Below are 576,716 nucleotides of genomic sequence, written 5' to 3' on the forward strand. Positions count from 1 at the left end.
TTTTACTGAATTAGTCATTCTAAAGAAAAGCATGGCAACATGGCTTAAAGTTTGTGGGTAAAACCAGAATGTTAGGGTGTATTGACAAATTGAAACATTTGTCATGAGCCTGTTTGTTTATATATTTAAAAAAAAAAAAAAAAAAAATGTGTACTTAAATTTGGTGAATCTTTGAATGTCTTTAAAAAAAATGCATGTCCGCAAATATTAAATCAGCAAATGATGCTTTATATGTGTACAGGGGACATTTAAGGTAGTACATATATATACAGCTGCCCCCCTACAAGCACACCATGCCCCCCCCCCAACCCCCCAGTCAAAATGATCTAGAACCGCCCCTGGTGATTACAGGCAGTTGTTACCTATTATAATAATTAGGAGCTATGTGTAGGAGCTATTTCTTACCCTTAACAATTCCTTACAATGTTGCCTCATGTATTTAGATTACAGCGTACATGAATATGGCAAACATTTAGTGCCCTGGTATTTATAAAGTACTAACATTAAATTAATATTCCAGGTTTAATACAAGTTAAGCTCAGTCGACAGCATTTGTGGCATGATGTTGATTACCACAAAAAAATTATTTCATCTCGTCCCTCCTTTTCTTTAAAAAAAAAAAAACAAAATATTGTACAGTGTGACGCTTACAATGGAAGTAAATGGGGCCAATTTTTGGAGGGTTTAAAGGCAGAAATGGAAATCTTCTAATTTTATTAAAGCACTTACATTAAATCTTCTGTTAAAATCACATGTATTATTTGTGCCATGAAGTTGTTTAAATTGTCATTTTTACAGTCTTTTTAGGGTTTGTTTACATTATATCCTCATGGCAATGAAGTTGTAAAATTGGCTATAACTTTACACAGAAAAGGTTATTTAGTGATTTTATCACACTAAAATAATGTTAACACATATATTGTTTACGTCTTGTGGCTATAATTTCATAACAGTGAGTATTTTAATGATTGGCCCCATTCACTTCCATTGTAAGTGCCTCACTATAACCCAGATTTTGGCTTTTTTTAAAGAAAAGGAGGGGCAAGTCAAAAACCATTTTTGTGGTTTTCAATATTATGCCACAGATGCTGTCAACTGAGCTTAACTTGTATTGAACCCAGAATAGTCCTTTTATAATGAAAACAAATAAATCAGGGGAGAGTTTATGAATTTATTGAAAACCTAAAAAAAATGGTGATCAGGTAGAGGTACCTAAAATATACACTGTCCCTTATACATTCATGTAGATTTTAAGTTTAACTCTTATTAAAGTTGATATACATGTTATACAGAATATCAGCTACCCATATAGGTTACTCCATATTCACTCTCTCAAGTCACAACTCTAAATTTATCAATTCCTTCCATGTGATTATCACCTTTATTTCATTTCTTGCTTGCTATTTTTCTTTAAGGTCTAATGCTGCTATTTTTGCCTAGAGAATGAGTAGAAGAATATACACAACATTGTACAGCAGCACAGAGATTCTGTTTTTGTTTCATTTGTTTCCATTCAGGCCGACCCTATTTGCATTTGCATTGGGGTGATTTGAAGGTGTGGGCACAATCTGCAGCCAGCAAGGCACTGCAGCAATGCCATAGCTGCCATGACGTCAGTGTCCATGAGGGAGATTAATCTGCAGGGGGACATGGTTATGCAATTTTCAGAAATGCAGGGCTTTATCTATGGATTTCTTTCTCTCTACAAAGAGTCTGACCTGCTGTACTCTGTGCAGAGAAAGATCCAGTGCAAACAATGCTGGCAACTCTATCCTTGAGGACAGTAATTTATGCATTTTAACTGTTTTGTACATTTCACACATATGCTAGGAAAGGCCAAAACTACAGTCTATGAAAGAGTGATTCAATGGTGCTTTGATCAAATTAATCACAGATGTAGAAGAATGCTTACATGTAAGAATAATAAAAGTATGACAACATCTTTTTTATATTATAAAAGTTGTTTTTCTGGCAAGTCCCTGTCTCACAATACAAGCAAATTATGTTACAATAATTGGAAGTACAGTAATACATAGCTAACATTTACCCTACAGTATGCCTGCATGGGTAAAAAATATTGATAATCTAAGTTGTGTGTGAATTTAACCACAGGTTGCTCCAGGGAACTGTGACTGTAATAAGTATATTGGAAATCACTTTGGATAAAACAACTGCAGAATGAAAGCTTGCCTTTATCTTACTAAATATATATGAACGTGAACATGATATTTAACATGGCCTTTACATTTTGGTTACATACAGTGAGTGTGTATATATAGATAGATAGAAATACAATCATTTTAATCCACCTATGCATTTTAGGGTTAAAAATGTTTCTTTTTAATCAAAATACACCAAATAGCATCGAACTGTATTACTAGGCTGTTTTCTGAGCTGTGGTGGCGTGGTGAAGCTCAAGGAAATCACTCACCAAAGGAAGAGCCAGTGCTACCCACCAGTCCCCATCCAGGATGCCCCATGACCTTACAGCCCGAGGACTCTGTGGTCCCAAATAAAAACCCCATGGGGAAGAACAATGGGAGCCTCAGAGCCCCGGACTTTGCTAGACAGCTGCAGCCTTGTTACTTGAAGTAAAAGCCCCCTTTATTGCACTGGTGTGAAGGAGTCCTCTGCTCATTTAGGCGTGGATCATTTCATACTAACTGCCATGCAGAGGAATCTAATGGATTTTTCCACTAACAGTTTTTTCCATGTGGTGCAGTTCTTTAATGGGATCTGTTCTGTTACATCTCCAGGCAACCCTGGGCTTGTCATGTCTGGTAACATCTGACATTTTATATTGCCTAAAGATAACATAGCATTGTTGCATTTTTGACTACTCCACTTGAATCTTCCCTCTCCTTTCTCACCTTCAAAATAAAATACATTATTCTTCTGCTGGTTTAAAAATATCATATCTTAAAAATATGTTCATCCAGTGTTATAGTGGCAAATACTATTTGCACTCCTAATTATATACTAACATACAGAATCACTGCAGAGATTATTGTGTTTATTTAGAGTCCCACAGACACCATACACCAACCCCTACCCCTAAATTAACCATTGTTTTACTACAGTAACCATAGTATCACCAGAGAATTTTGTGGTAAAATCATAATAACCTCACAATTAAACATGGTTACTATATTAACACCATATTACTGTAGTAACACCAAGGTTAATTGCATTAATAATATGGCTTCCACCAAAAAACATGGTTACTACAATATTACTATTGTAAAACCATGGTTAATTTTACCTGCATCAAAATCACATCCAACCTTTACATACATCTGTATTTATTATAAAAATTATTAAAGGAAATATTAAGAGTGGAAACAGGATGGGGGAAAGCTGGGAATCGAATCTAAAAATAGTCATTCTGAAAAAGGGTAAGTTATCAACTGAAGGGTCAAGTTACAACCCCAAAATGGCTCAAAGGTCTGTTCTGATTGGGTCACAAACAGCAGGGAAACACAATGATAAATGCACATAATTAATTAAAACAATATGAATACAAATAAAAAGTAAATAAAACCTTGACTCTAGGAGCAAAATGAAGCCACATCCACAAGTGTCCCGGTGATTTTGCACAGATGTTAACTTCTTACTGTTAACTGATTTCTACGGTGTTATGTTATTAATTTAGCATATTGCTGGGCCTATACAGTATGTCCATATTTGATTATTTATTTACCTTTGCTTTGTACTATATAATTGGTACTGTGTAAAATTGGTACTCTGTAAAATCTGGGTCCTGAGGCAAAACCAATTAAGAACCACAGTGTTAAAAGACAGATCTCCAGACAAAACACTGAGGCTCTGATTCAGGCAGTGTGGGAAATGGAGGGATTTATTCACAGATGTTATCAGGAGTAAAATGTTACAGAAAGGTTTCAAAGTCAGGTCAGTTTGTTTAACATTTTATTTTATGGTGGTTGGAACACAAGACACAAGTATTAAAGTTAGTAATAGTAACATCATGCCTCTCATTCTGTGCACTGCCCTTCAGGTATAGTTCAATCAAAACAGTAGTTTACAAATGCCAGTCTGGGAATCCTCTTTAAGACATAAATAAGATACTGAAAATAGTATTTGTACAGTAAATAGTATTCTTGTAGAGTCCAGAACCACTATTATTGAGGCATTCTGGAAATGTTCTTAAGCATTATTAATATAATTATTAACATTTTTGAATTAATTTACATTATGGGAATGACACTGATATACTGGCTAAAGTTGAGAGCACAGAACAAAATGAACATTAACTTTAGTCATGAACGGTGAATGATTTTAAGGCATTTCTCAGTTTCCATTCACACAGCAGATTTCCATGGCAATCCGCACCATAGGCCTTGTCGCTTGAGAGCACTCAAAGTATGCAGGAGCAAAGCTACTGGATGATGTCAAAAATAACTTCCAATATTAAAAAAGAGACAAAAAATGTATTCCACTGGAAAAGTGAAGGCAAGGGCACGATACTTAAAAGGGTGGATGATCCATACTGTAACTCGTGCAGTAATGGAGGGCTCCTGCTCTTAGTCTAGTACACTAAACATCCTGTGAATGCTTAATGATAAATTATTCCCTGACCCCACCCTTCCTTGGAGCCACATCAGGATATGCTTTGTGTATAGACACAGTCAGACTTGGTTCCAGTGTATAATACTAAAACAAGACCTCAGTAACATATGGCTAAATTTTACATTTGATCGTCACAGGGCTGTACATGATCTTACAGGTCCCAGGGTAAAAAATTAAAAAAGAAAATAAATTAATAAAAAAAAAAAGAAAAAAGAAACTGATACTTTACCCTAACAGACATACATTTGTTTCGGAATATTGCAAAGCATCTAATATCAAACTAATAACTATGTCTTACACTGTGACAGCAGTAGAAACCATAGCATTGCATCTGCTTTGGAACAGGTTACAAAAACCATTTTGACATGACACACTCATGCATTATTATTTTTACTGATTACTGTTGTGAAATGGGGGCCAAAGTCATAATATGCAAAGGGTCTACATACAAAATCACTTTTTTATAGCAAGTGCTGGCAGCATTTTAAAGCAACATTTTCATTTGATACAGAATAGGGGGAAAAATGCTGTGAATACATCATTTTTTGTTTGATGACTGAACATGCCAGGAATTTCAATGCTTTTGTGTCTACCCAATGTGCCTATTGAGTCTCTAATCTATTCCTTTGTTACAGCGCCTCCCAATGTTGAGTTGTTGTAACAACCATTTTTCCTTGCACATATTTTCTAACACATACACAAACACACAAGAAATCCAGATTGACAAATAGCAAATATATATATATATATATATATATATATATATATATATATATATATATATATATATATATATATAAATCAATATTACTTCCAACTTGAATGATCAAATGTCAAAACAGGAGAAACAAAAGTCTTTACATTGCAACGCAGTCCTCCTCGTAAGCTACATTTCTGCCCTGAATGGAATGATGAAGATCAAAGAAAATCAAGGCAAAATCAACTCAACACTTAAAAAGATGCATGCAACAAGTGGTCATATAGTATATTTATATATGTAATTGCTCTTTAGATATGCACAACACATGAGACGGACAACTGCAACAAAATATAGCATATTCAAAATTCACAGTCTCATGTAGTTCTTTACTATTTATTATTATATCTCACAGGTCAATAATGATCATTTGCATGGAAAATTATGTTGAATTTCGAGGAAGGCTAATTGTTACGTCAGCTAGAGCTTTCACCCCGTAAGTGGAATCATGAATGAGGAATATCATACACACACTTGCTCAGCTTATTAAACAGTTGCTGTCATTTGTTGATAAAGCAGAAGTAATTTTTTAGACCTTATGACATATAATGGACCACAGCAAGAGCTCAGAGGAATGTATGGTGTCTGTCAGACAGTGAGAGATCTATGGCACCAAGAAAAGGCAATCAACGGAAAGGTCAAACAGCACCAACCTCATCTGCCACTGTTCAAGCAATAAGCAAGTATGTTTTCCTTTTGTTTGTCATAGAAACAGCACAGACATAATAAGACTTTTTGCATGTCTTGTTACACCATGTTCACCTGCAACTGAGGATGGGATTATGGTTGGACACAGAGATGAAAAAACAAACAAAAAAAATTATTATTAAAACAATGTAATTTTTCCCAATATAAAAGGCAAATAAAAGTATACAAAAAAACAGAAAAATAATTACAGCAGTAGACATGGTGTTGGGAGGAAGGTGGTGCCAGACTATTTGGCAGTACAGTGTAATATTTTGGGACTGTTTAAGGCGTCCTCCACCAGATGCAGTTCCACCCCGTCGACTATCACGTCTTTCACACATCCAACAAAGCCTGTGCTGTAAGCCTTAGGCAACCGACGAGCCACAGACAGCTCCTCCAGACCACCTTAAAAGTGAGGGAGAGAGAGGAATGGAAAAGATCAGATCAAGTATACATGATTCGTTGTACAGTACTTGACTTTCACTGTCTTCTATGTGTTTGGATGTTTTGTGGGTGTGGATATAGGTCAAAGTTTCACACTCAAGCTGTGTACAAAACCCCACAGGTGTTCAAAGTATAGGATCTCAACTACTGTATAACCAGCATGTGTACAATTTCTAGTTTGTTTGTGACTGTTAGTGAAAGATTGAAAGAAATAGTTCACCCAACAATGATACACCGCTACTTCTCTCATGAACTCAAGAATAAAATTTTCAGTGAATAACAACTTTTCTGTCTGTTTTTCATTCTAAGCCATCGAATGGCATCAGAAGACTTGAATATACCACATCAATGCATCAGGACCACTTTTGGGATAATTTATGGTGCCTTTGAGTCCTTTTTAAAGCTTGAAAGTTCCAGTCCCCATTATTTGTTATTGCATGGAAGAGCGACTACTACTTCCTTAAAGGGATAGTTCATCCAAAAATGAAAATTCTCTCATCATTTACTCACCCTCATTTCATCTCAGATGTGTATGACTTTCTTTCTTCTGCAGAACACAAACGAAGATTTTTAGAAAAATATCTCAGCTCTGTTGGTCCTTTCACTGCAAGTGAATGGTGACCAGAAATTTGAAGCTCAAAAATTAACTTTAAGGCTGCATAAAAGTAATCCATAAGACTCCAGTGGTTAAATCCATATCTTCAGAAGTGATATGATTGGTGTGGATGAGAAACCGATCAATATTTAAGTCCTTTTTTTTTTTTTTTTTTTACCATAAATCTCCACTTTCACTTTCACATTGTTTCACACTTTGAAAGTGAAAGTGGAAATTTATGGTAAAAAAGGACTTGTTTGTGTTCAGAAGAAGAAAGAAAGTCATACACATCTGGGATGGCATGATGGTTAGTAAATTATGAGAGAACTTTCATTTTTGGGTGAACTATCCCTTTAAGAATTTCTCCTTTTATGTCCTTGGATTTGAAACAACAAGAATGATGACAGATTTTTCATATTTGGGTAAACTATTCCTTTACAGAAGTAGCAAATGTTTGTGAAACCTGAGATAGAGATACCAGAAATGCAGGCTAGCTACAGCATTATATATTATTTAACACCAATGAACAGCCTGTGGGTTATGGAAACCCAGCATAAAAGGGTGTTAAAAACTTCATTACACATAAGATGTCTGGGTGTCAGAGGGACAGGAATAAGTGATAAGATCAAACAGAGTTTTTGGGAGGCCGGCTCCGGGGATTGTTCCCTGACAGCTTTCGGAGTGAGTGCTCCGCTCCTCAGGCACCTGACTGTCAAAATCCAGCTCAGTCTCCCACTCTTTGAGCACAACTAAAAATGTTTAACTCCTGTTATAATTCGTTTGCACTGCTTTGAGTTCACATAGTGTCTCTTTAATTATCCTCCCCGTGTTGCCCTCTTTAATCAGATTGTATGCTTTGGAACTGAAGATCAACAGGGATAATTTCAAGTGAATTACATTGGAATAAGTAAATAAATAATGACATTTGAAAGAAGGGATTTTAGGTGGGAGCTTTTGATGTTCGGGCTGTCTATGGATAATGCATTCTAGCTACCGGGCATCCATACCACCTGATCAACAGCTACTGTAAGGGAGTGGATGGCCCTTTGCAGCTCAGCATGCAAATACATTTCTCAACCCTACAAGAAATTGTAGGCCACACTGAGATTTTGAGACCTTAATATTTAATAATCAACCCTCTTTATCTTGATAGGTTTGTAAAAAGACAATTAGATAGCAAACACTGAGGTATAATTGTCTATGACAGGATCTTCAACAGACGGTTTGTGGTGGGGCTCTAGGGGGCCCACCAATTATTGTTTGATCTTGAAGTAATTTTTGTGAAATTTCAACTAAAGCTAAAGAAGCTAACGTTCTGCTAAATGTTTCATTGTCCCTCACACATTAGAAATGTTCCATGTTCAATACAAGTTAAGCTCAATCATCAGAATGTTGATTATTTTGACTTTTATTTAAAAGGAAGAAGCAGCAAAAATCACGGTTACAGTAAGGCACTTACAATGGAAGTAAATGGGGCCAGCCCATAAACCTTAAAATACACACTGTTTCAAAAGTATAGCTAAAAGACCTAAACATTATACATGTTAAAATTATTTTAGTGTGATAAAATCAGGGATTTACCAGCTTTATGGTGTTTAACAGAGTTACGTCGGTATGACAACAATGTAGTGATATTGGATATAACTTTACACAGGTAAGGTTAAGTGATTTTATTACACTAAAATCATGTTAACACGAATAATATTTACACCATATAGCTATTCTTTTGAAATGGTGTGTATTATAATATTTATGGACTGGTCCCATTCACTTCCATTGTAAGAGCCTTTCTGTAGCTGTGATTATTATTATTATTATTATTTTTTTTTTTTTTTATAAAAGAGGGATGTGTCAAATTAGTTTATTTATTTATTTATTTATTTTAATTTTCTTCGTAATCAACATTATGCCACAAATGCTTATGATTGAGCTTAACTTGAACTTAATGCATGACATGGCTTTGTAAATACATTAATATAATAATATGCAGTATGCATGTTATAATAGGCCAGGCTTATAATGCAATACAGTATGTAACATGGGGTACCTGCTCCTTCTCTCTATCCACAAAGGGGTCCTTGGCCTTAAAAAGGTTGAAGACCCCTGGCCTATGATGTACTACACACATTTCCTATAAAAAGAGCCTATAGTAGAAACTCATCCTAGAATTAAGACTACTTTCAAGCAACTATTTCACAAGTCAATATTGTGTTTTGATGCTTCAAAAACCCTCACTGTGGGGGAAGATCGAATTAGACATTAAAGTTAAGTAAGGACTGAGAATATTCAGTGTGGCAGAGCAGGTGAATGTAGTGGGTTTATAACTGAGCAAAGATTTAGCAAAGTAGCGTAAAACAGACTTACCCAACCAGAGAGCGCCATCTGTGTCCAGCTGTGTGGCAGCCAAGGGTGATGACCCAGTGACAGCTGCCTCATTACCAACCTGCAGTGAGCCATCCCTGAGCGCTCTGTAGAAAGAGTAGAAGAAGACAGGGATAGATAGGAAGAATTGGCAATCCAAAATGGAGAAATATGGGAAACCCATTTCCAAACACTATTTAATCAAGTAGAAACTGGCACAGATTGTAAACAAAATCAAATAACTAAACAACTGGAAGTACTAGAATTGGCAATCAAAGATAATCAAAACCCATTAGACTTTCCTATTACATAAAAGGAAATTCAAGACAAAATTAAAACTCTAAATCCATCTAAAACATCTGGACCTGATAGGATATTGTATGAAATGTTAAAATATCCCACCACTAAATTCCAATCAGCCATTCTAAAATTATTCAATGTGATTCTGAGTGTAGGTTACTTCCCTGACATCTGGAATCAAGGACTGGTAACACCCATCTTTAAAAATTGAGATAAATTTGACCCAAATAATTACAGAGGCATTTGTGTGAGTAGCAACCTGGGAAAATATATTGTAGTATAATTAATTTGAGACTTTTGGCCTTCATCGCAACTCACAATGTCTTGAGCAGAAGTCAAATTGGATTTTTACCAAATTACCATACATCTGACCATATTTACACATTACAAACCTTAATTGAAAAACAAGTTGTCCAAAATAAAGGAATTGTTTTGCATGTTTTATTGGTTAAAAAAGCATTTGATTCCATCTTGCACATTGGATTATTTTACAAACTTTTTGAAAGTGGCATAGGAGGTAAAACCTATGACCTCATTAAATCAATGTACATTGAAAGCATATGTGGCATCAAAATTAGCACAAAAAGAACAAGCTTTCTTTCCCAGGAGTGTGGAGTGAGACAGGGTTGCTGTTTAAGCCCAACATTGTTTAACATTTAAATCAACGGACTAGCAACCAGTCTGTAGCAATCTACAGCCCCTGGTCTCACTCTATATGACTCAGAAATCAAATGCCTGCTGTATGCAGATGACCTGGTTTTGTTGTCTCCCACTGAACAGGGTCTACAGCAGAACCTGGACCTGCTAGAGCAATACTGTCAGACATGGGCCCTGACAGTAAACCCCAATAAAACTAAAATCATGACCTTCCAAAAAAGATCCAGATCCCAGGGAATGCAACGAATATTCACATTAGGAAATAACCAAATAACACAATCATCACATAACAATTATCTAGGACTATAAATCACTTCCACTGAAATCTTTAACCCTGCAGTGAACTGAGAGATAAAGCTCGCAGGGCCTTCTATGCCATAAAAAGACAAAGTCTTATAGAGATACCTATTAGAATTTGGTTAAAAATTTTAGAATTAGTGATTGAGCCGATTGCCCTGTATGGCAGTGTGGTGTGGGGTCCACTGACAAATCCAAATGAAGAATTCACCAAATGGGAAAAGCATCCAATTGAAACCCTGCATGCAGAATTCTGTAAAAATATTCCACAAGTACACCGGCACATAACAAATAATGTAAGCAGGGCAGAATTAGGCAAATATCCACTATGATATAACACAATCCACAAATACATCCACAAATAAAACATAACTTATTAGGAAACTCAAACACACCAACAGAGCAAAATGCAATGCTATCTGGCCCTAAAATGAGAATACACCATGGCAGACAATCTGTACATGGTGACAGACAAAAAACTGAGAGCCACCCTGACAAGCTACAGACTCAACCTCACTATAGAAACGGGCAGACACAGGAAAACATGGCTGCCACAGGAAGAAAGGTTGTGTCCACATTGTGATCAAAACAAAAAATACACAGCCATCCGGGAACATTTTTCCCACAAAATTAAACATATTCACAGGCAGCACATTTGACCATTTAACAAACAATAAAAAACTGCCCTTCTTATTAGGTGAATACAAGGACTGCTGTGTGATAGCAGCAAAATATGTGTCTGTCTGCCACAGAACGAGGGACAGTGAGTGAACTGACCTGAGCCTGCATCTCCAACATACTTTACTTTGTCTCTTTCTTATAGTATTTTAGTAATATTTTATTTTTCCTTTATGTGTAATTTAAACTTGTGTAAATTTTTATTATTTAACATTATACTTTTAACCTTATTTGTCAAGAATATATTGTATATTTAGTCTTTTATTTTATGTATTTGTTTTGTTATTTGTATGCAGCTCAGCTGTAAACGCTTTGGCAATACGAATGTAAACATTTTTGTCATGCCAATAAAGCACCTTAAAATTGAAACTGATAGTGAGCCATAGCATAGCATCAAACAGATTTTCTAACGATGAAAATGAGACTTTTCTGACAGTTGGACAATGGAAGACTGTCCTTGCAAAAACTTATTTTGTGCCAGTCTTGCAGTTCATGCAGGTAATTTCAGGCAAACAAAACAGTTTGCCGCAAACAACTGGCAGAAGCTCAGCTCATCTTTGGTAGTAGTTCTCCTACAGCAATCCTGTATTGGCAACAATTGGCAATTTGCCTTAACTGGCGAATTCTTTGGCAAGACTGTAGCAAATATGAATGTCTGCAACTACTAGCAAACAGTAGTGTTGGGGATTTTGATTAATCCCAAAGACTCAAGTATTTTGAAACAGTTCACCAAAGATTAGTTCAGATTTGTTCATTGACAATTTTTGCAAATTCCGCCTTTGTGCCAGTAGATGGCGTTTCCCAATCTGTGGGCATTTTCAGAACCATCCTGGTTTGAAAACACCTACTGACTGGGAAATGCCCATTTCTGTTCTACAGAGACACAAGTCTCAGAAAAAGTCTAATTACCCCTTATTAAAATTGCGTTTCTACAATACTACTAAGGGACTAATGCAATGCAGTGTGTTTAAGCATTATAAACATTACCTCAAAAATAACAACAAAGCATACTTTCATATTGTGAACTGCTCAGCACAACAGAGACAACAATACTAGCCCAAAAAATAATTCTGAGTTTCTGTAACATCCATATGTCATTGTAATGGGTGGTCATCATCACTCACTTTATTCATAATTCATCTGGCCCCTTTTCTTGTTGAACAAGATTGCCCAACTGAAAGAACGACATGCCTCATCTCATTCAGTCAGTCAGCAGATGATTCATTTCGTTCACGAACGAGTATGCCAGTACATTCAATTCGTTCATGAACGAGACATCTCGATTGACTCGACTGGTTTAGTGATTCATTCAGCGGGTCAAACCAAATCATCGAGCTGCTTCACAGCCCGCATTCAAATGCTTTAGGCTCATGGTATAGTCAGTCTTTATGGGTATGAAAAGCCACCAAAGCAGTCTTGTGCTGAGCTCATTGGCTTTGAAAGGGAGAAACGTTAGCGAGCGAGAAATATGAGTCAGTGTATGGAGGTGAACGAGAATGATTCGTTCACTTAAAAGATTTGTTCAAAGAAACAGACTCGTTCCCGAACAAAACATCAGTTCTATGGCACACTTGTGGCAGACTGATCACACTGTGAATTCCAACGACAGGAGGTTGAAAGTTCTGCTGCTGAAGTCAGTCTGTGCTTAACGAAATTTTAACCACTGCCCCAAGTGTCCGAAGCTGGAAGCGTTGTTGAGGTGAAATGTGTGGTGCCAAAATCAAGTTAGGTGGCACCAAAATCGAGTTGCATTTTTAGTTGTAAATGATGTAATCCAGTCAACATTAATGCATATTTTATTATCCTAACCCAAAACCCAACACTAAGCCTAACCTCAGTTGAGTAAAAATTTAAAATTTAAAATGCAACCTCTAAATCACGATCCCCATTGTTTATGGAAACATGACTACTTCCTGGTTTCCACAGAACCAGAACCCATGTTGCGAATATTTTGCATGCAACCTTATATCTGTAGCGACATAGGAAAAGTTGATCATTTTGAATTAATGCAAAAATGTATATATGCAACATAAAGATGGATATGTCACTTGTCAGTAATTCAGCAAAATTGGGTCGATTTCAGGGTACATGAATGTTCGGAAGCAGCAGGTTGATTTCCTGTGTGATAATTTTGCCTGTGGCAAATATAAATGTCTGCAACTACTAGCAAAACGTACTATGGCAAACATTTGGCAAATATAAATGTCTGCCATTACTGACAAAAAGTTATATGGCAAACCTGTGGCAAAAATGGACAATTGGAATAACATTTATGAGTTGTCTTAGAGATGCAGTGTACCTGCTGGCCTTGATTCGTATCCAGTGGTTAGTGTTGACCCGCACAGAAGAGCGTAGCACCACAGGCTTGGAACCCAGGTCATAGGTCATTTGGACACGGCCATCCACAATGGCGAGAGCGATGTAGTCGGAGCGCTCCACTCCTTTCCCACTCCACAAAATCAGACCATGGGTAGCCTCAGTTTTAATGCTCAGCTCAAATTTATTCACCAGTAGGGCCTTCTCACTAGATTAAAGAAAGGAGTTGCAATCAAAAATCCATTCAAATTTTTGTGACACCGTGTTAACTGCAGGATTCGCATGAAACCCTGTGACTTACCTGGTACCTTCAGAATCACAATGATGAAATTATGGATTAAAACCCAAAAATGGAAATTATATAATTTTTTACTTTTTTACATGTTTTAATTTTTGGGTGAAACATCCTTTTAACTTTATAAGTATCCAAAACTGTTACCTTTGAAAAAATGCAGTCTGTATGTTCTATGTGGCTCAGTAAACTAATGAGCAAAATGATGCAAGAACAGATTTAGCAGTTGTGGGTACTGGGATCTTGAGGGGTCTTCGTGGAACATCAGTAAACTAGGTCATGCCAAGGGGGGATGGTGGAGGGTTTTTGAACATAAATGCATGTGTGTATTTGTCTGAGAGAAAGGGATGGTGACACACTTTAAGTTATCTTAGTTGAGACTTCCTATCTTGCCTACAAGCTCTAGATTTTCTCTTCCTGTATGGGGAGCGCTGAGGAGGATGCCAATTATTAGTTGCTGTATGATGTGCTTTTTGATCTTTTTTTCCTGGATGTAGCTACCCTATAGGTGAGAGCATAGGAAAGTTGACATCTGCCTGTCCTTGGGAGGGTGGTGTCACTTTGACAACAACGGGCTACAGAAATGGAGCTATTGTTTACTGTAGTTCATCAGGGAGCCAATAGTCTCCAACACACATCACCCTCCTGCCCCCTCCCTGAACCCACACAGATATACCATAGAGGAAAGCAGCTATTTTTACAAGAATTATTTTGTTTTCGGTGGTGTACCTGTAGCTGCTAACATCATGAGAGACATTATTTGAGTGAGTGAGTGCATTTGTGAATCAGAATGGCAAGTAGATGTGTGGGGGATTGTTTGCTAAATCAGGTAATGTGTAAACATTAGTAAGTCAAGTGACAACAACACGTAAACAAGAAAAAGACTAAACACAGAAAAGACAGGGGTTTTTTTTTAACAAGAAACTTAGAGGTTTGTGAAAAGACAATGGACACAATACACAGAAGCAGAGAAAGCAGATGGCGACTGGGCTTGTATCTTCACACCACATCACACTGAAGAGAAACACTTTCTCTGCAGGTATAGCATGCTCTACCAAACTGTGATCTCACAAATGGTGTTTATTTGGGAGTTTGTCTGTAGCTATTGATCCTCGTAGTGTAAAGTGCAGGTGTGCATGTGTTGATACTGAATTCATTGACTTCTGAAAAACAAAAAAACAAAAAAACAAAAACAGCTTAATCCAGACTAAGATGGTTTTCTGGTCTTGGCTGGTCTCACAGCTTGGTCAAGCTATTCTGGTTTGCTGGTTTTAAAGAAGTTTTAGGCACTTGTGAGCTGGTCAGGCTGGGAGATCAGCTTGGCCAACTGAAGACCAGTTAGACCAGGGTAAGACCAGCCTGGCCAGGCTGGTAGTACAGCTAAACCAACTCAAAACCAACTTGCCAGACTGGGGGACAAGCTATACCGATTACTGATTAACTTGGCCAACTGAAAACCAGCTTGGCAAGGCTAAGAGACCAATTGAAGACAAGCTAGACCAACTGATGACCAGCTTAGCCACCTGAAGACCAGCTAGACCAGGTGAAGATCAGCTTGGCCAGGCTGAGAGACAAGCTAAACCAGGTGAAGACCAGCTTGGCCAGGCTGGAAGATCAACTAGACCAACAGAAGACCAGAATAGCCAGGCTGAGAAACCAGCTAGACCAACTGAAGACCAGCTAGGCCAACTGTTGACCAACTAGACCAACTGATGACCAGCTTGGTCAACTGAAAACCAGCTAAACCAGGTAAAGATCAGCTTGGCCACGCTGGAAGATCAGCTAAACCAACAGAAGTCCAGCATAGCCAGGCTGAGAAACCAACTAGACCAACCAGGGTTCGTACAGATCTTTCAAAGTTAAATTCAAGGACTTTCAAGGACTTTTCAAGCACATTTTTATTTGTTTTCAAATGCTCGAGATGTCATTAAAACTAATTATTTTTGTTAATTTTAAATAAAAATATTTTAACCATTCAGATACTTTATTTTTATAAAACACCACTTATGCTGGGAAAAATCACTATATGCATATTTAAGCAGCCTCTGAACTTAAAACTTAAAAACTTTTTGTATTAAAAAAAAAGAAAAGTTGAAACATAAAAAAAAAAGAAAAAAAAGGTTTTAACACTGATAAAACCAATAACATGAAATCAAGGGACAAACATTCTTTTTAAATTATTACAATTATTAATACAAATTTTGTTTTGCTTTTTTTTGCACACTTGTTCGGCCTTGCTTTTATTAAAAATAAGTACAAAATAAATACACAAATAACTTTACATGTCATAGAAGTGGTGTACCAGAAGAAGGGAACAAGGATTTTTTTTTAAGGCAATTAACAATTTCAAATATATTTTCGAAAACATTTGCAAAACAAAGTCAAGCCATTTCATATCATTAAAGGTTAGGTTATAAAATGATGTGACTAAAAAAGTACTGACACAATGTTGTCAGAAATAACCTATTTTGTGAGACACAAAGCTTTCTTTACAGAAGGGGGCACTAGATGGCTCACAAAACTGAATCCTCCATTGATCTGCATTCAAATCATTCAAAACGTTTTACATCTCATATAATGTTTTCACTCTAGAGAGTAAATTGTAATTAAAACTGATAGTTGCAAGGATTCATACTTGTTAAATCCGCAACAGCAGTATCTATAAAACATATATTTTTTAAATCCTCCAGTAACACTTGATTGTGATTGGCCCATTCTTAACAGCGCTGCCAAAAGTAACAGGTGCCACGTGACAGCGCTGCTCGCTTCAGCAGTGGTCTACAGTAGTGGTCTGTCGTCATGTTTTTCCGAAAATAACTAAATACATTTCATTTATTAAATGATTTAAGCAATGTGTTTTAAGATTTTCTATAATTCAAGAACTTGTTAAGCACTTCTTGGTACAAATTGCTATTTTCAAGGGTTTTCCAGGACTTAAATTTGAAAAAGCCAAATTCAAGTACTTCAAGCACTTCAAGCACCTTGTACGAACCCTGACCAATTGAAGACCAGCTTGGCAAGACTGAACCACCAGCTAGACCAACAGAATACCAACTTGGCCAACTGAAGATCAGCTAGACTAACTGAAGATCAGCTTGGCCAACTGAAGACCACTTGGCCAGGCCGGGAGACCAGCTAACCAACTAAAGACCAGCTTGGCCAGGCTGGGAGTCCAGCTAGACGAACCGAAGACCAGCTAGATCAACTGATGACCAGCATGGCCAGGCTGGAAGACCAGCAAACCTTGTTAGGCTCGTTTAAGCTGTTTTTATTTCAGCATGGAAGGTGTAATTTTATTTTAGAATTGAACCTGTAGGACTAGAAAGTGTCCAGAGTCAAACAATGTATGTTGTCTCCAGTGCGGGGAGCCATATGGGTACCTTAAGATCAACGGCAGCTTTAATTAATCAAACTATGAGAGCAGAACAGATGCATGAAATCTGCATCCTTCCGTGTCCTCTCCTGTCTGCCAAACTACAAACTACCTGACTGGCAACTCAAATTTAATATCATAATGATTGTGAACTCTACGAATAATTCTAGAATTGGAAAGAACTTTTCTTAATGAATTTGATTAAAAATAATGATGCAAATGCAAATCATTATGCAAATTGTGTTGATGAGGCAGTGATGGTGTAAAGCTGAATAATTATTTGGTGTAATTCAATTCTTTCCCAATGAGACACATGTAATGTGCTGACTGGACTCTTTCTACAGACCTTCCCTTCACAGGGCCCCAGGCCAAAGCTCCTTTAACAGGGCAGCTAACTGTGATTATACACCACACTGCTGAGCTCATTATTGCTCATGTCCCATTAGGATCTCAAGCATCTAGAACATTCTAAAGGGAAGTAGTGCTTAAACCATTAAAGCCTGATTTCATTAACAGTGACTTGGATTAACTTTATATTATGTATTTTGCTTTTAAAACTAAATATTTTGAGAGCAGCTTATCATAGGGTGTAATGGGGTGGTGCATTATTTTCTCATAACAAGAGTGTTTAGACTTATTCAAACTGTCCCCCTTTAGGGGCAGTGGCTCACATGGGAATAGCCATGAAATGCATGTCTCTCCCATACAGCATTACATATTAGATATATTATAACTATGGCTGTCAATTTATGAAAAACTGTAATCAATACTGAATATAAATATTCAATAATCAAAACTGTATTTCAATATTTGCTGAAAAAAATCCCCCAAGTAAAGATAAATCAAAGACATTATTGTGGCAGACAAGTAAATTATTGAATCTCCATCCACTCCATCTACGCTGTTTTTAATTGTTGGTCTATGTAAACATGCACTAGATTGCGTCCTGTTTTTTAATAATAATATCGTGTCTCTGAGAGCCGCATAATTATGATGTTGTGCCAAGTTAAAAACAATGTGCAACTTTTAAAATGCATCTCAAAACCCTTGCATTTCATTCCGTTGCACTCTGTCTAGTGGTTTTTGACTGCAAGAATGCAGCCTGTGCAAATAGACCCTTACTCATTCTGTGCTGCCTGCTCTCGATAATTGTGGTTTGGCCAGATGTTACCTGTAGTATCATACGGACCAGGGAACACGATTAAATGTTTATAACACTTTTTTTTTTTTATTAATTGTATTAAATGAACATGTTAAATTGACAGCCCTAATTATAACATTTTACATTCTATTGTTCCAGTGCAAACTAGGGATGTGCTACCTGACAAAAAGCCCTGGCCTTTAACCTGTGCAGGGTGGCTGAGTGTGGGAGAATGGCATGCCGTAGGAAACAGTTCGAGCAGAGGGGACTCACCTCTGGTCAGATGGGTTCTCCAGTGACTCAGGGCTTAGAAGAGCAAGGGAAAAAATGATAAGCATGCAATAAGTGCCAAAGGGTGGATGGCAAGAACAGGGATCGCATAACACAGAGACAAGAGGGTCTGTGCCGAGAAGCTGGAGGACGAGCGCCATGACCTTACTAGATTATTCTAGTCTTCCAGTGGTTATGCCACCATGGGCAAAGTAAAGAGGTAAGAAGACTACCAAAACTAGAATACTGTAGTCATACCAGTATAGCATTAACAGTGCCATAGTTCTGCACAGTCATATGGTTGCGTTACTGCAGTCTACAATTCCATTATTTTTGAAAGAGCTAAACCAATATCACATCTATTCGAGGAAAGCTAAACCAATGCTCTGTTGCAATAGTTAGTGAACTACCTACAGATACAGTATTTTATGGCATCATAGACATGCTCCCAACATGAAAGATGTTCCAAAAAGTAAGCAACTTATTTATGCTGCCCCCTGAGATACCTTGTTTTTGTCAGGTTCTAAGGCAGCATTGCCAAATCCAAGATGGCGTACGAAGTTAGATAAATGTTGATTATATACTGTACATGCACTGATGAGCCAAAACATTATGACCACCTGCCTAATCTGCTGTTGGTCATCCATGTGCCGCCAAAACAGTGCCGACCTGCCAAGGCATGGACTCTACAAGAACCCTGATGGTATCCTGTGGTATCTGGCACCAAGACATTAGCAGCAGATCCTTCAAGTCCTGTAAGTTTTGAGGTGTAGCCGCCATGGATCAGACTTGTTGGTCCAGCACATCCCACAGATGCTCAATCGGATTGAGATCTGGGGAATTTGGATGCCAGGGCAACACTTTGAACTCTTCATCATGTTCCTCAAACCATTATCCTGCTGAAATAGACCACTGCCATCAGGGAATACCATTACCATGAAGGGGTGTACCTGGTCTGCAACGTTTATGTAGGTAGCACGTGTCAAATTGACATCCACATGAATGGCCAGACCCAGGGTTTCTCAGCAGAACATTACCCACAGCATTGCACTCCCTTGTCGTCTTCCCACAGTGCATTCCGGTGCCATGACTTCCCCAATGGACTCAATGGACCAGGCGAACTTCTTCCAATGCTCCAAGTTCCAGTTCCGACGCTCGTGTGCCCATTGTAGGTGCTTTTGACGGTGGATAGGGGTCATCATGGGCATGCTGACCGGTCTGTGGCTACGCAGCCCCATACGCAGCAGGGTGCAATGCACTGTGTTGTGACACATTCCTACTGTAACCTTCATTCAAATTTTCTGTGACTTGGCCACAGTAGACCTTCTGTCAGTTCAGACCAGACGGGATAGCCTTCATTGCCACTGCGCATCGATGAGGCTTGGGCGCCCAACACCCTGTCTCCGGTTTGTGGTTTGTCCCTCCTCGGACCACTGTTGGTATGTACTCACCACTGCTGACCGGGAGCACCCCACAAGCCTTGCCGTTTCAGAGATGCTCTGACCCAGTCATCTGGCTATAACAATTTGGCCCTTGTCAAAGTCGCTCAGGTCTTTACTCCTGCCCATTTCTCCTGCATTCAACACATTGTCTACGAAATCTGATTGTTCGCTTACCATCTAATCTACCCAGACCTTGACATGTGACCTTGTTAGGAGATGATCAATGTTATTCGGTTCACCTGAGTGGTCATAATTTTTTGGCTCATCGGTGTATACTCATATTTCCCTTGATACTGAAAAGTATATATATATAAATATTAAAATAGTAAAGTGTAATTACATTTTTTATTTTTTTACCAAAATGTGTGGGTATGCTATGTTTTATTATGCTTATTAGAGTATCGTGCCATTAGCTTAGCAACATGCTAATGTAAAACTCTATTAAAATCAACTGCAAGCACTTATGAGGTTTCATGATGGTTATGATACTGCCCTAAAAGGCAGCTGCCTAAGTAGGCAGTAGGCAGCTCACTAGGTTTTGGAACAGAGCTAAATACAACATACTTCTATGTTCCAAATGAGGTCAAATAGCCAATTATTAAGAAAGTGCATTGAGGAACAGGTCACTTAAATCATAAACATGACTAAACATGAAACATGAAGGCTGCCGAGCTAAAGAGAGAGAATAAAGACAAATGGACAGCATAAACTCTAACATAAATATTACTCCACTCTGACAAATGCAGCGCCACCATGTCGACATCCTCTGAGGAATTCATTAACTTTTAAGGCTCTGTTCAAAACCTGATCAAGTTTAATTTATGACACTCATTCTGAAGGGCTGGTCAGCTTTCTTGGTTGAGATTAATTTTAATCTGGCACTTCATTTGTACAGGAAGTGACGCATTAAACCCTGGGCAGAGTGAATGTCATTGCAGAGGACCTTGTCCTTAATTATTATTGATGCCTGCAGTGGCACACATTCTTTACTGGACGGAGCCTCTTTTATTGCGGGCAGTTTTTTGAGAGACAAATCCCTGATTAATGTGCCACTTTCTCTTTCATCCTTGGGAATAATTATTAGAAATCAGTGTTAGCGATTTGACAAACAAACTGACATGGCTTAAAAGCCGAGCAGAACTTTCCACGGAGCATAATACATAACATAATTCCATATAATCAAGCTGCCAGCTTTTTAAGGGCTCAGTGCAGCCACTTAGACACTTAATTACATTCAGAAGGAAACAAATAATTTAAAATAAGAATCACTAAATGGAACACCATAACAGATTAAACATCTCTCTAATGAGGCAGTAAAAACCCATTTCAACCAGCCTGAAAATACCAACTAAATATTGATGTATAAAAAAGCTTTAAAAAGTTCAAGAAGTTACAAAAAATATTTGCAGTTAAAAAGGGGCTTCATTCAGATTAACATAAGTCATCCAGTGAATACACAGACATATTTCCAAATTCAGTTCAGGTACTTCCATGCATGATTCCTGCAGGAATCTATCAGTGTCTCTGTTCCTCACAGTGCTAATTATTCATGCCAAGCATGCATTCCTGGAAGTGGTTTGTGATGAAGCTGATGAGAATGCAACCTTTCCTGGAAACAGACTATCATGTAGAAAAACACATACAGTATCTGATAGATGGGACCTGAATTTTTCAAAAAGTATTTGCCTAGATGTGATGCAAATGGGAATATGAAGGTAATAAGAATGCTTTGTGTTGGGTTAAATCAATGGTTTGTCTATAACGTTAGTTTGGCATGATCAAATTCACCCCAGAATGGCTCTGGGTTACTTACTCTGGGATCTCATTTGTCAGTTGGCTTGAGAGCAGAAGGAAGACAACAGATGACACTCAAATGAGACAGACAGACAGAGCATAGACAACAGACGTTAAGTGTCCAGACAGACAGACAAATAGACAAAAAACAAACAAACACAGCACATAACAAAGATGGGAGACACTGTGTGTTCTAGATTTAGGTTTGCCTCGTGTAAAGCAAGTAAGTTTGAATAAGTGATGTAATGTGTAATTTGTCAGTGGTATAGTCAGTTAACGTGGCAGTGGACAGATTGCAATAATGGAGACATTAAAATTGGACATAAAGAATATACAGTGGCCCCAAAAAGTATTTGGACACCTAAACCCACAAAAAAATGTATGAATATCTTTGCAGTGAAATATCAAAGCAACTGGCATTTTTCAATTGGCAAGACATTTCATATAAAGAAGTTTGTTAGGTTTCAAATTAAAAAAATACTAAAAATTACAACAAAAAGTGATGGACACTTTCTGGTTGTCAAATGCTAATGGAACAAGTCCATAGTGAATGTGAAGAACTAAACCTGTGGTTACCTCAGCTTGGAAACTTGTGTGAACTTGAGGGAAACTGACTTCATACATACTCTAAAATCATGTGAGAAAAGCACTAGCATCAATTGTTTGCAGATGCCACTTGGTTTGTCTTTTTGTATCTAATGCAATGCCATTTAGACATTTTTATGTGCGACTTAATACTTTTTGGCATCAAGGTATAACACTTGTGCGAGTTCAAAAACTCTGTCCTATCTACTAGAAACAGAATGAACCTGGATGTCATTTCAGACCCTGGTGTATGCAGGACACATCAAAGCAACCAGAGGAATAGGAATCAACTGATAACTGAAAATGGAAGCAATTATGAAGACATGACCATCCAGAGCAGCTTTAGGATATGCACTGTAATGAAGATGTGAGGGTTTGAGATCCTCGCATGGGAGTGGTGGGTGAAGGAAGGTTCATTACAGTATATAAGCTTGATATTCTACAATGGTGTGCAGTCAAGCAGACTCCTCCGGGTGCTGAGCTAATTGGAACCACCCAGAGTTCACAGAAGTCCAAAGAGACAGGAAAGTAGAAGTGGTAATTGATGATATCTAGCCATTAGCTAAAACGCAGAAGCACATAGGAACTAAAATGGGACTGGAGTAATCTAGCTTGTCATCACCCCTCATTGACTGGTAATATAGAGACGGAACGCTCAGGGCAGATTATGACTGTTGGGAAGGTCACTGACATGAAGATGTGTGGCGACATTACCTCTTCGTGACTCCGTTATGATATTCGATGTAAGTGTGACCATCAAATGCAATGGCCTCTGTGTCCCCAGCGGATTTCTCAAATATTGCTGGATGGGAAGAGAGAAGACGGAGTCAAATTACACCAATCGATGCAAGGCACAGTGCTGTTTAATTAAAGGAAAGGAGGAAAAGTGTGATGTATCGCAGGCTTCATGCTTGTGTGGCTTAATTAAGGTTAAAGATACAACGGCAAGACCCAGCAAGGTTAATGAGGTGAGCAAAAAGTCTTGGGTATTTGGTGAGATTACCAATGTGTGTTTTTGTCGGGAATACCAATTGAGGAAGACAGTGACTCATTTTACTTTTCAAGTTTGGAGGCGTGGATTTAGCAAAATATACATTTGAAGTCTTGGCTATAGACGCCACTAGCTATTTTTTAAACATGCCATAAATGTTGTTCTTGCTAAAGATGTTAGCAAATCTTGCCTTAAAGGAGTGTGAGGGGGAGATAGAAGAGGATATATTGGGTAATAAAATTTTACTGCAAAGAAAAGCAATATGTAGAAAGTAAAGTACTCACCATCCTGGCAGTGTGGTCCGGGAAATCCAGGTCGGCATATGCACTCGTAGCTGTCCAACATGGGGCTGCAGTGGCCCCCATTCTCACAAACACCTTTGGAGCAGGGGTGATGGGGGTACATGGACACATCACTGGAGTTAAGGGCATTATCAGCCTTCAGGATTGAAATGCCCATCAACGTAATCTACGGCCAAAGGAACATCAATACATTGAACTCACTGAAACATTTTCCTGTGACAGGTGTACAATGTCAGCAAAGCCATCCAAAAACATGATAAAGGGGCATAGAAACCCTTTTACATGGGGGTGGGGGTTGTTGAACATTGAAACTTTTAAAGAGTTTTGTTTTGCTTGGTTTTGCTTGGTTGCAGTTTAGCTGGCCATTTAAAATGACGACTTTCAGACCAAGCAGAAGCCTCAGCCAACCAGTAGTGTTGGCAGTGGATTGATCTAAAGCATGCAGTAAGTGCATTATCCCAAAGTTTACTTAGCAATGTCTGCATGTCTTCAAATCAGTCAGGACTGCATGCCATCACATTATGTTATTAAAAGGATATTAAAGGCATCTCACCTTCTGAATAGCCCCTTTGAAGCCATCTTTGATGGCGGCGGCTCTGGCTACTTTGCGAAAATCAGGGGCTCCACCCACAAAGAGTGACTCCTTCAAGTTTAGATCTGTGTGCTGATTCTGCAGAGTACAAATGTCAATGTGAGAACCAACTTGAGCATCAATATAACTCTTTTATTCTCTATCTGCTCATCTATCTATCAAACTAGCTAAAAGCCACATCATTTAAAACAGCTATAATGATAATATAGTTCGCCCATAAATTGTTACGGGCGAACTGGCAGAGCGAACTCCAGTAAAACCAATCATTGTAAGAAAGGATGCTTTGCATTAGTCGATTTATTGATTTAACTTTCACACCTAATTCTTATTCACATCAATGTGAGTGTTGTATCACAACCCTTAATTGATTTAAGCTCAGTTGCCTGAATGGCAAATTGCTCTGAAACTAACACATAAGACAAGAGAAAAGAGGCAGGAAAGAAAGTACAGCAATAATTGAAGCAATTAAAATGAGAACGACTGATATGGATGGTTTTTTAATGAAAGAGTGTAATGGATGCATGATTGTTCCACAGACCTTTCAAAATCTGAACAGTAAACTCGAATTGGTGTAGCCTATTGTTTGCACAGCAGATGACCATGAAATGAGCGTTTCTGCAACGTGCATGAAAATCACTTTGGTTACAGTGGGATTTTTCAGCATGTGGCTCTACTTAAAACAAATTAAAATCTTTACTCTATGTAGGCCAATAACAGCCTTGGGGGGAAAGGCAAGGTAATTGCCAGGGAAAAAAAAGATGGGACAGCAATGCCAGTTCCAGACGTGTGGTCCAGCTCTTATCCCAGCACTAAAAATGGAAGAACAGCTAAGTATGGATAGAGGCAAAGGCTTGAAAAAGCTCTGGCTGTGGACCCACGGGCCAGTCCAAGCATGTGGTTGGGCCAAGACAGCATAGCCAGGAATATTCTCACCCAGCTGCTGTTTGATATAGTCAAACATGTGCAAAGACACAAATCCTCAAAACCACCGACAGCCACAGGCAGGATGAGACATTTCGGTAACACTTTACAATAAAGTTCCATTTGTTAACATTAGCTAACAACATTAGTTAACATGAACTAAAAATTAACAATACTTTTAGAGCATTTATAAATCATGGTTAGTGTTAATTTCAAAATAGTAACACAATTTCAAAATCACAAGTTATATATGTTAACATTAGGTAATGCACTATCAACTAACATGAACTAACAAAGAAAAACCAACATTAACCAACATTAACAAAGATTAATAAATGCTGTAAAAATTACATTGTTCATTGTTTGTTCATGATACCTAAATGCATTAACTAATGTTAACGAATGGAACCTTATTGTAAAGTGTCACTGACATTTCAGTGTCTTGTTATTTATTGGAATAAACTGAGACTGAACAGGTGACTAGGGGTTCTATAAGAAGTTTTCCCAAGAGCCCAAAAACTATTTAACAAAAGAACAACTCTCTCTAGCTCTATACAACACTTATTATATACAGTTATTCTCATATCACTTTCTTATTGCAATCACTGAATATAAATCAACTATCGGTTTGACCGATATCTTTTACCAATATTCACACTTTTTTTTTTACATTACTGTGAGCTTAATAACGGTGTTTACAAGTAAAAGTAAACTAAACTTACATAAACTTAGAACATTTCTAGTAAACAAACTTAATATTTTAATGCATCGTTTTCATAAATTACTCATCATTTTAAAGCAATTCATGCCTAATTGAGATGTGTTACAGAAATGCTGGACACATAGCATTTCAAGTTAAATTATTCATTTTTATTAAAATATTCCTAATGCATATGTTTTTATGGTTGTAGTATAATTATTATGTAGTTATCAATGTGTGGAGAAGCAGAAACAAAATTATTTAAGGTTGATTCTGCATATCATCTACTGGACAGTAAATCATTGTTATCAGTCACAGTCTTATAAAACCAATATCTGTCGATCTCTATCAGTTACACAAATAATTTTCTCCAGAATATGTTGCCTTCAGTGAGACTGTTGTTCAGTTACGCTGGTTGTCCATATGATTTTTTTCTGTGTGCATCTCTTCACACATCAGCTGTAAACCCAAGCTCTTTTTCAGCAAGGTACCATCATCAGCTGGTGTTTACATTAAGTGTGATATTTTTCATGACAAAGTTTATGCTATCAGATCTGTTAAAGTAGTGGTTTCTGTTCATATTTTAGGCCAAATTTCTCTTTCAGCTGAAAACCGAAAATTGCATTTTGGGCTAAAATTTTTTGGTGGCTAAAACTTTCAGTGCTTTCCTCATGAAAATATTGCTGAAAGCAACAACTTAAGTAAGGACTTAAATCACTGAAACATCAACTGAACAAAACACTATTTAATAAAAATTTAAGCAGAATGTAACTAAAGACAAAGGAAAAACACTTTCTAGTTCTGTACCACGCTCCCTTCCTCTCTCTAGTGATAACACTCCCTTTTTCTCCCACGCCATCAGTCTTTTCTTCACTCTCGCAGTCTACATTCACAGCGAGGCTGTTTAATGGCCCTCCCACGCGAGACTAATGAAGACATTTCATTGTTGTTGGAAGGCTGATGAAACAATGGTGGACAAATGATAACTCTCCCTTGCCACCCCCATACCAGCTGGCCTGAGGTAAAAGCCAAATTGCTCTTTAAACCATCTCTCCCTCTTCCTCTCTTTTTTTCCTTTCAGCATATGGATTGGTTGAAGATAAAAAGCCCTCGTTTCTGTTTGTTTGTTCCTCTACCTCAGTGCTTCTCAACTGGTTTTGCTTCAGGATCCAGATTTTGCATCTGACATCAAGTGGCAACCCAACACAGAACCAACATTTACTCACCCTCATGCCATCTAAGATGCATATGACTTTCTTTCTTCTGCTAAATACAAACAAAGATTTTTAGAAGAATATCTCAGCTCTGTAGGTCCATACAATGCAAGTGAATGGTGACCAGAACTCCCAGATAAAGTCAGCATAAAAGTAATCCATAAGACTCCAGTGGTTTAATCAATGTCCTCTGAAGCGATCCAGTTGGTTTTGAGTGAGAACAGACCAAAATATAACTCCTTTTTCTTGTTATTGCAGTCTCTAGGCACGATCATGATTTCAAGCTTGATTACACTTCCTAGTGCTTGATGCATGCGCAGAGCGCTAGATGGCGCAATAGGAAGTGTAATCGAGCTTGAAATCATAATCGCCAAGGAGACTGCTGTCAAAATGGAGTTATATTTTGGTCTGTTCTCACTCAGAACCAACTGGATTGCTTCAGAAAACATGGATTAAACCACTGTAGTCTGATGGATTATTTTTATGCTGACTTTCTTTTTCTTTTTTGGAACTTTTGGAGTTCTGGTCAACATTCATTTGCATTGTATGGACCCACAGAGCTGAGATATTCTTCTAAAAATCTTCCGTTTGTGTTCAGCAGAAGAAAGAAATTCATACACATCTGGGATGGCATGAGGGTGAGTAAATGATGAGAACATTTTCAATATTGGGTGAACTAATCCTTAAACCCTTAGAGCCAATAATACAAAACATACTGTGGTTGGCACAATCCATGTTTATCATTGCTGCCTTTATTTAACATACTGTAGTCTGGGTCAAATTTTCTTTTAACTTGCATAGTTTTGTCCATGTTGGAATCTGAGTTTGATTAAATGCACAGCCTTTGACATCACCAAGATAAGACTTGGCAAGCATTTTCTCCTCCCTTTTAAAGTTGACAAGCCTAACTATGCACAAATATGTTTAGTTGCATTTCATAAAGAGCATTTAGCATTAATTATTCCCCTGCTGTCCGTGACCCTATCAGAAAACACCTGCAACCCATTTTTGGGTCATGACCCACCAGTTGAAAACCACTGCTCTACCTGATCTTGACTAATGGAAAATGAAGCTGAGATGGACACTGGGCTATTCAATGTTGCTCTTAGTGTGAATGAGGATGTTGATTGGAAAAAGTGATTCTAGACTTCAGTCATTACCTTGCGTGATTTCTTATATCCAGACAGCACACACACAAAAAGAGCACAGGGGAAGGAAGAAAAAAATATTTTACCAGTGAAGAAAATACAAGAGTATGTCAGTACACACAGAACAGCATGCAGTAGACTATAAATAAGCCTGAGGAATAAAATATTCACAAACATGATTCAAGCGAGACACTTAGCATGCAGGGCACAAATAAATAAATATATCTGTATGTACAGTGCCTCAGAAATGAATGCTCAGAGTACATCAGAAAGGGCATAAAAGTCAGTCTATGTTTTACACTACCGCACCCACACTATTTATTTTTGCTTTGTGACATGGTGTAGTTAGAGTCTGTTGAGCAGAACGACAGAGGCCATTGATGGAACATAAAAATATTTCTCTTGGGTTTTTCTGCAGACAGTGATTTAGAATAAGGCCCTTCTGGTTTCTTCAGCTTTTTATGCTCTCATCCTATCATGCTCTTCTTTTAATAAGATTTTCCTTCCTCTAGTGCTGTAATGAAGCACAATTATCATACGTAGGATGGTTTAATGATGAAAAAAGCACACTTTTTTTAAAGACTTGTGCCTACGCACAAGACTATATGGAGCTAATCACAAATTACACTATGTGGCATAACTGGAGGATGAGTGATTTGTGAGTTGTTGGTGTAAGAGAGTGGCCTGATGCCATTATTCTGCTGTCATTTTTCGGGTTTGACATTAGCACAGACAGAGGATGCTGCGACTGATCTAAGTGGGTGCAGAACTGCACTGCGCGAGCAGCAAAATAGACGCGATTAAAAGCAAATGGAGGGCACAGACAAAAGAACACATGCAAAAATGGCAGCTGCACAAGCGACCCACGCATGCACCCCAGACCCTGCGTCAAAGGCATAACTTGCGTCCAAAGCCTTGCATCCATAAAAAGCACCGAACAAAGCACGATGGCCCATACCACTCAACACTGACACAAACATACCAAAAAGTATCATGGTATTACTATAGTTTTTGGACATGTACCATGGTAATACCATGGAATTCTTTGAAGTATCTTGAAGTACCGTGGTATATGAATATGGTAATCAGTCAATACCATGGTATTTATCCAAGTGCCATGACAACTTTGGCACCTGAATTGTTCTTTAAAAGAAGGGTGATGAATTTTGATTTCTGAACCACACTCAGTCTGTGGTGACATGGAGCCATGTTTTCCAGAATCATGGGCTTTAATGGGGTCATTTGCAAAGGAAGACACAGATCTATAGGTATCATACCGGTGCCTCTCCTCTGACCGGATCTTTGCCATTAATGCTGATCTCTCCTTTCCGGCTGGCCCGCTCAAGATTCACTGTGTTCCACTCATTCAGCTTTATTTTCTCTTTACTCCTATAATCACAGACGAACATATGTGCACACACACGCACAAAGAGGTGGGCGAAGGAATAAAAAAACGTTAATATGCACCTATTTAGCCACTTATGGTTGACATTGTGAAAATAATTAGAATCTAATCATATTAGCACTAGAGAGAGAGGGAGAGAGAGAGAGAGAGAGAGAGAGAGAGAGAGAGATTTGTGTTACCTAATGACAGCCGGCCCTTTGCCCAGATCATATCTGAATTCTAGGATACCATCATTCAGGGAGAGAGAAATGAAATCTCCTTTGCCATCCGTCTTTTGACCATTGTAGAAGATCATGCCTTTAGAGTCATTGGCCAGCAGAACAATAGTCATGCTGAATTTTTGCCTATGCAAAAATAATGAAAGCACTATACAATTAGATATGACACTGCATCAGTGTGCATCATCATAACACATATAGTGGCAGAATTAAGTATTTGGACACTTTAATTGCACTTAAAAATGAATTAATGTGTATGTATTATATAACAAACTATCAAACCATGTGCCATTTATTTTAAGATACTACTTTTTTAAGCAAAATATGTCCAAAAAAAAAAAAGAAAAAAGTTTAATAGGTTTATAAATTGTTTATATTAGAAATGACAAAAACAATAAATATTGTTTCGAATTAAGACAAAAGTATTTGTACACTTTCTAGTTGACCAAAGTTAAAGGGACAGTTCCCCCAAAAAGGAAAATTCTCTCATCATTTACTCACTCTCATGCCATTTCAAAAGTGTATGACTTTCTTTCTTCTGCAGAACTCAAATGAAGATTTTTAGAAGAATATCTCAGCTCTGTAGGTCCAAACAATGCAAGTGAATGGTGACCAGAACTTTCAAGCTCCAAAAATCACATAAAGTCAGCATAAAAGTAATCCATATTACTTCAGTGGTTTAACATATTGCATATCTTCTGAAGCGATGCAGTTACATTTGGTGAGAAACAGATCAATATTTAAGTCCTTTTTACTATAAATCTGTACTTTCACTTTTACATTCTGCTTCAAAGGTCTGGGCCCCACTCAATTGCATTGAAAGGACCTACAGAGCTGAGATATTCTTCTAAAAATCTTCGTTTGAGTTCTGCAGAAGAAAGAAAGAATACATTGAAATGGCATGAGAGTGAGTATATGATAAGAGAATTTTCATTTTTGGGTGAACTACCCCTTTAATAGAACATGTCAATAGATAATGTGCTAAACTACATCTGTGGTTACTCCGATAGGAAATGTGTGTGATCTTGAGGGGAACTGACTTTATACATCCACAAAAAAAAAAAATGACATTGGTACCATTGGTTTAAAATAATTGCAAAAATGGTTAATGGTTAGCGTCATTTGTTTGCATATGTCATTCGGTTTGAAAATTTGATCTAATGCAGTAAAACTCATTTTACCTGTGGCTAAAGTGTCCAAAAGTGTTATTGGGGCCACTGTTCATTCCAAAGCAACAGTCAAATTCTAAAGGTATACCTCAGATCCAGATCATAACGATGAAGGCCCTTGAGCTCCAGATATGAGTCCCCAGTGAAGTATGGAATGAAAGCTCCTCCCTTTTCTGACACTGAAAAATATGAATCCATTATGGAGCACATGAGTCTATCATGCCTTGCAGATGTAACAAGTATTGTAGGGGAGGGTTCCTCCAATTTAAAGACCAGACAGTGCATATATCCTACACAATCACACGTACACACACATACCCATCAACACACACCCAACACAGCAATGCCACTCAGCACAGCAAGCATATTGCAGTAATTGCACAGGATTAGCACATACTCAGGAAGTGAACAGTCAAAGTGGAGTGTGAGAAATGGCAGATTTCTTTTTCTGCACTGCATTTACATTAATGAAGCTTAACATTGTCTTTGTGTATGTTTTTGAGTTGCCACAGTATGCAAAGACTGGCATGTCTTTAGGTCAATATTAGGTCAAATATTGCAAAAAAGAAACAACTTTCTCTAGAAACTCGTCAGTCAATCATTGTTCTGAGGAATGAAGGCTGTACAACGCTTGAAACTGCCAAAAAACTGAAGATTTCATACAAAGGTGTACACTACAGTCTTCAAAGACAAAGGACAACTGGCTCTAACAAGAACAGAAAGAGATGTGAAAGGCCCAGATGTACAACTAAACAAGAGGATAAGTACATCAGAGTCTCTAGTTTGAGAAATAGATGCCTCACATGTCCTCAGCTGACAGCTTCATTGAATTCTACCCGCTCAACACCAGTTTCATGTACAACAGTAAAGAGAAGACTCAGGGGTGCAGGCCTTATGGGAAGAATTGCAAAGAAAAAGCCACTTTTGAAACAGAAAACAAAAAGAAAAGATTAGAGTGGGCAAAGAAACACAGACATTGGACAACAGATAATTGGAAAAGAGTGTTATGGATCTTAACCCCACTGAGATTTTGTGGGATCAGGATTTTTTGATGAGAACTCTTTGAAGTAGTTTAAGAATTTTTTTTCCAAATTGAAAAAGTAATTTTTCATGTTATTAATGTCCTGACTATATATTGTGATCAGTTGAATGCCAATTTGGTGAATAAAAGTACCAATTTCTTCCAAACTTGCAAAATTTGTACATTATTCCAAACTTTTGGCCCCCAATGTAGGTCACTTATTTAGACTTGGCTCCATGTAATAGTACAGGTCAGGGCCTCATTTCCCAAAAGCATCGTAAGTCTAAACAGAATTTAGAATCCATCATATGATTCATCTTAGTTTTGTGGCCCGTTTCCCAAAGCCATCGTAACTTAAGCAGTACTTTAAAATGGGTGTGTGTGGTGCCTTCATTTAGCTACCTCCCTTAGCGCCTGTTTGCGCTCCACTTTGTATGGCACCCCTATTTTTTTTGCGCCTCTGGTCTTGGCTCGACATCCTCACTTTCTCTTCCTCTCTAACACCCAAAGGCACTTTCGTCAGCACCACAATGTTGTGAAACATTGACCACTATCACTTTGGGGAGCAAAGAGCAGACCTCCTCTTGATTCTTGTATGTTCCTAAAGCGCAGCTTGCTACTTTGCACTCCACTGACAACACAGTAAACCTTGTTATAGTCAATATTATAATATAATTTTCAATACCATTGTCAGGATCAATCACATGGCCTAAGTGGATATCTGCTGTTCATTAACATATGTATTTACTGACCCTGGAAGCAATTACATCCTGACCCACAGAATTTGTGAAAACAAAACACTGCAAACGCACATCTAATGAACAAAGCAGTGATTGTCTAAAGGTATTAGATCATTCTGCACAAAATGATCACAAAACTTAATTTAATTAAGTAGTTAATTAGGTTGAGTTTTTGAGAAAATAAATGAAAACATTTCCTAGCGTGGTAAATTGTAAATATTTATAGAGTTATGCACATATCTAATGAAGTTACAATGATGAGCGGCACTACATTGTCACATTCCAGCACTTCAGATATGAACAGAGACTCTCTTAAGTAGCACTTAAAGCGCATCCTCACACGTTCATGTTAAGTGTAGCTTTAGGAAAGGCACATAAAAAATAAGAAACATTCGTAAATTTGCTCGCATAATCATATACTTAAATCAAAAAAAAAATTATACGAAAAAGAAATCAATAAACAACTTAGTGAATCCTTAATTTCATTTACCAATTTATTCTGAAAAAATCTAAAACAATGACATAAATCATTAAAAAAAATCAATAAACAATTAAATAAATAAATAATTAAATGCATCAATTTACTAAAAAACAAATCTATAAATAATAACAAAAATCATTCAATAAATAAACTTTTAATTTATTTATAAATATTCCATGAAAACACAAGCATTATTGTATTAATTAAATAAATAATAACTAAATGTATAAATTTATTTTGAAACATTCCAGGAAAACAGAACAACTGATGTATAAAACATTTCATGATATGCACTTTAAATAAAATATTAATGGATTTTAATCTTTTTGTAAAAAATGCTTTTAATAAAAACGAGTATTTCCAAAAGTTACTTTCAATAATACGTAGGGCTCGGCGATATGGCTGCTTATTGATGATATTTTATATATCCATCCATCCATATTCTATAGCCGCTTTTCCTATTTAGGGTTGTGAGTAGTGCTGGAGCCTATCCCAGCTTTACAGGTAGCCACTCCATCACAGGGCTAAGACTCATATTTGATGAGTTTTATGTTTTTACTGATTTCAATAATATGCACAGTGCAATGTTTTTTTATTATTATTTTTTTTTTTTTTTATAAATTATCAAAATGGAACACTTGCCTGCAAATTTCAAAGCACTTGTTCAGTTTTGGTCATAATGCCTACATGCATTGTAAAGTACAGCTTCTTAGCTTTCAAACAATACCTATTTTGTGTTGTTCAAAATTTAATTATTATTATTATTCTGACAATTGTTTTTTCTTGGCGGGCCCATCCGAGCTTAAAGGGTTAATAACTGTGCAGCTCTGAAGGATCATGGAATGACTCTAATGACGCACTCTTTAGGAAATGTAAATAAAAGGCCAAATAAAAAAAGCACACAACAATCATCATTATATTCACAATATTGCTTATTATATTGCCAGCAAAATCATTGCAATAATATTGTGAATATTCTATATATCGCCCAGCCCTAATAATAATCTTAATTTCCAAATAATGATTAAAAGACAAATCATGTATTATTTTAAGTACTTTTTGATCCTCAATATTTATGTTCTTGAGAGATAATGGGGAACTGTCACTATTGAAAGTCTGGTGTCTTCTAAATTATTTCTGATATCACATTTTTAAGCAAATACATCATGCTAATCTGTTATGCACCATTATCTAAATCCGCTTGCATGTAAAATTTCCTTCTTTCCACTCCATGTACTGGGTTTTACATACTGCCCTCTTCCAGTAGGGAGCGCTCACCTGTTACAACGACTGACTGCTATTTCAGAAGAGCCAAACAGTGCTGGACAGTCTCTTATCTGAGAGAGCCACTCTCCCTGGACACTTTGCCTGACTGACTCCCCATTAATCATAATGCGCAGCTGACTGATAGAATTACTCATCTCATTGATTTAAGAGATTAAAAAAAAAACACTCGGTCTGATGGATGCTCTCAACTCATTGATTCTGGTTCAACTCAATTTATTTTAATCACCTGCTAATGGAGTCTTTCTTAGTCAAAAAGGTGACTCTCTGGTCCATTTCATTTGACAGTTCTGGGTTGAGCAGGTGCGTATGTGAGAGAGAGAGTGTTTCTAAACCTTTTATTTGTTCTCAGCTTTCCCAGTGCTTGTGGTATAAAACATCTGTAGGAATTTTAATGAGGCTAGAGAGAGGAAAAGCAACAGAGTGCAAGTGCTAATGAAAGCTTTAAAATGGCAGCAGAACTGAGTTTCTCCACCCTGGTTAGGGTCCAGCTCCCTAAGGATGCCCCACTACTGAAATCTGCATGAAGAATCCCCCTTCCACCTACCATACGTTTGATCTTCCAATTCAGGATGTAAATCCACACACAGTGTAAAAGGAAAAATAACTTCAAATTCCCTCCCAGATGCCGACACACCATATTATTAGCTGATAAAGCATATTTTACAATAAGGCACCCACAGGAGATGCCAACCGGAGATAACTAGAAAGTTAACAATCTCACTTTTCCAATCTACTATAACCTCGTCCTGTTTTTACCCCTCAATAATTCTACAGCAAATATCCAAGTCGACCCAAGTCGATCTCGGCAAAAAACAATAATGAAATTGCATCTGAGAAGTAAAAGTTATTTAGGTCCTTAGGATAGTCGATACGCTGATTAACTGTATTTTTACGAAGATGTAGTACTGTACCTTTTTCACAGTGCTTCCCTTCACGTCCCATTGGACATTCACATTTGTAACCTCCCTCTGGCAGGACTTGGCACCGTGATGACTGGTGACATTTATTGGGGTCGCAGGGGTTGTGGGCATCAGCACAGGTTGGACCTGTTAACATAAATTGTCAATCATGAGACTATAATAGACGAGAAGTCACCGTGGGGGGTTCCAACCAACTTCTTTTTCATTTTCATACAAACTAGCGACTAGTTAACAGGGTTGAGCGCCATTCAGAACTGAATTGCTTTTAAATTTCAATCCAATCCCTGTATTTGAATTGAATTATTGAACAGTAAGCAGAATTGTAATTTGATTTGTAATTCAAAGGATTATATTTACAATAATTATACATGTCTCTACTCAATTTTGATTGGTCAATTGTGCCATTCAGTGGTCTGATATTTCAGAATAATAACAGCACATCTGGAGATAATGTGATATTTTGCTGGTCATCTGGGTATTGTGAGTCATCTTTCCTACTTCTCGTCTCACTCTGCGATCACTGCAAGTAAGCTAATAAAATAATTAAAAATCCAATAAATGTTTCATGTTCAATTTTTTCAATTGATCTGGCAAGTAGTTTAGTAGTAAGATGCATAATGAGCAGTACTTTCGCAAAATAAACACCAACAGAACAACAAACGCAAACCAGCAGTGGGTTTCTGGATACTCCCCAGCCTCTTTCTTCTCGCATAATAACATAATTTCAACGGAAATAAATATTTAATCTCCATTTGTTTATTAATTCAGTAGGCAGCCATGTAATAAGTGGGATAATGTACTTTATCGCAAAATAAACCCCTTCAGGGTGATCATGGACCCCGATGCAGAGCTTGTGTTATTTTGCAAAAACGACCAGCTGACTGTGCATTATATCTTAAATGTTTAATTTTATTTAACAATTGTTATGTTATGGACCATAGTGAAAGAATACGTCATTTCCAAGAGTCTTTCCAAAATCTTCAAAATTCAGCCAAACAACATGAAGCAGGCTTATATGAATGAAACAGCCCATTTTGGTGTTGTGTTGGACTGATGAAATCCCTTTGTTGTGCAACTGTGTTGAATTTGCAATTTCAAAATTGCAATTCATTAAATTCAACATCCTGTTGGGTGTGGCCAATTCAATTCAAATTCCAACTCATTTATTGAAAAGGAGCCAATTCTGAGCCCATTCTTAAATTCTGAAGTTGCCCAACCCTACTAGTTAAGCTTATGTGGAGAGCAGGGAGAGGAAGTGAGGCCATTTTCTAAGAGGATTTTAAATGATTACAATTTAAGATTAAGCCGTAAGCAGAATGCTGTGTTTGCGCTCTCTTAGCTTGAGAGACTGTGAAACTGCTTTAGGTCAGAGCTGCCGGTCTCATAAGAATCCTCCCATGATCACATGAATTATAGTAGGAGATCACACCATGGGTGGCAGCAACTGCATGCTGTAATGAAAGCTCCTGCTGTGTTCTGAGATACTAAGCTAGGTGTCTCTCTCTCTTACTCTCAAACTGTAAAGCTGTTCTATAACAGAGCCAGCGCAGCAACCTACCAACTTACAATCCTGCTCTTTGAACATTAAAGGTTATCCCACATATTTATCCCTCTAGCCAATTTCTTTGTGTGCTCTTCAACTTCAAAGGGTCTTAATTTTCTTGCACCTCATATGAAGAGTTCTGCCAAACTTAAAGTGGAAGATATTGAACTGTATTATTATAAAGGTTGTTCAATAAAGGCTTGCGAGCAGAACAACAGAGCAATTTACTCTAGGCAATATTTCAAGTGTTTGGAGCAACACTGCAAGATGGAAAAAAATATATCTTCGATTTGAACAAAGAGAATATTGTAACTTCTGCCCTGTCGATGATAACAGATCAGGACTCCATCTTTACGCTGTGAAAGAGCAAAGATGGATGGAAAGGAAAATGCCAGATACAGTTTATATGAACTCTCAAAGATTACCTTACAGGTATGACAATAACACACTAATCTGCTATGTGGAAGCAGACTTGTAGCCACTAAACATAGTGCATAGTTAAAATCACTCTCTAAATTGTTTTACATAATTAGACATGACTTTACACTGCATTGGAAGGCAGTCTGAAACTGCTGGAAATGATTTGCAGGATTATATGAATGCACATATAAAAATATAGAAATTATCTTAAATATTGATGCAATATTGCAAAAAAAAAAGAAAAAAAAATTGCAATTAGTACTATCAGTCAATTAAATCTTTTTATTGCGATTAATCGCATAATTTTTTTTATAGTTAATCGTGATTAATCGCAGATTTAGAAAGTACTGAAATTTGACAATTTTATTTTCCTGTAAAAATGCATTTATTTCCATCCTAGGAAAGAAAAAAAAAAACAATATGTAACAACATAATGCTTTATTAACATTTTCAAAACAAAGCCTTCCACAGTATAAAGATAGAAATGCACTAAAATATCACTAATTCAAGAAACATTAAACATTTCGTTAAGTCTAAGTGGGAGTTTGACAAATTTAAATAACTAGTCTCCACATAGGTTGAATTTTCATTGCAATGGGCATTAAATCTCTTAAAATCATCCTCCACAATATTAACATACCGATAGACTGTGGCTATCCGATTTCCTACATGCATTTATGACAATGCTTTCATGATTTGTGTCAGGGTGGCAACGCCAGAGTCAAGCGCCACTTTGAACTCCACATGAAAAGGGCTTGAAGACAAAAACATCTCATTCTGCGTTTTGGTGATTGTTTTTGGAAATTTGACGTACTGTGGTAATTAAAATGCGCCTTACATAAACTGAAAAATACTTGATTTCTATCACAAGTCCCACCTGGGCTTGTTTTATACAATATATATAACAAATAGTGTTAAGAGCTCCTATCTCCATTATTTGATCACTGACACAGAAGTGCTGTTGTGTGTGTGTTTGTGGTGTGCGTCAATGTAATGACTCCTGGCGGATATATTGCCAAGTTTCCGCCCTTCAAACCAGTTTTTATGCTATTAACGGTATATGCATTAATCGTGATTAAGAAAAATGAACGCGTTTAACTTTTTTAATCAATCGTATGGGTAAACGCATTAATTCTCACAGCTCTAATGGCACTACTTTTTATCAATACGTTTTTATAAGCACAGCCCTACTAGAAAATAGAGCTTAAGTTCTTAAGATGCTCTGAAAATATTTATGTTTTTCCTATTCAATTAGAGGGTTTTCTTTCCTTGGTGAGCATATTCAGAACGGGTGAAGCTGCATTTTTTCTCTCATGTGTTTGTCTACGCTGCCCTTTAAAATGCTGGGCAAACACTTATCTGTCTTACCATACTCGTAAGGCTAAAAATTGAGTACAAACATCCTTTGCCCTGCCTTATCTCTTATCAATACAGTCAAGTCCAGATATTCAGAACTGGAACAGCCAGTCACTGCCCAAGCATTATTTTAAAATATTGCATAGATAAAGGTGAAATGAGGAGTAATTTCTGCACCAATGGCAGCACTGAACAATATTGCAATCTGTTTGGATTACCACACAGGGAGCCTTGAACAATGCTCTGAGTTTGGGACAGAAACCCCTGTTTGTTCAAACCATGGAAGACAGTGTTTGAAACTTGTTTGAAAACAGAAATTACACACTTCACCTTTAAAGTAGCACAGTAATTTAACATCATATAGAAAATGTAAAAGGTACACCCACCAGAGAAACCACTGACACACTTGCAGTGGAACATCTCAGCTTCTTTGACCTGGCAGGAGGCTCCGTTCTTACAGGGGTTCGGTAAGCAGGGATTGTTGCCGCATTCGCCTACACCCGAGCCGTACCGAACGCCACCGCCATTCTCCTGCAGGTTATAGACGTAATTGTTGACGTCCAACATGCGGACGCAGCCCACCAGGCCTGTATCCACCAACATCTTCTCCTTAACACTGCAAAATACACAAATCTATTTGTTAGTACTCCTTAATTCCTTAACTAACAGCAAATTATTTAAGAAATGTCTAAATGACACAGAAAATATAAGGACAACATGAATTATTCCTCTGGAATGTTAAAATACCACTATTTTTGTGAATTAGAACAGATGGTAAAACACAAAATGAAATCTACAAGAGCTTGACTAGTGTTTCAAAACATCTCTGATTGATGCTAATCTGATTTGGCTATTTCTGCTCAATCTTATTAAGTCATAATAGTCTTTCTGGCAGGTTTCTACAGACATGCACAGAAGATACCCAACAGTCAACACGTTAGGTAATTACTCCCCATTTAGTTTCATAAAGGCTTCAAGCTGGAGTAAGAGTCTGCGGTTCTCAGCTCTTCACAGCCAGTCTGGAGTGTGTATGAAGAGTCAGGCTTCTCTTACTCTTGTATGATGTCTTCAGGCACTCCTCCGATGAAAAGGTCTGTGTCCAGGTTGAGTCCATCGGTACCTGGGGGACTCTGTCCCTCGACGTTTGGCTCATTGTCCACGCTCAGCATGGCATTTCGCCTGTTACGGACTACCACTAGTTGATGCCAGCGACCCGGCCATACCAGTACTTTACTGACCACTGAAGCTGTACCAGAACCTGTGTTAAATCTTCATGCAGGGAAGAGAAACAGAAGAGGAAAGGGTGTGAACAGTTATCAAGAATTAATTACTGAGGAAGATCACGAATAAATTCTGGTCACGATTCCAATTCCAGTTCCTTAACAATTCCATTAATGATTCTTAGTTCTTCTAAGGAAGCACCTAATAATGGATCCTAACAATATTAGACCATTTACTACTAGTATTTTGTTAGCATATATTATAACAAAAATGCTAAAAACAATATTATTTTTGGTAACATATTTTTTCAAAGTATGATTTAATACAATAAAACTCTGTTCCTAATGTGTATCTTTAACTACATGTTGTCGAATTGAACAACTAGTAAGTAGTTACACTGATTTAGGTTTCACAAATTTTAAGTACAACGTAACACAGTAACAGTTCTTAGCTTAAAAGGAAACCATTCATAACATGAAACCATTCAGTTTAAGCATTTTTTTTTAAAAGGGACCGGTTCTAAATAAGAATGTATCAGTTACTTACCTAAGTTCTACCTTTCCTCCTACCAATGCCAGAGACAGGAAGTCCTTTTTGCCAGTTTGGCCATTATAGAGCAATATCCCTGTCATTTCCGATGCCCTGAACTCCAGGGCAATACGCACAGTATGGTAGGCTCTCATGGTTTGGAAGGCCAAGTAAGACTTGCCACCAAAGGCTGGGATGAAGTACTTTATAACTGAGTAGGACAGAAGGTAGAAAACAGACAAAACAGGTTATCAGATGGTCTCGAACAGGCCTCCAATTCCTTAACAGTCTGCTCTCCACTGTTAGAGCCACAAACAACACTCTACTGAAGTGGTGAAATCTCCCTCAGATAATGCTGATACCCCTGTCAATGGTGCAATGCTGGGTAAGGTTGTGTTTCCTTAAAGTCATAGGGTGCAAAAAATTCAGTTTGGAATCCCAAAGCCTAGAAGATAATTAGTAGGGTTGTCGATTTAACACGTTAATTTAGTGCGATTCATTTTTATGAAAAATAATGTGTTATAAATTAACACAATCGTGCCTGTTCCTACCATCGAAGCAGTTCAGCTTTGAAGTACCACCATACATTATATAATTATTTCAATAAAAAAATAAAAATATCGATTGACAGCACTAATAATTAGCATTTTTGAACCATGGGTTCACTTAGGAATTTCCAGTGGGTTTTTAGAACAGCGATTTCGGTTTATAAGTAAAATAAGGTGTGTAGTTAAAATAACTTGAAGAGACTTTGACATTTTGTTCTACAACATCATTTACACACAGTCACACCTGAAAAGTGAATTTTGAAGCTGTTGTGTGATTTTTTAATGCAAGTTGCTATAATGCTAATAAGCTCATAAGGACTACAATTATCACATTTACATGCTTGTAAACTGCTATTCTAACAACCTAATTGAAAATTCCAGAGGAACCCACGGCGAATAAGCTTTCCGGGTTGGCCTACAAATTGACGTCATGACTGAACAGCCTTTTAGAGACCTAAAACAATGAGTAGTTATTTGACAAACTGTATAGTATCTCTGGACTTTTCTCAGTGAGACATTTACATTCCATACAGAGAATACTCATGCTCAGATATTTATCAACATCTCTCTGTCTCTCTTTCTCTCTCGGCTGTCTCACGCCCTTTTCTCTAAAGAATGCAAGGTTGATGAAGTCTTTTCTCTTCATCACTCTTTAATGGGACGATTGATCAGAGAGTGTTTAGGGGCTGCTTACAGACCTTTAATTAGTGGCTTTTTTTTTCTTTTCTTTTTTTTTACCTCACAGTGGTTTGATACCAGCTAAAGTTCAACCATGTAATTAGTGTCAATTATAAACTGACACAGCTGCAAAAGGTAGTTTCATATCCCAATACCACCAACAGAGAGAATTAAGGGAGCTAACATTTCCTCAGTATCACAGCAGGTCTGTAATTTGTGATGGAAAGTCTGTTAGTACTTTTTGAATCCCTTTTTTGAATTCCAGTTTCAAATATGGCTAAATGTTAATAATAAATAATCATATAAAATTATGAATACTTGAATATTGAAGCAATAAATATTCAAATATAACTGAAATATTCAAGTATGCTTTTATTGTGGCTCTGTAAGTTGCAGTACTTGGGTTTAATTCACAAAATCTGTCAAGAAAAGGTCCAGGTCATATTTTACCCAAAATCAAAACAAAGACGTAAGAAATTATATTTAGCTTAAAGAAAATTGATCCTATTTTTAAGACCATTAAACATTTTTGTGTTGTAACAAATCTCATCACACTTAAACAAATTTTTCCCTCTAAAGTCTCATTACTATTATTCCAAAAAAATCTCATTCTCATTATCATAATGCGAAAAATATACATTGTTTAAATTTTAAAGTTTTATATACATCATGGTAGCGTATGTTGTACTGTTTTTATGCTTATTTAAATATATATAAAACATTGTATTACAGAAATCACTTTTTTTGTAACAGTAAAACATTACTCTCTTACAGTAATGACAATCTAATAAGAATCACCTTTCAGAACAATGGGAACTATAAAAGCCTAAAACTGGAAATAATTTTGGGGGGAAAATGTGCCTAATTGTGTCACAATGCAAAAAAATGGTAAATGTTCTAAAAATAGGCTTCCTTTTCTTTAGGCAAAACATAATTTCTTATTTTAGTTCTTTTGATTTTGCGATGAAATGCGACCTGGACATGTTTTTTTTTTGTATTTATTTTTTTATCCCCTTTTCTCCCCAATTTGGAATGCCCAATTCCCACTACTTAGTAGGTCCTCGTGGTGGCACGGTTACTCCCGGGAGGCGGAGGACAAGTCTCAGTTGCCTCCGCTTCTGAGACCGTCAATCCGCGCATCTTATCACGTGGCTCGTTGTACATGACACCGCGGAGACTCCCAGAATGTGGAGGCTCATGCTACTCTCGCTATCCACGCACAAATTTCCACATGCCCCATTGAGAGCGAGAACCAATAATCACACCATGAGGAGGTTACCCCATGTGACTCAACCCTCCCTAGCCACCGGGCCAATTTGTTTGCTTAGGAGAACTGGCTGGAATCACTCAGCACGCACTGGATTCGAACTCGTGACTCCAGGGGTGGTAGTCAGCGTAAATACTAGCTGAGCTACCCAGGCCCCCCTCTGGACATGTTTTCTTGAGATTCACCCATCTAGTTGTCTCTGATTCTAGGTGAACTGCAATCTACAGCAGTTATTTTTCTCTTGTACTGTAGTTCTCATCACCTTTCTCGCACACGGCTCCTCCTCTCCCAGCGGGACAGATGCAGGTGAAGTCATTCCCCTCCTCCTCGCAGGTTCCGCCGTGACGGCAGGGCTGTGAGTTGCATGGTCTGGTGGCGTGGGCCACTGGCCTTGTCCTCAGCGAGAATGTGGTGGTAGGGGCCTGAGTTGTAGTGGTGGTGGTCGGAGTGGCTGTGGTGGTCTTGCGGCTGGTGAAAACCTGCCTGGTGGTGGTGGGGCGGAGCGTGGTAAAGGCAGCAGTAGGAGAAAGTGTGGTGGTGGTTGGAGTTGTGACAGATGCCACTGTGGTTGTGGTGGTGGTGGTGAAGAAAGGAACAGATGAAAGACCTAATAGAGAAAGAGAGAGACAGGGAAAAAAAGAAATGTAGGTCATTGACAGAGATCTGTGAGCACTCATGGTTATCAAATGCCAGTTTCAAGAGCAATCATACTCAACAAAAGAAGGCAAGAGAAAAAGAGAAAGCACACACACACACAAAAAGCAATTTAAACTGGGTTAACGTCAGGGTAAAAAATGTCCTTCATTGTAGTGAATTCCTCAGTTTTTTCATCTGTTATGTAGCATTTGATATATTTCAAAATATTCTATCTAGGCCTTTTAGTTAGTATCTAGGTTTTGATATGGGTTTAGTGCCTCCATAATGAACCTGTATTGTCCTACAAAAGCAAAACATAGTAACTATGTCAACAATCTGTCTAAGTAGTGAGTGCTGGTGAATGTGTTGCTAATATGAAGTGGTTTTTGATGAAAAAAAATAAAAATAAATAAATTCTGAAAACAATAAATGTGAAGAAAACACTACCAACAACTTTAAAACCTGAAACAGAAATCTATATAAGGGATGTGAATCAATCCATTAAAAAAAATAAAAATAAATAATTAATCTAACAGTTTTCTGTGATTAATCGTGATTAATCAAACATTAAAATAAAATCGTAATTGACATAGAACTTGTAAGAAATTGGTTAGTCATCATTTATTTTAATTAATTATATATGTACATGTTAAATTGTTCAGTTTTTTGCAGATAGAGTTAATTAGACACACTTTTACATACATAAATCTTTGATACAAGTATTTGTATACATATAATCAGTGGACATGCTTTAATTAAAAGTTGGGCAAAATCTTCTGGTGATTTCTAGTGGACTTTTTAAATAATATGACCAAAGGGGCAGATTCAATTCATATCATGCTTTATTGGCAAAATAAACATAAAAATGTACATTGCCAATGCATTATTATACACTATATATACAGTTCCCTATCTGTCACTCACTCGACGTTGTGTCGATGTAGTGACACTAGGGGTCACTCTTGGGAGCCACAAACACCTCTGCTTTTTGAAAAAAGGCCAGTGGGAATTGGAGAGTGGAATTTGCATGCCACTCCCCCGGACATACAGGTATAAAAGGAGCTGGTATGCAACCACTCATTCAGATTTTCTCTTCGGAGCCGAACGGTTGTGTTCAGCAAGCTGAATTACTCTGCCGACCCATTCACCTCGAAAAGCTGTTGGATTTACGGCGCATTACAGCGGCTTCTCCCCCTCTTGCACTGGTGAAGTGCAGAGAATGCCCCTGGGCGCTTCAGCAGCTAAAAGAGTATATTCTTCCTTCTAAAAAAGTGGCATTAACGGAGAGCATCTTTTTAAAGATGCAGCCGTTACCTCTCCGCTTCCGATGGCCACAATCGCGGTCTTACGTGCTTGGGCGCTGCCCATGCGGAGACAGCGTTCTTGGACGGGTCATGTTCTCACTGCGAGAGCGTGACCATGGCAATTTTGCGGTCGCGGTTTTTCCTTCGTTAGAGGGAAAGACCACCCCAGCGGCTCCCCGCATCACTCCTTCTACCTACGGGTTTGAGGCCGCATCGGTTAGCACTGGGGGCAATTTGGGGACCCCAATGGGAGCCACTTTGCCGGGTAACTCCCCACGTACCTCCCATTCCCCAGTACGCTCGTTTGCCCCGCTGGGATGAGACCGACGGCTCATCTCAGGGCGAGTTTGCGATTTCGTTTCAGCGCTCACGAAGTGGATGAGCTTTCGATTGCCGCCTGAGACCCCCGTCCAGTGCCTGGCGGTTAAGGCCTGCGGTGCCACTGGACAGGCCGCCTCCACTCTGCACGCCATGGCTCTTCCTGCAAGTGCACCAAGCCAAGGCGCTAAGAGAACTGCACGAGGGTAGTTCTGACCCGGGATTGATGCAGGAGCTGCGCTCGGCGACTGACCTCGCTCTCTGGGCAACGAAGGTCACGGCGCGGACTCTCGGGCAGGTGATGTCCACTTTGGTGGTCCAGGAGCGCCACCTATGGCTCAACTTGGTAGAGATGTGGGAAGCTGACAAGGTACGGTTCCTTGACGCCCCCGTCTCCCAGGTCAGCCTGTTTGGCTACACCGTCGAGGACTTCACCCAGCAGTTCTCGCTGGTGAAACAGCAGACGGAGGCTATTCAGCACATCCTGCATCGGCGCGGTTCAAGACCTCGCACCTCGTCTGCTCATTGCCAAGGGCGTCCTCCTGCAGCAACAACACCGGCTCAGCCGCAGCCCGCCCCTGCGGCCCGGCCCCGGCGTGCAGCCACCCGCAGGAAGCAGACGCCACCCGTCTCACGGCCGGCCGCCAAGAACCCGAGGAAGGCTTCGAAGCACCCCTGAGACGGGCAACCCAGGCATGTGGGACCTGCTGCAGGCCTAGAGATGGTAAGCAGACCACTCCATCCCCCGGTGGAGGGCCGGGAGGAGAATCCTTTGCCTTTTCGTTGATTCGCTGCATGCCCGAACCAGGTTGGTTCCGACAGACTGCAGGGATGATATTCCTCCTCCCCCCTCCCCGGCCGATCCTATGGTGGGTATTAGGAGCCAGGTAAGTGTTTCGATGTCCCTGGACTCAGCATGGCCGCGAGGCATGAGCCCTCTCGATGTGGTGCCTCAGGCTCCACCCCGCCGCGAGGCCCCACCCGCCGGTATGTCCGAGATTGTCCCCTTGGTCCTACTCGCCCGGAGCTTGGACAGCATGGCTTGTGCTTCCCAACCTGTCGCGATGGCTGACCCGGACCATCTGACTCGGCTACGTGATTCAGTTCACCAGGTGCCCGCCCAGGTTCAGCATCATCCGCTTCACCTCGGTGAAGGGCAAGAACGCCACTATCTTGCGTGCGGAGATCGCGGTTGAACTTCTGCGGAAGGGTAGCGATAGAGCCTGTCCCTCCGGCCGAGATGAAGAAGGGGTTTTACAGCCCCTACTTCATTGTACCGAAGAAAGGAGGTGGGTTGCGGCCAATCTTGGACCTGCGAGTACTGAACCAGACATTGCACAGACTCTTGTTCAAGATGCTGATTCTGGCGAGTGTCTGGCATCAAGATTGGTTCGCGGCGGTAGACCTGAAGGACGCATACTTCCACGTCTCGGTTTTACCTCGACACAGACCCTTCCTGCGGTTTGCTTTCGAGGGCCGGGCGTACCAGTACAAGGTCCTCCCCTTCGGCCTGTCCTTGTCCCCTCGTGTCTTCACGAAGGTCGCAGAGGCAGCCCTTGCCCCGCTAAGGGAAGTGGGCGTCCGCATCCTCAACTATCTCGACGACTGGCTAATCCTAGCTCACTCTCGGGATGTTACATGCGCACATGGACCTGGTGCTCACGCACCTCAGCCGGCTGGGGCTTCAGGTCAACTGGGAAAATAGCAAGCTCTCCCCCGTTCAGAGCATCTCTTTTCTTGGCTTGGAGTTGGACTCAGTCTCGATGTCAGCACGCCTCATGAACTGAAGGCGTTCAGACAGAGGACAGCAGTTCCACAGATATTTTTCAGAGGCTCCTGGGGCATATGGCATCCTCAGCGGTGGCCATACCGTTCGGGTTGATGCATTTGAGACCGCTTCAGCACTGGCTTCAGACTCGAGTCCCGAGATGATCATGGTGCCGCGGGACACATCGCATGATCTGTCACCGCCTCTTTAGCCGAACCTTGCATTTCTATGGGCAGGGGTTCCCCTAGAGCAGGTCTCCAGGCGTGTCGTGGTTACGACGGATGCCTCCAAGACAGGCTGGGGCGCCGTATGCAACGGGCACACAGCCGCCGGCTCCTGGACTGGCCCGTGGCTGCTTTGGCACATCAACTGCCTCGAGTTGTTGGCAGTACTGCTCGCCCTGCGGAGGTTCCGGCCGTTGATCCAGGGCAAGCACGTGTTGGTCCGGACGGACAACACGGCGACGGTAGCGTACATCAACCATCAAGGCGGTCTACGCTCCCGTTGCATGTCACAACTCGCCCGCCGTCTCCTCCTCTAGAGTCAGTAGCACCTCAAGTCGCTGCGAGCCACTCACATCCTGGGCGAACTCAACACCGTGGCAGATGCGCTGTCACGATGGCTACGCTCAGGGGAGAGTGGAGACTCTACCCCCAGGTGGTCCAGCTGATTTGGAGTCAATTCGGTCGAGCACAGGTAGACTTGTTTGCTTCCTGGAAATCCTCCGACTGCCCGCTTTGGTACACCCTGACTGAGGCACCCCTCGGTATAGACGCGCTGGCACACAACTGGCCCCCGGTTTTACACAAATATGCGTTTCCCCCAGTGAGCCTACTTACACAGACCCTGTGCGAGGTCAGGGAGGACGAGGAGCAGGTCATCCTAGTAGCACCCTACTGGCCCACCCAGATGTGGTTCTTGGACCCTGGAGTCAGTTGAGCTTAAAGCACTCTCTTTGAAGACTGCCCTCCTGACTGCGCTCACTTCCATTAAGAGGGTTGGGGACCTGCAGGTGTTCTCTGTCAGCGAATCGTGAGTGGAGTTCAGTCTGGGTTACTCTCACGTGATCCTGAGACCCCGACCGGGCTATATGCCCAAGGTTCCCACGACCCCTTTTAGGGATCAGGTGGTGAACCTGCAAGCGCTGCCCCAGGAGGAGGTATACCCAGCCTTGGCGTTGCTGTGTCCGATATGTGCTTTACTTATCTATTTGGATCGCACGCAGAGCTTCAGAAGCTCCAAGCAGCTCTTTGTCTGCTTTGTTGGCCAGCGGAAAGGAAGCGCTGTCTCCAAACAGAGGATCGCCCACTGGGTCATTGACGCCATCGTGATGGCATATCACGCTCAGGACGTGCTGCCCCCCATGGGGTTATGAGCCCACTCTACTAGGAGTGTAGCGGCCTCCTGGGCCCTGACCAGTGGCGCCTCTTTGGCAGACATCTGTAAAGCAGCGGGCTGGGCAACACCCAACACCTTTGCGAGGTTCTACAATCTCCGGGTTGAGCCAGTTTCGTTCCGTGTATTGTCGGGTATGAGCAGGTAAGTTCCAGGACAGCTGGCCGGGTGTACCACTTGCGCATAGTGTCTTTCCCCTCCCTTGAGGTGAAGACATGCGCTTTTGACTCCCAGTCATGTTCACAAGCTGTGATCCCTGGATGAAATTCCTCCTTAGCCCTGTGGCAGATGAGTTTGCGGAGAAACTTGCTTTCGGCCCAGTACTTGTGCTAATTAGGCCCTGTACTGGGGTAGGTGCTCCACATGTGTTGGTTCCCCATAGGTGACATATCCCCATGTGATATCTTCCGCCAAATCGTTTCCCTGTCAGTAAACTGCCTCTTCCTTGGGCAGAGGCCCCTCTGCCCCCGGTCGCCATGTTTGTAGAAACTCCTCCCCCCTCGGGTAGGACCTACCATGTGACTTCTCCACATGACATACTTCCGACAAGACTCAGTAAGACCATGTGATGTATTTCCACTCAAAATACCCCCCCCCCTTTCTCTGGGCAGGGTGTGGTCTCCACGGTGTCTCCCCCTTGGGAGTGACACCCCCCCGACGTAGACATTTATGGCCCCCAGTCGGTTCACAAATTCCACTCTTTTTGGGGAAGAAAAAGAGAAAAAGAGGCCACGGCTGGGCTAGCCTGTCCCTATTTGTTGGGCAGTTGACTTGTTCCCGAAGGACCGTTCAACGCTCATAAGAGTGTTGGGAGAGGTTACGTGACAGCCTGGTGCGCTGGCTACGAGGCACACAGCGGTCTGCCCGTCTCGCACTGCCAGTCCACGTAACACAGTTCAGCTAGTTGTGGCATTTTGTATAGGGACCCCTAGTGTCACTACATTGACACAACGTCGAGTGAGTGACAGATAGGGAATGTCCTGGTTAACCTCAGTTCCCTGATGGAGGGAACGAGACATTGTGTCCCTCCTGCCACAACACTGAACTTCCCGCTGAAACTGGCCAGGACCTTGTCTTGGCTCCTCAGCACAAAACCTGAATGAGTGGTTGCATACCAGCTCCTTTTATACCCGTATGTCCGGGGGAGTTGCATGCAAATTCCACTCGCCAATTCCCATTGGACTTTTTTCAAAAAGCAGAGGTGTTTGGGGCTCCCAAGAGTGACCCCTAGTGTCACTATATTGACACAACGTCTCGTTCCCTCTATCAGGGAACGGAGGTTACGAAAGTAACCAGGACGATATTAAAGAAATTGAATGCTGAAGTTCAATTTGCTGAAGTTTAAAATCTCAAAACCATTATTTTCTCTTGATGCTGATCAGTCTCTATTGCACCTGGCTCAACACTTGCAGTTGAAGTCACCATTCTCCATACTGTAAATCTGCCCCTGTGTTTATTATGCCCGTGACATGTTGCACGTAATGAATAAGCGAGCAGGATGTGCAGTCAAGTAGAGTGTGTACCTCGTGGAAATTTATAGATGCCAATTTTAGCCACAGGATGCATTAATTGCATTAATTGTGTTTTTTTTTTTTTTTTTTTTAAGATTTAAACAGTCAACTATTAATTGCAGAAATTAATGCATTTTCCAGCCCAAATCTATACATAAAATACACTATATTGCCAAAAGTATTCGCTCATCTGCCTTTAGACGCATATGAACTTAAGTGACATCCCATTCTTAATCCATAGGGTTTAATATGACGTCGGCCCATCCTTTGCAGCTATAACAGCTTCAACTCTTCTGGGAAGGCTTTCCACAAGGTTTAGGAGTGTTTATGGGAATTTTTGACCATTCTTCCAGAAGCGCAGAGGTCAGACACTGATGTTGGACGAGAAGGCCTGGCTCGCAGTCTTCGCACTAATTCATCCCAAAGGTGCTCTATCGGGTTGAGGTCAGGACTCTGTGCAGGCCAGTCAAGTTCTTCCACACCAAACTCGCTCATCCATGTCTTTATGGACCTTGCTTTGTGCACTGGTGCGCAGTCATGTTGGAACAGGAAGGGGCCATCCCCAAACTGTTCCCACAAAGTTGGGAGCATGGAATTGTCCAAAATCTCTTGGTATGCTGAAGCATTCAGAGTTCCTTTCACTGGAACTAAGGGGCCAAGCCCAGCTCCTGAAAAACAACCCCACACCATAATCCCCCTCCACCAAACTTCACAGTTTGCACAATGCAGTCAGACAAGTACCGTTCTCCTGGCAACCGCCAAACCCAGACTCGTCCATCAGATTGCCAGATGGAGAAGCGTGATTCGTCACTCCAGAGAACGCGTCTCCACTGCTCTAGAGTCCAGTGGCGGCGTGCTTTACACCACTGCATCTGACGCTTTGCATTGCACTTGGTGATGTATGGCTTGGATGCAGCTGCTTGGCCATGGAAACCCATTCCATGAAGCTCTCTATGCACTGTTCTTGAGCTAATCTGAAGGCCACATGAACTTTGGAGGTCTGTAGCGATTGACTCTGCAGAAAGTTGGCGACCTCTGCGCACTATGCGCCTCAGCATCCGCTGACCCCGCTCTGTCATTTTACGTGGCCTACCACTTCGTGGCTGAGTTGCTGTCATTCCCAATCACTTCCACTTTGTTATAATACCACTGACAGTTGACTGTGGAATATTTAGTAGCGAGGAAATTTCACGACTGGACTTGTTGCACAGGTGGCATCCTATTACAGTACCACGCTGGAATTCACTGAGCTCCTGAGAGCGGCCCATTCTTTCACAAATGTTTGTAGAAGCAGTCTGCATGCCTAGGTGCTTCATTTTATACACCTGTGGCCATGGATGTGATTGGAACACCTGAATTCAATCATTTGGATGGGTGAGCGAATACTTTTGGCAATATAGTGTATATTGTACTGGTAGAAAGTACACAGCTGTTTGATGTATTTTAGCAGAGCTAGAATTTACAGCTACTTTTGATGTGATTTTATAGGTAACAGCTTGAGATTGAGAACTTTAATCGATTAATTGATTCAATTATTTGACAAATGGATGATGTTATATGTTCTTATATGGTTAGGAATAAAATATGCCCTTGGAAGTGACCCTGAAAATCAATTCAAAAGGGCAAATATTGTACCTGAAATGGATAGTTCACCCATAAATTATGTCATCATTTACTCACCCTCATGAGTGGGACACTAAAGGCAAAATGTTAGGGACTGACTTTCAACACATCTTTTTCCATACAATGAAAAAGAATGGAGACAAAGGCTTTCAGTCTCTGACATGCTGCCAAACATCTTCTTTTGTGTTCCATGGAAAAAAGAAAGTCATATGAGTTTGGATCGACATGAGGGTGAGTAAACAACATCAGAATAGACATTTTTGGGTGATTCATTTTTTTATAAAATGACACTGGTTACCATAGTTGGTGATGCGGACATTCTCTTCCTCAGGCTTCTTCACAACAATACCAGTGTCTTTAGATGACTTGAGTTGTTTGAGAAGAGCTCCCTCAATATCTTCCACACTGAACCTCGTGTCTGCAGCATGAGAACATAACATTAAACAGAGGCAAGGGTGAACATATTACACACCAGAGCTTGAGGACACACAAACCAGCCCTCCTCTGCCCAACCCCATCCCATTTGACATAACATACTGCAAATATATACAGCAAAGCCTGCATGTAATAGGCCTCTGGGAGAAGCTGCTATTGAACCGCCATGCATTTCAGGGACGTTGGGATGAAACACTCTAATAACACTTCCACAGATGGCCCTGTTACTGGCCACCACAGACTGCCTTTATGACAGGCGCTTGTGCTAGAATAGCACTCTTGTGCTGCTGAAGGGGACCAATAAAAAGAGAATAGTGAAGAAGATTTTTATCAGCTGGTAAGAGATGCTTGGAGGGTCTTAAAAGCATAAAAAGAGATAGGGGCTGAAATAAAGCAGCTCTGGCTGAAAACTTACCTCACTAAAGAGGGCAAACTCTTTGACCACTCCTATAGCCCAGCGCCAGAAAGAAGAGAGCAATATCTTTAGGGATTTCTTTACACAACTTAAACGATTCATGCTGTGCTGTTGAATTATCTTTTTTCTCAAACATACAAGGAAGTTTTTATGTGCTTTATATTTTCTGCCGCGGGCATGTTTCTAAAGGAGCGTAGACCGAGGGAATTTTGATGTGAGTCTAAGTTGGGTTTAGAAAAGCTTTGTGAGTGAGAGGAGCTTCTGAAATTAATTAGAAGCAGCTTGAACTAAGAAATAAATAAATAATTACAGAACTGTGACAAGGACGAGGGCGGGGCCGGGCCGTGATGGTGCACGGCCGGCGCTGAATCACCTGAACAGTGGGAGAGCGAGATAAAGGGGAGCCTGAGGCACCAGTTCGAGGGAGAGAGAGACGCACGTGGCCGTGTTGCATGTGTGTCTGTGTTTGTTTATGTTTGTTTTATGTTGAGTTTCTTATTAAAGTTTATGTTTATTGTTCAGCCAGTTCCTGCCTCTTCCTTGCCCACCTTTTACCTGTTACAAGGACATTTCAAAGAAAGGCAGTATGAGTGACAGGGGAGGGCTGATAATTAAGAACACTTAGACCGTTTTAGGGAAACAGTCGTTTACTTGCGAGGCTTTGGTGTTACTTTACCTGGGTTAAAGTGGGCCTCTACAAAGGCTATTATGGAGTTGCTGGGGGCCAGATTCTTCACACGGACACTCTGGAAGTCTTTCTGGACATCAGACTTATGGAACAGCTCATTCAGCTAGAGAAAAAACAGAGATTAAGGCAGAGAAAAAGAGGTAAAAGTCTAAAGTGCTGACCATGAAACTGGTAATAAGCTAAATATGTTGATCTAGTTCTTGTTATTACCAAATTCTTCCACAGGATGAGAAAGTGTGTAAGTAAAAAAACAAACTGGGTGCACAAATTGACATTTAACTACAGCACAGAAGTAATTACATGAACACATTTCCAAGGCAGCAGTAAATGTCAAGTTACAATGATGCCCATTTAGAATTGGTTTAACTTGCAACACAGTACATATAATAGGAGCATTCACAAATTTTGTTAAATGTGAGAGATGCTAGACTTACTACGGATTCCATAAGAGTAAATAACCACCAGGACACCTGTATCTACAGTACAAATAGACTATTTCACAGGGCTACAGGATGCCAAAATTCACTTCATAGCACCAATTTGGTCTAGACTAGAGCAAAAGACAAGTGGTTTGCAATGGGGTTGTACAAACAAGTCGATTACTATAGCACAGAAAGTGTCAAATGCTGATGCTGCATGCCTTATGGTGATTTATATAAGGTAAAAAAGGTGACTTGGAAACTGCTTTTTAGATGACATATAAAAATGAGTAGTCGTACATGCCCTAGTTCTCAATTAGGTTCGCACTCAAACCACTCACGTAGTTTGTCTTTAGTGCTTTCTGACGTTTGTGCACCTTCTGTTAAGAGTGCCTCAGCAGGAGGCATGTTGAGTACCCCATTCACGCCACCCAAGGGCCTTGTGTTTGTCTTCTCTACTCTTTTCATTTACATTTGGAAAAAAGTAAAGAATTCACTGAGATATAATGGATTTTGCCTGTGGGCTGACCCCCCCATGAGTTCATTTTACATTTGGACACATGCTGGGCAAACAAAGAGAGAGGAGACCCCAGCAAAACAGGCTCCAGGCTCAGTCGGGTAGACACAGTGACCCAGAAACTGGCCCCTCTATCCTCAGATGCTGCTTAAGCAGAGTCTAGCAGGCAAGGCTTGAATTTAAGTGAAGGGAGAGACAGGGTGAATATACTGAGGCGTGAAGGGGAGGGGGGTGTTCGCCGCTATCTCGTGGCTCAGTTGAGCCTGGGGGCATTGTGTGCAAAAAAGAAACGGGATTAGAACGTGCTTAGGGCCACTGAAACCATTTCAATTGCTGGCTCTGTGCAGCCCATGGCCCCATCTGAGATTTGGAACTTCACTATGAGGGAGTGAAGGATGGAGGATAAGCTTTTAGTGTCAGGTGGAGCGCTCGTAGAGAGAAGCTGATTACATTCTCACTTAGTTCCTGTCGAGAATCTTGGTCACAGCTAACATTAGAGTGATAAGTAGAACTCATTATTGCACTGCCTTTCATTTCAAACATGCCCAATATTGGTTAACAAGCAGAGAACAAATGGCCAGCTTCTTCAGTAGGTGCCCGGCAGGTAGTGTGGCCATTCACACAAGATGCATTTTTGCGCTTAAACCGCTAGACAGAGCCCAACTGAGTTGCACAGAAGGTGTGTTCATTTTTAACTCCCACATTTTATCTTGCCTCCCAAACTCTGTTGCTATTATAAACACTCAAAACACTTGTTCGTAAGTAAATATGCTTAGTCCGCCCCCAGATTAGTCTAACAGGTCTATTTTTAACTTGAAGTAGCGTCTTAAAAATGTGGCGCTTATGGTGAAAGACACTAAAAACAGAGAGATTTGTAACGGTCAAGGGTGTCTATACAGCACATGTGTACAGAGATCACCAAATAAAAAAAGAGTACTGACGGAACGCAAGAAAGTATCCTGTGTGAGAGGCCCCTAATCCTGCTGAATGTGAACTTCCATGCTGGCCTGGAATAGTTTTTGCTGGTCTGGTGCTGGTCTAGCATAATATTTCTTGTGAAGTTGTTTGACAATGATGTCTTGCTAGTTAATCTAGTTACTGTAAGAACCTGCTTGGAACACCAGCACGACAGCAGATAGCTTCATGTCAACATCCAAAACACAACATATGCCGGTGAACAGCACTGCCAGATGAAAGCAGGTGGTAAAATGAATTGTTCTTCCAGAGACTGACAGATCACCCAAAAGGCAGATTCATCTCATTCCACTGAAAAATTCCACCAACTATCACAATTCATTTCACAGAAATTCCCATGAGGTCAATTTTCAGAGACAAGAGAAAAAAAGATAGAAACAACTGTCTGTGATAAACAAGTAGCTAATCTTCAATCAAGATTAAGTTGTCACCATATACAGTACTGTACAAAATTCTTAGCACATTAGATGTTTCACAAAAACATTTGCTTTAAGATGGTTATTTTATATATTCTGCTTTAGCGTGTCAATAGGAAATATACATTTTAGATTTCCAAACGTTCCTTTTGCAAATAGAACAAAACAGAAGTAGAACAAGGAGTCCCATAACAGATGGTATTACCCCACAGAGCCCAGATCTCAACATCACTGAGTCAGTCTGGGATTACATCAAGAGACATAAGTGGTAGGTTCACACCAGAGGTAGGTTCTCCAGTTCTCCAATATGCTTGAAACAACCTTCAGTATCTGCCAACAACCGTGCAAAACTGTGTGCAGGTGTGTCTAGAAGACTTAGAGCTGTTTTAAAGGCAAAGGGTGGTCACATCAAATATTTATGTATTTCATTTTGTTTACTGCACTTTGTATGAAATTAATTGATCAAATACAATTATTCATAGCACTATTTTTGAAAACATCCTCACTATACAACATTTTTCACAACACCCTAAAACTTCTGCACAGTACTGTATATGATTATATACACTCAATGAACACTTTATTAGGAACACTATGGTCCTAACAAAGTGCCAGATGTGGTCTTCTGCTTTTGTAGCCCATCTGCCACAATGTTCAATGTGCTGTGCATTCTGAGATGTTAGTCTGCTCACTACAATTGTACAGAGTGGTTATCTGAGTTACCGTAACCTTTCTGTCAGCTCGAACCAGTCAGGCCATTCTCCATTGACCTCTCTCATCAACAAGGAGATCCATCCACAGAACTGCCACTCAGTGGATGTTTTTTTATTTTTGGCACCAAAAATCATGCCACGGTCAAAATCACAGAGATCACATTTTTTCCTCATGTGATCTCTGTGAAAATTAACTGAAGATCCTGTCCCGTATCTGAATGATTTTGAGACCTGCACTGCTGCCTCTAGATTGGCTGATTAGATAATGTTTATATAAATATATAATATATATATAAACACTCAAACTGTAACCGATAACTAAACTTATTCTCAAAACATGAACTGACATTGAACATCAATGTAAAAGCATAACTTCACTTGTGAAAGATCTGAGACTTACAAAGAGGAACAAATTCATTGTTATTGGCCATGCAATGACTGCACAATTCTTAAATGCATAAAACCACATGTGCAAATTCCGAGCTGCACTACTCACATCACTCTCGATGCTCCGGGCTGTCTCACCGAACAGCTCCGACTTGGGGTCCTCCATCTCAGGCGTGTAGAAGACCTCCTGACCTTCCACCTTATCTAGATGTAGGAAGCCACTGAAGCGCATGGTGGCTGTGGGGCAAAACAGGGAAGTATACTTAATTATATCTAAGACATTCAAACAAACACACAAACATATTGCCAGTCCTTTCTCAGTTTTACACTTGTGGTTGGTGCAATGCCAGTCTGTAAGTTAGTAATGGAGGATCTGTGGGGTTAGTTGAGGGGGTAAGGTTCACTGAGTGGGGTAAGAGAGGTTAGGGGCGGTTTGGCTGCAGTGGAGGTGGAAGTATGTGATATTATGGACAACAGTGATGATACAAGTGGAAGGGCTGGAGGGAGGATGGACTGGAGTTTACCGGACCGAGACTCTTCCCAAAAGTTGGCATGGAGGACTGAGTGGAGAAAAAGTGGTTAGACCGTGATAGAGACAAAGCAGACTAAAGGTGCGTTCACACTAAACTTTGAACTCTATTTACTTCAGTTCATATGCGGAAACACAAGCTCATGTGAAGAAGCTTCATTTTTCACTGCGTCCCAAATTTCAAGTTTCGTAAACAAATTTGTATAGCAAAAAGACACTTGACCAAAGATGATCTAGATGTCACAGACTGATTCTTGGTGTAATGCAAAGAAAACAATCTTTAAAGCTGTATGGTTTACAGTGTTGCAGGAAAGTAGAGTAGATGGTACATTTTAAAGTAATAGTTCACTCAAAAATTAATGAATATCAAAAATATGATGATGACCATTGGTTCTTGTGCGTCTTGGGACCAAACATCATGACATCATGTTGCAACCTAATTGTCACCATGCTGCAATGTTGTTTGATGTTATCAATGAGGTTTGATGATAATAATGTAGCCACCATATTTTTTCATTGCATATTTCAGCACTGTTTATTCATCAATGATTTGATTTGAGAGTGAATAACGAATTATGGTCTGTTCATCATCATTGTGATCATATACCTTCAGAAGACTTGGTAAATGATGCACAAGTGGCATGGACCAGTTTTATGACACTTTTGGGTACTTTAATAAGCATTAAATTAAGTCACTTTGAACTGCCATTGTATTGAATTCAGTCAATGGGATATTCATACAATTATTTCTTTTTGTGTTACACAGGAGAAAAGTCGTATGGGTTTGGAACAATTGGGTTCGGAGAAAATGACAGAATTGTAATTTTTGGGTGAACATTTTTTTATGTATTATTATTCATTTTTTGTGATTTAATATTAGAAACAGAAGCCCTAGTGCATGACGATGTATCCTGTTGGCGATATTTGCTGCAGTGTTCAAAGTAATTTCGCATGCTTGGAGCATAGTGTGACCTCACCTTCAACAAACAAATAACAATACATACATCACAGATATTAGGTTAAGAAGCTTTCATATGTTTCGACTTGGGAGGAGGTCATTATTAAAGTTATTGCTGACCTTTCTCATTGACAGTAATAAGCGGAAAGTGTGAGGGAGAATCAGAGGCTCAGTTTTACATGACGGCGCAAAATAAATAATGAATAAAAAAGAAAACCAAGCGAAGGAGGTGGGGAGCAGGCCTGATGCTGGGTTCTGTGCAGCATGTAATCAGCTGAACAAATTGCCCAAATCAATCATGCTGGCCAGGCTCCAGTTTGGCTGGGACCGGGATAAGCACTTGTATGATTATCGTGAAAGATAGCCGTAATTGTCTTCTAATCCCAGGAACGGGTGAGTGACAGAAGCTGGTTAAAACTGCATGATAAGGGGCTTTTTGCCCAGACACACATCACCTCCTATCTGATGGGACTTTCAAAGAGGAGCAAATGGGGGAGATTTGAATGTGAAGAGAGATTGAGGGGAAACTGCGATCAGATTCTGAATCGGAATCGGATCTGAAGACAGGAATTTCCCACGGAGCAAACAGTCGATGTGGACTCATTCAAATCATCCTTATCTTTGGTAACAAAGCCTCCAGATGGTTTCCTGTTGTATAATGAGGTATGTGATTTAAATTACACTGGTTATGAAATTCATATTTGACTAACAATTAAAAGATGATGTGTGCAATTTTTTCCTTATTAAAATACTTTCTCCTGTCCCAGCGTAATATATATAAAATATGCGTAAGATGCATATGTACATGTACAGTACATCTATTTTGTAAAGCACATGGTAAACACTGTTTTTAAACTGTGCTAAATAAATAAAGCTTTTCTTACTTACACAAGTATACTGTGTTAGTTTGAGCATCCTGACCAGCCCCGCACAGCAATATTGTTTCAACCAATCCCGTGAGATTGGGGCAGGAAATGAGTTTTTCCCAAAAAATATTTGGGAAAACAGTTTGAAAACAAGTTTCAAACACTCCCATTAGTCTTTTATCTTCAGCCCAGTTGTGCTGCTCAAACAAACAGATTGGAATTATGTAATTGGTAATGCTAGTGGTGAAGAAATCACACACTCCACCTTTAACTTTTATGTGAGAAAATTGGATTGTATTTATTTCAACACAACCTGATCAATTATAACTTAGTTAAACAGATAAGGCAAACCTTTCTAACATGGCAGTCAGACACTTGGGGGTAAACTGCACTGCTTGCTGTTTTCAGCCTCTCAGTAAAACTTTGAGATGAGGTGAGTTATCCTTCAGTTACTTCTTGAGAGGCATGGGGAGAGCTGACAGGGCAGACTGGACATGAGTACCCCCGTCCCCAGCCAGTGTGACACATCGGCAATAAACAGTGGGCAGTTACGAGACCCGGCTGATGGATATGAGAAGAGACGTGAACACTTGACCTGGTGTTCCCATACAGAGAACACAAAACATCTGCCTGCTCCTCTCTGCCTGTAAAGTATTGATTAGTCTCCACTGAGTGAAATTTCTGCTTTTATAAAACAGACGGGGCTGGTGTGAGAAAACAGTTTGTATGTGTGTGGACACATCTGTTCTAATGCCAGTCAGAAAATATTTATTTTATCCATTTGCCATGGCTGCTAACCTGCTCCGCTGCCTCTGAAGAATGACCAAAAATCTGACAATCTACAGTATATCAACATCTACACAGCAATTCTGTGATTATAGCTGTTCCAAAACCTAGGCCACTGCCTTTTAAGGCCACGCCCACAATAATACTTTTTTGGTTGAAAACAGCATCCACACTGGAAAGGTGTTTTTCTCCACTGAAAACTGAGACTTTAGAAAATACCCTATATAGACAGCAACTTCTCGTGCCACAGGAGACTCAACTCTCAATTGATTTCAATAGAGTTTGATGTTATCATGTTACTAAGCTTACAACGTAATACTCTAGTAAGCATAAAAATGTATAGCACACACAAATCTTGGGTAAAATCCTAATTTTTAATTGGATTGAATCAATACTTTTGGGTATCGAATGTAAAATATACTTATTTCTTGTTCTATATGCCCTTTCTCATACTCATCCGGCATTTTGGATTTATTTTTTTAATGTGCTTCTCTGTGAAAAAAATATATGATGCTGCCTTAGCATTTGGATAAGTACTGTATCTTATAAGGCATAATAATTAAGTTGCCAACTGTATCTTCTGGAATACACTTCACATTGGAAGCACACTTATGATGCATTCAAATGCTGGTTTCATAAGAAGCTCACTAGATTTTGGAACACAAATGTGTGCTCATAGACTGTAGTTTCCTCTGTTATTACCAACTCTGTCCTCTTCCTCACCACTCTCACTTTCCGTATAAAGACAATACCGCTGCTGGTGGTTTAGTCATACAGTTGGTCACACGGTTAAGACAAAAACACATGCTGTTCTTTGCTGTTTGAGATAAACCGATAGTGACCCAATTTTGAGACTGATTAAAGATAAACTTACAGGGGCAGTTAGTGCCCTCAGAGTCGATGGCGGCTGTCTTCCCATCGGGACAGCAGCCAAAAGGTGTGTTATCACAGGAAGACCGCTCCTCTGCTGTGGGAAGAGTGGTAGTTGCTACTGTTGTACCTGGAGAGAGAGATGTAGATCATTTTTAAATTGCCTTAAATGTCATAATACTTCACTAGAGCTGTTTTTCTTGGATTTGATGTCTCTAGGTACCTGTAAGCCAATTTTTTTTTTTTTTTATTGATATCTCTATGTTTGAACTGTATAATTGCAAAAAAACAATTAACATGTCAAGTTGTGGTGTATACGAAAAGGAAAATTATAGTGTAAATAATTATAGAGGCAGACGGCTCTATGGCTGACTCTTTGATTTGCAGTAAACAATCTGTGAGTTGTTGTGAAATGACTTTTATCTCATTCTTGATTTATTCTTACTTTTTAGACACTTGTTTATGCAAATGCTAACAATAGCTTGTTAAAACTCTCTTGGCTATGGCTCCAGCCTCACACCTACAAGCATATACTGAAGATTATGACAGTGGTTTGGCGAGAAAATATATCCTGCTTGCCAAACAAGCCATGAAGCCGTCAGATGTACGAGGGCTCTGCAAGCATGAGCGAGGCAGTGTGTGAACGAGAGTGAGCGGTGGAAAATGACTTTTGGCGTGAAGCTGGAGAGCATCCCTGGACGTCTCTTCACATAGGTTCTGAGATAATGTATGAGCCATTGCTTCCGAGGTGTGTGCAGACCGCCATACTGCTTTGGTCTTTCAGGCTATTGGTTCACTTGGAGGCAGAAAGTCATCAGAAAATCCCAGGAGATGAATCCCGCTGCGATGTAAGACAGGCTTCATGTGTCCTGTGTCAAAGATCACTTTGGTCCAACAGTGACTAAATAAATCTGAGGAACAGGATATTCAGGCCCTGCTGCTCTCTCTTATATCAGTTCAGGGAGTTAAATCATGTGTTTGTAAATTTAACATTAGCTGAATAAAAATAGCCTGCCTGCTTGCTTAATGTATTATGGTGATGAAGGACACAAAAACAACTGGATTTTGTGTAGTCCTTTAACTTAGAAGCTATGTCTATATATATATATATATATATATATATATATATATATATATATATATATATATATATATATATATATATGGCTGGGCGATAGGGACAAAAATATTTTCACAATATGTTTTCATATCATTCAATATAAATTTTTATCACCATTAATGGGGGAGGAAATGCATTCCACATGTTTGTTAGACCTCAAGAATGAATATAAACATAACTTGTACACCAGAGGATAGGCTACCTTTAAAGTATGCTTAGTATAAGATTTAATCCTACATAAGGTTTGTATGACTTCTTTTCATTGACATTTCGCCAATTTTATCATCTTTAGCTGACGTTTGACTTCACTGACAGACTTTCTTGTGACGCTCCACACTCCAGCTCAGTAGGTGGCGGTAATGCACCATAAGCTGGATTGCCAACCACCAATAAACATCACAGAAATCTTTCCTGTGACAGCTCTATGGATCATGAACTAAATAGTACATAAAGAAACAGCAGTGGTGTTGATGTTGATGTTGATATTGCGTTGACAGTGCTGTCTTGTTCAGTATTCAACGATATCATATTAGCGGGATAGCTGGCTAGTGGCTACTGAGCCTTAATACCTGTTTCCATGTCAGCAGGGCTATGTAGCAGCTAGCCAGCTAATAATTCCTAACAGGCTAATTTCATGACTATGATTCAGTTAGCTAGATGTGTGTATAACTTTGCCGAACTGTTTGCATTTTTAGCGAGACGTACCTGAGCTGATCGTCTAGATGTAAAACATAGGCTAAATATAGAAAATTACTCAAAAGTTTATCATCGATATTGAACATTTATTTTTTCTATAAATATCGATATAGTTTTATCGCCCAGCCCTAATTTCAAATGGTGGCTATTTTTAAAGACCCATGAAATATTTTTTTTTAGTTTTGTTAATTAGCTTTGAGGAAATCTATATGCTAGTGCACTCCTAAAGTTTAACTAAATCAAATTGTATAGCAGATATACAAATTTACATTTACATTTATTGTCTTTATCTTCTGGCAAAACGGCCCCAAAATACTTCTAACTCATGTTAAAACATATTTTGTCCAATAAAATACTAGAATGAGAAGCTGTCTCTGACTAGCAAGTAGAAAACTGTGGTTTGTCAGTGTGTCTGTGGTTGCGCTAATGCTTGTACAATACTTCCTTTCACAACCATGAATTGGTTGCGAAGGAAGTGACTTAAATGTATTTATTTTGAAAGAGCCTTCATTGCTTTTGTCCAAGGCACAAGATGTTAAAAAAGGTTTTGTACAGCTATGATGTAAACTAAAGGCTACTGTCTATTTAAAAAAAGCATGAACCAACTGAGATATCCCACCTCGAAAGGACATACGTCAACATAGTAAAGAAAACTGTGTTTGTCAAACTATTTCATGGGGTCTTTAAATGTTTATTTTATGTTCTGGAATTCTTGATCAATACTGGCTGTACTAAAGCAGTTCTGAAACGAAAAGTGAACAGCTGTTGCTTTGACAGCATCCTAAATGGCATTTAGGAGAGGCTTACTCATAAGTTTAGGCCACGCTAAAAACTAAAGCTAGTCATTTCTAGGAATTATTCGAATGATTCCAAATGAAAATTGCTCACTTAGTGGCTTGATGTCAGGTGTCGAAACCTCTCAAATAATAATGGCCGCTGAGATAATGGGGAATGTTAAACTGATATGCCATTATGATTCAAGTCGAGGTAATCTCAAGCACAAGGTCAGTCCATATAAGGTAGAATTTCATCATCTCCTTTCATCTGTTCCTGACAATCATGCCTAAACCCATTTGAGTGAAAGATTATGGTAAATGTACTGGAGTAAGTGGTCTGCATTACCAAATGGCTCTTCTCCGCTCGCCTCCATTCCGCTACCCTCCATGTCGTAGTCTCCACTGGGCTCTCCACTGCCAGAATCCTCCTCAAGGCCATGGCTGGAGCCCAGGGGTGGAGATGAGGCGTGAGGTGGTTTGGAGGGTGTGGTGAGGTGGTGCTTGTTGAAAGATCTAGTGGTCATTTCTGCCTCTACCACCCTTGGAGGAGGCAGTGCCTCCACCACGAAGCGGTCCTCATCCTCAAGAATGCTTGCAGTGGTGGTGAAGGTGGTGGTGAGGCCATAGCCTTGGTTGGTGATCTTGACGTGAGCGGTGGGAGGGGTGGTGCGGGGGGTGGTTGGGAAGGGTGTGGGTTTGGCCGCCGGCTCAATGGATTCTGGGAGAAAGCAGGAATGGAATGATGGGTAAGCATAGATGGAAGTGTTTCTGTAAGTCCCTCCCCAAATACTTTTTTTCTTTCCTCCCCAAAACCTTTTTGTGTCTTTCTTACCTTTTCATTCTACCTTCATTCTCCCAACCTTTTTTTGACATTTAGAAAAGAATTCTTAAGACACAGCATGGTCTTGACAGGATGTCCTAATCTTGAGCAATGCTTTATATGACTCACATATTAATATCAAAATCAGACACATGGAAACACCAGGAACAAACCCACTCCTTCCTGCAAAAAGCATCATGTTTCAATCATATCACTTAAGCTTCATTACACTGAACACCCGCAAAGAGCCCCTTTCATTGCAAGAGAAAAATGGTCTTAATTTAGTCACAAACTAATGGACTATGCTTGGAGACAAACAGGGTTGCTGGTCTGTGACTTTCTGACGTGATACTTCTTTATGGTTCTTTTAGGTTTTCAAAAGCTATCCCTGGTGAAGAAAACATTTTAAACTAGCCAAAACTGGTTTGCTGATTTTAGCTGGTTAAAGCTGGTCTATATGGTCTCCCAATCAGACCAAGCTGGTTTTCAACTGGTCTCCCAGCCTGGCCAAGCTGGTTTTTCAGTTGGTCTTGCTGGTCTCCCAAAATGGCCTGGTGTTCATCGAATCTGGTCTATCTGGTGTCCCAGCCTGGCCAAGCTGGTATTCAGCAGGGTAAAGCTGGTCTGCCTGGACTCCCAGCCTGGTCAAGAGGTTTTCAGATGAACTAGCTGGTCTACCATCCCGGCCAAGCTGGTCTTCAGTTGGTATATCTGGTCTCCCAGCCTGGCCAAGCTGGCTTTCAGTTGGTTTAAGCTGGTCTGACTGGTCTCCCTGCTTGACCTAGAGGTTTTCAGATGGTCTAGCTGGTCTACCATCCTGACCAAGCTGCTCTTCAGCTGGTCTAGCTGGTCACCCAGCCTGGCCAAGCTGGTTTTCAGCTGGTTTAGCAGGTCTCTCAAAATGGCCAAGCTGGTGTTCAGATTATTTAAGCAGGTCCAACTGGATCCCATCCTGGCCATGTGGGTTTTAATCTAGTTGGCCTATCTGGTCTCCCAGCCTAGCCAAGCTGGTTTTCATCTGGTTTTCAGCTGGTCTCCCAGCCTGGCCAAAAGGTTTTCAGATGGTCTAGCTGGTCTACCATCCTGGCCAAACTGGCCTTCAGCTGGTCTCCCAGCCTGGCCAAGCTGGTAATCGTTTAGTTTAGTTGGTCGTGTCTCCCAGCCTGACCGGCAGTAAAATTGCCCAAAACCCTGAAAAACTAGAAAACCAGACCAGCTAAGACCAACGAACAGCTGTTTTGTTTTTTTGTTTTTTTGTTTGTTTTTTGAGCAGGGAGGATTTCTGCAAAGCTCAAAGAGATTATAACATACACTTTTGACCAAAAGTGTTTATATACTGTTGGGTTTTAAACTAATATGGTTGATCCAATGTTGAACCAATGTCTGCGTGAGAGAAAGTGTGAAAGTGTGTGCTTGTGCATGTGAGAGAATGCCTGTAGATATGAATTATATATACATATTCAAATGTTGCCCTCCTGCAGGGAGGCTTTAATCACAGACAGCCAGAGCTTCTAGTGATGAATGATTGATATAAATAGGGCAGAAAAGCAGGGTTTAGCTGCGGCTTCAAAGACAGCCCTCACTTCGTGCAGGCATTCATCGACGCTCCAACCACCACAGCCTTGTCAACACACTTGCAAACCTCTCGACTGAAACAGCCTCATGACATGAGCTCAAACTTAAAAAAGACATTACCAGTGCAAGACTCACCTTCAAAGACATATATTATTTGATACAAGCAATTGGGATAATAATAACTGTGGACGACACGCTCAATAATCTGTGACAACACGGTGTTTCAACTTTAACAGATCCCCTGTGTACAGACTAAGGGCTCCTACATACTAAAGGAAAAAAAGAAAAGAAAAAAAAAAGCATTTGACAAATAGCAATATGTAAGCTCCATTTTGAGGGTGTGGAAAGTGTCGTGTCAGTTTGAAATCAACTGGCAATTCAGTGAACTGGATTACCGAAAGCACAATTGGACCATCTCTTTGAAATTCTCTGAATGCCTATGTCAAAGTGTGTTATAGCAAAAGTTAAAATGTTAACAGTTTTGGTCACATAACGCATAATTTTGTCAATGTCCTTCCATCACACCATCCCCTTTGAAATGGATTCGCAGCATTCTCTGATGCTGCATACACTCTATAGCGAAGGTGCCTGAAGGTGCTTTGTTGGGAACCTGATAACATGCTAGCATAGGCTCTTAATTACATGCTAATCATCTCACACTCCAGATCACATTTGAACAGCGAGTAGCTGATGAGGTGTGAAATGCGATACCTTACAGAAATACTAAATTTATCAAACCGGCTGTCACGGCCAGGGCGAGAGGGGAGGAGAGTTAGCGAGTGTGTAGATAAGGTAGCTTTGTGCGGGAGAGGACTGATGTTATCACTATGTGTCACGGCACACGTTTTCTTTTTTCGATTTGGCTACACCTGTCAGTCAGGAGCCCGGTCTAGCATTAGCTCCAAGGGGAAAAAAAAGATCTGGAGTGTGGGCTTCCAGTTGCTTGCCCAAGCTCTGGGTTTTGTGACACAAATACACACACTGAAAGAGAGTAACTGGCAGCGGGCGCAGCTGAGTGGAAGCTCGCCTTAATCAGGTTTAACGCTCATTTGATTTTCAGTTGAGACAGGGTGCACAATTAGGAGATGCAAAAATCATTGTCCTCTCCATTTGGCATAGCCATATAGTTTATTTTGAAAAGCTGTTATTAAGATGGCTTTTTGTGTTTTCACACGACTGTGTGTGCATGTGTATCTTGGGGGGAGTAATGTTGAAAGAGGAAGAGAGAATAAAAAGAGACAAAGAATAGCTTGGAGGAACCAAGAAATAAAAGCGGTACCAAGAAAAGGTGATGGTCAAAGAGACTGTTCCAGGTTCAAGATTAAGCGTGTATTTTTTATATGTTAAAATACCTCTTCGCAGAGACCACTATAAGAAAGCTATTCACAAGTTAGCGTTAGTGAAAAGTGTAAACACTGTGGCACTGTCAAAAATGTTCTGTTTGTCTGAGCACGGCAACATAGGCTCAACCAATAGCATGAGTTTGGGGTGGGACTATGTGTTTTTTAAACCAATGGTAGACTGGGGGAGTGGTTGGGAAACCTGTTTGAAAACATTATTAACTATTATTATTTTTGCATTTCAGTTTGATGAAGCTAGTAGTGCAGAGAATATACACTTTAAACTCTATCAACAGCATAATTGAGATAGTTTGCCCAAAAATGACATTTCTGTCATCATTTAATTACCCTCATCTTGTTGCAAAACCAAAAGACCATAAGAGAAGAGAACGAAAGACTTTTGGCAGAATGCTAGCATCAGTCACCATTCACTTTCATTGCATCTTTTTCCATGAAACATAAGTAAACTGTGACTAAATCTAACATTCTGATGACAAAATTAAAATTTTGGGGTAAATTATCCCTTTTTAAAATATATTCTTGTATTTGTGATTTTTCTTTATATTTATAAACTGAGGGAGGAGTCAAAATTAATCTGTGGTAATCGACAGTCCCAGATGGTGTTGATAGAGCTTAACTTGTTCTGAACATGGAAAATTCTTTAAGAACAGAAAACAAGACAACCAAAACTAACATCTAGGCAGACAGCTCCCCGTACCAAATGTTAAGTGTAGCCTGCCAATTTGCTGCAAACATACAGGTGATGACACCATATGTGAGCACAGGGAACTGCCAAGTCTTGGACTCTTGATGTGCCAAAAGTTTCTCAGCCATTCAGGACCCTGAAAGCCCTACATTACGTATGTGCCACTGATTGCCTCATCTGCTACGGCAGCATGTAGAGATACTCCGCATTACGCAGTGTGTGGTTTGTATCACAGCGCCATTTGTCATCAAGGAGAGCTGATGAAGGGAGAGGGTTATGAGATCAGCAGGCGACAACAGAGAAATAAAGAGAGAAAGGCAGGCTTTCGGCGAATTCACACCCAGTCACACGTGAAATGAGCTTGTGATCTAACCCCTTTACCTTAGGGTTGCCGAGCAGTCTGCATCCCACATGTCGGGGAAGAAATTAATAAATGACGGTGCTGTCGCCAGTTCCGCCTCAGGCTTGTGGAGATCCAGCCTAAGCCTACTCTTTACTTCATCCCTGATCCCTGAATAAACCAAGAATAGGAGCTGGATTCTTGTCATACAAGCAGGTAATGACAAAAAAGACAGGAAAAAGGAAAGGTTCTTGGTTTAATGATTCTGGAGATGAGGATAACGGTCCAGTCATGATCTCTAAACAGCTTGGGGTGTGCTTTGTCTTTTGAACTGCGATACCGCTATGTAAACACAACGCAATGCACTGGAGCTTCTGTACTGTATTAGCCCTGTTTCACACCGAAAATTTAAAAAGACATTGGTCGGGCTTGATGCAAGTACACAAACAGCACTTTCTATTCAGTAAATCTGACTGTATTCAGATTATTTAAGGAGTTTATAGCTACACTTTGGGGTTTAGAATTCCATTTCATGTAAATTAATCACCATTTTGATGTAACCATTTTGATTTCAAAATGTAATAATGTTTAATAAATGTTTATTTGTAATAACTGTCAATGGCAGATAAACATTTTATATTTTAGGATTGTTATTAAAATAAATATTTAATGTAGTAATCCAAAAATCCCTTTAAAGTGATAGTTCACCCCAAAATAAAAAATTTCTCATCATTTACTCACCATCATGGCATCCCAGATATGTATGACATTCTTCCTTCAATGCAAGTCTATGCAATGCAAGTGAATGATGGCCAGAACTTTGAAGCTCCAAAATACAAATAACGGCAGCATAAAAGATAAATATTTAAGTCCTTTTTTTAACTATAAATCTCCACTTTCACTTTCTTCTTTTACTTTTGGCAATTCAAATTCTTCCTGCATGCCACCTACTGGGCATGGAGTAGAATTTACAGTAAAAAAGGCCTTAAATATTGATCTGTTTCTCACCCACACCTATCATATCACTTCTGAAGATATGGATTTTACCACTTGAGTCTTATGGATTACTTTTATGCTGCCTTTATATACTTTTTGGTCCTTCAAAGTTCTGGCCAGCATTCATTTGCATTGTATGGACCTACAGAGCTGAGTTATTCTTCTAAAAATCTTTGTCTGTGTTCAGCAGAAAAAAGTAAGTCATACAATTCTTGGATGGCATGAGGGTGAGTAAATGATAAGAGAATTTTCATTTTTGGGTGAATTATCTCTTTAATTTCATTATATATCCACAGTTATGTTAAAATGCAGAAGAAACGCTGTAATTGTGAAACCACAATGTGAGCCTGCTTACGCACTGCTTTTATGTGTGCTGTGAAACAGCCCTTAGATCAAGCCCCACCAGTTGTGGGGATGAAACTGATTCACTTATGTGGCATTAACAGGTCTGAATGACTGTTTGCATGGGCTGATGCTGAAAATGTCTGGCAACTGCCACTGATGCTGCTCCAGAAATTGGCAGCTGGCGATGTCCACCATGTGCCATGCCCATCTCAGTGTGACTCCCTGCAGAACGCCCTCTGGCATGAGCTGACATTCAGTTTCTTACATACAGCTGACATGGAAGTCTTAACCTTGGCTTTCAACCAGATCCCCTACTCCACACATGTACACATAAACCAATAAGATGGATGGTTAAGCTAGCCCTGCCTGAATCAGGCCACCCAACAGCATCAGGGCAGCAGGATTGTAGGCTCTTCCCCCAGACTGTGTGGTTAACTCCCCCCTAATCCACACAGGGGTGATGCAAATCAAACAGCTCAAATGTCGCCCCGTTCCAGGGGATTCAAAGACAGCACGGTTCTATCTACAAGGGAGCACCTGGTAGGCAGCTTTCCGGTCCTCTTGAACACCCAATACCAACATCAAACCCCAATCCACCCTCCCACACACCTGCACATCCAGTGATCCCTTCCTGCCCATGAGATGTATAGATTTCCCCAGAAAATCTGGGTAGAGACAAGCTCTGTGATGGTCTTTAACTAATGCATGTGAGCCAACAAGTTTATTGTCCATACTTTCTTTGGGGCTGTTCAAACCGAATGTGTTTTTGCATCTGCCAGCTCTGCTTTTAAATTGCTTTTCTATGTAAACGCTAGTCAGACATTTTCGACTGTTGTGTCTCATGCAGGAGCACTGAGTTTTTTATTGCTATGTCAAAGAACTTGAACCTGTTTTCTGTTGTATTTGTTGCACTTTGTCTTGCTTTATTTTACCGTAAGAGTGCGTTTGGTCTGAACAGCCCCTGAGAGTGTACATGTGAATGCCTTGGTGCAAAAACAGATAATAAATATGAGTAAAAAAGATCTAGAGGCTAGTCTCACCTTTGCACTGGCCTAAATGCTCCACAGTGATTTCCCTATCTTGTCGGCATGCAATGGTTCTTAGCTGGCAACGGTCTGCATAAGTCACCCCATCAGAACCACAAACCTGTCCACAAACACACACATAAACATTAGATAGAACAAGAATGTTCCCATTAACAACATTTAGTAGAAGGTCATAGACTATAAGGTAGGATTGTGACACATGCAAGGTCACCTTGGTCTTATCCTTCTCGTCACAGTCTGGTGATGGGCATTCACAGTGAGCCTGTCCATTCACCTCCACACATGATGCCCCAAAGTGGCATACCAGCTCATCACAGGACTTGGGTGCCTCAGGCCCTGTGGAATAGTTTGGCTTGGTTAAAGCGAAACCCCTATTTACAACTGGAAAAACAAAAGGAATCTTCTGATTTCATGTTGCACAACCAAGTGATTAAGGCGATGGACTGCTAATCCATGCTCTACATGTGGGTTCAAATCCCATCCTCATCGGTTGGAAGCTTTGGTGTCGAAGAACCTCAGAAAGTGCTTTTAGAATGTTTATCGAAGGTAAAACCCAATGCTTTCATGCTTTAAGTGTTCCTGTAGCTTTTATGGTAGAGCATGGCACTAGCAATGCCAAGTTCATGGGTTCAATTCCCAGGGAACACATGTACTCACTTTGAACAAGCCTTATGCCAAATGCATTAAATGTACTATAAATGTTACTTTGCCTCTGATATGAACTGTAAGACTTCCACCACAGAAATTCCTCTGAAAAAGGGACTTGCATCAGTAGCAGAGCCAGGGACCTTCCCTGCCACAGTAGTCAGCTCTTTACTCTAATATCAGAGTGTAGTGCTGCACTGTCTGGCCAGCAGCATTGACTGGTTTCCTCTCTACACTTTTATGTGACAGCTTTTCTGGCAAGGGCACTGCATGCCTACTGCTAGCTGCTGGGATTAGTCTGTTCATTAAGCTCTTCACTTCCAGTCAATAGCTGACAGTGACCAACAGTGGATGACATCAGGATAACATTTCACTGCTGCTCCTGTTGCACATTTGAAGACTGAACTTTATTGATGTCATTTGATTATAGCAGCCTCATGGCAGTGAACAATTACCTACCTGGTTAATGATGTCAGAAACTATTACGGTTCCCATGAATCATTTGTGAACTATTAGGGAACTAGGATTATTTTCTAGTTGTGTTCAGCTCTAATATAACATGTTAGGCAGAATGACAAACTTGGTCACCATTCACTTAAATGATATGTAACAAAAGATGTAATGCAAGTGAATGGTGACTGAGACTGAGACCTAACATCTCCTTTTTTGTTCCATGGATGAAAGGAAGTCACAGATTTGAAAAAAAAACATGCAGGTGAGTAAATAATGACAGGATTATTATTATTTTTATTTTTTTTGTTGTGAACTATTCCTTTAATTATAACTCATAGAACCACAACACTGTTGTCTTCCTGGAGAGATTGGCTGAATTTTGTGCTAATTAAAACCCAAATGTTACCTTTGTCACAGCCGTTGGCTCCCATCTTGCTGCCGTCGGGGCACACGTTGCATTTCATGCCCTTAACTCCAGGCTTACAAGAGCACAGCCCTGACATCTGCTCACAGTCATCACGAACCGAGCCCACTCCATCACAGTTGCATGCTGATGCGAGAGAGAGAGAGATAGGAGGCTGTCAGCTTTATCTGGTTGAACAGTTTTGATTAGATTCCTTGTCTCTTTCTGTTCAATTTCACCCCAACAAAAACATCCACACATTCACCAAATGCATACAGGCAATCTTGAGGCTGCTCCAACTCTGTGACCCTACAGCTACAGCTATAGCAGTTGCACTCTGTCAATGACCACAGTCTGGTGAAGTTCAGACCAGGGTCAAGAAGCCCTGGGGTAAAAGAGAATGTGGCTACAGAATGTGCTAATGCTCTGAGGGCCCCTGGGACAGTTCTCCAATGGTTTCAATCAATGCTTGTTTTTGCTCTCTTTGGCTTTGTACTGCTGTACAAACACACACGTATATGCACACATCAGCCTGTTGTTAGTCTGTAGGCAGAAATTATAGGTCAAGCCATGTTGCACTCTCATAGAGTTCTTATTATGTTCAGTGGCTTGGAGGCTTAACTGGAAACGCTTGTTTTGACAGAAATCACATTTAATGCCGGAAGGGATACTGCAGTAGGTTGTCGCTTCAGATTGTGCACTGTAAATGGACATTTAACACATTTAACAGAAAATTGCCTGTAAGCAAATCACAAAAAAGGAGTCTTACGTGTGCAGCCGCTCATGTTCTCTGTCACAATGCCTCGGAAGTTCCAAAATCCGGGCTCACAGCGGTCACACTTGAGTCCCCCGACACCTGGTTTACAGGAGCACTGGCCAGTGGAGGGGTCACAGGTGCCTCCGTATGAACCATAATGATTACATTGACACACACCTAAAGAGTAAAATAAAGGGTGTAGACTCCATATAGAAAGGTACATACTCCATATAGAAAGAGAGATATGCTTAGTGGTGATCCACAAAACTTAAATTTTGATTCCAATGGGTCTTTAAAACAAAATATCAGTGTACTACATTACATAGTAAGCAATGTGCTTGGTCTAATTTATGGCTGATAATTAACTAATGACTATAAACTCTGCCGCATGCCACTGAACTAATCAGACATTAAATATGCACTGATCTGAGAGATCAAGGCATGCAGAGACTAACTAACGGTTATATACGCACTGGGACATCCTGCCAGTCCAACACCCAGGGCAGTGGTCTTGTTGTCTTGACAACATCCGTATACAGTTTCACTGCAGTGCTGGAGGGCAATCAAGTCTGTAGGAGATGATGTGGCAGCTAGAGAAAAGATAGATGGAGAAAGGAGGAAATGGGTGGGAGAGAGATAGAGAGAGTTGAGATTCATAGCATTCTTTTAAGACAAATTAAACTAAACAATTCAAGCTGAAATGCAATTTAGTACAACACAATATGAATTGCTTAAAGAGCAGAGGTGGGAGTGCCTGCATCTGGCTGCCAGATAACAATTCTATTTACAATTCCAGACACCAATTCAAAATCAGGTAAAAAGGATGCTATTATCAAGCGTGAAAACAAACAATAGACCTCTCGTTGAATGTCTGGTGGGTGACATTTGACAAATTATCAGGGGCCTGTTCTCTCCATTCGTTCTTGTCATAGATAGTGGGGGTGGGGGGTTACACATACATGGCAGTGTCAAACACAGATTTATGGACTCTGCATTTATGGACACAACAGCGCAAATGAGGACATGCCAATGCCAGTCAACTCTAATTACACTACTGAGATTCCAGCTTGCCTGACTCACATACAGAGAAAGTTTGTTGCGGTATTTAACCATAACTTGCTGTAAGGCAGATGGCAGGTGTCTATTTGTCTTATCTGTTGTCATTCTTTCCTTCAATTTCTCACAGTCTTTCCACACTGCTTTTCTCTAGGCCATTGAGCTGAATGGCCCTAGGAGCTGCTAAGTTTGGCAGTGCTGTTTGTGGTTTTGAGATTGCAGCAGAAAGCTTGGGCGTTATAAATCAGGGGGCTGCCGGCATGAGCGTGCACGTCTTGGACTATAATGTTGATGTGTTGCCGTGCCTTTCATTGCGTTTTGTGGCTCCAGAGATGGGCTTTGTCCATACCTCATTAAACTTTTCTCCGCACTGAGTCCATTATGACAAAGGTGCTTTTAATTTGATCCTCTCTCCACACCCAATTGTTCTTCAATGCAATCCTTCCTGACACAACAAGGTGCCGCGGTTGCAGCGAGGCCAACCTGCTCATCCAAGGTTTATCTTGGTATCATACAGCAGGGATAAAAACAGTAAAAACTCATTTTAATCTTGTATTTGGTCAAATTGCTTCTGGATTCTCAACAAAAATTAATACATGAATAAGTACTGTAAAAACTGTATTACATTTTTATGATACTTGTTTATATTAATGCAAGTTAGTGGAATTTGGGTGATTACGATGGCGTTGCTAGGGCATTACTAAATTGCTGCAAGATGGTTGCTTACTGGCCCAAATCAAAAGAGAACATCCCCAAGTCTCTATGACATCCTGACAGTGTCAATGGAAGTCTATAGGATTTTTCACTCATTTTTCATCTGCCAGACAGACTTTACACTCTGTAATAAAATGCTTATGAATAACAAAACATGATTCAGTATTTCTTTTAAACAAATACAATTTATATGCATATTAATTTTCAGCTTTTTTACTTTATATCTACTGTACATTTTTAGTAAAACCATAGATATATCTGTTGTGCCGAGGCATTTACAATGGAAGTGAATGGGGCCAGTTTAAATTTCAAAAGTATAGCCACAAGACGTAAAAAATATGCGTGTTAACATAATTTTAGTGTTGTAGGGCTTATGGGCAGAAGAATGAACAATTTCTATGCAGAACAACTTGAATCCAGGATTTACACTGATATTTCCTTAAGTTATAAAAATTAAGACACAGAGGCCCACAGTCCTCACTGGAATTCCTCAGGGCAATAAATTTAAAGACTCTGCCAAGACGATGCCCTAAAGTCTGAATCAACCCTTTGGAAATGAGACGAAATGCACATCTGCCTAACCTTAACTGTCATGAGAACAAAGGTAGATCTGTGGATGCACCAAGACCCCGTCCATGTTGTAAATCAGAAATGCCCTAAACGTTAATGGTCATCACATGGCTGATATGGCCATCTTGGCCATCTCAGCAAGGAGACCCTCACCCCTAAAGGGCAGAGGTGATGGTTATTATAATCATCATATGCTAAAACCTCATTACCATGACACAGAGCTAAAGCAAACTCCCTCAAGAAACCCCCTTAATTGCAATGGACAACACATAATTCCAACACTATGACTTCTTTGTTCTGGAACATAACCAATTTCTATGCTTAAAATTAAACTAAGAGGAATCATGAGACATCTTCTCTGATCGTTATTCTGCAAACAGCAGCAAAAAAGGGTCTATGAACCTTGACGCAATCGCTGGACTCACTCAAATCTGACTTTACACTTCACAAGGCACATAACCAAGTTTTATATGCTAACATGCATCTCATGATGCCTAACTGTGGTTAGAATCACAGAATGCATTATTCTGACCTTGTGCACACATGATGCAAACTTTTACATTGTATAATAATGTACATTTACATTTTAATGTGTAGTGAAGTAACCACAAAAATAAAGTATGTCATGTTTCATATTTAAATGCTTGTCTGTTTACGCAGAGAATGTTGATGTTAATGGCATGTCTCTTGCAATGATTTCATTAATTAAAAATCAGGATAAAATGTGCAATTTTTCTGAGCGAGAAAACTGAGGAAACTTAGAACAAAGTGTCATAAATTAATTATCTTGAGGGGAGGACATTTTGACCACAGGCCCTCTGAAAAGCCACCTCTTATTGGCTTAGAGCCTCTTCGGGGTGCGACCAAACAGAAATGGTTAAAATACCAGCCTGGACAATCCCTCTCTCTCTCTTCTCTGCGGCTTACACACAATTTGTCCCGGGAAGTCCCGAGTCTCCCTTGATTGAGGCTTTGCTTCCGGGGCTCTACCTGGTCATTCCATTACCCATCCATCGAACCAAACAAAGGCCTCCTGGAACTGAACCAAGTCAAAGGAGTTCTCTTTAAGAGCATTGTGGGAGTTTTCAACTTCATCCTTTCCGACTTCTCCAAAGTTGTCGAAGTCATTGCTTCAAAGCCCCGCCTGAACATTCCAGCACCGAACTATTCAGCATCCACGATCTTAGACAGAGGTCCAAAATATCGATGGAGCACAACCAGAACTTTCTATGGACACAGCCAAAGAACCAAAGCAACACAACGAAACGCTTAAAGCCATAAACTAACCATTATGCAAATTCCCTACATATAATTGGTGATGAATGCTGGCAGTTGTAAATATACCCTGTCACAAAGTCGCTAATTCCCTACAGTGTGACCTAATCACTTACTAACTTTTCTGTGTAAAGTTAAAGCCAATTTTACAACTTCGTAGCCATCAAGATGTAATGTCAACAAACCCTAAAACTTGGATTAAATGATTAATTTATCAACTTTACAGCTCAAATAATAGATGAGTTTTAACAGAAGTATTTCATAAGTGCTTTTATAAAATTATAAGCTTCACATTTCTGCCATTAAACCCTCTAAAAATTGGCCCCCTTCACTTACATTGTAAGTGCCTCAATGTAACCTCGATTTATGCTTTTTTTTTTTCTTTTTTTTTAAAGAAAAGGAGGGATGAGTCGAAATAATTTTTTGTGGTAATCAAAATTATGCCACAAATTACGTCAATTAACATTTCTCTAATAGTGGATAAAAAAGATAGACGGCCAACTTAATACAAAATAAATATTTTCCACATATTACTGTATTTTTTCTTTTAGCTTTAGTACAATGACAATACAAAAGCTAGTTAATTAATTCTACTTACAAAATTTAGTATTTATAATTTTAAACATACTATTTTTCTCAGAGTATAAGGGTATTTATACTTGAAAATATATAGCTGCTTTTATACTTTAGGGAGGGTGTCCCTCAAAAAAGGGACCTTCATACACTATATTGCCAAAAGTATTCGCTCACCCATCCAAATAATTGAATTCAGGTGTTCCAATCACTTCCATGGCCACAGGTGTATAAAATGAAGCACCTAGGCATGCAGACTGCTTCTACAAACATTTGTGAAAGAATGGACCGCTCTCAGGAGCTCAGTGAATTCCAGCGTGGTACTGTGATAGGATGCCACCTGTGCAACAAGTCCAGTCATGAAATTTCCTCGCTACTAAATATTCCACAGTCAACTGTCAGTGGTATTATAACAAAGTGGAAGCGATTGGGAATGACAGCAACTCAGCCACGAAGTGGTAGGCCACGTAAAATGACAGAGCGGGGTCAGCGGATGCTGAGGCGCATAGTGCGCAGAGGTCGCCAACTTTCTGCAGAGTCAATCGCTACAGACCTCCAAAGTTCATGTGGCCTTCAGATTAGCTCAAGAACAGTGCGTAGAGAGCTTCATGGAATGGGTTTCCATGGCCGAGCAGCTGCATCCAAGCCATACATCACCTAGTGCAATGCAAAGCGTCGGATGCAGTGGTGTAAAGCACGCCGCCACTGGACTCTAGAGCAGTGGAGACACGTTCTCTGGAGTGACGAATCACGCTTCTCCATCTGGCAATCTGATGGATGAGTCTGGGTTTGGCGGTTGCCAGGAGAACGGTACTTGTCTGACTGCATTGTGCCAACTGTGAAGTTTGGTGGAGGGGGGATTATGGTGTGGGGTTGTTTTTCAGGAGCTGGGCTTGGCCCCTTAGTTCCAGTGAAAGGAACTCTGAATGCTTCAGCATACCAAGAGATTTTGGACAATTCCATGCTCCCAACATTGTGGGAACAGTTTGGGGATGGCCCCTTCCTGTTCCAACATGACTGCGCACCAGTGCACAAAGCAAGGTCCCTAAAGACATGGATGAGCGAGTTTGGTGTGGAAGAACTTGACTGGCCTGCACAGAGTCCTGACCTCAACCCGATAGAGCACCTTTGGGATGAATTAGAGTGAAGACTGTGAGCCAGGCCTTCTCGTCCAACATCAGTGTCTGACCTCACAAATGCGCTTCTGGAAGAATGGTCAAAAATTCCCATAAACACACTCCTAAACCTTGTGGAAAGCCTTCCCAGAAGAGTTGAAGCTGTTATAGCTGCAAAGGGTGGGCCGACGTCATATTAAACCCTATGGATTAAGAATGGGATGTCACTTAAGTTCATATGCATCTAAAGGCAGATGAGCGAATACTTTTGGCAATATAGTGTATTTGTGGGCCCTTGGCATCAAAAAGTTTGAAAAACCCTGAAAAGACCATCATAAATTTTCATTAGTATTGGTTTGGTGCTGGTCTAGCTGGTCATTCAACATGACCATGTTCACCAGCAGAAAATGCTAGTTAAACAGCATGGCCTTTCTAATGAAGCTGGTTGACCAAGGGAGGTATGCTGGTTGAGTGATTTAAGAAAGCTGGTATGGATCAGCATACTAGCATTCCATGCTGGAGACCAGCATACAAAACACAACATATGCTGGTCTTTTTTTAACAGGGACAACTAATATGGTAAAGAAAACAACATGTTTATTGCTCTCCACTAAATAGAAATCTACTTCCCTGGAAATGGTACTGTTTTACTGAAGAGAGTAGATCGAATTGCCTCAGTAATACTGCCAGTTCACTCAGATGAGAAACAAAGTGGAAAAGGCAGTTTACAGCAAGGAGACTCAGCACACGGTTGTCTAGAGGTCACCAAGACCTTATTTCCAATTAGCAAAAAACAGCAAGGTGCTCTGGAGGCCCGTCAGCTCTCAAAGACACAAGGTCAGAAAATGCGTGCGGAGACACTGCACCGTGCATATCAAATGGAAGGCCCAATGAGATTTCTATTGATCAGAGCTCAGCCAATGGGAAGCAGGTGCCAAAAGCTCCTCACACCAGTTAAAAGTTCTCCAAAAGGATTTATTTTCCATGGCCACTGAAGGAGCATGGCTGATCCTGGCTAGAGGGCCCGGCATGGCTCTGAAGCAGAAAACTCGGAATTAGAGAAAACCATAGAGAATTGAGCGAGTGAGGGAGTGAGAGAGGAAAAGGAGAGAGTAGAAAGAGTAGAGCCACGCTCTTCCTCTCTCAGTGGTAGCTGCTCAGGTCTGGACTACACAAGCCTCCTAAAGCTAAAAGAAAAGCTGTATCCTGCTGCAATGGCTCTACAGCAACCAGCCTCTCTGAATTTCTAGACAATTAATCTTCAGATAATGGAGGAGTATATAAATATTAGATTAGGAAAGGTGGTCTCTCACCTGGACAGGGGTCTTGGCTCTGGAGCAGCAGGTCCATTTGCTTCTCGCACCTGACCTTCTTGAGCTCACATTCGCTGTCGTATGTGTTCCCATCTGAGCCGCACACCTGCATATGTTTACGTCAAGGATAACACAGTGTGATTAATGGATTCAACAACTTTTAGCATACATTTAAACAAGTCAACCGCCTAGGCAGTGTTTGGGCAATAGGGGTGGAATCCTCATGATTTTATTTAAATTCAGAAAGTCACAATCTGATTTCAAAATTATTCATAATGCAACTTAATTTTTTTGAAATACAGCATAAAGGCTTTGGCTAGTTATAGAGGATCATGTCCAAATGTTTTTTTTTTTAAAAACACAATCGTGTGATATATTGTGTCTCGCAATAGTGATTCTATTGTACATACATTTTTTACCTTTAAATACAGAGTTTATGATGCAGAACACTGGTTGGTTGTTTTCTTTAAGGCACTGTAAAATAAATCTTATTCCACATTTTTGTTTTTGGATGTTAAACTGAAGTGTGTTTGTTTGCAATGTGTAAATACACATTTAGTGGTGTAAATTGCACTGCAATTTTTATTTTATTTTAATTTTTTTAATTTGAAAGTTTTGTCCTGCATATGCTTTTTAATAAAACTAATTCTTAATAATTAGTAAATAATTTGTATGGATCGATTCAAGAGTCATTTGATAAAGAATCGTGATGCTTCAGTGAATCAATTTGCATTCTGTGAATTATCTTTGTGGTGGATTAAAGGGATAGTTCACCCAAAAATGAAGATTCTCTCATCATTTACTCACCGATCAATATTTAAGTCATTTTTTACTATACTACATACTCTTTTCACATTCTGAAAGTGAAAGTAGAGATTTATAGCAACAAAAAAAAACTACTTAAATATTGATCTGTTTCTTACCCACACACCTATCATATCACTTCTGAAGACATTGATTAAACCATTGGAGACGTATGGATTACTTTTATGCTGCCTTTATGTGATTTCTGGAGCTTCAAAGGTCTGGCCACCATTCAAAAATCTTTGTTTGTGTTCAGCAGAAGAAAGAAAGTCATACACATCTGGAATGGCATGAGGGTGAGTAAACAATGAAAAAACAATTTCATTTTTGGGTGAACTATCCCTTTAAGTTAGGTATTGCAATGTTGCCATGTAATACTGCAATGTGAGCTGCGTGTGAATGGAGCTTTTTCATACCAGGCTGCGTGGCACAGTCTGACAGGTGAAGTCACACACGCATCGATCATCTTCTGTGTCGTCATCCCACGATCCACCATACCTTCGACACCGATCCTGTTCACAGGTCTCTGATCCTGAGCCTGAACCTCCAGATCCACAATCTGTTGAAACAGATTTGTTTTCATATCATGTTGGAGATTTCCTTTTACTTATATTGTTATTAAAGGTATAGGTCACACACACACACACACACACACACACACACACAAAAGAATCTCTCATCATTTACTCATCCTCATGTCGTTCCAAACCGGTATGACTTTCTACAATGGAACACAAAAGGGAGATGTTAGGCAGAATGTGTACTCAGTCACCATTTTCTTTCATTGCATCTTTTTTTCCATACAATGTGAATGGTGAGGTTGTCTGAGGTTATCAGTCCCAACACTTTGCTTGATATCTCTTTTTGTTTTATGAAATAAAGAAAGTCATATGGGTTAGGAATGACATTAAGGGGAATAAATGAAGACCATTTGTATTTGTTTTGGTGAACTACACCATTAATTAATTTATAATTACTATAGACTAACCTAACCCATAAACATAAAGTTCTGCCATTTTTTAGATGTGAAATGAGACATTATTCATTCCCTTTGTTTTCCTTGTGTAGGTTTTTGAGTTTTAAAAACTTACACACACACACACAACCACAATTCAAACACTACAAATCCACAGATACAGACTCACAACACTGATTTCAAGGCGATAAACAAGAAAGCTCACACAATACCTACAATCTGTGCTGCGGCTAAGTATTTTAGTAGTCACAAAGTGCAAAGACAAATAAGACACAGAAACTCTAGGGACCACACTCAAACACATATTTGCATATCGGTATGCAGCACATTTGTCTTCTAATAACATAAAAAAATATTCCCAGGCACTCAAGCGTCTCGTTTTAACTTTGGCTGCGAAGATTTAATAGCCAGTGCTTAGCAAAGTATTTAGACATTCAGCGCATATGAAGCAGCGAATATTAAGATTTTCTTCACGTTAGAGTGAAGATTGAACCAAAGGCACCGCTGGAAGAACAAGATAATAACCGGCTATGGAAATACCCAGCAACTAACAAAATAAATTAAATGAGACACCATTGTGCCACCAGCAAAATGTCCCTAACATTTCGATTAAAAGTGAAATAACTGAAAATCTGTTATCTAACACAAGAAATCAATATAAAGGGGTGTTTTATGGCCATGATTCTTGATGTCAGTAATTGCACAATATTGTGTTGGGTGCATTTAGCCTCAGTGTATGTTCAGGGATTGTTTCTCTCTGTATGAACTTTCAAGGGAAAATCTTGATTCTCTGCAGGATCCAAACTTAGAGATTAGGGTGAGAAAATTGTGATGGTTTTTCTTCAGAGGAGGCGCATCATTAAGCACACTCTTATCTAGCCTATTTAATTAGAATTAAAGATAATTAGTCAACAAAGCAGACTCACTGAGATATAAAGCACCCCCTCTTTGTAACAGAGCATTCACATTCGTTATTGTTAATGAAAGCTGCAGAGAAGCTGTAATGAGAGGAGTGTCTTTTAGTAAAACTTACTTTAGTGCTTAGTGTTTTCTTTACTGAATCTAGTCGCCATGATAATAAACCTCATAAACCTACAGGGTGCACGCTGCACAATATTTTCTGTCTAACTGTTGCTTGGCAGATTGTATAATAACAGCCTAGTGAGATCTTGCATAAAAGCCAATGCCGACTGTCCGACATCAATAGTCTTTTATGTCAGACTGCACGATATACAGTACATTTTAGGATTTAAGTCACATTTGCCAGCATTAACTGGACAATCAATCATTTGGACATCCTTATTGATGTGCAAATTGAAACTGTACTGTTCAAACTCAAGTAAACCCATAACTTTATGTTGGAGATGAAAGAAAGAAAGAAAAAACTAGTGTTGCAAAATCTGTAACAGCTGGGTAAGAAAAAGGGAATTTGTAGACTGCTCATTCTTCAGAGCAAACTCACGGTAATTTCGATATTGCGATCATAATGTGAACACTAAATAACGAGATATTTATGTTGTAAATTATAAAGATAAGCTTATATAGGCCTGCACATTTTTTATTGAACATCTCTCCATCGCTCGCTTTCTCTCACTCTCTCTCTCTCTCTCTCACTCACACACACACACACACACACACAAGCTTATGGGTTCTTAGATGCCCAAGATTCATCGCAAATGCAGTTAATCAGCTGCAGGTGAGAGCATGCTACACTAAGCGATCAAAGACTGTCAAATCTTCTAACGATTTTCAAAATTTGTCTTATATGGCAAAATCATCACTAGAGTAGTAGTAACATAATGATTACAAAATACTTTACCCTATTAGCATAAGGAAAACCTATCCGCATGTCGATCAGTCTGAGCAAAGCCAAACACAGCTAGATGCTCTTTCCCACGTCTCCATTCCAAGCTAAACGTGTTCCTTTCTTCACAGACACAGCAGGGTAGGGCAAATCGATTGTGTATAGGTGGAAATGCCACTTAGCATAAAACATCTCCTTAAGTAGATTATGGAGCCGGTCACAGTAAAGGCTAGGGGTTGGCCAGGGCTGATACGTCTTATCAAAAATGCAGACTGACAGCCTTGCAAGATCAATACTTGGTGGAAGCCATTCAATTCATTAGCTCCAGCCTGGAAACAATGGAAGCACTCAAGCCTGAAGCCCTGGCCACATTGATACAGAGAGCAAATGCACTCACTCCACAGACATCAGGTCTCTGCTTCAGAGCATTAGCGATCCATGACTATGATGAAGAGATGTGATATTTTGCTTAATGTGAGCTGAGCTGAATTCACGCCTTAGGGTAAAGTCTTGTTAAGATCAGCCAAGAGACTCCAAGGGAAGACAATACAGCATTTTGACTGTGATTACGAAAACATTTCTATTTTTTTCCCATCATTTGAGCAGCACTGAGGCACAACAAACAGTAATAAATGTCTGAAGATGGGGCTAACACCAAGAACCAAAGTAATGTAGTCCACGAATCAGACTACGAGGTCATGCTGCACGTTTGTTGTTGTTTTCAACCAGCGAGGATATTGTAATAGAAAGATGTACTGTCTATTTGTCTTTTTTATTGTCTATTTTGCACTGAAAATGGAAAATTTTAAAAACACACTCTATTGCTGCATCCAGTACTTTGGTAAACGATGACGTTAAGAAACTGAAAAATCATTAGTGCAGACATGGCTAGAGTGTTTTAGTAATGACTGAATTTTAGCCATGTTACTCTATGTGGTGCAAGCTGATAGGTTCTTTGACATGTAATCGGGTAGCCAATCAACTTGTGTCTCTCTTTGTCTAATATTTAAATAGCTCAGTTTTGCAAATAATCCGGATTCACTGCAGCAGGATGCTAGGGTTTTTCTCTGAAACCCACCTCCACCCCAGCTGCACCGGTCTAGATCTTATGTTCTGAATAAAAAGTTGCTCTTAGGCCATGTCCACATTAATATGTTGTTGTAAACAATTGATTTTGCTATGTTTCCTCCTCTTATCCACACTGGAAAAGCATTTTCCACCACCAAAAATGCTTTCTAGTACTGCATACTTTGGAAAACAATGACGTTAGGCAAATAAAAACGGATTAGTGTGGATGTGGCCTCAGTTCCCAACTCTAGCAGAGGGTTAGGGTTTGTACTCTACAATTTTGCACAGCAAAGACCCATTACCGATTCGACCCATATTTGAGCCCCCTTATTACCGATAGACCAAATAATATGCTTAAATTAAGGATTCCAAACTCTGTCTCAAAAGCCTGAACACTGAGCATCACCAGCAATCATTTCTATAAATGAAGCTCTCCTGCCACCTAAGCCCAATTGTGCAAGTTAAGCAAGAGATGAAAGCATTTACATTCCCCGTTCTGTTTATATGTTAGCAGAAAAAAACACAACATAAAAATGTGAATAAATAAAACTAGGTAGAGTGAGTGGATACGGGTGGGGGAGGCTGGTGGCGGAGAGGAGGTGCTAATTAGTTTGTGTCCTTTGATGTCACCGCCACCCGTGCAGCAGATGAACCTTTCAATTAGCGAACGGCAAGATGTACACATCAGCTGTCCTCAAAGCCTTTTTCTGTCTCTTTAACTCAATCATGTACTTACGAGGGTCCATTTAGCCATGAGTTTTCCATTAAGACGGAGAGCTGAAGGAATAAAGAGCTGGCCGGAGTGAAAGCAAAGCGGGTAAACAGAGACAATAAATCTTGTAGAAAAAGCAGATGGGGTGAGAGATTTTTCTGGCCATTGAGGAGATACAGTAGATGACAATGGGAGGAGAGAGAGAATGGGCAAAATGTCAAGCAGGAGAAAGGAGAGGACACTGATCTTCAAACTTAAAGTGCTATATGTAAGATTGACAACACGCGTTTGAAATGCAGTCCAAATTCAAAATATTGGAGAGTTGTCTGCCCTGCCCCAGACTCGAAGCTCATGTGGGTTGCCAGAATGTTGACACGCAAATTAGCCAACTCAGCATCCATTTTAAAGGATTTCTGGTCTCCATCTTCCAAAGGCATCTCCAATATTTATCCTTGTTTTACTACGCCTCTGGTCATGGTGGTTTTTAGACGGATGGCGAGGTTTTTTAGGTCGGTTGGAATCTGTTATCTCTGATCCAGTTAGTTTGCTGGCTTCCATGGCTGCAGCACGCAGTGTTGTTTGCCTGCCAACTTGTTCAAATCTGGCAATCCGGCGGTGTCGAAATACTATTGGTGAGTGGGCAGTGGGCAGGATCACACAGGCCAAATCATAAACAGAAATTCCAGCCTGGAATGGAAACTTCAAAGTAGAATATACTGGCTGTCGCATTGTTATCGGGAAGCCAGTATTTCAACTTAGCATGTTTCCTAATTCTCTAATGACATATTATGGTCATTTTATGATTTAGTACAGTAAAAATATTACATATAGCACCTTTAACTGCTAGTTTGTTGCAGGTGGCTGGGATGCCTTACTGTATATGCATAACTCCCATGAAAACACACAGACCTTCTAAATGTCACACCTCACATCAACACACATACTCTCCCTTCCTGTTTCACTCTCTCTCTTACTCTCTCTTTTATTTCTTCCCTAGAGTGTCAACATTGACATTAATCACAAGTTGTTGACCTCTGTATCTCAAAGTACAGACAGACAGACAGACACACACACACACACACAGACCTTAGAGGCTATATTAGTGAGGACCTCTAGACACATTGGTTTTCATAAGATAATATTTACTATACCCTACCCCTAAACCTAACCTTCATAGAAACCTGTTGACATTATTAGATTTTAAGCAAAACACGATTTGGCCAAATAATGAGCCTTTCGATTAGTGAGGACCATGTCAAATGTCCTAACAAGTCGGTTTTTGACATACAGTAATTCACTAAATGGGTCACTGGCAAATAAGATTGTCTGAGGTGATAAAAATGAAAAATCATTTAAGTTAGTGGAAATATAGTCTTCGTGTCCATGTTGATTTCACAAATATTTTGAAAAAAAAAAAAAACTATATAATTTTTTTTAATTATTTAAGAAATAATAATGAAAAGATCAATCTGCACACATGTAGTTTTTTTTTTTTTTTTTTAAGAATTTCAGCTTTAAATGAGATTTCGATTTTTTATTTTTTTTTTGTTACTGTCTCTGGACATTTGTCCACATTACTTTTTTTCTTTAAGCCCCAGATAAATATCAAAATGACTCTGTACTCAATTGAAACATGTTTACATCATAGAAGGGGTGTATTCAAGAAAATGGTTTGTGTGAATTGCATATATTATGAATTGGTGAATGATTTAATAGATCTGGACAAAAAAATTAGTGTCATGTCATTGACCCAGTGGACATACCATTGGCTTCTATTGTTTTTATATGAAGCTAATAATAATTACTATTGACTTAACACAAACCCTAACTCCAACTTTTTACATTGTTAGAATTATTCATATGAATTAAAAACATTAATTAATAATTTATGGATTGATTTTTCCAAATAAGGACATCCCCAAATGTCTCCAAAGTTAGGTTTTGTCAGATTTAGATTATTTTTGGGGACAATTTTGTCCACACACTACAGCAAATTACGTAAACACATACATCCACACATAAGCCATTGGCCTTTATGACAGAGTAGTTGGTTGGATGGTAGTGTTCTGTTTATTTGACATTTATCACCCTGCAGATGGGCATTACTGAAAGACCTGAAATGTATCTTGGAGTAATCGTAATGCTGCGAACATTAAGAGCAACAGGACATCCTGGCAGTCTGCAGAGTTGAAAGAACTTCTTTATAAGATACATGGATGACTGCACACTCTCTTCTTTACCTAAATTCTCTTACAGCACAAGATCCAGCTCATGTACCAATGCTCTACACTAATTGTGGTGCGCTATGTTGATATTTCAAACCAATAATCCTATTTAGTAAAAGAATATATAATTAAAAAGGGGCTGCAGCCCCAAGGTGATGTTCGGCTCCCTCCCGTCGCTTTGTTGGTGTCTACAAAGAGGCTGACTTCAGACTAGCAGAGTGTGAAATTAAACAGGTGATAAATTCACTGCTACGGCCAAACATGGGGAACAGTGTCATTTTTCATTAGCTGCAAATAAAAGACAGAGAACAATGCCATTTCTTTCTTATAACTAATGAACATGCATTTTTAAGCCAGGCCTAAATAAATTAATAAATGTGATGTGTATACAGTCCCATTGACCCCACTAAGATTTCTTTTTACTTTGACACTACATTTTGCAACCACAACAATAAAATCATGGTTATGGAGGGCCTATAATCACATTAATGGGGCACACTGCTTGAAAGCTTTATGTAAGCTATACAAAATATCTCTATTTTTCAAGCTTTTACCAACTAATACTCAATCTTTTCCATATGTTCTTTCCACGTGGTGTCTCAGCTGGGTCATACAGTATCACTAGTCTAGTGATTAAATTGAAAAAGCAGGAGTTATTGGCCTCTGGGTAGAACTATTGACTGGATCCAGCTCTCTCCAGCCTTTAAAAGTAACCCTTACACAGCTTACAGTGCTGGACAGAATGGTCTGATGAGACTTATGAGAGAAAAAGGTTACAAAACCTAGCAAGCTGCCTATGGAGGCAACATTTTAAGGCATCATAGGTGCGCTCTCAACGCAAAGGCCATTATAATTATGTAGCCTCTATGGTGCTGCTACCTTCTTTTGGCAAAATTGTAAGGAGCAGTTCAGACCGTACATGCTCTTGCACTAAAAAAGCTAGACGCATTGCAAAGCATATACCAGAACGTGTATTGAAGTGTGCTTTTAAAAGTTAACAATCTTTTTTACCTGACACAACAAATAAAAAATGCGGCGCTCTTGCCCAAGTCGCTGAAAGAAAAAAGACAGCTGGACACAGTACAGTCAAATGTGTCTGTATAGTGCACGTGTACATAAAAACAAAAAACAATGGAAAGAGTTCAGACAGACAAAAAAAACCAAAACGCTTTCAGTGTGAAAAGCATGGGCGGCGCTAAGGGTAGGCTACCAGTACTTAAGCCCTGAATGTTCTCAGTAAAGCCTCGAACATTTTTAGAATTTTCTAGTGATGTAAAAAGTTTAATTTCAGTACACAATTCAGCACCCACACACTGTCATGTTGGGTGCCTGCTTTCCAGCACTCATGCGAATGAGCTTGCATGTAAGAAGAGCATTCGTGCAAATTAGCTTTAGATTCACCATAAATGTTTGCCAGAAGTTTGCTGCTATTTACTGCTAGTGGTGAACCTCCAGCAAACCTTTGGCAACAATGGACAATTTGGGACCCTACAGATGTTAAATTTAAACATATATATATATATATATATATATATATATATATATATATATATATATATATATATATATGTTTAAAAAGTTTAGAATAATGTACAGATTTTGCTCTTATGGGAAGAAATTGGTACTTTTATTCCCCAAAATGGCATTCAACTGATCACAATGTGTAGTCAGGACATTAATAACATGAAAAATTACTATTACAATTTGAAAAAAAAATTCAGAACTTCTTAAACTACTTCAAAGAGTTCTCATCAAAAATCCTCAATGTGCAGCAATGACAGCTTTGCAGATCCTTGACATTCTAGCTGTCAGTTTGTCCAGATACTCAGGTGACATTTCACCCCACGCTTCCTGTAGCACTTGCCATAGATGTGGCTGTATTGCCGGGCACTTCTCACACACCTTACAGTCTAGATGATCCCACAAAAGCTCAATGGGGTTAGGATCATAACACTCTTTTCCAATTATCTGTTGTCCAATGTCTGTGTTTCTTTGTCCACTCTAACCTTTTCTTTTTGTTTTTCTGTTTCAAAAGTGGCTTATTCTTTGCAGTTCATCCCATAAGGCCTGCACCACTGAGTCTTCTCTTTACTGTTGTACATGAAACTGGTGTTGAGTGGATAGAATTCAATGAAGCTGTCAGCTGAAGAAATGTGAGCCATCTATTTCTCAAACTAGAGACTCTGATGTACTTCTCCTCTTGTTTAGTTGTACATCTGGCCTTCCACATCTCTTTCTGTCCTTGTTAGAGCCAGTTGTCCTTTGTCTTTGAATACTGTAGTGTACACCTTTGTATGAAATCTTCAATTTCAAGCATCATATAGCCTTCATTCCTCAAAACAATGATTGACTGATGAGTTTCTAGAGAAAGCTGTTTCTTTTTTGCCATTTTTGACGTAATATTGACCTTAAGACATGCCAATCTATTGCATACTGTGGCAACTCAAAAACAAACACAAAGACAATGTTAAGCTTCATTAACAAACCAAATAGCTTTCAGCTGTGTCTGATATAATGGCAAGTGATTTTCTAGTTCCAAATGAGCAATTTAGCATGAATACTCAAGGATAAGGTGTTGGAGTGATGGCTGCTGGAAATGGGGCCTGTCTAGGTTTGATCAAAAATGATTTTTTCAAATAGTGATGGTGCTGTTTTTTACATCAGTAATGTCCTGACTATACTTTGTGATCAGTTGAATGCCACTTTGGTGAATTAAAGTACCAATTTCCTTCCGAAACAGCAAAATCTGTACATTATTCCAAACTTTTGGCCACCAGTGTGTGTGTATATATATATATATATATATATATATATATATATATATATATATATATATATATATATATAAAGTGTATTATATTTTGATATTTCATTAAGTCAGCATCGCAGATATTTTATACAGAGAAGTCAATACCAGAATTTATTGTGAGCTCAGTGTAAAAATAAAAGATGACAGAAGAAGTCGGATGAATGTGGATTATACATATACTGTAATTTACTAAATTCTGAAAGGTTATTGCTAAACATAGTTCCAACTAATTAAAATCGGAATATTTTACCCAATATTTGTGTGTGATATACAGTGCATCCGGAAAGTATTCACAGCGCTTCACTTTTTCCACATTTTGTTATGTTACAGCCTTATTCCAAAATGGATTAAATTCATTATTTTCCACAAAATTCTACAAACAATACCCCATAATGACAACGTGAAAGAAGTTTGTTTGAAATCTTTGCAAATTTATTAAAAAAAAAATAATAATAAAAAAAAAATCACATGTACATAAGTATTCACAGCCTTTGCCATGACACTCAAAATTGAGCTCAGGTGCATCCTGTTTCCACTGATCATCCTTGAGATGTTTCTACAACTTGATTGGAGTCCACCTGTGGTAAATTCAGTTGATTGGACATGATTTGGAAAGGCACACACCTGTCTATATAAGGTCCCACAGTTAACAGTGCATGTCAGAGCACAAACCAAGCCATGAAGTCCAAGGAATTGTCTGTAGACCTCCGAGACAGGAATGTATCGAGGCACAGATCTGGGGAAGGGTACAGAAAAATGTCTGCAGCATTGAAGGTCCCAATGAGCACAGTGGCCTCCATTATCCGTAAATGGAAGAAGTTTGGAACCACCAGAATCTTCCTACAGCTGGCCTCCTGGCCAAACTAAGCAATCGGGGGAGAAGGGCCTTAGTCAGGGAGGTGACCAAGAACCCGATGGTCACTCTGACAAAGCTCCAGCATTTCTCTGTGGAGAGAGGAGAACCTTCCAGAAGAACAACCATCTCTGCAGCACTCCACCAATCAGGCCTGTATGGTAAAGTGGCCAGACGGAAGCCACTCCTCAGTAAAAGGCACATGACAGCCCGCCTGGAGTTTGCCAAAAGACACCTGAAGGACTCTAAGGCCATGAGAAACAAAGGTTGAACTCTTTGGCCTGAATGGCAAGCGTCATGTCTGGAGGAAACCAGGCACCGCTCATCACCTGGCCAATACCATCCCTACAGTGAAGCATGGTGGTGGCAGCATCATGCTGTGGGGATGTTTTTCAGCGGCAGGAACTGGGAGACTAGTCAGGATCGAGAGAAAGATGAATGCAGCAATGTACAGAGACATCCTTGATGAAAACCTGCTCCAGAGCGCTCTGGACCTCAGACTGGGGCAAAGGTTCATCTTCCAACAGGACAACGACCCTAAGCACACAGCCAAGATAACAAAGGAGTGGCTCCGGGACAACTCTGTGAATGTCCTTGAGTGGCCCAGCCAGAGCCCAGACTTGAACCCGATTGAACATCTTTGGAGAGATCTGAAAATGGCTGTGCACCGACGCTCCCCATCCAACCTGATGGAGCTTGAGAGGTCCTGCAAAGAAGAATGGGAGAAACTGCCCAAAAATAGGTGTGCCAAGCTTGTAGCATCATACTCAAAAAGACTTGAGGCTGTAATTGTTGCCAAAGGTGCTTCAACAAAGTATTGAGCAAAGGCTGTGAATACTTATGTACATGTGATTTTTTTTTTTTCCGTTTTTTATATTTTAATAAATTTGCAAAGATTTCAAACAAACTTCTTTCACATTGTCATTATGGGGTATTGTTTGTAGAATTGAGGAAAATAATGAATTTAATCCATTTTGGAATAAGGCTGTAACATAACAAAATGTGGAAAAAGTGAAGCGCTGTGAATACTTTCCGGATGCACTGTATATTTGCATGCTTAGGGCATTGTGACGATTCCAGAAAAATGCCTAACAAGCTTTTTGTTAGCTTAGCAACATGCTAACATGAAACTCTACTGGAACCAATATAGTCAAGACTCCTGTGCAGAGCGCTATTTGAGTGGTGTATGGACTTGATGCCCATGTAGAATATTTTAACTTGGTCTCTTATGAGGTTCCATCTTTGTCCTTGAAAGGCAGCTGCATGTGCAGGCAGTAGGCACTGAGGTAGCTCACTAGGTTTTTTGAAACAGACCCAATGTGTGATGTTTTACTGGCTGAAAGGCTGCTAGGAATTAAATGAGATATGACATCAAGACAATATACAGAAACAAAGAAAAGGACTGACAGAGAGAAGGCAGAGAACACAAAGCGCATATTGATGACTGTGTTTCATCCTCCAAATATGAAGAGTGGCTAAGTGCAGTCAATACAAGGAGGTTAAATTAACCGCAATAAACTGTTTTGAGTGAATGCATTAACTTGGTTTGCCCTGAGCAAGAAGCAAAACAGTGCATGAATGAAAAGAGTTCTGCTCTCCACTTATCTTATGACACAGACTACATTCACACAGCAGCAAAATACAGCTGTCGGACCTGTTTAAGACAGCTCAAAACATTTCACACACAGTTAGCTTATGCTGTATATGTGACTACAGTAAGACACTACAGTGCATTTGATGACACTTTGGGTTAATTATGATTTGCTGCATAAACTCGCGCCTCTATTGGACTCGTTTGAGAAATAACATTGTGTCATTTTGGATACCCGTAAGACTTTAAGGTGCTTAGGAAGTCGCCATCTTTGTTATGTATGCCATGAACTATGGTTACAGGCGTTTTTCACGGCTATCGCGAAAATATAAAAGAGGCTTGACTTTTGTTATTCATTAATATAGACCATATTCGAGCTGCACCTGTAAGCTTCTGTGTGCACAGGACAATCTGAGAGTCGTCAATCTCAAACAATTACTGCATGCAAAACCAAATATAAACAAATGAACACATGGACTTACCTTCATCACAGACGCCAGGTTTGACCACCTCTATCTTCCTCTGTTTCTTGCAGGAGGCCAGTCGCAGCTCACAGTCATTGTTGTAGGTGGTGCCGTCGCTTCCACACACAGGTTTAACAGGCTGACCCGTGCACTGCTGACACTCACACTTGTTATTTATGCACCGTGCGCCCCAGCTACACACAGTGCTGCCACAGGTTTCTGATTACACACACAAATCACAGTATATGATAAATTAAGATACACACACAGCGACACAAGAAATATGCTCACACCTGCAAAAACTTCCTCTTGGACCTTTAAATACATTAACATTGTGTGTAAATCATAAGAGCAGTAGAATTCAGTAACAAATACCATGCATGTAAATCAATGAGCCGAGCCTAACACTGCAAAAATATTTTTTAACCAGTATTTCTGTCTTGTTTTCCAGTAAGGGTTAGGGTTATGAGTTGACGTTTTAATGCGAGAACTTGCACTGTTTTTGCTTTCGTGAGTTTTAAGCACGCCATTGTGAATGAGCTTCTCTCATGCACTCATGAGTGCGCAAAGGAGAGTAATGGCATAAGACAAGATTTTCACTTTGAAGTAATGTGCTAATAGGGTAAGAAAAATAAACTTGATTCAAGATATACTTTCTTAAATGCGTCTTTATTTACATTTATAAATAAAACAAGAAAAATATACTGATTGAAAATGAATTTTCAGTTTTCAGGAAATTATTATTTTTGCAGTGAACATGGATTGGAAAAAGAGCTAAAACATTTTCTTGTGTCTTAACAAGAAAACGGAGAGCATGGTCATGTGTGTCACCTGTTATCAGTGAACACAGATCGACGAGCGTATGAACATGTATGAAGATGATAATGGTTTCTTTGGTGTTTTATACTCACTGCATTCTCCATGGGCCACCACTCTCAGATCCAGCTGATTAGTGCAGGCTTTCACATTCATCTTACACTCGTTATCATATGTCACCCCATCGCTTCCACACACGGGTTGTCGTGTTTCCATGCACCCTTTGGGGCAAACACACCGGCCGGTCTGAATGTCGCAGATCGCACCAAATGAGCAGTTGGAGCAAGATCCATCTGCTGAAAAGGAAGTGTGACGTCAGTGGAGAGATTTTGGTATAGATTCACACCATCGCTCACTGGGATCAGCCTCAGCTGCCCGCCCACCTGGCTGATTTATTTCAGTCTTTCTGCAAAGTCTGGGCTGAGGCATCCTTCTCCCAATCATTCCCTCGTACAGATGGGAGAAACACTGCTCTGTTTACATGCAGTCACACTGAGAGGCGGTGCAGGGGATTTTATGGTGTCATCCATTTTAAAGCTTAAGTCTTTGCACCCAGTTAAGCCTGTTGCCCACTTGTCAGATTGAACGATATTGAGATCTTGGGATCTCAGACATCGCTGTTTTTTAAGTGTTTGGACATAATTGACAGTGTTGACTAGGCGATCAATCGTGACACATTCTGATATCTTAACTGACACGCAAAACTAAAAGGGTACCATACAAACCAAAGCAACCTCTTGCGTTAATGTCGAAACATGTTGTACATCAAGTACATGAATGCAGACGCTTCTAACTACGTTCAAAAATGTGTCAGACTGCAATTTATAACACAACGCAAGTATGCGTTGCATTCTCAATGTTGCCGCAATGGGCGCTGTAGCGGATCAGTGTGACCTGTCCGCTTCTACGGTGAGTTTTCTCTTTCAAGTCAACTACTGTCAGGGTGGAGCAACAGTTTGAAGAGAATATAGAGCTGTTCTGCTTGTAGTCCAAAAACCCAGAAGAGAATTCCCCATGGGTTTCCTCTGGATTTTCCTATGGGTTTTTATAATGGGATTTTTTAACTTAAAATAAGGTCTGTGGTGAACATTATTTGAATATACAAGGACATTTTGTTCTATAACATAAATTACACACTTTCATACTTCAAACGTGAATTTTGAAGCCATACTGAATTACATATTTTATTTAAATTTTTTAAAACACAGCGGCTTCAAAATACAAGTTTGAGGTATGAAAGTGTGTAATTTATATTGTAGAACAAAATGTCATCGTATTGTGAAGTAATGTTCACCACAGACCTTATTTTACTCATAAGTTCAAAAACCCTATTATAAAAATCCATATGAAAATCCAGAGGGAACCCCTGGCGAATCAGACTTCCGGGTTCGCCTACAAATTGACATCACGGCTGAACAGCTCTATTACTGAACAAGTAAGGTGAAGTCAATATATGTATTGCAACTTTCCTAATTAATAACAAATCCAGTTTAATGACACAGACATTTAAAGGTAAATCTATTGCCCTCTTGAGCACTACGGTTTGTTACCGCCACAGTATTGCAAGAATGCAAGTTGTGCATGTTCAAACGGACAGCGCGTTGGCAATACGTTGGCCAAGCGCTCGCATCTGTGTGTGCGTAAATTATTTCCGAAATTTGTCTCAGACAGCACAATCATGGCCAAAATCATGGCCCAGTGGGCACTAGGCTGTATATTTACATTTATCCATTTCGCCAGTTACATTTACACATTTGATCGATGGTTTTATCCTAAGTGACTCACAATGCATTTATGGATCATTTACAAGCTAGGGCTGGGCGATATGGACCAAAAATCATATCTCTGTATTTTTAGGCTGAATGGCGATACAAGATATATATCTCTGTATTTTCTACGAAGTAGGCTAAATCCTTATCCTAAGTGACTTACAATGCATTTAAGGAACATTTAATCAAAATGTGTTCCTTGGGATTTGAAACCATGACCTTGGCATTGCCAGCGCCATGCTTTACCAGTTGAGCTCCAGAAACATCCAGCCATGGTTCTTCTGCTACCGTATATAAGATATCTCGCTATAATTTCTGAGAGCCCAATTAATTAGTAAAACAAAATGTGGTTCCTACTAGGAGGGAGGGAGCACGACCGATGACAATTACACCTTGGGGATTGCATTACAGAAACTGCTATCACATTCAATTAGTGCTGGAGTAATAGTAGCACCTGATTTAGTGTTAATGGAGAAAGGTCCTCATGTAAAAATCTCTTCGATCTCTGCTACCAACCTGTTTATTACACATTAATAAAGTGACCTTGCCTCCTCTCAGGATCTGCGCTCAGACAACCTCAGGGCCCGAGTGCCCAGCCGGCTTATTAAAAGCAGCTGCAGCGTGCTGCCCAGTAGACGCCTGAGAGTGGTTTGTCATGACAGTCCAAAGCAGAGCGATAAATCACATTCTGCTTTATCAGCTTGTGTGTCTTGATAAAAGCATTGCATTATCAGTTGCAACCTGGTTCCATGCTTTCATAGCTCTAGTCAAGGACAGTGCAATACATACAGGAGTCTGTTCAGTCAGTTTGTATTAACAATGCTTCAGCATACAGAGAAGGGATGGATTTTGATGGCCAACTAGTCTACTAGTTGTCCAACAACCGACTTGTCGATTAGTGTGGTCGACTAGTTTTTCTAGATTTATCTAGAAACACGTCCAATCGGGGTCAAGTAAAACTGAAACCTTACTGGGCTTCCTAAAAGGGACAGTTCACCCCCCAAAAATGTCCTCATTTACTCACCCTCATGTTGTTTCAAAACTGCTCGACTTTATTTCTTCCATAAAACACAAAAGAAGTTGTCAGGCAGAATGTTAGGGACTGACAGCCACAGTCACCATTCATTTACCACTTTCTTTGCATCATTTTTCCTTACAATGAAAATTAATTGTGACTGAGACTCAGTAAGTCCCTAACATGCTTCCTAAATTCTTTCACAGAAGAAAGAAAAGTCATACAGGTTTGGAAAAATATGAGGGTGAGTAAATAATGACAGAATATAGACTCGGGACTGTAGGGCTTAGTTTAGTTTATCCTTATGCGAGAAGATGAGAGAATCTGTCCATTCAGCCCTGAAATGCCTTTAAAACAAGCAGTAAACTGCTCTCTTTTTGCCAGGAGAGAGCAACATTCTTAATGTTGGGTCCAGAGCAGCACTTTTTTGTGAAAAGCCGTTAAAATTCCCAGGCGATTGGTACATGGGCAAGGGCACTCGCTCTATTAGTCCGCTCCATCTCCTCGTTTTTATTTACTACCCTCTCACTCCTTCTACCATCAGATGGTTTTTCTTACACCACCAGCTCAGTGTCTTGCAGGTGACCTATATTCCCCAACTGTGGCCAGTAACATTTCAATCACCTGTAAAAACTGCTTATTTGCTGCTGACTATTTGCCAGCTCTTTCATTTCTTTGCATATAAATATTAGTTTTCAGAGGGGTAGATACCACACACTCCATTACAACAGCACATTTCTCTGTTCCTGGATGACACGGTCAGCTGCCACTCAATATGTACAAAAAATCGGAATAATAAACAACGTCAGTCATATCTCTATCAGACGGCACCTGAACTATAAAGATAAGGGCAGTTATGAGTCTCCCCTGGAAGCAGAGAGAAGAAAATAAAATGAAATTTGGCCAGGAGTGCCGCATTCTCCCTTCATGTGGGCCAATGATACAAACAGCGACCCACATACAAGCTAGGGCTGGGCGATATGGACCAAAAATCATATCTCTGTATTTTTAGGCTGAATGGCGATACAAGATTTATATCTCGGTATTTTCTAAGAAGTGGGTTAAATGTTCAGATGTAAGACAAAGCCACATGTGAGATGGTAAATGAAGCTTGCAACGTACTTTGTTTTGGGGCAGAAGACTTTCGGGCTGCAAAGTCTTCACGGCTGGGGTTGCAGCAGCAGCACGAAGTTTAACACACTCTTCGCACTGCAGTTTATGTTTGCTAATTATGTTGTAAAAAATCCTACAATGCACTGTAAAAACCAGGGAGTATCGTTGCTCACTATGTTCCTTTACCAGAAACGTCCTCGTCTCTTCTAGAATCTCTCAGATCCTTAGATGACGAGCACAAATGTAAAACTATGAAGTCCAAGCTTTATTTTCTCTTAAAAAGAGATGTTGTTTACAGTGTCTTTCATTCATAATTATCATGAAAGTGAAACAATCTTTTAAATACTTAAAAAGAAAAAGAAGTTGCTAAAAGAAGGTTTAAAATACACTCCTTTATATTTTTTATTTCTTTATGCCATTTATCTGTTATAACAGAGCTTTTTCACAGACTGTGATGACACGTTTCCGCCTTATTTATCAGCGTATATCAGCAAAAAAAAAAAAAAAAAAAAAAAAATATATATATATATATATATATATATATATATATATAATAACAATAATTGTTTATAATAATTATTATTATACATTTTTTAAATATTTAGTGTAAATTTATAACATTATGCTTATTTTTAAATTACCCTGGAATTAGTTTTGAAAAATGAATCACCACAGCTGAGAGGGGGTTTGTATTTCAGCTGCTGAGAGAGTGACAGTAAATTTGGCATCTTCTCCCATTTTACTGTCTTAATCCACCGATCTCTATTTTTTATCCTATTCTGGAAAATCATTAAAACGTATGAGTGGATTGTTTTATTTTGGTCTTGGAGCAAATGGGTAAGTGAAAATCATATCTGCTGTGATCTCCCATTCACCTCTGTCAAAGTTACCCTGCAAACGTTTACTTCCACGTTCCAAAACCCAGAGTGTGAAAAATGTCTATAACACTGTACGTTTGAATATCTTCAACGAAAATGAATGATAGGGTGATTTATACAGCGATGGTGCTGATTAAAAACAATGCGCGAGCTCGTTAACGTGTCGTGTGTGATTCAGTCACAAGTGTTCCAATGTACAGTGGATCAGTACCCTTATCAGTGCCCGAATTCGTGTTCACGATATACTCATTCACGACATGGGGAGCTGATTGAGACACAGGGTGAGTTTTCTTCGGCAGTGTGGACCAGCGCTGTATCTCCCTCCATGCTGCAGGAGAAATTGTGAGGGAGTGGGGCCGGGTTTGCGTGCAGACGCAAGGTGGGGGGGGCGTGTGAGAGGAGAGATGCAAACACTGGCACGGCTTCACAGGAAAAACGGGTTATGTAACGCAACATCAAACTATATCGATATAAACGATATTGTCTCATCCTATATCTCGTTTGAAAATATATCGATACATCTTTAAAAGTCGATATCCTGCCCAGCCCTAATACAAGCTATCACAAACGAATACACACAAACACAGTTGGGGTCTGAGTAAGGCAGAGGCTGTGGTCTGAATAGGCCCAGATAATTAACGGTGGTAATAATAGAATTCATTTGTGGCTGAGAGCTTGGCTGTGTACACAACCCTAAATGAATAAAGTTTCCCTTCTGTATTATTAGATGGTTATCTTAAAGCCCTTTTCCATTGACACCTGCACTAGCCGCATATACAGTAGCTCCTTAGTGCTGTAACACTAATGGAGCCACTGTAAGCATTATCATGGATGCATTATTTTAGATATAAAGACTATTCCTTGCTGGAAAAAAAGCAAGAGCTTGAGCAAGATGGTCTATTACAGAGTTATTCAAATTCGCTCATGGACAGCCACCATGCTGCACAGTTTATTTCCAATCCCGCTTTTATACGCCTGCCTGTAATTTTTAAGAAATCCTGAAGACCTTGATTAGTTTGTACAGGTGTGTTTGATAAGGGTTGGAACTAAATTCAGCAGGATGATGACCCTTTAGAAGTGGATTCATATAGCCCTGGACCATCCAGACAGAACCATTTTAACCAGCTGGTATTCCAGATAATAATACATACCAGCTTGGACCAGCTAAGGACCATTTATGGCCAGCTTGGACCAGCTAAAAACAATGTAAAACCATCAGAAGCTGGTTTTAGGTTTAGATTTTATGTGGAACATCTTGCCAGTAGTTCCAAATTGAGTTTGTCAAGCTTCTCTCTGTCCTTACATTCTCTCTTCCTAGTCTACAGTATCCACAATGTTAGGACAGTTTTCATCTATATGGAGGGAAAGAAACTAGATATAATATAACAATAGAGCTGTTCAGTCATGGTGTCAATTTGCAGGCCAACACGAAAGGCAAATTCGCCATGGGTTCCTTCAGGAATTTCTATGTGGGTTTTTAGAATAGTGGTTTTTGATTTACAAGTAAAATATAATGAAAGTGAGTTGACCTGATGGACAACCATTATAGTCCTTATAAAATAACTTAAGTTTTTTAAACCACCCAAGGGTTCCAAAATACAAATTTGACCATGTGCAATTTATGTTGTAGAACACAAAAGGAAAGTCTCTTCAAGTAATATTAAACACAGACATTATTTTACTCATGAATCAAAAAACGCTATTTTAAAAACCCATTAGTAATGCCTTGGGGGTTCAAAAATGCTAATTCTCTTGCAGGTTTTAGGACTACAAACCAAACAGTTCTATATAGGTGCTGCCTTCTTCTTTTCTGCCCCACCCAAACCTGTTTCTGTAGGTTAATTCTCTGAGAGCCTCTGTGGGCAGTTAAGCTGATGTTCCAGTAGCCTCTGAGGAGAGAGATATCACCATCATATGTCATTTACTATCTGGCAACATATACAGCATGATGGGCGGCTCTGCAATAAAGGGCAACTGTGGCCTGCAGCGTTCTCTTCTGAGATCAATCCCACTGCTTCCAAATAACCCCCGGCATCCATTCCAAACACTCTTCACTGGAGGCACAGCTAATACACACACACTCGTACTGAGGCCACGTCCACACACTAATATGTTTTCAGTTGAAAACGCATTGATATTCCTATGTTTCCACCTCTCATCCACACTGGAACAGTGGAGACTTTCGAAAACATTCTCTAGTTCCATCTGCTTAGGAAAACTATGACATTAGGGAACAGAAAACAGAGTGTTCAACCGAAAACGTATTATTGTGGACGTGGCCTCAGAATCCATACTTCAAACATATCACACTTCTTGCAGTCATCAACACAAAAGTGTCATCTTTTACGCTCTGAACTTAAAGGGGTAGTTCACCCGAAAATGTAAATTCTGTCATCATTTACTCACCCTCATCTTGTTCTAAACCCATATCACTTTCTTTCGCATAAAGCAAACAAGATTCTCTCATTCACTCTCATGATTGAGAATGGGAGATCAAGATTGTCAATGAATAATGACTTGTGCATTTTCGGTTTGTCTTCCACCAAAGCCTATTCTATGCCTTCATTAGACTTTAAATATGATGCACAAGTCGCATGGACTACCTTTATGACTACATTTATTATACTTTTGCATCCTTTTTGAAGCTCAAAAGTGGAATCATGATCCACTGTCATTGTATTGAAAAGAGGGACCAAGCCGGTTCTTCAAAGTTTCTCCTTTTGTGTTCTCCAGAACAAAGAAAGCCAACGACATGAGGTAAATGATTACAGAATTTTAGTTTTTGGGTAAACTATTCCTTTAAGCCGACAGTGAAAGAAACAGGCTTCACAAAGGGCTCCAAGTTCTTTAGAGATCCATGAGCAGGTCCACTTAATATTCCCTCTCCTGAGTGAACACAAAAGACAGCCTACAAAAATGATTTACAAGCCTTTTGTAAAGAGTACACATAAACATGTGCTTGTTTGAAGGGTGAACAGGCTTCAGTCAAAAAAAAAAAAAAAATTTTCCTCTGAAGGATGTTGCCCTCTTTAATTCTAACTTAAGTGCATAGTTTAAAAAAAAAAGGTTGTGGAAGAAGAAAATTACAGTCCTTTCTAGAAATATTGGTGGAGTGCTTAAGTGCAAGGGGTGGACGAGGATGAAAGGCAGAGAGGGATTTAGTGGCATCTGTGTGAGTGTGTGTGGACTTACCACATGGTCCTTTGTGCTGCATCTGTATCTGTTTCTGTAGGGCGCATCCCATGGCCTTCATTTGGCATGAGCTGCTGTACGTGTGCCCGTCGCTGCCGCAAACAGGGTCCTGTTCCTGAGGACATGCGTCTGAGCATTCGCACACAGGCTCCCCATTCTTCACCACGCACACGGCTCCGAAGTCACAGGTCTTCTTCAGACAGGGGCTCTCTAGATTAAGATCTACCCCAAAAAGCAGTTCAGAAAGACAAGCGTTACCACACAGCTGAGAGGAAGAAGGGAATGTAGGGAGAAGAGGATAAGAGGACAAAGTAAAGGTAGGGAGAAGAAATTATTATATATCAGGTCACTTAGAGTTTGCAGCAAGAGTTTAGTCTCTTACAAAAATAGAGTTTTGGCAAATTCCTATAGCAAACATCTGGAGAACTCTGTTTATTTGTTTAATATGTGGCAGATTTGTGGCAGTTTTCACAAAGGTTTTCTTTAAATGTTCAGTATCAGAATGCAAGATTTCACCTCAATGAGGGTGTCTAACAGATATACACCCCCACCCTCCCCACCCCCAGCCCATAATATCTGATGGCCTGAGACGCTGGCCGAAAAACAAAACCAAAACATTGTACGGAATCTGAAGGCAACTGTCTTGCTGTCCAGTCAGTCAATGATTTAACAGACAATTTCTGTAGGTTTTTTGAAGGTACCTCATAAGGAAACTGGTTTCAGAATGGCTTCTAAAGCACCATTACATCACATCTGATGCTCTAGAACAAATTCAAGTAAGCTCTGAACTCTGTCAGATGCCATTTTTATTATTTTGCCCCCCAAAAATGTACAGGATTGTGAGATATCCCACATACTGACGGCAAGTTTGCTGCAAAAGTTTTATTTTAACTTTCAGTCTCAAAACGCAACATTTAAGGGTGTCTAACAGATCTAATTTATTTCCTCTACCATAATACCTGGTGGCCTGAGACACTGACCTAAAATGAAACCAAAATGTTAGTGTAAACCCGAAGACAGCTGTCTTCCTGCCCAATCAGTCAATGATTTTACAATGTTTTTGTAGGTTTTTTAAGGGACCTCCTAAGAAAACTGATTTTAAAATGGCTTTTAAAGCACCATTACTTCACGTCTGATGCTCTAGAACAAATTCAAGTGAGCTCTGAGCTCTGTCAGTCTCGCAGAACCGCAAATACAGGATTGCAGAATATCACAGGCAGCAAAGGATACATCTATGCAGCCTTTAAAAATCGACCAGATGGAAGAGTCTTAGTAGACTGGATGCTAAACAAACATTGGATTTGTATGTGCCTTGATGCCTTCCTACTTTCAGACACATCCAATGACCTTCAAACCCCTTGCTAAACAGAAAAGCATCCTGCGCGCATCCCCATTTGAACGCCCTATCAGAGAAATAACAACTTGCATCTCACGTCATGCATCACTACCAAGCCTCCATCAATGAAGGACAGAATGTAAAACATAAAGCATCATCCCAGAAAAGGGAGCGCTCTAGTTAATAATTCAGTGTGCTGGGCTACAGCACAGATATGAAATATGAACATCAGAGGGAGAAACTGGGATTCTGAGTGGCACCACAGCAGCTCCACAGTACTGCTAGTTCATTAACTACTGCAGTTAGCAGACAGGGCTGAGGGACAAAGGGAGTGAGCACAAGAGAGAGAGAGAGAGAGAGACAGGGGAAGTGGGTCAACAGTGAACTAGCACAGCTCAGTATTCTCTAGAGTTGAAAAAGTCCCTATTTTGCCCAATCAGAAGGGTCAATGAGAATTCCTGTTCGCAACCCATTTTACTTCTGCAATGTGACATATTTCAGAGTCAAACATGATACACAATGAGAAAAAATGTATGGTGGGACTTAATTTTGGGAATTGACTGGATCGTGAAAAGTGGGCATTCCATACCAAAATGGAGCCAGACTTGAATGCGAGTTTGCTAAAATAATGGCTCAACATCTATTTGGCTATTGGTTAACATTATCTAATTGTCTCCGTTTGGATTATCCAATAGCCTGGGCTGGCCCTTGTTTGAGAGGAAGAGCAAATCATTACATTTTGATTACAAAGATCACAAAGACAAAAGTAATTTTCTCTGGAATAACGTGCACTGATGAATCGTTCACAATAAGACCAGGAATATGCATTAAGAAAGTAAATAGGGTTTATTCTGATTTCATGTAGACTTTAAAAACAGGCCAAAAACGAATGTGCAGAGAGGATGAGAGAAGGTTTCTTGGGGATCTAAAGTTAAATTAAAAATAAACAAAGCGATGCACATTTGTATGCTTGGGGTTTGAGGGCCGAGGGTGGATAAAGGCTAGAAGAGTAATCATGATGTGTTTGCACTTTCACACCAAGATTAAAGACATGTCAAAATAAGGGCAGCCCTTCAGGTTCACTCTGTATTGTGAGAGAGCTAAAATGACAGAATGACTGTAAATGTTTGCAGATGCATGTTGGCTTGTGTGTGAGAGAGATTACACACTTTGTTTACCTCCCTCTGTACATATGTGTACATATAAATGAAATTATGCATATGTGTATGGCCATCCCAGTATTGTTTGAGAAAGTGTGCTGTATATGTGTGTGCACGTGTGCTCCCTAACTGAGCTGCCTATGGTGTTGTCACCACAACAATTATTCCTAAATCAGATGCCATCGTGACCAAATAACATTACAGACACTCTGATACATTTAATATCACAGTAAAAAAAGCCACTGTCACACTGTCTTTTAATAAATCAGATACACCCCTCTCCACAAAATAACTCTCTTTTCCAATATGATGGGAACAAATAAGAACAAAGTAATAAACATTAACGTCACATTCCGAACTTCTAGAAGAGAGATGGAGTGTTAATCTAACCCTTAAATATGATTTAGCAATCGTTTTCCTATCTCACCAGTTTTGGAGGACAAAACTAGTTCCTGAGTTCTAGTAGCTCAACTGGTAGAACATTTCCGAAACAATGCCAAGGTCATAGGTTCGATTCCCAGGGAAAATCAAACTGATTTTCTATATGCATTGAAAGCACAGTATGGGGCCATTCAGACGGAACAAGTGCTTACCATTAAAAAAGCTAGACGAAGCACAATGAATGGCACAGAATCTCGAGATGTGTTTTTGAAAAAGGTGAAGTTCTTTTCACTTGACACGCCATCTTAGAAATGCAGCACTCATTCGCGAGACAAAAAAAACAAAAAAAAAACAGCAAGGAGCTGCACAAAGATGTCCAGACGTCTAGCACGTTTACACAGAGAAAAAATAAATAATACTAAAACAGCGCAGACAGATGCAAAATGTTGGTGTGAACGGCCTCTACTGTAAGTTTATTTGGATAAAAGCATCTGCCAAATGCATAAATGTAAACTAGGGCACCTAGTAGGCAGAGACCCTCAGGGTTTTAGTGAACAGCACAAGACTGGCAAGAGATTTGAACGTAACCCTTCTCTAACCTCTTAATGGCAACCACCTATAATCCCACCCAACATCTGAGGGCTGCAGCCAGGGATGAGGGGGAGAAGTGTGTATCAAACACTTATCAAGCGCTGTTTAAATCAAAAGATGTGTTTACTGCTGCCAAGCTTGTTTTTCATGGCAGAAATCAAGTGGTGCCACACACAAAAATGTCCTCAATCCCACACATGTACCCACTCTTACTCCTCAGCTGTGCCAACATAAATTTAAACAGAAGTGGGAAGTAACCAGGTTACCCTCCCGACAAATGTGTTCCCTTACCAATCTGAAAGTGTCCTAGAGTAGAAGCTTTTCTGAGAGAATGCTTTCGCTGGAACACAGCTATTGATTTCTCTGCTGAGAGCTTAAAATATGCCTTGAACTGGCATGTAACTGTGTAAACAGTGGATCTGTGCCTAATTTTGCAGGCCTTGAAAGTGGGCTTTTCCTCCGGATCTCCTTTCTCAACTCCTCTCCATCTGCACTTTTGAAGCACCGGGCTGGAGGATGACGAAATCAGGCTCTTCAGCGACGCACTTATGTCCTTCAGAACCATTCAATGACCCATTTCCCAGGGCATGGCTCCTAAAAGCCAACTGCAGCTACTGATAATGACCACGTTTACATACACTTAAGAAAACTGTTTATTCCAGGGTATTTACAGTAAGCGGTGTTCTGAAACGTCATGTAAACAAGAAAGCCGATTTCCTCATGCTGCTAAAGGGATTAAGAGAAAGCTTTTTAACACACCCAGGTTCTTCTGAAGAACGCGGCTTATGTGGCCATGTAAAAAAATAAGCAGCGTTCATACAGGTTTTTGAGAAGTGCACATGTGCGTGAACAGACCGGATAACACACATAATAGGATGGAACCCAACAAGACAACATAGTTAAAAGAATTCAACATTTCAGTGGGACAGTGGGAAAAGCACATACACTACAAACTATACCCATTTATACACACCATTGTAAAATATCGACTGTCCCTCGCGTTCACTTACTGTATATGCGCCCGTCCACTGGGCGAATCCCAGAGTTTTACTTAAGAGGAAAACCTTACTATTGCAGCACAATTCTGCTGCAGATCGTGATAGAAAGTTAAGGAAACAAAAACAGCAACAACTCTGGAATATCTGGAAATAAAGCAAAGTAACAGAGAACAAAATAGTAAAGTCTTCCTCGAATGCCATGTTTGTTATTTACACAAGCGTTGGTATGGAGAAAGCTGCTTACTGACCGAGACGCATGTATACAGGAGTAAAGAGTAAGCCGCTTATACAGGGCATGTAAACGGGAACGCCGCTTCCTTGTAATAAGCGCTTTCTAATGTCCATGTAAACGTAGTCAATGTTTAGTTCTTAGCTATCTTTTGTTTTTATAAAGACCCCATGAAATGGCTTGACGAGTGAAATTTTCTTTCCTGTGTTGATGCATTTCCTATTGAAACAGGAAGTTTGAGCTGGTCATATTGAGCAAATAAGCTTTAGTTATGTCACAGCCATATTATTTGTTATTATTATAACCATTTATTAATGCAAAATGCATAAATGTAGTTGGTTGCAGGTGATGTCATCTTTAAAAATAGAATAAGAAGAACAAGGGAAAGAAAACAGCTCTTTTACGTTCACTGTTTTACATCTCTAGGGGATGGGGGGAAAAAATCTAGATTTAATAAGTTAAGGAAGAAAGAGAGCGAGAAAGTTCTCGGAGAAATAATGTTACAAGAAGCTATGATTACAGACTTTGTAAAAACTCCAGCAACAGCCAAGGCTGGCTTTGGTTATTGAGAGGGCTTGCATATTCTCTCAGTAAAAAATGAGCCCTTTTCTGAGAGTGGCAGAGCCTCTTTGAAATAGTGGGCTGCCATCCCTAAGGCTTGTGCTGCAGTGCCAGTCTTCAAGGACTCCAGCTGTAAGCTGGATGACAGCCATGTGCCTCTTTGGGACTGCCACTGGGATGAGATGCACACAGAATGGGCATATTTGAAGTTTTTTTTTTTTTTTTTTTTTTTTTGGCAGTTCACGTACGTAAAAGAGAGGAAAGCTGCAAAAGATGGGCTGTGTAAGTAAAAAGAAAGCGACATTGAAAAGTGCCAGAGTGCATTAATTAGGAGCCCACGCTCCTGTGTGTGTGGAAAAGCGGCCCTGATAATGAGAAGGTGTGAGGAAATAGCAGGGCTTGGAAGAGCTGAGTAATTGCTATTATCAGGCACTGTAGGGCAAGAGTGTCGCAGAGGAGAATCTCTGCAAAACGCAGACCCTTGCCGCCACACGAGAACCTATATACTCATTCCTTGCACCAGGGTCAGAATTTAATTACAACTCAGGTCAAAAATTCTACTGAAAATGACAAAAATACCCCAGATATTTAAAGTATGGGGGCATAGTGAATTTTGCATCTCTTATCTAACATATGATATGCTTCATACTATTCTATGCCTATCTAGTTATGGGTTTAGTGACTGTACCTTCATGTTCCTCATGTGTTGCATCTCTCCCCTGGCCAGCGACATGATGCACCGCATAGCTGACCTGCAGATGCGGTTATTTTAATGACAGAAGACCGTAGCGGAGACAGTGAGCATCAATATAGATGGATACCAGCATCTTTCGCTAAAGCGCATATACTGTATGTATATATATATATATATATATATTTACATTTACATTACATTTATGCATTTGGCAGACACTTATGCAAAGCAACTTACAGTGCCCTTATTACAGGGACAATCCCCCTGGAGCAACCTGGAGTTAAGTGCCTTGCTCAAGGACACAGTGGTGGTGGCTGTGGGGATTGAACCAACTACCTTCTGCTTACCAGTTCAGTGCTTTAGTCCACTACGCCAACACCACTCCTTATTTATATATATCTGGTCAAAAGTTTTGAAACACTTATTCTTTATTATAATTTTTTTTTTTTTTTTTTTTCACATTTTAGAATAATAGTAAAGTCTTCAAAACTATGGAATAACATAAATGGAACTATGGGAATTATGTTGTGACTAAATATAATCCAAAATAAATCAAAACTGTGTTATATTTTAGCATCTTCAAAGTAGTCACCCTTTGCCTAGAATTTGCAGACATGTACTCTTGACATTTTCTCAACCAACTTCTTGAGGTATCACCCTGAGATGCTTTTTAAACAGTATTGAATGAGTTCCCATCTATGTTGGGTACTTACTGGCTGCTTTTCTTTATTATTTGGTCCAAGTCATCAATTTCAAAAACTTTTTTTAAATTTTTTTTTATTACATTTTAGTTTTATAATGAAATAAATTAATATGGTGGCACAATTATATTTTTGTCTACAAAACTAATTTCAAACATTTAAGCATACGCCTTCAAATCAAAAGATTTTTAAGATCATGAGAAACATTTCAGTCAAGTGTTTCAAAACTTTTGACCAGTAGTGTGTATATATATATATATATATATATATATACTGTAAATACATATATATTATAAATGGTAGAAGATCCCCCATACCCCACTACTTTGGTTGTCTCTGGGCCCCCAATGTCCTCATCCTTGGCCAGTTATTAAGATACTATTAAGATATTAAGATTTTTTTTGGACTGTTTAGGATGTATTTATTATTATTTTTCTTATTTTACAAAGCACTATTGCTGCCAACTTGGAAATTTATAAAAATGACCCAATTTGTTTTTGCTTTTTTTTACACATTGTCAGTAATCAGTATGGCTATGCAATTATATAAGTTATTATTGTCCGGCCCTTTAGTGGGATGGAAATGTCGAGACAAGACATCTTGAAACTTTAACAGAATACCCCTGCTCTACACTAACTAACACATATTACATTTATGAAATGAACTAAGTCATTGACACTTCTACTGATGACCCCTTAAAATAGGTGCAAGACACCTCTGTATTGAGGTGTTATTTAATATCCACACTGTGGCCCCTCCCCCTGCTTGACATGCACTGCCATCATATTACATTTGTTCTTGTACCGTTTAATTACTATTACCACTTAAACATGGTGTTATGCATTATTAACACCAGCAGCGTACAAGGCTTCTTCCTCTGTGATGGCAGGCCATCATCAACATCCTAACACCTCACTCACCCGAGGGACACACCCACTCACAATCTCTCCACCGATACAGTATATGTTATTTAAAGAGCAAGACTCTCGGGGGCCTGGGTAGCTCAGCAAGTAAAGACGCTGACTACCACACCTGGAATCACAAGTTTGAATCCAGGGTGTGCTGAGTGACTCCAGTCAGGCTTCCTAAGCAACCAATTGGCCCGGTTGCTAGGGTGGGTAGAGTCACATTGGGTTAACCTCTTCGTGGTCGCTATAATGTGGTTCTCACTCTCGGTGGGGCACGTGGTGAGTTGTGTGTGGTAATGCGCTCATCAAGCCACGTGATGGTCTCAGACATGGAGGCAACTGAGATTCGTCCTCCACCACCCAGATTGAGGCGAGTCACTATGCCACCACGAGGACCTAGAGCGCATTTTGAATCAGGCATGCCAAATTGGGGAGAAAAGGGGAGAAAATCCCAAAAAACAAAGAGCAAGACTCTCACGCTAATCAAGATTTCAGTTTTAACTCGGTTTACAGGGCTGTCAGATCGCAGACAATCAGCCAACACACACTCCAGGGGGCCTGTAAGCCCCTTAGGTGGAATATCGTCAGCTACAGCGCATCTGCTTGAAAGACTAGTTAGTTTAGCACAGTCTGTAAAACTGTAAACGCACAGAATTATTCCAGAGAACTGCTGTAGTCACGCTCATACATATGGAGATCCATCGCTCGTGTCAGGATTACAGGGCATGTGTGAATAGTGATAGGAAGGAGCGTCTTCTGCATATATCCATTCCATCTTGCCAATAACAGAAGAGTTTGTGAGTTTCGGCAAGCTGCGCATGTAACACGTTCTCTTTCTCTCTCTCTCTCTCTCTCTCTGCATATCATAGGCAGTGTTTGGAATGGAATACTAGCTTACTGCTTACTGAAATCTGTGCATTATAAACTGTATACTGCCAACTATTTTTTTTTTTTTTTTTAAATAAGTAAAACAGTTGCTTTTATTCCACGATAAACCGATCAAACAGTTGTATGCTATTTATTATCACATGACCTCATAACATTGCATGTTTAATCCAATAAGTGGCATCCAGTTACCACCTGGGAAATGAAAAAAAGCTATTTTCAAATTGAAATTTAATTTTGTGTAAAAATGTCTGAAAACGTGGCAGTCCGATCAAGAAAGATATGTTATGTTAAATATTGTGGCCGATATTTCTCCCAGTCAGTGTCATAAATGGGGGCTCAGGGCAAAACTGCTACCAAAAATGGATAAAAATGGCCACAAAATTCTAAATGTTTTGTTTGTGTTATCTGATAATTATTTAAATATATTATCATACAAATTATAAATTGATGGTGATTTAAATTTTATAGGCAACAACCTAATTACTCAGATTAAAAAATGTATTTTACATAATTTATTAAAAGTATTTCACATGAAAGGATGACGCTGTGATTTTTGTCTGGTTAGAAAAAAAAAGCCCTCATAAAAGATACAAAAATGCCCCTAAAAATCAATTCCATGGGGCAAATATTGCCCCTTAATATAAAAGTGTATTTCTGACACTGCTTCCGACTTATCCATCACACCGAAAATGGAAGGTAAAGGCAGCACAAAAGTAGCATGTCATCAGGTATTCTATGAAAATATGCATACTGTGCAATGTATACATACTATATATTCCTGCAATTGTAAGAATAATGTGGTAGTATGCTATTACGTACATAGTCAGAGACAGATGTAGCAGTGATTCCCCCATCACATCTCGCTCACTTCACTCTTTTTCATTCCCTACCTTCCCCTTCAGCTTGACATTTATTAGCATGTAGGAGCAGGTGTGAGGAAAAAGGGAGTGAAGAAAATATTAGCATGACACAAGCAGAAATCCCCCAAAAGGCAGTGTTTGGTTTCTGTAGGAGAGACTTATCACCAAACAATGGCTTCAAAGGTGTCGAAACTTTCTTTTTACCCACACATTGAAAATTTAACCAAGGAACTAATTCTGGCACCCTCCCTGAACCACGAGGGAGTAAGCCGATGAGGTAAGACACCGTGAAACTGGACAAGCGGAAAGCAAGACAAGCAGCAACGAGAAAACAAGAGAGAAAAAAAAAAAAAAGAAAAGGAAGGGTGAAAAAAAACAACAAAATACAAATACAACATTGCTGGATGTTGTATACATTAAAGGAATAGTTCATCCAAAAAAAATTTAATTCTTTGATCATTTACTTACTCTTATGTTGTTAAAAATCTTTATCACTTACAGTCTTTTGTAAATTACAAAAGGAGATGTTTAGCCAACTGCTAAAGCTGCTCTTGACTTTTCCATTCAATGAAAATGAATGGTGAGTATAACTGTCAGGCAACAATTTCAATCAATAACTACATAAATTTCTCTCTTTTCTTTACACAAAGCTATTTTATGGCTATAGAAGACATGTATAGTGTACAAATCTTATTGACTACTTTCATAGTGCTTTGTTGAGTCAGATAACCCCTGGTCACCATATACTTTCATTGTATCGAGAGAGCAGCTCAGACATTCTGTCATACTTCTCCATTGGAGTTCCACAGAAGAAAGAAAATCATATGAGTTTGGAACGACATGAGGGTGAGCAAATGTTGACATAGTTTTCATTTTTATGTGAGCTATTCCTTCAAAAGCAGAGCAGAGAGCGAGAGGGATCCATGGATCCATTGAGCAGATGGTCTTCACATAGACACAAACATTAAGAGAAGCACTGCATATTGCACTCTGAACATAGAAGAAAGGAAAGCAGAGGAGGATGAAGCAATGGGGGAAAACAAAGGGGAAGGCAGGCATGCATTACAGAAGCTTGCTCTACAAAGAGGCTCCTAACACAAACACACATAAGAGAGGCTGCTGGTGAGGGCCTTCCAAAGTACAACAGTGACCCATATTCAACCCTTCCTCACACAGCAAGGTGCAAACGTTCATGCTAATTATAATCACGCTACCCTGGTTCTTCAATCTACCCGTCTAATTGGATTCATTACACATTATCTCTGTGGGCCCTCGAAAGTTCAATGGGTGCTTAACTTGTTTTTTTTTTTATTTTATTTTTTATATAAATTACAAAGTTTGTGCTGTTATTCAGCAAGAGATGCTAATCAAATAAATATGCAAATGATAAATATTAATCAGAAAGTCTTGTCACCTGGGGCACCCGATTCCCAGGCACCTCTTTTCACGCAGCTTTTGCTCAATTACATTGCCAGTAAGTCTGAGCCCATTGTTAGTCTTTATGAGTTACTTCTACAGGAACAGAGAGGCAGACAGCAAGCTGGTGCATTCTGAGGTGCTGCTCACTCTACGCTCGGCATTAACCTGACTACAATGACAGCTCTGAATTTAGGTCAGCTTCATTTGCAGGATCCATCTTGTGGTGCCTAGAGAAACAGACTGCTTTCTTTCCTTATCATTAGTAGTCCATTACAGCAGGCACACCCACTGAGTTAAAGTGCTCTGAAATTACATTGGACAGAGCTGAGCCATGCTAATGCACATAGCTCATCATTTAAGGTCTCATAGATTTCAGTCAGATCATACAGTGTGTTTAATTGAACGCAAATGAAAACGAGGCTGTGAGGGATAGCATTTAAGGAGCTTTATTCATAAAACACGAGCATAACAAATTTTATTGTAAACCAAATTATTCTACTTGTGCTTTATGAATGAGACCTAATATGTGGTACAATTGTGTACCTTGCCAACCTCCGTAAATTTCCAGTGGAAAAAAATATGGGTTGTGAAAATGTATACGTAACCTAATATTACTAATCACAAAAGTACCAAAGCACCATGGTATGTCTCTGTACCATGGCAATAACATGTTGTTGTTTTTTTACTAGTATTCTTTGAAGTACATCAGAGTACCATGTAAATACCATTGCACAAGAACATGGTACGATATATTGAATAAACTGTATTTCCGTCCCTCACAGTCTAGTTTTCATACAGTATATTTTAAATTGAATATGGCATCTACACAGATTCAAGTCTATTCACATATCAGTGAAAATGTCTTGGACAGATGAGTTTTAACAAATAAAGTGGGGTCCAAAGGTCAGAGACCACCGCTTTTATATTATTAGCATAATAATATGAGTAAAAACATGAATTTATCTGAATTTCAGTATTTCTTAGAATTTGGCATACTCTCTTGGTATGGTCTCTTTTGTTTTAATTACAGCATGCACTCGAGCTGGCATGTTTTGTTCAAACCTAATGATTGTACAAAGGAGTTAACATGGTCAATGATGCAAAATTGCTTGCATTTGATTAATGATGTACAAATAGTGCAGAATCTTAAATAAATTTGAACTTTTCTTTGTTGCACATAAAAAATAAAAAAGCCTAACACTTCTTATTTCCAGGTTTAAATTAGATTTTGAATCCCAGATTTTTTTTTTTTTTTTTTTATGAGGAATTTTGGACCCCACTGTATGTGAATTTTAAACAAGAAAAAAAAAATCTGTTTACTCAGAATGAGATAAGATTTTATTCTTTCAGATTCTGAGTGAGGTGCCAGGCTGAACATAAGTAGCATCTCTGACATCTCTGACAAATTTAAAAGCTTTTGGAACACAGTGGCTCAGGCCTTCTCTCTATCTTTCTGTTTGTGATGTAGAAGCCTTTCTGTGCCTGTCCACATAAGACATCAGAGTGCGTAAAGGTCCACAGGTGGCTCTGATCTGTTTTAATCTTTGACTCTGCCATATTACATATTTTTGAAGTCTTTCATGTATCTGTCACTTCCCAAGTCCTTTTGACTCAGGGCCTCTTAGATTCATCCGTTGCATCACAGACATCCAAATAACAGTGTAAAACCCCCACATTGATGTTAATGGAGCCTGAACTCAATATACACCATAACGTTGTAATGTTCCATCAAAAGAATACAGATATACTATTAGATGGGGAAACATAGTCTTGTCTTTTGTATCTTTACCCCTTTTTACTTACAATGTTTTCTTTTTTCCACTTATGAGCTACAGTCTCTTGTTGACCTTTCTTAGTACTGCAGATATCTTTGATTTTGGAACGAATCAGGTCTCTCGCAGAGTGACCCAGCTCTATTTCTCTCCAAAGAAAACACAAATTTACAATCAAGTTTTTAACAAACCGCACAATGATTTTAAGATATTACAGATATTTCAGCTTCATTTTCTGTTATAGCATAATTTTCTGTAAAGCTGCTTTGAAACGATGTGTGTTGTGAAAAGCGCTATACAAATAAAAATGACTATAGTTTACTTCCATGTTCTTTCTTTATCAAACAGCAATGTCAAATGTAAATCAAGTCAATCACTGAAACAACAGCACCACCTTGAGTAAGAAAAAACATGTATAATATGTAAGTGCACACGCCCATTATTGTCAATTAATTGTTGCACAGAAAATCAACGTGATATATTATTTATTTGTATGAAGAGTACTCATTCCACTTGCAATAAATAAAGAAATAGATATCCTGTGATAGCAAACTTATATAGATATGAAATAATCATAAAAATATAATCACTCTTACATACCTAGTGTCTCTAATGACCCTAAACACTTTTGGTACTTAAACCATTATAATAATAATGTTTTTTTTTTTTTTTTTGTGTGTGTGTGTTTTGTTTTTTTGTTTTTTTCAGTTTTGGCATTTTTGATTTTTTTTGTTACAATATTTATAAGAGAGAGATTGAGTAATGCTAAAGAGCTGTGGGCACAATTCCAAAAAAATGGATGCAGTACAAGGGGTGGAATGAGTTTTTTTTGCTCTTTTATTTTTTTGCCACGATTCTCTGATTGGTGGATTTCTGATTCTTTTTTCTGCAGCATCATGGGTAGTGCAGTTTTGAATTCTGCTATTAACACAATAATAAAAAAAAAATAAATAATATGTTGGACTGATGGCTTGAAGAGAAGCATTTAACACTGAGTTACAACCTCGGAGCTCAGAGCTGTCTTTAAAGATTTATAAGTTATTGTTAAAAATCTATTACTCTATGGAGACAATTAATGGGATTTTAATTTCCAGAACCTGACTGTTGAACTTATCTATATTTCCCTATCTGTCACTCACTCGACGTTGTGTCAGTGCACCTATGCCCGCAGAGTGCCGCCACCTGGCGCGGATGCCCAAAGCTCCCATCCAAGGCCTGTAGGTTTATGTCGTCCCTGACGGCCAAAGCCTACAGTGCCGCTGGACAAGCCGCCTCCGCCCTGCATGTCATGGCTCTCCTGCAAGTCCACCAAGCCAAGGTGCTAAAGGAACTGCACGAGGATATTTCCGACCCAGATTTGATGCAGGAGCTGCGCTCGGTGACCGACCTCGCTCTCCGGGTGACGAAGGTCACGGTGCGGACTCTCAGGCGGGCGATGTCCACCTTAGTGGTCCAGGAGCACCACCTTTGGCTCAACCTGGTTGAGATGGGTGAGGCCGACAAGGCACGGTTCCTTGCTGCCCCCATTTCCCAGGTTGGCCTATTCAGCAACACCATCAAGGACTTTGCCCAGCAGTTCTCGACAGTGAAGCAGCAGACGGAGGCTATCCGGCACATCCCGGCCCCGGCGTGGAGCCCACCACAGGAGGCAGATGCCACCCGTTTCACGGCTGGCTGCCAAGAACCCACGGAAGGCTTCGAAGGGCCCCTGAGACAGGTGACCCAGGGACGACGAAACCCACCATGAAGCTGTTAAGCAGACCACTCCATCCCCCGGTGGAGGGCCGGGAGGAAAATCTTTTGTTGCTTTTTCATTTAATTTCACCGCATACCCAAGTGGCTGCGGTACCCAACAGTTCAGCAAAAGAGCGGTTTCCTTGTTCCCTGGGTCACGTACCCAGTGTGCACGGCCGTCATCACGACCACCGTCCACCTTTTCATCCTTGCAGGTTCGGCGCTCCAGCGGCAGTCTCCCCGCCCCTGCGCGCCCAGCTGTGGCACAAATCCGCACCCGATGTGACAGTCTCCACGGGTCACGAGGACAGGCCTCTTCCCAGGCTGTTCCGGGGGTGGTCACAAGGAGCCAGGTAAGTGCTTCGATGTTCCTGAACTCAGCACGGCCACAACATGGCGTGGCACCTCAGGCTCCGCCCCACCGCGAGGCCCCACCTGCCGGTACGTCCGACGTGATTGTCCCCTTGGTCCCCCTCGCCCGGAGCTTGGATGCGTGGTTTGCTCTTTACAATCCATCGCGATGGCTGATCCGGACCGTCCGACTCGGCTACGCGATTCAGTTCGCCAGGCGTCCGCCCAGGTTCAGCGGCATCCACTTCACTTCGGTGAAGGGTGAGAACGCTGCTACCTTGCGCGCAGAGATTGCTACCCTCCTACGGAAGGATGCGATAGAGCCTGTCCCTCCGGCCGAGATGAAGAAGGGGTTTTACAGCCCCTACTTCATTGTACCGAAAAAAGGCGGTGGGTTGCGGCCAACCTTGGACCTGCGAGTACTGAACCGGGCTTTACACAGACTCCCATTCAAGATGCTGATGCAAAAACGCATTCTGGCAAGCGTCAAGACTGGTTCGTGGCGGTAGACCTGAAGGACGCGTACTTCCACGTCTCGATTCTACCTTAACACAGACCCTTCCTACGGTTTTCATTCGAGGGTTGGGCGTATCAGTACAAGGTCCTCCCTTTTGGTCTGTCCTTGTCCCCTCGCATCTTCACGAAGGTCGCAGAGGCAGCTCTTGCCCCGTTAAGGGAAGTGGGCATTCGCATTCTCAACAATCTCGACGATTGGCTAATCCTAGCTCACTCTCGGGACATGTTGTGTGCACACAGGGACCTGGTGCTCTCGCACCTCAGCCGACTAGGTCTTTGGGTCAACTGGGAAAAGAGCAAGCTCCTCCCGGTTCAGAGCATCTCTTTTCTTGGTTTGGAGTTGGACTCAGTCTCATTGACGATGCGCCTCACAAACGAGCGCACACAGTCGGTGCTGACCTGTTTGAAGGCGTTCAAACAGAAAACAGCGGTTCCACTGAAATTCTTTCAGAGGCTCCTGGGTCATATAGCATCCTCAACGGTGGCCACCCTGCTCGGGTTGATGCATATGAGACCGCTTCGGCACTGGCTTCAGACTCGAGTCCCGAGATGGGCATGGCACCGCGGGACACATCGCGTGGCCATCACGCCGATCTGTCACCGCCTCTTCAGCCCTTGGACCGACCTCACATTTCTACGGGCAGGCATTCCCCTAGAGCAGGTTTCCAGGTGCATCATGGTTACGACAGACACCTCCAAAATGAGCTGGGGCACTGTTTTCAACGGGCACGCAGCCGCCGGCTTATGGATGGGCCCGCGGCTGCATTGGCACATCAACTGCCTCGAGTTGCTGGCAATTCTGCTCACCCTGCGGAGGTTCCATCCGTTGATCCAGGGCAAGCACGTGTTAGTTCGGACAGACAACACGGCAACGGTACCGTCAAGGTGGTCTGCGCTCACGCTGTATGTCACAACTTGCCCGCCGTCTCCTCCTCTGGAGTCAGCAGCACCTCAAGTCGCTGCGAGCCACTCACATCCCGGGCGACCTCAACACTGCAGAGGACGCGCTGTCACGGCAGGTTACCCTCAGGGGAGAGTGGAGACTCCACCCTCAGGTGGTCCAGCTGATCTGGAGTCGATTTGAACAGGCACAGGTAGACCTGTTTGCCTCCCAAGAATCCTCCCACTGCCCGCTCTGGTACGCCCTGACCGAGGCACCTCTCGGTACAGACGTGCTGGCACACAGCTGGCCCCCTGGACTTCGCAAATATGCGTTTCCCCCAGTGAGCCTACTTGCACAGACCCTGTGTAAGGTCAGGAAGGATGAGGAGCAGGTCATCCTGGTAGCACCCTACTGGCCCACCCAGATGTGGTTCTTGGACCTCACACTCCTCGTGACAGCCCCCCCCCCCCCCGGCAAATTCCAAAATCACCATCTGGCATCCGCGACCAGACCTCTGGAATCTCCACGTCTGGCCCCTGGATGGGACACGGAAGACTTAAGTCAAGGGCTAGGGCCCCCTGTACGAGGCGCCTGTATGCCTTTAAGTGGCGTCTGTTCCCTAAGTGGTGTTCTTCCCGACGTGAAGACCCCCAGAGATGTGCAGTCGGATCGGTGCTTTCCTTCCTGCAGGAGAGGTTGGAAGGGCGGCTGTCCCCATTCTACCAGGGGTGTAGCGGCCTCCTGGGCCTTGACCAGGGGCGCCTCTCTAACAGACATTTGCAGAGCAGTGGGTTGGGAAACACCCAACGCCTTTGCGAGGTTCTACAATATCCGGGTGGAACCGGTTTCGTCCCGTGTAGTGGCACGCACAAGCAGGTAAGTCTGGGACAGCCGGCCAGGTGTATCGCTTACACATAGCGCCTTTCACCTCTCCTGAGCTGAAGACGCACGCTGTTAACTCCCAATAGTGTTCACAAACTGTGTTCCCTGGTTGATTTCCTCCGAGCCCTGTGGCAGACGAGTTTGCGGAGAAACTCACTGCCGGCTCAGTACATAAGCCCTGTACTTGGGTAGGTGCTCCGCATGTGGTGGTTCTCCGTGGTTAACCCCATGCAACGTATATCTTCCGTTAATTCGTTTCCCTGTTGGCAAACTGTGTCTTCCTTGGGCAGAGGCCCCTCTGCCCCAGTCACCATGCTTGTAGTAACTCCTCCCCCGTAGGGTAGGACCTACCATGGGACTTCCCCACATGGCATTCTTCCGACATAGCTCGGCAAGACCATGTGATGTATTTCCACTTAAATACCCCCCCTCTCTCTGGGTGGGGTGTGGTCTCCACGGTGTCATCCCCTTGGGAGGGACACCCCCCGACTAGACCTGGTGGCCCCAGTCAGTTAATCCCCCTTTTTTTGGGGAGTGGAAAAAAAAGGGGGATAAGAGGCCACGACTGGGCTAGCCCGTCTCTATCTTTTGGGTGGTCGACAGTGAGTGACAGACAGGGAACGTCCTGGTTACTTGCATAACCTCTGTTCCCTGATGGAGGGAACGAGACGTTGTGTCCCTCCTGCCACAATGCTGAACTACCCGCTGAAATGGCCAGGACCTTGTCTCAGCTCCTCAGCACAAAACCTGAATGAGTGGTTGCATACCAGCTCCTTTTATACCTGTATGTCCGGGGGAGTGGTATGCAAATACCACTTGCCAATTTTCATTGGCCTTTTATCAAAGAACAGAGGTGTCTCGGGCTCCCAAGAGTGACCCCTAGTGTCACTACATCGACACAACGTCTCGTTCCCTCCATCAGGTAACGGAGGTTACGCAAATAACCAGGACGTTTTTTCAATCACATTTTTCAAATCAAATCCTCCACCTTTTACTGTCTCTGTAAAAACCTAACGGGAGGAGAGAAAAATTTAACCCAAAAAAAGAGATAAAGAGAGAGAGAGAGGTGTGAAGGGAGGTGAAAAAAGCCACAAAAAAAGACAAAACACAAATTTTCTGCATTTAAACATCAGCTGACTGCAGGTATCCAATATTCTGTATCTCTGTATTGGGGACCACATGAAAGGCAGAATGCTTGGCTCAGGTCTACCACAGAGCCTTTTGATGTTTAATTAATGTTCTACTTCCAGAATATGTAAATGTAAATAAATGTATAAAAAAAAACAAAAAAAAAAAATGCTGTATTTGCCACCAGTGAAAGCCTGAAAGGACTAAAACGTTTACTTTGTCAGAAATAATGAAATAAAGTGGAAGACACGAGCACTGTTCCTCTTCACATGTAAATTTATGCATCTTTAACAGAAGACTAGAAAACAATCCTGATGAGTCATAAAGGCTGAAAGTGAGGAGAGAAGAAACAAGGGAAAAAGGAGAGATACAACTAGCACTATAGTTACCCCATACTGTCTGTGCTGCCAGGGAGTAGGACACACATAGCATTTAGAATAAATGAGAGAGATATTTCTGTACTGCTAAAATGTGTATGAATTGTGAACCCTGCCAAAACAGCCCTGGATACACTTCCCCCGCACATAATTAACACACTGTCCAGACCCCATTTATTTATTTATTAAAACCTTTTTAAATAGCTGCCTTAAGAATTTGAGTTTAACATTTGTGGTTTAAAGTGAAGAGTTAGGGCCAAAATTTAATTAGTGTACACTACATCTTGCACAGATTTAATGTTTTTTCATCAGCAAAGTACACAGCACATTTGTGCTCATTACGGATGCTCCGATCAGGTTTTTTACAGCGATACCAATTACCAATTTTCTTGTCATCTGATTGGCCGATACCAATCCCAATCATTTAAACTTTTATCAGGAGCTCTGTCATAACTGGTTATAGAGTTTGTTGTCTTAAAACATTCATCCAATGTTCCTTACAGTCCCATGATGACATGACAGTGATGCTGAAGTCTGAAGAGCCATTCATCTTTTGCGACATGGGCGATCGTTTTATGAGATTTGAAGTTACTCTAAGGTAAACTGAACGCCCCTTTGAATACTGAGGTTTGTTTGTTTTATGTGCATGCATCAAACGCATCTGAAAGGGCTTGTGGTCAAAAAAGTATACACACCCGGCACACAGAAAACCATATATTATAGCCTTAAATCCCGAAATATACTCTAAACAAGTATGTGAATGCAAATGCTTCTAGCTACGTAAGCTTAATTGTACACATTGCGTTTCGAAATGTGTCAGAACTAGGGATGCCGTGATCATACGGTTTTACTATTAACCGCAATTAAAAATGTCATGGTTAATTTAACCCTAAGGATTTCGAATCCACGGTAAAAAACCGTGAAATGCTTTTTTTACACGTGGCAAAAATATTATATATATAATGTATAAATAGATAATATAAAAGAGTTTTTCGTGTAGTTACTATCAGCCAGTAAACTTGAAAAGTTGCGTCTGAATAGTCCTCATTATGTAAAGCATTGCTTCTGTACAAATTCACTGTATTCAATGATAAATTTCAATTTTAGTCATTGTCTGACTTTAAATCACCTGCTGTAAGCAATGTTCCCATTATTATGCATAGTCCACAGGTTTATTTGTGAGATGCTGTGGACAGTATCTGTATAGAGTCTGTTGCTGATTCTTTATGTTTGGGTGTCTGACAGACAACAGATTGCTTTAATAAACTGATGCAGAAGAAAAAACTGTTGGATGCCATGAACTACATGTTGTGCACCCACAATAATCTTACATTTACGCACTTCTGAAGCACTTTGGTTACACTGAAGCACATCACTAAGCTCGGGATGTGCATAAGCTGTGTTGCGCACTCTTATTACCTCCTATTTATTTTTTTTGTCTATTTATCTTCTTTTTTTATTGTAGGGCTGTCCTAAGTGCTGAGTGAATACTGAGGTTTGCTTATTTAATGACACAGAAATTTGAAGGCAACTCTAAGGTAACCTTAAATACTGAGGTTTGTTACTGCCACAGTATGCATGTTAAGTATGAAACTACACACATTCACACTTTGGCCAAGTATTCATGACTCTGTTTTTGAGTAGAGTATGTTTCTCTCCTTTCTGGCCAAGAGTAGCAGGGCTACTAAGATAGCACCTAACAAGGGGGCTGCATGCATGCATCATGCAAGCAGGTACTGGGCAACAACGTCAGGAATAGAGCATTAGGGTCGGAAGGATTGTTCAAATATTTATCCAAACAAACACAGCACTTGGAAGAAGAAGAGCTCAATAACCTCAATTGCCCTCCAAATAGCACCACATGTACCGGAGCTGCAGGGAGGGCCAATCCAATCATGCAAAGAAACAAGGACATAGATATAGAGGGAGACAGGTAGAGGTAGGAGGAAGACATTAAACCAGCACTTTGAGGGCCACTTGAAGGAGACCTACAGGTCAGAATCCCCAACAAGAAAGGTCAGAGGTTGAACTCTTTCCAGCTCGCAATGAGTGGTGTGTCCAGCAGCAGCCCTGAGCAGACGTCACATGGACAAAGATAGACAGAGAGACACACTGGAACAGAAAAAATCAAGGTTTAAAGACAGCCAAAAAGGACATTAAACGAAAACATGGACAGTGGGGGAAAATTACGAGACATGGACAGGCTGGCGTGGAAGACTGGCATTGGAGGAGTGAAGACAGGAATGAAACATGAAGTCAGAGTTTCATGTGTCATCAGAGCTAATGGCAGAATGAGAGTGCATTGGCAATGAAAGAGAATGAGCACCTTCCACAAGAGTTTCCCACCAAAACACATTCAAATAGACGCAAACAAGCAGAACAAACAAAAGACATACAATTCTAATTAAAGATGTGGAACATCTATACAGTGTGGGAGGCCAATCCAACAATTCCCCACGGTTTCACACTCACCACAGGGCCCTTGCTGTTTGATGGGGATGTTGGTCTTGGTCCGGCACTCTTGAAGTCTCCTCTCACATTCATTGGGGTACGTCTTGCCATCCTTTCCGCAAAGGGGCTTGTACGTGCCATCGCATTGGATAGGGTCGCAGGAACACCGAAAATATCCATTTTCCAGCAAACACTGTGCGTTGAACTTACAGCCACTCGAACAACCCCCTGGAGAATAGAGAAACATGTATACTTACTTCAACAATGTGGCAGTGGACCGCTAACTGGCCTCACGCTAATCAACACTGACTGGAGACATCTCTCTCGCTCTCCCTAGCTCACTCGCTCTCCCTAGCTCACTTGCTCAATCAGACATCGAATACTGACTTACTCAAGGGTTTTGAATTAATTACCGTGCCTGATTATTTAATCAATTATCTTATTCCATTCAGATTGATTTGAGGAATTTTTTTGTGTTAAGCTGTCACAGATGGGCCGTAGCGGTGTGTAATTACAGCAGCCTTTCTTCTGTTTGAGAAAATTAAGAGACCTATTATGTTATTGTACAATCTGAGCTTGATTTAGGTTTGATTGCATTATCTAACCTGTCTTTAAAGATGTGATATACATACTGATGAGAGCGGTCTCTCTGGAGGTGGTTGGAAAGCAGATGGAATCTCATGAATTGTAGTGTAGGGTTTCCTTCCAGCCAACAGTACATTGTAATATAATGGTGATTCTCCAGTTAGAGGAACATTTGTGTCCATAGGATAATTTGAAAGAAAAACAATGCTTAAAGTATGTAACTTTTTCTATGTTAAAATACTTTCTCCTATCCCAGCTTAATAAGCCCTTTATTAGCGACATCTGTACTCCTACTTTTCATGTGATTATCTAATCAGCCAATCGTGTGGGTGTAGTGCAATGCATAAAATCATGCATATACGGGTCAGGAGCTTCAGTTAATGTTCACATCAACCATCAGAATGGGGAAAAAATTTGATCTCAGTGATTTCGACTGTGGAGTGATTGTTGGTGCCAGACGGGCTGGTTTGAATATTTCGGTAACTGCTGATCTCCTGGGATTTTCACGCACAACAGTCTCTAGAGTTTACTCAGAATAGTGCCAAAAACAAAAAACATCCAGTGAGCGGCAGTTCTGCAGACAAAAATGACTTGTTGATGAGAGAGGTCAATGGAGAATGGCCAGGGCTGCGTTTCCCAAAAGCACCGTAAGCCTAAGTAGATCGTAGAAACCACTGGCGCCAATGGTCTCTATGATCAACTTAAGCTTGCAATGCTTTTGAGAAACGCAGCCCAGACTGGTTAGAGCTGACAGAAAGGCTACGGTAACTCAGATAACCAATCTGTACAATTGTAGTGAGCAGAATAGCATCTCAGAATGCATAACACGTCAAACCTTGAGGCGGATGGGCTACAACAATAGAAGACCACGTCTGGCATGTTATTAGGACCATAGTGTTCTTAATAAAGTGCTCAGTGAGTGTAAGTAAGCCATTCATGGGTTAATTTTTTTTTTTTTTTAACTGTAAGCACTGTCTTTCTGTGGCACTATGAAAATTGCTGTGTTTGTTTTGAGTGACATGCTTAGACCCAACAATGTTACTCAACCAATGCCGTGAGTTGGCGGGACTACCACATTGTTTGACCAATGGCAGATGGGAAGTCTATTCAAAAAGCTGTTTTGAAAGCATAGTTTATATTTGCAATTCTGTTTGATGGCGCTAGTGGTGCAAAAATTACATACATCTGCTTTAAAAAATATTTTAATAATTAAAATTTAACTGGTAGCTACTTAACTTGCTTTGTTTACCAAGTTCAACTTTTTTCTCTAAAAGTAAATAATTTCATCACACATCATACCTTCACACACAATAACAAAAATCCACATCATGGTACCAAAATCGACTTGAAGGTCGATCAAGGTCATTTATTCCAGGACACCTTTTAACATAGATAAAATATAGTCACATTATCAAAATTGTCCCTAATTGAAAAATCCCCCATAAATAAGCAGTAACAAATTAGATTGACTCAAGTTTCACTAACCTTATAAATGTGGATGATGCAATAGAAAAATGTGCTGAATATTTTTTGTCAACACATTATATCACGGCATCCACTCTTTCTCCCCCGTTACATTCAATTCACAAGCTGACAACTGAGCTAATATATTTTGCTGTGATGCTGCAGATTCAGTAGCGGTGAAGCAGCTCTCCTACACACTGTAGCTGTGCAGGAAACACTGCTTCAGATTTTATTTTAGTGGATAATGTGACTAAAAATACAAACATACACACAGAGGGGAATCCATCAACTGGAGCTGTGATACTCAGAATGAGTGAGGATTTTGATTCACATACTGACTGGGTCGATCCTAAACACAAGCTAGAAGCAAATCAGGAAGCCTTGTGTCTTAGGGGACATTCCCACTGAACATATATTTGCATCCATCTGTGCTGTTTTACCTTTTTTGCTTTTTTGCAAACATGGACTAGACAGAAGTGTTTGCTCCTCATCTCACTGTTTGTTCAGTGTCTTGTGCAGGAGCGACATATTTTTTATATGCGGTGTCTAGTTAAAAAGAACTTGAACTTTTAAAAGCACGTCTCGAGACACCTGCATTCTGCTCCATTTGTTGCCCTGCAGGATTCTAGCTTTTTTTAGCTCAAGAACACATTTGGTCTGAACGGCATCTTACAGTGTAAGACATTCATCTGAGACAACTGGTAGTGCTTCTTGAGTTACATCAAGACACACACACACACAATTGGTTTATGCCAAAACAACAGTGGCCCACAAATAACACCACAATTGCTCAAGGCACATGCACAATTCACACAAACACACACTAAGCCACCGTACACGCCTTGCCACAGGGCTTGAGAGTAAGGCAGCGATGATCTTTTCATCACCCGTGAAGATACACCCCTGCCACAATACACCTGCCATAGCCCGACAGGCAAATTGGATTTGTGGAGATTGGTATCATGTAGGCATGACAGTACTGCTAACCTGACTTAATTTGTCCAGAGCTTCCTCGCTGCAGCCATGACAAAATAAATCAAATGCGGCCGTAGGGCTCCTTTATCAGATGCGAGCATGAGCTCCTGGGAGTTGATGCTGAGATACTAACCTTCCTCTTTGCAGCTGCCAGTGGAGACCTTCTTGAGCTCCAGGTTGTTCTGCAGGGCTGTCCGCAGCATCTGGCACTCACTCTTGTAGGTGCGCCCGTCGCTGGCACAGATGGGTTTTCTGTCTGGTGGACAGGACTCTGGTGGGGTGAAGGTCATCTCCTTGTAAGTTTTTGGATCCACGCGACAGGCCAAGTTCAAGTTGTTTTCTTTGTCACTGCAAGGATCTGGGACAAGATATGAAACGAGTGAGACTGATAGAAAATGACATCAGATTTAATAAATCGAAAAACTGAGATGTTTAAAGTATGTCATGGTTCTTGTAAGATAGCATTGTCTTTTGTTGATATAACGCTTATAATTTAATCTGCTGCGTTATGTTTTAAAATTTGAGGCCTTTTTGGCACATTTATTAACAGAATAGTTAGAGATGGGTATCGTAAGAAATATAACAATTCTAATTACGAGTCCACTAAAGGACTCTGGATCTTTAACAATTCTCTTTTGAGGAGGCAACTATAATCAACCTGTCCTTATCTATATACAAGTTTTCCACCATTTCTGATTAAATTAAAGTACTATTTGTTACAACAAAACTGTTGAATATGTATATTTAACTACATGTTGCCATATGAGCAACCAGTCAGTTATTACACTGATTTAAGTCACTACTTAAAGTAATATTCTGGGTGTAATACAAGTTAAACTCAATAGACTGCATTTGTGGCATAATGTTGAATACCAACGATGATTTAAAACAACTTTACAGCTCAAATAATAAACAAGCTTTAACAGAAGAATTAATGTAAGTGCTTGTATAAAATTATAAGCTCCACATGTCTACCTTTAACCCCCCCAATTAAAAAGAATCAGCTCATAAGATTTATTCGTTTGTGCATCGGGCAACATTAGTTACGTTCACAACTCTTTTTCCGAATGTCTGAAAAATAATTTGTTTCCAGTAGTTTTTAAAAGTAGATCCAGTTCTGAATAAGAACTGATCCTTGATGCCAAACCCTAAGAATAGTGTTAAATGGGAATGGGATAGGAGGGAACTGGTATGGGAAATGATGGGAGTCAGACTTCAAGCAGGAGAGCACGTGCCAATCGCAAGACCTGACACATTCTTTTTCGAAAGCATCTTCCAGCCACCTCTGAAAGAGCTGTTGGCAAAGGCATGTCAAGAATTGAGGAGAAATAGAGAAATGTGAAAGATAAGGGTGACATCTGATGGTAGGGAAGTGATGAGTTGGTGGAAGTTGATGGTTATATGTGGCCACAGGGGGCTCTGGGGCCCGGCCCAGGCAAGATCGCACATAACTGTAATAGAAATGCAAAGATGGTTATTGAAATAAGTGTGACAGTTTCGCCTGCCTCCACACTTTCCAGAAACAGGGCAACACAAAAGACTTATCAGCCAGTGTCGCAGTAAGACAATGCCAAGCCGCGAGCAAGTCATACAATCAGAGAAGAGAAAGGCACACAGACAGAAAGAAAAAGAAAAGAGACACAGAGACAGAGAGGACAGAGGAAATTAGACAAGAATGAGAGACATAAAGACAAAACACATAAACAAAACAAAATGACAGAGGGGAGAGGAAGAAACATGGGCATTAAAGAGAGAGAAAGGAACCGGGAACAAAATAAGCGGGAAATGAAGACAAAGCAACAGAGATAGAGAGACATCATGAAAGCAAATAACACACACACACCAAACACAATAATTCTAAGGCTCTGAATTAAAAACAAATAGACAAGCATGGACATAAAAGAAATCAGAAAGGCAGGTGGGGAGAAAGCTGGGCTTACAGGAAGCGTTGATGCCAGGTCAGGGACTAGTATATACTAACACAAATATAGGACAGCTCTCAAAAGAAGGGAGTATAGAGCCCAACCAAAAAGGTCTAGCACAATGCAGATAGTGACTTCAACAACATCTAACTCTTTGTGCAACACCTTAATACTTCACGAAGTTTGGCTGAAATAATAAACGTGGTGAAGAGAAGTCTTTATTCTTTTTTAAAAATAATAAAGTTTAATTAATCTCAGGACTGGTTACTACACAGTTGTTTAAGGGTATAAAGTGCAAGAGTTGTGACTGTTATCATACCATTATCATGGCCATGAGTAACATAACATTTAAGAAGACACATAAAATATAACCAAGTTGCATTCATTTACATTCAGGGGTTTTATTATTATAGTTATATAAATTTAAGAATATAAAGGTAGCTTTAAAAAAAAAAATCATTTTTAATTTCCAACACATTACAGTAGTTCGAACATAATACATGTTTTTGTTTTTGTTTTCTTAAATATTGCTTTTATTTTTTATTTGACAGCTTGTAGAATACATTAAAATAACATTGAAAAGATAGGAACATTCGCTTTGGGGTCAGCTCCCAAGGCAAAGTCAATTTCAAAATATACTAATACATTTTAACATTAAAAGTTGCATATGTTAACATTAGTTATTACACGGTTCTCTTAAATACTCAATTCTGATTGGTCAATGGTGCCATCTAGTGGTCTGATATTTCTGGTAACAACTGCACACCCAGGGATTTCGAGTCACATTTCCAACTTCTCGGCTCACTGTGTGATCACTACAAGTAAGCTAATACAAAAAACTTCAACTCAAATCAATGATTCATGTCCATTTATTTATTTTGCATGTAGTCTTGTAAAAAAAAAAAAGCTGGATAATGAGCAGTAATTTTCACAAAATAAACACCAACAAGGTTGAATTTGTCTGTTCCCTATCTGTCACTCACTCGACGTTGTGTCGATGTAGTGACACTAGGGGTCACTCTTGGGAGCCCCAAACACCTCTGATTTTGAAAAAAGGAATTTGCATGCCACTCCCCGGACATACGGGTATAAAAGGAGCTGGCTCGCAACCATTCATTCAGATTTTCTCTTCGGAGCCGAGCGGTTGTGTTCAGTGAGCTGAATTACTCTGCTGATCCATTCTCCTCGAAAAGCTGTTGGATTTACGGCGCATTACAGCGGCTTCTCCCCTTCTTGCACTGGTGAAGTGCAGAGAACGCCCATGGGCGCTTCAGCAGCTAAAAGAGTATATTCTTCCTACTGAAAGAGTATATTTTCCCTTCTAAAAGAGTGGCATTAATGGAGAGCGTCTTTTTAAAGATGCCTCTCCGTTTGTGTGTATTTCCTGGTTGTGGTTGTTACCTCTCCGCTTCCGATGGCCACGATCATGGTCTTACGTGGTTGGGCGCTGCCCACGCAGGGACAGCGTTTGTGGATGGATCATGTTCTCACTGCGAGAACGTGACCATGGCAATGTTGCGGTCGCGGTTTTTCCTTCGTTAGAGGGAAAGACCACCCCAGTGGCTCCCCGCCTCGGTCCTTCTACCTAAGGGTTTGAGGCTGCGTCGGTTAGCACTGGGGGAGATTTGGGGACCCCAATGGGAGCCACTCTGCCGGGTAACTCCCCACGGACCTCCCATTCCCCAGTACGCTCGTTTGCCCCACTGGGATGAGACCGCCGGCTTGTCTCAGGGCAAGTTCGCAATCTTGTTTTGGCGCTCGCATATTGGATGAGCTCTCGATTGCAGCATCGGAGACCGGGCTGCCCAGTCTGATGCTGAGGACTCGACTGGGCTCCCACCCAGCGTCCTCACAGCCTGACGCGCAGCTGGCAGCCATGCTTGTCCGGGCGGCTACGTGTGTCGGGCTGGAGTGGAACCCTCCACCCCCCTGAACCCTCGCAGCCTGACGATTGGTTCCTGGGCCCGGAGCGCTGCTCACGGCCATGCCCCGCTCCGGTCCCTTTCTTCCCGGAGGTGCATGAGGAGCCCACGAGGTCATGGCGGGCACCTTTCACTGTCTGGACCTGGTCTCTGAGCTCCTCCGCTCTCACTACCCTCGATGGTGGGGCTGACAGGGGGTACTTGGCGATTCCCCAGGTGGATAAGGCGGTTGCGGTGCACCTGTGCCCGCAAAACGCTGCCTGAGACCCCCGTCCAGCGCCTGTAGGGTTACGTCGTCTCTGGCGACTAAGGCTTGCGGTGCCGCTGGACAGGCCATCTCCACCATGCACGCCATGGCTGGCATCTGGGGCTCCCAAGAGTGACCCCTAGTGTCACTACATCGACACAACGTCTCGTTCCCTCCATCAGGGAACGGAGGTTACGAAAGTAACCGTTTAGTGATATCTTCTCACATAATTACAAAATTAAATTTAACACAAATCAATATTTTATGTTCATTTATTGCAAAATAAACCCCTTCAGGGTAATACAAGGCCTGATCACCCTGTTTGGGTTTGTTTCGTGATAACAACTGACTGACTGTACATTATCCCTTACCAGGGGCAGACTGGCCATCGGGAGAACCGGGACTTTTCCTGGTGGGCTGGCTGCAAAAAGGGGCCGAATGGGCCACGATAAGCTGAAATGGGCCGCCACGTTATGCAGAACGGTCCACAAAACGGCACCGCGATATGTCAAAGGGGGCAACGATATGCAGAAAAGGACACCCGCCCCCCCCCAACAACAACTTTTGCGCAAGTTTCTGTGTAAATCCAGGCCGATTTCTCTTCCCAGTCAGCCCCTGTCCCTTACTAAATGCATTATGAATTAAAATGAACTGACAATAAACAGCAGTATATTTTGAAATTATACATTTCTAAATTCTTTAAGATTAAAAAATTGCTTAAAAATTATTCTATTACATTATATTATATAACATTACATTACATTACATTATATTAGATTATATTTATTAATATGAGTATATTATGTCATAAAACTCGAATACTCAAAATATGTGCAACAAGTGTAATCTCTGTTTGATGGTGTTACAGGGCAAAGTGGAATTCTACAGATATCTCCTGCTCAGTGAGTACTGTAGGGAGCAGTGAACACTGTGTAGGGGCCCTGTGAGTCAGAACACTATTTTCTTTTGTTGGTTTAATGCTGATAATCAGATTTGTTGATGTGCATTTTTAATTTTGTTCGGCCTTTCAGCCACTTTGTTTTGATGGAACAGTAGTGAATTAAAAACAAAGACAAACATGGACATAAAAGAAACAAAAAAGCCCAGCTGTAAGGCAGGCGGGGAGAAAGCCGGGATGAAAGCATAAATGCCAGGTCAGGGACTAGCATAAACTAACACAATAATAGGACGACTCTCACAGGAGGGGAGTGTGAAGCCTGACCAAAAGGGTTTAGTGACTCCAATAGTATCTAACCATGCAAGCCAGCCATTACAACTGGAGAAACCATTAGCTCCCATTAAGAGAGGCTGACCGGAGCCAGCATTCAATGTATCGCTGCTGAACAGTGCCATGCAGGGGTGGCTGTAATTAGCCAGATATACTGAGCCCTACTCCAGTAGAGTGTATGAGGCCGCTCCATTAGTCTAGCCTTTGTATCTGTGTGCCTGACAGTTACTGTCCAAGGCCTTAATGCATGTGTTGGAGGAAAAACTAGCTGTAGTTGTGGATTATGGGGATAAATGTGTATACAGAAATGGCCAAAAATGTGTCCGAGTGTGCTTTGAAATAACAGTGGCCCATGTCCTGCTGAACAATTGTATGTGTGTGTGCATGTGTATGTTTTGTTTCTTTATCTCTAGGGGGACCAAATGTATGCCCAAATGTATTTGGACACCCCCTGCTTATTATCAGAATTAGCTATTTCAGAAGGTGCATAAAATCTAGTATACAGACATCAATCTCCTTAGACAAACATTTTAGTAGAATGGGCATTCATGTTCTGTTCCAGCTTGATACTGCCTCTATGCACAAAGCAAGGAACTTGACTGGCCTGCAAAAAACCTAGACATGAACGCCACTGAACACCATTAGGATGAATTGGAATTCTGACTGCAAGCCAGACCCCATCCCTCAACATAACGGTGTTCAAATGGGAGCAAATCACCACAGCCATGTTCCAACATCTAGTGAAAAGCCTTCCCAGAAGATTGGAAGCTGTTATAGCAGCAAAAAGAGGACCAACTCCCTATGGTAATAGTTTTGATACAAATGTTCAACAAGCACATATGGGTGTGGTTTTAAGGTGTCCACATTTTGGCCGTGTCGTGTAGATTGCATGGATATCTAAGAGGTCACAATCAGAGAGTCGGAAACCTCTAAGACGGTGTATCTATGTTAGATTTAGACTTGCTGGCCGTCCTTCTTGTTTCTTTGTGTTCCTAATGGGATTACACTGAAAGACACTCACTGCAGAGAAACATACTACACACGTCCTCAGGGACCCAGGGCATTCATCCAGCCCTGCCTCCCAGGGAGCCATCATTTATCAGAAGAGTCTGTCTGCCCATCTCTGCCGCAGGATACATCTCAATGTCACACACCCCAGACCAAACATAAGCTTCCAGAAAGTTTTAGAAGTTGTAATTACTCTGACTCTAAGGAGAAGAGGCACCGGATCATCCCACTGTGTTGCTTTATTAACAAGATTAAACTGTCATGTCAATTAAAAACAACAAGGTTAAATAAGAGAGGGTATTTGATCTTCGTTATGTAATAATGAAACAATGGATCTCTGAATTAAAGATGTCTAACGATCATCTCCTGAGGGCTTCAGAGTAGAGAAGTCTAAATGCTAGAAATACTGAGGGTATGTTCACTCAGTCGGGCCACGTCCACACTAGCACGTTTTCGCTTGAAAACACATATTTTTCTCTACATTTTGGCCTTCGGTCCACACTGAAATGGCGTTTTTGATAGCGAAACGTCTTTGCATTGTAGTGCAGATAGGGGAAAAGGAGATATCAGAAAACTATGATGTATTTGTTGTCATATGACGCAGTCATTTGATCCATTCAACCCAAAACAATCAAGATGGTGGACTATTTTGTAGAGGCGCTGTTGTGCTTGCTATTCACTTTGAAAGCGTTGTTGAAGATAAATATTACTTTGTACAACCTTCACATTGCATTCCTTCAAAGGCTACGGGAAGTTTACTTGGAACTGCTGTCCGGCAACAGGACACGAGGACAATTGTGTTTCAGACCGTACATGGAACGGTGATTTTTCGCATGCACAGTTAGGGGATTAAAAAAATTTCATACATTTCAGTGTGGATGAGCAACTTTTGGAAAACGCTTGAAAATGGCAGCATGGACAGAGAGCATTTTAAAAAATAAAACACAGTTTTTAAATGTATACAGATTGATGTGGACATAGCCTCAGTGTTTGAGATTGAGCACACCAGAACTGTATGTACAACCAAGTGTGACTAACCATCTTGCAGGTGCAGCTTTAATAGTTTCAGCATGAACGAAAAACAATAAGTCAATTCCCTTTTCTTTTTTTTTGCGATAGCTGTGAATAACACAAAATCATATGTCTTAGGCCCTTAGGTCCACACTAATCTGTTTTTGTTTAAAAACGCATTGATTTTGCTGCATTTACATCTCTCATCCTCACTGGAAGTGTTTTCCTCCACCGAAAATGGAGACTTTAAAAAATGCACTCTAGTATCGGAAAACGATGACATTAGGAAACTGAAAATAGTAACGTATTAGTGTGGATGTGGCCTAAGATGGTAATTTCTTAAAACACCGGAAAGCCCTCTGAAAATTCACATAACATACTTTAATCAGACGAGTCCAATTGAGGTGCAAATTTATCCGTCAAATCGTAATTAATGAACAGCGGCTTTGAATGCTTTCTTTTGTTTATTTTTAAACATTTTTTTACCCCTTTTTCGCCTCAATTTGGCATTCCCAATTCCCAGTACTCTCAAATTCCTCATGGTAGCACAGTTACTGTGATTTGCAGAGGACGAATCTCAGTCGCCTCTGCTTCCGAGACGTATCAGTCCACGCATCTTATCACATGGCTTTCTGAGCGCATTACCGCAGAGACTTAGCGCGTGCAGAGGCTCACTCTATTCAGCGTGGCATCCACTAGTCCTGTCATGATAACTAATTTTGTTGTACGATATATTGTCCCAAAAATAATTGTGATAAACTATATTAGTCATTTTAAGACCTTTTTTGCCACTGATATAATGATAATATAATAGCATAATAATGCAATTACACCCTTTCAAAGAGCAATTAACTTTTAATTCTTAAGAATATTCAGACATTGGAATTTGGAAGTCGGGAAGGCCCCTCTCCATCTCCAACTGCGGTTTTTGTTCCCAGCTCGGAAAACTGGATGGGATGGTTAGTTTTATTGCACTTTTCGTTGTCACTGTTTTTAAACAAAGTCGACATACCGGCTCATTCACGTTAATGGGCTCTCCTCTCTCATTTGGCTTAAAGCCAAAATGTTCCTACACCAGAGCTGTGGAATGCAGCTTTGAAACCAAGTCCATTTGGACTCCAAACTTTCTGGTTGGAATTATGCAGTCGTTGGGAAAAACACCTATTAAAACACGTATTAGCCTTGAGTAACAAGTAAACTTCACCTGTTGCTGTCCGCTCTGTGTGTGTGTAGGAGCTGCCTGAGCCCCACCTCTGACACAGGAGCAGACGAGAGGACAGAAGCAGCACGACTGGCTAAAATGTTGGTGACATTAATTCTTATGTAAACAAACACGCATGTAAACACAATGGGCAATATCGAGGTCAGCAAAAATGATCAAGGTCATGTCCATATATCGTGCGATAAGTCGATAATGTAATTATCGTGACAGGCCTAGCATCCACGCACAACTCACCACGTGCCTCACCAAGACAGAGAACCACCATATACTGTAACGACCATGAGGAAGGTAACCCACGGGACTTTACCCCCCCTAGCAGATGGGCAAATTGGTTGCTTAGGAAGCATGGCTAGAGTCACTCAGCACACCCTGGACTTGAACTCACGACTTTGCTCTTTGAGCTACCCAGTCACCCGAATGCTTTCTTTTATGTTTAACTGAGTGTACAGTGCAACATCTGTGTCACATGCAGACCACTTAACTGATGGAGCAGCTTCAGAAGACGACTTTTATTTTATTTGAAACCTTCGGAAAACACAACTGGAAAACCTGAACAAATGGAACGCACAGTGTAACAATGACATTGTATGATGTTGTTCATTGCGGTTCCATTTACAGAGCACGGGTTAATCAAACTCACTTTCAAAATTCAAGAGTGAATCCTGAAAATCAGGATTCTGTTACAGAATGCTGTTTTAACTGTCCGAAATGTATGTGTGAATGTAACTGTATTAAGCATTCAAAAACTGTACAGACAACCAAATTCTGCTGCTGTGTGAACATAACCTAAGAGAATCTTCTGAAACATTCTAAAATGCCATCTTAAGGGCATTTTATTGCTTTTCTTAAATTTTTTTTTTGAATATGTCTAGTCTTCATCATGGAATAAATCTGCATAAAAGAGATCAAATAAAACTGCTCCAAAATGTCACAGAGGGGCGGAATAAACTGAAAAAGGAATCTGACAGCTCGTCAGGCAGTGTGGAAGGGAAATGTCATTAGGCAGTCCAATCTGGGCAGGGGGCTTTTCATGAACGCCACTCTGTCCCCATGACTCAAACTCCCTACTAACATGAAACAGTCAGAATTTAATCAAAGAAGAAGAGCTCAGATATCCAGACAGTCAGCACGGCGAGATGTGATGGGGGCGGGAGCTTGCCGCAGAATAATTGATGTGCTGAATTTAGTTCTTTTTTATTAAAAATTCATCCACAATACTTCTTAACAAGACAAACGTTCAAAATCTAATGGAACAAAAATTACATTTAACAATTACATAAAAACAGCAGCCAAACAACTACTGTAACTTTAAAATCAACATAAATCTAAATGGACCCTATTTACATTATTAATGCTTACTGAAAATGATTTCTTGGTGCATATTATTCCAAATACTTTTTTTTGTCTTTGTAATATTCATAATCAAAATGTAATAACTTGCTCTTTCCTTTTCCGCAAACATCACCAAGGCAACACGCGCTATTGAATAAAGTTAACCAATAGCTAATTTGCTATTTGGGCATTGTTTGAGCAAAGTCACATGCAGGACTAGCTTGGTTCTGGTATGGAATGCCCATTTTTCATGAGCCAAACAATTCCAAATGGATGAAGTCAAGTTCCAGCCTCATAAAAACTTGCGAATGGGGATTTGCATTGACTTTAAAGGAAGCTGTAATGTAAAGATGGTGAGACCGGTAACAGATCATCAGAGTGAATGACAGATAATGAAATAATAATGACACTTTAAGGCTCCCCAGACTCACCACAGCGGCCTTGGTGATGCACACGGATGTTCTTCTGGGTGGCACAGGCTTTCATGTTGAGTTCACATTCGCTTTGGTAATCCAGACCATCGCTGCCACACACCACATGCTTGGGGACGTTCTCACAAGTAAAAGGACACATGCATTTGGCAGACAGGCCGTCTGATGACTGGATGCAGGTGCTACCAAAGCTGCAGGTCACCTCGCTGCATGGGTCTTTCAGAGCTGAGAAACAAGAGAAAGAGGTCAAAAAGAGTTAATAAGACAACATAACAGAAACTAGATTTTTACATTTTCTGCAGGCAACGCGCAAATAAATAAGCACCCCTCACACACCTGGGTGGTGCGTAAGACACAGTCAATTTGACCCCAATATTCAAACATGAACCCTGTTATGGAGACAGACGTGGGTTAAAGTGTATCCTAGCACCACCACACAGCTAAGACATGCCTCATGTAAGGACAGATGGCAGAGTGAAGTGGCTTAACTCGTGCTAAAGAACAGCTCATGCCCCAGACTCTAATTCTGAGTCACAGCTGGGTGGTTGTACAAACAAGTCACTCTAATTGACCACGGACCATTTCAAGCAAGCTTTGCATTCACAATACATTCTCAATTGCCATGCTTCAGTGTAATTTCCTATGCTGGAGGGACCTAATCAGCTTTTTTCACTATGAAAAGAAGAAAGCCTGTTTTTTTTCTGCAAAGGACTTTGTCTATCTCACATTAAATATTTCACCACCCAGGAACTCTCTATAAATAAGAGAGGTGGAAGTTTTGATTTTCAAGATGTCAGAACAATTTAACTGAAATAAGATTTTGTGTTTGATACTCTGTGTTTAGTAGAGCCATCCGATTACTAACATAAGTATTGCTATTTGTCAAACGTATTCTTTTCTGTAACATTTCGGCTCATAACTCACAACGTTTGTGCTACAGACATGAATGGCACATCAAATTGTGTGACTTGTTGATTAGAGGTGCACTATGACTTTTCTAATCAGTCGGACTTGAGATTTTGGTTTGGTGGACGAAAAAATGGGCAAAAAATCCCTATCTAGGTATCAGAATATCATATAGACTTGATTGTGGCCTCTTGATTGTAGACGAGTAACTACCAGTAACCATTTAGTAATACCCAAACAAGCACCTAACAACAGCCTAGAAACTACCTAGAACACATAAGCAAACTCCTAGAAATGACATAACAACCATCAACACCCTAGCAACAACCTAATAATGCCCTGGCAACCACACAGCAAAGCGTCCCAGTTTTCGGGCTTGGGCTCTTCTGACTCACACCACCGTACAGAGGCAAACTCCAACATTAAAGCGACAAGTTTTGCACTGCCAAGCATCACTCTATCTAGTGATCATTATTATTTAGGTGATAAATATTTATGAGGAATTGACAAACACAGAGATGGCGAGGAGTGCACGAACCGTAGCACTTTCAGAGAGGGCAAGTTTCATTTCTGACTGTCCACCCTCCCAAACACAAACTGCTCTAATTTGTTTTCACTCCCTATGTCCCTGTTTTCACCTCTCCAATGCGTCATATCAGCCTACAGTCTCCGCGTATCATTTGTGGGTTTCACTTTGTGAGAAACTGTTAAGCGAACTCACTTGTTTAATTAAAGGATTTCTGTCTCTCTCTAAGGACCATGCTCCACTTTCTCAGTGTGACACAAATGCTCACAAACCCACGCGTATGCTTGTGATAAACCTGGCAAACATCAGTGGCACTTTCGAGTGTAGTGTGATCAAAGTGCTCATTCTCTTTTCCTCCTCTCCTCGTCTAAAAAAAGACTTCCTTCATCTTTGCATGTCTGAACCTCATACTTCATCAGCCTGGACTTACCAACAAACCACTTGCACTTCCAAAAAACTCATTGTGAATGTCTGTGTGGAGGAAGCGCTAATACACACCATGATACCGTAGACAACAACCTTCAGCAGGCATTGTTTTGACACCTTTTAGCGATGCTGAAGGAAAGACGAGGGATATATGCAGTAAATTTTCCCCATGATGATATTATGAGCCTACTCAGTCTGTCATAACCCTTGGGATGGACTGACGCATTCAAGTCTTTTTTCATCCTCACAGTCATAACTAATGACAAGCAAGCTCTGACTCATTACTTTTATTTCAATGGACTGGATTCATCCCCAACAGCCTGACTGTGAGATGTTGGATTTCATCTGTGTGATCTAAAGCACTTTTCTAAATCAGTACTGATGTGTCTGTCAGACATATCCTGCAGATGTAGCTTTTGTTGGACAGAAACTATGCATTCAGTGTGCAAAGAGGATTACACTAAAGCCAAGCACAGACTACGAGACTAGCCTACCTTTCATGTTGCAAGTCTGAGACAAAAAGCCCCCCATTGTAGCCAACTCGCAGCTCAAGCACATAACCAACTCTTTTTTTAGTCTGCACACCTGTAAGACACCCCGTGACTAGACGCAAATATTACGAAAGATTTCAAACTGGTTTGAAAACTGGTTTGAATCTGGCAGACAGTGTTAATCTTGTCGACAGAATTACTGATGAAAATGTTCATTAAAAGATTTTTTGATTTTGTCAACGATAGCGAAGATGAGACAAAAAAGACACATCATGATGATAATCAAACGGTTTTAATTCAAATGTATTGAAGAAAATATGAAGAGAAAAAAATAATACTGCAATATATTAAACAACTAGTGAAGTTATGCACTAGTCAGGATGCTTAATTTGTGTTATAAATACGCCATTTCCTTAAAAAAAACATGCTACGCATGCCGCAATACCCTAAACGATCCAAACTTGAGTAATTCACAAAAGAGTAACTTCTAAAAAGTAGCTAATACATCAGTATATTCATTATATGCTATTACTGTATTTCAGGAACTCAGATGTTCACATGTTGTTTAATCTTACATATTAAACATCAATCTTTAATAAGTAGTTTACACATTTTTCACAATATTTTAATATTTGATTAAAGTTTGGTCTGTTGCTTTTACGTTTTTGCCATTTTGCTAATTTGTAGTCCTTACAAAGTGTCATGGTTTTGTGTTTTTTGTTCATGTTTTGTGTTAATGTCTTTTATTTTGGAAGTTTAGTTCCTGTTTTATAATCATGTGTTCCATGTCATGTTATTTCCTGTTTCCCTGCCATGTCATGTGAGTCCTTGTTTTGTGTCATGTGGTCCCCTGGTCATGTGATTTCATGTTTCCCTCCATGTTCATGTGTCTTGCTTTCATTGGTTTATTGTCTTGTTACCTTGTTATCAGTTCTGTCTTGTCATTGGTTATCATTGTCATGTTTCTCCCTTGTCCATGTATTCACGCCTCATGTTTGCCATTATCCATTGTCAGGTATTGTGTTTGTGTAACGTTGTGTTATTGTTTATGCCAAGTTTTTAGTCAAGTCAAGTTATGTCAAGTTATGTTATGTCAAGTCAAGTTATGTCAAGTCTAGTTTAGTTCATGTTTATGTTTTGTAGTCACATTTTTGGTTTTCACGCTTCATGTAAATTAACTGCACCTGGATTCTTCACTTCTTCGTCATTGTCTGCCTATCATAGCCAGCATCGTTATACAAAGTAGGACGGGGCATATTTGTTAGTTACAAATCTGTACAAACACAACCAAAACAGCATGAAAATGTGAATCTTTAAATGGGTGCCAGGGGCCAAGCTTCAGTCTTGTGCACTTGGGTTCAGTCCGCATAAAGACTTTACTTGTCTTCCTTTACTGTTTGGTCTGCAACTATAAACCATCTTTGCTTATAAGAACCCAATAAATAATAGTCTGAGCTTTTCCACCTGCTGTCATGGATAGTTGATGAGCGTTCAGGAAGAGGTGGGGCTCTGATTAGAATTCGAAAGGCCGTCCGTTGTAGGTGCCGTCCTGCACAGATAAGACTTCTTCTCAGGCTCAGACAAGCAGGCAAATTGCCTGTAAGAATGTGACTAGCGTAACAAGCCGAGTTGCTATGAACTGTTTGGGTCACCACGAAGATGAGCCGTTTCCTTCTTGTGCTTTAGTGCTAATTTTCACAGGTGAAAATACAGTATACTGAGGAAGAGGAAGGCTATAGTTACCTATGGATAAACTTGAAATGTCTCCCACAGCCAATTAACTGCTCTCATCCAGCTCTGAAGTGTTGCCAGGTTAGGACAATAAGATGAGAAGCAGGAACCAGGCAGGAAATAATATTAGCCCAATGTTGTCTATACAACAAACTAAAAAAGCAGATGAAAAGGTGCAAAGAGGCTAAGAATTAGAGAGGATGGAAGTAAGAAGAGAAGATGCACCTACACTGATTGGCCTCTCTTGACAGTGCTGTGATAATATGTTAGTGCTGGATGTATTAATGCGTAATGTGTGCAGGGAGCTGTCAGCGGCTGCTGCGGGATATCAGAGTCTGATAGGATCAGCTCGGTGACACCCGCCCAGCTCTGCACGCCCCATGCACCCTCTCTAGCGTGAAAGAGGATGTATATACATGTATGTGTGTTTTAAGTATGAAGTGTTTAAATGAGGAAGCTGAGGGTGGTGCCACTCTTAGCATTTAAGCCTATAACCCTCCACCCACATCCACACTAGTGTTGGGGGAAAACTGTTATTTTATTTAAGGGGTATTTTATCTCACGATACTGTATCAATATTCTAACACATTTAAATACCACTGATTCTTACAAATAAATATTTCTGTTACATATTCACATTAATATATTTGCGAAAAAGGAGACCACCACTCAGAGTAAGTATGTGAGAAGACGTATGTGAGAATGTGAGAAACAAGCTAAAAAAATAAGTCTATAACTTGTTTCATTTGTAAAGATATATGTACAGATCTTCAGTACAGCTAGACAGCAAGGGTTTTCGTGTGATGATAAACACACTGAAACCAAGGTACGCTATTCCCTTCCGTCGTTTTTTGGGTATTGACATTAGTTGAGTTTCCATCCACGCATTTATACATAACTCACTCAGAGAATATCATCAATATCATTGCCTTGCATCTGAAATGTTGCTCTGGTATAAAGCCTTTCATCAAAATAATTGGCTATTCCCTCCCAGAGCTGAACGCTAGCAAACATGATGTTCGTCAGAGCGTTTTGTCGATTTTGTTCTCTTAAACAAATGGGATGGACTTGCTACTTTTTAATATATATTTTTTTGCCATATTGCAATTTTGTGCATAAATGAACCTGGACTGAAATGTGGCTGTTAAAATACCGATACTCTATGCCACTTCTATGGCTCTACAATGAAGTAAAGCATGAAGTTCAGCACATGTTGTGCAAAGCAATGAAATCAAATGAAGATGAAAAAGAAACAAGTAGTTAGTCAAAGCAAAATTTCACAGTTTTGAATCACAACACACTAAACATAAAGAATCGCAATATTATTTTATCGCAAACCAGATATCAATACAACATTGTATCGCCAATTCCCTGCTGATTCCCACCCCAATGAACACCCAACGATTCGCCTTCTTAGCCATTTTTCTGTGATGCATTGAGTACAAAGATTAAAGGAGGATTCGAAAACCAAGATTAACCACCCCGTGAACCTCCCTGTTCCTCCAAACCCAATGCCATAAACACAGCCTTGCTCCCAACCCTCGGCTGTTGTCATCCCTCGCACAGCAAGATCGTTCGCTCTTTTGATGTACTTCTTCAAAGGGCTTATTTGACTGCAGCTGTCTTCCTCCTTTACATGCCTCAGTTCTGCACTTGAATAAAGAAAATTGGGCACAAAAAATGATAATACACATATTTTCTGGTAAAACCCAAAGGCCAGGCAGTAGGCTTTTCTGTGATAGTTGACAGAAGATGTCAATGTGCGTGAACTAGCATTCATGTGCACTTGAAGCATTCCTGAGGTGAGTTCCTTCAATCCTGTCTGACCCGAGACCTGTGAAGACCATCACGGAGTAAACTAGGGAGACTATATTAGCTCACAGTTTTAATACACTACCTAACATGTCTAAAAGAAGTGAGATTTATCCCCTGTGATCTTTTGTGTGCTCTACCTCAATGGAATGCTGCAAATCCTCACATAAGCTTCCGATCACAGACTAAGACTGGAGTTAATACGACAAGTATACATTCAATATGCAAAAGAAGAATCCATGTGTCTGCATGGCTGGAAGCAGATAACAATTAAGCTCAAATCAAATATAATCTCTGTTTCTATAGAGGGAGAAAATGTGCTTCATATAGAATGTACATTTTAGAGGTTTCAGATTGTAATCAAAGTAGAAAATTAAACATCCATTCTTTCTGCTACAACAATAAAAAAATTATATTTTCTGTGTGCAAAACACTCAATGCAAGGTTGCTATGGGCAGTTGTTTGGTGCACTGCTAGGCGGTTGCTAAGGCATTTTGATTGTTTTTAAGACGTATATTGTTTTATACACAATACTGGCCCACCCCCAAGCCTCTATTCTATTCTGGCCCTTGAATTGGCTTGGGTTCCTCCTTCATTCTAGTATATGACATTTTTTCAACTGTTTTAGAGTATGCTAGGCAAACTTGTAATTTGAAATTTTGTAATTGTAATTTGTAATTGTAATTTTGATTAGAAAAATAATAGCACACCTCTCCTCAACAAGCTGCTCTATTTGATGTATAATTCATATCCATAGCACAAATGATGCAGGACGAGTTAGGTTAGATGTTTGTTCAAATCCCGAACCTTAAGTATGAGTAATAGTTACAGTTATGTTTGAATTAGCAAGCACTGCTAATTAACAACAGCATGGCTCAGGGAGTCACAGCACTCCAATATATACAGGTCACCAGATTCAAAGCAGCTGCTTTGGGATTTTCAAAAGGTCAAGGGTTAATGATAGTGGGAAAAGAAAAGGGCAGGAAAGCTTATTTTGAAGGCCACATATAGCTTATATAATGATAATTTCCCACACTGCTCTCTGTAACTGCTGTATTCAAATACTATGACGAAGATGGAATTGTTTGTTTTGGCTAAAAGCAATATCCTAAAAAAAGAAGAAAAGAAAACAAAGTTTTTTTTTCTTCTTTCTTTTCTTCCAAGCAAATTTTGAGTATAATCAGAAGGCACATTTGACGCAAATCATTTCCTTTTCATTCAAGCAAGCCCTGCTCACGCACTAACAAACACACACACATTTGTTAGTTTGTATTCATGCATTTTGGAAGTCGATAACACAGTCTGTCTAGAGAGACAGGAATTTGATTTTCAAGTGGTTAATCAGCTGCAATGACCAGAACACAATATACTGAGAAACTTATTTAACCAGAAAGCATGAAACAGCAAATAAATGTATAAAACTTTATATGAACTTGTTTGGCTGTGCAAACAATGTATTAGAATAGCTGAGGTGAATTTTGTTGTCACCTACTGTGCAGCTAATTTCTACATCGGTAGTTCTCAACTGGTAGGTCACCACCCAAAAATAGGCCTCAGGTCTGTTCTGATAGGGTCTGGGACAGCAGGGAAAAAGCAATGCTAAATGCAAAAAATAAAATGCAACTAACCAAATAATCATACGCAGTTAGGATAGACAAATAAATAGGCATAACAACTATTAAAAGGGAAGAAACATTAAAGCCATGCGTCCAATTAAACTCTTTGGTATTTTGTTGCAGATTGGTAGAAGCTAGCCAAAATATGCAGATGAACTGGTTTGACATTTGAAAACCTCGAAAACAATGCAAAAACAAAACTATGCAAGGTAAAATCCTGACTACATTTAATACAGTGAGGATAAACATGGTTTTGCCGACCAGAATTTGTTATGCACAATTAATTATTGTTGCAAAATTCAAGAGACATTTAGAAACCAAAACTATTCCTATTCAGACAATCTTACATTAATAACATTGCATATAGTTGGGCCTATGCAGTTCATAGTAATATTAATACATTTTAATGTGTTTCTGAGTACATTTTGTACTTTTGTACAACAAAACACTTTTGGTACTGTGTTGGGTAGTCACTTCCATTATAAAATCTGAGTCTTCAAAACCAGATGAGAACCACTGATCTACATCATATCTGCTCTGAGAACACCAGAGAGTGCAACAATATTTTAAAGAAATCACTTTTAGAGTTGCTGGGCTCTTCTCCACTTTTGTGCTCAGAGGAGAGTACTGAAAGTCTGAAAGAGACATAAAGAGCTCCATAGAGGGTCAGGTGAAGTATCTCTTTGTTACCGTCCTGCTGGCTGATGAGTAGCTGCACTCTCCTGCATTAACCTGAAGGATGTAGGGCAGATACAGCCATACTGTACTGCACTGTGAATACTGCAAAGGGCCTTGAGTGGACAAAGTCAGGTCTGTGTGTTTGTAGCGTCATGGTTACTTGTGTAACCTCCGTTCCCTGATGGAGGGAATGAGACGTTGTGTCAATGTAGTGACAATAGGGGTCACTCTTGGGAACCCGAGACACCTCTGGTCTTTGATAAAAGGCCAATGAAAATTGCCGAGTGGTATTTGCATGTCACTCCCCCTGACATACGGGTATAAAAGGAGCTGGTATGCAACCACTCATTCAGGTTTTATGCTGAGCCGATATAAGGTCCGGCCATTTCAGCGGGTAGTTCAGCGTTGTGGCAGGAGGGACACAACGTCTCATTCCCTCCATCAGGGAATGGAGGTTACACAAGTAACCATGACATTCCCTATCTGTCACTCACTCGACGTTGTGTCGATGTAGCGACACTAGGGGTCCCTATACGAAACGCCACAATTGGCTGAACTGTGTTACGTGAACTGGCGGTGTGTGGTGGGCAGACTACTGTGTGCCTCATAGCCAGCACACCAGGTCGACACGTAACCTCCCCCAACATAGTTATGAGTGTCGAACGGCCCTTTTTGGGGACAAGTCGACTACCCAAAAGATAGAGACAGGCTTAGCCCAGTTGTGGCCTCTTTTCCCCTTCTTTTTTTCCAACTCCCTAAAAAAGAAGGGGGATTATCCGTCTGGGCCGCCAGGTCTAGTCGGGGGGTGTCCCTTCCAAGGGGAAGACAGCGGAGACCACACCTCGCCCAAAGAGGGGGGGGGGTATTTAAGTGGAAGGATACGTCACATGGTCTTTCCAACCATGTGGAGAGTCTTCAAGGTAGATCCTGCCCAATGGGGGAGGAGTTACTACAAACATGGAGACTGGGGCAGAGGGGCTCTGCCCAAGGAAGACGCAGTGTGCCAACAGGGAAACAAATTAGCAGAAGATATATATTGCATGGGGTTAGCCTTACAGGGAACCGCCACATGTGGAGCACCTACCCCAGAACAGGATTCTTAGTTAGCAAGTGTACCGGGCCGGCAGCGAATCTCTCCGAAAACTCGACTGCAACAGGGCTTGGAGGAAGTCAACCAGGGAAAAAACTTGTGAACACTACTGGGAATTAATGGCGAACATCTTCAGCTCAAAAGGAGGTGGAAGGCGCTCTGTGCAAGCGATACACCCGGCCGGCTATCCCGGGCTTATCCGCTTGTGTTGCATGCCACTATCTGGGACGAAACCGGTTCCACCCGGAGAATGTAGAACCTTGCAAAGGTGTTGGGTGTTGCCCAGCCCGCTGCTCTGCAAATGTCTGTTAGAGAGGCACCCCTGGCCAGGGCCCAGCAAGCCGCTACACCCCTGGTAGAATGGTGCTCGTAGCCCTACCGGGGGCGGCATGTCCTGGGCGACATATGCCATAGTTATAGCATCAATGAGCCAGTGGGCAATCCTCTGCTTGGAGACAGCGCTTCCTTTCCGCTGTGCACCAAAGCAGACAAAGAGCTGCTCAGAGATTCTAAAGCTCTGCGTGCGATCCAAATAGATGCGTAAAGCCCGCACCGGACACAGCGACGACAGGGCTGGGTCTGTCTCCTCCTGGGGCAGCGCTTGCAGCTTCACCACCTGGTCCCTAAAAGGGGTGGTGGGAACCTTGGGCACATAGCCCGGTCGGGGTCTCAGGATCATGTGAGAGTAACCCGGACCGAACTCCAGGCACATTTCGCTGACAGAGAATGCTTGCAAGTCACCTACCCTCTTGATGGAAGTGAGCGCAGTCAGAAGGGCAGTCTTCAAGGAGAGTGCCTTAAGCTTGGCTGACTGCAAAGGCTCACTGACTGCGGCCGCTTAGGTCTTCTGCGTCCTGTCCAGGGGCCAGATATGGAGATTCCAAAGGTCTGGTCGCAGGTGCCAGATGGTGCCCCATCCCTGATAAAGAAGGTCCTTCCTCAGGGGAATTTGCCAGGGGAGGGGCTGTCGCGAGGAGCGTGAGGTCCGAGAACCACGTCTGGGTGGGCCAGTAGGGTGCTACCAGGATGACCTGCTCCTCGTCCTTCCTGACCTTGCACAGGGTCTGTGCAAGTAGGCTCACTGGGAGAAAACGTATATTTGCGCATGCCAGGGGGCCAGCTGTGTGCCAGCACATTTATGCAGAGGGGGGCCTTGGTCAGGGCGTAACAGAGCGGGCAGTGTGGAGGATTCTTGGGAGGCAAACAGGTGCACCTGTGCCTGTCCGAATCGACTCCAAATCAGCTGGACCACCTGAGGGTGGAGTCTCCACTCTCCCCTGAGGGTAACCTGTCGTGACAGCGCGTCTGCTGTAGTGTTAAGGTTGCCCGGGATGTGAATGGCTCACAGCAACTTGAAGTGCTGCTGACTCCAGAGGAGGAGACGGCGGGCGAGTTGTGACATACAACGAGAACGCAGACCGCCTTGGCGGTTGACATATACTACTGCTGCCATGTTGTCTGTCTGAACTAACACGTGCTTGCCCTGGATCAACGGCCGAAACCTCCGCAGGGTGAGCAGAATTGCCAACAACTCGAGGCAGTTGATGTGCCAATGCAGTCGCGGGCTCGTCCACAAGCCGGCGGCCACGTGCCCGTTGCAAACAGCGCCCCAGCCCATTTTGGAGGCATCCGTCGTGACCACGACACGCCTGGAGACCAGTTCTAGAGGAACAACTGCCCGTATAAACGAGAGGTCGGTCCAAGGGCTGAAAAGATGGTGACAGATCGGCGTGATGACCACGCGATTTGTCCCGCGGCACCATGCCCATCTCGGGATTCGAGTCTGAAGCCAGTGCTGAAGCGGTCTCATATGCATCAACCCGAGCGGGGTGGCCACCGCTGAGGATGCCATATGCCCCAGGAGCCTCTGCAAAAGTTTCAGTGGAACCGCTGTTTTCTGTTTGAAGGCCTTCAAACAGACCAACACCGACTGGGCATGCTCGTTCGTGAGGCGCGCTGTCAAAGAGACAGAGTCCAACTCCAAACCGGGAAAAGAGATGCTCTGAACCGGGAGGAGCTTGCTCTTTTCCCGGTTGACCCGAAGCCCTAGTCGGCTGAGGTGTGAGAGCACCAAGTCCCTGTGTGCGCACAACATGTACCGAGAGTGAGCTAAAATTAGCCAGTCGTTAAGATAGTTGAGAATGCGAAGCAAGGGCTGCCTCTGCGACCTTTGTGAAGATGCGAGGATACAGGGACAGGCCGAAAGGGAGTACTGATATGCCTGACCCTTGAATGCAAACCGCAGGAAGGGTCTGTGTCGAGAAAGGATCGAGACGGTGAAGTACGCGTCCTTCAGGTCTACCGCCGCGAACCAATCTTGATGCTGGACGCTCGCCAGAATGCGTTTTTGCGTCCGCATCTTGAATGGGAGTCTGTGTAAAGCTCAGTTCAGTACTCACAGGTCCAAGATTGGCCGCAACCCATCGCCTTTTTTCGGTATGATGAAGTAGGGGCTGAAAAACCCCTTCAGGTTGTAACGCACCCTTCCGTAGGAGGGTAGCGATCTCCGCGCAAGGTAGCAGCATTTTCGTCCTTCACCAAGGTGACGGATTGGAAAGCGCAAGCCACGCGTCCAAGTTCCGTGCAAGGGGGACCAAATGGGACAACGTCGTCGGACGTACCGGCAGGTGGGGCCTCGAGGTGCCACACCATGTCGTGGCCGTGCTGAGTCTAAGGACATCAAAGCACTTACCTGGCTCCTTGTGACCACCCCCGGAACAGCCTGGGACGGGGGAGGAAGAGACCTGTCCTCGTGACCCGTGGTGACTGTCACATCGGGGGCGGATTTGTGCCACAGCTGGGCGCTCAGGGGTGGGAGACCGCCGCTGGAGCGCTAATCCTGCCAAATAGAGTGGTGGACAGTGGTCGTGATGACGGCCGTGCACACTGAATACGTGACCTGGGGAACAAGGAAACCGCTCTTGCTGAACTCTTGAGTAATTAAATGCAAAAGGTAACAAAAAGATGGAGAGGTCTGCTTACCAGCTCCAGAGCAGCGGGTTTCGTCGTCCCTGGGTCGCCCGTCTCAAGAGCGCTTTGAAGCCTTTCACGGGTTCAGGGCGGCCGTGAGATGGGTGGCGTCTGCTTCCTGTGGTGGGCTCCATGCCGGGGCCGGGCCGAAGGGGCGGGCTGCGGCAGAGCCGGTTCAGTCACCGCAGGGGGACGCCCTTGGCGATGAGTAGACGGGGTGCGTAATCTTGAGCTGCGCCAGGGCAGGATATGCCGGATAGCCTCCGTCTACTGCTCCACCGTCGAGAACTGCTGGGCAAAGTCCTTGACGGTGTCGCCAAATAGGCCAGCCTAGGAGATGGGGGCAGCAAGGAACCGTGTCCTGTTGGCCTCACCCATCTCCTGGACCACTAATGTGGACATCGTCCGCCTGAGAGACCGCACCGTGACCTCCGTCGCTCGGAGAGCGAGGTCGGTCGCCTAGCGCAGTTCCTGCATCAATCCCGGGATGGAAGTACCTTCGTGCAGTTCCTTTAGCGCCTTGGCAGACTTGCAGGAGAGCCATGGCGTGCAGGGCGGAGGCGGCTTGTCCAGCGGCACCGTAGGCCTTGGCCGTCAGAGACGACGTAAACCTACAGGCCTTGGACGGGGTCTTTGGGCACCAGCGCCAGGTGGGCATAGGTGCACCGCGAGCGCCTTTATCCACCAGGGGATTGCCAAATAGCCGTTGGCCGCCCCACCATCGAGGGTAGTGAGGGCAGGGAAGCTGAAGAGATCAGGACCGGGCAGTAAAAAGCGCCTCCCACGACCTTGTCAGCTCTTCATGCATTTCCGGGAAGAAAGGAACGGGGGCAGGGCGTTCGAGCCGCGAGGGTTCAGGGAAGAGCAGAGGGTTCCACTCTAGCCGACGCTCGCGGCTACCCGGGAAAGCATGTCATCATCTCCACGTCAGCCTGTGACTGGGCAATCGTCCCCGAAGGGAGGAGCCCAGCTGAGGCTTCCGCGTCCAACTGGACGAGCCCGCTCTCCGATGCTGCGCTCGAGAGCTCATCACTTTCGCTGGCTCCGAATAAGAGGTCAAACTCGCCGTGAGACGAGCCGGCGGACTCATCCGGAAGCCCGATCGGGGCAGACGAGCGTGCTGGGGAATGGGAGGTCCGCGGGGGATACCTGGTGGAGGCGGTCCCATTGGGGTCCCCAAATCGCCCCAAGTGCTAGCCGCGCTGGCCTCATACCCGTGGGTAAAAGGACCGAGGCGGGGAGCCTCTGGGGTGGCTTGCTTTTTACGAAGGCGAGCCGCGACTGCATCGTTGCCATGGACATGTCCTCGCAATGAGAACATGACCATCCACGAATGCTGTCTCCGCGTGAGCAGTGCCCTGACACGAAAGACAGCGATCGTGACCGTCAGAAGGTGAGAGATAACGAGCGCAACCAGGAATAACACACAATCGGAAAGGCATCTTTAAAAAGACGCGTCTTTAAAAAGATGTTCCGTGTGTGCCGCTCTTTTAGAGAAATATACTCTTTTAGAGAAATATACTCTTATTTCTGCCGAAGAGCCCAGGGGCATTCTCTGCATTGCACCAGTGCAGAGGAGGGAGAAGCCGCTGAAATACGCCATCAGATCCAGCAGAGGTGAATGAACAGTCGTGGGAATTCAGCAAAGATCAGCAAAGATCGTGCCTGGTAAAGTGCATGTAAAATGGCTAGAAATAGCATTTTAGCTTAGTGTAAAGCTGACAATTTACACAAGGTTTATTTCTATTTCTTCAGCTCCAAACTTACTTCAAACGTACTTCTCTGTCTGCTCGTATGAATGTAACATATCATAAGAAAGTGTTTCACCGCTGTTCAAATGCACTTTGGATCGCATCATTTATATGTATAAATGTTTTCCATCTGAAAGGACTAAATATTAAATGAAACAAATGCCAATAAAATGCAAAGTAATCTCTTCAGTAATCAAAATACTTTTTGAATGTAACTGTATTCTAATTACCAATGATTTAAATTGTAACTGTAGTGAAATACAGTTACTTATATTTTGTATTTTAAATACGTAATCCCGTTACTCCCCAACCCTGGCGGTGGAGTTATGTGGAGGTGAGGGCGTGGTCGAGTGCCCATCTGGAGAGAGAGAGAGCGGTAAGGAGTTCCACCTGAGATGAATTGCTACTAATTACTGTTTCCATGTTCGCAGTGAGAGATGGGGGAGATAAAAGAAGCCCAGTCCTCAGGGAGAGGAGAGAGAGAGACAGACCAGAGTTTTCTTGTCTGTTCCCCGAGACAGAGTTTTTTTTCCACTGATAAAACCCCCCCCCCAAAATGTCTCCTCTAGACTCTCAACAAAGTCTTGAACTGAGCTCAGATTTGCTCAGACACCAAATACAGTAATAAAATAGATTTTAATATGAACTCAAACAATTCTCATAAAATTCTTCCAAGAGCAAATAATCTAAACAACTATATGCAATCCACATTCATTTTAATAGCAGTAAACTCTTAGTGTATTTCAACAACTGTCTCATTCATGTCTATTTTTTATCTCTCATAATGAATTTTAGGAGAAAGATCTAAGACTAGAACATCTAAGAAAGTTGATACTTAACTGAAACATAACTTAGAACACAATTAAGTCTCCTGAACTGTGAAAGAGCAACCTCTGGGCAATAACTTTTTCCTCTAGGTAAATGTATGGATTAAAATGAAAAAAAATCTAGTTTAGAGGCATTAGGTTTTTGGAGGAGCAAGTGTTGTGAGGAAAATAGAAAAAAAAGGAGGTTAAAAAAAAGAGGTGAAATAACAGCTACAGTACAGAGAAAGAAGAAAAGGGCAGTGGTTGTGCTGTTGGTGTGTGACAGCATGTGTGACTGTGTACCACACAAACAGAAAGCTGAATGAAGCAGTCAATAATCATTATGTGGCACAGCAAGCACAAGTATTTAAGCCGCAGAGCGCATTTAAAAGCTGTTTTCAATGGTACAGTATAATCATACACAATCAGCAATGATTGTTTCCTTTAAGATGCATTATGATTTACTTCAAAAAACACTGAATGTGTTCTGAAGCAAACTGTAGCCAATGGAGGTACACGGTAGGCGTGGTAAACAAAGGGAAACATTTTTTATTATACGGCTTTCATGAATTCTTGATTCTGATTGGTCAATCTGCAGTCAAATGTTATTATAATGAGTGTTAAACTGTACAAGTGACTGTTGTCCCAGGCAACTGATTTCCTACACAGAATTTCCTACAACATTTCCATTTATTTATATGTTATTTTATTTATTTATTTGGTAAGTAGAAGTTTAGTATGCATGATAATGTACAGTCAGCTGGTCATTATCACAAAATAAACCCATCTGCTTCACATCAGGGTCCTGGTCCTGTTAGGGTTTATTTCACAACCAGCTGACTGCACACTATCCCTTAGTTAATTAGAATACATTTTGCTACACTATCAATACTACATTAGACTGCAGCAGGGGTAAAAATAAATAAATAAATAAATAAAACAATAAAACATGCACTTTTCAGGCCAGTCAAATGCATGAATACATGAATAAGTTGTAAAAAGCATCTCCCATCTGGTATTAATGGTGAGAGTGTGGAAAATGTTCCTTTTTAATGCGCCTGTCCAAATGTAATCTGCCTTATCTCGCTTCAACACTGCATACGCCCTTTCAGAAGTGAGCAGGATGAGGCAGAGAGAGAGAGAGAGAGAGAGAGAACAAGAGAAAAAGATTTGTATATTGTATCCTCACTTTCCAGTGGATGAGCAGAGGAATGAATCATGATGACACTGATCATATTCAAATTGACGTTTGAATGTTTTTGTGTATGGTTATGTAGTATACTTTTATGGAAGCATTACTATAGGATAAGAGGCATGTGATATGCCAGATAGGGGTCTGCTACTTGACCTGAGCTCGATGGGACCTGAGAAACTGTCTGTTTCTCTCTGGTTCCAGTCAATTTTTCATGTTTAACTTCAGAGTTTGCATTGGGTTTGCACTTAATTATAAAAATAAATTATCATCATACATATTTTATAGTTTATTATCAACGTAATTAATCAAGTGTGCACACATAATCCTTCATCTTCGAGTCAGAGCTGTGAGAATCCGTGCGTCTGGGTCTACTCACTTGGAAAAGAAATTAAAAGGGAGCAAGTGAGTTCTGGTTTGGGTTGGCTTTTGAGATTTCCAATTGGATCGGGTCAGGTCACAGCATCTCGTATACAAGCCGGGTTCAAGTATCAACTTCAAGACCCCATGAAATCAGAATGGGACTTTAGTAGATTTCAGTCCATGTCTATAAGATTTAAAGCCATTAATATGCTAGTGTACTCTGAAAAGTTGACAAAATTAATCCAACCTTCCAGATATACGCATTTAACATTTTTACCCCCTAACCATAACCTATTTACTCACCCTCATGATGTTTCAAACCCATTTGACTTTCTTCCACTCAATACCAAAGGAGATGTCTGGAAGAATTTTAGGCACTGACATTCTCAGTAACCATTACATTTTATTGCATCTTTTTTCCTTACAAGTGAATGGTGACTGAGGCTGTCTAACATCTCCTTACGTGCTCCAAGGAAGAAAGAATGTTATACAGATATGAAACAACATGAGGCTGAGTAAATGATGACATAATTTTCATTTTTGGGTGAACAATCCCTTTCTTTAAAAGATTACAGCATGAAAAAACAGCTGGACGAGGTTTGGAGAAAAAGGATCATCACTATGATGGATGGTGTGAGATCACAGCGTATTTGTTTCTAGAATGCATTTCAAGAACTGCATTACTGAAGGAGAGTGTGGATCCACTCATCATGCTATAATCAGTGTGTACTGGTGGACAGGTCCAGACATCATAGAAGACTTAACCCAAGCTAAATTTAGTCTGAGAGCAAAGAACCATAGGGCTCTTTCTGCAGATGGAGTGAGCAAGCCGAGGAGGCACTGATGAGTGTGAATTGAGTCTCCTGTCACAGAGACAGGTGAATGTGTTGTGGCAAAGTCTCCACGCACAAGCACGGACGCCAATGTTGAGGTGGAATGAAGTGAGTGAAAAACTCATTTGCAAGAGGCAGGGCTGGATATGTGCCATTGACGGTGGCTGTGGAGCACAGTGGCCGTGGAGATGTCACCGTGACCCTGACTGTGCCTGAATAACGAGATGTCATGGGGAACAATCAGCCAAACAGAAAGTTAGCTTTCACCCCACATCTATAATATGGAACATGGGGTGTGCATTCACTTTTGCCTATACCTGTAACAAACACTTGATATGCATGATTTTTTTAATGTTAAAATACTTTCTCTTGTCCCAGTTTAATGTGCATACACAACTATAAGTAAAGGCCAAAGTAAACTTCGGTTTTCCACAGTATTTCACACAGTATATCTGTGTGCAGCGTAGTATTCCTAGACACGCAGAGAGTCCGTGCTGGTGCGGATTGTTAGCACATGTGACCGGTGTTAAAATAGTACCACAAAGCAGTCTTTCTGTGCATGTGTCAAATGCATACATTTACATTTAGTCATTAAGCAGACACTTTTATCCAAAGCAAATTACAAATGAAAGGCTAAGCGCTCAACCGTGCACGAGATGGAATGCCATGCGGGAAAGTATAGCCATAAGGCATTTGAAAACACTGTGGTGCTTTCAAAACATTGCTCTGTTTGTTTGTGTGATGCAAAATTTCAGCTTCTGTCTCAAGCAATGGTGAGTTTGGGGCAGGACTACTGGTTTACTCAAACAATGAAAAACGGGGGGAGGTAAGAGTGATAGGTAAACCTATTAGGAAACAATTGTTAATGATGCGTGCAAAGGCAAGCATCACTATTACTTTTGCTAAAATTTAGAGTTTGAAATTTAAACAAATGTAACTTGTTGACATGAATGATAACTCCAATTGTGTGACTTATTGAGGTGCTATTACTTTTCTAAGACACTGGACTTACTGTAGAAATTTCGGCTAGCAATAAATAATATATTTCGACAGTAACCAATCTCCTAGCAAGCACCCAAAACACCCTAGCAACCACATAGTAATGTACTAAACACCACCCAGGACACCCTAGTAACCGAATATCAATGCCATGGCAACCACCCAGCATTGGATGAAAATGTGAAAATCGAATTAATTTCATTTGGTGCCAAAAGTGCTACAGAAATTACTACTCATACTAATGCAGCCTTTCATTAATGCTCACCTGTATCTAGATCTAACCATTATTAATCAAGCATCTCTTTGAAAACATTCTTCCCTTATCTTCAGAGATGGATCGCTATTATGATGTGTTCAAGCAGTATATGCCTGTGCTACTTAGCCTCGGGGTAAACTCTGAGAGTTGCTTTAATATTGACTGAAATGTATTTTCAGAGAGATCATAACTCATATGTCTCTCATGGCTGCAGCAACTGGAATGTGCTTGGATGAATGTCAGCTTTGACATTAAAACAGCACTGTAAAAAACACAGATGTAATGCCTCAAGATGTGAGAACTGCTTGATGAGGAGGGTGAGAAGGCGCATACGTGTCCGACTGTATCAACACCTGGAGTTACAGCAGGTATCCGAGAGAAATGAGGCATACTTCCCAGTGAAGGAACACAGTTTCAGCCGTCAATAACGGGACAAACAGATTGATTCTTGCATTAAGCAGCTTCCCATGATACCCTCAGGTTTAGGCTTTAGCAGCCCCACTCATCTGTAGAGCACAATAACCTTATTTTAGCAACAGAATCTGACGGTTTCAGCCTCAATAGCATACATAAAGCATTAACCCTTGTTGAGTGTATGTGTATTTCATGAACAGATCTTAAAGATGTGCAAAACTACTAGAACAACTAGTCAACTAATCAATTTAATCAACTGATCGCGATCAGTCTTGTTTCTTAGGCGGCATTAACATAAGACATGGTCTTGCATTTTAAAACAGCTAGCTGAAGGCCACATCTACAATAACCATTTTAATTCACTAATGTCATTTTTTCCTAAGTTTGCGGTAATGGAGAACGTTTTCAAAATGCTCCGTTCCCTATCTGTCACTCACTCGATGTTGTGTCGATGTAGTGACACTAGGGGTCGCCCTTGGGAGCCCCAAATCAAAAGGCCAGTGGGAATTGGCGAGTGGAATTTGCATGCCACTCCCCCGGACATACGGGTATAAAAGGAACTGGCTCGCAACCACTCATTCATATTTTTTCTTCGGAGCCGAGAGGTTGTGTTCAGCGAGCTGAATCCTCTGCCGTTCCATTCACCTCTAAAATACTGTTGGAGTTTATGGCGCATTACAGCGGCTTCTCCCCCTTGTGCACCGGTGGAGTGCAGAGAACGCCCCTGGGTGCTTCGACAGTCTAAAAGAGTATATATTCTTGCAATAAAATAGTATATTTTCCCTTTCCCAGCTGTGGCACAACACACTCGCCCAGACAGTTCCCTCCTATCCCATCACTGACCGGTCTTATGGTAGGTACCCGGAGCCAGGTAAGTGCTTCGAAGTCCCCAGTCAGCACGGCCACGAGTTCGGGGTCCGAGCCCCCTCAACGTGGCGGCTCCGCCCCGCCGTGAGGCCCCACCCGCTGGTAGGTCCGACGTGATTGTCTCCTTGGTCCCCCTCACCCGGAGCTTGGGGGCGTGGCTTGCGCTCCCCAACTCGTCGCGATGGCTGACTGGGACCGTCCGACTCGGCTATGCAATTCAGTTTGCCAGGCATCCGCCCAGGTTCAGCGGCATCCGTTTTACCTCAAATACAGGGCAAGAACACCGCTGCCCTGCCTGTGGAGATCACGTCCCTTCTGCGGAAGGACGCAGTAGAGCCTGTCCATCCAGGCAAGATGAAGAAGGGTTTCTACAGCCCCTACTTCATCGTACTAAGGAAAGGTGGTGGGTTGCGGCCAATCCCGGACCTGCGAGTTCTGAACTGGGCCTTGCACAGACTCCCGTCCAAGATGCTGACGCGGAAACGCATTTTAGTGAGCTCCAGAAGCAGGACTGATTCGCGGCGGTATACCTGAAGGACGGGTACTTCAACGTCTCGGTTTCTCCTCGGCACAGGCCCTTTTATCAGTTCGCCTTTGAGGGCCTCCCCTTCAGTCGGTCCCTGTCGCCTTGCGTCTTCATGGAAGTCGCAGAGGCGTCTGCATCCTCAACTGTCTCGACGACTGGCTGGCTCTAATTCACTCTCGAGACTTGTTGTGTGTGCACAGGGACCTGGCGCTCAGGCACTTCAGCCGGTTGGGGCTTCAGATCAACTGGGGAAAGAGCAGCTCTCCCCAGTACAGAGCATCTCTTTTCTCGGGTTGGAGTTAGGCTCAGTCTCTATGATTGCGTGCCTCATGAGTGAGCGCATGCAGTCAGTGCTGAACTGCCTGAAGTTGTTCAGGTGGAGCATGGCAGTCCCACTGAAGCATTTTCAGAGGCTACTGGGGCATATGGCATCCTCAACGGCAGTCACGCCGCTCGGGTCGATGCATATGAGACCACTTCAGCACTGGCATCAGACTCGAGTCGAGAGATGGGCATGGTGCCGCGGCACACATCGCGTGGTCATCACACCGATCTGCTGCTACCTGTTCAGCCCTTGGACGGGCCTTGCAATCCTGCAGGCAGGAGTCCCCTTAGTGCAAGTACCCCAGGAGCATCGTGGTTACGACAGACACCTCCGAGCGTGGCTGGGGCGCCGTGTGCAATGGGCATGCAGCCACGGGCTCCTGGACAGGGCCGCGACTGCATTGGCATTTCAACTGCCTCGAGTTGCTGGCAGTGTTGCTCACCCTGTGGAGGTTTTGGCCGTTGATCCAGGGCAAGCACACATTGGTCCGGATGGACAACATGGCGATGGTAGCGTACAGTAGCCGCCAAGTCGCATGTCGCCCGCCGCCGCCTCATTTGTAGTCAGCAGCGACTCAAGTCGTTGCGAGCCACTCGCATCCCGTGCGACCTCGACAGCCCGGCAGACGCACTGTCATGACAGGTCACGCTCAGGGGAGAGTGGAGACTCCACCCCCAGGTGGTCCAGCTGGTTTGGAGTCGATTTGGTCAAGCGCAGGTAAGCCTGTTCGCTTCCCTGGAATCCTCCCACTGCACAGATGCGCTGGCACATAGCTGGCCCCATGGGCCGCACTAGTATGCATTCTCCCCAGCCTACTGGCCCACCAAGACTTGGGTCTTGGACCTCACACTCCTCAAGACAGCCCCTCCCTGGCGAATTCCTCTGCGGAGGGTTCTCCTCTCTCAGGGACGGGGCACCATCTGGCACCTGTGACCAGACCTCTGGAATGTTCATGTCTGTCCCTTGGATGGGATGCAGAAGACCTAAGTGGCCTACCACCCATGGTAGTAGACACGATCACTCAGGCTAGGGCTCCCTCTACGAGGCACCTGCATGCCTTGCAGTGGCGTCTGTTCGCTAAGTGGTGTTCTTCCTGACGCAAAGACCCCCAGAGATGCGCATTCGGGTCGGTGCTTTCCTTCCTGCAGGAGAGGCTGGTGTGGCGGCTGTCCCCCCCACCTTGAAGGTGTACATGGCTGCTATGGCGGCGCACCAAAATGCAGATGATGGTAAATATTTAGGGAAGCCCGACCTGATAATCAGGTTCCTTAGAGGCGCGAGGAGGTTGAATCCTCCCAGACCGCGCCTCATTCCCTCATGGGATCTCTCCGTGGTCCTGCGGGGAGCCCCGTTTGAGCCCTGGAGTCAATTGAGCTCCTGACTAAGCTCACGTCCATCAAGAGGGTAGGGGTCCTGCAGGCGTTCTCTGTCAGCGACACGTGCCTGGAGTTCGGTCCTGAATACTCTCAAGTGGTCCTGATGCCCCGACCGAGCTATATGCCCAAGGTTCCCACGACCCCATTTAGGGATCAGGTGGTGAACCTGCAAGCGAAGCTGCCCCAGGAGGAGGCAGCCTTTTCGTTACTATGTCCGGTGCATGCTTTGCGCATCTACTTGGATTGCACGCAGAGCTTTAGAGGCTCTGAGCAGCTCTTTGTCTGCTTTGGAGGACAGTGGAATGGGAGCGCTGCCTCCAAACAGAGGATCGCCCACTGGGTCGTTGACACCATCGCTTTGGCATACCGCGCCCAGGACGTGCCAGGAGTGGGGCGGCCTCCTGGGACCCATGTGTTGTCAGGTACGAACAGGTAAGTTAGCGGGACAACTGGCCGGGTGTACCGCTTGCGTATAGCACCGTTCCCCTCCTGGAGGGGGAGACGTGCGCTTGTTACCCCCCAGCCGTGTTCACGAGGTCGTGGACCTTGGATGTCCTTCCTCCTTAGACCTGTGGCAAGCGAGTTCATGGAGAAACTCGATGCCGGCCCAGTATGTGTGCTATTAGGCCTTGTACTGGGGTAGGTGCTCCACATGCACTGGTTGCCTGTTTGTAACCCTGTGTGATGTATCTTCCGAGAGATGGTTTCCCTGTTGGTAAACCCACGTCTTCCTTGGGCAGAGTTTCCCTCTGCCACAGGTTGCCGTGTTTGTAGAGCTCCGTCCCCTCTGGGTAGGACCCACCATGGGGACTCCTCCACATGTGACACTGCCGACAAGACTCGGTAAGACCATGTGACATATTTCCACACAATTGCCTCCCCTTCAGGCAGGATGTGATCTCTGCAGTGTCTTCCCCTTGGGAATGGACACCCCACGATGTGGACTTTATGGCCCCCAGCTGAACGATTTCCATTCTTTTTTGGGGAGAAAAAAGTAGAGAAGAGGCCACAGCTGGGGCGGCCTGTCCCCATTTTGGGCAGTCGACTTGTTGAGGTGCAGGGGACCGTATGATGCTCGTAGGAGCGTTGGGGGAGGTAACGTGATGGCCAGGTGCGCTGGCTACGAGGCACGCAATGGTTTGGCCGTCTCGCATTGCCAGTCCGCGTAACACAATTCAGCTAGTTGTGGCGTTTTGTATAGGGACCCCTAGTGTCACTACATCGACACAACTTCGAGTGAGTGACAGATAGGGAATGTCCTGGTTACTTTCGTAACCTCTGTTCCCTGATGGAGGGAACGAGACATTGTGTCCCTGCTGCCACAACTCTGAACTACCTGCTGAAATGGCCAGGACACTGTCTCGGCTCCTCAGTACAAAACTTGAATGAGTGGTTGCGAGCCAGCTCCTTTTATACACGTATGTCCGGGGGAGTGGCATGCAAATTCCACTTGCCAATTCCCATTGGCTTTTTCTCAAAGATCAGAGGTGTTTGTGGCTCCCAAGGATGAAGTATTACAAGTTTCAATTATATTTAACAAAGTACTAGCCAAGACAGAGTTTAGAGTTTAGAGTTGTTGTTTTTTTTATTTATTTTTTTTATGTGTATTGTCATGTAAACAAAAAGTTGTGTGTTTAGCCGTTTTTTGAAGACAGAGATGGAGTCTGCTTCATGGATGGAGTTGGGAAGGTCATTAAAACATCGAGGCACAGTGAAGCCGAAAGACCGGGAAAGTGATTTGGTGCCTCTTTGTGTTGGTATCATAAGGCGCCGCTCATTTGCAGACCTCAGCATTCTGGTGGAAATGTAGCTCTGCAGAAATGATTTTAAGAAAGCTGGAGCAGACCCCAGTGACTGTTCTGTATGCCATCATCTAAGCCTTGAATATGATACATGCAGTAACTTGCAGCCAGTGTAAAAATACAAGGAGGGGTGTAACATGCGCTCTTTTGTGTTCGTTGAAGACCAGACTTGCTGCTGCATTCTGGATCATTTGCAGAGGCCTAACTGTGCATGCAGGAAGGCCAGCTAAAAGAGCATTACAGTAATCCAGTCTAGATATGACAGGAGATTGAATAAGGAGTTGTGTGGCATGATCAGAGAGGAAGGGTCTTATCTTTCTGATTTTGTAGAATGCAAATCTACATGATCAGTAGGGCTGAAATGATTAGTCGACGTTATCGACAACGTCGACAATAAAAAATTGTTGACACATTTTTTTGTTGTTGAATAGTCGTTTGATCTTAACGTAACATAAGATCACATGAAACTCTAATGATTGCACACAAGTGCAGCACTGCAGCTCGCGCCTGACTGAGGAGAGGAAGACAACACATCTCACAGTCCAGACGCACTCTAAACTTTCCAAACAGCTTCAGGTGATGTAGATCGCAAAGTATGAGGGAATTATAATGCAAAAATACAAAATAAGTAAATACAGAAGCACTCTTGTTTTGGAATAAGCAGAGCCGGAGCTGACGCTCAGCTTAAGCAAAACTTGCGTGTCGAGCATCTTTGTGAGTTAAAGGATTGAAGCGAACAAAAAGGTGAGAGAGGGTAGTCTTCACCCCATTACCCACTGCAAAAAAAATACATTTTTTATTTGTTATGTTTTGGCTTGTTTTCCAATATAAATATGTAAAACTCCTTTAAAACAACATACATTTACTTTAGCAGCTATACTGCAGAAGAATTTTTTTTTTTTTTATCTGAGAATGTTGAATATAATAGATATTTGTTGAATAAAATATCTAAAAATCCTTTAAAAAAAGATGCATTCACCTGAGAAGCAGCATATAAGATGTTTAGACTTGCTTTTAGAGAACAGATCTTGAATATAAGTGTATTTTGTCTTTAATGCACTCGCAGAAGTATAACCAAGTGAAAAAATACACTTATATACAAATTACACTTATATTTAAGATAAATTCTCTTAAAGCAAGTCTAACTATCTTATATGTTACTTCTCAAGTAAATATATCTTGTTTTAAGGATTTTTAGACAGTTTTAAATGGAAAAAAAGACAAATACACTTGATAACAATAGGATTTTTTTTGTAGTGAAATTTTTACTGAATTAAACATAATAAAAAGTATTTTTCCCTTTAATTCAGTGAATGTCATTTAGAGGTATTTTTAAAAAATGATTTTGTCCTCTTTATTGTTAGCAAGCACGTTTAATACAACCTTTTAAGTCAGGCACAAGCTGAATAGTCGGTTTAGAGCTAATGATTAATCGTTGCAATAATCGCCCGAATAGTCGAATAATCGTTCTAATAATCGTTAGATTAGTCGATTATCATAATAATCGTTAGTTGCAGCCCTAATGATCAGGCTGTTTTTGAGATGTGGCTGGTGAAATTGAGTTTGTAATATATAGAGTATATATGGATATGTATATAAAGAAAAAAATCTATATTAACTAGTCGACACCATTAATAGACAACTAGTCCACCACCATTGTGACCCTTCCCTAACAGATTTATATCTACTCCGTGCTGTGGGTATTCATAAGTAGATTTCATCAGCCAAGTCAGGCTGCAGATGAAGAGAAGTAAATGTATAAAAACCCCAAAAGAGAGAGTGAGTAAAGAGAGTGCTCCCGGCAATCACAGTAATTTCAGACGTGCTCTGCACACATATGATCAATTCTGCCATTGATCAATCGCCCTGGCCTAATGTTCCACTGCACTGCTGCCAATCCAGTTCTGAGTTCCACTACACTGCCAGCCTGAAATAAGCTCCACACATACTTTACTTCTCTCTCTGATTGACTGAGTCATACAAACAGCTGGAGTCACACAAATACACAAACACTGTTTACCCACCGGAGTTCAATATTATCAGAGCCCCCATGCTCCCCTGCTCATCTTTTGAATAGTACACTGGTCTCCTTCTCTCTTTCTGTCTCTCCTCTTACCCCATGCCAGTGAAGCAGAACCCGGCCAGAGCCAACAGCTCTTTTCATCCCACCATTCCTGGGGTCCCTAAATTTTTTTTGAACCCCCATGACCTAAATTATTCAGCACTCACAAGTACCCTATGAGATTTTTAAGTTATATTCATAAATTAACACACACATATACTGTATATATATATATATATAGTACACACACACACATAATTACACATGCATTTAAATGGATTTACATTCCAAAGAGCATCTTGTGAGCTTCATGGGTAGCAAGGTCATAAATATGCTGAGTGACCTAGAAATATTGCAGATTCTTAAATATTTTATAACTTTATCATATCATAACTCTTCAATGTGGACTCAGAATTTTGAACAGCACTGTATATATTCTTTTTTAAGGACAGAAAACAAAATAATATGTCTAAGAATTTATGAATTGACTGTATTTAAAAACACCAGACAAAGTTAGATTTAATAGTGCTCTTTAGACATTTCATTTAAACAAAAAACACATATTATATTTCTCAAATTGAATTGAATTTAAACTTAAATTTGCCAATAAGGACTTTCTTCATCATTTACTGGTAACTGTGAGCCCGGATTTATTCTATGTGTATGTGTATCTTCTGTAAAGCTGCTTTGAAATGATGTGTGTTGTGAAAGGCACTATACAAATAAAAATGACTTGACTTGACTTATGTGCACTTCTGAGGCCACATCTGCACGATTATGTTTTCGGTTGAAAATGCATTAATTTAACTTTATTTCATCTCTCATCCACACTGAAACAGAATTTTCAGAAGACATTTTCGAAAATGCTCTCCAGTACCACTTAGTTTGGAAAACGGTGATGTTAGGAAATGGAAAACCAAAACCGATTTTTCAACCGAAAATGTATTAATGTGGACGTGGACCTGCATAATTGAAATCAGACAGTACAGAATGCAGTAGTTTTAATGTCAAATTAGAGAAACTGCGGTTATTGTCACACATTTTGTAGCATTCAATATATATTTAAGTTAGAAAAGTTAACACATTTAATTCGGCTCAGGACTTTCTATCACAATCTCATTAACCCCAGCAGTTCCATTACGAACCCCCTGGTTAGAAAGCCCTGCCCTGTTCGATCCAGAGTCAAACCTATCTCCTCTCCATCAGCCCTTACAGTTCAGCTCCCATCTCAGCCCCTCTTCCCAGGAGAAACACTATCCATCCGTTATCTGTGCCCGCTGATTCCAGTTGAGTGAGAGAGATAAGACCCCCGATAGCCACACTGTCAATTTCATTAGCGCAATAGCGGGGAGGCTACTGCCCATTAAAACCCTGCCGTGCAACCAGTGTGGATTAGTGCCGACCAGAACTTGGACTGCATTAACACACCAGGATAGTGATTTTCAATGCGTTTGTGAATGGAGACTAGAGTTCACTTTTAGGCCGGAGCTTCTCATTCCTCAGGACTGATCATTACCTGTTTGACAGCATGTGAGGTGGCTAATTAGAGCTCTTTGAAGGCTTTGTACAGCGTGTTCCACCAGCTCGCGTAACGCTAACCAGGCCCACGGCCACGGTGCCCACTTAATAACAAGCCTCATTTCACATATTACTTATCATGCATGGAATGAAATAGATTGAAATATAAAAGATGAACAGTGTAGAAAACATTCTCGACTGGCAGCCTCGCCTCCAAATCTCTGACGATCTATCAGCTCCAAGATTCTTGAATATGGAAATAAAAACGCAGGGTAAATATTTTAGGCATGCATAAAAAAATGTGTGAGCAAATGGAGGGGAGTTTATTTGTGTGAGTTCTTATTATCTCTGAAAACATCCTCACAAATATATTAAAACTGTGTAGTAAACCACAAGTAGTAAATCCAACTTGTGAGCAGGATTTTCAATAGTAAAAACTTTCATAAATGGGCCAAATTGTGTCTTATTTAAAGGAATGTTCCAGGTTCAAGAGAAGTTAAGCTTAATCGACAGCATTTGTAGCATAATGTTGATAAAAAATTATGGTATAATGTTTAGATCTTGCGGCTATACTTTAGAAATAATGTGTATCTTATCGTTTATAAACGATATATCGTTTATAGAAAACAGAATGGGGCTAAGGGCTATATTTGAGAAAATGTAAATATTTTTAGGTCAAATTTGATTCATAGATGTATATAAAACTATTTAAAGCTGCATTACATCCAGAAAATCTGGAGGTCAAAGGTCACAACTGGTTCTTACCATAAGGGTCAAAATTGAATCGTTAAGACAATGGAAGGAACAATTTGTTTTACATTTTTATTTAAATTAATCAATTACATACAAAAATACATTTTCGTTTTTATTTTGTATGTTTTGATGGTCTTGACAAAGTCACAATGTTTGGTTCCAGTACCAAAAACTGTGGGCATTTTATAATGTATTCTTTACCTGTCCCGAGTCAAAAATGACCCTAAGACAATAGGAGGGTTAATAAACAAAGGACGAGTTCGAAATATTTTTTGTGGTAATCAACATTATGCCAAAAAAAATTTGTCGATTGAACTTGATTGCAGTTGTTTTGAACCTGGAACATTCAGCTCCAGTCCAGGAGGGCAACTGTTCTGCAGTTTCCAACCCTAATCAATCAAACCTGACTCAGCTAATCAAGGTCTTAAGGATTACTTGAAAATTACAGGCAGTGCTTTATTCAGATTGGAACTAAATTCTGCGGGATGGTGGCCCTCCAGAACCAGAGCTGAATAGCCCTGGGTCAAGGTTTAGGAAAGATAAGGAACAGACCTTAAATTTAAGTTTGTGTGTGTATAACTGGACTTACCACAGGGGCCTTTGCGCATCACCTTGATGCGTCTCTGTGTGTTGCATTGGGCCTTCTCCAGCTCACACTCATTGGAATAGGTGGAGGAATCTGATCCGCACACTGGCGCCACCACGGTTGTACATACAATCTTCTTACACACACACTCTCCTTTAGAGGGGTCAGTTAGGTCTCTCACACATAATGCCCCAAATCCACACAATTTCCCTCGGCAACCTGCAGAGAGACAGAGAGATCAAGTCTGAGAAAATTTAAGAAATGTATTAACATATGACAAAAACAACATTCAGTAAGACTACAATAATTAAATAAATAAAATACAGCAGAACAAAACAACCCTTGTAAACAGCTCATGCAAAGCAACAATCAGTTGAAAAATCTTTAAGTCCCTATTTGCACCTTGTAGAAACATGTATCTCAAATGCATCCCCTGTAGCCACTTGTCTCTGATTTCATGACTACATACGTCACAATGTCAGTGTGTTACTTACTGCAGTGTTTCCCATTAATTACCTAGACTGTGGCAGCCCACCACAGTTTCACAATGAACCAATATTTTTACACTTCTCATAATAACATATAAGATCTCTGTTTTGCAACATTGGCTAACGACGTTAGCTGTCAGTTTCCTCGCTTATGTCAACTGATATATCTGGCTGCTTGTCGCGAAAAACAATGTATAACGTATGTAATGTTATATCTAGCTAGCTAACATTAGCTAATTATCTAACTCAAACATTATTACCAGCGGCTCTGACAACGTAACTATTTTCAGCATCTGAGAAGCAAGTTGGCTCATCATGTAACGTTAGGCTATTTGTAATGTTAACTAATCAAGTTGAAGTGATGCTACTGTTTTAACTCCATCTCCTTTAACATGCTATGTGGGTGTGACTTTTTTGCTGTGTCATCACCATTCATATCTATACAACCAATGTGTTTATGATTAAATTACTAATAGAGCACAAAAATATTTACAAAAGCACAAAGTTCTCGTAGATCTAGCCTCTTAATTTTGCTCTCAAAGTGCACCAGATTGATGCATTTAACTTTAAAATGTTTAAAATTTTCTTATGGGGGTGCATGACCCCGGACCTAGAGGGTACGAGGTCCACCCACAACAGTCTCACAAAATCCTTTGGGAAACACTGTTTACTGCATGTTGATATAGCACAAAAAGTCACAAATACACCCTTGTTTAAGTGTAACAAATAACACAGGTGAGTAGGTGGTCCTTTACTGTTGTCCGGGACACAGCCGGTGAGAACGGCCCCAAAGACTGCAGTCATATGAGGGCAGAAAAAAAGACCCTTGTAAAACAACTCATGCAAGCCAATGCTCAGTTAAAATCTCTTTCAGTTAACACATGACCTTTGGAGCTCCTGTCTTAGGAGACATACAGGATTACAGTTATTTTCTCATTCAGAATCAATCAAAGCACTGTCTCAATTCAAGCGCTCTGCTGGGAAGACCCGGTGTTTGATCAGTGATCTTAAAAAAGCACCCTGTCTCTCTCTCTTTCTCGCTGTTTTCTTATCTCAGACCACCAGAACACGTCCAGACTGTGGTGGCATGACCACTCTGTATGCTTCAGGATCTGTCTAGCGAGCTGTTCCTGATCACTGATTTCATTTCATAAAAGCACACACATACACTTCTTTCTGATACTGACAGGTAAGCTTCTGTGTTAACTCCTCTGAGACGGTCTCATTCTACCACTCTCCTGTCTCACAAACAGACACACAATAGCACACTTCCATAACTCCCTTGGGCTGGGTTCTCCAAGGCAACCCAGAGCCGCTGCAAGCTAACTGACAGCCATCAGGTATATGCAATGGGCTTTGTTATCAGACAGTGGCTACCTACACAGAGTCAAACATGTGGAACGTGTGTGTGAGCAGAGAGCTGCATTTGGCCTCTCCTGTCAATCCGACATGCACACCTGCCCAGTGTTGTCTGTAACACAGTGCCTGTCACCTCTGCGCCTGTTTAAGATTCATAGCGGTGCTGATGCGGGCCAGCACTTCGTTGATTTGAAGTAAGTCAGGTCAAAACCAACAACTTGAGGACATTGTCGTACAGACTCAGTGAAAGCCTCCTGATCTCAGTGGATTAGGGCTGTAAAGGGCAGCACTTCCTGGAGGCACGCTCTCCAACTGCAAACAATGTCTAGAGACTAATTAAAGAGCCTGGCGTTATTACTCTTATCTTAGAAATTAACGCCCAAAAATGAGAAGCAGGGTTTCAGTGCAAGCAGTGACGCGGCTGTGTCTGAAACTGAAGGCAGCTGTAGTCTCGTTGCCTAAACAGTCAATGAGCACATTCACATGCACAATTTTACACCTATTATGCTTAATAAGCCAAAAATGTGTAAGCTCATGTAAACGCCTTGTTTTTTTTTAACTTTATTAGAGTAAGGTCTAGGGATGCACTGAAATTTGAAAGAACTAATGGTAAGGTCATACACGGTTTAAGCAAAACATTATCACCACACGTAGATTTTTGTCAATACCCCGATTCTTAATGCACATAAACATCTTTACCGGCATTTTCATCAGCTCATCCTATGTGCACAAGTGTTGTGTGCAAGCCTCTTCTGGCTTTGACGTCAAAAGCAGAGAATAACTTGATGATTTCAAATCTCATGTAAACAGGGTTGGGGAGTAATGGAATACATGTAACTGCGTTACGTATTTAAAATACAAAATATGAGAAACTGCATTCAACTACAGTTACAATTTAAATTGTTGGTAATCAGAATACAGTTACTTTCAAAAAAGTATTTTGATTACTGAAGAGATTACTTTGCATTTTATTGTCATTTGTTTAATTTTATATTTAGTCTATTAAGTTGGAAAACAATGCTTTTAAATGAAGCGATCTGAAGAGCGTCTGAACAGCGAGTAAAGTGAAACACTTTCCTTATGATGTGTCACATTCATATGAGCAGAAAGAGGGCACTCTCATACTGTTATGAGTAAAAAGGTGGATCTGACGCCATTGAGGATCTATAGCAACCAAAAAGCGTTCGAAGCGTTCTGACATATGAAATATAAACCCAATAAATAAACGATTACAAGGCTATATGATTTGTCAATGTTTTATGCAGTGTGGGTACTTTTACAGGAATAAAGGATGCTTATATGACAAATACTAACAAATGTAGCCTGTTGCATCATCTAGAAAGCTACAATTAATAGATTTTCTACCTCATTCTATAAACAGAATCAACAAACAATCGGAAGATGATGTTGTTGTTTACACTGTGTAGGGTTTTGAAGTAAGTTTGCCATGAAAACATTTAGCATTATGTCAAGTGTATAAAATGGTATTTCTAGCCATTAGATTCACCATTAACCAGTTGCGATTATATTTTATAATTAATTATATCAAGAACCTCCACGTTAGATTTTTTTTTCCTCTAGTAAGACTTTTGATTTTAGTGCACAGATGCTCTGCAAAAATATTACTCTTAATAAGAATTTTTTTTTTCCTGTAAAAAAATCTAATAAATCCTTAAAATAAATTTACTTGAGGAGCTACACTGCATAAGATATTTAGGCTTTTTCAGAGCATGTATTTTTTATATAAGTGTACTTTTTTTTTTTTTTTACTGTACTGTGCTTACTGTGCTGAAGAAGTAATCCAAAGTATTTAGAACACATTATTGACAATGATTAATCAAATGGAATATGATACAAATTACATTTTACAGCATGTATTTTGTAATCTGTAGTGGAATACATTTTAAAAGTAACCCTTCCAACTCTGCATATAAACATGGTTTTCTTGCATTGTCACATTTTTTTTAATAAGTTCATTTTTGGTAGTTATCAGTTTATTGGTATGTATGTTAATGCACTATGACATCTAGACCTAATGATCTAATGATCTAGAACATAGCTTTAGACATCATCAAGCAAATATTTAATAACTACAATGCCCTTTTCTTGGTAGAATTTGAATATTTTTTAAATAATTAAAATAAGTTGAAAAAATAAATAAAATAAATGATGTAATATAACAATTTAAAATGTAACACTTAACAGTTTATAAATAATTATCAGTATTAGTTTTATTAGTTTAATAATTTAATAACTCCATACGCATTTTTTTCGACCAACCATCAAACCCGTACGTACAGGATTGTGGGATGTCACAGGCAGGGTATTATGCAAACATTAGATTCGGACGTGCCTTGATGCTGTCCTACCTCTGTTTACTGCCCGAGAATAATTTTTTAGGTTTTAAAAACAGCCTGTCATACTCCCTCCATTTCCTATAATCCTGTATCAATGTCTATGGACTGTATGCCAAGAAGTCAAGCATTTAAACTGAGTGCCTGTCGAGCGTTATTAAATCTAGATGTAATAATGGTAGGCCACCTGAATCTAGGGTCAGTAGCTGAATGGCCAGTGACTCAGCCTTACGGTAAACACACTATACTCCAGCACAAAGTTGTGCTAAATAAGCCAGCTAAATAAAGAGTGTGAGCGTGACAGGTCCTGAGTGCCGGCACAATGCATATTCATGTCTGTATACTGCATTTGCATGTGAAACATCAATTACTTAACGCTTTCTAAAGGGGGAAGGGAGAGTTGAACGTCTTTTTCCCCCCAAATCCATTCCATCACTTTCATCTTTTCCATTGCTGAGAATATAAAATGAATAGAAAGAGAATGGGAAAGAGTGAGTCTCTGCACACTAAATGCATGCTTTCAACAACATGCAATTCTCAAGTGAGAAAGACCACACACATTTTTCCATCCAAATGTCTAGTTTATCAGTCATTTTGCATTCCACATGACTTCACGTCAAGTGTACAACTCTCACTCTTTTGCTTTTGATGCAATTCGCACGGAGAAGAATGAAAGTGACAAATCCCTTTTATGTTCCACGGAAGAAAGTAAGTCATATGGATTTGGAACGATATGAGGGTGTGTAAATGTTGACAAAATTCTCTGTGAACTGTCCCTTTAAGTATTCTTTTAGTTACAGCACAAATGTTCCATACAGACTTTTAGACATCATTTGCAGTCCTTCAGGACAATTTACTGATTAAATATGCATTAGGTGTCCAGGTGTCCATTAGGTGTCGTGTATAAGTGTGAGCAGGTCTTTCCTGCACACCTCTGCCGTGATCTCATTCTATGCATTTTGAGCTTCACGCTTATTTTCCAGCCATGTGGTGCCACTGCCATGAGCGCTAGAAACATGTTGCCATGACGACAGCCCAAGAATCAATGGGGAAAGACGTTGTTGGTTTTACAATGGGCCCCTTCCACACATACAGGTGTGAGATAACTCACGCAGACGGAAGCTGCTTCAGATACAGTACTCAGTATATGTATACTGCATACAAGGTATTTTTACAAACTAATTTACGCAATTTAAATTTACTTATAATAAAAGATGATAATACCATTTAAAATACACGAGGTTAAGTCACTGTCAGCTAAAGTGGATTTGCTACATAGAGTGGGGCTCAAAAGACAACTTGTGAAAATGGATCTACTTTGCATTTTGAAAAATGTAATACAGTTATGAAAATTAACATTCCAGAATCTCTTAGGATTTGGTATGTTACCATTTTGCTTTCATGACAGCGTGCATTCGAAATGACGTGCAAAACCTGATTAACCATGTTGTTACCCCAGCATGATTTGAGAATGTTCCAAAGAGCATCTTGTGTGCTTCAAGGGAATCTGGCCTGTTGTACAAAGGAGTTAACATGGTCACAACATGTCACAAATTTACATTTGATTAGTGACCTAGAAATGGTGCAGACTGTTAAATATTTCTCATTCATTTTACATCAAAAAGTTTGATTGCTTTAAATTTTTCAAAACCCTAAAACCCTGTTTATTTCCATGTTTAAATTAGATTTTGAATCCCAGATTTTCAATATGGACTCACTGTAAATAACAGCCTGTTGTGTCATTGAGAACACTTGCGTCTCATGGGAGATGTCCATTCTCAGAGATGTGAATCAAAAAATCTAATTTATAGCAAGACCGCCAGGGACACGTGTGATACTTCTGCTCTATGTATGAGTAATGGAGAAACACTCACGAGAGCACACCACTGACTCATGGCCAGCAGGAAAACACAACATCGGCTTTGCTCTATACGTAACTGTAATAACACCACAGAAACAGACAGCAAGAGAGAAAGAGAGACGGGTGTCAAATAGAATAAGCAGGCTCCAGTATAACAGGTTGAACATAAATCCCTGAAGCTTCCTATACTGATCTCTCAGTGTTTACTGTCTGATAAAGTTATCGACTACTCTGCACTGCAATTTTAAACTTAGTCCAGAACGCAAACACACACACAGTAGATACAGAATCTGAGGCATGTTATGTCTACTGCTGAAACTCCAGGGAAGTAACTACTGAGGACAAGGAGGGTTTCTGCAATCCAATCTAAATTCCTCAGCAGGCTCTCTGATCTCCTCTCCCTTCGTGCTCTCTCCACATTCTCCTTCATGCTTCTTCTATTTCATTAAAGATAGACTGGCTTGACCCTCTATTTTTTAGAGATATTCACACTTTTCTACTTATCTGTTACTGGTTCTGTAATATCAGGTCTTCCAACCCGGTTCCATGACAAGTCGTAATAGTCATACGAAATTGGGGGATGTGGGTGATGTACGAGTTGGCTCATAAAAATAGAATAAAAAAAAGTTTTAAAAAAAAACACACACACGACTTTTACTCCCACAGAGAAAATACATTAGCCAACGAACAATGTAATTACGATTTTTCACGAGTTAAACCCCTAACCCAAACCTAAGCCTAACTATAAAGTATAACCCCTTTCCCAAACCCTAAACCTAACCATAATTTTAATTGTAAAATCACTGTTGTGTACCACGGAAGAAAGAAAACATTAGGGTTTGGAAGAAGATGAGGAAAGCGTATAACAGGTTATTCACATTCATCAGTCATTTGTATTGCAAGAATACTGTAAATATGGAATGAGTAACCAAATTTGTTTTCTTATTTTCCTTTCTTTAAATATACTAAAATTTGTACAGCTTTTCATTCTGATAGTAAGAAATGCACAGCTTTTAATGCTTAGACATAAACAAAGATGAAACCAACCTAGTCTAATAGAATGAACGTAACTATAACTACTGTACATTTTTGCAAACTGACTTTTACTTGCTGCGTTCCACATTTTGCCACAGTTTCCTGGTGAAAATAACACTAGGGGCCTTATTTTAAGAGTGCCTTAAGCGCAATAAGTCAATGAACATGGCCATAAAGTTTTGGTATTTTCGTACAAGCATGTGCTAAGTCTAGGCGCAAGTGGGTTTGACTAAATGATGAACGTCAGGCATATTACTATGACAGCGACACGCTCCTTTTATACGCATGGAAAATGTGATTCTCATCAGAATTTGGATGTATGCGCCATTAAATTAAGTAGTTATTATTAATAATTTTCATCTACTGACACAAATCATGACTAGTATTATCAGTGATTGCATCGGCGTGCACTTCACTTCTACTGGTCGATTTTGATTGTGGAAAAATTTTATTCATTTATTGAAACATGAAAAAATAAAACCAAAAATATTTCTAAACTCAAATTATACTTCAAATTAAATGAAAATTTAATAAAAATAATGAAGTGGTCAAACAAATCTATTTAAATCCAAACATTTTACTCTCTCCAACTTGTTCCACTGGCCCCTTTTGCAGTGACTTAAGAATCACTCTGCGACAACTGATGGAAAAATAATAGTCAAAATTAAATCATAAATACAACTGTAAATATAAAATAATAATAAATCATATAAACATAACAAAAATAATAATAATAATTGAAAAAAAATAAACCATGACCTCTAGAAAGTTTACCACAAATCTCATAATTTTTTGCTTCAACAAACAGCTTCAACAGCGATTGAAGGGACATAATTTGATGTTCTGTCCTTTCAGAATTTGGACATTAACTTTATTACCACCTGCTGGTGAAATCTCCAAACTGCAAATGCAGGAACTGAATTTGGACTTTGCACTGAGTTAAGAGGTGGTATTGAAACGTCTTAGCGCAATGACCAAATTCTTAGGAAAATAGCAAACTGCGCTTTGCGTCACTTTATTTGCATACAATACACCCACAGTTTGCGTGCCTACACCGAGTGTAGCGCAAACACTCCCACCCATACCCAGCTGTGTTTTGCGCTGGCACGAAAATTGCACTTAGAATTAACGTTATCATGAAAATTGGATATGACATTGCGCACGGCTGTAGCGCGTAGCACTGTGCTTTGCTCACTCATGAAAACAGAACCTTAAAGGCGCTACAACAACTGTGCGTTTTATTTACTATCATACAAATCACGAGTACAACGGCTGATTATGACTTTATTGTGACGAGGAGGAGGGCGTGGCCGGGCCGTGATGATGCACGGCCAGCACTGAATCAGCTAATCAGCGGGAGAGCAAGATAAAGGGGAGCCAGATGTGCCAGTTCGAGATACGAGAGAGAGACGCACGCAGCCAGGTGATTGTTTATGTTTTATGTTGTTTTAAGTTCATTTATATCATTAAACCTTTATGTTGACTGTTCAGCCAGTTCCCACCTCCCGGCTGATTAGCCCGATTCAGGGCCGGCCATGTGTCCTCATGGCCCGGCCCCACCCTCCTCATTGTCACATTTATAAACACTTATTTTTCCACACTATTACACTGTTACATGATATCATACACTTTTACTATAACACATCTTGTCATGTGGCTATTTCGTCCCATGTCTGTCTTGTATTTCATTGTCAGTCTTTGTGTGGGTGCACGGTTTCGATTGTATTCCCTGCCATGCGCTCTTCGGTCTGTCTTGTTTCATGTCTGGAGTATGATGTCTGGGTCCTGACTTCCTGTCTGATTTGGTCAGTGTCGGGATCCGGACACTCATGCTCCATGTCTGTCTGTTATTGATGTGGGTGCATCGCGCTTATATCATCTTGGCAGTCTGTCTCTCGTGAACACGGGTGCGCCCAGGTCACGAGCTGTCTTCATGTTGTGCTGAGGTTCGATCACTTCGGTCTAAGGTGTCAGGTGTGTGTGGCTGAATTCTCGCACAGGTGTCCCGTCTTGTTTTTGTTGCCTGTTGCGTGCGTTGCGTGGCGCTTGCCTTGCAATGTACCCTCAGGTTTCGTTTAGTGTGAGAATGCATGGGCATATATTGCCTCATTGTCTTGGTGATGTGTGCTCATGCCATTTGGGTGTTTTGTTGTCTTGTGAGATCACATGGCTTTGTTTTGTTTCTGTATTGCCACGTGTCTCACCATTTGCCTCACCTGTCCCCTGTTAACCCAGTTGATTTCTCTCCCAATTTTAGTCTCCTCATGTTTGCTGTCCAGTGCCAGTTCAACTTGTTTCCAGTCTTGTGTGTATTCCAGTCAGTCAAGACGGTTGGTCCTGTTTTTGTATATTCGTCCCAGTTCATCCAAACCCGGTCCGGTCAGTCCTTTTCCTCGCTGCATTCTGCTCCAGCCCTGGATTACCTTTTTCCCCTACGGGGTTGTTTATGTTTATTTCCCCCCTTGTGGGAGTTTTGGTTGAGTTTTTTCCCTTTATTTTGTATTTAATAAATTCCCTTTTATTTCTTCAACTCTGCACCCCACACATCTTTTGAAAAATGATATGCTCATAATACAGACCCACCTACATTTACACACTTATCCCAATGTGATTAGCTTCCGCTGAAGCTCACCTGATATAGTGTTGGACTATTGACTCGGAGGACCGAGGCTCGAGCCCAGCCAAGCACATAAGCTGACACGTGAGATGAAAGCATCATAGAAGTGACACGAAATGAGTTGGTTGCTTTAGAAAATGTACTTTTCCTGTCGCATTTGCAATTTCCACAATATCAGTTAAGTTTAAGTATTGATTTAGGATAAGAATGTCTGTTTTGTTTACCTCTCATTTGCATTTATAACACTATCAGTTAGGTTTAGGTTAAAGTTTTAGTTTAGGGTGGTACGTTTTACTCATTTAAACCTCCATCTAATATTCACCTTAAAAACCTCATCTGATTACAACACCATTTCACTCACCTTTGGCACCCCCCACTGGACATTTCACTAGGAAATTGCAGTGAAACATGTAATGAAGCACATAATTTAGTTTCGCAAAAATGTTGCCACTGTCACATAATGTTCATGAGATCAGGCTGGATTAAACATTTCAGATCACTAAAAAACTGCAAAAAATGGCAGAAAAAATACTACTAATAACAGTAAAATTGTGTTAATAACATGTATTATTATTATTATTGATAATAATACTCAAATATTTATTAACATAATAGAATATACAATATAACATTATACTAATATATATACTAATATTAATATATAAAACACAATATGCATTAATATTTATATTATTATTACTGTTATCGTATTATATACATTTTTATAAAATTTTATGAATTATATTAATATTATAAAATAATATAAATTATACAAAATATTCGTATTGCATATTGTATTAGTTGTATTGTTGTAGTCTAAAGAATATTTAGTTATCGTGTCAAAAAACAGAAATAAAACTATAAATTGGTTATCGGACACTTAAATATAAAACTATTCTGTATTGGAATTGGTTGCTATATATATATATACACTATATTGCCAAAAGTATTCGCTCACCCATCCAAATAATTGAATTCAAGTGTTCCAATCACTTCCATGGCCACAGGTGTATAAAATGAAGCACCTAGGCATGCAGACTGCTTCTACAAACATTTGTGAAAGAATGGGCCGCTCTCAGGAGCTCAGTGAATTCCAGCGTGGTACTGTGATAGGATGCCACCTGTGCAACAAGTCCAGTCATGAAATTTCCTCGCTACTAAATATTCCACAGTCAACTGTCAGTGGTATTATAACAAAGTGGAAGCGATTGGGAATGACAGCAACTCAGCCACGAAGTGGTAGGCCATGTAAAATGACAGAGCGGGGTCAGCGGATGCTGAGGCGCATAGTGCGCAGAGGTCACCAACTTTCTGCAGAGTCAATCGCTACAGACCTCCAAAGTTCATGTGGCCTTCAGATTAGCTCAAGAACAGTGCGTAGAGAGCTTCATGGAATGGGTTTCCATGGCCGAGCAGCTGCATCCAAGCCATACATCACCAAGTGCAATGCAAAGCGTCGGATGCAGTGGTGAAAAGCACGCCACCACTGAACTCTAGAGCAGTGGAGACGCGTTCTCTGGAGTGACGAATCACGCTTCTCCATCTGGCAATCTGATGGACGAGTCTGGGTTTGGCGGTTGCCAGGAGAACGGTACTTGTCTGACTGCATTGTGCCAACTGTGAAGTTTGGTGGAGGGGGGATTATGGTGTGGGGTTGTTTTTCAGCAGCTGGGCTTGGCCCCTTAGTTCCAGTGAAAGGAACTCTGAATGCTTCAGCATACCAAGAGATTTTGGACAATTCCATGCTCCCAACTTTGTGGGAACAGTTTGGGGATGGCCCCTTCCTGTTCCAACATGACTGCGCACCAGTGCACAAAGCAAGGTCCATAAAGACATGGATGAGCGAGTTTGGTGTGGAAGAACTTGACTGGCCTGCACAGAGTCCTGACCTCAACCCGACAGAGCACCTTTGGGATGAATTAGAGCGAAGACTGCGAGCCAGGCCTTCTCGTCCAACATCAGTGTCTGACCTCACAAATGCGCTTCTGGAAGAATGGTCAAAAATTCCCATAAACACAAACCTTGTGGAAAGCCTTCCCAGAATATATATATATACACTATATTGCCAAAAGTATTCGCTCATCTGCCTTTAGACGCATATGAACTTAAGTGACATCCCATTCTTAATCCATAGGGTTTAATATGACATCGTCCCACCCTTTGCAGCTATAACAGCTTCAGCTCTTCTGGGAAGGCTTTCCACAAGGTTTAGGAGTGTGTTTATAGGAATTTTTGACCATTCTTCCAGAAGCGCATTTGTGAGGTCGGACACTGATGTTGGACGAGAAGGCCTGGCTCGCAGTCTTCACTCTAATTCATCCCAAAGATGCTCTATCGGGTTGAAGTCAGGACTCTGTGCAGGCCAGTCAAGTTTTTCCACACCAAACTCACTCATCCATGTCTTTATGGACCTTGCTTTGTGCACTGGTGCGCAGTCCTGTTGGAACAGGAAGGGGCCATCCCCAAACTTTTCCCACAAAGTTGGGAGCATGGATTGTCCAAAATCTCTTGGTATGCTGAAGCATTCAGAGTTCCTTTCACTGGAACTAAGGGGCCAAGCCCAGCTCCTGAAAAACAACCCCACACCATAATCCCCCCTCCACCAAACTTCACAGTTGGCACAATGCAGTCAGACAAGTACCGTTCTCCTGGCAACTGCCAAACCCAGACTCGTCCATCAGATTGCCAGATGGAGAAGCATGATTCGTCACTCCAGAGAATGCATCTCCACTGCTCTAGAGTCCAGTGGCGGCGTGCTTTACACCACTGCATCCGACACTTTGCATTGCACTTGGTGATGTATGGCTTGGATGCAGCTGCTCGGCCATGGAAACCCATTCCATGAAGCTCTCTACGCACTGTTCTTGAGCTAATCTGAAGGCCACATGAACTTTGGAGGTCTGTAGCGATTGACTCTGCAGAAAGTTGGCGACCTCTGCGCACTATGCGCCTCAGCATCCGCTGACCCCGCTCTGTCATTTTACGTGGCCTACCACTTCGTGGCTGAGTTGCTGTCATTCCCAATCGCTTCCAATTTGTTATAATACCACTGACAGTTGACTGTGGAATATTTAGTAGTGAGGAAATTTCACGACTGGACTTGTTGCACAGGTGGCATCCTATCACAGTACCACGCTGGAATTCACTGAGCTCCTGAGAGAGGCCCATTCTTTCACAAATGTTTGTAGAAGCAGTCTGCATGCCTAGGTGCTTCATTTATCCACCTGTGTCCATGGAAGTGACTGGAACAACTGAATTCAATTATTTGGATGGGTGAGTGAATACTTTTGGCAATATAGTGTATATATATATATATATATATATATCCATCTATACTTTTCATTCTATTTTATTAAAAAGTTAAAAAAAAATAAAAAAATAAAAAAACTGGTGTTATTTTGTTCCTCTGTAGCTACAGTATAGAATAGATAGTACAGTGAGTGAGAGTAGGTCATGCCAAAGGAGCACTCCATTTTCTCAATTTACACATAAATACCCAATCAATTCCTATCTCACTTCCTGCTCTTTCTCATCGGCTTTAGGTCTTGACCCCGCTTGACGAGTCCTGGAACCTCGCTGAAATTTGGCCATTCAAAATTAACTTTTTTTTTGACAATTTTTATATATTTATTTAAAAGCTACATATAAATCACATATATTTAGTTATAATGGTAGATGCTTCATTTTTCTTAAAAAAAATTATATATATATATATATATATATATATATATATATATATATATTTGCCCCCAATGCCCTCAGAATTAAAAACGGAGACCCGAAAGCAGGCCCTATTCTGTCACAATTCAATCTCCGGCACAGAAAAGAAGCCGAGCTATAAAATGATTACAACATCCAGAAATATACAGAACATAAATAAGTCACTAGCGCCTGGCAGCGAAGCTACGCAAGATTCCATTATTTACGTCGTATCGGAGTGTTGAGAAGGAGTCTCTCTCTCTCTCACTCCATCTAAACATGCTTCCATCTTCGTTTCCATTATATGTACACATATTGTCACTCCCAGAGCTCACTCTTATCTGCCCTGTAGTCCATCCACATCATTATGAGATTTTGTTTAACCAATTACCTTAATTTTCCTTTTTTCCATCTCCCAGCCTTTTATTCACTTCCCATTTTCCTTTACTTCTATTTCTTTCTCTCTCTCATCAGCCTCCAGGAACTTTTTTTTCCCATCAAAGTTCAAAGATGAGATTGAAGCAATATTAAAACAGAGGAAAATGACGAGTGAAAGTGTGAGTGAGAGGGAGAAGGATCGAGAAAAGAAATTACGTAAATGTTTCCAGGAGGTCTGTCTTATGAAGTGAGATATTGCAGTATTGGTGAAGGGGGCTGGGACAGGAACTGTTCAGTAATGGAGTGGGATGGGGGTCTGTGGCATCTTTTCTGGACTCAACCCAAGCCATAGCCAGATGGCTTCATGCTTACCAAAAGAGCTCCAATATCAGTCCTCAAATCGGCTAAATTACAGTACACTGGATGTTTTGCTTATACATGTAGCCTACCTAAGTATATGATTACACAGTTTGTTTGTTTTTTTGCAATCATCATTAATTCCTGGCATCTTATAATTAGGTCTTCAAAAAATGGTTTCCTTTTTTATCAAGATCCAAGTGCTTTCCAATTACCGTACATGCACAATCGTACATCGAATATGTACTGCATTAATAACCCGACAACGTGTATGGTCACGTAGACAATCAAAAATGAAAATTCGGTCATCAGTTACTCACCCTCATGTTGTTCAAAACCAGTATGACTTTCTTACGTGAAACATAAAATGAGATGTTAGGCAACTGTAGCGATACGTTAGTGTTAGTCACTATTCATTTTCATTGCATATTTTTCAAAGAACATTTAGGATAGCTTTTATGATGCTGAAAATAAACAAAAGCCAGTCTATGTTGAATTTACATTTATGAAAAAAGCCTACTTGTCATCAGTGTATTTTAGATAAACAGAGTTGGGATATTACCACTCCCTGATGTCACGGTGGAGGTCAGCAGCTGTGGTCTGCTGTAATGGGCCAAAAAGTGCCCATCTCTGCCAGCTGCCCAGCCAGACAAAGAGTTCTTAATCCCCGCCCAACCCTTCTCCATTTCTCGCAACACTCTGATCAATAAACTCACTGCCGATCAATACCTCCACAAATCACTTCATTTTCTCTTTTTCTTTCTCCCTCACTTGCACTTACAGCTGGCTGTGGCAGGAGGAGAGAAAGGCTGAGGAACAGAGCAGGCTGCCTCTGTAAAATGTGACCTGCCCTCCCAACCCAAGAACAATTAAGTGCAAAATAAATCCCATTAAAAGCCACCCACTATTTCAACATGAGAGAGCTCATTTTTAGCTGCTGTCATTGTTTTTCCTTTTTTATCCCTCTACTCCCTCTTATTTTGTACTTAATAACTCTAAAAGGTAAATGCAGCACACGATCAGGCTATTTTCCAGATATCAAAGCAAAGCACAATGTGCATCAATCAAACTCAACTTCGCATCTTCTACATAGTTTTCTATTTGGCAGAATTCAATACATGGAGCAGAATGTACCCTTGCATCAATGGTCAAGAGTTTTAGCCCCTAAAAGCCTGTATGAAATAAATCAGCATTAAAGTTCCTTGCTGGCTTTTATGTTCTCTACTTTCTATTATTGCCCAGCAAGTTTTGTTATTATGTAGTTCTGCAGTTTATCTAACCTCAGAAGTATGTTTTCAACCACTGGAGAGCTGGGAGACATAATATGAGTTTCCTTTTTGAGGCTGTTTACTCTTAATTTCTCTATTAACTTTGGTTCACATGATTTAAAGAGATGTTTTCAAGTCATTGTATTCAGTCAATACATTCTTAGGTCATTATTGACGTTAGTATAACATTTTGAGAAATTCTGAGATATATTACACAGACACACTCCAAATGTCTGTGCTTTTAAAGGGACAGTTCACCCAAAAACTCACCCTCAACCCCAAACCCTCAATCTCCAAACCAGGGATGTGCATGAGTAATCGAGTACTCGGTCTGCACCAACTACTCGAGTATTTAAATCACTACTCGAATATTGCAAATGCATTTTCTGGATGAGAGAAGAAGATATCATGGAATCTGTGCTTTTAAAGCAAAGCCAAGTTAAGGCAATGCTTGTCATTTTTTATTCTTGTTGTTGTTCTTGTTGGAGTCATGCAAAACCAATGGACGAGGAGCTTATCAGACCAGTGTGTGTGTGTGTGTGTGTGTGTGTGTGTGTGTGTGTGTGTGTGCATGAAATACCTTAACACAGCCAGAGCACATTTTATAAAAAATATATCACCACTTTCGCCACTAAGTTAGCTCCGGTTGAGAGCAAGTATTTTTGCTGTTATTTTTAAATCTTTTTGCTTTCCCTTTTTATTAATGCACATTGTTCAATTCAGTTTTTTGCCAAAAGAAAAGCATTGTTTGTAGAAGATATCTTATTTTAAACCATTCTTGGTAACATTTGTGAATAAAACAAATTATAAATTTCACGTACATATCACGTGTTATTTTTAACGTGCATTTTAATATACGAATAATCGCATACTCGTTTTTTGTAGGTTAGATTACTCAACTACAAAATTATTCAAAAATACCCTATTTCAAAAACCATATGACTTTCTGTCTTCCATGGAATACAAAAGGAGATGTTAGGCAGAATGACAGCCTCAGTTACCATTCAATTTACTGTATGGAAAAACGTAATGCCATGTAAGTGAAGCGTGACTGAGGCTAATATTGTGCCTAACATCTCCTTTTGTATTCCACCAAAGTAAGTCATACAAGTTTGAAACAACATGAGGGTGAATAAATTATGGCAGAATTCTTTTGGGGGTAAACTCTCACTTTAAGAAACGACAATGTGGCATTGAGAGCCACACAGGGAAAATGTTTCATTGTCTGTCTTTGTGTGGGTGCATGGTTTCGGTTGTATTCCCTGCCATGCGCTCTTCGGTCTGTCTTGTTTCATGTCTGGAGTATGGTGTCTGGGTCCATTCCTCTCAAATTTGCGGATTTCTTCTCTCCAAAAGGGGACCACATGATGAGGCATAAACGCAGAGTGATTTATGGTGGTGAAACAGCTATACCATTAATTTATACTCGCATCGATAAAGCTGTCTGTTTGTGTGGCTGAGGAATGCCTCTTAGGCAGCTGGAGTCACAGATATGGCTGAACCCCTCTCAGTGGCAAAAAAGTAGGGGAAGGGTCTGATCTGATGACACCAATCTCCAGAATGTACACCAGCCCTGGTCCTCACAAGATTCAAAGGGTTAATATAATTCTCCCCCACCTCTACCACTCGGCATGATCTCCCTCTCCCCGACCGTCCCCACACAACCCAGTTTTATTAGGGGCTGCCGAGTGGGATTTGACAAAGAAGGGGGCTTTTGCTAATGATATCATTACAAAAGAACTGATTGCCTGTGATGGGAAAGATCCTATGATCAGAATGACTGTTAGCAAAGAAAAAAGAGAGAGTGGGAATGACGAACTGGACCATTAGGCGAAGGCCGGTGCGTCATCGGCGCCAGATCAGAGTTCAGCTTCAAACACCAACCCAGCTCAGTCTTTGACGCAGAGAGTCCCAGCAGGGCATATAAAAGCCAATTACCATGGTGAAGAAACAATGCCACCCTTATAGTGTACGCTCCCTCAACCCATCCCTCATCAAGCTTTTGGCAGGGTGTCACCACACTGTCCATGGCTCAGTGGCAGATGCGAATGAGGGTGCCTCAATTCCCTGACAGGTTTCCATCATGTAGGGAACAGATGGAGTCCTACACCCCCATCACACCAGTTACACTATCAAATCTATCCCCTCTACTTGTGAGAGATATATATATATGAATTGTTATCACTGCACTCTCCTCTCCGCCAATGGCTTGTGTATGTGGGCGTTCTGGTGCTCTATGGCTGCCGTCGCATCATTCAGGTGGATGCTGCAAACTGGTGGTGGTTGAGTAGATTCCCCCGCTACTGTGTAAAACGCTTGTAAGGAATTATTATTATTATTATTATTATTATTATTATTATGAAGTGCCTGATCTCATGAAAATTGTGTGACTGCTGCAATATTTTTGCAAAATTACTATATTCTACGTGGCTCTTAACATATCCTTGTATCGTGGCACTTCCTAGGTGAAATGTCCACTGAGTGACGCTACAAGCAAGTGAAATTTTCTCCCAAACAAGTGAGGTTTTAAAGGTTAATACTTTGAGTTTCAAATCAACAAAACCTACCTCCCTACCGTTAACCTTAAAAGTAATCGATTGTGTCATAAAAAGCAAATGTGAGATAAAAAAACAGATGTTTTGAATGTTAATGCTCAACTATATCAAGTTTTAAATCAACAAAACCCACCTTTCTACCCAAAACCTTAATCTTAACTGGGGAAAAAAAATGCAACTGCTGAAGCAACCAAGTTGTTTTGTGGTGCTTCTATGATACTTTCGATTTACAGGCTTTTCAGGACTCACATCGCAAGTGCAATGCTCTATCAGTATTACCATGTAATTTGATCATGCTGGAACAAGCTTGTAAACAGGGATGGGTAAAAATTAGACATTTTTAAAAATTAGAATTTTAAAACATTTTTGATCTTCATTTAAATCTTAATATTGATTCTTAAATCCTAAAATAAATTTTTTACTCTATATGCAACCCTCTACTACAATTAGAGTAAATCACTTGCATTTGCAACCAAATTTTTCGCTATGAGACTAAAATGTATATATTTGGCAACTGGCTGGAAATTGTTTAGATTTCACTCACCAGTAGTTGTGTGCTCATTTAGAGCTCGTAAAAAAATGCTGGTTTTCTTAAAGAGACAGTACCGGTTTTTAACGTGTTCAATAAACAAGTAAATAGTACAAATTATGCAATTAAACAATAAACATGTAACAAAAAATAATAACTGCAATATAATATCATATTTATTTATTGAATACATGGATTTGTTCATTTTTAGAAAGCTAAAATGTGACCAAAATGATGAAAAACTAATAAAATATAATAAGAAAAATTTAAATTTTTGTAATGTACCTAGTTAGAAAGCCCCCTGTAAAATTAACAGCATTAGTTGGGAGAGATTTTCTTTCATATGTTAGCAAAAGGGACATTAAAACTGAAATATACCCATATGAATCGATAACGAATCAAATCGAAATTAGAATCGAATCAAATGAAGAGCTTGTGAATTGGAATCAAATCGAATTGGGAAATCTTTATCAATACCCAGCCCTACTTGTAAATGTTGTTGGTTATGTGATGCAAATGTTAAAACATATCGCCTTATAAGTCATGCACACTTTTACTATGGTAGAATTGTTTTCATGTCATAAGATAGCACTGTGTGAGGAACAGGGCGAAAAGTATTTATGAACTGATGACCTGATGTTTTACTTGTGATTTATGTGAAAGGGAATTACAGTCATTGTCACTTCATTTTCACTTCAAGTGCCTTCAGGAAAATGCAGAGATATGTAATAAGCCTTGTAAAAATAATTTAGCTAAATTAAAGGTATAGCTGGTTTAAAATCTATGGTTTCTATGAGGCCAGGTTGTTTTAAAAAAAACAACTCTTCCTGTGTTACTGATTTTCACCAAGATATGTGTGACCGATGAAACCAAGGCCATGAATTCTCTCTGAACTGACACCCAAAATAAAGTGAACACTACATAATTAACAGATGCCCTCATCCAGTGCCTTCCAAGCTGTTGGCCATGAGTGATGTAATAATCCTTTCCTTGCAATCCCCTTGCACTCCTGAACTCACAAAATAAACCAAAGGTTGGCAGTGAAATGGAGTGAAATGGTGAATGAGACCAGCTAAGGTCCAGAGCGTTGCGTAAACATAACTGGCTTTCACAACATCCCCCATGGAAAATCTTCCAAAGACTGGTCAGAGGCAAAAAAGACTAACTGAAGTGTTTGGTGGTGGAATGGACAGGTTGAGACTGACAAGGTATCATGGGTCTTGCTAGAATCAATGTTGGCTCTTCTAACAGGCACTGATGCTTCAAACCACCCAGTGTAATGTCAGCCCCTGGGCCCCTATCACTCACCCTACAAACATCCTTTGCTTGCTGAGTGGGTTTTACATCATGAAAACCTGCCCTGCGTTCACTGTTTAAAAAGGGGCAAGAGAGCTAAAAATGCCTGAGGATTTGCACCAATCATGTAGTAGATCAAAACCAGTAGAAACAAATCTTGCACTGGGGTGAAAGGAATGTCAAAGCTGTCATAGGCTGCATTGTCCATTGTTATATAGTGCAAACAAGACACAGCATCAGTGCCACCCCATTATGCATTTGGAGCAATTGACTTTCTGAAGAGCTCAAACCCTAGATGGCTTTAGTAAACTGTCTCAAACGTTAGAGTAATGGCATGTGCAGCCACTGGAACAGGTAACAGGCACCCTGCATTCACTCTAATCCAGCCTAAGCATTCAAACAAACTAAGCTGGACTTCGGGCCAAAGGAGACATTGCACAAGACACTGCACTTTGAAAGCTTCTCAAACAGGTGTGAGAGCTACAACTAGTAAAGAAAACTAATTTACATCTAATTTATACTTTATACAACAAGTAAAATTATGTCATCATATCCTCACCATCATGTCATTCCAAACCTGTATGGGGCAGATTCACTGAACAGTGGCCCCACTTTTGCGCGTGGTATTTCAGCGCAAATACCTGTGTCTTATTCACTAACCACACATCAGGTTTAGCGGGCGCGATCAGTGCTGAAATTGAGCTGAATATTGAATATTTAAATGAAGTCATTGTCATTCCTTTCCATGCAAACACGCTTCCTTTCTATGTAAATTAGGTTCATGAAAGATTGCGCTTCATTCACAAAACTCCATGTAATTTTCCCTGCGCAATTTACATAGTGCTATTACCGCCAAATAAAAGTAGGCAGTAAAAAGAATTTTATTTAAAAGAGATTAAAACATTTTCAACTGATCATTTCAGCAGCAATTAATCAAATACTCATCAAATGATGTTGAAGAGCGTAATAACCTAGCATATATACAGATGCGCAGTGTTGTCAAGTGCACATTCTGCATGTTTAAGAGATGATCCAGGTGTCTGGATCAAAGCAATGCTGTTCAGTCCTGGCAGGGTGGGCCAAATATAGTGGTCTGCGGTATCCTCAGCTATATTGCGCTCAGAATCGGACCGCAAGATCATAATTGTGCATTCAAATTGTGTTCAGCAGCGATTTTGTGGGTGCATTTGCGGCGTTGCCTGATCTGCATAATTCCTTTAGTGAATCGGGCGCTAAACGAGTGCAGTTAGCACATGCAAAAAAAAAAAAAAAAATGACGCTTTTAGTGGGCACAATTTATTCTTTTTTAAAAAAAATTTTTTTAACTTTTTCTCCCAATTTGGAATGCCCAATTCCCAATGTGCTTTTTAAGTCCTCGTGGTCGCGTAGTAATTTGCCTCAATCCAGGTGGCGGAGGATGAATCCCAGTTGCCTCTGCGTCTGAGACTGTCAACCCATGCATCTTATCATGTGGCTTGTTGAGCGCATTGCCACGGAGACATAGCGCATGTAGAGGCTTCACGCCATCCACCGCGGCAACCACGCTCAACTCACCACGTGCCCCACCGAGAGCGAACCACATTATGGCGACCACGAGGAGGTTACCCCATGTGACTCTACCCTCCCTAGCAACCGGGCCAATTTGGTTGCTTAGGAGACCTGGCTGGAGTCACTCAGCACGCCCTGGGATTCAAACTAGCGAACTCCAGGGGTGGTAGTCAGCGTCTTTACCACTGAGCTACCCAGGCCCCCGGCACAATTTATTCTTAATGAATCTGCCCCTATGGCTTTCTTTCTTATGCGGAAAACAATGTTTTAATGAATATCGATGTCCCTTTTTTTCTTAATCCAATGGCAGTTGATAGTGCCTTATTTTAAAACTTAAACAAGGACCTAAAAGTCACAGAAGTAGTCCAAGTATTCCAAGTATTCTGAAGGCTCAAGATAGGTTTGGGTCATTTTTTGGTGTAAATCTTGACGTCCATAGCACGTTCATGAGTGCTATGAGAGAAGTTTTTTATGTTCACATGGCTCATGTGTTCACGCAAGAACTTCTGTTGTTTAGCACTAAAAACCTTATTTAAACATCTTCTTTTATGTTCTGCATTAAAAAGAAAGTCATACGGGATTGGAACGACACAAGAGTCAGTGAATAAATTATAACAGAATTTTCATTTTTGGATGAACTATGCTAAATTCAACACAACACAAGAAGTGTTCACTTTCTCTCTCTCTTTTTTTTTCTTTCTCTTATTCAGGACGACTTCAGAGGAGCAATCAGACCAAGGGCCAAGAAACCAGGTCTTGACTTTGGACACAATTGGAAAGTAATTACACACAAAGAGCCAATTTTCAAAATGTCCCCCCTTCTCTCTGACTCTGGATCTTGGGTTCTTCTCTTTTCTTCTGGCCTGTGTGAAAAGTCTCTCCTCCCTGATTTGCAACCTGTGTAGTGAAGGATGACAGATAGGATTGTGCTCTGAGTCACGAAACTGGATCTCTCCTCCATGCACCCCCACCTCTCCCCTGACACGGTGAAGTAATTATGAAAAATTAAATATTATAGTTGATTAGGGCGGCATATTAAGGGAAGTTACCAGTAGGGATAATGTCGCAGAGAATTAGGTACAAATAATATCCTTCGTGTGCAGTCCCACATAGACCAGCTCCAGAGCAGAGGGAGTAAATGGCTTTTCAGGCAGCAAATGTCACATTTTGAGAATTTGAGGTGATCTGCATTAAGTGCACTTAAACTGAATGTATTACCCTTTTTTCAGTGATTAATGAGATTTGCAGTCAGGTAACGTGAATGGCCATTCAGCAATTGCTTGGGATAAATGCTATACTTGAAATAGATGAGAGGGGGCGGAATGCAGGGACCTCTCAAATTTTAGCACTTTGAATGATGAATAGCTCCTTGAAGCAGAGAAAGGAAACCAGGGAAATCAGTGGTTATCTAATACATTTCAACAATTAACCATCATTCACAACATCTTGAAATAATATCAGGGAAATCAGTGGTTATCTAATAAATTATTTAAAAATGAACCATCATTCTAAACATCTTGAAAGAATATTACTGTAGATTATTGTACAGAAGTAGAGACTAATGCTGCAACAACTAATCAATAAAATAGATAATAAACTAATCATTAACAAATTTCATTATTGATAATGATATAGAATTTATATTGTTAAATTCAAATTTTACCATTTTTATGTACACAATGTATAGCATACAATCATGAATTTATATTACAATATATTAATAATATTATTAAAAAATAATTGTATTTTTATATAAAATTCCACACACACACACACACACACACACACAAAATTATAAAAAAAAAACTGGAAATTAAATTAAAAAAATTTAAACTTTAAATTTTTTATATAATTTTTATTATTATTATTATTAAATCAGATACAATTTTAACTTTCTATCTTTTATTAAAATAAATAATTGACAGATTAATCAATAATTAAAACTTATCGTTAATTGTAGCACTAGTAGAGCCAACTGTAAAGAAACAACTGGAGCTATGGCGCAGTAGGTTGTGCACATATTCATAACATATAAGGGCTATTGGTTCATGGGGACCAGGTTTGAATCTGGCCTGGGTTATGTTCTGATCCCATTTCCCCTCTCTCTCACACTTCTTCTCTAATCTGCACTGTCATGTAAATAAAGACTAAAAAGCCCAGAAATAAAAGACAGCCAGAAGTAAAAAGAGTAGATGTGTTTATCCTTCATTGAGTTTCTCAGCACATTTCTGGTTGATGCTATCCACTGAGCCTGAATTGAGAAAAACAGAGAGGTGTGTTTGAAATAATTATCTTCTTCCTATCTCAAATTCAGAAAAACAAACACACATACATCTGTATGTAAGTAAATAGATCAGATTTGTCTCTCGGCTCTCCCTTCCCTGCACTGCCGCTGGTGGAGCATGTTGACACTTATTAAAGCTGCATGGGGCGACTGCTGGCTGAACCAGGTCCAACTGACGAGACAAGGTTAGACGAGACACACCTGCATGAGGCCCGAGAACCTCTCACAGGGGCCGGGGGCAACACAAGTATTTGCGCAGGGGCAACAAGAGCGCTAAATCCAGACACATAAAAGGTCAGCCTAAAAGTTGTATGAGTGGTTTGGAGCTGAGGTTGCCATGCCAACCAGTCTGGGTCTTTCCTGGCTCCAGCTGGTCCTCATCTGTGTGCTCTGACTCGATGGATTGGAGACAGGGCACACAGAAAAGACATGAATATTCATCCGCCTAAAATTTGCCACACCAGTTTGTATTAAAATAGCATAAAAACAGCTCGAAACCAAAACAATTAGACATACTTTTGCTGACAGCAGGTGGGGGAGAGTAAATCAGCAAGCAAGCACCAGAAGCATAAAAGCACCAAGGTGTGAAGTCAAATGACTTTGAAAATATAATGAAATCACGACTACTTTGTGCTGTTCATGCTGAGTATGCAAGCAAGTGTGAACGTACACACATTTGCATTATTTTTATCCTGAGATACTGTCTCTGGCTGGTTGTCTATTAGAACATAATTGCATTTTCTGGCATGAGCAAAAAGGCGCTACTCATTCTGTTGTTAAAGGGATAGTTCACCCAAAAATGAAGATTCTATCATCATTTACTCACCCTCATGTTTTTTCCAAATCCTGTATGACTTACGTTTTCCCTTGTGACACAAAAGTAGATATTAGCCTCAGTCACCATTCATGTTCATTGCATCTTTTTTGCCTGAGGCTAAATAGGGGTGAGTAAATAATATATTTTTCATTTTTGGGTGAACTATCCCTTTAAATTCTAAGCACATATTGCCATTGGCATTGATCTATTCCCACAAATCTGTTCCCGAGACCAGCTTAGACTACTGCCTCTTAACACAATGAGTCTCATGTTGTCAATACATTGATCTGAAAGTCAATCTGGGTATTTATTACATTTGATCAATTTAAAGCCAAAATCAATGGCACAATTGCTTCATGCAGGCAACAGTAACAATGATCAAGAGTGGCAGAGGAATACTGAGATCTCCCAGCTGAGCAAAACACGGCACAAAGCCTCACAGCAGAAGCTGAGGAAGATGACATCCATTTGTGTTCCAGTTGATGGCAGAATGCTAACAGCATGCTTATGTAGCCGATGGTCATGTGAGCAGTAGCGCTCTTGAAAAGTATTGCAAAATCTTCATAAGGTTCATAGGGTTTGGGAAAAGAGAACCCTTTATGATTCCATGTTAGTCTCCAATGTTAGTCTCAGTCACCATTCACTTTCATTGTATGGAAAAAGATGCAATGGAAGTGAATGGTGACTGAGATTTACATTCTGCCTAACATCTACTCTCGTGTTCCACAGAAGAAAAAAAGTCATATGGGTTCAGAATATTAGGGGGAATAAATAAATACAGAATCAAATATTTGGGTGATCTATCCCTTTCATATTCGCTTCCCTACATTAGTGGCATGAGCTGCAATAACTGAATGATTGGGAGGAGTTGGTCCTCTACCCAATATGGCCATTATGCCATCACAGATGGGTATGACTTTCTTTCTTCTTCTGAACACAAACGAAGATATTTTTGTAAATATTTCAGCTCTATTGGTCCTCTCAATGCAAGTGAATGGGTACCAAATGTTTGTAGCTCCAAAAGCACATAAAGGCAGCATAAAGGTCATTAAATCCATGTCTTCAGAAGCTATATTATAGGTGTGGTTGAGAAATAGATCAATATTTAAGTCCTTTTTTTACTATCAATCTCCACTTTCACAATCTTTTTTTTTTTTTTTTTTTTTGGAGATTAGTTTTCTTCACGCATATCACCACCTACTGGGCAGGGAGGTGAAATTCTAGTAAAAAAAAAAAAGGATTTAAATATTGATCTGGTCCTCACCCACACCTATCATATCACTTCTGAAGATATAGATTTATCCACAGGAGTCTTATGAATTACTTTTATGCTGACATTATGGGCTTTTTGGAGCTTCAAAATGTTGGTACCCATTCACTTGCACTGTGTAGAGCTACAGAGCTGAAATATTCTTCTAAAAATCTTAATTTGTGTTCTGCAGAAGAAAGAAAGTCAAACACATCTGGGATGGCATGAGGGTGAGTAAATGATGAGAGAATTTCCATTTTTGGGTGAAATGTTTCTTTAACCAGTAAGAGTTCCATTGACAGCAAACATAACTTAGATTTAGCTAAGTACACCAAATAGACCAGCACCAAATTAGCATAAACTAGCCTGAACCAGCATGGATGGTCTAAGCTGGTCTTTTCAGCAGGAATACCAAATCATTCAGCAAAGATAGCCACATGTTCTCAGAACAACTGTAGAATGCATCATCTGATTCATCTGTCACTAATTAAATGAGAAGACAGATTAAGTGTTTTCAGAAAACAGGCATAAAAAAGCTCTTTCTTAAAAGGAGTGGACGAACTGAGCAGCACTGCACTCAGGCGTGAGAGCACAAACACAGAGGAGAGAAATCAGAGGAAGGAGACTTGTAAGGTCTGACAAATCCCAAAATATGTTGCGGAAAGCTTTGCTGTCTAACAAAATGGCTTCTGGATTTGAACTCTTGCGCTTCAATACCATTAGTGAAATGAGTTCTCGTGTAGCGCTACCTGAAGTACAAAACTCTAGTGACTGAGGTTAACAGTCTCTTGCTCAACTCTTTCTCTCTTTTTTCTCTGTATCACTTTTTTTCCATTCCCTCTCTCCTCTAGACCATTACCTCATCCTTTACTTATTCATCACACATACAGTCAGACTCGCTGAAATCTTCCTCAAGTCAGTGCGCCAATAATAAATATGTTTATTAACTGCACTTAACATTAGTCCTGAAAGCCCTATGGTGCTCATCAAATAAACAAATAACTGTCAACCCACGTTCTTGGTGTCTGCTGAGAGAGAGGAAAAACAACAACTTAAACCAGCCTACACTGGTTTACTGGTCTTAGCTGGTCTCCCAGCCTTGTTTGCTGGTTTTAGCTGGTCTCCCAGCCTGGTTTGCTGGTTTTAGAGTGGTTGTGGGCACTTGTCAGCTTGTCAGACAAGGAGACCAGCTTGGCCAGGCTGGAAGACCAGCTACACCAGCATAGACCAGCCAAGATAAGCAAAGCATCTTAGGCTTGTTTAAGCAGTTTTTTTTGTTTTCTTTTCTTTCAGCAATGTTATGTACAGATTTAGACCAAATAGGTCTATAAGAGGAAATGAGATCATCTTTTCTCCTTTCTCTACAACACCTCATTAGTGGCAAGTGAAATGGGGATGTACAGTTGACGGTTATACCCTGGTGACTGATTTGATGCTGGCAGGCATTACACACTTATTAAAAAGGTGGTACTTCCTGTTTTGCCAGTATTCACCTGGGGTAGGGGATCATATGGCGACTCTAACACATAATCTCCATTTCTGGTAGGCTTCCACATCCAACACAAGTCCACTATCACTCCCTCTCTCTCCACCCCCTCCAAATGATGTCATCGAACAGAGAAGAGCTTTTTGCATAATCAGTAAGACTGCCAGACACCATGCAAGGTGTTCTTCTCCACTGGTGCCGAATGCCTTATATGCATGAGTGGAGTTGGGCTGGCTGATGCATGCACTGCTGAGAGAAAAACATTAGAGGTGCCAAGAGCAACCAACACTTGACTTCAATTTTAGCACTGAGTAAAAAAGTATCTGCTCAAGGTGGCATGGGTGAACCGATATAGCAGCAAGCTTTTAGACACCACGTCAAAGACTGTTATTTTATTTTTATTGTTTTGAAAAGAGGCCTCAATCACAAGTATCTGACAGCGTGCCACATGTATTTGGCAAGGCTGCTCGGGTCTGGAATTAAAGGAATATTTCACCCCAAAATAAAAATTCTCTCATCATTCACTCAACCTTACTTTGTTCCAAACATGTATGACTTTATTTTCACTGTGGAACACAAAAGGAGATGATAGGCAGAATGACAGCCTAAGTCAACATTCACTTTCACTGTATAAAAACAAACCATGGCTAACCTTCTAACAAAAATCTCCTTTTATAGATGAAGAAAGACAAAAAAAAGAGGAGGAAAATTTGTCATACCAGGTTGGAACATCGTGAGAGGGAGTAAATGATGACAGAAATTAATTTTTTGGGTGAACTATCTCTTCAAGGCTGTAAACTAGCACCATTTTGTGGTATATGTAGTGCGAGTAGTGTGTTCACACTGAAAAATGAAAAGATGTAGTATACTACAAATTACTGGATGATGTGTTTGTTCAACTGAAAAAAATAAAACGTTTAATGCTGGTCACAGATTTCCCTATGTAGCAGAAAGGGCGAAGTTACCAGGCATGAAATGTTACGCCCATTTCACAATGCAAGCTTGAACGAGACGTGAGCATAGCATCAGTGTAACTGCAGCTGCAGACTCTATGGGGCTTTCACACTGTAAGTGTTTTTATAGCGTCACAGCAGCGGTTCTATACAAAAAAATATTGTGATTTCTATGTTGCTATGGTGAGTATTTATTTTAATAAAGACCATAACTTATAAAATGGTTATCATTAAATTTTTAATGATAAGAAATTAAATTTCTTATTTTCTTTTCATTTGTTTTTCAGATGCGCTCTAATTCATATAGTATAAAGACACACTAGACTACTAATATATACTTATTCTGTGCATTGTGTACTTTTCTGTGTCAAATCACATTCATTTTATCCATCAACAGTGCATGGTCACTTTAATTGAGTGCGAGCAACGCTGCACTACAGCTCACGCTACGCTCTGATGCGCTGCTGACGCTTCCGATGTGAATGCTCTAATCTGTTATTATGTACGCCGAACAAAAAATACCCTTTTCCTCAACTAAAAAATGGTGAATGCTTCCGTGTAGTTAAAAAAAAAAAAGTTATTGTTCCATTTGAAATGATACTACCCTTCAAAAATGCATACACTTGACAGCTGTGTATACAGTGTATAGTACATCATTTGATACACAACTTATGTGATAGAACTGGCTCAGAGAGGACACCTCATCACCTGAGGCCCTATCACGATCTTCTATCTCCTACAGAGCAGAAGGCCGCTGTACGGCCAGTATCACGACAGACCAGGGCTAAACTAGCCATATCTGCTTGCACGCGCTGCTTGTTTCATGGCTTTCGCCCTTTTCTGCTTCTGAGGCTGGCTATTTTCTCTTCTGTGATGGATAACCCGAGGCTGCTGCCGCCTGACTGGAAAATAGATCTTCATTGACCCCTCAAATTCATTTCAGAGCATCTTCCACAATCTTATAAAAAAGTCTGAAGGACTATGCAGCAGAACTTTACAGAGTACTGTGAAGACAGTAATGGATCACAGGAGCTTGAGTTCACAGCCACACATTTCTGTTCTTCTAGAGACAAAATGCACAACAAACTTCAAAACTAAAAAGAGCCATTATACAGAAGATTACCCATAACTCATTACAATTATTTGAGTTCTCAGATCTGCACCATTACACCACATAAAGGAGTATAGATTGTTGTGCGAGCTTCCAAAAAAGACAGGCGATGCTTTCGCAGGTTCTATTCACACAAGAACAGATACCCAAATGGTACTTTAAAGAATAACAATGTGAGAGATTCACTGAAATTCATTCTGAAATACTGTGAAGTATTACATTAAATGCAGTGGAAAAAAAACATTCAATTAGGCATAACTACACTGCTAAAACTGGGTTTGCTACTGATTTGAACAGACTTTAAAGGGATAGTTCACCCAAAAATGAAAATTCTCATTTGTCATCATTTACTCAACCTCATGTTGTTACAAACTGTGTGACTTTCTTTCTTCCGTGGATCACAAAAGGATATGTAAAGCAGAATGTCCCAGGTGCTCTTTTCCATACAATGAATGGAGAAGGACACTGTTTGTCTGTCATTTGTTGATTATCTTCCCTTCCACTGAGCCCCTTAAACCTTGTTCACGTATATTCAAATATATACACATTGCGCCAGGCTGAATATCAGTGATGCCAAGCATTATTGATTCTGGCATGTCTTGTAACTGAACATAATTTGGCAAGTTTGAATATGCAAAAGTATGAATGAGATGCGAGCTCCACGACAGAAGGCAAGATTGTATATAATTCACAATTTCAATTTCAGTCTGTTCCTCACACAAAGCTGTCATATGGCTTCAGAAGACTTGGAATTCAAGTTTTGAAGATTACTTTTTTGGTGCTATTTTAATTTCTGTAACTTGAAAGCAGCCCTCCCCATTTCACATTCCCTGTATGGACAAGAGTAGCAAAATTCTCCCTAACTTCTCTTTTTGTGTTCCACAGAAGAAACATTATCATGAAAGTTTTAAAAGACATGAAGGTGAAAAATGATAACAGAATTTGTATTTTTGGTAGAACTATAAAAAAAATAAAAAAAATAAAAAAATATTACAATATTGGAACTCTGGTAGATTTGACTTACATTTTATGTTAGTTATAAACAGATATATTTGACAGTTAGGAGTGCAATCTTCCCAAAAAAGCCTCTCTGTGAAGTGAGCTACAACACCGCAATAAGATTTCTTCCAAAAACAGGTTTCTGACCATAGCAACCCTGACAACTTACATTTTGACAACCAAAATATAGCGCTGAAAGCTCGAGAACAGAGAATGGCTGCAGGGATTTCTGCAGCACATCCAGACTCTCTCACCTCAGATGGGCCCAATCCAGAGAGTGTGCCCCCTTCCCTCCCTGAGACAAACATAGGGTGTGTATCAATCTCATCCAGCCAAGCCTACGGCATACATCCTCAATTAACAGAAAAGCAAAAAACAGGATGATAGAAAGGATGATGTATGCAGTACTTTGAGAATACTATGTAAATAATGAGGTATGAAGACAGACAGAGGGAGAATATTATAGTGAAGTAGACATTGGCTGCATCCAAATTCCAGTACATTCATATGTACTAAATTTGATGAAGAAGTTACTTCTCAGCTGTTGATGAAGTATGTTCTGTAGGTGTGCAGGTATGTGGTATAAATTCATTCTCGGACGTACAACATCCTACATCCTTAATGTTAATATTGTCCTTTGACCCATGTGTTCTTTGGCATACTGACAACAACCATGAAATACAATTTAATCCTACCTATGGCACTTAAAAGAGTTGCCCGGCCATTTTTCCTATTTCAACTTTTCAAATCTGCCAGTTCATCCACTACTGTGGCCTTGCGGTGATAACAAAGTGGCCACTGGTTGCACACTTCAGAATCTCAGCACATGCAGTAAGTCATACAGTTATTGTTCGCCTACTTTGTCACAAATACTGAGTTGTCAGACATCCTATTCTTTTGACGTACAGCTTTTTGCATACTGTGTAACAGGCAAGTGTGCATATATGAAGTAGGGAATGTTAATGATTAATCGAAAATCGAATAATTGTCGTTAGCAATTTTATCGATTAAGCTTATCGATCGTTGATTAATTAATTTCAGGACAAATGCATTCAGTAATCATGACAGCAGACATTGATAAGGCTGTCTATACAGTCACCCGCCGCTAGAGGGAGCTTGCACTCTGCATGTCATTATCCGGTTCACAGAAGAAGATGCACAGCTGCAAGATGAAGTGGGCTCAATGGCTGTGTCTCGTTTGGAAGGATGCATGCTAGGTAGGATGCATCCTTTGAAGGCTGCAGTATACCGAGTGTCCTCCTTTAAACAAGCCTCGTTTAAACGAGACAGTCTTCATAGGACAAACGGAAACGGAACGTAACATGGTTTCTATGACATCACGCCACTCTTTAACAAGCGCAAGCGCTTTGAGTGAGAAGTGAACAAAGTCCCTTTAGACGGGAATGTATGAGGTAAATTTTAGGAGAGTTATAATGATGTAAAGAGAAAAGAAAATATATTTTACAGGTGTAGTTTTAGTCTAATACTTTATTTTAATTATATATTAATATAATTATACATATTATATACTCTGCACCAATCTACTGAGGTACTTCAACTTGGGAATTAACATTCCTTGCGTTTGAACATCATATTTACGGGCAAATTGGCATTATTTTTTTTAGACATTTCCGTTGAAGCAAAGAATTGTGGGTTGTGAGAGCCCACGAAGGATACACTTCATGCATCCTCCGAATTCCCGTGAAAGAAGGTTGCATTTGAAGGCTGCATTCGAAGCGTCCTACTCGCTTTTCTGAAACGAGACGGCCTCGATGACGTATGCGGCCGACAAATGCAACCTCCGGATGATGCAGCCTTCCAAACGAGACACTCATCCTAATATGAAGAGTGTAAAAAAAGCCAATCCCAGCAGAGTATGAAAAAAAATATAATGACATATGCATTCTTTCTCCTTTAGGATAAGATGAAGCTTTTGAAAAGGCCCTCTCCTTAATATATATATTGCCTTTATTAGATTGGAAAGGGAAGAGGGAGACAAGAAACGGCTGGGAAGAAGAAGGGCAGTGGGGAACAGGAAAGTACCTCAAGCTGGGACTCAGGTACAATTACTGCAGCTCCGACAGTGTGACAAGAATATTGATACAAATCTAATGATGAGGACTGACGTTCTATGCAGGCATCCAAAATTGGGTCCCTAACCAGCCCTTCAAAAACACAATTTCTTACATTAAGAACATTATTTTTTTCTTCATGGTAGGGACCTACAGGGATGAGCCATGAGCCATGCCTGCAGTCTAGCCCATTTGCTGCTGCCCCAAGGTCAATAGGTAGTCCTGGAGCCTGGCTTGACTCACACCTATTAGGGCTTCTCTGATGGGCTCATTAATTTTACAAGCCAGAACCAGCATTCCTAAAATCTGAGCTCTGGTGCAGTGTTCAGGCTGAACTAATTGGGGCAAATCAGAGCCTACCATGATGGACATGGCCTTAGAAAGAGCCACCCATTCGTTTAGCTTGAGAGGACCTGGCTGAGGCCCTGGCTGAGGCCCATGTGTGCTGAGAAACTGTACAGGAGAACAGCTGGAAGAGATCATACCAGGCTCCTGCAGGGTGGATTGTCATGCATAATATGGTTCATATGGGGAAAACAAGGTGTGTGTAACTTAAGGTTAGCTATTTTACAAACCTATGTTTTGAGAATGAATTGAACATTTCCAGTTTGGCCCAAAAACATGGCTCATGTGACTGATGGCCCATATCTAAATGTATGAATTTATCTGCTACATACTGCAAAAAGTAGTATGTAAAATGAGTAGGACATCCCAAAAAAATCAGTATTCATGATACAGTAGATGAGAATATTCTGATTAATATTCTGTATCAATTCTGTATTATCTGCTAGGACTCTTTTTTTTTGTTGTTTGTTTTGGATTTTTCCCCTTTTTCTCCCAATTTGCTTTTAAGTCCTCATGGTCATGTAGTTATTCGCCTTAGTCCAGGTGGCAGAGGATGAATCCCAGTTGCCTCCGCGTCTGAGATTGTCAACCTGCGCATCTTATCACGTGGCTTGTTGAGTGCGTTGCCACGGAGACATAGCGCGTGTGGAGGCTTCACGCCATCCACCGTGGCAACCATGCTCAACTCACCACACGCCCCACTGAGAATGAACCACATTATAGCGATCACAAGGAGGTTACCCCATGTGACTCTACCCTCCCTAGCAACCGGGCCAATTTGGTTGCTTAGGAGACCTGGCTGGAGTCACTCAGCACGCCTTGGGATTCGGACTAACGAACTAGCAAACTCCAGGGGTGGTAGCCAGCGTCTTTACCACTGAGCTACCCTAGGTAATAGTGCTATAGGTACCAAGAAATTTGTTCCTCGTGAAATTGTACTTTTTAACAACACTGAGTACATTGTTTTCATGGCAGTATTAAGTACATCATACTGTAGGTCAAATATCTTACGGCTCAAAGTAAAATGCCAATATGGTGGATGTAGTATTTCCGGGAATGTATTTTTACTACACCTATGTACATACCTACAGTAGGTACTTAATAAATGGTTGAGATACTATGAAAGTACAGGAATTTGGATGTAGCTATGGTTTCTCATATCCTACACTAGGGACAATTAATGCCCCAAGAATGAGTCACAACGCCTGGTAGAATGGCAGGCTAAAGGGCATTGTTGCATAGCTACAGCATATTTCCTGGCTTTGCACGTACATTTATACTTTGATTATGCATTCCCAATGTGTCTCTCATTGCAACAAAGGGGTCTTGCTCACACTGTAGTTTATGAGCTGGACGACTTTTCTTCACCCTTTCGATTTCTCTCTCTCTCTCTCTCTCTCTCTCTCTCTCTCTCTCTCTCTCTCTGAGAGAAGACACATTCATTTGGTGAGGTGTGTTAAAATTCTGCATCTTCCTCCTGTGACACATACAATCACTTTAATTATGCAAATAATCTCCATGCAGGCTTCTCCAGAGTCGCATGGCGGAGTCGCAAACGGCTGCATACAACACTGCCTTTATTTGTACTCTTTCAGTAAGGGATTCCAAGATTTATCATTAAAGGCAAACAGGAAGGTACAAATATGTCCTCCCAATAGGCTTCTTCCAACATCTTGTCCGTCTTGCTCTCTCATTTTCTTTGCCTTTTCATACTTTTTAAGGTTGAAATCAAAAGACTTTGAGCATTGGATGATGCAGAAATGAGTGTAAGCATGCAACATACTCAGCAGTAGGGAAGGGCGATATATACATGTACTGTATATATGACAGATATATATTCACAACATAATCAAAATGTAAAATTGTGGGCGATATAAAATTAAGCAAGATTGTAAATATCACAATGCTTTTAATACACTTTTTATTTGATAAGTTTATCATTAGTCTAACTTCACAATACTTCCTTGTCTCACAGCTTGCAAGTATGAGAGCATTAAGATATGTTTAGTGTCTCTGATTTAAACTTCAGTAGTAAAAATGGCGATAAAAGTTAGATTTTCATTGAATTAGTTCAAATTGTCCACATCAATTATTTGATTCAAAACTAGTGGTATTTCTCACATATTAAAATATTCTATTAAATATGTTTATTACTATATAATGCTATGTTGGTGGATATAAAAGAAAATGATTAAATACCATTATTCGATGTGTTCCTTTAGTGAAAAACAGTGTTGACAACTTGCCTTGATTATCTTATCTACATTTTTACTGTATTTCACTTCTTATTTTAATCTACTTATTGAAATGATTATTCTTCTGATTGAAGAAAAAACAAATGTATAAAATAAACAATACGTAACAAATATCATCAAAAATAAAAAATATGGATACATGTTTTCGCCCCCAGCCCCTCTTAGCAGTAGGCTTCTTGATGGGAATCAGTGCTAGTTTACATGCACATGCACACACACTTACATGTAACCTGCACATATAGCCACATCTATCACAATCACTCAAGGTGATGGTGGGCTCTTGGTTCTCGGCAGGGCATGGCCATAAAAGAGCGAGTGTCAGTAGAAATGCTGGCCTCCAACCTCGCCAGGCTGTCTAAGCACCTTGTCATAATTGTGTGCAGTGGCGCGGAGCACACATGTCAAACAAGCCATTAAAGGGAAGTCTGGGAAACAATACAAATTAGATGAGATGAGTGGGACTCCTGTAGGGTATATGATACCAGAGGCAATGGACAAGCACTAACACAACTGGGCTCTCTATTTGGGCCACAAAACTGTCCAGTGCTATATTGCTTCTTCCATAACAGAGGAAGGAGATAACAACCTGCCTGCTTCCATGGGTGCAAATACAGTCTGTTTTTTTTTAGCATGAAGGATAGAGGATAAAAGAGAGATAGAAGGGGAGTACTGTGGCAGTACTGCTGTACTTTGATGGCATCAGATAATAATACCATGGTGTCCTGATGTATACCATGGTATTTTATGATTTATATACTTATATATCATGGTTTTTACACCATGCTCCAAGGTACTTCAAAGAACACAATGGTATTAGTATGTCCACAAAACAAGGAATTACAATGGTATCATGTCCAAAAAAGTACTATGGCAAAAGCATGATACAACACAGTGATGGCATCGGATGGCAAAACTGTATTCTTACCACATTCATATATCATCTATTGCAATGCAGTTACCATGTTGGATATCCAATGGACAGTAGGCAATGCACAATCACAGTTACACAGAAATACACAGTTTTATGGGCTCTTTTTTGGAAAAACTGTAAAGTGCTATATAGTTTCTAACATAACATAGAAAGGAGACAACAAATGGACTGCTTTCATGTTTGCAAATACCTTGTCAGCTGTTGTTACCATGAAGGACAGAGGAGGTAACAAGAGGAGAGAAAGAGAGAGAGAGAGTGTTTTGGGGGCTTAAACGAGGGGATTTTTGGTTTCCTGCAGTCTTCATGCAGACCTACTCCATCATGTCAGCAGTAGTTCAGTCACAAACATGGACTTTACTACAGCCACTGGAGTATTTGAATAGAATTACAAAGCAGTTTCGGCTTAAAGTTACACTAGACTGGACAGAGAAACCAGAGCACACAATTTAGAGGACAGGGGCCTCCTGCTGACTCTGTGAGGATTTCCTGTTACGAAGAAAAGAAGTGTGCAAAATCTGTGACCTGTAAGTAGTAGGATACAGTATTAATCTTTTTACTGAGAAATGTGAGGCAGTTACTTTATACTGTTATTTTTTACTGAGTAATATTTTTCTGTCAGTTACAAGATAAAAAAAAAATAATAATGTTCTGTACTGTAAAAATTATTTGCTCTCTATTGAATGTTTATTCTGTCTAAGAGAAACAATTGAGATATTGAAGAGATTTCAAATGTGATTTTCACATCCTATGGATGGATACATATACTAAATACTGATTTGAAAAAATGCACAACTGCTTGCTTATATAATGGAATAACACATTCTTAACGGTTTGGTAGAATCTGTTACATAACCAAGTCAGTCATTAACAATTATACTAATAGAAATACAAGTCAATGTTTGTGTAATAATAAAAAATGAACTCATTCATAATGAGACGAGAGAGCTTTCTAATTTTAACTGGTAAGATTAACAGTTAAAAAACCAATAGGGATTGCCCCACATTACAGTCCCATCAAGTCATATTGCATTACTCAGTGTTTCATCATCTTTTGAAATGCAGTACTGCCATGTATTGTAATTACAATAATTCAATCAAAAACTACATCAGGAAACATCTTCCCTCCTCGCAGAGATTTACCTCAGCACTGAACTACCGAGAGCTATAACACACTGCTGTTTGCCGCCACTTGGTCAATTATGTTATTCATGGGAGCTACCAAAGTGGCAGGCATTCAAAGAAAAAAAAAACAAAAAAAAACATTTGGGATGCAAAACAAAGAGAAAAACAGAACAATGTCATCGTGACGGTTCAAAAGCCAGTGCCAAATGCCAATCTAACTGGAACACAAGATTGTAGGCTGGTGTATATTTTCAGTTTGAATATGTTGCACTGGCAATTGAAATCTGTTTCAGGTCCAAGTAAGACCTAAGCCATTATAGAACTTCACTGAATGTCCATAGGGATTGTTTACCCAATGTTTCTCTGGAATGGTTTAGGATGAGCCACGATGTTCGAATAGTCATCCAACAACCGATTAATCAGTGGGGTCAACCAGTTTATCACGATAGTCAAATAGTCGTTCAACAACTAACTAGTCAGTTAGCGGGATCAGCTAGATTATCACAATTGTCGACTAGTCACTCAACAATCGACAAGTCAGTTAGTGGGCTCAAGATGTTTAGCATGATTGTAGACTAGTTGTTCAACAACCAACTAGTCAGTTATTGGGGTAAACTATTTTAACATGACTGTCGACTGTTCAACAACTGATTAGTCAATTAGTTGGGTAAAGAAGATTATCATGATTGTTGACTATTCGTTCAACAACTGACTAGTCAATTAGCTGGGTCAACTAATTTATCACAGTTGTTGACTAATCATTCAACAAATGATAATTCAGTTAGTGGGGTCAAGATATTTACCATGATTGTTGACAAGTTGTTCAACTGACTAGTCAATTACTGGGCTCAACTACTTAATCACAACTGTCAACTAGTCATTCAACAATTGACAAGTAGATAATAAGTGGGGTCTTGTAGTTTATCATGTTTGATTACCCACCGAATTGTCAGTTTTGAAAATATGTAGTTTTGCACAACCTTTTTGTGCAGTATACTGCCGAGTTGTTTCAAGAATATGTTTAGATGTTTAGATGGCAGATTAACATCAAAACAAGCACACATCCCCAGCCCAACTCCTTCTCAGGCAGAGCTAGGTTCTGTTTGTTGCTTATGCAAGCAAATGCTGATTCTACAGAACTTCAAAGACAGGCATTCTTGAGAATTTTGAGCTGCTGCATTTATGTTCAGGCAGCACAGAGGGCAACAAAACTGTGTTGTTATGATGTCAAACTAAAAAACTACGCTAGAGTTGGTTGAGTCGCAATTCTGAGTGTATAACAGTTAATCCCCAGATGAGTTTATGGCACATATTTGATATCTTGATACGCCCCGTCCTCAGCAGCCAAAAAAAGGGAGATGAACATGATTTTTTGGGGATCTTTTGTGTGAAATCCGTGACATGAAAAGATTTAATTAAGATAAGAGACTGGTAATAATTAATTCTGCTTCCCTCTGTCAAGAACACAGCAATGGCTGAATAAATTACACAAGCTCGGCTTTTTATTTATTATCAACCCCCCTCTCCAAGGAAGCCGTTTGAGCTTTTCAAAGCAGAGGAAGTTTGGCAGGGTCTCTGAAAAGTCGGTCCCACACAAACATCTCAGGCTCAGTCCCACATCCACCACCTACTCATTTCAATCTGCCAATATGTTCTTATCAGATACAGCTCAGCCACAAGGGGGTATACTCGCTGTGACAAACGCAAAATGGAGGGGTGCATTCAGTGGGAAAGTATTTATTACCACACATGGAGATGTGTAGGAGACTGTGAGGAACTCGCAGGTTTGAGTTAACATGTCCATATATTAAAGTCTCTCATTTCCAACATGACCCAAATCAAAACCAATAGTGGGAAAGCTAGGTGACCTATTGCTACAGGCTAGGGCTGGGCGGTATGACAGAATATACTGTGCAAAAGTAGAAATGTTTCAACCGGTAAAGGTTTTGCTATACAGTTTACACCGCAGTAGATATATTTGCATGGCTATCAGTGGTCAGGACATAAGGCAGAGTTTTTATGGTTGCCAAGCAACTTCGCAACTAGCAAAACCGCAACTAGAATACAATTGATAGATGTGTGTACATCGGCTATCACTTGTGTCTCATCCATTCAGAATTTGGGAACTATCTGTTTTAGAATATTTTATTTTATTGTTTGAGTACATAATGTGAAGCAAAGTATTTATTTCAATGTATTATCCAAAATAGGCATTACCACATGGTTGTTTAAACCATTTTTATTAAATTTTATTGAATCAACTATAGTGTGATACATACACATACCATGAAATAAGATTTTGGTCATAGCCCCCAGCCCTAAAATGACCCAAATTAAACCCAACAGAAGGGATGCCAGGTGACCTATTACTGCAGGCAACATCTTTTCTCAATCACTCAGTAACTCACAAGCCAGTCAAACATCTGATCCTTTCCAGAAAGCTTCTATAATGATTTGTAATCAGCTTGCATTTGTGCTTATAAAACACCCTGCACAAACCACTGATTGTTCCTCCATGACTCCTTCCAAAAATAACATTAAGCCATGACAATAAGTGACAATGTTTAGTTTAAACCGAGGGCATCCAAGCACTGGAACACTCTTATCGTTTAATGTTTTGGCAGGTTTGAAGCGCTCACAACATCATAGTGGGTCGATGGCAACAAACAAACATTTGTTTTACTGAAAGCAAGACGTTTTCTCAAGCCAACTTTCTAAACCGCTACAGAGATAATTAATGGGACAATTCTCTGCCAAATCTTAGCACGACTGACCTTATGTAGGCAACACCCTGCATAGTCTCTGCAAATCTGGCAATGCTCTGTCTGCTGCTCACATGGTGACTTGAGAAGCTCAAACTCTGAAGGACAACGTCTTATTGACAGCAAACAAACTGTCGCACTGTTCCAGTTACAAAACAACACTAATTAAAGATTGCTTTGTAAGGCTTCAGCGGGTGATTAATCGTTTTTTATAAGGCAGGATTTGCTTGCTAATTGCAGATGCACATATACAAATACAGTATACCATCAAAAGTGGTAGAAACTTCATTACTGATTGGTTTCAGTTACTTGAAGGGGAAATACTTTCATTTCCTATTGAGCTAGTAATAGACACTCTATTGGTTGTCTGTGATGTGAATCGGTTTAATTATATATCTGTAGATAATTTGGTCTGGGAATGTCATTATGTCCTTGGATTGGAGGACATGTTCACTAGAGAGATTATTATTTTTTTTTCTCTCATGCTAATTGTTCTAATGTAAAATCCTTTATATAAGGACATCACAGTCTTGTAACAAATTAATAAGGCATTGAAGGATCGAGGATGGAACTAGGGCTAACTGTAATTGGCTAACTGATCTCCCTTGATGCTCAATGGCCTCTAAAGGCAGTGGCCACAAGGAAGAGGAGATGGCTGGGAGGAAAGATTCTCTGTGGGCTTGTGTAGATTTGGCACATAAAGAACTCTCCAACTCAGAGAATAATTGGAAATGTAATTAAAAACTGGCTGTGGCTTTAAAATGGATGGCTAGAGCAGAAACAAACAGACATCCATATATCGAAAATGTGTCGTGATCAATCCAACATGAATGAGTTTTGTGACTTCACTTGCCGCCATGTGATTCTTTTCAAGCTCTTGTCTTAAGAACTGTGGGGTTTCAAAGCAATCTCTTCTGTCATTAAACTTATATTTCAAAAAGTGGTTGATAGAAGTGTATACTGCCTCAATTTCACTGCGAGTCAGAGATACATTTTAAGTCAAATATGAAGATTTTCCGATCCCTAAAGTGTTGATAAGGAGTAAGATTAATCAAAACATCAATCAGCCATAATTATGTAGCACTGCCACATGGACACCATTTCAAAGAGATAATAACTATTGTCTTGTACCTGCAGGGAGGCCGAATTCATCTTGAGGCCATTGTAAATGAATGGATTTTCAACACAAGACTTTCCTCAAATACCTTGATAGCAGAACATCCTACAGAGCAAGTGATTGTGCAATTACTGGGCAAATCTAGCTTTTCCCCAGCAGAGCCGTTTCTTCAAATGGTGCTGTTGATCTTGGAATTGATATTACTATTTGTTTGTTGCTTCTTTGGAGGTCCAGGCTTTAGTTTTAGTTTCGCAATAACGGCCATGATGAAGACTTATTGCAAACTCAAAATGTTTGCACGTGTAGACGTGCACTAAAGTTTATTATACAATGTGTAATTTGGTGCATTAATAATGACTACTCCCCCACACAGCTATTTTGTTCAAGTATTTACAATGGTGTCCATAATGAAGTTCCCTTCAGCTCGTAAAGAGAACCATCTCCACTGCCAACTGCTCAGGAGTAACCTCCAAAACCCATTTCATGCACATAAATATTAATGAACAGAATGGAGAAACCAGCTGTTTTTCCCAATTAATTTGTGTAGAGATCTGCCATTTGCCAATAAATTGTTGTTGTATAATTAATGACTCTCAATCCATGGTGGCAACAAGAGAAACATAACTTCATTTAATACTGAGATTTATATTCATCAACTTGGCAAAAGCAGGCAGCTAATCAGCTTCAGGAATGCATGAAGCTGCATCCCAAGCACCAAGGGAATGTGGGGAAACTTTTTGTTGCATGGCCAAGAAGTCAGTCACTCTGCATCCCACCTTGGAGTAATCCAATCCCGAATCAATTTCCTGAAATCAACTTGTCAAAAGATTTCTATATCAAAGCAGTTGTCCCTCCCTGCATTTCTCTGACCATTATAAAGGGATAGTTCACACAAAAATGAACATTCTGTCATCAAAGAAAGTACTACCAGTTTGAAACAACATGAGGGTGAGTAAATGATGAATTTTTTTTTATTTTATTTTTTTTTATTTGGGTGAACTATCCCTTTTTACAGGCTGCACACAAGCTGATGATGGGAAGCAGCACCACCGGTGAGGAATGCCCACTTCAAACAGCAGACAAGTCTGAGTTGAGATCATTATCTGGGCAGGCTGAAAACACTCTGGTCAGGAGAATTCAGATGGGACTTACCATCAGGAGGTGGAGCTGGTGTAAAGTGAACAGGTTTATCTGCAGAGAAAAAAGAGAGAGAGAGAGGCACATTAGTTAAAGGAAAATTTCAGGACGTCCCAGGTGGTCATGCAGTCGTTTTGAATGAGTAGGTGGACAGTGAATACATGGCTCTATTTCAAAGTTTAAAACTTATAAAGAACAGAGAAGACAGATCAGACTGAATATAAGATTAAAGAAATATTCCAGGTTAAATACAATTTGAGCTCTTTTGACAGCATCTGTGACATGACATGCTGTCAATTAACACAGAAAATACTGAAACATTTGTTTACATTTAAGCACTTCAAATGGAAGTCTATGGACTGATCGTACAGCATTAGAAATACAAATACTATTCATCACACTATTTTATTATGTTAGCCAAAAAAAATTAAACTATGGTTGGGAAATTAAAGTAAAATAAAATAATGCAATTAATGCAGTATCCGATTTTTCCCTTCCTGAAACTTTACTAATGTTTTTCTCCACTTCTTGTGGCTAAAATTGGCTTATATACATTTTCAGGAGGTACACGCTCAACACGACTGCACACCTAGCACAGAAACCGATTGTGTGGAGCAGTGCTCGCTTATTTATGCATGTCCCGGGCATAATAAACACAGGAGCGAATTTATTGTACGGAGAATGGTGACTTTACTCACAAGTGGTAAGCCAGGTGTAGCTGCCGTATCTTTTCGTATAACACGAAAATGCTCACGCACTGTCATCTGAACTAATGTTAAAAACGAAACCCTACGAGAGAGACCTAGCGTGTGCAAGATAGAGACTGAACGGCAGCCAGATAAATTTTTAATTTTGAGATTTTAAACTTCAGCAAATTAAACTTCAACATTAAATATGTTTTATATCTGTACGTATAATGTGTAATAACGTATTGGTACTGTACACTTAAGTATGTCTTGCAATTAAAGCTTGATATGAATTAAACTTGCCCATTTACTGTAATTTTATTAATAAAAAAGTCCACTGGAAAGATTAATAACTGTAAAAATACAAAAAACTTACACAAAAAAAATGCAAATAAATGCACAAAAAAAATGCAAAAAAAAAAAAAATAATTTATCCACAAACAACTCGACATTTGAACATGTTTATATTTAATTAATTATAATTATATACAGGGTTGGGAGGGTTACTTTTGAAATGTATTCCACTACATATAACAGAATACATGCTGTAAAATGTAATTTGTAATGTATTCCATTAGATTACTCAAGGTCAGTAACGTATTCTAAATACTTTGGATTACTTCTTCAGCACTGGTAGATTTTTTCACTTGTTTTGTCTATTAAAACTCTGCCAGTACAGTAAGACAAAATACACATGTTGAAAATACATTCTCTGAAAAACCTAAATATCTTATGCAGTGTTGTTTCTAAAACAAGATGAATCAAATTGATCTTGTTTTAAGGATTTTTAGATATTTTTACAGGAAAACTATCTTGAATTATTATCAAGAATATCATTTTTGCCCTAATATCAAAGGTCTTGAAGTGAATTTTCTTGATAAAAATATGATTGTGCCTGGTAACATGTGCATGTAAAATGGCTAGAAATAGCATTTTAGCTTAGCGTAAAGCTGACAATTTACACAATGTTTATTTCTATTTCTTCTGCTCCAAACTTACTTCAAACTTACTTCTCTGTCTGCTCGTATGAATGTAACACATCATAAGAAAGTGTTTCACCGCTGTTCAAATGCACTTTGGATCGCATCATTTATATGTATAAATGTTTTCCATCTGAAAGAACTAAATATTAAATGAAACAAATAACAATAAAATACAAAGAAATCTGTTCAGTAATCTAAATACTTTTTGAATGTAACTGTATTCTAATTACCAATGATTTAAATTGTAACTGTAGTGGAATACAGTTACTTATATTTTGTATTTTAAATACGTAATCTCGTTACATGTATTCCATTACTCCCCAACCCTGCTTATATATTATACATAAATGATAATTATAATTTTACATAAATATATTATGACTAACCAATTTCTTGCAAGTTCTTTGAGACGAAGTATAAAGTAAATATATTTGATTATATTTTAATGTTTGTTTTAATGTACCATGTACCCTGACTAATCGTGATTATCACAGAAAACTGTCAATTAATTTATTTAAACATTTTAATTGATTTCCATCCCTAATTTACACGTTAGCACGAGTCCAGTCTTTCAAATCATAATCTTCACATAGTATGCACAAGAATACCAAGAAGGACATGATGTAATGATCCATTTATGATCCCTTCTGAAAACTCCACCCAGTGGAATTAAGTTGGTTACAGATTCCAGGTAAATAAGTTCATTCACCAAGAAAAAAAGTTCTTAAACAAAAATACATTTATATTTAGGCCTAATGGTAATCTACAGCATGCCACAGACCTACAATATACACAATATTCCTTATAAGCTGATGACATCCATCACCATACCTACTGTATATATTAAACCTCAGCCAGCGACCCTTGCCTAGAAAGAAGTTGCCCCAACAAGCACCAACATTTCTAACATTCTGAAGTAGGTTGTTGGATTTAGCATGCTGGGAAACATAACTGCCATTTTCACACTGCCCCAAAAAGCAATGCAGGATTGTTGAGTTTTGTTGATCCAACAAATCCCAACAAGCATTGGAAGTTGGTGTGTGCTGGCGTTTGTTGGGGCAGTGTGAACTAGCCTTAACTTGATTGAGGGAAATGGAATGTGTTCTTCAATAGCTTTGCTTGAGCTACTCCACTAATAAATGTAATAATATTCACACTGCAAAATCAGCCAAAACAGTACTATGCAGAAACTCATTAAAATCTGCACTGACTAAATGTGAGAACTGTCACAGAAGTTGGAAGCAACCCCACGCAGTCTAACTATCCTCGAAACTGAAGTCATTTAGAAAAAACTGAACTCAGCTACCTTATCACTCTTGACAGAACTGGCTTTTCAACAACAGGTGCATTAAGCCATCTAGCTAAAGTGCAGCCACAACACCCTATGCCTGCTGGTAGGAATAACCGACTTGACGAAACTAACACATCAATTGCCCAGCTAGGCGGGATGCACACACCCACATACACTATGAGCCTATCGCATGGGCCAGTGCTTGAATCTCTGCTCCTCTCTTCACCAACACCCCCAACTGCCAGGATGGAGTTTAATTTTAGGCTCATTTTAAATTGCTTGTCAACAACTGAGCACAAGGAAGATTGGACAGCCGGCAGTTGAGAGAGAGAGGGAAGGGAGCGAGACAGAAAAACACAGAGGAAGGGGTGAGAGAGAAAGAGCAAGCGAGAGAGAGAAGGGAAGAGATGGGAAACGTCTGGCTGTGCTTCTCTCCTTGAATAATGAAGTGTCTGTTGAACTGGTCCGAGAGTCAATCATGACAGTTACAACATTTCATCCTCAGGGAGACATTGCTGAGGGTGAATAACATACACAAACACACACACACACACACACACACACACACACACTCACACACACACACACACACACACACAGATGTGTATCATACAGAAACAAAACATATACTGCTCACACACTGTAATTTATATCCTGGGGACATCCACCAACACAGCTCAGCTTTCTGTCCAATGGCAATAGAGGACAAAGCAACTGCCTTTAAAGGTCTTACAGGGACATTTGTCTCACATGTAAATGATCCACGGCTGTGAAATTCAAGACAAGGTTTACCTCTAGCACATTTGTTTTCTGTATTTCCAAATTCCCTTTTGCTCCATTAAGGTGAATAGTTTCCAACTGCTATGTAAAGTGGCCTCAAAAAGCATTTGGACACTTCAGCCATGCTTAAAAATTTATGAATGTCTTTGCATTATATAACTAAATATCAGACCAATCTGGCATCTTTTTTCAAGATAATACAAGCACACTATGAAGTTTGTTAAGTTTTAAGTAAAAAAAAACAATACATACACAACTAAGAATAAAAATATACTGACACTCTGGTTGTAAAACGTTAGTGGAAGATATCCATAGTTAATTTGATGAACTACAAGTTTGTTTACTCCACTAGGACACCTGTGTGAAATTGAGGGGAACTGACTTCATACATCAGCTAAACATCACATTGAGACTAGCTGCATAAAAATAGTAAAATGCCTCAGGAAAGTGAAGTTAGTTCTGAGAAAAGGTGTAGCATTATTTGTCTGCCGATGCCACTTGCTTTGATATTTTATTAATGCAATGAAATTCATACATTTTCAAAGTGTGGCTTGAGTGTGCTCATACTTTTGGGGCCACAGTGTATCCAACTTTTTCCTATGTCCCATGATGCTTAGCGAGAAATATGGGCATTACTTCCGTTGTCAAGTAAACACAGCTGTTGTTACGATGTACGTCCATTCATTCTTTCGTTGCGGTGTTGGGATTTTGAGGAGAGTGTGTATGATTACGTATGGACATACATCAATCACTATACCAGTGTGTTACTGAACGTTAATAAACTGCAAAAAAAGTCATAAAGACAAAGAAAGTGCGAACAAAACTGGCTCGCTGTTTCTCCAAGATGCAGTTGAGATTTGATCTAAGCACAAACGCAACATTTCGAGCAGAATAATATGTTGTTTTAGTGGAGTACCTGTGTTAGTTCAACTTCAGATGTGTGTGCTTGTAATCTTGTCACCCTGCATGTTCAAATCAGACAGACACACTGAGGAAGAGCCTTGAAGTTCTCATACTTGGGTATGTAATCGCTTTTTGAAGTTGTCCGATTGGATGGTTATTTCCTTTTAAGTCCACACGTAGGTTTAAACATTTGTTCGGCGGGTGATTGACTGGTGAGAGGTGGTGCTTCGCTGCTGTCCGGTACACATCAGGACAGCATTTTAAATCTCAAATGCGATGTGGTTTTTGACTACCTCTGTATGTGTTTTTGTGATCCAATCACAAAACATTTTGCAACCTGTTTACAACTATATTTAGCACTGATCATCTGCGATCGGATCATCCGAAACTCGTCTTATTACCAGCTGTAAACAGGGTCTAAAATGACTGTAGCCAGAGCTAGGGAATGCTATAGAACGACTTCCGGTGGAAGTCCCACCCACATTCATTTCCCCAGTAAGACCCCCAGGAAAAAGGTGGATACATTATAATCCTTGCATAGACCATCAAATTACTAAATGGATAACATATTTGTGTGTGACACTCCTTTTTAGTGAGAGTATATGGATGTTTTTTGTTGTTTGTCTCCTTTTTCTCCCTATTCCTCTCTGTTTTGTCCACACAAGTGAATATACTGTGTATATATGTGTTTGTGGGTGTGTGTTCACTGATGTGTATGCATGTGTGCTATGACTGATGGCTGATGGGTTTGGTAGTGAAGCTGAGCAGCTCTAGTCCTGTGTGGCCTCTCTTTTCTGTGCCTGCTACATGAAAATGGAAATGACGATCCTTTGGTCTACATCCCACTCCAACAAGCTTTCAAATGCTACGATGCACCCCTCCATGTTAATGGTACTCCTTTCACTCCATCCAGTTTTTTACTCTGCTTTGAGGAGCTGGGATGCAGAGTTCTAACTGAGTTTATGTTTAAATCTAATGGAATCTGTCTGGATTCAATCGATTTTGCGACATGTCCGGCTTATAAATTTACCCCACACACAGACTCCTTTATTGAGGGATGGAGAGTGCACATTTTCAGCATTTCATGAAGGGCCCTTTTTGGTCTTTTAATATAGATCTAATGGAGAGGCACGGCTGACCCCTTTAAGCGAGGGCACATGTAGGATTATGAGAAATGAGGTAGGTAATGGTTTTCAGAGACTACATAGGGCTGAATGCTCTCTTCATCTTTCTCTGTTTGCTTTTTCCTTTCCCAGGCCTTTTCCCAACAATAGTAAACAAATCTGAAAAGATATCTGTCTCTGCACAGGAGGAAGTTACATACATAATAGTGGTGGAGGAAAAAAATATCAATATTTCAAAGAATCGCAATATTTTACCTCTCAACACTGCATCGATATTCTAACGCCAAGAATGAATTTTTTAGCTACTTTTTTTTTTTGTATGCTAATTCAGAATGTGCTAAGAATATACTACAAGTCTTTAACTTGTTTAATTTGAAAGGATGGCCATACAGATTCCGTGTACAGCTAGACTGTACTGTAATTATAAAGGCAATTCCCTCACACTGTTTTATTTATTTATTTATTTATTTATTTATTTATTTATTAATGACGTAAATGCTTAAGCTCTATATAACTTCTATGGCTCTATAATGAAGTAAAGCAGGATGTTAAGGATTTGTTTTGCAAAGCACCGAAGTCCAATAATGATGAATGTGAAACAAGTGAGTAAAAGATTGCAATATACACTCACTGAGCACTATATAAGGAACACTATGGTCCTAATAAAGTGCCCGACGTGGTCTTCTGCTGTTGTAGCCCATCAGCCTCATGGTTTGATGTGTTGTGCATTCTGAGATGCTATTCTGCTCACTATAATTGTACAGAGTGGTTATCTGAGTTACCGTAGACTTTCTGTAAGCTCGAACCAGTTGGCCAATCTCCGTTTACCTCTCTGGAATTTTTTTTTTTTTTACACCATTCTGAGTAAACTCTAGAGACTGTTGGGCATGAAAATCCCAAGAGATTAGCAGTTACAGAAATACTCAAACCAGCACATCTAGCCTCATCAATCATGCCACGGTCAAAATCACTGAGATCACAATTTTTTTCCCATTCTGATGGTTTATGTGAACATTAACTAAAGCTCCTGACCCGTATCCACATGATTTAATGCACTGCACTGCGGTTGCCACACGATTGGCTGATTAGATAATTGCATGAATAAGTAGGTGTACAGGTTTTCCTAATAAAGTGCTCAGTGAGTGGATCAGTTTTAATCTTGCAATACACTTAACATAATTACTGCATTACAAACCAGATATCTAATATTGTCCCTCATGTTAAAATGTAGCTGTTTTAATATCTACTTTACAAATTCACCAAGTCTATGATATTTCCCTAGGCCCTCAACTCTACTAATTTGTGTCACACTTATTTTATTTTGGAACACAGCAGTAATGTGCTTAATAGTGCAACAACATCTGTGCAATTTTCCCTTTTTAAAAAAAGTGATTGGAATTGCATTGCAATTAAACGTTTATTGATCCGTCAGCACTGAAGATATTTTTCTATTTAATTAGTTTGAAAAACCTTCCTTATGTTGCATATTCTCCTCCCTAACAAAATCTATTTATTTTTTCTGCACGAAATCATAGTCTGAAATCAAGGTACTGTGTTTCCATTCAACTATGAATTAGTGGAAGAAAAGGGGGATCAAACAGCACAAAAGAGGCAGATACAAGAGGATGGAGATCGTAATACAACCAAAAAAGAAAAAGAGCAGTGTTACCTGCTGCTCTATGTCATCAAAGTACATTCTGACACGCTCTGAAGCATACACATTTTTTCTTCAATCTCCCCTTTGTAAGCATAGCGCCAAATCTATCTAGCAACACGCAGGCTGGCAGGGCACCCTAAGACACCAAAGTGCTTGCAGATTCACTCAAGCAGGTACTGTAAGCACTGACGCTAATGCCAAGCTTTCACATCCAAAGGCATTTAATCTGTCCCCTTTATCACAGTGTGCAGTCTAAATATCACTGCTTCAGGGATAACAGAATGCCACTGGCTCATGTTTTTAGACGCAAGCGCCGAAGCACTTTGTAAGATCAGGACAGTTTATCTGTGTCATCTTAAATCATTTCATTGTCAGGCAAGGGATCGAAGCCCACACATTAGGGATTAGATTTTGATTGCCATCGATCCTTATTGAACCATCCATCTATCAAAATGTCTCTCTCTGCCTCTGTTAACATCACTGGAAGAAAACTCTACCACACACACCACAGAAAGCACCATTGGCCAGTAACTTTTAAGACACACATATACTGTATTGCAACTGGGTTGTGGCATGAAAACTCACAGTAGACACTCACAAAATCTACAGGTATTATCAACTAAACTTCCATGCAAAGGCAAACACAGTAGCTACACATTTTTGAGCAAAATCAGGTCTCTTAATCTATGATCTATATTGTGACAAAGGTTTTGGCTCAACTATTTTCAGATTCACATAAAAAGAAGTGCGAAAATTTACCTTTTTTCTCAATTTTGGTATAGTTACTACATTTTGCCATAGCAGTATGCATGTGCATATTCACATAAACACACATATGCAAACAAATACATACACTGCACGTCATGTTTCACTAACTGTGACCTACAGTTATTGAGGAAGAGGAGTACAGCGAAGCCGAGTGTGGAAGTAGCCAGCAATATGAGACAGATGTTGCAAGGGATCATAAAGTACCGCACGACCAGCGACACTTTGTGCTGGTACATGCGATCCCGCTCCGGGGGCGGCGTGGGGTACTGACAACTGGTCATACTCCACTCCACGTTTTCCCTAAAGTACGCCAGCACGGCAGCTGTTCCAAAACAGACTCTGAGAAAAAGGTATTGTTGAGATGAAAGAAATCCCAAAATGGTACCAAAAATTTCAGCTTAAACTCCACTGGTGCTTCTCGACTTTATCGCAGTTCCTTTCAGAAAAACGTAGATGAATATTTTCACCGGTCTCCAAGCAACACATTTTGTTCCCGAATAACATCCTCTATGGGACAGTGATGGTCCCCTTCTTACTGTCCCCGACCTTTCCGCAACCCTTCCATTTCTTTCCAAAGCACAGGGGAGGTGTGTCATGAAATGTTAGTTTGAGTGAGTGTGCTTGAGTGTGTTTGACCAAAGCTCTGCTGGACCCTTGGCCCAGATTGGCAACACGCACAAACAAGTGCAAACAATACCGCTGCACTTTGTACTTTAAATCCACAAACACAGAACTCTACAGCTTGGTGAATTAGCAATGAATTGGCTCTTAATTCGTCTGCAGAAGTTGTAGTTTTTGTTCTTAAAATGAAGTACTAGGGCACCATAAATTTTCAAAATTTCCTATCTGGTGTCCTCAGATGTTCTACCACCTGTCTGTGCCCAACAGCAGCATGGAGATGCCAAGCTGGTCTCCGGGTGACATGTGTCAAGATTGACGGCGTGTGTGGCTGGACATCATGTAAGTTTTCTGCACAGGGAACTGCTCAGTTGTTCACAGGCTGCATTAAGAGTGATTAGACTTTGCTTTGCACACACACACTCTACATTCAAATTTCAACACACACACTCCCAAATACTCAGCAGAACTGCAACACCAGGCTCGTCTTCAGTCATAAAAGTGCAATTTGAAACTTCACCCGCCCCACCCCCCCACCCCACCCCCCCCACAGACTCCACCTCAGTCCCCAGAATGAATGAATAATTAGCCCTCAGAGAGTCAGCAGCTGTCTTTGGCCAGTGCTACCATATGCCCTGGAGTGCAGCAGGGTCTTTTTTTTTTCTTCAACCCCCTTGTGTATTCCCGCACCCCCGCCTTCTTCAAAACACAGAGCTCTTCTCTGGCAACGAGCCACGACCTCCCCTTGTGTCCGCGTAAATTGCTACAGACGAAGCGTACAGTGGAAAGTTATAGGTGTCTAGTGAGTTGACTCTTCCCCCAGAGCAGTTGCCTTGGTCAGAGTAGAGGCGCGATCCTTGATCCGGGCTGCCAGAATCAAAATACAAGGAGATTGCAACCATACAAAACAAACTGGATCAGGAGGAAGAGAAAAGAACTGCTTTAGACAGTGTTGTTTGTAGTTCCCTTTTCCGTAGTCCGTTTAAGTGGGCAACTCCAGAGAATAGACAACCTCCTCTTGTGCACTCAAGTTGTTCTTCTCTCTGAAAACAGTGCCTTTTCCAATCTTATTTCTTTTCATTAGAGTCAGAAGCTATTTAAAGGGCTCCCTCGGTCTCGCTCTATCAAGCATCCATTCCTTTTCTCTGTTCCTCTCCTGGTGCCTCTCCTCGTGTCCTGGGCTCAAACTCGCTCCAGCTGATCCTCAGAGGAAGTGCTCACTGCCAGCCAAAACATTCACTCTGATTGCCACTATTCATGTCAGAATATCCCCCAGGCAGCAGGTACTCTGTCAACGTGAGCTTGCGTTCAGCCAGCACTTCTTAGCCAGAGAGAGAGAGAGCGAGTAGTGGTTGGGGAGCGGCACACAGAAATGAATGGAGAGTGCAGATGAAAAAGAGACAGAGGAAAAAAGCAGAAAAAAAGAGATGCAAACTGGATGATAACACTTAGTCCAACCTCTTGGATACGCTAAACAATGCACAGAGCGTATCTTCTACATCCTCATGGTAAGGACGCTCATGCCTCCCTCTCTCTGCCTCGAATGAAGGAAAAGACAGCGAGAGGAGGAGTGGATGAGGAGCTGTCTCTAACAAAGGGTTGGGGAGGGGTGAGAAGTGGGGAGGCAGCAAGGGGGGTGGGGGGGGGTGGTGTTTGACAGAGAATAAAAGCTTTTGGGAATACTTGGGAGTGTTTTAAAAGGGGGGAAGCTGGAATGACAGCGAAAACACAAAAGGGCAATTGGACCAAAAACATGTCAAGCCTTTTGAGTTTATAATGATTTAAAGGCTAGTGTGGCCAACAATGTACTATAATAGCAAACTTTGTGGTTTAACTGAGAAGGGAAAAAATAATGAGATTTTTTTCTTTACTTTATGATTGGGTTTGATTGAGTTTTTTTATAAGCTATAAAGAAAAAATACTGAATTTACAATGCACAACTAAGATGTGGTTTCTGAGGGGAAAAGAAAAAAACAACAATATGAAATGGAAATCAACAGGCAAACACATCCCTATTCGAATTTGATTTTTTTTTTTTTTTTAAATGATTCATCTTCTCGTGACACTGTACCATGTTTTTATTCATCTGTCACACCGTGAAAAATAAAAGCTAAAAAATTAGCAAACATGAATATTCAGTGGAAGTGAATATGAATATACTGGCAAGAGATCGGTGTGAAATGTGTTTTTAATCCATAGCATTATTTTGGTTGGTTTCTCACCTAAAAATGTTTATTTTATGCTCTAATCCTAATAATGAGGTCAAAAGCACAGAGAGCACCCACCCAAACTTCAATAATGACTGGTGTATACACAATGGATGTTCATCTTCACAAAGAAGATATTCTTTGCCAGTAAATATTATCAATTATTTATACGCTCTATTTCTTAACCCACCCTGTGCTGGATACCAGGTCATGCACACACACAACAACACACAAACATTTTCACAAGGTTGTGCACTGTTTCGCATCAGGGGCCATTTATTTCTTTGGACACAGGCTTTCCACTGATTTCCACTGTGGAATCGAGTTCCTGAAGTATCTTCCGGAGAACACGGTGTCAGCCAGACCTCCATCATGGGGCTCAGGGTTCACTCGCTTGCTGTGGTGCTGCACCCCCAAAATAACACCCATACACCACCTGAGCCATTATTCTCCCTTCAGGCTGTCACATAGACTAAGAATTACATTTAGCAAAGACAACTGGGCATCTAGTGACATTCAAGTGGAACGCAACCCATCAACGAATAGGGAAGCAGAAAGGAGCACCACATCTATTCGTTATTTTCATGAATCAAGTACAAGCTAATTTGACTTCAAAGCGCTCTGTAATGCATCTTTTATGTGCATGCTATCTCAGAAGGTTAACATCTTTCTCAGTGTGCTCTCTCAGCTGGCATCTTCCATTAGGAAACTACCAAAAACTGTCAACACTTCCCGCTCTTGCATGGCGAACAGCCGCAAGGCTTTTTATCTGGTTCGGCTGGTTCCTCTTGCCATGTTTCATGTGTAAAGCATGTGTGGGGTTTTCAGGGTTGGTGGGAAGGGAGTGGAGCCGTCCACTTCATCTACTGTGCAAGTAGGATTGTGGAAATCCAAAAGTGCATCCACCCATCTATCTGTCTGTCTGTCCATCCATCCATCAATCCAGCCATCCGTCTATCTGTCTGTCTTCAGTGAGGGCCCCATCAAACTAGCTTCCCCTTATTATGCTCTCCAAGGGTTCCACCAAGGTTCCACAATAGAGAAACATAGAGATTCCTCTAAGCTTCTGATAGATTCTTAACAATGGAGCTTCCTTCTCTTCCATCTGGATACAGAGTGCAGCAGCGGGCTGATTGTCTTCTTGTGCTGTCATTAAATAAATGAGACCATTTTGATTATGAGCAAATTCCCTCAACTACTCAACTCATTACACCACACTGTTCAGGCAGTCAAAATCCTGACACGAAAAGTGGAAGACAGTAAGAAAGAGATAGCGGGAGAGAAAGAGGGAGGTGGACAGACTGCCAGCAGGCTTTCAGTGAGAATGAGCTAACTGTATGTCCAGCCAGAATATTCTAAAGCTGGGAGTTCCTTACTCCACTGCTCTGTCATACAACTTGCAAAAATAGAAAGCGATGCCACTGCACCAGAGTTGTAAAGTGGGGGCTATTCTCTCGCGCTCCCTGCCAAAGTGCCGATATAACTGTTACAAAGATATTCCACATGGAAAATGACATCAGCTAAATTTAATGTGAGAACACCTCTGCTGGCTGGCCTGCTGTTCTGTGAGCCACACAGCCTGTCTACAATGCATCCAGGTGTGAGCTATCACTCGGATGAAGCTGTACGCTCAATAACTAGTCAATTTCTACAGACTCGGGAACCCAGAAAACCATATGGCGAGATTCCAATCCTTCTTTCCACTCACTGATAATCAATCTGAAAGATATCTATTCTTCAAAGCTTATCCTTGCCTTGGATTTTTAATAAGTTTGATAAATTACCTAGATTGGGCAAATCTCGCAAAAATTGTCCAAGAAATGTCCAGGTAATATTTCACCACAATACTAAAAAAGCGAAATTATATTTCACATAAGATATTTTGCATCGAGACATTACTTTCATGTCAAGCAAGCACCATGTCAATGGTCTACTGTAATGTGTAACAGTAAAATACATTTGTAATGTACAACTGTCATAAACACCATGGTAGTATTTGTTGTACTGCCTTTAATTTATCTTGATTTTATGTAAAAATAAATAAATAATAATATATATATAAAAAAAATTGCATCTGGACAGGATGATTTTATTACTGCATTACAGTAATGTGTTTTTTTTTATTTTTATTACAGTAATGGTAGAAATGTGATTTTGGGAGGTGAAATATTACCTAAACATTTGCAATTTAATAGTATATTTTCTGAAAGTGCAGTTTACAATAATAATTATCCAAACCACCACTAAAAATCCTATTATATATATATATATATATATATAATGTTTCAAAACCATTCTCATATTTGAATAATATTTTTTTTTTTTTTTTATCTGATCTATATCTGTTAGCACAGTGCGAAAGTCTGTTCTACTCTAGTTCACTGCTATCTACATTGAAGGGGTCACTGGATAGGTCTCTCTATCTCTCAATCAATCGTATATGTAGGTGTAATGTGTGTCCTTGGCTCAATCCACTAAAGACCATGGCAGATAAAACACAATTATCCTAATCCTTCTTTCCTAACTCAGTCCTCACCCTAATACCTATTAGTCGATGTGTGCTCAGCACACCAGCGTATACCATAGATCACATATTGATTTTGGTTGAGGATAGCTACTGCCATTCAGGCTAAGTGCTTTTTGAACTGATGAAAACCAACATTAAATAAATCCCACTTTCTCCCATATATCAAGAGAGGAGCAAAGAAATCATTCCACTGAAGTTGTTATTGCTCATAGGATCATCTTTTCTTTCTTAGGGACTTAATGGATGTTGTGTTTATACTGTATTTTAAGTACAGTGTCAACTGTTTCTCAGATGCTAAAATTACTAAATTACTAAAATTAAACAAATGCAACTATTTTTGGCATACAGTAAAGAGCTATGCAACAATTGTGGACAGAATACCTCATAAAAATGAGTCTTATAAGTATTTAATAAGAAATGTTCATATTGAACTTTCTGACTTTTGATTGGTATCTTGGTAAATCGGAGTGCAGCTTGTGACGTTATTGCAATTTCTTTGGAAACTCTAGACCCGGGGAAATTTCTAGGGTGTTTTACTCAGAAGAAAAATCTGGAAAACAGCCAAGAGTCTGCTCTTTTTCATTCCAACTTGCCATTTTATCCCTATACTGTTTATGAGCATCAAGAGACATTAAAGAGAAATCATTTTTTACTGTCTTTACAATGGAATCCCACCATGTCCTGTACTTTACAGTGTATCAATATCTTCCTAACCTCTTCCCTCCCCACTAGGAAAGCACCTGTCTAAGCAAAGACGTGTATGTGAGGAGGACTCTTCAACCACAGTTGGATCTTCAGTTTTAGGTGGAGCAAACTCATCACCCTTCCAATCGAATGGCTCCACACTTTGGGACCAAGCTGCTGAGTGCAGAAAGGAGCACAGCTGCCCTGAGGGTGAGAGCTAAGTCCCTGGGAACAGGCCAGGCGCTGCATATTAATGGAGAAGAACTAACCAGCAACAGCATTCGCAGCCACTCACTGATCAGCTCGCTGTTATTCCCCCTCATCACAGTAACTACAGTAATGATTGCAGCATTTAATACATGCCATGCTCCAGCTCCCCAGTCTTTTTATTCATACTTTATTTCCCACAACGCACTCTTAATGGTCCTCATGGGGGTAATTGAGCTAGGACTGTGGTGGAGTAAAAAAGACTGGAGGAGGGCTTTGGAGGGGCTGATGTGGCAAAGTGCCAAAACAGAGACTGCGAGACCAGCAGTGAGTGACTGTTTTCTGGAGGCTTGCTTGACTTTGGCTGTGTTTGACATTGGGCTTCATGGGAGCTGGCATCCATGACAGACAGGGAGCTTGTGATTGAACTTCTAGGTAATGCAGGTGGCAGCAGCAGCTGTGGAACTAAACTTGAGGACTAAGGCAAGCTTGGGCCAAATAGAGTGGTCTACAACACCCATCCAAGACAGGCAGCTAGGCTAATAGTTGTTAGGGAAGGTGAAAAAAATGGACAATCTTTATTTCTGAATTCTTTTTAATACACTGTGAAATCAAAATTTGAGTTTTAGTCAATGTCTGTTAGCTTTAAGGTCATCTATATGCTAGTGTACTCCTAAAAGTTCTAGGAAAATTAGGGCTGCCCCCTGATAGTCGAACAAATGTTAGTCGATAAGAAGAGTCTTGGTCAACCAAGTTTTGATTGGTCAGTTCATTGCAGAAAAAACTCCACAGGAAACAGACGAATTACCGCTGGTTGGACGCTAGGTGGTATTTTGGGGTAATGTTCATTAAGCAGCTTTAAAACAGTTGTCAACATCTGTGCATTCCCTACCGGTCGGGTATTTTGTTATCCTGGAAACTACATAGTGTGTGAATAAATTTATTTTGTTCCCTCCTTCACAATATATATATATATATATATATATATATCGCAATATCCAATTACATCGGCAACCCCTGGGCTGAGGGATCAGTGAATATTCTTGCTTTAGTGATTTTGCATTGTGGTATGCAACCACTCATTCAGATTTTCTCTTCAGATTTACGGTGCATTTCAAAGGCTTCTCCCCCTCTGCACCCGTGGAGTGCAGAGAACGTACCTGGGCACTTTGGCAGAACAACAAAAAAAAAGAGAGTATATTCTAAAAAAAGAGTATATTTTCACTTCTAAAATAGCGGCACACACGGAACGCCTTTTTAAACATGCCTTTCTGCTTGTGTGTTATTCCTGGTTGCGGTCGTTATCTCTCAGCTTCTGACGGCCACGATCGCTGTCTTACGTGTCTGGGCGCTGCCCACGTGGAGACTTTGTTCGTGGATGGGTCTTGTCCTCATTGCGATAACATGACCATGGCAGTCATGGCTTGCCTTCGTAAGGCTCCCCGCCACTGGGGTGGCTTGCCAGCGGCCCAGCGGTCCCTCGCCTCGGTCCTTCTACCAACGGGTATGAGACCGCGTCGGTTAGCACTGGGGGCGATTTGGGGACTCCAATGGGACCACCTCTGCCGGTAACCCCCCACGGACCTCCCATTCCTCAGCACGCTCGCTTGCCCCGGTCGGGCTCTCGGAGGCGAGTTCGGCTCATCTCAGGGCAAGTTCGACCTCTTATTCGGGGCCTGGGAAGACGATGCGCTGTCGAGCGCAGCATCAGAGAGTGGGCTCATCCACTCTGACGTGGAGGCTTCAGCTGGGCTTCCCCCTTCGGGTGTGGTCACCCCGTCTCCCGCCCCCACGGCCCGGCCCCGGCGTGGAGCCCACCGCAGGAAGCAGATGCCACCCGTCTCACGGGAAGAACCCTAGGAAGGCTTTGAAGCGGGCGACCCAGGGACGAGAAGACCCACTTGTACGGAGCTGTTAACAGGGAGAATCTTTTGTTTCATCTTTCGCCACATGCCCAAGAGGCTGCGGTACCCACAACTTCAACAAAAGAGTGGTTTCCTTGTTCTCTGGGTCACATGTCAGGTGCGCACGGCCGTCGTCACGACCACCGTCCCATTTTGACAGGTTTGGCGCCCCAGCGGTGGACCCCCCGCCCCTGCGTGCCCAGCTGTGGCACAAACATGCCCACACTGGGTTGGTTCCGATGCACTGCGGGGACGATGTTCCTCCTCCCCCCTCCTCGACCAATCTTATGGTGGGCGTCAGGAGCCAGGTAAGTGCTTTGATGTCTCTGGACTCAGCACGGCCACGGGATTCGAGCCCCCTCGACGTGACACTTCAGGCTCCGCCCCGCCGCGAGGCCCCACCCGGCAGTACGTCCGACATGATTATCCCCTTGTTCCCCCTCGCCCGGAGTTTGGATGCGTGGCTTGAGCTTTCCAACCCGTCGCGATGGCTGACCTGGACCGTCCGACTCAGCTATGTGATTCAGTTCGCCAGGCACCCATCGCCGAAGGGCGAGAACACCACTACCTTGCGTGTGGAGATCGCCACCCTTCTACGGAAGGGTGCAATAAAGCCTGTCCCGCCAGCCGAGATGAAGAATGGGTTTTACAGCCCCTACTTCATCGTACCGAAGAAAGGCAGTGGGTTGCGGCCAATCTTGGACCTGTGAGTACTGAACCGGTCCTTGCACAGGTGAGGTCAGGTAAGTTCCGGGGCAGCTGGCCTGGTGTACCACTTGCACATAGCGCCTTTCCCCTCCCATGAGGTGAAGACGTGTGCTTTTGACTCCCAGTCGTGTTCACAAGTTGTGATCCCTGGATGACTTTCCTCCTTAGCCCTGTGGCAGACGAGTTTGCGGAGAAACTCGCTGCCGGCCCAGTACATGTGCTAATTAGGCCCTGTACTGAGGTAGGTGCTCCACATGTGGTGGTTCCCTGTAGGTGACCCCATGTGATATCTTCCACCAAATCGTTTCTTCCTCGGGCAGAGGCCCCTCTGCCCCCAGTCACCATGTTTGTAGAAACTCCTCCCCCCTCGGGTAGGAACTACCATGGGACTTCTCCACATGACATACTTCCGACAAGACTCGGTAAGACCATGTGACGTATTTCCACTCAAAATACCCCCCTTTTTTTCTCTGGGCGGGGTGTGGTTTTCACAGTGTCTTCCCCTTGGGAGTGACACCCCCCCCGACGTAGACATTTACAGCCCCAAGTCAGTCTCTTTTTGGGGAGAAAAAAAGAGGAAAAGAGGCCACGGCTGGGCTAGCCTGTCCCTATTTTTTGGGCAGTCGACTTGTTCCCGAAGGACCGTTCAATGCTCATAAGAGTGTTGGGGGAGGTTATGTGACGGCCTGGTGCGCTGGCTATGAGGCACACAGCGGTCTGCCCGTCTCGCACCACCAGTCCACATAACACAGTTCAGCTAGCTGTGGCATTTTGTATAGGGACCCCTAGTGTCACTACATCGACACAACGTCGAGTGAGTGACAGATAGGGAACGTCCTGGTTACTTTCGTAACCTATGTTCCCTGATAGAGGGAATGAGACGCTGTGTCCCTCTTGCCACAACACTGAACTACCCGCTGAAATGGCCGGGACCTTGTCTCGGTTCCTCAGCACAAAACCTGAATGAGTGGTTGCATACCAGCTCCTTTTATACCCGTATGTCCAGGGGAGTGGCATGCAAATTCCACTCGCCAATTCCCATTGGCCTTTTTTCAAAAAGCAGAGGTGTTTGGGGCTCCCAAGAGTGACCCCTAGTGTCACTACATAGGCACAACGTCTCATTCCCTCCATCAGGGAATGGAGGTTATGAAAGTAACCAGGACGATGCGCATGTTCCATGAGACTGCATGCATCCGTTCAAACATACATGCACATAGACGGCTTTTCTGTCATCTGTTCTTAATAATATAATAAATTGTTTCTTCTAGCGTGTGTCTAGGGGAAAATTATTTGTAATATTAATTTGATAATAATAATAGCCTCATAACAATAATAATAATAATAATTAAATACATGGGAAAACCAGCCAAATATCATCTGTTGCAAAATTTCATCATGGAAACTTTCTGGTGCCAATCTGCGATCCATTTATCTGCAAATCTATGCTTGAGACAATGCTTGTTTTCAGTTCATCCTCCACTATCAATACCAGGACAGACTTGCCTCACACAATTACCCTCTACAGAATAGAGGCCAAATTCAGCCTGTTTTCCATCTACCTATAAATTAACCAGAGGTGGAGAGGATGTAGTGATTGGATGTCATGCAGTGCATCGCATTTTATGAAAGCAAACACTCGGGAGGACCAAATGGAAACATTTTCACATTCAGTACAGTATATACACAAAAAAAAAAAACTGTTGCTCCTGAGCATATTGTAATGAATGAACCTCTGCAAAGCAGCATGTGTACAGGGACCAAAGGGAGTGGTTCTTCAATCCATCTGGACATTTTGTATTCTTCTGCAGCCCAAGGTTTTATGCGTATTAACCTAGATGCACACACACACATAAACACCCACAAACCGACACATGGTAGTAATGGGAAATATGTTCTCAAAAAGTACTTTACAACATTTCAGAAAGTTTGGGGCTTGAGGAGGAAATAAGCTCTCCGGTGTTTTATGTTTGCTGAATTACATTTCCATGTGGGGGCCTAACAAGCTTGAGCTAAATACAAAATTCATAAATACTCTGCTTTACGGAGAACCGCTTTTATGAAGTATTACCATTAAGGCATCAGAATACTACTATATAACCTCCATCATTTCGGTTCTTCCATTATATGGCATAGCTCCATTTTGAGCACACACACACTGTGCAAGCACATTTAAAAATATGCATACACTCTCACACACAAAACTAAGCTTTTTCTCGTATCAATTCTGACAGTGACAAGCTATTATATGCAGGGACTATTTCATTTGCATTTACAGTAATGAACTCTTTCTCTTCACCCTTTCATTCTCCCCTTTTTTCTCTCTTTTGGCTCGTTCTCTGTTGTGGCAGATCGTCTTGGGTAGAGGGCAGAAGAGAATCTTAATTGGCATACATCCTCATCTCTCGCAAGCCATCCGAGGAGAAAAAGGGAGTTTCAATTATTTATATTTCAAATCAAGAGTCTTGCAAAACCACTTTCCACAAAACAGGTTTTTTTTCATCCCTTCTCACATCAATCAGACAGAATTCAGAGAGAAACTGTCAAATGTGGGAGACTCTTCATGCAGCTGTGTATCTGCAATCAGGCAAAGCTCTATTGGTATAAGAAGCAAATACAAGATAGAGAAGCTGCAGAATTGTATTTACTATTTTTATGAGAGCATAACAGAACTAAGTCTCCTATTGAGTCGTTTGTGACACCAAGGCTTTGTACGCCTGCACTGCCAGAGCTGGCAGGGTCGCATTGACACAGGTGTTCGAGAAGATGAGAGGAAACTGGGTTGTTCCATTAGCTCAAACAATCTGTCAGCAGCCAGAGAGGATAGAGACCCTACAGCCCCAGGAAGACAAGGTTAGATTCTTCTAACCTTGAGACTGAATGTCTCCTTTCCTCTCCTTTCTCTTTAAAGAAATAGTTCACTCAAAATGAAAGTTCTGTTACCGATTACTCACCATCTCGTTGTTCCAAACAACTTTCTTGTTTCCATGGAACACAAAGAAGTCCTCAGTCACTATTCAATTTCAGTGTTTTTTTTTTTTTTTTTTTTAGAAACAATTAAAGTGAATGGTGACTGAAGCTAACATGCTCCATGGTGAAAAGGAAGTCATACAGGTTTGTAACAACATAAGGGTAAGTAACTGATTGCAGCATTTTCATTTTTGGATGAACTATCCTTTTAAGAACTCTTCAAAGACTAAATACAGCTAGTTCAATGAGAGCTCCAACACTTTTTAGGACAAAAAAACACTTAGCAGCAGCTGTTTGATAAAAGCCCTTGCATGTTGAATGAATCAGCTTGGACTGCAGTGCTCATTTTTCCCACTTTTAATTCACCATCTCGCTCCACTTTGCAAAGACTCAATCATCTGAGAATGAGATCCACTAGGCTTGGCAAGAAAAGACAAAAAAAAGAAAAGAAAAAGAAAACACACACACACGCATACAAACACACACCTGCTTGTGTGTATTTAAACATAACAAATGCTACATCCATTATTCACCTGCAAAGAGCGACAATAATAAAAACTGTTATGGTGTGGACCAAGAATTTCCTCAAAGAATCTGCCCATAATCCTCAGGAGAGAGAGACAGATAGTGAGGGAAGACAGGGAGGAAAGAGATTGGAGTAGAGAAAAATAACAATGCATTGCATCTATCTTGGGCATGACCCAAGACTTGCCCAATGCAAACATTTGTTCTGCATGTAATCAGCAAACGTAAGCACACTGCCTGAGAAACATGACTGAAGGGAAACATTTAGCTTGTTGGGAAGAAACTAAAGGACCTGCTGCAGTAAGCTTACCTCATCAGATATCAGGCCTGAAAGTCTCATAGACGTGTGAGGACTCCACAAACCAACCGACTGTTAAGCTCTCACTATTGAAAAGATCAGCATTGCTGTTTACCAGCATACATTACTGTGCAAAAGTCTTAAGCACATGAGATAACCATCTCAAGTCGGTTATTTTATATTTTTGCTTTATTGTGTCAGTGGGAAATGTCAGTTTTAGATTTCCAAACGTTCCTTTTGTAAATAGATCAGAATAGAAGAACATTGAGTCCTTCAAAAGATGGTATGGAGTCCTGATCTCAACATCATTGAGTCAGTTTGGGATTGCATAGAGACAGATGCAACTGACACAGCCTAAATCCATAGAGGAAATTTGGCAAGTTCTCCAAGATGCTTCGAACAACCTTGAAAAAATGTGCGCACACGTACCTACAATAATTGGTGATGTTTCAATGGTAAAATTTTTGCCACTTGTTAATTTCACATGTCTAACAATTTTGCATATAGTACTGTATGTTGTGTTGTGGTTGGTGGTGACCAGCATGGAATGCTGGTGTGCTGGTGTACCCACCAGGCTTCTTAACTAGTTTAACCAGCAATACTTCCAAGGTCAACTGGCTTCACATGAAAAACTATGCTGGTTGACCACCATTTTTGCTGGTGAACAGCTTGTCTATACTGGTTTACCATCTGGACTAGTGCTAATCAGCATAAACCAGTCTGAACCAGCATGGAAATTCAAGCTAGTATATGTTTGCATGGTCTTTTCAGCAGGGCTGTCAGTCCCAGCCTTTAGTTACAAGAGCCACAGAGGACCTTATTCAGAGTAGCACCATATTAAATTTTTTATGGGAATGAAAACAAGGATGTGAAGGATATGAAGTACCGTCTCTTGTAATTACAGTGTTGATCGATCAGCTGAAAAAAATTTCAGTAGACAAAACACTCCAGAAAACATGAATTGCGGAAATTCTAAAACTAAAAACAGTGCTTGCCATTGCACAGACTTCATTCCTGTCAAAACTGCATATGGCGCTACTCTGAATAAGGGCCTTTGCCTTTCACCAAACCTTCAAATAGTGTGTCCATTCCGTCATTAAAAAACTGGCTCGTTTTTCGCAAGCAAGTCAATTTTGCCTACTTTGACCACTCTAATGCATTCACAGGTCTGTCCTCATGAAGCTGGTGGTGATGAGGGCGTTCGTCTGAGGGTTGTTTGGAAGGAGGAAGAGCGCAGCTCACTTTGGCAGGAGCCTCCACGTTTTAATGAGCAACTCAGGGGCCATGGGTCAGCAGCAGCAAAGCAGAGACTATGAGTAAGCCCCCTCCCAGACATCTATTCAAAAACATGGACATAAAGCCTCCCTATTTCCTCCCAATTACATATGCTGCTCTCCTGTGTGATGACTTCATTGCATTTTCTGATTAGAGGGAACATTGCAAGCGTTTGAATGCACCTTGTGGGATTCAAGCTACTCTGCATTCAAATCTCCCCTTGCCACTCTGCCTCTCTCTCTATTGCCCCTTGTACTGATGATCTATAAAACCCTTCTCCTGACAATCATTCCCACATTTGGCTATCTGTCCCAAGTACCACCCCACCCCCACCTCCCTCAGGAGAGAGCAGGGGTCATGTGACTCCCCTCACCAGGCAACAAATTGTCTCCATGCATGTTCCGGTGTTCCGGAGGGCTGTTGCCATGTGACACTCTTCAAAAAGATCCACTGTCATGTACATTGAACAGTGCATGATCTCATTCATTCCAAGGTTGTTTGTGACATACAATCTCGGAGAGGCTCAGAGAAAAGGAATTACAGGGTGATTTGTCTGATGGTTTGTATATAAAAAAAGGATGCATAAGAAAAGATATTGATCACCCAAACAATGAAGGAGATCATTAGGCTCATTACAGAGTGAATTAGAGGGTGTTCGGTAAGCTTTGCTTGCCATTTGGAAACCTACTCACCCCTCGACCCAATTTATTATGCCACAGAAATTTAACAAGTCTTCAAGTCAACTTTGAAGGCCATTTCACACTAAACACCGGTTTTCACTAGATTTTTCTCACAACAAGCCTCTACGTCAAAACAATGCATCCATATTTTAAAGTTTACCTCACAATACTCTTTTGCTAATCTGATGCCAAGAAATTGCATTTTTAGATACATTTTTCACATTAATTTAAGTGAATGAGAATACAAAATGTAGACAGAAGGTCAACAAACTGTCAATTATTTCAATTCAATACGCACCAAGTGTGAAAATTTGCACTGCAACCCAACAACAAAACTTAAAAACAATAAATAAACAACCAATAAGATTGTGAGTCAATGAGTTTTTGGGTCATGTGATCGGAATTGGCAATTCATGTATAACTACTCTATATACGTATATAGAGTACACAGTAGGTATATAGATTGTATATAGACAGTTGATATCGTTGATCTTTGAGAACAAGGAACACATAAAGCCATAGTTGCAAGAAAATGGTAAGAAATTATTTGTTTAATAAATACATATTATAGCTTACTTGCAGCATCTGTATTACAAAATCGGTACTATTATTATTGCTACTACTAACAGCAGACCACTATTATTATTATTTACACCGTAATATTGGGTGAATTCAAGTAAATTTGTCTCCTTTTTACCATTTATTTCCATGACAAAAAGTGGACCAATTTACCGAAACTCATTATCATACACAATAATATTGGACGAATTCAAGAAAAGTTGTTCCCTTTTCACCATTTATTTCAATTGCAAAACTTGGCCCAATTTACCAGAACTCACCCTGTTCCTATACCGCACAATCACAGGGAGGGGTGAAAAGAGGAACGTACGAAGGAGTGATTGGGTGGTCTGCAAGCTAATCTGTATGTACTATACATTAGGGTGTCGGGTCGGCAGAGGAGATCACACCAGTGTGGACAGAGGCGGAGTCTGCTGAGAAAGTGTGTGAGATAAAGACGAGATTAGAGGACTGGAGTCAAAGAACAAAACAGACAGATGAGAAAGACCAACTCAAGGGAGAAAATTAGAAGGAGCAGGAAGAGAAGAAGAGGTGAATCAGACAGAAAAGTGAGGCTGAGATGAGGACAGTGAGGAACAGAGGGGGTGAAATTACAGGGAATTGAGGAGAGTTAGTGGAACAGTGAAATCCAAACGGGATTTAAAAGAGAGTGACAGCTGAGAACTGGAATGAAAGAGAGAAGAGACAGGGAGAGAGACAAAGAAAAGGCCAAGACCTAGCGATACAATATTATATCAATATCTGGGTTGCGATACAATAATATTGTGATTCTTTATGTTTAGGGTATTGAGATTCAAAACTGTGATCTATTGTGATCTTTTACATCTTCACTGTTCTATGGTGCTTTGCACAAGTGCTTTCCTTAAGCCATAGAAGAAGCATAGAGCATAGACACATCACTGACTACGTTTACATGGACACCAGAAAGCGGCTTAATGCGAGAAAGTGGCATTCTCATTTATATGCTCTGTATAAGTGGCATACTCTTTGCTCCCGTATACAGTGACCAGGGTTTTTGCAGAAAATGGATGTAACAAAGTTCCTAATGGGGTTGCAAGGAGGAAGCGGGAGACCTAACTCAAATGGTATTTATTTTATAACACAAAATTGGCTTTTCAGCACTTTACTCAATAATCACAATTTTCAGTGCAGACAGCTTAACACAGTCTTGGGGTGTGTGTGTTAGTTCTCTCTCTCCCTCACTGGCGTCCGGCTCGCTCTTAAATCCGTCTACAACTCTCACTGCAATGACAAACAGCTGTTAGAGACAATCATTTCCAGGTGATTATCCTTACCGTTCTCATCTCCTGATCTCACGTTCCATTCACAAAACGGTGCTCTACCACGGCCCCACCACCATTATTGGCTGTGTCTCGTTTGGAAGGCTGCGTCCTCCGGAGGTTGCATTTGTCGGCCACATACGTCATCGAGGCCATCTCGTTTCATAAAAGCGAGTAGGACGCTTCGAATGCAGCCTTCGAATGCAACCTTCTTTTACGGGAATTCGGAGGATGCATGAGGTGTATCCTTCTGGGCACTCACAACCCACAATTCTTTGCTTCAATGGAAATGTCTAAAATAAATCACGCCAATTTGCCCGTAAATATGATGTTCAAACGCAAGTAATGTTAATTCCCAAGTTGAAGTACCTCAGTAGATTGGTGCAGAGTATACAATATGTATAATTATATTAATATATAATTAAAAAAAAGTATTAGACTAAAACTACACCTGTAAAATCTATTTTCTTTTCTCTTTACATCATTATAACTCTCCTAAATTTTACCTCATACATTCCCTTCTAAAGGGACTTTGTTCCCTTTTCACTCAAAGCACTCGCACTTGTTAAAGAGTGGCATGCTGTCATAGCAACCATGTTACGTTCTGTTTCCGTTTGTCCTACGAAGGCCGTCTCGTTTAAACAAGACTTGTTTAAAGGAGGACACTAGGTATACTGCGGCCTTCAAAGGACGCGTCCTACCTAGCATGCAGCCTTCGAAACGAGACACAGCTATTGTGCATACTTTGTTTCCCTTCGCATCTGTTTATTAGAGCACCTGTGAGTGCAGTCATTTCAAAATAAGAGTCCCCGGAATGTTTCAGGCTTGTTTAAAATTAAAAGTCCAACTTTATGTAACAAATCTTTTATTTATTTATTTTTTTTTCTTCTGGTTATTATTCATATTTTGGTAGCACAATAAACTGCATCTGGAATTTCATTTAATGTGAGCTCTTTTTGCCTCTGTGTCTGGTCCTCCCCATCACAATTATGACATCACACAGCCGATTCATTAGTTATCAGTCTTTCTTTTCTTCGCCTTTTTATGTTGCTTCCAACAACTATCTAATTTGAACAATGCTGTAATTTGGCAATTAAAAACAGCTTTTTGGCTCATAAATGTTTAGTTAAGGAGCCAACTGCTCCGCAGTCATGTTTTTAGTCTTTTAGATATCTTTACAATTTAAACAAGTTATAGACTAATATTCATAGCATGTTCTGAGTTTGCATTTTGGTCAAATAGAAATAATTGAGTGTTTTTTGACCAACTGAGTGCACTTAGTTTTCTTATTCACTAAATGTATATTAATGAGAAAAACATGACTAAAAATATTGATTCTTGGTGTCAGAATATTGGTACAGTTTTGTGCGGTTAAAAAAATAAAAGACTTTAAAATATCAATTTTCCCCCAACCTCTAGTACGGGGTGCCAGCAAGACTGAGACTTGCAAGCGATCAGGACAGCTGCACTGTCTATACAGCTTGTAGTATCCAAGTGTGTGTGTGTGTGTGTGTGTGTGTGTGTGTGTGTGTTTACGCCTTACACCCACAGGGGACGGCCCTGTCTCCACTGAGCAGGCTGCCCGCTGACCACAGACTGCTGGCAGTGGACACCAGCCAGAATGCATCTGTAGCCAGGCAGTGGCCCAGCCAAAATCAATCCTCCGCTGGGCTTAAAAGGAAGTGAAAGAGAACCAGGACCATGACCAGAACCAACACACATAAAAACCAGACAAAGGCCAAACAATGACCAGACTCTTTTGAGGAATGCATGGCATATTTAATGGAAAGTGGTTTAACTTCTCCTTTTGTGTCCCACATAACACATGAGGGTGAGTAAAAGATTATTTATTTTAAGGTAAACTATCCCTTTTAAAATGCCAGATTTTGGAACTGGTAAAAATACCAGATGCCGAGTTTGACAGTGATGGAGACCATCATTTCCCCATGAAGACAGCATTCCAGCCTGAGGAGGGACAACTGGGCGACCACCATGGAGCATCTCGGACACTGACCCATCATCTGTCTGTCTCATCTGTTGGCCACATGCGTGCAAGTCCTCTTTGGATCACAGAGTTGACTTTTCGGTCTGTCTGCCACCTGGCCACAACTTGCTAAGAAAACAGTCCTTCCCCACCCTAACTCCCTACCCTCCATTCCACAATCAAATCTATTTTTCTTTCTCATATTTCATAATCCTCCCCTCTCTCATTCCTCTCCTGTATCATTTCCACCTCTATCGATCAAAACAGTCTCTCTATAATTGGTAGGTCTATTTAGTGACTGTGTTAGACACCGGAATATAAGAGGAATAGAAAAGGAGCGAAAGAACAATACAGAGAAAGAAAATGCTTACTGAAATGAACAAGTGAACTCATCTACCTGAAGACAGTGGCACTTTGGTAAAGGTTATTGTCTTATAAAAGGCTGAGAGCCTGGAATAATTCACTTGGAAATCAATTTTCTTCACACCATTCATACATTAGAGAGCCGTGATGGACTGTGGTTTCCTCTTTTTCAGTTTCTTTCTGTCTTTCCTTTTTTCCCACATATTGTGCACTGACCCCCATTTTCATTTTCTGTGCTTTCATATCAGCTCCTGCGGTTCGTTCCAGCTCATTCAAAAGAAGTGAATTAACCGTAGATTAACCATCCCATTAGAAACACCTCCAAATGACAAAAGAACGGCCACATGCTAATCCTTGTTAACACGAGGTACAAAGTGACACTCTGTAATGAGGCCCATCGTGATTGAGTGTGGACATCTCATCCACATGTTGAGCATGCGACAGTAACGGCATTTTTTGTGGTCCGGGTGATATCGTCATCATCATGGCAACCATAACTCACAAACATGTTTTCTAAATGGTCATTCACACCGGCTATATTTTTGCATCTGTCTGCATTGTTTTTCAATTCTTTTTCTATGTAAACATGCGCTTGACGGACATCTTTAGCCGTTGCGCCACATCTTGGGCAGGAGTGGTGTGTTTTGTTTTTTTTACACAGTGTTAAGTTAAAAAGAACTTTCACTTTTAAAAAGCCTTGAGACACCTATGTTCTGTTCTATTTGTTGCGAAGCATCTAGCATTTTTTTTTTTTACATTCGGTCGGCACGGCCCCTCACAATTTTAACAAGGAGCCGGGTTGGGCAATATAATGGTACTTTATACCATGTGACAGTAGAATTGTTTCAGTAGAGATTCTTCTGTACCATTTATACTGAGATATATATATATATATATACAGGTGCATCTCAATAAATTAGAATGTCGTGGAAAAGTTCATTTATTTCAGTAATTCAACTCAAATTGTGAAACTTGTGTATTAAATAAATTCAGTGCACACAGACTGAAGTAGTTTAAGTCTTTGGTTCTTTTAATTGTGATGATTTTGGCTCACATTTAACAAAAACCCACCAATTCACTATCTCAAAAAATTAGAATACATCATAAGACCAATAAAATAAAAACATTTTTAGTGAATTGTTGGCCTTCTGGAAAGTATGTTCATTTACTGTATATGTACTCAATACTTGGTAGGGGCTCCTTTTTGCTTTAATTACTGCCTCAATTCGGTGTGGCATGGAGGTGATCAGTTTGTGGCACTGCTGAGGTGTATGGAAGCCCAGGTTTATTTGACAGTGGCCTTCAGCTCATCTGCATTTTTTGGTCTCTTGTTTCTCATTTTCCTCTTGACAATACCCCATAGATTCTCTATGGGGTTCAGGTCTGGTGAGTTTGCTGGCCAGTCAAGCACACCAACACCATGGTCATTTAACCAACTTTTGGTGCTTTTGGCAGTGTGGGCAGGTGCCAAATCCTGCTGGAAAATGAAATCAGCATCTTTAAAAAGCTGGTCAGCAGAAGGAAGCATGAAGTGCTCCAAAATTTCTTGGTAAACGGGTGCAGTGACTTTGGTTTTCAAAAAACACAATGGACCAACACCAGCAGATGACATTGCACCCCAAATCATCACAGACTGTGGAAACTTAACACTGGACTTCAAGCAACTTGGGCTATGAGCTTCTCCACCCTTCCTCCAGACTCTAGGACCTTGGTTTCCAAATGAAATACAAAACTTGCTCTCATCTGCAAAGAGGACTTTGGACCACTGGGCAACAGTCCAGTTCTTCTTCTCCTTAGCCCAGGTAAGACGCCTCTGACGTTGTCTGTGGTTCAGGAGTGGCTTAACAAGAGGAATACGACAACTGTAGCCAAATTCCTTGACACGTCTGTGTGTGGTGGCTCTTGATGCCTTGACCCCAGCCTTAGTTCATTCCTTGTGAAGTTCACCCAAATTTTTGAATTGATTTTGCTTGACAATCCTCATAAGGCTGCGGTTCTCACGGTTGGTTGTGCACCTTTTTCTTCCACACTTTTTCCTTCCACTCAACTTTCTGTTAACATGCCTGGATACAGCACTCTGTGAACAGCCAGCTTCTTTGGCAATGAATGTTTGTGGCTTACCCTCCTTGTGAAGGGTGTCAATGATTGTCTTCTGGACAACTGTCAGATCAGCAGTCTTCCCCATGATTGTGTAGCCTAGTGAACCAAACTGAGAGACTATTTTGAAGGCTCAGGAAACCTTTGCAGGTGTTTTGAGTTGATTAGCTGATTGGCATGTCACCATATTCTAATTTTTTGAGATAGTGAATTGGTGGGTTTTTGTTAAATGTGAGCCAAAATCATCACAATTAAAAGAACCAAAGACTTAAACTACTTCAGTCTGTGTGCATTGAATTTATTTAATACACAAGTTTCACAATTTGAGTTGAATTACTGAAATAAATTACCTTTTCCACGACATTCTAATTTATTGAGATGCACCTGTATATATATATATATATATATATATATATATATATATTTTTTTTTTTTTTTAAATCCCACACCAAACAGAAAATTATAATATACTATGCAATCTGTGACAGCCTCGTTAACAGGAGCGATTTAATTTGGATGTGTTTCGCTGTTTTGCTTTTGTTTGGTGTAAACATGATCGAACGGTAGGATGTTAATGGTTGCCAAGCAATGTCGCAAGTTGCAACATTATCCACCTTTTCCTGAACATGGAAGTGTACGACTGTTCTCAATTTCCGGTCTCCAGTGTTTTCACTCGTATCGTATATTCTTAGTGGTAATGCAATATTTAAGGTATCACTTTTGTAAAAATTGTCAAAACGCATGTGGCTGTATAGTGCTGATACTTCACAGAGTCGAGATAACCGTTTTTTATTGACAATGCCTCACCTTAGTGTGTACAGTAGATATAAAAAGTATACACACCCCTGTTAAAACAGCAGGTTTTTGTGATGTAAAACAATTATACAAAGATAAATCATATCAGAATTTTTGCAAAAATGTTCAAGATCTGTCAAATTGTGAGGGCATCTGCTGTGTACGGCCCTCTTCAGGTCCCCCCACAGATTTTCTATAAGATTCAGGTCTGGGCTCTGGCTGGGCCATTCCAAAACTTTAATCTTTTTTTGCTGAAGCCATTTTTTTGTTGATCTGGATGTGTGCTTTGGACCATTGTCATGCTGAAAGGTGAAAGATCTCTTAATTTTCAGCTTTCTAGCAGACTCCAGAAGGTTCTGTGCCAAAACTGACTGGTACATGGAGTTATTCAGGATTCCCTCCACCTTCACTAAAGCCCCAGTTTCAGCTGAAGAAAAGCAGCCCCAAGGCATGATGCTGCAACCATCATGCTTCACCGTGGGTATGGTGTTCTTTTGATGATGTGCTGTGTTGTTTTTGTGCCAAACATACCTTTTACAATTTTGGGCAAAAAGTTCAATCTTGGTCTCATCAGACCATAACACATTTTTCCACTTGGTTTGGGAGACTGGATATAGGTTTTTGCTGGGCGTGGATGTTTTTTTTTTGTTTTGTTTTTTTCAGAAAAGGATGAAGAATACGGGAGATATTTGTCATATGTAGGGAGCAACCAGTACTTGCCAGAAAGAGCTGCAGCTCCTTTAATGTTGCTATAGGCCTCTTGACAGCCTCCCTGACCAGTTTTCTCTGTCTTCTCATCAATTTTGGAGGGACGTCCTGTTCTTGATAATGTCACTGTTGTGACATACTTTCTCCACTTGTTGATGACTTCACGGTGTTCCATCGTATATCTAATACCTTGGTAAAAATTTGTAGCCCTCACCTGAGGGATACCTTTCAACAATGAGATTCCGTTGATGCTTTGTAAGCTCTTTATGGCCCATGGCTCTTGTAGTAGCATGCAACCAAGAAGATGTCAGAAAAATCCTACAAGAACAGCTGAGATTTATTTGGAGTCACTTGAGGTGGAGACAGGTGTGTACTTTTTCACATTAGCTTGGTGATTGGTTGATTCTGAACACAGCCACATACCCAGTTATAAAAGGGTGTGCACACTTATGCAGTTATTAAGTTTTTTTTTTTTTTTTTTTTTTTTTGTCACTTTGGTTTTTAGTGGCATTGCATAGGTAGCAATTTTTACATTAAAGGTGCAAAAAGTCTGATATGATTTATCTTTGTTTAATTTTTTACATCACAAAAACCTGCTGTTTTAACAGGGGTGTGTACACTTTTTATATCCACTGTAGATGTCATGAAGTGATGGTCCGAGGTTAGTTATGTTGATATCATTAACTACTTTGAGTTGTTATAACAGCCAACAACTGTACAAGTTCATTTTTACTTCAAAAAAACTTAAATGATTAGTGTTCTCTGTCTAAATTGCTGTTTTCGGTTATGAGAAATAGTATTTTTTTATAGGGATGATGATTTAACGTGCTAATTTAGTGCGATTCATTATATTTAAAAAATGTTCGCAATTAATCATGTCCTCTGACATGTACATAAATTCCATAAAAAAGTACAGATTTTCCTACCATACGAGCCGCAAGTGGTCGTGTCTAGAAGGTAACCCCCCAGTTACCTAAAGTTTTGCGAGAGCCGCACTGAATGTTCACACACTGTGTCTTTTGAGTTTATTTAGAGTCGTGCAGAAACCCTACACCTACCGCTACCCCTAAACCTACCCCTAACATTAACCCTACCACTAAATGTACCCTAAACCCAGGGGCGAATCTACTGGGATGGCATAGGGTGGCAAATGTCACCCTAAGAAAAAGCACTGCCACCCCATCTGTCACCCCAACATAAGTATCCAAATGTATTAAACATAAATGTAAGTATATTATAGTTGATGTTGACATTGTGTAGGGGTTTATTCATGTCCAACTGCCTAAACTCTCACTGAATGCGCAAATGACTACAGACCCATAGCGTGACTGATTACAGCAGCAACCAATCCTGTGATTGTTTACAGCAGCTGCAGCAGCCAATCACAACATCAACCAATCTACTATTCCAGCGCATGTACAGTGTTTGGGCTCTCGCATAGCATAATTAATATTCATGAGTTAAAATTCATCGGGTTTCCCGATAACATTGCAACCCAAGCTTTAACGATCATCTTAAATTATGTCACTCGTTATTTTACAATGGAGTAACACCTGTTTCCCAAACCAGCACGTAGATCGCTCGTTATAAAGTAGAACTTAAGTACTTCGTTAAGAGCTGTCCAGTCCAAAGGTGCTGATCACTTTGGACAGTATGTCCAGGTGTTTGTCTTCTCAAAATTAAAATAAGGTGGAAATACTGACAAGCATGGAAGTTGTTTGTAACCTTGCTGAGGCGCCGAAATTTATTACCTAACTATTATAGAATTTTATTAAATAAATAATTATGGCTTTAATAAGACGGAGTTTCAGATGTGTTGATGCTCAATCATAGAGATTAATGAAAGTGACACAATAAATGCATGTAACGTTAATGTATGCTATGTGAATTATAAGGGGCTCTTATGTAGCCTAAAGTTTTTTGACTGGAAACTGGACAAATGCACACAGAACAGGATTAAAATGATGTGCATCAGTATTGAACTACTCATAGAACTGTAAATATTAACAGATTATCTGGTTAGAGTTCAAGGTAATGTGTACTTGTAGCCTTACTGCCATTATGCATCATGCAGTTTGTTACTGCCTTGTAAAAAGACTATAGGTGAGCCAATCTGAACCAGCCATTGGAGGAAGAAAGATTTAATTATTTATTAAGGCATATTTAGTTTTAAACTGCATTGTCACATTACTCACATATGTCTTTTTAAATAATCTGTTTAATAAGAACATGTCATCTTTCTATTGCCATTACAATAATGCTTATCAAAGAAGGTTAATATAACGTTATACTGTTTTACGTGCCTTGTAAATTTAGACCTATCACGTCGCATGTTCACACTGCGGAGACTGCCTGTTGATTTCATAGCGATTTATTCAACACTTTTTTATCCTCTGAAGTAGTTTACAATGGCTTTCCAATGATCAAAATATATTAATACAATTTATTAAATGTCCCATTGTCTTTGATAAACTGTGAAGGATGCCAGAAAGATATGCTTAAGTTGCACTTAATGGACTTAAGAGCGGTTCAAAGCTCTCGTTAATTTATGAACGTTTTTACTAACTACTTAGATAATGATGCTTTTGGGAAACGCACCTTAGCAATTAAGTACTACTTAAGTGCTGCTAATGTCCTACTTAGTGCTTTGCCACTGTCTTGGTGCTCTGGAGATTTACAAATTGTTACTCATTTTTCATTATGCAAAAAATTTTTTTAATGTTGGAAAATCAGTAGCAAAATGGTTACTATGTGGCTACTGTGGTAATGCAGTTGTATCGCAAATTCATGGACATTTATAATTTGATAGTGACTCCAATTAATGAACTACTACTTGTTGCAATGAAGCTTGGTACCTTCATCCTTAAGAACTATGCACAGGCACTTGCTTTGGTGTTGCCACCCCTCATAGTCTGCATGCCACCCCCTTGCCACCCCATAAAAACATTTATAGATCCGCCCCAGCCTAAACCTAACCTTAGTAACAGCAAATGAGACTCTCGCGAGAATTAGGCTGCCAGGGGGTTACCTTCATTAAGTAGGTGAAGCAGTTGTAGAGGTGGTGTCAGCAGGCAAAATCACTGACTTTTTCAAGCTTGAAGTACATCTGTTTTTATGAGCCACATGAATAGGTGGCAGCTCGCCTCAACAAACCTCACAAGCATCGCAGCCAAAGAATGAGATTCACTCACTCTGAGGAAGCAGAAGCACAACAGGTGGGCGAAACGCACAGAATACAGGAATCTTGAGACGTGATTTTCAAAGTTATCACCTAAAAATGTGCCGTTTATGACGCCAAATACCAGTGAGATGGTCCAAACGCGTCCGTCTGAGTCATGCACATGTAAATAAAGCGACAATTAGAAATAGCACAGATGGAATGTAAGAACGCGTACTGTGAGAACTGGACACATTGACAAACTCAATGCAAAACAGATTACTGTCACTTGTAGGCTTGTTCAATGATATAAGAATAAAACGAACAATATACTGAGTTCTTAAGCCACTTTTTGTATTGTCTAATCAATGCTTTATTCATCTGCCACAATAATGCAATTTATTTCAAACAGAATTTCAATCTGTATTATATATATATATATATATATATATATATATATATATATTTATAAATATTTGAAGTATTATGCATTATTTATATGAATTATCTATATTTGGTGGCCTTTGTCAGCAAATAATGATGTATGTGATTAATTTGACTAATTAATCGGCATGTCATGTAATTAATTAAATTCAAATTTGTAATCGACTGACAACCCTACTTTTTTATTAAGGGTGAATATTTGCCCCCGGAATTGATTTTCAGAGGCATTTTCTACCTTTATGAGGATGTATTTTTCTAACCATATAAAAACACACTGTGTCAATCCTCCATGTTAAATAATTTTAATCAATTAATTAAAATAAATTTTCAAGTAATTAGGTTGTTACCTATACAATTAAATCAGCATCAACTCATATTTTTTATGATAATATATTTAACTAAGCCTAGCATAAAATCTATCAGATGATACAAACAAAACAGAAGAATTCTTTACAGGGGCATTTTTTGGCTTACACCTTTTAAATTTGGGGGGAATTTTTGCCACTTTTGGAGGCATTTTTTCCACAAGCCCCCATAATTTTTTTTATTATTCAATAATAAAAAAAAAAACTATACAGTATGATATATACCATTATCATAATATAAAATTACTCCTACCCTGATATAAGATTTTGGTCATATAGCGCATACCACATATATTCTACTTGACATTAATACGGAAGAATTACAAAGAAAATTACAAGCACAGCCCTTTGTGTCCCCTGAGCTTTCCAAAGTTGAGTAGCCCTGTTCTAGAGGGATGCTGATGAAAACGACCACGTTTCTCCTTCATATTCCTGAGGCCAGTTTCTCGTCATCTTCCTCCCACCATCGCTGCTCTGATTATGATGCCGCATGTGTTTGGGAGATGCTGGTACTGATCGCAGTAATGAGGCCAGCTAGTGTTTACGAGTAAGTGTAAATGTTTAATGCATTATGCTGATGATGCTCCTTTCTCTCAGACCCTCAAAGGGCCAATGCAGTGTTAAATGCCCACCCAGAAGTCCACCCTACTCCCCCTTCAGCTCAGCTCCATCCTTTCAAAGCCAATTACTCAGTCGTATGAGAGCACATTCAAAAGTAACAATTAACTCCATCAGTCCCTGCTACTATACACACACATGCACACACTTCCAGATCAAAACATGCTGTTAATGGACATCCTGTTGAATTCCATCTTCCTCATCCTCTGTTCTCCTTTGTCTTATGAGACCAGCATGTCAATCACCATAACACACTCTTTTATTATTATTATTCTCGCTGCTGGAAACGAGCAGTATGTGGTGAGTGCACATAATCATTTAGCCTGGAGTGCACATAATTAATGAGGGAGTATGATAACAGTATTGCTTTGTTACATCTCATTCTATTCAAGAATTAAAAATTGCATTAAATGCTAGATATATTAAAAGTTAATCCCTCTCGTTTAGTACAAATATTCTTGTTGGAATGCTAACAATTTGTTACATTTATTCTTATCAATTAGCCAGACACACTCATTTTTCCCCTGTTTTGTTTAATGTGCTACTACTTGCCATGAGGGACAATAACGTCATCCATATTGTGCATATGAAAAACAAAATCCAAACCAATTTATCCAATTTGCACCACAATGTATTAGGACTCGATTTGGATGATAATGGACAAATGTGCCCAAATAAATTGAGATGTAAAATTGGCAGATTTCATTTCCCTTTAAAATAAAAAATAGCTTAAAGTGATTTTCCAAATAAACAGCTTTTGTTTAATGTCCATGACTGCCATTGTTTTAGAAATAATATAAGCATCCCAAATTAAGTGCACATTTGCATAGGCTTTAATCACAGATCAGTCAAATCTATTATGCAACGAACAAGGCTGCAGTGCGGGGAGTATTTTGGATTCTTAAGTGTTTACAATGCTACTGCTCTCTTATTATCTTTTCCATTCATTAGATAGAAAAAAAAAAGATGTAAGCATGTTTAAAGCTGAAGTGTGTAATTTTGACCAACAATACTTTCTCCTATCCTTTCTCATATCATTCCATTGAAAAGTGTACACATTGTGGCTCTGTGGCTCTATCAAAACATTGCACTGTTTGTTTGAGCATCCTGATCAGCCCGACATAGCATAAATGGCTCAACCAACCTGTTTTGTCAACCAGTGGAAGACATGAAAGAGTATTCGTGGATACCTGTTTGTAAACAGTTAAAAAAACAATTATCAATTCCGTTTGGTGACAGCAGTGGCACTAAAATAACACACTTCAGCTTTAAGTACGAACAGTATAAGGATAATTCTAATACAGCAAACAGAGTCCATTCATATCTCAAAGCATATCTGCCATATGATTCCCAATCATTCATTTTTGACACTTACAAGAGTGTCTAAATTAACAACTACAGTTGGTATGTCAGCATAACAGCCAAAAACGTGTCAACAGCAAAATTAATCAGTGTCAAAACGCTGACTGAGATTACGAAGTGCAAGTGAGGAGAATCTGACAGGATCCTTAAACGGCAACGCGAAACGCCTGTCCTATTTTTAGACTCTCTCTTTCAGAGTCACAGCAGGACTGCTTCCTTTAAATGCTGTGATGGTTCACACTAAAAGTGATTATATCTTTTACACATTTACACTGCCATAAAAGAACAGTGGGTAAAATAGCAGCACTCGTCTGTATTTAGATTAGTCAGACTTTGGCCCAGCCATCTCTGACCGTTTAAATGACATTTCACAACGTTGCATTTTGATTGCAGTAAGGTTACATCACAGTGCAATATTTTAAAATAATTTTAGAATCCTCAATAATAATAATTATAATAATATATTACTATTATTATCATATAAGTATTACTATATAAACAAAACATAATGTGCAGTTTTTGTATTATTTCATTTGAGTTACATTTGAGGGTCAAATTTGATCTTTATCCCTCTCTCTTATACTTATTTTATGTCATTTGTAAAATTCTTCTATGTTATTCCTTGTCAAATTCCCCGGTTTAATTTTTTTATTTTGTTAATACTTTTATTTAAAAGTACAAATAATAGCTTTTGACCATTAAACATATAAAATGTAACAATTTATGCACAGAGCCATACTAAGAGCCCAACATCTCTGGGATTTAACAACATAGGGCCTTAAATATAAAGATATCCAAAAGAAAGCTTTTTCTGGAAAATAATCTGAAAGAATATTAAGATATTTTTGATACTATTGGAATTATAAGCTACTTTGAAAAACAACAAGAAAAAACTTTTTTGGACACACACACCTTTGGAATATAATGGAACAATGGGTGCTGAAGTCAACTGATTTTAGTAATATAGCTACCTATAATGACTGCCACCTTTCTAGGGTTATTTTTTGAACAATAGTTTTGCTTCAAATTAATAGGAGAAAATTATAATTTCCCCCCTCCTTCTACAAAAAAAAAATAAAAAATTGGAGACAGGCACCTCAGGATGAGCTGACACAAAATGACTCTATTGGTAAACAATGTTCTTTTAAAAATATTCATAAATATTCTGGAAAAATATAGTACCAGGTTGGACACGGTAATGATGTTTATAAAGGGGATGTGCTGACAACATCATAACATTTCTGCAAAATTGTGAAAACGCAAATATATTACGTCAAGAAAACCCCCAAATCTGCCACATAAAAGGGATGGTTCAGTCAAAAAGAAAATTTCTGCCATGCTTTACTCATCCTCATTATGTTGCCCATGGACCGTGAAACACAAAAGGAGGCAGAATATTAGCCTCAGTCCACACTTGATGCAATGAAAATGCAAAATGAAAGTGAGTGGTGACTGAGACTAAAATTCTGCACTGAAAAAAGGGAACGCAGCTATTTTGAAAATACTAAACCAGTACACTTGATATCAACTTAATACATTTATGTTTGAGATGAGAAAATAATTATATTTCTTAATGTCCAAGTGATATTCAACACAGTCATCAAAAAGCAATATGATCACATTGCTATGAAATCTTTTAATGCATTCAGTCTTTGAACGGATGGTGTTAACTCAATGTGATTTTTACTGCTTGCTCAATTAACTTACTTAAAATGAGCTAATGCAACAATTCTTTAGCATCTGGAAAACATAATTTCATTGTGTACAATCCATCTATGTTCACTTACTCTAATTGTGTTGGGACTATGTGAATAATATTTGTTGTATCCATATACATATATATATATATATATATATATATATATATATATATATATATATATATATGCTAATGTGTTTGTTGTTAACTAGCAAGGTTCAATATAATGATTTGAACAGATCAAATTTAAGTTAGGTTTACTTGATTCATTTAAGTTTTCACTAAACAAAGTATTTAAGTAAAGCCTATATTTTAATTTAATATCAAAGAAACTCATTTTCATTGTGTGGAACCAATGTCCACAATTGAATCAAGTTAAACCTACTATTTTATTTTTTTCTGTGTGCCTAAAATCTTCATTTGTGTTCCACAAAAGAGAGAAAGTCACACAGATTTGGCACGCTGTTTGGGTTAATAAATGATGACAGAATTAAATTTTGGGTAAACTATTCCTTGAAGTACATAGGATAAAGCATTATTACAACCTTTTCACATTTTTAAAACATAGTTGTGCTAGCTGGGTACGTATTTACCCAGGCTTGTGTAGCTAGTCCAAGGGGAGGCATTGAGGCGATGGTTTGTAGTGACGGATTGGAAGCAGGGGCGGGAGGGGGGCAGGGGGTCAGGGTGAGCAATTCCCTCATGCCTGTCTGCTGCCTGAAGCCTGGCTCTGTCAGGCAGTCTAATGGAGACCTCAGCCCCATTTGAGCAGACCCCCTGGAGTCTGCCCCTCACACATCAGAGGAAATGCTGGTGATGTGTGTGTTTAAGCAGGGGAGCCGATATGAGATGATGGAGAAGAGAAGCAAAGGGGGAAGAATTATGGAAGGAGGCCAGGATTTTCTACTAATGTACAGGAGCACTGGGAATCAGAGATGTCTGCTCACCAGATGGGTCCCCCACTTAACTTGAGGCTGGGTGGGGTCAACCTCAGCCCTTGCCTCTTCTCTGCCTGGCCCTGCCCTTGGTGTGGAATGCTAAACAGATAATATTACAGTGGCCTACCTAATTTTCTTGCTTCTCACCTATGGTGACCTGTAGGCAGTGTTGGGGAGTAACTAAATACATGTAACGGGATTACGTATTTAAAATACAAAATATAAGTAACTGTATTCCACTACAGTTACAATTTAAATCATTGGTAATTAGAATACAGTTACATTCAAAAAGTATTTTGATTACTGAAGAGATTACTTTGCATTTTATTGTCATTTGTTTCATTTAATATTTAGTCCTTTCAGATGGAAAACATTTATACATATAAATGATGCGATCCAAAGTGCATTTGAACAGCGGTGAAACACTTTCTTATGATGTGTTACATTCATACGAGCAGACAGAGAAGTACGTTTGAAGTAAGTTTGGAGCAGAAGAAATAGAAATAAACCTTGTGTGAATTGTCAGCTTTATGCTACGCTAACATGCACATGTTACATAGGATATTTAGGTTTTTCAGAGAATGTGTTTTTAACGTGTGAATTTTGTCTTACTGAAAAAATCTACCAGTGCTGAAGAAGTAATCCAAAGTATTTAGAATACGTTACTGACCTTGAGTAATCTAACGGAATATGTTACAAATGACATTTTACAGCATGTATTCTGTAATCTGTAGTAGAATACATTTCAAAAGTAACCCTCCCAACCCTGCCTGTAGGTCATCACTCATCATCCGTTCAACACAATCAGCCTTATCTCTTAAAAGCCATGTACGGTATTGTTCCATCAATCAACCATAAAAAGACATGAAATCAATGCAGCATTTGCTACATAAAGCTGGTCGCAATTGCATTGTGTTATCTGTTACTGTCTACATGATGACCTTTCAGAGTAAGAGGTATGTATGCGTTTGTGAGTGTGTGGGCAGGGCTATGGATTATGATGTGCAAGAAGATTCTGTGAGTTGACCTCGAAAAGATTTAGGTTTGTGCTATGTTTACGTACCTACAGCTGATGTGAAATCAACACAAACACTAATGAGCATTGAAGATCAGTGTTAGTACAGGTGCTCCCCCTTGTGGTTCAGCCTCAAAATGCAGCATTGACAAATAGCCTATCTCCTGTTACACAATGCAAGTGGCTCTTAGATCATTTGCATCATAATCTCACAGGACAGAGAAAACCTTTCATTCAGTATATACAGTAAACTGACTGTTAGCTAAATGTCAATGTCCCTCAAACACACTAAAGCATGTTGTCATATTCAGGAGTTGTTAATGTCAATATGTATGGAAGGTGTGTGTGTGTTTGAAGGAATCCAGACAAGAAGAGCAAGAGGTGTGAAGGTGGTGGTATAGCTCACACTCGCCTTGTCAAAACAAATAAGAAGTGTGAAGCATAAGAAGTAATACCTTCAGTGGCCACCAGATGGCAGTAGGCGCTCTTCAAAAACATTGCACAGGTAATAAATATACTGTACTGGCTAATCTTCTCCACACCTGTCACATGGAGACACAGCAATTTCAGTCCCTCTATGTCTAATTCCACCTTAATTTATGAGCTTGCAAATTACAAGCTTTTTTCTTTGGATAATTAATTGTGACTCAGTTAAATCAAATGTCTTTACAAGAAGATGCAAGATGGGCATGTTTCAGAATCCTTCGTGGTGAACACCTATTTCAATTAGGCATTTAAATTACGCCAAATGTGGCATTCTGATGACCAGTAATGAGGAATATGTGGTATATCTCATTCCTAAAGCATCAGTAATTTGCCCTGGGGTCAGTATTGAGGAGCAAAATGCCTCTCCAAACCTACACTGAGAGATGAGTTTTCACCACTAACCTCACTCTGTGTCCCTAGAGATCAAAACAACTGTAATTACCAAGCTTGAACATTCAAGACAGACAATAAAACAGACTTTTATGGTTTTACTCCTGCTGAAACTAGCCTTGTGGCCTTCAGAAGAGAAAAGCCATGATGTAGAACAGGCAAAGGCTTATAAGGAGCAGCGGCAACTGTTTGTATTGTATAGTACACTAAGAACTCAGCCAGACTTGGTTAAACACTGACAGGCAGTTAGCTGGTAAGTGTTCCTCAGCTGCCCCAAAAGGAGCTGCTGGTAAGTGCATGCTGGACTAAAAGAAGGCAGCAGCATCTCACGGATGAGCTATGGCCCTCAGCCAATTAGGCAAGCCACAGCAACAACTGCTACACAATTTCAATTTGTGTGCCAGTCAGACGGAGCCCAAACATGGTGAAAGGTGTGTGAGAGATGGAGAAAGACAGAGAGAGAAAGAATGTGAGGTGGTTAAGTTTAGAGTTACATTCTACTTGAACAGGAGCCTAAACAGCTATTTCATAGCTTGACCGAATAAGGAAAGCCAATGGGTGAATGGTACTAAAGAAAACATGGAGAATGAGGAATGTCAGCTTGTCTTTTCAATGGTGAAAGTAACTTCTGACTGAGTGATAACAATGCCCAAATAGAATCTGTAGATTATTATTACTTTTATTTATTTACTTATTTTGCATTTTCTGCACTGATTTTGAGGGAAAATCTTCAGAATCCTATGGATTTAAAGAATGCATGACATCAAAATGTAGTTTAGTGCCTATATTAAAGGTGCACTAAGTACTTTAATAAACAAACTTCCAGTATCCAGGACCATGGGTGACAGTATAGAGTCCAAAACCACAAGTACTACTGGGACCGATGGGACAAGTAAAGGCTAATTTATAGTTCTGTGTTGAACCTACGCCGTATGCTCCGTGTAGTGGCCAACACATTGGTTTGCATTTATAGTTCTGCATTGGTGTCTGTGTCGTTCTGCGATTACACAGCCAAAATGCGAATTATACATTTATAAATAAATAAAAGCAATGTAATTCGTGGATTCATAAGTATTTATTAAATTATTGTAGCTTTAAAAAACATGTTGAAATTTAGGTAGGCTACATATTATTTATTATACATGTTGCCTGTATTGCAGGGAGCAAATAAATGAGAAAAATACCGAATGCTTGCTCTTGAGTCGGTTAAATAATAATAAATAAATATTTTGGCATACCTTTGACGTTCCGTGCTGAAAAATAAATGACCAAATTAATTAATAACTATACCTCGCTTGGTGAACACTAAATGGGTGTTGTTTTAAAGACTTGCAATGCATATAGGCAATATAACCAACTCTTACCAGGTGCTTTTTAATTTGCTGACAAATCATAATTTATGAAATAAGATTATTTATTGTACACAATACTGTCAAACATATGGTCAAATCATCATGCAAATCAAAAAGTTTGTGAGTAGAATGCAACACATATTGTTTCACTCACATATCAAATTAATATTAAGTAAAAGCCATGAGAAAAAGCTTTTAGAGTTTATAAGCTGTAAACAGTTATATTTTGTCACGTTTTGCTTGTGACTTCATGAAACACAAACAGAACATAAAAACAGCAGATGCTCCAGATTGAGACAATTGCTTTATTGGTCCCAAGTCCAAATACAATGTGATATGATGCATAGATATTAAAATAATCCAGGTAAAATGTGACACTACCTCAGATATCGTTGTTATCATCATATGATCTCTGTTTACATAGTGCACTAATCACAGCTGTTGAGGCATTACATTACGAAACCGCCGTAGCTACGTGTAGCCGTAGGTTCGACACAGAAGTATAAATCGGCCTTAAGAGACAGCTAAAATCTTACTGAGTGCACCTTTAGCTTTAAAGCCATCTTTATGCTATAGTGTACTCCTAAACATTGGCAAAATGTACATTCAGCACATCAACATATTTAAAATTGATAGTCTTTCTCTTCCAGAGAACCAGACCAAGAACATTGATGACTCATCCTGCACTACACAGATTTTTGTCCAATCAAATGTTCTCTAGAATTAGAATGTCTATCCCTCTAATACCACCTGCAACCAACTAGCAAGTAGCAAATCATGGTTCATGGCAGTGACGCAACTAAAGCCTATTGGCTATTTAAAAAAAGGGATGAGCCCTTAGATCGAACAATTTCATGGGGTCTTTAAACAAAGTAAAATGTGTTAAAAAGAACAGAGTGTACTACACTCTTATTGGTAGCTGAAAGCATTTTCAAATTAGAAATGGAAAGTAACATTGCAGCAGAACCTAACCCCTTCTTATTGAGTATATTTTTGATATATCTCTGAAAGCACATCCTGTTGCATTCTTCCAAGTTGATCTACACATATAATGTAACACACTTTCCAGGTGTTTCACTATGACAGGCTATGATCATCATCTGTCAGCTGTGTGGATGGAAAGTCCTGACATATCAATGTTAAGTAAAGTCTCATTTGCACCGACATATCTCAAATGTAGCCAAAGTTTCCTTTTTTTCCCCCATCACATTTGCTTTAAATTCAACATTATTCTTATGGCCATCTTAGACACATGCCATGAAACAATCACACACAAACATACACACACACAGTTTGACTTAAGTCTTCCACCCACTGTGGATTGAATACCAAACAGACAATTAGAGCATGCAGGGAGCTTGCGACAGGTTCTGTGGCATAGACGTGGGGCCTCTGGGATACTGCTCAACCCTGTGTGCTGGGGCAGCTGCAGTATGCAACATGCAGCCAATCTCTAACTAATTCCCACAGTAGGGAAAATAAACATGCAGATATCAGTACAGATTGTAGCACTGGTTTGGCTCAAGAACACTATGATACAGCTGATCCCAATGACAGCTATAGGGTGCAGCTACAGACTGGAGTGTCAAGTCAGACTGACCTCTGACTTAAGGCTGTTTACTATGAGAGGATAACAAACAAGAGGGAGGGGTTTAAGACATTACCAATGAAGCCTGACAGCTAGAAAGCACCTGAATCATAAATAAGAGCCATTGTAAAACAGCCAATACACCTGTCACATTGTTGAGAGAGGCATCGTTTGTTTTATTTATTCTAAAACATACATGTACATTAGCTGGACCAGCCTGAAATGTTTTTTGTTTTTTTTTTGGCTGGTTTGCCTTAAAGGAACTTAATCCACTTTGCATTATTCTTAATATCACACCTTAAAGAGGCATTCACACTGAATGTGTTTTTTGTTCATATGTGCTCTTTTTTCAATGTTTTCCTGTGTAAACATGCGCTAGACTGACCTCTTTACCCATTGAGCCACATTCAGCTGTTTTTCAGTGTCTTTTGCAGGAGCACCACATTTTTTAAGAAGCCATGTCAGGTAAAAAGAATGTTAACTTTTAAAAGTGTGTCTCGAGGTTCCTGCATACTGTTGCTTTTTTTAGCGCAAGAACACGTGTGGTGCTGAATGGCCCCTAACTGTGCTAAATTAAGGCTTTATAAACAAATAGTTCTAATTCTAAATTCTTATAGGATGAGCAGTGTTTAAAGTCCTTATGAAATTACTGTAAACCCACGCCCATGTTACTGCACATTCTATATTAATGCTCCAAGATGCTAAGGTGCTTGGCAACCGCAAACTCTTACAGTCAACATAATTAACTATATTAGCCTATTTGGTAAAATAATTGTTTATTTGTAAAGATCAGGGCTGTCAATTTAAGTGTTAATTTAGTGCGATTTATTATATGAAAAATATCAAGCTAAAACAATTTATGCAATTATTCATGGCCCGACCTGTGCGTAAATTCCGTAATTTGGAATGTTCTTACCATCGGAGTAATTCAAGCTTCAAGTACCATCTTGATGTTTTTCAGAAATCTGTGGCAGTATGGGGCAGTCAGTGCCTCGTCAAACCACCAAGAGCAGGAAGCATACAGCCTTCCACAGTTAAGTGCTCTTGCACTTAAAGATGGCTGGAACGAGCACAAAAGACTGCAGGGATATCGAGATGTGTTTTTTCAAAGTTTCAAACAACGTTTAACTTGACACAGCATCTTAAAAACACAACCAGTGAGACGCAACATAACCAAAGTGAGATGCACCAAAAGTGTCCGTCTGGCCCACGAGTACATAGACCAACAATTAAAAATAGTGCAGATGGAAGTAGACCAATAACAGTTATGTTCAATAATATGGAAATAAACAAACAAACAAACAAACAATATTTTGACTTTTAAAGCCACTATATATTGTCTAAATGCTTTAATTGTTTGCTGCCACAATACATGAATATGACTTAATATATTTGAATTATCTAAATTATAATATGTATTATATATGATATTCAATTTATAATTATTGCAATTATTGTAAACTAAATAATCTTTATTTGGGGTCCTTTCTTAATAAATACTGACATTTGCATTTAAATACAATGAATTTGATTAATTATTAGGCATATCATGTAATTAATTTGATTAACAAGATCAATCGATTAACAGTCCTAGTAATTATTATTAATGATAAACATCTTTTAAAATGGCTTTTCTTTTAAATTTCATTTATCACATTACTGTTACAAAAAAACAGATTAAAAATTTTTAACCCACATAGCACTTTGTGTGCAAAACAATTAAAACAAAAAAACAAACAAAAATTATTACACCCAACAGAACAATCACGTGACTCTGCATTTAGCAGTATCTGACACGTATATTTTGCAAGATTTGCTTCCAAGTTGAATCCAAGCGAAAACAGCATCAGTCATTGTGACAGACAGCAGCGAGTCACTAATGAATCTAAACATTTAGCTGTCGGCTGCGCAGAAGCCCCTATGTGGCTTGTTGGTCACCACCATATCATTTCGATCTCCAAGGTGCTGAGGAAACATTAAACTTGTTACCACCACTCTCGCTGCGAGATAAAGAGCACACTGGAGTGAACACACACAAAAAATGAATATGATTTTTTTTCTGTGCATGTTGTTCTGTGCCTCTCCCACCTGTGAAATGCATTCAATCTAATGGAGGCCCCACTAGCCCTTTCACAAGCAGGTCACGACAAAACACGCAATTTTCCTATGCATACATTTTTAATGCAGGTTCTTAGAAATGTCTGAATAGCAGTTCAGTGATAAACGAGGGCTGGAAAAACATGGGGGATTAATACAAAGACCTGTCGGTCAGCAAATTCATGACTTGAAAGAAAAGAGATTTCTTCAGTCGGCTGCATCAATAGGCTAAGAGAGGTTTAGGGCAACACAAAAATTAAGCCGAGGCTGATAGCTGGAAGAAAAAAAGGCATCAAACATGGAGGGGGAGGGGGGTACTGATAATCCAGCATAAAGCAAAGCCATCCCTGTCGAGCATCAACAAGGGAAAAGGAACGAAAGAAACAGGCAAAGAGGGATGTAGTACGTAATGGGACAATAGTCACTGAAGGCCCACTGTGCTTTGGAGCAGTGTTTATTGGATGCTGTTTATATGTGGCCCTGCCATGGAGACAAAAGAAATGGGACAGGTTTTTTTCATACCTCTGAGAGAGCTGGATAACAAACAGCCTCATTGAACCTCCCAAGCTGTAGGAGATCTATCACAGCAGTGCATTGCACCATCAGGGGCCCATGTACACTAATGGCTGCCTACACTGTGAGGTTCAGCATGATTAAATTGAGAAATTCTACTTTACTAATTGTCGAAAAAAAGCCATAAGACTAGTAAAGCATTATAGTTATTTTACTACATTTAAGAATCCTTCAGCATGGTAAAATCATTGACCACGTTTATATGCACTAGAGAAAAGGTTTTTTGCAGAAAGCAGCACTCTGAAACATCTTCTAAATGCAAACGCTGTTTTCCTAATGCCGTTTAAGGGATTAAGAGAATGCGGTTTAACACAATCAGGTTTCTCCCAGAGAATGCAGCTTATGTGGCCATGTAAATGCATTAGTTGTGCTCTTACAGGTTTTTAAAGAGTGCGCATGTGCGTGGAACAGACCGGATAACTAATGTCATAGGATGGAGCCATACATCATATCAACAAGTCAACACAGCGGAAACTATTTAACATTTCTGGGAGTTCAGTGGGTAAAGGGACAAGCATATACACTATAAAACATACCTATTTATACACAACAATTTAAAATATCGACTACTGTCCCTCACGTCCGCATATATGCGCTCAAATACACTGAAGGAATCCCGGGATTTGACGTAAAATGGAAACCCCACTAATGCATCGCAATTCTGCTGCAGGTCGCGATGGAAAGTTAAGGAAACAAACATAGCAACAACTCTGGAATATCTGGAAATAAAGTCTTCCTTGGATCCCATTTTTGTTATTTACAGAAGCGTTGCTGGGAAATTACGTTGATGTAGTGAAAGCTGTTTACTGACCGAGCCTGCAGTACACGGGAATAAAGAGAAAGCCGCGAACACAGTGCATGTAAACGGGAATGCCGCTTTCTAAACTTAAGCAGCTTTCTCGCAATAAACAGTTTTTTGGTGTCTATGTAAACAAACTCATTGTTACACACAGCCTTGAGAGGCAACAGCAATATGATGTTTGTGTTGTAAAGGTGCACTTAGTAATTATTTGAATATGTTGTCTTGGACTTACACTGACACCTAGGGGTGCGGATATAGCATCATTCAAACACAATAGTCTTCAGTTACCGATGCCATCTCCATGTAGAATAAAACAGCTTTTATAAGGTTACTGATATGACTTGAGTCTTCATCTCAAGTGAGTGGCCATAACTGTATAAATATGTTTCAAATTTACAATTTATTTCTTTAGAAGTAAAACTTTTCAAATGTGGAAAAAAAGTGCACTTTTAACACAATGCCAGCTCAAGGAATCAAACCACCACAATCCAATAAAATATGTTTCAGAGACATTGGACTTTGGCATGAGGCACATAATGGGGGATCCAACAGCAATATGATACCAATCACACTAATATGATACAATATATGATTCATGACAGTAATATTTAATAAATAATTAAATAAATTATTAAATAATTTGCCCTCCGGGTAATATAGTTTATTAGCATAACTGTAGGTTGTTGGCCAGCAACTTGGTACATCAATATGGAATTCAATTGATGTGCATATATCAGCTATTTTACAATGCTTTGATTGTGGTTCTTCCAATCAAACTTCAGAGCCAGAACTATTCATTTTGGAAATACTCGATAATGTGCTGCACCTAGAAAAAACACTCAAAATGGAGGGGTCTTGTATCACCCTAAAAGAATCATGAAACTAGCACAGCGCAAAAGATTTGTTTTCATGGACAATGATCAAAAATACAGTTTAGCGGTTATTAAATAAACAAATTTGACTAATAACCTTGTCCCTCTATCTACGGCACTACCTTTTATGGACTATAGGATGTCTGCAGCAGAAATCACAGCTAGCAAACAAAATAACTACTAGCAGATAATGATGAGAATTCAGGCTGTTGTGTTAAACTAATAGTAATTCACTACAGTGTCCTGGCTGAGGTGTGTGTGTGTGTGTGTGTGTGTGTGTGTGTGTGTGTGTGTGTGTGTGGGTGCCGGGTGCCATCATCAGGGTTGCTCTCTGCAGGTGGTTGTTTATGTGTTTGCATATTTGCTGTGGAAGGAAGAGAAAAGTCACATCTCTACAGTAATGAGCTCTCCAGGCAACAGCTGCTTCCATATGGGGCACCATATTAACACTTACAGTCACCCCAAACTGAACCTACAGTGCCAAATGAAACCTCTGCAAGTCTCTGTAACTTATAAACTGGACACTGTGCAGCATTAATAAAGAGAACAATGAAAGAGCACAGTATTCACACATAAATTCAGCAGTTCCCAAACTGTGGTGCACACAAACCCCTGGGGTACTAGGGGGTACACAAAAAACTTTGTAATGGCAGAAACTTAATCTTAATTTTTTGCTTGTTTGGGGAGCCAAGAAGTTTGCAAACTCTAGCCACACTTAAAAATTTAGGACTATCACTGAATTTAAAAAATATATAATAAGCCAAAAGGCATTTATTCAAGTAAGATAGCACAAGCTCAATTTTCAAGTAAAAACATTCTGCGATGATATAAACACGGACGGAATCACGGATTCCAGTCACTAAAACGGAATTAACTATTAAACGGAATGTCACGGAATTTGAACTTTTTGTGATAAAATGTATGTATTAATGCTCAATTAATCAAATCAAAACTGTGAAATGTCCTAGTGATGATTAAACCACAAAAAGTTACGATTAAATAAAATATATATACAGTCTGAATGTGCTGCGCACTTCAAAGGGAATGTGTGAAGCCGGTGGCTCATACACTGATAACAATTCATTATAAGCATAAGCATTACATGCACTCTGTGTTTGTAATAGATTACAGACAGCAGAGCGCGCATTAAGCTTGAAGCACACAGCACATGCAGACTGTTTATTTATAAAATTAAATTGCAGCCTTTTGCAGTCTAATAAGCACATTTAAGCCAAAAAGCGAACTGCTTATCCGGATATGTGAAGCTGTCGTCAAAAACGTACAAGCTCAAATTGTTTAATTCGGCTTTCTGCCAAAATAAAAGCTCAATTTAACTAGACGCATGAAATTGAAGAAACTGCGACAGAAATATACTACTACTGTGTAGTAAAATGTAATATTTAATGTAGTGATAAATAATAATATTTCAATAATAATTCAACTATATTTAAGCAATATCTCACAAGCAAGAGTGCTGTTGTACTGAATAAAAGTCTTAATCAATGCTTTCATTAAAACTGTGATGCTCTGCTGTGCAGTACTGTATTTGACAAACAAATATATATATATATATATATATATATATATATATATATATATATATATATATATATATATATCTCCAGTACTATACAATATTGTTTTGGATGTGCTGTGAGGATCTGTATAGATGCGCTCATTTGATAAAAATAATGTCATGGTATGTTCAAATATAACAGTTTTTTATTATTACTATTTGACTAAAATTGTATAAATTCATTTAAGTAAGAAAGTTCTTTTATGATACAATTTTAGTAAACTTTAAAACATGCTAAACTACACCTGTGGTTTCTCTGTTAGGACACCTGTGTGAACTTGAGGGGAACTAACTTCATACATCCACTAAAATTCAAAGTCAGTTCTAAGAAAAGGTCTAGCATAATTTGTTTGCAGATGCCACTTGGTTTGATATTTTGTTATCCAATCAAATGCAGTGAAAATTAATACAGTAATTGCAGCTTAAGTGTTCAAATACTTTTTGGAGCCACTGTGGCTAGCGGTGGTACCCAAAACACCTTTTTCAGTCTCACATTTTAGGTTTACACTCAAAAACAGCACAAACATTTAAAGTGAAAAAGTGAGAGAGCCTTTAGAGCAGTTATTGTGTTTAACTGAATAACACTGAATAACTCCAAGCACAGGAGTCCATTCCCTTTTAACACTCGCTCCTTTTTTCCTGCTTTTCTTCTTTTCTATTTCCTCTCATCACTGTGACTTTCAGACATGATACACACTCATTGATTCTTCTCATTCAGTCTACTGGGAGAGAAAAATTTTCCTGTTCCCTTTTGCTAAGCAGAGACTATTAGTGTGCAGGGTGACCGGGGAAGGGACCTCCATCTTTTAACCACACTCCAGGGGTTTGGCCACAGATTGTGTGTGTGGAGACCGCATTGATCTTTCACACACTCATTACCACCATTTTCAATTAGAGCTTGGCACAGCTATCAAGCCACTTTTTTAAGAAGAGGCCCTTCTCATTCTTCACAGGCTTTTAGATTCCTCGCAGACCACCTACTCAAAGAGGCTCCCTATCCAGGCCCGTTCCTTCAGAGTAAAGAAGAGGCTTAAATAGGACAGTGGCTGAAAACGCTGTTAGCTTAATGGAGTGCAACTATCTGGTTTCGTACGTAAAAATCTCCACTATAGATAGAACTTATTTTTAATGATCACTTATAAACAAGACAAACCTACCTTTGTTGCTCTGAGGTTAATCAATGGTATATGCTTCTGTTGTAGCTCTCAGTCCACATTATTTCAACTTTAAAAAAAAATCATGTTTAATAGCCGAATGTCTGGTAAGGAACAACACTATCCATAACCTTGAAGAAAAGATCAACCAATCAGACTAAAAACAAATCGTGCCAAAAGAGCTCTGCACCGACCGTCCATTGTGAAAGACAGAATCAAGTTGGTCCTTGGTTGGTCTCCCTATGCTCTAAAACTAAAGTTTATTGCAGGGTATTCAGATATATACAAATATATAAGTAAACACATTGTCTCTATACTTATAATCAACTTTAAATCAATTGTTTTATATTTTTTGCTTTGTTTTAAATTCGATTGTCATTCGCAATGTTTCGTGGATTTGTAGTTCATTGCCTTATCAAAGACTTAATATACAGTCTTGTACCTTTGTCTTTTATCTGATTTTTAAATAAATTTTGGGTTTAGATTATGCTTGCAATATTGTGATTCACATCAGAGCTGGTTGGTTTGGTTCATGGCTTAGAACTTTTTTATCAAGACATTTATAAAATCCCTATGGAAAAAACGAATGGGAAAAATACTTCCGGAACCAAGAATGCAGAAGACGCTCTACAGTATATGGAAAACAACAATGATGGGTGGGAGGGATGATTCCAAAGCATCATGGAATGCAAACAAGTTCAAAACACATCCTCAGCTCTTTGCCCCACTATGAGAAGAAGTTTATAAAGCAAACCTGAAGATAAAGCTGTAAATAAGTTTCAGGCTCTGTAGAGCAGCAGAGAAGGGATATAAGCATAAAACATCTTAGCAAGGCAGAGAAAAGCATTTGGAGAAGTTAGTAAAAGCTGTGCTTACCTGCAATATTCATTCTATGATCTTGGGAAGGCAAAAGTAAGGCAGAAATCAAGAAGACAAGAAAAACATTGGTTAGTGACAAAGCTGTAATCATCTGAGGGACTGAGGAATTGTGGGATGGATGAAAGTGGGACAGAATGAGGTGGAGACATAACAAGAGTAGAAGATAGAGAGGTGATATCTGATGAAGCTGAGCAGTCACATTCCTTACCTGCATACAAACTGAAACAGATTAACCAACTGTTTATGACAGCACCAATATTTGATACATATCTTGGCTTCTACTGAAAACTTCAGCAAGTTTAATCACAAGGTATTGGCAACAAATACAGATTAATTAATAAAAATCAGAGGGGACTACACAAGGGTAAATCTGTCAAAACCTGTCTTAAACATATCTGGACCATATTTCACCACAAACCCAAAAGGAAAAAAAAGTTATATTTTGCATTAAGAAAACGAAACCTATCCAAGATCACATCAGCATTTTTCCAAATAAAAGACTAGCTGCCATTATGTGAATGATGCACTTGGCTGACACACAAGCATACAAAAAACACACATACACACGTTCCACGCTCTCACGTCGTCGCCATGTCAACCTCTGCTCTGATGGAGCTTGTGGGTAAGTGATACCACCTGCAAATCAGGTCTCATCTATAAAGCATGAGTGTGTAGCGAGGATTGAATTTACCTAGGCAAATTGAGGCAGACAGCCGCTCAACATCTGTGTATTATTGAACCTGCCAAAGACAAGCCTTTAACAAGCCCCTGACTTCACTTAAACCTGCGACAGGTTGTGTTCACCTTACTAACGTATCGCATGTTTCATCCAAGCAAATCTGAGTTCACTAAACCTAGTTTATTAACCACCTGCAATAGAGCTTTACCAGGTGCTGAAATAGTGTTTCGCTTTGAATATTTAAACTAACTAATTCTATGTAAATAGTTCTGATTACAGATGCACTTTTTTCATAAAACCTGTGTGTTTTTTTTTTACCTGGTGCATTTAACACTGCACTTTAGCATGGAATTTTATTAAAAAGAGATGTTTTCTGACATTTTCTGTTAATCATAGCTGCAGAAATCAAATGATAGAGAAGTGCATATATGCCAGATCGCATTATAATTAGGGGCCATTCAGACTGAACGTGTTCTTGCACTAAAAAAGCTAGATGCAGTGTATTGAATATAACAGAAAAATTATGTCTTGGGATGTGTTTTTAAAACTTGCAGCGTCAAAGACGCCTTTTTAGCGTTTGTTTACATATAAAAACAATTAAAAACAGCGCAGATGGAGGCCAAAATGCATTCTATGTAAACAGCCTCTTAGTCTGCACTCGAAACTGACCCATAAGATCGGAAATTGGGCCATGCAAATCTTTTTGATTATGTTTGCACTATCACCTGATTTGCATAATTCCTGTAGTGAATCAGGCACAAAAACAATGCAGAGAGTACATGCAAATCAATCACGCTAATGGTGGGCGCAATGCATTCTTAGTGAATTCCACCCTTCAGTTTCTTCTTCCTTCTTAGATCACTAAGATCTTTCCATCATTCATCATCCCAGTTGGTATCAACTGCGAGGGAAAAGGCCCATTATCTGAGTTTTGTACCTTAATGCACTTCAGGATTAGGTTTGTTAGGAACAAATGACATATCTTTCTCTTTTGCGTTCCTTCATATTCTTATGACTCACTGGGTGCCAGACATTGGTATGCTGAAGTCTGAGCTTAAATGATGGATGAGAAGATGACAACAGCGACTCGTTTATGGGATTGTTGACTAGCATAAAATCTCATGATTCATTCTGGCATCTTCATAAGTACAGTATATGAGCATTCAATATGTCACAAATGGGGTGCCTCAGTGGGGACACTGCTTTTCCGCAGCACCTCTCATTCACATCATGCTGCATCCACACTGTTTTATGGGTACGCGAGGTGCTTGTCGCAAATTGCAGATGCAGATTGTGTGTAATTCGTGAAAATCAGTGGGTAGAACTCTTAAATTAAGTTACATACACCCTTGATCTTGAGAGATCTTTATTTTAACAGTAATGTGTCTATTAAATAGGCGGGAAATAAGGTCTCTCCATTTGTTATTTATACTGTGTGTATATGTTTTATATATATTTGTGAAACATCTTATGTGCCTAAGACTTTTGCACAGTACTGTATATATATATATATATATATATATATATATATTCATTGAGAACTTTATTAGGAACACTATGGTCCTAATAAAGTGCCCACGTGGTCTTCTGCTGTTGTAGCCCATCCGCCTCAAGGTTTGATTTGTTGTGCATTCTGAGATGCTATTCTGCTCACTACAATTGTACAGAGTGGTTATCTGAGTTACCGTAGCCTTTCTGTCAGCTCAGACCAGTCTGGCCATTTTCCATTGACATCTCTCATCAACAAGGCTTTTCCATCCACAGAACTGCCGCTTACTTGATGTTTTGCATTTTTGGCACCATTCTGAGTAAACTCTAGAGACTGTTGTGCATGAAAATCCCAGGAGATCAGCAGTTAATCCCAGGAGATCAGTGTGAACTAATCAAACCAACCTGTCTGGCACCAACAATTATGCCACAGTCGAAATTACTGAGATAAAAATATTTCCCCATTCTGATGGTTGATGTGAACATTAACTGAAGCTCCTGACCCGTATCTACATGATTTTATGCATTGCATTGCTGCCACACGAATGGCTGATTAGATAATTGCATGAATAAGTAGGTGTACAGGTGTTCCTAATAAAGTGCTAGGTGGATGGAGGTACGTCTACGATTTTTAAAGTGTTCATTGTGTTTGGACTTCTTTGTCCAAACACACAGCTCCTGTGCATGTCACTTTTCTCTAACATGATTTACATCCATTCATCCATCCAATTTTTTTAGCGACATAAATTCAGGGCCCAGTGGGTTTGGTGGGTCACAGTGAAAGTGAGATGGTCTAAAAGTAATTTGGAAGTCACAGGAGAGAGGTACTTGAACCCCACTGCAGCATTAATAAAGGAAACAAAGAGCTTATTGACCGGGGGGGGGTAAAAGTCCCCAAACAGGCCCCCAACACAGTAGCCCTCCAGGGGATAGAAGATTTGCATGGATAGAGGATGAAAAGGGTGAGAAGCTGGAGGAATCAAAAGCACAGTTCTTAAAGATCCCATGATATGGTTTGACAAGCAAAATTTATTTTTATTTTTATTTTTTTCTGTGTTAACATATTTCCTATTAAAACAGGAGGTTGGGCTATCAGACATATCGAAGGGCTCACTCTTCAATATGTCTTAAATACTGTAGCCAACTGTATTTGGTTTACATCTCAACCATGAATTGCTAATTGTTAGTTGGTGTCAGGTGGTATTACTTATTTAGGGGGAGTGGACATTCTCAATCTAGGGTACATTTTATTGGACATAAATATGTAGGCGATTATGTTTGTTTTCCAGGAAGAGAATGACTAGGATTTTTAAATGTGCATTTCTGCTAGAAGTTCCTTTTTACAACTTTTAAGAGTATACTAGCATATGGTCTCAAAGCTAATAAACATGGACTACAGGCTCCAAAATTCCAATTTTAAATTCATGGGGTCTTTAAAACAGTCAGTTGCGTCCTCCTTTTTCACACTGGCACCCTCATGATAAGAGTAAATTGGAGTGTTTACCCTTAAAGATCTTCACCGCAACAACACTGTGGCAAACTAGAGTTAAGCTGGGATCTCCTTTGCTTCAGAAAGGTCTAAAAGCAGCATCACTTTCTCTAAGTAATCTAGCCGTCACGAGAGATAACTATTCTTTGTAATTTATACAGACTGTTGATCAATTACCCTTTCTGTGACACTCTTAACTCTCAAATGCTACTTGCGCTATCTTTCCAATTCAGACCCTCCTCTGCCTGCAGTAGGTTTGACACTACTTAACTCTTGAGCTAAAGGTCATGCACTCCATTTGCATTTGTGAGAGCTTGAAGACTATTCCACATTTAGTGCCCTCTACATTCGATTTCCTTTGCATTTAAGTCTTTTTAGACTTTTCTCTTAATGTAAATCAGCTCATTTTCTGGCTTGACATCACATAACTGAATTAAGCGGTGCCATGAAGTCATGTGGCTTGGCTATCCTCCATACCTACAGATGCTAATTCAGCTGGGGCAGACTGGGGCAAAAATGAAAGGGCCTGAAAAAACAAAAGTCAATGCCGCTGTGTAGTCCTGACTAAACAATCCTGGCAAATCCGCTTAATAAATTGAAACGGGCCTTGAGAATAAGCAGGTAGCAAACTAGGAGTGCAGCAAGATGAATGTTAAAAAGGAAAGGAGAAATCCATTGCCTTAACAAATATACACACAAAAACCTCCATCAGACTCCAACTTTGAAGATTGAAGCTCATTTTCAACAGCAGATGGTCTTTCTATTCTTTTTAAACATCTGTATTGACTTCTGCTGTTGTATGCACCACTCAGCAGATCCTTTTGATTTCACCTGACCTTGGCATACACTATAAAAATGTTTTGACAAGCAACTTAAAATTTGCTTTATGTGGTAACATCTAAATCAACTGGTTTAATTCAAGTCAAATGCATTGACTACATTAATTTAAATCAACAAAAGTAATTTTAAGGGTCAGATCAAGCAGAATTAACTCAAAGTCAACGTGAATTGCACTTTACAAGCCATTTTACTTCCTTAATGTGACATATTTTTGAGTAAAACTAGATATTCAACAAGAAAAGACGTAGGGCGGGACTTGATTAAAATAATACGTAAAAAAACAATTTGGCTATTGGTTAACATGATCCAGTAGCCTGTGTGGCCTAAGTAACATCAGCAGAAAAGAAAAGTCATTTCAGAGGAAGAGCAGATTATTACATTATGATTAAAGATTATAAAGATAAAAATGTCTTCTTTGCAATAACATGCACCAATGGATCGTTCACAATATGACCAGGAATGGGAATTATGAAAGTATATAGGGTCAATTTTGATTTCATTTTGACCTTAAGGTAGCAATTGCACATTTTTAAACTATACAACCCCAGATGAAAAGAAAGAAGTTTAGAAAATAACACAAAATTGCCTCTCTTTGGTCAGGCACTTTCACTCGTAGAATGTGAAAAACTGGCTCTGAGTTTGAATAAATATTTCAGACATGCAGCATCAGTAAAATAATTTCCTCACACCCTTTCTGTGTGCTTTCCTTTACATTTCACAAGTAGACTCTGCCTGTGTATTGCTTTTGAGGTCATTCATCATTTGCATTCGTAGCCCGCAGGGGTATAGTTCTATGACGTGGATGGAAATTCAAAAGGATCTCTTTCACTCAAAGCACATACTCCCACAACAGTGCAATTTCACGCTACGCAACTCTCTCATTCCCAATCATTTTAAGACTGTCTTGTTTAATTTTGTGTGAGTGGCAAGATTAAATACTTCATCATGAACATTCAAAAGGCACTATGAGCTAAGAGAAATGTAGGAGCTATAATAAGTTCAACTAATTGAGAGGTTTTGCATCCTCATCAATTGGTGCATTTGGGTACAAATTTAACATAACTTTGTGATACACAGCACACACACATTTAGGATCAGTGATCAATTTGATTAAGGTGCAACACAAATCCGATTTACTTGAAATTCACAATCTGCTCTGGCTGCTTGGCCCATTAAAAACAGTTAGAGAGAGAATCAGGGGTGATTTATCTGAGTTAGACAGATAGACTCAAACAATGGTCTTGACATGGAGCTTCTGAAAGCCATCCAGTGAAAAATGCCCTACATCACAGCTTATAATGCACAGAGAGAAGAGGCCCAGCCTCAGAGACAGACAGCAGGGTTATCGACAGCATTTTATGGGCTGGATTCCTGGCCTTCACTTTGCCTGACACAGCCCCTGTGTGTCTGTCTGAGTGATGATGGCTATACCACCCGCACAGACAAGGGCAGAGCTGGAGAGAGTGTGGGATCTCTTTATCGTCAGTGGATCAATGCAACTTCTGCTGCTGTGGGAAAGTCAGGAGGTATTAACTCTGCTTTCCATATTCCCCAAGATCCTCAGTCACACTTGAATACTTAAGACTGTCATCACATTTACATGCACTTAAGAAAATGGTTTATTCGAGGGTTTTTGCAGAAAGCAGCATTCTGAAACGTCATGTAAACGAGAACGGCAGTTCCCTTTACGCCGTTTAAGGGATTACAATATACTTGTTTAACAGCACCTGAGTAAATCGATTTTGCTGTTGTTGTTAGTATGTAACATAGTAAAATTAGTGTGTTTACAACTGAATTTGAAATACTGAAATTACATTTCAAATGATAAAGATGCATTTAAAAAAAGAATATTTTGGAAATAAACTTTAGAAGGTGAATGTTTATTATTGAATTTTGTGTGAAATGTTTTTAATTGAAATATTCCTTGCTTAAGCATACAAGCACTAGTATTGCAATGCATTTATTTTTCAATCAGAGCAATTCAGCACACTTTTTTGTATTAAAAATTTTGTCATTATTATACTTCCATAATTATGGAAATTCGGATGCAGCATGTGACTCTGTAGGATACAGGAGTATTGTACTGCACTGAGGCAGTGTTCAGATCAGAGGTGAAGGTTACAGGGCAGGGATCATTCTGGGAAGAGTAGCTCTCCCACAGGCTGTTCTCACAATTCTCATTGCACACAAGTATGCACACACTAATCAATAACTCAGAGGTAGAGAAAGAACTAGCTGCTAATTATCTCATTTGCACCCTGCATTAGCTGACTGAACCATATAGCTTCCCCTAGGTTATGTACTGTACCAGATACAATCCCAAAATAAAACAAAGTAAACACAAAAACAGCTTTGAGTAAGCAGAATGAACACTACACAAAACAGAGAATGTCTCTCTATCGGCATTACATGTTTTCATGAAGTTACACAAGTGTTAAACCTTCTTTCAGTCTTCAAATCAAAGTGCCTGCAATCAGTGTTGGGGGTAACACGATAAAAGTAACGCATGTTACGTAATCAGATTACGTTTTTGAGTAATGAGTAAAATAACGCAATATTTTTTAATTAGACCATAATATCAGAGTTACTAATAAAGTAACGTGTTGCTTTTGTACACCTCTACTGTCCCTGTATTGTGAGAAATCAGGAGTAAGAGTGTAAAACTTCGGGGAGGAGACGTAGTGCATGATTGGCATTGTTGTTCTATGTCACCTGTTCTATATCTATGTTGTATGAGAGCCAATCGCCTTTTAGATACAGACATCACCTGTCAATCAACTCCCTAACGCGCATGCGCACTTCGTGTTTTAGAGTAATATGAGGTCAACATTCGGTTGAGTGAAACAAAATTGATTCACGTGTTAATACACACTGCATTAAAAAAAATCAGTAAATGCGTTTAGGCAGAGGGATTATAAGATTTGTCTTTCACTTGCCACGACATGATACACAGGGTGAAATATTCGCTCAATTCACTGACTTATGCAGCCAAACTGCTCCATGTTAGAGCTCCCTGTAACTGGGAGAACGGGATGAGAAAAGCTGACTCTGGATCAGTGACTCCAGGCAAAGTTCTACATCGATTGTGTACGCAGAGAAAATGTCTTAGTTTCTAAAAAGATTCTACATTTTGTTTTATAATAAACAAGTAGTTTGATTCATGAAATAAACCGTTTTTATGACATTTTGGTAGCATTAAAAACGATTCCATTCAAGTTGTATCAAAATGCGCCATTGAAGTTGTGGCGTTTGTACTAGAGGTCTGCACGGGCCATAAAATGAAACCCTACCCAGCCCGAACGATACCGTCAGATTTCATCGCTTACTGTCTAATTTCTTCTCCTATCAAGTACTGTTGCAATAGGCTATATTTTATGTAAGCATATAGGCAACATTCGTAACAGTACTGAAACCGTAAACATACACAGTTTTAAGGCCCCTTAGTACACTAGAGCATTACGGTATTGCCTTACCGTTTATTTGCTGAAACTTCACTTGGTGCAGAACAATCTGGAATAATATGAAACACTACAACAATCCCCTCTATGCAGCCTGAACTTGTTCAGATTGTTGAATCTTTGTGACACCTGCGCTAAAAACAATCTAGATGTAGTGCAAAGAATTAAACGGAGCGCAGGTGTCTCAACAAGCGTTTTTGAAAATTTGAAGTTCTTTTAAACTTGACATGGTGTTTAAAATATGCCGGTCCTGCGAAAGACACTGAAGAAAAAGTGAGGTGCAGTGCATTTGTCCAGCATGTGTTTAAACAATGGGAAAACAGACAGATGCACGCAAAAATATGTTCGGTGTGAACAGCCCCTAACTCATCCATTCGTGTGTGTCTGTGAGTGAGAGCACGTGCGCGAAACAAGTTCGGTAAGCCTGTTTATATTTTCATTAATTACAAACCTGAACCTGACCCGAACCCCAAGTCCTACTTGAAAAACTGACCCGAACCCGGCCCGAAACCCATCGGGCCCGGGTCGAGTTGCAGACCTCTAGTCTATATGTACCATGGATCAACTCAAAACAAGCGTGCACTGAGATGACTTAAGTGAAAAATATTAATTTATTCATCAGACTTATACCTTGGACAAGTTAGACTGGCATTCCCCACTGAATTTTATCCTGACTTCTGAAGAACATCTCAAGCTGACTCTGGCATTGTCAATGGGCACCACATATGATGACATATATGATGCAGGTTCAAGTGTTGGACTTTGCTGCTTTAGGTAAGACATTGGTTATTCTTCATTATTAATATTGGCTGCCATGTTGATGGAAAAACAAATAATGCATATTCAAGTTATTGACTCTTTATTATAAATATGACGTGAAGACCTACTTTCTAAATATCTGTTTGCTTACTATGGTGTTTTGACATGAGTGTTGTACAGTAGCTAGCATGACCTGTAATGTCTCTTGTATGCAATGCATGGCTTAGTAGTATGGAATGCATAGCAAAGCAGAAGAGAAAGTGGTTGTGAGAAAAAAGTAACGCAAATGTAACGCAAAAGTAAAGTAACGCTTTACTTTCCATAAAAAATAACTTTTTAATTAATTAAGTTACTTGAAGTAATGCAATATTCTAATGAAGTTACCCAACAGTGCCTGCAATGACACAGCACTCTTCTCAGTTCTCTCCCTTCCCCACCCTCTGGCAGGATTTTATTACGCTAATCATTTTTCATGCGCTGTGCTAACGAGGGAGAATCCACTTGTGAGAGAGCAGCTTCATGCCTCCAACCAAAAAGACTAATTTAACGGCATTAAACCCCACTTTTACTGGAAACTGCTTTTAATCTTTCCAATCAAATGGCACATAAATTTGTCAGTTCTGTTTAAGTGTCCTAGCCGCAGCGGGGGGAAAGACCTAGCATTAGCCTGAATACACAAACACTATTACAGGCCTAAGGATGACTGGCTTATTGGGGATCGTAACTACATTAACACCCCAAAAGCTCCATCTAGTTCTAAATTTACATGTAGGAACAAGTTTCAAATCACTAGTTATGCCACATTTTGTTTTACAGTCCTACTGGATCTGGTGTTCAGTAAATGGGTGGCTACTGGTAATTTAAGATAATTCAAAAATAACATTTTAGCAGCCAGTGCAGTTAATAATCCACCCAAAAATGCCGCACTCTCTTCATAATCTACAGCTAAAGTGCCCATCAAATTTGGAAATGCATTAAATTATATAAACTCCTCCTGATCCCATACATAAACATGAGGGTCAGATCTGTATGATACATCAGGGCTGACATGAGGGCTCCTCCTGTCTCTCCCTCACTGGCTTACAGATAAAGTGGTCCCTCTAAAGGTTGCAATCAATCTTTATTACTTTGTCATGTCTTGTAGTTCAGTGAAAATTAATGGAGTCTGCACCTTATTTATTTTCAGCTAGAGAAAACAGTGTAAAATTCTGTTTAGTTTAATGAGGTGAGACCACCTTTACCCACAGCAGGATTAATTGTGATATCAGACACTTCCGCCCCCTCAAAAGATGGTGGATCACCTGCACCATTACAGGAAATTAATATGCTGCGAACACATGATGCTACACAGATGCTGCATTCTACTCAAATCGAAAACACAGAATTTCCAACTTGCTACTGGAAAGGCAATAAAAACCTTTTAGTAAGACTTCCAACTTGGAAACTTGAACATGGCGGCACTCAGGGATATATATACACAGTTAACGATAAACATTAACTGCTGATATGATGTGCATTAATGATTCAAAGTTTCCTGCAGTACACTGCATGATTATATAACCTGTTTTGATTTTTTACAACATTTTTATAATACATCTGCACAACAAATGCTAACACGGCATATTATTGTTTATTCTCCACAACTGGGCTGCTAGGAGACTTCTTTGTTGACAGTTTAACACCTGCAAACCTAACAGTAGCATTTTGTAATTTGCTTCTTTATCATATTATATATCATTTTCGAGCTTTGGCATAGTTCTTGGGCAATGGAACACCTATATGGTCAGAATTTGGAAATACTGAGTAGGTATATCCCTGACATCTGACTTTGAATGGAACGCAGCAGTAGCACTAGTGTTTTCATTATCTATTAGGCCACTAGGGGCACTACAGTACAGAAGACATATTTTACTCTTATATGGAGGTGCACTGAACAGCAACCAGCATCCAGTCTTACAGAGGTCACCTCAGAAGTAATCACTCTAAGTATTCTTGCTGGCAACAAGGAAGGAGTTTAAAACAGGCTTTAGCTTCAGTCACTGGACAGAAGAGAGAATACCAATCAAGGAGAACTCATGCCAGCCTTTTCACTAGAGGTCAGAGATAGTTACTTTGTATATCAAAGATCAGCAATAAGGATTTTTTTCTGCTGGCCCAACATTTGCACTGACAAATCACAAAAAAAAAAAAATAATATATATATATATATATATATATATATATATATATATATATATATATATATATATATATATTCTTTTTTTTAAATTATATATAAAAAAATTATTTATTTATTTATTTTAATTTGCAAGACATAAAAACACATGTACAAAATCAACAGAATGCATTATTTAGTGATAACACTACACTGGCCTAATGGGACTGTTCAGTCAAATGGCCTGAAACTTTTTTGTTAAGCTCTGTATGTAATTTTTTCCTCCCTTAGAATATTCCTTCACTTTTATCCAAGAGATACAAGAGTAATAAGTAATGCAGTTTCAGCATTGCATTAACCTAATGAAAGCAGTGACTCATGGCATAGTTCCCAGGATGCACTGCTCTGTGAGTGTCTCACCTTTGAGGTCAGAACTGCTGCTTAGAAGTTCAAAAGTAATGGATAACAGAGCTGGGAAGCTAAATCTGTAGTCTTTTTTGGGACCTACACAGCATACAAACTCTTTCACTTCTTCTCTTTGTATCTGACTTTCTCTATCTCTGTATTCATTATCAAAACAACTCTGGTTTGAGTGCAAACTCTGAGTTGTCTGATAGCAGTGACAGGTTTACAGGGCCATAATACAACAAGCCTTTTAGATTGCAGCAAATAGCGTAGAAGCATTGAAGTGTCATTTCGCTTACCTTAGAAAAAGATCAGCAAGTAAATCATAGGCTCACTGAGAGGCTAAATGCAGTATAAATTACAGCATTAGAGAGTAATACTAGAGAACCCAAGAAGTGTTGTGATCAGTATGAGAAATGGCATGCTTAGTGACTGGACTAAAAGACTGAGTAATGACCGCAGAGGAACTATCGCTCTGCAGTCTCACAGCACCATAAGTCAAGCCCCTGAAAACTTTTATTAACTAACAGCTGTGCTAAGAGAACATGCACCTTGGCCAGATCTTCTAGGTTTTTGAGAAGGTAACACAGAACTGAAGCTTGGGAACAATGGTACAACAATGCTTGATGGATTATAATGAGTACCTCCTTGCTGAAATGTAAATACGACTACCAAAACATCCCTAACAAAACCCAAGGCAATACTACAGTGATGGTATCAGATGGTAAAATAATATCATGGTATTTTGATATACAGGTGCATCTCAATAAATTAGAATGTCGTGGAAAAGTTCATTTATTTCAGTAATTCAACTCAAATTGTGAAACTCGTGTATTAAATAAATTCAGTGCACACAGACTGAAGTAGTTTAAGTCTTTGGTTCTTTTAACTGTGATGATTTTGGCTTACATTTAACAAAAACCCACCAATTCACTCTCTCAAAAAATTAGAATACATCATAAGACCAATAAAAAAAAAACATTTTTAGTGAATTGTTGGCCTTCTGGAAAGTATGTTCATTTACTGTATATGTACTCAATACTTGGTAGGGGCTCCTTTTGCTTTAATTACTGCCTCAATTCGGCGTGGCATGGAGGTGATCAGTTTGTGGCACTGCTGAGGTGGTATGGAAGCCCAGGTTTCTTTGACAGTGGCCTTCAGCTCATCTGCATTTTTTGGTCTCTTGTTTCTCATTTTCCTCTTGACAATACCCTATAGATTCTTTATGGGGTTCAGGTCTGGTGAGTTTGCTGGCCAGTCAAGCACACCAACACCATGGTCATTTAACCAACTTTTGGTGCTTTTGGCAGTGTGGGCAGGTGCCAAATCCTGCTGGAAAATGAAATCAGCATCTTTAAAAAGCTGGTCAGCAGAAGGAAGCATGAAGTGCTCCAAAATATCTTGGTAAACGGGTGCAGTGACTTTGGTTTTCAAAAAACACAATGGACCAACACCAGCAGATGACATTGCACCCCAAATCATCACAGACTGTGGAAACTTAACACTGGACTTCAAGCAACTTGGGCTATGAGCTTCTCCACCCTTCCTCCAGACTCTAGGACCTTGGTTTCCAAATGAAATACAAAACTTACTCTCATCTGAAAAGAGGACTTTGGAACACTGGGCAACAGTCCAGTTCTTCTTCTCCTTAGCCCAGGTAAGATGCCTCTGACGTTGTCTGTGGTTCAGGAGTGGCTTAACAAGAGGAATACGACAACTGTAGCCAAATTCCTTGACATGTCTGTGTGTGGTGGCTCTTGATGCCTTGACCCCAGCATCAGTCCATTCCTTGTGAAGTTCACCCAAATTCTTGAATCGATTTTGCTTGACAATCATAAGGCTGCGGTTCTCTCGGTTGGTTGTGCATCTTTTTCTTCCACACTTTTTCCTTCCACTCAACTTTCTGTTAACATGCTTGGATACAGCACTCTGTGAACAGCCAGCTTCTTTGGCAATGAATGTTTGTGGCTTACCCTCCTTGTGAAGGGTGTCAATGATTGTCTTCTGGACAACTGTCAGATCAGCAGTCTTCCCCATGATGGTGTAGCCTAGTGAACCAAACTGAGAGACCATTTTGAAGGCTCAGGAAACCTTTGCAGGTGTTTTGAGTTGATTAGCTGATTGGCATGTCACCATATTCTAATTTTTTGAGATAGTGAATTGGTGGGTTTTTGTTAAATGTGAGCCAAAATCATCACAATTAAAAGAACCAAAGACTTAAACTACTTCAGTCTGTGTGCATTGAATTTATTTAATACACGAGTTTCACAATTTGAGTTGAATTACTGAAATAAATGAACTTTTCCACGACATTCTAATTTATTGAGATGCACCTGTATAGCATGTTACTGAATGTTATCATATTCATATACCATGGTATTTAAAGGAATATTCTGGGTTCAATACAAGTTAAGTTCAATTGACAGCATTTATGGCATAATGTTGATTACCACAAAAAATAATTTCCTCCTTTTCTTTAAAAAAAAAACAAAAAACAAAAAAAAAAAACAAAGTGAGGCACTTACAATGGAAGCTAATGGGGCCAATTTTTGGAGGGCTTAAAAGGAAGAAATGTGAAGCTTATAATTTTACAAAAGCACTTACATTCATTCTTCTGTTAAAACTCATGTATTATTTCATGAACAGTTGTTTAAGGGTTGTAGGGTTTGTTGACATTACTTCGTCATGGCAACAAAGTTGTACAATTGGCTATAAATTTACACAGGATAGTTAAGCAATTTTATCACAATAAAATCATGTTAACACACATATTATTTATGTCTTGTGGCTATACTTTTGAAACAGTAAGTATTTTAATATTTATGAATTGTCCCCATTCACTTCCATTGTAAGTGCCACACAGTAACCCAGATTTTTGCTTTTTTAAAGAAAAAGAGGGACGAGTCAAAATAATTTTTTGTGGTAATCAATATTATGCCACAAATGCTGTCGACTGAGCTTAACTTGTATTACACCCGGAATATCCCTTTAAATGATACTCCAAGGTACTTCAAATAATATCATGGTACTACCATGTAAAATCCAAAAAACATGCTACTACCATGGCAACATGTCCAAAACATATGGCATTTTTTGGAAATGTAAGTGCAGCGTAGTTCTAGTGGGAAGAATAGCAGCTGTACATCATCGCACCATTAGCAAGGTAACACTTAGCCAATCACATGTCAGCCATCACTTTATAAGTCTGCTCACAATCTATCACATTGCTCTTTCAGTGTGCTGACACGGCAACCTCCACCACCCCACTTCTACTAGTTGAGTCCCGTCCTGCACGGGGTAGGCTCCTCGCCCCGCCTCCTATCTCTGGCAGGATATGACGGTTCAGAGTACAACTTCTTCGGACCACCAGACGGGACTTATGCCAAAGGGAGTAATTACATTTCTGTTTTATATTCATCAAATAAATGTCATTTTAAATTTCACTCAAGATTGCGAGTCTTCCAGATAGAACTTTTTGTTAGTGATTGCTCTCTAATTGAGTGTTGTTACATGGCTGGTAAGTCAAAATACTTGAAAATAGTAGGAACTGAGGAAAATGTTACAGTTCATACTAGTTTACCTAAGTGCTTTAAGCAGGGCTGTAGTTTTAGTTTCACATGTTGCCTGAGCTGAGTGTACTTCTCCTTTTAAATGATTAAGTAAGTGCTACTAATTATGCAGGGAACAGCACGGGCGAATGAAACAAAACGTCCTGGTTACTTGCATAACCTCCATTCCCTGATGAAGGACAGGGCTCTAGTTAGCACGTGTACTGGGCCGGCAGCGAGTCTCTCCGAACACTCGACTGCCACAGGGCTTGGAGGAAGTCAACCAGGGAACACAGTTTGTGAACACTACTGGGAGTTAACGGCGCACGTCTTCAGCTCAGGGGAGGTGAAAGGCACTATGTGCAAGCGATACACCCGGCCGGCTGTCCCGGACTTACCTGCTTGTGCGTGCCACTACACGGGATGAAACCGGTTCCACCCGGAGGTTGTAGAACCTTGCAAAGGTGTGGGTGTTGCCCAGCCTGCTGCTCTGCAAATGTCTGTTAGAGAGATGCCCCTGGCCAAGGCCCAGGAGGTCGCTACACCCCTGGTAGAATGGGCTCGTAGCCCTACCAGGGGCGGCACGTCCTGGGCATGATATGCCATAATTATGGCGTCAATGAGCCAGTGGGCGATCCTCTGCTTGGAGACAGCGCTTCCTTTCCGCTGTATACCAAAGCAAACAAAGAGCTTCTTAAAGATTCTAAAGCTCTGCGTGCGATCCAAATTGATGTGTAAAGTGCGCACCGGACACAGCAACGTCAGGGCTGGGTCTGCCTCCTCTTGGGGCAGCACTTGCAGGTTCACCACCTGGTCCCTAAAAGTGGTCGTGGGAACCTTGGGCACATAGCCCCATTGGGGTCTCAGGATCACATGAGAGTAGCCCGGACCAAACTTCAGGCACATTTTGCTGACAGAGAACGCTTGAAGGTCTCCTACCCTCTTGATGGAAGTGAGTGCAGTCAGGAGGGCAGTCTTCAAGGAGAGTGCCTTAAGCTCAGCTGACTGCAGAGGCTCAAAGGGGGCTCTCTGTAGACCCTGAAGAACTACAGAGAGGTCCCGTGAGGGAACGAGGCGCGGTCTGGATGGGTTCAGCCTCCTGGCGCCTCTCAGGAACCTGATGATCAGGTCCTGCTTCCCTAAGGACTTACCGTCCACTGTGTCGTGGTGTGTCACTATAGTGGTTACATACACCTTCAAGTGATCGTGTCTACCACCGCAGTTGGTAGACCGCTTAAGTCTTCTGCATCCCATCTAGGGGCCAGACATGGAGATTCAAGAGGTCTGGTCGCAGGTTCCAGATGGTGCCCCGGGGGAATTCACCAGGGGGGGGGGCTGTTGCGAGGAGCGTGAGGACCGAGAACCACGTCTGGGTGGGCCAGTAGGGTGCTACCAGGACATCCTGCTCCTCATCCTCCCTGACCTTGCATAGGATCTGTGCAAGTTGGCTCACTGGGGGAAACGCATATTTGCGTAGTCCAGGGGGCCAGCTGTGTGCCAGCGCATCTATACCGAGAGGTGCCTCGGTCAGGGCATACCAGAGCGGGCTGTGGGAGGATTCCTGGGAGGCGAACAGGTCTACCTGTGCCTGTCCGAATCGACTCCAGATCAGCTGGACCACCTGAGGGTGGAGTCTCCACTCTCCCCCGAGGGTAACCTGCCATGACAGCGCGTCCGCTGCAGTGTTGAGGTCGCCCGGGATGTGAGTGGCTCGCAGCAACTTGAGGTGCTGCTGACTCCAGAGGAGGAGACGGCGGGCGAGTTGTGACATACAACAGGAGCGCAGACCGCCTTGACGGCTGACATATGCTACCGTTGCCGTGTTGTCTGTCCGAACTAACACATGATTGCTCTGGATCAATGGCCGGAACCTCCGCAGGGCGAGCAGAATTGCCAGCAACTCGAGGCAGTTGATGTGCCAACGCAGCCGCGGGCCTGTCCATAAGCCGGCGGCTGCGTGCCCGTTGCAAATAGCGCCCCATCCTGTTTTGGAGGCGTCTGTCATGACCATGACGCGCCTGGAGACCTGCTCTAGGGGAACGCCTGCCCGTAGAAATGTGAGGTCAGTCCAAGGGCTGAAGAGACGGTGAAAAATTGGCGTGATGGCCACACGATGTGTCCCGCGGCGCCATGCCCATCTCGGGACTCGAGTCTGAAGCCAGTGCTGAAGCGGTCTCATTTGCATCAACCAGAGCTGAGTGGCCACCGCTGAGGATGCCATATGTCCCAGGAGCCTCTGAAAAAATGTCAGTGGAACCGCTGTTTACTGTTTTAACGCCTTCAATCAGGTCAGCACCGACTGTGCGCGCTCATTCGTGAGGCGTGCCGTCAACGAGACTGAGTCCAACTCCAAACCGAGAAAAGAGATGCTCTGAACTGGGAGGAGCTTGCTCTTTTCCCTGTTGACCCAAAGACCTAGTCGGCTGAGGTGCGAGAGCACAGGTCCCTGTGTGCACACAACACATCACGAGAGTGAGCTAGGATTAGCCAACCGTCAGGATAGTTGAGGATGCGAATGCCCACTTCCCTTAGCGACCTTCGTGAAGACGCGAGGGAACAAGGACATACCGAAAGGGAGGACTTTGTACTGATATGCCCGACCCTCGAATGCAAACCGCAGGAAGGGTCTGTGTCGAGGTAGAATCGAGACGTGGAAGTACGCGTCCTTCAGGTCTACCACCGCGAACCAATCTTGATGCCGGACGCTCGCTAGAGTGCGTCTTTGCGTCAGCATCTAGGATGGGAGTCTGTGTAAAGCCCGGTTCAGTACTCGCAGGTCCAAGATTGGCCGCAACCCACCGCCTTTTTGGGTACAATGAAGTAGGGGCTGTAAAACCCCTTCTTCATCTCAGTCGGAGGGACAATCTCGTCAGACATACCGGTGGGTGGGGCCTCGCGGCGGGGCGGAGCCTGAGGTGCCACACCGTGTCGTGGCCGTGCTGAGTTCAGGGACATCGAAGTACTTACCTGGCTCCTTGTGACCACCCCCGGAACAGCCTGGGATGGGGGAGGAAGAGGCCTGTCCTCGTGACCCATGGAGACTGTCACATCGGGGCCGGATTTGTGCCACAGCTGGGTGCTCAGGGGCGGGGAGACCGCCGCTGGAGCACCAAACCTGCCAAAATGGAGTGGTGGACGGTGGTCATGATGACGGCCATGCACACCGGGTATGTGACCCAGGGAACAAGGAAACAGCTCTTGCTGAACTCTTGGGTACTGCAGCCACTTGGGTATGCAGCGCAATTAAATGCAAAGGTAACAAAAGATTCTCCTCCCGGCCCTCGACCGGGGGATGGAGTGGTCTGCTTACCAGCTCCAGAGCAGCGGGTTTCGTCGTCCCTGGGTCACCCGTCTCAGGGGTACTTCGAAGCCTTTCGCAGGTTCTTGGCGGCCGCAAGACGGGTGGCGTCTGCTTCCTGCGGTGGGCTCCACGCCGGGGCTGGGCCACAGGGGCAGGCTGCAGTGGAGCCGGTGCAGTCACCGCAGGGGGATGCCCTTGGTGACAAGCAGACGGGGTGGGGGATCTTGAGCCGCAGGATGTGCCGGATAACCTCCGTCTGCTGCTTCACTGCTGAGAACTGCTGGGCAAAGTCCTCAGTGTCTCTGGACTGGCCAACTTGGGAAATGTGGGCAGCAAGGAACCATGCCTTGTCGGCCTCTCCCATCTTGACCAGGTTGACCAAAGGTGGCACCGTAGGCCTTGGCCGTCAGAGATGATGTAAACCTACAAGCTTTTATCCACCAGGGGGATTGCCGAATAGCCCTTGGCCGCCCCACCATCGAGGATATTGAGGGCAGGGAAGCTGAAAAGATCAGGACCAGGCAGTAAAAAGTGCTTCCCACGACCTTGTCAGCTCTTCATGCACTTCCGGGAAGAAAGGAACGGGGGTGGGACATGGCTTTGAGCGGCGCCGTGAGCCTAGGAACCAATCATCGAGCCGCGACGGTTCAGGGGAGAACAGAGGGTTCCACTCTAGCCCGACGCTCGCGGCTGCCCGGGAAAGCATGTCATCATCTCCGCGTCAGCCTGTGACTGGGCAACCGCACCCGAAGGGAGGAGCCCAGGTGAGGCTTCTGTGTCCGACTGGACGAGCCCGCACTCCGATGCTGCGCTCGAGAGCTCATCACCTTCGTGGGCTCCGAATAAAAGGTCGAACTCGCCGTGAGACGAGCCGGCGGACTCATCCGGAAGCCCGATCGGGGCAGACGAGCATGCTGGGGAATGGGAGGTCCGTCGGGGGATACCTGGCAGAGGTGGTCCCATTGGGGTCCCCAAATCGCCCCCAGTGCTAGCCGCACTGGCCTCATACCCATGGGTAGAAGGACCGAGGTGGGGAGCCTCTGAGGTGGCTTGCTATCTTACGAAGGTAAGCCGTGACCGCACTGTTGCCATGGACATGTTCTCGCAATGAGTATATGACCCATCCACAGCCGCTGTCTCCGCGTGAGCAGTGCCCAGACAGGAAAGACAGTGATCGTGACCGTCAGAAGGTGAGAGATAATGAGCACAACCAGGAATAACACACAAATGGAAAGGCATCTTTAAAAAGACGCGTCTTTAAAAAGACTTTCCGTTTGTGCCGCTCTTTTAGAGATATATACTCTTTTAGAGAAATAATACTCTTTTATTTCTGCCGATGTGCCCAAGGGCATTCTCTGCAGTGCACCAATGCAGAGGGGGGAGAAGCCGCTGAAATGCGCCGTCAGATCCATCAGAGGTGAATGAACAGTCGTGGGAATTCAGCTCAGTGGGCATGACTGTTCAGCTCCGAAGAGAAAATCTGAACGAGTGGTTGCATACCAGCACCTTTTATACCCATATGTCCGGGGGAGTGGTATGCAAATACCATTCGCCAATTTTCATTGGCCTTTTATCAAAGACCAGAGGTGTCTCGGGCTCCCAAGAGTGACCCCTAGTGTCACTACATCGACACAACGTTGAGTGAGTGACAGATAGGGAACCAGGGGTGGAAATGATTGTGTTGCCAAAGAACAATATCGAGGTCATCCAAAGAGATATTTCATGGCTTATACTGACAGAAACACTTCCATCTCCAAGTTTAAATTAAATTGGCTTCTTGTAGTGATCTTCCGATTATATTTTAACATAAAAGCATGTGATTAACATGCTCACTGGAGCAGCAAAGAGGTACTGCACAAACCCAGTGAAATCAGCACCAAACGAAACTCATCCTGCTTGTTCTATTTAAGTCAAATACTTCATCTGTGTACCTGTGTTTGTTGGTGGCTATTTCCAGATCATACACTAAATTAAGGATCAAACTGGTGTTCCAACTAAAATGTTCACAGTTCACCCATCATTTACCAAAAGCTTAAAGAAACAGTCCAGAACCTGAGTGCAAAACATGATTCAGCAATTTCCAAAGATGTCTGCAATATTCTACCAGAGTTCATCAAGTTCAGTCTTGTACAAAGAAAAGCGTTTTTGACCCATAAGAGGCATTGTCCTCATCTGACCATTCAAAGAAATGATAGACCATTGAATGACAATAGGAAAAATGGGTTTGCTCATCTGTAAAACAGTTCTGCCTTGCAGGAGGCCAAAGAGTATCTTGGGAGTAATCAAATGTCCTAAGAGACTGGCCTATCCAACTACTTTTCTTCATTTGTTTTCAAAGGGAATGCAGACCTGCTCTATCCCCACAGTAACCTCCCTGGATGTCACTGCAGAGAAATGTTTCACCCTTCCTGCACAAATGCCTTCCTTTTAAGGAAACAAAGTGCTAAAGACATAAACAAATAGCACATCTGCATGAGGTCAAGACAATAACCACTTAAGTGGCTCTGATCTTAAGTGCCAAAGACGAGATTAATTGGCATAACACTAGCAATAAAGGCCATAAACAAAGTGTGAAAGTGTTTGAAGGGTAAAGGATTCTCATCAAGCATCTAAAAACAACAATCACTTATAGTGACCTCATAATCTTCAAATCCCATCTCTACTTGCTCAAACATTACGGTGAAAAACAACATGTCAACAATCTTACTAAGGTGAACTGATTTTAGAGACTGTTATAATGGATGAAAGTTTTGTTATGGTTTCAAGCTAATAACTATGTTCAAGACTTTGCATTTAACCACACAAAGAGTTGAACCTTATCCAAGTAATCTCACAGTTCATCACAAAAGAAATGATGTCTTTGAGTCTAGAAGGAAATGCTTCCCTGTCTACTACAGCGACATTTCTAACTCAGCACTTCCTCTCTAGTAGCATGTGTCAAAAGAAGCTCTGCATGAGAGTTTGTAAGGGCTAGCAAATATTATGTAGCTAAGTCAGGCTAGACACCATATTTCATTTGACATGAATGAAAATAAGGTTGTAAGGAAACAGACCATTCAATATGCTGTACTGCCATGCACCTTCATATCAATCATTTAGACAGCAAAACATTTAAAATATATCTTTCCAGAACAAATCAAGGGGATAAAAAACTGGAAAACATAGCTGTAAAAACTAGAGAGTTCAAGTTTGTCAAGACTAACTTTGATGTTGGCTTGACAAAGCCTTGTCTGAAAATTCATTTAAAGGTGCTATATGTAATATTTTTACTGTACTAAATCATAAAATGACCATAATATGTCATTAGAGAATTAGGAAACATGCTAAGTTGAAATACTGGCTTCTCCGATAACAATGCGACAGCCAGTATATTCTACTTTGAAGTTTCCATTCCGGGCCAGAATTTCTGTTTATGTTTTGGACTGTGCGATCCCATCCACTGCCCACTCACCAATAGTATTTCGACAACGCTGAGTTGCCGGCAAACAACACTGCGTGCTGCAGCCATGGAAGCCAGCAAACGAACTGGATCAGAGATAACACATTCCACCCGACCTAAAAAGCCTTGCCATCCTTCTAATAACCACCATGACCAGAGGCGTAGTAAAACAAGGATAAATATTGGAGATGCTTTTGGAAGATGGAGACAGCTTAAAGCCCAGAAGTCCTTTGAAACGGATCCGGTTGCGTGTCCTCATTCTGGCAACCCGCATGAGCTTGGAGTCTGGGGCAGGGCAGACAACTCTCCAATATTTTGAATTTGGACTGCAGTACCCATTTCAAATGCTTGTTGTAAATTTTACATATAGCACCTTTAAAAAAGGGAAGTTTGAAGGTGATTTGGTTTTAGAAGGTTTTTGGCCACTTTGAACATGTTAGTCTTGGTTTAGGGATTTAAAAAAAAAAAAAAAAAAAACCCTAACCCAAATCTGTAGAACATCAGTATGATGGATTTGTCAAGCCAACATAATTAGACCTGAGCCCTTAAAGGAATATTACAGGTTCAATACAAGTTAAGCTCAATCGACAGCATTTGTGGCATAATGTTGATTACCATAAAAAAAAACAAAAAAAAAACATTTAGACTCGTCCCTCCTTTTCTTTAAAGAAAGCAAAAATTAAGACGTTGGCTACCACCCCTGGAGTTCGCTAGTTCGCTAGTTCAAATCCCAGGGCCTGCTGAGTGACTCCATCCAGGTCTCCTAAGCAACCAAATTGGCCCGGTTGCTAGGGAGGGTAGAGTCACATGGGGTAATCTCCTCGTGGTCGCTATAATGTGGTTTGTTTTCGGTGGGGCGCGTGGTGAGTTGAGCGTGGATGCCGCGGTGGATGGCATGAAGCCTCCACACGCGCTATGTCTCCATGGCGACGCGCTCAACAAGCCACGTGATAAGATGCACGGGTTGATAGTCTCAGATGCGGAGGCAACTAAGATTCATCCTCCGTCACCCGGATTGAGGCGAATCACTACGCGACCACAAGGACTTAAAAGGGCACTGGGAATTGGGCTTTCCAAATTGGGTGAAAAAGGGGGGAAAATCCAACAAAAAAAAGCAAAAATTGAGGTTACAGTGTGGCACTTGCAATGGAAGTGAATGAGGCCAATGTTTGGTGGGTTTAAAGGCAGAAATGTAAAGCTTATCATTTTATAAAAGCACAAATTAATTCTTCTGTTAAAACTAATGTATTATTTGAGCTTTAAAGTTGTAATCATAATTTTTACGGTCGTTTTTGGGTTTTGGTGTTTGTTGACATTACATCGTCATGGCAACAAAGTAGTTAAATGGCTAGAACTTTAAAAAGAAAAGGTTAGTAGGCAATTTTATCAAACTAAAATCATGTTACCACGTATATTGTTTATGACTTGTGGCTACACTTTTGAAACAGTGTGGGTTAATTTTTAACCTTAATTTTTGCTTTTTTTAAAGAAAAGGAGGGGGAAGTCCAAATAAATTATTGTGGCAGTCAACATTATGCCACAAATGTTGTCAATTGAGCTTAACTTGTATTGAATCCGGAATATTCCTTTAAGACAGTACAACGTATTGAATGGACTCTATGTATTTAACATAGTTTCTTTTTTATTCGCATAAAATGCTGTGTAATTTTTCTTATGCTAAGATGCTTTCGCCAATATTCTCCAACAACTATAATTAAGCCATTTCTAGATTTAATCCAAACAGACCAGCTCCAAACAACAACATTGGCTCAACTAATGGCTTGAGTTTGCGGTGGGACTATCTGTGACTATCTGTGACAGTGATTATTTTTGTAGTTTTGTTTGATGTACTAGTGGTGCAGGAATTACACATTTTAAATTTGATTTTAATATGGTGTCTACCTTGCTGACTATAGTCCATGTCTAAAGTCTGCTTCGTGGATTTTCCTGGTTGCTCCAGGCAAGACTTTGTTGTAGATACCTAAAATATAGGAATGCCTCAGGACAACGTTTGTTCAGTGTTAGCCAGGGAAAGAGTTGAATGTAGCCCAAAATAAGTTATTTTCTCGAATTTTTCCACTACTAACTTTTTCTAAATTCCTAAAACAACTCTTCTTGTAAACATAAAATCTCATGAGGCTTATAAACTCAAAGCTGCTGTTCCGCTAAAATGCTCCTGTCAGAAACAAGAATATCTCCATGCTTGAGCTCTTTTTAAATAGTCTCTCTCTTTCTTATCATTATGGACATCCAGTGAATTGATCCATGGGAGGAAATGTTGCATCCTGCATCCCAGACTCTCCCTTCTTCAAGCTCTTAGGTAATGTCTTCCCTCTTTAGCAAAACAATGAGATCTATTATTCCCTCACTGAAGTCTAGTCCTGAAGCACAGCTAATTCAATTAATAGCGATGCTGAATCGGCGTGGTGGAACCAGGTTTGGGATAAAGAAGAAACAGAGAAAAGTTTGGAGAGAATAAGCAAATGAAAAAGAGAGAGGACGAGGGTGCTCTCCTGCTAAGCATGCATGGTCAGCTTGCCCCAGAATTTTGGGCTTGTATCCAGTTTGCCTTCGACAAACTCACCCTTTGCAAACAATGGCCACTTATGTTTCCATAGGGACTGGGGCTTATGGGCAGCCCTTTCTCTCTCTCTCTCTGCTTAGAGTGACAAACAATCAGCCAGAGAGGCTCATTAAAGTGCTAAAAAGCTCCATACAACACGGTGGCACTGTGCAAGTCAGCGAAACATGCTGCACTGAGCGCACCAGGTGATTTACATAGTGAGGCAACAAACACTGCAAATTAAGGGAACCACAGCTGAGCAAAGCACCAACCAACCATAAACATAACAAACACATATGTTTCCAAGGTGGTAAATGTATATACAGCTTTGGTATAAAAGTCTGAGACCACTAGTGAAAATGCTTCTATTTTGCATTTTTTGAATTTAATACAATTTCTTTTTTATCACAAATTATAGAATCAGCATAAAAAGTAAGCAGAAAGTTAAGCAAAACATATTTGGTATGTCCCTTTTGGCTTTAATGACAGCATGCACTCAAACTGTCATGGACTCCACAAGTTTGTGCAAAACCTGATGATCCATGATATCTCAGCATGATTTGAGAATGTTTCAAAGAGCATCTTGTGTGCTTCAATGGAAGCAAGGAAATCTGACCTTTTGTACAAAGGAGTTCAAACATGGTCAATGTTACAAATTTGCTTCATATTCATTTTACATCAAAAGGTTTTTTTGTTTTACATTTTTCAAAATCCTAAAACTTTCCTTATATTTATAGGTAAAAATTTGATTTTGAATCCCAGATTTTTAATGTGGTCTAAGACTTTTGGATCCCACTATATATTTCAAAAGCTACAAGACATAATCGATTTTACAATGCAATGCATGCTGCAAATTTGATTTGATTGCAAGACGAAAGAGCTTTAGATTGTTATTTATAACTCTGAGAGGTCTGACACAAAGCTTGGTGAAATCCTAGATCATCTACCTTCATAATGACAGCAGGAATTCAGGAAAAAGTGGAAGACATCTGGTTTATCCAGAGCCCGTTCTCACATAACATGCTAATAAAGTGTAAGGTTTGGAAATATATCGCTCAGAGCTGTGGATTCTTTCCACCCTCCATACGGGGAAAACGCTCAGCTCCTCAGAGAGGAATGCAGAGCAGGTTAACACAGGATCACGCTGGCACGTCTGCACAGGTCCCCATCTTTTATACAGTACATTTACTCCTACACAAAGACGAGCACCCTTCCCAGCTGACATTTAGTCTTTGTGCAGACAGCCCCTTCTGCACAGCTTTGAAGTAGCTGCAGACCACCTTGTGCTGACAAGACAAAAGTGAGCTAGCGTTACAAAAAGGGGGAAAATCTAAAGACCCGGAAGACATCCATGAGGGGCAGGAATTTGAACCATGCATTCCGGCTTTTGTAGATGCCATGCAGGATGGCAAAAGTGTGTATTCTCCAGATATGATTACCCCTTGCAGTGGAAAAATGGGTGGGACAATGGCTCTCATCAACTTCAACAAGAGCCGTCATTATGGGTGAATGGACGGAATGGACAAGTCCTGTCATCCAACACGCTCATGTTACCTCTAGCAGTCAAAAACACCCACCAGCTACCAGACTTAAAAGACTACACACTCATACACTACCAAGTCAAGCACACAAAAGGAAACATATGTGCCCTAGATGTACCAAAGCAAAAACACTGTACTACTACATAAAGCAAACACACTAGCACACAATCACACACTGGCAGAATGGTTTGGTCCTTTAATGAAAATCAAAAGTAAAAAAAGATTTATTGCCTATGGCAGGGTTTCACCCAAAAATGAAAATTCTGTCATCATTTACTAACCCTCATGTTTTTGCATATGACTTTATTTCTTGCATGGAACACAAAAGGAAATGTAAGACAGAATGTTAACCTCAGTCACTATTCACTTTCATTGTGTGGAGAAAATAAAAATGCAAAGAAAGTGAATGTTGACTGTGGCTACCAGCCCATAAAGGCCCTTATATACTTCATATGAAATCGAAGAGCGGGTGGTGTCATTTAAAATAAAATCTGGCCAAAAAGAAGGTGTTTTTGAGCTTGTTTCACTACTGAACTTTTAGGAAAACTGCTTTCCGGCTGCTTAACACCTTCTTACTGCCATTGGTCCATGTCATCGGTAGGTGTGACCTGAGGCTCCACCTACCTTGACAGGGTGGGAACAACATGAAGGTAAGTAAATGTTGACAATTTTTTATTACTATAATTTATTTTAATTTTTTCTCAAGGCAAAGCTTTCCAGGCAATAAGATCTTTTGAAAAGAGGATGCCATGCATTCTGCATTGAAATTGGACCTCAAGTGCAGGCTGATCACCTCATGTCAAAAATGCAAATTCATCATTTATGTCTAAAATGTCTTTTGTTCTAAGACAATGTTTAAACCTTAAACGAGGTAAAAAGAGTAAAGAAAAACAGGGGAAGTTAAGATAAAAAGAACAGAGCACATTTGCAGATTCGCCAAAGCCTGTGGGTGGCAACAGGATTGCTAAAATTCCTTCCTCAGACAGCATGTCCCTAATCTTATTATCTGAATGAGTATAAAATCTGCATTCCTGCAACCCTTCACCTTCCCTCCTGGGCCTAGTCCTCTGTCTTCTTCTGTTTCTCTTTCTCTATGATGGCAGGCACATCAAAAGCCTCTCTTCTTAAGAGGAACTCTGACACAGGAAACAGGATCCTGCCAAACCGATCTCATGAAAATTCTTACATAATTTTCAAGTTGGCTATTTCATATAGTCACGCATGATGTTGTTCGCATAAACTCATACGTCTAATGCAGAAGTAAGCACGAGACATGCTTATTAATATTATGCCCTTACCCAAACCCCTCATCTAAACTTAACCAATCAGTAGAGTGTGTAAACATGATAGGAAGCTGTTGTGTGTGACGGAAGCAAGTAATCGTCGCGTATTAGATGGAAACGATGTCCAGCGGCATCATTGACTGCAGTGAAAGTCATAGGAATTCAGACAAGTGCAGTCACACGATTTCATACGAATTAGCCAAATTTAGAAAAGTCGTACGAATCCTGACGATTTCGCCGTGAGAGTGTGTTGGATCCTGCACAGAGCCACTTTTTTTCTTGAGATTACATGTGTAATCTACAGAGGACAATTTATTCACTAACGGTCAGGATGACCTGGAAAACATACAGCTAATCAGTAAACACTACAGGCCAAGAAAAACATAGGTATAGTGGTACCAACTAGATAAGATTTTTTTTTTTTTTTTTTTTAAAGCCGCAAAATGGACTGCAAAGGATTTCTGTATCTTCAAATCAGCTAAAAACTACATGCCCCTGCAATATTCATAATCTAACAGCCAGGGTATTCAAGCGCAGTGGCAGGTAATTTTACACATTTACCCACCACTGTCGACAAGAAATGTCACTAGACACAAAGACGCATGCTTGAGAGAACACACTTGATTATATTTTGAAGAACATAGGAAAGACATGCCGGCGATGCTTGCGTCTGATTTACTTTTTTGTTCAGAAGTTCATTTGCGCTTTTGCGCCAACGCACACAGCTTGATCGTGTCTCGTAGAACACGCGCAATTTGTCAGTTCTACTTTTTTTCTCTATCAGTCATTTGGGAGCAGTTTGTAAGAATAGTGCTGTCTATGAGAACGCTGCTCAGACTATCTCAAGATACATATGCAAATAACATGCAACAACACTGGGACTACAGGTGAATTGTCATGTGTAACATAATCCAGTACAGCCCCAGAAATGGTTCTTGAACAAGTTTACTCTTTAGCCTCAATTTGCATGTTGCAAAATTATCATTATGATAATAGTAAGAGCCTATGGTAATATATGTTATATTTATATTCTAAAATAAAATAAAAATTAGTTTGATAAGTTAAACTGATATATTGTATATAGGCCTAATTGTTTTTTAATATAAATGGACATAATGCAGACTTATACCTGGGTTCCTTATAGTCGCCTAGCTCAGACTAGGCACTGACTGGTCGATTGGTAGTTTTAAATTGATAGTTTTGAACATCCCTACCTTTTACCTGCAAATTATATATTACAGAGTGAAAACAATTGTCATTTCAGACACAACTGTTCTTTAATAGATATTTCTTTCTTGAAAAAGGACTTAAAGTTTTTATATCAAAACATCAAATCGCAATACTTATCGAATCGGCTAGGAAATAATGTTGTAATATCGAATCGGGAGGTCTGTGTCAATTCCCAGCCCTAATAAATAGTATCTTAAATAGTATTTAAAAAAAACATAAAATTAATTCAAGATATATTTTCTGAAAACAAGTTTTATTATCTTACACAGTTTTACTAAAGTGATTTTATCTTGTTTTAAGGATGTTTACTATTTTTAATGGAACACAAGACAGTAATACTGCTTAAGAAACATTTTTGCAGTGTCTAAAATGATACAAGCAGACCCATGAGCTTTATTTGCTCTGTCATTGTTCGGGGTGACTCAGAATATTCAATAAAGGTGATTATAAAGGTCTTGCATCCCAATCATGTCATCTCTGTATCATATAATTTTTGAGAGCTCTTCACAAATATAGGAAGGTCATTATGTATATAAATCAGACAGAGATTGTCAGAGATGTGGCACAGAGGATTGTGCCTATGCTTATGACATACTGTATAAAAGTTGTTAGCTTACGGAGACCCAGGTTTGAGTCCAACTTTTATCATATCCTGCATCACATTCATGTCTACTCTATACTGTCCTTTACAGTAAAGGCAAAAAAGCCCCTTCAAAAATAAATTACTGATTTAGACAATCAACAAACATTGATTGCATTCATATCCTACTGCAAAGTATATAGTTACATGACTGTTTAAATTCCTATCCTAGTTTAATGTGCAATGACCACAATTAGTAAACCATTTGTAGGTTGACATCACTATAGGTATGGCACAATTACAAACTTCACCTTTAAAGATGAATAATTTAAGCAGTTTAAAGAGCACAGACAACATTTTGTCATGTCACCATGGGCATGTATTTCTATTTTACTTTGTTGCCAAAAGTATCTTTAAGTAGTTTAAAACATACAATTTTAACACAAACAGTAGCCAGACATGCTAGAGCAGCTATAGTGTACTTTCCCAGCCACATCTCTTTAACTGTTCTGGGAATATTAATAGTTAAAACATTTCTAAACCACAAAGTGCAGGGACAGCATAAAAATCCTATTAACCAATACAAAGACTGCAGTGTTTGGCTCCGAAACCGCGGCACTCTGCTTTAATGAAGTGGCCTGTTAGCGTTGAGCTAGCACCGCGCCAAGAAAAGAAAAAAACAGCTGATGGAAAAAATAAGCTGCATCTTTCACTTTGAAGAAATCACAAAGACAAACATTAGCAGCCAACTGATCCTCATGTGGTGCGGGTACAGGGACATATGGTAGTAAAGCAGTCAAACTGGCGGGGGAATGACAGAGGAGGATATTAGCATTCTGTTAGCCTGTGGCCTGTGCATTATGTTTCATTATGAGTGTCTGGGCTCAGCCAGTGCAATGCCAGCTGGGATTCATGCTAAGCACTAGGCCAGGACAAGCACCCACTCCCACAAGATAGGACCCAATAAAAGACCCATTTAGTCGAAGGAGTGAGGTGCTGGAGAGGCGCTAAGAGGTTTACAGGAAGGGATGGGCTTCAAACAGATGAAAGGCCTCTCCCTCACGTCTGCTTTATGGGAGACACAGGGCTTGTTTTGACTGTCCCCTGGCTTTTTATATACATGAAAAAGGACATCCTCACAAAGGACGACTTAAAAGCACAAGCCCACCAACAGTAAAATGCACACGCAACTTCCTAACAATGACATTTGTTTCAGTGTTGGGGAGTAACTAACTAAAATTAGCAACATTATTTAACTACATTGTTCAGTAGAGTGGCAAAACCAGGCAGCTGTAATGTACGTACAGCTTTACAGTCTCATGAACTGAGGCACACTCACCTCAAATTTTCACTCTCTCTTATATAAAGCATTGGGAAGCATTCACTGAAAGCCCATTTCATTTTAGTGAATCAGTTCGTACAAAAAATAATTCACAGGTTCATTTCAATATAGTTAGCTACTTCTTTTTAGTAGGGCTGAAACGAATTATACAACGTCGTCAATGAAAAATGTACAACAAATATTTTAACTGTCGAATAGTCATTTGATCGCATTGTATGTAACATGAGATCATATGAACCTCTAATGATGACGTGCATGAGCACTGCAGGGGCAAAAGTATCTAGCTACTAAAGTGCCTGATAGAGGCAGGCAGAGAGGAAGAAGATAAAGCTCACAGTTTAGACACACTCCAAACCTTCCAAACAGCTTAAGGTGATGTAGATCACAAAGTATTAGGGAAATATACAAAAATACAGAATCAGTGTTGTCGTGAAATAAAGCGGAGCGGACGTTCTGCTGGAGCACAACTTGCATGATAGGGCGTCTAAAAAAGAAACACCCCTTCATTTCATCTTTAATGCATCCTTTAATGCATTAAAGTTCAAATAATAAGGAAGCGGGTTATCTAAAAAGCAAACTATAAAACTGGCATTACTCTGTGCAGTCAGAGCCGTTTCTATGAGTCGCATTAAGTGACAAAAAAAATTTTTGTAGCTTGACAAGCTAGTTTCAAAGTAGCTTCCCCAATAATGGTTTGTTTATTTGTGCCGTACATGTCTCAGCATTGCTTTTCATGTGAAACTTTATGCATACGTATGAAAAACACTCACTTTTACGGTGCTCCAAAAACTGTGAGCTTTTACCATTTTCTGCTCATCTACACTATGTAACAAATGGAAACTTGGAGTGAAATAGTGGAAAACATAAGGGTAGCAGTCAGTCTGCATCTGTGCTTCAGTGTTTTAGAGTAAGCAGCATGTCTTCTTGTCTCATTTTCTTTCATTGGGTACATTTTTCTGTACCACCACAGTATTGACTCCACCACCCAGCATACACAGAACATAAACTTCAACCCTAACAGACTTTTACAGACGCTTGGCTAAGAGGAGCAGAGGGGGCTGTTTGTTCACAGCAGGCCTATCATGCAATGGTCAACACTGCATATGAAAGTACTTAAACACACACACACACACACACACATACATGTTGGTGCAGCTATCATTATGAGGACTCTCCATAGACATAATGATTTTTATACTGTACGAACTATAGATTATATCCCCTAACCCTACCCCTAAACTGCTATTCTCTCCCATTCTCTCATTGTCTTTCTTTGCAGGGTTCTTCTTGGGAAAAATATGGTCTTCAGTTGTGGCTGATGTACACGGTCCATACACAAAGTTGCTTTATTACATAACTGCAATTAATAAATATTTCAAGTAATTATGTAGTTGCATATCATGTATTATTTTTATTAAGTTATTTTTGATAATCTAAGCATCTGGAAAACATTTGGGAAATCTAGCTAAATTAACTTGATTTAATTAACACCACATTTCTATAGGGCTAGTCATATTCTGACTGAGGTGGGACCGTTGTTTTAAGTGAAAATATTTGTTCCTACTTCTTAACAAATATTTATTATTTTCATTAGTCTCTTAATGATTTAAGTCATCTCTATAGAGAATATACTATGAGTATCTGAAAGCAAACATGGCCAGTTTGTTTCCTAATATCAAAAATTATTCAATCAGATTTTTAGTAATGGTGATGGACACACTTTATATTAGGTGGCTTTAACTACTATGTACTAACATTAAATACATACAATACTGTGTATTTACTGTGTAACTACATGTTTTTCTGCAAAATTCCCACATTTATTGCTACTGAGGTTAAGGTATTGTTAGGTTTAGGAGTAAGGGCAGGGTTAGGAGTAAGGGTAGGGTTAGGGTTTGGGTTAGGATTAGGTGTGAGAGATAGGTTTTGGGGTAAGGGTTATGCTAGGGGTAAAGTTAACAGTGTAACTACAAATGTAATTAAATGCAAGTATTTTAAATGTAATTGCAATGCAACAACATGTATTTACACAATAAGGACACTGTATCATATGGTTAAGTGCATAGTAGTTAAGGCCACCTAATTTAAAGTGGGACCATGGTGATGATGTGTAATTAAAAATAAAACTTTATTTTGGCGCATGACACAGTGTTGTAGACGTTTTCCTTGTCAGTGGTGGTTAGAATGTCAGGCTTTCTAGCCGTTTGAGATGTTTGACTTCTTCCACAGTGCTTTAAGGTACGTAAAACACTTCTCAGTATAATTCAAATGGGTCACATAAGTTTTGTGGTCTGCGCCGCGATATCAAGTGAAATTGGATTGAGAAGTGCAAGTGATCCCACTCTGCGCTCTGGAGCACAAATATCTGGAAGCCAGCTGGACAGATGCGCATGTCAGATGAGAAGCATATTTAGCTCTTTTAAAGTGCCGAATGTGAGATGAATGTCACTGAATTTGCTTCAGCGGCCTAAAATTTCACTTGGGTCAGAAAAACCCTGCAATGTCATGGCATGACAGGTGCAGACACGACAGTGCAAGGATGAGGAAGGGGATATAGAAGAGAGCAGGAAGGGAATGGTGGCTATCAATTCACATAAATATCCTAATATCATAAATATCAATTGTGGATTATTGCACAAATGATGAGCATGTAGCATACTGCATGTACTGGTATTCAAAATCAAATGTAATCCTTAAAATAAACAAAGTTTAATGAAAACCTAATGTTAAAAAAATTATTTTAAAGAAATCTTTTATATTCTGCACTATTTCTTAGTCACTAATCAAATAAGCAATTTGAGACACTGACCATGTTTAAAAAAAGTTTAGATTTCCTTGCTTCCACTGAAGCACACAAGAAGCTCTTCGGAACATTTTTAAATCATGCTGAGATAAAATGGACCATCCATAACAGCTTGAGTGCATGTTGTCATTAAAGCAAAAGGGAACAGTAAATACTAAGTAATTCTGAAATTCAGGTAAATTCTGAAATTCAGTTGAACTTTTCACTCAAATTGTTATGCTAATATTTATATAATTTGTATTTAATATTTATAATGTATATATAATAATAATTTGTAATGAAAACATTTGTATTAAATTATAGAAATGCTAAATAGAATAATTCTTACTAGTGGTCTCTGACTTTTGGACCCCACTGTATATACATAATGTGGTGATGTTAAGGATTACAACTAAGGTCTCACAACATGGCAGAATTGTTGATGTTCACTTGCTGTTTCTGTGTAGGTTTCTATCCCCAACTTCAAGACATGAGCAAGACTGAGAGAAAGCTTAAATTACAGCTGATGGTAAAGTAAGAATATACTGAGCATGTGGAAAGAGGAAAAATGGGAGCACTATAGAGAAGGATGACTGCTTAATGAGGAATGATGAAAGTCAGCAAGTGTCTTACCTGAAAGAGCAGTCCACAATGCCAGTGATGGAACATGAAAGAGAAGAGAAAAAAAGACAGTCATGTTAGAGTAGTGAAAACTACCTGGCAACCAACATAGTACCTGTGCTCCATAACCTAGCACTGTCTACTTTTAAGGTATCATCCTAACATCATGGAACCTCATCATTGACTGGTTTGGAAAACTCTACAGGAGCAGCAACTCTGCACATAGTTTGTTAGCAACACAATAGCAAAGCAGAACACTTCTACATAGGGGAGCCTACAAACTTAGAATAAAATAGCATAACACGCCGGTTCCATAGACATTCAGTGGGCGGCACACTGGCGAGGAGACACAAGGCCATTTTTTTTTTTTTTATGGATGTCTATGGAGGAGATGCTTAAGTGTGCTGAATAAACTGCTTTTGTGAGGAAACAGCTCATCACTTAATGAACTGACTGCCTGTCCGCTAATTGTCAACATGTTTTACACTAAACAATCCTTTTGGAATGAACTATGTGTGGAGTTTACTCTGATAAAATGGCTGTTTTATAAGAGAAGTCACTAAGAAGTTTGCGACAGGTAGGTGTCAGTTTACAGCTCTCATAGCATGCAACACACTCTCTCCTATGGTAAAAGCACAGACATTGTTATCTCAGTAAATAGTAGAATCTCGGACCAAAGTCAGGTCACTTGGCGGCCATCTTGGTAAACACTTCCAGGCTGCTTTTTCTAGCTACCGCCATCCTGAATGGTAAAAGACTGAACTTCCCAATTATTAAAAAATATTTAAAATCAGGAATAAAATCTGACAACAACAGCTTCATAAATTTCGCTTCTTTGGCTCAAATCAAAATTTTATTTTTTCAGCAAGTCCAGCTAATGCACATCCACAGTCTAGAGTAAACAAACTGTTTATCAAAAATGCAATTGACACTTTAAACTAAAAGTCGGGACTTCCATTCCTTATGCCGCCACATTAAAGTCCCTGTGAAATTACATTTTGCTGTTTTTAGTCTATATCTATTAGCTTTAAGGCCATCTATATGCTAGTGTACTTCTAAATGTTGACAAGCATTTATAACCATTTATACAACAGTTAGTTCCAGTCCTTGATCTGATTAGATGAGAGGCGTTCCAAGAGTGCTGATAGCTCACAATTTTTGTTTCACGCCACTTGTGATTATGGCGTTCCAAATGTGTAAGAGCAGTGTAGATGTGTAAGAGCATCTAGATTTAACTTTTATTCATCCTTGTGACATTAAAGATTTAAGCCAGTAGGTGGCAACAAAAGACCGTCTTGTGTGTGCTATGAGCGAACTGAGCTGAAGTTGACAAACTGTGTTGTCAATCAGTGAATGAGAAGTCATCCGGAATTGTCTCTCAGTCCACGATCGCTCGGATTACTACTACACTACAGGTGAGAAATAGAGTTAAACTAACAACTTCAGCATTACTGTCGATCACAGCTGAGAGTCGTGACAGACGGGTTAATCGCACATGCTCAGGGTGCCTACCTGATACAAATTTCTGAGTTGGGAGAAAACATAAACCTTCAAAATGATGGAGGAGAGAATGCTCTCTGTGTCGTTTTTTAAAATAAAAGTTCTGCAAGAAACACACAAGGATGAAACTGGCATCATCCATGATTCTCTCCGACAATAAAACACTTGAATGTGACTGAAATACTCCTTGGATAATTCAGATTGCACATATGGCAGCATCATTCCAGACAGTGCCCTACCTTTCTGAACTGCCTTGGTGTAGGAAGCACACCTATGATGCCTTAAAATGTTATCTAGGTAGGCAGCTCACTAGGGTTTGGAAAACATTACAGATCTATACAGAGATTGTGATATCAGAATTGTAAAAATGTGACAAGCTATTTGGGAGAACTAACCATTCAATATGTCTTGCACTTTTTAAAAGTACTTCTCTGACATGTGATATTACGTGTCTTTCTTTTTTTTTCTTCACATTTTCTTGCATACATACACTGGCGCCCAGAAGTTTGGAATAATGTACAGATTTTGCTCTTATGGAAAGAAATTGGTACTTTTATTCACCAAAGTGGCATTCAACTGATCACAATGTATAGTCAGGACATTAATAACATGAAAATGTACTATTACAATTAGATTTTTTTTTTCAGAACTTCTTAAACTACTTCAAAGAGTTCTCATAAAAAAATCCTCCACATGCAGCAATGACAGCTTTGCAGATCCTTGGCATTCTAGCTGTCAGTTTGTCCAGATACTCAGGTGACATTTCACCCCACGCTTCCTGTAGCACTTGCCATAGATGTGGCTGTCTTGTCAGGCACTTCTCACGCACCTTACAGTCTAGCTGATCCCAAAAAATCTCAATGGGGTTAAGATCCATAACACTCTTTTCCAATTATCTGTTGTCCAATGTCTGTGTTTCTTTGCTCACTCTAACATTTTCTTTTTGTTTTTCTGTTTCAAAAGTGGCTTTTTCTTTGCAATTCTTCCCATAAGGCCTGCACCCCTGAGTCTTCTCTTTACTGTTGTACATGAAACTGGTGTTGAGCGGGTAGAATTCAATGAAGCTGTCAGCTGAGGACATGTGAGACGGCTATTTCTCAAACTAGATACTCTGATAAACTTCTCTTGTTTAGTTGTACATCTGGCCTTCCACAACTCTTTCTGTCCTTGTTAGAGCCAGTTGTCCTTTGTCTTTGAAGACTGTAGTGTACATCTTTGTATGAAATCTTCAGTTTCAGTTTCAATCTTCAATTTCAAGCATTGTATAGCCTTCATTCCTCAAAACAATGATTGACTGATGAGTTTCTAGAGAAAGCTGTTTCATTTTTGCCATTTTTGACCTAATATTGACCTTAAGACATGCCAGTCTATTGCATACTGTGGCAACTCAAAAACAAACACAAAGACAATGTTAAGCTTCATTTAACGAAACAAATAGCTTTCAGCTGTGTTTGATATAATGGCAAGTGATTTTCTAGTACCAAATTAGCAATTTAGCATGAATACTCAAGGATAAGGTGTTGGAGTGATGGCTGCTGGAAAAGGGCCCTGTCTAGATTTGATCAAAAATGACTTTTTTCAAATAGTGATGGTGCTGTTTTTTACATCAGTAATGTCCTGACTATACTTTGTGATCAGTTGAATGCCACTTTGGTGAATTAAAGTACAATTTCCTTCCAAAACAGCAAAATCTGTACATTATTCCAAACTTTTGGCCACTAGTGTACATTCCATGTATTCTCATGGTATGTATAATCAGGTAATGCATAATCTTGTAGATATTATGCATCATTATTCAACGCTGCCCTAAGACATCTCTTAACCCTACAATCATTTCTCTTTAGATGCAGGTATAGGTAAGAAGGCAGATACTTTCTTTGTTCCTGAGGGGATATATATAATGCAACACAGCTGCAACATCAAACATAAAGTACACAAAAGAACAGCTACACATCCACACAGTGAAGTTAAACAGTTGACAGCTTATGTCTTCAATAAAGTAGTGTATTGAGGTCTGCCAACTCCGTCCTCCCCTCAGCTCTCTGACACTCACTGAAATATTTACAGCAAGACCAGACACATGTATAATTTCCCCAGCCGGCTTCACTGCGATCCAAAATCCAGTAACCAGGACAGTTGCCTTTTACCACCATGCATATTTAAAAGCAGACTGAGATACACTAGGGCTTCCCACCTGGAATATAAACAAATTCCTTTATGATAAATTACAACTTTCTAAGATAGGAAATAGCAAAAATGAAAGTGTCTGCACAGACATTATAAAGGAACAAATCCTGTTCTAACACTCTCTTGCAAATCCTTGACAATGAAGATATATGTGGTTTGTCTCTATATATAACATGTGCAAGATTGTATATCTATTCTGTATAAGATTGCATCTTTATACCAGATACAATATGTAAGACTGAAACATCTTAAAGGCACAGTCCACATAAAAATGAAAATCCTGTCATTATTTTCCCTCCTTTATGTTGTTCAAAACTGGTATGACTTTTATTCTTCTTGGAACACAACAGGAGATGATAGGCATAATGACATTCTCAGTCACCATTCACTTTCATTGCATCTTTATATATATATACTACCTGTCAAAAGTTTTGAAACACTTGACTAAAATGTTTCTCATGATCTTAAAAATCTTTTGATCTGAAGGCATATGCTTAAATGTTTGAAATTAGTTTTGTAGACAAAAATATAATTGTGCCACCATATTAATTTATTTAATTATAAAACTACAATTTAATTAAAAAAAATGATGATGACTTTTTAATGATGAATGATAATCAGAAATTGATGACTTGGACCAAATAATAAAGAAAAGCAGCCAATAAGTGCCCAACATAGATGGAAACTCCTTCAGTACTGTTTAAAAACATCCCAGGGTGATACCTCAAGAAGTTGGTTGAGAAAATGTCAAGAGTACTAACGCAAAATCTAGGCAAAGGGTGACTACTTTGAAGATGCTAAAATATAACACAGTTTTGCCATTACTATTATTCTAAAATATGAAAAAAAAATTATAATAAAGAATGAATAAGTGTTTCAAAACTTTTGACCGGTAGTGTATGTGTGTATATATATATATATATATATATATATATATATATATATATATATATATATATATATATATATAATGTGTACATGCATTCTGCCTAACATTTCCTTTGAAGTTCCATAGAAGAAAGAAAGTCATATTGGTTTGGAACAACATGAGGCTGAGTACATGATGATGGAATTTTCATTTTTGATTGAACTATCCCTTTAAAAGTTAATAAAATTTTGATTACAAAAAAAAGGAAGGAATAACACTAAATGCATACACCCATGTACAACAAAACTAGGGTGACACAGTCAAAGAGAGAAAAACTCAGTCAAGATTCGGTTGAGCTAACCCTTAAAGATGAGCATTCGTGCTTGAAAGCATCAAAGCCGACCCTGTGTAAAGCACAGACTGACCTGAGGTTCAGCATATCAATGTGCTTAAAGGGAAGTTAATAATGGACTCAGGTGCTTTGAGCTTCATTCAGAGAATGTGTGAGAAAAAGTCCTGCGGGGGAAATATTGAAAGGTGACTACAAGTACTTTTTTATCCCTAACACTGAGGTCAGCACTTCTTTCGAGGGTTTAAAGATCTTTTTGTGTGTAAAGATGTGAGAGAGAAGGGGTAACCTGAAAGGGGGGTAAATGCTCTTCCTCTATCAGGCTGTTGGTGCCGTGATGCAGAGATAACTTGCGCTGGGGCAAGGAACTAGACAAAATATGACTCTTCCCCCCATCACTGTGATATGCATCATGTCTGACCTGCACGTGCAGCCTTATGTTTGTGGCCAAAACACACTGGGGGCAGCAGACAAAAGGGCCCATAAAAGTTGTAAACCAAAGTCAAGGTTGGCATCATGCAGAAGTCAGAATGAGGCAGTGAATCAAAACTAAATGATCGTGCAGTTTTATAAAAGTACAAAGTCATCTAAACAAGACATGCATTAAAGCTAAATAAGACAGATGGCAATACAGAGAAGATAACTCGGCTCTTTTTCTTTCTTTTTCTTAAAGGGATAGTTCCCCCAAAAATTATGTACAATATTCACTCATCCTCACATCATTCCAAACCCGAATGATGTTTTGAGAAGTTGAGAACCCATAATGAGAAGTTCTGAAGAATGTCCACACTGCTCTCTTCCATACAATGAAAGTGCATAGGGACTATGGGCTGTAATGCTCCAAAATGGACAAAAAAGCACCATAAAACAACATAAAAGTACTCTTTACCAGGGGTTTTCAAACTGGGGTCCGGGCACCCCCAGGGGACCAGAAGTGGATGCTAGGGAGTCCGTGGAAAATTTTAAAGAAAAAGGTTTGAAACATTATATAAAAATAAAAAATAAAAATAAAAACTGTTTCCTGTTATTACTTTTTCATTCTGCTTTCTAAATTATGAAATTAATCACCAAAATAAATAATAATAAAAAAAAAATCTGCACATAGTTTTGTGATTTAAAAAAATATTTCTAGAACCTTTAGCTGTCAACTTAAGCTTGCTTACATGGGGTTGTAAGGCTACATTCTCTATAAATGCTTTTGCACTACATTTATTGTGAAAAGCACTTTACAAATACATTTGAATTTAATTGAAAATGTTTCTCTTCAGGTTTATACTGTACATCTAACATTACTCTAACAGTCAAAGTAACAAAAAGAAAATACAATGTAAGCTTAATAATATAATATAATATTTTAATATTATATTATAATATAATATTTTACAGATAATATTTTAATAACTTCTTATTGCTTCAATGAGAGTAAGCCAATTATAAAAGCCATATAAAGGAGGGGGGGGGGGGTTCCCTCACAAAGGAAGTATTATATTTAGAGGTCCTTGGCATCAAAAAGGTTAAAAACTCCTGCTCTGTACGACTCATGCACTTTATTCAAAACCTTCTGAAGCCATATGATAACTCTGTCTGAGGAACAGACTGAAAAAGTAATTATTCACTGAAAATCCTGACTTGAAAATCTTGCCTGATTGCCATGGTCACCATTCACTTCCATTGTATGAACAAGAGACGCTAGAACATTCTGCATTCCATGGAAGAAAGGCAACATCCACATTTATCCATTTTCATTTAAAAACTCTGTTTTCAGTTTCCAAGCGTCAACAAATTTCGAAGTATGTATTTTGTGTGGAGGAACCGCTGTTCTGGTATGGATGAGAGGTATAAATGTAGCAAAATCAATGTGTTTTCAAATGAAAACGTATTTGTGTGGACTTTGGCCAGAGTCACATGGACATGATGGTGAATAAATGATGATAGAATCTTCAGCTTTGATAAACTATTCCTTTAAACATTTTATTTTATTTTATTTTATTATCATTTCCTTCTCACTGCCGCCCACCCTTTAAACCCAAACAAATAAGAGGGGAAAAAAGAAACAGAGGGAAAAAACATGCTTGTACTGTATCCTGGACATCACTCAAATCTTTCTTGAGTTCAAGTTCCTACTAGCTTATCAAACAAAGTTGCAAGATTTGTCATTATCTTATAAAAACACTCTCGCCCAAAACATTTTTTAACAATTCTAGAAATCCACTTTCAGTCCAGCACGAAAAATATAGCGCTGCCAGTCATGGTCCTCCCGGCCTATATGAAGCCATTGTAAGGTGTGCCTGTTTAAAAACTGGGGTCCAAGCCTGAGCCATCAGGGAAATTGCAGTGCAGGGGCCCTCACTTTGAATGCACTAAAAGTAATCAAGTTGTACAGCAATCTTCATTACAAGTACAGCACTCTACTTTATTGAGATTCTGAAGAGGGGATGTGCCAGCACACAAAAAAGGAATTTATTGATTGCACTTAATGCAATAAGTATGCAGGTTCTTATGCAACGTTACCGCCTACACCATCCCATTTTTGTTAGTCAAAAGAAGAATGGGCCATATACCTTGGCCAGAGACGAATCTTAGCCTCTGTACCACATTATGTATTGCATAGCCGCAGTCTTAATGGAAGGCGACTCCAAAAAACAAAAAAACTTTAAGTGCATTTCCTGCAGAAATGTGATTCAGTCAGGCCTAGTGTTCTAGTAAAGCTGAGTCATGTGTGCACAGTAAAATGAAATTGACATACAATGGTACAGTGTCCTGATGAAATGGAGTGGTATCAAGTAACTCGTCAATAATGGTGTCAATTGCAGGCTTGTCATGGGCAATGTGATTACAAAAAAAATCAGACAACCAGATAATGACTCCCCAAACAGTTATGACAATTAGGAAGCTGAATGATTCATTTGTACTCTTGAATTCACTTTATTAATCCATTTTCCACGTTTATGCTGAGCAGATGCAGACCGGATCAAAAGATTGTATTAGTCATGATCTATAACGCTCGAAAAAGGAATGATCTATGGAGCTTAGGGTAAATTAATATTCAGAAACCCTGTGGGGATGTGAAATATACACTGATGCCCTTTGCATGTTTCATATCCTAATCTACCGTTACCAAATAACAGCTGCAGCACCTCTCTTGAGGACAGAGCAATGAAAATAAATAAGCGAAGAGACATGGACTGCCCTGCTGCTGTGATCCATCAGTGCAAGCCATGTGTTCCTGATCACTCCAGCTGTTCCGGCTCACATCGCCCGTCTGCCCGGCCGCCTCAGTCTGACACCTCTGCCGCCCCTCTCCACAGCCCCTGCCTGAGTCACCTTTAGCCCTGCCCTGTAAATATTGCGGGTCATCTTCAGACACTCTTGCACAATAGAGAAGGTTTTACAGTGTACATACTAATGGGGTCAATTAAGCAATAGAATTAATCTAAAACAGCGTTTCCCAAACCGGAGGTCATCAAAGTTCTCCAAGCCTACTTGACATTAGGAGAACGTATTACGATTTTGCTCGTAGACACTCAACTAATACATAATATAAACAAAGAGATGTCTTTTCTAGCAGGGTGAAAAATTACTTTAATTAACTATCACTTAAAAAGAACAACAGATAAGTTATCAAAACAAATTGGAAGCAGCAGATTGGAAGCGCACAATTTTGTATGGCCATCACTAAAATTACTCAGCGCAGGGATCCCTTTGAAGATGAATTGGCATGTAAATTGATATGTTAATAATAACTGAACTCTCCATTGATACAGTATATCTGTGCAATTACAATTTATTTTCAAGTATGCTTTGATTTAAAATAAAATGCGCGTGCGGCTAAAACATATGACGTAAAAAAAGGGGACCCCCCGCCCTGTGAAAAAAATGTTTGGGAAGCACTGATCTACCACAAAATAAAAAACATCATACTTCAATTCTCAATTATAAAATATAATTGTTAATAAAATTGCTATGTTGTGAATGACTCGTATTTGCAGGATTTTATTGTGAAAACATTTATTGTTTGAAGCGTATAAACTGAAATTTGCAGTGGCTCATGAAAGCTCTAAAAAACAGAAACAATGTATCAAAGCATTTAAAAAATGTGTAGCCAAAGGCATTTTTTTTCTCGCAGTAATGGTTTAGCCGGCTTAAACTGAAGTGAAGCAAATGATTAATGTTGTGCTTCTGAGTCTGTAAACTCAGGAAGCTCTAAATCAAAACAGTATTTTGCTTTTAACAGCTGAACTAATGAAATTATAACAACAGTAGCCCCAGAAGGCCTCCTTTCTCTGTCGGAAGAATAAAAAATGTCTGAACTCACTTCCTGCACCCTTAAAGGAATAGTTCACCAAAAAATGAAAATTCTCTCGTCATTTACTCACCCTCATGCCATCCCAGATGTGCATGACTTTATTTCTTCTGATAAACACAAACAAAGATTTTTTTGAATAATAATATCTCGGTTCTGCAGGTGCAAGTGAATGGTGGCCAGAACTTTGAAAGTCCAAAAAGCACATAAAGACAGCATAAAAGTAATCCATATGACTCCAGTGGTATAATAGGTGTGGGTGAGAAACAGATCAATATTTAAGTCCGTTTTTACTATACATTGTCCTCAACACCCACTAAGTGGCGACAGAATGTGAATAGCCAAAAACAACAAAATAAGAATGTGAAAGTGAAAGTGGAGATTTATAGTTCAGAAAGAAAAAAGTCATACACATCTGATATAGCATGAGGGTGAGTAAATGATGAGAGAATTTTGCAATGAGAATATTAGCTTCATAAAAAATAACATTGTATTATACAGCTTTCTGAAAAACTTGATTGTCTGCAGTCTCTTTTTCTAACATCAAAAAATTAAAACCAAAATACATTAATATGGGATCTCCTTCAAACAGTTTAAGATGCTTTTTACAATGTGACCATGGTTTTATTCTCATAACAATAACTATAGTAACTATGGTATTGTGGTGGAAGCTACAATTACCATGGTAAATTACCATTGTACAAATATTTTAGATCACTTTATCAATTGTTTTACTGCTTTCCATTTTGCATATGAATTCTAGATGATTTTTGTAGGGAATAATCACATCTTTTTAGCACTGTTGCCAAAAAACACAGGATTTGCTGATTCCCTGAAATCCCTGTATAAGAACGGATGCTTAGCTCACAGGTGGAGGGATTTGCCGGAGACAGGAGACTACACTTGGGAGGATACGTGAGTTTAACTCTAGAAACTCTCGGTTCAGAGGATCCTCCTCTCCCTATGCAGAACCCGGCTTCCAAACCTCCCACGCCTGAGTCTGCTCCACGCTATGTCACACCCAAGTCTGAATCTGCTCCACACCATGTCACAACCAAGTCTGAGTCTGCTCCACGGCATGTCACAGTCATGCCTGAGTCTGCTCCATGCCATGTCACAGCCACACCTGAGTCTGCTCCACGCCATGTCACAGCCACACCTGAGTCTGCTTCATGCCATGTCACAGCCACGTCTGCTCCATGCCATGTCACAGCCACGCCTGAGTCTGCTCCATGCCATGTCACAGCCACGTCTGCTCCATGCCATGTCACAGCCACGCCTGAGTCTGCTCCATGCCATGTCACAGCCACGCCTGAGTCTGCTCCATGCCATGTCATAGCCAAGCCGCCTGCGGCTCCTTGCTCCATGCCTGCCATGGCCACCGAGCCACCGCCCACACCTGCCACAGCCACCGAGCCAACGCCTATGCCTGCCACGGCCACCGAGCCAACACCCACGCCTGCCATGGCCACCGAGCCAACGCCCACGCCTGCCACGGCCACCGAGCCTGAAGCCTCATCCGTCCCAGACCACAGAGGTCATTCCCGAGTCTCTGCCCGTGCTCATGACCACAGAGGTCGTTCCCGAGTCTCTGCCAGTGTTCATGACCACAGAGATCATTCCCGAGTCTCAGTCCATGCCCACAAACAGAGGTCATTCCCAAGTCTCTGCCCGTGCCCACAACCACAGAGGTCGTTCCCGAGTCTCTGCCCGTGCCCATGACCACAGCGGTCGTTCCCGAGTCTCTGCCCGTGCCCACAACCACAGAGGTTGTTCCCGAGTCTCTGCCAGTGTTCATGACCACAGAGGTCATTCCCGAGTCTCTGTCCATGCCCACGACCACAGAGGTCATTCCCAAGTCTCTGCCCGTGCCCACAACCACAGAGGTCGTTCCTGAATCTCTAACCATGACCATGACCACAGAGGTTGTTCCCGAGTCTCTGCCAGTGTTCACGACCACAGAGGTCGTTCCCGAGTCTCTGTCCATGTTCACGACCACAGAGGTCATTCCCGAGTCTCTGCTCATGTTCGCGACCATGGAGGACATTTCCCAGTCATCCAGGACTCTTAGTCTCGAGCCTCCCACAGCTCCGCCTTTCACGGCTTCACCCCTCGAGCCTACCACAGTTCAGCCTCCCACGGATTCGCCTTCCACAGCTTTGCCCCTCGAGCCTTCCACGGCTTCGCCCCTCGAGCCTCCCATGGCACCGCATGTCACGGCTTCGCCCCTTGAGACTCCTACAGCTCTACCTTCCATGGCTCCACCCTCAGAGTCTTCCACGGCTCCAGTCTCTAGTCTGTGGCCGCCTCCCAGACCTCCTGACCCTGTTTCAGCCCTGTGGCTGCCAACCAGGCCTCCTGATCCAGTCCCTACCCTGAGGTGGTCTCCTGGGTCCCCTGGCCGTCCGCCTGATCTGCTCTGGTCTTCTGGGTCTCCTGGCCATCCGTCTGATCTGCTCTGGTCTCCTGAGTCCCCTGGCCATCTGCCTGATCTGCTCTGGTCTTCTGGGTCTCCTGGCCATCCGCCTGATCTACTCTGGTCCCCTGGGTCTCCTGGCTGTCCATCTGATCTGCTCTGGTCTCCTTGGTCTCATGGCCATCCGCCTGATCTGCTCTGGTCTTTTGGGTCTGTTTTACCTTTGTCAGTTGTTGTGTTTCTCTCCAGTTTGTGCTCCGGTTTCTATCATGTTTGTTTATGTTTGTTTTTGCTTCCTGGTTCCCAGCTTGCCCTGTTCTAGCATTTATCCTGTTTTGCATTCCTGTTTTGTATTTTGTTTTATTTTTTCATTAAAGTTAAGCTGCTCCTAGATCCTGCTCTCGTGACCTTCTTTAAACATTACAGTATCTCTGACATCTCAACTCTCAGGGACATTTTAAGGCGTAACCGACTGGATGAGTTCATTCAGTGATACGGGTTATGTTTGCATGGCTGATAGGGTCAATTCATCTGTGTTTTAATAAATCACAAGTGAGTAATTTGAACCTGTCATGGTCCAAACATGTATCAGTGCTTTATCTCTATCTCTCTATATGAGCCTCAGGCCACCCAGAGGACTAGACATTCCTCTGCTCTGACTCTCACCTCAGTTCATAAGACTTTCATTCAGCTGTCACTGCAATATTAAGATCTATTGGGAATAAACCGCTGAGAATCTGATGGTTATGGGTTCTGATAAAGACCTGTGATCCTTGTTTGGATTGCTGTTATTTATTATAGTATTCTCTCTTTAGGTCAGTATTGACTTTCAGCATAACACCTTTTAAGAGTCTGATTTCACTGAAACTGAAAGTCAGGTGGGTCTCTGGTTAAAGTCTTTACCAGATATCTTCTGACAGTATGAGTTTATGCAAGTAAAAATAAGTCTTTATTGAATGAAAACAATCACTTGTTAGGGGCTGTTCACACCAAATTAATTTTTTCTTCCATCTGTGCTATTTTTTCAATTGTTGTCAGATGTAAACATGTGCTAAATGGATGTCTTTGACTGCTGTGCCACATCTTACTGTTTTTTTTTTTTTTTTTTTTAAGTTACACCACTTACCTCATTTCCTCTCATAAGCTACAACAACAAAAGCAAACAAAAGCTGGTGTTGTACTGACAACATGTCAAACATTGAAAGATATATTGTTTTTATTATTCCAAGGTATCAATGTATTTCCTACACTGTAATTCTTTCTTATGCACAAACACACATAAATAAACAAACTGATGCCTGAACTTGAATATTCCCACACACACGCTACCTCCCCCTACTTCAAGTGCGCCCTTTGACCCTAATCACGAGAACAGAGGCCTCTAATCTCTTTCTTTCTCTAATGAGTCCCATATTTCCACACTAGCTCAGTCAAACAATCCTCCTTGTACACATGAAACAAGTGCAAGGTGTAAGGAAGGGAAGGGAGAGAGACAGAAGGGAGCTATAAGCCAAGAAAACTTTATATATGTAACAGACATCAGATAACATCTACTATGGTAGCCACATGACAAGCATCTATTTGATATATTTAAATATTTAAGATGCATATGAAGAAAAACTAAATTGGTATGGAAAGGAAAAAAACTACTGTAAACTGAACCAAAAATGTGTTAAGCTTTGTGTTTTTGTTCTGTTAACTGCCTACACAGACAGCTGCCTTTAAGGCAGCAACCTAACCAAGCTGGAACCTCATAAGTGACTGATTTGGAATGCTAAACATAAACAATTCCGCATGCTACACAAAAACTATTCCTCACCTCAAGTGCATCGGTACTGTGGCTCAAAATTGATGTAAACAGAGTTAGCATGTTGCTAAGCTAATTATGTGATACTCTAATAAGCATAAAAATACAGAGAACAAACGATTATTGGGTAAAATATATATTTTTGGCAATAATTGTCAGTAATGAATGACATATACAAGCTTAATTAATATAATTAATATAGTACAACAACAGAAGTTGACAAAAGTGCTGTTAAAATAACAGTGCTCAGACTTAAAAACCAAACTAAAAAAGTAGGTTTAAGATTTAAAATCTTAAATCTATGTGAAAATCTGGCATATATAGAGGGAGTTTTGTGAGAGTCAGAGGAACAGACATTAAAATGTAACTGGAAGATGTAACGTTTTATACAAGAAATGGAATTAGCATCCTTAGTGTTGTGATATCTTTTACTTCCTTGCCAGATGTCTTTAAGAACAGATGGAAGCCATTCTACTTTTTATGTTTATACAGCCTGAAAGAGTATTTCCATTTCCCACAAAAATAATTAATACCACCTTAGGTATACATGCAGACCGCATACACACTGTATGACATACAGTACAGAATGACATACACACCGTACCCGCATGCTTTCACACCCACACAGTATAGCCCTGCCATTCAGACAGCAAGCCAAAGGTCACATGACAACCAAATAGGGTCAGCTCAGGACAGCACAACTTCTGAGATCTTACTCACATTTTCAATTATTCACTTAACAAACAACCGGCATGACACTGAACATTACTGTAAAAAGGAAAGCAAGACAGACACATTGCTATCTAGCACCAAAACAAAGAAAGAGTCATTGTAAAAGACAAGATTGTTTCCCAACCTTTTTTGCCGTAAGTACCCCCACAGCATCACCGGTAAGGCTCAAGTACCCCTTTATCGACACAAAAACAAAGACGTGTACAAAATGCTAAATATGATTTAAATACAGTATATCCATCCATCCAACTTCTATATCCGCTTGTCCTTTGTAGGGTCGCAGGTAGTGCTGGAGCGTATCCCAGCTGTCTCAGGCCAAAGGCAGGGAAACACCCTAGACAGTTGGCCATTCCATCACAGGGCAACACACACAGACATACACATTCACTCTCTCACTCTCTACGTATATACAGTATATGAATATCTAAATATAAATATTATCTATGATGTATATTTATTAACAAAGCAAGATCAAATGAGCCGTGAAATGTGCAATTAGAACAGATTAATGCTGTTAATTATACAGTGCAGGGGATCTTCTAAATTGGTATATTAGGTAATATTAATTTTACCAATTTTATTTTATCCTTATTTTTCATCATTTTGGTAGACAGTATATTAACATGTAAAAACAATAAACATGAAGGCCAAAGTATAAACATACTTCATATCGTTAGGCCTGCATGTTTATTGTTTGCATGCACAATTTTTACTGTTAACACTGATATGCAAAATAAACGCTAAAAGGGTACTGTCTCTTTAAGAAAACCATCAGTTCCCACGTACCTATATCAGATGCAGTTCCGTGTTTTGTTTTGGTAGAGCGAATACTAACAAGGTAAAGTAGATGTTTTCTTTATTATAATTAAATGTTTCTTTTTATTGTTTATCAACAGCTGACTGTAAAGAACAGGAAAGATATTAAAAGAGACATTATCAGTGACAAATGTACTGCGTTGATCTTGTCTTTGAACACATTTCATGGACGAGTCAAACCAAACTGCTTAACATAGTTTTATTAAAAGATTGATCTTGGGATTTTTAAGAATGGAATTTAGATCGTTCAAATGAAGATGGCGATTAATTAGAAAATCTATACTTTTACCCAGCCCTAACACCTGTTATTTTCATTTTAAGTTATACATTTAGTTTTTTAAGCTTTTTTAACCTAGCAAAATCCAATTATTTTCGCGTATCCCCTGGAACCTGCTCACGTACCCCTGGTTGGGAATCACTTCACCACACAGCACAGTGAAACACACAACAGAGAAACACCACTCCTGAGGCAATATTGAAGTAGCACTTATTAGAAAAAATGCAAAGGAGACATCTGTCAACATAACATTAACAGAACTGTCATTAACATAAAAAGTGCTGATTAGTCAGAGATGTGCCTTACCCATATTGCACACACTCCGACACATTGAGCTTTATTGCTCATATGGACAGGACAAGTTTGAGTATGACTTGAATCATTTATTGATTCTGTTGGCCATTGTTTACCCTATAAATTCCTGTCAACTCTGTTCTCTTCCTGGATAATAAAAAGTGGCTAAAAAGCAAGAAAACAACACTATCTTCTTGTGAATTTAGAATGTGCTGTCATGGAGAAAACAAAGATACGCTTATCGCTTTGGTTAACCCACTTACACAAGTCAGCGTCTCCGGTATGTGCAGCGGCTGTTACCTTTCACTTGTGGCATTTAAAAAATTGCACCATGGAAAGAACTGGCAAGCACAAAAAAAACATGCATAGTTTACACTGGCATAAGAGAAACAAAACAGGGAAACGTGAAAGAACTTGTAGTGGCAACCTCAAGAAGAGTCTTTGTGCTCTACCTGTTGAAACATCTCACAGATGGTTTAGGCAGATCTTCGAAGAAAAGCAGTAGCCTGTCAAAATGTCCTCGCACGGGTCAAGGCCTCTGCCTAATTGATTTCCTGTGGAAACTATATGTGCTGGAATACACCATCAATCATGCCAACCTTCCTTGCTTGGAGACCAAGTGCCCTGGATTTCAGTTTAGCTAGACTGTCTGCATCCTTGCGTCCCAGTGAGGACAAATCTGTGTTATTCACCAAAAGAAAAGTTAAAGCTTTCTGAATTTGTCCTCCCCATTCAATTAGTTTTTATTAAGGCAAGATCAATGGGAGACAGTCTGCTAAAATAAATACATGCAGGCTTGGAGCCGGTTATGGCCTGAGCAAGCATACATTTCAGCACTAATTATTCAAGCAGAAAATGTTGAAGTACATCAGATGCTCCAAAAATACCAAAGTCTTTGGCACTGGGAATGTTCTACCCTCTTTCAGTAATGTAGTGGGCCAAAATCAAAAGCACAGCTCCAAAGTAACAAGACCCCTATTGTTATGTGTGAGTTTAAAATTATAATATGATTCATCCTGCATGAGAGATGGAAGCAGAAAGAGAGAGAGAGAGAGAGCGAGATAGAGAGAGAGAGAGAGAGAGAGAGAGAAATTCCATACATTCGAATTTGTAACACGTATTCCACTTAGATTTTGGAGAACAAAATAAATCTGTAGTTGGAAGCAAAAAGGTCTGTACTCTCACAACCTAAAAGCTCAGAACGAATGAGTCAGAAAAAAACACCAGAGGACATTTTCTCTTTCAAGAAAAAGTGAGGAAAATACCAGCGGGACAGAGGAGTGCAGGGAGGCAAAGTAACGAGAAAGGATTTCTTTGTTCCTTAGAAGTGACTGCAGAGTCAATCTGACATAGGTATTCCAAAAATAAGGGCTGCATTGTACTAGCTACCATGGAAAAAACTCAACACACAAACACCTGTTAGCGCAACCAAGAGGAGGGATTTTAAGTCAACATGAAATCAAAATGACCCATTTTTCCTTCATTGTTTTTGTTTTGTATTGTTTTGTTTTGTTAATCAAAACTACCCCTTTTTCCTTCTTTGTTTTGTTTTGATTTAATCTTTCATCAAAATGCAATATCTTACTCCGCCTCTGAAACGACTTTCCTTTTTGGCTGACATCACCAATTCCTCTTATTTTTTTAAGAATTCACTTCTCCATTCTGGCATGTAATGGTCACATTTCATGATCCAATCAATTCCAAATAAATAAAATCATGTCCTGACCTAAATTGTTTTCTTACCGAATACTGGACTCAGTTTCACTCTGAAACACATCCAATTATGGAAACAAAATGGGTTGTATTCATATTGACTTTAAAAATGAATGACACATCCATCCTTTGGCTATTAATATTAGGACAGTGCAGGCATGGTAATCAAGTTTTGGATGCTATTCTGAAGATTATTTACCATTCCACAGGGATGTTTGTGAGAAACTAGAGAAGAGGAGGACACGATAACTTTCTTTTATCTAGCTGTGGATTTTGCCCTGTTCCCATTCTTTAGTCTCAGTGGCTCACGTTCACATTGTACGACCGCATGTCTGTATTAAGTGTCTGAATGCGTGTGCATGTGTGCTTATTAAGACTTTTTGTCCCACTTTTTGTCCCATGGGAAGTACCAGCTTCCTACACATCTGCTTAGTCCATAATAAAGAAAATAAGTTAAGGTCAACACTCTCCCTTTCTCCGTTTTTTTCTTTTATGATATTCCCAGTAACCACAACTATGAAAAGGGGTGTTGGGTGTATAGACTCCCAGCGGAGCAATTCGCATTGCTTCAACCCCCCATCCAACATTTGCCCAGTGTTTCCATTTCAAGCCCTTTTATGCCCGTCTCCTCCCAGGGCCAGCCAGGAGAGATACAGTTGCATTCAACCATTGTGTAGCAGGCAGCGTGGTGTGTGTGGCTATGCTATTCTCTCTCTACTGCAAGTGACCACTGTGGTCTAATTACTGACAGGAAGATAAAGTCGTCCCCCTTTTCCAGCCCTGACGGCTGAATCTACTTTCAATGGTGAAGCCCAGAGGCCCAAGCCTTATCCTGTCAATGTTAATCAGCAAAGTAGCCAATCCATACAGCATTACATAGCTACAAGAAGCAGAGAGTGGAACTGAGCAAAGTTGCTGAGAAGTCCTGCCATCTCAATGTACAATGTGTACCAATCTAAAATAATCTTTCTGTAAACCTTTCAACATTACATATAATAAGAGGTGGTTGGTGCTTTTTAAGAGAGGGGATGCAGAGGTGTATTTTATCAATGGCAAAATGTGTACTGTTTTGGTGTCTGCACTATTGCTCCTTAAAGCTACTTCTCAAACTTCTGCTAAACAGTGAAATTCCAAAAAGTAAACAACTGACCAAGCTCTGAACCAAATATTTACAACATTTCCACAACAGATGAAATAGTGACAAGATTAAGAATGCTAAACTTAATGTGTTATGCAAGACTTCAACTAACTTCGTCAGTGTTTAAAAGCACTGTGTATGCAGCAGCGTTTTCAAATGCTGTCAGTTTCGTTTTAATTATTGGCATTTACAAATATTAGTCATTTGTTGTAAAGTCCCACTCATATGAAATTTGCCTAATATAAAGAAGCTAGGCTTATAAGTGCCTACAGAGTGACTTTACTCTAAATACCAACTTGTGTGAGATTCTAAATACCGCAAATCTCAATTAAACGTAGTTAACACAGTAATGATTCTCGCCATTACCACTAATTGGAAAGGATTTTAAAGGAACTATGAGTTTATAGCTTATTCCAATGGCTCAGAAAATCTGCCGGGCTACATTTTTTTCTGGGAAGAGGAAAGGGTCAAAGGGACCAAATAGTGAGGAAAAGCTAAGCATGCTGGTTTTGTTTAGTAGGGTGGTGGTGGTGAGTTAGAAAGCTGCTGGTCCACAGTACCCATCACAGCTTATAGCAGTTGTTGCCCACCCCATTGTTATGAAGACGGCTTTGTGAAATTGGAGGTTGTTAGCTCCCAGAAGCCAGAGTTATCAGGGAGGGCTAAAATCATATTCCCTGAGACAAGGCTGTCATTTCTCTGAGATGGTTTTCACATCCTGTCACGAAACGCAATATTATTTGACAGCTACTTCCATCAATGACTAATGTAGTGCAGCAGGAGCTAAGGTACAATTACCTGGGAGCAGTTATGAATTATAATACTGCCTCTCTGGCAGAGTGATAGCTATATGTCTCATGGGTGAATTAGTTCTCTTGATGGGGAGGGGGGATTTAAAGTATGTAGATTGATGTAGTAAACCTCTGGTCATTTCATGGGTAGACTGTAACTCACTCTTTGTCACCACACATCCTTTCAAATGCATTCAAATGCATATGCTGCCGCTCAACTTGTGTTTAACCTCTTGAAATTATCCATGTAATGTTTATGCTCAGATCTCTACATTTGACTAGCATTCAAATTAGCAGTGTTTCTGGTCTACAATGCTCTAAATGGCTTTATTCTTCTCACTACCCTCCATCATTCATCAAACCATAAAAACCGATCTGACTGATAATAGCACAGCATCGTCAGTCACTTTTTGTTGCCTACTAATGTGCTAAAAGGTACCATGGTGCTACCATGTGTTGAACATGGCACCATGGTGATGCCATGTTTTTAGGACATGTACCATGGAAATATCATAGTTTTCTTTTCAGCATACTGGAGTGGAATATGGTAATCTATCAGTGCATATATGAAAGTATACACTCACTGAGATTTTAATAGGAACACTATGGTCCTAATAAAGTGCCCGACATGGTCTTAAGCTGTTGTAGCCAATCCGCCTCAAGGTTCAACATGTTGTGCATTCTGAGATGCTATTCTGCTCACTACAATTGTACAGAGTGGTTACAGTAGCCTTTCTGTCAGCTCGAACCTCCGAATTCTCTGTTGACCTCTCTCATCAACCAGACATTCCCGTCCACAGAACTGTGGCTCACTGGACATTTTTTGTTTTTGGCACCATTCTGAGTAAAATTTAGAGACTGTTGTGTGTGAAAATCCGAGGAGATCAGCAGTTATAGAAATACTCAAACCTGCCCGTCAGGTACCAACAATCATGTCACAGTCGAAATCAAATTTTTTCCCCATTCTGATGGTTGATGTGAAAATTAGCTGAAGCTCCTGGCCTGTATCTACATGATTTTATGCACTGCACTGCTGCCACACGATTGGCTGATTAGATAATCGCATGAAGAAGTAGGTGTACAGGTGTTCCTAATTAAGGGTTCAGTGAGTGTATATCAAACTATCATAGGACTACCATCTGATAACATCACTGTACCATAGTATCGCCAAAGTACTATTTTGTAAGGGCCTCCACAGAAAGTATTCATGCTTGTTCAAGTCCGCAATGTTTTCATACATTTGTCCCTTATTGGTGGGCCAATTACACCTTTGAATATGATCCTCTGCATCAAGACTGTTCTTTAAAACTTCTTAAAATGTATTTTATATTGTATAAAGTTAAAGAAGAACTGTAGATGCCACACAAGTTGTGCGCATAATGGCTAAAAAGCTCTGAATCCTACAGATCTCTGGCTAGAGGTGCAAATGGCATATACTCTTTCAGGGAAAGAGCTAGCACAGTCTCTAAGAAAAGAAGGTCGTCAGGATAGTTACTGAATTGAAGATGCAACTTCACAGTTCAAGACTGAGCTCGGCTGACTTCATACCCTGCCCTAAATCTTAAATTGAGGCTAATTCCTAATATCATTAGCATAATGTTTGCTTGTCTTTGGTAATGAAGCCTCATGATCGCAGACAGACCTACACTGAGAAAAACATTCTGTTTCCATATTCAAACAGCAATGGGGTTTGATTTCTTTGCAATGAAAAGGTAGATAGAGAAGAATAATTCAGGAATACACCATGTTTTTGTTAGTTATTAAGACAAAAAATCATATTCCAGCCGTGGCCTAGTGGTTAGTGCTTAGACTGACCAATGAGCTCATGTTCTTGTGGGAGATGTAAGTTTGAGTCTGGCTCATGTCATGTTCTCACCCCATTCCCCGTGTCTACTCTTCACTCAGTACATGTATACATGCACTTTAACAGTTCAATTTCAGGTGAACTAAAACAATAATTTGTCAAGTAAATGCTTTAATCCAACAGAAATCGCACCAGTCCGATTTTTGTGAAGTCAGACTAACAGACCTAGATAATGTAATCGTACAGTAGCTTGGCTTCGCCCAGCTTAGTGACGCATTAATCAGACAACTGTCCTTAGCAATTTGTGCGTGCTTCGAAAAACAGAGTTGATGCACGTTATGTATTTAACAACTCTTCCTCAGCTGTCATCCTTCCTTGCGCCATGTATACTTGGATAGACAGCTGAAGACTGTTGCTCGACTACGAAAAAACCCGCTGTAGCTCGATTATAACTGCACATGTAAACGTATATAATCAATATAATCAAAGAAGCTGCAAAACCCCCCGAAAAGACTATGAATCCAAGTTTAACATTAAAGGAATAGTTCACCCAGAAATTATAATTATCTCATTTATGCCGTCTCAAACTCATATGACTTTCGGTCCTCTGCGGAACACAAACAAATATATTTTGAATGATTTATGATGTCTGTTTGTCCGTACAATGCAAATCAATGGGGTTCAAAGTTTTCAAGATCCAAAAAGGACATAAAGGCTGCATAAAGGTAATCCATACGATTCGAGTGAATTAATCCATGTCTTCAGAAGCAGTACGTTTTGGGTGAGAAACAATACACACACTCTAAGCATGCATCAAACATGAGGACATGTAATCGAGCTTCAAATCATGATCACGCCAAAGAGACTGCAGATGTCGAGATTTATAGTGAAATAGGAGTTACATTTTGGTCTGTTTCTCACCCAAAACCACTATCATTTTGGGGTAAACTATTCCTTTAAAATTAGCACTTACTAAAGATGTGCCAGACTGTGCTAATTAGTGAGAGTCATTCTAGGGAATTTCCTTGTCATTAAAAAGATTATGATTCATTTAAACCATTGTGCTGGTTCTAAATTCATTTGTGGGAATGAAGTCGAGAGCAGCCCACTCAGTTTATCTCCAACCCCATCAGTCCTACCCCTGTGTAGTGACATCAGCCTGCAGGGTCACATCCTCTCCGAACTCTCAGACAGAGTAGGAGGACAACATGCAAGGCTTCTCTCAAAGTACATAAGAATATGAAAACAAAGATGGGAACTACTCTTATCTGGCCTGGGGGCCACACTGTTTGAAGATGTGCACGAGTTAAGATACAGAAAGCCAAAAGACACTGGAGAAAGACAGAACTTGCAATGAAAAAAGCAAAGCCGCTTCTTCACAGGCTTTTCCACGACTATTTATTATTTAGTAATATCTCCCTCTAGATTAAGTCACTAAAAAGCAGCTCCTTTGCAACTCAAGGCATTTTTCAGAGATGCAGTGGGTGTTTAATTACTTCCAGACACCTTAATCTGCCTTTTAAAGAAGAACTGTGTCTAATCATCCACTTCCCCGCTGAAAACACCAGCACAGGTTGTGTTTTGGATGCTGGTACCCAGTATTGGATGCTGACTGCTGACCAGGCTTCTTGACTACTGTAGCTTAACCAGCAAGAAATCATTGGTCAACCCAGCTTTACCTGAAAAGCCATGCTAGTCTACCAGCACCAAACCAGCATAAACCAGTCTGGGCCAGGTTTTTATGATAGGATTGCCTTTTCTAGAGTAACAAAGTAAAGCTATTGCCAATAAACCACATAATTCACTTGTGGAAATAAAAAAGAAACTTCCTCTACAAGGTGGAAACACTGGTGATGGTTGGCTGCAAATGACAAACAGCTGTCATTTTTATTACTGTGGCCAACATGAGGTTCTAATTGAATCCTCTTGGGAAGAAACTAATGATGTGACAGGTGCACCAGGCAATTTCTTCATTCATTCAAATCTCCTGCAGTACAAGAGACATGCCTTATCGATTCATACCATATGCGGACGAAGTCTGCTTTCCATTACTTTAGTTGTCCACTAGCCTGTTGCACACTGAGCCTGGATCTGCTCCAACTCTGGTTACTGGATCTTATGAGATACAGTGATTGACACCAGATGTAGAACTGGCCGGCTTCTTTTTCCTTCCCCTGACCACAAGGGGTGAGCCAAGTTCTCCCTCAGCCTGTGGCAGGCTGGAGCTTCACACAGGCTCTGCTTCTAAGATCGGTGGCAGAATGTTGCGGTGAAGAGCTGTCAAAAGCAAGATCTTTAGTGACAGAGGTTAACAGTGCCTTGCGGGGTATCTTGCATTGATGTTATCCAGGGTTACCAGGCAACTGATGTGAGACAATGTGTGTGTATATAAGGTTTCCATGGACTGGATAGGTACGTACTTTTGTCTGCAATCATTTAGCATTTCCTGCAATATGGAGGGTAACAGTGGTGGGAAAAGAGCCCTGAAGCCAGGAATAAGCATTTTATTAACAGCACAGTTGCGGGTGTTAAGCAGACCCTAAGAGACTATAATGAGTAATGAATAGCAGTAGTTGGAAAATGAGAGCGGTATCAAGGTCAAACAGAGTGGTTAAGCTCTAAAAGCACAGGGTTTTACACTGCTATCAGTTAAGGTAAGCCAGTTCTCCATACCAATCACATACGTATGTTTGGCTGCACGATTATGACAAAAATCATAAATGTAAATTATTTCCATTGATATTGTAATTATAATTAATTTCAATTTATAGAATTTACATTCAAATACTAATTTTGTGTGACTCCAGCCAGGTCTCCTAAGCAACCAAATTGGCCCGGTTGCTAGGGAGGGTAGAGTCACATGGGGTAACCTCTTCGTGATCACTATAATGTGTGGTTCGTTCTCGGTGGGCGCGTGGTGAGTTGAGCGTGGATGCTGCGGTGGGTGGCGTGAAGCCTCCACACGTGCTATGTCTCCGTGGCAACGCGCTCAACAAGCCACGTGATAAGATGTGCGGGTTGACGATCTCAGACGCGGAGGCAACTGGGATTCGTCCTCCACCACCCGGACTGAGGCGAATCACTACGTGACCAAGAGGACCACGAGGACTTAAAAGCACATTGGGAATTGGCCATTCTGAATTGGGAGAAAAATACAAAAATAAAAAAATAAATACAAATATTTTTTTTTTTCTAATTTTGTGTGGGGGTCTGCATATTACATTGTTTGTGTAGGTTACACATCTAAAACAAGATTAGAACTGTGTTCTGAATGACTTTATCTACTTCATTTCTGTTTTATACACATCATTAAATCAAGACATGATAAGCAGATTGATAAACAAAACTGCTATTTCAATTTTGAATCAGCTACACACAATGCAGGCAACAGACTTGCCTGTGATTGATCAGAATGCTCAACTGCTGCAAAAACCAAACCAAACATGTAAATAGAAAATTTTGAAGCAATGAAAACAGACTTTACACGACAACGATGTACTAAAAACAGAAACGTTTTTCCTTTTCGTTTTTGAAAAGTTTTGCGTACAGACGACAACGTTGTCAAAACGATCCCCGTTTACACGGATCCGCAAAAACAACTAAAAAGGCTGTATTATGCATGCCAGGCCAGTAGTTGGCGATGTCACTTTGAAAAGAAACACTACGCGCCTGCACACATAAGCATTCTTCCACTGAGCGGTGAATACAAACAATGAAGATGGCGAAAGCATCAAGCAATTTTGTCTGGATGGACGATGAGGTTGCTTTTTTACTACAATTACTTTGCTGGAGAAGTGTCAAGAAACTCAAAATCTTGAGCAGCACAAACACAGTCCTGTAGTCAACCACTGTGATTTTGAATGTCTCGCGCATTGTTTTGAAGTACTCGCACACATGCCTATAGTCTGAACACGTAATACGCGTGCACATGACATCATCGTTTTCACAAATTCGCGTTTTTGTATGTTTACACGGAGACGATGATGGCATCGTTTTCAAGAACTTGCATTTTGAAACCCGTTTTCAAAAGTTTGCGTTTTCAGGCTCCAAAACACCGTTGTCGTGTAAATGAACAGCCAAAACGCATAAAAAGTTTTCCGTTTTTAGTTGAAAACGTTGTCGTGTAAATGGCCCCTTAAATGGAATGTTGTTGACACATTAGTTAATTGTGGCAGCTGTAAATTTAATTTTAATTACTTATTTGATTAATTGTGCAGCACTAGTTTAAAGGTGCACTACATCTTCCTAAGCAACCGATATGACATTAATCTTTAAAATTACACTGACACCTAATGTGGATGCAGTATCACATAAAAGCAAACGTTAAAACAAAAACATAGTAGAAATATATTTGCAGGTGTAATTTTCACCCATGATTAATTTATTCTCCAACGAAGTGTCCAATAACATGGGAGTTACCGAAATACAGTAGTAGTATTTGGCTGGACATGTGATCATACATGGTGGCCACCATGAGGGGGCGACTCGCTCTATGTAGAATTTAAAAAAAAATCTAGGCCGCTGATATGACTGGTATCGAGTGTGCATCGTTTTAAACATATTTGTCAAAAGTACCACTAATTTATTTACATTATTAAGTGGAAACAAATAACTTTCCTTTAACACCCTGCCAAGTGAGGGGCCTGCAGATAAGGGATCAGCTCTGAAAGGGCCACTTAGCATGGTTTATTTTACAGGGGTCTCAGGGGAGCAGCCAGCTGAGATCTGCAAAGAACCCACGACTAGCAGGAGAAAAGGATTCTACGGCTTTCAGGGTGAGCATATGGTCATTGTCTGTACTTGACAGACAGGGTGAACAAAACACTTGTCTTCAAATGAGGGAAATCAACAGAGGGGAAATAGAGCTTGAGATGTATTTTACTTACTGCAGACCACATTAATACAGAAAGCAGACAAAGAGCAATGCACAGGAAAATCTCCACATCATAAATGTAATAACTCTGCTGTAGGGTTGGTCCGATACCAAAATTTTGGCTTCGGTACGATACCAGACCTGGTACCTCGGTATCGATACTAAATCGATACTATAACCAACAAATAAAAAGCAGAAAATGACTTGATTTAAAAAAAACTGCATAAAGTCTCACAGATACAAATTATGCATTTTCCGTTTTAATTTTTCTGGATTCCATGTTAAATGTTTTCATTAAATATTATGATCAAATTGTGCTTAATCAAATTCATACATACAGCTTTAATCAAATAAAAATATTTTAAAAAAATGTTTTTTTTTTTTACAAAAAAATGCTATTTTATTTTTGGTCAAATAAAATGCTGCACAACAGCACTTCACAGTGTTAATGAAAACATTAATGAAAAAAATCTGATTACCTGTGGCACAAGGCTGCTATGGCTAAATCACAACATGCTGATAATACACTTGTGTTTGTGATATTGCTTACAGATAATAATAATAATAATAATAATAATAATACAATGTAATCTTATATCATTGTTATTATGAGTTTTATTGCTACTTTTGAATATTACATTTTTATACAGTAGTTATATTTTTCTGTCTTCAATTTCTCGCATCCAGTTGAATAGAGCTTTTATTTTAGCGGGACTTTTATTTTGACAGACCTTTGAGTTCTTCCTGTTTTTGATGGGTTATTTATATCAAGCTTCCCATTAATGCTGGTATAATCCTGTCACGACTCTTGAGCTGAAATCTCCGAGCTGCACTGGAGGAGTTCATTTAAGTGTAACACCATTTATACCCTAAACACACTGCATGAAAATTAAGCACCAGAAGTGTGTCTTGTATTTGTGTGAGTGTGTGCGCATGCGTGTACGCATGTGTGTGTGAAGCAGATGACAGAGCAAAGCAGCACCTCTTGTTCATTCTGTAGCATGCAGTGCGTGTGACTGTATATTTAATTAAATTACATACTTCTGCTGTTTAATGATCACATTTGGCCATATCCAATGTTTTTTTAATTTATTTTATTTTCAAATTGTAATTGATTTGATCTCAAAACTGTCACATCTCATATCAATTTGCTAATGATAGCATACTGTAACATGGTACCGAAATTAGCAACAAGATGATATCATACCATTTTAATTTTTTGGGTATCGCGATACTTCATTAGTACCGGTAAACCAAGCAAACCTACTCTGCTGAGTGATAGTCATGTGGTCGAGTACTTAATTCTGTGGGGACTTAGAAGTGCAGAATCTGAGCACAGAACTTGCTGAGTTAAGACCTTGTCTGTAATTGCTATAGCTATATAGCAAAACAAGGAGTCTTACCTATAAGAACAACATCTGCTTGTGTTGTTTAGACATTTTAATGGCTTGCATATATAAAAGTTATCTTTAGGCCCAAAACAAACTCACTCGTACATTTTTGCATCTTTGCAATGGGTGCGATAGTAGACATTAGTGTAAACTATGTTGATGGCAATATTTTGAAGAGAATCATGCTGAGCAAGTTAGTTAAGCTGTCGACATGTTTATAGCTAGCTACCCGAATGTAACTCTATCGCCCCCTTGAGTATTATGATTTGTTACCACCCCAGTACAGAGACTATTTACCAGAGATGGGAGAAATTGGAAGGCCCAATGGTCAACGGATTTAGAAAGGAGCCAATCACCTTTTAGATGCCGACATCACCTGTCAATCAACCCGTGTACGCGCATGCGCATTGAAAAAATTGCACTTTTTTAACGTAATCTGAGGTAAAGAAGCACAATTTATGATTCAGGTGTTAGATTTGACTGATTTGCTGATTTGAAATATGTTCTTTAATCATAATCTTGACCAACCGTTTTTGAGATTTTGGTGTTCCCCCATTCAAGTAGATAGGAGCTGCACTTTCATGACTGGAAATAGCTTCCCAAGAGCATTCCACAGTTGGCCACCAGTGGACTGACTTGCTAGAAAGACATTGATCAATATTGCAAAACATACGGTAAATATGTATAACAGGGCTGTTAGCTTGCAATGTATTAGCCAACCATCTGCATTTGTGATTGTGTACATGTATACAAGTGTTTCTGGTCTTAGTGTCCTAAAGTGTGTTTAACACTATGGTACAATGAATCATTAGATACATAACTGCTGTTTGTAAATATGATGTATGAAGTATAAAACAGATGCTTTAAACTCTGCCCAGCTTCATACATTGAGACCATTTTCTTTTTTTTAACTAAAAGAGAACTCTACCCAACAGCCAGCAGAAACAGACAGAACTTAGTCTCTCTATCTTCTTTGACAACTATGAATCATCTGCAGCATGTCTTAATGAGAGAGCCTCTCACAATAGCCTTTTCCCGAATCAAAGTTCATCTGCACTCTTTTGAATGGTGACTAACCCAGCATGTAAACACTGACTCACTTACCTCTAAATTCCTATCTTCAGTCACACTCTCTTATCAGAGTATAGTCTGCTTTTGAACACTGTACTTGGCAAACAAAGCAACACTGACATGTCTGAAGGGGGAAAAAAATTCTTAAGATGTTGATTTGGAGCAATGACCTTTTATAGGGCTTATAAATTACAGGCCTGATTGACTTGCACAAGTATCCAGCAAAGGGTATTGGTATCAGTATCGGCGATAACAGTGTTAAATATTGATGATTGGTTCCTGATCAGTGCACCACTAGTTATAGTACATGTCTACATTAACTAGTTATAGTATAACATATACATGCTAGTGTACTCTTAAAAGTTGACCAAATTAACCTAATGCAGATATACACGCAGTGTTTCTCTTCTGGGAAAATGGACAATAAATATTAATGACTCATCTTGCACTACACAGATTTTTGTCCAATAAAATGCTCTCTAGATTGAGAATGTTTTGCCCCCTAATACCACAACCGACCAGCAAGTACAAAATCATGGTTCATATCTGTGACAAAAGCTGTGACAAAGCCTACTGGCTATTTAAAAAAAAACTGGCAGGCTCTTTTCTATGTCTGCCTTACTTCCTGTTTCAATAGGAACTACGTCAACAAGAGAAAGAAAACTTAACTTTAAATGAGGTATCATATGAGGCATCTTTAAAGCAGCCTTTTATGAAGTAATTTGCAATAGATAAATCAAACGTCTCTGGTAAACCAGAGCAAAGAAATAAAAAGTTGGCTGCAGCATAAGAAACCAAGGTCAAATAGATATATGAATGCACTGGTATGTATGTGCACCACTGCTTCCACTCACAATCACCAATTAGCCATGATTTGCAAAACCCCACTGAGTATTCGCCCATCCTTAAAGTTTTGACAACAAATCCCCTCATGAGATGCTGTCTCTTTTATCCACACTTCTGTTTAACAATACAATACCACATTTTCCAAGGCTGATTCAGCAGCTGAGGCTACAACAAGTCACATTACCTCTGGTTTTCATGTTCAACAACTGTAAACATTGAGGGAACTCTATATAACAGCAGAAAGCCTCATTGTTTGCCTGTCTCATGTTCCATCGCTGTTGAGCTCGCTGCTCTTGTTACCCTTTTCTCGCTCTGTTTATCTCTAAGTAACACACCCAACATCCCATTCACGAAACTGTGGGGCAAGAGTTTGCCTTTGTATGGGACCCGTCAAATGGAACAGGTAGAAAAAAAAAAGACATGTGGGGATAAGAGTTTTGTCCAACACTCATAACCATAACTACCCAGAGTTTCAGAGCTTGGACATTATCCTTTCAAACACCCCCCCCCTTCATATTCTCCTGAAACACCTGTGTCCACACCACAGCATTTTGCAAATCCTTTTGTGATGCAGGTAGCAATTAATGTAGACCCTGCACCACTTCTTTTTGTCATCTTTGTTTGAACTCAGGACTTAAAAAAGAAGAAAAGAAGCAGAGCCATTAGCAGAGGACAGGCTTAAAGCCCCTATAAAAGAAAGGCCAAAAAAAAGCCATGCTGCTGTCTGTTCCTCTCCACTCAGCTTCCAGAATTCAACCTTCAGAGCACATTTACTCTGTCAAACGAGAAAGAAGCTAACAGTAAAACTGTACAAACACAGTTATCTTAAAGAGAGGGTGAATGAAATCTCCAGTTTTTGATAAGGCAGTGGAGGATAGCTCTTAAAGGCTTCCAAAGACTGAACACCTGCTCTTCTAGACCGACTCTCCTGTGGTGAACATCCAAAAAGTCGAGCACAAAGCACAAAGCTCTGAATGGAGAGGAATGTAAAAAATTTTAGAAAGTCAAAAGAGCCTTAACATGGCTGTATTATGCTTTATTCTTTATTGGTACTCTTACACATCACCCTTGGACTGTCAAGAGCACCAAATGCTATGTAAAACTGCTATAAATAAAGTGAATATCAAGTATTCGAAGGAGAGAAGATAGTTTTTCATGACTAATCATGAAATTAGCAGGTGTTTCCTTGGGATGATGGTCACTCCATAGTAGTGAAATTTAAAAAAATGAAAATTCTCTCATCATTTACTCACCCTCATGCCATCCCAGATGTGTACAACTTTATGTCTTTTGTAGAACACAAAGAAAGATTTTTAGAAGAATATCTCAGTGCTGTCGGTCCATTCAAAAGAATGCAAGAGAATGGTGGCCAGAAGTTTGAAGCTCCAAAAAGCACATAAAGGCAGCATAAAAATAATCTATATGACTCTAGTGGTTTAATCTGTATCTTCAGAAGCAATATGATAGGTGTGGGCAAGAAAGAGATAAATATTTAAGTCTTTTTTACTATAAGTCTACACTTTCACCAGCCCTCTTATGCGAGTTCACGAGAGGACAGAGTTCTTCTTCTTTTTTTTGCCGATTTGCATTCTTCGTGCATATCGCCACATACTGGGCAGGGAGGAGAAAGAAAAAAAAGGGAGGGATAAAGGAAAGGAAAGGAAAGGAAAGGAAAGGAAAAGAATAAATAAATCATATTTGCACAACAGCCCAGTAGGTGACTGAGCATGAAATTAGCAGGTGGACCAACAGAGCTGAGATATTTTTCTAAAAAACTTTGTTTGTGTTCTGCAGAAGAAAGAAAGGCATACACATCTGGGGATAGCATGAGGTTGAGTAAATGATGAGAACATTTTGGGTGAACTATCCCTTTAGGGTGGAGCTTGGGGGTTGAAGGATGAATCGAGAAGGAGAATGAAAGGTGACTCCAGAGGTCATGCTGAGGTTGTTAACGGAAACAGGGACAGTAAAGGATCTCCAGTGACACAATGGCCACAAAATCAACCACACCTACAGAGAACCGTGATTTATGCAGTGTGGGGCTATAGTCTTGTTCCAGGAAAACTGCAGCTTATCACCAGATGTGAAAGGATGCAGACAGGTAAAAATGTCCACCAACCAATTAAATCCCTTCAGAATTTTGACAGTCTTGCATTAGTTTGATTTAATGTGAGAGCTGACTTTTAACAAAGGCATAGTATACTTAATACAGGATATCTGACTGACATACATATATTTATTAAACCCACTAATCCAATGCTGATGTTCTTGGCATAAGTAGGTAAATCTTGAGATTTGTGATTATTTCAAATATTTCAAAAAATGCTAACTTGTTAATCACCCTGGTTTATTTTTTCTGCCTTGAAACATTTATATTTTTGTGTCTGTATTGCAACTGCTTACCTTTAATTAGATCATGATTTCGGCAGGATCTGTATGACTCACATTCTGATAAGCTTTGAATTTGCTTTGAGAAATATTAACACTTCATAATATTGTGAAATTATATAATCCTTAATAGATAATTGTTAATGTACATTAATATAGTTATGAATGTCATAAAATTTGCAACTTTTGCCTCATCTGTAGACTTTTTCTAGTAGCTATCATTCAAGGGGCTTTTGATAAACATGTGGCAGAGCAGAACTGCGCACTGCCCCTTTAAGGATCCACCACCACTACCTAAAATGGCTGCTCATTAGATTGCCAGGTGGCAACAATAAAGGAAACAGTGAAGAACAGGAGAGCAGACCTTCACCAAAGACAAGAGAGATTTGAGACTGGGATGAGGTGAAGTTGAGGTGTGCCAAGCTGATGTAAGTAGAAAGAAAGTTAGTTTTTTTTTTTTTTTGTGTACTGTGATGTGGCTAAGGAACATGATTGGAGGAGAGAGGAAGAAACAACAAAGGGACTAATTTGACAGTGCTCATCACCAGAGAGTGATGCCGTGATTTTCATAGCCATTGATTGCCTTTCTTGATTAAAAGTAGGGTGGCACGAGTTCAGAGGATCTGCAACTGCCGAAGAGCTCCATGGTCAAGGTGTGACGGAAAACTAAAGGTCTAAAGGGGAAGTGCCAGGTGATTCCTTGGAATCTGTTTGTTGAACTCCCACTCCGTGTACATGCAAACTCTCCGTGACCCAGCGTGCACCATTCACAAACTCTCCTACAGCCTGAAATCTCTCTCTCTCTCTCTCATACATTTACATAAATAGATACACACACACTTTAATAATTATTGTTGGGTGTTTTGTTCTGATGTGATTTATGTATTTATGATTATTGCTGGTATTTTGTTTGAGTCTTGGACTCCTTGCCTTTTTTGTTTACGCTATTTGAATAATACACTTATGCTTTGAAATTTGACGAGTGTTTGCATGTAATTGGTGGCTTTAAGAGCTATCTGGGTCAAAGGTATTAATTTTGATGGACCCAAACCTATCTGGCACCCAAATTTTACTTAAAATTATTCACTTAAATTTAGTACAGGGGCCGCCACCATTACAAACTTGACTTTTTTTTTTTTTTTTTTTTTTTTTTTTTTTTTTGTAAGAGGTTTTTTTTTTTCTTTATATCCTTCATGCATACTGTATCTCTTATATTCAGTGTTTTCATGCATTGAATTTACGAGCACTGACATGAGGCAGGCAACACAAGACACCTGCAGATGCGTAGCTGTTAGCCTGGGGTTCTTTGTGACCTAAAGTTTAATCCAACTTAATTTTTATCCTTTTTTTTTTTTTTTTTTTTTTTTTTGGAATTTTAGTTTGACAGCCACTCCTAGATAGTGTACCAATGGTTTTGATTTTGTTCCAGTTCATGCTATCTGCCTAATCATGGATTTGTGGAGGCCAAAGTTCAACAACTTTAGAAACTTTTCCAGCTTCTTGAATACCAGCTGGACTTGTTTCAGGTCCTTAGACAAATGTTTGCTTTTGCTTTGATTTTTCCACTCTAGGACCATATTATCTCTTAGATTCTAATATTTGTTATTTTCAGTGGAAGTTCAATAATAAAAAATAAAAAAAAACCTATGCTTTATTTTTTACAGTTTAGGTTCAATTTAATGCTGGACAACAGCTAATTCTCCAACCACTATCAAGGTAACATGTTAAGAATTTGGCAGCTCCTATCTGCCTTGAAGGTGCTACATGTCTACTTGGACACCTCCCCAGATTTTTCTCACATTTTCAACCCTGTCTCGAGCCAAATTTAACTTCCTTAATAGCCATAGGCATTTCACAAGCATTTGCATGTGTATAATAATTGCTACATGTCCCAGTACAGTGTGTCCAGTTTTTCTGAAGGATTTCTGCCTACCTGCCTCTACACAGAACCAATGTGTATACAGGAGTATGAGAGTCAGGCCACAACATTCATGCTCACTTGAAGGAATTTTATCATCCTTTTCTCTGGGGTTCTGCCAGGGATCTGCAAGTAGCGTTTTGCAGGAGTAGTGTTTCCTTTGTCCCACAGATGTCAGTAATCAGATTACTGCAAACCGATAAGGACACTCTTCTCTGAGTCACAGTTATGGCAGCCTTTGCGCTGCCTGTCTGGAACCAAGCTTCTCACTGTGGGGGGGCTCGGACAGTAAAAGGCTGAGCAGTTTTGGGCCAATCTGTCAAACTCTGACAGGGTATAGATGTGAGCTTAGAGGAACTGAGTGCATAGATCAGGCTCTTTGAAGAAGTGTAGGTAAATACGAGGGGTCTCATGCACACTTTCTGACTGTTTTATTGTCCCAGCCAGGCCAAGATTGTTAGACTATAGCCTGTTAGAGGGGTTTTGGGCACTTTTCAGCTGATCAGGCTGGAAGACCAGCTAAAATGGCTAAAGACCAACTTGGGCAGGCTGGTAGACCAGCTAAGACCAGCAAATTAACTTATGGTGGTTTAAGATGTTTTTAGAAGGGAGCTCTATCTACCTAAACTTAAGCTTGGACAGGCTGGAAGACCAGCTAAAGACCATCTTGGTCAGGCTGAGAAACCAGCTATACCATCTTAAACCAGCTAAGACTGGCAAACTACCACATGCTATTTTAAGATTATTTTTCTTCAAGGTGCTATATCCAGCTAAACATCAGCTTGGCTAGGCAGGGAGACCAACTAGACCCACTTAAACCATCTAAGACCAGCAAACCAATTATGCTGGTTTAAGATGTTTGTTTGTTTTTTCAGCAGGGTGCTTCATCTAGCAAAACCAGCTAAACATCAGCTTGACCAGGCTGTGAGGACAGCTACAGACTAGCTTTTCCAGGTCTGGAGACCAGTTAGACCAGCTAACACCAGCAAATCTTTTTTTTCCAGCAAGGTTGGGCTCTATCCAACCTTTTTTTTTTTTTTTTTTTAAATGGGTGAGACAAAGAGTTAATTTGTCAAATAAAAGCTAATGACTTCCACTCCATTTCTAAAATTGGGATTTGAGAAATCTTAAATAGTCAAAGCATTGGGCAACCTACTGCCAACTGAAACCTACATTAGTTGCTAAGAGACCAGAGGGGAGGAAATTTGCCTTGTCATGGAAGATGACTTATAATGGGCTCCACATACAACACCTTATTGCAGTAGCCAGTTCAGAGCAGATGTCAACCAATATAAAAAATTAAAAAGACCACCAACTACTAGTTCAAAAGGACTTGTTTGCCTCTATCTTGAACAACCATCTCCTTTGGCCCCTTTCTCACAGCAGTTACAGGGGGAGGGGCTAATGTCACTTAATTTAGGGGCTTTTGTCCCCATCTCCAATGGGAGTTTCATGAGAAAATACTGCCGGAGGTGCAACAATTGTCAATAGAAGAGTTGACTGTTTACACAGTTTAAACTGACTTCTTTAGAGGTGGAACCAACCCCTCCATACCAAACCGGATACAAGACCAAATCCTTATAACAAGTCTTAAACTGCAGGTGATAAAACAAAGATCAAAGACAACAGTGCTGTCCTAAAAGATTTTGCCATTTACCCAAGAATGGATCTGACCGTGTCATTTGGTAATGTCTCAAGTAAAATTATGCCATTGTTGAAGGGATAGCTTACCCTAAATATGAAAATTATGTCATTATTTACTCACCATCGTGTTGTTCCAAACTTGTATGACTTTCTTTTGTGGAACACAAAAAGGGGATGTTAGACAGAATGTTAGCCTCAGTCACCATTCACTTTCACTCTTTTTTTTTTTTTTTTTTCATACAATGACAGTGAATGGTCACTGAGTCTGTTTTTCTTCCGGACATCTATTGTGTTCCACGGAAAAATGAAAGTGATACTGGTTTGGAAATGGTTTACTGATGTGGGTGAGTAAATAATGACAGAATTGTCTGAACTATCCCATAAACTAAAAGCCAACAAACACAACCAGAGGTATCTGGGATGAATGTTAATGGTATTCCCAGTGCAGGACAAAGCCAAATAAGGCTTTGTTCACACAGCAGGAAAAATCTTTTTTTTTTTTTTTTGAGTGACTGTTCAAAGTGCAAGTTATTTGGCCAGATCAGATTTTCTGTTCCAACTACAGTCGATTTTGCTATCACATCCACATTAGTTGTCATGGTAATGCAGCAAACTTGCATATATTCACCATGCATGAGATTTTAGCGATGGATATTTTACCATTGATTATGCTTTTCATGAGGGCAGTATCCAAATATGAACATTCTTCACAGACAATGGCTTAAAAATGGGAGAGGTGGCATATGCAATGTTTGTTGCTGCCCGTTTTAGAGGGGACGTCCTGTATTTTGGCTGAAATTACGATGTCCCATACAGGACGCCTTTTATCTTGGGGTCCTGTATTTTAGCAGTGAGCGAAAAATCCCATATTGAAGGCTTTGTGTCCCATATTAAATCATAAAAAGGTCGGACAGTGAGACGACCCGCATCCTGAGATGAAACGCTCAAAATCCTCAAGCATCCCGTATTCTATAATTTATATAATTTATAATTATAATTAATAATTATAATAATTATAATAATATTCGCGTGACATTCAATACTTTATCGCGTTGTGGTTTCTCACAACCGGTATGGGTTACTGCACCTTAGCACATCTCTTTGAGTAAGTTAAGCCAACCTCTGTATTATTATTATAAGAGGTCTGCAGTGCTTTGCGTGCCCTGTAACATATAAATGACATATGGGTGTGTTCCATTCAGAAGTGATGATCTCTATGCCCTGTTCCTTAAAGACTTTGCCTTCCACTGTGAGTTTTATAGGGCTGAGATGTGTAATAAAACAGGCTGATCTCACTTTTGAAGTAATTTTTATTGAAAATTCTGTTTTTAACAGGCCATCATTATTGTATTAAATTCGAAGTGCCCTGTGAAGGCATTCATTATGCCGTTCGGAGCGCAGTATGTTTTCTCATCGCAAAACCTGACGTATAACAACCATCGAGCACAGCAAATGATGAAGGAAAGAAAAAAACACATGAAATCCGATCTCACCGTTCAGACTAAGATGCATTAAGAAAAATTTGATTTTAATCTGATTCCAAACAACCTACGAATATGGTTTGGATGAGGCTTGTAAAAATCTGATTTAATGTGTTTTTGTCCTGTTCAGACTACAAAAACCTATATGGATTTGAGTGACAGTGTCCAAAAAATCTTTTTTTTTTTTTTTTTTTCCTGCCTGTGTGAACAGCTCAGTGCCTGCCACCACTTAGGCTAAGTACTGAGCTGCAGTACCCACTAAACACTGAACAACCATGTGGCTCACATCAAAGGCCCAGCAGTCTGCATATGCAAACATTTACAGCCCCACTCCATACACACAAGTCTAATCAGTCAGAACTTTTGATCACTAAATCAGAATGGATTTTACTTTTAATTCGAAGTTCGTTCTTACCGTCTACATTAAGAATGTTCTCAAACAAGCAACTCAATTAAAAAAGAGTCTTTGACCCCTGAAATACCTTAACAATAGGTGAAAAACAAAACAAAATTATCAATTCCAAAAAAGTAATAATTATAATAAATTGAACAAAATAAACCAGATCCTAGTCAGGTTTCCAAGGTGTGCAAAGCAATAAAAACTAAATCTGAACTTTGGGGTTTCTGCACCAGGTAGCAAAACCTTTCCTGACATCATTGAAGTGGGAGACCCACATTGACTCCATTGTGAAAAAGGCCCAGCACAGGTTGTACTTCCTTCGCCAGCTGAGGAAATTCAACCTGCCACAGGCGCTACTGATACAGTTTTCTCAGCAGTCATTGAGTCTGTCCTCTGCACTTCAGTAACTGTCTGGTTTGGTTCAGCTACGAAATCAGACATCAGAAGACTACAAAGGACAGTTCGGACTGCTGAGAGGATTATTGGTTGCCCCCTGCCCCCCTTCAAGAACTATACACTTCCAGAGTGAGGAAAAAGGCTGGAAAAATCACTCTGGACCCCACTCACCCTGCCCACTACCTTTTTGAACTGTTGCCTTCTGGCCGACGCTTCAGAGCTCTGAGCACCAGAACCGTCAGGCACAGGAACAGTTTTTTCCCTCAGGCTATTCATCTCATGAACAGTTAAATTGCCCCACTGAGCAATAACTATGTGCAATACACAGTTTAGTCTTTTTTTTATATTTATCCAACACATCCAACCTCTTCTGCCATTTCATTCCTCTGAAAAAAAACAAAAAACAAAAAAAACATTTGCACTGTACAGAACAGATTTGTATTTGCACTGTACATAACATTGTTTTAGATTTGCACTACCCATGTGTATGTGTATGTATGTATGTATGTATGTGTGTGTCTGTACGTATGTGTATAATTCATTTTATTTTTTATTATTATCTATGTCTTGCTGCTGTTTTTGTATTGTTGTGCACTGGAAGCTCCTGTCACCAAAACAAATTCCTTATATGTGTAAGCATACTTGGTAATAAAGCTGATTCTGATTCTGATTGCCGAACATGAAAACACTATACCCCCTTCTGAGGGGCCGGGAGGAGCAAACCAAGGCCTTCTTGCTGTCAGTTGTCTGGCCCCAATGGAAGCTATGGTCAAGGGGGCCCCACGTGATGGTTGCATTAAAGTGTAAGCTTTTGCAGTTCCTTTTTCTGTTGCTAGAAACCCAGGTAAAGGCATCTCAGACCACCACAGACAAGGAGAGGAAAATCAATTTGCGCCCAGTCAAGCAAAACAGCATTGTAAATGTCACAGAGCAACAAGTAGGCAGACAATCAAACTCCTAAATATTCTCCACTTAGAGCTCAGGGGAGAGGCTTGTTGTTGAAAAGTTTCAATTCCAGTATTTCACAAAACAAAGACCACAAGATTAAAGACGAGTGGGCAATCTTAAGGGGGCGGCAGTCAAAGAGAGTGCATGACACTTTTCCTCCCCTTCCCCACAGATACTCTCTTTAAATATCACATTTCACCTCTAATTAAACAAAGGCAAAATTAAATCCTCATGGATGAATACTAATAAAGGTCACACACAGGTAAAAAAAACACTTTAAAAGTATTTTATTTTTTTATAGGTGGATGATTCTATCTATTATGGTAAGCGTCTGTTAAAGCTGAAGTGCGCAATTTTTCCCAGCTTAATATGCAGAGACAATTATATCCAAGCCATTTGTAGGTTGATTTCCCCGAAAAGTGTAAACACTGTTGCTCTGTGGTGCAACACACAAAATTACTCTAAAATTACTGACAAAAATGTTTGTTCGCATTTTCGGCTATATAACAACTTACATCTGCACAGACAATGAAGCAAACAATAAAGATGAACTTGAACTAAGGCCACATCCACACTAATCCTGTTCGTTGTCCAATGTACACGTAAATGGAGCGCGTTTTCTAAATACTTCATTTTCGCTGGAGGAAAATGCAGATCTAGTGTGGATGAGAGGTGTAATCGTAGCGAAATCATAGTTTTCAAATGAAAACGTATTATGGTGATTCATGTCATATTGGACTTGCCACAATTATGAGATTCTGACTTCTTTGTAGAATTCTTAATTACAAGACGTAAACTTATGCTGCATTCCATTCAACTCAAAGTCGGGTTTTCCAACTTCCTACTAGGAAAGTGCAATAGAACACCACTTGAGGTCAGAATTCCAACTTGGAAACTTGTTTTTGCCGTGATGCAGATGCGTCAAACCCCTACTAAGCTAAGGGGAGCATTACAGTTCTGTTTCCTTGCACTTTATGATCGCAAGTAGGAATATCCCACATCCGACTTGAACGCAGCGGCATAAGAAATCTGTGAAAGCTCTGATTTAAAAGTGGTGATGTTATGTAAAAAGAACCAATATGGCATTGGCCTCAACAGTTAAAGGTAGTGAACATATATTTCTGTTTGATATGCCATTTTATTATGCCATTGTTGGAGCACTTTCTTTGTACTTAAACATTTTACAAAAACAAATAGAGGTGAATTAATGAATGAATGTATGTAGAGATTAGGGCTGGGCAATTATTCAAATTTTATGAATAATTGTAATTTTATTTCTCTGTGCAGACAGCGCCGCAACTGTGAGTTGTGTGAAGTGACCGGGGAAGAGACTGAATCTTGTGGGCTGATGCACACTCTGGCGCTGGGACGCTCGTCACTCGCGTGTGTTTGCTGCAGCTACATTATAACATGATGGCTCACGATGTAGTGAATCATAATTTATGTGACATGTTCACTGTGTGTATCTTATCATGAAGAAAATCGGTGATATGCTGCTCTATTAAGAAGAGAAAGTTTGTTTTTTGTGAGTTAAAGATGGATCGAAGTGAACATAGAGGTGAGAGAGCGCAGTCTTGGCCCGTTATACACTGGAACAAAATTTGTTTTTGATTAGTCTTTTTTTGGCTTGTTTTCCAAAATAAAATCTAAAACTCCTTTGAAACAATGTACATTTACTTTAGGAGCTATACTGCAGAAGAAAAAATTTATCGGAGAATGTTGAATACAATATTTAATCAGGGCTCGACGTTAACGCTTGTCCAGGACAAGTGGATTTTTGAAGGGGCAAGTGAAAGAATTTTACTTGCCCGACTGGACAAGCAGACTGATTAAAACGTCAATAACGAAAAAATAGCCAGCTATATTTGTGATAGCCTAGGCCTGTGTCACTTATTAGAAAGTTTATATTCTTATTTTGCTGTTGAAAGTAATCCAGATCACGTAATTTTATAATTCGCTAGTGATTTAGTAACAGCAGCGCCCTGTTTGATTGACAGGCGGCATATGTGTATGTACTGAACATGCTCGTGTTCCGAAAATGCTCGTGCTAATGCGCACATGAACAGTCAAATACATTTCAAAATTCCTCCAAAAAGCCCGACTTGGTGAGGTATTCATGTATACACAGAGAGTGATGTCTAAAGTGAACGTAAACAGTGGAGAAAAAAAGCGGATTTGTAAAAAATGTCGGACTTGTAAGTGTAAATGTAAGCTAATAGACCTTCTGCTGTCTAGTGTGTCATTATAATAATCAAACAACCAGGACAAGAAAACGAGAAAACACTCACTGCTCTTGACTGCGTAACTTTAGTAGCTTTAAAAAGTATTCATGTATTATAATCAGACAGGAAAGACCAGTTAATGCATGATGTTTCCAAGTCAGAGTAATCCTATTAAATAATCGTGATCTCAATTTTGACCAAAATAATTATGATTATAATTTTTGCCATAAGAGCGGCCCTAGTAGAGATAATATTTTGCTGTTATTAACACAACCATTTGGCGTTATGAGTGTTGCCCAGGATGTGAACAGCTCTGAGTAGATTCTCCGAGTTGCCATCTCGTAATTACAGCAATTCCGATACGACGTGAACGCAGCATTTGATTGGACGTGATCTACACACTCATCAGAATGTGTAACTTGTATTATGAATACACTGTGTAATGCAATTATCCAGACTGTCTAAAACACAGAATAGTCTCTAAAGCATGAAGAATTCACAACACAGTAACTTTTAAAAAAGTAGCTTATACCCATTATATTCATTATATGCCATTATTTCAGTTTGAGACATTTAGAAAAAAATTACATCTTGTTTGATACATGTTTAAATTATTAAATGTTTGTGCAATTGTTCAAAAGTTTGAGTATTTTGTAAATTTTTGGTCTGTAACAGTGTGATGATTTTTTTTTTTTTTTTGTAGACAAAAATTATATGCTATTTTAGTCTAGTAAAATGGAAAAATAATGACATGATGAAATATTAACTACATTTTAAGGACATTTTCGTCAAAAGACAAAAATTATTACTCAAATAAAAACTGTAAAAATTAAAAATTGTTTGCCTGACCAACAGCAAATGTGGGAGAGTGCTCAGGACGCCTGTTAGCAGACAATCATCATTTCTGCAATTATGTTTTGTGGCACTTGTGGCGCAGAAATTACAAATTTCAGCTTTAAGCAGCATCTAACTCAATTATAAATTTGACGTGATTTCGATCATAAGCTAACAAACCAGGAAAAAACACATGTATGTCTGACTGCATGCAATCTGGAAGTGTAAACTTAGAATGGGGGGAAAGAATTCAGGACGCATGGAGGTGGCTGTACCAGCCACCCCATTTAGCAAGGTAATTTTTCATTTGAATAACGCCCTGGTTGGGAACAGATGGGGTGTGCCATGTCAGACCAGCACTGAATAGAGGGATGAACTAACAGAGAGAGTGAACGCAGGGTAGCTGTTTATGTGCATGGGGGATCATTGAATGAAGGCTGCTCCTCGCAAGCAGATATGAAGTCTGAGCCCTATTCATAGCAGTATACTGTAGACAGGGCTGGGTCAATTATTCTTTTCTTTAAAGGGACAGCGATACTCTGAAAGAGACCACAGCCTTAAAGAGTAAGGGGATGGAGGGAGAAATCACTTGAGCATGCTCCATTGTCTCCATGTAAATACACCCTGATCAAGATTCAGCTAGCACTCTGCCAGCTAGTTCAGTCTGCACAGGCACAACCAAGAGATTGAGGGGGTGTTGTGAGTGGAAAACAGGGGCTCTGAAGGGAAAACACATAGATCAACAGGCCTAAATCTAAAATCCTCCTTTTGGATAAAAGAATCGCTTGATAATGCCCCCTGGACGCAGTACCCGGGCATACCTTAGACACAATTCACTCGCACTGTCTGTCTCTCAAACTTCTACATCTGGGTGGATTTTAAAACAGAAACAGGAGTAAGAGAATATAGGCTGGCACACTGAAGAATAAATTCCAAAATTGCTGTGAACCAGTTTCTGGGAACCAAGTTTTCTTTTTATGGTTCCTCTGCCAGTTCCTAATGCCCTTCCCCCATAAGGTCAGCCTGTGGTCCTTCAGCCTGGTCATCCATCTCACACTGAAACCAAGAACCCAGCACATTAATTTTGCCACCCCAAGAACAAAAAGTCAATGAGAGAAAGAGAGAGAAAAAGAAGCAAAGTACTAAAATTCCTCAGAAGTCCATGCGGGAATATGTGTGGTACATTTTAGCGGTACTTTTATGCGTAACTCATCCAACTTTGTCGAACTGCTTGCGTTTTTAGCGACACATATCTGATCCGATCGTCTAGATGTAGAACATTGGCTAAACATTGAAAATTACTCAAACATTTATCATTGATATCGACATTTTTTTCCGATAAATATATCGATATTGTTTTATCGCCCAGCTCTAGCGGGTGTTGGGGACAGTTGTGCTATTTCATTTACAAGCAATCAGACTTCAGTTCCCATAGATTTCCATTGAAGAATCTGAACCATTGCTGCGTCCCAATTCACCTACTTATACTATGCCCTTAAAGTTCACTGTTTTTGTAATGAAAGTGTCTACTTTTTAGTGTATCAAAAAGTGTGTAAGTATAGGGACATACTATAACATAATTAAATCACGCCTTGAAACAAAAGACCCTTCTCTTCTGTTCTGACCCACTGTTACGTGTATCCCGCCACCGTACACCGATCTGTCAATCATTATCATGACATGCATGTTCCTCATTTAATTTTTTACCATCATTCATTATTCTTTATTGCATTTCATTTGTGATACCCTACAATGATTCCTATCTTATTGGAGAAAAAATAGCACGTCGTTGAAGATCTGTCGCTGCACGATATAATGATGCACGTAAAATGTAGTTAATGCAAATCAAACTTGTCACTTTTCCTTATCTTTTTTCTGTGTGTGATGTTTACTAGGGATGCACTGATCCGATACCTGGATCGGTATCGGCTCCGATACTGAAGCTTTTAGACCGATCGGGTGTTGGTCTGATGAGCCCGATCCAAATCCAATACCGTGTGTTAGTCATGTTCGTTACTGTCAAGCTCCAAAAATGACAAAGAACCATAAAAACACAATTAAAGCAGTTCATATGAATCGTGCATTTTATTCAAAGCCACTTGAAGATGTGCGATTAGCTCTGTGAATCACAAAAGGCTGTGTTTAAGTCAATATATAGTTAGTGAATGGTGCTGCTCTGTTGACACAAACTCACGCACAGGCTGGTGATGCACTCGCGGCTATTTTTAGCCTTCACAGCGGCGCGCAACATTTGAGCGCTACTCAAGAACAGCATCTCAGATGTAGATGCTCAATAGTTCAGTTCACTTATGCATTTAGAACGGCACCGGAGGTGCATTTTACCAGAATTTGAATAAGAAGCGAATTAAACTAATGTGAACTTGCCTACAAACAGACACATACAGGACTTCCTGGAGAGTTTAGAATGTCAAAATAAGAGCGTGAGGGTTTAAAGTGCACAATTTAAATATATTACTGTTGTATTTCAAATTAAAATTAAAAGTCAATAATAATATTAATAACTATTTTATTATTATTATTATTATTGTCATCATTAGTATTTGTTTACAATTTATAACAATATTACACCAGTTGAATGGGTTCCAAAAAAGAACTGTGTGAATGAAAAGTGGACTGATGTCTTACAACTAAATTGAACAAAAAAGAAATCTGAATCCTTTAAAGTCCAGATGCAAGTTGAAACATTTTTGAAAAAAAAAAAGAAAACACTGGTTTCTTTTCTACTGAAGACTTGAAGACTGGAATTACTGTTAATTTTGCTGCTACATTATCCAGTATACTAGTTAACAATAAAGTTTTTCTTAATAAGCTATACATTTATATTGAAATAATGTGTAGTTGGAGGTTTGTGTTTCTTTACATATTAAAGAGTACTCCCAATTAGTTTCACACAATAATATAAAGATATTCTAAACTGATTATGCAAAAAAAACAACACTGGTATCGGCTTGGGATCGGTATCGGCCGATACTGAGATTTCCGATATTCGGATTGGAAGAGAAAAAGTGGTGTCGGTGCATCCCTAATGTTTACAACATGTTGCAGTTGAAATATAACAGTTATATTTAAAGTTAAATATGTGATCTTATGTTTCATCATCAACTAAAGTAAAAATCTTGGATTGTCTGTTTAACTTGAATGTTATACCAAGTCGCTAAGACGCTGAATGACACTTGAATGACACTGTGCTGGGCCACTTTATTTATTCATTTATTTTTCTTTGGCGGAGTAACATACTGTTTACTTCATTACAACAGTATCTTAAAAGAGAATCTGACCTCTGCTATATTTCAGTGATATAGCAGATAAAATGAGAATAGACAATTATGTTCATCTGGTTCGTTATGTTGTAAAAACATGAAGTTCGCTGTCGGTCTCACTGCCATGTTTGTCGCTTTTCAAGTATGACAAGTAGACCATTCGGGCAACTTTGGGACACTCATTTCCACATCCTATGATTTGGGACACCCTAATTCTCATCTCAGGTACTGTTTAGGACAGATAGGTTCCAGATTGGGACTCTGGGCATATCTACTGTATGGACCAGTGGCTGAATTCACAAAATGTTTCTTTTAAAAAAAAAAAAACAGTTCTTGGGATAAATGTTAAGAATTTCATAAGAAGGAATCTAGCAATAAACACTGTGGTTTAAAATAAAGATAAGAACATTCTTGAAGTATTTTTTGCAAATATTCGTAACTTTTAATTTAGAAAATAAGAAAATAGTAGTTATGACAACACAAGAAAATAATAGCAATATACTGCTATTAAGCCCTAGCATTATGGCAGCGAATTTTGCATGGGCATGCACCACTCACATTTTATTCAGAAATTTTTTAATCTATTTTCAGATATTTTCTTTCAAATTTAACTCATCTGTCCACTCCATAAGTTCCTTTTGTAAATCTTTGCTGTTTTGAAAGAGAAATGTACTTGGACAGGGGCAAAAACTGACTTCCTCCCTCTCTCAGGTGAGCTGCCGCATTGGGAAATGAGCGTTAAGAAATGTAAGCATGCCCTCACCTGCCCTGAATCTGACCCCTACTGACCTGTATTGAAGCCAAAAGTTCAGACTCTCAGAAAACACTCCAATATCCCTTCATACACACATAGCCACACAAAAATGCTCATGTAACAGATAGCATTGGTCTAGACCAGCCACTATCTACCTCACCTAAAGCCTGAAGGGAAATGGAGAATTCCACAGAAATTCCAATTGGTCTTCCACTCACCAAACACTTCATACAATTACCCTAAACAGCTTGTTCAATTTGCCTCACTCAGACATAAAATAAAATTTAAAAAACAATGCATAACAGGTGACAGCAGAGCATCTAAGCTTCATGATACAAAATTTCAAGAACAAATAAGATGCGAAAATTCCGAAATAGAGGAAATGGTCAAAGGTGCCAAAACACATAAATATTTAAGAATTCAATGAAGATAAAGCTATAAATATTAAAACATCCTGTTTATTCAGATGAGTCACATTTTGACATACCCTAAATTGCTTAAAGTCACATCAATTTTAAATACATTTCACCCCTTGATTTGTGGAAATGACTCAAACCTTTTAATGTTAGAGTCAGCCAAGTACGCTTTCTATCCATCTTTTCTCTCTTTGAGCTCACTCCAATTGGTATCATCTTTCTGAACTATTATATTATAATTCATTAATATCCTTCATAAAAGAATATCTGCATTGATTCTTGAACCCATTATAATTTAAGCTCCACTGAGGAAGCCAGAAAAAGTATGACGCTTCACTCTGGAAACGAGACAGAGACATTCATATAATACAGTGCCTGTATAGCTATTACACTAAATGCAGGCTTTAAAGGAATATTTCAGCCAGAAATGGAAATCATGTAACCATTTACTCATGTAATCCCATATGACTTACATTCTTCCATGACACACAAAAGAAGAAATTTTAAGAGAATGTACTGGTTGCTCTTTTCCATACAATGACAATGAATGGGAACTGGAGCTTTGAAGCTTTAAAACGGACACAAAAGCACCATAAAAGTATCATAAATGTGGTCCATACAACTCGTACACTATATTGCAAGTCATAAGATTGCTTTGAGTGAGGAAAAAGACAGACATGCAAGTCATTTTTCACTAAAAATCTTGACATCCGCCCTATCTCTTCTTAATGAGTTCACTGGAGAGGTAGCAATGTCTGTTTTGAACAATCTAAATTTGTTCACCAATTGAACATCACTTCCTCTTCTCTCTTGAACTTTCACAAACACCATGAGGGTGAGTAAATGATGACAGAATTTTCTTTTCTGGGTGAACTATCTGAAGCAACATAGTCTTGCAGGTCATCCTCTGGTGAAGAACTGTTCCCTCAGGCTACTGACCATGAGACACTTGACATTCTACATTCCAGATGTAGGTAAAACAGATAAGCGTTTAATCTGATTGAATCTGACATGAAGACACTGATTTAAGGGGAGACAATTGGAGTCATTGTTCAGTGTTGTCAACCTCTGGGCTTAAAATAATAAATAAAATGTGTCAGTGTGTGTGGGTGTTCTATGACTGGCTGTGGGTGGGTGGTGTGTACATACAAACACAGAGAGTTGGGGGCCTCCCTGCTTTCTCTTGAGGGAAAAGGCAAAAGAGAGAGCAGGAGATAAAGGAATATGCCACCTGTAGAACCCACTTCCTTCCAGCTGGCCAGATGGTGAGTGGAAAGAAAACACTAGCAGTACTGAGGGCAGTGGAGAGCAGAGCAAGAGGTCTCTGGCTGCTCTCACTATGACTTCATCCCAGCATGCATAATACAAAACCCAAAAACCACAGCAGAAGAGCTGGCCCCTTTCCCTTGCTCAAGATTCTCCGTTCTCTTACCCTTTATCCTCCTTTCATTTCCTCCTCCTTCCTTTTTGTCCTATATTCTTACTCTCATGGCAATCTAACCTTGTGTAACATAGCTTGATGCCCTGCATACATTACTAAGAAATTACATGTACAAATGAGATTGTATTTTGTGTGTTTCTAAAGTCAACCCATTTTAATTCTGTTATCTGATGTACACTGTAAAAAATGTATTGTCAAACAACCTAAAACAGCACTGATTTAAAGGGATAGTTCACCCAAAAATGCTAATATTCTCATAATTTACTCACTCTCATGCCAGATGTGTATGACTTTTTTCTTCTGCTGAACACAAAGATTTTAAGAATAATGCTTCAGCTCTGTAGGTTCATACAGTGCAAGTGAATGTTGACCAGACCATTAAAGCTCAAAAAATCACATAAAGGCAACTGCAGTGGTTTAATCTGTCTTGTGATGCTATACAATCACTTTGGGTGAGATACAGATCAATATTTAAATCCTTTTTTTACCATAAATCTCCACTTTTACTTTTAGAATGTGAGAGTGAAAGTGAAAGTGGAGATTTATGGTAAAAAAAGGACTTACATTGATCTGTTTCTCACCCACACCTATTATATCACTTCTAAAGACATAGATTTTACCACTAGAATCATATGGATTACTTTTATGGTGCCTTTATGTGATTTTTGGAGCTTGAAATGTGCGGTCACCATTCACTTGCATTGTATGGACCTACAAAGCTGAGATATTCTTCTAAAAATCTTTGTGTTCTGCAGAAGAAAGAAAGTCATACACATCTGGGATGGCATGAGGGTAAGTAAATGATGAGTGTCTTCATTTTTGGGTGAACTATCCCTTAATATGACTAAATCAACCTGAATACATTAGGTCACACCAAGACAGGTCATTTTTAAGGGTCAGGTCAGGTAGAAATAGCTATTTAAGCTACCAACTACAGACATACAGCATATTTCTAGATATTCAATAAGAAAAACAAATTATTAAAAAAATTATCCATTGGGATTTGATAGGATTGTGAAATAAGGTCTCTATACAGGTATGTCTTAGATGTATATGTACAGGTGCATTTCAATAAATTAGAATGTCGTGGAAAAGTTCATTTATTTCAGTAATTCAACTCAAATTGTGAAACTCGTGTATTAAATAAATTCAATGCACACAGACTGAAGTAGTTTAAGTCTTTGGTTCTTTTAATTGTGATGATTTTGGCTCACATTTAACAAAAACCCACCAATTCACTATCTCAAAAAATTAGAATATTTTGACATGCCAATCAGCTAATCAACTCAAAACACCTGCAAAGGTTTCCTGAGCCTTCAAAATGGTCTCTCAGTTTGGTTCACTAGGCTACACAATCATGGGGAAGACTGCTGATCTGACAGTTGTCCAGAAGACAATCATTGACACCCTTCACAAGGAGGGTAAGCCACAAACATTCATTGCCAAAGAAGCTGGCTGTTCACAGAGTGCTGTATCCAAGCATGTTAACAGAAAGTTGAGTGGAAGGAAAAAGTGTGGAAGAAAAAGATGCACAACCAACCGAGAGAACCGCAGCCTTATGAGGATTGTCAAGCAAAATCGATTCAAGAATTTGGGTGAACTTCACAAGGAATGGACTGAGGCTGGGGTCAAGGCATCAAGAGCCACCACACACAGACATGTCAAGGAATTTGGCTACAGTTGTCGTATTCCTCTTGTTAAGCCACTCCTGAACCACAGACAACGTCAGAGGCGTCTTACCTGGGCTAAGGAGAAGAAGAACTGGACTGTTGCCCAGTGGTCCAAAGTCCTCTTTTCAGATGAGAGCAAGTTTTGTATTTCATTTGGAAACCAAGGTCCTAGAGTCTGGAGGAAGGGTGGAGAAGCTCATAGCCCAAGTTGCTTGAAGTCCAGTGTTAAGTTTCCACAGTCTGTGATGATTTGGGGTGCAATGTCATCTGCTGGTGTTGGTCCATTGTGTTTTTTGAAAACCAAAGTCACTGCACCCGTTTACCAAGAAATTTTGGAGCACTTCATGCTTCCTTCTGCTGACCAGCTTTTTAAAGATGCTGATTTCATTTTCCAGCAGGATTTGGCACCTGCCCACACTGCCAAAAGCACCAAAAGTTGGTTAAATGACCATGGTGTTGGTGTGCTTGACTGGCCAGCAAACTCACCAGACCTGAACCCCATAGAGAATCTATGGGGTATTGTCAAGAGGAAAATGAGAAACAAGAGACCAAAAAATGCAGATGAGCTGAAGGCCACTGTCAAAGAAACCTGGGCTTCCATACCACCTCAGCAGTGCCACAAACTGATCACCTCCATGCCACGCCGAATTGAGGCAGTAATTAAAGCAAAAGGAGCCCCTACCAAGTATTGAGTACATATACAGTAAATGAACATACTTTCCAGAAGGCCAACAATTCACTAAAAATGTTTTTTTTTATTGGTCTTATGATGTATTCTAATTTTTTGAGATAGTGAATTGGTGGGTTTTTGTTAAATGTGAGCCAAAATCATCACAATTAAAAGAACCAAAGACTTAAACTACTTCAGTCTGTGTGCATTGAATTTATTTAATACACGAGTTTCACAATTTGAGTTGAATTACTGAAATAAATGAACTTTTCCACGACATTCTAATTTATTGAGATGCACCTGTATATAAGTTAAAAGGAATTGGTGACGTCAGGCAAAAAGGAAAGTCATTTCAGGCGAAGCAAGTTTTTGCACTTTGATAAAAGATTACAAAGAAAGACATACATTATTTTTCTTTTGAAATAACATCCAGCGATGAATCGTGCACAAAAAGACCTGGAACAAGTATATAAAAAGTAAATAGGTTCAATTTAATGCAAGTTGACTTCAATAAAACTACATTTTTAAGCACCACATTCAACACATTCTAGCAGTGTGTGTGACTGACATGGCGCAAAATGCCTGCACTTATAATTGCCAAGCTGCAAACTGAGAACAAGAGTGTTACAGGTCCAGCAAATAGTTCTGTTCAAAGGCAAAAACTTCTCTGCAAGACCTGTCTTAATTTAAGCATATAACAATCTGGCATGCTCAGCTCCATTATAACAGTGGTAATGAGGTCCTTTCTTTCCACATGGCCACTGGTTTACAGATACTGACAGCTCCGCACAGCAGGCTGCCATTCTCGCCATGAGCATGTGTGTGTGTGAGAGAAAGTGAGAGGGAAAGAGAGACGAAGAGTGAGGGAGAGAGAGGAAAGTGCATGTATGAAGTTGTTGTCAAAAGCAGAATTGCATTTCATGTTAAGATATGCCTAAAACTGTGTCAAAGTCCTAAATATCCACTAACAGCTCAGCAATTTATGGGTGTGCATGTGTAACTGAGATGCCCTGTGTCAGATATTTCTGTTTACCTCTGAAATCCAGCACTTCCTTGTCATTGTTAGCTAAAACAACAGGATTACCAGCCGACTTTATTTGAGCCAGACAGATATCTTGGCTTAAGAGGCCTTCAGCAGAGCAGAGAGGGCAATACCACTGGAAAGGGCGACACATTTCTTGAAAAGACAAAGGCCTGGAACTAAACATTTCCTCTATTGAAAGCATATGTGCTCTCATATATGGCCCACAGCCCATTCCTTTATAGCCAATCAAGATAACCTTGTGGTAACTCTAGTCAGCTTTACAACAGGGTTTACAACAGGTTGTCTATTCAGTTACTGTACTATATATGTAGTAGGGTCAGTAATGTTATTTCACTAGATTTTATTTTTCTGTTTATTTCTTGTTTTCCTGGTTATTTATGTACAACATAATTCCATCTGTTATTATCAAAGTGGTTCAGTCCAGATAGCGATATGTGTTGTTATTTTTCAGTCTTTTGCTTTTCTCTCTCATGGATGAAGAGAGCTGATATATGAGCTGAAGCTGCAGAGTGATTAAATTTGTCCAAAAATATATTCTTTATGCAAACCCAGCATGCAGTTGTCCTGTCTCTTCCTTCCATTACTCTACTTGATAAACACAACGCAGAGTAGACAGGCCAAGCCGGTCATAGTGGTGTGAGGTTTAGGGGGGTGAGTGTAACGGTAGCCAGCTGGTAGGTAGCTGTGCAGTGTGTAAATCTCACTCCACTGGCCTCAAGAGGCACACTAGCTACTGATGCTAGAGGCTATAGCCTCTCTAGTGCACCCACCTCCCATGCTGGAGACGCCGGTTTGAATCCTGTTCAGAGCGGGTTGAGCAGGACCAATTAAATATATGCATATTCATAAGCAAAGGTATTAATAAAAAAAATACATACACAGAAACACAAAACTTTGTTTAATTATTAAATAGACTAATAATAATCTAAAAAACATGGTTGCTCAATTTACGTAAAATGCAAATGCAAGCCACGGATATACAAATAAGTTTCTTGTTTAATTTATGATTAAAAAAAATTACCCAGAACAACAAAAGGTCCACTTCAGAAACCTTATATTATCACTGTAAAAACTGACTTTAAGGTTTAGTTGTATCAACTAGCTTTTTTGAGTTGACACAACTAACATTTATGGCAACTTAATTTGTTAAGTTTTAGTTCTAGTAACTTAATTTGGATTAAAAATCGTATTTGCCATATAGACAACAGTTAGTTCCGGTCCTCGAATCTGATTGGATGAGAGACGATCTATGAGTACTGATGGTCTCACACCATCAGCACTCGAACGCTTCACTGTGTGTATCACTCCGCTTGTGTTCGTGCCGTTCTAAACTAAAGTGTAAAAGCAGTGCAAATGTGTTAAGAGCCATCTGTCTATTTACATTAAATTTTTTTACATAACATATTTTAGCCATCAGATGGGGCAAAATACCATTTTTGTGTGTAATATGAGCCAGTTGGTGACATGAGTCAGTGTCACTCAGTGTTTATATTCAACAGCACTCTGTGATCGCTCATATTACTACTACACTACTAAAGCTAGGAAATAGCTTTAAATGGCTTTAAACTTCAGCATTAAGGCTCATCACAGCTGAGAGACAAAACAGACTGATTAATTACACAAACTCAATGCGCTTACCTCTTGCCAGAGTTTCCACATTGGAGAGGAAATACTGTTCAAAATGGCATAGGAGATTGCGGTTTCTATAGTGAAAGACTCTTGTGCACCAGCTACCGCGAAATAGGGAGAGATACCCCTGCTTGGAAGGCTATTTTTCCACTGAGATGATAGGATGAATTTCACCAAAATGACATTATCTTCAGGAAGCTGACTTACAGACTACAGCATCATCAACAGGTGATCGCACACGCTCCAGATCTCTCTCTCTCTCTCTCTCTCTCTCTCTCTCTCTCTCTCTCTCTCTCACACACACACACACACACACACACTCATCCTTGTTTCTCCAGTAACATGTTAGAAACAGCCCAAGCTGTGATACTAGTATTTCTGAAGTGATGTTTTTGAGAGGCTTGGACACATCATCTGGTTTGAACCAGCAACAGCAGATTCTGATCTGTGGCATAAGAAAGTAGTTCCATGCACAAATGCGTTTTTTGTGACCGTACTCAATTTTTCCTAATTTTTTTAAATTTACTTGTTCATTGAACTGTTGAATATAAGCAATATCACACTTGCAATCATGCTATATGGCCCTACATCAGCAGTGCTGATGTAGGGCCATATTGCACTCTTGCTCGTGTGATACTGCTTAATTCAACTCATTTAACAAAGTTGACTGAAAAAGCAAAGATTTGCCTGCTCCCAGCATGCATTGCAGCATGAATAATTAATGAGGTTAGTGTTGTAGGCTTATTTTTTTGCTATGTGTTTTTGTCATTACTGTTAGCTAATAGTTGTGTGGTGATGTTAATAGCTTATATTTTATTTAATGGTGTTTGTTGAATGTCACCATTACTGAGCTTTATATTGACAAATCTGTGCCTCCTGTTCAAACTACTGGATGTCCAGCCTTTGCTGGTGTTCATAACCTTCTTTAATCAGAACTTAAACATCAAAACTCTAGGTGTTGCAATGCATCCTTGGTAGCCTTGTGTGTCACAATATTAAAGTTATTTGAACAAAACCTGTTAAATCCAGATAACTAATAATAAACTGTTTTGTCAATGGATTATTTAGTTGTCTTGACAAAATTTTAAGTTGAAAGAAAATTATATTTTTTGTTAATGTAACTTGACTGAGTCAAAGCAAAAAGACAACAAGCTTAAGTTAAGTTGAGTGAAACATTTTTTTTCAGTGTATGAAATACCCCGGGGATGTGTACACAGAACAACTCCCTCTCATACTCTGTGTAGGATTTAATAAGTACATGAGTAGAGAATAAGCGCAGGTCTACTGCACCTCAGCAGCAGTTCTCGGGTCTGCACCTGGTGGTTATTATACTGGCAGCTTTACAACACAGATTCCAGTGTAATTACAGGTATGCTCTGCAGGGCTCTCTAATATTGGGGGCCTTGGGAATTTTCCAAAAAGCTACTGTTTCTCATGCATTAAATATTTAACTTTAATGGTCAAACATATCAAAGTTATTCAGTGGTGGGTGGCCATGATGTCAGCCAGATAATAGAGAGGAAACCATCATGAGATCACTGAAAATAGAACAAGATGTTTCAGGCAGGTGGAAATCATCTACAAGAAGGATGAAGAGAAGGTAAAAGAGGACAGGAATGGGCTGTATCCCTACATGGACATCCTCATGGAAATGGCCACCTGATAAGCAAAAAAACATCAACATCCTGTGATAGCAAGTCTGGTATAGCTCAAAGCCAGCTGATAAGACACACCAAGATGTGTGCTCTGTTTAAAACCTAGTGAGCTGCCCATGGAGGCAGCATTTTAAGGCATTATAGGCGCACTTTGTAAGACTTCAAAAGGTATGCAACTTAATTATGCTGTCCCCTAAAGGGCAGTTCAGACCGAATGTGTTCTTGCGTTTAAAAAAGCAAGGCACAGTGCAACACATATAACAGAATGCAAGTGTCTCGAGACACGCTTTTAAAAGTTAACATTCTTTTTTGCCTGACATGTCGTCTAAACAAATGTGCGCTCATGTGCGAGATGCAAAAAAAAAAATGGACGTGGAGCAACGGTCAGAGATGCATTCTAGGGCCTTCAACATTGCTGAGAAATTAAATTCACATTTTTCACTGAAATATTAACAAAGACATTACTTCAGGTAGGGGGGAAAATGTCTACAAGACATCTGATTTTTAAATCGACATTGTCTCCTTCGTCCACAAGAGGGTGCAACAAATCAATATAGACCAATCAGCATCGTTTTGTGGCGATTGTTTATAGCAAAGAACATATCTGGTTGTTAACAAATGTACATAAATGATAAATCAAAAGATTTAGCCAGTTCATATTCTCTAATCTTCTTCTTTCAGCTGCTCCCGTTAGGGGTCACCACAGCGGACCATCCGTGATCCGCACATTTGACTTGGCACAGCTTTTACGCCGGATGCCCTTCCTGACGCAACCCCCAGTGGCTGGGGGACGCTCATTCACACCTACGGGGCAATTGAGAGTCTTCAATTCAGTTCATATTCTCAAATATGAAGTAAAAAAGTAAAACGAGAAAATAAACGCTTCAATAGACGGTTTTATGTTAACTTAGTGTTACACATTAGCAAGCCTTTATTGACACTTTCGAAGCAAGCACAAAACGACTGCTTTGTGAGAATCTTTAGTACAGTCAATTCCATGCACTTATGCAGACGACGAGCACAGATACTCAAGGTTACAAAAACTGGGAAGAACAACAAAGACTTAAATCTTTGAAGAAGAAAGACACAGTTTGGACTCATAGTGCCTGATTGTACTTGTGGGTAGGTTGTAATCTTAAATGTGACAAACATCACAGTCATAGTGAGGGCCAAGAGCATGAAGGAGGATTAGCTGTGGATTTGTGCAGGGCTAGTGGCTCTGTGACCTCTTTAAGAATCCTTAGAAAGGCAGAGAACCAGAAATGCTGGTCCAGTTTAATTATTTACCAGGTCAGTGCAGGACAGCATCATGCTGATGTTGGCCCATGTGAAAAGATTATTCCTTTTCAAGGAAGGCACACATTGCGTGCCCTCCATTAGCATGTGCTATTGGGTCTTTGTGTGCTCTTTGTATTTTACACCTCACAGCTATGGACATTCCAATAGGGGTAAACGAAAACCCCCCTCCACCATGGGCCACTTCACTCAGCAAACAAACTGTAAAAGTGGATTGTATAGCCCCAAATGAACTTTTGACCACCAATTTGGCAGGACAGGTGGTCATCCTGTATGCTATAGATCCATCTCAGTTTCAATGCTCTCAAAACATACAAATTAATAATCATTTGATCTGTTTCTTTGGGAGGTTTTATATTTTAATTTGAGTTATTGTTGTGAAAAATAACCTAGGTGTTGTAAAACAATGTTAATTTTCAAGAAGGCTGCACTGAGCTCTCTATTTTCTCATCAATGCACAATCTCAAAATCATTTTAGAGATAAATGATTCACACTCTTTGGTGATGCAAAATCTCATGTCTTCATACATGTGATCCCTGCTTTTATTAGCCTACTGCAAGGTTTTTCTAAACTTTTACACCATGACCATTATGCTTTTCATGCTATCAGAGCAGAATTCATCTTCAGGTGGCCCAGACATAAAATTTAGGCAAAATAGAAATGAGAGTCTATAGCATGTTCCAGTCTCTAATGAAAAAGCAATTTGAGTTTTCCTCAACTCAGCACTTGCTAATGCAGTACCTTTTATAATGGAAAATGAACTCTTAAGTTCGTGCGACCCTGCGTTCACATGTGTGGACGTTGTATTTTGGCTTCGCTATATGCAACACATAATCTAAATGAATAAAAACCGACTGAATACTGTTCACAAGACACTAGAATGTCATTTAAAGGTTTAACTTCTGCCACACCGAGTCACGTGACACAACAGCATGCCGTCGATTTCCTTGAAGCGCTCCTATGGACGCAGTGCAAAAAAAAGTGCCTCTGGTAAGAAATCTCTACGTTTTTTTCATTGAAACCTGTTTGGTTGTAAAGAGGAGAGTCTCTAGTTTCATTTGATATGCCGCTTTAAAAAATCTGTTAATTTGTTACACGTCAGCGCCCTAATAAATTTGATGTCCACATATGTGGAAACTAGCACTGCATTTCCTCAAAAGTAGAAAAAGCATGTTAGTTATTTTGAATAACTTTCAACTCTAACACATCTGTGGGTCATTAAGCTTTATTTTAAACACATTTTGCTATGTTTAATTTTGTTATCACTGTGCAATATGATTCTATTCATTAACATTAGTTAATGCATTCCTATACCTTTACTGTGCATTTTCACATTGAGAATAAATGGGTTCATCCAAAAGCTTTTAGAGGCTTTATATGGAGTTAAGATGAAAATAAGGTGCATTTCAAACTGTTCTGAGACCAGTGAAGACAGACAGCACACTGGAGGTTAAATAATTCTCTAAATAGGGAGCAAGGGAGCATCCTATAGCTTTTTATGCATCTAAGTGCATTCAATCCAAACATCCAACCAAAGGTTCAGTTTCAGGCTGCAAATGATGCTTGTACCGCTATGTTTGGCAGATATGGGACAATGGTAATCAGTACAGATTCAGAATTTTTTAATGCTACATGTTATTTTAACATGGTTGGCAGTGACTGGATGATGCTTATAATTAGATTTACCAAATGTATTCAGCTTTACAGAAGATCAGCTGTAATGTTTGTAACGTCTGAAAAACACGAATAACCAACACTCCTGCACTGTAAAAAAAAAAAAACTGCCAGCTGTGGTTGCCAGAATAATTAAGTAAAAATTAAGTAAAAAATACAGTAAAATGTAAACAACTTTACAGAACAACCTGTACATCCTGGGAATTGTGGGAACACCCGATTATTGTTTTTTACTGTAATTTTAACAATAATTTACTGTAAAAAGTACATGTACTCTCTTGTTAAACATAATGTAAATTTTTTACCATTAATTATACAGGAAAATCATACTTTTTACATCATATTTATTTTTACATTTTATTGTAAAAACTACTGTATTGTATACTACTGTATATTTTACAGTTACTATTTGTTAATCTATTAACGTTTTATTTCTGTAGCACTTTTACATTTTTTTTTTTTAAATTACAGACATTTTTTTTACAGTGTGGAAACATAATAAACAATTTGATCAAAATAATCTATAGCTTGGTATTATTTAAAATTTCACAACTTAGTCCCGCTGTCAACATACCTAAAAAAGATACATTTACTCCAGAAGCATAATTGTGTAAGACGATATTAAGACATATTTATAGATGTTTATACTTTTTCATTTCATTTTTATACATTATTCTTCAGATTAATTAGTAAGATTATTCTTTAAAAACACATTTCTATCATCCAATTTTGTTTTCCCAAGTAAAATTTTACTGGAAAATAGGACGAAAATATTAATATACCGATTAAGATTTTATGCAGTGATAAGAAAGCCTTTAAAGCGAATACAAAGTTGAAAACCCTAACCAATGTTCAATGCCTGAACGTGACCGAGTGATAACACGTCTCACTGGAGCCAGATGAATCTCTGCCCTGTAACACTAAATGGTGTCGGATTAACCACATTAACTGCAGCAGCTGTCTATCTCTTCACATTTAGTGCAGCCTGAAATGTTGCCACAGATCTCAAGGAATCCATGACATGCAAAGCCTTTCATACCCATCCTTCCCTTTGTGACTGGAATGCGAGGGGTTTTCCAGTCTACTGCCCATCCAACTCCTGAGAACATGGTGACCAATTGAATGTTTCCTCCTCACAGGAAGCACTCAACCATGTTTGTAAAGGTATTACGGTATAAAAGTACTACCAAAACCTCTACAATACAGGGTGAAGTAGCAGGTACAGCCAAATCTGTAAATTTTTCTATACAGTACTTTTTATACATCAACCAGATTAAAATCAGAAAACAACATCCAGATTTTAGGTGAAAATAAGGACAATTTGGTAACACTTTCTATGAATGCATTGTAAAGGCATTATAATGCATTAGTAATGTCTCATAATACACCTTATAATATGGAATATAACATCTCATAAATAATTTTAACTACAATTATAATACATTATAATACTTACCTATTCATAGTTATACCTTAGAGTATAATGCATTATAACACAAGCAACATCCAATTTTATCTGCAGAAGTTATAATGAATTATATATTTGTAATGTATATAATAGGTATGCTTTAAGTAAAATGACAAAAGCAATGTCTTTTTATAAACATCCATAACATATTCCAGCATGACTTGTAATGTCATTACAAGTCATGCTGGACATTATACGCATTCCACAATCACAAAAAACAAAATAACACACATTCAATGTAAATTCTGAGATATTACAAAAAGCACTTGTAAAGCTAAAAGGTTGAAATATATCAGAAACTCTCTCTCTCTGTATGTTGATCACACATGTAGCCGATCTTTATTCAATAAACAATAATGTTTGTGCATCTTATTTGAAGACCTATTTTGTAAATAACTTCCATTGTATAAGTTGGACTTGTAATGTATTGTATGTTACAAGTTTACATTATGGCTGTTTATAAGAAGATATTGCTTTTGTAAATTTCCTTAATGCAGGCAAAGATCACTTATAATATGATCACGTCAAAAAGCCTTTTGACTGTTCACACTATGCTGCTTTTGCATGATAGCACTTATAAGATTAACTTTATTAACTTCTGCTGCATTAAAATTGGATGTTGCTTTTGTTATAATGCATTATACTCTAAAGTATAACTATGAATAGGGGAAGTCTTATAATGCATTATAACTGTAGTTATGATTATTTAATTATTTATTTATTATCATAAGGTGTATAATGAGACATTATGAATGCAGTATAATGCCTTTACTATGCATTATAAATACAGTCTTCATAGAAAGTGTTACCAAATTTTTTGAAGCTGTCACCATTTCTTGTAATTTTCCATCATTTTTAATACAATTTTAGCTTTTTTTGTAGTCCACATAATTAGTCCTACAGAGAGACAAATGAGTGCTTGTAAATAAAAATTTTCTATGCAATCTCTCATTTTATTATACAAGATTTAGAAAATATTTTTAGATGAAATTTAGCATGTCACACTACAGGACATTGCTGTTTGAAATTTCATGTCAACTATCCTCATTCCAGGTTTTTCCAGCATTGAAAATTATTTAAAATTTTTTTCTCCCCAATTTGGAATGCCCAATTTCCAATGCCCAAAGTCCTCGTGGTGGCATAGTGACACGCCTCAATCCAGGTGGCGGAGGACGAATCTCAGTTGCCTCCGCGTCTGAGACCGTCAATCCATGCATCTTATCACGTGGCTTGTTGAGCATGTTACCGTGGAGACAGAGTGCGTGTGGAGGCTTCATGCTATTCTCTGCAACATCCATGCACAACTCACCATGCGCCCCACCGAGAGCGAGAGCCGAGAACCACACATTATAGTGACCACGAGGAGATTACCCCATGAACCCCATGATATATATATATATATATATATATATATATATATATATCGTTATCGTGATAAAAAAATTACTCATATTGTGATATAAGATTGTGAATGTGCTGACGGCGAACATTTGTTTTACTTTCTATGGGAAAGGGCTATTCGCCTGTGATTTGCCTCTCATAATCGCATCGCATTTGGTGTGAAAAGGCCTTTATACATGCTAAATATGCTTCTCATCTGAGATGCGCGTTTGTGCAGTGAGACTGAAGCCTGGTTTTTGTGCGAGTGTGCTCAGTGTCATGCAACTTGCGTTAGCCATCATCGGGCTGGATTATTTTGACGTGCCAAAATAAAGTTTTTTTCAAATATATCATCACCTTTACTAAAACTGATCATGATTTTAAAGCAGTGACAGTAACTGTAGTATTTTGACAAATATGTTGCAGTTTCCTTTGTGGCAGTTGCAGTTACAATTTATAAACATGCTTAGGCTACTATTTTTCATAAATAATTTTCAGCAAAATTTATATTTTCATAAATATATTTCTTAAAAAAATTAAGCAAGACTATTTATAATATTCTGACTGTTCCCAAGAGAATAACACTTTCCTGAGTTAGGACTGTGCTAGTGAAAATGTTTGTTTCCTACTCCATAGCAGATACTGGTTACATATACTGTACTTAGATGGTGAAAAATAACTCATATCCAATGGAAACATTAAATGTAATTGTGTTATATATTAATTAAATGCAATTCTGCAATAAACCAACTTTGAGCATGTGGATGACCGTATGCGTCAGTCCCCACCGAAGACCAGCTCTGACCAAGACAAACCCTGTCATTGGCGCATTATCAAACATTTACTTCTTGACCGCAGCAATAATAAGGCAAAGCTATTATACTACATTTAATAAAAATGCAGACAGGTACCTTCTAACAGGTTTTAAATTTCTTAAATTTTTTTAACAGTGTTTAATTAAATCAACCTGAATGTGTACATGTGTTGCTTAAACAATGATGCCTGTTGGAAAGATTAAACTACACACAAACTCGAACTTGGTGCCAAGACAAACTTTAAAAAGAGAGGTGAGCAGAGGGCTACAAAACACTGTTCATCTTCCTTTGTTTTCACTTTTGTCATTCACAAAGCTTCATCAGTATTCCAAGCAGGAAGATAGGTTTCAGAGTTTTAATTAAAATCTTAAAATGTAATAACTCCGGAGACTCTAGATGGCTGGCAACCAGGTATAATTGTCAGACTTTTACCCCAACCAAGGTTCCTCCTCCACACATAAGCTATCTTTTTGCTGTCAGTTTCTTTCTTTCTTTCTTTCTTTCCAACTTTCACCCCCTCAGTCCAGCTTTTTTCTAATCATGTTCCACAGAGACAGTCCCAATGACACACCATGCTGGAAGTCAACCTACCGGAAAATGCCTTCCCATGGCTTCCTGTACAAAGCAGTGCTTGTGCACAGGCAAATGTAATAACGTGATGAGTTTGAGTGTCCCCTCAAGCGCTCAATGGGAAGCAAAGAGTGTTAAGATCTCTAATGCCATGAGGAGTTTGTTAAGAAAACTTCTGTCTCCTCTCGGGCCATAAGGACTGGCTAAATAACTTGAGTAGAAAATTAGATTCTAATTCTGGCACCTACAAACCTAAAAGGAACAGTTCACCAAAAAATGAAAATTCTTAATTATTTTCTCAGCCTCATATTGTTCTGTACACCCATATGTCTTTCTTTCTTATACTGAACACAAAAGTTAACCTAGGCCACTCTATCGCACATATAGGCTATTATTTTTCCAAGTTATTCACTGAGTGTTCTTAAGAGTTCATGAGAGAAGTAGCCATGCTTGATTCATAAATTACAGTTCTTTTGAGTCAGATCTTTTAAAACAATTGGTTGATCAAGTTCTCAAACTAGTCTACAACTATGTACAGTAACTCACTGCTTAACCATCATAGTGTGATGCATCGTTGGAGAAATTAACTATCTAGTCATGACTGTTTCCCAAAATTATAGTAACTATGTCGCACATCCTTCATTCAAACCACATTGGTTCAACAATTTAAAGCTGTCATTAATGATGTTATGCAGGGAGTGGAGTAATAGCTTCTGCAGATATCAAATTATAATTGCTTATTTACATGTACTCCAGAAAGCTTTTTCATGTGCAAAAGTTGCTAAAGACACAAAAGCACCATCCACTGTGTAATGTGACACATACATTGTGCTGCAACCGGGGTTTCCCTTTACATCAGACTTCAGGGTTCTCTTAACAGCTTTAAATCCCTTAAACGGCTGCATTCGCATTAAAGTGATGTTTGAACGCCACTTTCTGCATAAGCTGTTTTCTTAAGAGCATATAAACATTGTTAAAGTCTTGACAGACTGAAAGACATATATGGAATGAAAGATATAGAAGCTTCAGTGAAGTCAAATTATTTCCACATAGCAAACTACAAGGAACTTCTAACCACAGGTGAAGAGCTGTATTTCCAACCACACAACTTTGCGATGCAGTTTGAGAATAATCGTTGGAACTGCGGTTTCGGGAAACACCAAATCGTTGAACTATTTTGGTAACGATGGAACTCGCGACAATAGTTGGCTAACGATGCTTTAGGGAAACGCACCCCTGAATGATTCATTCAAAAATCGGTCGAGTCTCGAGTTCAACTCACTCAGTGATCAGGTCTCAATGATTAACAGTGGGAACGATTAGGTACTCAGTGAATAACGTCTTAAATCTTGATCTGTTCCTTACACAAAGCTATTGTAAGAATTGGAATACATCGCATAAGATATTTGGACCACTTTTTAATACTTGTATGGTGCTTTTATATCATTTTGGAGCTTGACAGTTTCAGTCAACATTCACTTTCATTATATGGAAAAGAGTGTTCAGGATTTCCTTAAAAAATTCACCTTTTGCCTTACATGGAATAAAGAAAGCCATACGGGTTTGGAACGAAGAGGGTGAGTAAAATGATGACAGAATTTTCAATTCTGGGTGAAGTATTCTTTTAATCTATCTCCTGTTTAGGCTAGTCACCCACACATACAGCTATCAGCACCACTTTATTACTAAGATCTAGTTGTCATAGGCATTTAGTGACACATCAGAGCCATTTCTCGTATAGAACATTAAGCCCAACGATACTCATGCTGTGCTGCCGACAGGCTTTCGGCTCCATTCACCAATGACTGGTCTCCAAAATCTCATAAAATACATTTGGAAATGCTAGGGCTAAAGTCTGGCTCATGGAGATCAGCCTGAAATAACACAGGGGTGCATTTTTAATAAAGCCCCTTTCTGAGAGAGACCCTTCTCTAATGATTCTCAAGCTAAGACCATTAACAATAGGAGGAGGAAGTCCTTCACCTCAGTTATGCTTGATCTATTAAACATTACCTGCTCGCGGGCTAAGTGCAGACGGATTGACCTTTGTGCAATTTTGAATCAGTGGCATGCCTGGCCTCCTCCTTACACAAACAGCCAGAATCAAAAGAAAGTGCTCCCATAGGCCTAGTCTTTGGAGCCCTCACATGAGACCTGCTACTCTCCTTCCCCAGCACGTCACAAACACAATCAAAAGCCTTCTACAGGAGACCTGCACACTGCAATGGACCCTCAGCTATTAGTCCTTTGGCTAAAACTTGAACTGGGCCCCTTCCTGCCTTCATGATGGGCAGAGAACTGAGGAGCCGAAAAACAAACCCCCTTTGTTGATTTTCACTGACGAAAAACGAGGAGGGATTTGTTTGGGATTCAGTTGGCATCCAGTGGAGTCTAACTGAATCCAATGCAGCTGATAAATGTTCTATCACAGTGGGTGAAAGAATCTTACACCTAGGATATGTTAGTGATATCAGATTAAAGAACAAATCGTTCTTTTGAACCAATTGCATTTTTATAAAAAAAAAAAAAAAAAATTGTGGTTTGGATAAACAATTTGCAAAGCGACTTTGACAATAATAGATGACTTTGTTTAGGAGTAAAACTGTGAGATAGGAACAAAATTGTTAACATTATTCAGAATAATCAAAGGAATGATCTAGGTTCCAAAAAAGTTTAGCTGAATCAACAGCAGTTGTGGCATAATGTTGATTTCCACAAAAAATTATCTCAACCCCTCCCTCGTGTATTAAAAAATAGCACTACGGTGCTTATAATGGAAGTGAAAGGGGCCAGTCCATTAACATTAAAATACACACAGTTTCAAAAGTATAGCCACAAGGTGTAAACATTATATGTGTTAACATGATTTCAGAGTTATAAAACCACTTAATAACCTTATATGTGTAAAGTTATATCTAGGCATGCATTGGTACCTGGATCGGAACTGGATTTGATGCTAACGATTTTAACCAGATCGGGTATTGGTCTGACGAGCCCGATCCAAATCCGATTCTGTGTGTTAGTCATAGTTGTTATCCTCAAGCTCAAAAAATGGCATAAAAGCACCATTAAAGTAGTCCATATGACTCGTTAATTTTATTTAAAGCATCTTGAAGACATACAATAGCTTTGTGAATCTCAAAAGGCTGTGTTTAATTAATAAATATACAGTATAGTCTGCATGCACCGCGCTTCAGACAATGAGCGGTGCTCTGTTGCGTCACACACCTACATAGCACGTGTGGGCTGATGCTGCAGTTTCAGCTCTCAGAGCAGCACGCAATATGTGAGCGCTACACACGAACTACATCTAAGATGTAGATGATCGATAGTTTGGTTCGCTTATAACATGCACTGAGATTAAAGCGGAGGAGCAATTCACCAGATTTTGAATGAAAAGTATATTACTGTGAACTAGCCCACACAGAGACACTCTAAGGTAACCGTCTTCCTGGAGTGTTCCATCAAAATAAAAGCCCCAGGATTTTTATAGTTAAGAAATTATGACTGAAAAACATTACATAATAAAATTATAATATTTATATATATTTTATTGTTATTATTAATAATAACAACAACATTAATTATTTTTATTTTATTATTATTATTAGTTTATATTAAATTATGATAATATTTAAGTTGACTGGGTTCCAAAAAAATAACTGTGTGATTGAAAAGTGGACTGATATCCTATTACAACTGAAGTGTGCAAATTTTTTAAGAGAACTGGCTTCTTTTAAACTAAGGACTTTAACTGGGTTTACTGATAATGCTGCTGCTAAGTTTTTCTTAGGCTTTGTTTTATAATGAAATAATGTGTAGTTAGATGTTTCAGTTCCATTAAGTGAGGTACAGATATTCTAAACTGATTAAAAACAACACTGGTATCGGATCAGTATTGGCCAATATTGAGATTTCAGGTATTAGAATAATATAATTTTTTATCGGTGCATCCCTAATTATATCCAATATTACAACTTGTTACAACTTGTCATGATAACAAAACACAGGTTACCCTGTCTTTTGGTAAAAAGTGTAAAGCAAACTAACTACGGAACTGTGTGTTTTGCTTTTTCTTTTCTTTTTTTTCAACAAAGGGCAAGTTCAGATTATTTTTTGTAGTAATCAACACTATGCCACAAATGCTTAACTTTTCTGAACCCGGCACATTCCTTTAACATGAACATTATTAATTAATATTATTACTAACAATGATGGGAAACAATATTGCTGTTAACAATAATGCTGGAACAAACAACATAATACATTAAATCTATTCAACCTAATGGAAAAAATAGTAATAAACAGCAATTGTCCGAAACATAAATTCCGCACAAGAATTTCTGGGAACACTTTTTTAAGTAAAAAGAAATGCTGAATCAGATTTTTGAACACATTCACTGAAACAAACTAACCGAATTAACATATCCACGAAAATGAAATCAATAAAGCACTGGAGTTACCATCTTTTCAGTTGTTCTTCATCTATTTTCTTTCTCTTGACTTATGTTCAGTTATTTCTTTCTAAAGTTCAAAAAGAGCAGCTTTACTTAACACATGAATTCATGCCATTTTTTTTCTCTCCATCCTCTTTTGCATTTCAGCTGTTCTTCAGCTGTCTTATAGTTAGTCTGACCTCATTTATCCCATTCAAAGGATCAGCAAACCTCCTGTTTGTCACAACGATTTCAAATAGATTCATCCACTATTTTACAGCATGCCATTTAATATATAAGCATCCACATAAGCAAACAAAGTCAGAGAAACACTGAAAGTGATAAGTCTACACATGTCCGCTTCACAGAAAGGAGAACATCTGATTGTACAAGCTATGCCAAAGTCTAAGTACTCTATTCTCAAATTCATCTATTATGCCTTTGAAATACAAATAACCCCTAAACAACTGTGGAAAAAAAGACTGATTCAAGCCATCTGTAGTTTAATTTGTCTGAAAGTGTAAACACTGTCGCTCTGTGACGCTATCAAATCATTGCTCTGTTTGTATGAGCATACCATCCAGCTTGAGACAGCAACAATGGCTCAACCAATGGTGTGAATTTACTGAATTTACTGTGACTATCTATCTCACTGTTTCTCAACTGGTGGGTCACGACCCAAAAGTGGGTCGCAGGTCTATTCGGACTGGTTCGCGGACAGCAAGGAAAGAATAAACTAATGGTTCTCCAAATGAAAATTTCTTGGCGGCTGCCCAAGTGAAATTTAGGGTTACCGATGTAAATTTAATGATAATATCGCATTCAGCTAAAGGCTTCTCGTCTGCACTGCGATATTTTGGTGTGATTAAAGCTTTTGTGCGAATGTAACAGAACAGCAAGCGCTAATGATCTGCTCTTCTCTCTTGTGTGCACGCGCAACAACCGGGATCCCCTTGATATTACGGCATGCAGACCTCAAAACTGATGTGACCCATTTTAATTCTAGGGAGAATGTTCTAGTTTAAATCGCTATGGAGAAAGTAAAACCTCTCAAACAGTAGGCTTTTTTTTATATATATATACATTTTTGTTTACAGTTTCATGCTAAATAATATATTAGGTCAAATTTATTAGACCTTTTACCTCATTTTTATAACATCAGTGGCAGTTGTAGTTAAAATTTCTAAATGTGTTTCGGCTACTATTTTTTTTTTTTTTCATAAATACTATAAATTATTATTATTATTATTTTAAGACTAGCTACACTGATCTAACCATAGCAATGAAGAGCCATCCATGGTCTCACCTGTGCTTATATGTCATTATTACGTTTAGCAAATGATTAAGTTTTCCTCCTGTGTAATATATGTTCTGTTTGATATAAATGGGATAATAAATATAATGTGCTCATATAAATAAATAGGCTCTTCGATTTTTAAAAGGGGGGAGAGAAAACTTCCTGTATCTTTTGTTGTTAAATAATGTCACTTGATACACTTGAAAATCATGAACAAAACGAATACATACAGGTTACGTTTTTTACTATGGTGGGTCGCCACTTGATGTCCAATGGAAAATCTGAGTCCCGAAGCAAAACCAGTTGAGAACCACTGATCTATTTGTTCGACCAATGGAAGATGAGGGAAGAGTTTGCAAAATCTGTTTAAAAAACAATGATAATTTTTGCAATTCCACACATACTTCAGCCTTAAGAATAAGATGAATAACATGCCTTTTTGCTGAATGTGTGAATAAGCCAGTAGGGCTATGTATTTTTACTAAATGAACGCATTAACCCAAGAGTTTTCCAGTAAGAACCCAAGTTGTCTGTGTCAATGAGGTGAAAACTGGGTGGGAATAAGAACTCATTGCCTCTAGGCCTCTCTTCTAAGCTTTGCTCCACAGTGTTCCAGTCCACACTTGTAAAAAGAATTTCTCCTTGAGTTTTCTTGTTGTAACTTTTCCCCCTCCCAATCTTGTCATTAAAAACAGCTTTTTTTTCCTCCTTTAAGAAAACTTTGCCTTTAACAGCAGTATTCCTAATGTCAGATTTGAAAATCTTCATTTCTCAGTGCTATCTAACCTGTCAGCGGCGAAGAGAGAGGAGAGGATACTCTCGGCAGGCTGACAGGTTCAGTCTTGTTCTCTCCATCCCACACACACTCTCTTACTCATTTATTCTGTAAGTCTAAAATATGGAGACTAAACAGTGACAAAGAGGAAAAATAATAAACAATTCACTGAAGGGTCATGCTTTATTAAATAATTGATAGATAAAATTAAATTCCTTAATCAGTTTAGCCCACACAAAATAAACCCCATTAGGCTCCATTCCAAGTCACTCAGCCTTCATGGGAAGCATTTTTAATTCAAGGCCTGGTTTATAATATACTTCCCTCACTTTGGCAAAACCAAGGTCAAAATCACTGTTGCTGAATGTTTTGGTACATGCATTCTCTGTTTATAGACTCGGAAATTTTGGAAATAGAATTCTAAAGCCACGCGTTTACAACCCGTTGACCATTCTAAGCGCAGCTGTTTGCTATTTGTAGCATTTACTTGAACAGCTGGTGTTTAAAAAGAGATTAAATCCCATTACAATATAAAAAGAATCCCATTTGATAAATGGTCTCTCTTTAGCCTGACCAGCATTCATTTTCAGTGGCCTTTAGCCACTCTATCAGTAAATGCAAAATGCGACCCTCCACTAAATTGCACCCTCATCAAACCTTTTAGGAGTTTAGAAGCCTACAAAAAAGACAGTCTCTTCTCTGTAGTAGCTTGTGCCAAAAAGCTTTGCTCTAAAAAGAAGAGTACTGTCAGGAGGAAAGGTTAACAGAACAGAGGACTGCTCCGAGTCCTGAAGGAAAATGAGAATTCTGTTAAACACTGTAAACCAACGAGCCCTTATGAGTCACTTGCCAAACAGAAAGGATGCAGAAATTGACAGGATCAATTGGCTCAGTGTCTTTGAGTGTGCTGTTAGCTTTAATTGCTCTGTTGTATTTCAGGCCAGTGAGCATTTTCTAGAGTTAGGACTTAGCAGGGACATGGTGAATACAATATCAATATCTTCGGTCTTGATACAATAATATTGTGATTCTTTATGTTTAGTGTACAGTTCTTCAGAACTGTGATATATTGCAATTAGAGCTGTCAGAATGAACGTGTTAATGCATACGATTAATTAAAAAAGTTTAATGTGTTTAATTTTTCTTAATCGCGATTAATGCATTTACCGTTAATACAGCATAAACCAGCATAAGCACTGGTTGGAAGGGTGGAACCTTTGTAATGTGTCCACCCGGAGTCATTACACTGATGCACACTTCACAACACACACACACATACACAACAGCGCTTCCATGTCAGTGATAAAATGGAGAAAGAACCTCTTAACGCTATTTGATGTACTAAACAAGCCCACATAGGACTTATGATAAAAATCATGTATTTTTCCAAAACACAGAATGAGATGTTTTTGTCTGCAAGCGCTTTTCATGTGGAGTTCAAAGAGGTGCTTGACACTGGTGTTGACTCCCTGACGCGAATCATGAACACGACTTCACGATTGCTGTAACAAAGTGGATAGCCAGTCTGTCGACAGATTAATATTGTGGATGTTGAGAGTTTAAGATATTTAATGCCCATTGCAATGAAAATGCAACCTATGGTGAGACTAGTTCTTTCAATTAGTCAACCTCCCAATTAGACTTTGGAAACGTTTAATGTTTCTTGAATTAGTGCTATTTTAGTGCATTTCTATCTTTATACTGTGGAAGGCTTTGTTTGGAAAATGTTAAAGCATTAAGTTGTTACATATTTTTTTTTCTTTCCTAAGATGGAAATAAATGCATTTTGACAGGAAAAGAAGTATGCAGTGTCAAATTTCTGCACTTTCAAAATCTGCGACTAATCACAATTAACTACAAAAAAAATATGCGATTAATTGCAATTAAAAATTCTAATCGACTGACAGCACTAATTGCAATCTTTTTTTTTTAATTTGGCATGCCCAATTCCCAATGCACTCTAAGTCCTCGTAATGGCATAGTGACTCGCCTCAATCCAGGTGGTGGAGGACGAACCTCAGCTGCCTCTGCGTCTGAGACCGTCAATCCGCGTGTGGAGGCTTCACGCTATTCTCCACGGCATCCACGCACAACTCACCACGCGCCCCACTGAGAGCGGACCACATTATAGCGACCACGAGGAGGTTACCCCATGTGACTCTACCCTCCCTAGCAACCGAGCCAATTTGGTAGCTTAGGAGACCTGGCTGAAGTCACTCAGCATGCCCTAGATTCTAACTCGCAACTCCAGGGGTGGTGGTCAGCATCTTTACTCGATAAGCTACCAAGGCCCCCCTGCTAATTGCAATATTTACCCACTTGTTTCTCTTTGATGTGCACTGGAATTTGCACAATTATATTCTTAACTTGTTCTTAGTTTGGATTTGGGTCGAATATAAATAATTGAGCGTTCGTTGACCTTAATTTGCTGTATGTTTCATCTCGATCTCCTTTCTCCCAAAAATATTGGTGTGACAAATGAAATTAAAATATAGGTTTTTGGTGTCAGAACTGTGAATATTTTACCTCGTGATATGTATTTATAATGCAGTATATCATTTATGTGATATATGATTGCAAAACTATGATTGCATCCCTGGTATTCTCACTATTTGTATGGTTGCCAGCAATAGAGAGCACTAATAGAGACTAAACTAAAAGCTTTGCCAATTCAAAGAACTCATGAACAAAGCTGTTATAAAGGAAGGATGACCACTGTCTTTCATCCAGTTACATTGACAGAATACTTACTCTTTTCATTAATAAAGCAAAAGTACTTTGAAAAGTCGCACAATTTTGGACCAAAGACAGGTTTTATTAATTCAGTTGCTCTTGATGTGCATTTCCTTCTGCTCTTGATGTCCTATATTGCCGAGCCAAACTTTCTCCTGACATTAAGGCTTTGGGAAAGTGGAAATAAGCCGTGAATGCCATCATAAGACAGTTTTAGGGGCCCTTAGTTAGGGTCGCAAAGCTCGAGGCTATGCAGTTAGTTTTTAGTATCTCCACTCTGCTTTATAAATGATTTCCCTCAAGGTGGTAGAGGTTTGGATTTTCACTCAGGTTAGTCTGAGGCCCTGGAGGTTTTCAGTCAGTAAGTAGACACACCCTCCTTTGACAGCACTGAATGCCAACGGTTGATTGCTAGTGACAGCACACATGAAATACTTTGCTTTTAAGGCCCCGGGGCCCGAAAAATGCAATAAATGTTGCCAGCTAACAAGTTATACAGTCCTGATTCTTCATTAATGACTGCTGTGGAACATTGAATGAACAACAGCAGATTTAATCATAAGGACAGATAGTAGATGGTACAGATGACACTAGTAAGACCAAGGTGGTGGGTTCGATTTCCAGGGAACACCATGAATATACTGTAAGTCACTTTGGATAAAAGCATCTGTCAAATGCATAAATGTAAAAGTTACCATCACAGAATGTGAGCTGCCTCATTAGGTAGAATGAAGATTATGGTTATACTTTAGGCAGTATAGCAGAAATCAGCACCTGCTTTTGCAATCAGGACTGCAGTCACAACCAGAGGAGCTTCCTAACCCTCAAATCTCCACACAGCCAGTGGTTAATCCCAGTCAGCAGATGTAAATTATGCATTTACGCTGATTCATGGAGAATGTTTCTTACCTTCCACACAGTGTTCTACCTCCTCCAGGTTGCGGAGAGTAATCCTCATCAGGCTTGAGTTGAGCATCAGTTCGTTTTTGTGGCTTGGCCACATGTACTCAGGGGCCAGGTTGACAAAGAAAATGCGTGTATCTCCAGTGGCTACCTGATTGTCGCAAATGTGGGGGTCCCCGAACCCGCCGATCATCACCTTGTTCCCTCCATCCAGCAGCACCTCTCCGTTCACCATGGTCTTGCCTTTCAGGTAGCGCCATACCCTGACCTTCAGACAAGGCAGGGACAGGGGACAGGGAGGACAACATGATATTACGAAAATATAATTTCCTGCAGATCAAGGTCACTCTTCTGAACATTCCAGAGCGGCCACCCCTCGCTGGCTGCGTAAGACTTTGCAGTTTATTTGAAATTTCAGTTTGTACTCAATTTAACCACAAATCTGAGAACTAATAATCTGGGATTTTTGTCATTTAAAACTGGAAATAAACAAGGTTTTAGGATTTGGAAAACTGTAAACAAAGAAAAGTTATGTCATAGAATAAATAAGAAATATTTAAGATTCTGCACTCTTTCTAGGTCACTAATCAAATGCAAGCAAATTTGTGGCATTGACCTTGTTAACTCTTTGTACAAAAGGTCAGATTTCCTTGCTTCCATTGAAGCACAAAATATGCTCTTTGGAACATTTTCAAATCATGCTGGAATAACATGGATCATCAGGTTTTGTGAAAACTTGCAGAGTCTGTATGCTGTCACTACAGAAAAAGGCAGATTTGGGATTTATGACAGCAGGAATAGCTAAAATTTTAGATAATTGTTCTTCTTTTGCTGCCAATAGTAGACTTTTATTTCTGTGTTTATGTCCTTATTATTAGTTTCTATAAAAGTAGACTTTTATACATAACCACATTCTATTAAATAATAAAGTAAGCCCGTGGTTACATGATAATTGTGTGATAATTGAAAGCACATCAAGTCACTGCAAAGGCTGAGGTTCAGGTTCCTCGTGTATGAAAGATCAAATTTCAGGTGGATCAAAGTAGGACTGTGCAGGCTGACATTTTTAATTAATTAAGTAGCCTAACTGACTAGCACCAATGTCCACAACCAAGAATAACCTATTAGGAGGTTATCATATATATATCGCATATCCTGACAGCAGTTTTAATTTACTACAATTCTATTTTTATTTATTTTGCTGTGCAGTGCATTAGTACGTAAAATAATAAAATAAAATAGTTTCAAATTAAGAATACTTTAATATTGGAAAAGTGGCTTTTCTCTATGTCTAACAGGTGATCACTGCTACATTTTTAACGCAGTGGCACAGATTTGTGATACAGAGGGATGTAGATGTTTACCATGTTACTTTCAGTTTGATGCACGTGAACAGTGGCTGGTACTCTTTCAAAATCTTACCTTGCAGGAATAAGTGTTGTGCACAGGATCCATGTTCAAGATCTCCTCTACAGTCCCAGTTAAAACAACATTCGCCTGTTCTTCCCTTTTCTCCAGCTCTTTCTCCGAACAACTTCCATGACAACGAGAACTCAAAAGCGCAAAAACAACAAAAACAAATGGCCAAACGGGCCAATAAAACATCTTTCTGCGGAGAGAGCCCATGGTCGACAAAACAGATAAAAGACAAAGTTATGAACTCTAAAAGCAAAAGCAGTGCGAGTCCTGCAGCAAGTTTGATGTAAAGAATAATCCGACTGCGCGATGCTCTGTGTGTTCGTCAAACTTCACTGCGATCAGCGGTCATTTCTGCGCTGAGTGTTCACGGCACGCATCCGCCGGCTGAGACTGAGAGAAGAATAGAGCGAGGAATGCGCTTCAGCCGCTGCTGCTGGTCACCCCCCTCACACTGTCCTTTCAGACGCTCCTTTCACAGGGTATTTGTATGCAATCCGAATTGCTGATAAGAGCGACGGAAGGGGGTGATTTCAAGTGCAGGAGAGAAGTCGGTGTAAAACGCCACCCCTTGGAGAGATTGCGCCAATTCGGATAAATGAACCCTTAAAAAGGGAGTAAAGCACACAGCACAGGATGAAATTAGCTACAAACCGAAGTTTGAATGGAGTCTGTACATTATGTGGCTTGCCTTCATTAAAAAAAATCAATAAAAAATAAAATAAAATAAAAACATTTTCAGCCTATTTTTAAAATATGTAAGAGCCTATTTCAATTTCATATTAGAATTCCAACAAATTCAGTTGTGTAATATTTAACTAAATAAAATGAATACAACTTTTTTATTTTTATCATTTTTTTTTTTAAGTACAACGGGGCTAAAGGCCCTGGGGGATAATAAATGGCACTTTTTATTTTATTTTCTCCCAAAACACTAAACAGCAACAACAAAACCACAAACAAAATTTTGTCACTATACACTGCAAAATATTCCTGATCCATGAGATCATTGCAAGCAATGTCTAAAGTTTGATTTTTAGGTAATTTTATCTAATATTTAATCATTTTTAAAATGTTACAAATTGATGTAGCTAATGAGAATCCCTGAAATTATCACATTTAGTTGTTGATAAAATACTTATCATTTTCATTTTTGTTCAAGGCAATGGCGTAGATTTGTTTGAATATTTGGGGGGTCCAAATGTGGGTCCAGGGGGCCTACAACACATTACACAGTGCATAATAACAGTTCAAATTAATGCACAGATAAATAGAAAATTATATTCATTGCATACTCTTAAATATTTATACACTGTGTACTATATCAAACTTTTCAGGTGCTGTAAGCGATTTTTATCATGGAAAGGTACGCAAAAAATGTTCCTACTCCGTGAAAGATATTAATGAAATAAATGTCCTGAGATATCTCACTGGTCTCTGTGACAACACTAGACTCTGTAAACAGCAAACAAAAAAAGACACTTTCTATCTGTCAATCATTTTGCGTGTTCTCATAGTATTGTAGTTGCAGCGAATATTGAGGCATAATACATTTTTATGCCACGTTGTTCATAACAGTTGCCAGTAGGGTGCACTATTTTGCTGCTGTTGTTTTTAACAACCGTTTCTGCTCTTATTAAAGCTCATTTTTGTATCTTTGGAGTTCAGAGTTTTGGAAAGAGGGGGCATGGTTAATCCAATGGCTCAACAGCTCAGTCTTGTGGAAGTAGAATGGCTGAAATCGCTTACAGCATCTTTAACCCTTTCAGAAAATTAAGACAGAAATCGCACATATTGTCAGCCACTGACTGTGTCTTGTGAGACACAAAGATTTGTTCCTGCAGGGGGCATCTGACGCTCTGAAAATCAAAATCTCCGTGCATCCGCATTTAAATCTGAGAACGTTTTATATCCCTTTGAAGACATTTTACACTGGATAGTTATTTTTAATAAAAACTGATAATTGAAAGGATTCATACCTGTGAATGGAAATCCACATCAGTATTATCTATAAAAGCATTTTTAAAAATCCTCATCTAGTAATAATAAATGATTGGGATATATTGACCCATCCTAGTCAGCACTGAGAAAAGTAACAGGTACCATGTGACACCACGGCACGTCACTATTTGGATGTTAACAAAACATACAATGGAGTGAGGACTTTTTTTTTTTTTTTGTCTGATTATGACAGACTCACAGTCACGCAATTGCAAGGAATCTCATACTGAATTATTTTCAGCATTAATAAAAAAAATATATAAACAAGGACAGATTCATGATTGGGGAGACAAATCAATTTTCTATACAAAAATGTGTTTTTTCAATCTTGATATGCTTGAAAAGCACATTTTCCTTAAGGTGTGCCTTTAGCCCCAATGTAATTAAAATTATTTTATTAAACTGAAATGTGTAAATCTTCAAATAATTTTTTGTGTTGCAACCACTGTAATAACTGTGTAATTACAAGCAATGCCACACTATAATTACATATTAAGTACATGTTGTTGATTAGAATGACTTTATAATTATCTGAGCACTGTAATGTAAAGTGTTACCAAATAAAAAGCAGGTTAATCTAATTGAAACAAATAGTTGTAACAACTTGTAACATCTTGTTAGTGTCTTTATTATTTGTCAAAACGCACCAGCACATTTTAACATCTTAAGATGGAAATGAGTAATGATGCTACTAATATGAACATCACTCTGACACACTCGACTGGTAAAACTCTTACTGTCTCTCCCATTTCTAAACTGACAGTGCATAAATTTCCACTCTTTCTAAAGCTGTAATTTTACTACCCGTCCATCTATTTCTGGAAAATGACAGGGTGTGGAATCCGTGGTTGGACTGATATATTATTAGAAATACTCCCATTTTAATGGCACTGTATCCTGGCCCTTAATTCTTCACACGCTAAGAATATATTTAAATACTTTATTTAAAATATGCATAAAAATTGCAAAATAAAATGTGCAAAATAGGGTTATGTATTTATTTATTTATTTTTATTTTATTTGAGGAAAAGTCCCCTTTATTGGGAATGTGTGTCAATTTCTTGAATCATTACTTGCATTCAGAAAACTGTTCAGTGATTTGATATAGCTCAGAGTTTCAGTAAACAAAGACCAAGTACTTTAACAGGAATTTAGATTACTGTCAGATAGCTTAGCCAATAACACAACTTTGAAAGTGTCGGTATGTTTAATTTTTCATTACTTTCAAAATATTTAACTTCAAAAGTGTTGATACACAGTTCTCTAAGATAATGTTTAACCACACCTCTTCCATGTTTGATGCCTCTGAATCTGTCAGCAGAGATCTAAAAGAACAAGAGATGATCTGTTGCCTTGAACAGCCATTAGCTTTTTACACAACCAATTAAACATATCTCATCCTATTCAGCTTTGACTAGAGTCCACCCACTCTTTCCCCATCAGCCCCCCCCCCCCCCCCCTCTCTCTCTCTCTATCTCTATCTCTCTCTCTCTCTCTTCCTAGGTAGCATAATGTGAACAGCCCACATAAACCCATTACAGTAAGCCTCATTTGAGAAATATCACTCATACTCAGAAATATCACACCTGTAATATCACTCATCAAACAAGCGTGGGAGTATAATATTTAAAATGTATATTGCTCCACTTCAGAATTTGGAAAGAGTAACCCAGCCTGTGAATTGATTTAAAAGTGTGCGCTTTAAGCCACAGACACCATTGCTGAAATTTAAATGACATAAACCATCAGCAAGCATCTCCATCTCAACTTGAATGCTTTCAACATCACAACAGCTCTCTTCTGCCCACAAATATTTCACCACAAAAGGTTTCAAAAGTAAAAACACAAGCATGAACAGGCTAATTCAGAGGAGACATTCATAGGCACCTTGTCAGTCAAAGCATAATCTGCATGACAGATGCAATCGTTGTTGTTGTAAATTTAAGTTAGCGATATTCCAGCAATTTTATTAGCTGGATTTGAACTACTACACTTTATAGGCTTCACTGTGGCATTTCCCCTTCTCTCTTTGCTATGATGGGGGATTTTTGTATTTACAGCCTGATGATTGATTGCAATGTGGGTTAATGTGGAAAAAAATAAATCAGTGCTGAAGATGCATAATGAATCACAGACAGGTATGTTTGGACTGTTTCATGTAAAGAGTTCAGCACTATCATTACTGCTACTATTGTTTATTGGAAATGCAATCTATTACCAAGAGATCCAAAGCAGGCCTCTTCATCCAAACTGTCTTTTGTGCTTTATGAAATATGCACATACACTGGGATTTTCAATAGAGACTTCTGCCCTGCCTTTGTTTTGCAAAAAAAGCATTTACCCATTTTCCAGTAATACTGCATAGCTCCATATCTCTCTCAGAGTCAGAGTCACCAAAGCTATACTAGCAAGACTGAAAAAGATTACAATATTGCTAAAGCAAGGATGAACTTACATAGTCAAGAGTATGAAATGAAGAAAACATGCTAAAGGAAAATCAAGTACAATAAATAAAAGATTGGTGTCAAAATGGTGAGGATAATAAAACAAGAGATGAGATAAAGGTATGAATTTTAGGTGCATGTGTATTTTGGTTTGAAAAGTACAGTATGTGTTTTTGTTCTCTCTCTCTCTCTCTCTCTCTCTCTCTCTCTCTCTCTCTCTCTCATTATTTGGTATTTTTCTAAATTTGAATAAAATATGTCACACTTTTCATGTTCAATCTAGCTGTTCCTAGCTGTTCTTTGGACTTGAATAATTTTATTTGAGCTGTCAGTGGTCAGTTTGTTTGATTTATGCTTTATTTGATTTATTTATTTATTTGATTTATTTTCTTTATGTGTATGTGGAGATTTATAGTAACAAATGATTGAAATATTGATCTGTTTCTCACCCAAAGTGACTGCATCGCTTCAGAAGACATATTATACCACTGGAGTCATACTTATATGCTTGCTTTATGTGAGTTTTGGAGCTGGAAAAGTCAGAGCTGAGATATTCTTCTAAAAAATGTTGTTTGTGTTCTGCAGAAGAAAGAAAGTCATACACATTCAGAGGAGAATTCGGGAAGTCTGATTGGAAACCATGTTTATTTTTGCAAATCTGTTTGGTGGTGCTAATGGCACAGAAATTACATACATCAGCTTTAAAGGGTTTTAAAAATGATTATTGGCATGAGTCTTTGGTCTCTTGATTCTTAACCTGCTCTGCCTCTCTCTCTCTCTCTCCCTCTCTCTCTGCATGCAACAGACAGTATAGCTCTTTTATTATTCTCAGCTGATGAGAAAATCACAGCCTTACTGTATATTTAATTTTTATTCTTCAATTCCCTCCAAACTCTTTACTAAAAATGACACAATATCTCAGCAACACCTGTTGTCTATGAGCTGAAAATGAAACATGAGCTTTTGACCATTCTGATACCTAACTGGCTGCCTCATTCTTCCAAGTGACCCAGCATCTCTTTCATGTGCCACCAAAACAAATAGCTCCGCCAGCACAGTGATAATGCATCTGCTCACTAAGATGACCTGTGACATTTGTGTTACACCAAAATGCTGTCACACCCAGCCAGTGCAGACAAAGGTATTCACTATGTCACTGCTATGCTGAACCAAAGCCATATGCATAAGGCACTAACTTGGATGGCTGTTCTCGGAGGACTGCTTTCAATAAAGTCTAGGTGCCCTGGACTGCATTACAATGACTAAGAGAGGTCAGATATAAAAAAATTACAAAAACATGAAGAAAAGCTATTAGTAACATTACAGGATACAGACACAATATACAGATTGGGAATCAAAGCAGGGACAGAGTTGGCTGCTGTTTTGTGATAAGCTGCAGATTGTTGAGAAGGTGACTGTGCATCCTTCATTCTCTCACACACTAAGCACCGCAAGCCAAACACAGAGAAGGAATGGAGCAAACAGACAGTGATAGCAGCTTATGGCCAGATGTTGTTCTGCATTAAGGTGTCAAGTCTAAACAGGAGGCTGTTTCTCACACCTGGTGTTAGTCTGTTTGCTTGGCAGGAATTTCTCCCTCGGCTCTATCCTCAATTATTTCCCTCCCCTTGTATATTACCGCATTTAATGTATAACAAGTGTTTGATTAGTCTGAATAGAGATGCTGTATTTTCAGTGCACTTAACATACAGACAAAAACAGACCATCTAGATGCATTGAGGTGCAAAAGTTTGTTCTTGAGTTTGAACCAGACGGACCGTGTTGTCCTTTGAGGTCTACACACAACAAGTCAACACTAAGGCTATATAAAAAAAATATTTAAAAAAGTGCTATAGCGTACTGCTCACTGAATGTTACCTGGAATTTAAACAAAAATAGTATGTGATATGGTACACATTATGCAATGATAAACAACTGAAAGAGCATGCCACAGTGTTATCACATGACCTCAATATGCTGCATACTTAACCCTAAAAAGGTTTCGATACAAAAATGTGTGAGGCAGAGGGGAGGAGCAGTGAGTGAATGGACCAATGATTTTGTGAAAAATATTAAAAAGGGGCCCCTGAAAATACTAAAGAAGTCATGTGACTTTGTATAAAAACTCTAGTGTCAGTTCACAATCTTTATCTAAAAGTAACATGGCTGCATTTGTTTAGGGGGAAGCTGACCTTGGGGCAAATGTTCCTATCTTTTCCATGATATTTGGAATGATTGATGATTGATACAAGCTGTAAAATTGAAAATTGAAAATAAAAAAAGGTCAAATGTATTATTTGGGCCTAATATGTTGGAAAATAGGGATAATTTTGGGGGGCAAACCCCACCCAGCACCCCCCTACATCTGGCCCTGATATGAAGTGCTCCTTCGCACTGTTTAAATACTCTAGTTAGTGTTATTCTTGGACTGATAAAGGAAGACAGGAGGAGTTCTTATCTTATAGTTGAAGAGTGCAGCTGCTATTCTTCCTCCCTCTGAGGCCAGCATTGACAACCTACAGTAGAGACACTTCCCGAACTGACAATCAACAAAACCAGCAGAATTATCAGAAATTACTCCTATAACCTCATTCTTGTCACAATTCAATTGGATATCATTGTTTATGTCTCTACACCCATAGTCAGTTACTTGTAATTGTTGATATAGTCTATCAAAATGTACATCATTATTTAAATCTCTATGGTAGCCTTTTGCCAGAGTAAGACGAATAGAGATTTTTCCCTGAGTCAATGCCTGCAGGGGCTATATGTCCATGTCTACTAAATGGTAGGACAAAACGGAAAAGATTGGAAATGATTTATGACTAAGATCAGTTTTATGGGGCAATTTATTAACACGGCGTTCAGACCGATGGAATGCGCACTCAATTAGGAAATGAGTCCACTGGGGCCATTCCACTCTCTCACGCCACTGTAAATTAGCTCTAATCAAAACGTCTCCCCCACTGATCCACTCTGAAAAATGGCACCCTTTCAGAAATAGAAGCGTAAGCACTGCAGGTTTTCAGAATCTAATGTGATACAGAGATGAGCAGTTTTTTCACTGCAGAAAAAAAAGGTCTTGCAGACGCGGTTGTACTGCTGTGCTGTAAAATCTTGACGGAGAGCATTTTTCATGTCTTAGTGCAGGGTAGTCTCGTCAACATAATCACACAGGAAATTGTCATGTAGCTTCTAAAAGTTAATGTACTCTGAAATCAACCCAATACTGCAGAATTACTGACAAGTGTCATCCCCCATCAGACATTTTTGCATCAATTCTTACACAATCATCTTTCCCTCTAGTGCTACTGATTGCATGTGCAACCTCTGAGACACAGGTTCTAGTCCTCTGGGAACCAGGAAGTTATTGCGCTCACATAAAATATGGTGTTTTCTCTCTAAGATTAAATCTTTCCTCCACTGATGATTAGGTTTAGGGTTGGGGTTGAGTGAGGAGTGGGGTTAATATATGCATAAAATATGCATTCCTGTTGATGGTATTACATAATTTACAACTATAAATAAAATGTGCTTTTGGCACCACTCTGAACATTTCACCCAGAAACTGGAGCTTACATGCGCCTGTGGGTTCAACAGCACTTCCCACTTCGGCCAGTGGGGGCAGCGGTTCCAATTTCGGTAAGCATTGACAGATTTCAGCAGCTGAAACTAGACCTACTGTCATGGCATTCACAATGTGATCAGTCTGGTCTCATAAGGGCAGCATTGCTGTACACTGTATCTGTGGACCACCAAAGTTTGCCTCAGTTCAGAGGATTCTGTCAAAGCCTCAGCAATCATATTTCATACATTGTATGAATTAGGCAAAACATTGAGGTGGCTTTAATGGGAAACGTTTTAGTTCATTTCTATTTTATATATACAAATATTACACTATTATAAGGATATATTTAGCTTGTAACCCCACCCCTAACCCTAACCATTCCATAAGAATATGAAAAAATTAACATATAGATAAATGTACATTTACAATCATTTAATTCACTGTTCACCCAAAAATGACAATTCTGTGTTGATATGAACAGTGTTGGGTAAGTTTCTTAAACATAGTAATCCACTACAAATTTTTTAATATTTCTCTAAAATTGTAATCAGATTACTTTACTGATTGCTTAATTTAAAAAGTAATCACATTACTAATTACTTTTAAGTTACTTTCTAAAACACTTTTCCTTTCAACAAATTCAAAACAATGTCTATATTTCTTTCTTGTTCTTTGTTATACATAAGCGATACACTCAACACCTCACATTTCTCCTTCACAATGACTAGTTACGGGGCCATAACTCATGTATTCTACATAAATAATATATTAGAAATAAGCATAACTGGGGCCTGGGTAGCTCAGCGAGTATTGTCGCTGACTACCACCCCTGGAGTCATGAGTTCGAATCCAGGGCGTGCTGAGTGACTCCAGCCAGGTCTCCTAAGCAACCAAATTAGCCCGGTTGCTAGGGAGGGTAAAGTCACATGGGGTAACCTCCTCGTGGTCACGATTAGGGGTTCTTGCTCTCAATGGGGCGCATGGTAAGTTGTGCGTGGATCACGGAGAGTTGCATGAGTCTGCCGTGCTGCGAGTCTCCGCGATGTCATGCACAGCAAGCCACATGATAAGATGCGCGAATTAACGGTCTCAGAAACGGAGGCAACTGAGACTTGTCCTCCGCCACCCGGATTGAGGTAAGTAACCGCGCCACCACGAGGACCTACTAAGTAGTGGGAATTCCAAATTGGGAGAAAAGGGGATAAAAAAGAAAAAAGAAATAAGCATAACCCTACAATGTACTTAAAAAGTAATTAAATTAATTGAAAGTCAGTAGCTGTAATCTGATTACAAGAATTTAAAATGTAAAGCATTACACTACTTTTTTAACTTAAAAAGTAATTCGATTACAGTAACTAATAACTTTTAAATTGGATTATACCCAACACTGGTTCCGAATCCATGTGACTTTCTTCTGTGTAACACAAAAGGAGATATTAGGCAGTATGTTGGTTTCAGTCATCATTCAATTTCATTACATATGTTAACCATATGATGAATAATAATTCATCCTATTATCTCCTTTCGTATTTCATGGAAGAAAAAATTTGTATGGGTTTGGAACAACTTGAGGGTGAATAAATGATGACAAAATTAAAATTTTTGAATGAACTTACCCTTTTTGCCGAAAATCTTCCCCTCCACCATGGCTCTCAAATCTCATTCAAAAAGATAAAACTTTGCTCAAATTGGTCACAAGACATGTGAGAGCCAATGGCATTTAACATAATTAACCTGGCGCAACATGTCTGGAGGCAGCAAGCTTTGAATGTTTGAATGTATGCACATTAAATTTGAGTGCTGTGGCGGAGGAGAAGATTTTCAGGGAATAACAACTAAAATTTCAGTCTGTTCCTATTTTCTATGTCTTCTAACTTTGGTGATTTTTTTGATGAGTCACTTACAGAGTGAATAGATGACTAAGTCATGATGGGTGGGGGGTGCAGAGGAACTTGAGAGTCCAACACAGCCCACTTCGCTAATGGCTGCACCACTTCATTAGGTAATTGCAGAGATTGTAGAGACGCTGCCTGCTGGAAATAATTTCTCTGACTGATTGGTGCTGACAACGGGTGATGAAGTGGATGTACTTTCAAGATGTTTTGTGGTGGTCAAAGACAATTTGCTGCTTCAGACTAAATGTCATCTAGGAACAGTAGAGTGTCTGGAATCGGGGAGGTGAACTTAAGGAGGACTCTGCTCAAATATATGTTACTGTTGGTTCCACCCCCTATAACAGAAGAACAGCTGTTGCAGTATGCTGACAGTACCAGAGAAAAGTGAATCATATCATTACATCGTCAAACCCTGCAGGATGTACTTAGAAAATATTGGTGTTGATCGTTCAGCCAATGCAACACGGAAAATAATTTCCCCAAAACATTTCTAGCAGAAAAAAAAAAAATAACTTAATAGACAACCTATTTAGTTTAGTCCTAAAAGTTAAGTATGTCTATTCCTCACAGCCTTGTTTTTGTGTAAAATTAAATAATTTGCACTACTAATATACTGTATTTCTTAAAATTCTAGTCTAGGCCTAGTTATATAACAGCGTACCCATGAAACCAATGAATTGATGTTGATTTAATTTTATAGGTTACAGACTGTCTAATTATTCCGATAAAGATTTTATTGTAATTAATTGATTAAATTTAAGTATTGGACATAAAAGCATGATATATTGTGTTTTTATACGGTTAGAAAAAACATACCTCTAAATATAAACTCCAGAGGGCAATTATTGCCCTCTAATAATAATAATGAAAAAGTTAATTTCTGAAACTGGCATTACAGTACCCCGACTATGGTCGCTCACACATCTACCACTGCAGTGTTCTCTGAATGACACACAGCGACCAGACCATTACGCCTTGCAGCCCTGAATGTCTCAGCAGTAAAAAATGCCTCAGCTGTATCCGGAGCCCGTACCACAGCAAGGCCAGCTCTCAAAAATGGCTGTTACACCTCTTGCCTTTGCCTTCTAATTTCCTTACCCAGCGCCAGTGAGCCGCCAGCTACTCCTTTCAGCAGTTCGGCAAACAGAAAGACATAGGAGAGGAGCAGGGAATGTTCCTCCCTCTAATAATCCCCCTTTACTCATCTTTTTCTAGGCTCATGCATACGAGCTCAATTGTACCTAATCTGTCAATCAGTACTCACATTCAGGTGTTATAGACATTCCCTCAGTTCACCCTCTACAGAGCATGGAAGAGATTAATTAATGCCATTTGCCATTTATGTTAGCTCTGAGATCATCTATGTTAATCAGTCTTTCCCTTTCAGGAGTACAGACCAAAAATATTTATGACAGTGCATATCATACTGCATGCACTCTTTTTGTCTAATCAGATGCTCTCTTACTTCCTCTTCCTATAGGAAATACAGGACATACAGGACATAAAAGTGTCTGACCATTGTGACAAGTCAAGATCTCTCTTTGGAGGAAGCAAGGACCAGGTGAACAGTCAACGTAAATCTTTTTTTTAAAAAACAGGTTGGCTTTTCAGCATAACACACATAAATAAATGCACACATCCACACTGCTACACGCCACTCTCTGTCTCTCCTCTGGCGGTCTGGATTGCCTCTTTTATCCCTCCCCAGTTCTCACTGCAACACAGAACAGCTGTTAGAGATAATTTCCCACAGGTGTCAGTCCTTACCGTTCTTTCTCTCCTGGCCTTGCTCTCTATAGAGGTCGCTTGGCCACGCCCCCATCACCACAACCATGTAAAAAAAAAGTCTATGAATGAAGCTTGTTTGTAATTTAACACCATGCCAACTTCTATGGCTATTTCCATGGCAAAAACCATGTTAAAATGCAATAAAAAAAATGAATAGCTTTTTTTTTTTTATCTAGTTTTGATAAAAACTCTCAAATCTGATCTGAGTTGGTAAGAAAAAAATCTAAAGTGTCAGCCAAATAAAACTATTTCCTCAAGGTATACAATCCAATAAAATATGCTTCAGAAACAGTGGACCCCTGTATGAATGAAGGAAACAATTAAAGGGATAGTTCACCCAAAAATGAAAATTCTCTCATTATTTACTCACCCCCATGCCATCCCAGATATTTATGACTTTCTTTCTTCTGCTGAACACAAACGAAGATTTTTAGAAGAATATTTCAGCTCTGTAGGTCCATACAATGCAAGTAAATAGTGATCAGACCTTTCAAGCTCCCAAAAGCACACAAAGGCAGCATAAAAGGACATGACTCCAGTGGTTTAATATATGTCTTCTGAAACGATGCAATCACTTTGGGTGAGAAACAGATTTTTTTTTTACTATAAACCCTCAGAATGTAGCCACTATCAGAATGTGAAAGTGAAAGTGGAGATTTATAGTAAAAAATAGGGCTGGGTATTGCCAGCCACCTCACGAAACGATACGTATTACAATACATATGTCACAGTTTGATATATTGCGATACATCACGATTTCCTTATGATTCGCATGTTCTCAATTCATATTGGTATATTTCAGTTATGTCCATTTTGCTTACATGTCAAAGAAATTCTCTCTTAGCTAATGTTTTTTTATCAGTAATTTTTCATCACTGTAGTCACATTTTAGCTTTTAAAAAAATTCAGATTCCATCAATAAATATGATGTAAAAAAATTGCATGTTTGTGTGTGTGTGTTATGTGTGTGCTTATTGTTTAGATGCCTAATTTGTCCTATTAACAAGTATTTACATCAATATGAAGAACACGTGCTACAATCCAGTACTGTCAAGTCAAATGGCTTGTTTCCAGTATAAGTTCCATGTTCGATTAGAATTAAATGTTTATTTTTTATCAACACATAACTGTAAAGACCAAAGAGGGAATTATAACGGAAAATTTCATAATTATATTTCATCTTTGGACACAAATTACAACTTACAAGGCAAACCAAACTTTTACTCTCAACACGCAGTGAAAGGATGCTGAACTCGTTGCTGAAATGCTGAGTGAAATCAAAGTCTTTGGTGACCCACCTCCATGCTTGACTGTGGGGATGGTGTCGTTTATGTCATCACATTGTCATCTTACTCCAGACGTACTGCTGACCCATGGGTCTAAAACTCATTTTCAGTTTAGTGTCATACGTCTATAAAACCTTCTTCCAGGACTCCACAGGTCTTTCCTAATTACTTCTTTAATATTCAGTCAACTGGAGTCAACATTTCTCTTGGTGAAATTTTGCTTTCTTCCACACCCCAAGAAGGTTGCTGTTGTACCATATTTTAAAAATGTATGAATGGTGCTGCCAACTTTGTCTACTGGAAATTGAAGTGCCTTGGAAATGTACTTTTAGCCATGACCTTTCTTGTGTAATGAAATAATCTCCTCTATTAGCTTTTGAGACAGCTTATTTTTAATTGCATTTTTTTGCATAGAAATACATTTTTGCTTATAATGCTAAACTTACATTTTTTACAAACTTAAATAAGTGCCATTGCAGATTGATGACTTAATTTAGTTTTAAAACAATTACTTGTGTAGCCTAACATATTTAAGAAACAGCTACATGCAATAGGGGTTGAATAATTATGACATGGCTGTATTTAAAAAAAAAAATCCTGCTATTTACAAATATTAGGTTATATATTCACACTATGACTTTGAATGTGTCACTCAACTGATATAGATGTAAAATTGAAAAATTCTGGGTCATCAGAAAAGCTTACCTTTGTAAATCCTTACTGTCTTTTGACAGAATTGATATAATCAAATGAAGATCACAGTAGGTGGGGTCCTAAAAGAAAATTGGCCCCAGGGCCCTTGCTAGTAATAATCCCACTCTGAAAGTATCAATACAACATTGTGAGGTAAAGTATCACAATTCGTGATATATCGATATTTGATAGAACTGGCACAGCCCTAGTAAAAAAGGACTTAAATATTGATCTCCTTCTCATGCAAACCTATCATATCACTTCTTAAGGCACAGAATGAACCACTGGAATCATACGGATTACTTGTATGTTGCCTTTGTGTGCTTTTTGTAGCTTCAAAGGTCTGATCTCCATTCACTTGCATTATATGGACATACAGAAATATTCTTCTAAAATTTGCTTGTGTTCTGCAGAAGAAAGAAAGTCATACACATCTGGGATGGCATGGGTGTGAGTAAATGAGAGAATTTTCATTTTTGGGTGAACTATACCTTTAAGAACCTTTAGAAAATCTTGTAAACTGTGATCTACCAGAAGCATTTTTCAGTAAATGGTATTTCATCACTATGGGGTAGCTCATTAGACTGCTTTTCCAGGAAAAGATCCAGAAATTGTTGATTGTCAAAGATGGTGGAATCATCACTGGAATCCTCTTCAGATGTAGTAAGAGTACCTGTTAAATATTGTAACTCAGTGTGGGTGCAGGAGTTTCTCAAATTTCTGTCCCTTTAGGCGAAACAATAGTAGTCAGTTCTCTGCCTGATCACCTGCCAGTGGATTCTCTGCATTGTTGAAATAAAAGTGAATCTCTAAGCATTGATGTATATTGAAACAGTTGACAGATTTACTGTGCAGTCTGGGAAATGTTACCAATGGGAACTTTGATAGATATCAAGTGTACTGGTTCTCATCACTGCAGATTTCTTGGCAAAAATGTATAGTATTTCTCATCTGATTAGAAAAGAAGTGATTCCTGTGTATTACTTTCAGGGACTGGGAATCTTTTACCATAAGGACCCAAAGGAGAGAAGAATGTTAAAAATGACCAGATCCTCATGCCATCCCAGAAGTGTATGACATTCTTTCTTCTGCTGAACACAAACAAAGATTTTTAGAATGTTGGTCCTTTCAATTCAAGTGAATGGTGGCCAGAAACCTAAAGGTCCAAAAAGCAGATAGACAAAGCATAAAGTAATTCATCAGACTCCAATGGTTAAATTAATATCTTCAAAAGCGATATGATAGGTGTGGGTGAGAAGCAGATCAATATTTAAGTCTTTTTTACTGTAAATCTCCACTTTCACTTTGAGAAAAAGTGAAAGTAAAACTAAAAAGGTGCCACATGTAACTTTCAGGTGTGAAAGTGAAAGTGGAGATTTATAGTAAAAAAGGGACTTAAATATTGATCTGTTTCTCAACCACACTTACCATATATCTTTTGAAGACATGTATTTAACCACTGGAGTCTTATGGATTACTTTTATGCTGCTTTTATCTGCTTTTTAGACACTTTTGACTAACTGAATGACAGTTCCAAACCCATATGACATTCTTTCTTACATGGAATACAAAAGGAAATGTTCATCAGAATGTCCAAGTCTTGTCTTGGTGTCAAGACATGCAAGAACCAATGGCATCATTAATCAATCGTGTCAAACCTGCCAAATATGCGCAATCCCAGGAGGGGAAGATTTTCAGATGTCGTACAGGTTCTGAACAACATGAGGTGTGTAAATAATTACAGAAATTTCATTTTTGGGCAAACTATTCCTTTAATTTATTGTATGATCAAAATAATTCTGCCTTTTCTGTTGTTCAGTAAATCTAGTTCATACTGACCATTGTTCATAGGTGAAAATTTTATGGTGACTAACTTTAGTAACTAAAAACATATTTTTTTTCTGAATTCACATCATAACCACAATTTACACAGTTATTTTATCGAGAGAGAGAGAGAGAGAGAGAGAGAGAGAGAGAGAGAGAGAGAAAGAGTGAAAGATTTACCATGCCATAAATAATTAACACACTGATTTGACCCTGCCCTTTATGAAATCCATTCAAACAAACCTTTTCAGGAATTATAATGTTTCTGATGGAAAACACTCAAAGGGATCCATTTCTTTTCTGTGTGAAGTGAATTACTTGCTCCCAAATTCTATCTCATTATTGATTATATTTCAAAACGATTAATTTAGCTCTGCTGGGACTTTAGTATTTATAATGAATCATAACTGCTTTAAGGGACTGTGTCGTACAACATACAAAAAGACTGAACGCATTAGTATTATAAGGGCATTATTGTTCTCCACCTTCTTCTAAATTCACTGGTGAAATTTCTTTAAATTTGTTCAGGATTGATTGATTGTAAGTATTCATCTGGCAGATGCTTTTATCCAAAGTGATACTTTTATCTAAAGTACACTTCTCATAAAGTAAACCTCCCTGGAAAAACCTGGAATCAAGTGTCTTGCTCAAATGCACAAAATACTTATGGTTCATGGTCCTTGTGGGGCTACTCAACCTCACAAATTGTGTGGCCAAACTCTTTGGATTTTCTACCCGAACTGGCAAAGCTAATTCAGTAATTAACAACTACATCAGAGTTGCTGATAAAATACAGGAAACTTAGACAGGTCACATGAGTTTCTGTGTTAGAGTCCCTAGTCGACCTTGGGAGGACATTTCCTGGTTATTACATACCATTATCTACTTAGACAAAAGAATCTAGTGGTACATGAAAATATCATTCTTATTTCAGACCTGCAAAAGTTCTCAACATAATGCACGTAATTTCAGCCTTCACTGTCCAAACGTGGCTTTTAATGAAGAAAAGCATCTCAGGATGTTTCCTGTGCTGCCATTATTTATGCCCTGATTGCGTTCTGAGAGTTCTAAATGATAGACAGGTAGTCGGAGATTACTCTGCAATGAATACCAGAGTAAAGCAGTAATTTGGCAGTCTGAGAGCTAGGTAAAATGAGGATCTTTAATACAACTGTGACACTACGTCAGATGCCATATGTGCCATGCACTTACACATCACAAACCTGTCTGGCAGTGACAGCAGGATGGCAGATTTGCTTCAGGGCTTCTTCTGAACTGCAAAGTATCAACATGGCAGCTGAAAGACTTTTGGTAAAACATCCTCACTTTGCCCTCATTCTGTAAAAAAATAAAATAAATTAATAATCAGTAAGATAAAGCTCTAGAAAATCTTTTTTTTTTTTTTTTTTTTTTTACCCAGGGTGTTTTAAAAGAAACTGAAGTTCTAGCCACGCCTTGTGTGAAATTCACCATTCTTTGCTTCCACCTGCTGGTCAAATAGGTTAATTGCTATTGTTAATTTTTTACATTTTTATTTTTTTATTTATTTATTTTTTTTTAACTGAAAGGCTTGCTGGAAAAAAATAAAAGATACTAGCTGAATTGACGTGTTTATATAGGTTTTAATCATTGGCTGCTTTAACTGCTTAACATTTAGTACAGCCTAAAGTGTTTGTTTTTTTGTTTTTGTTTTTTGCATGTTTAGGGTTAAACCTGGCTGTCTTCTTAAATCCAAGCATTCTGCACTTAGTATAATAACCAGTTACAACAATCAGTTTTTCAGTTTTCAGTATGACAATATTACACTGCCAACTAAAGCCACTTCTCCACTAAATATCCCCTTTCCAACTGCTGTAGTCAAGGCATTCAGCACCTCTAACAATATCACAAATCTTGTCTTGAGCATAGTCTGAGAGTTCATTTTTACAATCTTGACACAGCTTTTGCACTTGCCATTTGATGGATTGAATGAACGCCCTTTAATCTTGGCAGCAGGCTCAAATTAAATAGGAGGTTTATATCAAACTGATGTAACTTAAAATTAGGGGAGTGAAACACTCAGGTGCAGGCAGAGATGACAACCAGTGACAAGGTGCCAAAAACTGACAGTGACCTGAAATGAAGAAGAGGAAGAGTGAGAGGAGAAATGACAAGCCCTTCGAAAATCCTTTTTACAATGTGGGTTTGATTTGTCTGCCTGCTTGCGTGCTCTGTGCATACTAAATAAATAGCTCCTTGAAAAGCCCAGAGCAGAGCTTGTGAAATGTTGTCTAGTAATGGGAGGTTCAAAGTATTGGAGTTCAAAGATGAAATGAGTGAATTTTATGACATTTTTATGAGTTTATTTGCCACGTGACTGACACCAGAGCATGTACAACTCAAACTTTGCATTTTGGATGGAGCACTGAATGTAAAACCCAATTATCCAGTCAAGCCATCACCAAATTATACACTGAAAAAAGGGAAAGCAGTTCTATTGAAAATGCTAAACCAGTACTCTTGAAATCAACTTAATACATTTATGTTTCAGATAAAAGCATAATTATATTGAGTTAAGCCCTCGATATAATTAAAGTGATTAAAGTGATAATCAACAGTCATCAAAAAGTGATATTATCACATTGTTATGAAATGTTTAAATTTCAGACATTTGCAGATGTCTTTCAATCAGTGTGATTCTTACTGCTTGCTCAATTAACTCAATTAACAAACCATCTACGTATGTTCACTTAATCCAGTTGTGTTGGGTCTATGTGAATAATATTTGTTGCATCAATGTATTGCTGAAACGGGGTAGGATTGGGAGAGTAATTTTTTTAATTAAGTCTAATTTTAATGTATTTCTATGCAAAATGAAACAAGTAGGAGCAGGGGCGGATTATTACTAGCAAGGGCCAATTATCTTTTAAAGTTGAGATCTACACAATCTATTTTCATTGATTTAAGTCTCTTTTAATAACTGTTCTGTTCTGTTCTGTACAGTCAGATTAATTCAAACACACAGCACGGATATGGTAAAGAAACGTCCTGGTTACTTTCGTAACCCCGTTCCCTGATGGAGGGAACGAGACGTTGTGTCGATGTAGTGACACTAGGGGTCACTCTTGGGAGCCCCAAACACCTCTGCTTTTTTGAAAAAAGGCCACTGAGAATTAGCATTGTGGCAAGAGGGACACAACGTCTCGTTCCCTCCATCAGGGAACGGAGGTTATGAAAGTAACCAGGATGTTACCTATCTGTCACTCACTCAACGTTGTGTCGATGTAGTGACACTAGGGGTCCCTATACAAAACGGCAAAACTAGCTGAACTGTGTTACGTGAACTGGCGGTGTGTGACGGGCAGACTGCTGTGTGCCTCGTAGCCAGCGCACCAGGCCATCACGTAACCTCCCACAACGCTTTTATGAGTGTTGAATGGTCCATCAGGAAACATGTATTTGCACAGTCCAGGGGGCCAGCTGTGTGCCAACGCATCTATACCGAGGGGTGCCTCGGCCAGGGCGTACCAAAGCGGGCAGTGGGAGGATTCCCGGGAAGCAAACAGGTCTACCTTTGCTTGACCGAATCGACTCCAAATCAGCTGGACCACCTGAGGGTGGAGTCTCCACTCTCCCCTGAGGGTAACCTGACGTGACAGCGCGACAGCGGTGTTGAGGTCGCCCGGGATGTGAGTGGCTCGTAGCGACTTGAGGCGCTGCTGACTCCAGAGGAGGAGACGGCGGGCGAGTTGTGACATGCAATGGGAGCGTAGACCACCTTGGCGGTTGATCTACACTACCGATGCTGTGTTGTCCATCCGGACCAACACGTGCTTGCCCTGGATCAATGGCCGAAACCTCCGCAGGGCAAGCAGTACTGCCAACAACTCTAGGCAGTTGATGTGCCAACCTAGCCGTGGACCAGTCCAGGAGCCGTTGCATACAATGCCCCAGCCCATCTTGGAGGCATCTGTTGTAACCACGACGCGCCTGGAGACCTGCTCTAGGGGAACCCCTGCCCGTAGAAATGCAAGGTCGGTCCAAGGGCTGAAGAGGTGGTGACAGACCGGCGTGATGGTCACGCGATGTGTCCCACGGCGCCATGCCCATCTCGGGAGTCGAGTCTGAAGCCAGTGCTGAAGCGGTCTCATATGCATCAACCCGAGCAGTGTGGCCGCTGCAGAGGATGCCATATGCCCCAGGAGCCTCTGAAAAAGTTTCAGTGGAACTGCTGTTCTCCGTCTGAACGCCTTCAGACAGTTCAGCACCGACTGTGTGCGCTCGTTCGTGAGGCGCGCTATCATCGAGACTGAGTCCAACTCCAAACCGAGAAAAGAGATGCTCTGAACCAGGAAGAGCTTGCTCTTTTCCCAGTTGACCCGAAGCCCCAGTCAGCTGAGGTGCCGGAGCACGAGGTCCCTATGTGCGCACAGCAACTCTTGAGAGTGAGTTAGGATTAGCCAGTCATCGAGATAGTTTAGGACGCCCACTTCCCTTAGCGGGGCAAGGGCAGCCACTGCGACCTTTGTGAAGATGCGTGGGGACAGGGACAGGCCGAAGGGGAGGACCTTGTACTGGTACGCCTGGCCTTCGAAGGCAAACCGCAGGAAGGGTCTGTGTCGAGTTAAGACCGAGACGTGAATGTACGTCTACCGCCGCAAACCAATCTTGATGCCAGACGCTCACTAGAATGCGTTTTTGCATCAGCATCTTGAACGGGACTCTGTGCAAAGCCCTGTTCAGTACTTGCAGGTCCTGGATTGGTCGCATGTATTTATTGTTAATTTTGTTGTTAAATTTGGTTGCTTCTTGTTTTGTGTAATCTTAAATTCATTTTCTACTCAAAATTACCCGTTTATGAAAAAAAAAAAAAAAAAGAGCTGTTGACTGTCACCGTCATGGTGTTTGGTGTACCAACTGTTGAGGTCTGTGTGCTCTGGTTTTGTTTCTACAGCAAGCAAAGTAAGGTGATGGAGTCTGCGAGGCTATATACTTGCATTAAGTTTCACTATGGAAGGCTTCTAAAAACAGCTTTGTATATGATTACACATGTTTGTAAGGAAAGTTCAAAATATGACATGTTTTAATAAGGTGTTTATTTAAAATAAATGTTTATTCAAGCACCATGTATATCATATTTCTAAGTAAAAGTTATTAAATGTACTAACATTTTTAAATTAAGTTTACTCACTCACTTTAATCAATATTATGTCATAAAGTAGATTTTACATAGTTTTATACCATTAAGATTTACTTAGAATAACTGTGTGCAAAAACTTGCGAAATAAAAATGAAGTAAATCCTACAAGTCATTTTTTCCCCAGTGTGTTAAAGTTGACTCAATGATTTTTTTTATTTTTCTTCTAGTGGTCAGGATAGTTATAAAAGGGAACCATTTGTTACCCTTTTCCTGAAAGTCAACCACTTTTCGTTGCAAGGGATCAAAAGAGGGCAGCAGAGATGCATGTTTGAGAGTTTACAGGCCAGCTTGACCACAGCTGCCAAAACAAGCACTTGATGTCTTTGAGAATTTTGGCATTATCTTGACAATGTTCATACTGTGATGTTCCCATGCAGATGCCACTGAAGTAAAAGTATTTTTGAAAGCATATTTTAAAGTGAAACTTTTTTTCTGTTTCTGTTTTCTCTTTAAAAAGTTGATTTAGAACTCTCTAATGGATTTTTAAATTACATTTTGAATGACTGCATAGTAAAAAAAAAAATGGAGCCATAAAAGGGGGTAGCTCAGTAAAACATTTTGAAAAGAAAGTACATTAAAAGAAGATGTAAAAAAGACACTTTTAAGTAACTACAACCCTAAGAATCTCTACATGCTTCTTTTAAAATAGCTGTTAATGAATATAACACAAACAGCTGAGCATATGCATACATGAATCCTCTTTGGAAATCCACATACAGCTATGCGAGATGTAATGGAATATATATATATATATATATATATATATATATATATATTTTGCGGTTCATAACCGTGATTTATTTATCGTTTGATCACTTTTGAACCTCCTGAACCTTCATCATTAATTTAAATATAGTATTAGAAATGTAGCTCTCTAAGTGCTTTATTTGAAATCAAAGATTTGTTTCTTGTTGACAGATGAATCGGGTACTTCAAAGCACAAACAAGCATTCCACTTTAAAGGGCCTCGAAAAGCAGCAGTGATTCACTGCATTTTGGTTACACAAGCAAAACAACAACAACTATAAAAATGCTTTATGTACTTCGTCATGGTAATTTGCGGGCCCTCGTGTGAACATGGGGCTGATCACTTGAGTGGCAGGAAAACAGACGTTGGACCTGTTGACCTACAATCTTCACATTCCATGTCACAGTGTCTTAAACATCTTTGATGGCACAAAAACAAAGAAGGAGTGGCATCCATAAGCCTGTGGGATTTATGCGTATCCCATAGAGATGGCACTCCATCAGAGTCACCATTCACACAAGCGATCAGCATTATATGGGAAGCTCAAAAGAGAAGGATTAAAAAAAAAGAAGAAGAAGAACAGGGGAAATTTGTCTAGATCCTCAAAAGGAAAAGATCTTACATACTTCTGCAAAAGACGTGACGCAAGATGATTGAGAGATGGGAGTCATGGTTTGATTTAATTTGCTAGAGAATGGTTGGGAATGGGTGAGCAGTGAGGGAGGGGGGCGTCTTATAAAAAGGTCAGTTCACAGAGAATGACAAAAAGAGCACATTACAGCGAATGTATCAATCTGCCAGTAAGGAGCACAAGAAAGCGGGATTGCAGAGGTCTGAATGACGTGATATGGTGAGGAAGAGAATGCCGGTTGTGAGAAAGCACTCCGGTTGGCTTCTCTATAGAAAAAGCATCCTCTTTCCTGCTGGGCCCAGCTCGGCTCCTGTCCACTGCCACAATGTGGGGTCTGCCGAGGCCCCCTGCCCCCTGACTGCCCTCTCTGCACTGGGAGAGCATTCCCAGCCTGGATCCAGAGCCCCAGCATATGGAGGCCAGACCGAGGGGTTTGCTCTCCACTGCGACCCCCCAGCAGCAGCTACACTGTCTGGCAGCAGTGTGGAACCTATACCTAGTGAGCCAAACATGAGATCTTACTGCAAGGGTCGGTGCTTTACTGCAAGGGCGCACCAAAACTGTTGTCAAAGACAGCAGGAAGAGTGAAAGAAACATTGAATATATTCGGCATGCATTTTACTGAAGACCTGGGATCTGGTTCAAACTGTCAAACTGACTGCTTACAAGCCAACAGCAACCAGCTAGAAACATTATCTAATTGCACCTCTACCTGTTATTAAGCTTTTCCTGATGTGAATTAAAAGAAAAACAAATGATTTGAACCAAGATAGAAAACTTAAACATGACAGACTACTTCCACTGGATAGACACAATAGATTAGGTTTATAATTCATACTCTGGCTGATTTTACTGACTTTAGATTCTTCAATGTATATTCCCTCAGATATGAGAAGTTAAAGGTAGGGATGTCCCGATACCATTATTTTGAGAACGAGTATTAGTACCGATACATTTTTTTAGTACTCGCCGATACCGAGTCTGATACCTGTTTTTTTTTTCTGAACTCCATATCAGCAGTTTATTTCAATTTTATCATCAAAATGGTGTTTAAATAAATAAATAAATTAAAACTTTAATCAAATGAAAGTATAACAACTAATTTTCAAAATGATATTGTATTATTTTTTATCAAATTTAGTGATTTTATATAGAACCTCACAGCACAATCCTAAATACAACATTGGAGTTATTTTGGTCAAATAAAGTGCTGCACAACAGACCATAACAGGTGTGAGATATTGCTTGAATATAATACAATTGCTATTTATTTATTATTAGTAGTATTATAACAGTGAATATTACATAACTAAACAGTAGTGATCTATTTCTGTCATACTTTTTTCATTTAAATTGAACTTTTATTTTGGCGGAGCTTTTATTTTGAAGTGTTTCTGTGTTGTTATGAACAAGGAGCTCTGACGTAATGACGGCAGCTTCTCAGTCTGGAAAAGCCGGTCGCTACATGACCCAAAGTGATTATTAAACCACAAAAGGCTACTATTTAAATAAATAAATATGTACGTATATGACTCGTGCTGAAAAGTGAATTAGCACTCTGCCTGCTGTCATCCACTACAAACAGAGCGTGCGATGCTCATAATAGTGTTTTCCATGTATGAGCCAAGGAGCTCTTAAAGGTATGAGCAGTTTGTGTCTTTATGTCAGCACAATACCGGCTCCACACATTCACAAGCACTCACATTTAAAATGCTGCAAACTATATATTTGTTACATTAAATCACAGTTTTTGTTGTTAAATAATCTCACTAGGACATGATGTGATTTTAATTTGTGTGCTGATGACATTCGTAAGTCAGATGGTATCAGTTTTTGGTATTGGAGCATTTTTACGAGTACGAGTACCAGTGCATGAGCGTGGTATCAGACCTGATTCCAATACTAGTATTGGGACATCCCAAGTTAAAGGGATAGTTCTCCCAAAAAGGAAATTTCTCTATTTTTTTACTCACCCTCATGCCATCCCAAATGTGACTTTCTTTCTTTGCTGAACACAAACAAAGATTTTTAGAAGAATATCTCAGCTCTGTAGGTCCATAAAGCAAGTGAATGGTGGGCAGAAATTTGAATGTCCAAAAAACACATAAAGGCAGCATAAAAGTAATCCATAAGTCTTCAGTGGTTAATTCCATGTCCTCAGAAGCAATATGATACTGTAGGTGTGGGTGAGAAACAGATCAATATTGAAGTCCTTTTTTACTATAAATCTCCACTTTCACATTTAACCACAAGATATGGATTTAACCACTAGAGTCATATGGATTACTTTTACGTGGCCTTTATGTGATTTTTCAAAGCTCTGGTCACCATTCACTTGCATTGTATGGACTTACAGAGCTGAGATGTTCTTCTAAAAATCTGTTCTGCAGAAGAAAGAAAATCATAAATTTGGGAGGGCATGAGGGTGAGTAAATGATGAGAGAATTTTCATTTTTGGGCGTACTATTCCTTTAATGTTACTAAAATAAATGTTATAAAAAAGGAATGATGAAAAGATTCTGAAATATCTGTACACAATTTGAAGGTGATTCCATATAATTTAAACAAATCTTACTTTGCCAGAAACTATGGTTACCAGGGAAGGGAAGATATTCTTCTTTGTAAGATTATTTGTAAGCAACTAACTCATCACACTTTGATAGACAGTACTTATTTTCTCCTTAAATTCACTATTACGTCAATTCCTAACTATCTTCCTGCCTTACTTTTACACTATTGAAGAGCTGTTTTATCTTGCTTCAGCTGCTGTGTGAATATTTAAGACCTTTTTTTTTTTTTTTTTACTATAATTCTCCTTTTTCACTTTCACATTCTTCTTCTTTTGTTTTTGCTGATTCGCATTCTTTTGCATATCGCCACCTAATGGGCAGGGAGGAGAATTTATAACAATCCTAATGCCAAAGACAACCAGCTATCTATCTAAACAATACACTCACAGAGAGGGTGCAAAACAGATCGAACACGTTCTTAAAGGTGCACTCCGTAAATGTTTTGTTAATGTTTGCTTCCACCTAGTGTCTTGGATATCACATCATGCAAAAACAGAAGTTCTCAGTTACCAATGTCATTGTAAAAATGTGCTTTTCGTAGTCAGCCTTGATTGGTTTATTCTGCAAATGAAAGTGTCTAATTACAAGGGATTACTGAAGTAAAGCAAGTAATATTCGTCTGGTCATATGATTTAGAGTCATGACTAGGGTCTATAAAAAAAATACTGAGTGCACCTTATCTTCATCATAATTAAATAAAAATAGTAAAATATTGCAAAATATGAAAGTAGAGGTGAGACAAAATACACAAAATGCCTTTTGTGTAATTGCAGTCAACAGCTGTCTTTAAACTTTCAGGTGTCCCTTTGAAGAAACTCACTGTAATTTCACTGCATTGGTTAATGGCTCCACAAAATGGGCCACACACGCCGTCCAAGCACAAGAGGTGCAATCTGTACAACCAAGCACACTTTACTTAGAAGAGCTGTGCTTCTTGGCCTGCCCTCATCCCTTCAGCTCTGACATTAACTAATGTTGGTTCACTGCTGGAATATTCTAATGCCATTCTAATGCTAATGGCAGATTTAACCAGCTCCTTATCCTCAGTATCTGAGCCTCTGTTCAACTTGATCTGCTGGGAAAAAAGAGCAGAGAAAAGGAGAACAGGGAGGTGAGTAAAATAAAAGAGAAAGAGAGTGAGAGAAGAACAAGAAATTAGAGAGACTGGGAGAAAGAGGTAACAAAAAGTGTAATGTGTAAACTGTTATTGTCAAGACACAGGAGTTTGTCTCTTTTCTTTGTCTTTATTCACAGTAAAGCAATGGTCAGTATAAGCACTGCATATGCAATAATAGAACTTCAGTAACGTTTGTTTCATGGCTGGAAAGTATGACCCATATGTGCAGCGAGCAAAGCATTCTAGGAAGTGAGAACCCGGCAGAGGGTTTTACACTCTCAATGCGGTGCAGCAGAAAGGCCAGGTGGTCATTAAAACTGCTGTAATCCCCTCCATGAATAGATCACGACTTCTCTCACAGTGAGGGAAGCTATGCATGAGCAGTACTGCAGAGACAGAGAGAGAGAAGGGCAGTGTTTGATGCTGGGCCCCTGAGGCACTTTAGCACATTGGTTGAACCGTGTTTCTGAGCGGATGTGTTAACAGTTTCAGGCTCAATGGAGGGAGAAATCCCCACAAAGCGAGGTGTACAAATATTGTGGGAAATCCGTCCACTCTTTAATATTTCATGAAGCCCCACAATCTATTCATTGGACTTCATTCCTTTGGAGGGGCCCTCATTCAAGCTCACTCCACTGCTTCAATGGGTAGCTCTTAATTGAGTGCCCGCTCATTTTCCAGCTCCCTGGCAGATTGTTCCTGATGAAAAGACCCTGGCTCTTCATCCTCCTCCTCTTCTACCCAAGAGTGGGAAACTGAAACGAGGGCACGCCTTGCTGGTGGTATGAGTAAGAGGGAGACATGGGGAGTTGGATGAGAAATGATAAGAAGAAAAATGTGACGAAGCAAAAAAGAGAGTTAGAGAAGCTGGAGCAGAGCTTTTTTTGTGCTGAAAAGGCAAGGGTCGAGGGTCCATAATCCCTGATCTATGCTGGGCTTACATACCAGGCTGAATGACTAAGGAACCCTACAGGCACCAGAAGTCTCTCCCGTGCCCTGAGAGATCCAATCCGTGCCAGCACAAGACAAACTGCTGTTCAGAGTAAGACTGCCATTCAGTCACTACGTTGGGGCTCCCTGCCGCTCTGGCTGACAGAGAGGCCTTTCAGAACTGCTGACAGCACCTCAGAGAAATCCCCCACTTGCCCCCTTGGAGCTCTGCATGGTCCGGTGTCAGCCCACACTGCAGCTTAAATCAGCCCGCAAGATAGATGCCGCTGTGCTAATCAGTCATTTGTGTGCCGTACGGACACCATGCTGGGAATCTCAAGATGCTGAAGAGCTCTGAGCACCTTTTTGATCTTTTCAAGTGTTTGTTAGATCAACTGTTTATTTACCACACAGCAAGGCCCCTCTCTCATGCCTTATGTCTTTAATGGGCAAAAAAGTAAAGTAACCTTCACACTTGTTGCACCTGTTCTTCAGCGAGACAGAGTTGCATTGATGAAACAACAGACCTCAAAGGGAATCTTGCAGTCCTGCCAAGTTCTCAAATTGTTAGTCTTTAGTGAATTGTTGGTAGGCATGTGAATGAGACACTCTGAAGTAAGACAGAGCTGAAAGGAATGATGGAGTACCCTGAAATGTAAAGAGAGATATGCTCAAGCCATATTGACATTGATGACGGCTCCACACATGGGCTTAACATAGCTCAAGCTTGTAACAAATGGGGCAATATGGACTTCTGACTGTGCAGATCACATAATCATAAGAGTCAGACCTGGCCCCAAATGACAGTGACCCGGCTGTGAAAGTGTGACCTTGGGCCAGGTGTGATTAGGATCCTGGAAGTGTCCAGCTGCAGACATGGCTCCTGATCCCCTGATTAAAGGTAATCCGGCTGTTACTATAGGGCTGAAAGAAAAGCTGAGCCTGGCATACTCCAGCTGAGCCCGCTAACACTACCCTGATGTGTGTCCAACAGGCTTAGAGCAGCTCATGAGGGATGGAGGATGCCTGTGGAGAGGAGTCCAAGGGAGAGAAAAATCCTCCACTGCCACCCCCTTCTGTCTGCCCTCACCTCCCCACCATGCCTGGCTTGCTTCTGGGCTCTGACTTAAGGCACTGAGGGACACAGGCATGGAAAATGGATTTCTTAAGGAAGGCCTGAGGGACCTTTAAGTTTTCTTGGTTTTAAGTTCCTGGCCTCAAGATTAAAGGGCATAATTTTGTGATTTTGAAGAAAGGAGACCAAAGGAAGCATACACTCACTGAGCACTTTATTAGGAACACTAATTGGTCCTAATAAAGTGCCCGACGTGGTCTTCTGCAGTTGTGGCTCATCTGCCTCAAGGTTCGACATGTTGTGCATTCTGAGATGCTATTCTGCTCACTACAATTGTACAGAGTGGTTATCTGAGTTACCGTAGCCTTTCTGTCTGGCCATTCTCTCATCAACAAGGTGTTTCCATCCGCAGTGATTCCCAACCCTGTTCCTGGAGGCCCCCCAATACTACACATTTTGGATATTTCCCTAATCAAACACACCTGATTCATCTCATCAGCTCGTTAGTGGAGACTCCAAGACCTGAATTGGGTGTGTCAGAAAAGGGAGATATACAAAAAGTGAAGTGTTGGGGGGCCTCCAGGAACAGGGTCGGGAACTACTACACTAGAGACTGTTATGCATGAAAATCCCAGGAGATCAGCAGTTACAGAAATACTGAAACCAGCCCATCTGGCACCAACAATCATGCCACGGTCGAAATCACTGACATCAACAACCCCCCCACCCTCCCCCCCCAATTCTGAAGGTTGATGTGAACATTACCTGAAGCTCCTGATCCATATCTGCATGATTTTATGCATTGCACTGCTGCCACATGATTGGCTGATTAGATAATCGGATGAATATGTAGATGTACAGGTGTACCTAATAAAGTGCTCAATGAGTGCATACTTTACGTTTTATTTATGACACATTTGTTTTTCTTTAAATTATGTACTGGTATGCAACATTTCTTATTTGAATTTTGAAAACAAATGTATCAATTTACCAACATTTTTGGGGTGAAACAAGTGAGAAGGATATTTTAATATAAATGAACTTGATTGGAAACTGAACATATCCATCCAGAAATTCAGAAAAATATCAAAAACTTGAAGTCCAAACATAACATTTTCAAGCATTGAAGTCTGAAAGTTAGGTATAGAATATTAATGTGAGGCTCTTAAGACCCAGTCTAAGTGGCACGCCATCTCCATGTCAAATCCTGAATGTCTTGATGAACTACAAGAATGCTTTGTCGGAGAACTTTAAACCTTAGGAATGTGATTTTAATGTGTTTAAATTCATCACAGGGATTAATATACTGCCACCAGCCTTATCCCCACTACTACTGGGATAATGACAAGAGCACACAGCACTCAGAGAGTCTTTCCACCTCAGTCATGCAGTAATTTTACAGGTGCTTTTAGAGTCAAGCACAAAGCTGGGAGAAGGCAGGCTCAAACACAGTAACATGATTGCACCTTGCATGTTAACCTAACAAGTAGGTGATTAATTTTAGGAGCTAATCCTGTGGTACCCTGGCTGGAAGGAAATACCTCCGGTGGCCTAATCCACCCAGACCAGGCCCAAGACACTCAATGTGCTACTCAGCCAGGCCCTTTGTGTTGGACAGGTATTAGCCGACAAGTGCAGGTCTGGCCTGCAATAGTTACAGGCTTGAGGGAAGGGCTATCTCAAAGACCCCAGAGAAGAGAGGGAGGGGCGGAAGGAGGCCAATCTCATCAAGGGTTTCTCCGTTTTTATTTGCTAGACTTGCATTTTCTATTGGCTTGCAGTGGACATGAAAGAGTCTGGAACTCAGAGTGGCCTTTGTGTCCCTTTATATTGGACTGCATCTGAATCTGAGTGGCCAGACTGTTTCTGTTCTGTTTCTCAATGAATCCCTTTCTTTCACAGCCAGATTTACTCAAGTTTGGAAATACTGTTTGAGAGTCAAGATGTTCTTGTTCACTTTTTGTCCAGTAAACCATCAAATTAAAAAGGGATCTGCTGCAGAGCATTTAAGCCGAGGTTGAATGTGGCTGACTGAAGAATTTGACCTAGCCAGATTGGTGACCAATAAAATGATACTGCTAAGTGGTAGCTTTCATCTTTGAAATATTTATTTCCCCAAAAACTAGGCTGTGAGTGACATAAATAAACACAGCAGAGGTTCATCTCATCTTTGCCACAAAGGGCTTGAGTGTGCCACTACCAAAGGCTGGAGTGAACTTTGGCCCTGTAGGGTCACAGAGAGCGTTTGTCCCTCCCAAATTGGACAGAAGGGTCCTTTCGCTCTTCATTTAACCTTTTATGACTGATTCTTTCTTTCCTGGTAGCCACAAAGCCCCTGTTTCTGACCCAGTTGTTCCTGCATATCTTTCCTCCCCCAGCACAGGCCTTTGAAAGCTGGAGTAAAGCTGGAGTGTGCTTGCCCTGTCAGGGACAATGGCAGAGTTAGTGACCCCTGACCTCAAGGGCTTTGAGATTTCTTCTTGGATCATGAGCTGCCTTTCTCCATGGTCAGTTACTGCTCCACAGATCAGGAACAGAATGAGAGTAAACACTTGTTAAGAAGTGATTCTTCTTCTCCTTCATCCTTGCACTCCCCCAACTCCTTTCTTTTTCTTCTCTCTTTCTCCCTCCTTGGATCTTTTGTGTCCATGTGTTAAAGTTAAGGCATGTCCTCTCTTCTGGCAGCATCCTGACAGTCCATCACTGTCACACACACAATGTCCATCAGTCACAGAACACACACACTTAGACCATCGGCAGTAACTGTATGTATTTACGACAATGAAACTGAAGTTGTTGCTTTGCCCTGCCTAAGTTTATCTACACAGAACAAAAAAATTGCAAATCAAACTGACAATTTTTAAGCATTAATGCATACTATTAATGAGAAATTAATTTCAGAAATGTCCATTTTGTTACAAGGAATAATCATTTTGAATTGGACAGTACAGTTTGGTTTGACACTGAAATATCATTGAGACTTAAAAGATAACCAAGACGAAGTAATGCTTTTGTTCATATGCATAACACAAAATTATCATTAAAAATATGTGACTGACAACAATGCATTGGAAAAGCTCTATGAGTGGGACTCTTCAGACTTTTGTAATAACTGGACTTTTCCGATCCATTTGCAGTTTCTGAGTACTTTCCCTCCACAGGAGGGCTGATCATCGAGGTGACCAGAGTACTGTCCTCACTTGTCCAGATGCTGAGCATGAGCCTGTACGGCAGAAACAGGCTGTGAGTTGCCCATGAGAGGTCTATGAGTGGGCAGAAACATATGGGCTAAAAAAGGGGACCCACTGGGGCTGGCAGCTCCAGGGACTGCAGGAGGCTTTGTCTCCCACCCTGCCCTCCACACCACTTAATAGTGCAGAACAGCATTGTACAGTATTGTCAAGTGCTGCCTGCCTAGAAAAGAGACCCTATTCTGCCTTCTCTCACACTTTCTTTCACTCAGTAGGTGTTTTAGTGCTTCTCTTTGAACCCATTATTTTTCCTCAAATCACTTCTCTGCTTCCTTTTGGCCTTTTTGTCCAGTTTGAAATGTTCTCTTGACTGATGACCAGCTTGTCAGTATGGAAACAAGTAAACTGATTTCTTTTGTCCATTTTACTATGTCAGCATTGTCTTAGCCATGTGTCTGTAGAGTTGTGGGTTAGCCCTATATATACCAAAATCTTACAGCCTCTTTAGCAATTATGTAGCTCAAAATCACTCTTATGTACAGAGATTGTGGCCTGTTTGGGCTACCTACTCTTAGATGAGTTGTTTACAAGTTTCTCACATATTCAATCAACATCCAGCAATTATTTGATCATTTCATTTAAAATATATATATGAAAATGCTACAACACCTCTCTCTCACTCACTCCTTTTGAATATGCATAATCAGGGTTAAAAATTAACAACACTATGAGCCAAATTTGATTAAAAATGTATTTAATAAAGATTGCAAGGAAAAAAAACAGAGTTACTGGTCAGTGGAAGAAAATAAGGGTCAGTAAAGAAATAAGGGTTACTTTTAAAATGTATTCCACTACAGATTACAGAATACATGCTGTAAAATGTCATTTGTAATGTATTCCATTAGATTACTCAAGGTCAGTAACGTAATCTAAATAATTTGGATTACTTCTTCAGCACTGGTACATTTCTTCACTTGTTTTGACAATAAAAAATCTGCCAGTACAGTAAGACAAAATACACATGTTAAAAATACATTCTCTGAAAAACCTAAATATCTTATGCAGTGTTGGTTCAAAAACAAGATCAAGCAAATTGATCTTGTTTTAAGGATTTTTAGAAATTTGTTAGATTAAGCTTTTTTAAGATAAAATGCAAAGTAATCTCTTCAGTAATCAAAATACTTTTTAAATGTAACTGTATTCTGTTTACTAACAATTTAAATTGTAAATGTAGTGGAATACAGTTATTAATATTTTGTATTTTAAATATGTAATCCTGTTGCAGGTTTATTGTTACTCCACAACCCTGTATATAATACTTTTTAAGTCAACTGTAATGATAGTCTGCTTCTCACTAAAGTAAGCGATTCAAATGAAAAAATAATTTTTTTTGTCACAAATTGTATTGACTTTTACCTCAGTGCAAAATTTACCATAACAAGTTTATTTAGGATGTCTTAAGTTTATTTTTCTAACTCCATGTGGAATATTGCTCCACACAAAAAAAAAAAAAAAAAAATTATAACAATAATATATCTTTTTTTAAAAGTTGCATTATGATATATATATATATCAACAGTATGTCACAATATGGAATGTCTGCACACATTTACTTCTTTATAGTTTTGTGTGTGGAGGAAATAAATCACATGGAAATTTTCTCAGTTCACTAATAAAATAAAAGTTATTTTTGGAACCTGTGCAAACAATACATTTAAGCCTTTTTATGCCTGAACTATTTTCATTTGCATTCTAAATAGACAAAGCTCAACATATCCCAATCTTGTCATTATTACACAGAGGTCAGTTGCTTGGAGAGATAACCAAAATTATTAGGGCACTAATTTACTACTGTCTATCAAAACCCATATGACATACTTTCTTCTGTGGAACACAAAAGATGATGTTGGGCAGAATGTTCAGTCTCAGTCACCATTCACTTTCATTTTATGGAAAAAGATGATCAGTCCCAGCAGCTTTTTTTAATTTGCTCTATCAGTCCCTATTACATTCTCTTCTCTCTTTTTTTTTTTTTTTTTTTTTTTTTGACAAAATTTGTAGTTATTTGAATTTTGCCTTTTGCCATTTTCAATATAAAATACTTCAAAAACATTTATATCACTATACTTTGTCGATGGGATTTCAAATACAGAATGTGCCTAAATTTGGCATCTTTCTCACTTCTGACTGCCGTAATCTACTGCTCTCTATTTTTGTCCACTTTTGGAAAATTGTGGAAATGTAATATATTTTTTTCTTTTGTTTTTGGAGCAAATGGGAACATATAAATAATATTTGCTAAAGTCTCCCATTTACCTCAATAAAGGTTTTCCCCACTGTAGTTTTATAGCTGACTGCCGCGTTTCAAACCCCAAAATGTGAAAAGGGTCATTGGTGTTCATAAGAGATGTTAGTGATATTATTAAACCACTGAGAAACATTTTAGATGAAGCAATTACTGTTGTGCATTGATCTGAGGAATTAAGAAAGAGAGGATTTTAGAGGGAATAATGGGAAGATCATAATAACTCCATCATCATCATTTTTCCTCTTCACCAAAAGCATTTTGGCAGATTTCTGTAACTATAAATTATATATATATATATATATATATATATATATATATATATATATATGCACATATACTGGTGCCAAAAGTTTGGAATAATGTGCAGATTTTGCTGTTTTGGAAGGAAATTGGTACTTTAATTCACCAAAGTGGCATTCAGCTGATCACAAAGTATAGTCAGGACATTACTGATGTAAAAAACAACACCATCACTATTTGAAAAATGTCATTTTTGATCAAATCTAGGCAGGGCCCTTTTCCAGCAGCCATCACTCCAACACCTTATCCTTGAGTAATCATGCTAAATTGTTAATTTTGTACTAGAAAATCACTTGCCATTATATCAAACACAGCTGAAAGCTATTTGGTTCGTTAAATGAAGCTTAACATTGTCTTTGTTTTTGTTTTTGAGTTGCCACAGTATGCAATAGACTGGCATGTCTTAAGGTCAATATTAGGTCAAAAATGGCAACAAAAAAAAAGAAACGGCTTTCTCTAGAAACTCATCAGTCAATAATTATCTTGAGGACTGAAGGCTACACAATGCTTGAAATTGTCAAAAAACTGAAGATTTCACACAAAGGTGTACACTACAGTCTTCAAAGACAAAGGACAACTGGCTCTAACAAGGACAGAAAGAGATGTGGAAGGCCAGATGTACAACTAAACAAGAGGATAAGTACATCAGAGTCCCTAGTTTGAGAAATATGCCTGTCCTCAGCTGACAGCTTCATTGAATTCTACCCGCTCAACACCAGTTTCATGTACAACAGTAAAGAGAAGACTCAGAGGTGCAGGCCTTATAAGGAAGAATTGCAAAGAATAAGCCACTTTTGAAACAGAAAAACAAAAAGAAAAGATTAGAGTGGGCAAAGAAACAGACATTGAACAACAGATAATTGGAAAAGAGTGTTATGGATCTTAACCACATTGAGATTTTGTGGGATCAGCTAGACAGTAAGGTGTGTGAGAAGTGCCCGAAAAGACAGCCACATCTATGGCAAGTGCTACAGGAAACGTGGGGTGAAATGTCACCTGAGTATCTGGACAAACTGACAGCTAGAATGTCAAGGATCTGCAAAGCTGTCATTGCTGCACGTGGAGGATTTTTTGATGAGAACTCTTTGAAGAAGTTCAATTGTAATAGTAATTTTTTCACGTTATTAATGTCCTGACTATACATTGTGATCAGTTGAATGCTACTTTGGTGAATAAAAGTATCTCTTTACATAAGAGCAAAATCTGCACATTATTCCAAATTTTTTGCCAGTGTGTATATACTGTGTATATATATATATATATATATATATATATATATATATATATATATATATATATATATATATATATATATATACTGTATATATTTTGCTTTAATCTAAAGCAGAGGCTGGCAGGCCCCGGAAAAAGTTAATCTTAATACCTGTGGGAAAACCTAGGGTCTACCACTGTGGTGATGGGTGCACTTTTCCGTGTGTGTGTCACAGACAGCTGAAATGGTCTGGAAATTACTGGTAAAGAAAAGAGTGTAAAGAACAGTGTGGTTACAACTGAAGACAAGACAGGGTCACATCTGTGACACTCCAGACACAAAACTATAAAGAAGTAAAAGTGTGCAGACATGCCATATTGTGAAAAGCAGTCAGCCATCTGTTTTGGATATCTGTCAATTAAATAGGAATGTATTTCATTCCTCGTAGGATCAGGGACAGCTTTATAGGCCCAACAAGACAGGAAGTCTTAAAGAGGACAGGTCACCACACATTCAGTAGTAAATCAGTGCCCTAATAATATCTTTCCAAGCAACTGACCTCTGTGTAATAATGACAAGATTGGGATATGTTGAGCTTTGTCTATTTAGAATGCAAATGAAAATAGTTCAGGCATAAAAAGGCTTAAATGTATTGTTTGCACATGTTTCAAAAATAACTTTTATTTTATTAGTGAACTGAGAAAATTTCCTTGTGATTTATGTCCTCCACACACAAAACTATAAAGAAGTAAATGTGTGCAGACATTCCATATTGTGACATATCATATTGTTGATATATATATATATATATATATATATATATATATATATATATATATATATATATATATATATATATATATATCATAATGCAACGTTTTTAAAAAAATATATTTTAATAATTATTATGTATTTATTTTTATTTTATTTTATTATTTTTTTTGTGGAGCAATATTCCACATGAAGTTAGAAAAATAAACTTAAGACATCCTAAATAAACTTGTTATGGTAAATTTTGCACTGAGGTAAAAGTCAATACAATGTTTCCTGTAGTAGATTGCTTGTTTGTTTTGTTTTTGTTTGTTTTTTCATTTGAATCACTTAATTTAGTGAGAAGCAGACTATCATTACAGTTGACTTAAAAAGTATTATATACAGGGTTGTGGAGTAACAATAAACCTGCAACAGGATTACATATTTAAAATACAAAATATTAATAACTGTATTCCACTACATTTACAATTTAAATTGTTAGTAATCAGAATACAGTTACATTTAAAAAGTATTTTGATCACTGAAGAGATTACTTTGCATTTTATTGTCATTTGTTCCATTTAATATTTAGTCTATTCTTTTGGAAAAACATTTATCCATATCAATGATGCGATCCAAAAAGCGTCTGAACAGCGGTTAAACTTTTTCTTAAGATGTGTTCAATTCATACGAGCAGACAGAGAAGTCTGAAGTAATTATGGATAAACAGAAATAGAAATAAACCTTGTGTAAATTTTCATGTGAACATTTAGCTTTCTGCCAAGCTAAAATGCTATTTCTAGCTGTTTTGCATATTTTTTCACCAAGAAAATCCACGTTAGATCATTATTTTTTTCTCTAGTAAACCTTTGATATTAGGGCAAAAATCTTACTTTTGATGATCATTTTTTTTTTTATTGTTTTTCTGTAAAAACAAAATGTCTAAAAATACTTAATTTTTCCTTAATCAATTTGCTTGATCTTGTATGAGAAGCAACACTGCATAAGATATTTAGGTTTTTCAGAGAATGTATTTTTAACATGTGTATATTGTCTTAATCTGCCAAAATGCTTTTGGTGAAGAAGAAAAATGATGATGGTTATTATGGAGTTATTATGATCGTCCCATTATTCCCTCTAAATTCCTCTCTTTCTTAATTCAGTTGCTTCATCTAAAATGTTTCTCAGTGGTTTAATAATATCACTAACATCTCTTACGAACACCAATGACCCTTTTCACATTTTGGGGTTTGAAATGCGGCAGTCAGCTATAAAACTGCAGTGGGGAAAACTTTTGAGGTAAATGGGAGACTTTAGCAAATATTATTTATGTGTTCCCATTTGTTCTAAAACCAAAAGAAAAAAATATATAACATTTCCACAATTTTCCAAAAGTGGAAGATAGCAGTAGATTACGGCAGTCAGAAGTGAGAAAGATGCCAAATTTAGGCACATTTTTTATTTGAAATCCAATCGACAAAGTATTGTAATGATGGGCTGGCGCTGGCAATGACAAAGACGATGATGATGGAGTGAAGAACCCAAGAGCAATTTTATTAACAAAAGTGAGATCCAATAAACCCTAACTACAAATGTAAATAAAACATAAACATGAACTTGACTTGACATGACATTAACTATCCCACAAAGTTACATTAACACAATACCTGACAATGGACAAGTGCAGACATGAGGGTTAAATACTTGGACATGGGAGAACACATGACAAATATTACCAATGAACACTAATGACTCTAAACAAGATAACAAGACAATAAACCAATGAAAACAAGACACATGAACATGGAGGGAAACATGAAATCACATGACCGGGGGACCACATGACATGAAACAGGAACTAGATTTTCAAAATAAAAGACATGAAAAACATGAATCAACAGAATAAACATGACATACCCCCCCCCCCCCCCCCCCAACTTATACATGATAAGTATAGTGATATAAATGTACTTTGAATAATTTTATATTGAAAACTGTAAAAGGCAAAATTCAAATAACTACAAATTTACTCCCTCTTATGTTGTTTCAAACCCATATGACTTTCTTTCAGTCATGGGACACAAAAGGAGAGGAATGTAATAGATAGTTAAATAGATAGATAGATAGATAAAAAAAAATAAATAAAATAAAATAAAAAAAGGTGCTGGGACTGATTGTCTTTATCCATAAAATGAAAGCAAATGGTGACTGAGACTGAACATTCTGCCCAACATCATGTTTTGTGTTCCACAGAAGAAAGAATGTCATATGGGTTTTGAACAACATGAGGGTAATTAATTTTTATTTCCAAAAATGTTTTTAGGTGAACTATTTAGTCTTGGACCAAAATTTACCCCACAAACGCTCTGGCATAAACTGACTGTACTCCAAAACCTTCTAATATCAACATACCTCATCTCTCAAAAACAGTAAGTGTCTCACACAACGTAGAGCAGTATGTAATCCCTCTGAATTGTGACCATATATTAATTTTCCCTGTCATTTACACAAAGACTTCAGGGGCACTGGAATCTGCTAATGGTTAATCATCTGCCCTGCCATACTGGGGTTTTGTGATTACGCCCAAGAACACTGGGATGCTAATGGAAGAGAGGCTGGGCAGGCCTGACCCTGTCATTACCTTAATGTGAGCCTGGGCTCTTCCGCCTTGCCTCCTGCCACCATCAAATGAGCCTCACACATGCTAATGCCAGCCCTTTGACTGTTGCGCTAAATGAAAATTAATTGATTCTCATTCAAGTCTTTTGTCAGCTCCCCGTGTGCTCTTTCTTATTGGACCTGGCCACTAAACAATACACACCACAGCCTTCTTCCCAATGCATTCTAACAAATGTACTTGCTATTGCTATGCAGACTCTTATGGTACAAAAGAGAGCGAGCCAAGCAAATACAGCGGTTTGTCAGTTAGTTATGTATGTGTGTGCATGTTGCCCTTTGGTTAGCAATTCCCTACCTGTAGGTTCTTCAAATTCCCTTTTGTGTACGCTAACATGCTGTGAGGAATACAGTACTGGGTGACAGAATGTGATACTCAGTGGGTTGGCGTTGAGTCATAATGCATAATCCACGATATCCTGATGGGACCACTTAATATGGATAACTGTGAAACAAAACAAATTCCGTTACATCTATGAATCATTTGCAGTCACACTGTCAAGAAACTGTAGCCGAGTATAAAGGATTCCTAACGTTTTTGCACCAATAGCACAGAGGTGCCAGTGCTAAAACTTTGAACAGAACTTGTAAGCCCGCTCTCATAATATGATGGGCCAAGATCTTGCCCAAATGGAAAGGAAAATTAAATGCAAAACAATGTTAATGATTACAATAGGTGCATTTCCTCTCATGCGGTTTTTCCACAGACCATTTAACAACAACATTTAAATGCACTAGTCATTGTGGCTTTCATGCTTTGCTTAAGTTCTAATGGACTGTGATAAATTAATGTGCTGCGGATACACACAGAAAGGAATCTCTTCAGTCTCTTTACATTGTCCTTCTAGCCTGTTTGTTTGTCTATAAATTGCCTTCCATTTTCCCCATGATTAACCAACCCTCCCTGCTCTCCCCTCTTTTCTTTTTCTGGGTGATGGAACAAAATGGTGGGTTGGTGAAACATTAACCAGGGTTTGGTGGCTGACACTGATGGAATGAGACAGGAGTGTGATGGTCCTGTTGTCCACCCAGAGGAAGGATTGTCCTCAGCTCCGTCTCTGTTGTCTGAGGTCAACTCAGAGGTCAGGGTGGGCGTGACACCCAGATTCATTTAGGATGGGGATGGAGAACTCCTGGAGTCACTCCTAAAATGGCCTTTGATTTATAAATCTGACGCCAACGCAAGGACTGTCATGTATTTAAGATCAGTTGGGTCAGAAAATCTTAAAAATTAAACATTTCAAGATATGCAATAATTGATTTGGGGAAAGACTGACTTCCATTTTCTCTTTATAACTAAAATAACTGTAATACAGACAGATTCTTATAGAAATCATTATTATTTTTTCACAGCTTAAAAAAACTCCTTATATTATTATAATAACATTCAACATTCAATAGCATTCGATTTGAACTGCAATTAAAGCTCACTTAAAGGGACAGTTCACCAAAAGAATTTACTCACCAACATGCTATCCCTGATGTGTATGACTTTCTTCTGATGAACACAAACGAAGATCTTTAAAAGAATATCTCAGCTCTGTAGGTCCATACAATGCAAGTGAATGGTGACCAGACTTTTGAAGCTCCAAAAATCACATAAAGGCAGCATAAAAGTAACCCATATGACTCCAGTGGTTAAATCTATATCTTCAGAAGCTATATGATAAGTATGTGTCAGAAACAGATAAATATTGAAGTCCTTTTTTGCTATAAATCTCCACTTTCACTTTCACTTTCACTTTCACATTTAACCACAAGATATGGATTTAACCACTAGAGTCATATGGATTACTTTTATGTGGCCTTTATGTGATTTTTCAAAGCTCTGGTCACCATTCACTTGCATTGTATGGACTTACAGAGCTGAGATTTTCTTCTAAAAATCTTTGTTTGCGTTCTGCAGAAGAAAGAAAATCATACATTTGAGATGGCACGAGAGTGAGTAAATGATGAGAGAATTTTTATTTTTGGGCGAACTATTCATTTAATGTTACTACAATAAATGTTATAAAAAAGGAATGATGAAAAGATTCTGAAATATCCGTACACAATTTGAAGGTGATTCCATATAAATTAAACAAATCTTTCTTTGCCAGAATCTATGGTTACCAGGGAAGGGAAGATATTCTTCTTTGTAAGATTATTTGTAAGCAACTAACTCATCACACTTTGATAGACAGTACTTATTTTCTCCTTAAATTCACTATTACGTCAATTCCTAACTATCTTCCTGCCTTACATTTACACTATTGAAGAGCTGTTTTATCTTGCTTCAGGTGCTGTGTAAGGAGATGTCTTATTTTGTTATTAAGGGAGAATCATTACTTTGAAATTGCCCTATTAACGCATTGTGGGTGCTTCTCGGTCTTTGTAATGGTTTGTATAAAACTAAGAAAACAAATTACCATTGCACTGCAGGTAAGAAAGGCATGCTGAATGACAGTTGGCCACATGTATCAGCCAATGTCACAGAGAGATACATTTCTATTCAGACCACAGCTCACAAATGATAGTGCAGAATGATAAGAAAAGAACAGAAACACTCTTCTTACACCACTCAGTTCCAGTTAGTTCTACACAAAAAAAAAAAAAAAAAAAAAATGACTAGTAGGATATACTTAAATTTAACTTCACAAGTTTTTGCACACAGTTTTTCTAAGTAAATTTTAAAGGTATAAAATTGAGTAAAATCTACTTCATGAAATAATATTGATTAAAGTGAGTGTGTGAAATTAACTTAAACATTTCAATAAATACTATAACTTTTAGTTACAAATCTGATGTACCTGGTACTTTTAAATAAACTTAGTAACATTTAAATGAACATTTAATATATGTTGAACTTTCCTTATAAATATGTTTAATCACGTACCACATGACATACAAAAGCTTTCCACAGCGAAGCTTATTGCATGCTATGTAGTGTACAAGACAACATCACTTTGAATTTCTGGCAATAGAAACAAAATGCAGAAGTGCACACGCAGTACTCAACACTTGGTGCACAAAACACGATGATGGTAACAGACAATTTTTTTAACATGAATGTTTAATATTGAGTAGATAATGAATTTGGTAACTTCTTTACAAAACAAGAAGTTATCAAACATACCAACAAAATCACAATAAAAACGGTGTTAAAAAACTTGCAAACAGTGAAACCATGCAAGCTCATTAATTATTAAGGGAATGCTGGGAAAACCAGTTTAGAAAAGTTAAGTAAAATTTACTTATTTTATTTACCAGTGAAATTTACTCAAATTAGCTAATACATATGACAAGGTTTTCTACTTTAGGATTGATACATGATGACGCATTGGAAAGATAACAAACAATAATAAATAATATTTACTTATAAGCTAGAGCATTCATTTTTACATGCTTAAATGGAGTACAAATGTAAAATTCATTTAATATTTTCAAGTTCACACTTAAACTGACTTATTCAATGCAGAAAGAACTTAATCTTTTCTGCTATATTTACTTCATAACAACAAAACAAAACAAAAATTCAGTGTAGAAGACACAGTACACACAGTAGCACCTAAACATGGTATTGTCCTATAAAGGCACTAAACCATTTCAACAATTTCATTTAATGTAACTAAGGAAATAATTGCCTATTTATTAAAACATGTCACAACCCAACACTGCTATTGGACTACTAGCATGAGAGCGAGTGAGGTATGAGTTGCAAAGAATGCCAATAAAAGAACACCATTTGCTGGGCCATCATTCATGAGTGAGGGCTCCATGCCTCCGCAAGCTTGCTCCCAGCTCCCCACACTCGTCGCCATTGTGACACTCTGGCAGAGAGAATCATCTATAGTGGTCGGAATCAATTCATTGGCCTGACAACACAGTACCAAACCAGACTGCTGTTTGCACAGAGAAACCCCCACGAAACAGCCCTGGCCCCATCTGTCAGTGGCTCTGAGGCACATTGTGCCTGCATGAATGTGCATGGGAGGGAAAGAGGAGGTTTGGATGAGGAGAAGAGGAGGAGGGGAGAGAGTGTGTGACTGAATGTGTGGGAGGGGTGCATGACCATTATGCTGATCTCCCTGTTCTCTTGCTATTCAGAGCCATTTGAAGAATACATTCTTTGGCACTCCTTTGGCTTGAGCAATGTTCTGTCACCTATGCTGCCCATTTTTCAGCAGTAAGGGTGGTCATAGGGCAGTGGATTGTGGGAATCAGGTTAATTAGAGAGGACAGGGTGCTCGCTGATGAGAGAAGGAGAGAGAGAGTACAGGAGAGTGAGAAGGAGGGGATCAGGATGCCGTTTTAAGATAATCAAACAGCATATTGCCGGCCCCACTGCAGACCCTTGGCTTGACCCGCTCCTTGTTTAACCAGCCCTGTTGTGATGTTCCCGACAGATCTGTTCTTATGAGGATCTCTTCCTGCTGGCTCCATCAGCGATCCTTAGTGCACCTTTCATCCAGGCTCACATTGGTCTTTGCGCACCTGCAAAGTCCCAGCCTTTTTTCTGTTATGTTCTCCGTCATTGATAACGCATAAAAGCCAGACAAAGCCTCACGACTATTCGTTTTCATCCTAATTAGAAAACCTGAACAATCCTTTCAGAGTTCGGAGCGGCAAACCATGTCGAAGACGAGCTCTTGTTCATTTCTCATTCCTGAACCTGAACCACCCCGCTCCTGTGGTGTTGGATTGAGGTTCATGTTGGCTCTTCAGCACAACAGGATAAGTGGTGACCCCTAACCCTGCGGTTGACCTGCTCTATTGCAAGGGTTAGGGAGCGGTGCAGATGTGGGTAAACTTCCAGAGATCTAGAGAATCCTGCACACTTGTTAAATGGCGGGTTTCCCCCTCCGTATTTAAAGAAAACTCCAAAGAGAAGTGGAAGACGGTTCTAATTGGAAGGCATCTTATAATGTGGGGTTCATATAGCATACACACAAAGGCTACACCACGAGGACTGATATATTCAGCTGTTTAGAGCTGCTGGTGCTAACTAGATGTTCGAATGGAACATGAGTATCAAAGGATGTCTAAAAAGGAAAACTTTACACAACTTAATTACCAGGGATCAGTGCCTAACAAAATAAAGGCTAAAATAACAGGGCACAAAGAGTCCTGCTTTATTTCCTGTTAGTTCAAGAACTGATAAAATGTTACGAGAATAAAATGCTATTTAATGTGCTTTCTTTTTTTCTTTTTTTTTTTTTTTTGCCTCATAAAGTTATTAGGTAGAGGTCTATTTCTGCTAAATTTCACCTTTTTTTGTGTTTGAGTATTCAGTGCAGGACTGTGCTTTGGTACCTCTAGAACAATGCAAGCACATCCCTGCTTTTTTCTCTGCAACACATATCATTAATTACCAGAAGGTGGCAATCTACACCAGTTCATTCCTAGTTTGGTGCAAACAGGTCCTCTACAGCAGTGTTCCCCGTAAGTACCTCCACAACACCATCAAAATGTCTCAAGCCCTTCATCCACACAAAACCAAAGATGTGTACCAAAGGCTACATCTAATTTCATGTTATCATTAATATTGTAATATCTCTGGTGTACAAATGAAAAGAGGAAGCTGCTGGTTATAACAAAAATAAAAGAAAACCAGGCCATATAATCCATGAAACTCGCAATTAGAGCAGTCTCTCTTAACTTGGTACAAACTATTTTATCATTAGTTTTGTATTATTTTGATAGACAGTATATGGGGCATTTTTTCAATTGGAGTGGCAAACGAGAGGCATGCAGAATTTGTAAAAATGCTTCTTATTTTTTTAAATAATTATATTAAATAAATATAATTATTAAATAATTATTAAATAGTTTATTAACTATTAAATATGCTTTATTCAGTAAAATGGAAGCTAAAAGACATTTAGATTTTTTTAATTTTTTAATCAAATACTGATGACACAACCGCTTGTGTCTGTGATGTTACCGGTATTAGAAGTGAAATTCAGGGTTGTTCTAAAATGAATAGGTGTTTAGTTTAATTATGTACTGTATGTTTATTGTATGTTTATATATATATATATATATATAATAAACATACAGTACATAATTAAACTAAACACCTATTTATTTTAGAACAACCCTGAATTTAATATATATTTATTTGTTTATTTATTTATTTATTTGTGTGTGTGTGTGTGTGTGTGTGTGTGTGTGTGTGTGTTATTATATGTGACCACAGGGGTGTTCATTGGGGGCCAGGGTGGGATTGGTGTTTGGGGAGGGGTATTAGTGGGAGTTAAATGTTAAATGTTGATTCGATGTATATGTGTTGTGTGTTTTTCTTTGTTGTGTATCTATGAATCAATCATGTTAATTGGAAAGGTAAATGCAACTTTAGGGATGTATTCAGAAAATAACTTTAAGAATTCAAATTAAATGCTTTCAGTTAAAATTTCAGTAAAAAAAAAAAAAAAGTTTAGATTAGACCCTGTTTCTGTCAAGTGAGAATTTTTATCTCTACTTATTTGACATAAATGGAAAATAAGACATGACGAATTAACTGTAGTAACTTTATAGTGTTTGTTCTAAAAAGATCAAATCACTTTAAGATTTAAAAACATCAAATAATAAGATTAACTGGCTCTGAAGGAAAGAAATGTGTATAGCATACAATAAAAAGTAACACCACATACAACTTACATCACACCCATGTTTCTGTGTGTATATTGTCTGTAGAGTTACTATGGAGTCAAATGGAGGCTGCCATCATGATAGGTTCAAGGTCAGGGGACTTTTTTGTATAAAATCTGTAAGTTATGATTGTAAAACCAGAGACTCTAATATAGTGTCACATGAAAAATGTCAGAAATTTAGTAAAATATATTAAAATTAATAAGAAATCATGAATTCACCATGCACTCAGATCAGCCGTCACCTACAGTACAATGACCTTTACAAACAAAATCCACTCTTTTCTTAAAGGGGTGATTTCCATTGTTGTAACCACCTACGTGAAGTTGAGGGACACAACTTTTTTCTTAAAATATCACACAATATCTATTTTTCTTGCCAACATAATTCATATGTATGTTAAATTAAATCTATTTTTGTAATATAACCACTTTATTTGTGTTGAAAATGTTCCATTGTTGCAATTACATCCCAGGATACCTCTTAGAGGTGTGAGGGGGAAATGCAGATTTTGAAAATATGTATTGTAAGACAAAAATTAAACTTTTAACATTGTGCAAATTGCTTCCACCCTATTGAATATAAATGTGCAAACATTTTACAATTTATTGGTATTTGAAGTTCATTTCTATTGTTGCATAGTAGAGGGACACTATTTGCCACTGCAAAAGAAGAATGAACTATATACAGGTTTGGGGAGTACATGTAATGGGATAACATATTTAAAATACAAAATATAAGTAACTGTATTCCACTACAGTTACAATTTAAATCATTGGTAATTAGAATACAGTTACATTCAAAAAGTATTTTGATTACTGAAGAGATTACTTTGCATTTTGTTGTCATTCATTTCATTTAATATTTAGTTCTTTCAGATGGAAAACATTTACTGTACATTCCCAGTACAATACTGTACATTCTATATATATATATATATATATATATATATATATAATGTACAATACTGTACATTCTATATATATATATATATATATATATATATATATATATATATATATATATATACTTTTTTTATATATATTTTAATTTTTAATTTTTATTGAATAATGTGTATCTCTATAGTATCTATATAGTAAAAAACAAAAAAAACAAAAAAAAAAAAAAAACAGCATATTGTATACTGTACAGTGTATGTTATTATTTGTATATTGTTGAGTGTAATTATGTGTATAACAGATGTTTAAATTGTGTTGTGTTAATTTGATGTTTTAAGTTGTGTAATTATGTATAACAGATGTTTAAATTGTGTTGTGTTAATTTGATGTTTTAAGTTGAGTGTAATTATGTATAACAGATGTTTAAATTGTGTTGTGTTAATTTGATGTTTTAAGTCGAGTTTAATTATGTATAACAGATGTTTAAATTGCGTTGTGTTAATTTGATATTATTGTAAATTGGTATATGTCTCATCACTGTCACGACTGCTATGTTGATCGGAACTGCACCCAAGAATTTCACACACCATTGCACTTGTGTATATGGCTGTGTGACAATAAAGTGATTTTTTTTATTTTTTTTATTTTTATACATATAAATGATGTGATCCATCGTGTATTTGAGCAGCGGTGAAACACTTTCTTATGATGTGTTACATTCATACGAGCAGTCAGAGAAGTTTGAAGTAAGTTTGGAGCAGAAGAAATAGAAATAAACCTTGTGTAAATTGTCAGCTTTATGCTAAGCTAAAATGCTATTTCTAGCTATTTTACATGCACGTTACCAGGCACGATCATATTTTTTTTATCAAGAAAATTCACGTTGATCAAAATTTCTTTTTTTCTAGTAAGACCTTTGATATAAATCGTATTCTTGATAATAATTTTGTTTTGTTTTCTTGTAAAAATATCAAAAAATCCTTAAAACAAGATCAATTTGATTAATCTTGTTTTAGAAACAACACTGCGTAAGATATTTAGGTTTTTCAGAGGATGTATTTTTAACGTGTATTTGTCTTACTGTATTGTCAGAGATTTTATAGTCAAAACAAGTGAAAAAATATACGAGTGCTGAAGAAGTAATCCAAAGTATTTAGAATATGTTACTGACCTTGAGTAATCTAATGGAATACATTACAAATGACATTTTACAGCATGTATTCTGTAATCTGTAGTGGAATACATTTCAAAAGTAACCCTCCCAACCCTGCCTATATACAGTATACAGTATATATATATATATATATATATATATATATATATATATATATATATTATATATTATTTTTAGACCAAGATGTTTATTCTTATTTTGTCACATTATTCTGAAAAGTCTGATGAAGTTGACAAAATGTAAAAATGTTCCATTTTAATCATGTGTTGTACACTGGAGACACCCCCCCCCCCCCAGTTAAAGCTGCATCTATAACTTAAAATAAAATGCCAAAATTATTCCACAAATCTTAACAGAAATTATCACAATGAGATAATTGTCAACGGTGTTGACATGTTGAAGCTGGGACCACAGAGACTTAAACATCGTTTGTTTGAAAAATATAAAAATTACCAGAACATGTGTCCTACTGTTGCACCTACCATGAGTAGGAAGTGGGAAAGGGGTGCTCAGTGTTATAACTGACCATGGCATTGTCTGATTTATTCAGAGTTATAAAAAAATATGATGGAGTTGATGCAAAATGAGGACACAACTTTGATAGGCATTTTTAAAAAAAAAATTTTTTTATGTAAAATATAATTTAAAGTTGAATTTATGTATTGTTTGGTATCTTAAAAATCCATACCTTTAAGTTGATTTTTATATTTATGAATTTGCTGCATTTTTAAACACTTTGTTTGGCACTTTAACATTGTGACCTTTTTCTGGGGACAGGTTAGTTTACATGCGTATAGAGCATGCATTTTAAAAAATGATAATGAAATTAATTAAAAATATAACAAATGCCCGTAGTATACACATTTTCTTTATTTATTTTTTAATTAAAAAAAAAAAACAATTATTATGAATTTCTTGATTTTTAACATAAAGAGAACTTTTGTATGTAGGACATGTTTTGTCCCTTATCTCAAGATTCAGTGATATATGTATATATTCATGAAATACTAAAAACAGTCAGCTGTAATTTGATCTAATACATGTTATTAGAAAAAAAATTCCAAAAGAAGTACAACAGAAGAACAATATTGCCTGCTACTCTTTCTCTGTTTGCTACCTCAAAGAAATGCATATTAAGTCATTCTCAAGTAGGTGAATTATTTGCATTGCACTGATCACCAAAAAACTGATCAACAATCACCATCAATTTACAGCTGAGAGACTGATGTCAATAAACATGTGCTGTTTATAATTCAGTATTCACTTTTTTTTAAATACTAAATGCAACTGTCTATAGTCTTTCAATCTGACCTTTCAGAGGAATTTCTACTATATCACAGCATTGGAATTCTGCTTTCTTCCTTGTCTCATTCAGTCTGGTCCGTAATGATGCAGACATTCATGCAGAGAACCAGACCATATCAGAGACAATGCCTGGGAAAGCTAATAACATACCATTTAAATCAAACAAATGGGACAGGAGGAGTCTCCCTTTAAACCCTCTCTACGTCCACCTTTAAAAAATGTAGAGGTGTCTGTCTGAGCAGCCCAGTCCTGGGGTGTCAAATGGAGATACGGGGAGCTCTATAGCCCAGGAATGAGACTCCTTTTATCTGTCCATCATTTCGGCATCATAAATGTCCTGTTTCCTATTGTGTGGGAACTCATCTTGGACATTGTTCCTGTGGATGCGGACACTGGTAGCCAATAAGTGGAACATGGTCTCCCATGGAGCAGGAGTCTAGCATTCCTGGAATTTCCAGTCGTCTGTGCTGCAACAGGCATGGAAGACTGGTGTACTCATCATTGATTGTGTATGGATGTTTCGCCTGGTGTGAAAACACATGTGCGACTTTCAGTGGAATGTCATTGTTTTTCCTGACCTGTTATTTGAGTATTTTTAATGACATCCAAAACTTTATTACTACCCTTCCTGATGTGTTTTCGTCAAAATGAATTTCAACCCGTTTTTGGCTAATAAGAAACCCCCCAAACACACACCTATGCCATTGCTCCCAAAGACACATTTTGTTGCATGCACTGATTTACCCTTTCTCAGTTTTCCACAAATCCAGTAAATATTGTTGATAGTATGGTGTAAACGTTATGCAAGGAATGTTGGGGCAACGATTCAATTGACAGCCAATTGTCATGGTGGGTATATTCCGCAGGTGAAGAATTTGCCCTGTACAGTGAGAAGTTGGTTCTCACAGCCTATGTTTGCTGTTTAGCTGGTGTGAATTCTACTCCCAGCATTCTGATGCCCTATAGGGTCACAGTGAGATCAGCCCTTCCACACACACTCTTTAACAGTCTCTCTTTCTCTTCCTTTGTTCCTCCCCACACACATAACCAGAGTGTAATAAATAGTGTGATATATACATCTTAAAGAGATAATCTAATACTACACATATAGTGATTTAAAGGTTTTAAAGCTCTAGTAAATATGAGTCCTGACAGAATGCTAATGTAGCACTCATTACTGAAAAAACAAATAAAATACAGAAAATACAGAAAATAAATATAGATATCACTGATAGCCGTGATGTGATACAACACAAAAATAAGTCACAGGTATTTTCTGAATGGGTTGCAGACAACAATGAAAAAACAATGCTAAATGTAATCATATAATCATGCATAGTCAGGATCAGGATTCTAAACTTACTTTTTCACTCACAACCCAATACAATTTTTAAGTTATTACCAGTCATCCAGTCATTCACCTGTGGATTATTAAAGTCACGGCATGGATTTAAATACATTTATTATGAAACATGTATCTCATATTTTCCTTCCTCCTCTCATAATCCTGCACACTATGCATCATCTTGGTCACACATTTACACATAATTTTACACAAGCACAAGCCTTTCTATTGATGCAGGAGTTCCTATTAAAAGATATGAAAATATTGCTACCTAACTTGATTGATCAGTCCCACCAGGATTTCGTGGCACTTTTTTGATTATTGCAGCCCAAAATGGCTGAATTTGCTATGGCTTTTCTCAAAAACCAATCTGCAGCGAAAACTAAATAAATAATCATAGTATACTTGTGTAATTTGTGTCAGTGATGGTATAAGTGTAATTACCTGTAAATATTTTAGTGCATAATAACTGAATATGCAGTTTGCATGCAAAAAACAATAAATACACACAAAAATACCATACATTTAATAGGTGAAACCTGTGTTTCAATGAAAGAGACTTAATTATTTTTATATATATATATATATAAAAAAAAAATCTGCCAAGTAAAATTTGGTAAGGTTAAAATAGTAGAGCTACAATAAAACTGTCAACTAAAAACACAAATGGTTCAATATAGGCCCTTTGCGATTATTATATCACATGATTGCTATCATTTGATCCAACCACGATTATTTGAGATAACTGCAATTATTGTGAATTTTTAAATTTCTTATCACATTTTAGAGTGTGAAGATTAAACGCTGGTTTTGATGTACACGCGCCGTCTGAAATCTCGAAAGTTTAGACAAGGATTTTGATACTAAACTCAATAGGATTCCCCATCGAGCATCTTGGCTCTGAAGTATGGGACATCATCATTTCAATCAAAATACGGGACGTTGTGGCCAATAGGGGAGAGTTGGTAACCCTATGTGGAGATGATAGAAAAGTGACAGTGCAGTCGGATATGTCTTGAATGTGTCAAGCTTTTTGAGCATTTGTTTTGCTGCTGTCATGTATGGAGAAATGCGATCTGATTATTTTGTTAAAATTATACAACATTTCAAGCTAATAATGTGGAAATTTGCATTCATTCTTCAAAATCCTGGAGTGACTGATTGATGAAGCACACATTTAACAATTAACAGTGTTGAGAAAGCTACTCAAAACATGCAGCTAGCTAGCTAAACTACTCTACAGAACAATTAGCTTCTAAGATAAAATGTATCTAGTGCTAAACTGAAAGTAGCTAGTGGAATTTCAAGCTACATGGCAAAAGCATTGTATTATATTTAAGCTACTTCATATTTTTCATATAAAAAATTAAAAACAGTCAGCTATCATTTATTTGAAATGTTATTTTAAAACAGCATATTTACAAAAGACAACTGAAAAATATTGCATAGTGCAAAGGCAATTATGAATGACAGTTTCTCAAAATTACCTTTCAAAAATGTGGCCTACTGTGGCAGTACCATGAAACAGTGATGCTCTCAAATACTATGGTACTTTGATATATACTATGGTACTGAATGATTACCATATTCATGTAACAGGTACTTCAAAGAATACCATGGTATTACCATGATACAGAACGTGTCAAAATGTTTAACTTTTTTAATGTACAGTTTGTATACTTTTATGGTTGGACATTTTTTTTACCTGATGTACAGAATTGTTCACAAGCAGCACAAAAGGTGTTGACTGTAGTAAAGACTTCTTCATTGCTGCCAAACAATAGGATGCATTTGAGGTTTTGATACAATCGATTGTCAAGTCAAGTAATTTTTATTTGTATAGCGCTTTTCACAACACACATCGTTTCAAAGCAGCTTTACAGAAAATGAAGCTGTAATATCTGTAGTGTCAGTCATCATTGTGCAGTTTGATAAAATGTGATTATAAATTGTGAACCGATTTAGACCAGTTGTTAACCCATTTGACCCATTTGTGTGTGTGTGTGTGTGTGTGTGTGTGTTTACGAGGACATTTTTTTAGGTTACAAACTGGTAATTACAAGGGTATTATGCTATAAATGTGGTTTATGAGGGAATTTCTAGTGTCCCCATAATTCAAATCGCTTAAAAAACCATACTAAATTATGTTTTATTGAAAATGTAAAAATGCAGAAAGTTTTTTGTGAGGGTTAGGGTTAGGGGATATAATCTATAGTTCGTACAGTATAAAAATCATTATGTCTATGGAGAGTCCTCATAATGATAGCTGCACCAACATGTTGTATTGTGTTGCAGAGTAACTAAAGGCCATCAAAGCATGCTAGGGTCCTGACGTGCTGCTCTAGCACAGGAATCTCCCAAATCAGTCATACAGCAGGAGGTAAGCAGCACATTATTGGTTTGCACTCTTTCTCAGGAAGGTAGGCAGGTCTCCTACCCTTTATTTAATATGCTCGACAACAGGGACCTAAGCTTGCCACAGCAGTGTAACTCTCTCTTCTTTTTAATTAAATATGCCCATGCTGACAGCGAAGACCTTTACACTTTTTTTATTTAATGTATTTCTCTCTGTTTTTGTTTTCGGATGTCTATATTATAGGCTGAAATCTATAAAAACAAAAGTCTGTCAGTCACATGTGAATATACAGTGAGAACTTCCCAAGTTCCTAAAACATGTGTATACATATACTGTGCATTGTCAGGTAGAAATATTTCAAGGGAGAGAATATCATACTGTCATAAGTCCCCAACATCATTGTTGAGCTCAAGAACACAGTTTCTATTTGTTGTTAAGGTCCCTATAAATGCAGAGAGTATGAGAAACAACCATTTTCTTGGCTTTGTGTCCCAAAGTAAATGATTACCCTGGATGATTTAGGCTTTGTCAGACATTTGACTAGGTGCAATTAGGAGTGGAGCCGCTAGGAGCCTGAAAACCTGCTGTGCCTAGAACTGCTGTCCAACCGCACACTGTTATATAAATTCAGACATTAGACACTCTCAGCAGCGTCCTCCTACAATATCACTAAGCCTTGAGAGATCTATACCCCCTTATTGACCACATTTCTCAGAGACAGTAAAACTCCAGCACTGGTTAAAACTATGTTTATAATATATAAGTATATATATTTTTTTACATTATTTGTTTTGTCAAATGGCACATGATGTGCCATCATGTTTCCAAAAAACTGAAACTGCAAAAGTGCTTTGAGTAAACTAGAATGATTTGTCATTATACATATATAGCTGTTTTTTAAGTATTTACGTAGTGACTATTTGCACTAGGTGTAAAAAACACAGAAATTAAAGTCAAATTGCACCCTCAAGTGTTGCTGCAACAGTGTAATGTGTAAAGACGGTGTGGATGAGTTTTTAGCAAGCGGATGTCCCGAGTTTGATTTCCCCGTTTGTCCTACTTTTCCCATCCTGCCTCCACTCTTTATATTTCCTTTAATCCTACTTATAATAATAAATAAAATATAAAGGTAAAAAAAATTTTAACATGGTGGGAAGTTGAGAGAAAGGTTTGATGTGGGTAAAATTAACCATGCTTTTACTATAGTAATATTGTAGTAACCATGCCTTTTGGCCATAGTTTTAATGCAATTAACCATGGTGTTACTACAGTATGTGGTGTTAATATAATAACCATTTTTTATTTTGTGATTTTACTACAAAATTACAGTAAAATACAGTAGTAAACCATGGTACATTTTTGTAGGGTAAGGTAAGGGTTAGGTTTATGGGTAGAAGTTGGTGTAGGGTGTCTGTGGGACTCAATAAACACAATAAACACACTGCAGTGATGCCCCTATTGACCTGTTTCATGTGATGTCACTGTATGACCGCGCTGCCATGTTTGTGACCAAAATTCCATAGACCTTCAATGTGCTACGCTGTGGGATGTGGCACAAGTCAGCTAAATTTTGGTTTCTATTTATAAATCATGAAAAGAAGATACTGCTGTTTAATTACCAGAGCCAAAATTTAGTTTTTCTTTCAATAAAGTTTTATCTTTTACGTGACACGGCTTCATTTCACCAAAGTCAAGCAGCGGTGAAGGGGGGGACATGGATAAAACACTTATGGGTCTTTGCTCATTTATTTAGACATGTCAGTTATCTGTACACGTGTCAATTATATTTATAGCATTATCGATTCGGATACAATTAAACTGGAAATGTAACAAATTGTAATAAAAAAAAAAAAGCATTATAATGGGAATATATAGTATATATTTAATGTGTACTAAAGTTAGTCAATAAACAACACATCATCAGATTATGAAGCACATACATTATTCACACCACCAGAGACAACAATGTCTTAACAATGAATAACAGTTTTATTCACTAATATGCCTCGGTTGCTTTCTGTGTATTGTTCACAAGTTAAAAGCAGCTCTTACATTCATACAGATGGGATCATCACAGACGTTTTGTAATATTGTGACCAAATCAGAGCAGAAAACAACACAAATATTTGTAACTTCTGAATGAGAGATGTTCACAGTGATGTACCGAGAGGCATGTGCAGTGCACTCACCGGTCACACATCAGACTCGCTGACGTATGGAGATGAATCGTGAATAAATATATAAAAATGTCAATAGATGCTTTTTGTTGCTATTTACACTTAGTATAAATAGCCACTTCCTTAAATTTATTAATAAACATTATATTAAATTGTATTAGAACCCACAATTAAAAGTAACGTACTCATCTTCTAGAGGCCAAACAAAACTAAAAATACAATTCTCTGAAAACATTTGGCTACTGCAGGCTAATGGACAAATTCTCATTATTTAAAGATTATTAGCCATAATCTTGTAAAAGGAGCATGAAGGCTCAATCACCCTGAAGGCTTCTTTAGCTCTTTTGAAACAATAGAGGAATTAACTGAACTAGAGATGACCCAGTTGAGATAGAGGCTTCTTCAGAATCCTTCACTGACCAGTTAATTTGTCTTAAAAGCAAAAAAATAAATAAATAAATAATAAAAAAAAAATGTCGGTGATCAGTATTTCAGATTGTGACTTAGTATGTCTGCAATGTGTTTGTGTGACAGTGAGAGTGTAGGAGTGTGTGTGCATAGTTGCCTATAGTTTGTGAAAACAAATTGGCCCCAGAAGTGAGCAAAATCAGTCAGAGAAGGCCAGAATTGGAGAAGAGTTTCTGGAAAATCTATCATCCATCCATCCATCCATCCATCTATCTATCTATCTCTTCTAAATATTATTTCAGGGATAGTGATAGGTTTATGGTGAGGAATAGTCTGTAGTCACTATAATTGACGTTGTATAAAAACAATAAAAGTCTAGTATACACTACCGGTCAAAAGTTTTGAAACACTTGACTGAAATGTTTCTCATGATCTTAAAAATCTTTTGATCTGAAGGCATATTCTTAAATGTTTGAAATTAGTTTTGTAGACAGAAATAAAATTGTGCTGCCATATTAATTTATTTCATTATAAAACAAAAATGTAATAAAAAAAAAAAAAGTTTTTTAAATTGATGACTTGGACCAAATAATAAAGAAAAGCAGCCAATAAGTGCCCAACATAGATGGGAACTCCTTCAATACTGTTTAAAAAGCATCCCAGGGTGATACCTCAAGAAGTTGGTTGAGAAAATGTCAAGAGTACATGTCTGCAAATTCTAGGCAAAGGGTGACTACTTTGAAGATGCTAAAATATAACACAGTTTTGATTTATTTTGGATTTTGTTTAATCACAACATAAATGGAACATTCCCATAGTTCCATTTATGTTATTCCATAGTTTTGATGACTTTACTATTATCCTAAAATGTGAAGAAAAAAAATTATAATAAAGAATGAGTGTGTTTCAAAACTTTTGACCGGTAGTGTATGTCCTTGTGTGTGTGTGTGTGTGTGTGTGTGAGAGAGTGTTGTCACTAAGATTTTTGATGGATCACTTTGTCACCTGCTGGGGAGAGGCAGGTGCCTGAAGGTATCTGCTAAATTCCTTTGAACTACTTGCTAAGTTGAATTAGAAGGCTTTCCTCTCATTATAATTTTAATTAGCGTGCCTTTTCTCTATGCTAAAAACCTCAGTTGTTGAATGTTACATATTGAAAGTATCAGATTGTTTTTTATTGTCCAGTACATTGATAAAAGGCAAAAGTTAGCTCTATCAATGCTGGACTTAGCTTGGAGGATTGTTTATGGTTAATCAGTGTTAGTTGGTCACTGTGCTTCTGTCTCAGTGGGGAGAGGCTAAGAGAGCACACGGCCCAGAGGTATCGACAGGGAGCCTCACCTGAGGCCATGCTTAGTCATCAAACAGACCGGTGAGCTTGATGAGCTCTTTTAAATGCATCATTGTCTCCTCCCCGCTGTTACTTTCAATTTAAATCTGTCATCATGCAGTTAGTAAGGAAGAGAGAGTGCAATGCTACTGTTAGCATCTGTTCATTAAAGTGCCTTCAGTGTTCTGAGAAACTTTCCTGTTGAGAGGTTAACTGAGGTAAAACATAATAAGTTTGCAGTGAATTAAGTAAATAGGCACTCATTACATAATGTGGCACAGTTCCCAAAGGAAAGTTTTTATTGCGCATAGCTTGCTCTTTATTAGCTTAGAAGTCTTAATGGAGTATCAGTTTTTATTTTAAGATGTTTTTCCTAAAATACCTTAGGACAAAAAAAAAAAAAAAAGAAAAAGAAACAAATAAGACAATTGTTGACAAAGTAAGAGTATAGAGAATTAAGTGCAAAATGAATATTGACAAATTAAGGTTAGGGTTAGATTAGGCAAAGCCCGGATAATTTGGTTTTTGGAAAAGTTTGATGAGAAATGTTTGAGTTTGTACATTTGAAATCTTTGACTTTTGAATGGAGACTTCGGTATCTTATCAAATCTGAGCAGAGTTTGTGACATTTTTAAGATCTCTTCTTGGGTTACTTGTGTCTTTTTCTCAGGAGAAAAATCTGAGAAGAGAAAGACTTATGCAAAAGTCTCAATTTTCTCTCCATTTAATCTCATTGTTGCCTAACAGCGTCAGAAAGTAATGGAGGCTCGTGGCAAATATGCCACCAAAATTGACAAAAGTGCCCCTTTTGGGGGCAAAAAATGAATGAATTCTTCTGTCTTTTATTTGTGTAGTCTGATCTAGTTCTTAATATTATAATCCTAGTTTTACATATTATGGCATAGAGTTGATGTTGATTTAATTCTTGGGGTAAGAGGTTATTAATTCACATTCTTGAGAATCTAGAATTAATTAATTAATTATGCTGACGAATTAGACATACAGTAAACAGATGATGTACAGTTCATATTTTAAATGGTTTGAAAAAAATATGCCCTCATAACCTTATGCCCTCATATGCCCTTTAAAGTAAAAGTTAATTTATGACCCTGATGCCTATGAGAAACATTTGAGACATAAAGTGTAACCAATACATTTTAATGTACAATTTTTGGGGAATAGTTCGAAGCAACACCTAAACTTCTCTCTATTAAAAGCTGTTCATTTAGTAGGCTAGTGGCATGTACATTTTGCATTATTTTGTCACGATTTAAAGACAAAAACCCAAATTCTGGAGTCTATGGAATAGCTGCAGAATTTGTCCATGTGGAGATAAATGAATAAAGTTATGGATACAGACATGATGTGGGAGGTTTTGACTGGAAAGAAACACAAAAAGTTGAAACAGTTAACCTCATAACGAATTAATCCCAAAACCTTTTTCAGTGAAGAATGTGAGAAAAAGGCATCCTAAATAAGCCACAGGGATAATTAAAATAATTGGGTGGAGCTCCAGCGTGGAGTCGAGGAGGCTTCTCTTTATCCCATGGTATTGTGTTGTGTTGTGTTGACTGGTCTTCTGGCTCGGACCTTGTGTCACAATGTTGCTCATAGCCCACAAATCAAGGGCCCGGTCCATGTAGGCTGCTTGCTAGCCTCCAGGTGGGCACACTAATGAGCCATGGTCCCAGCTCGGCTGCAACCTCACTGGGCAGGAGGGACCAGAGGCTGAGGGGTGCAGGGTCAGCCACTCGCAGGGGGCTTGAGCTGGGAAAACAGACTGAGGAGAGCCAGGATTGATGCCTTTAGACAACAGACATTCCATTTAGTTTTGGGATGTAGATTGTAAGTCTTACACAAAAGATCTCATATAAGGAGGGGAATTAAATGCCGATGTGTCAGCAAAAAGTCTTAGCTGACTTCGAATGAATGGTAATATTTTACCAGCCACTACAGAGCAAGCCACAACAAACATAGCACTAAGGGAAAATGTATTTTGCACATGTGCCATCTCCAGTGGTGATTGCCATTGTGTTTACAGAAACAGTGTTGAATTCTCTCTTCTTCATCACCCTCACCCCCCAGTCTTTCAATCCTGCAGTATTCCAAGTTTAAACACTCAAAAGGGAAGAGAGACGACATATTTTATGCAGTGAGTTTGTGGTGTTTTGAGAAAAACAACCCATCTCCTCACCACTGTTTGGCCCAAAATGAGATGAAAAGCTCAAGGAAATTTTCAGTGGAACCCGACTTACACTGCAGGGTGCAGAGGACTGGTGCAGTCAACTGAGAAATAAATGTTTATTGCCTTAAGAATGGCTTACCAACTTCAGTATCTCCTCAATAGACTGACATGGTGCAAATCTCAAGCCGGTGCTATCTTAACTGTTGTCTTGTCCCAGAGAGCACCTGATGAGAATGGGTCATGGCCATGGATTTCGTGGTTTGTTTAGCTAGCCTTTCATAGGGGTAAATACTAGTCCAGGTTTGGCTGAGACACCGATAACACGTAGTGGGTATCCCGCAGTGCTGGTCAGTCAAAAAGGAATAAACTCACTCCATTCAATGTGCTGCCTCCATAAAAGCTTCTTTGTCACTGGAGAGAAGGGTCAACTCACTTGACCAGCCAGCTAATAAATGCCCACATTCTCTATCTTTTTTATTTATTTTGACAAGTAGGTTCAGACAAAAGTAGAAAGACATTCAACTATTCACAGGGAAATAGATAAAAGATTAATTTGCATCGATTTTGCTTCTGGACAAAGAGAGTCGTTTTATGGACTCAAGAGCCAGAATTCAGACCATTTTTTTTTCAACCAACCAAATGGAACAAAAAGATCAATGGCACTTTTAGCATGGTTATCAATGATGAAAACCTGGCAATGGTTCCTTTGAGCAATATTGGTTTTGTGAATTCTCCACATCGTTCGTGTCCATTGTTTGGGCTGATTCTTTCAGAGAATTGTGTGTGCTTTTAACACAAGAGAAAACCAACTGAATTTTTATAATTTTGTTTGTTACGTTCACAATACAAGATTTCTGTTTAAATCGCAGGATTGATGATAGCATTCAGAAAGTTAAAGCAGTGACAAGTACTCTTTTTCTGGTCCATTTCCAGCTTTTAACTCTTCTAAATGCATTAACCAAAGCATGTGAAAATCTTGCTTGTTGATTTGTTTAGACAGACACAAAATGAGTTCAACACAATCTTACTTATCCGCTTGGCCTTGGATTAATAGTTCTTGGTTGGTTTTACATACAATTTCAAGGCATAACACAACCATGTTAAAAAAAAAATATTTGTTTGCTAGATAATGGCACAAAAACATATTTAAAAAAGCCATTTTAGGGTTATGATTTTATTAGATTATTATATTTCATTTAATAATAACAGAGTTTTTAGACAATTAATTAACAAATTCTAAAATTTCTAGGTGAAAAATATGATTTAATATTTACTATTTAATAAACTTTTTGCATTTCTAGATTTGAAAATTATACTTAACATACCTTTTATCCTGTTTTTGTTTTTTTATTATTGTTTTTTTAATTTATTTTATTTTTTTTTAATGGCAGATAGATTCATCAAGAGCAGACCCATAACAGGGATATACAGGGGAGGCCACTCTATATTCCTATATTAATTATATATATTATATATTTATGTATTCATACATATTTGTTTTATCTTTACATGTATTTTTACATGTCAGTACACTTAGACTTTAAAACTCTAGACTGTATTACAACTTTTCCCTTTAGAAGCATGCAAAACTCTGCACACCTGCCTTCAAAATAATTAGATCTTACATTTGTTTTTCCATCCTCTTTGATGTATTGTATTAACTGCGTCACCCCAAATCTTCCAGGAATTTGCAGGCGGGATGGGGGGTCTGTACAGCAGTTGCATATTCCTTAACAGTGGGGAAGGTTTTTTCTTTCAGCACAAATTTGCAGTTTCAAGATGTGATGTGAAAGAAGTGTACCAGTGTGTCACCGCTTAATGTGCAGGACTCAAATCACAGCTGATCCCAAGATCTATGAGCTTGTACTGTCCCTGTTGTCCCCGTTTAAGCAGCATGCCTCCTTATCTGGAGGGAGGTCTCTTAAACCTTATGAAAAGTGCTCTTATTTTAGTTTTTGTGCTCACTGTCTCTAAAGCCTGTTATTAGGAGAGTCAAATGATGTGGAGCTGTTGATGAGGACGTGTAAGATCTGTCCTTAATTGGATATCTGTCTATCTGTCATACTGTACGCATGGACTGACACTGCAGTGGGAGACTGCAGAATGGAGATGTGTGTGAGTTGCATCCAGGCTAACATAAGATGAGATATAATTATACACTTTTCCTAACAGCACTTTTCTTGAGCTGGTTTAATGGCACTAAAATGACAGTCCTGCTAAAATGAATAATTATGCTCTATGGGTGTGACAGGTAATACCTGTATTTATCTCAGATTTATCAGATTGGTTCTTAAACAGAAGAAGTAGATCCAAGAAGGCTTGCCTTATCTTTCATGCTCCTATATTCCGTAATCCAGTAATTTAGAGTGAGCTCATCACAAGTATAATAAATTTCCCATTATTCAACAGGTGTAAAACAGTCATGCTGTGAAAATAAACCTGGATACTGGATTGCAATATTGCCACACATTTCTTTTCATAATTTTTATATAATCCTCCTTATGTTACTCGGGGCAAGTAGGAGACATTAATGCATGTAACAGTATAATGCTTAAAATGTTAAAACTAGTCTTGTCATTAGATTAAAATTTTTATCGTGATTAATCGCATAATTTTTCCTAGTTAATCATGATTAATCATTTGAAAGTGCAGAGATTTGAATTTATATATACTTCTTTTCCTGTCAAAATGCATTTATTTCCTTTTTTAGGAACAAAATAGATTATTAACATTTTCCAAACAAAACCATCCATAGTATAAAGATAGAAATGCACTAAAATAGCACTAATTTAAGTAACATTAAACATTTCCCAAAGTCTAAGTGGGAATTTGACTAATTGAAAGAATTAGTCCCCACATAGGTTGAATTTTCATTGCAATAGGCATTAAATCTCTTAAACTCTCATCCTCCACAATATTAATCAGCCGGCAGACTGTGGCTATATGCTTTGATACAGCAATCGTGAAGCCACGTTCATGATTTGCATTGGGGCATCAGCGTCAAGCACAGCTTTGAACTCCACATGAAAAGCACTAGTAGACAAAAATATCTCATTCCGTGTTTTGGTGATAGTTAAGACTTGACGTGCTTCTGCGGTAATTTAGGGTGCTTTCACACTTGGTTCGATTGCTTGGACCGAACCTGAGTTCATTTCCTCCCCCTCCCACTGCCCGTGCTGGTCTGTTCACATCATATTATTTGGATCTGAACCGCGGTCCGATTAAGTAATCAATGTGAGTACAAGCGGCAGCTGTTCACCACTGTTACTAGGTATCAACTCGAGAAGACATCACTGTGTTAAGTGAAGTATTAAAGTTTGTCTCTTTGGATTTACCACAAAAACTTGCCATGCACAGAACATCACTTGTGTTTGTCTCCCGCAGATGCATTGAATGTGCAGTGGTGTGATGAATATTAGCGTTTGTCTGCCGCAAGCCCGCGGATGCGTTGCAAGATGTGAAGAATGTGAGCTGCTCTCTGAAGGTGGTGTATTTGTACACAAGCAGGTAGGAGAAATGAATTATACCATAATAATTGTGATCACAAGCTTGTAAAGACACAAATGATTCATCATCACAAGTGGTTCACTTCCGTGATTTGGTACAATTGCATTCATATCAGCAGCGAACCATACCAGAGTTCTTTTCAGGCAGACACTGGGACACGCACCAAGTGTGCTAGTGTGAAACCACCCTAAATTGCACCTTACATAGGATGAAAAATACTTGATTTCTGTCACAAGTACCATCTTGGCTTGTTTTGTACAACAAATAGCGTTAAGAGGTCTTTTCTCCATTACTTGATCACTGACACGACTGTTGTGTTTGTTTGTGGTGTGTCCGTCAGTGTAATAATCACTCCAGGCAGACACATCGCAAAGTTTCCGCCCTTCCAAACTGTGTTTATGCTGGTTTATGCTTTATTAATTGTAAATGCGTTAATCGCAATTAAGAAAAGTTAACATGTTAAACTTTTTTAATTAATCGCTTGTGTTAACACGTTAAATTTTACAGCTCTTAAATCCCCTATCCAGCAATCAATTACAAAAACATCACACAAAAAAAGGTATTTTCTCTTTTAAATGTTTTAAATTTAAAACGAAAATGCTTACAATCTGTTAATCCAAGAGAATGTAATAAATTACAAAAAATAGGGAAAATTTGTAATGCATTTATTGTCACTGAATGCGCTTACATGATAACTACCAAAAATAAGCTTATTCAACAAATCCGACAACGTATGAAACCATGTTTACATGAGACTTCAGTCTGCATTTGATGTCAAAACACAAAGCAGTCATGCAAACAACATTAGGGCACATTGGATAAGCCAGTTGAAACAACAATATAGCTGTTTACATGCAACACAAAATCTGGGTAATTGGAAAACTTCTCACTTAAACCGTTTATGAGCTTACTCGGATAAAGGAAAGATGTTAAAAGTGTTTTCATGACCTTCCATATTGTCTGCTTTAGCATAATTGGTCTTAGGTTGTGCATGTATGCGTGCTCACTGTTTCTTTGTTTCAACAAACAACTTTTTTACATGTCTAATCTACCTAAATGGGCATATAATTATCATTTCACTGTTTAATTGAACATTAGTTCCTGATTGTTGCAGAACCAAACTACAAGTGACCATGAACAGTTTGATCCCATGTCATTGTTTTAAAATGAGAGCAGATTGCATTAGCGTTGTAGCCCCTGTAAGCTCCTCCAAACATTTATTTAAGAATCAAATTAGGGGTTCCAGCAATTCTCAGAATTTAATTTGCCGTTTTATGTTTCCACAACCTGTCTTAGTCCGCCCTTTTGCACAGACATCAGCAAGAATGATCAAATGTGTGCATTGCAGTGAAGTGACCCATGCCAAGTAACTTATATCAGTCTGGAACTGGGATTTATAAAAGAGTCTATTGGAACTGGCTCTCAAAAGGTTTTTGGGGGGAAGCCACGATGAAAAGTGCCCAAAGAAAAGGTATTTGGAGAAATCAGCAGGCTCTCTGAGGGAAAACAAACTATACCAACCAGTGTGAGTTGACTTAATCTGATTAGGCTAACCTCATCAACGGCCCTCTTAAAAAAGAGAAGAAAGCCATGAATTGGCCAAAAAAGCTAGGGGATGGGGGATGCTCTCACTTGCTCTAAGAGAACCAAAGGGTCTCAGTGAATACCTCACATGGACAGGACATGCTGGTTGGCAGATGGTAAAATGAAAACAACCCATTTGAAAGGCGAAGTAAACACAATTGATCTAAGTTTGTTGAAGGTATAAGAACAACTCGGGAGCAATGAGATTAAAAAAGAATGAAGGGGAAAGTCCAAAAAGCCATATAATTTATCTAACACCAACAGTGCTAGAATTTTGTATAGTCATTCCTGAAATACTCCTGAAGAAATATCTCCATATTTATAGGCTTCCACTTTGTTTTCAAAGCTCCCCACAGGGCCAGTAATAAAGCATGTAAACAAAACATTGTAAAGCCGACACATAGATGTATTAGAGCATTTTAATACAACAATGTTTGGTTTCGAGAAATCCTTAGCAACAGTGTGTTTAACTTATCTTCTCATGCCAAGACAAACCCTTTAGATCTTTAGCCAAATTTTCCCTTATTAAGGGTATGATCCACTAAAGTAGTTCAGAATGAGTTCTTAAACCTAGCAGCATATAATAAATGCATAAAAATAAAGAATCTTACTCTAACTGTAACACAAAGTAGCACATTACTCACTAATGCATCTATTTCTAAGAACAGGATGCCATTTTGAAGCTCAGTGTGGCCTGGGTGACAGATTATTTCCTTAATATTTTGTAATTAAATAACATGTTGCAAAAAAGCCTTTGTATGATTAGATAAAGACAAGATTTCACCAGAAGAAGACTTTGGCACAGAAAAGATCCATGTTGTCTGTACAGATAATGCAATAGGCCTATACACTGAAATAATTTTGGAGTGGAGTTTACTTTAAAAATAAACTTAGAAACCATTTCCATACAGAAAATGCAAGTATGAAGACCATATTTTCAAGTAAAGGCTAAACACAATTCTTGGTGGCTTTAATTAGAAATTCTTAAGTAAAATGTACTTTGCCATAGTCTGTTTCATGTAAATGTTACTCACTCGTTGTTTTTACATTTTACTTAAGCAATGTAGCACTGAATAAAGCCTTGCTTTTGGAAATATACTAGCTTTCAATGTTTTTTTTTTTTTTTAACATACTTACTCATGTACCTCATGATACACAGAAGTCTTCCACAGGGAAGATTAATACATGGCATGATATGTAGTCTATTAGACAACATCACCTTGCATTACTGGCAATAGAAACAAGATTTAGAGCTGCGCACACAGGCCTCAACACTTGGTGCACAAAACATGATGACGATAACAATCAACAGATTCCCACAATTTCCCTCCATTCCGTTCCAGTCTGTATTTCCAGAAGACCGGAATCGAGCCTAGCAAAGAGCGTGTAAAGAGATTGACCCAACAACAGCAGCTAATGCAGGCATAATTGACTGTGTTTGCAGTTTTTTGTGCCTATATTTGGATGGGGACTGAGACTCATTACCCAACAACAAATTAAATTTCCCTCAGTGCAAAGAAACCACTGAGCATGCTCTGCTCAGACAACACATTGCTGGTCAGAGTTAAGTCTGATTACAAAGCACACACTGCCTTGGTGTTTTTTCATCTTCCTTGCCTTTCCTGGCTGAAAGTTTCTCCTGTACACTGAAATCAAAACCCATGTCCTTTAAACTACAACTTTAATGTCCTTCTAAATATACAGATCTACAGACTCGCCAGCATATAGACAACATATAAGACTGCCTCTTTCTTCTTCCATTTGTGAACTTTGATTTGATTAGCAAGTCAGCTGGTCTTACTGACTTACAAGTTTTAAAATGGTGCTTAAATAAGTTATAACATTTGTTTAATCATTACTGTACATTTGTTAGTGGTTTTTATCATGTTGTTGTTGTTGTTTCAATTTCTGTTGCTTGTGGGACCTTTTAAAATGTGGGAGCTTAGAAGTTACTGCCATTTCTAACTATTCTGAAATAAACCCAATTCTGTTGAAGAAATATTTGAGCAAAGTATCCACAAAATTAGACAGTATCTGTGTGCCATTTCTCTTTTCTGTTTCTAATGAATGATTTAAAACTCTGTAGAGAATGCATTGTGTAGGTATAACACATATAGAAAGTAGGATTTAAAGCTGCATAACATCCCTCAATCAAAAAGCAAACAGGGCAAATGTGAAGGGGTGAGCGTACAGCTGGCCCCTGAGATGAGGTGACAGATTTCTGAAATAAAAAACGGGGACATTTCTAGTTCAGTGGTAAATATGCCATTGAAATTTCACATGTTACTCATCTATGAATTAAAAAAAGGGGGACAATTCGGATGCCATGTATTTTGACCATGGTGAATGTAGTAATGTGAACTATAGTATATCATACTCTGTTGAATATGTCTCAATGAAATTCTGATACGGAGGTAAAGTTGATCATTTTTAATTGTCTTCTGTTACATATGAGTTCATTCTTTTCTACACTGTATACAGTAGATGATATTGTGGCATAAAAGTGAACTAAACACAAACATATATAAACAAAGATTGAATATAGGAACTGTTGCAGCTGACTCCAAAGCATGGGGACACCTGCCCTTGGTCACACTCTTTACATCACTCTTCTTACTCTCTTCTAAATTTCCTTCTCTTCTTCTCCTTTCCTTCACCTTTACCTGTCACTTTCCTAAAAGTAAGACAGTAGCCTGCTAACTTGTTTGCTGGCAAACTGGCAGAGGATTTCAAAAGAAATGAGCTCACTTGTCTACCATTTCCATCAGTATTAAAACTGAAATCATATAAAACACTATGTATTATATCAGGGCCTGAAATTCATTTCTAAAGGACTGATTGCCCCCCTTAGGTGCCTCATATTGTTTGGGATTTGTTCCACGACAGCAATTCATCTCTGAAGTCCTCTACTACTTCATCGTCAACATACACAAGTCAGTGGGCGGGATCTTCATGGCAACGAGAAGACTCTCCGCTCCCCTGCAGTGTTCCGGCGAACATTTACTCTGCCTTGACACTTCGCTGGTGAATGGGCTGCTTCAGCCTCCTGATTCCCCACAGTGCTTCGGCAGGAGTTTTATATCCTTATAAGCTATTGTGTATATGTACACTGGTGGCCAAAAGTTTAGAATAATGTACATAATGGCATGCAACTGATCACAATGTATAGTCAGGATAATTTAGAACTTCTTAAACTACTTCAAAGAGTTCTCATCAAAAAATCCTCCATGTGCAGCAATGACAGCTTTGCAGATCCTTGGCATTCTAGCTGTCAGTTTGTCCAGATATTCAGGTGACATTTCACCCCACGCTTCCTGTAGCACTTGCCATAGATGTGGCTGTCTTGTCGAGCACTTCTCACGCACCTTACAGTCTAGCTGATCCCACAAAATCTCAATGGGGTTAAGATCCATAACACTCTTTTCCAATTATCTGTTGTCCAATGTCTGTGTTTCTTTGCCCACTCTAATCTTTTCTTTTTGTTTTTCTGTTTCAAAAGTGGTTTTTTATTTGCAATTCTTCCCATAAGGCCTGCACTTCTGAGTCTTCTCTTTACTGTTGTACATGAAACTGGTGTTGAGCAGGTAGAATTCAATGAAGCTGTCAGCTGAGGATATGTGAGGCATCTATTTCTCAAACTAGAGACTCCGATGTGCTTATCCTCTTGTTTAGTTGTACATCTGGCCTTCCACATCTCTTTCTGTCCTTGTTAGAGCCAGTTGTCCTTTGTCTTTGAAGACTGTTGTGTACACCTTTGTATGAAATCTTCAGTTTTTTAGCAATTTCAAGCATTGTACAGCCTTCATTCCTCAGAACAATGACTGACTGACAAGTTTCTAGAGAAAGCTGTTTCTTTTTTGCCATTTTTGACCTAATATTGACCTTAAGACATGCCAGTCTATTGCATATTATGGCAACTCAAAAACAAACACAATGTTAAGCTTCATTTAACGAAACAAATAGCTTTCAACTATGTTTGATATAATGGCAAGTGATTTTCTAGTACCAAATTAGCAATTTCGCATGATTACTTAAGGATAAGGTGTAAGTAATGGCTGCTGGAAATGGGGCCTGCCTAGATTTGATCAAAAATAACTTTTTTCAAACAGTGATGGTGCTGTTTTTTACATCAGTAATGTCCTGACTATACTTTGTGATCAGTTGAATGCCACTTTGGTGAATTAGAGTACCAATTTCCTTCCGAAACAGCAAAATCTGTACTTTATTCCAAACTTTTGGCTGCCAGTGTATGTGTGTGTGTGTGTATATATATATATATATATATATATATATATATATATATATATATATATATATATATATATATATATATATATATATATACAGTAAACTAAAAGAGCCGCTAATGTGTTCGCGTCATTCTGTAAGTGTTTTCTTATGCGAGGGACACATTCCGACATCAGATCAGCATGAGAGCTGCATTCCCCACGCCCACGCAAAGACAGCTCTCATAGAGGCAGACTGCCCTCACAGTGAGGGCACGTTCTGAGGGATGGCTAAGCCTTATGTGCCCTCCCACCCACCTCTTCTGTGACACCCGAGGGATCACACAATGAGGCACAGCAGGGCCTCGAGGACGAACAGGATTAATTTTAGGTGGATCTCGTGACGGCACATGCCCCGCGAGCCCCTCAATCTCCATGTACTGTGTCTGTGCCGATACATTATATGCATGACGAGCTTCGGCCCTCTGTTGGAGCGTGCAGCCTTGTCACGTTCGGCGGTTCTGACGCTGGGGATGATCTTATGTCTCTTGCTGCATCTGGTGAGTGGTCAGTGGATGACTCTGCCACCCCTTCCCCCAGTGAGGGCGAGGAGTGTGCAAGCGCCACTGAAAAGGATATGCTTTGTGTCCTTTCAAGGCCGGTCGAAGAGCTTGGTCTCGAGTAATCTCCAGAGAAACCTGAAAAATCTCGCCTTGATAAATGATCCAAGCAGTCCGGATGCCATCAAGCGACCGTGTTCGCCGACCGGAGTTCATAACGAACTGACAAAATCCTGGCGCGCGTCCTGTTCAGCTCGCTCACACAGCGATTTCACTCTTCTCAATAAAGTGGACCATGGGGAAGTTATGCCCAACTTATAACAAAAGTTATGCCCAACTACCCCCCCCCGAAAGAGGCGGTAGCGGCACATCTCTGCCTGGCAAGTAGCACGGCGTGGAACTCACGCCCCTTTCATCTTTCTAAGCCGTGTCGACTAACATCCACACTGGCTGGAAAAGTTTACTCAGCAGTGGACCAAACTGGTTCAGCACTCCAAGCGATGATGGTGCTCCAAGTTTTCCAAGATAAGCTCCTCAAACAAATGGACGAGCAAGGCTACGATCCAGAGACATTCAAAGAGCTCCGCACCACTACGGACTTAGTGCTATGAGCCACAAAACTCACTGTACAGGCCACTGGCAAGTCAATGAGCAACCTGGTGTTTTTGGATCATCACATCTGGCTGACCCTCACGGAAATGCGTGACGCATGAAAAGCCGCTCTATTTGTCTTTCCGGTGTCTCACATTAATCACATGCAATAAAGTTTGCAAAAGAAAGTACAGCGCTAGTTTCACATGCATGAGACGCTCACACTTTTTCAATAAGGGCTTTCCCACTTCAGAGCCCACACATTATGCACAACCACTTCCCAATGGTGAGCGGCACATTATATCATGTAATGAACATTCAAAGGTTGAAAAAAGAGTACAGCATTCATTGCACATGCATGAGACAATAACACTTTTTCTATTAAGGGCTTTCCCACTTCAAAGCCCACATATTATGCACAACTGCTTCCCAATGATGAGCGGCGCATTATATCATGTATGAACGTACAAAGATTGCAAAAAGAGTATAGCACTCGCACAAGATGCTCACACTTTTTCAATAAAGGGCTTTCCCACTTCAAAGACCACATATTTTGCACAACTGCTTCCCAATGGTGAGCGGCGAATTATATCTTGTAATGAACATACAAAGATTTGCAAAAAGAGTACAGCGCTCGTTGCACATGCACGAGACGCTCACACTTTTTCAGTAAAGAGCTTTCCCACTTAAAATCCCACACATTATGCGCAACCACTTCCCAATGGTGAGCAGCGCATTATATCATGTTATGAACATACCAAATTGCCCTCTGTCCCGTTATGCGGACATGTGGCAAGCTCTTACTGGCACTCCGACTGGGTGCTAAAAAAGTCATTTCATTTTCATACGCATTGTGGTGACTCGCCGCTGTCTGGCTGCTCTAGCACCATGGACAGCGCCAGCCTTCTACCAAAAGGGTGTTATGCTGGGTCAAGTTTTCAGAAGGAAAGCACTGAACTGAAATGCATCCAACACAGGTTGGGACGCAGTGTGTGATGGACGCCCGACTTTCGACACCTGGACAGGTGCGAAATGGCCATGACAACCACCTAGAGACTGGTTGTCTTTCTAGCTTTGAGAGCTTTTCATTCTGATATTGTGAATCACCACATTCTGATTCGTTCAGAAAACACAACAGTAGTGGCGTATATATGTCGCCATGACGCGCTGGCCCATGTATGGTATGCAAGTATGTGTTTCCCCCAATGCTCCTCCTTCATTCTGCCATCAGCAAAGTCCAAGTTGACATGGAAACAGTTCTGTTAATTGCGCTGAAATGGCCCAATCAATCCTGGTTTCTAGAGATGGTAGAAATACTGGATGGGCCTCCATGGGAAATACCACTGAAGAAATATCTTCTATCTCAAACACAAGGCACAGTTTGGCATCCCCAGCCAGAGCTGCGAAGCCTACACATGTGGCCTTTGAATGGAGCACAGAGGACGAGAATTGGCTCGGTCGGTTATGAACACCATATTACAGGCTAGAGTGCCATCCACGAGATACCTTTTACCTTTAAAGAGCAGTGCGCTCTTTGTCCTTCAGTCAGAAAATTCTGAGGAATGGTGTTTGCGCGCCCGCTTTTATAGTGGACAGCTGCGCGCCTAAAAGGGTGGGGCTCAAACACCATAGCCAATATCAGAACTGCCGTTATTGTAGAAAGGTTTCATCTAGGTCATGTGGAAGGATACTCCCCATATGCGTCAGCTTAGTCACGCAATGTCTCGTCCCCTCGTCTCAGGGAACCAAGGTTATGTACGTAACCGAGACGTTATAGAATAGGGTGACAAGACGTGTAATTATTATTATTACACTATTTCACCAAACTGTTTCCATCAGTTATCTCATATTGTATATCCTATGGACCTGTTTTTATTAATTATACCTTTCATTTTGATCAGCTCATGATCATTATGCATTATGATGCTTCTTTTCGGTCACTTCTTTCCCAGTAAAGTGCAAAGTAATCTATGCTGTAATGTGCTGACTTACATTTATTGTTGTTCTTTGCAGATACATTATTATACATTTAATATATTTTTCCATGTTATTAATTAAGTTAGTTGTATTCTTATTTTAAATGCATTAATTTTATATAATACATAACAATATAATTTATTTATAACATAGCTACTGTGTGCCTCACCTCGAAGCTGATAACAATGATGATGATTCTTTTCAATTGAGCTTAGCTCCCTGGTCCAGTTCTTAATGGCAAAACTGGCGCAAACAAGTAATCAGTAAAGGAAGACGAATGACTTAAAACTGCTATAACGAGCAGCCCCCTTTGTTGGTCAAAATAAACAGCACACAATTAACCTTGTTGCCGGTAGGCTTCAGTAGCGGCTTTCTTGTCATGTATTTTCACTTTGCAGACTGTTTTGAACGCGCAGTAAAAACGGGAACATTTCCGGGGACAGCACCAGCAGGGGACAGACCATCAAAAACCGGGACTGTCCCCAGAAAATGGGGACATCTGGTCACCCTACCCTGAGACCACCGGATCCTGGACAAAGAGGCTTGCAGCATCCCTCAGCTAGTTTCTGCAACACATGACAAGAGTCCCCAAACAATGGTCAACAAGCAGCTAAACACAAGACTTAATAAATTCTCATTGCTCTTGGATTTATCTTCCTTATTAAATACATAATAAGTAGAGGATTTAGACTTGAAAGTATTTTTGTAGCACTGGTAGCATGTTAAGATTTTAAAGTCCCATTTCATGTTTTCTTTTTTTTTATGTGGTAGGCTACAGTTTAAATAAAACACTGGGGACATTTTAATAAGTGGATTATTATTATGTGTATCTTGTAACATTATAAGATAATATGTTGCATTAGCAGTAAAGGTTTTGTGCTTTAAAAACACTGGCAACATTGTTTTTACTCTATTGGAAAATGTATTTTGATTTCCCTCAATATAGTGGCTCTTTAAAGGGAAAAATACATGAGTTTTTTAAAGCTCACAATCACCTTTTATTAATCTTTTACGAATTCTTTGCTTTCTTGTTAGTAAATTTGCATTGCTGAGTTGATAGTGAGACCGCTGGTCTCCGCCTTGTGGTCAAATAAGGAAGCACGTTGCTGATTAAACACCTGATAGAATCTTCGATAGATGGCGCACGACACCCATAAATTAGTTCTCCCACTGTCAGATCTTAATTTCTTTAGTTGAATATGCCAACAATTATTTAAACTAACTTAAGAATATGTTTTTAAAATGATTGCTTTTAATATCAATGATTAATAGGGTATATTTTAAAATGTCTTTTCTTTAACCTTTTTGAGTGTCAGAAATAAAAAGCAAAGTGTCTATGAACTCTTGAAATTCTAAATTCTTTTCAAACAGATGTTATTACAGACACAGACCACAGTATTTTTATGATATTTTAGGAGCAGTCCCCTCAAAATATAAATCAGCATATGCACTTGTAAAACATTATTTATTATATATTTTTGTGATCTTTATGTAATGTAAATAGCAACGAAATACCCGCACGTTTTTTGAACAGTTAGTCAGGAACGATTATAAACAGCAATAAAAACAAGCAGCCGCGAAACTTGCTCTCTAACACCCGCAGCCAACGACTTTAGGAACGGCACGTGCTCAGGGGACTAAGCGGTGCAATGAGCGGGCGCGCAGGCTGGCTGGCACGCGGACAGATGTAGCAACACCTCCCCCGCGCGCTCTCGGCCTCCTGCACTGCTGGAATGATTGACGCGTAAGATATTCACCCAACCAATGAGAGGAAACTCAGTTCAATTTGCATAAAGCTGCCAGCTTCCCATTGGTTTCCTGCGTGCAGCTTCGAACCGCCTCGCGTGCCTCTACAGCTGTTTTGCTTCTTTGAAGCGCAACTAGATCCCCGACGTTTTGGCACTTACTGTATTTTCTCTGCTTCTATAATGTTCTAAAATGACTGTGTGTGTATATATATATATATATATATATATATATATATATATATATATATATATATATATATATACATATATACATATATATATATACATATATACATATATATATATATATATATATATATATATATATATATATATATATATATATATGTATATGTATTGAAAAGTTGACAAAATCTCTGAAACAACTTCCAGGGTGAAGTGACAAGTCCCATTTAAAGCTTAATAACACTTACTAAAATGTATTATTAATGGCAGTGCAAGAAAAAATAAAACAGTGTAGTATTGTTGCTGGTGGTAAGAATTATACTTCAATAACAATTTAGGTAGGCGACATCCTGCTGAAATACTGTATATGTTCCATACTATATCGATTTTTGTAAGTTTTTGCCTATTTTAATTATTCCCGACATCATATGAAAGTGTACAGGAATGTTGGTCACTCTTCGTGTAAATGCAGAAATACACGATTTAGCCATGTACAAAAAAAAAGTTGGTAGCAAACAGCAAGAGTATTCCCCCAATTCCCCTTATCACTTCACAGCCAGGCCGACTGCACTCGCTTCTTTGTTGTTTGTCCCTCCAGGGCTGATTGAGCAGCGCGTGACTGACAGCCCGCGGGGGTGTTGTCCAATCAGCAGTCTGCCCGCGCCCAATGGGTGAGTCCGCACGCCTATTGGCTGAAGCGAGTGTGGGAAAGAATGCAGAGAGGGTTTCACACGAACTGGGAGCATGCGATCTATCTATAAATACCGCTGGCGTGTGGCAGTGGGAGATTCGATTTGCCCTCTAAAGCGCTACACCACACACGCTCGTGTACTCATATGACATCCTCCCGACTATAAGTCATAAAGCTTATAAGAGGGACTTGCACTCTCTCTTGTGACCGTCTCAAGATCTTGGCTACGCTCCGCATCTTGGTCACGCTTTAAATCTTCAGAGTCTGCCTCTGCGTTTTTAAATACCACACACGGAATATAAACACTTTTTGATTTTTGGGGGGCATATACTGGACACAACTTTGGTTCGATCATGCCAGCCGATATTATGGAGAAGCAGACCGCATCCCCTATTGCTGGTGCCCCTGCCAGTGGATCCCACACTCCGGACAAACCAAAGAATGCCAGCGAGCATAGAAAGGTAAATAACATAATATAATGCGTGTCACTTTTTGCTAATTTATAGGCTATTTTTGTTGATAATATAATATAATAATGATGCTAATGATGTTTTCACATCTACAGTCTTCAAAGCCAATCATGGAGAAACGCCGCAGAGCGAGAATCAACGAAAGCCTCGGCCAGCTGAAGACCCTGATTCTTGATGCTCTTAAAAAAGATGTAAGTGTAAATTAAAGTCGGCCTCTTTTCCCTCCCTTTTTTTCATTTGATGATAAATCATCTATAAAGCAAACTAAATTTGTAAAATAAAATACTTAATGATTTTTTATTTATTTGTTTATTTGTTCTCATTTACAGAGCTCCAGACACTCCAAATTGGAGAAAGCTGATATTCTTGAGATGACAGTCAAGCACTTGCGTAATCTGCAGCGTGTTCAGATGACTGGTATATTACAAATCCTTGCAATTATACATTAAACATGTAATTTTAAATATATACGTTTTTAATGTTAACATGTTTCCTTCATTAACATTACTTTTGCATTAATTTTCTAGCAGCCATGTCAGCTGACACAAACGTCCTGAGCAAGTATCGGGCGGGCTTCAACGAGTGCATGAACGAGGTGACGCGATTTCTCTCTACCTGTGAGGGGGTGAATATGGAGGTTAGGTCACGGCTTCTCAACCACCTGTCCGGTTGTTTGGGACAGATGATCGCCATGAACTACCCACAACCTGCCCCGGCTCAACAGGCACATTTGGCTCAACCTCTTCACGTGCAGCTTCCTTCTACCTTGCCCATCAACAGCGCCGCAATGGGCTCCAAACTCAGTCCTTCAGAAGCAGTCTCACCTAAAGTTTTCGGAGGATTCCAGCTGGTGCCAGCCACTGATGGACAGTTTGCTTTTCTAATCCCCAACCCAGCTTTCGCTTCTGCAACAACCCCAGTCATTCCCCTCTACGCAAATTCAAGCGTTCCCGTTACTGTCAATGCCAGTCCCCTCCAGGCCAGCTCAGCACCCACGGTGGCATCTCCTGTCCAAGGAATGACATCCTTCGTGGGCGTTTCGCAGGCCGTCAGTCCCATTGGTGTTAGTGCCGGTGTAGAAGGCAATGAACCAGTGTGGCGACCCTGGTAGACTTGCTCATCCCATAAGAACTTATAAAACAGTTTTTCATGATGAAGAAATATATTGAGTTCCATTTTAAGGGACTATATTAACCTTCTGTTGAACATGGCACAAATGTTTGTTTGCTGATTCCAAAATTTGGATGTTGTTAATGAATATGCTGTGAATTCATCAGAATAACACTTAATGTTTATAATAAAGTACTTTTTTTAAATGAAAATTTAGTTTTGTACAAAGTTTGTAAAAGATTGGATCATGCCAAAGCTTTCTTGTTTTTTTGTTTGTTTTTTTAATGATGAGTGTTTATGTTTGATGCTAAATAAATCAAAATAACGAAATAATTTAGTTTATAAGCCTTTTTTTTTTATCCAGATCTGCACTTGTTAATATAAATCTACCGCACCCACATAATCTTAGTTTTTAATAATCAAGTGTATGTCTATTGTTAAGTCAGTATTTTTGCTTTAAAATTAAATTAATAATAAGCATATTTTAAACCAGCTATTTTGTTACGTAATTTTTGACTTACAACTGCTCACTTAGCAAAGTTGAAGCTTAAAAAAAAGTTCATTCTTTCTATTTTAAAGTCCCAAATTTCCAGCAATACTATGTATTGGTCTTCATTTTCTAATTCTGGCGGGAAGAGTCTATATCACCATAAAGTGTCGCAGGTTGCAATGACAAAGGCAATGAGAGGTTTTTCTTCTATTCTTTTGCAAAAAAGGTAATTAAACATCTGAAAAGGGTCTCATCCTGTATGCAGCGGGATCTTTAAGAAGTCCTAAACCCCATTCACTGGTCTGGGAAATACGCTTTGGGTTAATGTCACTAACAGATTGCCTCAGTGAAAAGAGAATGTGGAAGAATCCTCTCCTCTTGTATAGCAGTCGCTTTTAGCTGTATAGCTGTAGCCTTGAATGGCGCGTGAGGTGCTTTCCTGACTTTTTTCTGACTAGGTTACCTCAATCTAAAACATCAAACTTCTTTCCTCTCAAGAATTTAAATTCCATTCAAAAATATAACATTTTATTTTAAATGCAGCATGGATATATTGACCTCTCCCAGACCTTAGGCTGCTTTTTTATGTTATCATTGGACGTAAACTTATCTTCCCTTTGCGCGTGCGCTCCGGAACTGGGAGACGTGTCTTGCGCGCTGTCGGCATGGCGTTTGCAGTGTGTCTGCCACTTGCCGTCAGCGGCCCACTTCGTTTTCGGATTAGGTTGCACACCCTGGTGACCGGCGGCCATAGGGCTTCCCACTTAACTCATTCCACCATGTTGAACTCAGTTATGCTGAGATGAACTGGGTTTGAAAGTTGTAAGTTGCTTCCGATTTATAAACTGAAATTATTTAACATTAACATGTTATTTTTTATTATTATACAGTTGTATTGTGCTTTATTTCAATTTAAAATGTAGCTATTATATACATCAGGTCTATCAATGTCCCAATTGATTTACTTAATTTGATCTGGGTCCTTGAGTGCCCCTAATTTCTCCCTGAGGTGGACAAAGATTCCCCAAAACCCTGGGGCACAATCTAAATTTCATAGAAAAGCTTGTTTTTGCACATGTGCATTGCTGAAACACTAGTTGGCAGTGTGTGGGCTCCGTGGCTTCTCGCTCTGCCTGCGTGTTTGAGTTAATAGTTCAGAGATGCCGTTGTGGTGCTGAGGTCGTGAGAACCGAGCGAACTAGACTGCCTGCGGCCGGGCAGAGCGCCAATCTGTAAATCCCTGCTGGCAGGCCGGGTCGTGCATTGGCTGCACAGTCTCTCTGGAGGTGAAGAGGCGCACACGTGGCCGCCAAGATGCAAGATTTGAGCCAAAGTATAATAATTACAAGAGCCAGTGGCCAGATCCAACACACACATGCACACGGAGACTTGTTCTACTGATACAGTTAAGAGTTGAAGATTAGCTTTCGATTGTTTATATTAACAGCATTAAACTTGGAACAAGCTTTCCTCTCATGTCTCGAGCTAAAATACCTATCTAAAAGAAAATGACAATGAAAAAATGCACAAATTGCTTCCTTTTAATGAGCTTACCCAGGGCCAGGAAGATATGCTGTGCTCTAAGGTTTTGGGTCATAAACCCTAACTGGTCAGTTTGTGCTAATATGCTACTGTCACAGTACTACATTTAGTGAAGTAGCCTACTTATTTCTCAGCTGTTAATAAAGTATGTTCTTTAGCTACGCATGTGAGTTTTATGAATAGAGCTATTCAGGCTGTAGTCCAAAAACCCGGAAGTGAATTTGCCATGAGTTCCCTCTGGATTTTCCTGTGGGTTTTTATGGGGTTTTTCAACTTACGAGTAAATAAAAAAAAGGTAAATTAATTGACGATACATGGACGTTTTGTTTTACAACATAAATCACACACAGTCATACCTGAAACATGAATTTTAAAGCCATATTGAATTGCATACTTTTTTAAAAACTTCAAAAATCACTATAAAAGCCCATAGGAAAATCCAGAGGGAACCCATGGTGATTTAAACTTCCGGGTTTGCCAACAAATTGAAGTCACGACTGAACACCTCTATACATTTCCGACATACTTCACCCGGGAACACGTGACCCGGATCTATATGACGTAGTAACAACAACCACAAAAATATTTTACTCACGATTTGTTAAACAAGTAGAATTTAACCACAAGAAACAACTTTCTTTGTATATACTGTAGCACTTACAGTAGCACTGACGTCTCCTAACTTTGGTGGTATTATGGGACAGTAAAATGTCCAGTGGATGCAAACTTCTGATTCTTGGAGGATGAAGCAGGTCATCCGTGTATTTCCCGCCTACTGTTTTATGAATACTGAAGATTCAGACATAAGAGAGAATGGCTGGGTCTAAGGGGCTATGCGGGGGATTTTCCTTGATTTTCCTTGCACCAACCTACAGTGATTCCACTGCATATGCACATCTACACTGAGACCCCCTTTCATTTTTGATTGTGTCGTCGGTTTTTATGCAAATTAAACAGAAATAGTCTTGTTTTGGCTATAAATTGGCAGATTGACATGTGTCAGTGCTGAAGTGTGTAGCAAGTGTAATGGTGGCCAGCTGATAAATAGCTGTGCAATGTGTATAAGCAACTGCCACTAGGGACTGTAGCCTTTAGCCTCTTTGTTAGCGCACCCGCCTCCCATGCCGGAGATGCTGGTTCAAGTCCCATATGGAGTGGGTAGAACAGGATCGTCACTCAAGCATATTTAGTTTCATCATGGGAGACAGGCTGGGGTTAATTGTAAAAGTGTTAGACTCCATTCATGAGTTAAAATCAGCCATGACAAAATTTATAAAAGAGATTTTACAAATTGTAAATTTTAGTTAGTGAGTGCAAATAAATGCTGATTAAGCCTTGGATTAAGCTGATTAAGCCTTACAAAATATAAATGATTTTATTTCCACAATTTGCCATTCAGTATTTTGTACATGGTGAGCTACTCTCGCCCCTGTGAGCAGTGTTGTTATTCCAAACAATAGGCACCCAAAGGATACGCTAATGGCAGTGCAATATATGCCACAAAAATCTGATTGAGTCATTTAACTGAAATACTCTTTTCAGTTTGCGCTCCTCATATTCACTGACCCCCACAGAGGGATGAATTGTTTCTGGTCATTTGGATATCTGAGCTCAGGGAGCTGCCAGCCAGGTCCGCAAATCTTTGTCATTTGTCTGCAGAACGTATTTCTGAGGTCAGGCCGTTTTCACAAATACAACCAGCTGATTATTCTTTACCAGCTGATCATTCAGCTAACCTTGGGTTTTGTCCAAAACTTCCATGTATAGACCAGCTTTTGATGGTAGTTTTGTGTGATTTGGTACATATCTCTCTCAAAAGTAAATAAATAAGGCATTTAGCAGTTCAGAAGAAAACATTATGTTGCTAAAAATGGAGATGTCTGGAGTGTACTGGTCAATGAGCAGTTGGTGGTGACAATCTGTGGGGGCTAGATGTGTAGTGTCCCTTTTGACCACAAGGAGGAATATAACTTGTCTTGGACCACAAAGATCTTCTTGAATGATTTAATAATCTGAAAGGAGGGTTATCCAAACCCATGCATATTTTTATGCTTTTGTTTTATGTGTTTAATGTGTACATATTCTGGATAAAACCACAACATCTTGCACATGTAACCCTTTTAAATTTATTGTAGTTCAAAGTTTGAACTACAATAAATTAAAAAGGTCAAAGCCGCACTCACAAGGAGAAGGGGAAAATGCTATGCATGCTTGGATATGGAAGCTGTGGAAGAAGGGTGGGGGGCACGGGTCAAGAAAAGAACCAGAGGAGGCTGGCACTCCTTCTTTCTCCTTTAGCACCTGTTGCCTAAGGAGTCAAGAAAGACAGTAATCAGCAAAAATGCTTGAGATCCAGACTGAGTTCCTCATCTGAGAACACACAGAGGATTGTGAACATCATAACCTTTGCTGTTACATCACTGACCAAAGAGAATCAAGATAGCAAACCACACTCTGCAGCTAGCAAACTGTGGTCACCCTAAACACAGGTTTATGCTCTTATTGCAAGCAACAAACAGACTTCAGATAGCCTTTGTTTTTGCATTATTGTTTTGAACAATATCATGAAGACTATAGAGCCCATTCTCTGGAATTTGTTTGAATGCACTGTACTTGCATTACTTTGTTTTAGGAGATTTTGAAAGTTATTTTATTACAGTGATTATCTGTCCTTGATCTGATATTAATAGCAAAGAGGGCCATCTCTTCCTAGTAGCAGGAGTCGTGTGGTAGGGGAGGGAGAATTCAGAGAGGACACACGTAGGGACGCACCGCCAACCCTTATCAGATATCACAGCTCAAGGAGCCGCAAGGTCCGCAGATCCATGTCACTTGTCTTCAGGATATATTTCCAGTCCAAGTTTTGCTTTTCAGCACAATCTATGGTTTCAAGCCATGGTGTTCAGTCTTTGAAGGCTTTGCAAATAGTGCAGATTCCAGGGGAGAAAGTAAGGACCACCCCCTGACAGTCACTTTCCAAGTATTTATAATCCTGTCTCCTTGGTGGCCTTGAAAAAGACCGGCTTTATATTTGGACGCACTTTTTATTTATGTTTTTACTCATCTTGAGGACCCTTCATTTATGTGGATCTGACTGGTCAGCTGTTGAGCTATTTTAAGTGAAGTTGTTATATTATAGACTTTTTAGAGATAAATACCAAGATCAAAACATGAAGAGAAGATTTCTTTTGATCAGCAAATTTCATGATTTTTTTAATTTACTGCCACAGTGTCTTAGCTGTTCTTTGCATCCATCATTCTTACATTTAAATCTCTTTTAATTTATAAGACAACAGCTTAAAGAAATAGTTCACCCAAAAATGACAATTCATGGTATTCATAGGAAATTAATTATTTACTCACCCACATGTTGTTCTAAACCTGCTGACTTTCTTAAAAACATAAGTAGAACTTTTAATATGGCAGCAACTATTTGCATTAAGTGCAAATAGCAATAGATGCTATTTAGACTAAGTACAAATACAAATGCTATTTGCACTAAGTGAAATTAGCTATAGATGCTATTTTTACTAAGTGTAAATAGCAACAAAAAGCATCTTCTTTGCACTGAGTGCAAAAAGTGTTAGATGCTATTTGCACTCCTATTTATATACTAACATACAGTACCACTGCAGTGTTTATTGTGTTTATTTAGAGTCCCACAGACACTTTATACCAACCCGTACCCCTAAACCTAATCCTAACCTTACCTTACAAAAATTAACCATGGTTTTACTACAGTAACCATAGTATCACCATGGTATATTGTAGTAAAATCATTGTAAACCACAAAATTAAACATGGTTACTATATTAACGCCATATCACTGTAATAACACCATGATTAAATGCATTAAAAATACGGCAAAGGTTATTGCAATATTACTATAGTAAAAGCATGGTTAAATTTACCCGCATTAAACCTTTCTCTCAACTCCCCAATATGTCCAAAAAAAAATCGACCTTTATATTTATTTTATGTATTATTATAAGTTGTATTAAAGGGAATATTAGGAGTGGAGACAGGAAAAAGATGGGAAAATGTTGAACAAAGGGAGATTCGAACCTGGCACTTCCGCTCGATAAAAAACTCATCAACACCATCTTTACACTCCACACTATTGCAGTGACACTTGTGGGTGCAGTTTCATTTCTGTGTTTTCATCAGACTGCTGGAGTGCAAATAGCCCCGCTGTGTGGCAGGTGCTATTTACACCTAGTTCAAATAGTCAGTCCATTTTAATAAATATTCCAGTCTGTCTATTTAATACAATGGCAGTTGACTGGCAGCAATGTTAAAGCTTAAAAAAGGACCCAAAAGTATCATAAAAGTAGTCCTTGCATCTCATGCATCATTTTCCCCAAGTCTTTGGAAGGCATACATTTTGGATTAGCTCCAAAAACACTGCCAACTCTCGTGTAAACACGCACTTCCATCATAGCACTCATAAACGTGCAACAGACTTTTATTTTTTTTTCACGTAAGAAAGAACGTCATAAAAGTTTGGAACGATATGAAGGTAAGTAAATTATGACAGAACCTTTATTTTCAGGTGAACTATTTCTTTTACATAAAAAGAAGCAAGTACATAGATCAATTACAGTACATGCAATCCCACTTCAAATGAAATAAACATTTTCTTCACAAGCTGGATGACAAGTGGTTAACTGAAAAGTCAAGTGGAGGGCACAATCTGTGGGTTCTCTCGCTATGAGTGTACTGAAGCCTCCCATGTCTGTGGGATGCAGTTCTGAGGTAGTGAAATCAGTTTTCTCAGCATGGCATTTCCTCTGTGCACTGAGCTCAGCGATAAAGCCTCTACATTTGGGCAAACTCTTCAATACAAATGGGTTTTAAGAAATCATGTTTATGTGATGAAATGTAACCAGGGTTTCCTGTGGAATTTGTGAAAGTCCGGTAGGAGTTTAACCAATGTGTTTTGTTCATTCGCTTGTTTTTGTTTTGTTTGTCCCATTTGTGCTTTTGTGATGAATGGCATAATTTTGTTTCAGTTAATTTCTTAACTGAAAGTTGTGGAGGTTTTGGACATTGCCATACATTTTCACATTCACTTAATACTAGATGTGAAAATGTAGTTCTCATGTATTTACAAGGCTGGCAACATGTATATAAGGGTCATCGTGAGGGCACAGTTAGTGGGATTGGGAAATTTGTCCCCTACATGGGTGGTGAATCAGCCGCTGTCTCACCACAAGCTCAGACATGTCCTAGATAGACACCTGAGAATAACTGCTCACTGCTCTGACTCATGTCAGTCTTTTCATACCATCTGTGAGAATGTTTGTGTGTGTGCGTGTGCGCGTGTGTGCATGCGTGCATGCTTGCGTGTGTGTGGTGAGCTTTCGTCAAACACAGGATCTTTACTCCACTGTTAGTGCCAAACAATAAATTAGAGGCAGCTTTGAACAATAACTAACAGCAAGTGACATGGCACATTTCCATCAAGTAGGTGACTTTGATAATGTAACCTAGAAGCAAGGAAGCGAAATATGTCAACATAACTTGAGTAAACCATTCGATGGTTGATTTCCCCGATTCCCCGAATAGAAGATAGGGGAGAGTTTAGAACAGCTGTTTCAAAACAGTCATTACTTTTGCAAATTCATTTGTTGACGGTAGTGGTGCAAAAATTACACACTTCAATTTTAAAGGAATAGTTCACCCAAAAATGAAAGATCATCATTTACTCCTTCAATCCCTTACTTACCCTCATGCCGTCCCAAATTCGTATGACTTTCTTTCTTCTGAGGAACACAAAAAAAATATATATTTTGTAACGTGTTTGAGAGAGGTATTTGTCCATACACTGTAAGTCAATGGGGTCCAAAACTCCAAAAAGGACATAAAGGCAGCACAAAGTAATCCATATGCTTTGAGTGGTTTAATCCATGTCCTCTGAAGCAATATAATAGCTTTTGGTGAGAAACAAACCAAAAATTCAGTCTTTATTCACTAAAAATCTTGTTGAATGGGTGATTGTGTGTTTATGAGAGAAGCTTGTTCACGCATCCTTAGGCTTGACGCATACGCAGAGCACTGTACACAAACCAGACACAATGTCGCCACATTTGCAGTTTTCACGCCCAGTTAGGATATTTTTAAAAATGCAGTCACAAGTTAAAATTATAGAGTCTTAGGTTGTTGTTTTTTTTTTTTTTTTTTTTAGTTTAGTAAACATTACAAAATGAAAATGCTACTTCTTATTGATGGAAAATACCATGAATAAGTACCTGGCAATTGCATGCTGAGTCAAAGCATTTCCTTCTTGAAACCTGCGCTTTTTTCCAATGGACTACTTGCACTGAGCTTCATGACGTAATTCTGCTTTTAAATAATAAGGCTTGCTAGTTTCCGGTTATATGTGTTTACAATATGCCGTAGTTACCAAGTTCCCAAAACTCTACTTAAAATGAGTGTTCAGAAGAAGATTTTAAAGTCCAAAAATTTTCAGGGACAGGAGGTCATATTCTGAACACTGCTGTGTACAGCGTCTTCAAAATTCCAAGACATTTAACCAAAGGTCAGTTTAAACCACAAATCAGAAGGTTGAATGAGACTAGTGAAGGTACCAGCGATCTTTAAATGAAGAAACAACATGCTGCAAACACTGTGTGAGAGAGGAGAAAGAGACCTGACGAATGCAAGCATCACCCCTTTATATGTTTTTATTAAACATATATTTTAATCTCTATTTTGTCATTGTTTCGTTGATATCACTATATGTGGAAGTGTAAATGCATACATAAATATATATATTTTTTTATTATTTTTTTTTTGCGTATAGATATATTGTATGTAAAAATTAGTAGTGCTGCCAAAGATAACGAAGATTTGCGTATAGATATATTGTATGTAAAAATTAGTAGTGCTGCCAAAGATAACAAGTTATACATTTGAGATTAAATGTTAAATACCTTTAAATATATTTTAGAGCATTTGACATATTTATTCAATTTGACATTAAAACTGCTTCATTCTGTTCTGAGTGATTTTTAAAGACTGGTCAAGAACAAGAGTAAAACATCTGATTTAATTATAAATTAGGGCTGTGAATTGATTAAAGAATTTCAACTAATTAATCACAGTTTTCTGTGATTAATTGCGATTAATCATGGTACATTAAAACAAACATTAACATATAATCATATATATATTTATTTTATACTTTGTCTCAAAGAATGTTCAAGAAATTGGTTAGTAGCGGATTGATGGTCTCAGACGCAGAGACAACTGATATTCGTCCTCCGCCACCCAGATTGAGTCACTACGCCACTACGAGGACTTAGAGCGCATTGGGAATTGGGCAGAAAAAAAGGGGAGAAAAAAAAAGAAAAAAAAAAAGAAATTGGTTAGTCATTGTTTATTTTAGTTATTTACATATGTACATGTAAAAAAACAAAAACAAATTGTGCATAGAGTTAATTAGACAGTTTTAAAAGTTTAAATCTTTGATATAAGTATTTGTTTACATGCCATAAAATCAGTGGATATGCTGTAATTATGAGTTGGGAAAAAGCTTCGTGTTTTCTAGTGGAATTTTTGAATAATAGGATCAAATAGGCAGATTCAATTAATACCAAGCTTTATTGGCAAGATAAACTTAAGTGTACATTGCCATTGCATTATTAGACACTATACATATATAAAACAAACTGAATGTTGAAGTTTAATTTTCTGAAGTTTAAAATCTCAAAACTATTATTTTCTCTGGCTGCTGTTCAGTCTCGCGCACACTCTGGATCTCTCTTGCGCGGTTTCGCTTTTGAAAAGTAAGTGTTTTCGGGTTATGCAAAGAGATACAGAAGCTTGCCCATATCTCTCCAACACCTGGCTCACCGCTTGTGGGTGAAGTCTCCATTCTTGGTACAGTAAATCCACTCTTGTGTTTATTATGCCCGGGACATGCATCAGTAATGTAATGAATAAGAGTGCAGTGCTACACACAATCAGTTTCTGTGCTAGGATGTGCAGTCGAGTCGAGTGTGTACCTCCTGATAATGTATATGTCATTTTTAGCAACAGGAAGTGGAAAAAAATATGAGTGAAGTTTCAGGAAGTGAAAAAAAAAAAAAAAAAAAACAGAGATACTGCAGTAATTGTGTTTTTTATTATTATTATTATTATTATTATTATTATTATTATTATTATTATTATTATTATTATTTTTACGTGTTACTGTTACTGCACTGTTAATTAAAAATTAACACATTACATTTCCCAGCTCTATTATAAATCAAATCCATAAGGGACATTTAACAAAAGAAAAGTCACCAGCAATCATTGTATAGTGGAATTTAATTATTGTTGAAGCTCAACAAGTGTGAAAATATCATCAATGAATGACATTTGGAAAGGAAATAAATATTTAGAGGCAAATTCAGCAAATCAAAAATTTGAGATCAGTCATGTTAATGTCAAAAACATGATTTATTGTTCTTATCAACTAACAGCCCTAAAAAGTAGAAATAATCTGCCTTCCCATGAATAAATCTTTGCGTGTAGGTGCGCTGTTACCAGAAATGCTAAAGTTATTCAAGTAGTCTATTGGATGGATGTGAAGATATATAGTGTATAATGACTTACATTTTTGTCTGTTTCTCACCCAAAGCTATCATATTGCTTCAGAAGATGTGGATTATACCTATCGAAATTAGATGGATTATATTTATGCTGCTTTTATGTGCTTTTTGGAGCCTGACATTTTTGGACCCCATTGACTTGCATTGAATGCAAAATGAAAACACCTCATACATTCTTTAAAATCTCGTTGTGTTCTGCTGAAGAAAGAAAGTCATACGAGTTTGATACGGCATGAGGGTGAGTAAATAATGAGAAAATTATCATTTTTGGGTGAACTATTCATTTAAAGACCGATATATGAATGCCCTCTATGTTCAGAGCATAAGTATGAGGTGTGTTTGTTTATGATGGATTGGTGACAGACAGTCTAATCTTCCCACTTATCCAGTCATGTGGCTATTTGTCCTCATACAGGATGTCCTGATATCTGGCAGAGCACTATCAGGCACAGGGTTGCTAGGGTGCGTGTGACAAAGAAAAGTAAAAAAGAAACTACATGACAAATCCCCTCACCAGATGTTACCAGCTTTTGAAAAGGTGCCTGGGAGCTTTCTCATCCTGCGCTTTCCCTCCCCTCGCCTTGTCAAAAGATCAAATTGTTTTTCTTCCTCTCTTTATCATGCAACCTCATGTGGATCTAGCCTTTTGAAAGGCTCTTGACTCAGACAGTGACAGGTCTCTGTCCGGATGGGGATGGTCACAATTACGAGTGCTTGTCTCCCTTTTTTGATCTCCGTCCTCTGTTTTATTCTAACAGGAAGGTAAAGTTTACTCATCTTATTTGCCTTTCACTTCTTATGGTAAATGCAGAGCAGTGTGCCTTCCACTCTGTGATTTTATGGTGTTGATTCTCATGCATGAAACAGTCGAGTCAAGTGTCAATAAGAGAAAGGCTTCACTCCAAACAAAGGCACCTGGTGAATGGCAGGGCAAAATGAGAGCACAGCTGGGCACACACACACACACACGTAAACAATACTGGGTGATACTCTGCACATCATGTTTCCTTGGTGAATTAATCCTCTTACTGGTGGGCTAGTGAATATGTATGTTGGTTCAGCTCTCAAGTATCTCACGTCTTCTTCTTCTTTTTTTTTTTTTTAATCTTTTTTCTTTTCTTTTTTTTTATACTGTGTGCATTTGTTGTCTGCTTTCCAATATTATTGAAAAGTATTTCAAGTATCTTCAAGATCTGCATGTCCTAACACATAGTTGATCTCCCAGCTTCCTCTTTCACTCTGTGGAAGCACAGATTAATCTCCTAATTCCTTTCCTTTGTGTATCTGCCATTGAAAGTGCTGGTGTAAATTCCACATTGCAAAACAAACATTCATTTATGCCATTAGCCTTGTGCCTTCACCTGCTCATGTGCAGGCTTCTGTCAGCATGAAGGTATTATGGGACAAGCCCATGACAAATGTAATCAAACCCAAGCAAACACACCTACACCCATTCATTCAGGCATCTCACCAACCAAAACTATCCTTTCATTTCATGATTTACAAATGTAACAGGGTGATTATAAAAATAATTATCTTTTTTTTTCTTTCCCAAGAATAACTCTGTTTTAGCAAGTTACATTTTTTCCTTTTGTAGCATTGGAAAGTGAGATCATTACAGCAGATCAGAACATGACTGCACCAAATTTTAGAGCATACATAGTGACACAGTATTTATGACCCATTTCCACATCTAGTCAGGTTTTTGAGCCCAGAGGGCATAATGCACATACTGTAATACAGTGTTAGTCATAACAGAGAAAAACACCAAATCAGAGAGTGAAACCTAAGTGGCAATGTGTGATTTCAGGGACGTTAGTGCACTTTGAATTCATCGACGCTTGTGTGAAAGCTTGTTTGCGTTTGTGGTTTCAAGACTGTTTGCATGCATGGGAGTGGATGTGGGTATGAGTGTGTGAGATACCAAGTGGGTTTTCCGCTCTGAGTGTCAATGTTTGTATGCTTCTCATTGGTCCATGCCTCACTGTATGCAGTAGTGAAGAGGATCCCTGGAGCAGAACCACTTTATTGATTGTTTCACCTATCCCGCAGCCTACTGCATTGTGTCGTCTCTTTTCTACCAAGCCAATCAATACCTCTTTGTGTTCATCTCTGTCCATTGACAAATCACTCAGGTCAAATGCTGTTTTTGTGCTGCTGTCAGTCAAACTAAACGTATGACTTCGTCTTTTCCTCATTTGACACTTGCATTCCTTAAAAACCTTTTACACACACACTTTACATGACTGCAATAAACAGCACTCTTTATCAGTGTAAAGTTTATTCAAAAGTCTGTAAATTACAGTATCAGATCCAATCTAGGTTTTGAATGCAAGATGACTTCCTCTTAGTGCTCTTTTGGAGGTGGACTAGTACATCCACCACCTAACAGTGTCTGCCTGGCTGCACTCATCCATTCCTGCTTGGTTGATCTATGTCTTCCGTCCATTGACATCAGCACTTCTTTCGTCTTTTAAGAGTCTGGCTGACTAGTATCTGTTTATCACATTTAACATCCCATTCTTTTGATGTGGCCACTTGCCTCAGCCTCCATGTTTCCATGGTCCATTCCAAACACTTAGACACAACACTGCAGCCTCGCACTTCCTATATTGTCTGAGGTGATTCCGATTTAGGGAAAGTTTATTGTTCGCATGCTGCTTTGTACTACTGGGCCTATCAGTCTGGAATGTCACACTTCCTTTGGAATATTTTTAGACCAGACATTAAATCAAGGACAGTTTATGCATTATCCTGTATGTTTTGGATTTGTGTAATTCAAACAGACAAAAACCTTTATTTGTGTGCTTTTGAACAGTCTATTGTCTCTCATTATATTTTATGACAAGTCTATACATAAATTGTCAGACGGTAGCATTGGGTCATTTCCCGAGGGACTGTTTGAGCCCAGTGGGGAGTATAGCAAGGGGACAGTGAGGGCATCTTGGGGTCCCTGACCCTTCTTATTTAGGCTAGTCGAGAGTTGAACAGGACCAGGGCCATTGAGAAGCCATCAATGGAGGCGACCATCCAGTAGACAGGAGCACTGCTAACTAAAGTGATGGAACAGGGCTAACAAGACATATTTAGAAAGCTTTGTCATTTCTGCTGAATGAAAAGACTGCAAGGGAAGAAATCTTGGAAGATCCCTCTTTCAGCCTCACACCATGGGACATGAAGAAACTTTGACTTTCTAAGACCAGAGGAAACATCTGGGGACAGACAATAAAGAATGTGTGTGTGAATAAGCAGAAGAGACCCCCAGCCATTCAGCTTCACCTCAGTTTTCCGTTCTGGTGTGTCTGTTGAATTAGGATTTGTTCCTCTTACTGACTTGATGGGTAGAAAAAGGATTGCATTCAGTTTTACTGCATTTAGGATTTACCATAAAAAGCGTCTATCTATCTATCTAACTATCTATGAATAAAAGTCTATCTATCTATCTATCTATCTATCTATCTATCTATCTATCTATCTATAAAAGTATGTCTATCTATCTATCTATCTATCTATCTATCTATCTATCTATCTATCTATCTATCTATCTCTCTGTCTGTCTGTCTATCTATCTCTCTGTCTGTCTGTCTATCTATCTCTCTGTCTGTCTAATCTATCTATCTATCTATCTATCTATCTATCTATCTATCTATCTATCTATCTCTCTGTCTGTCTGTCTGTCTATCTATCTCTCTGTCTGTCTGTCTATCTATCTCTCTGTCTGTCTATCTATCTATCTAACTATCTATCTCTCTGTCTGTCTGTCTGTCTGTCTGTCTATCTATCTCTCTGTCTGTCTATCTCTCTGTCTGTCTGTCTGCACATCTATCTATCTCTCTGTCTGCCTGCCTGCCTGCCTGCCTGCATGTCTGTCTGTCTGTCTGTCTGTCTATAAAAGTATGTCTATCTATCTATCTATCTATCTATCTGTCTGTCTGTCTGTCTGTCTATTTGTCTGTCTGTCTGTCTATCTGTGTATAAAAGTATATCTATCTATCTATCTATCTATCTATCTATCTATCTATCTATCTATCTATCTATCTATCTGTCTGTCTTTCTATTTGTCTGTCTGTCTGTCTGTCTATCTAGCTATCTATCTGTCTGTCTGTCTGTCTGTCTGTCTATTTGTCTGTCTGTCTGTCTATATGTGTATAAAAGTCTATCTATCTGCCTGTCTGTCTGTCTGTCTGTCTATTTGTCTGTCTATCTATCTATCTGTCTGTCTGTCTGTGTCTGTCTGTCTGTCTATTTGTCTGTCTGTCTATCTGTGTATAAAAGTCTATCTATCTGTCTGTCTGTCTGTGTATAAAAGTCTATCTATCTATCTGTCTGCCTGTCTGTCCGTCTGTCTATTTGTCTGTCTGTCTGTCTATCTGTGTATAAAAGTCTATCTATCTATCTATCTATCTATCTGTCTATCTATCTGTCTGTCTGTCTGTCTGTGTATAAAAGTCTGTCTGTCTGTATGTCTGTCTGTCTATTTGTCTGTCTGTCTGTCTATCTGTGTATAAAAGTCTATCTATCTATCTATCTGTCTGTCTGTCTGTCTGTCTGTCTGTCTGTCTGTGTATAAAAGTCTATCTATCTATCTATCTATCGTCTGTCTGTCTGTCTGTCTATTTGTCTGTCTGTCATTTATTCACACCAAATTTACATTTTCCCTGTTACTTAACTGATTATATGTGTTACTAACAAAAACAGGCATTCTCCTTTAAATGAAGGTAAACGTCATGTTTTTTACATGAGAAAATGAAATTTTAAATTGAGATGTCTGTAAACATATGTCAGTAAATAGATTTCTTCCAGTGGATATATATATATATATATATATATATATATATATATATATATATATATAGATATACACACACACAGAGAAAATACAGTATAATTGAATATTAATTTAACATTTTTAATAAAAGTGTTAAATTCCCATAAAAATACATTTATTCACAACAAATGTACATTTTCAGCAAATATTGCTCATTGAAAAAATAGATTTTACTTATAAAGTTATGTTTTGTACTTTATTTGTCACTACATTTGCAACACATTATATTAAGTTTATGCTGTATTCATAATAATGAAGAAACTCAACAAATAATTTAAAGTGTCAAAATTAATCTGTAAACTCCAAAGTAAAATACATTTTTGCTGCTTGTTCAGTTTACTTCATTAAAATGAAAGCAAACAAAATTTCACTTAGTGAAAAACACTTACAGTAGAAATTTAGTATACAAGTTTACTTAATCCATTTATGTTGGGATTTCTATAACTGTAAAAATGTCTGTAATTTAACAGAAAAAGAATGCAAAAATGCTACTGTAAAAAATACTTTAATTGGTTAACAGGTAGTAACCTTAACATACACTACCGGTCAAAAGTTTTGAAACACTCATTCTTTATTATAATTGTTTTCACATTTTAGAATAATAGTAAAGTCATCAAAACTATGGAATAACATAAATGGAACTTTGGGAATTATGTTGTGATTAAACAAAATCCAAAATAAATCGAAACTGTGTTATATTTTAGCATCTTCAAAGTAGTCACCCTTTGCCTAGAATTTGCAGACATGTACTCTTGACATTTTCTCAACCAACTTCTTGAGGTATCATCCTGGGATGCTTTTTAAACAGTACTGAAGGTGTTCCCATCTATGTTGGGCACTTATTGGCTGCTTTTCTTTATTATTTGGTCCAAGTCATCAATTTCAAAAACTATCTATCTATTTTTTTTTTAATTACATTTTAGTTTTATAATGAAATAAATTAATATGGTGGCACAATTATATTTTTGTCTACAAAACTAATTTCAAACATTTAAGCATACGCCTTCAGATCAAAAGATTTTTAAGATCATGAGAAACATTTCAGGCAAGTGTTTCAAAACATTTGACCGGTAGTATATACAGTAGTAAATGATAAAATATTTAATAAGACAATATATGTAATTTTACAGTACAATATTTTATTTTTATTTTTTCTAATGTATAAGTACCAAATAATTAATGGTAAAAATTTATATTATGTCTAACAAGAGATTACATGTATTTTTACGGTAAACTTTTGTTAAAATCTCGGTGAAAAACAATAATTGGGCATTTCCAGAATTCCCTGCCTGAGACATCACTTTTCACTGTATTTTATGGAAATAGATATGTTTCTACTTATTTTTATATCAGTTATGTACAATGGGGTGTTCTATGCTATATTTTATGCAGTTTAGTTAATGTTAATTACATAATTTTAGTGTCACATGTGTTACCAGGATGGTGTTTTGTGTTTGTGTGAGTAACAATAATTTAATAATTGTTCCTGGAAAGGTCACTCATGAGGAACTTTAAGTCATCATGTGGTCTTTTGTAGTTACAGTGTTTAACATTATAGACTAAAAATAAATAAATAAAAAGCAGATAAAGTGAAAAACTGATATTTGTAGATCTAGAAGGCTCATATTTGAAGTTTTTAACATTTAATAATATAAACGGTAGTGAACTGTAAATTTACGGTATTTTACTGTGGATTTTTCCCCAGCATGCTTTGCATGAGACTTGATGGGGAGAGTAAATGTTAAAATTTAGAGCAATTTTATGTTTTGGTGCCAGATGAATAAAGATTTGTAGGAGATTTGTAAGTATTTAATGTTCTGTTAATGTTGAGATTTAGAAGAGTTTCTGTGATGTTGGAATTTTGGGAGTTACCACTGTGGTGTAGAGTCGAGCTTGAGCTTGGTCCTGAAATGAAAGGTTCCTAAGTCTAAGTCTAAATGAGTTTAAAATGCATAGTAAAGTAAGGGTTAAAAAACTGAAATGAGTTTGTTGGCGAGGCACAATAATTACAGTGAAAACATGTTGTTTTTTAATGAATGGTCTAACGATGTTATTTCTATTTACAGTCAAAACATGTTTTTCTAATTAATGGTCAACAAAGGTTTATTTTTCTAAATGAACAATCAAAACAAATAGTTTCATTTTATAGTTGAATCATGTTCTTTCAAATTACATTTTAAACATGTCATTTTAGTTTATGGTTGAAACACCTATTTCATTTTGCAGCCTAAACATTTTAATTCACTTCACAGTCTAAAACTGTTATTTCAGGTTATGGTAAACGTTTGGCAGCCTTTGCTGCCATGAATTTACTGTTATTTTACGTCGTTTTTTTTTTTTGTTTTTTTTTACAGTGTAGTTTTGCTCTGTACATCTTAAACTTTATCACTCAGGTAAAATCACAATTCAAAATGATATACATCATGAATTGCGAAACTTTCATTTCATAATCATTCCTGTGTGATTTAAAGACTTAAAGTTCTGTCTGTTATATCAGTATTCTGTTTTTCATTCTGTGTCATGTGGAGTTTAAGAAGAGGGTTCTTATCACTCTTTAGTGCTCACTACCCAGCCACCCGTGAGACAACAATCTGTGATGACATTACTAGTTTTCTCAATGAGTAATCCACAGGGACAGCTCATTAGATGTCTTATTCAAACTTAGATTATCTCCACAAATCCAGTTAGCAGTGAAGCTGTGCCACTTCCTCACAATAATTTTTTTTTCTTTCATATTTGTTTTTCTCTATTTGCAGTGTGTATAATTGGGGAAAATGTAGTAAAATGCTAAATAAGTTTGTAAGATCTGTCCTTTACAAAAGTCAGTTTTTGTCCTCTGTCAATAACTTAAGACCATATCAGCTTCTTTGCTGTTTGTCTATAAACCATCTAATTTATTCACCCATTGTTATTTTCACATTCAGCTCTGGGTCAGTGTGCAATCACAGTTACTCTGTCAGTCATTCATTTGCTTGTCCAATGCACAGGATTAATTTTGCTAATCAAAGTTAATGCAAAAAGTGAGCTCTTATAGGTGCAGTTCACACACACAAACAAAAAAGTATTAGTAAATATTCTCCCACTCAGTGCAAAAGAAGAAAATTAAATATAATACAGATAAGAGGCCTTTTAGTAAGAGGGAAGTTGTTTCAGACATCCTAACTTTTGGTTAATTGCTTTTGAAAAGGCTATTAAAAGTGCCAAACATATTCACTCCAGAAAACAGACACTGTGTGTTAACAATAGAACAGATTTGTGAATTATCAGACACACATAAATAATACTGTACATAAAAAAAATAGTAATAATAATAAAAAAATAATGGAACTCCAGAAAAACACACACACAATATAATAATAATAATAATTACATGAACATAATACATTTAAAACAGCTTTTTAATCCTGTGGGTCTGACTCCAGATTATTGTAAAGATGTTAAAGCGATCAATGTTAGATTTCTTCTCATCTTTCTGTATTGGAATTTTATTATTATTATTTATTTATTTATTTAATTTGAGTGAATGGCATGTTTGAAAATGGCATTTCATACTGTAATTCAGCACAATTGTTTGGGGTGGGGGAGGGGGTGGAGGTGCTAGAAACCTACTAAACACAACAATTAATAGTTACTACAGTTCACATACTGTTTTAGCAAACCCCTCCCATATTTACATGCATTATCTAATTTCAGTTAAAATGCTGGTTGCTATGCCATTGCTGCTCCTTTTTCCCTTACGAGTAGCCTATGTTCATTCTCTCGCTGTGACCATTAAAGTATTGAGTGTCCGCCCAAACTCCAGGGGATGAACTGCTCCACTTCAACCATCCAGAGAATTCAGATGCTTGGCACCCACTGCATTTAATGCAGTCTCTGAGCAGTTGTCTTATCATTCCATGGGAAAGACTGGCATAACTGCAACTGACAATGCTGCACTTACTCGTTTGGACTTGAGACACAAACAAAACAGAAGAAGACATGTTTCAGGAATCTGAAAGTTTGTTACAGCTGCAGAGAACATTTTGTCATGCATGGCCACAGTTTCAGTAAAAAAGTTTTATAAAATGTATTAAAGAAATCATATTTTGAAGTTTAAAAAGTTTAAAGATGTACTGGACTGTCGTTTAAGAAATTTAAGAATACATTGCTGTTGTTATGCTCTGAATGATCAAGCTGTCAGTAACGTCCGTATAAATGTAGGAGCAGGTGGTAAAGAAGCCTTTGTTAAGAACTTAGTAATGAATTCCTCTACTTTCCATGGTGGCTTTGGGGCCTCTGTTTTACTCCTCGTGCATGGGCTGTAGAAACTTTATAAAAAGTTTATTTTAGCATGAAATGAGTAAGCACAGATAAATGGCCAACTCAAGGTTTTTGTCAGCCAGTGCAGTCAGGGCTATTGGGGGTCTTCTGATCAGGCAGGTTGGGACCATATGTCATCATTCCTGCCCTTTGTGTAGGCGTGTCTCTGTAGCAACCGAATCAGCTGGGGTCATTGTGTTGCCAGACTCAATAGCCCATATATTCATTGCTAGGCTATTGCAGGCACTGCAACAGAAACAAATTGATACATACAAGCCCCATCCCCATTGGGATCACATGACACATTTGAAATGAACAAAAAAGGAACATTATGGCCTGATGAAAATCTTGAGAAAAGATTGGTTTCTATGGGGACCAGGCGGCAGGCCCGCTACGCCCCATTAAACTCAAATCAGATGTAAATTTCCTTTGCCCCAACGTCACTGTCTCGCAACCCTCTTCACAGTGCAGACACAAATTAAACAGTTTGTTTGCCAATTCACGTCATTTTAATGGCTTTTTATTTGGCTCCCCTTTGTTTAAATGAACAGAATAACAAACTGTCATTGATTTATAATATCTAGCCACTTAAGTAGTCTGTCCACAAGAGCTTTCACACTAACAGGCTAATTAAAGAGGATTAGAGAAGGAAACTGTGCTTTTCATTCAAATACTTGTCATTAATAGTTACACGTTAGTTTCTGAATATAATTTAGAGTGCCACATAAACGTCAAGATATTTGGAAAACTCGTGCTGATAGCCAGATTTATTTTTGTGTCCTTTCATTTTGACATGTCTTAAAAGACATATTAGTTTCGAATATATAAAAGTGAATTTTGACCTATTCAGACAGCTAATAAAAATCCGAGAACACGTCAAAATGCTTACATTTTTATAATTTAATTAAATAAATTATTTTTTTTCATTACAAATTATATTATAAGCATTTCTATTTGAGTTAAATGTTGATTAAAAAAACAAACATGTATTTCAGAATTTTATAAGTATTTGGTATGTGTTCTTCAATGGAAGAAATGAAATCTGACTTTATCGATATCACAAATTTGCTTACATTTGATTTGTGACCTAGAAATAGTTGTTCTTGTTAATTTCAAATTTTAACTTTTCTGTGTTTTACATTTTTCAAAATCCTAAAACAAATGGCATTTTAAAACCCATATTTTCAGTGTGGTCTCAGATGGTGACCCCATTGTACATAACATGAATTTTATGAAAACTTTGAACTATGAAAACTTAAAATGAAAATTATACATAAAAATAAAATTATGAAAACTATGAAAATGTAATTAAAAAAATTAAATAGCAAAAAAACAGTTTGAGAGCATGAACATTATAGTGAGATTTCTCCACTTTATTTCCAAAACCCAACTAACATCTCATGTGTGTGTGTTAGTGTTAGAATTTATTGTGATGTTTAATTTGACAGATTTCTAGATCTCTCCTTAGCGAGCCATTAATTCTGATCTCTTCAGTGTCTCATTAATGAGCCCTGGTCTGGGCAACATTTTTCTACCTCACAAAACTGGCTTATTTTACAGCCGTCTGTGTGCTTGTTTAACTACTGTTGCTAAAGAGACTGTTCCCATCCCCTGATGGCCCTAAGATCACTCTCACAACGGGCAGCTTTTTTGTTTTCTGTTACCCCTTTTTGTGAATTTGCTTTCCGAGAAGCTGGATGGCAATCAGGAAGTTGTGGCATGGAAAACGGGCAGTTTTGAGCCACTTGTTGATGCCTCCTCCAGAGCAGGAAATTATGTGCCACACTGATTGAGCAGAGAAAATATTTTGCTTGACTTGTTGGCGGGAGATTTTGTTCAAATATGTAGGGCTGTGTGCTTGTTTGTTTTGGGTCCCATGCATTTTCTCTTTTGTCTCCTGTTATTACATCCATTTTGTCATTAAACAAGAATAGTTTATTCTGCGATGAGATGATGTTGTTGGTGTTGCATTAGTTCTCAGTCTGATGGCATTAGTTCATATCAGATCTGGCTCTGAAATAATTCAAAGTATCAACATATTTCATATAAGCTAACAAGTTTGTTGTCATTCTGTTTTTTCAGTTAAAATACTTCAGTCCATTGGTTCTCAACTGGTAGGTCACAGCACAGAAAATAATGCTAAATGCAAATAATATAAATATGCATTGTAAGGATAGCAAAACTAGTAGGCTTATTAACTTTTAAAAGGGAGGCAAACACACTTCCCATCTTTCATTGTTGACATCAAAGGCCATACATCTAATCAAAATTCATGGTATTTTGTTGCAAATTCATCTGTTACTTGGTAATTTGGCTAATAATAATACAATATTTGACTCAGTGGTTATGCATTTAAAAATGTGTCACTTTTCCTATTCAACCCATTAAATGTTAATAATTGTGCATTTTCTTTCGCGCATATGCATTTCATGGTAATACTAATAAATACCTATGTTTGATTTTAAGGACTTAAAGGAATATTCCAGGTTCGATACAAGTTAAGCTCAAAAGACAGCATTTGGGGCATAATTTTGATCACTTTCTTAAAAAACAAAAAGCAAAAATCTGGGTTCCAGTGAGGCACTTTCAATGGAAGTGAATGGGGCCAATCCATAAACATTAAAATACTCACTGTTTCAATAGTAAAGCCACAAGGCATAAACAATATCTGTGTAAACATGACTGTAATGTGGAGAAAAAAAAAATCACTTTATAACCTTTTCTATATAAAGTATTTCATTGCCATGACGACATAATGTTATAAACCCAGTAAACTACAGTTTAAACATAAAGCTTTTCAAACAATTTAACTTTACAGCTCAAATAAAACACCAGTTTTAACAGAAGAATTAATGTAAGGGCTTTTATAAAATTTTAAGCATTATATTTCTGCCTTATAACCCCCCAAAAATTGGACCCATTCACTTCCATTGTAAGTGCCTCACTGTACCACGACTGCTGCTTTTTCAAAGAAAAGAAGGGCAAGTCGAAAAAATTATTTGTGGTTATCAACATTATGCCAAAAATGCTGTTGATTGAGCTTAAAGGAATGTTCTGGGTTCAATACAAGTTAAGCTCAATTGACAGCATTTGTGGCATAATATTATAGTACCACAAAAAAATTATTTAGACTTGTTCTTCCTTTAAAAGAAAAAAAAAAAAGAAAGAAAAAGAAAGCAAATATCAAAGTTACAGTGAGACACTTACAATGGAAGTGAATGGGGACAATTTTTGGAGGGTTTAAAGCCAGAAATGTGAAGCTTATAATTTCATAAATGCATTTAAATTAAATAATCTATTAAACTCATGTATTATTTGAGCTGTAAAGTTGTTTAAATCTGCATTTTTAGGATTTTAGGTTTTGTTGACATTACATCGTCATGGCAACGAAGTTGTAAAATTGGCTATAACTTTACACAGAAAAGGTTAGTAAGCAGTTTTATCACACTAAAATCATGTTAAAACATATTGTTTATGTCTTCTGGCTAAACTTTTGAAACAGTGAGCCTTTTAACACAAAAAAATTGGCATCCATACACTTCCATTGTAAGTACCTCACTGTAACCCAGATTTGAGCTTTTTTTAAAGAAAATGAGCAAGGAGTCGAAATATATTTTTGTGGTAATATAATATTACAACATGATCACACGGGAAGTCGGCATGCTGTTTCCAAAACTTCCGGTACCCTAGGATCAGCAACAGTATGCTGACACACTGACATGCCCTATCTCCCATCGGACGTATTTGGAACGGCTCAACAACAATTACTTTCCCTCGTGGCATGACTGGTAGCGTGTTGTGTCAGTTGCATGAGAGACCACAGTTCAATCCCCATTCAAAGGAGGAAGTAATCACATTTGTATAAACAATCACAGCGTGATAAGGAGGTTGCATTTTTATCCCTAACATTGCATTTTGTCTCTACTATTAGTTAGGGTTAGATTTGGGTTTTGGTTGGGGGTAGATTAAAAAAATTAAGCATTTCTCTTCACTGTTTTACGTCCTGTTCAGCTGAAAACAATTATTTCGAACTCTCCTGGATATAAATAGATGTCACACTTGTTTATATGCTCTGAAACACTTACCGTTTTAGCCTCTGGAGGCAGTGTTTTCAAATTCGGTCAACGTATACCAATTTTGGCAAAAGAAAAATCGGCACACACTTGCCTAATTTTATGTGAGATCAAATGCTGTCTATTGAGCATAACTTGTATTGAACCCAGAACATTAACTTATTTCGAACCTGGCATATTCCTTAATTACTTTAAATACCTTTTTATTTTTATTATTCCTTTTTTACTTCTGCAGGAACATATAGACAATATATGATAACAATTCTGGTACTGTGTTGGGTCACCACTTAATGTCCAATACAATCTGGGTTCTGAAGCAAACCCAGTTGCGAACAAGTTCTTTAATTTTCTGTTTGAGATACCATTTTCTCACTCTCTCTCTCTCTTTAACCCTGAAAAAAAGACAAAGCTTCTTGTGGCCCCAGCCCGACATAACCTGACTGCATGCACAGAAAACCCTCACACGTGTGGTCCTGTGGTTGCCATCTCCACTGGTATTCCTCCACCTCTGCCCTGTCCCAGATGGAGCTGACTTTGGCCCACAGGCCTGATGCTAATTTGACAGTGTGATGACTGATTACAGCAGCAGCAGCACCAGCATTGCTCATTTTCATATCTTATTGTCTTCAGCATCAGCCCTCCCAGTGTGACCAGTACTTCCATTAGTGAATCATACGTACTGCGTAGAAACAATTATGTAAAGCACAGCGGTAATGAGGATCTGAAGCCCGCTTGGTCTCTCTGTGTCACCCTTTCATGCTCTCTGTTTGATTTTGCTGATGGAAAGGTCACTTTTCAAGTGTAAACAGCGTTATTGTGTTGACTTCATGAGGGTGTGTTGATTCGAGGCAGCATTCATTTATATGGTTGACTTTGTCGTTTTTTCTGTGTTGATAGCACATTGTTTCTGATTTCTATTGGATTGAAGGTGAATGCAAATGCATTATGATAACATTATGATCATAATGACAGTGTTGACAGATGATTTGTTTTGTTTTGAGTTTTGCATTGCAATAAATCATCTCTGTGATGGAATGAAGATTTATTTCATTTAGAACTGAAGAGGTGTTCATCAAAATGTCATACATTGTCTGTGACATTACAAAAGCTCTCTACAGTCCATAGGTCATAATGAGAAACATCTGAGGAATGTCGTGATTCTTCAATGCTAATGCGATGGAATGTGACCATCTCAGTCATTTAATTGTGACTGCGTTTTATTCATGTGAAAAGTTGCATAGAAAGGAAAGAGAAATGGCTTTGCATGGTAGACTGCCTGCATGTCTGGTGTCTACTATTTTCTCACTTGTAGTGCAAGACAGAATGCTGGTGGCCCAGAAGAAGCTATATGTTTACTCCCTCTTTGTCTGACTGTTATCCTGCCACTGGCAGTGAAAACCCACTCAACAATTATTGCAAAATTATAATTGCCCATCTGGTTGTTCATTGAGGGTAACAAGGGTGTCCTCTTGGAAAATAAGTAAGGGGTATTGAGGGAAAGTTAAGAAAAGGCATACGATTCTCCAGGGTCCATAGGCTCCAATTATTCAGAGATTATCCTTTCCCGTTCACTGATCTCGAATTGAATAAAGTTTGGGCTGCATTACTGACAGCTGGGTGCACCACTAAAGGGGCTGGAGGCGGATCAGGCCCCCGGGTTACGGTGTTAGTCTGGGCCTGACCTCCGAGGTTAGTGAGGTAATATTATGTAGTGACAGCACAGAGGCATCCCCTCTTAGCTCTCTTCAAAGCTTGCAGGATAATTGCAGAGGGCGATCACATTAGGCGGGTCTTTCTCTCACTTTCTGTCTCTTTTGCTCACCCTCTTTCTCTCTCTTTTGCCCTGAATTTTAAAAGCAAATCTGCAAAATCCTAAAGTGCGCACGGGTTGTTGTCTTTTAAAGTTAGGTTAAGAGATGTGGGTCATGGGGCAAAACTGTTCTGGTGTCATCAAGTAGTGATCCTTTTGTGTTTTCAGAATGGCAAACATCACTTGTGAATTTATACAAAAATTACAAAATGTGGAAAAAATTGCTTTCATTTAAGAAATGAGAATTCCTCAGATTTATAGACAGACAGACAGATAGATAGATAGATAGATAGATAGATAGATAGATAGATTTTATTATCATTGTTTTAAAAACAATGAAAAACAGTTTAGCAGCTCTTGAGGATTGGCAGTAGACACATAATAGCAAAACATAAATAACAATAAATATAAACACAGTGGGGGGCGGGGGGGTTATTGCACGGTTTATGCTGCGTTCATGTCAGAATTATAATAATTATGAAATGACAACTACTCTGAGCTATTCATGTCCTCGGACCTAGAAACTATTTCTTTCTATGGTAACACTCATAATGCCAAAATAGATCCAAGTGACTTTGTTGATGAAAACAGGGTATAGTTCACACAAAAATGAAAATTCTCTCATCATTTACTCACCCTCATGCCATCCCAGCTGTGAATTATTTTCTTTCTTCTGCTGAACTCAAACAAAGGTTTTTAGAAGAATATTTTAGCTCTGTTGGTTCTCACTATGTAAGTGAATTGTGGACAAAACTTTGAAGGTCCAAAAAGCATAAAAGTAATCCATACAACTCAAGTCGTTAAATCCATATCTTCAGAAGCGATTTGATAGGTTTGGGTGAGAAACAGATATTTAAGTCCTTTTTACTATAAATTCTCCTCCCTGCCCAGTAATTATAATTAAAGGTGGCAATATGCATGAAGAATATGAATCGCCAAAAAAAAAAAAAAAAAAAAAAGAAGAAGAATGTAGAAGTGTAGAAGATTTATGGTAAAAAAGGACTTAAATATTGATCTGTTTCTCACCCACAAATATCATATCACTTTTGAAGACTTGGATTTAACTTTTATACTGCCTTTATGTGCTTTTTGGACCTTCAAAGTTCTGGCCATCATTCACTTGCACTGTATGGACCTACAGAGCTGAAATATTCTTCTAAAAACCTTTGTTCTTTGAGGCTCTCCACATTCATGAGGCATGTGAGGCTCTCCACATTCGAACCTTAAGGCTTGCTTCAGGAATTCAAAGGCTTTCTCTGCTGCCGGAGTCCAGTGAACCTTCTCAGGCTGTCCTATCCGGGTCAGGTCTGTGAGGGGACGGGCTAGAGAGGAGAAGTGAGGTATAAAGCAGCGGTTATAACCAGCCAATCTAAGGAAAGCATGTACCTGGGTCTTGGTTGTCAGTTGGGTGTAGTTGCATACCACAGTCACCTTTTCTTCTTGGGGCTTGATGAGTCCTCTACCAATTTGATAGCCCAGGTATCGTGCTTCCATGCGGCCGAGATGAAATTTCTTGAGGTTGGCTGTAAGCCTGGCTTGCCTTAACTCAGACAGCACCTTCCGGAGGTGGATGAGATATTCCTCCCAGCTCACAGTGTGGATGATGATGTCATCTTGGTAGGCAGCAGCATAGTTTTGATGGGGCCAGAGGATGATATCCATCTTTCTCTGGAACGTGGCGGAGGCCCCATGGAAACCAAAGGGAAGGACCCTATACTGCCAGTGCCAACTAGGTGTGCTGAAGGCCATCTTCTCTTTGGCAGAGGCAGTGAAGGGAACTTGCCAGTAGCCTTTAGTGAGATCTAGGGTGGAAATGAAACGGGCCCTTCCCAGCCGCTCAGTGAGCTCATCCACACGAGGCATGGGGTGTCCGTCAAATGCAGAGATGTCATTCAGTCTCCTGGAATCGTTGCAGAACCGTAAGGTGCTGTTGGCTTTGGGGACCATCACAATTGGACTGGACAGGGGCTGCGAGATTCCTCAGTGACGCCAAGCTTAAGCATCCTCTGCACCTCTCCCTCAATAGATTGTCTCCAAGCCTCAGACACCCGGTAGGGTCCCTGCCTCACGATAGTGTTGGCCGGGGTGTGAATGTCGTGAGTCATGACTTGGGTTCGGCCCGGGGTTTCAGAGAACACATCTTCAAACTCTTGGAGGAGGTGTTTGAGGTCATTCTTTTGGTTCAGGGCTAGGAGTTCTCCCAGGGAAACCACAGAAAGCATTCCTTCAGCCAGAGAAGTGAGTCTGTGGGGACCTGGATCAATAATTTTTTTTAGGAGGTTGATATGATAGATCTGTTCGGTTCTTCAGCCGCCTGGCCAGAGGACTCTTTAGTTAACTGGACCCACTCGGGCAACTACCGTATAAGGACCCTGCCAAGTGGCCAGGAACTTGGAAGTGGCAGAGGGAATGAGCACAAATACCTGGTCTCCCGGATGGAACTCACGGGGCTGAGGGTTTGTTTAAACCATTATACAAGTCCATCAGTTTGGGGGTGGTACACTGAGGTGTGTAGATGGGTGATGCGCAGCAGTTTACAAAGGACGGACGAACACTCATTCTACCCACGTCCTCATGCGACTCAAGTAAGAGGTTTACATCTGGGCAGAGATAGATTATTATAGTGTGTTATTCTTGTGTATCAAGGTTATTGCTTGTACAGTTTACGGACCGCCGAGTCCGCTCATTGCTGCTAATAATACTCAAGGTATTATTGTAACTTACTGTTACAACGAATGAGATTTGCTGTGTTGTCGTCCAACCACATTGGGCTGTTTGTTCATTTCTGCCATCGCGGGTGAGACCGGCACACTGAGTTTATCCATTAAACAACCAACAACCATGGGGACGGATTAAGAGCCGTTCACCATGCCTCTGAGTGATAAAATAATGGTTGCCTTCTCTCCCACGATCGCTAAAACTGGCTTCAGTGTCGTCACTCTGTTCCCTCTCTCTCTCGTACTAACCACACCCACACACATGACCCATCACAAACATACCCGCACACACATTTGTCGAACAGATAACTTGGCGATAGAGCCCAGCTTTGTCCCTAAGTTATCGTACCAGCAGAGACATGCGTTAAATGAGCAGATGCCATTAACCAGTCTCTTAGCCCACATTCCAGGCCTGGCTGGCTGGAAACCTTGCGTGACGTACTCCCCACGAGAGCCAAGCACGGCATTTTGTGCCCTCCTTCTGTCCTTACACACACACACGCATGTACACCCATTCACACAAACACATACCCTCCTCTTATGTATTATAGGCTAATTTGTTACCGTATCTAATCATGTTACTGTTTAGTATTGACTGCATTGTATTGATTAATAATTGATATTACTGCATCAATAAACTTTGTTATACTTTAAAGAGAAGTGTTTTGATATTGTTCTGCATGAAACTGTGTCAAGGGCTGGCAGGGGATGTCAGTGCTCGGATTCAAGCCTTCATTGTTTTCCTTTTGAATGTCTCACAACTTGCCAAGCATAAGCCAGTGTGGTGTGAAAGTGCTCTTAGTGTGGATTAAGTTTACAGTAGTCTGCTCCAAGGCTGCTGTTGTTATTTAACTCCTAATGCTTTCGGCTAGATGTTACAGTATGTTAGGTCACCTAATTAACGTCCACCACGGAGAGGTCGCTGTGAAATTCGCACATTGCATAATAGTAACCCATAAGCCACAGGTCGAAGCATCTCACCTGTGCGTTCGTGTCAGCATTATAGCAACTGTAACACAACAAGCTATCAGAGCCACTGTGTCACAAGTATTTTACTGCCCCGGTAAAATTAGTTGTCAGTCGCCCCATGTGGCTGGAGCTGAAGCTCCTCAGAGTTCAGATGACCCAGCACTGCAAGATGTGGTCGCTGCTATCCTTCGTCTCTACATAGAGGAGAGAGATAACCTCAACGGCTACAATGTTAGTCATTGTGATGAAGCATTTCAGGAACTACTTGATTATGTCAACAACCCAGTCGGGAAGCCAGAGCGCACAATCCCGGACCTCGTTGGCCAAATTTTCCTTCTTCATCACCGCAGAACCCAGCTGCAAACTGCAGAGCACCAGACCCAGCTCACCCAGCTGCAGAACAGCTACCAAGCAGTGCAGAGGGAAAATCTTAGCCTGCCCCAAAAAGTTAGGTGCACCCAAGCTGAGAGAGTCTAGGCACAGGTAGATAATGCCTGGATGCAGAAGGTAAATGAAACCCTGTGCAGGCAGCTCAAAGCTGCCCAGTTAAGAGCAGAGTCAGATAAGGTAAGTGCAGCTGCTGACCTGCCAACCCAGGAAATGCACAGCACCACATATGACATCGAAGAGAGAAGGGAGAGCCCCAGGAACAGTCTCTCTCTCTAGATGAAAGACAAGCTCAGCACTGCGCCCTGTCTGGCCTACCCAGACAAGGATAAAAAGTTCCACCTCGCGGCAAGATTCTCGTCCCACTCTCTCAGTGCCGCCCTGACATAACAACAAGACACAGACAAACGTGTCATCGCCTACATGAGCCGACCTCTTAGTGTTGTTGAGATTAAGTTCTCTGACTGCGAGAAGGCCCTCCTGGCCACCGTATGGGCTATGGAACACTTCCGTAGCTACATTGGGGGTCAGAAGACAGTCATTGAGATTGTCACCAACCTGTCACCTTCCTGAACAGCCAATGGCTGAGGGAGGGGCAGGTATCCAACAGCTGCATTGCCACTTGGATGATGGCACTGCAAGGCTACGATATTGAGGTCAAGTACACCCATAACCATAAAATGGCCTTGGGCCAGGGCCTGGCTGAATGCCAACACTGTGACTGCGAAGGGCAACTGAATGCCAACATTCCACCCTGAAAGTCAGACTCGGGCAGGAGCCGGTATTGTTTGGTTCAACCACAATGTTGACGAACCAAACAACTACCGACTGGGCAACAAGACAAGCCAGTATGCAGAGATTGCAGCAGTGCTCATCACACTCCAGCAAGCCGCCAAATTGACTGTTGAGCAACTGACAATCTGTTCTGACTCAAACTATGCTAGGTGTGGAACAGGGCACAGCCTGGGAGTTGGCTTCCAATGTGGCTTCCAATTACCCAAAAATGTGCAATAAACGCAATCACCCATCAGCAGGCAAAAGAAAGGTGAGAAAACCTGCCCACAGACTCTGCAACTGGGACAGAGACCTGGCAATGCAGATCTAATCACCATGCAGGAGCAAGACCCGGCCATGTCCGGCAGCGGGTAGCAAATCTGGTAACACAAGGGGCCTCTCAAACCCCACCGTGTAAGTCAGAGGAGCTACATGCTCTCCTTCATGACCAGCCGCATCTTAAACTGGAGAAAGGTTTGTTGATCTATACCCAAATCGACCAGGGACCAGCTCGCTGGGTTGTTCCAACCGATAATAGGGGAGTGATGCTAGTCCATGCTCACATCTCCCCTGTCAGAGGCCACAAGGACACAAGGCCACCCTCAAGACCCTCCAGCAAGTCATTTATTGGCAATCAATAGCCCACAACACCCATTCCTATGTCAAAGGATGCCTGGTCTGTAGCCAATTCTAGCCATCCAGACTGCTGGATCAGGCCCCACTCCAGAACCAAGGGATCACATTCCCATGGTCCCACCTCCAAGTGGATTGGACCAGTCCCCAAGTCCTCACAAGGTAACATTTACCTCCTCATGGTTACCTGCGCTTTCACCAAGTGGCTGGAATGCCTCCCTGCCCCTAACTACACAGCCACAACAACCGTAGTCCTGCTGCTGAACCATGTGTTCAGGAGGTCTCCCATCCAGGTACTGGCCAGGCTCAACCCTGCTTAGCTTCAGTGGGCAACCGGTCTTGAGCTACAGCGTGATATGTCTGCCATGACTATGAAATCATGGGCATGGAAAACAACGTCCACATCCCGTATCATCCCCAGTCATCTGGACAGGTTGAACGTGCCAACTGCACCATTATCAACATGCTTAAAAAGTATGTTAACAGCAATGGCAGAGATTGGGATGTGAAACTCCCCCTGGTGATAATGGCCATGAGGTCTACTCCGCACCACTCTACAGGAGTCGCACCATTTGAAATGATGACTGGAAGAGAAATGACCCTTCCGCTACACCTTCTGTACTGCCCTGAAGATGTCAATGTTGCCACCGCCTATACAGCGCACCAATACACTTGCGGCCTAAGAGCCGAATTCCCTGAACAAAATTGTCAAGGTACCATGTCTGTCAAAGATGAAGGAACAGAGACAAAGGTAGAGTGAGCAGGCAATCACTGGCTCATTAAAAGACCAGCCACAGAAATTCTAATGTCATACGACCACCATGAAACAGCAACTAAACTAACGCTACCAAACCAGACAGTGTTCTTAACAGTTCCCCAAGGAGCCACCGTGCACACTGACGATATTGTCCTCCATCATCTCAGCGTTGACAAACATGATGCAGAAATTGAGGTCATGGACGCATTTAGAGGTCACAACCTCACCATTGATGACACCCTTCAACAGCAGCTTCAGGCTGAAGGGACGAAATTAGTGAAGTTCAGTCTTAAACCGACTGGCTTGACCACTATATTTCCTAGACACATAAGCAGATCGTCATCTTAAAAAGAACACCCTATCAGTCTGGTTGCCCTCGGGCTCCTCCTTAGTGGTTGGATCATCACGACAATTATTGCACACACCATGTACAGGTACATTCAAAACCTACAGGCCAGACTGGACTCCTTCTCATACAGCTGCGTTTTACACACCAGTCTGAGCCCATCCCACAGGTTAACCGCAATCACTTCCAAGGATAAGCCCTTTAACCTCTAACATTCCGTTCCTTTCCTCTAATGTTTTGGTCCTAGTATCCATTGTCAGTTTCTACTATGATTTTGTGTTATGACCAAAGAACAGCAAAGGATTGTGTTACGTTTAATGCTGTGCCTACCTATAACTTGGAATGTTTGTCTTTATGTGTGATGAATGTAGTTTTAGACTTAGCTAGAAGTTCTATGCCCAGATGTGCCTCAGTCTCTGCCCAGATGATAAATCCTCTGTGAACTTTAATGAACTGTATGGATTGTGCAACCATTTTCTTTTCTATCAGGAAGACATGGATGGTGTAACCCACAGGTTACTGTGAACCTACAGGAACTGTTCAGCCCTTCAGTTGCTCTAAATACACTGGAAAACAACCAACTCTTCAGGCCACAGGGGGGAATTTTGGGCCTCATGTACTCAGATAAGAGACAAAGGCAGGACTACACACAGTCATAAAGACTGACTGCAGCCTGTAGGAACACTCAAATCCTGATAACACAAAATGGTGCCAAAATCAAACAAAGGGAGTACAAAACAGACTACAGATCCCATCGAGACTTGCTCACTTTACACCTATGTGTGAAATTCTGAAGGATCAAACTCTCAACTCCTATTGGATGAAACGCACAACAGAACACATCCCTCAGCCATGATGTCATCGAGAGTATAATACCTCGGAGATCCTTCTGGGCTTTGCTTCCAGTGACAGTATGTGCCTCGTCTAGTTGCAGTCCTGCTGCTCCCAGGTATAGCCTCATTGCCCCAGGAAGTAACGTACATACCTGAACTTTGGCCATACAATCTCCATCTCGCTGGACGAGCCAAGATTTCTCCGTGTTCCACCGATCACGCAAACTGATCCGAAGGAGACCGCTGAGCAATCCGTGTCTCACCCATTTGCATGCAGAAGTGAAGAAAGAAGATTTCTCTTCTTCAACCGAGTCGATTTCGCTGATATCTCCGCCAACCCGCCAAGAATCAGTCGCCGTACCACCTGCCGACAGAGCGAGGAAACGGCTTCCAGTCATCACCCGAGCTTCGAAAAACCGAGTCGGAGTCAACCAATGGACAAATATACATTCTACCCGCGTCTTCACATGACTCAAGTAAGAGGTTTACGTCTGGGCAGAGATAGATTTTTATAGCGTGTTATTCTTGTGTATCAAGGTTATTCCTTGTACAGTTTACAGACCGCAGAGTCTGCTCATTGCTGCTAATAATACTCAAGGTACTTACTGTTTCCATGAATGAGATTTGCTGTGTTGTCATCCAACCACGTTGGGCTGTTTGTTCATTTCCGCCATCGCGGGTGAGACCGGCACACTGAGTTTATCCATTAAAGAACCAACGACCGCAGCGGACAGATTACAAGCCGTTCACCGTGCTTCTGAGTGATAAAATAACAGTTGCCTTTTCTCCCACGATCACTAAAACCGGCTTCAGTGCCGTCACTCTGTTCTCTCTCTCTCTCGTACTAACCGCACACACACACAACCCCTCACAAACATACCTGTAAACACATTTGACGAACAGATAACTTGGCGATAGAGCCCAGCTTTGTCCCCAAGTTATTGTACCAGTGGAGACATGCATTAAATGGGCAGACGCCATTAACCAGTCTCTCCGCCCACATTCTCTGGCCGGAAACCTCGCGTGACATACTTTCCATTAATATTCTGCTATACTGTCTGGTTACTAGTCCCTGATTCCAGGGTGGTGCCCTGGCAAAATTAATCCTTATTAATATTCTATTGATTTTGATAATTGATAGTTATCTTTGATGATTGTTGATTTGAAGGATAAATAAGCTAATGTTGATTCTAATCAATGTTCTATTGATTTTAATAATTAATAATTATATTTGATAATTATTAATTATTGCTAATAACCAAACCCTCTCCTGAACAAAGCGCCCAACACTGCTAAAGAAAATGTACGTTGTTTTAAAGGAGTTTTAGATATTTATATTGGAAAACAAGCCAAAACAAAAACAAATCAAAAACGTATTTTGTTGCAGTGTATAATGGGGAGTAGACTACCTCTCTCACCTTTCTGTTCACTTCAATTCATCTTTAACTCACAAAAAACAAACTATCTCTTATTAATAAAGCTGCATATTGCCACTTTTCTTCACAATAAGAAATGCACAGTGACACGTATATTATGATTCAATAAGTTGCAAGCCATCACATTGTAATCTACCTACATTAAGCGTGCGCACTTGAGGGATGAGTGTCCCTGTGACAGAGTGTGCATCAGCCGGGTGCAGTATCAATATCTCCCCCTTAGATCTGGACATTCGCGCAACTCATAGAAGAGGTGCTGACTGCAAAGAGAAATGCCAGTTTTGGAGTTTGTAGTTATTTACATGACTTGCTTCTGTATTATTTGAACTTTATTAAAGCTATAATGCATTAAACATAACTGCATTAAAGATGTAACACCAGGGTGTTTCCTTTAAAGACACTTGACACGCAAGTTTTGCTTCAGCGGAGCGGCAGCTCCGGCTCCGCTTATTCCACAACGGGAGTGCTTCAGTATTTATTTATTTTGTATTTTGGCATTATAATTCCCTCATAATTTGCAATCTACATCACCTTAAGCTGTTTGGAAGGATTAGAGTGCATCTGGACTGCATCTGACTCTTCTCAGTCAGGAGTGAACTGCAGTGCTGCTCTCCTGCGCCATCATTAGAGTTCAATGTGATCTCATGTTGTTAAACAAGACCAAATGGCTATTTGACAATTTGTCGACAATTTTTTATTGTCGACGTTGTCGATAATGTCAACTAATTGTTTCAGCCCTACCAACCAGGTTCGGCTGCCACCATAGCTGAGGCCGAGGGGACGTATCGGGTGTCGCAGTGGACGCAGGTCACTGGGATGGTCATTTTGTTTGATGTTCTGGTGTGGAGCACACCGGGTTGGGCGAGACTGACTGAACTGCCAGTATCCAACAGGGCTTGGGCGCGTCGGCCATTGACGTGTACCTCCCTTTATGTTCCTTTCAGCGACACTGTACAATTCGTCTTTAGGGCCCCCTCCCATGGCTGGAACTTCCCTCCATCAAGTGCCTTCTGGTGCTCGCCTCTCTGGTGCTCGCCTCTCTGTGGAAATCCAGCTGCTCTCCACCATCTCTAGCATTCACTGCGTCCACCAGCTGGGGGGGTCTTTTGTTCCCAAGGCCCGGCAGATGGAACGATGCAGAAACCTCAGCAGTTTATCAACAGTTATCTTCTTTGCTTCTTTCTCTGGTGTTGGGTTTCCACTTAGAAGCCAGAGCTGGATGAGGCGTACTAGTTGAGATGCCTGGACCCGAATCGGAACTTGGGGATCGTATGTCCATTCATGGAACTTCTGAGTGGTGCACACCGGAGACAATCCTACCTGGGCTAGAATCTCCGCTTTGAGAGTGTCATATTTGCAGGAGGCTTCGGCCAACAAGGAGTAGTAGGCCTGATGCCCTTCCCCCGTAAGGAAGGGCACCAAAATTGCAGATCACTCCCCTCACGGCCAGCCCTTCTGGATGGCCATGATCTCAAAGGTATGGAGAAAAGCCTCTACGTCATCCTGCTCAGTGAGCTTAGTCAGTACCCGGTGGGCTGTATGTTTTACATCCGGTGCGCGTGCACGCTCTTCCGCTTCCGCCCGTAGATGAACGATCTCCTGTTCCATTTGGGTGAGTCTGGCAGCAAACTGTTCAGATATTTGTTGCTGGCGGAGTGAAACTTGAGCAAGACAGAGAATGAGGTCTTCCATAATTCGAGGGAGAGAGAGAGCAAAATCTGTGGTAACACAGAGAGAATTACGGGGTAAGTAACTGTGTATGTCCTCACTCTTTAAACAAAGCCAGCATTCTCCACCAGTGTTTAGCGGGGTTCAGAATGAGGCACAGACAACCATAAATACTTTAGTGTGCCCAGAGGGGCGTTTATTACAATAAACTGTGAATTTTTAAGTGCAGTGATAGACAATAAAGAGAATGCTTGAAGTGCTTGTGTGGTTCCCGTGTTCCACTGTGGTTGTGCAAGGTACTCCGTTGTTGAGTGCGTGGCATGCATGGTTTGGTTGGCTCGTAGTTCTGGTGGCTTTTAGTCCGATTCTGTAATGGGGGACAGAGAGAAAAAGTCAGTGAATGTCTTCTCAACGTCGGACCCTGGTTGAGTGTTCTGTGAGAGCTTATATGGTGCTCCGTTGATGTGGGTGATTGGTGTCAGCTGTTTCCACTCCTGCGTTTCAGCCGTTTCCAGGTGCGTGTGACTGTGGTTGCCAGGGGCAATGCTGACTTTGGCATGGGACCACACCACTCTACCTCTTCTCAGTTTGTACCTCTTCTTAGTCTTGTTCTTCCTCTTCTTCTTCTTCTTCAACTTCGTCATTGTTTGTTTGCTCTGAATTTTTATATTTTACCCCTTCTTTAGATAGCAGATTCATGATAACTGTGTGAAAAATTTAGCAAATTGCATTTTCTTTGCTAAGTGCATTACTAACACAGCCGATATCAATATGAAGAGATTTGACAACCTGACATGTGCATTTGAGAATATGACTAATTTAGTTGTCCTTGTTAACTGTTTTTAAAGCATGGATTTTGGATAAATTTGTGTAGTGTTTCGAGAAAATTAGGAAAATAAAGAAAAATTTACAATCTGTTTAGAACAATTACAAGGTGTTCAGATGGCTGTGTTAATTGTTTTGAGAGCAGTGACCAGAGTTTGGAGAAATGCGTAAAATAGATCGAGAAAAACTGTAAATGAAATATTGCCAGAATTTTATGGTAACATTACATAAACGCAGCATTACATCTCAGATGTAATTCTTAATTCTGTAAATCTGTCTGTTGAATGATAAAATGAGTTTACCTTGGTTAAAAATGCTGCAATAAGCAAACCCTTTGGCAACACACTCTACACATAATTATTAAAATTACCGGTGACCCAGGCGCTTGTGTAAGCCTAATATGTGGGTCGTATTTTAGTTTGATGTTGATTACTGCATGATTAAAGAGCACCGATACAACACCCTAACAAGCTGCTCCCCAGCATTCCTCTGTATGCACCGCTCCAGGTTCTAAAAAGATGCTCCTGTGTCTTCCCCCTCCATGCCACCTTCCCTCAGGCTCTACAGTTTCACGCTCCAAGGTCAGAACTCTTAGATCTGCTGACAAGTGTTGCCGAGGCCTCTCGGTTTTATCATGGAAAAAGGCTGTGGGATTCTCATGCCATCACACAATGCCAAAACAAGCGGGTATGTCTAATTCAATTAAGTACACGAGACTGTGCCAAGCCTCTCCAATGCCGGTGTGACAGTAGTAATGAGCCCGGGCTTTGAGCAGGCCTGGTGGTGGGGTGGGAGGTGGTGTAGGTGGGGTGGGCTGGGGGGGCACAGTCCTTAATTCAATGCTTCTCGCAGACAGTCTTTGATATGCTGAAAACAGTGAGGAAACACTTATTTAGACCCTTTTAAATGGAATATTTCGCATTCCTCTACGACTGTATGAGAGGCTTGAGAACAAACACAAGCAGGCATTATATTTTAGGCACTGGGTGTCTGAGTGATGCTCTGTCTCTCCTTTTCTCACACTCTGTCTCCACTCTGTGGCACAAACACAGCTGGCCCCTCATCTTTGCATGCCAGGGGCCACGCTGATTCTGGGCGGATGTGAAAAACAGTGGCACATAATCTATGAAAGTCTCTTTGAAGACACATCAATAGAGAGCAGCGATTGTTGCAGGAGACACTGTGTTTCCTTCCATTTGCTTTATACAGTATATGTTTGACACATTTGAACATACGATACAAAAGAGGTCCAATCCTAGTCTCTAATATATGGAATATTTGGGGTAAAATACAAATTAAGCTCTATTAACAGAATCTGTGGCATGCTGTTGATTACCACAGAAAATGATTTCCATACCTCAAAGAAAGTTATGGGCATCACAGATGCTACCAATATAGCTGGAATATTGTTTATACTGTATATATGTTATATGATATTTATATGATACTCTTTAATATTATGTGATAATAATTAATTCAATTAAAATTTGTATATGCCCTTGTGTAATTTTCCAAGGATTGAAAAGTAAGACATGCTTTTTGAAAAAAATTTACGTATGGAGTAGGTTATAAGTACTTACCAACACACTCTCACTGAGAAATTGCAAAGATTCATATGAGTTGGCTATATCGTATGAAATCGTACGAGTTGGGTCATACGAATTCGTACAACTTTTGCAGCAGCCAATAAGGTGACTCTCCCTCGTCTCCTTCTAAAACGCGACAATTACTTTCTTCCGTCATATAAAACATACTTTTTATCCTTCAAAACATCCTTAAAGACAATACTATGGTTAGGTTTCAGTTAAAATGAATGCGAGAAATTGGAATGCCCAACGGTCCACGGATGTAGAAAAGAAGTCCCGCCTTACAGGTAAAAGAGCTAATCACCTGTTAGATCATGGTAACACTTTACAATAAGGTTCCATTTGTTAACATTAGTTAACAACATTAGTTAACATGAACTAACAATGAACAATACTTATTAAGCATTTATTAATCTTATGTTACTTTCAACATATACTAATACTTATTTAAAATCAAAAGTTCAAAGGTTGTATTAGTTAACATTAGTTAATGCACTATGAACTAACATGAACTAACAATGAACAACTGTATTTTTATTAAATAACATTAACAAAGATTAATAAATTATGTAACAAATATATTGTTATTTGTTTGTTTATGATACCTAATGCATTTACTAATGTTAACAAATGAAACATTATTGTAAAGTGTTACCGACATCGCCTGTCAATCAGTTAAAAAACGCACATGCGCATAAGCTATATAAGGCAGGAAAATTACATTTTTTCATAATCTGAGGTAAAGAAGCACAATTTATGATTCCAGTGTGTTGTTAGATTTTACTGCTGATTTTAAATATGTTCTTTGATTGAAATCTTGACTAACCGTTTTGGAGATTTCTGTATTTCTCCATTTAAATAGATAAGAGCTGCTCTTGTATGGTGCTTGTTTACATAGAGAAATAGCTGACCGAGAGCATTCCAAAGATGGTCGCCGAGTGGACTGACTTTCTAGAACACTTTGCTTTCGCTTACTTTCGCATTACACATCCAGGTATTTGCACGTCTAGAATTCATATGAATTCATACAAACGAACTCATACGATTTCAACAACTTTTTATGAGATCGGATTGGTACTTTCTCTAGGGTCAATTAAATAATTAGACCACATTTTGTTCTCTGGTATGTCTGAATGTTTATTATATGTGTCTAAAATCTCCCTTGCCAGACTTTCTTCTCTTGGACACATTGATATACACACATTGGCACATCGTTGACTCAACTGATCTATTGCTCTGATTAGTCCTCTGACCTTTAACCTGGTGGCTCTAATTTCTGTTTTTGAGTTTAGAAACCATTTGGCATAATTAAAATAACAATAAATAAACAAATGAATAAATAAATAAAAAACACTCCAACACTTAAAGGAAATAGCAGGGACTGAACGAATACTGAACACTGTGAGTGTAGAAGCCCTAGGAGACAAAACATTACATATTGCTTAAGAATAAACTGCATTCTTATGCATTCCAACACTTTTGACTCCAGTTAGCAAACACCAGAGACCTGGACAGCCTTTAGTTTCAGTTAAACTCTCAGAAAAGGCCTCCCGCTGCTCCTGTGAAGCACTGATTCACAGACGCTTCAAAAAAAGCCCCTTAAACGTTTGACTTTCTCACAGAAACAGCTTGCTAAATAGCATTTCTGTAATGGACTCCTGCTAGGGTTCATATGCGTTGTATACCCACGCTTCTCAAAGTTGTGTCAACTCTATTACCATGAGAATTCCCTAAAAGAAAGGCAAGAAAAGTTTTTTCAGCTTAAAAAAATCAGAAACTATAGAATTCTTTGTTTTCCGGGAAAAAAACAAAAAAACGTTTTGAATCAAAGACATTGATGGTCATTTTTTTCTGCCTTGGATGGAGAAAGTGGTGCTGAATGAATGTCTTATTTACATGCCAATGGAAAGGGGATGTGGTTTTAAAGGATGGGAAAAGCAGGCCCTCTATTATGGAAGGTGCTGGTAGCAGGGGCCAGGACAGAGTGGGAGCCTCCCTGCCAGGCAGCGGTTAACAAGGCACTGGCTGAATTAGAGAATGGCAATGAGTTTTTAATTGGTGACACATTATATTTATCAAGCTGACAGCCAGAGTCCTGTGTCGGGGCCTTTCTTGTTTTCTCCCATGCTGTGCATTATTTCCCCTAGGTGCCCATGCACGATACCCCCTGTCCGGCCAGTTCCCTCACATATGAAAAAAAGAATCAAAACATAATAACTGAGCGGCAAGTTGAATGATAACATTGAATTATTCATTAGGGCTGCTTAAAGTGTTGGATAAATCAAGGCCCCCACAACCCCGACAAAAGCTGACTCATTGTTATCGGCCAAATCAGCACAGCAGTTTAAGGCCTCACATAAAGGCAAATCCTTTTCAGAGCTGTTTATCGAGGCTGACAGAGCTCTTTGCGGCACAGAGGCAAAAGTTATTAACAAGTGTTTAATATTTGTATGGGAGTGGTTTATCATCTTCTACTCATTGTCAATGAGTGTGATTCAACAAAGCTAAGATGATCTTTCAGATGATAAATATTAGTAAAGTCACTTTTCTTAGATAAGCATGCACATTGCTTACATTTTTTTCATAGAGTAATTAAAATAATGGTTAGGTATATTAGATATGCTGTAAACAATAATTTCATTTTTTGTATTTTTATTTTTTACAGTTAAGTTTTATCAAATAAATCAATTAACATATTGAGTCAAAGTTTATCTAAAGTGCTCTCTCATAATGAATATTTTATTAATATCTTATCATCTACACTTATGCAATTAATACAGGAATTGAACAAGCATTACAAGTAATTTAATCCACATTATGTGATTTAAAAATATATATATAGTAAATTCAATTATAGTTAGATATATTAGATATATTTCAAAAAATAATTTAATAAATTTTCTCATTTTTTAAATTCACCTTTTTATAAGAAATCAATGAACTTTTATTGAGTCAAAGTCGCTCTCAAGGTCCAATCTCATAATGAATAATATTTTATTAATATATTATCATCTAGACTTATGCAATTAATAGAGGAATTTAATAAGCATTAAAAGTAATTTAATCCACATTATATGAATTTAAAAAAATATAGTAAATGCAATTTTGGTTAGATATATGAGATATATTTCAAATAATAATTTAATTAGTTTTCTTTCTTTTTTTAATTCACCTTTTTATAAGGAAATCAATTAACTTTTATTGAACCAAAGTCTCTCTCAAGTCCTCTCTCAAGGTCTCAATTAATAGTATTTGATAAATATCTTATCATTTACACTCATGCTATTAATACAATGCTATTAATACAGGTACTGAACATGCATTGAAAGCATGACTTTTTAAAAATAGAGTTACTGAAATAGTGGTTATGTGTATTAGAAATATTTCAAACAATAATTTCATAAATGTTATTTAATTTTTATTTATTTGGATTAACCTTATTTCTAAGAAATTCATTAACTTTGATTAAATCAAAGTCTTTCTCAAATCCTCTCTCATAATTTATAATATTTTATTAGTATCTTATCATGTAAGCTTATGTAATTGAACAAGCATAACAAACAGTTATTTAAAGCTCAAATGATGGCGAGTAATTAATTTTTTGATCTCTAATCTTGGAAATGTTCCTAATATGTTCCTAAGCAACAGGATTGCATCAGAACTCAGAAACAGATCTGGAGTAGTCTATTGTTGACCATCAGGGGAATGGATTTCATGATAAAGTGCAGTTCTACTCTTCATAATAGACCAGAAGAATAGGAGCGGGTGAAGGGGGCATAATGAAATATTTAAGATTTTGCCTAAAAAGGGCCTTGAAAGTCATAACAAAGGATTTGTTGAGGGCCCTCATTGTGTGGCACACTGGCGAAAGCCACGGCCGGACCACTACAGATGTGATGAGGGCCCATATTGAGCAGGGCTGTGCAGGCTCTGTTCACAGCTGTGTCTTTGCGCTCCCGGCTGGGCCACCAGCCCCCTGCCTTTGTGCTCCATTGTGCCCAGCACAGAGCACCAATTTTACACAGAGCTGATTGCACAGCAACGCCTTTGTGTCACTGCTAAAATAGCGCCTCACCCAACCTTACCTATGACTCTCACTCTTTCCTTCCCCTTCTGTCCATCTCTGGTATCAATCTATTCTCCTCTATCTGGGAGCAGTTAAAGGATGACAAGGTGATGAATCTCTACTTTTTTATTTTTTGGATCATATGAACACTTAAGATAAGCAGCAGTGCCTACAGCCTAGTTCTGCCCTTCAGAATCTGCCTATTTAGGGTTAATGGTTGTTGATTAATGGACCATCTATTCAATAGAACATATGCCATTTTTGCCTTCTATAAGAGCTTTATGTTGAATTTCTATGCTCAGTGTCACAAGGTCAAGGCAAGCTTTTTAACACACTACACGTGAAAAGGAGGTGATGCATAATTAACTCAGAATGCAGCCATTCATGGGGTGGTTTAAGCTCACAATAACAATTTCCCCCAAACTACGCAGGGTTGCAAAACATCAGGTTAACCTCTCTAAATGCTTGTCAGGTGCATCTGGCCATGAGTTTGTGGGTAAATAACATTTTTCTTTCATCATCGCCTGGTTTGCAGGAAATGTACAGAAAAGAGCAACGTGCGTTGACAAAAACTAAACTAAGCACTATCTCTTTTCATCCAGAGCCAAATTTGTTGTAGAACACAAATCTTGACTGTGAAGTTTTTACAGGGCAAGATTGTTCAAGTATTAAAGGGATAGTTCATCCAAAAATGAAAATTGTCATCATTTACTCATTCTTATGTTGTTCCAAACCTGGTTTACTTTCTTTCTTCTGTGGAAAAGAAAAGAAAATGTTAGAATCTTAGTGACCATTCACTTTTATTGCATCTTTTTTCCATAGAATGAATGTGAATGGTGACTAAGGATACCACAGAAGAAAGTCATACGGGTTTGGAAAAACAGATTTTTCATTTTTGGGTGAACTGTCCTTTATTTAATGAATCTTTAACTTCCCAAACTGTTTTGCTATTACTATGCAACATTTGGGAGCAAATTTAACCCCTCCAAAATTATAACACATGCCTCATAATAAGTTTGCATTCCACAGGTTAGATCCTACGCTGCAACTTATCAAAAATGCCTTTATCACATTCCTCCCTGAAACAGTTCCATCTCCCACTGGAGAATAACTTACGTGGGGTGTAGGTTACTTGCAATATTCATAATGATGATAACTCTCACCACCGAGAATGTCACTGGAAAATTTAGCCATTATACAGTAATTATGTTCACCCAAATATATAAATCACTTACTTATACTATCTACAATATTGCTTGTGTGTCATGCGGTTAGATTCTTGCTTTTTAAATGTTGTAAGATGTCTTCAAAATTTCCCGGACAATATGTGCAGTTAATGGTTAACCTGATAATCAAGCAAAATGTATTACTTATATTATCCAGTTACGGTCCGGCTTCGATAGACATTCAGAAACGGAGTGCAATGAATTACATATAAACTATAGCATTATTGGGCCAACAGGTGTGTGTACATGTGCTAAAAGTTCATTAGACATTTTGAGAGTTTGTTCATTTCTATTCAGCGTTGGCCTTTGTGGATGCTTCACATGTTTTCAAATGGCATTATTAATGAGTATAAAAAGGAACTGTGTTTTTCCTGAACTGTCTGTGAGTAGTGACGATGTTTTCAACTCTTTTCATGCTGTGATGCTAAATGGATAAATTCTACAGTGAAAGACCATAATTATTAGATGAGACATGTACAGTAGTGAGATGTTTTATCATGTTTGAATTTAATTGTATTATGATTTTCCTCTTGCCTGCATTTTTCCTGCCTGCATTTCACTTTCTTTTGAATGTCTTTGCAGAATGTGCATGTCTTCCCTTAAGGGGAAAAGGTGATTTGGAAAACAGCATGGACATTAATTCAGTATCAATTAAATGTATTTGTACAGTGCTTTTAATAATACATACTGTTTTAAAGATGCTTTACAGAGAACATTGAACTTATGTGTACAAAGTTTATAATGTATGTCCAAATAAATAATTTATGTGTATTGCATGTACTTCTTTTAGTACGGTACAGTTTATTTTGTTGCTGCTAAGCCGTCGATATTTCCTACGCAAGAACAATAATTCAATCTATCAACAGGATCAGTTGTTCGGTCAACACTAAATCATTTCATGTAGGTTATAGCATTTAGATACAAAGATTATATATGTAAACTAACAATTATAAAGCTAGATTGAGCTTACTACACATTCATCTCTTGCAAAATAATTGTATTTTATTTGAAAAAGGCAGCATGACAGTATCATCGCCCGAGTCCTGTAATACTCAAGCATCCTACTGTCTGGATCTCCGCTGTATCTGCAGTAAGTACATAATCTCACTACAACAAACTCTTCAGGTTCTGACTAGACTCAATATATGCTTTAAAATAAACATAATTATCTACAGTTCTCAAAACATGTCCAAATTTATAGCTGTGAAGGTGCTAATAGGCTACATAGCTTTTCAGGTTAGTCTGCTCAGGTTCTTCCATCGATGGATAAAGACTCAACAAAATAACTAAAATGCTTCTATTTGCGATATTTGGCCATCATCCTCAAACCCATATTCATTAACATATAGGTGAGGAAGAACAATATTGCCTTGCTATAATTCTGTGATCATTTGCTCTCAAGTTTCTGTCATTTTTAATGCTGAGTTAGTACATAACATAACAATTGCTTACACTTAACAAGAAGTTCTGCCCACATTGCCCGCAAAGCGTCATGGGACTCAGGAATATTGTGGATAGCAGACAGAGGATAATTCATAGTAGATATGGACTACTCAGTGTGGGCTGCTGAGTGTACTGATGTTAACCAGAGCCTCTCACTGCCCTCTTCATGCACAGAGGCCGAGCCTCATCTCCGCAGTGTGTTTCCCCTCTCTCTACAAAGACCTGTCACGTTTAATGGCCTGTTGGCTGAGTGGGCTGCTGTAGTCCTCTCCAAAAGAAAGGCCAGGAAAGAAAGGCTCATAGACAACTAATTCAGCTTAATATTCTTTAAAAAGGTCGAGGGACAATTAAAGGAGTGTTTCCCATGGTTCTCCCCCAGCGGTTTCTGCCCGCCTGCACAGCAGCTCGGCTGTTTGATGGAGTCTGAATACATCTTATTGATGGGGTCAGAGATTAGAGGCAATTGGGCCGGCTCTGAAAGGGGCCATGCGTGGCCTCTGAGAGAGGCTTGGCAAAGCCACATTCAGCAAGGCCTCTCTGCCTTCATCACACACCAGCACATTTGCTCCACTTCTCTGCCCGCAAATGCCTTTCAACAGAGCTGCCCTATTCACAGAGGCAGTTCGGCTGATGCACGTGTGGCTGCTCTGGTGCTCTCAGAGAGAGAGTGTGCAAGTGTTTGTGGAAGTGAGTGAGCATGCTTGTATGCTTGGGTGTATGCACATACATTTTTCTGTACAAAATACTGTAAATACATGATAAATAACTGAATAGTTCAATGTACACTCAACTTCTTTCTATAAGATACTAAGTGTAAATCTTAACTTTAAAAGGACAGTTTACCCAAAAATGAAATTACTATGTCATCATTTATTCACCCTCATGGTGTTCCAAACCTGCATTACTTTCTTATTTCTTCTGTGGAACACAAAAGGAGATGTTTGTCATAATGACAGCTTTAGTCTCCACTCACTTTCATTATATTGAAAAAAGATGCACTGAAAGTGAATGGTGACTGAGGCAAACATTCTGCCTAATAAAGAAAGAATGAATAAAGAAATTATGATGACATAATTTTCATTTTGTGTGAAATATCTCTTTAAGATAACAAGAAGATTCTGCCTGGAAAGGATCAATTGTTAATAGCATAAAATCATGTTCAAAAAGTATTTCAGTGTATCAACTTTCTATCCTAAGCAGCTCATTCCAGCCGTACCAGCGTGTGTCACAGAGATGCGACGGTTTTGGAACAAGCCGTTCTCTCACAGAGTACCTGTTAAAGGTTTCTCTCAGTTGGATTTTCATAATATGGAGAACATATAGGATTGCCGGGATGGAGGGAAGAACTTTCAGCCTCCATATTTCTCATCAGTTCTCATTTTAAGAGGTGAAATACCTGATGAATTCTTCTCATCAAAGTTGTATGTGAAGCATTCCCACTGAGTCTGGTTTCATTGCACCAGATAGTTAAACCATTTCCTCATTTCTCTGAAGGAAGTGGCATCCTAAATGTAGATGTGGGTAAAAAAAACAAAATGTCATGAAGAAGCCCCACTCTGTATATCTGTGATATTGTTTGCTGGTAAAATTCTTCTACATAAATCTGGCCTCCAAAATTCTGTAGACCCAGACAATAATGATCTGTCTTTAAAATAATTACAAAATTAAAACATTGTTTTTGTAATTTTACATACACTGTAAAAAGATTAAAACCTTTCTACAGTGTTATAACTCCACTGTCTGAGACAGTCAAGGGGTGTTCACTGCCAAATCCCAGCAGAATGATGGGTTCTGTCTGCTCAGTCATCTGCGAGGCTGGGCGATGTTTTGGCATATGTCTGCAATGTAGCCTGTAGAACAAGTGTGAATACACAAGTACATTTTCAATGGAGTTCATCCTAAAGTCGTTTTCACCCCATAGACCTCAACACTTAAAAAAAAAAAAAAAAAAAAAAAAAAACTCTATGTAGAATAACATTGTAATTAAATATAAGCAAACCATTAAATAATTGTTGCAGCTTTGTGTATTGCACCAGCAAAATCTGTTACTCATTTGTGATCCAGATAATATCTCACTCAGATATTGGCCACTCTATTTAATCAGGTCAGATCTCTGATCGTCCGCTGTGTACAAACTACCTTCCTGAGCCTATGGAGAAATGCTTTTTAAATGCTCTTAAATTAGGAGTGCACAAAGTGTGTAGATGCAACCCTGAGGGGAAGGGGTGCACAGCTGTATTGTACAAAGCTGCTGTAATTAGGGGAAGCTTTGGGTCAGTGAAAGCACAGGGTTTTGTTTGGTTTGGTCTCTATATTCAATGGCATCTATAGAACCATCAAAGAAAACAGCCCAATTACTGCGCTGAGCATTTTGATTTTGCTTTTCATTTGCTGCAATTAGAAGGCAGCTTTAAAATATTTAAAGAACCCACTAGATTACATTTTTGTGTAATGTATCATTAGGCCAAATGGCATGCCCTTGCCCAGGTGCTCTATGGCTGAGTTCAATAGAGGTTATTGTTTAAAATGGAACTGTGCATTGGTCAGCGCTTGTTATGCATTGTTAATATGTTCTTATACCTTGTTATACATACAGGCCTAGCTCCTTGGTTTCTAAGAAGTCGAACATGTAGTTTAAATGGAGCCAGACTTTCCATTATACAGTTTCTTGTTCTTATATAAAAGACTTTGTAATACCATAAACACATGCTTTTTTGGTTAGCATGGTTTTCAGACCCTTATTTTACCAACAAAATGACAATTGTGCTGTTATTATAACAATCTCTTTTAATGAATTTAATCTCTTGAACTATGTAAAGAGACACACACCTAAAACAGCTGATGGCCAAAAGAGTCTGTATGTTCAGGGAGAGTAGCCTGGAGGTTTGACATAGAAGAGAACACGGTTTATACAGTTCCGCATCCCAAAGACCAATACTGTGTCAATACCAACTGAATTACATGATGATACTATACCTAACTTATGCCCTGTTACTCACATAATGCTATCTTATGACATCTAAACACTTTTACAATAGTACATGACTTTTAAAGCGATACATTTGATCGTTTGCATTACATAACAAACTACATTTATTACAGCATATTTGAGCACAATCAAATTGTGTGGTTTCTCAACTGAAAGAGCGTTGCATCTGCAATGCAAAGGACCAGGATACAAGTCCTGAAAAAAACACGCAAGTCGACATTTGAGCCGAAAGTGTCATAGAAGCACCTCAAAATGACATGGTGGCTTCAGAATTGGCATTTCTCATCTCAAATCTGCTTTTTATCCACTATCGGTTAAGTTTATATTTAATGTTGTCATGACATGCCTTTTTTATTATTTGAATGTGTTCCTTGAGGTTCAGTTATAATATTAGTAAAGTGTTTTGCACAAAAACCAGTTGTATATTTGTAAAACACAATCATTTTCTACCCTCATTCTGACCCTCTGTTAGAAACACTTTGTTTTGGTGCTGCTTCTCCTTTAAGACTTGACAGTAAACACCCACTGTTATGATTGGCTCTCTGTTCTTGACAGACCTGCTCTCTCTTCTTGCCATAACACTGCACACTGCTACTAGGTGGGCTACGGAAGTGATTAAAGGTAAAGTAGGCATTGATGTGATGTTGATGTGTTGTTGTGGAGGCGGAAAGATGCACATTTCTACCATGTATTGGCAGCTTGGTTTCACAAATGCACTTTTAGCAGTGAGGAGGAAGTTTTGAGTTCTGAAACTTACAGTACATTTTTATAGTACAATGACCACTAATATGATAAAAGATCAATGAAAATTGTATTCCTCATGTCATGACCCAATTAAGGTTTACGGTAGGGAGGTCGGTTTGTTGATTTAAAACTCAATAGAGCATTAACTTTGAAAACCTAATTTATTTGAGAGAACATTTAACTCGTTTTTTGCACCACTCAGTGGACATTTTACTTTGGGACTGCAGCGAGACATGTTAGGAACCACGTAATATAATATTGCAAAAATTTTGTTACAGTCACTTACTTTCATGAGATCAGGCTGGTCAATACTGTGTGAATGTCAGCCCTCTTGATGGCACTGCTATCTCTTTTTATCTGAATCAAATTTCTGGGCAGCATTGCTTGCATTATACAAATCTCCAGTGTAACTGAAGTAGGAATATTTCAGGACACACAGTCTCCTCTTGCAATAGTAAATCCTGCTTGTTGACACCTCCCATGATCTGTCTAGAATGTCCCTGGTGGTGTTTCAGATGCACCAGTTAATATTAAGCTGAATGAGTCCAGCAGTTGCTGCAGGCAACTATCAGATGGGTGGGTGGAGGGTTCGTGGGAAAGATCTGTGTGTGAAATGTTAATATCTCACAAGTGGCCCAGGCTGGTGGTCACCATATTAATAATATGCTACTACACTGCTGGCATCTGACCCAAGGATACATTCCTGCTAAAATGGGCAACAGCTGGCCCGGGGTTTCCGGGAGGCCACTGAGCTTCGAGGGACACCCCGACCTTCCCGACCTCCCTATTGACTGTGCATTGTGTCTTATACAATTTTTGCAGTCATTGCGTTAAACTGCACTTTGTCTCATCCCCAGACTCCCAACCCTTAGTCTACTTTAAGGCTGTCTCTTAATTGCATGCTATTACTTTCAATATTATATATAATTTTAGATATGGAAAAGTCCCATCCTGTCTTGTGAACTGCCTTATTTTGGAAGCAATGCTTTTAACCCTTTTGTCAGGTCACAAAGTAGCAACATATGGTGCCATTATAAAACACTGCACATACATTTGAACATACTGGCTGGGTGCTTAATAGCTCTCAGGAGACACAAAAGGTCATTCAGCTTAAGTCCAGCGATTACACTATAATGAGTAAACTCTCAATGGCTTATTAGGACATTTTGGAATGCTGTGGACATGCTAAAGGGGATGGGTTATTTATGAAACTCTAAAGGGATAGTTCACCCCAAAATTAAAATTCTCTCATCATTTATTCACCCTCATGCCATTCTAGATGTGTATGACTTTCTTTCTTCTGCAGAACACAAAAAAAATATTTTTAGAAGAATATCTCAGCTCTGTAGGGAGTGTTTCTCACCCACACTTATCATATTGCTTCTGAAGATATGGATTAAACCTGTCTAATGTTGAAAATGTAGACTGTTGAAGTATAAGTAAATCCTTTCCTGAGTAAATAGTTAAAGGAAAGTTCTGGGTTCAATACAAGTTAAAGGTGCTCTAAGCGATTTTAGCCTTTCTAACTTCTGAGCCAGCTACGCCCCCTTTTTCCAAAACTCTGCACTGATACCATTGAAACCGACACAAAGTATGTTCCCACAGTTGTCAAACACAACAGTAGAGAAATAGCGCCCTCAACTGACAAATTATAAATCAGAATATGGCATTAAGCCTCAATAATTCGCTCCAAGGACAACACTATGTTATAGCCAACTTTACAACTTCGTTGCCATGACGATATAATGTCAACAAACCCTAAAACGATTGTAAAAATGATGATTTAAACAACTTTACAGCTCAAATAATACACAAGTTTTAACAGAAGAATTAATGTATGTGCTTTAATAAAATTATAAGCTTCACATTTCTGCCTTTAAACCCTCCAAAATTTGGCCCCATTCACTTTCATTGTAAGTGCCTCACTGTAAGATCGATTTTTGCTGTACTTTTTAAAGAAAAGGATGGACGAGTTGAAATGATTTTATGCCATAAATGCTGTCGATTCAGCTTAACTTGTATTGAACCCGGAACACTCCTTTAATTAGTAGGCCTAAGTTTGTAACAGAGTTAGCAGGAGATTGCTGTGCCTGGTGTTTCGTACATACAATTGAATTAAAGCTTACAAGCACCTTTACGTTTAACCATGATCCGTTCTCCCTCTCAAATGAGCAAGCCATGGTTTTGCGAGCTGACCTTGACATAGCACCGCATGTAAACTTCCACTTGCCGGGAATATCCACCTTTTTTCCTACGTCCCATGATGCTTAGCGAGAAATATGGGCGTTACTTCCATTGTCAAGTAAACACAGCTGTTGTTACGATGTACGTCCATTCATTCTTTCATTGCGGTGTTGAGATTTTAGGAGAGCGTGTATGATTACGTATGGACATACATCAATCACTATACCAGTGTGTTACTGAACGTTAATAAACTGCAAAAAATCATAAAGACAAAGAAAGTGCGAACAAAACTGGCTCGCTGTTTCTCCAAGATGCAGTTGAGATTTGATCTAAGCACAAACGCAACATTTCGAGCAGAATAATATGTTGTTTTAGTGGAGTAACTGTGTTAGTTCAGCTTCAGATGTGTGTGCTTGTAATCTTGTCACCCTGCATGTTCAAATCAGACAGACACACTGAGGAAGAGCCTTGAAGTTGTCCGATCGGTAGGGATGTGTGGATCGATACTAAAATATCGATACTTCCAAAACTGATGTGGTATCAAGAATATCGATCCTCACAGAAAATATTGATTCTGAAGTTGTTGTTTTTTTAACTAGTGATCTTATTATTTAGATAACATGAATATTAATGCATCTCATAATCTTCGAAGTGGAAAAAAATAATTATATTAGCAAATTGTTGCATGGCACTGGAACTATTTTTTCTTCCGCTCATCTTGACAAGCCAGAATTGCTAAAATACACTAGCAGTCACAGACAGCACTCACCCTTTCAGTCACAGTGCTCGTTCAAAGAGGGAGCAGTGCTTTCCTGAGGTAATGACAGAAACAGCATCTGGAGTTATTCAGACCAAGTAATGACAGACCTAGACATGACATGTATTATAATGGCCTTGTGTGACAATTTTTACAGGCTTATTTAAATTCAGAGTTGTTAAAACATTGATAATGTATTTAATCCTCGTTAATAAATGATACCCTTATGAAAACCTACCATGGATTTATTGTAGTAATATTGTATTAACCATGACTAGTAACCACGATTGTAGTAACCATGTTTTTGTTTTTTTGGCAGTAACTAAGGTAGTATCCATATAGTAACTTGGTTTTAGTAGTAGTAACCATATAATAATATCTATGGTTAATTTTGTGGTTTTATATGTGGCTTATACTTACAGATTTTTAAAGGGTAAACAAAGCAGCCAATGTAAGTTACTCATTTTATCTAAAGAATTCATCAAAATTCAATTTAAAAGTGGTATCAGTATTGGTATCGATATCGGCAATATTGGCCTAAAAGTACTTGGTATCGGATCGAAAAGAAAATTAGTGGTATCACCCATCCCTACAGATCGGAAGGTTATTTCCTTTTAATTCCACACGTAGGTTTAAACATTTGTTCGGCGGGTGATTGACTGGTGAGAGGTGGTGCTTCGCTGCCGTCTGGGACGCATCAGGACAGCGTTTTAAACCTCAAATGCAATGTGGTTTTTGACTACCTCTGTATGTATTTTTGTGATCCAATCACAAAACATTTTGCACCCCGTTTACAACTATATTTAGCACTGACCTTTGCGATCGGGTCATCCGAAAAGCGTCTTATTACCAGCTGTAAACAAGGTCTAAAATGATTGCAGCCAGAGCTAGGGAATGCTATAGAATGACTTCCGGCGGAAGTCCCACCCACATTCGTTTCCCCAGTAAGGTAGATAGTTTGAAAAAGAACCTTCTTTCTGACACCAGACTTCAGTCTTGGCCGGTGACCAGCGGCCGAGAAGCATTGGCAGCGGGACCGTGAGAAACAGGGGGGCGACACCCAAATGTCAGCACAGCTGCAGAACTGCTGAGCATAAAAGCCTAATTACAGAAATATGCAGCCCGAGGCCTCCTGACAGTGAAAACAGAGCGGCGTTTGACTGGTCGCTGCCAGAGACAGCAGTAGTGCGCTCCCGCGCGCTCGGTGACGTGAGATTTACTGTGCGCGAGGAGCTCTAGAATTCCACAGCTGCTGCCTGACATCAAACCGCGCGTGCGTGGGTGTTTGTGGCGCTAGTTTTCTTTTCCACAAAATGTATTAAAAAAAAAAAAAAAAAGGAAAGACAAATAAACGATTATACCCAATAAGATAGATTTTTTTTTTCTATTTTTCAAATAATTTAAAGTGGTTTGTAAATAATGCAGTATGCCCTAAAATTATTTTTAGAGGAGAGAAAAGTGAGAGATTTTAACAAAATATTTATTTATTTATTTATTTGCAGTATCTATCCATTGTTGTTTCAAATCCCTCATTCAAATCTTCACTGTTTTATCTCCTTTTATTATCAACCCATATAACCAATCTTACATGCAAGTCACACGCCTGCTCCTATCAAAATACAACATGCTTAGTTTTGTTTTAACCCCACTGCTTATTACATATTATCAGATTGTTATACTTAGTGCTCTACATTTTCCACATAGAGGTTTGGCTTTGATGTTTGCAAATATGCTTAGGTCATATAAGTTTCAGATTGCCCCATATTTATATATTCTTAAACCAGAGAGCTTCTCTGTTGGTTGTGCATGTTGTCATTGAAAACAAACCCTGTCTGAATAGAACAGACACAAAACTGCAGGATGATGACTAATACTTCTTTAGATCCATTAAAATGATACAAATGGACCGTGTTAAAAATGCATGACAGTTTTTGTTTTGAATTACAGTATCTGTCAACAAAATAATAAGCACAGGCACAGTCCCAGGTGATTCTCACATAGCCCTTCAACAGCACAGCAAGTATAGTATGTGCCAATTTTTGTATATATGTAAAATGTTTGAATAATACATGTGTTTTTTTGTGTGTGAGACCCTTAGGCAACATATGTGATAGTCATGCCTACGTGTACCCTTATGTTAATCTCATGTTTATACGTCATATCTTTGACAGGCAAGTTTTAAGGGAGATGAAAGGCTGCATCTGCAATCAGGAGGTGGGCAGAAGAGAGTAAAACAGTAAGCAAGGGAGAGGTGGGAGAGAGGGAGCGTGTGAGAGAGAATAAGAAAAGGAAAGAGAGCCTGTACTTGTGCCTTTCAAGGTGTGTTATTTGTTCAAGGCTGTGCAAACATTTACAGAGTTCTGGCTGCCTAGGAATGCAAAGGCAGGGCCGTGGCGGGCGAGCTTCAGCCGTGGGAAACCGCTGCTCTCCTCAACCTCTGCCGGCTCCTTCCCCCTCAAGCAGAGTGTCAACATACCCGGTGCCAGAGATTTGTTGGACTGATAGTGACAAGTCCCGTCAGCAGCCCTAGTTTGCGCACACACATATACACACCCATAAAGCACACGCACACACGTTCCCAGCAGCACACAGGCAAGCTTGCCACCTCCCTCTCACACTGACACACTTTAACAGTCAGATGAGGAAGCCTGAGGCACCCACAGGCACTTACTTAGACACACACACACACACACACACACACACACACACACACACACACACACATAAACACACACACATGCTTAAAAACATGCAGCCCGCACTCAAATTTCTCTCTGATATAGGGATTGTTGTTAACCATCCTTCAAAGATATGGTCAGCACAAAGAGAGCTGTAACATGCTAAAATAATTTTACATTGCACTTTTTGTAACTAATCCAGTTTGGTTAACAATGCATATACCATGCATGCAAATCCGCTATGCCACAAAGAAAAAAAAAAGAAAAAAAAAAAAAACACTGCAATAATCTAATTACAGTAAACACTATGCCCTTCGTAGGATGAAGGACAAGCTTTAGGGTTTGCAATTTGTCGATGCATTTGGCTATTTTTCGTCCACTCCAGCTCTATCATATCTGCCGAGGTCATATTAAGGAGTTATTATTGTAGGATTGAATGCTGAGCATTCTATGTTCCCTGTTATTTAGTTAATAGCCCAGTGCATTGTGTTTTGAGTGAGGTATATAGTAGGATTGGTGTGGTTTGGACACATCAGCTGACAGTGAATGATAATAAAGCTCTTCAAACTGCAATAAACACTCTCACATGGTACGTGAGAAGGAGTGTCCACTATCCATCTACTTCTCATGAGTGTTTGTATGACTATGTGTGTGTGGGAAAGAGAGGAACTTAAATATAATTGGTTGAAAATGCACAAAGCTGATTGTCACAATGATAATATCTGTAAAATAATATACCTATCGTGAACATAAACTCGTTTAAGGCCAGACATCTCTATGAATAGATGCAAGCAGTATCACAGAAGCAAAAGTGCTGTTGTACTCAGTATCAGAATGACTGTAATAGGATGTTAATATTAAGTAACTTACACTGACTGAGCACTTGGAACACTATGGTCCTAATAAGGTGCCCGACATGGTCTTCTGCTGTTGTAGCCCATCCGCCTCAAGGTTCAGTGTGTTGTGCATTCTGAGATGCTATTCTGCTCACTACAATTGTACAGAGGGGTTATCTGAGTTACCGTAGCCTTTCTGTCAGCTCGAACCAGTCTGGCCATTCTCCGTTCGCCTATCTCATCAATAAGGCGTTTCCGTCTACAGACCTGCCACTCTCTGGATGTTTTTTGTTTTTGGCACCATTCTGAGTAAACTCTAGAGACAGTTGTGTGTGAAAATCCCAGGAGATCAGCAGTTACAGAAAATACTCAAACCAGCCCTTCTGGCACCAACAATCATGCCACAGTCGAAATCACTGAAATCAAATTTTTTCCCCATTCTGATGGTTGATATGAACATTTACTGAAGCTCCTGACCTGTATCTTCATGATTTTATGCATTGCATTGCTACCACACAATTGACTTAATAATCGCATGAATAAGTAGGTGTACAGGTGTTCCTAATAAACTTCAGTAACACTTTATTTTACAATGTCCTTGTTATACATATTACATGTATTGACTGTAGTAATAACAGTTAATTATGCATAACTACAAGTAACTAACCCTAATCCAAACCCTGACCCTAAACCTATAGTAAGTACATGTTGTTAATTATTATTACTCAGTACTTACTTGTGTAATTACACTGTAACAAGGACACTAAAATAAAGTGTAACATAAAGTTCTCAGTGAGTTTATATTTTAGACACAATATGGTCAGGTATTTTCTTTATTTTTCCTCTGCTAATGGAAATAGGTCAAAACGAAGGCAAAGCAGGATCGAATGTTACACAGACAAGTGATACAAAAGTGAAGCATCTCAGTGCTATTATACTCAATTTCAGGACTCTTGAAACAGCACTTTTTCCATCAAGAGGACTTGATCTTTGGTTTCTCATACTCTAACATCACTAGGCAAACATCACTGTTACCACATCTGAGGGCTTCAAATGATCACCAAATTAGATCAAATTCCATAACTTGCAAAGATAGCCATAGTAAACAGACACACAGTTTTGCAGTCTTCAAATGGTTAAATATTTGTCTACTACTCCATGGCATCGAGTTAGATGAGTGGAAAAAATTCCATACGTGCAAATTTTTGTTAAGCATGAGAAACATGCCTGGTCGAAACCCAAAGCAGGAAGCTGGTGGTGTCTGATAGCCCATGGCAGAGTGAACGCCACATCACTGCCGACTGGAGCAGAGGTTAGCAATATACTTAAAGACATCTAGGGGGGTTTCAGTCTTCATGTCATGAATTTATTTTATTTCAAATGCTTGTACATTTAAAGGGACAGTTCACCCAAAAATAAAAAAAAATCTGTCTTCATGTATTGTACTTACCCTCTTTCCAAACCCATTTGACTCTGTGGGGGGGGGGGGGGGGGGAGAGATTTGCAGCAGAATGTTAGCCTCAGTCACCATTCACTTTCATTGCATCTTTTTTCCATCAATGAAAGTGAATAGTGACTGAGGTTAACATTCTGCCTAACATCTTCTTTTGTGTTCCATGGAAGAAAAAGGTTTGGATCAACATGAGGGTTAGTAAATAATACATTTTTGGGGTGAACAATCCTTTAAAATGGCCAATTAATACATTTTGATGTTTGACCCCCATGTAATATTGTAAAGAATATGGACCACTGTACGAAAGGAAGTCATTACTGAGCATCAGTAATGAGATTTGACAGCACACACTAAGAAAGCAATTGTGCTACAGCCATAATGTTGGGCTTAGTAGGCCGACATTTACTGGGTCATGTTTTTTTGGTGACAGAGGGAACAATATGGAGTGAAACTTGTTTTAACTATTCCACCTCAGAGTCTATACATGTGTGTTGCTCCTCTTGTCTCTGGGCTGCAGTCACCTGCCTACATTGCTGGAGGGGTCAGGTTACAGCGATGAGGCAAGATCTGGCCAATCGGCTTCTGTGAGAACGATGGACGAAGGTGGTGGGAACTCTCCTCCCTTCTTTCTCTTTCTATCTCACTTCCTCGCTATCTACTCTGACAGCTTTACACTGCCTTACCTGGGAAACTCACACAAGTTAAGGGAGGGGCCTGCAACCTGCCCACCTAATGAATAAAAAAACAAAGCCCTTTACCAACAGGTGAGTTACAGAAGTCAAGTGTGTTCAATTTACTCCTTTTTTTTTCCTCCCCTTTTTTCATTCATGGCATTGGGCTTTACATCAGCCTATCTTGGCACTATTCAGAAAAGAAAAAAAAAAGAAAGAGAGAGAGAAACAAAATAGAGCCAAAGTGTGGGAACTTTTCCTCCTTCCTTTATTCCAATCTGAGCAGTTTCATAGTTGTTAACCCTGTAAAGGCTGGATAGAATGCACCTGTGGCACATCAACACACTAATACTGTGCCATAGTTTCATTCCAGAATTTGATAGTTTCTCATGTGTGTTTATATGTAAATATCTGTAATAGGTCAAGAATTTTCTTTCTGTCTCTCTTCCTTTCTTCCTTTCTTTCTTCTTTCTTTCTTTTCTTTATATCCTTTCTTTTCTTCATTTCTTTACTTCTGCTCCCCATGTTGTTTTTGTTCAGTTTTTTTATCCTATTTTTTGTAATAGCATGGTGATGTTTAAAATATCCCATAAGGGTTAGAGCTTCCTAATTCTGCACTTCTCACAATCACTGGCGTAGATCCAATACTGCCCCCATTAGGTCATAGAAAGTATAATGATATTGGTCAAGTAATGTGTAAAATAAAGATGATTGAACTATTGGCAGGTTTACAGTCTGGAGCCAGCACATTATTTGTCCCCTGAGAGGACACAGAACTTCTCCCATTATATTTTCATTAGTTTCATGGGTGTGTCTCATGTGACATGTGCAATGTCTCAAAGCTATGTGGTACTGATGGACACTATGACACATTTTAATTATGTCTGTGTATGCAACGTCTGGAGAAAATGCTTACTTCAGACATAATATGACAAGTAAATGAAGCATAAGCCGTCTGGTGTTAATTGTATATGCTGTGTGCAGATTTGATCAGAGTTTACTGACCTTTTTTGTCTTCTGTACCCCCACAGCCCCATTAAGGCTCAAGTGTGTTGAAATGTGGTGATTTTTAACTCATATTATACTGGATATCATTTATCATTATGATTTCTATTCTTAAAGTCACTTCTCACAAAAAACAAAACAATTATAAGGTAGAAAAACAGACTCACAAAGTAACACACACACTCCACTTTAAGTATCATTTAAGGGATAGTTCACCCAAAAATTTTAATTCTATCATCATTTACTAACCCTCATGCCATCCCAGATGTGTATGACTTTCTTCTGCAGAACACAAACAAAGATTTTTAGAGGAACATTTCAGCTTTGTAGGTCCATACAATGCAAGTGAATAGTGGACAGAACTTTGAAGGACCAAAAAGCAAATAAAGGCCGCATAAAAGTAATTCATAAGACTCCAGTGGTTTAATCCATATCCTCAGAAGCAATGTGATAGGTGTGGGTGAGAAGCAGATAAATATTTAAGTCCTTCTTATTATAAAGCTCCACTTTCACTTTCACATTCTTATTCTTATGTTTTTGGCGATTTTCATTATTTGTGCATATTGTTCCACCTACTGGGCAGGGAAGAGAATTTATAGTAAAAAAAGGACTTAAATATTGATCTTAAATATTGATCACCCTACTATATTGCTTCTTAAGATGTGTATTTAACCTCTGGAGTCTTATGGATTACTTTTATGCTGCCTTTATATGCTTTTTGGACCTTCAAAGTTCTTGACACCATTCCCAACATCAAAAGCAACAACACGTATGTTACATTCAATACCAACCAAGCTCTTAAAAGAGGTGTTTCCTGTAATTTCAGAACCTCTTCTTAAAATTATTAACTCCTCATTATCCTTAGGGCATGTCCAAATAATTTTTAAGCTGGCAGTTATAAAACCGCTTATCAAGAAACCACAGCTTGATCCTGGAGAGTTGGTTAATTATAGAGCGATCTCAAATCTCCCATTTATGTTGAAAATACTAGAAAAGGCAGTGTCCTCCCAACTATGTTAATTTTTACAGAGAAATGGTATATATGAAGAATTTCAATCAGGATTTAGGCCCCATCACAGTACAGAGACTGCAGTTATCAGAATTACAAATTATTTGTTCTTATCTTCGGATCGCGGCTGTATTTCTCTTCTGGTGCTTTTATCTTAGTGCTGCCTTCGACACCTTAGCTTAAGACATTCTCTAGGATAGGCTTGAAAATTATGTTGGCATTTTTGGACAGGCATTAGCTTGGTGTAGGTATTTTATTTATCTGACCGCTTCCACTTTGTCTGTGTAAATGAGGAATTGTCAAATCAAACTAAAGTTAAGTAGGAAGTGCCACAGGGATCAGTTTTAGGGCCTCTTCTTTTCTCCTTATATATGCTTCCCCTGGGAGACATTATCAGGAACCATGGAATTAGTTTTCACTGTTATACCGACGATACCCAACTTTATATTTCTCGAAACCCAATCAAATGTCACACTTTTCCAAGTTAGGAGAGTGTATCAATGATTTCAAAGATTAGATGGCTAGAAATGTCCTTCGACTCAATTCCGACAAAACAGATGTACTAATTGTTGAACCAAAAAAAAAACTCTAAAAATAAGCAGCTAAAATTTAATTTGACACTCGATGGATTTAGTCACGTCGTCTTCTACAGCGAAGAACTTAGGTGTTATATTTGATAGCATTCTGTCCTTTGAAAATCACATTTCCAATATTTGTAGAATAGCATTCTTTCATCTCAGAAATACTGGTAAGTTATTTACGACATGCTATCTGTTTCTGATGCAGAAAAACAAATTAACGTGTTCATGACTTCAAGACTAGATTATTGTAATGCATTACTGGGAGGATGTCCTGCAGGTTCAATAAATAAACTTCAATTGGTTCAAAATGCCGCAGCTAGAGTGCTGACTAGAATCAAGAAATATGATCATATCAATTTTATGGTCGCTACGTTGGCTACCTGGTACATTTCGTATTAATTTTATAATTCTGTTAACTGCTTACAAAGCTTTGAATGGTCTAGCTCCACAGTACTTAAGTGACTTTCTATCATGCTATATTCCATCACATTCACTACAATCACAAAATTCTGACTTGTTAATAATACCTAGAATATCAAAGTCCACAAAAGGAGGTAGATCCTATATTTCTTTTTGGCTCCTAAACTATGGAATAGTCTTCCGAAGATGGTTCAGGACTCAGACCCACTCTCTTAATTTAAGTCTAGACTAAGGTCTCATCTTTTCAGCCAGACATACACCTAATTTATCCATCAACTCTTAGTTATGCTGCATTAGTTAGATCTGCCAGAAACACTTCTCACATTCTATAATACTGCTTTAACGTGAATGGCATCTATGCTAATATTATTAAAAAATTTTCTCTGTCTTAACCTCGGGATACATATCCTGAGGTTACCAGAGCCTGCCAGATCCATCTCCGGTCCTGCCTGATGTCCGACTCCCACTACTACATGTTGATGAGTAAGGATGAATAACTGATACCTGTGCTAGCCAGATATCACTTCAGTCTACTATGATGGACTTCCCAGAGGATGAACTGATGCCTGCTCCAATGGTAAGACATGGGATAATTCACTGGCCACTGCCTGAAACTTGGACGTAAGATGGACTTCACCGGAAATTAACTGCCACAAGCTTCCAGTCGAATTGCAGTGCACATCACTGACCTCTGCCTACATCAAGGATGGACTACACACTTCAAATGGAATACATACAGTATATAATAAATTAATTACCAACTAAAGCCTTCATCAGCCAAATAACAAAGGAAAATGCATCTGTTTGCACTTCCACAGTTAATTCAAGATGGACTTCAAAGACTTTAGTTATTAATCTTACAGTTCATACAAGATCTTTTTGTTTAAACATTGGTCCCTAACACTTACTTAGTTTACTAATTTTAAAACATGACTTGTACTACACAAACAGTCATACTGTTTAGCCAGAGGGGAACTGGCCCCCACAGTGAGCATGGTTTCCCCCAAGGTTATTTTTCTCCATTAACCAACATATTATGGAGTTTTGTGTACCTTGCCACAGTCAACTTTAGCCTGCTCACTGGGGGTCTAAATACATTTTTATATATTTTATTTATTTAATTACTTATTATAAGGCACAATGTGCAATTATGTTTTTTATCAAACCGCACAATTGTGACTCTAAGACATTACAGCTTCTTTTTCTGTTAAAGCATATTTTCTGTAAAGCTGCTTTGAAATTATATGTGTTGGGAAAAGCACTATACAAATAAAAATGACTTGACTTGGCTTGCATTATATGGACCTACAGAAAACATTCTTCTAAAAATCTGCATTTGTGTTCAGCAGAAGAAAGAAAGTCATACACATCTGGGATGGCATGAGGGTGAATAAATAATGAGAGAATTTTCATTTTTGGGTGAACTATCCCTTTACTGTAATACAAACTTGCACATATTACACATATTTTTATTTTATTTATTTTTTTATTTAACAGTAATTTAAGAATTATTTGTTACATAGATTATGTAATAGTTATTTTAATCTAATGGTTTCTCTGTTTTATAGGTTCAACAAAGCAAAATTTTAATCTTTACACAAGTACCCCCTCAGGTATGTGTACACCTGGTTGGGAATCACTGGATTAGATTATGCGTGTTTGTGTGGGTGTGTTTGTGTGTGTGAGTGAGTGAGTGCATGCTTAGGTTGAGTATAGTAAAAGGAAAATGGAAAGTATATATAATATACATGACACCTCGGTGTGAAAATTCTCCTCTTTACAACACTCCTCCCTCTATTGCCTACACCTGCTTATAAATGTGGAGAGGCCGGACAGTGTATTACTTTTAAACTGTCTACACTATTGTTAAACAGGGCTTTGTTCGAAGGGGGCTTTTTCCTGGTCATCAGTCTTAAAATTACTTTTGATTATTTACTTTTAATATAACTTTTAAAATGTTAATGTACTTTTAACTTTTAAGTGTAATACAACTGGCTGTATAAAGGTATATAAAAGCATGTACCTTTTTACAGCAAGTTCCATTACACTTACTGAGTAATGATCTGTTTTGCATTGATGCATCACACACAGTTGCTAAAGGCTTGTTTGTAATGTGAAGAGTGTGTTGTGCTGGGAATTGATTTAGAGTGGGAAGGCTGGAGGTGTGGATGGCGGTTGAATTGAGAAAATGTACTGTCCATAAAAATTTCTTAACAGCCATGAAACTGTATTTTGCATTTATTTTCATCCTTATGAAAATTGAATGATTTAGCTGTTTTTCCTTGCTTATTTGTTACAAAGAATGCAGGTCATTGTGTCACTTGCAGCATCATACAGTAAATGATATGATTCAGGCTTTGTCTCTTGGTGAAACTTGTAACAAAAACATGAAGATATATAGTTATTTTGGCCCTATTTTTGTTTTTGGTGGCTTAATATGGGGAATATTCTACATATGTGTCCCCACATGGAGTTTTGGAGTAAAAAGAAAACATCCAAGAAGTACTTGTATTTGAAGATTTGAATCGGTTTGAAAACTGCCAGCTTAGTTTGAATCTTTTTGATTTTAATCATCTGTATTATGTTCAGTTCCTAACAAGTTCACTGTCCAACTGGTAAGATGCATTTTATATAATCACCAAAGCCAGTTTTTCCAAGCATTTTGTGCTCTGTGAGTGTTAATTTTGGAATAATTAACTTGGATTAATTTGGATTTGTATAGCAGACTTTACCTCAACAGAGCAGTACAACTCCAGCTCAAATCCAGACAACACATTGTATTTTGATCCCACAATGTAAAGCACAGACATGCAGAACACTAAACCATACGTTGCTTTGATCTGTTTCTCCTCACCCTAGCTACAGGTTTGGGTTCAGTAGGCTCAGACACAGAGTGGAGTTTGGCCCCACCTGCTCTCATACGTTGGTTCTACTCTCTTCTTGCCTTCCACGCTCACCTTTGTCCATGGTTCATGGGAAATAAGGCCACACAATGGAACGCAGGGCCTGTGTCTCATGTTGGTTTTGTGTGTGCTGTGAAAGTGATCAGATTACATTGCAGACGGTGGACAATAACAACATGTAAATGAGTCTGGATGGGGAGAGAGAGGGCTGAGAAGAGGTTGGTGTGGAGAGAACAGGTCTGTATTGGCGGAACTGATCCTGGGTCGCACTCTGGGGACTGGGCTCAGTGACTGGACACCCTCCATTCAACTCTGCTCTGGTTTCCCACCCTGGTCAAAGGACAGATTTTTTGTGACTAACATGTGTGTTTGTTCTTGGGCTTTTTCTCTACACAGGAGAGAAAGTCCTGATCAGGACATGCCCGGCCGGAACAGAGGTTTTGTTTCCATTCAGTAGATCAGGGGGGTTCCAACCTTTTTGTCAGCTGAACCTCTATGACCTAAATTATTTCCTCAATGTCCCCTTGAGATTGTAAGTAATGCTAACCTTTCAATAAATCCAATAAATTTGATTTCTTCACAGGTTTGCAAATTAAAATACCTTATTTAATTCTGAGCCAAGGCTTTGTGGTCAGTGCAAGTGCTTTGATATTGAATTTGAACTGTGGTGCTCATGGGACACCTGGGTTTAAGTCTGGTCTGGGTCATGTTCCCATCCTGTCCCCATTTCTCTCCCCTCTTGAGTTCCTATTTCACTCTCTCTACTGCTCTGTCTATGTGGCTAAAATTCCAAAAAATTAAATGTTTAAAAACTAATAATTAAGTAATTTTTATTAGATTGTGAAAGTAGTCTATTTAGCTCTTTTTAATTTTATAATTTGTTTCAAATACATTTTTATTACATTTAATTTAGCATTTCCATATCTATCACAATCTCAGACAGATCTCACTGTGATTTGGCTAAATTAAATCTTTAATAAATAATAACAGTAATTAAGTAACTTTGATAAAATTATGTATGTGGTCTGTTTTGCTAGTTTTACTTTTATAAAATGTATTGATTGTAAATTTTTATTTTGTTTAATTAAGCATTTCCATATCACAATCATACTAGACTGATCTCACTGAATTCAGCAAAAATGAAATCATAAAAAATAATAACAATTATTTAGTAATTTTTATGAGATTATGTAAATGTTCAGTTTTGCTTGTTGTAATTTAATATATATTTTTTAATTATACAGTTCATTCAATTTAATTCAATATTTCCAAATCTACCACAATCACACCAGACTGATTTCACTGTGAATTCGGTGACAGTAGACAGAACATTCTGCTAGTAATTTTTATGAGATCCATATCTATCACAATCTCACCAGTGAATTTGGTGAATTTTAGATCTAAAGTTCTTCAGCTGAAATCAGTCTGTACAGAAATTTGAAGATTTTGGGTGAAATGTCCACAGAGTGGTGCCAAAAGCGAGTTCTGAAACAAGTTGTTTATAGTTGTAAATTATGTAATATAGTCAACAGGAATTTATATTTATAAACCACACACTCAACCCTAAACCTTCCTTCAGTGGAGTAAAAATGTAATCTTAGAGGGAAAATGCAACCTCCGAATTGTGCTCATCATTAATTAGGTGAATGCGATTACTTCTTGGTTTCCATAGGACCAGAACCTGTATCTCAGAGGCTGTTTGTGCAACACGCTATCAGGCACCACAGGAAAAAGTAAACACATTTGAGTTGATGCAAAAGTCTCTGAGGGGAGATGGTGTTTATAAGTAGCTTGGCAGAATGGGGTAGATAGTTTCATCATTAACTCTTCGCGGTTTGTAAAGCCCTGGTTGGGAACCCCTGCAGTAAATGCACAGTAAAAAACTGCTTCACCTCACTGCTGCTTTTTGTTCTTAGTGTGGTTCACAGCTAGCTGACTGGACAATTTGGTTTGGGACACTTGCGTAAGTGTCTTTGAAATACTTCTTTGAAACTATATTCAGAAGATTACATCACTGTAATTTTGGCCATTAGCATGTCTGTCAAAGGCAGACACACCTTTGTGTAGATAGTGCTTTTCAGTTTTCTAATAAGAGAGACTTGCAGGTGACATGAGTCAGCCAAATCCAGTTTGACAACTGTCTGGGTGTTCTTACCTTTAAAGCAGTGACCACACAAAGTTTTTGGCTTTGAAAAAATTGAGAGTGTAGCGTCATTCAGGTTCTGAGAGTTCCTTAACCGGTTCATGCAGTCTGGTCACAATGGTGACTAAAATGAGCCAGACATCTACTGACCTAAATGGTCTGACTTAGGGAAATCTTCTGCTAACCAGGTGGGACATTTGGAGTTACAGAACACAGAGTATTTCTCCATGAACCATGGACAAAGGTGAAAGCAATAGGGAAATTGATTATTTCTCCACAGTAGGGGCTTGCAAGACTACTGATTTTTAATAGTTGACTTGTCGAGCCCATTATTCAATTTGAATCCGACGTCATCCTCTCTTATCTAGGTAGCATGCAGGATGGGGATGCATTCCGTCACGTCATCGTACTCCAACTTGAAGCGCTTTTGTAATTGTCGACAAATCATGTTCTTAAAGGAGAGAACAGCAACCAGGTCAGATGTCAAAACACAAAAATGATTGTGAATCACTAACTAGTGCTAGCGGGTGCCTTTTTACATGATTATGCATAGCACTAGGATCTCTGTTTCAGTAGTTCGCAAGTTAATGTAACCTTGTTAATGTAACCTTGTTTAAAAAAACTCCATTATATTTATATGCCACTTTGCATATATTGGAGGTTACTGTAGCATCTGTGTGATATTTATCAAAGTACATTTGAGCAACTTCGCTCTTTCAGTGCAGAGACATCGGCCTTCACACCCACTGGCAAGTTTCCAAAATTTTGGATGGCAGGGGAAGAGTCATTTAAATTCATGAGTAAAGCGATGACTGATTGGACGATTCAGTAATATTCACCAGGAAAGCGCTACCTGATTGGTCAGAGAAACTATAACACAACCCCTATACCTAACCCTAACAAATCAAGTAGATCTTTCCTCATTAATTTAATTGATTCTTCCCTTGCCATCCTACATTTCGGAAATCTGCCACACAATGTATTTCCTACAGCCGCGTTCTGTAAATCACGTGGAAAGCGACTTGTCGGCTTCAGGCTGACACTGTCGACTACATTAGTTATAGTTGACTAGTCTATGCTACCCCTACTGCACAATGAAATCAGCTCCATGCTTTAAGTATAGCCATTAATTTCCTATACAAAAATTATTGTGGTAGCATCATGGTACAGTGATTGTATCAGATGGTAATACCATAGTACCTTGATATATACAATGGTACAGAATAATTACTGTATTTACATGCTATTTATATGGTGCTCCATGGAACTTCAAAGAATACTTCAAAGGTACTACAAAGGTATATGGAAACATCTGATCGAGAAAGGTGGGGGGTTATAAAAGACCACGAGAGTCGTCAATTCAAGATAGGACCACAAAAATGTGATTATTAAAGGTCATGGGGGTGGCCGTTTCAATATCACAGAGTGATTGACCCTACAAACCCCTGAGGCACCTGTTCAGTGCTTCCACTCAGATAGGGGTGCCCAAACTCAGTGTAAAAATCTTTATTTTTATTTCCTGTTCTTACTGATTGCACTGTATCATTTTATTTAATTTAAATACCTGTTGGAAAGGGGGTTATTAAAGACTATGGCCATGTCCATGCTAATACATTTTCATTTGAAAACACACCTTTTTCTCTACATTTTGGCCTTTTGACAGCAAAAATTTAAGTTTTCGAAAAATGCTCTCCTAAGTGTATAAATTTGAAAACAACATCTTCATGTTGTAGTGTGGACACAAGAAATATCTGAAAACGATGACGTATTTGTTGCCATGTGATGCAGTCATATGATCCATTCAACCCAAAACAAAAGATGGCGGCCCATGTTGTAGCAGCTTTGTTGTGTCTGATATTCACTTTGATAGCATTTGTAAAGATAAATTTTACTTTGTACAACCTCCACATTGCATTCCTTCAAAGCGACGGAAAGCTTATTAGGAATTGCTGTCTGGCAACGGAACATGGCAGTACAGGGATTTAAGAGTTTTCGTATGTTTCAGTGTGGACAAGCAAATTTTGTATCCGGATTAATGTGGACGAAGCCTATGGAAGTGGTCGCTTCCTCATTTGCAAATCGCTTTGGATAAAAATGCATGCTGAATGAATAAATATAAATAGTTACTAGATATGAATTTGATCATATGCAGTAGAATGAGTGACTAAGCTCTGTCATTCCTCTGTTCACAGCTTTAATTCTCCTCATTAGCCTGCTTCTAACAGATGCAAAGATGTGTGTGGAGTCACATTTAGAGCCTGCAAAGACCATTAAAGGGAGTATGTGATGTTAAGATGACCTCAGTGGAATGGTTGTCCATGTAAATTTTATTTGTTTGTGGTGTTGCAGTGTGAGTAAACCTTGCTGATGTATGGTGCAGTTTAACCGGGCATCAGCTAGGCCCTTACCTCACACATTAATGTCTATAGTTTTAATGCCAGCTCTATTGTGTGAGAGTACAGCTGTGAGGTGTCTTTGCCTATAGACAAATATGTTTTATTTAGGTAAAGGAAATCGGTTTATATTGTTTGTCCTCAACTGGGACACTTCAACTCTGGCTTGTAAAGGGACAATTTTACAATCTACAAAGTTAATATTGAACACTGCTAAATAAATACTGTATCCAATTGCAAGTTTTATTTCAAAAGACATAAAATAACTTAATAAATTCAAGGATATAAATCTGGCCACTACTATAGTACCAAAGAAGAGCATTCTCATTTGCCAATTGGTTTTCCATGCATTCGTTGAGTTCGGTTAGATGTTTAAACTTGACCACGTCCGCTACGATGATGCTAGGCAAATTAAAACATTTTCAGAGTAACAAAGACCCTTGTGGAAATAATAAATGACTGTTACATTTAATTGCCTCCTGATATTTAAAGCAAAGTCCATCATGAAACTTGTTTGTCCCACTTTACCTGATGTCCCACTTTTGCTGAACTAACCCTATTTTGGTTTCTATGGGGTTTTTTTTTTGGGGGGGGGGGGGGGGGTCATCTCTTTTCATCAAAACACAGCTCTGTTTTCTTACTTCTCCAGAAAGTTCCTCTAGTTGTGACAAAGGCGACCAGGGCAATAAAAGGCAGAGCAAACAAATAAAAGAGCAGAATGTGGTGAAAGCAAATAGATAAGGAGGTGGAAAGAGAACAGTTTTACTGCTGCAAGTTTAATTGAAGTCACTGAAGGGAGAGTGGCATGTTCCCCCAGGGCCATGAGGAGAAAGGGCAGCTCAAAGTGGGAGGAAAGGGCTGGGCTGCAGTAAACCAGCTGCTTTTCACAATGTTATCCATTTCCAATAGAAAGTTCTATTGGAGAGTCCAATTTTCATGGTAATAAAGGGAATTTTTTTTTTTTTTTTTTTTGGGGAGGGGGTGGTGTAATAAACGCCTGTGTTTTCCATTCTCGTGAATATATAGAATATTTACAGAATTGTATTATTCTTTGAATAACATAGACTGGAGCCATAGCCATCTCTCATTGACAAGTGATTTTGCTAAATTGTCATTTTTATAACAACACGTATACAGTAGCCTACTTCCAATCACTTCAAAAGACAAAGCAGAAATGCTGAAAATACAGACAAAAAATGAGCCACACCTCAACAGCTTAAAATTGTCTTTGTGATAGATTTTCCCTAGTTACATTTTATTTGACGTGGAGCTTAGACAGTTTATTTATTACTAAAAAGAAATGGAAACCATAATAATTTTGCCTGTCAACAATGATAAAGTAAATGCAAAAAAAATCACTCTTGGTTACAAATCTTTTTGTAGCAAAAACTAAGGAAATGAGTAATGGGATGTATGGAAACTCTGGCTCTGTCTCTGACTGTATAGTGTGAGAGCAGTTGAAGACATTTATGTTGGATTTAAATACTTTAAACATGTAATTTAGATTGAATGGGAATGAATGTGATGTTTAAATGTTGTTGTCTGTGATTCCGCAAATCACCACTATCATTGCGGTAGAAGTGTTGGTGGCAACTTTCAGAATGTTGGAGAAGTTGGCTTATTCAGAATATAATGAATTACTGCTCCATAAAATATATTTTCCAGGTGTCGTCATATTATTTGCAATATCTGTAGTGTCTTAGCCTCCTGAGACATGAGTGTGACAGCTGTGTGCATTTTCCATTTCCCTTTTTGATTTGTAACTAATAGCACCTAGTAAACATGCAAAAAGTAAATAATCTCTTGAGAGAAGCCGAAGCTCTGTCCCCCAGACTCTGAATTAGCAGGAAGTAATACACTGATGCCTCGTGACCTTTTCCAAAAGCAGTAATCACCACTCCCAGAGTATCTGCCGCTTTAGGGGGGTGTATGCTACTCCCAAAAATAGTACAGAGCAGGTGGTGCAGCTGTAAATACCTAAAGAACTGAGACCTGGGAATCCCAAAATGTTGAACCATATTTTCAAAGGATGTCAACACTCCACTCTCATATAGGTCACAGAGCGTATCAGCCTCCCTCTCAATCCACTCTGTCCAGCAGAATGGGGACTTATTAATACATAATTTTGGGTTCAGCCATATGCTCAAGGCTACATTTAAATAAATGTCTGAATTAAACACTCTGGACACTTTTGTCCATACCGAGTGCAAATGCGAGATAACAGGGTGTAACTTAACTTCTCCAGTTAGTTTGATAGAAAGGCTTTGCAGTGGCGAAATAGGGGGAAGAACTTCCTATTCAATACAAAACCAAGGAGGGGCTCTCTCAGGTGAAGCGACCAATAAGCCAAATGTCTGAGACTGAATGCATAATAATAAAACAAAATCTTGGGTAGGCCTATCCCAACTTTGTCAGTCAGCCTATGCAATTTACTGATATGTAATCTGGGACGTTTACCATTCCAAATGAAGGACTTCGCTATGCTATCATATTGCTTGAAATAAGAGAGGGGACATCTATAGGGAGAGATTGTAGCAGGTAGATGAATTTTGGAATACAATTCATCTTAATAACATTAACCTTCCCAATCATAGATAAATGTAATGAAACCCACCTGCCCACATCACTCAAAAACCTTTTTATTAAAGGGTCAAAATTAACTCCGGACAGTACACTGTCAGAACCAAAGCTTCGGATTTAGACCAATTAACTCTGTAGCCTGGGAACTTAGAAAAGGAATTAATAGTTCTGTGGAGGCAAGGCGTAGATCTAGTGGGGTCGGAGACAAATAATAAAATATCATCTGCGTAAAGCAAAAGCTTATGCACCACACCTCCCGCCATCACTCCTGGAAAATCATCCTCCTTTCTTATCACGGCTGCTAATAGTTCCAGGGCAAGACAGAACAATAATGGGGAAAGAGGGCAACCCTGCCAGGTGCCCCTATCCAGAGTAAAATAATCTGAAATTAATCCATTTGTTTGTACCACCACTACCGGGTGTCTATAAAGTAACTTAATCCATCCAATAAAAGTATTCCCGAACCCGTACATTTCCAAAATCTTAAAAAGATAATCCCATTCTACCATAACAAACATCTTTTCTGCGTCAAGTGAGATGACAGTGACCGGAGTCTGATCATTCGCCACTGACCACATGATATTGATGAAACGCCTAATGTTATCAGAAAAGCTACGGCCCCGAATAAACCCCACCTCATCTATATGTATAAGAGATGTCATAACTTTACTTAATCAGTTAGCCAAAATTTTTGACAATATTTTAACATCTAGCTGGATCAGCGAAATTGGACGGTAACTCTTACACGCACGACAGCACCAACTGGCTTCCATCCCTCCAAACTCAAACAGTCCATGTACGCCTACGAGAACCTCCACGACAACTTTGCAATCGGATTTCTCAAATCCGGTGATTCTATACAAATTTTGTGAGACAGAATTACACAGCAAAAGATAATCTATAAAACAAACTCCAGCCAATAGGCAGAATAAACACAAAGAGCATGTATCTTTATCCATAAAAGGTGTATTATTGTACAAAATAAACTCCAGCCGCTAAGCGGAACCAGCACAAAAAGATCACGCAGATTCTTCGAACAGTCAAACGAATGTTCAGTGAGCCAGTACATTCGGCTGCAAGATGAGTACAAGTAAATTACTTACTCCAATGACTTTGCAAGAAATACTCCACAAAAGAAACTCTAGCTGATAGGAGGCACCAGCACACAAAAAAAAAAACTTGCAGGTTCCTCAAACTGTAAAGCGGATGTTCAGTGAGCCAGCACATTCGGCTGCAACATGAGTGTAAGCAAATAACTTACTCACTCCAATGACTTTGCTAGAAATACTCCACAAAATAAACTCAAAATAAGCAGAAAGAGTGTGTAGATTTATCCACAAAATCATCACGAAGGTGTTTTGCTCTACAAAATAAACTCCAGCCGCTAGGCGGAACCAGCACAAAAAGAGGGTGCAGAATTTTCAATCAGTCAAGCGAATGTTCAGTGAGCCGGTCCACCTCGCGGTAACGTGAGCACCACAACACAACCCACTCACTCCATTGACTTTATGAAGGACATTGCTTGCTGTGGGCATGTGAATGTTTTGCAGCCATCCTTAGCATCTATTCTCAATTTGGCCAGGAATGTCAAAAAACGACCTTCCGTTGATGTAAAAGTTTCTTGCATTCCTTGAATCCATCACGTTTCTCTCTTGTCAAGTTCGCAAAGTTTGGTATCAAGAAAATTATGTATTTCTTCCAAGAAAGCCTTCCTTTACTCCTCGCCTCACATAACACAAGATCTTTATCAGATGATCTCAGAAATTTGGCCAGAATTGATCGAGGCATGTCTCTCTTAGCGGATCACCGAGCTGGAACCCTGTGAGCTCGCTTGATTTCCAGCTTATGGCCTGCTATGTCGAGTAGACTCGGAAAGAGCCCGTCCAGGAATTCCACCATATTCTGTCCCTCCACTCCCTCCGGGACTCCCACAACATGGATGTTATTCTTTGGTCGCTAGCGGATTAGCAGATAATTCCCTCTCCGATGACTCCAGATAACCGATCCGTTTCTCGACATCCCCCACTCTTGTGACCACATCAGTAAATTTTGCCTCCATGGCAGTGATCGATCGACATTTCACCGCAAGATCCTCCACTACCTTCGTCAGCATTGCTGACATATTCAACATCTCTCACCACAATTCCCGCAACTCTCTGACAAAATCGACTCCCTGGTCCGCGGCCTTTTCAGGGGTGTCAGCCTGAGCATGTTAGTGTCTTTTAATGTCTCCAGAGCCCGAGGATTTTGAATTTTTTGACATATTGTCCTCCTAGAACAGTTATGGAACAGAATGTGTCGAATCTCACCAGTTTATGTCATTAAAAGATATTAAAACTAGCAAAGTGCGCAGAGCTCGCCGTTCACATGTCCAATCCTCGCATGGCGTCACGTGACTCTTAAGTTGTGAAATTTTAAATGTTTTTTTTTTTTTTTTTTATCAAAATGTTTATAATATTTCCAGAAGTGTTGGTTATTCATGTTTTTGAGAGGTTACAGACATTACAGATGATTTCCTGTAAAGCTGCTTTGGAACAATGTGTATTGGGGAAAGCACAAATAAAAAACGATACAAACAAAAATTATTTGACTCGATTTGACTTTTATGTTACAATGTTTTTTTCTACTTTGGTAACAAAATCTCAGTGTTCTCTCTTTGCACTGGCAAGCAAACAAGTGCTGAAACATTTTACAATCAAAAATGTGCATAATTAATACCAAAAAAATAATGGCCAGCATCGTCCGATCACTGCCAGCCATGTTAAAATAAAATTATACATTATAAATTCTGAATCTAGGTACTGATTTCATTGTCCCATATCTGCCAACCATGTTGAGTGGTTCAAATATCTGTAGCCTGAAATTTAACTTTTGATAGGAAGTTTGGATTTTATTTACTTGGCTTCGGAAAGCTAAAGGATCCCATGCTCCCATGCTCCCTATTTAGTGAATGACATAACCTCCAGTGTGCTGACTTTCTGCACTGTATTTTCATCCTAACTCCATATAAAGCCTCTGAAAGCAAAAAAAAAATAATAATAATTAAATGTGAAAATGCACAGTTAATATGGTGGTTACTAGGATTTCTAATGAAAACCTTGTGCTATTGTACACATTAGTGTAAACTGTGTTTAGCAGCATGGCGTTTCGTGATAAATCGCTCAAATTTAAAAAAATGGCATATCGGATGAAACTAGACACTACCAGATGTAGTTTTGTTGGTGTTTCTCCTAACGACAAACTCCGCTGTGATCATGTTGTTTTGTCACATGACTCCGTGTGTCGAAAGTTTAACCATTTACTGACACCTCAGAGTCACCTGAACTGAGATCAGTCAGTTTAAATTAAATTATATAATGTGTTGCGGATAGCAAAGCCAAAATAAAACGTACACATGTGTATGCGGGGTCGCACGAAGGTAAAGTAAACCTGTCTGCTGATCAGTATGCATCAGTCTTGTTAAATTAATTTTATTGGTCTTTCACTGTCAAAAAAATGGGCATTTAGCAGGCTTAGGGTGTATTCACACTTGGCAGGTTTGGTTAGATTAAAACGAACTCTGGTGCAATTGTTCTGTTAGTGCGGTTCATTTGAACAAGTGTGAACGCTGCCATCCGAACCTTGGTGCACACCAAACAAGCAGACCGAGACTGCCTGAACAGTGGGTCTCAATCCACTTCCAAACGAACTCTGGTGCGGTTCAGTTGATATATGAACGCAACATGGACCAAAGACATCTAAACGGACCAAAAACAGGAAGTAATTTGCCTAATACTGACCACAAGCATGCCTGGTTCTTCTCATTATAGGAGCTATGTTGCCCATTATAGTTCGGTACAGGTGTCAGAAAAAAATACCACCATATATACATATATAAATCTAACGAGTGCATTTCGCCCAGTTGCCAGCATTGTTTTGGATGTTCGGCAAGTTCCATTGCAAAATGTACTTCATAAAAGCTGTCCAATCAGGTTGTGACTTTATCCTGATGCCTTTTGTTTCGTATCTTTAGGTTCGGTGTTAAAAATGCCAGTGTGAACGCTAAGCGAACCAGGACTAAATGTATCTGTAGAGCCGAGGAGGGCGGGGCCGGGCTGCACGCCCGGTCCCCAATCAGCCTGATGGGGCGCGCGAGGGATAAAGGCGGCCGGGGACAACAGTTCGAGAGAGAGAGAATTACAGGCAGCTGTACTGTGTGTGTTTATGGTTGTGTGTTTTTGTTTAAGTTGTTCATTAAATTATTATTTAAGTTGTCAAGCCAGTTCTCGCCTCCTCCTTTCCCTCGAACCCCCTTACAGTATCATTTTCTTTTTTGGTCCGGACCAAGAGGACCAAGAGAACCGAACTACAAGTGTGAACACACCCTTAGACAGAATATGTGGACATTTTTAGCATCTTCTCTGCTGATTTTGTTGTAAAATCTCTGGAATTCTGCGGAATGGATTTAAACATGGTAAAATGTGTTCAACTGTGTTGAGACGTAAGAGGCGGGGAATGTGTGAAAATTTGTGATCGGTGGGTGTCCCAAATCTGTGGAAATCTATGGAGTTTCTGTATGGGCCTGGAGTACAGATTTAATTGTTTGCCTTTTACATCAGGATATAAAATCATATAAATCCAGACTGTTGTGCAAAGAATCGTTTCTGTCCACTCTTTTTTTTCCCACAGACTTTTTCTTATCAGACATACATACTGTTTGTGACATGAACATTCAAACTATATCTATGTGGCTAATGTGTTCTAAATGTACATTAATTAAGTGGAAAAGCATTTCAAACAAAGACCTTCACTTTCCCTCCATTTTACAAGCCTAATGCTCTTCAACCTCAGGTAAGACAGGGAGAGAGACAAAGTCTCCGGGGTGATTACAGTTTGTTTTCTTTATCTCTCAGTTATTATTATAATAATTTATTTTTTCTTCATTTTAAGGTCTCTGTTAGTCCTGCTGTTTTGCCATTTTAAGGTCTGACTTTAATCTCTATATCTGTGTTTTGTTCTGTCCCCTCCTACTGGAGACTGAGCTGTGAGACAAAGCACTGTTTACACTAATGGCCCACTAGGCCTTTGCTGTAGAAACAAACAGCGCCGGAGAAACTGAATAGAACTTAACATTTTGACATTTTTCCACATGCTCTCAAAACCAATATTGACCAAGCTCCCCTGCAAGGTGGGCTTTAGTCCAAGGACTTGGCATTAAAATCAAACCCATACATCTCAAGCAGCAGGCAGCAAGTCAAGGGGAGAGCCCAACAATGTACTGCCCAGGATGGGGTTCTCCTGCTGGGATGGCAGAGTGGACACTGTCCTGGGCTCAAGCTGGTACACAGAAACAGGCACAATGAAAGGCTTCATTCCACCCCCCTGTTTAAATGATTCTGTCTGCGAAGGCCGATTGTGGCCAAGCCATAGACCCCGCTGGCACCCGATGCAGTCTACAGGAAAGGGACAGTGGGGGAACCCGTAGGTGTAGTACCACCCCGTAAAAGGGAGTGCTTCTCAAAGGCCACATTACAATCAATTAGGGCCCTAATAAGCAGGATTTGGACTTGTAACCTGTGGCTTAGGTTAGTATTTAGCAGAATCCCAGTGGAACAGCTGGACGAGAAGTCAATATAGTCAGAAATAGCATTAGACGCAAAGAGTCAAGCAGCGTGTATGGAAGTGTCTGTCTGCATGGCCTTACTTGTACTCACGACACATGAAAACACTCAGACATACACACATATGCTCTCTCTTCAAAATGGAGAAGACACTAATGGTAAGTGGAACAAAAGGAACAAATCTCAGTCAATAAAATCCATTCATTTAGAACAGGTTTGAATGAATGTACTATAGATTTGCCACAAGTTCCTGCTAGGTCGTGGAGTTTTGATGGTTGTGTTGCAGGCAGTGTGGTGACACATGGCTAATGTAAAGAGAGCAAGCCGAGAGCCTTGAGGCTGTAAGTTTGCAACATTTACATACATCACCAGCAGCCGTTTCAGCCGGTCTAAGGACACAGGGGGTCTGTCAGAGAGAGTGTTGTGTGTTTGTGTGTAATGTGGCCCCGGGGCCTCCTCAACTGTGAAGACTCTATGAGTGCACAGGAGGGCTCTCAAATCGCAAGGTCCTGCACAGCTGAGGGGGAGGGTCATCTTAGGGTTAACTATTGTAAGCTGGGGGAGAGAGGGAAAGGGGAGGACTGGTTGATCGGGGACCTCGATCATCCCATGCAAACATGGTTTTTTACATTGTCCATTTTTTTTTGTGTGTGTATTTGGCAACAGTAGGTCAAAAGTTGCTAAAATTGATACTATATGTGTTTCCTGAATTTACATTTATGCATTTGGCAGATGCTTTTATGACTTACAGTGAATTACAAGGACAATCCCCCTGGAGCAACCTGGAGTTAAGTGCCTTGCTCAAGGACACAATGGTGGTGGTTGTGGGGATTGAACCAACAACCTTTTGCTTACCAGTTCAGTGCTTTAGTCCACTATGCCACCACCACTCCATATTTCAAACCACTGCCCCCAACATGACAGAAGCTGCAAGTGTTGTTGAACGCACAGACACGTGTGAGATTCAGTTTCCGGAAGAAATGTCCACAGAGTGGCGCTAAATGCAAGTTGTACATTGTATATTAAGTTGCATGTGATGTTATACAGTCAGTAATTTGGGTTTGAATTTTACCTTTTGTCCTACCTTGTCCTATCCTGTTTCCTGTCTCCACTCTTAATATTTCATAATAAATTAAAAAACTTGGAGTGATTTGGTCACAGTGAAGGTCGGGGAGTTGAGAGCAGGGTTTGATTCAGGAAACATTAACCATGGTTTTACTATAGTAATATTGTAGTGACCATGTTTTTTGGCTGAAGCCATAGTTTTAATTCAATTAAGCATGATGTTACAACAGTAATATGGTATAAATATAGTAACCATGTTTAAATTTGTAGTTATTATGTTTTACTACAAAATACCATGGTGAAACTATGGTTACTGTAGTAAAACCATGGTTACCTTTTTTAAGGGAAGGTTAGGGTTAGGTATAGGGGTGGTTGCCACCCGTCCCGTAAAATACAGGATCATCCCATATTTAAAGATGAAATGATGCGTCCCTTATCGAATCAATACGGGATGTGATTTGTCCCATATTTAAGCTGGTCAGATGCCGTCTCATACAATCGTTAATCGTTAATTTAGCTTGATATTTGTTGTGAATTTTGCATTTGATGGCTAAGGGACCATCTGAAAAGTCCACATATTGTGCTAAAACGAGGTAAAACTGTGGAGGGTGTGGTAAGGGACCATTTTAAGTGTCCCATATTTTACAACTTCAAAAGTGGACAACCCTAGGTCTGGGGTACAGTTCGCTGCTGATTGAACACAATCATACCAAATCATGTAAGTGAACCGCTAATGACAAATGATAGTATAATTTGTGTCTTTGCAGTCTCCCATTCGCAATTATTATGGTATAATGCATTTCTCATATCTGCTTATGTCTAATTAAATCCCCTTCAGAGAGCAGCTCCCATTCTTCACATCTCTTTCAACGCATCCGCAGGCTCGCGGCAGACAAACGCTAACATTAATTATATAATTTCACATTCAATGCATCCATGGGGGACAAACACAAGTGTCGTTCTATGCATGGAGGATTTTGGTGGTAAATCCAAAGAAATTAATACTTCAATAACACAGTGAAGTTGACGTCTTCTTGAGGTGCTACCTAGTTACAGTGTTAAACAGCTGCCACTTGTACTCACATTGATGAAGTCATTGGACCACGGTCCGGACCCAAATAATATGATGTGAACAGAGACCAGTGGGGGTAGTGGGAGGGGGAAGGAAATTAATTTGGGTTCGGGTCAAGCAATCGAACCAAGTATGAAAGCACCCTAAATAAACCCTAAATAAAAACGCTGCAGTGATGCCCCTATATTGTGTGGTAGTATTTAATTAGAGGTGTAGATAGTATATGCCACTGTTTGCACTGGGGTGCAAATAGCATCTTTCGCTATTTGCACTCTGTGGCAGCGGGGGCATGGTCAAGTGTCCGTCTGGAGAGAGAGAAAGTGGTAATGGCGCTTGCACCTGAGCTAGATTATGTTTAACACCTGTTTCTGGCACAAGGAAGGCCACGGTGCTCCTGAAGCTGTTGCGTTCATTCTGTTGTATTTGTTAAGCTGATGTGTTTAAGTAACTACGTGCCTGTAAAAGCTAATGTGTTTAAGTGACTACGTGCCTGTGAAGCTGATGAGTTTGTAAAGTTGAAAAGCACTGAAGTGGCCGATTAAAAGTCTTATCTGAGCCTGGAAAAACCCGCTTCCCGGTGTTCTCCTTCCCTTCTGCTGTGAATTTTGTTACACTGGTGCCGAAACCCGGGATCCTGAAGTACACCCCATGGAGTCCTTGCAGTTGGCCGAGATCCTCAAGTCCCTCGCCAGCCTACACCAGACGCACCAACAATCCCTGCTTGAGCTTTGTCAAGACCGCCGGTTCTTTGAGATCCTACGAGCTCAAGCAGAGGACTGGCATGCGATTCGGAGCCAACTCAGCCAGGAGAGAGCCCCGGCCGCGACCCCGGACAACCACAGCCCCCTGCCCCCACCCACACTTCTGAATTTGGGGTCAGAAGACAACCAGGAAACCTTCCTCAACTTGTTTGTGAGAACCGCCGAGATCTGGAGCTGGCCGCGAGATCAGTGGGTGGCCCGGCTCCTCCCATTGCTGTCCGGGGAAGCCCAGCGTGCTGTACAACAACTTCCGGCGGCGAACCTCCTGGCCTACAAAGACCTGAAGAAGTCCATCCTGCAGCGGGTTGGCCATAGTCCTGAGCAGTACCGGAAGCTCTTCCGGTCCATGAAGCTGGAGAAGACCGGCTGCCTGTTTGCTTTCAACCAATGGCTCCGAGATGCCTTCCAGAAATGGCTGCTGGCGGGGAATCATGACATCACAGGAGTTATCGACCAGGTGGTGCTGGAGCAGCGAATCCATCGACTGCCAAGAGTAATGGCGGAGTGGGTCCAGTGCCAACACCCGGTGTCGCTGGAGGAAACTGTTCGACTGGCGGAGGACCATTTGGCGGCGTACCAGAGGGCGGAAGAGCCCTCTCACTCTCTCTCCCCCTCCCCTATGTTTTCCCTGATCTCTTCCCCAGTCCCATCACTGAAGCCAGTTCCCCACACGCTGGGTTTCCTGTTGCCCACAGCATCAACAGTGCCCCGCCGCTCTCCCCCTCAGGTGGAAGTGTCCACCGACGCAGGTGCGGGCGTGGCGCCTGGGCCGGTCTGCTGGAGTTGCAGGGATCCAGGACACTTCCGGGATCAATGCCTTGTGATGGAGCTGGGAACGGTGGTCCGGATCCCCGACACTCCGCAGGCTGCCCCCGATCGAGCCGGAGCGTACTGGATACCGGTTAGAGTCAAGGGGGGTACTCACCAAGCATTGGTGGACATGGGTGGTAATCAAACCACTATCCACCAACGCTTGGTTCAACACGAGGCTTGGGGCACAGCTAAAATGGTGAGGGTGAAGTGTGTGCATGGGGATATTCACAATACCCTGTGGTGACCCTTGTGATTAAATTCCAGGGAACAAAACATAGCGTGGAGGCCACGGTTAGTTCCTGCCTCACTCATCCGCTGGTTTTGGGGACTAATTGGCCTGAATTTAGAAATGTATTAAAGGGAATATGCGCGGATGGGTCCTGCACAAAAGCGATGAGATGTGAAATGTGCGATGCTCTGGCAGGGGAGGCGGAGCCAAGGCCATTTTCGTCTGCTCCACGTCAGGATGACATGAGGGGGGAGAGTCTGCAGCCCCTCCCGTCCTCAGGGGATTTCCTGAAGGGGATTTCCCTTTGGAGCAGTCGCGAGACGAAACCCTCAAGCACACCTTTGACCAACTGAGAGTGATCGATGGTCAACAACTCCAGCCGGGTGTCGCACTTTCATATCCTTATTTCGCAATTATAAATGAGCGGTTGTATAGAGTGAAGCAGGATGCTCAAACAAAGGAAGATACAACCCAGCTCTTAAAACGGCGGAGCCATCGGGAAATGGTGTTCCAGGCGGCTCATTATAATCCCATGGCGGGTCAGCGGAGTAAATTGTCAGTGGAGTAAAAATGTCATTTTAGAGCAATAATGCAACCTTCGAATTGCTATTACCATTGTTTATGTGAACGTGATTACTTCCTGGTTCCCACAGGACCAGAACCCGTGTCAGTAGAGCTAGAGGTAAATGTGATCAAATTCGAATTGATGCAAAAAAAGTCTGATGGCAGATGCCGTTTTAATTCAACATTATGTGATTTCAGGGTACATCAACATTTGGAAGCTACATATCGATTTCCTGTGTGATCATGTTGGATTTCTGACGGTAATCACACACTCAGTACCTGCATGAGCACCACAGCTCAATGTGTTGGAACACTTGCACTAACTTCTAAGCCACAGCTTCAACATGAAGCATTTCTTATGCATTTGGCAGCCGTTTTTATCCAAATCAACTTGTTGTGCATTAAAGCTATACATTTTGTCAATATATGCCTTCCCTGGGAATCAAAAAAGCTATACGAGCTATTCATTCTTTAACTCATTCTTTGGTGCCCTTTTAACAATGAAAGAGCTAATGTGTATTTTGTACAGACCAGTCTTTATCTTATGCTACAGGTGTGCTTCTGATCTGCCTTTAAATAACTGAAAACCATCTTTTTACCATGTAAAAAGACTCCCACTCATAGTGTTCTTCTCATTCTCTGTCTTAAAATGATAATTGTCAAAGTCATAATCCCACATTGTGAGGCATCACATTGCATAGCTAACACTGTTTACGTACTGGATACCAGACAGTGCAAAGAAGCGGCTATTGGGGCTGGTAGACAGTAATAAAAGCACATATATCACTAATAGCACATGCACCCATGAAGGGTTTTTTTAATCAAATGGAGTGTACAGAGAACCCCCACCCTCCCCTCCCCTCAGCAACCCCACCCCAACAGTAAGAATTAAAGTATTTAATGTGATTTCGCTGTGTGAACCTCATAATGCATTGGAGGCCTAAATGTCTTGAAGTCCTGTTCCTGCCTCTCTTATCATATTGGCCACAGTTGGAGTTTGGAGAGGGAGTGAAGGAGCAAAAGACTGTTTGGAGTTTCCCTTTGTTTAGGCAGGCTAGTGTTGTTCTTGGTGGCTGAGAATGAAACTTCATTCCCAGCATGCAGCTTTCCCTGTTTGATTAAAACTGAGATGATTGTGGAAAGCTAACAGCTTGTGTTTTATACCAACTCTGGCTCTCTTTGAAGCTTAAAGGGTTATATTACCCAAAAATGAAAATTCTGTCATTATATTTAATTCCAAACCTGTATGACTGTATGAAAAACAAGATGTTAGACAGAATGTTAGCCTCAGTCACTATTCACTTTCATTGCACTGAACAAAGCTGCAATTAAAAAGAATGGTGCTAAGGCTTTCTAAAACTTCTTATAGGATAGAAACATCTAATTTTGTGCTCCACTGAAGAAAGAGAGTCATATAGGTTTGAAACAACATGAAGATGAATAAATGATGACCGATTTGGGTGAACTAACACTTTAACCTAAGTAATTTTCACTATGTAATGGTCAATATGTTTTATATGAGCATCACTAATATGGCATTATTTCTGCTTTTTAAAATCTAATCGCAGAGGTCTGGACCAAGATGTTTGGTCTAACATTGGCTGTGTTTTTGCATTGTTTGAAATTATGAATATGGCCAGTGATGATGAAAAGCAGGTTTAAACATCATCACAACATTACTGGCACCTCTTATTCTTAAAGGGATAGCTCACCCAAAAATGAAACTTCTCTCATTATTTACTCACCCTCATGCCATCCCAGTGTATGACTTTATTTCTTCTGCTGAACACAAACAAATATGTTTAGAAGAATATCCCAGCTCTGTTGGTCCTTTCAGTGCAAGTGAATGGTGGCCAGAAATCTGAAGGTCCAAAAAACATATAAAAGTAGCATAAAAGTAATCCATAAGACTCCAGTGGTTAAATCCATATCTTCAGAAGGGATATGATAAGTGAGAAACAGATCGATATTTAAGTCATTTTTATTATAAATCTCTTTCACTTTCACTTTCAGATGTGAAAGTGAAACAGGCACCACGTTACATTCAGATATGAAAGTCGAGATTTATTTTAAAAAATAACTTAAATATTGATCTGTTTCTCACTTATCGTATCGTTTCTGAAGATATGGATTTAACCACTAGAGTCTTATGGATTACTTTTATGCTACTGTTATCTGCTTTTTGGACCTTCAAATTTCTGGCCACCATTCACTTGCATTGAAAGCACCAACAGAGCTGAAATATTCTTCTAAAAATCTTCATTTGTGTTCTGCTGATGAAAGAAAGTCATACACATCTAGAATGGCATGAGGGTGAGTAAATGATGAGAGATGTTTCATTTTTGGGTGAACTATCCCTTTAAGAAAGTGAAAAAATGACCTGTCCAAACAACAGTTCTGAGAACTGCATTAGCAGACAGCCGTTAACCAGGTTAACACAAAAGCTGTACTGCTCCAAATGTGCCTGCCAACCACAACGTATATAGTCTGAGACCTGCAGTGTTTCAAGAGATTGCGATGACATCATGTGGATGGCTGTTGAGGAGCTGTAGACCTTGGGAGCTGTTTGCTGTCTGGCAGGTGTTTCTTTCTCTTTTTTAAACTCTTTTTTTTTTCCTCTCATGCAATGAATGAGAGAGTAAATATCACTTCAAAGAGCAGGGCAGCTCCACATTGAGCTGTGGGAGAGAGGGGCAGGGAGCTCCTGCAGAGAGGTATAAAAATTTCTTGTCTCTTGTTGGCAAGGTACACCATAGATTAACAGCTCAGTGGGCTGTGTCAGCTCTTACTCACCATCATAAGTCTGGCTCACAGCAGTGTGATAACCTTGAAAAGTTTTGAGGCACATATTGAAATTTTTCAGAGTACAGTATATTAAAGCCTCTCCTTTAGTCAGAGTGATGTTTGTAGCATTTAAAGGGCTAAAAAGTCCTTAAAACCTTGTCTAAACTTTGAACTTTCCCCTTTTCTCGTGCCTCATTAAACAAGGCAACACATCAGTTGCAACTACTTATTATACTACTGTTATGGCAACATTCAAGCAAATAAGCTCCAGCCTCTTACCTCAGACCCTGTTGTCATCTACATAAGGGCTATTAGCCTCCAGAGAGCCGCACTCCTCCAGAACAGGACTCTGTTAGCAGCACTTGCTTGGAATCCACCTTATTGTCCAGAGAATGGGGCTGGCTGAACACAAATTCTTCCATGCTCTTAATGAGAAAAAAAAAAAAAAAAGAATTGACTCATTGGTTATGTTAATTTAGCTGTTTTCACCTCCATGTCTTATCCACAGTCTTGCTGGTCTCATCTAGCTCTGGGCAATTTGACAGCACTGGTAAAGAATGTTCCATTCAACAAGAGAACCAAATATCAGGACTCCTCAAAAGCTTCATTTACACGTACAAACAAACTCACAATGGAAAAGAATTACCACTCATAGAAGAATGTAGAGTATGCAAAGAGCACTTCTAAAATTCCTTTAATAACTGAATGCATCATTTTTGTTTATAATTTAGTATATAATTTTTAAATGTAGTTTAATTATTTGTAGACATTATATGATGGAAATTAGATTTTTTTTTTTATGTTTTTGAAAAAAAAATGTAAAACAAATGTCCGACTACTTTGTTTTGCTAACGCTAATTTCATAGCTAACATTTGATGTATCCTAAATGAACACAGTTAAATACAATTTTCCAAACTTTTTGCATAATTTGGCAAAATTACAGCTTAATTGAAAATGATTCCCAATAAAAATATTCTGCTTACAAGTGATATTTACCTTGATTTTTCTTTGTTTTCTTCAAACATCACATGTCTCATTTCATCTTAAGCATGCTCTTAATTGGCAATGTTGGTGACTTGGTTAACAAGTACATAAAAATAAATAAATAAATAAATAAATAAATAAATATATATATATATCTATCTATATATATATATATATATATATATATATATATATATATATATATATATATATATATATACATATTGTATGGTGTGGTGGAAACGATACCACAACTGTGGGACCGTTGTAATTTCTGAAAAAAAATATATAGAAATGATTTTACCACAATAAATATTAAAATGGTTTATATTTATTTCACTCTTTGTTTAGATTATGATAGTTTCAAACATGTACTCATTTGTATATTTAAAATGGATTTTTATAGTTTAATATGAAAAGTCTGTGCTTAAAACAGTAAAATCTGTGAATAAGGCATTTGAAAAGTACCAAAAATAAATGATGATGGCCAGGTAAAGTTTCAGAGACAGTTTTAAAGTAACCTTAATAAAATATATACATATATAAATCAACCCCTGGGAAATGAAATTGCCCAAAGTTGAATATAAGGGTTACAAAATATATATATAAAGAGGCTTCTTAATTTGCATGCACTGGTTTGTAAGACTCAAATGTTTACTGAGCTTAGGCTGATGTCACCAATGACTGATTAGCTAGAGATGTTTACCTAAATGGGAGAGAATTGCTGATCCAGATCAGAAGGGCACAAACAGACTCCTCTAGAGAAGGAAACGTTTGTGTGCTCTGGGGCCATTTACCTGACAAATAAGATAAGCCCTAACTCCTCTGAGACGCAGCAGTCCTGTAGGTCCTATTCTGAGGATCGATTCAAGGAGGGTGAGAGCTGGTAATTCAGCTATTTAATTGGATGTTAAACACTCTACTTTCTGTAACGATGCTGTCATAGTATTTACAAGTTTGGATAGTACCTTGCAATTGGTTAGGCTTGAGCAGAGGCACATTTTTCAAACAACATCAGCAGCCAAAAATGTTTAAAACCATATAAATGATAAAAGTCTCGTATGATTTATTGGAAGCCCACAGGCACAAATAGTATCTCACAGATAATACAGGACATATGTTAGATTAAACAAGTAAAAAAACAAAAAAAACACAAAAAAAAACAAGCCTGAAGCCTGGCATACTACAAGGGAAAGTCCAGGGAAAGCACCAGACCTCACTCCTCTCCACGGCAGGCTATTACTCTGTCTGACCAGCCAATACCTGACTCACATCGTAAGCTAGTGTTCCGCGAGAGGGAGTAGGAGTGAGTCCAGATGCGTCCTCCCCAGGCCAAGCTGGGTGTGTTTGCGGTGAGAAAGCGGATGCCCTGTAATTTACTGTCTGATTCTGACTGCACTCCAGCCTTGACGTCATTTCCCCTTTACTCCTGCAGAGCCGAGCACACAGGCACACCGAACACTCCCTAAAGCAGTAATGTCTCAGTATGCTGCTTGCCTGGCTGCACTGCCAGAAGCAGCTCCACTGTACATGTTCAGTAGCCTGGAGAGAACAGAAGAAGCAGTGTATGAGCATGGAGCGTGGGTTGAAGACACACCCAGATGAGTCTAAGTATGGGATTTAACCATCTAAAGACTGTATGTGTGTGTGAAGGTATATTACCAGCCAGCCAAATGGGTACAGTACATATAATGTATGGAAGAGCATCATAGATGTCATGTCAAGAGTGCCATTCAAAACATTGTGAAAGCACAACAAAATCCCTAAATCCCTAGTTTCTAAACATATCAAGGGACAGGGAAATGCATCAGTGATTTTGTATGCACATCAACGCACAAAGCTGTCTCTCACGGTTTTTGATGTTGTCACAGTAAAATCAGTTATAAAACATGTACACTTAAAGGGATAGTTCACCCAAAAATTAAAGTTCTGTCAACATTTACTCACCCTCATGTTGTTTCAAAGCCGTATGACTTTCTTTCTTCCATGAAACACAAAAGCAGATGTCAGGCAGTATGTTACTGTAATCTTAGTCACCATTAACTTTCATTGAATCGTACAGTAAATGGTGACTGAGACTGTCATTCTGCCAACATCTCCTTGGGGCCTATGGGGTAAATAATAAGTAAATAATGACAGAAATTTACATTTTGGGTGAACTATCCCTTTAAAACAAAATGCACTGTGGTTTTCATGGATTCAAATGCCTCTGGAGGTTGAAAGAAGGTTTGCAAAAAATCTAAATCAATATATAATCAATTCTGATAGGGTAATAAACTGTCTATTGGCTATAACCAGTATAAGCTTCATAAGATACATTCTACACATTCAACATTATTTACAAAGTTCTACATTCACAAATATGTGTTTACATATTACAGTAAATACTTTGGCTATTTAGATTATGCTTTTAGCTACAGTTAAACGTGCATTACTTAAAGGGATAGTTCACCCAAATATGAAAATGTTGTCATCATTTACTCACCTTCATGCCATCCCAGATGTGTATGACTTTCTTTCTTCTGCAGAACACAAATGAAAATTTTTAGAAGAATATCTCAACTCTGTAGGTTCATACAATGCAAATGAATAGTGAACAGACCTTTCAAGCTCCAAAAATCACATAAAGGCAGCATAAAAGTAATCCATGTTTATTTTACCATGGATAAATCTGTTCCACAGAAATCCACAGATTTACCCCCAAAATCAGTGCAGAAAATGCAAAGAGTCAGGCTCTGGCTCTATGTACACACTTTACTAATCTTGAAATACTTCTTTGCCAAGCAATAAATCCCATCAGTATTCAACGCTTATAGAGGTCATTGTTTCTTTCACATTGTGGAAGCTGTCCAGGGCTGACTGGCTGCAAGGAGTAATAGCCAAGACCTGAGAGGTCAGAGGGCAATTCTTAGTCCATTCACGGTGTGGCTAAATGAATGAGTAGTGACAGACATGCTCTTGTTATCAGCCATAATGAGTGACGGAGGTGAGTGTAGAAGGCTCTCTGTCCTGCGCTGGTTTGTAGAGGTCTGCAGGCATGCAGCATGTCAATGCTAGACCTCGCCAGTTCCCATTGTTTTGTGGGCACTGATAACCAATGCGACCTTAGGGAAGCAGGTTTAACCATCAGTCTGTGTGTGGTAGAGGGCCTGTCAGACCTTTGTCATCAGATCACTTATTAACAAACACTTCCACCAGTGGAGAATGGATCTCTGATCAGTCCTGGTATGTTTAAAGTAGAGCAAACACACACAGGAGGCTGAGAGGATGCGGTGTGTCTGTCTGGAAGGAGTTTATTCACTGTTTCCTGTCAATCCCCCACCTTGGCTTAGTAACAGACCTCCCTTAAAACTAATTCAACTAACTTTATATTATATTAACTCACTGTGTGGCTAAATTTTCTAATTGGTGGGCTTCCACACATCCTGTGTCCAGCACCTTGTGACATATGTAGACCACTGCTTTGAAATGTCTGTCTGAAAAGCTGAAAATAACACAATTGCACTGTAAAACGTTTTAACATGCAATTGTTACATTAAGGATCTATTAAGAATCTATTTCTATCTGATCTAACCCTTAAAATTACTATTGTTGGTGTAACCTAGTGAAGTCAGATGTCTGATTCAGTCATGTTAAATGCAATGAAAGAAAGAAAGAAAGAAAGAAAGAAAGAAAGAAAGACATCCTTGAATTATACATAATTATGTATTGAAGGAATAGTTCATCCAAAAATGAAAATTCTCTCATCATTTACTCACCCTCATGCCATCCCAGATGTGTATGACTTTCTTTCTACTGCAGAAAACAAATGAAGGTTTTAGGAGACTATCTCAGCTCTGTAGGTCCATACAATGTAAGTGAATGGCGACCAAAACTTTGAAACACATTAAGGCAGTATAAATGTAATCCATATGACTCCAGTGGTTTAATCCATGTGTTCTTAAACAATCTAATTTGGGTGAGAACAGACCAAAATATAACTAATTTTTCACTTTAAATCTTGCCATTGCAGTCTCTGGGCACCATCATGATTTTAGCTCGATTAAACTTCTTAGAGCTTGACACATGCTCAGAGTGCTAGATAGCTCTAGGAGGTGTTATTGAGCTTGAAATCATGATCACCAAGGAGACTGCTGATGTCAAAATTTATAGTGAAAAAGGAGTTACATTTTGGTCAGCACTCACCCAAAACTGATTGGGTCTCTTCAGAAGACATGTATTTAACCACTTGAGTCGTGATTACTTTTATGCTACCTTTATGTGCTTTTTGGAGCTTCAAAGTTTTGGCCACCATTCACTTGCATTGTATGGACCTACAGAGCTGAGATATTCTTCTAAAAATCGTTGTTTGTGTTTATCAGAAGAAAGAAAGTCACACATCTGGGATGGCAAATGAGAGAATTTTCATTTTTGGGTGAACTATCCCTTTATAAGTAGACTGAGGGCTGATCCTTGCAGGACAGCAGGGGACTATATAATGCATTCATCCAAAATTTTGTAAAAGGATAGGACAATGGAGGTGGGATAATAAGCTAAAAATATCTCTCATCCTATCCTGTCTGCATGACCTTTAGTATTTCAGAAAATGACTCATCGTGAAAAGGAAGGCTGTGGTCTGAGACCCTTCCCTTCTCCCTCCCAGGCCTGGATGAGGGGAGTGCACCCTGCCATGTGCTGAGTGAGATACTGTTCAGTATGGACCACAGCCAGGCTTGGGAGTCAAGAGAATTTCAACCGCATTGCAACTGCACTGAAATCTCTTTTGCTCTGTACCTAATCTTAAAATATATAACCAATCTTAGTGTAACAAGAAGCTCTTTCTTTTAATGGACATAAGTATTATTCTCATATTTTATATATTGTACATAATATGCATGAACAGGAAATTGTATGTATTTATTGTTTACTATTTGTTGAATTTAGCTTATTACTTATTTAATAATTACTGTTATTTCTAGCCAGTGTTCTTGACATACTGTTGCACAGTACATTTGTGCAGTAGGCTAACAGAGCACTGATGATCATTTGCAATCTGATACTTAATCTGTTATGAACCATGACCCGCGCGAATCTAGGACTTAATTTGAAACTCCCCCCACAGTGCTGTTGAAACAGCCAGGAAGCGCTCTCTGCTGTCAGATTAATATTGGCTGCCACCTTGTGGCCAACTGCAGCATATGCCTCACAAAAGCAATGCCTCACACGTCCCAATCCCATCGAATTCAAAACTTTCCATTTGAAATGTTCCATTTAAATTAACATATGTAACACTAAAACATTTTTGTACTATGTCTTGAGGTATACAGTTGTTCTCTTTATTCTGTAAAAACATAAAAATAAATTTCTTTAATTTTGAGTTCATACTGTCTGTGTGTGTGTGTGTGTGTGTGTGTGTGTGTGTGTGTGTGTGTGTGTGTGTGTGTGTGTGCGCGTGCGTGCGTGCGTGCTCGGAACCTGACACTCATGTACAGCAAATTCCATCAATCAACAAATAAGCCTCTTATTCTCAAACTGAAACCTCCGAGAAGCCTAAATGAGCAGTTACTATCCTCCTTAAAGTGCATTCAATCTTTTGTAAATAATGGGATTGAGTAAAGGTAGTATTCAGTGTCTGGTGACTGCTATCGCACAATCGCAGCGCGCTCGGGTATTTTCACGAGACAATGCGCGATTGTTCTTCATCTGCTCCCGCGTGCAGGGATGAGCTCTGAGCACCCAGCCGTCAAATTCCCTTATTGTCTACAATCAGTAAATCGTAGTCTAGCGCCCCCGGATCACAGGTAAAGATAACGAATGGACAAAGTGAAGTACATTTTCACAATACAACACCTATGTTGACAGGATCGATCGACATTTATGCTAATGTTTCCTCAGAATATCCGTTTTTACAGTAAAGTCAACAAGCTTGGGATGACGAGGCCTAGGTAACTTGCCTCGTATTTCTTCAGAAAAGCTGCGAAGCTGTGTAAATAAAGTTTTTACTCTAGCATTTTATTTGAAGATATTTACTATGTAATATAATACTATCAAACTAAAGGTTAGCTAGATTTTAACAATGAGAAACAGGGAAAATATGGACAGTCTACCAAACTTGATCACAAATTTCTAAAGATGGGCTACATTTTGGTATTTGAAGTAATAATTGCACCATTCTTTCAAACTGAGCATGCATTTAGAACAAGACAAGCATGAATTTAAAGGGACAGTTCACCCAAACATTTACTCACCCTCATGCCATCCCAGATGTGTATGACTTTCTTTTTTCTGCAGAACACAAACAAAGATTTTAGAAGAATATTTCAGCTTTGTAGATCCACACAACTCAAGTGAATGGTGACCAGACCTTTCAAGTTCCAAAAATCACAAAGGCAGCATAAAAGTGATCCATAAGACTCCAGTGGTTTAATTAATGGTGCCTTTAACACCTTGCATTAACATGTGTTTTTGGTGATCTGATTGCTATCGGATTGCACTTGACCACATTAAATGACAGGTGTAAATGCACCCAAGATGCATTGTGATTGGATCGTGTTCGAATTACTGAAAACACACTCAGAGGTGGTCAGGAACGGACTCTGACCACATTCAAAGAAGGTGTAATGCACATGCATTTTCGTTATTAATTACGAAATACGTAATTAATTATGTGATGAGTTTGTGCTACAGTCATCTGTTGTTAAAGTGCTGTGTTGTATGTTCTTGCCTTTTATTGTTTATTCTGCCATCACAATGTGAAGAACACAACAGACACTGCCATCTTGCAATCTTGTCACTCGAACAATGAACAATATTCCATGAATTGTTCCATTGGATTAAACTCGGAATATCTCGTCTCTCTCCTCTAATTCCCACTTGCTCGCATCTCTCTCCTATTTTTTGATCACTCACGTGAAACCAGGCGTCATTCTTGTCACAGATGACAAGCATATTTAGCACTTACAAAGCGCCAACACGAGATGAATATCGTTGTATTTGCTTCGCCGACCCGAAATGTAGCTTCGGCAGCTGCCAATAAATGTTAAATGAAGGAAAAACCGTGAGAGTCAAAGTAATAGAAAGCATTTAAATTATCTATCAGTGTTTTTAAAATTCACAAAAAAACTGAGAATTTTCAGTTACCACAGCCTCTGATGTAATATGTAAGTAGTGTTTTCCATTTTGCATGGGTAACTTTGGTTGGATTTCTATCCGATCACGGTGAAGAGGCATTTAACTGCAAGGTGTAAAACAAATCCGGCTAAAGAATATCCAGATACTCTCCGGATATGAAATGCATGTTAATGGGGCCAATGTATTCTGAAGAGATCCAGTCAGTTTTGGGTGAGAACAGACCAAAATGTGACAAATTTTTTAGTGTATGTCTTGCCATTTCAGTCTGTAGGCATGATGACTATTTCAAGCTTGATTACACTTTCTAGTGCTTGATGCATGCGTAGAGCGCTAGATAGTGCTAGGAAGTGTAATCAGACTTGAAATCATGATTGCCAAGGAGACTGCCAATGTCAAGATTTATAGTAAAAATTGTGGTAGATTTTGGTCAGTTTGGTCCTTATTCCTTTAGTGATCAAACCCTTTAACCATGAAATACCGTAACACTGCCTTTTGGCATTTGCTTAACTTAAAAGGAGAAGCAATGCCATGCTTAATTTGAAAACTGTCACTTGATCTGGGTGTTTCTATTTACAAGGGATTGAAGAGTCAGGCGATGTATTGTTGCAGCTGAAACAGCCATCCAATTAGAGAAAAAACACTGCTCTATTAGTCACTGCTAAGTAGTCCAAACAGATCCCAATCTTAATCCCAGAAACTGATTTATTGGTCTTAATCCTGTTGATGAAAACAGAATCCCACCCATGTTCAGACAACCTACCGCCCCTGTTGCGGTAAACTCACAAGACAAGACCTTTCCCCCCTCTCTCTTGGTAAAGCTCTGATGAACTGATACTGTAAGACCTCACTGGGCACTGGGCCCAGTCTGTGGTTGGTTAATTGGTGGGGGGGATGTTTTCCCACAGAAGGCAGAATCAGATGAAAAAAGGTCATGAATAATTAAAAGAGTGAATGCAAAGTGTGTTTTGTTGGCTGGAATGTCAAGAAAACTTCTCACTTCAAAAAGACTTAAATAACATTCCATCTGTGAAAGAAAAGTAACTAAATGAAAAGTGAAAGCGCTACTGACTAATTATTCACTGCATAGTTGCTCACATTTAATTTCTGCAACATTATATGCAAGACAATGATGAAGCAATATGGTTTTTATTAGTGGTCGACCGATGTATCGCAGATGCCGATAAATCAGCCGATTTTCTGACTTTTTTCATTATAAATTTTCCTGTTTGGCCGATTTGTTTATTGAGGGTGCAGAGAATCGTCTGCTTGCATGTGAAGCGAGACATGTAAATGACCGGTCACAGTTCGTTTTCTTGTTATGTGCCATCGTGTTACTACAATAATTGACCGGTGTGCAACACAGTGTCATTTAAATGTTCATTTAAATCAGTGCCGCGGCAGATGCGTTTGAGCTCATAATGTTAATGTGCTCGCCTGTTTCATTCTCCCTCTCTCTCCTCAACAGTTCCCTGTAACTTTTAACTGTCTTGTCTAATGATAGAAAGGCAAATATCAATAAAACTAATATCATATACCATCTGCAAATATGTGCATATCTCGTTTAAACAGATGTAATAAACCAACCTCACACCACCTTAGCAGATCCAGCATCCTGTGTAATGCTCATAAATCTTCCTCTGAAGCACATATTCTAACAGTCTCTCCTCAACAGTTCCCTGTAACTTTTAACTTTTTTCCAATGATAAAAGGCAAATATCAATAAAACTTCTATTATGTAATGTAAATATGCAGATATCTATTTATTTATTAATTCACAAACCTCACGAAATCCAGCGTGTTCTTCCTCTGAAGCATGTATTCTATCAGCCAGAATCAAAACTTCAGGATCAGGATCAATAGTTCCTCTGATTCACAAATCAAGACAGTCACTCCGAGACAATCCAAGCAGGCGATCCAGGCTGTTTAAACTGTAAGGAGATTGCTGCTTACGCTGGATCCGCACGAGCGCATGAGTGCAGTTTCAAAGTAAAAGCGCTTCACGTGTGATATAAGTTAATGTCTTATTCACTATGCACTGTATGTACAATTGGTTTGATACTGTATTTTTGGAGAAAATGCGATTACTAATGTGGACATGCCATCCATGGTTGCTGAACTACTGTGTGTACTGTTATTTCCTTCTACCTAATATATTAACAATTTCTTCATGTGCAAATAAATTGACTAAACAGAAATCAGAAGAAAATGCTATCTACCATTTAAAATACAATAGTATTTCTTTAGATTATTTTTTTACAAAGTTAAAATTTTGTGTGAAATTGAGTAAATGTGGTGCTAAATAAGAGTTTATTATTATTTTTTTTAGCAATTTTATGTTTATGTTATTTACTATAATAAATTGTGTGATATATCGGCACTGTATCAGCCTATCGGACACCCTGCTCTCTGGATATCAGCATCGGCCATTAAAAAACCCATATCAGTCAACGTTTTTATATGCTACAATTTGTCCTATGATTCCCTATGGAGTTTGTCTGGACTTTTGTGATGGTTAGAAGAGTAGAAGGCATGAGTCTTTTCAGCCACTGCTTAGATCTATGTAGATAATGAAAGATCCATTATCTTAATAATATATTGACTTTAATAGCACTTTGCAAATTAGGCAGATTAGTTAAACCTATTGTCTACATTTATAGTCTTGATATCTCTAAACATGTCCTCAGACCCCATTTGGCAGCCTTGGGCTCAACTGGAGCCAGTGTGAGCAATTTTGCACAAATATGTCTAAGATTATGTGCTCATTTAGAAATCGTGGTGGTTAAATTGTATAATAAAATGATGTTAGTTCTTGATGAATACATTACAATGGTGTGATTCTCACAAAACCTGTCAAGAAAATCTCCTGGTTTTATTTCACTCTAAAATCAAAAGAAACCAATTTAAAAAAAGAATTTGCTTATAGAAAATGAAGCCTGTTTTCAGGGCCATTAAGGTTTTTACTTTGTGACATTATTTTTATGGCAATTATGCACATTTTACCCCACTTTTTACTGCAAAGCAAAAAAAGATGGTCATTATGATATTTTCATTACTGCAGTGTGATAAATAAAAAAAAAATATACATATACATCATAGTAGTACTCCCTTGGTACTCCCTTTCATTTAAAGTCATTGTACAACAGCTTATTTTTTCAGTAATATAGTAAACAAAAACATTACTGTGTTACAGTAGTGAGAATCATTGAAAACAATGGGAATAGTAAAAGTAAAACATCCGGGCGCGTTACTTTAATGGAAATAGGGGTAAAATGTACTTAAGTGTCCTGAAAATAATGTCACAATATAAAAAATCGTAATAGTCCTACATGTAGGCTTCATTTCCTTTATGCAAAACGCCCTGGAGATGTTGTGTCGATGTAGTGACACAAGGGGTCGCCCTTGGGAGCCCCAAACACCTCTGATCTTTGAGAAAAGGCCAATGGGAATTGGCGATTGGAATTTGCATGCCACTCTCCCGGACATACGGGTATAAAAGGAGCTGGCTTGCAACCACTCATTCAGGTTTTGTGCTGAGGAGCCGAGACAAGGTCCCAGCCATTTCAGTGGGTAGTTCAGTGTTGTGGCAGGAGGGACACAACGTCTTGTTCCCTCCATCAGGGAACGGAGATTACGAAAGTAACCAGGACGTTCCCTGTCTGTCACTCACTCGACGTTGTGTCGATGTAGTGACACTAGGGGTCCCTATACAAAACGCCACAACTAGCTAAACTGTGTTACGTGAACTGGCGGTGCGAGACGGGCAGACCATTGTGTGCCTCGTAGCCAGCGCACCCGGCCATCACATAACCTCCCCCAATGCTCTTACGAGCATCGTACGGTCCCCTGCACCTCGAGGACAAGTCAACTGCCCAAAAAATGGGGACCGGCTGCCCCAGCCATGGCCTCTTCTCTTTCTTATCCCCAAAAGGAAAAATCGTTCAGCTGGGGGCCATATAGCGTCTATGTCAGGGGGGTGTCACTCCCAAGGGGAAGACATCGCGGAGACCACACCCTGCCCGAGGGGGAGGAAAATGTGTGGAAATACGTCACATGGACTTACCGAGTTTTGTTGGCAGTGTCTCATGTGGAGAAGTCCCTGTGGTAGGTCCTACCCAGGGGGGGAGGAGCTCTACAAACATGGTGACCAGGGGCAGAGGGGCCTCTGCCCAAGGAAGATGTGGGTTTACCAATAGGGGAACCGTCTCGCGGAAGATACAGTACATCACACAGGGTTAAATATGGGCAACCAGCGCATGTGGAGCACCTACACCAGTACAAGGCCAAGTTAGCACATGTACTGTGCCAGCAACGAGTTTCTCCACAAACTTGCCTGCCACAGGGCTAAGGAGGAAGGACATCCAGGGTCCACGACTTCGTGAACATGACTGGGGGTAAAAAGCGCACGTCTTCGCCTCCAGGAGGGGAAAGGTGCTATACGCAAGCGGTACACCTGGCCAGCTGTCCCACAACTTACCTGCTCGTACCTGACAACACACGGGATGAGACCGGCTCAACCCGGAGATTGTAGAACCTTGTGAAGGTATTGGGTGTTGCCCAGCCTGCTGCTCTGCAGATGTCTACTAAAGAGGCGCCATTGGTCAGAGCCCAGGAGGTTGCCACACTCCTAGTAGAGTGTGCTCGTAGCTCCAAGGGGGTCGGCATGTCCTGGGCGTGATATGCCAAAGCGATGGCGTCAATGACCCAGTGGACGATCCTCTGTTTTGAGACAGCGCTCCCTTTCCGCTGTCCTCCAAAGCAGACAAAGACCTGCTCAGAGCGTCTAAAGCTCTGCGTGCAATCCAAATAGATGTGCAAAGCATGCACCAGACACAGCAACGACAAGGCTGGGTCTGCCTCCTCCTGGGGCAGCACTTGCAGGCTCACCACCTGATCCTGAAACGGGGTTGTGGGAACCTTGGGCACATAGCCCGGTCGGGGCCTCAGTACCACGTGAGAATATCCCAGATTAAACTCCAGGCACATGTCGCCGACAGAGAATGCCTGCAGGTCCCCTACCCTCGTAATGGAAGTGAGCGCAATCAAGAGAGCAGTCTTCAAGGAGAGTGCCTTTACCTCAACTGACTCCAGGGGCTCAAATGGAGCTCCCCGTAGGCCCCGAAGGACCGCAGAGAGGTCCCACGAGGGTACGAGACGCGATCTGGGAGGATTCAGCCTCCTCGCACCTCTAAGGAACCTGATGACCAGGTCGTGCTTTCCAAGAGACTTACTGTCAACTGCATCGTGGTGCGCTGCTATAGTGGCCACGTACACCTTCAAGGTGGAGGGGGACAGCCGCCCCTCCAGCCTCTCCTGCAGGAAGGAAAGCAAGACCCGACTGCGCATTTCTGGGGGTCTTCGCGTCGGGAAGAACACCACTTAGCAAACAGATGCCACTTCAAGGCATACAGGCGCCTCGTAGAGGGAGCCCTAGCCTTAGTGATCGTGTCTACCACCGCGGGCGGTAGGCCACTTAGGTTTTCCGTGTCCCGTCCAAGGGCCAGACGTGGAGATTCCAGAGGTCTTGTCGCGGGTGCCAGATGCGCTTGACCGAATCGACTCCAAATCAGATGGACCACCTGGGGGTGGAGTCTCCACTCTCTCCTGAGCATGACCTGCTGCGACAGCGCATCCACCACCTGGGATGTGAGTGGCTCGCAACGACTTGAGCCGCTGCTGACTCCAGAGGAGGAGACGGAGGGCGAGTTGCGACATGCGACGAGAGCGCACACCGCCTTGGAGGTTGATGTATGCTACCATCACCATGTTGTCCGTCCGGACCAACACATGCTTGTCCTGGATCAATGGCCAAAGCCTCCGCAGGGCGAGCAATACTGCCAGCAACTCGAGGCGGTTGATATGCCAACGCAGTCGTGGCCCTGTCCAGGAGCCGGTGACTGTACGCCCGTTGCACACGGCGCCCCAGCCACACTTGGAGGCATCACGTCTGTCCAAGGGCTGAAGAGGCGGCGGCAGATCAGCATGATGGCCACGCGATGTGCCCCCTGGTTCCATGCCCATCTCGGGACACGAGTCTGAAGCCAGTGCTGAAGCGGTCTCATATGCATCAACCCGAGCGGTGTGACTGCCTCCGAGGACGCCATATGCCCCAGGAGCCTCTGAAATTGTTTCAGTGGGACCACCGTACTCCGCCTGAACGCCTTCAGACGGTTCAGCACAGACTGCGCACGCTCGCTCGTGAAGTGCGCCATCATAGAGACTGAGTCTAACTCCATGCCGAGAAAAGAGATGCTCTGAACCGGGGAGAGCTTGCTCTTTTCCCAGTTGACCTGAAGCCCCAGCCGGCTGAGGTGGCCAAGTCCCTGTGCGCACACAACAAATCCCGAGAGTGAGCTAAAATCAGCCAGTCGTCGAGATAGTTGAGGATGCAGATGCCCACTTCCCTTAGCGGGGCAAGGGCTGCCTCTGCGACTTTTGTGAAGGTGCGAGGTGACAGGGACAGATCGAATGGGAGGACCTTGTACTGGTACGCCCGCAGGAAGGGCCTGTGTCGAGGTAAAACCGAGATGTGGAAGTACGCGTCCTTCAGGTCTACTGCCATGAACCAATCTTGATGCCTGACGCTCGCTAAAATGCATTTTTGTGTCAGCATCTTGAACAGGAGTCTGTGCAAGGCCTGGTTCAGTACTTGCAGGTCCAAGGTTGGCCGCAACCCACCGCCTTTCTTTGGCACGATGAAGTAGGGGCTGTAAAACCCCTTCTTCATCTCGGCAGGAGGGACAGGCTCTATTGTATCCTTCCGTAGAAGGGACGTGATCTCCGCACGCAAGGCAACGGCGTTCTCACCCATCACAGAGGTGAAGCGGACACCATTGAACCTGGGCGGACGCCTAGCGAACTGAATCGCGTAGCCGAGTCGGACGGTCCTGGTCAGCCACCGCAACGGGTTGGGGAGCACAAGCTCCAGGCGAGGGGGACCAAGGGAATAATCGCGTCGGATGTACCAGCGGGTGGGGTCTCGTGGCTCCGTATACCCACCATAGGACTGGTCCGGGATGGGGGAGGAAGGAAATTGTCCTCGCGGCCTGTCGCAACCGTCCTGGCATGGGTGCAATTGTGCCAGAGCTGGACGCATGGGGGCGGGGGGCCTGCCTCCGGAGCACCATGCCTGCCATAAAGGTGCAGTGCCCAGCGGTCGTGATAATGACGGCCGTGGACACCGAATGTGTGACCCAGGAAGTGAGGAAACCACTCTTTTCATGAGAACGTGGGTAACGCAGCCCTTTGGGCGTGTGGCAAAATCATAAGAAAAGGAAAACAAGGATTCTCCTCCCGGCCCTCCACCGGGGGATGGAGTGGTCTGTTTACCAGCTCCAGGTCTGTAGCGGGTCTCCATCTCCCTGGGTCGCCCATCTCAGGGGCGCTTCGAAGCCTTCCTTGGGTTCTTAGCGGCGGGCCGTGAGACAGGTGGCATCTGCTTCCTGTGGGTGGCTCCACACCGGGGCCAGCCTCCTGAGGTGGGCTGCGGTGGAGCCGGTGTTGCTGCCGCAGGGGGATGCCCTAGTCGACGAGCAGACAGGGTGCGGGATCTTTATCCAAGCCACGGCAGGATGTGCTGGATAGCCTCCGTCTGTTTCTACCATCAAGAACTGCTGGTCCTCGACGGAATAGGCCAACCTGGGAGATGGGGACATCAAGGAAATCGTATCTTCTCAGCCTCCTTCATCTCAACCAGGTTGAGCCAAAGGTGGCGCTCCTGGACCACCAGGGTAGACATCGCCTGCCCGAGAGACCGCGCCATGACCTTCGTCGCCCAGAAGGCGAGATCGGTTGTCGAGCACAGCTCCTGCATCAATCCAGTTCTCTTAGCGCCTTGGCTTGATGCACTTGCAGGAGAGCCATGGCATGCAGGGTGGAGGCGGCCTATCCAGCGGCACCATAGGCCCTAGTCGCCAGAGACGATGTAAGCCTACAGGCCCTGGACGGGAGTCTCAGACGGTTACACCAGGTGGTGGCGTTTTGCAGGCACAAGTGCACCGCAACCACCTTATCCACCTGGGGAATCACCGAATACCCCCTGGCAGCCCCACCGTCGAGGGTAGTAGAGCAGATGAGCCCATAAATCAGGGCATCGGCCTGCGACTGGGCGACCGCACCCGAGGGTGGGAGCCCAGTCGAGTCCTCGGTGTCAGACTGGACAAGCCCACTCTCCGATGCTGCGATCGAGAGCTCATCCTCTTCGCGAGCCCCGAATGAGATCGCGAACTCGCCCTGAGACAAGCCCACATCTCATCCCAGAACTCGACCGGGGCACACGAGTATACTGGGGAATGGGAGGTCCGTGGGGGGTTTCCCGGTGGAGACACTCCCATTGAGGTCCCCAAATCGCCCCCAGTGCTAACCGCTGCAGCCTCATACCCGTAGGTAGAAGGACCGAGGCGGGGAGCCGCTGGGGTGGCTTTCCCTCTGACGAAGGAAAGCCACAACCGCAACATTGCCATGGTCATGTTCTCGCAATGAGGACATGACCCATCCAGCGCCCTAGCACGTGAGACAGCGATCGTGGCCATCAGAAGCGGAGAGATAGCAACCGCAACCAGGAATTATACACAGACGGAAAGGCATCTTTAAAAAGACGCTGTGCCACTCTTTTAGTAGGAAAATATACTCTTTTATTAGGAAGAATATACTCTTTTAACTGCTGAAGCGCCCAGGGGCGTTCTCTGCACACCACTGGTGCAAGAGGGGGAGAAACTGCTGTAATGTGCCGTAAATCCAACAGCTTTCGAGGTGAATGGATCGGCGGAGGAATTCAGCTCCCTGAAACACAACTGCTCGGCTCCAAATAAAAAATCTGAATGAGTGGTTGCAAGCCAGTTCCTTTTATACCCGTATGTCCGGGTGAGTGGCATGCAAATTCCACTCACCAATTCCCATTGGCCTTTTCTCAAAGATCAGAGGTGTTTGGGACTCCCAAGGGTTACCCCTAGTGTCACTACATCGACAAAACGTCGAGTGAGTGACAGATAGGGAACTTAATTTCATACTTTTTTCTTATTGATTGGGTTTAAATAAAATTTTTAAATATAAAATATAATTTTCTTGGCAGTTTTCATGAGAATTTATCATGAAGTGTTCACTTTAATTTGTTACATTTCATGATCTGATTTCTTGGTGTTTTTCAGTACAGATGGTCCATGTTCAATTTGCCTGGTGGCTTAGAGCAGCACATATGTTTTTATCTGCACTGTGGAAAGGAGACATGTCAGAGTGACATGGCATTGTCAAATGATCAAAATGTGAATGTGCTCTGTGACATTAATGCCTTGAATGGTATTCGCCATGACTTGTCTCCAAGCAGTGGGAAAAAAGACCCAACATACGCTCATGATATCACACTAGAAAACTGGCAAAGGACAGATGGAATCATATGACCTCCAGTTTGAAAGTTCCCCACTGTGTCAGCTGATGGAATCTTTTTGAATGCAGGCAATACAATCCCTTGGCTTCTTCACTTGTTTTGGAGCAGAAAACGCTAACAAACTAGATGTCTTTCAAAGCTGAAAATGAGAGGCTATAATATATGCAACACATACATGTATATATATATATATATATGTGTGTGTGTGTGTGTGTGTGTGTGTGTGTGTGTGTGTGTGTGCATAGACACATTAACCAAGAGACTAAGTCAATGAAAGCTTTTAATTTAACATTAATGCTTTGACATTACTGAGACTAGAGCAAAGCTTGGATGGACAAAAATGGACAAACCAACACACTGGCACTTAAATTCTACACATTTGTTTGAGGTATTAGTGGGTGCCAGAGAGAGAGCACACTGCGTGTATTACGTGATGTGAAATGCAGTTCTATTTTTAACAAACCATAGGGCCTGTGGTGTACCGCTCTTACTGAGAAGGACACTGCAAAGGGCACTCAATATGCTTGACACTACTAAAGTGGTGCAAAAGCTAACTGCTCGGGACTTCTGCACTCCACACCACCAAACAGGTACTGAACATGCCTCTGCTTTGTGTTGTTATTTTTTCTTATTTATTTATTTTTATTATTAGTTTAGTTTTACATCCACAACATAAAGAGTTGTGCTCAATTGTTATTAATTGTAATCAACATCAGTACAGTGGTATACAAAGAAAATTTATTAAAATGTTTCAAGTTTTTACTGATTTCTATAGTATTCTGTTTCTATTCAGTTTAAATAGTATTCCATTTCTAAGGTAACAGCCTGGATTTAATATGAGGCCTATTATCTATTTAATTTGCACTACTATAGAACTTCAATTCACAAATGTTGTGTTTCTGAATAAAATATGTGAAAATATTGTGAAAGCCATTGTATCACAGTTTGTGGTTGTAGCATGTATTGTCATAGCTTTTCTAGCATCTAATATAATAGCATACATGTAGAGATTGAATCTCTGTCAGCTGATATATACTTGTTTACTTGACCGCTTCCCTAGGAAATTTGCTGGAGTCACACATTTTTTCTGATTTTGCATTCTAACAGAGGATATTTGGTATTTGTACCTATTTTATATGATTACTACTTTCAATACCAGAGTTCCGGTTCATGTAATTAAATTGATTGATTCTTTTTTAATTTCTAGATTCAGATCTGACTGGGACATTATTTCACAATGGAGGACTTTGAATACAGTGTGCACATCTCAGAGCAAGACTGGAACTCTTTTTTTCAGGAGTGTGAGGACTGCAACCTATTCTCTCCAGTACTTGCCAGCCGAGAGGACTCTGGCATGAGTGATATTGATGAATTGGGGTGCCACTTTCTAGAAAGTACCTCACCTCCAGATGCAGCATCCACAGAGCCTGATTCAAACCTTCAGATAGATGGCCCACTAGAGGGTTCTCCTGTGGATGCTTACCTCAACAAGTATGGAATTTGTAGTTCAGGCCAAGTTCTTTCCGGTAGTGAGGAGGACTTGGACCTTCAGACAGTCAATGTGTTCTTTGAGAAGTTGAGATGTGCCACAGTAGATAAACAGCCCTTAGAACAAAGCCATGTTGTAAATTGGGTAAGTGAGAAGATGGACCATCTGGAAGGTTTGATTGATAAGCAGGATATGTTGTCTGTAGATGTTTGTCCATCTGGCAAAAATGAAGCCAAACTTAAAGGAGAAATCACTAAGCAGGGCGAAGCTAATACCTGGGGCAATGTAGCCTTGGAAAAAGCTGTAGAGCCCACATCTACTAATGCACAAGAAAATGCACCAACGTCCTCTGACAGAGAGCTAGTTACTGGAGAGGAGTCATTGTCACTTCCACTAATTACAGTAGGACTGAAACAGGAGCAGGAGGGAAGGTGTGGTGATCTCATCAAAGAGCTGAAACCTGAAGCAAAGCCTCCAGACAAAGGGAAAATGCCACCTATGGTGGTGGTTAATATGATAGATATGACTGACCAAAATCCAGCAAGACAAAACATTGCTCAGTTGGATAGTGGAAGCAGTTCAGACTCAAAAGACTCACCAGTCACTCAGATCCCAGTGTCACCATCCAATCTAAGGAGAAAAAGGAGGAAGAAGAGGATGAGTATTCAGCCAGTAGAGCTAGGTCATGGATATGAGGCTCAGTTCCAGGTCCGTCATAGGGAATCCGAGGAAGAGAGAATTTTTCAAGGAGAAGAGATAAACAACCTCCCTTTAAATGTCACAAAATCAGAACGCTTATCATTTAAAAGAATTAAAACCCATTCAACACCACATACTGCTGATACTTTTAGAGCTAATTTACTGCTAAGCAGCACTTTTGCTTTCAAGGCTTCAGCTGACTTAAAGTCTTCAAAAAGCTTGCCAGTTTCTTTCACAACATCTAATTTAGGCATTGAACATACAAGCACTTATGATATTTCCAAAAGCATGAATGACCTTTCACTTTCAAACCATGGAAAATTGAAAACAAAAGTTTGTGACTTTTCTTCATTACCCAAGACTGATAAAGTTCTCAATTCACAAGAAAGTGATATTGTATTAAATATAACAGAATCGCTACCATCTGGTCCTGTCATACACAGAGAGACAAACTGTTCGCCAACTTGGAGCAGGACTGGTATTAGAAAAACCTTATCAGTGCCTCTAAGTGATAATTCTGATGCAGGATGTCAAAGGAAATCCTTATTATCTCCTAACATTTCCATTGCAGCTGATTCAAAAGAGACACCTTCCCTTCTAGTCTTGTCTGACTTGACTGCATACCAAGATTTATCCTGTTTAAGAAATGAGATTGACTGCTCTACCTTTAAAAATGAGCAACACTTGCTAAGCAATATGGCAGGAATTTCTGACATCAAACAAAGCAGCTTGTTTTTAACTGCAAGCAAAGGTGGAATAGAATCTTGCTCGGATGAAAACAGTCCAAAAACATTTACTTGTTCACAGGATACTCTGCAAAAAAGTAAAGCCTTTACTCAAATGGATGCTCTAGAATCTCAAAGCCATTCAACTGCCAAAATACACATGATTTTTCCAAAGACTGAGTGCCATATGCCTGATAATTGTGTCATATCTGATGATGGAAAAGATGGGGCTCATTTTCAAAGCAGAAATAAGCAGAGTAGTAAAGTATTAATTGTGGATGCCCAACCCATAAGGCCAAGGAATACAACTGATGAATCAGACGGTAAAGGAGACATGAGTGTAAATGAATTTGACAAGTCATACCATGCTGTAGCAGACAGGATTGAAGGTTACCACTTACTTTGTGGTAAGCCCACCAGATCAAGTGAATACGTAAGTGGAGATGAAATTAAGGAAGAAAGTAAGATTCTCAGTGAAGATGCTACTCAGAATACTCTAGCTGATGTGTCAGAATTGCCTCATAATACAGTTGCTGAAATGCAGGAGATATCCGCATATTGTCTTGATTTAAAAACTGAAGCCAAAGATCCAGAGAGTGTTGTTCTTGATGCTGCAGATCAAATTCCATGTCCTGTGTATGCTATCTCCTCCTTCTGGAATGAAATGGAAAAATTGACTATAAATGACATTTTGCGGCTACGGTTAATTGGTAATGCCCAATACCCCAGTGTTCTGACCCAACCAGAGGATGGGAGCATCGTAGACACTACAGATGCTGCAGACTCTGGTTATTTTACACAACCAGATGACCCTAAGCAAGATCGCTTAAGTGGAGACATGTCTTTCATATCTGATTTGGATGAAGACATTGCACAGCTTCAAACCCAACTTTCTTTGAAGCAAGTAGATGAGTCTTGTCAGTTTCCTAGCTCTTGCAGTGTGACATGGGAGAATGATCCAGATCCAGTGGTCATGGGTGAAGATATTGTGCTCCCAGGTTCTAAAACTGTTCTTCCTGAACCTCTCTTTACAGTTAATGCTCAACAGTGCTTTAGAAAAATGTGTAAGAATGTTAGTGTGCAGAACCTGCAAGCTCTAGAGGCTCAACCAATCAGACGAATGCAGAGAAATGCTTCTTTGCATTCAATCCATTCAGAGGTAGAAGATAACTTAATGGATCCCTTTTACCATGTGGACACCTCCCTCCCAATGAGCCAATCTGATGATGAGGAAATGGAAAGTAGTGGTGTCACTTTTTCTGAAATAATCCAGTATTTCTTTGGAGCAGATGAACCTGAACATTGTGCATCTCGTGCAGACAACATAGCAGCCTCATACCTTGATGGAACAGGCACTTCTGTGGCTGAGATGTATGACCATTTCTTCTCAGAGTTTGATGCTGAAAACTTTTATCCACTTGCAGAAGAGTCAGGTGGTAATAAGAATAAAATGGTCCCCATATTTTCCAGCTCAACTAAAAGAACCCTTGAATTCCCAGATGCATATGATTATTTCTTCACAGATTCCCCTGTCCATTCAGATGAAGATGAGAATGACAATCCACTGATCAAAGAAGTGACATGGTATGACCATAAGTCTTCCAACCATGATCCTGTTCCTGAAAGCAATTTATATCCACTTGTTGAAGAGTCAGTTGGTATTAAGGATAAAATGGTTCCCATATTTTCCTGTTCCCGCTCAGCTAACAGAAACCTTGAGTTCCCAGAGGCATATGATTATTTCTTCCCAGATTCCCCTGGACATTCAGATGAAGATGATGAGAATGACAATTCAGTGATCAAAGTGATCACACGGTATGACCACAAGTCTTCCCGCCATGATCCTGTTGCACCACCAGACATGTATGAGCACTTCTATTCTGAAGAACATTTTCAGAACAACTTCCTCTGGACAAATCCTCTTTCATTTAGAAGAGTTCGACGCACAGGTTTTACAGTCCCTGAAGATAATTCATGTTCCTGGGCACTCGCCCCTGTGAAGCCATTCCCAAAAGGAATTCAACCTATCAATGTTATTGGCCTTGAAAACAAACCATTCCCAGATCCTTTGCTCCTCAGCATAGAGAACTGCATCTACCAGCAGCTAGCTGAGCAACAGAAGCAATGTAATGAGATGCAGACAGCAGTTGCTGATCCGAGTAAGAAACACTTATACCACAAATTATTCTGCACTCATGCACAGTATGTACATTGAAAATACACATTTTACTAGCACCTGTTTTTTTTGTTTGTTTTTTTTACAACCTGTATATTGTGAAGGCATTTTGAAACTTGTTCCCTTTAAACTTTCTCACTGTTTTGCCAATGTATTTTGATCCATCAGATAAGTATTTGTGCTTGCTTCAAGTTGGGACCAGTGACCAATGGTGGCTCAACAGAAAGAACAGACCCCAAAATTAGACAATACATTGGTTTCTCTAAATTTATTAGAAATAATCTACCTTTAGCTTTTGCTGTAGGTTTTTTATTATAATTATTAATATTTATGTTTTGTGTTCTTAGTCTACCCTCAACCCTTTCTCTCTCAATAACTGCTGACTATGGGTATCTAATCATGTAGAGCCATGCGCAGGCTACTGGAATGGTTGTACGTGCTAGTCAGTCTTCACTCCTGCTGGGCAACATCTCAAACCTGCCATGTGCTACAATTTATGAACATATTTCCCTTTGAAGTTCAAGTAAAAATAGAAAAACCTCATGTGCTCAAGGAACACCATGTTATTTGTATAATCATGTTGTGCTAAATTAATGGAGGCTTACTCAGTTTCAATTCACTTATCAATTCAGATATTATAGTCTTTATGTCTTGTGACTCCACTATATTTAAGTGACTCTGAGGTGTCCCAGTGAGCTCTTCAGCATTTAGAAAACATCCAGATACTCCATGTAATCACACAAACTAGTGTAATCTGATTCTGTGTAAGTCTTGCATTCAGAGAGATTTCCCCTTAGTTGCCATGACTGGTCATTGAATGTTGGGTCAGTGAAAATTTACACCAGCCTGCTTACTGACATTGCCGCTTTGTATTTGTACATTTTTCTTGATGTTCTTTTCAATGCAGTTTGAAGTTTTATCTTTCCATTATATGATTTAACGATGCCCTACTGTTATTCTGAATGTAGATACGTACCTCTTTTGTAGGGTTGGATGCCCCATTCCTGCCTCTTAAACAGGCAGATATGTGCTTGGTTTGCATAGCTTTTGCCTCTTGGGTGCTGAAATCGACCAGTTCAGGAACAGACGCATGGAAAGCTGGTATGTATATTTATTATCCTAAATGTATTTGTGATTTCTTTGACATAATTTGCTTTAATTCCCCTATTCTTTGTCCTGGTTTTGCTCTTGGAACAATTTATCCTCAGTTTTTCCAATGTTCATTCATTCATTCATTAAACTTTTTACAGAGAAGGTAAACTTTTCACCTTGGCAAGTCAGTGCTGCTTGACATCAATAAACCAAGCAAAACATTAAGTTAAATATTTGATATAGAAATATACTGTTCAAAATAATCCATACTGATGGTCATCTGCTTTTTATTGTTCAGCTCTTCTCGCGAACGTCAGTGCACTCTCGGCCATACGATACCTACGGAGACACAAGAGGGAGGAGGTTTCTGGGAAAACTACTTTGCGTCAGATAGAGCCTCCATAACCCCATTATAGCTCACCCAATGTCCCAGATATCATTTCAGTCACATCACCCTTTTTCCATGTAATCCAAAAAGGTGTTGAATGAATGTCAAACACTTCATGTAGGACATTTTCCATGTTTCTCAGTGCTTTTCATTTACCGTTGATGAACTCAGTTGAAAACAATATACAGTATACAGTGCTGTTAAAAAGTATTTGCCCCATCCTGATTTCTTCTATTTTTGTGGATATCTCATACTAAATTGTTTCAAAATTAAAACAAAATGTAACATAAAACAAAGGAAATCTGAGTAAACACAAAATACAGGTTTTAAATGATAATGTTATTTATTGAAGCAAAAAAGTTATCCAATACCAACTGGGCCTGTGTGATAAAGTATTTGCCCTTGGTTATTAAATCCCCAAATCTATTAAACTGCATTCATAATGGAGTTCAGCTGGACTAGACACACCCAGGCCTGGTTACTGTCAGCCCTGTTCAATCAAATCAACACCTAAATAGAACTTTTTCAGCAGCATGAAGTTGGCTAAAAGGTCTCACCCAGTAGCACACTATGCCAAGGTCGAAAGAAATTCCAGAAATGATGAGGAAAAAGTTGATTGAAATACATCAGTCTGGGAAGAGTTACAAAGCTATTTCAAAGGCTCTGGGACTCCAAAGAACCACAGTGAGAGCCATTATCACCAAATGGAGAAAACCTGGCACAGTAGTGAACCTTCCCAGAAGTGGCCGACCTTCCAAAATTCCTCCAAGAGCATAGTGACAACTCATCCAGGAAGTCACAAAAAAGCCAAGGACAACATCCAAGGAACTGCAGGCCTCCCTCGCATCAATAAAGGTTACTGTTCATGACTCCAGTATCAGAAAAACACTGGCCAAATATACCATCCATGGAAGAGTGGCGAGGTAAAAACCACTGCTAACCCCGAAGAACATTAAGGCACGTCTGAATTTTGCCAAAACACACCTTGATGATCCTCAAAGCTTTTGGGAGAATGTTCTGTGGATTGATGAGTTGAAAGTGAAACTGTGTTGAAGACAGTGGTCCCATTACATCTGGTGTAAATCAAACACAGAATTCCACAAAAAGAACATCATACCTACGGTCTAGCATGGTGGTAGTAGTGTGATGGTGTGGGGATGCTTTGCTGCTTCAGGGCCAGGGCGACTTGCAATAACTGAGGGAAACATGAATTCTGCTCTCTACCAGAAAATCCTAAAGGAGAACGTCTGGTCATCAGTCCGTGAGTTGAAGCTCAAGCACAACTGGATTATGCAGCAAGACAATGATCCAAAGCATAGAAGTAAGTGCACCTCTGAATGGCTCAAAATAAGAAAAATGTAAGTTTTTGAGTGGTCTTGTCAAAGTCCTGACTTGAACCTGATTGAGATGCTGTGGCAGGACCTTAAATTGGCAGTTCATGCTTGAAAACTCTCCAATGTGGCTGAACTAAAGCATTTCTGCAAAGAAGAGTGGGCCAAAATTCCACCACAGCATTGTGAAAGACTGATATCCAGGTATTGGAGGTGTTTGGTTGCAGTTGTTGCTGTTAAAGGTGGCACACTATTAAGTTTAAGGTGGCAGTTCATTTTTCACATGGGTGATATAGGTGTTGGATAACTTTTTTGCTTCAATAAAAATATATATATTTGAAAACTGTATTTTGTGTTTACTCAAGTTGCCTTTGTTTTATGTTATATCTTGTTTGAAGATCTAAAACAATTTACTATGAAAAATACACAAAAATAGAAGAAACCAGGAAGGGGGCAAATAATACATGAGATCAGGCCAGTGGAAGTATATTTATAATATTCTTGCAAAATTTTTTGTTTCAGTACAAGCTCATCAGCATATTCACACTTAACATGAACAAAGTGATTTATGAAATGACCAAAGCCTTTATTAAAGATGTTCTGCATTCACTGCTTTACAAATACGGTGAATGCTTTTGTGTGTTGTGAAGAGAGAAGCATTAGGTGTTGATGCATATGTTTAATAGTATGATGCTGATGAAAGCACTAGGATGGAGATAGCATGTCTAAAGTGTACTTTTGGAGAGTTTTAAAGGAAAGAGTTTGTGTGTTTGTGCAAATGGACAGTTAATATATTGTGATATTATTGAGATGCTGGAATCTGGATCCAAATTATTCTTTGGTGTATTTTATACACCTAAAAATAAAGGCACACCCCCATGTGATGCTACTTCAGGTCTGAAAATGTAAAAAAAAAAAAAAAAAAAAAAATATATATATATATATATATATATATATATATATATATATATATATATATATATATATATATTATCATTCAAATTTCAATTATACGGTGCTCCCTGATTTAAATATTTCAGTGTAGGCAGGAAATGATTTGTAAGCCTGCTGTACCTAAAATAAATCTTGATTTATTTTTGTTTTTTTTGTTTCAAGGAATTTTAAAGAGTGTTTTTTTTTTTACTATTTGTCTGTACACCTTTATGTTAGGAATGCTCATTTTGGCCACTAGAGGGGGCAGAACAGGCAATTTTGTTCTGCTTCATTATAATTTTGCTACAATTTAGGGTAAATAATGGAGATTTATTCCAACAGTGAAATGTAGAGGGTGAAGAACAATATTTAACAAGTATTTGCTAGCTTACCTATATTACGAATATGTAATTTGACATATATTTTGCACTTCTAATTGTTACCAGCAGATGGCAACAGAAGGCTGTGATACAGGCCACACAATGGGCCACCCTTTTAAAGGCCTGCTATTATTTACACAACACTTTCCAACACACTGTTAGTTGAGTGTTGTTTAATTACATTTTTTACAGCATTTGTTACTATTCAGCCATTTTAAATGAAAATGTACTGTTGTTAGAGTTAAGGCGTTCAGGTTATTTTATAAAAAAAAAAAAAAAAACTTTTCAAATCACAAAAAAATTGAAAAATAAACCACATGTTCATATTTACAGTGGTAGGCTGAAACTTTGTTACAGCTGTATCACTTTTTTTTTTTTTTTGGTCTTATTGTGAAAACAGTACACAATTGTTTTGAAAGACATAACTTCAACCATCACCGAATAAAAGGTTAAAAGTCTTCTTTTGATACAACAGATAGTGGAAAACCGTATTAAAACAAGTATAAATAAATATTGATAATAATAGCTAAAATATAAAATTACATTTAAATAAACTTTACATACAAAATAATACACACACATTTGGTGTTTTTTTTTTTTTTTTTTTTTTTTTTTTAATGCATCTCCTCACAATTTACAACAGTTAGTAGGACTAATAAAGGACACAAAACCAAAAACACCCCAATGCAACCTTGAAAAAATTGACAACTATTGGAAACCATTATTTCTTATTTTCATATTTACATCATAACTGTGTCAATCACCTTAATAGACCTGTTTCTACAGAATGCATACAACAGTCATCAATAGCAAATCTACTACAGCAGTCTGAAACCATCACCTTAATAAAATTATATGTGCAAAATATTTCATGTAAAAAAAAAAAAAAAAAAAAATAGAGCCACTGAATACATAAACTGTGAATATCCCATGTGAGATCTACACCGGGCTCCCAGTAAAGGTATGCCCACGTGTGTGTGTGTGTGTGTGTGTGTGTGTGTGTGTGTGTGTGTGAGTGGCTCTGATTAGTCTGCAATGTGTGCAAGTCTGAACAGGCATAAGCCCATTGTTCTCTTTTATGACCATCTCTGCTGTGTTGTCATAGCACCCAGGCCTTGCGCTCCATAGTGAGCCAATGTCCGGTGTGGTGAAGTTCCAGGCAGGGGCTGAATCATACTATTGTCCTGATCATATTCCCATATGTTATCATAGTCCATTTCCTGGTCATCTGGTTCTACTGGTTGAAGGTAAGAGTTGTCATCTGTGAGAAGCAAAAGAAAATAATTTATTTAGTTCTTCAAATAATTTCCCTTTTTTTATGCTTAAACAGTTAAATGTATATTTTGATTAAATATTTGTTATGCAATGCATATTTAACATTTTCAACCCATGAACCCATGAAAATTGTGTCTTCCGAAGCTGAGATTCAATGATTAAACATATTATTTAAAACAGAATCCACACAAAAGTTGAGAAATCAGTAAGCCCAGCCAATAAAATACTCAATGCACTTATTTAAGACAGAAAATCGAAATGTGTTGGTTGTTGTGTTCTTTTGACAGTAAGACTTTTAGACGTCTTGCTGGATCTCCCACTTGTTGGCTTTAAATCACCCTCAGTGGTAATTCTGTCCTTTCACTGGTCTTTCCTTCATGTGCCACCTGTAGTGCTGTCATTTAAAATACCCTGGGCCTGAGCTATGTTACACACAAATGCCCCTTCATCTACACTCTTGTTTCCACTGCCGTATCCAGCCTGCCCCTAATTTGTATGCCTGTGCTAACACCCCATCAATGTGTGTGTGTGTGTGTGTGTGTGTGTGTGTGTGTGTGTGTGTGTGTGTGTGTGTGTGTGTGTGTGTGTGTGTGTATGTGCGCGCGCGCAGGAAAAGGTCAGTCTAAAAGCATCCTGTTAGCTTTGTTGTGTGGTGTCTACACGTGTGGGAAATTGTCATCATGGATTATTTCCTATGGTGTTGTGTTTCAACCTGAAAAGTGAGAGTAAATATACAGTATATTGCACTGTGTGGCCTAATTAGACAATAGACAATTAACAAAGAACATACCATAATTATTATCACCATAATTAATTTTGAACATTAACCAGCCTATAAAACATAATTATGATCTAGGTCATCATTTCACACACCAAACAAAATCTATGATCACAAAACTGGTGTCACAACTTGCCATGCGTATCTAGCATATCTAGTTCCATATCTGTGTCCATGAAATGTTCATATGAATATGCAGTTGTGCTGTTGTAACTGCCTCCTAACTTTTGCATTCCGAAAATTCTCACCTGGTGAGTAACTGTAAGACATCTGCGGCATCTCCGTGACAGTGTGACCTGAGAAACCTCTCTGTAAAAAATTAGTGAACACTGAGTTCATTTTTTTTTTTTCACAACATTTTAAAGTTATAAAAATATAAATAATGAAGGTTCTTTGCAGCAGCAGTTCTGTTAATGTTAATTATGCACATTTTACGTTATTTTTCAGTTTTTACATGATTCCCACACTTTTTGACCAATTAATTTTCATGACTTTTCCATGACCTTTCTGGTGGTTTCCAAGTACTGAACAAGGATTTTTTTAAATCATTCACATTGAGACTGATTCATAAATAAATCATGTAGACCGATCTGTGAAATGATTCCATGAAAATAAATGACTCAAAAGAACATTTCGCCTACACATCAGAAATGACTGTGACAAGTTTTCCTCTAGATTAAGTACTCTAAACTTCGCCGATTAAATATTTTAGAGCGTAAGTAGATGTTGTAAATGTATATAGATAGAAAGATAATGAAAAAAAAGCTAACAAAAAATCTAGATGAAACAAAAAATAATACTGAAAAATATAATATAGATAAAACTAAAAATAAAATTATGTAAATATACACTCACTGAGCACTTTATTAGGAACACTTGTACACCTAATTATTCATGTGATTATATTATCAGCCAATCATGTAGCAGCAGTGCAATGCATAAAATCATGCAGATACGGGTCAGGAGCTTCAGTTAATGTTCACATCAACCATCAGAATGGGGAAAAGATGTGACATTTCGACCGTGGCATGATTGTTGGTGCCAGATGGGCTGGTTTGAGTATTTCTGTAACTGCTGATCTCCTGGGATTTTCACGCACAACAGTTTCTAGAGCAGGGTTTCTCAACCACTGGGTCGCGACCCAAAAGTGGGTTACGGATCATTGTCTGCTGGGTCGCGAGGTCTTTTCTGTCATGAGTACAAATTACCAATTATAAGGATAGAACTGTACATTTGCAATGTTTGAGGCAACAGTGACCTCTAATGTCGAATCGTGTTAATATATCCAGGTTTACGTAAACGACCATAAGTAAGAGGCTGCATTTCTCTGACGTTAATTATTAGCTGTCCAGTCACAATAATCCATCAATGCTACGAATTGTTCTTTTTGGACACGGTTTCTATACGTAGCATTGCATTCGCTAGCTTCATGCATTACCGTGCTAGTCTGAATGCAATCCAATCTCTGGACATCATCATTTCAGAGTGGCAGTCCCAAGAAGGGTTGTCACCCATCCCATAATATATGGGTTCGTCCCATATTTAAAGATGAAATTATGCATTCTGTATCGAATCAGTACAGGATGTGATTTGTCCCGTATTTTGCGTCACTGCAAAATCATTCAGGATCATTCATTTGTGCCTACTGTGGATAAGGGACTGTCTGAAAAGTTATCACATTGTGCTAAAATGTGCTAAAACTGCAGGGTGTGTGGTAAGGGACCGTCTGAAAACTTCAGCCAGCAGCACCAAAGCTACAAAAATTAGGCTATAGATATTAGGCCGCTAAATTATGTTAGGAATAATTGACGATGGACCGCTGAATTGTTTAAAAATAATGCACACCCAAGATGGTAATGTAGTCATGATGCGTAGCCACTTGCTGGCTAAAACTTGCAATCATGCTACATGGCCCTAAATCAGCACTGCTGTGATTAGTATGTGGTAAGGGGCTGTGATATAACAAAACAATTTATTTATTTTTTTTACATTTCCAGGCCTGGAACATACAATTTTATTTAATTAAAAAATAAATATATAAAATATATATTAATATAAAAGTTTTCATTAATGGTGGGAACCCTAGTTTTTGGACAGATGAAGAGTTCAAATCAAAGTGATCGAAAATACTATTGTCCCATTACCTGAGAAATGTAGTTGTGTTCTGTCTGTCTGTTAGGTGCAGGCAGTATCTTCAGCCTGGAAACAGCCTTGGCACGTAGCTCATCAGACCACTGGCTGCTGGCCACCTCAGTCTCCATGGCTTGGTTGTGTCTGTTTTTCCGCCCAAGCGGAGGAGTGCACAGGCGAAAGGTGGGAGGAAGGTGAGGTGGGTACGATTGCTCCATGGACCCTCGAGAAGAGTGCTGTTTAACAGAAAAATATGCATTCTCAATATCATTTCTGTGAGATTTGCCTACAAGCAGATGTGCAATTTACAGGGAAGAATAGTGCATTAAACCTGATGTATTCAGCTGATTAAAGTATTTAGATTTAAACATGTTATGTAATCCTGGTTTTGAAAACCGAACAAGTGTAAACTTGCGTTCCATGTAGAAATATTAGTCTAAAATGTTGGCTGAACTGACTATGCATTCTTTGCATGTGCATTTTACGAGGAATAGTACTTTGTCTCATTTGCTCAGCAAGCTTTTTCATTATGCATCTGGATCAATCAATTAGTAATGCAGACTGTGGGGACTTTCCATGGCTTTAGCTCATTAAATCAGCGCCTCTGCTTTCGGGGTGTTTGGTCACCAAAGGCACTGGTGTAAAGTGAGAGAGCAGATCTGATATCCTGACCCACTTACCGATGCATGTGCAGAGTTCTCCTCGAGAGGGTACATTGTCGGGGTGCTGGGGTCATCATAAAGGGGTGAAAGAGGTTTGCGGTGGGTAACCAAGTCTGAATGGCGGTGAGGAACTAAGAGCTGGTGTTTGACAGATGACTGTGATGTGCTCCAGCTTTTTGACTGAACAAGTACAGGTGGAAAAAATATAAGTTATATGCATATATTCCACTGGACAATGTATAGCCTTTTAACATTTCCCATTCCCACCAAGTGTGTGAAGTGTGTAATTTTTTCGATCTTAATATACTTCTATCCCAGATTAATATGCAGAGACATTGGCATGTTGATTTCCATTAAAAGTATAAAACTGGGACTCTGAGGCACTATCAAAACATTGCTCTATGTGTTTTAAGCATCTTGACCAGCTTTATCCTTAAAGTGCTTAAAAAATGAATAAGATCAGATCAGGCATGGTTTGCTACCTTGACTAGTGGAGCCTTTTCAGTATGTTGAACAGGGCCATTGCAGTGCGCTGAACTGTATGGTGTGTTGTAAACAGGTGACATGGGTCCTTCAGAGGACAGATAAGATGACTGTGGAGGGGAGGAGTAGTGGAGTGACACAGGTCGGTGGGCAGGCGTGGGTCTGGCATGAGAAGAGAAGCTGCTGCTCCTGCTGCCCAGGTGAGCAGAGTATTGTGTGTCTGAAGAGGTAGGTCTGCTTGAAATGAACTGTACCAACACACAACACAGACACTGATTAACTGTGCTGTATGAACTTCAGTCAAATATTCACATTCTTTAAACAGAAAAAAATACATTCTAACACTAACACTAACACTGCAAAAAAGCACAGTAAAACTCCATACACAATGAAGCTCCATAAATCATATAAAGGCAGCATAAAAGTCTGGACATCATGGTCTGTCTGTGTTAAATAAATTAGAGAGTGAGGTGTCCTGGCACACCATGTGATAATGAACATCAATACGTGCAATGATGTAATAATCTGATTTATGGAGGTGTGTGTGCACATAAATCTCAAACATGAACATTTCGAGTGACATTTGGAAAACCTAAAAATGAAAATTCTTTCATCATTTACTCACCCATGGTGTTCCAAAATATTATGACTTACTTTCTTCCGTGGAACACAAAAGGAGATGTTAGGACTGATACCCCCAGTCACCATTCACTTTCAATGCTTCCGTCTGCAATACAATGAAAGTAAATGGTGGCTGAGACTTAACATTCATGTTCCACGGAAGAAAGAAAGCCATATAAACAATGGAACAATGTGAGGCTGAGTAAATGATGACAGAATTTTCATATTGGGTGAACTATCCCTTTAATAGATTAAAATGTATACAGAGAGATCCCTATAAATATCAATGAAAAATCCACAAGTGTCTTCTATGTGGTAACAAAGGAAATGGATTAGACACAAGTTAATTATTAACAGTCCAACTGCAAAAAAGCTGATCTTGTTCACAACCACATGTGCTGCTCCTCCAAAATAAACATGCAAGTCATTCTGATGAATAATCCGGAAGCACCAATGAAGCTACATATTTTAAATCTGTGGATAACCACCCTAACCAAATATCAGATTATCAAAAAATCTGAAATCAAGCGGTGTAGAATTATGAGTGTAATTCTCTTAAGAAAACTATTTTCTTTATAATAGCACATTGCAGCTGCGTAAATATCGTGTTCGCAGCTTGATGTAAATGAGTTTAGACTGTTGGGATAGGCACTTACATTGAGGGGCTCGGTGTAACCAGGGGAAATAGTGTTGTCATCACCACTGGGCAGCTGGAGCTCATGGGATCTGCGTTTGTCCTGAGACTGCCTTAGTGGGTCAGCACCTCCATGACTGCTGCCACTCCACCTGTCAGTCTCTGGAGCCTGAGAATAACAGAGGAGAGAGTGAATATTTCACCGCATTAACACGCATTACTAAGGACATTCAACACCGTACCACATGGAAGTGTCCAATGTTGGAGGTTCGCTCACCTGTTTCTGTGTTGGAGTGTAAATGATGTCATACACGGGGGGAGGAGGGCTGAGGATGGGAACGTCAGCGTTTTTGAAATACTGGATCCACTCATGGAACTCACTCTTGTTGAGACAGGACACGATGATGGGATTTATCAGCTTCCCTAGTAACGAAACCAACAAACGTTAGAGTCAGAGATGTGCATGTGTGCAAAAACAGGGTACAGGATGAAACAGAGAACAATCAGAATGAGTCTACACTCATTTTTATTGCACATATCAGATCTTTGCCAAGTACTATAACATCCTGCAATAAAAACTTGATTGGTCTGTTAACTCACCCTCAATCATGAATGTGTTGGGCTTGATGTCCTGGCAAGGAGTTGTAACTGTGATCATGTTGAGAGGAAGTTTTCCCTGCAAATACATGAAAGATTAGTTCCTGCCTTGCTAAATGTGTTTGTGCAGTGTTGCTGCTGTATAGATTTGTGCATGAAGTTTGAATGAAGGCATTAAAGAATTAACAGAATAATTAATGTAAGCGCTTTTATAAAATTAGAGGCTTCACATTTCTGCCTTTAAACCCTCCAAAAATTGGCCCCATTCACTTCTTTTGAAAAGGAGGGACGAGTCGATCAGTTTTGGTGATAATCAACATTATGCCACAAATGCTGTTGAATGAGCTTAACTTGGGTTGAACCTGGAAATTGATTTTAAAGCTAGTAAATTACCTTGTAAAAGAGGCCATCACTCTCTTCTGACAGAATTATCAGATAGTTGGGGTACATCACCAGCAGCCGGTCATACATCTCCTGTGAGCAGAATAGAGGAATTGAATCACAAAGAATAAACAGATTCTTTGTGATTCAATGAGCAAACCCTGCTAGAAAATCCACCTTAAAGCTGATGTTTAATTTTTTTTTTATTCTTTTTCATATCCCATAACAATAAGCAGTGACAAATATAAGCTATATGTAGGTTGATTTCACGTAAAAGTGTGCTATCAAACATTCCTCTGTTTGGCCTGTACATTTTGACTCAGCAACATTGGCTTGAACAATGGTGTGAATTTGGGGCAGAACTATCTGTTTGTACAACCAAGATAGATCAAATAGAAACCAGCTAAAACCAGTTACCAAAACCCAGTTACCAGCTTTGCCAACAATATAATGAAGATGCATTCCAAAAGATCTCCATCACTTTGTACAGCGGTGTCTAAAGCACTAATTTCCCGGTGGTCTTCTTCTGACCATATTTGCGTGTCTTGGCTCTGCCTGGGGTGTGTTCAAAGACAGCTGTTGGGTGAGTCGAGTCAGTGCGTGAGGAAAGCAACTGGTTTACACACCCTGTCCTCTTTGCTCTCACCCTTTACTTCCAAAGGACTATCAGTTGCTTACCCTTACTCTCTAGTAAAAGGTTTAGGTATTTAACTACATGTATGGAAAATATTTGTTTACATTACGCTCCAATAGTATAGGTTGGCATGTTTTGTGTTTGTATGCTGTTTTGCTGATACCAGGCAGATTTTGACTAATGAGGATTTGTGAAAGTGGCCATACCAGCAGACAGTTTTGTGACCCTGAGTGTAAAATGAGCTACTTTCCAGAAAGCATGGATGTGAATTTAGACCTTTCCTCACACTGAGAGCAAACAGTTTGCAGGCTACCAATAGAGTAAACGTCATTGTCAGTTGTGCAATGCCACAGTGTGTATGAGGTCATGGCAAGTACAGAAAGGGGGCCTAACACGTCACAGTAATTATTTCCATCCCTAATCTGAATAAACTGTCAAAATTACATAATTGTTTGTTTTTTCAGAGCATAAAAAAGGGTAACACTTTACAAAAAGGCTATATTTGTAGATTATCCCGCTTATTACACAGCTACTTACCAAATAAATTGACATTGAAATTATAATGTTATGTGAGAAGAACGAGACCAAGGAGTCTCCAGAAAAAGCTGAATCCCTCCTCTGATTTGCGACAGAGTTCTGTTGGTGTTTATATTGCAATAATGACCTTTTGAATGCTCATTATCCTGCTTTTTACAAGACTGCTAAGTGATTAATGGACATGAAATATTGATTTGAGTTGAAATTATTATCTTTTTTGCAGAGATCCCAGAATGATACGAGAATTAGGAAAGATGACTTGCAATACCCGGATAACCGGTCTGATATTATTTTATCCCCAGATGTGCGGTCATTATTCAGAAATATCAGAGATTGATCAATCAGAATCGAGCATTCCAAAGAGCCACGTGATAACATTAGTTGACATTATTGTTAACAAACAATACTTTTACAGCACTTATTAATCTTCGTTAATGTTGATTTCTACATAAATGTTTTACATTAAAAATTGTATATGTTTACATTAGTTAATGTAATATGCACTAACATGAACAAACATTGAATATTTTGATAAATTAACATAAATCAGGATTAATAAATGCTTTTAAAAAAGATACCTAATTCATAAAATAATTATAATGAATGGAACATTATTGTAAAGTGTATAATAAAGGTTTTGCAGTATAAACAGTAATAATTTTACTGTATAGAAATAATGAAACATATCATTACAATGAATGATCACAACGAAAACAGAAGACACTAAACTAACCAGGGTTCCCACCCTTTTTGACCAATAAATAAACATGACTTTTTCAGCTGATTACTGGATATGGATTTTTAAAAATCTCTTTGACACAAGAGCTAGATGATAAAATATTTGAAAGCAAAACCAAAACTAGACTTTATCAAAACATAACTTTTCCAGGGCTGGAAAAAACTATTTTCAATTTCTTTGGGAGCCATGACTAACAGATGAATATATTCTTTCCACCAAAATCATTAGAATTTTTATTTAAATAATTGCATTTTCTATAACATCTGTCAAAGGACATTTGAGGACTGGTGAGAACATCCTATGGAGATCTTACCTGACAGGGCATGTGCTGCAGTCTGACTTTTGTGACGTATGTGATGGGCCCCAGACTCTCCCGCTGAGAGCCCTCCCACTCATAGATGAGCTCTTTGCTGATGGAGTTCCTCAACTCTTCCTTTCCCACTGTGGTCTCCTCCAAGCACTGCACCTTTGGAGAGACAATACTGAGTTAAAATCAATGTTCAAAAGAGAGATTTGCTTACTTGGCATGATGTGTCTTGTCTCGATAAGAGAGAAATATGGGAGTGTCATCAGCACTGGAAACATTTCTTAGAAATTAACTGATTGTTCGATAAAAACATCTATAATTATGGAATTTAAATGTTTTGCTCAGTCACCTTACTTATTGCAATAGTATGATGTGTCAACAGGAAAGACAACATGTCTTTTAAGATCCCACAAAAGAAGCCACTCCCTAATGAAATCCTTAATGGAGTACAATGACCTGTCATGAGTCACTGTGACCTGACTAAACACCTACTTTATGTGTTCAGTTTAAATACAAGCATAGAGTATACTCAGGTTTACCATCCAGCAAATACAGGTCATGCAGAAAGTGGTAGATTTAGCTGTACCTTGATTCTTGTGTATGTTTCTTGGGTGAATGCACTGCCTCCATTGGCCTCAATTTGTTCTTTTAAAAGGCCAAACCAGTTGTTCATCTCCTCCTCTGTCAAGCAGTAGACGATGATAGGGTTCAGGCTGACCCCTACAAAGGTTAAAGACAAGGGGGCAGAGGTTAGGTCACATGTTGTCATGGGCAATGACCATCTGGATCTCTTTAAGAGCTGGCAACAGGTTGCTGAATATTTCAGAAAATCTTTAGTTTTTAAAAATGGTGAAACAAAACTTTGCATTAGTTAAGAGCTAGAATGTTTTACATCAAAATGTCATTGTTGGTTATTGTGACAGTTCTGACCCTGAGAGAAAATAATTAGCTTCAAGACCTCTTGACATCACAGCATGCCATGCATTTGCAGTTTCCACTTATTCCCTCCTGGAATAGCCATTCTGAAAGAATCCACAGAACCTGGAATCTCACTTTTATCAGGACCGCATTCCAGACTTTATCAGCAGTGATATGAGCCATGAGCCAGACCTGTCCTGCATAGTCATTTCCAGTAAGGAAGTGTGTACTTGTGTATGGTTTGGTCATTTTTCCCAGAATGCATAGAGTACTTTGCAAAATTTTGAACAGAATTAATATTTCCTATCGACACTAAAGCAGAAGATATAAAATACCCATCTTAAGACAAATGTTTTTGTTAAACATCTAATGTGCACAGTACTGTAGGTCTTCTCACAATCATGATGTGGCTGCTAGATTTATAAATCTCCCAAATTTACCCCTAGTAATCTGAAAGCATTTATAAGGTCTGCCTGTAACAGACATAATTTCTCCATTCTAAAATAGTGGGTTCTATTTGATTGGATTTTGTGCCAAATAAGGAGATTTATTCAATAATTTGGAGAGCTGAACTTAACATCACAAAGTAGTTAAGCTTTAATTCTGATTAATGTAATCACAGCGCATTGACTCATGATTTTTTCAGAATACCTTCTGTGAAAGCATTGTTTTTTTCGATTGCTCAGCATGACAAACCAGTTGAGTAAATATGTTCCCATGTGGTAAATTCTCATAAACATTTTATAAGGCTTGTTCAAGTCCAGTGCCTTGGAATGTGCTGTAGTTTAACCGTGAAAGAGAAATGAAGAGGGAAAGGGCTCTCTTAACTTCACGGTTGAGCGAGTTCAGGCGCACCTGTTGTATAAAAAGGGGGTCTCTGAAGGACAATTTTACCTCTTCTAACTAGTGGCAAATGGAGGAGGGTCTTGTTAGTCTTGGATTGGTTTTAGTACTTGTGAACCTCTGGAATGTCTAAACATGGGAAGTGGTTTTGGTCTTAGTGTGGTTTTAAAATGCACGCCACACCCATATTTTTTCTCATTAGTTGGAATTCATTTCACCCTCAGATAACACCAAGAGCAGTTGTTCTCTGCATATCTCCAGTATTTAAGAAATGGTCATTAAAAGCAAGCTCATTTTAACTTTAAGAGTAACAAGAAGCTTCAGGCTGTATCTCCCACCCCCAATGTTCTATTGCTTTATCTTGCATTTCTTTCATTGTTTCTTTCACTTGTTTCCCTGTTCGAACACCCCTGAATTATCAAGCAACTCACCGTTTATCTGGAATGCAAATTCTTGCAGAACATCAAAGCTGTTCCTGTTCTTCACTTTGCAAATAGTGAGCTCTTTGAGTGGAAGTGTGCCCTGTATTATAAAAATAAATAATTGTTTGTTTAGTCTGAATTTATGGTGATAAATGAACATTTTATATTATGTTTGTAGCCAATAATCAGTTTTAGATTTTGTAGTTCTGTGACATATTGAATGGTACTTTGAAAGATTCACTACTGCACAACTACCATCCATTGATAATCAACATATATAACCAAGCCACCTCCCACTAATGCAAATTAATGATAACATAGACAATCCTGATTAATACAGGTCAACATAGATGGACCGATTTTACAGTTCAATACAACTATTGTCATGGATCTTGTCATTTCCATCTCTGTTACCACATGACTCAAAAGCCACTCAACTGCGGTTCATGCCTAAGGCTAAGACTGAAGCATGGCCGTATATGGACCTCCTTTACATTTCGGCCCGAGGTATGCATTGTTTATTGTGAAGAAAATTAATAGTAGTTTTGAAAAGGTGTCTTTTACCTGGTAAGTGAGTCCAGTTGTGTTGTTAGAGACAAAATGGAGGTGTGTTTGGAACAGGTCCAGGTAGCAGTCATGCACATCCTTCAAGAAAAGACACATACCATCAGTATCGACACACAATCACCACGATCATTCAGTGGTAATGCTGACTGAACCTTAGGGTTCTGCTTTATAGACTTTAATTCAATAACATCATCGGATTAAAAGATTTATTTTTTATCTCTCACAAGCTCCCTCACTAAGTCTGAATAGCAAAACCATTTTCAAAGGTCATGTTTAAGGCAAGCATTTGAAGAAACTGAAACTGACAAAAACAAGTTTTAAGATGAAGCAACATTTCACCCAGACAAACCTCTAGTTTACTGTCTTCAATACTGGCATGCATTACTGTCATAAAACAGATTGTAAAGAAAATATAACAACTCTTAAACCAGCCCAAGCTTGTTTGCTGGTCTTGCTGGTTTTCCACCCTGGTCAGGCTAGTCTGTTTGCTGGTTGGTCAAGATGGGAGACCAGCTTGCTGACCAGCTAAACCAACTCAGCAACAACTTGGCCAGGCTGGGAGACCGGCTTGACCAGTTGAAGACAATACTGGCCAGGCTGGGCGACCAGTAAAAGAGTTTAGGCTGGTGTAAACTGTTATATTAAGCAGGGTATGTGGTAAATTAAATTGTGGCAAAGCCAACATATTGTTATTCTACAAACTTAGTCTAGGGTTTTTCTAAAGTCTTTCAACCAAGACCAAAATTATCAATTGTAATTACTCGTAGAACTTTCAAGCTACAGCCATCAAACTTGGCACAGTCCTACAGACTGTTCTGACTTAGTGTGCTTTGTCTTTTCTAACTGATCAGTCTTAAGGTTGTCCTGTAGCGGACAATCGAAAGTCCCATAAATCTCAAAAAATCCCATCTGTCTGTCTGTCCTCTTGCCATTGGGCCTGTAAAACCTTGTCAGTTTTAAAACTATTTTAAACTTTCAGACAGTTGGCAAGCCAAAATTAAAGTTTGTCTTGACTAATTTTACCATCTAGTTTTTGAATGCTCTTGTATAAACCATGTCTCGATGTGCATATTTTCCAAGCTGTGCATGTTTGCTCTAAGGACTCTGAGCTTAGTTTATCTGACATTGATTTATCATAGACAGTGCATTTCCTTTCTTATAATCAAGGCCTTTACCACAGGTTGCAAAACATGCCATTAACACTGTTAGGCAGCATTTCCTCTCCACTGTAATATCATCAATGTTCTGTCACGACTACTATGTATCACTGTCACGACTACTATGTTGCTCGGAACTGCATCCAAGAATTTCACACACTATTGCACTTGTGTATATGGTTGTGTGACAATAAAAGTGATTTGATTTGATTTTGATTTGGGTACTGTGCCTTTGACCTCACCCTGGAATTTTTCCTCCTAGTGTGTTTTTTTTTTTTTTTTCCTTCATGTTCACATTCATTTGTTTCCCAGTATGACATGGTATGAAACAAAAAGAGATTCCCACGCTTCAGAGACAGCGTGTAATCTATCAGGGGTTTGATCAGTGCGTTCATGCCCTAGGAAGACTCTGAGCCATTTCACAACACCATACATCCCAGCTTGTTCAGACATGGTCTTAACTTCCCAAACTGAGTTGCATCAATTAATCAGCAAACACACATACGTCATTCCCACAGGGTTTCATACAACCACCATGTGACATCCTGTACCTTCCACCTGTTTGTTGTGTGTTAGCACATAAAGGGTGAGTAAGTCACTATATCACTGCTGCCCACACTGCCTTAATCATCTCATTGAATATAATGGCTGTGATGGCAGATTGCATGTTTATAGGGGTCCAAAACCACTTGTGAAATTGTTTCTAATTTGCATCTTTCTAATTTAATACAACTGAACATTAATTTCAGAATTTCTTAGTATTTGGTATGTCCCCTTTTGCTTTAATGGAAGCATGCAATCGTGCTGGCATGGATTTCACATTTTGGTGCAAAACCTGATGCATGATATGAGAATGTTCCAAAAAGCTTCTTGTGTGCAATAATGGAAGCAAGGAAATCTGACCTTTAGTATAAACAAGTTATCATGGTCACTGTCACAATTTTGCATATTTGATCAGAATTAGAAATAGTGCAGAATATTGTGGTCTCAAACTTTTGGATTCCACTGTCAATGTTTTGGATATTGAGTGGGTGTGTCTTACTTGGCAGTGCAGGAAACGGAAGCGGACTTTGGAACTGTGAATCATTCTGCCATAGTTCTTCACATTAATGCTGCTCTTTTTCCAGCCGCTTACTGGGTCGTAGGGAAATGGAGGGTCCCATTTGATATTCTCAATTGTCTGAAGATCTTTGGGTGACATTTCCTGTTTAACACAGTGTTAAAAGTTAGTTCCTATTTGCAATCATGTCCAGACATTACAAAAAAATGTTTAATCACTTATTCATCTACATGCTTCTTATGCATGTGAAAAATTCTTCACCTTTCTGGGGGTGACGGTACAGAGAATGTTTATGATGCTGTTGGACTTCTCTTGCCCTTCCTGGGGGTACTTTTTCCGGAACAAGCGGCTGCTGCTCAGAAGACAGAGACACTACTTAGGCAAGTATTCTTTTGATTAGAACTCTTCTAAAGGTTATGAGATAAGAAAAGTTGAATGTGACCCCACATTGGTGTTATCTTGACTCAGAATGATCAGTTAATTACACTGGCCTGAGTCAAGCCGTCTGAGAAGTTTCAGATGCTCAATGTCTCACACAAAAGATTACATCACCATTATATATGTCCATTCTTTCTCAGTCCCCCTTAGCTTGCACTAGTCAACATATCAGTTTTACATCTCTGTCTATGCACCATTTAAGGAGAAGGAACAATAAAGCTAATGTTACAAGCTACAATGCTCTGCTCATGAAATGTATTTTGTTACCTGTGACCCCCATTTATAATCATTAGTGTCAGATCTATATAATGAAGTCTTTCCTGCACAGCGATAAGCTAAGGAAGTTAGTGTCAGAGAGAGAGACATCCTCAGTGAATCTCCTGTTTTTTCTCTCTCTTTGTCAATCTGTCTCTGCTTTGAATGCAATTAGCATAACAACAGTGGGTTCATTCATGCAGACAATAATGGGAAGTATCGGTGATTTACTAGGGCTCAGTGATGAATGTGTTTGGCATCCGGAGAGGAATGCAGGTTATAGGCAGTTTGTTACACAGAAAACATTCTCATAAAAGTGCTGAAAGTTAGACAGTGGCATCAAAAGTGCAACTTTGGAAATAAAGAAAGTGTATGTAAGAATGCAGTCAACATTGTTCTGACAAGCAGTTTGTCTACCACTGTACTGAAAAACATATAAAAAGTTAGTATAGAACTGTGACAACAAACCTGGCAGCTGTGATTGCAAGACCTTTACTGTAAAAAATAGTGATTGGCAGTTTCCATTCCACTGGTGGCATTTTGGTGATTTTTCATACTTTTTACTTATTAAAAATAATGTTTTTATAATATTTTACTGTAAAGTTACAGGTATTGTCTTTTTGAATATAGTATTTTTACTCAAAAAAATATTTCAGTCTATTTTTGAGATATACGCATTTCAATTGTTTGACACATTTCCAGTTATCTTTAACAAAATGTACATATTATGAATTATTTAAAGATTAATCAATTCATACATTTGAAATGACTGAAGGCAATTAACAAGTTTTTGCTGTAGCAAATTTTGCATTCATGCATTTCCGTTAAAATTGCAAATATTTTTACAGTTCTAGAGTGTTTTGTTTATGTAAGAGGCACAAACTGTTTTCTTTGGACAGCCACCTTTTGTTTTCATAAAAAAATAATAATAAAAAAAAATGCACCCACTTTATGTTTTAAATCTGACAGGCGTCTTGGGTTTTAGTGTGGCTTTTAAAAGGGCCGGGGCCTGTTACATTGAACACTGATCTGATCTGTTCGTAGTAAAAAAGTACAAAAAAGTACAAAAGTACAAAAACTTTTTATAGTCTGGGTCTCTGTACCCTAACAGAATCCAGCAACTTACATTTAGAGAATATGCAAACCAGACACAATATATACAACAAACTGATTTAAAGTAGGCCAACTGCCTATTTTACTGACAAATCGTTAGTAGAGTTCTCTAAAGTGAAAAGTAGGAAATTGCACGGATCGCTGTCACTATAGCATACACTAGCATTACAAGCACAATAGTATGCTTTTTGCGTAGGATAAACCTAATTCTCTCAAAAACCAGAAGAAACTTGAGAATTCTTCCCTGCCCCGAAGGCTGCACTGAAAATAGATGTGCCTTAACTTCATTACACTGGTGAATTCTACCAGCATATGAGTGTATCAGTCAGCCTGTGGACTGAGATCCCGACACAGAGCTAATGAGATTTACAGACAGCATCATTACACGGCTGAATTCAAACATCAGCCCGTGCTCAACCTGCCAGTGTTGTCATAATCTTGTTATTTTGATTCTCCCACAAGTTGAAGAGACTGAAAATCCTAAAACAACTTCTGGCATCTTTTCTATCCAATATCAAACTCACACATCTGAAACATCATACCATCTATATAACATCCTTCAAATATAAAGAATACTTTTGGTAAATGATCCAAAACTTCCATAGAGTGAATACAGGTAAAGTGGGACACTTCCTGATCATTTGTTATTGCCGTTATTTTTTTTATTTTTTTATATGATCCAGATGGCTACATTAATGTTATTCTATACTAGTTCAGAATGCTTCATGTAGATTTTAGAAATGTTAGAATATACAGTGGCCACAAAAATTACTTGGTATATTTAAGTATAAACCACACTTAAAAAGTTTCAATGTTGTTGCATTAGGTACAAAATATCAACCAAGCAGCATTATTTTTGTAATGAAATGGTCAAAAGGTCATTTTTAATGGATGTATGAAGTCAGGTCCCCTAAAGTTCACACAGGTGTCCTAGCTGAGTAACCACAGGAGCAGTTTATCACTTTAACTATGCACATGTCAATTTTTTATCATTTAACAAACCACTAACAAACTTCTTCAGTAAATGTGTTGCTTGAAAACTGCACCTGTGCCATCTTTCTTTAAAGTAAATGGCTGTAATGTTTAGACATTTATATATTTTTAAGTCTGATTTAAGTGTCCAAATACTTTTGGGGCCACTGTATACAGAATTAGCTTGACCAGTTTTCCAACGTTACCTATATTCACCCAAGTTTGAAGGCATATTCACATGTTTCTTACCTGTTCCTGCGAATGAAGCTCTTGCTGGAGAATCTGAAGTTGTGTTGGGGGACGCATGACATACTACTCCCCATGTTGATCCTGGGACAGTGTGTGTCTCCTTGATGAGATAGTGCAAATATATCTGCCTTCAAGATTAATAGTCCAGTGATCCCTGTTGTAATCCAACCTCCACTGAGTAAGTGAGTGAGTGAGTGAGTGAGTGTCTGTACACTGGTGAGGCGAGATTGGTACTGAACTAGCAGACAGCCGAGAGGGGAGTGTATGAAAGAGGGAGTGTGTCAGTGGGTGGGGATTGAGTGAGGTGTGTGTGGGTAAAAAAAAAAGGAAAAAAAAAAAAGGGAGGTGTGAGATCCCTTCACTAAATAAAGCCTAAATGACAAAGGGGGACGTGTAATTTTTCACACCTTATAATGAGCAAATGGTTCATTTTCTAGCCCTAGTCAAAAATTCTAATGGAATACTATATACAGGATTGCTACTGGAATTTCTTTAATAATTAGGAACTAACATTGTTAATATTCTAAAGAAACACATTTAAAAGTTTTTAAATACAAAATGAGTATTGACATCGTAAAGCAGTGAAAACCCGAATAATTTGACTTTACTCAACTGATAGAGTAATCTCCTTCCCTCAACTGAATTGAGTAATGCGTCTCTAAAACTTGTGTAATTAAGCAGTGATCATATAAAATTAACGTGACTATTTAATTAAGGTAACTAGATGCAAGTAGACGTAACTCAGATTTGCTATTTATATATTGTTGTTTCTACTTACCAATTTTTAATTAAATTGACTCAAATTTAGGTAATACAACAACACAGCTTAATTAAAGATTATAAATGATTCTAGGTCAATCATTAAATAAACATATTTCTCTACAGAAATGCATAGACACATGTACTTCAGTTGCACATGCACAAGCAGAACTGAGATAGTGTTAACAACGTATGAATAAATTGCCCCATATTTTCCCTTTGACCAATGAAACATAATTAAATAATTCAAGAGCAGGGCATTATGGGTATTCCCAATAGCCTCAATTTCGTACGCAGTTGTTTGAGTTATTAGCACTTAAAATCTTACGTCTATGGATTTTTAAGAAATATAAGTTCAAGGAACATAGATATTTGAGTTATAAGCCCAAAATGGGACATTTTAAGTAATTTTTCATTAAGACAGCTTGATTTTTCCAGTAATGACAACATTAGGGTTAACAGTGTGTAATTATAGCAAGTAGTGAAAACAGCAATAAAGATTTGTATGTTTATAATGTTGTATGTTGTTGTGCTATCTATCTATCTATCTATCTATCTATCTATCTATCTATCTTATAACTTTGTGTGCTGTTTTTTTCTTTGTTTCCTGTTCTTTTATTTGTTTTTTTATATCTTAAAAAGTTAATAAATAAACCATAAATAAAAAAATTGTAAAACCTTTAAATATATTAAAATCGATTTGATGAGAAATTAGATTATTTACTTATTTTAATTATTTTTACTTATTTTATTTTTTTATTTCTAATAATAATAATAATCTTTTAATTTTATTATTAGCTAGTTTTTCTTTTTATAACCTATTATTTACATTAATTTTGGTAATTTAGCTGACGATAGTTGCGCCGCAAAAAAAATAACAGCTGTACGTGCAAAAATGCATGCAGATCGTAGTGATGTGTGATTCGTTGAAAGAATCATTTGAGTCGAATCTTTTAAATTTGATTCATTTGAACTGAATAAAAATATTCAAAAAGCGGTATGAATGATTCGTTTTGCGAATCACGAATCTGAATCAAAATCACAATCGAGGCGCGCGCCAGATTACGTGTTCCGGCCTCTGTCTCCATGGGGGAAGACAAGAAACTGCTCTTGTGAGTTAAATTATTATTCAAAAAAATTGTTTTTGACTAATTAATTTGATAAGTTTAGGCTTAAACATTATTAAAGCTGTTAAATAATGAAGTTATGTGCGATCAGTCTCCCGCCTTTCCAGGGGACCTGTTCATATAAAAGTCAATCACATGCGTTTACATTTTACATTTAAACAAGGTATGATATAATTACCAGCGCTCATGAAATTGTCCAACAATAGTTATTTTAATATTTATGAAGATGTGAATGGTCTTTGCCTAAGCAAAACTAGTTTTTTGGTGGTTGCTAAAGTGTTATATTTGCTTTGTAGCACATTTATGCTACAGTATGTGGTAACTAGGGTTTTCTGGATGGTTGCTAGGGCATGCTATGCAGTTGTCAAGGCGATCTCTGCTGTGTGTTTTGGCGCATTGCTACAGTATGTGGTTGCCAGGTTGTTAGTATGCTGTTGCTAAGTTGTTTTCTGTGTTTTTTGCACATTGCTCTGCAGCTGACAGGGTGTTCTAGGTGGTTGTCAGGTTGTTGCTATGGTGTTAAGTTGTTTTAACTGTGTTTCAGCACATTGCTATGCAGTTGACGGTGTTCTGGGCAGTTGCAGGGTGGTTGCTTACTGGCCCAAATGAAAAGAGCCCATCCCCACAAGTCTCTGTTCTAGTCAATAATATGATTCAACTCCCTCCTTCAGTGTTCCAATTTTTATGGACTGTGGTGTTCATTTACACTCATCCCATAAATATGATAATTCTGATGTGACTTGAATGCACCATTAAAGGAATAGTTCATTTAAAAATGAAAATTCTCTCATAATTTTCTCACCCTCATTCAATCCAAGATGTGTATGAGTCTCACATTTTTTCTGCAGAGCACAAACAAAAAAAGATTTTCAGAAGAATATTGCTGTTATGTAGGTCAATTCAATGTAAGTGAATGGTGGCCAGAACTTTGAAGCTCCAAAAAGCACATAAATGCAGCAAAAGAGTCATCCATAAGACTCCAGTGGTTTCACCAATGTCTTCTGAACGGATCCAATTGGTTTTGGGTGAGAATAAACCAAAATATAACTCCTTTTTCGACTATAAATCTTGACATTAGCAGTCTCCTTGGTGATCAAGATTTCAAGCTTGATTACACTTCCTATAGCACCACATCTAGGGCTCTGCGCATGCGTAAAGCACTAATCAAATCAAATCAAATCAAAATCAAATCCCTTTATTGTCACTCAACAACATACACAAGTGTAACAGTGGGTGCAACATAGCAGTATGACAATTACAATAAACATCTGATTTACTCTTAACACAGTTTACACATCTTATTCCATAACACACTATACAATATACACCTAATAATATATAATATACAGTATACACAAAATAAGAAGATTGTATAAAAAAAAAAATACAATATCAGATCAAAATCAAATCAAATCACTTTTATTGTCACACAGCCATATACACAAGTGCAATGGTGTGTGAAATTCTTGGGTGCAGTTCCGATCAACATAGCAGTCATGACAGTGATGAGACATATACCAGTTTACAATAATATCAAATTAACACAGCACAATTTAAAGTCTAATATACACATAATTACACACAACAATATACAAATAATAACATACACTGTACAGTATACAATACACACAATATAGATACACATTATTCAATAAATAAAAGTATATATAGTAGTATATATAGAATGTACAGTAGGTTGTATTGTACTGTATTGACATTCAGGCTGTCAGTTGATAGTAAGTTGTTAAGAGAGAATATAATATAATAATAATATAATTTATGACAGTCCAGTGTGAGATATAAGAGTAAGAGTAATAAAGTGCAGTGCTGATGTATTTTGATCGTGGGAGATCAAGAGTTCAGAAGTCTGATTGCTTGGGGGAAGAAGCTATCATGGAGTAGGCTGGTGCAGGTCCTGATGCTGCGATACCGCCTGCCTGATGGTAGCAGTGAGAGCAGCCCATGGCTCGGGTGGCTGGAGTCTCTGATGATCCTCTGAGCTTTTTTCACACACCGCCTGGTATATATGTCCTGGAGGGAGGGAAGCTCATCTCCGATGATGTGTCTGGCAGTTCGCACCACCCTTTGCAGTGCTTTGCTGTTGTGGGCTGTGCTATTGCCGTACCAGGCGGAGATGCAGCCAGTCAGGATGCTCTCTACAGTGCTGGTGTAGAACCGTGTGAGGATGTGGTGGTTCATTGCAAACTTCCTTAGCTGTCTCACGAAGAAGAGGTGCTGGTGAGCCTTCTTCACAACGGCCTAAGTGTGGACGGACCATGTGAGTTCCTCAGTGATGTGGACACCGAGGAACTTGAAGCTGCTGACTCTCTCCACTGGTGCTCCATTGATGGTGATGGGACTGTGTTCTCTGTCTTTTCTCCTGAAGTCCACCATAAGCTTCTTGGTCTTACTGATGTTGAGGGAGAGGTTGTGCTCCTGACACCAGCGTGTCAGAGTGTGCACTTCCTCTCTGTAGGCTGTTTCATCATTGTCAGTGATCAGACCTACCACCATCGTATCATCAGCAAACTTAATGATGACACTGGAGCTATGTGTTGCCACACAGTCATGTGTGTACAGAGAGTACAGGAGTGGGCTGAGAACACAGCCCTGCGGGGCTCCAGTGTTGAGGGTTAGTGATGAGGAGATGTTGCTGCCCATTCTAATCACCTGGCGTCTGCTTGACAGGAAGTCCAGGATCCAGCTGCACAGCAAGCTGTTTAAGCCCAGAGCCCGGAGTTTCTCATCAAGCTTGGAGGGCACTATGGTGTTGAATGCTGAGCTGTAGTCTACAAACAGCATTCTCACATAAGTGTTCCTTTTTTCCAGGTGGGACAAAGCAGTGGGTGGTGTAGACGCAATGACATCATCGGTGGAGCGGTTGTTGCGGTATGCAAACTGCAGTGAGTCCAGTGAGGCAGGCAGCACAGAGCAGATGTAATTTCTGATTAGCCTCTCAAAGCATTTGCTGATGATGGGGGTCAGATCAACAGGACACCAGTCATTGAAGCATGTGATTTTGGATTGCTTTGGTACAGGCACAATGGTGGACATTTAAAGCATGTGGGGACCACAGACAAGGAGAGGGAAAGGTTGAAAATGTCTGTAAAAACACCAGCCAGTTGGTTCGAGCATGTTCTGTTGACGCGGCCTGGAACACCATCTGGACCCGCGGCTTTATGGATATTCACCCGTTGGAAAGATGGAAAATTTATTTAATTAGAAATTGAAATCAAGCTTGAAATCATGATCGTGCCTAGAGATTGCAATGGCAATGGTTTGTTCTCAATTCAGAGGACATGGATTTAACCACTGTAGTAGTATGGATAACTTTATGCTCCCTTAATGTGCTTTTGTAGCTTTTTTTTTTCTCCCCTTTTTCTCCCCAATTTGGAATGCCCAATTCCCAATGCGCTCTAAGTCCTCGTGGTGGCATAGTGACTCGCCTCAGTCTGGGTGACGGAGGATGAATCTCAGTTGCCTCCACGTCTGAGACCGTCAATCCGTGCATCTTATCACGTGGCTTGTTGAGCGCGTTGCCGTGGAGACATAGCGCGTGTTGAGGCTTCACGCTATTCTCCGCAACATCCACGCACAACTCACCACACGCCCCACTGAGAGCGAACCAAAGTATGGTGACCATGAGGAGGTTACCCCATGTGACTCTACCCTCCCTAGCAACTGGGCCAATTTGGTTGCTTAGGAGACCTGGCTGGAGTCACTCAGCACGCCCTGGATTCGAACTCGCGACTCCAAGTGTGGTAGGCCCAGTGACGAATACGTTTTTCAATTGACCAAAAATTAAAATAGGTTAAAACTGCACATCAAAGTAGTTTTTGCTTTTATGAGGATGTTATTGCCATATTACTAAAATCTTATTTTCAAACAATGTATTTTAAGTGTTTTAATTGAGAATCATGTGACGACACCAGTCAAAATGTCATACGGGATAACTTTAATGAATTTTCAAAATATTATCATATTCAAACTTTTTTAATCAATAATACTTAATGAATGTATAAAGTGAGGCAGTAACCAATATTTAGAACTCAGAAAATAAATAAATAAATAAAACTTGCACAATTATTTTTTCTCATTAGAATGTGTTTGCTTTAAACGTGACCCTACTTTTTAAAGTTCTTAACCCACATTTTAAAGCTGCAATGTGATTTAAGCTGCAAAATATCTGAAAATGTTTTACAATACTTGGCATCATATTATAATTTTTTTCTCAACTCCATAAAATGAAATTATGCGTTTTAAGGGAAAGAATCAGCGTTATCCCGCCTGACTGAAATTGTTACTCGGTATGACACCTTATGAGTTTACACATGAATTGTCATTTTTACACAACTTACACATAATTGATGTTTATAAATAATACATTTTTATGTTATGCAAAGGGAGTCACACTGAAAATAGTTTTTTCAAAGAAATTATTTAGGCTACGCTGTAAAGAAACCTTGCTGCTCTCTCTTTGTTTGACAGTGGCATCTAGAAAAATCATAAAAATGTGAAAACTGTACATATACATATTAACTGTTAATGATGAATAATTATATAAATATTAAGCATCTATGCAAATGAAAAATGTTATGAATATGGTTCATTCTCTTTTGACACGTTTCATATTTTATGCTGACAGGTTTAACATGTTAAGCTTGGGCAGAGCAAGCAAGTAAGCAAACCTATGGAAAATTTGTCAGTAGGAAAGAAAGCTACTCACCTCAGGGGCCGGTTGCACCAGCTATACGTAAGTTTCAACTTAGCCTAGTTGTGGCGTAAATGGGCACTAAGTCACAATTTACGCACTACTAAATATTTGAACATTGCACCATTAAACTTAGGTAGGACGTAACCTTACATATAAAATAAATATTTACGGAAGCCTCTGACCAGGAGTAACTGATGGAATAAAAAAGCAGACTCATTTAATGACATCAATGAGCTCATGTTTGAATGACAAGCTTCTGTCCTTTCGACATATTCTATATGATGATGTTGGCATTTACACTCCTTTATATTTACAGGAGAAAACATTATGTAAAAAACTTCTTCAGCATGAAACCGATCTAACGGTGCACTTTCCTGTGTGCCCGGTGTCAAGTTTCAACATATACGAAATAGATATTAAAATGTATAAATATCAGTTGTATTAGTACTTATTTATTTATTGCCCCTTGTCATTTTAGATACAGTTATTAAATATCGTTATTTACATAGGCTAAATATACCATTAATTAAATCTCGTTTTATTTCGTATCGTATTTCAATGGGGATATAATTTATTACATTTAACAGTTACGTGAGTAAACAAGGTTTGAACATCAACTGTAACAAGATAAAACTGAAATGCATGGCTTTTTAATGCTTCTGTGTACAAATTTGAAGGCTGTTTGTTGGATCAGTACAGGTAAACATCATATTATGTGACTACGCATTACTTTATGGAGAGCTTACGACCTACTAGTTAAGTCTTGCCTTAAGAACAGGTGGTGCAACCGAATTAAGCACTGACTTAGTTATAAAATAACTAGTAGTTACTAAGCCTTTAGTGTGAACTTTACGTCCTAACTTATGTGAGAACTTACGCACAGCTGGTGCAACCCTACCCAGTTGAATTTCTCGCCAATGAAGAGAGAGAAAAAAATGCATTGTGATGCAGTTTGGATGTCACTAGAGTGGATGGCCTTTTCTTAAAGGGGCAGATTCCCCAATATGACAGGTTGGACAATCATTTAATTTAATTATAATTTAATAATTAAATATTATATTATTAATATATAATTTGTTAGTATTTAACTGAACAATGTTCTTTAATGTGTTAATATCACTAAGAATGGAAATTATACAAATAAAAGCTGAAAACTGTATAAAAAGAATATAATGTCAAACATGTGTCATCCGGGATAATGGATGACATTATGGGCTAACAGAAAAAACTGTTATCCTATTTGACAAAATTGTTATCTGGTATGACAAAACTCAGTTTGAACCTTAACCCTCAGGGGTCGAAGGACGCGCCAGCGCGTCCTGCTGGATTTTTTGCTCATAACAGTGGAAACAACTTAAAATACTCATTTTTGGGCATACAGATAAGTGTAAGACATCATTAGAGACTATAAAGGGTGTACTTTTATTTGTGTACACTCACAATAACAACAAAACCTTGTGCTTTTGTAAAATAAAGAAAATAAACAGGGTGCGCTTTCAGCCGTCTCTGTCTCCGCGAGCATCTTTCTGATACACGTCACAAAAATGAACTGAAACTCAGCGAATACTTATCAGACAAACATGAAAATATGTCTAAAGAAAGCTTAAAAGGTCTACTTTTAAATAAAACAATTCAAATTTAAAACAAATTTTCTCCTGCAATGTGATCTGTATGAAACTAAAGAGATGTACAGTTTCTCCTGGCTCAGCTAATTATCGCTAGTGTGATCCCACCCACGTGCAGAGGGTGCTATTAATACGGTAATGTGCTGAGGCAATCAATGCAAATGGTAAACGCCCCCAACAGTGCCTTAAAAAGCATCAAGTTCATTCACTTTCCTGCGCGTTTGGAAGATGGCACGCTACACAGGTGAGGAAGCTCCACAGATGGTCCTGGATAGTGACGAAGAGTTCACATTTTCCTCAGAAGAAGAGAGGGATTCCGACGATGAACGTTTGCATTTTAAAGAGCGACTTGATCCAGCCGAGGATACAATTTTGGATGAGTAAGTCTTTACTTACATTAGTTGACATGCTATTTTATATAAACATGTACATATTTTACTAGCTGGACTATTTCCAGGCTTGCCAGCCAGTATTCAAAGTATTGAAATTTGAAATATGTCCTAATAGGCAAGTTTTAGTTACATTTATGTTAATGTTAAACATAATGTTAAATACCTGCTTTAGCCGAAATGTTATTTCGGCTAAAGCAGGTATTTAAATTGTATGCTGTATGATATAAATATGATATGTAATATGATATAAAAATAATATGAATGTTTAGATTATATTTTAACTAGTGTTTATGCATTTTACAATATATTCAAATAGAAAACAGTTATTTTAAATTGTAAAAATATTTCACAATATCACTGTTTTTGCTGTATTTTGGATCAAATAAATGCAGCCTTGGTGAGCAGAAGAGACTTCTTTTAAAAACATTTAAATCTTACAGATCTTATACTTTTAAATGGTAGTGTAGGTCTAAAGTTTTTAAGTAAAGTCTTTATGTAAAGAAAATGTATAGTCAGATTACTTATTTTAACTTAAACTTGATTTTGTGAATAAGCTACAAACAATACATTCAATCATTAAGTCTCTGCATATTTATTTTCTCTCAGGGAAGGGGTCATTGTCTCCTCAGGTGTGAATCACATCAATATTCATGATCATCCACGCCTCCTTGCATATGGCCTTTCTACCACTAAAAGTGTACTAAAAAAGTTAAATGACTATATTGTTTTGTATGAATGAGTGATCAGGATGGTTTTCACATCATTTTGTAGCAAAAACTCTAGGCTACAAGATCCAGTTCTCAAAAGTCTTGTGAACACATGTTTAGTATGTGTTATATGCCCTTATTTCAGTGACTTAAAATTTTTGTTTTTTAAAAACCATGCATAAATGTTATTTTCTCAAAAATACAAACATGTACATACA

General features: G+C 39.4%; 4 protein-coding genes across 7 annotated transcripts; 2 read left to right on the top strand and 2 right to left on the bottom strand.

Moving 5' to 3' along the window:
- Positions 1 to 3,829: 3,829 nt before the first annotated feature.
- On the bottom strand, positions 3,830 to 364,970 carry agrn (agrin). 4 transcript variants are annotated; one of them, XM_051661300.1, is made up of 36 exons: positions 364,531 to 364,970; positions 363,115 to 363,376; positions 206,340 to 206,378; positions 164,344 to 164,559; positions 135,666 to 135,890; positions 125,476 to 125,700; positions 122,340 to 122,546; positions 101,499 to 101,720; positions 93,627 to 93,827; positions 92,734 to 92,934; positions 80,630 to 80,772; positions 79,410 to 79,515; positions 73,267 to 73,383; positions 72,806 to 72,970; positions 72,040 to 72,183; positions 70,747 to 70,871; positions 70,530 to 70,635; positions 63,714 to 64,085; positions 60,780 to 60,905; positions 56,876 to 57,003; positions 53,328 to 53,442; positions 52,100 to 52,219; positions 43,509 to 43,853; positions 40,772 to 40,964; positions 40,058 to 40,273; positions 39,391 to 39,620; positions 35,677 to 35,811; positions 31,325 to 31,415; positions 30,029 to 30,193; positions 29,722 to 29,833; positions 24,423 to 24,539; positions 23,852 to 24,035; positions 23,291 to 23,378; positions 13,663 to 13,887; positions 9,435 to 9,538; positions 3,830 to 6,436 (listed from the first exon to the last, which is right to left on the bottom strand). In XM_051661300.1, exons 1-36 carry the CDS (start codon positions 364,732 to 364,734, stop codon positions 6,279 to 6,281), a joined length of 6,132 nt encoding a protein of 2,043 aa, XP_051517260.1. In that variant the 5' UTR covers positions 364,735 to 364,970; the 3' UTR covers positions 3,830 to 6,278. The 4 variants fall into 4 exon arrangements, with proteins under 4 accessions (XP_051517260.1, XP_051517263.1, XP_051517262.1 ...); XM_051661303.1 differs by lacking the exons at positions 363,115 to 363,376; positions 364,531 to 364,970 and adding an exon at positions 258,287 to 258,304; XM_051661302.1 differs by lacking the exons at positions 363,115 to 363,376; positions 364,531 to 364,970 and adding an exon at positions 214,635 to 215,635.
- Positions 364,971 to 437,651: 72,681 nt separating this feature from the next.
- On the top strand, positions 437,652 to 439,506 carry LOC127419694 (transcription factor HES-4-B-like). Its single transcript, XM_051661313.1, has 4 exons — positions 437,652 to 438,054; positions 438,159 to 438,254; positions 438,393 to 438,480; positions 438,591 to 439,506. The coding sequence occupies exons 1-4, from the start codon at positions 437,947 to 437,949 to the stop codon at positions 439,172 to 439,174; spliced, it is 876 nt and encodes a 291-aa protein (XP_051517273.1). The 5' UTR covers positions 437,652 to 437,946; the 3' UTR covers positions 439,175 to 439,506.
- A 101,167-nt stretch (positions 439,507 to 540,673) lies between these two features.
- Positions 540,674 to 549,026, top strand: LOC127419690 (PPARGC1 and ESRR induced regulator, muscle 1). The gene is made up of 4 exons (XM_051661304.1): positions 540,674 to 540,779; positions 541,397 to 545,261; positions 546,266 to 546,379; positions 546,669 to 549,026. The coding sequence occupies exons 2-4, from the start codon at positions 541,427 to 541,429 to the stop codon at positions 546,773 to 546,775; spliced, it is 4,056 nt and encodes a 1,351-aa protein (XP_051517264.1). The 5' UTR covers positions 540,674 to 540,779; positions 541,397 to 541,426; the 3' UTR covers positions 546,776 to 549,026.
- An 18-nt stretch (positions 549,027 to 549,044) lies between these two features.
- Positions 549,045 to 567,392, bottom strand: plekhn1 (pleckstrin homology domain containing, family N member 1). Its single transcript, XM_051661305.1, has 16 exons — positions 567,175 to 567,392; positions 564,409 to 564,499; positions 564,130 to 564,291; positions 561,928 to 562,008; positions 561,373 to 561,463; positions 559,767 to 559,900; positions 559,187 to 559,339; positions 556,976 to 557,056; positions 556,586 to 556,661; positions 556,263 to 556,408; positions 556,008 to 556,154; positions 554,730 to 554,978; positions 554,266 to 554,427; positions 553,600 to 553,821; positions 551,704 to 551,764; positions 549,045 to 550,663 (listed from the first exon to the last, which is right to left on the bottom strand). Exons 1-16 carry the CDS (start codon positions 567,246 to 567,248, stop codon positions 550,479 to 550,481), a joined length of 2,115 nt encoding a protein of 704 aa, XP_051517265.1. The 5' UTR covers positions 567,249 to 567,392; the 3' UTR covers positions 549,045 to 550,478.
- Between the last annotated feature and the right edge of the window lie 9,324 nt (positions 567,393 to 576,716).

This window comes from Myxocyprinus asiaticus, chromosome 29 (assembly GCF_019703515.2).
Source record: "Myxocyprinus asiaticus isolate MX2 ecotype Aquarium Trade chromosome 29, UBuf_Myxa_2, whole genome shotgun sequence".
Lineage (NCBI taxonomy): Eukaryota > Metazoa > Chordata > Actinopteri > Cypriniformes > Catostomidae > Myxocyprinus > Myxocyprinus asiaticus.

Coding starts and splice junctions, on each gene's coding strand:
- agrn (XM_051661300.1), bottom strand. CDS start 364,734: ATGGGCTCTCTCCGCAGAAAGATGTTTTATTGGCCCGTTTGGCCATTT. Junction 93,828..101,498: donor GCAGCACAAAGGACCATGTG/GTAAGTCCACAC, acceptor CTTCCTTTTCAG/CAGATGGATCTTGCTCCAAC. Junction 6,437..9,434: donor AGATGGCGCTCTCTGGTTGG/GTAAGTCTGTTT, acceptor CTCACTTTTAAG/GTGGTCTGGAGGAGCTGTCT.
- LOC127419690 (XM_051661304.1), top strand. CDS start 541,427: ATGGAGGACTTTGAATACAGTGTGCACATCTCAGAGCAAGACTGGAAC. Junction 545,262..546,265: donor GACAGCAGTTGCTGATCCGA/GTAAGAAACACT, acceptor CCTCTTTTGTAG/GGTTGGATGCCCCATTCCTG. Junction 546,380..546,668: donor AACAGACGCATGGAAAGCTG/GTATGTATATTT, acceptor TTTATTGTTCAG/CTCTTCTCGCGAACGTCAGT.
- LOC127419694 (XM_051661313.1), top strand. CDS start 437,947: ATGCCAGCCGATATTATGGAGAAGCAGACCGCATCCCCTATTGCTGGT. Junction 438,055..438,158: donor ATGCCAGCGAGCATAGAAAG/GTAAATAACATA, acceptor TCACATCTACAG/TCTTCAAAGCCAATCATGGA. Junction 438,481..438,590: donor GCAGCGTGTTCAGATGACTG/GTATATTACAAA, acceptor TTAATTTTCTAG/CAGCCATGTCAGCTGACACA.
- plekhn1 (XM_051661305.1), bottom strand. CDS start 567,248: ATGGGGAGTAGTATGTCATGCGTCCCCCAACACAACTTCAGATTCTCC. Junction 564,292..564,408: donor GTACCGTCACCCCCAGAAAG/GTGAAGAATTTT, acceptor TGTGTTAAACAG/GAAATGTCACCCAAAGATCT. Junction 554,979..556,007: donor GTTACACCGAGCCCCTCAAT/GTAAGTGCCTAT, acceptor GTGTTGGTACAG/TTCATTTCAAGCAGACCTAC.